This window comes from Sus scrofa, chromosome 14 (assembly GCF_000003025.6).
Source record: "Sus scrofa isolate TJ Tabasco breed Duroc chromosome 14, Sscrofa11.1, whole genome shotgun sequence".
NCBI classification, from domain to species: domain Eukaryota; kingdom Metazoa; phylum Chordata; class Mammalia; order Artiodactyla; family Suidae; genus Sus; species Sus scrofa.
In genome coordinates this window covers 28,954,571-29,413,989 of record NC_010456.5, presented here as the reverse complement: position 1 = coordinate 29,413,989, position 459,419 = coordinate 28,954,571, and the positions used below count along the sequence as shown (strand labels likewise).

Genomic DNA, 459,419 nt, shown 5'->3' with positions numbered 1-459,419 from the left:
ATCCATTTAAATAGTTGGGCTCTTAGTTAGAGGGAATAGTTAAGAAAAAATTTTTAAGAAAAATATTTTAAAAGTAAAAAAATATATATCGCTCATTGCCTTTGTATGAGTTCCTTAAGAAGCTTAGAAGCTGGAGTTCCCACTCTGGTGCAGTGGGTTAATGAGCTTGCTTGTCTCTATGGTATTGGTTCCATCCCTGGCCCATTGCAGTGGGTTAAAGATCCAGTGTTACCACAAATGTGGCTCGGATTCAATCTCTGGCCCAGGAACTTCCATTTGCTTCAGGTGTTGCCAAAAAAGCAAAAACAAAGAATAAATAACCCTCCCAACACCCCCTCCCCCCCAAATCTAAAACCTTATGAGCTAATGCTTTCCTGGAGGATATAATACCAGGGAAGCAAGAGTCAGGGAAGGAGATAAATGAGGAAGAGGGGAGTAAATTCAAGGTGGAATATCTACTAAGTTGGCCTAGTTTAGCAAAACACTTACCTGGCTGCTTAATCTAAGGGGATGTCTCTGGGGAGAATGTGTGAAACCACTGCATCTCAGAACTGTCCAAGAGCATGGACAGGGATATTGGAAAGATGGTGCAGGGGTGTGAGGGGGGAGACATGGGGGGAGGGTAAGCAATTTATCTGCCTGCTCCTTTATGTCTCTCATCAGTCCTCCCCTGGAATATGCACCTCCCCCATCTCCAGGCAGAGCCCCACTGGTTTGGGTGGTCCTGGGCGCTGAGGTGGCTGTACGCTTTGCCCCAGTGGTGTTCTGGGACCATCAGAATTGTTAGGAGCCAAGGTGACCCCAGCACTCCACACGTGTCTATATCCATGGGAACAGTGGCTGATGCTGTTCATGCTGCGGAGCAAGGCACTTAGCCCCGGTGGGGGTTGGGGAAGGTACAAGTAGGACGAACAGATCTGGGTCTGCCATTCCTATAATCTGACCACTTACAAAATTTCATATGTAGGAGTTCCTGCTGCAGTGTAATGGGATCGGCAGTGCTAGGTTTCAGGTTCAATCCCCTGCACAGCAGGTTAAAGGATTGGGTGTTGCTGCAGCTGTGGTGTAGGTCACAGCTTCAGTGTAGTTTAAAACTGCGGTTCGGATCTGATCCCTAGCCCGGAACCTCCACATGCCATGGGGTGGCCACAAAAGAAAAACAATTAATTGAAAAGATTACTTATTTAGGAGTTCCTGTCGTGGTTCAGCGGTAATGAACCCAACTAGTATCCATGAGGACATGGGTTCCATTCCTGGCCTCACACAGTGGGTTAAGGATCCAGTGTTGCCATGAGCTGTGGTGTAGGTTGCAGACTCGCTTCCGATCCCGCTTTGCTGTGGCTGTTGTGTAAGCCGGCAGCTACAGCTCCCATTCAACCTTAGCCTGGGAACTTCCATATGCTATGGGTGTGGCCCAAAAAAGCAAAAAGAAAAAAAATTATTTAGTAGGATTCCTCCCATCCCGCTTCCACCCTCAGGTAACTACTGTTGACAGTTTAATCCATGTTCTTTACAATTTTTTTTTTTTCCCGAGCATGTGCATCTATACTTAAACACACATTTATTTTTTAAATGGAAGCGTGACATACATGTTACTGTGCAATCTGCTTTTTTCACTTAACATTACCCTGTAATCATCTTTCCAGCTCAGCATAGATACATCTACCTTGTTCTGTTTTCTTTTTTAAGAGATAACCCCTGCCTCATTCTTCTAAATGATTGTATAGTTTTCTGTCTTATGGATGTACTGTCATTTACCTGATTATTTATCCCTTGATAGACATTTATGCTATTTCCTGGTTTGGACTATTTTTTTTTTTTGTCTTTTTGCCTTTTCTGTGGCCACTCCTGTGGCATATGGAGGTTCCCAGGCTAGGAGTCTAATCAGAGCTGTAGCTGCTGGCCTACACCAGAGCCACAGCAACGTGGGATCCGAGCCGCATCTGCAACCTACACCAACAGCTCACGGCAACACCGGATCCTTAACCCACTGAGCGAGGCCAGGGATCGAACCTGCAACCTCATGGTTCCTGGTCGGATTCATTAACTACTGAGCCACGACGGGAACTCCAATTTTATTTTTTTAAAATAAAGATTTCTATTTTTTTCATTATAGCTGATTTATAGTGTTCTGTCAATTTACTACTGTACAGCAAGGCGACCCAGTTACACATGCATGTATACATTCTTTTTTCTCACATTATCATGCTCCGTCACAAGTGACTAGACATAGGTCTCAGTGCCACACAGTAGGATCTCATTGCTTATCCATTCCAAAGGTAATAGTTTGCATCTATTAACCCCAAGTTCCCAATCCATCGCACTCTCTCCCCCTTTCCCTTGGCAACCATAAGTCTCTTCTCCAAGTCCATGATTTTCTTTTCTGTGGAAAGGTTCATTTGTGCCATATATTAGATCTCAGATATAAGTGATATCATATGGTATTTGTCTTTTTCTTTCTGACTGACTTCATTCAGTATGAGAGTCTCTAGTTCCATCCATGTTGCTGCAAATGGCATTATCTTGCTCTTTTTTATGGCTGAGTAGTATTCCATTGTGCATATATACCACATCTTCCTAATCCAAGCATCTGTTGATGGACATTTGGGTTGTTTCCATGTCTTGGCTATTGTGAATAGTGCTGCAATGAACATGCAGGAGCATGTGTCTGTCTTTCTTTCTTTCTTCTTCTTTTGTGTGTGTGTGTGTGTGTGTGTGTGTGTGTGTGTGTGTGTGTGTGTGTGTGTCTTTTTCTAGGGCTGCACCTGCGGCATATTGAGGTTCTCAGGCTAGGGGTCTAATCGGAGCTGTAGCTGCTGGCCCACAGCAATGTGGGATCCGAGCCGCATCTGTGACCTATATACCACAGCTCACAGCAATACTGGATCCTTAGCCCACTGAGCGAGACCAGGGATCGAACCTGAAACCTCATAGTTCCTAGTTGGATTTGTTAACCACTGAGCCACAATAGGAACTCCTCCCTATACCATTTTCTGGCTTAAATCTTTTCCATGGAGTTCCCTGGTGGCTTAGTGATTAAGGATCCAGCATTGTCACTGCTGTGGCTCAGGTTGCTGCTGTGGTGAGGGTTCAATCCCTGGTCTGGGAACATCTGCATACTGCACGGGCAGCCAAAAAACCAAACAACCTCCCCAAAACTTTCCATGATTTCCATTGCTTTTAGGGGGTTGAGGTGGGACAGGATCTAGTCCTTCTTTATTCTCTGTATTTTAACCACATGAGCCTTTTTCCCCCCAGTTTTCCAATCTTACCAAGGTTGGAACCCTCATACAGTGCTGTTAGGGGTGTAATTGTTAAATCACTTTGGGAAACGGGCACTAGCCACTGAATCTAAACATAGAGCTTCCCGGTGACCCAGCAATTCTACTTCTAGGTTTATATCCAACAGAAACAAGAAAAGGATGTCAACAGCAACTTTCCTCAAAATCATCTAAAACAGGAGATAAATTGAGTGGCCTTTTTTGGGGTCCAGCTTTTTTTTTTTTTTTTTTTTTTTTTTTTTTTTGTCTTTTTGCCTTTTCTAGGGCCGCTCCCGCAGCATATGGAGGGAGGTTCCCAGGCTAGGGATCGAATCAGAGCTACAGCCGCCAGCCTACACCACAGCCCATGGCAACACCGGATCCTTAATCCACTGAGCAAGGCCATGGATCGAACCGCAACCTCATGGTTCCTAGTCGGCTTTGTTAACCACTGTGCCACAACGGGAACTCCCAGAATAATGATTTTTAAGTTTCATTTAAAAGAGTGCTGTGGCTCAGAGGGTTAAAAACCCAGCCTAGTGTCCATAAGGATGTGAGTTTGATCCTGGCCTCACTTGGGTTAAGGATCTGGCATTGCCACATGGTGTGGTGTAGGTCGCAGATGCTTCTCAGATCTGGTGTGGCTGTGGCTGTGGCATAGGTCAGCATCTGCAGCTTCAATTCAACCCCTAGCCTGGGAACTTCCATAGGCTGCAGGTGCAGCCATAAAAAGAAAAAAAAGAGATTCATTTAAATTGCTGTGTGTATAAATAGCATATTCCTTTTTCTTGCTGAGTAACACCGTACTGTATGGCTACGCCAGTGTGTTTATCCACTCACCAGTGGATGCACATTTGGGTCATTTCCAGTTTTTGCCTAGTTCAAATACATTTGCATGCAATTATCTGCATGGACAAACATTCCTTTCTTTAGGGCAAATACCTAGAAGTGAAATGCCTGTGTTGCACAGGCAGTGGATGTTTAATCGCCAAACTGCTTTCCAAAGTGGTTGTGTCATTTTATGCTCCCACCTGCAGTGATGAAGAGGAATAGACCTGGGCCCCTGTCATTGTACAAATGTCCCTGGGTGATTCTGCTACTCACCCGTGTTTGAGAACCACTGGCTTATTTAGAGGGGGATGGAATTGGTGGCCTTTTCCTTCAGGAAGTGACGTTGCCACAGAAGCCTGGGTAAAGTGAGAGCATGAGGCTCAAGGCAACTTGAGGGAGACTGTCTCAGGCAGAAGGGACAGAAAGAGCAGAGCCCCCACATCAGGTATGTGCCTGGTGTGGTGGAGGCCCAGCTGGGGGTCCAAAAGGCTTGAGTGGAGCTCAGAAAGGAAGTGTGAGAACAGACTGTCAGAGAGGAGAATGGGGCCAGATCATATAGGGCCCAAGGGAAGGATGAACATATGGATTTGATTTCAAATGAGCTTGGGAACTATTGTAGGGTTTTTGAGCGGAAGCATGATAGGATTTTCTCACTGAGGAAACTAAGGCTCAGAGAGGTGAATTAACTTGCCCCAGGCCACACTGTAAGTGGCTGAGCTGAAGTTCAACCCAGGTGTGTCCAAGACCAGAGAGTATGTTGTTGACCTCTGTGCTATCTTTTACCTGGCTTTGGTGTTAAATAAATACATAAAAAGTGGATATTTGGAAGCAGTCACTGGCCTCACTTGGGTTAAGGATCTTGCATTGCCAGCCAAAGACCAGTAAGAACACACTGGTAGTTGAGCCTGATGGGCTCATAACTTGTTGAGGTCAAGGAGAACTCGAACCCTGGGGAGCCAGGGAGCTTCTCAGTAAGACTCAGAGGATGTTAGGGAGACACTATTAGGAGATTTGGGCTTTGGTTGGGTGGTTCTAGGGACAGTTTAAAGATCTGGGAGATGTGGCACAGTGGGTTAAGGATCCAGCAATGCTACAGCTGTGGCATAGATTGCATCTCTGGCTTGGATTTGATCCCTGACCTGGGAACTTCCAAATGCTGTGGGTATAGCCAAAAAAAAAAAAAAAAAAAAAAAAAGGAGGGGGGGGCGGATCTGGGAGTTTGCTCTAGAGTGGATGCTGTCAGGAAGCAGGGATGATTCTAGAACTGGGATTCTTAATAAAACTCATCTATACAGAGGACAGACTAGAGCCAGGCTAAGGCTGGAATTGGTACAGAAGCAGCTGTCACTCATATTAGCCAAGAGAAGGGTACCTCTGTCATTTTGTGGCCTGGACTATGTTCATGTTTTGTCTCATTCCATCACCGTCCCAGAGTGGCCTCATCTGATGTTGCTGTTCTGGGAAATTGTTATCTGAATGGGAGAACACCAAGGCCAGCTGAGAGTGCCAGGCCAGCAAGTGGCCGTCAGGCACTGCTCTTCTCTTCCTCAAAGCCATGAACTTTGATATTCAAGGTGGAAACAGGGTCTAGGAAAAAACAAAATGCAACCCTGACCAGCTTTGTAACATGATCAAATCTCAAGGGCACAGCATTTCTGGACTGTCCTTTTTGCCTTGACCTGGCTGTTTCTGGACTACACCTTGGACAGTTGAAAATCTTCTTTGTTTATTTGTTCTTTGGGTTTTTGTTTTTGTTTTTGTTTTTGGCTATTTTAGGGTCGCATCTGCAACATATGGAGGTTCCCAGGCTAGGGGTTGAATCAGAGCTGCAGCTGCTGGCCACAAGCCACAGCCACAGAAACTTGGGATCCAAGCCGAGTCTGCAACCTACACCACAGCTCATGGCAACGCCGGATCCTTAACCCACTGAGCAAGGCCAGGGTTTGAACCAACATCCTCATGGATCCTAGTCAGGTTTGTTAACTTCTCAACCACAAAGGGAACTCCCTTATGTGTTTGTTTGTTTGTTTTAAACAGCTTTAGGGATATATAGTTCATATGCCATAAAATCCACACATTTGAAGGGTACAATTCAGTGGCTTTAATTTTTTATTTTTTTGTCTTTTTTTTTTTTTTTAGGGCCTCACCCACATCACATGGAAGTTCCCAGGATAGGGGTCAAATCAGAGCTGTAGCCTTTGGCCTATGCCACAGCCAAAGCAACTTGGGATCCAAGCTGAATCTGCAACCACAGCTCGAGGCCGTGCCAGAGCCTTAACCCACTGATCGAGGTCAGGGATCAAACCCGAGTCCTCATGGATACTAGTTGGGTTCTTTACCGCAGAGCCATGGTGGGAACTCCCTCAGTGGCTTTTAGTATGTTTACAGATACTTGCAACCATCACCAGTATGTATTCCTGAACCATTTTCATTGCTCCAAATAGAAGCCTCATTAGCAGCCACTCCTCCTTTCCTCCCTACTCCCACCACAGCACAAGGAGACCACTAATCTACTCTTTGTCTCTATGGATTTGCCAATTTTGGACATTTCATAGAAGTAGAATCATAGGAATTCCTGTTGTGGCTCAGTGGTTAACGATCCAGCTAGGAACCATGAGGTTGAGGGTTTGATCCCTGGCGGTGGTGGGTGCACTGGGTTAAGGATGTGGCTTGGATCCCTGGCCTTGCTTAATGGGTTAAGGTTATGGCATGGCCAGAAGCTGTGGCAAAAGTTGCAGAAGAGGCTCGGATCGTGAGTTGCTGTGGCTATGGCATAGGCTGACGGCTACAGCTCTGATTCAACCCCTAGCCTGGGAACCTCCATATGCCGCAGGTGTGGCCCTAAAAAGAAAAAAAGATGAAAAATGAACCAGCTTAAAACAACAATAATTATCTTCACACCTTCTGCCGATCCAGAATTCGGGAGCAGTTTTGGCTGTGCAGTTCTGATACAAGGTCTCTGAGGATATTGTGGTCAAGATTGTGGCAGGGATGGGAGTTTCCCGGTGGCTCAGAGGGTTAAGGATCCAGCATTCTTACTGCTGTGGTGTGGGTTTGATCCCTGGCCTTGGAACTTCTGCATGCTTAAGGCATGGCCAAAAAAAAAAAAAAAGGTATTGGCAGAGGCCACATCTGGAGGCTTGATTGGGGCTGGAGGAGCCACTTCGAAGATGGTGCTCTCACATGGCTGTTGATGGGAGGCCTGAGTTTCTCTCCATGCAGGTGTCTCCCGGGGTTGCTTGAGTGTCCTCCTGTCATGGCAGGTGCCTTCCCCCAGAGGAAGTGAGTCAAGAGAATAAAGTAGAAGCAACAATTCCTTTTATGGCCTAGCTTCAGAAGTCACACACTGTCACATCTGCCACATTCTCTTAGACAGAAGTGAGTCACCCAGTCAATTCTGCCTCCCAGTCCGGGGAATTAGGCTCCACCTTTTGAAGGGAGGATCACAGAATTCCTGGATATATTTTGAAACCATCACAACAGGCACTCTAGAGCTGAGAAGGCAGACAGGATGGTGAGACAATGCATAGGTTAACAAAAGCAGAAAGACACTAACCCCTTAGGACTAGGGACATGAAGGAGAGATGTAGGACTATCAGAGCCCAGAAGCCAGGACCACCTAGTGGAAACTGCGCCTTCTTTATTTTTATTTATTTATTTATTTTATATATATATTTGTCTTTCTGCCATTTCTTAGGCCGCTCCCATGGCATATGGAGGTTCCCAGGCTAGGGGTCCAATTGGAGCTGTAGCCGCCGGCCTACACCACAGCCACAGCAACATGGGATCCGAGCCGAATCTGCAACCTACACCACAGCTCACGGCAATGCCGGATCCTTAACCCACTGAGCAAGGCCAGGGATTGAACCCAAAACCTCATGGTTCCTAGTTGGATTTGTTAACCACTGAGCCACGACGGGAACTCCTGGAACCTGGACCTTCTGAAGAGCTGGAGCCTTGAACGTGCAGTCACTAGCGGAGGTGCTTTCCAAAGCAATGAGGGAGACAAAGGCTCTGGCTTCTTCCTTCCTCTGCCTCCTGGTCTTCCAACAGTGCCTGCAACTAGCCACACTTACCAGGAAGCAGAGTGCAAGGGAGCCTGGGAAACATACTTCCTGGTGATGCAGAGGTGAGCAGAGAGGGCTGGGATGGGTTTGAGATCAAATGGGCAAAAGTCTATCATGGAGTCCCCCAGAATGCCTTATTTGATTAGGTGGCAATATTGTGGTTAAACTTGTTTTGAATTTTCATTATTTTTACATATTAATATTGTTCTCATTGCTGTGGCTGTGGTGTAGACCAGTGGCTACAGCTCCGATTTGACCCCTAGCCTGGGAACTTTCATATGCTGTGGGTATGGCCCTAAAAAGCAAAAAAAAAAAAAAAAAAAAAAAAAAAAAAACCCAAAAAACAAAAAGGTTCTAGTAAAGTAACATTTTAAAATTACAAATGAAAAACGAGAAAGATGATAGAAAAATTCTCCAGTCTCCTTTACTCTTTCCTAATTTATTTTTAAATTTTTTGGCCATACCCGAGGCATGTGGTAGTGCCCCGGCCAGGGACTGAACGTATACTGCACTTGTAGCCTACATCACAGCTGTGGCAACACCAGATCCTTAATCTGTTACACTGCAGGGGAACTTCCAACTCTTCCCTAATTTTATTTATTTATTTTATTTAACATTTTTTTTTCGGAGTTCCCCTCGTGGCGCAGCAGAAACGAATCTGACTAGGAACCATGAGGTTTCAGGAACAATCCCTGGCCTCGCTCAGTGGGTTAAGGATCCGGCATTGCTGTGAGCTGTGGGGTAGGTCACAGATGCAGCTCGGATCTGGCATTGCTGTGGCTGTGGTGGAGGCCAGAATCTACAGCTCCAATTAGACCCCTAGCCTGGGAACCTCCACATGCCTAGGGTGCGGCCCTAAAAAGACAAAAAATAAATGAAATAAAATAAAATAAAATATTTTCTTATTAGGGCCATACCTGGAGCATATGGAAGTTCCAGACTAGGGGTCGAATTGGAGCTATAGCTGTCGGCCTACACCACGGCCACAGCAAAGTAGGATCTGAGCCACATTTGCGACCTAAACCACAGCTCACGGCAACGCTGGATCTTTGACTCACTGAGCGAAGCCAAGGATCGAACCTGCATCCTCATGGATAATAGTCAAATTCTTAACCTGCTGAACCACAACAGGATTCCCTCTTCCCTAATTTAAAAAACTATTTTTTATTTTTTGTCTTTTTAGGGTCACACCCACTGCACGTGGAGGTTCCCAGGCTAGGAGCTGAATCAGAGCTATAGCCGCCAGCCTACACCCAGCCACAGGAATGCCAGACCCGTGCTGCATCTGTGACCTACACCACAGCTCATGGCAACACCAGATCCTTAACCCACTGAGCGAGGCCAGGGATCAAACCTGCATCCTCACGGATGCTAGTCAGATTCATTTCTGCTGAGCCATGACAGGAACTCCCTCTTCCCTAATTTTAAAGAAGACTTCAATGGGACCGGAAAGAAAGGGGAGTGTTAATCCCAGACAGCAGAAAACTGATCTAGCCTTTCTATGGAAACAGCCTTTGTTATTCTCTTTAAATCCTGACTATGCAACTGATACAAATTCCTCATCAATTTCTACCTGGTATCCTAGTCCCTGCCACGTCAAGCTTCTGATTCCAAAAAGAAATAATTTATCTTGTCTGTGCTAGGTGTATACTCAAGAGAATTGGAAACGTATGTCCATACAAGAATGTGTATTGAGGAGTTTCCGTTGTGATACGGTGGGTTAAGAATCAGACTGCAGCGGCTCAGGTCAGGTTCGGGTTTAATCCCTGGTCCAGTGCAGTAGGTTAAAGGAGCCAGCATTGCCACGGCTGTGGCATAGGTCTGCTTAAATTGTATCCTTGGCCCAGGAACTTCCATGTGCTGCTGGTGGGGCCATTAAAAAAATAAATGAAGGAGTTCCCATTGTGGTGCAGCAGAAACGAATCTGACTAGAACCATGAGGTTGCAGGTTCAATCCCTGGCCTTGCTCAGTGGATAAGAATCTGGCATTGTCATGAGCTGTGGTGTAGGTCGAATACACGCCTCAGATTCTGCATTGCTGTGGTTGTGGTATACGCCAGTAGCTACAGCTCCAATTCGACCCTTAGCCTGGGAACCTCCATATGATGCAGGTGTGGCCCTAAAAAAAAGACAAAAGACAAAAAAAAATTAAAAAAAAATAAATGAAGAATGTGTAGTGACTGTTCTTAGCAACATTCCTAATAACAGCCAAAAGTGGAAACATCCCAGTGCCTATGAATAGGTGAGTGGATAAACAAAATATGGTCTTCTCACATAATACAGTATTATTTTGCTATAGAAAGGATGAAGGAGTTCCTGTTGTGGCACAGCGGAAATAAAGCTGACTAGTATCCATGAGGATGCAGGTTCGATCCCTGGCCTCACTCAGTGGGTTGGGGATCTAGAGTTGCTGTGAGCTGTGGTGTGGGTTGAAGATGCGCTTCAGATCCCACATCGCTGTGGCTGTGGCTGGCGACTGTAGCTCCAATTCAACCCCTAGCCTGGGAACTTCCATATGCCTCAGGTGTAGCCCTAAAAAGAAAAAAATAAAAAAAAAAAAGAAAAGAAAGGAAGGGAGGGAGGAAGGAATGGAATACTGACGCATGCTACAACATGGAAGAACATTGAGAAATTATGCTAGGTGAAAGAAGCATGTCACAAAGGCCACATATTGTATGATTCCCTCCAAACTAATAGATACAGAAAGTAGATTAATGGTTGCCAGGGGCAGAAGAGAATGGGGAATGGGGCATGACTGCTAATGGGTTAGGGTTTCTTTTGGGGGGGATGAAATGTTTTGGAATTAGACAGTGGTCATGGTTGAAAACCTTTGTGGGTGGCCTGACAAATCCTGAGAGACTGTAGTTCTTTGAATTAATTTGTCTTCAGATCCTGAAATATTGTTGAAAGATGCCTGATGAGTAATTATGACAAGGATGCTAAAAAGAAAAACCTGAGCAAAGAAGAAAGCATACCAGGTAGTTAATTGTGATTATTTGATAGTATTATGATTAGAGTTACTTTTGTCTTTTTTCCAACTTTTATTTTTTGGCCATGCCTGCAGCATGTGGAAGTTCCTGGGCCAGGAATCGAACCCATGCCAGAGCAGTGACCCAAGCCACTGCAGTGACAATGCCAGGTCCTTAACCTGCCTCATCCCAAGGGAACTCCTTCAGTATTTAAATAGCACAGTTACTTTTTTTTTTGTTTAGGGTTGTACCCACAGTATATGGATGTTCCTAGGCTAGGGGTCAAATCGGAGCTACAGCTGCTGGCCTACACCACAGCCACAGCCACTCGGAATCCAAGTCACATCTGCGATCTACATCAAAGACTCACTGGCAATGCCAGATCCTTAACCCACTGAACGAGGCCAGGGATTGAACCTGCATCCTCATGGTTCCTAGTTGGGTTCATTAACTGCTGAGCCATGAGGGGAACTCCTAATAGCACAGTCACTTTTAAAATAGAAAAGATAGGAGTTCCCATTGTGAGTCAGCGGGTTAAGAACCAGACCAGTATCCATGAAGATGCGGGTTTGCTCCTTGGCCTTCCTCAAGTGGGTTAAAGATCTGGTGTTACTGTGACCTTCAGTGTAGGCTGGCAGCTGCAGCTCCAGTTTGACCCCTAGCCTGTTCAATATGCCACAGGTTTGGCCACAAAAAGCTAAAATCAATCAATCAATCAATCAATCCCTGAACAGTGGAGTTAGAATGTTAATCATTTTGAAAATGAAAATTAACCTTTAATACCTAGATAAAAACAGACTTGAAAAAAAAACACCAGGATTATTCTTGGCACTTTTCTAGAGTTGAGTTGCTTGAGAAGTTGAAAAGGCTGTATTCATCAATTTAATTCAGCTTAATAGGAAACCTCTGAAGGTATTAAATGCAAAAAGAGATTTACTGTAGGAAAATACAAGCTCATAAATGGGTTGGTGAAGTTGGAAGGGCAGGCTCTAGGCTGAGCCTCCCTCTAGCTATGGCTGTCCGGATAACACTGCAGAACTGACCTGCCAGAAGAAGCAGGGCCTTTGCCACAGTTTGGAAGGTGGGGAATCAGGAGACCATTACTAGAACTCTGAGTTCGATAACGCATTGTCATAGCCTGGAATCTTCTTTCACAGTACCTGCATCTGTTTATTGACACCTGAGCAGGAAACTGGATATTGGGCCACTACTGCCCCCTATTGTCTGGTAGTCTTTGAAGAAATAATCCTTCAAACTTGCATTGCTTATTCACATAAATGGTATCATCTGATCTTCATGATAACTTTACATGATAAGCATAAAATGTGCTATCACCCCCTTTATACAGATAAGGAAATTTAAGTTCAGAGAGTGATGGAACATAATTAAGGTTACACAACTATGTGTAAAACTGGAGTAACAACCCAGGTCTCCTCATCAGGCCAGTTCAATGAACTTGATGTGTCAACTAACACATCATGAGTGAGATCTTTTGTGACCCTAGGGGAGGGCCTGAGAGAGCAGCATATATGTGCCAAGACTTGTGCCTCATGAGTGACACAGACTGGTAAATAAGTATAACTTAGAGGGTGCAAATCTACCTTGTAAGCACAGAGGAAGGGGCTAGAATTTGGCAGTGGGAGATCTAGGAACATTTCAAGAAGAGGAGAGGTGACATTTGAGTTGGGTTTTGAGGGGTGTGTAGGAGTATGCCAGGAGGCAAAGTGTACAAAAAAATTGTCCCAGTAGCTGGCAAGAGCAATGGGGCCATGGGGGTGGCAACTAGACTCTAGGGAAGTGAGAGAATTCTAACTTTGGAGGATGTAGACAAGGTTTTTTGTTTTCGGTAGTTGTATTATATATACATACAGTGAAATAAGGCGTATTAAGTATACAGTTTCTTTAGTTTTTAAAAAGGCATATGTAAACACTCATGTACCCATCGTTTAGGTGACGATGTAAAACATTTCCAACATCTCAGGAGGTTCTCTCTCGTGCCCTTTCCCAGTCTCTATACCCTTCTCCATCCTTCCTCCGTCGGTTTTTGCGAGGTGAGGGCAGGCTAACATAAATATTAAAGCCCTTGGTTTCAGCTCCATTTCCTCCTTCCACTCCTATTACTGCCTCCAAATCTTCTGCCATCTTTACGGACAATCCTAAGAAGATACTGCACTAGGGGGAGGAGGGTTATTGCTACTGTTTTTTCCTCGTGTGGTCCATGTGAAATTTAAGTTGTAAGCGCGACTGGAGAGAGGAAGAGGACAATGGTTTCTGGTCCTTCGGAGCCACCGTCCAGGCTCGGCCCGCGCGGAGACGCCTTGTCCCTCGGCGGCTGCCGTGCGTCCGTTACGTGGCAGCTGCAGGCGCCCGCCAATCCACGGCGCCCGCATCAGCCCCCTCGGGTGGCGCAGCCGGAAGGGGCGGGGCTGAGGCGGCGGCGGCTGAGAAGGTAGTGGTGGCGGCGGCGGCCACGGCGGCTTTGGAGGCCGCGCTCCCGGTCCTGGCTTCGGCCCCAGCCCCACCATGGTGACGCTCGCTGAGCTGCTGGTGCTCTTGGCCGCCCTCCTGGCACGGCCTCGGGCTACTTCGTCAGCATCGACGCACATGCCGAGGAGTGCTTCTTCGAGCGGGTCACCTCGGGCACCAAGATGGGCCTCATCTTCGAGGTGGCCGAGGGCGGCTTCCTGGACATCGACGTGGAGGTGCGGGCGCGCTGCCCGCGACCGAAGCGGGGTCTTGCGGCCGCTCGGGGGTTGCCGGCGCGCGGGGCCCGCCGGCGCGCGGGGCCCGCGGGGGGAGCGGGACATCGAGGCCACTGTCCGAGTTCTGGGAGGGGCGCTGGCCGCCACCCAGCGACCCTCTAACCTCCCTTTTCCCCGCATCTCCCCGGATTCCGGGCTCCCCACGGGATACGTAACCGTTGCTTGATTGCTTTGGATACTCAGCTTGAATGGCGGGTTCCCCTTGGAACCTCTTGCCGAGCTTTGTCGACCAGGCGCCGCGTGTCAGATCTGGGCCCAGGAGGCGCTTCACAGTCTCGTTTAGCTGGTGGCGGGTCTCGAACGGTCAGCAGCTGCTTTCCTCCATAGTGCAAATTAAAGTTGGCACGTGACATGGAAACTTCTGAAAAAGTAAATCGAAAGCTATTGAGATATGTAGGCAGACGTTCGCGTTGTGTTTTATTTTTCATGGAAATGATCCAGATTACCCGATTTTACGTGAATCTCCTTTACGTGATACCTCGTTTAGCCATCTCCGGCTAGGGGAGTGAGGCTGGTTATGCATTTTAGGTGTAATGACTGCAGCGAAGTGGAGAAAACGGAAAATTATTTTAAGAAGCCAACAGTCTGTAAATTATTTCCTGTGTCTTGTTTTAAGCCAAAAGAATGATTCGCCTCTAACTTTTTTTAGAAAATCAGATGTAATTAATATTTAAAGTCATCCGTTAGCATGATTAATTAGGTCTAAGGATTTTCCATTTGACACTGACCCTCAGCGGAGTTGGGCATAAATTCCACAAAACAAGTGAAATCCAGAAATAAGGAGCTACTGGAAGGACTGACTGTTAAAGTTAGCTGAGAGCTTAAGACACCAGCTATTCCAGTCTACAAGTTTTACAGGTGGCATGGGCTTCATAAGAGAAAGCAACTTGAACAAAGTCTAACAGCTGATATGCAGCAGCCTAGGATGAGAACATGGGTCTCAGAATATCCAATCTAGTCCTTTGTCTTATGTCTTCAGGCATCTCAGATAAAGCAGATTCCTTTACTGGCTGGCAGTAATCAATTAGCGAGACCCAGACATGTAGCTTGCTCAAAATTCTTAGGGTTTTGTTTTGTTTTGTGTTTTGTCTTTTCGGTGCCGCATGCACGGCACATGGATGTTCCCAGGCTAGGGGTCTAATCTGAGCTGTAGTTGCCCGCCTACACCACAGCCACAGTAACATCAGATCCCAGCCACCTCTGCGACCTACACCACAGCTCATACCAAGGCCTGGTCCTTAACCCACTGAGCAAGGCCAGAGATCGAACTCGAAATCTCATGGTTCCTGGCCAGATTCATTTCTGCTGCACTACGACAGGAATTTTGTGGAGTTCTGTCATTAAGTGAAGTGGAGTCAAGTGCAGGTTACATTTTCTTAGTGAATGTCCTATTGCTGATGGACTTCACTTTAGAAGTTTTATGATTTTGAATCTTTTGTGTAATCTCACACATTTCTCTCCTGCCTCCAGATTACAGGGCCTGATAATAAAGGAATTTATAAAGGAGACCGGGAGTCCAGTGGGAAATACACATTTGCTGCTCACATGGATGGAACATATAAGTTTTGTTTTAGCAATAGGATGTCCACCATGACTCCAAAGATAGTGATGTTCACCATTGATATTGGGGAGGCCCCAAAAGGACAAGACATGGAAACAGAAGGTAAGATGAACATTCTAAAGATTTTTTTAAAAATCATGTTCCAAGAATTAATATTCTGTAAATTTTATCCGCCTGAATGGAGTATTTATTTTGATATCTTATTCTAGATTCAGTCACTGTCTTTACAACCAAAAACCTTTTGTGAAATAAACTTTATAATTATCCAAATCTTCTGATTAACAAAAAGAAGTTACTGGAAGTTCATGTTTATATTTCAGTCTTTACAGTTGCCATTTCTGGCTGCTTTTCTTAGTCACTTTGTGCTCTTGTAAGCATGTAGGTTACTTGTATCTTAGGTTGTTCAGTTAACTTGCTAATTCTGGTATGTACATCTTTATTTGCTCATTTGTGTACATGACTAGTTGAGCTCAACTTTTTGTTTTTGTATGTGTTTTATTTTAAACTCTTCTTCAGGTGGTGGAGATACCTGGGATGGTATGTGGATTGCTTTTTGACAGCATCCTGCCTTTGCATATTTTTATTGGCTACTGTCTAATTTCTGCTTTCCTACTTTCTAACCTCAGTTTGTTAGCATGAGAGTGTTTTTTCTTAGTTAAAAAAAACAAAAACACTGCAACTAATTAGAGTTTTAGAGTGATTGTTTTTGGTGGTTTTTATTCAATTACAGGTGATGTAGTTTAGGTCATTTTATTTTATTTATTTATTTTTTTTTGTCTTTTTTTGCTATTTCTTGGGCCGCTCCTGCGGCATATGGAGGTTCCCAGGCTAGGGGTCCAATCGGAGCTGTAGCCACTGGCCTACGCCAGAGCCATAGCAACGCAGGATCCGAGCCGCGTCTGCAACCTACACCACAGCTCACGGCAACGCCAGATCGTTAACCCACTGAGCAAGGGCAAGGACCGAACCCGAAACCTCATGGTTCCTAGTCGGATTCGTTAACCACTGCGCCACAACGGGAACTCCTGGTCATTTTAAATTAATAGCACTGGGAACACAGTGGTTGACATTTTAGTAATAACATACTTCTTAAAATGAACACTGAAAGGTGGAAAGATTCAAATACAACTGAACTAGTAAAAATCTTAAAGCATAACTAATAGCACATGAAGCTGTTGATGTTGTAGGAAGTATTTTATAGGCTTGTTTTACCGTTATTAACATTCTTTAACTTGAAACTTGGTTGGATTTGAAATGCAGTTCTAGGAGCCATATCTAGTTAGGTGAAAAAAGCTCTGTAAGACATGCATTGCAGTTAGATTAATTTTTATTCTTCAACTGACCAGCAGTGAACCCTAAAATGATTCTTTTGGATCAATTATCAGGAATCAGCACATACAGGTGTTTTTTTTTTTTTTTTTTTGGCCATAGTTCATTTCAAGATTTTTGGAAATTAGTTCAACCCATTTCATAGTATTAATGTGATATCATTTGTTCTAGATATTGAGCAGTTAGTAGAGTATTAACGTAAAGAAGCTGAACTATCTTTAGATTTTGAAATAAATAGAATTTAGAGAATCATACTACTAAGAAATTTCTGTGCTTGCTTTTCAGGGCCATTTGCAGTTCAGGACTTGGCTAATTTTCTAGGAGAACGAGGAGTTTTGAGGGGCTTTGTCTTTGTTCATTTTCTGGAAATTCGTCTTCCTAAATAGTTAGGAAATGTTTGCTGATGAACATGAATTAAAAAAAAATAATAATATTTTAACACAGTATTTTAAATTCTTGCTCTTGCTTGTTAATATCAATGAATGGCAGCTATTGAATCAAGCTTTCCTCTAAAGCAGTGGTTCTCAGGTTAGGATAATATCGCCCCCCGCCTGCCCCACGCACGCGCTCCAGAACATTTGGCAACACCGGGAAACATTTTTTGATTCTCAGGCTGGGTTGGTGGTCCTGCAGTGCATTGGACAGCTGCCCATGGCAATGGTTTGTGTGGTCCACAATGTCCGCAGCGCTTCTTCTCCTGAGAAACCCTGCTCTAAAGGTTCCACCTAGTGCATGGGCTTCTGACATTACATTCGTGCTTCCAGCCCAACTACCTTAAAATGGGAGAGGCTCTTGGTTTCTCTTAAGAAATTTAGGAGTATCTATGGCAATTTGGAATTGTGAATGTGGTCCAATCTTGGGCAGTCATGAAGAGACCCCTTTGATGGCAGTCTTTCCTGTGGTGTATTTTTTCCCTGCTTGTTTGTTCATTGTCATAATACAGCACTACCTAGAAGCATACACTTATTCTTCAGAACTGTTGGTTTACCCTGTATGCATTTTTTGCTCAAGAAAATACCTGATTTTAAACCTTGAGCAGCTGAGAGTTTGTTTCTTTGCTTGCAAGTGCCTGCTGTTTCCCACTGTAGTGAAATTAATTGCTTTGATTATAATAGAAGAATATTGAGTTGGTGTGGATTTTCCTCAGAGGTCTGTGTTTTTCTCTGTTGGTTCATAAAGATTAAAAGTCAGTTTTGATACTACGTCTAAATTAACATTAGAGTTACATGGTTTTTAAGAGTAGATTTTGTTCAAATGTTATTTATTATTAGGGTTTTGTTTTATATTTTATGGTGCTCCCCCTCCCCCATCTTTTTTCCCTCCATTACTGTTAACTTTCACATAACAATTCCTTAGAAGACATTTCCAAGGGTTAATTGTTTCCTTTAGTTAGTAAACATTGTTACTATGTTTACTACTCTGAAAGAGGTTTCTCTACTGGGAATGAATTTAAAAAAAAAAAGATTTGAAAATTAAATTGTCATCAGTAGTCCAAAATGATATCTGAACAACCTAGAATAGATTTACAAGGAGATCCTGCTGAATAGCATTGAGAACTATGTCTAGATACTCATGTTGCAACAGAAGAAAGGGTGGGGGAAAAACTGTAATTGTAATGTATACATGTAAGGATAACCTGACCCCCTTGCTGTACAGTGGGAAAATAAAAAAAAAAATAAATAAATAAAAATAAAAATAAAAAAACAAAATGATATCTGAGCCATTTCTTAAAAATAGCTTCTTTTGTATGCCTTTTCTGAGGACTTTTTTTTTTTTTTTAGCTTTATAAGTATTTTTCGAAAAGAGATTGCCAAACATGTGCTAATCTGTTTTCCAATCCTTCTGTAGCTCATCAGAACAAGCTAGAAGAAATGATTAATGAGCTTGCAGTGGCAATGACAGCTGTAAAACATGAACAGGAATACATGGAAGTTCGGGAGAGAATACACAGAGCAAGTAAGTTAATGCTTTGACTTTGCAGTATGAATTGGTAAAGGTATATTATCCACGAGCCTGTGTTTTTTGTTTTTTTTTTCCACGAGCTTGTTTGTGTTTTCCTCATTTGGAAATTTTGCAACATAAACACATTAAAGTATTGGCTTAAAAAAGCAACTATACAAACATATTTTTTGACTATATATGTTTATTTGTAGAGCTTTGTACTAGACTAGTTTATTATTGGAACATTCATTGTAAACAGTGCTATTAAGATTCAGCACAAGCTTTTAAGCCTTTTAAAAAAATGTGTGGCCATAAAGCAGAAAGGAAAAACATTGTAAAATGGGTATTGCATTGGTTTTAAATCACATGTCTGAAACTTTTGTGCCAGTGTAATTAATATTATATACTGAAGCTTAGCTGTTTTTCTAAAACCTAAGTCTAATTAAAATAGAAAGCACTAAAACTGACCAGGTGAAAATGAGTTAGGGTTCCCAAGTTTGTAAACAGACCTGGGGATGTGTTTGTCTTTGGAAACTGATGATTGGAATCCCACCTTAAGTTGCAGAAGTCTGTTTAGCCCATGGTGTAGCATTAAGATGCTTTTGCTTTTAAAACCAGAGCTTCCATATATTGACATGCAGACCAGATAACCATATTTTAGATCCAGGTCCACACTCATTCAGTATCTTCATCTTCCAAGTCATTTTGAGGATAGACTTTGCTGGGAGCAGATGCATCTGTAAATGCAGAGTGGCTTGTGTCTGAAATCTTTGTTCTGATGTTGGGGTGGGAAGTGGAGAGAAGAGTGATTCAAATAGACCAAATAGATGAGGACTGATGGATTTCTTCAAGATGTGGCTTCTGTTCTTTCCCACCCTCTTTCATCTATTCTTGCCACTGATGGAAAGGCGCCTTTAGGACCTAGAGCGTAGATTTTGCTTCTCTTTAGGAGAATAAAGAGTACTTACAGCAAACTGGAGAAGTGCCTCTGTTCTCAGCTTTTTGGGGTGGAGGGGGCCCTGAGATAGACAAGACTTGTATGTCTGCACTCTGGCCTCTTCCACCATGATTCCTTCTCCTTTCCTGCACCCTTAATCTCTGCACCCTCTGGCATCATTCTGTTCTCTCCCTTACCTATCGGTTTTTTTGCTCCCAAGTGGGGGCCAGCCCATTCCAAGATGAGAAGGGCAGTGAATAGTGTGAGAGCTCAGAGCTTTCACTGTTGTGTAGCTTAACAGTTTAGGCCAGAGGGCTTTAGGTATAGAAGGTCCTTGGGAACACAGCAACCAGAGGAAGCACCCATCTTCCAGTCTATGGGGATGGACATCCAGCCTTGTTCTCTCATCTTTGGTTTGAATGAGATACTCCTGTATTTGTTTAACAAACAAAATAGAATTTTAGACATTCAGTTTAATTTTGCAAATCAAATAGTTCCCACAACGTTGTTTATTTTTTGTGTATCTTCCTATAACACTCACTACTCAGAGATAGTTATAGTGAGGCTTTTCTTTTTTAACTACAGTGTTTTAATAATACTGTGTTGCTTCTACATCAGGCTAATATGTGAGTGGTTTGAGAACAGTGTCTTATATACACACATTTTCCTAGATGGTTACTTTCTTATTTATTAATTTATTATGCTTCAGTGTGTTCTAGATGCATTTTTCTCCAAGTGAAGGAAGAGAGAAATGCTTCTTTTTATATGGTTGCTTAGTGTTTTGCAGTAATTACTCATCCATTCCCCCTTTAGACAAAATTTTAAGATGCCAGTTACTCAGTTATGCTAGAAATTGGTTACTAGGTTTGCAGCAGAAGTAAACTTCATGCCATGGAATTAGGACTAAAATTTCAGTGTTGATGGTTTTTAGAGTTCTAGTTAATGTTCTTGGGCATGTGCCTATTCTTACTCTGGGAAAAAAAAGCCACATTTGTTTTTTCTTGAGTAACTGTAAGTTATGTTTCTGCAAACATTTAATTGCTTTTCATGCTTTTTTTTTTTTTTTTTTTTTTTTTTTTTCTGGGGCTGCAACCACAGCATATGGAGGTTCCCAGGCTAGGGATCTAATCGGAGCTGTAGCCACCGGCCTACGCCACAGCCACAGCAACTCGGGATCCGAGCTGCGTCTGTGACCTACACCATAGCTCACAGCAGTGCTGGATCTTTAACCCACTGAATGAGGCCAGGGATCAAACCCGAAACCTCATGGTTCCTAGTTGGGTTTGTTAACCACAGCGCCACAATGGGAACTCCACTTTTCACTTCTTTTTGAGTGATCATCAGTCCAGTAGTTATTGCAATTCTAGTTTATCTTTTTACTAAGTGGTATACATACATCTGAAAGTATGGCAGTCACTTATTCAGCTGTATTACTGTATTGCTAATTACAACTGCTTTCGTATTGGCCATTTACAGAAAAATCAAATTACTCAGTTTTGGTTTTTTATTATTATTTTATTTTTTTGTCTTTTTAGGGCTGCACCTGCAGCGTATGGAGGTTCCCAGGCTAGGGGTCCAATCTGAGCTACAGCTGCTGGCCTGCACCACAGCCACAGCAACGCAGGTTATCCGAGCCACATCTGCGACCTATACCATAGCTCATGGCAGCGCCATATCCTTAACCTACTGATCAATGCCAGGGATCAAACCCAAAACCTCATGGTTTCTAGTTGGATTTGTTTCTGCTGCACAACGGATGGGAACTCCCAGTTTTGGTTTTTAAAAAGTTAAGGAATTTGATCAGGAACTTGAAAGAGTGTGACATAAATTCAGTAAATTAATATTGTCATGGCTGGTCCTTTGATGATCAGATTCTTGGCTAAAAAATGGGGTAAATCATGAAACCAGTTCAAGTTTGTCTGGCAGTGGCTGCCAGCAATGGTTCATAAAACGAAGAAACCTCTCCATCTAGAATAAATGCAAGGTACATAGTGGGTGCTCAATAAATATTTGAATCAATGTTTAAAGAAAAAGACACTTAGACTAACACATTTTGACCTGGGAGGTAGTGCTTTTTGGGTAACTCTGTGATATTGAAATACCTCTTGATTTTTTTGAAGTCAATCTTCTGATTCAGCCAAAAAAAAAATCATAATATAGGAATTTTCTAATGTGAGGGAGAAAGAAGGTTGTTGGGTTTTAACCCTAGAATGTGACCTTGGGCAGGTCACTTTCCTCTCTGTTCCCATGTATAAGAAGTGTGGACTTGACTATGCTCCATGGATCGCTAAGGTCTCATTTAAATCTAAAGTTCTCTATTCTAAGTATGTTAAATTGCTGTGGACAGAAGACAAAGATATCTAGAGTACTTTGAATGCTGTGTGAAAATTACTGTCACACAGACTTAAGACTAGGGGATAATTTATGATGCCTATGCTTTTTTGCTTGCTTGGTTTTTGTTTTTTTTTTAAGGGGTTGTTAAATTTTATGTGTTTGTTTGCCCTCAACAGTCAATGACAACACAAACAGCAGAGTGGTCCTTTGGTCCTTCTTTGAAGCTCTTGTTCTAGTTGCCATGACATTGGGACAGATCTACTACCTGAAGAGATTTTTTGAAGTCCGGAGGGTTGTTTAAAAGGCCTTTTCCTAATGATCCCAAGCGCATAATTTCACTGTTTACCAAACGTCTTGGTCATAATAATGCATCAGTTTCTACATTTTTATTTTTTGAACTGTACATTCACAGCTTATGTTTCTTTGTGATTAATAGATTTGGGGGAAACACCTTTTTAGGAAAGTTATAGTGAGAAATTTATGTTTGATTGGCATAGTTTCATATTTGAATTCTGCCTCCATTACACAGATCCTTCCAGAACTCAAACACTGTAAGTGGAATATAGGTGTATAGTCCTTATATCTTCTCCTTTTGTTTTCATAATAAAATGCAGTTTGTTCAGGATAGTACTTTATTGATAGTACTTTACTAAAATGACTGCATTCTTGTGATCCCTTATCCTGCAGTTCAAGTCATTAAAGATTCAGTTTGTTGAGTCCCTATGAGAAACAACTGTCTGAATCTTGACGTTTTCTCTCCAGCCTGAAGGTTGGTACTTTTATCCTTTGTCTATCTTGTTTTTGCTTTAAAGATAAGACTTATTAATCCAACAACATTTTTCCTCCTAAAGTTTTACTTTGAACCTTGCTTTGAATTCAGTCACCTCCACTTAAAATTATTGACACAAACAGCTAATCACCATTTTTTGGTTTCTGCCTAACCTTTTAAGAAGGCTCTATTAGAGCCATTTCTCTGGGTGTTTCAGCGAATGGTAACACTTATTCTTTCTCTGCTGGCACATCCCCTTTCTCCACTTTTGGCATGTTGGAGGTATGCATTCACTTAATTGGAAAAATCTGGGTTTCTGATGCCAAAGGATTAAGCCTCTTGAATTTCTTTGCAGTGATATACAGCCACTATTTTATTTTTATCAGTGGCATTTTGGCCACTGTTTAATTAGGGTACTGAGCAGCATTGTCAGTACTAGGGTTTTTGTTTTCCTTGGGTCTTTCTTTTTTGGCACATGTGAATTTTGTTTTGTATAAAACGAAATGACTTTCTCTTGGTCGCTGATGATGGGTGTAAAATTAAAAGAGCATCTGGTTTTGGCGTGGGGATGATCCAGGATTATGTTGTGACTAATGTATATTAGTCACTTGTACAATTTTTTTGGATCTTTGCAAGGGGACAACTTCAAGTAACGAGTTTTATATAATTAATTTAAATTTGTTAAAGGTTTTCATGTTCAGGATAAACAATTTTTCAACCTTGGGTGAAAATACTTGCAACAGTTTAAGGTAACCATTTTACCTTAGGACAACTGTTGCATGCCAATTTCTGTGTGTCTGTGTGAAAACACTTCAAAATTGAGTTAAAAGATGTAAATTTAAAATTGGTTGTGTATCTAATCTTCCCCAGGTTCAGTAAATAAACAATTCTTTTTAAAAACAGCATGGTATTCTGTGTTTTATATATTAGTGATTTTTTTTTTCTTCTGTCTTTTCTAGGGCGCACCCGCGGCATATGGAGGTTCCCAGGCTAGGGGTCTAATCCGAGCTGTAGCTGCCAGCCTACACCAGAGCCACAGCAGCATCTGCAACCTACATCACAGCTCATAGCAATGCTGGATCCTTAACCCACTGAGTGAGGCCAGGGATTGAACCCGCAACCTCATGACTCTTAGTTGGATTCATTAACCACTGAGCCATGATGGGAACTCCTATATATTAATGATTAATTCACATTTGTTAAATACCAACTTTCTAATCATATTTTCTCAGTAATGATGCCTCATAAAGTTATATTTTCTCAGTAATGATGCCTCATAAATATCTGCATTTTTTGTGTCTGTGAATAAAAAATAGTGATTAGGATATTGAGGATAGTGATTAGGAACCTAATTTTAGGTTTCCCTGTGTGGCTTCTTTAATGGGTCATTGTTTTTTTCTTCTCTTTTTTCTTTCTTTTTTTTTGGGTGTCGGGGAGCTCACCTGTGATGTATGAAGTTTCCCAGGCTAGGGGTCAAATCGGAGCTACAGCTGCTGGCTTACACCACAGCCACAGCAATGCCAGATCTGAGCTGCATCTGCAACCTATACCACAGCTCACAGCAACGGGCAACTCCAGATCCTTAACCCATGGAACAAGGCCGGGGATCAAACCTGCAACCTAATGGTTCCCAGTTGGATTTGTTTCCACTGTGCCACCAGTGGAACTCCTGGTGGGTCATTGCTAACATCTTAAGTATTTTTTTCATTTGGGAAAAAACCCAACTGAGTTATTTTCACTCAATCACTTGGTTTATAGATGTGAAAAATAAGTTTAAAAGGGATTAAATGATTTGCCCAAGGCTCCCAGATGAAGAGTGATTGATGGGACCAGAATCTAGATCTCTGCCTCTAGAAATGGTTCCGCTTCCTCTATTACACTAAGGGCTGCTAGTAATGAAACTACTCTGTCCACCACTGTGTGATGCGCCTGGTGTAATGCTAAGCGCTTTATAAACTCTTGTATCATTTAGTTGTCAAAACCTCCATTATCTTGTGTGGTATTATAATTCTCATGGAAGTGAGAAAGATGCTTAGGAGTTCCCGCCATGGTGCAATGGGTTAAGAACCTGTCTTCGGAGGCTTGGGTTCAACCCCTGGCCTGGGACAGTGAGTTAAAAGACCTTGCGTTGCTGCGCTTGCAGCGACGGTTGCAGCTATGGCTCAGATTCAGTCCCTGGCCTGGGAAGTTCCATATGCCGTGGATGTGACCATTAAAAAAAAAAGGAGTTCCTGTTGTGGCTCAGTGGTTAACGAACCCAACTAGCATCCATGAGGACGAAGATTCCATCCCTAGCCTTGATCAGTGGGTTAGGGATCCAGCATTGCCATGAACTGTGGTGTAGGTTGCAGACTTGTCTCAGATCCCACGTTGCTGTGGCTCTGGTATAGCCTGGTGGCTGCAGCTCCAATTGTACCCTTAGCCTGGGAACCTCCACACGCCTCGGGTTTGGTCCTAAAAAGACAAAAAGATGGGGAAAAGAAAGCTTGGGAAGTGTCCTAGGTCCCTAGATAAAAAATTAGTAAATAGACCTCCCAAATGCAAATTCAGCTATACTCTTTCCCTCTGTCTTTGCTTTCAGACCTGTCCGGAATTCCTATTTTGTCAAACAGTTGTCAAAGGCATTTTGAGGATGTGATGATCACATTAAATGAAAATGTTGCCTCAGGCTTTTCTCTTTCACTTTGTCTAGTTTGAGGTGCCTGAGTACTATTCTCATTTATTCATCCCCAACTGACTGCTGTGTGCTACCAGTTGTAGCCACTGAGATACAGAAAACGGAGAAAAATCCCCATCGTGGGATTCACCTTTTAGTGGGGGAGATTGACCTAATAGGTAAATTATATGGCATATTAATGGTTAAGTGCTATGGGAAAAAAATAAAGTAGGGTAAGTAGTTTTAGTGATTAGGAAGGAAGACTTCACTGAAATGGTATTTGAAAAGTCCTGATGGTTGTCAGGGAACAAGCCAATCCGAAGATACTGGCCCAGCACATAATAACTGGTCAGTAAAAGCTTGCTGACTGACTGTACGTGGAGGAGTCAATCAATCCAGTGCTGAACACAGGAGTAAGATACAAAGTTCGTGTTTAGGTCTTTGACCTAACTTCTTGGAAGTAAATCATTTGTTACACACTAGGCAGTGGATCCCCCATCCACAGCCTCTTTTGCGTATCTGTTAACCCGGGGCTCCGGGAATGGGGTACATTTCCGACTACTCTCTGCAGCCTCATTGGACTCGGTCCTGTCCTTTGGACAGTTATGTCATGCTGCCACCTGCCTCCGACAAGCGGGGAAAGTGTGCAAGCCGAGGCAAAATCCCTCTTCCCAAATGCCTGTTCGGTAGGAAAGACGCCCCGAGCCCAAGTGGCTGCGCTAAACAGATAACACAACTACGGCCCGGCCCTCCTCTGTCCACTTTCATTAGCGGGAGGCCCTCTTTCTCCTCTCTAGCGGCCAGAGCGCCTTTCCTGCCCTCCCGGAACTATGCGACTGCAGCACGGTTCCCGGTCGGCCCAGTTGGCAGCCGGAAGCGGAAGTGCGCCCGGGAGAAGTCCGAGTGGTAGATGCGGTGGCGGAGAGAGCCATGGAGCACGTGACGGAGGGTTCCTGGGAGTCGCTACCCGTGCCGCTGCACCCGCGGGTGTTGGATGTGCTGCAGGAGCTGGGTTTTCCGTACATGACGCCGGTGCAGGTACTCAGCGCGGGCGGTGGGGAGGAGGGCCCTCGGCGCGCGGGGCGGGGGTGGGTGGGGGCTCAGCGTGGGCGTGGCACGCAATTAATCGGACGCGGCCAGTAAGTGTACAATTAGGATTCGCATCCTGGAGTTTTCACCTCTCCGGCCGGGACTTTTGCTGCGTCTTCTTACTCCTCTGACTCGGGTGGTGCCAAACTAGCTAATGATCTCCAGGCAGAAGCGGCAGGCGGAGGCGCACCTGTGCCGGGATCTTCACAATACCGCCTCCCCACCAGCCCTTAGGTGCTGGGACATAAGTGCCTGGATCATATCCTGGTCCTGCCCGCTCTAGCTGTGCTACCTCGTGCACACTTAACCTCTCAGTGCTTCACTTCTTTTCTCTGTGAAATGACAAGAATAACTACTCAGAGAGTTATTGTGGGGATTACATAAGGCAGGGGTGGGCACATTATGAGCTGTCAATAAATGTTATCTGTTATTATGTGGACCTAAGTGTCCTGGTTCAAGTTATTCGTTTATTCAATAAATTTATTGAAGAAAACTGTGTAACTGGTACTCTTTTCTAGGCTTCAGAGATTTTGCAGTCTTGGTTCCATTCATGGGCTTTATTTTCTAATGCAGGAGAAAGGAGTAAAGGAATAAGGTAATTTTACCTGGTGATAAGTTTTATGGAGAAGACAGTGACAAGAAGTTCCAGGATAGGAGAAAAGGTGGGGAAGGCCTCTCTGAGGAGGTGTCATTAAACTGATACCTGAGTGATTGAGAAGGAACTGGCTGTAGGGTGGCTCGGGGCAGGATATTCCAGCAGAATAGAAATGCCAGTGCAAATGTCCTGGGCCTGGAAATGAGCTGGAGGAACAGGAAGAAGGCCTTTGTGGTTGGAGCATCATGAGTAGTGTTGTGTAAGAGATGAACAAACTGGGTGTTGGTTTGTGTAGGGTCTTACTTGTAGGAGCTTGTATTTTATTCTCAATGTAATGGAAAGCCATCTTACATGGGAAGCAGTGCAGGAAGAAGAGGGCTGTGAGTGCTGTGTAGAGAATGGACGTTAGAGGGGTAAGAGAAGAAGCAAGGAGGTCAGTTAGGAGGCTGTTGTCAAGGTAGAAGTGATGGCCACTTGGAGTAGAGATAGCTTTAGGGTTACTAAGGGGCCAGATGTGGTAGTTATGAAAGAGGATTCTAGGAGTTCCCTGATGGCTCAGCAACTTAAGGATCCATTGTTGTCACTACTGTGGCAGTGGTTTATTCTCTGGCCCCAGGAACTTCTACATGCTGTGGGTGCGGCAAAAAAAAAAAAAAAAAAAAAAAAAAGGAATTTAGAGGTTTTGGTCCTTAGCACCTAGATGGATGGTGGTATCATTTAACGAGATGAGGAAGGCTGGGAGGGGTAACAGGCTTCAAAGGAAAAAATCAAGAAGATTCTATTTTGAGGTGGTTAAGTTGACATATCCATGAGATCTTCAGGAAAGATGTGGAGGAAGCAAGCAGTGCTCTGTGCCATGCCTTGGGATCATAGAGCAGACAAGACCCAATGTCTGCGATGGGAGCCATCCAGTATGGTTGACACTTCCATGTGGCAGTTGAACACTTGAAACATGGTTCAAGTTGAAATGTACTCTAAGTGTAAAATGTACGGTGGATTTCAAGGACTTACTATGAAAAAAGAGTGAAAAATGAAGTTCTCTGGTGGCTAAGTGGTTAAGGATCCGTCATTGTCACAGCTGTGGCACATGTTTGATCCCTGGCCTGGGAACTTATGTGTGCTGTGGGCGTGCCCCCACCCCCAAAAGTGTAAAAATTTCATTCATTGTTAGGATAGTGAATGTGTTATTATTATCATTTTTTTTTTTTTTTTTTTTTTGGTTGCCCAGTGGCATATGGAGTTCCTGGACCAGGGATCAGATCCCAGCTGTGGCTTATGGCAATGCTAGATCCTTAACCCACTGAGTGAGGCCAGGAATTGAACCCACATCCTCATGGATATTAGTTGAGCTTATTTCCACTGAGCCACAACAGGAACTCTGTGAATGTATTATTAATATTCATTTCACCTATTTATTTCTTCTTGTTTTTGCCTTTTTTTTTTTAGGGCCATACCTGTGGCATATGGAAGTTTCCAAGCTAGGGGTCAAATTGGAGCTACATCTGCTGGCCTAGGCCACAGCAACAGCAACTTGGGATCTGAGGCGCATCTGCGACCTATACCACAGCTCACAGCAACACCAGATCCCCGATCCATTGAGCAAAGCTGGGGATCGAACCTGTTTTGTGATACTCAAGCTGGGATGGGCTTTAAAACTCAGTGTCTCCAAACCCCTTCGTGGTCCAGAGGGGAAGAGTAGTCAAGGCAGGGCTAGAACTCAGGACTCCCAGATTCTAGTTTGGCTGGCTCACTTCCCCTCCATGCCATCTCTGTAGACACCACTGTGTTACCTGTGAGCTGACTCCCACTGGGGTCCCTGGTGGTGACTATTCAGATAAAGTCCACTTGGTGGTGGAGTCCAGGGTGACCAAGGCCAGTGCTGTGTTCCTCGGCCTCATCTTTGGTGTCATGGCATCCCTAACCAGTGCTTTGCCATCTCTTTCAGTCCGCAACCATCCCTCTGTTCATGAAAAACAAAGATGTTGCCGCTGAAGCGGTGAGTACTTTGTGTAAATGCAGCCTGTCTTCCTGTTTTTCCCTCAGAAATGAGCTGTGAGGAAAAGCACACCAAAACTTTCTCCCCTTTGCAGGTCACAGGCAGTGGCAAAACACTTGCTTTCGTCATCCCCATCCTGGAGATTCTCCTGAGAAGGGAGGAGAAGTTAAAAAAGAGTCAGGTGAGGTTGGCCAAATGGTTTATTTTCACATAGTCATCGCAGAGTTCACAGCTGAGTAAGACTCTAGTTAGAAGATTGAAAGCATTTTTTTTTTTTTTTTTTTTACAGTACAGTCCGTTCTCATTACTTGCAGATTCTGTGCTGATTAATTTCCTGCTCCTTAAAAATTTATTTGTAGTTCTTCACAGCAATACTCAGTGTGCTTTTGTGCTCACGCGCGGACTTGCATGGGCCAGGGGTAGATTAGAGTTGCCTGATGGCACGTTCTCAGCTGAGTCTGCACAGGGCAACCCTGCCTTCTTATTCCAGCTCTTGGGCTGTAAGCAGGTGTCCTTTTCTCGGTCTGCCTGCTGCTGTGATTGTGTGTGTGTGGGTATGTGTGTGTGTGTGATTTCACTGTTTAAAATGACCTCCAAACATAGGGCTTAAGTACTGTCAAGTGTTCTTGGGCTTAGAGAGGCTCTGATGTGTCTTATGGAGAAAATCCATGTAATATGTACATACACTGTTTAGTGCTGTGGGCTGTGAGTTTAGTGTTAATGAATCCATAATATATATTAGATAAGGTGTCTTTATTCAGTTGAAGTATAGTTGCCAAAGTAAGGTGTCTTGAAACAGAAATACACATTAAACAAGCCTATGTGTTGATGGGTCGTCCGAAGTGTGCCCAGAGGCTCTCCGGAACCTAACCCCATTTCCCCAGGAGTATTTGCTAACTTAGCATTTGTGCCCACTTTGTAGAACCACTGTGAATAATGAGAACTGACAGAAATTCAGACTACAGTTGACCCTGAACGCCATGGATTTGAACTGTGTCGGTCCACTTAGCTGTGGATTTTTTTCAGTAATAACTCCAGGTCTGCATGAGCCTGTTGGGGATATGGGGGAACCAGACTGGTTATACGGAGGGCCAACTGTAAATTATATGTGGATTCTTCCACCATGCCCCTGACCCCCGCATCATTTGAGGGCCAGCTGTAGGCATTGTGAATGGGCGCTGCTGAAAAGCCCAGGAATACTGTTTCTCTGGGAACTTTCCTCCATGAGCTGGAGAGTATAGTCGTGTGAGTTCACCTCTGGGAGCCCCCAGCACTGCTAATCACGTCCCTTCCCCCCACGTGGGCAGGTTGGCGCCATAATCATCACACCCACACGAGAGCTGGCTGTTCAGATAGATGAGGTCCTGTCGCATTTCACGAAGCCCTTCCCACAGTTCAGGTAAATTGGACGCAGGGTCTCTGCCAACCGTGGGCTGTGATTTGGCCTGCCCTGCTTAGAGTCCCTTTTCTCGTTTTAGCCAGATTCTCTGGATTGGAGGCAGGAATCCTGGAGAAGATGTCGCCAGGTTTAAGGAACACGGGTAAGTTTGCTTCTTTCGCTCATTTCTTTGCCTGTCCTTGGCATTGAACTCAAGAGGAATGGATGCATAATCTTGGCCTAACTGGAAATTCCCCCTGCAGCAGCACCCTCCCCACAAAAAAAAAGTGTTTCCTCCTGGCCAACCGCCCATTTTGCTCAAGGGCTCCTTCCTCTGCAGCCCTCATGAACAGTTGCATCAGTCTCACCCCTGCAGGGCAGAAGGAAGGTGGCGGTGTGCCCCCCTCATCTCCTCAAGCCAACCGTACCCAGGCTTCGGGCCCTTGCTCGTCTCCCTCCGGGCTCTATAAATGGTCTTGCCCCTTCCTCGGTGGCCCCTGACCTCACCCCGACCCCCAAGCCCACCAATAATCCACTTGTCTGCCTGGCATCTCACAGCTGTGGCGAACACGTCTAAAACAGGCTTGGCATTTTCATCCCCAGACTTGCACCTCCTCTGGAGTTTCCTGTTCCTCTCTCCTCCACTTGCTTCTCCCGAAGTCTGAGGGTCAGCTTTGACTTTTCACCATCCCATCCATTTCCCCCCTTACAGTTAACCGCCACCAGGTCCTGCATATTTTCTCTCCAAAGCTTACCTCTATCAGCTCTTCCCATTGCCCCCTCTCCTACTGGCCTCTTGCTGTGTCTTCCCTGGGCTCCTGCAGTACTTCGCTCTCTCTTCTCTGTGTCGCCACAATTGACCCCCCATAATCCACTCTCCACGTAGCAACCAGGATGCCAGGCACATTGTGTCATGCATTGAAAACTTTAGTGGCTCCCGCCGGCCCTTAGGATAGATCCTAATGTTACTGCAGGGCCTGTGAGGCCACCATTCTCTCGGGCTGCCCTCTCCCTACTCTGCTCTGCTGCTGCAGTGAGCTGGCTTTCTCCCAGGTCCTGCATAGGCTCTGTCACATCTCCAGGAGAATCGGGAGAGTTGGGGTGGTGTCTGTCTCACAGCATTTTGCTTTCAGGGCCTGCCATGGTGCTAAGCACAAAGCATGTACTTAATAAATGTTAGAATGAATGTTTGAATACACGATGGCCTATTATCCCACCATGAATAAGGTTTGTAATGAGCAGCACTAGATTTGTGCCTAATTTGTTAGTGGATCTTAATTAAAAACAGTACTTTTAGAGTTCCCTCATGGCTCAGGGGGGGTTAATGATCCAGTGTTGTCAGTGCTTCGGCTCAGGTCACTATTGTGGTACAGGTTCAATCCCTGGAATTTCTGCATGCTACAGGCATGGACAAAAAAAAAAAAAAGAAAAGAAAGAAAAGTACTTTTTTTTTTTTTTTTTTTTTTTGTCTTTTTGCCTTTTCTAGGGCCGCTCCTGCAGCATATGGAGGTTCCCAGGCTAGGGGTCCAATTGGAGCTGTAGCCACCAGCCTATGCCAGAGCCACAGCAACGAGGGATCCAAGCTGCGTCTGCGACCTACACCACAGCTCATGGCAGCGCCGGATCCTTAACCCACTGAGCAAGGCCAGGGATGGAACCTGCAACCTCATGGTTCCTAGCCAGATTCGTTAACCACTGCGGCACAATGGGAACTCTGAAAAGTACTTGTCTTGATTGCTCACTGTGTTCCAACTACAACATGAGATACTTTCCATCAGGGGTCACAAGTCCCTACAGGGGTCAGAGGATAATACCAATGTGTGAAGGGGACTGGCTGGGTATTGGGAAGAACTGGCTAGTTTTTGCCTGAATATTCATCTCCAGCTGATAGTTGCCTGCAGGACTCTGGGCTCAGTATTTCCAGGATTTGAATTTTTTAAAGAGAATATGGAATTCAAGATTTTTGTGTGTTATCTTTTTTTTTTTTTCTTTAAAAAGAAAAAAACCTGTTATCATGTAGTTGACATTAAAACGAACGAAAGCCTTCTTGCAGGTCACCCAGTTTGTGGAGGCCACATTTGGCCTTGAGCCTGCTGTTTGTGGTCTTACATAAAATTACCTCTATTCCTGTTGACATTCTCATTTTATAGATGAGGGACCTGGGCCCTGAAGTGGTTGAGTAACTTGTAGGTCAGGGGTCAGCAGACCCTTTCTGTAAAGGACCAGATGGTAACTCTCTTAGCTTTGTTGATTATGCAGTCTGTGTCATAATGGCTCCCTCTGCTGTTACAGTGTGGAAGCTGCTAGAGGCAGCAGTGAATAGAGGAGGATGCGTTGTTATGTGCCAATAAAGTGTCACAAAACAGCGGAGGCCAGATCAGGCCAAAGGGCCAGTTTGCTGACCCCTGCCCTCAGTCTCACCCTGGAACCCAGGCCCGACCCCTCCTGCACAGCCTTCTCTTCCACCCCCCTACCCCCACCCCAACCCCCAGTGGTCACCCTTCTCTCTACTGGGATTTAGGTGGCTTTCGGGGGTATAGAGAACTTGGAGTTTGGGATCACACAGATCCCTGAGGTCCAGAGAGTGTGGTAAATGCTAACTTTGTTTTTCTAGTGGGAACATCATCGTGGCAACCCCAGGCCGCCTGGAGGACATGTTCCGAAGGAAGGCCGAGGGCCTGGACCTGGCCAGCTGTGTAAAGTCCCTGGATGTGCTGGTGTTGGACGAAGCGGACAGACTTCTGGACATGGGGTTTGAGGCGAGGTACTAGATTTTGGACTTCGTGGGCTTTGGGTGACACAGTATGAAAAGGAGCCCAAAATGGGACTCTTTATCACTCCATGACTCTCTGTGAGCCACCTTTGAATTTCAAGTCATTAGGTTGTCTGAGGCTTCAAATTCTGCCACATAGGTTTTTTTTTTGTCTTTTTGCTATTTCTTTGGGCCGTTCCCGCGGCATATGGAGGTTCCCAGGCTAGGGGTCTAATTGGAGCTGCAGCCGCCGGCCTACGCCAGAGCCACAGCAACGCAGGATCCGAGCCGCGTCTGCAACCTACACCACAGCTCACGGCAACGCCGGATCATTAACCCATTGAGCAAGGGCAGGGACCGAACCCGCAACCTCATGGTTCCTAGTCGGATTTGTTAACCACTTCGCCATGACGGGAACTCCTGCCACATAATTTAAATTCCAGTTCTTCTGTCTTTGAGGTTCTTAAGATGCATTTTCCTTCATGGCTTCTTGAAAAGTTACTGTGTATTTTTAAAAAATAAATAGCTTTATTGGTGTATAATTCATATACTACATAATTCACCCATTTAAAGTATACAGTTCAATGGCTTTTTTTTTTTTTTTTTTTTTTTTTTTGTCTTTTTTGCTATTTCTTTGGGCTGCTCCCGCGGCATATGGAAGTTCCCAGGCTAGGGGTCAAATCGGAGCTGCGGCCCCCGGCCTACGCCAGAGCCACAGCAACGCGGGATCCGAGCCGCGTCTGCAACCTACACCACAGCTCACGGCAACACCGGATCCTTAACCCACTGAGCAAGGCCAGGGATCGAACCCGTGACCGGTTCCTAGTCAGATTCGTTAACCACTGCACCACAACGGGAACTCCCCCAGTTCAATAGCTTTTAGTCTCAAAAAGTTTTGTTCTAATTTTACTCTTTTAACTGCCCCCATTATTAAAGTATAACTATATGCTTACATTGAAGAAACTTTGGAAAAATGAGAGTATGAGGAAGAAATAAAGATTGTCCGTAATCTCACCTCCCAGTAGTAGCTATTGTAACTATTGTGATTGTTTCCAGTCTTTAAAAATACCTGTTTAGAGAGCTCCCACTGTGGCACAGTGGGTTAAGAATCCATCTGCAGGAGTTCTTGTTGCGGCTCAGAGCTTGATGAACCCGACTGGCAACCATGGGAATGTGGGTTCAATCCCTGGCATTGCTGTCATAGGTCATAGACTTGGCTCGGATCCTGTGTTGCTGGGGCTGTGGCGTAGGCCAGTGGCTACAGCTCCAATTGGACCCCTAGCCTGGGAGCCTCCATGTGCCGTGGGTTCAGCGGCTCAGGTCACTGGGTAGGTGCGGGTTTGATGCATTGCCCAACACAGTGGGTTAAGGCATCCAGTGTTGCTGTAGCTGCCTCTTGGATTCAGTCCCTGGCCTGAGGATTTCCATATGCCTCCGTGTGGCCATTAAAACAAAAACCAATAAAAACCCCACCTGTTTAATATCATAAAGCACCAAGCTTATATTGATTATGCTGACAAGTGAGGGGTTAAGTTGAGCTCGCTCTCTCTCTTTTTTTTTTCTTTTTAAAGCATAAACACCATCTTGGAGTTTTTGCCGAAGCAGAGGAGAACAGGCCTTTTCTCGGCCACTCAGACGCAGGAAGTGGAGAACCTGGTGCGAGCAGGCCTCCGGAACCCTGTGCGCATCTCGGTGAAGGAGAAGGGGGCAGCAGCCAGCAGCACACAGAAGACCCCTTCCCGCCTAGAGAACTACTACATGGTGAGCTCTGGCTGTTCTCACTGATTCCTGTGGTGCAGCAGTGGTGATGACTGGGGTCTAGGGTGCAGCGTGGTCACTGTAGTTAACAATACTGTATACTTCAACAATTCTCCTGTGGCTCAGTGGGCTAAGGATGTAACGTTGGCACAGCAGTGGCTCGGGTCATTGCTGTGGCACGGCTTTGATCCCTGGTCCAGGAACTTCCACATGCTATGGGTGCAGCCAAAAAAAAAAAAAAAGAAAGTACCGTTTACTTCAAATTGAAATTCACTAACAGAGTAGTTCTTAAATGTTCTCACCAAAAGATAAAGAAGAGAACTATGTGAATTGATGGATATATTAACTTGATCATGATAATCATTTCAGGGTATATGTATATCAAGTCATCACAATGTACACCTTGAATATATACACATATATATTTTTAATACATAAATATGCTTAAATGTGTACAGTTTTTATTTGCCAATTGTACCTCAGTAAAGCTGGAAGGAAAAACAGGTATTATAAGCCAAAGCAATTTACTGGAAAAAAGACTAATTTTTTTGACTTGAATTGCTTTCACTAAACTTAGTTCTGTCTTTCCTTTTATTTACTTATTTTTATTTTTATTTTTTTTCTTTTTATGGTGACACCTGTGACATATGGAAGTTCCCAGGTCTAGGGATCAAATTGGAGCTGTAGCTGCCCATCTTCCCTTTTAAATAGTCAACTACAATAATTGTTTTAAAAACATAGGAAGGTTTTCTGTTTCTACTTACTCGAAAAATGATTTCTTAATTTTTCTTAAATGTCACTATAAGTTTAATCAGTATGGTATATAGTATTCCCACTAAGATATGTTAACTCTTAGCAATTAATAAACAAGCGAAAAATAATCATGACGAGTGTGCTAGGGATTAGCTTTCAATTTTCTAGGACACTAAAGCTATAAAGTGATACCATGTGGCACATTTTATTTTATTTTATCTTATCTTATTTTATTTTATTTTATTTTATTTTTTTGTCTTTTTGCCATTTCTTGGGCCGCTTCCGTGGCATATGGAGGTTCCCAGGCTAGGGGTTGAATCGGAGCTGCAGCCACTGTCCTACGCCAGAGCCACAGCAACGCGGGATCCGAGCCGCGTCTGCAACCTACACCACAGCTCACGGCAACGCCGGATCGTTAACCCACTGAGCAAGGCCAGGGATCGAACCTGCAACCTCATGGTTCCTATCGGATTCCTTAACCACTGCGCCACGACGGGAACTCCCATGTGGCACATTTTAAAATACATTTGGGACAGAGCTGGGGCACATGGTATGTGTGATGATACTTGTCATTCAGCAAGGAAGTGAGTAAGTTAACATGGGCACCATTGTTTTTGTTTTTTTGCTTTTTTGCTTTTTAGGGCTGCACCTGCAGCATATGGAAATTCCCAAGCTAAGGGTCAAAACAGAGCTGTAGCTGCCTGCCTACCCCAGCAGCCACAGCAGCTTGGGCTCTGAGGCACATCTGCGACCCACACCACAGCTCACGGCAATGCCAGATCCCTGACTTACTGAGTGAGGCCAGCAGTTGAATCTGAATCCTCATGGATACTAGTTGGGTTTGTTTCTATTGTGCCACAAAGGAAACTCCCTGCACCACTGTATTTTAAGCACAGTCTCCAAGGGTGGTGTGTATGGACCTCCCACCCCCAAGTGATCAAATGACATGTGCACAGGGTGTGCTGGGTGTGGGCTCAGGAAACACTGTGCTCCCAGCCTGTTTGGATGAGCCTGAGTTAAGAGAAGGGCACAGCCAGACATGCCAGTGAGACACAAAATCTGAAGGGACTTTGTTGAGTGACATTCTTCTGCTCTGTAACCTAAATGTTTGGTCTTTTTGATTTGCAGCTGAGACTTGCTGAATTTGCAGTGGTAAATACTCGCTGCCAATACCTGTAGTTGCCTCACAAGGCATTGGGAAGGCTTTTGGAAATGTGGTTGTGAGTCATGAGGTCACCCCCTCTGTTCTCTTCCATCATGGGGTTGGGCCAAGAGGCAGCAGGACAGGATGGTCAGCCAGGATGGCAGTGCCACTTGGGAACTGGGAGAACCTAGAGGCCAGTGTCACCTGCTCACCAAGACACCTCTGAATAGTCAGCCAGGGGACTGGGCTTTTCTTGTGGCTGAGCAAGGCTCCTGTTCACAGAAACAGTGACATGTTCGTAGAGAAGTGGGCCATTAACAAACCAGTGTCCCTAGCGCTGTGAACTCTCCTAAGGGCAACAAGGCTGCTGTCCTTTGTGTCAGTTCATGGGGGGATTGAAGGAAGAAGAGTTTGCACATCAGAAAGCCGCCTCTGGTGCCGCTTCCTGGAGAATGTTTTTGAAATCAGATGGGGGTGTTATACTTGGTGTTGACATTTCTCCCTGAGGCTGGGCTGGTAAGGTCAGAAGGCCAGCTCTTCCCAGAGGAAGGAGGAGGCGATGGACAGTGGTTAAGAACAGAGAGGCTGGAGGGCCACCCAGGTACACATCTAGGCTGAAGGCGTCCCTTCCTGACTGAAATAGGTGAACTTACCAGTGTATCACCTGTAAAATGGGGGCTCTAGTAGGTTCTAACCCTCACTTCATAGGATTGCTATAAGAATTGGTTTACTGGAGTTCCCGTCGTGGTGCAGTGGTTAACGAATCCGACTAGGAACCATGAGGTTGCGGGTTCGGTCCCTGCCCTTGCTCAGTGGGTTAAGGATCCGGCATTGCCATGAGCTGTGATGTAGGTTGCAGACGTGGCTCGGATCCCTCGTTGCTGTGGCTCTGGCATAGGCTGGTGGCTACAGCTCCGATTTGACCCCTAGCCTGGGAACCTCCATATGCCGCGGGAGCGGCCCAAGAAATAGCAACAACAACAACAAAAATTAAAAAAAAAAAAAAAAGAATTGGTTTATTACACAGTTGAAGGTTTTTAGGTCAGTGCTTTGTACATAGTTAAGTGCTGATAAAGTAGCTTTGGAACCCAGTGGCTGCTGCTGCATTCTACTCTTTTGCATTCATTTAAGCGATTGCATTTAGAGATGTCTGAGAGAAAGAAATTCCAAACTGAGGATTTGGTCTTGCTAAAAATGGGGAATGCATTTAGGTGGACTTAAATGTCTCCAGTTTAGGGGCCTGAGTGGAGCACTTGACTGCATTTATTGAGGGAGACTGGAGTCTGTCTCTGGCAGGGGGGTCTGTGAAATAAGTCTGTGTGTGTTCCACTCTGGAGACCTGTGTCCACCTTAGAGCAGTGGTTTCTGAACGTGGCTGTGCCTCAGAATTTCCTGGACACTCTTTAAGTAATGTGGACTCTTGGGTGCAATTCTAGAACCACCGAATCAGTCTGTGTGCTGTGTCCAAGAACCTGCATTTTTTTTTTTTTTTTTTTAGGGCTGCACTTGCGGCACATGGAAGTTCCCAGGCCAGGCGTTGGATCGGAGCCACAGCTGCCAGCCTACACCACAGCTCACAGCCATGCCGGGTCCCCGACCCACTGAGTGAGGCCAGGGATCGAACCTGAATCCTCGTGGATACGAGTCGGGCTCGTTTCCGCTGCACCACAACAGGAACTCCCCAGGAACCTACATTTAAACTTACCCTGGGCATGGTGGCATGGCTGGCATGGTGCTGTCTGCATTTGGGATTTGGGAAGCACTATGTTGAGTGTTCCCTGCTCCCGTCCTCAGTTCCGGGATTTTGTGACTTCACAGCAACGCCAGATCTGAAGTTTATTCCGAGCTCAGTGGACTGAGTAACATTCTGACAAAAGTCTATCCTTTTCGTGGAGGAAATTAGATTCCTTAAAGTTAAAGGCCAAAACTGAAAATAGCTATGGGGTTATTATTGTCAGCAAATTTGTTTTGTTTGTTTGTTTAGGGCCCCACCAGCAGCATATGGAGGTTCCCAGGCCAGGGGTCTAATCAGAGCTACAGCTGCCGGCCTATGCCACAGCCACAGCAACACCAGATCAGAGCTGTCTCTACAGCTCACGGCAGCATAAATTTGTTTTTGTTTTGTTGGTTTTCCTTTTTATTTTGCAGGTGTGTAAGGCAGACGAGAAGTTTAATCAGCTGGTCCATTTTCTTCGAAATCACAAGCAGGAGAAACACCTGGTCTTCTTCAGGTAATCCTTCTGGACTGTGTAGGCAAGTCTGGGGTTCAGCCACACCCAGGATGTGCACACGTGTGTAGCCACCCTCAGGTTTGAAGTTCCCTTTAGATTGTTTCTCTCTTAGGAGAACCATAGCATTTGGCTGCAAATAACTGAAAACGCCGTTTCCGCAGCTCAAGCAGGAGGGGTTTATTTTTCTCCTGTAAGAGGAAGTCCAGAGGAAGGCAGTTCCTGACACTGGTTTCTGTCTCAGCAACGTCAAGGCCAGTAGTGTGTCTGCAACTGTCTTGGCCTTTCCTTCCTGTAGGTCACCCCCTAGTTTCAAGTTGCCACTGTGACCCCTTTGTCACATCTGCACTGAAAGCAGATAAAAGAGGACAGGGAGGGGGAGGGGCTAGGGCAGCATTTGCCATCTCAGACCCTTTTATTTATTTATTTTTTTTATTTTTTATTTTTTTGTCTTTTTGCCATTTCTTGGGCCGCTCCTGCGGCATATGGGAGGTTCCCAGGCTAGGGGTCTAATCACAGCTGTAGCCGCCAGCCTACACCAGAGCCACAGCAACGCCAGATCTGAGCCGCGTCTGCGACCTGCACCACAGCTCACAGCAACGCTGGATCCTTAACCCACTGAGCAAGGGCAGGGATCGAACCCGCAACCTCATGGTTCCTAGTCGGATTCATTAACCACTGCGCCACGATGGGAACTCCCTCAGACCCTTTTAATCAGAAAAGCAGAAGGCTTTCTTAGAACTGCCCCCCATCCCCACTGACTTCCACTTTCATTGCATGGGCCAAAGGTGGGTCACTCAGCAGTGCCTGACTTGGAGTGGTGGGGAAAATGAGTGGGTCGTTGTCCCAGCCTCTGTAGCAGAGGGAGGTGAAGGAGGAAGGGGGTGGGATGGCGTTTTATAAGGCAGCCTAGAGTCTGCCACACTCCGTCCTGTTGTCCGAGTACAAGGTAGGAGGTGTGTACTCTTTGGGCTGTTTTTTCCTCCTACACATATACCCATGGTATCATTTTTTTTTGGGCAGTGCCAAAAGACTTGTATGTTTCTTTTCCGTCATCATTTCACCAATAGTATGCATGTAGCTGTACAGGCCCATAGTTAGAAATATAACCTGGTACACACACACACACCCAACTGAAAGATTTCACAAAACTGTACTTGGCTAGGCGGGCACATTCTGATGCTTTCTATTCTGTTGTATTCAAAATGATTGTTTAATAATGCTGGTCCAGACCCATTAAATTGATCTCAGGAACCACTAGATTGCTTTCAGGATCCGTGGATTGTGACTCTCAGTGTGTAAAACTGCTTCCTTATGTACTGGTGGTGCAAATAGCAAGGAACCTGGTAGCAGTCCCTTAGCACAGGTGTTTAGACAAGAGCTGGCCCACACTGGCACCTGAGCCCGGCAGAGTGGGAAGAACATCGGGGATGGAGTCAGACCTTCCCTCTGGCTCTGCCATGTGCTCCTCTTGCCCCTCTGTAAGCCCAGTTCCTTCATCTGCAAAACCACGTGACATCCCTCTGGAATCCCTCAGATAAAAAATGGGGGGGAGGATTGGGGTGAACTTTATTAGAAGACTGCTATGTATGGATTCAGAGAGGAAGTTGGGTGTCTGTGCTCTAGGGAAGATTGGATCCAGGGTCCCTGGAAAGCTCCATGGCCATCTCTTGAGGGGTGATCCTGCTCCAGCCCCTGCCGGCCTCTACTCTTCAAGTCCAAATATCTTGGGAGAGAGGACCTGATTTCTCTAACTTGGGTTACCTGCTGAGCCCTGGGGAACCACACTAGAGAAGCAGTTCCCTGAAGGAACTGTACTTCAGATGTTGCTGTACTTGCTATGAGGGACTACTTCACTTTACTTAGCTTCCTAGGGGCCAGGGACAGCCCCTTGCTAGGATAGCCTTAGTGGGAATACATGGTATGGGTGTTCACTCTTGCTTAAGGGATATTGTCAAAGGATTGGCCATTCACTGGCCAAGAGCTTAGTGGTGGAGGACCTGTGCAGCAATTCTCCTCTGCATTCCCCCGAGAGGACTGGGGTGGGGGTGGGGGTCTCTCTCTCGCCAGCTGTAGAGGGACCCAGGCAGCCAGTGACACAGCCCTCTGTCCCTCTCCCAGCACCTGTGCCTGTGTGGAATACTACGGAAAAGCCCTGGAGGCCCTGGTGAGGAGTGTGAAGATAATGTGCATCCACGGGAAGATGAAATACAAGCGCAATAAGATCTTCATGGAGTTTCGCCAGCTGCAGAGGTCGGTCAGCTTCCTGGGAGGTGGCAGACCTCCAGCCACTCTGCTCTTCCGCAGGTCACTCTGCTTCAAAACCCTCACATGTGTTGTTTCCCTGCCTGCAACCCTCTTCCTCCTCTAGCCATGATCACATTCTCTCTGTATAAATGCCCAGTTGACAGCTGAACACTGTCAACTTCCCCGCTAGATTTTAAACTCCACAAGATCAGGAACCTGTGTTTTCTGTTCACTCCTGGACTCCCCAGTAACTTGACGCAGGGCCTGGCCAGTGGGGGTTTGGAGAGCTATTTGTTGAATAGGTGGACAGAACGGATAAGAGCAACCCAGTAAAGGCTCCAGGGTGTCAGTGGGTTCCCTGTAGGGCACTTGCCTCCAATGACTGTAACTTGATTCTCTTTGCACATAGAAATAATATTTTGCTGTTTTTCTTAATCATTGAGCCTTCTGGCTATGTTAGAAGCAATCTTTTAGGGAACTTAGAATTGACTGTTACACCTCAGTCTGAGGGAAAAATCACGTTGTTTTTTTTTTGTTTTGTTTTGTTTTGTTTTTTTTAAGCCTGCAAAGGATTAGACCAAATACATTCCACCCCACCTCAAATGGAAATATGCTACTTTAAAAAAACCCTTTCACTATCTCCTCTCCATCTCTAATTTTCACTGGAATATGTAAAGTCCTATAGATTCTTAGAGGAAGAAAAATCAAAGTGTTACTACTAGGAGTTCCTGGTGTGGCACAGTGGGTTAAGGATCTGGTGTTGTCTCTGCAATAGCTTGGATTGGACCCCTGACCTGGGAACTTCCATATGCCGCAGGTGTGGCCAGGGGAAAAAAGCAATTACTAAGTATTTGATTATGTGGGATTCTGGAACCTGTGTATTAACTGCCATCATCATCAAATCAGTAAACACTGCTTGATGGTGATAAAAATGGTGGCCTCCTCACTCACAATGATATTTTCTCATTTCCTAGTGGGATTTTAGTGTGTACTGACGTGATGGCCCGAGGAATAGATATTCCAGAAGTGAACTGGGTTTTGCAGTACGACCCTCCCAGCAGTGCAAGGTACAGCATGATAGAATGTTACCTGCTCTGCCAGGAATCTAGCCTAACAAAATAGGAATCCTGAGGAAAATAAACGTTATTTGAAATAGCAAAAAAGTAGGTGAACTGGTGAGTAATCATTGATGTGTCTATAGTGATCCTGTAGTATGCAGAAATTAGCTATTTTCAAATACTTTTTAAAGTTCTTGCAGAAATGCATGTGATATGGAGTTCCCGTCGCGGCGCAGTGGTTGGCGAGTCTGACTAGGAACCATGAGGTTGTGGGTTCGATCCCTGCCCTTGCTCAGTGGGTTAACGATGAGGTGTTGCCGTGAGCTGTGGTGTAGGTTGCAGACCTGGTTTGGATCCTGTGTTGCTGTGGCTCTGGAGTAGGCTGGCAGCTACAGCTCCGATTCGACCCCTAGCCCGGGAACCTCCATATGCCGTGGGAGCAGCCCAAGAAATGGCAAAAAGACAAAAAAAAAAAAAAAAAAAAAAAAAAAAGAAATGCATGTGATAGAATGTCTAAGGGAAACCGAAAGCAAGCATATGTTCCTAATAAATGCCTCCAAACATAAGGAAATGCTTGTAAATACTTGCTGGTGGAGGCGTGGTTCACAGGTCACTTTTATTTTCTTTTTTATACTTTCCATTGTTTCCCAGGTTTTCTGCTGGGACCATGTCTTCCTACCTGTATTATCAGATGTATAAATTTAAAAGCTTTAGACCTAACGTTAAAACTGTCCAACAGAATCCTCTCTGGTTTGCAGTATTTTAATCGGCAGTTCTTCTGTATCACTAGGAAGGAGCAGGGCTGCGATTAAGCTGCGGAGTCTGGTGACTCCTGGTGTCAGCTGCACCAGCTGCCTGGCTGCAGGTCTTTGCTCTGTCCAGCCCCCATTACATGGTGACCGTATTCTGTTCTGTGTTGTTCACAGTGCCTTCGTGCATCGCTGTGGCCGCACAGCCCGCATCGGCCACGGTGGCAGTGCGCTCGTGTTCCTCCTTCCCATGGAAGAGTCCTATGTCAATTTTCTTGCAATTAACCAAAAAGTAAGCTCTCTTCCTTTTTCAGAGAATGTCCAGTGCTAGGGTGGTTGGAAAAGTTCTTTTCCAGCAAGTCGCCCAGAACTAAGATCAGGGGTTCCAAACTCACAGGGGCCAGGCTGGTACTGTCATTGTGGGAACCTGGCTGGCTTCATGGCTGTGGAGGGGCTCCAGGGTCACAGCCTCTGCTTGGCACCAGCTGAGTTTCTCTACTTGGGAACACAGAGCTCATGTTGCCATACTTTCCAACCAGAAATCAGGATTATTAGGAAAAATCTGATTTTAAACTTTGCTTTAAAAATTTTAAAATACTTTCTGGACCAGGTAAAATATTTGGGTTGAATTTGGGTTTGAAGGCCTTTGCTTAAAGATTAAAATGAATTGTTTTGCCCTTGGTTTTATTGGCACTGACTCTGTAGAGATAGCCTTGGGAATGAGGTGATTCCAGCCAGAGAGTGACGATGTGGTCCCTGTACAGTGCCCCCTGCAGGCGATGAAACTCCAGAAAAACACAGTAGATCTCCTTCCAAAGCTCAAATCCATGGCCCTGGCCGACAGAGCCGTGTTTGAAAAGGGCATGAAAGCTTTTGTGTCATACGTCCAGGCTTATGCGAAGCATGAATGCAACCTCATCTTCAGATTAAAGGGTAGGTTGGACTTGTTCACATAATTGTGTTTCCATCTGAGACACCTGGCAGTTTTACAAGTATTACAAGGATGAAACCACTTTGTCTTATAGAATTGTCAAGTCTGTGCCAGGGTTAGTGTTTTCTAAACATTTAAAAGAAAGTCTTCCCTGGGTTTGAGCAGACAGAATACACTGGCTGCTGAGTATTTCTTTTCAATTAAAAAAAAAAATAACTTTTAATTCTAATTAAAATGAGTCCATTAGATCATTTTAGGAAAAAGTAATATTGCTAAGAATAATCCATGGGTTGGAGTTCCCTGCTCGTTCAGTAGGTTAAGGATCTAGCATCACTGCTGTGGTATGGGTTCAGTCACAGGCTCAGGAACTTCTGCATGCCGTGGGCATGGCCAGAAAAAAAAAAAAAAAAAAAAAGGAATATTCCATGGGTTGATGCTTATAATCCTGTTTTGGATGTGCTAACTCCGGTGTTTTGGTTTAATCAGATCTTGATTTTGCTAGTATTGCTCGAGGTTTTGCCTTGCTGAGGATGCCCAAGATGCCAGAGCTGAGAGGAAAGCAGTTTCCAGACTTTGTGCCTGTGGATGTCAATACAGACACCATTCCATTTAAAGATAAAATCAGAGAAAAGCAAAGGCAGAAACTATTGGAGCAACAAAGAAAAGAGAAAACTGAAAATGAAGGGAGAAGAAAATTCATAAAAAATAAAGCCTGGTCAAAACAGAAGGCAAAAAAGGAAAAGAAGAAAAAAATGAATGAAAAAAGGAAAAGAGAAGAGGTAAAGTTTGTAGATTTATTATTTAAACACTCAACTTAGGAGTTCCGCCAGTGGCACAGTGGGTTAAGGATCTGGTGTTGCTGCAGCTGTGGTATAGGTGGCAGCTGTGGCTTGGATTGGATCCCTGGCCCAGGAACTTCCATATGCCATGGGTATAGCCAAAACTTAAATAAGTAAATAAATACTCAGAATTCTGAACAAATCTCACTTCTAATACGAATAGGAATTGTATAGGAATCAGGTTTCTGTATTCTCTTGGTGGGATGTGCTGTGTGGAAGCTGATCTGAGGGCATGTAGTTCCTGGTTAGAAATGGCCGGTTTCACTTATAAGACTTGCTGAGAGATTCAGTAGCTTTGTTGTTCTCTTTTGCACTTAGGGTTCTGATATCAACGATGAGGACATGGAGGAACTTCTCAATGACACCAGGCTCTTGAAAAAGTTTAAAAAAGGCAAAATTACTGAAGAAGAATTCGAGAAGAGGCTGTTGACAGGTGGCAAAAGATCAGTCAAGACAGCAGGTTTAGGGATCTCAGATTCGGAAGATGACGTCTGATTCCCGTCCCCCCAGTGAAATGCAGGAGGGCAAGGGACCTGTGAGCTGGCCCCGTGCGCTGCAGCAGCCAGTCCTTGTTTGCTCCTACTCGGCATCAGAACCCCAGTGGCCAGCTCAAAGCTGCTGCTGCAGACTGGGGAGACAGGAGGGGTTTCATGCTCATGGATATTTTATTAAAAACACACCAGCCTGGCAGAAGAAAATGTAAAATTACTTGAGTGTAAATAACAGATGTCAGTATTTATTTTGATGGGTTACTTCAAGAGCTCATTTACTTGGGGCTATTTTATGCTTATTTTTTAACATAAAGATCATGCAGTAGACTTGACTTTAGGTCTTTTAAAGTTCCTCAGTGTTTTTAGACACCTGACCTCCCTAGGTGTCCTCACCCCCTGGATGTCAGTTCTCTTGGGATGTCCTACACAGAGCCCCTGCACAGTCTCTAGTATTGTTTTGTTGGTGAGTATCTGAAAAACAGGAAGTCATTCTGGGAAAGAAAACTCTTACGCCTTCTGCTGAATAAACTGTATTTCCTCCTCATTAACTGTGTCTCAAGCGTGTGAATGTAGCTGTGTAGCCTTTACCAAGACGGACAAGACACTTGGGCCTGGGGTTAGCTTGCAGTACTGATGCAACACCATTATCAAAATCTTTCATACAATTTATTTGAAAAGACGTGAATTTGTTCCCAAGAACAGTTTTAAAAAAGCTGTTCAGAACCCAATTGTGTTTAAATTCATATCCTTCCCAGATATAGAGTTTAAGTTTGCAGATATGTCAGTGGTTGAGCCATGCATGGTACTTTGCCTGCTTTGCCTGCTGTGGGTTCTCACAGTAGTTTCCACTCCATTTGGCTTGTTCTTTTTGCAGAGAAGACAGCCCCGGCTTGTATCTACCACTAGGAGCCTCATGCAGATGCAGTGTTACCTGCCTTTCTCATACCACACGAAGTGCAGCCTGTGTCCCAGGCAGCTGACAGCTGCTGTTAGGACTCCTGCTCTCTCAGGGCTGCAGGTCTTTCACTGATGCTTTTGGCAGATGAGTCTGGAGTGTCTGGAAGATGAAGGGAGCGGGGATGGGCACATCTTTCATTAGTTAGTAATCTAACTTGTATTTCTGAAAACCAGAAATGAAAAAGTGTCCAGAAAAATGTAAGCACAGTTTAGGCTCCATTTTAGGGGAAACATGAACATTGTTTTTTTCTTTTTTTGGCCGTTTCAGGGCATATGGAATTCCCTGGCCATAGGCTGCAGTTGTGGACCTATGAGGCAGCTGCCACAAAGCTGGATCCTTTAACCCATTGTGCCAGGCTGGGGATCCAAGATCCAACCTGTGTCCCACTGCTATAAAGATGCTGCCGATCCTGTTGCACCACAGCTGAACTCCAAGAACATATCTTAGATGGGACTTAAATGAAGAAAAAATTCTCTAAGGCTTATACTCTTAAGTCCTTAGTCCATAAAACTTCATAAAAAACAATTCAGTTTTGGCCTGGGCTCACTGAGAGGTCAAGAGGCTGCTCCCAACTTCATCAGCTTTCATTCATTTCCAGTTTCCAGACATACAAGTTAGATTATTGGCTACTTGACTGATGAAAGAGGAAGATGTGCCCCGGCCCCTCCCTTCCTATTCCCTGCATTCCAGATGGATCTCCAAAAGCATCAGGAAAGGGCCGGAGGTTAGAGATAGAGCTTGATGAGTTCGTCGCTGACTGCCGAGGGCGTCAACACCCCCAGGTCCGTGAACAGCAGTGTGATCAACGAAGGGGCGGTGTAGTCAACCCATGGGTGCTCCTCTTTGAGGTCCTGTCCGGCCTGCACAGACTTCAGAGTATCTGCCTTGTACTGAAGAAACAGGAAGCACACGTTAGTCTGCCCCACACGTTCAGGGCTCTGAAGTGGTGAGGCTGTGGCCTGAAAGTACTCTGGAAAGTGGGGGAAGCTAGCTGTGGGGCACACTGGCGAGGAGGGCTGAATGTGGCCTGGGTGAGCCAGAGAACTGAAGAGAAACTTAACCCTTGTGTCCCCTTGGTGTGCTCGATTAACACTTCCAGACAGCCACAGAGAGGATATACAGAGAGCTTACTGAGTGCCAGGCACTGTGCTAAGGTCTTCCTGTGGCTTGTCTCAGAGTTGTCATAACCCTGATAATATCAAAACCCCATTGTACAGACAACTGAAGTTCACAGAACTTAAAATGAAAGGACTTGCCAAGGTCAGTGGTAGGTTAGTAAGTAGTGGAGATGGCAGGTGACCCCAGACATTTGACCCCAAAACTTTGACTATCACCTGCCTCTTTGGCCCATATGCAGTGCTTAAGTGAATGAGAGAAAGACAAATTCTGGGGCCAAATTAGACTGATCAGCAACCACCAATTGATTTTTGTATCCCGAGTATTAGAGAAAATAGCAATGGGAAGTGAATAACTTATTGGAACATTCCTAGCACTGTGTTTTTTGAAAGGTTTCAGTTTCAAATACCCCTTCAAATACGTAAAACTCTTGCCTTAAACTTATCTGGGACGTCTTGCTGATTTAGTGGGAAGAGCCGTACAAACTTGAAACTCTCTGCAACAACATAAAAAGGCTTGTTCTGTGCTTTGGCGCATACGGCCATCTGGTTGGTTCCAATCTGGGAAGTGAAAGAGAAATGGAGAAGGATGAGGAGTTAAAGCACATCACAGGTGGAAGCAACAGAAGTATATGAGTTAACATACCATATGTACTTCAGATTTGGAATTAAAGAGAATCTTTTAAAAAAGAAAATAGTAGACTTTTTTCCAAAGATATATAAACGGCCACTAAACACATGAAAAGATGCTCAAGATTCTTAAGTCATCAGAGAAACACAAGTCAAAACCCCAATGAGATACTCCTTCACAGGTACTAGGATGGCAAGAATTAGAAAAAAGGTGTTGGAGTTCCTGCCATGGCACAGTGGCACAGTGGCTTAAGAAACTGACTTTATGGCTCAGGTTGCTGCGGAGGTATGGGTTGGATCCCTGGCCTAGCACAGTAGGTTAAAGATCTGGTGTTGCTGCAGCTGTAGCATAGATTGCAGCTGTGGCTCAGATTCAATCTCTGGCCTGGGAACTTCCATATGCTATGAGTGCAGCCATAAAATTTAAAAAAAATAAACAACAAAAACAAGTGTTGGCAAAGACAGAGAAATTGGAATCCATCCTTATACATTGCTGGTGGGAATGTAAAATGGTACAGCTGCTGTGGCAAACAGTTTGGCAGTTCCTCAAAGCTAAAAAATACCATATGACCCAGCAAATTCACTCTTAGGTACAGACCTGAAAGAACTGAAAATAGGAACTCAGATAACTATACACCATATTCATAGCAGCATTAGTCACAAGAGTCAAAAGGCAGAAACAGCTCAAATATCCATCAACAGATGAATGGATAAACAAAGGTGGTGTATGCACACAATGGTCCTTATTCAGCCATAAAAAAGTAGTGAAGTACTGACACATGCTTCAATGTAGATGAGCTTTGAAAACATGCTAAATAAAATTATCCAAATTCAAAAGGACAGGTACTGTATGATTCCATTTACGTAAAGAATCCGGAGACAGAAAGTTAAGATTAGTGAATGAGGGAGAGTAAAGAAAATTTTGCTTAATGTTGACAGAGTTTGCTGAGGGTGATGGAAAAGTTTTGAAGGCAGACAATGGTGATGGTCAAACAATAATGTGAGTGTAATTAATGTCACTGAACTGTACACTTAAAAATGATGAAAATGGGAGTTCCCATCATAGCTCAGTGGTAACGAACCTGACTAGTATCCATGAGGATACGGATTTGATCCCTGGCCTCGCTCAGTGGGTTAAGGATCCAGTGTTGCTGTGAGCTGTGGTGTAGGCTGGCAGCTGTAGCTCCGATTTGAACCCTAGCCTGGGAACTTCCATATGCCACAGGTGCAGCCCTAAAAAGACCAAAAAAAAGAAAGAAAAAAAGATGAAGATGGCAAATTTTATATGTATTTTACCACACACACACACTCAAACTATCATGAAAGTTTTCCATGTTAAGCAATAGAGAAATTTTAACCCATTATATTATGTCAAATATGCTCATTTAAAAAGAAAATTCTTGGAGTTTCCATTGTGGCGCAGCAGAAACGAATCCGACAAGGAACCATGAGGTTTCGGGTTCAATCCCTGGCCTCTCTCAGTGGCTTAAGGATCTGGCATTGCCGTGAGCTGTGGTGTAGGTTGCAGACACGGCTCAGATCTGGCACTGCTATGGCTCTGGTGTAGGCTGGCAGCTACAGCTCCAATTCGACCCCTAGCCTGGGAACCTCCATATACCATGGGTGTGGCCCTAAAAGGACAAAAGACAAAAAAAAAAAAAAAAAAAACAAAGAAAATTCTCCTCTTGTGTGGCATAGTGGGTTAAGGATCCGGCATGGTTACTGAAGTGGCTTGGGTCACTGCTATGCTGTGGGTTTGATCCCTGGACTGCGAACTTCCACATGCCACAGGAGTGCCCCAAAAACCAAAATAAATAACCCAAAAATGCCAATTCCAGTTAAAGCATGTTTGGAGAAAATATAAATTACATTCTCCTAATTTACACAGATCAATCGCCAAAGCAGAAAGAAATCTCACCGGAATTTGACTGACCACCACAATGGCTCATGGGAACTAGGAAAGCGCTGGCTACAATGGTGCAGCCTGGAGCCCTGGAGTTAGAGGAACGAAGCGTAATACATGATGCGGGTTGGGTATCCAAGGTCAGCCATGGAGCCACGCCCTGAGCAAGGACCTGTGTGGGCTACTGGTGCTCCTACCTTGTTAATAATTCCTCCGTTTTCAACAACTCCTTCAGCGCCAACTATGACAAGATCCACTTTCTCCATGATGTAGCTAAGGAAATTAAAAATAATTTTTTAATGCTTTCTTTTCTTTCCTCCTCTTAGTAGTCTAATCACCTGCAAAGACTAATACTCCATTTCACCAGAGTAAGCTCCTCTCATAACTAACTAGCTTCCACAGGGCAGTGAACACAGGAGATAACACCTGGCCAGTTACCAGTTCTCCTACAGGGGCACTGAGACCCATTTTTTGTTTGTTTCATTTTTTTAAGGCTGCACCTACAGCATATGTAAGTTCCTAGGCTAGGGCTTGAATTCGAGCTGCAGCTGCCAGCCTACACCACAGCCACAGCCACATGGGATCCAAGCCACTTTTGCGAGCTACACCACAGCTCACAGCAATGCTGGATCCTTAACCTACTGATCGAAGCCCGGGATTGAACCCACATCCTCATGCACGCTAGTTGGATTCGTTTCCATTGCACCACAATGGGAACTCCCAAGACCCATTCTGATCATGACACAATAAGGTGTAAAACTCACGCTGCCATCCAATACACGCACACATACATGAAGCAAGGATTTCGTGATTTATCCTTACTACACCTATGGAACACTCTGTTTTCTGTCCTAGCTCAATACAAACAAAACAAAAACATAGGGAGTTCCCGTCGTGGCTCAGTGGTTAATGAATCCGACTGGGAACCATGAGGTTGTGGGTTTGATCCCTGGCCTTGCTCAGTGGGTTGAGGATCTGGCGTTGCCATGAGCTGTGGTGTAGGTTGCAGACGCGGCTCGGATCCTGAGTTGCGTCGGATCCTGTGGCTGTGTTGTGGCCGGCAGCTGCAGCTCCAATTCAACCCCCGGCCTGGGAACCTCCATATGCCGCGGGTGCGGCCCTAGAAAACGCCCCCCCCAAAAAAAACCAAAAATATAAAAACCAGATGTGATCTAAAGTTGGAAAAAGGTGTTACATAGTCCAAGAATCTTGTAGGCAGGGTGAAGGCCAATGTACTTTTTATTTTTTAAAATGAGCAATTAGTAGAATTCTTTAGAATGCTTACTCTTAAACCGTTCCTAATTTCCTTAGTCACCTCCTTATGTGTTTTCTTTTCAAAGGATTATAAATCCTGTTTTCTCCTGTGAGGACCACTGCTAATCCATAGAGCACATCATCCCCGCTTCAGGAGTGAAGTGGCACAGATGAGACAAAGAATCCCTGAGGGCTGCCGAGGACAGCCCATACCTTCAGATGAAAGGCCCGACCTCTGCACCTTGCCCTTAAAATGCACCCTGATATTACGCAAACCACTCCCACTCTCCCTGGCATCCTCCAGCCCTGTCTTTGTGTACACTGTCAAGACCTTGTAATAAGCGTGCTGGTTTAACACAGATATCAATTAAAAGGCAGGATGCTGCCTGGTCCAGTTTTATGAATAAGACTCAAACTTTCCATCTGGAAAGCCTGCTCCAAACCAACCCTGGGAGCGGGTGAGGGAGAATAATTGTGTAGGGCTGGGGGGAGCCAGGCGCTTACCCAACAGCAGCATCCAGGACCACAGTGACGGGGACATTGAGATGGCAGAGGGCTTTGGCCATTTTCTTACTGAAAATGAAAATTTGAGAACATTAGAAAAAGTCCAAGAAAGTCTCATAGGGGTATATGGTGAGTCAGTTAATCTGGACAACAATAAGTCACATTAGCTTGAAACTCAGTTAATATTCATGGATTAAGGGACAGATCTGAAGACTTTGGACTAAGGAAGCAAGAATTTGCATTTTTCACAGTTTTCAGGAAAACTACTCAGTGACTTGGGGTAAGATATACAAATTTAGGAAAAAAAAGTTTTTCTTTTATTATGTTTTGGATAGATCAGAGATGTAAATTACCTATTCCCTGATAAAAATCTTTCAACGTACACAATCTTTTTTTTTTTTTCTTATTAGGGCTGCACACACAGCATATGGAAGTTCCCAGACTCGGGGGTCAAATCAGAGCTGCAGCTGCTGGCCTACACCATAGCTCATGGCAATGCTAGATCCTTAACCCACTGAGAGGGCCACGGATGGAAACTGAGTCCTCATGGATACCAGTTGGGTTCATTACTGCTGAACCACAACGGGAACTCCCCTTAACTGACATAATCTCTTGCTGTTTTCTCTAATTCAAGTACTAAACAAGACCCCTAGATCCTGTACTGTGACCTACTTCAAATTCACCAGTGGTTTTTCTTCCAGGGCCAGAATCGGGCACTGTCAAAGGCAATGCTAACTGATAGGCAAATTTGGGGCATGTTCTGGTCCCTCTTAAAGTAGATTCTAATCCTCAGTTTGCTCTTTAAAAGGACTGCTAGGCATAAAACCAAATGGAACGATACTTGCCCTGACAAGTCAGGCTGTGACTCTGTAATGTATACACTGAAACGCTTCTTGGCTGCCACGGCTGCTTCCAAGACTCGCAGGACCACTCTGGAGTAGGCGTGAGTTAGTATTCTCTGCGGACAGAGGAAGCTCAGTCAGAAGAATGGCCCATTCCAGAGGTCACCCCTATTCTTTGCCATGAATACATGTTCCTAAAGCTTCTCTGCATGCTTTCTCATAAACAACTGTAATCAGAAAGCAGATCCTTGAGTTTTAAACCCATGTACAAATTGAAAAAGCTTTCTGCCAAAGGAGTATATAACAGGTCTCCTCTTCGCATGACAAGTGCAGAAGTGGCATCTCCCTGTGGGATTATTCCCAGATACGTAAGCCTTAGTATCCGAAGGCTGTTAGGTTCCTTTGGGTTGGTTTCCCTGATTCTAAGACATGGTTTGCACGCTTGGGCTTATAGGCACCTGGCAGGTAGCATAAAGAGATGCAGTGGGCTGGTGGGGCCAACAGCAAAGTGGGAAGAAAAGGCTGAGTTCCAGCTCTTTTCACATGGGTCCCTCTGATTTTTCTAGAGGAGCTAAAAATCCAATATTTCAATGCTGACTAATTTTTAAAAATTTATAAACACTGGGGTAAACACAACTCATCTGTGGACTGGATACAATTTGCAGATACTTACTCAGAGGTAATTTCTCTGTCTTGTGTAATGCAAGCTCCCTAGCTCCTTTTTGGGCCTGGCCTGAGAGCTTGTTAGAAATGCAGATTCTCAGGCCCCCACCCCAGGCCGAATGAACCAGAATCTGCATTTTAAAAAATCCCCAGGCAGTTCATTCTGTATGTTCAAATTTGAGCAGCTCTGCTCTAAATTTAGCCAAAATGGTATTGCTGCACGTGGTTAATACACATTAAACTACACTAGGGCAAACAAACCTGCAGGAGAAGAGTCTGCCGGAAGGAGAAGGCCCTAGCAAGAGGCAGTCCAATTGTACCTCTGCTAGGCCCCAAATGGCTTTGTTTGCAGCTGGCTTTTGTAGAGTCACTTACATCTATTATGTCATTTATTTAATAAAATTCTTCAAAGACTGGGAAGGGGGTAATAAAACAGAGGACATGATCTCAGAGCCCAGATGCAAGTAAATACTTTTCTAGTTGGTGGAGGCTTAGCTGGCAGAAAAGAGGTGTGCTGCACGTTTTACGACCCCTTTGCTGGGAGACTGACTTAACTTGCCACTCCTGTCTTTCCTCACTTAGCTTATAAACACTTGGCAGCTTTGAGGCTCTGTAATAGCATCTACAGTAAAGACGAAAACCTCAGTCCAGGGATGACCTTCCAGCAGGAAGACATTCAGTATTAACCAGTGACAAGAACTGCTCTGTGTTGATTTAATTCAGATTAATTTAGAATACTTCCAGTAATAAAAAAAAAATACTTCTTTAGTAAGACATCTTTCAATCAAAATTAAATCATTAAATCAAAAAAATCTTCCATCCTGTCCTGGGGTTTTTCTCTGCCTGTTTAAAATGACAACCATCTATGGAGTTCCTGTTGTGGCTCAGTGGTTAATGAATCCGACTAGGAACCATGAGGTTGCGGGTTCAATCCCTGGCCTCTCTCAGTGGCTTAAGGATCTGGCGTTGCCGTGTGCTGTGGTGTAGGTTGCAGACGCGGCTCAGATCCTGTGTTGCTGTGGCTGTGGCATAGGCTGGCGGCTACATCTCCGATTCGACCCCTAGCCTGGGGAACCTCCATATGCTGCAGGAGCGGCCCTAGAAAAGGCAAAAAAAAAATACAACCATCTATGATAATAATATTTAGACAATGCTTACTATGTGCCAGCATACTGTGGAGTCCTTACACTACACCTACCATCTCATTAACCCTCATAACAACCGTATGAGATAGGTGCTATTTTCACCCTTATTTAACAGATGAGAAAACTGCAGCACAGGGAGGTTAAGTAACCTGTCCATAGATGCACAGCAAGTAAGTGGCAGAAGCAGGATTTTACCCTAGGAGTCTATAGAGTTCTTGCTCCTGGTTCTCTATACGTGATCAAGACCAACTCACCGCCCCATCTTTGATGAAAGTATGGCACATATCTGCAATTTTCTTTCTCGACAGTGATATTCTCCTGAGAAAAATCTCTCCCCGCTCAATCATGATCTTCTTACATTTGGAGTAATCCTAGGAAGGAAAGAGCAAAATGAGGTGATGACGGAGATCCAGGCAAAGCTGAGAATATTTGTGGCCAAAGAGAGAAGTAGAGAGGTGGCTGAGGGAGGGCAGGGGCTTACAGAGTATTCCAGGGAGGTAAGGCTGATGAAGCGCAGGAAGAGCTCCCCGCCTGAGGACACGGCCACAGAAGAGTCCACGCCACACAGGGTCTCTATGGCACTGGTGAGATTCGCTCTCAGGCCCTGGATTGTCTCCCCTGGAATGATTGCGTGAGGAATGTGAGGTTCATTTTAATATCACAGCCCCTTGATGAGTCTGCAATTCATTTACTCATCCAACCAGTGCCTATTGGGTGCAGGCTGTACGCTGGGCATTATTTGCAATGCCAAAGATACATCAGCGAACTTGATAGACAGGGGCCCTGCTCTGAGGAAACGCCTCTCCCCCCCATTTTATTTTATTTTATTTTATTTTGTCTTTTTGCCATTTCTTGGGCCACTCCTGCGGCATATGGAGGTTCCCGGACTAGGGGTGGAATCGGAGCTGCAGCTGCCAGCCTACGCCAGAGCCATAGCAACGCAGGATCCGAGCCGCATCTGCAACCTACACCACAGCTCACGGCAACACCGGAACCTTGACCCACTGAGCAAGGGCAGGGATCGAACCCGAAACCTCATGGTTCCTAGTCGGATTTGTTAACCACTGCACCACGACGGGAACTCCTCCCCCCCATTTTAATGGCTACACCAGCAGCATATAGAAGCTCCTGGGCCAGGGATTGAATTCAAGCTGCAGCTATGACCTATGCTGCAGCTATGGCAACACCAGATGCTTTAACCCACTGCATTGGGCCAAGGATGGAACCCACACCTCTGCAGTGACCCCAGTGGTTGCAGCTGGGTTCTTAACCCATTGTGCCAGAGGGAACTTAGGAATTCCCTTTCTAGTGGGAGAGGTGGAAAGTAAATAAGCATTCAGTGAAAGGAACAAGTTAATTACGATTGAAAGGAGCAGAAATGATGGGAAAAAAAGGCAGAATCATGAAAAAAGTGGAGCTACTTTAGACAGAGTAAACAGGGATGGCCTCTTGGAGTGGGCCATTTAAACAGAGACCTGGGTAAGAAAGGGTCCAGCCACATAGAGATCCAGTGGGAAAAGTCTCAGATGCAAACTATAACAAATTGAAGGCCCAGAGATGGGAACAAACGTAGTATGAGAAACAAAGAGGCCAGAGGGAAGCATAATTCAGTAAGGGACAGTATGGAAGGAAATTAAATAGCAGCATCAGGAGAGGCCTGCGAGGTGGTGCAGGTAAGGCTTAGGTGTTTAGATGTCATAGATACTGGATGCTGTCTTAGAGATATGCATCTCTAGGCCAGCCCTTAATTTTTTTTTTATTTGTTTTTGGGTTTCTCTGGCTGCTGCTCTCGGCATATGGAAGTTCCTGGGCCAGGGATCACATCTGTGCCCCAGCAGTGACCCCAGCCACTTTGGTGACAATACCAGATCCTTAATCTGCTAGGCTACCACAGCACTCCTGGGCCAGCCCTTTACATTAAAGAAGGCTCTACTATTATTATTATTTTGCTTATACCCAGATACTCACATTTAGGATGCGTGAATTAGTAGTAATCACAATGATGACATGAAAACCAGAATTTATACTGGAACATTCTCTATAGCAACTGCACAGAATGTGTCACAAGACAGAAGCTCAATAAACACTAGTAAAGTTGAACTACTGCTATAATTTAAGCTTCATAGTAACTTGGTATAAAATGGTCATTCTTGATTCAGAACAAATTTCATTTGTGAAATGCCCCCCATTTGATGATAGTTAGAGAGCTCTCTTCATGTTAAGAGGACTGAAATGAAGGGAGAAGCTGAGCATATGGCACCTTATGCAGGCATCTTATATACATCTCTCGCTTTACACTTCTAATGGTGATGAGCAGACTTTCCTCACACCCAGAGTGATTGAGGATGACACTCTTTACCTTTATCTCTCTTCAAGTACTCCAGCAAAGTCCGGATGGCAGCTACTGCTGAGGCCATATCAGGATCTTCTTTCATTTGAGACTTAAAGTATTCAATTAACTCTGCGAAGGGATAAAACAGTGGCTTATCAAGGTGATTTATTGGGATGGACGACAAGAGTTTATCAATGACTGCTGAGCTTAAAAAACAAGCTAATTTAAAAATTATTTTCTGGAGTTCCTGTTGTGGCCCAGTGGGTTAAGGATCTGACGTTGTCTCTGTGAAAATGTGGGTTTGATCCCAGGCCTCCCTCAGTGGGTTACAGACCTGGTGTTGCTGCAAGCTTTGGCTGTAAAAAGAAAAAAAATATAAATGTATATATTTTCTTTGCAGGGTGTTTGGCTTCAGGGGCACATCAATTTTGATAGGACTAGAGATGACATCACTTTACTATTGGCAAGCTTTCTCAGTCATTTTGAAAAAGCTATCCATGTACAATGGCATAAAATTTAAGCTCCACCAAATGATAGTGAAAGGTCATTCTCCCCCTTAATCTTTCTTTTTTTTTGGATGTGCCAGCAGCATGTGGAAATTCCTAGTCCAGGGATCCAACCCCGGCCACAGCAGTGACCGGAGCTGCTGTAGCAACACCAGTTCCTAAACCCACTGCACTTCAAGGGAATTCCCTTTTTCTACTTTTTTTTTTTTTTTTTTTTTTTGTCTTTTCTAGGGCCGCACCTTCCGCATATGGAGGTTCCCAGGTTATGGGTCTAATCCGAGCTGTAGCTGCCGGCCTATGTCACAGCCACAGCAACGCGGGATCGGAGCCTCCTCTGCGACCTACACCACAGCTCACCGGCAACGCAGGATGCTTAACCCACTAAGCGAGGCCAGGGATCGAACCCGCAACCTCATGGTTCCCAGTTGGATTCGTTAACCACTGAGCCACGACGGGAACTCCTCTCCCTTATTCTTGATCCCAAGTGCAAAAAGAATCCCAGAACCAACCACCTTACCGATTTCTTCTGCACCCCTCCAGATAGTGTATGCCAAGTAAAGCCTATTCGCTTACATACATATGTATGTGCATGTGTATGCAAAGGTCCACCTTTCTCTAATTTTTTCACATGAAAGGTACTATATATTAGTTATTTTTATTCACTTAATAAAACACTTTCATAACCACACTAGATGAACACAGAAACGCCTTTTGATTCTAGTACCAGATCCAACAGGGCAGGGAGTCTAACTCATACTTCACATATGAGGAAATCAAGACTTCGAAGACCTGCACACTTCGTCCGAAGTCTCACTTTTTCGGAAGAGGGCACTGGAAGCCTGGGAGAGGGGGTGTCCAGGGATGCCCCCAGGACCTATTCCCTGGATACAGGAGCAGCGAGAGGGTTCTAGTTGTGACCAGAAGAACTACATCCAGCCAAAGAGCCAGAGCTCGAAAAGTGACCACTCTCGGAACTCAGTCTGGGTGTGCGAGGTGAAGGGATCCCTGCGCGTCTCCGCTTTGGCCCAGCAGGCCCGTCGCGTTCCGATTTACCCTTGTCATCCATGGTGCCCTCCGGACCGCGGAGCGCAAAGGACCGAGAACCACACGCGATGTCTTGCTGTGTCGTGCGACCGCGCGGACCCCAAGTCACAGAAACTGACAGTGCGCGGTGCAGCGCCGCACTCCACTTCCGGCGCCATGAGGGCGGGGCCGTGGATAAGGGCTTGCTGCCTGAGCCAAGACTCTTTTTACGTCACTCGGTGGCGCCGGAAGTTGGGGCAAGCGGAATCTGGGAGGTTCGCCTGGCAGCAGCTGCCGATACGCTGAGGGACACTGGCCGCCATGGTCTCAGACGGTGAGGGCTGCGCTGGCGGGACCCGGACCCCTGGGCTGGGCAGAGTTTGCCCGGCCAGCATCAACCAAATGGAGTTTATCTTAGGGGCTGGGTGGAACCTGTTTGATCTTTAGAGAAGTAGCGAATGCATTCATTCATTTAGTAAATATTTTTGGAGCGCCTCTTGTATTCCAGGCGTTTCTTTATGCTCTGGGGTCGTAGCAGTTGTCCATGCATCCTTCAAGTGTTTTAATCAGTATAACAATCTTGTGAGGGAGGCCGACCTGGTGTGGTCTCTGTCTACAAATAAGGAGGTGGAGACCCAAAGAAAGAAATTCACAGGGACATTCCATGTGTATAGCTACACATCTCTCCTGACAGGTAACAATTTCTTTTTTTTCCAGGCTTGATAGTAGCAAGGAACGTATGGCCCTGAGAATTGTGGGATGGGGCTTGATGGGAACTAAGGCCAAAGATTTATGGTCAGAGGAATGAGGGCCTGTGAGAGTTATTAAGTGCTGCTTTGTGCTAGGCACTTTGTTGTGTGATTTACACATTCCTCGTTAAGGAGTCCAGGGTTTGGAGGGCAGAGTTGGGAAGAGAGATCAGAAACACAGCTAACTGTAAAATGAGCTAGTGAGTACTGTCATTAGAAGAGGGGAATGCTGTGGGCGGTCAGAAGTAGGCAGGGGGGCATTGAAAAGCCACGGTCTTTAAGAGTCCAGCGGATGTGTCTTCAGAGCTGGGTATTGGCTCTGCTCCTTGCTGGAAGGCCGTGTGATTTAGATCAAGTTACTTTCTTTTGCAAAATAGAAGTTTCATTGAGTCTAAGAAGATATTGATTATGAAATGTGCTTTTATTTTATTTTATATACCACTAAGAGAGAAAATAGAATGTGGTCAGTCATGATAGTAAGATACCATGCTGATTTCAGCAACTGTCAAATGTTAAAAAAAAAAAAAGGTTGTATATCTTATAATTGATGGAAGATAGCAATAAGTCCCTCGTTGTATTGTTGTCAGCATGAGATGGAGTGATAGGATTACATGTGCTGGAACCTCATTAGAGGGGCTGGCATTTCCATTCTCTGGAGATGGGGGAGCCAGGAACTGTTGGAATATCTGGGGAGGGCTTCTGGAGAAAGAGATAGCATTGATTTGGGGCCTTGGGGAATAAAGATGATTTGAATATGTAAGCAGAAAAGATGAGGTGAGATTATCCTAATCAGGAGATGAAACTGGAGGAAGGACGGTATGAGGACAGGGAAGGCATTTTTGCTTTTTGCTGTTAAGTGAGCATCCTGGGTTTTTAATTACCATTGTGTGCTGGCAGGGTTCATGTCTGTCACCTCAGTTATAACGTAGGCTCCTTGGTAGTGGGACCCAGTATCCCCAACACTTGACACTGGTACTTAGTGTAAATATTTAACTGAATTAATGAGTTAAATTAGCCTCATTAGCTATGTCTGTCACTTTGGAGTGTAGCCTAATTCCTTTCACAGTGGAATTCTTACATAGCAGTTGCTTTTCCCTCTGGTTTTCACCTTTTAGAGATAGGTACATTATTATAATTGGCTTTGCTGCTAGGTGATTTGAAGGAGTTGAAGCTATATTGATTCTCTGCCTTGAAACCTCCCACCCTTTCCTGCCCCATACCTGCAATTCTATTACTAGAGATCTTACTACTGATTAATCATTGCCTCTGTCCTGCATTTTATCTTCGGGTTTATATAATGGGCATTTATTAAGCATCCACCACTGGCCAGGCAGTGTGCTGGGATCAGAGGATAAGCAGTGACAAAACAGACAAAAAATCCCCATCACAGAGCTTACATTCTAGTGCCTGAAAGGTGTAGATGTACGGAAGGCAAGCAAGAGCTTGCTAAGGGACCACAGAGCTTTAACTTTTTTTCCTTTTGACTGTACTTGCAGCATGGGGAAGTTCCTGGGATGGGAATAAAAGCTGCGCCACAGCAGTGACCTGAGCCACAGCAGTGACAAGACCAAATCTTTAACCTCTTGGCCACGAACTCCAAGCTTTAACTCTTTTTTTTTTTTTTTTTTAATTAATTTTATTTATTTTTGTCTTTTTGCCATTTCTTGGGCCGCTCCCGCAGCAGATGGAGGTTCCCAGGCTAGGGGTCGAGTCGGAGCTGTAGCCGCCAGCCTACGCCAGAGCCACAGCAACGTGGGATCCGAGCCGCGTCTGCAACCTACACCACAGCTCACGGCAACGCCAGATCCTTTAACCCACTGAACAAGGGCAGGGACCGAACCCGCAACCTCATGGTTCCTAGTCGGATTCGTTAACCACTGTGCCAGGACGGGAACTCCTTTAACTCTTTAAAAGAACTTGGACTTCTGTTAATCTCACTGTAGGATGATAAACATGTAAAGGCTTGTAGTGGTGCCTGCCCTGAATTTAATTTACAAATTGAGAATCTTAGCTTTATTGCATTTTTATCAGACTAATATTTTTTATTTTTTGTTAATATTTTCAGAAGATGAATTGAATCTTCTAGTAATCATAGTTGATACCAACCCAATTTGGTGGGGAAAGCAAGCATTAAAAGAATCTCAGGTAAGATTGAGAAAATTTTTGGATAATTCTGGTTTGCTTGAGTATGTGCGTGTGTATGTGTATATATGTACATGTATGTGGGTTTATATGTGTGTGTGTGTGTGTGTATGTGCGTATATATATTTTTGCTTTTTAGGGCTAACCCCACAGCATATGGAGGTTTCCAGGCAAGGGGTCAAATCAAAGCTGCAGCTGCTAGCCTACACCACAGCCACAGCAACACAGGATCCAAGCCACATCTGTGACCTACACCACAACTCGTGGCAACACCAGATCCTTTAACCCGCTGAGTGAAGCCAGGGATGGAACCCGAGTCCTCCTCATGGATAGTAGTTGGAATCGTTTCCACTGCCCACAGTGGGAATTCCACCTAAGAACTCTTAATGTAGCCCTAGATCTTGAAGATTTTCACCTCTATCATCTGTGAAAAGTTTAACACTTTAATCTATAATCCATTTTGACTTAATTTTTAAGCCATGAAGTTAGGTTGAGGTTTTTTTTTTTCTTTTTTTAGGCTGTGCTTGCAGCACATGGAAATCGGCAGGCCAGGGATCAAACCTGAGATTTTTTTGTGTATGTGCCAACACAAGATGCCCTGTTTCCTTATTTTATCTTTTGCCAGTATAATGTCCAGAAAAAGTTATCTCAGTATGCTTTTGGTATGTTTAATGGCTCTTTGCATTGCCCGTTTTTCTCTTTGGCTATTCCTTTTCTTTTTTCTTTTTATATTATTTGTGGACAGTCTTTGTATTAAAAGGTTAACTCATTGTCTGACATACGTTGCAATTATTTTTCTCCAGTTTGTAATTTGCCTTTCAGTTTTGTTTATTTACTTTTTGCTGTATAGAAATTTTAATTGGTTTGTTTTACATTTAAAAAAGTGAGTGAAATTTATCGGAGTTTTATCTTCTGCTTGAAGTATTTCTTTCTTTAAGAGAAACAGACTATTCTATGATTATAAAAGCATCCATCTATGGTTTTTAGTAATATTAATATAATAGGATGTAAACTCCATGGAAGAATGGGTCTTTGCCTGGCACATAATAAGAGCATGACATACTTAGTGAATGAATGAATTGAAAAATTTGACAAACTGCCAATTTAATCAGTATGTATTAATTGTCTATTCCATGTGTAGCAATAGTTTGCTAATAATTTTATCACTGAAATTGTGACATGTATGCTATTTTTGGAATGTTACACAGAAGATATTTGTGGAATATTGTGCTGATGTAGAAGTAAAATGAGAAGACTGTAGATTCAAGTGTTTTTGTTTATGACTTTGGAGAAGGGAATTCCTGAGAAAATTTTTAGCAGAGAGTAATTATCTGAAATTTAAATGAAATCTTATTCATTGGAGGACCTAGTAGTTATTTGGATAACTAATTTACTTTTCTTTTGTCTTCTATTTTTTAACAGTTTACTTTATCAAAATGCATAGATGCAGTGATGGTGCTAGGAAATTCTCATTTATTCATGAATCGCTCCAACAAACTTGCTGTCATAGCAAGTCACATTCAAGAAAGGTATGATCATTATGATACTTTTTTTTTTTTTTTTTTTTTTTTGTCTTTTTAGGGCCGCACCCAAGGCATATGGAGGTATCCAGGCTAGGGTTCTAATCGGAGCTGTAGCCACCGGCCTACGCCAGAGCCACAGCAACGCAGGATCCGAGCCGCGTCTGCGACCTACACCACAGTTCACGGGCAACACCGGATGCTTAACCCACTGAGCGAGGCTAGGGAGTGGACCAGAAACCTCATGGTTCCTAGTCGGATTCGTTAACCACTGAGCCATGACGGGAACTCCATGATACTTTTTTATGTTAAGTGCTTAGGGACCCTTGGACCAGATATTACTGGGGTAGCTAAATATACCTCAAATAATAAAATAGTAGTGAATTAGAATTTGGTATGAAACTCTTTTATTTGTCATCTGAGAAGGTAGAGTGAGAACCACTGTAAAGCATTTCAAGAGACTATAACCCAGTACCTCATTTTCTTCCTCTCATTTTTTTAAGAAAACAGTGGAATCATCAAAACAGTTTATGGTAGGAGTTTCTATCCTGGCTCAGCGGAAATGAATCTGACTAGCATCCATGCAGACGCAGATTCGATCCCTGGCCTTGTTCAGTGGGTTAAGGATCTGGTGTTGCCATGAGCTGTGGTACAAGTCGCAGATACAGCTTGGATCTGGTGTAGCTGTGGCTGTGGTGTAGGCAGACAGCTACAGCTCCAATTCGGTCCCTAGCCTGGAACCTCCATATGCTGTGGGTGCCGTCCTAAAAAGACAAAAACAAAAACAGTTTATGGTAGTAGACTTATGTTTGCCAATTTTCCTATTTTAAACATTTTTTTAAAACTAAAATTTACTAAGGAATCTTGAGAGTCTGGAATTGGTATGGTTTTTGTTATCTCTGCTAAATTTCATTTTGTGTTTAGTAAGGGCACTGAGTCCTAGTGTAACTAGCTGGGTTTTTTTTTTTTTTTTTTTTTTTTTTTTTTTTTGCTTTTTTGTCTTTTTTTTATATTTCAGTCGATTCTTATATCCTGGAAAGAATGGCAGACTTGGAGACTTCTTTGGAGACCCTGGCAACCCTTCTTCTGAATTTAATCCCTCAGGAAGTAAAGATGGAAAATACGAGTTGTTGACAGCAGCAAATGATGTTATTGCTGAAGAGATCAAAGATCTAATGACCAAGAGTAACTACTTTCAGCTTTTCTCCATCCATTATTGCTATTTGCAAATTGAATCAAATGTGGAGGTCTTTGAGGTTTCGAATCCAAAAATTTGAGGTTCTTGATACTGTCTATTTCATTCTTTTTTCTTTTTAAAATTCATTTCCGTTAAAGCCTGTGTATTACTTGCCTGACCTCTATAGCATTCAACACTGTTATTCTCTAGCCCCCAGTTCTTGAAACATTCTTTGGTTTCTAAGGATTATTGTATTGACCTGTTTTTCTCTTTTGGACCTTTCTTTCTTCCATTCTGACTTTTCCTTCATCTTGTTTCTTAAAAAATATATCTTTTATTCTGCCAATTTATTTTCCTATTTTCCTCTGTATGTTCCCATCCACTCTTGGTATTAGTTATCATTTATGTATGAACACTTCCCAACCTTTGTCTCTAATCTGGCCTTAATTTCAAGCTGCAAATGTCTCCATTTAAGTGTATCACGGTCTCATTAACACGCCCCAGACCAGTTTCATTAGCTTTTCCCTCAGCTACACCACCATTTCCATTTCCTATTTCTTTTCTTTTTTTTCTTTTTCTGTCTTGTTTTTTTTCAGGGCTGCGCTTGTGGTATATGGAGGTTCCTAGGCTGGAGGTCTAATCAGAGCTGTTGCTGCCCGACTATGCCAGAGCCACAGCAACGCCAGATCTGAGCTGCATCCTCAACCTACACCACAGCTCACAGCAACGCAGGATCCTTAACCCACTGAGCGAGGCTGGGGATTGAACTCACAACCTCATGGTTCCTAGACGGATTTGTTTCCGCTGTGCCACGACAGGAATTCCCTCCATTTCCTATTTCTGCCACCCCCATCCACCTACTTTTCCAAAAGCTTTCATTTTTGACTCACATCCCATATCTCATCAGCTGTTAAATCCTATTAATTTAACCTCAGAAGTACCTCCACCTGCCATCTAGCTCAGTCTTGGCACTGCTGACATTTTGGGATGGGTAATTCTTTGTTGTGGGTTTTCCTGTGCCTTGGAGGATACTTAGCATCCTTGGCCTCAAGCTACTAGATGCCATAATACCCCCCATTGTGACAACCAAATGTCCCCCATGGGGCACAGTTGCCCAGGTTGAGAGCCTTTGCTCTCCATCATTGTAGACAGCTTCTTTTTTTTTTTTTTGTCTTTTTAGGGCTGCACCCATGGCATATGGAGGTTCCCAGGCTAGGGGATCAAATCAGAGCTGTAGCCATGGGCCTACACCACAGCTACAGCAACACCAGATCCAAGCCACATCTGCGAACTACACCACAGCTCACGGCAACACAGGATCCTTAACCCACTGAACAAGGCCAGGGATCGAACCCACGTTCTCATAGATAATAGGTTCGTTAATCACTGAGTCACAATGGGAACTCCTGTAAACAGCTTCTTAACTGACTCCTGCCTCTCCTGATTCAAGTCTTTCCACCCTGCCTCTGGAGTAATTATCCTCAAAATCAGCTGCTTTACCCTGGCTTAAAGCCTTTTACTGGTTACCTGTTCTCTACTGGCAGTGGTTTCAAACTGTCTCCTGTGTCCAAGTCACCTTGAAGAAAAAAGGCAACTCTAGAGACGGAAAGTGGATTAGTGATTTCTGGGGGCTGGGGAGGAGCAGGAAAGTTACTGGGAATGGGCCCAGGTGGTCTTTGAGGTGATGAAAATGTTCTCAAATTGGATTGTGGTAATGATTTAAAGCTCTATAAATTTACTAAAAATCATTGACTTGTGCACTTAGAGCAAATTTTGGAGTACCCTTGTGGCCCAGTGGGTTAAGGACCCAACATTGTCATTGCAGTGGCTCAGGTCACTGTTTTGGTGTGGGTTCGATCCCTGGACCAGGAACTTCCCATGCCACAGGTACGGTCAAAGAAAAGAGAATGAATTTTGTGGTCTGTTAGGTTATACCCCGATAAAAGTGTTAAAAGCCCCCTGGAGGGCTTGTTAAAACAAAGTGCTGGGCCCCACACCAGAGTTTCTGATTCTTTGGGTCTAGGGAGACCCCAAGAATTTGTATTTCTATCTCAGGTGTTATTTCTGCACCGATTCTAGAATCACAGTTTTGACGCCGCCCCCACCGTGGTAAAGTCCCAACTTCTAAGAGGTCTGAGCTCCCCATAGGTGTCAATGCTCCTGGATCAGTTGCAGGCCCTGTTTACACAGGGTGTCAGTCTGGGCTCCCCACCTTGAGCTGAAGGTTTAGAATTTTGGTTTTTATAAGAGTGACTTCTTTTCTCTCAAGTCTCCAGAGGACTTGTGACTTCATCTCTGTTCCCCACAGTCAGGGGAGTTTCTCCAGTCCTGTTTTCACTGGTCCCGCTTTCCTGAGAGGAAGGGGGAGAAGGAGGTGGTGGGAAACGGTGGGGGCCTGGCCCGGCACCACTGTCCAGACTGCCTACAGTTGCACATGACCTTTTGTATCACTTAGATCATTTTTTTTTTTTTGGGGGGGTCTTTTTGCCTTTTCTTAGGCCGCTCCTGTGGCATATGGAGGTTCCCAGGCTAGGGGTCTAATCCGAGCTGTAGCCGCCGGCCTACGCCAGAGCCACAGCAACGTGGGATCCAAGCCACGTCTGCAACCTACACCACAGCTCACAGCAACTCCAGATCCTCAACCCACTGAGCAAGGCCAGGGATCGAACCTGCAACCTCACGGTTCCTAGTCGGATTCGTTAACCACTGCACCACAATGGGACTCCCTGTATCACTTAGATCATTGAGACACCAGAACCTTTCCAAATAACACCAGGATACTTTTTATTATTTATTTTTTATTGTGGTATACAAATACCAACTAATAAAGAATTTACCATTTTAACCATTTTTCTTCTTTTTGGCCACATCTGTGGCATGCAGAAGTTCTTGGACCTGAGCTACTGCAGTTATAACACTGGATCTTTAACTCCTTGAGCCACAAGAACTTCCCATTTTGACCATTTTTAAGTGTACAGTTCAGTGGCATTAAGTACATTCACATTGTTGTGCAAACACCACCACTATCCATTTCCAGAACTTTTTCAACATCCCAAACTGAAACTTTATGCTCATTAAACAATTCCCCACCCCCCACCCCCACTTAAGCCTCAGACCACTCTGGTATTTTAAATTGAGAAAATGTTTAAAAATCGCTTACCTATGTTTTTAAACTCACTTTGAAAATGTCATCTGATTTCATTCATGAAGAAGCATGCTTTGGGTTAAAAATGATTTTTAGTGCAAGAAAGTACCTAAAAATTCCCTTTTTAATTTTTTTTTATTATTTCTAGGTGACATAGAGGGTCAACATACAGAAACTCTGCTGGCGGGATCCCTCGCCAAAGCTCTCTGCTGTATCCTTGCTGTTTTAGCCTAGTCAGAAGGGGTTTTTTGGTAATAGAGCCATCTTAACTTGAGATATTTCTTAGAACCTTGGGTGCCCATGTTTAAGGGAAGGCATATGTATTCTAAAGTGGTAGATAATAAAAAAATAGTTTATCTTGCCTTTCAAATGCTTTTAGGACAAACTGTAAGAACCAGAAAACTCTAGTTTCTCCAGTGTATCTTCCTTACAATGAATTATTCTTCAGGATGCTTTGTTTCTTATTAGACAAGTTAAAAATTTTTTTTCATCTCTCTTGTGTTGGAAGCAATGTTTGATTTTAAAAGCCGTTTACTGGCCCTGGGGCTTGTTAAATGAGTAGCTGCTTTTCCACAGGTGTATGGGTTATTTTGCCCTCCTTTATAAGCACTTTGATTAACTATGTTTGTATGATATTTTCTCAGTCTTACGTAATTTAATTTGTACAGTATTAATTTCTCTGTTCCAGACTGTGATTTGGGGGTATCTGATCTTCTGTGTATGGTTTTCAAATTCATTTTCATTTGATTGGCTCATTGATTTACTTCTGGTCCCCATATTCAAATCTAGGACATAGTGGATAATCCTAGAACCATCATTGGTAATTTTAATTTTCTGGGACAAAGGTCATCTCGGTCAGGTTACAAAGCCCACTTGATTGCAGAGTTAGTAATTGGAGGCGCCCAACCACTCTTCTTTTGCATGTTTATCATGGCATTGGAGCTTTTCCTTTTTTCAGCTTGGTGGATGCTGGATTTATTTAACTAAAATTTAAGTTATTTTTTTCTATTTACTATTAATATTTATGAAATAATATTTTAAAACTCCTTAATGCTAAGAAAATAAGACATTCATAGAATGAACAAGGAGGTTAAAGGTAGGAGCCTCTGTTTTTCTATGGGACTATAATCTTTATTTTACTACTGCAACTTTGAGGGACTATTTATAATCTATTTTTATCTCTTTATAGATAATCAGGAAATGAAATCAAGGATATTGGTAAGATAAAAAGAAAATACTATGTTCATATACCAACTGTAGCCAGTGAGAAAACAATGGGAAATTAGACCCATTTATAATAGAAGCAATAAATGTTAAGTATCCAGAATCATTTAATAAATAATGTGTAAAATTGATGGGGGTGAAAAACCAAATTTCTGAGAAACATAAAAGCATTGAATATATGGATAGTAATATATATGTATATATTTTTTATTTTTATTTATTTATTTATTTATTTTGGTCTTTTGTCCTTTTTTTTTTTTAGGGCCGCATCTGCGGCATATGGAGGCTCCCAGGCTAGGGATCTAATCGGAGGTACAGGTGCCAGCCTGCTCCAGAGCCACAGCAATGCCAGATCCCAACCGAATCCGAGACCTACACCATAGCTCATGGCAATGCCGGATCCTTAACCCACTGAGTGAGGCCAGGGATCAACCCACGTCCTCATGCTAGTTGGGTTTGTCAACCACTGATCCACAAGGGGAACTCTGAAACTCCTCTTTTTAAAATTTTGTTTGTTTGTTTTTGTCTTTTTAGGGTTGCACTTGCAACATATGTAAGTTCTCCGGCTAGGGGCTGAATTGGAGCTGTAGCTGCTGACCTACACCACAGCCACAGCAATGACAGATCCAAGCCATGTCTGTGACCTACACTGCATTTCACAGCAATACCAGATCCTTAACCCATTGAGCGGGGCCAGAGATCAAACCCATATCCTCATGGATACTAGTCGGGTTTGTTACCACTGAGCCACAACAGGAACTCCTAACATTTTTTAATTGAAGTATGATTGATGTGCAGTATTTTTTAAGTTACAGTTGTCCAATGTAGTGATTCAAATTTTTAAAGGTTATATACCATTTATAGTTATTGCCCTCCATGTTGTACAGCATACCCTTATAGCTTATTTTCTACACAATAGTCTGTACCTCTTAATCCTTTACCCCTGTATTGCCCCTCTCCTCACTGGTAACCACTAGCTTGTGGAGACCCATACTTTGTTCTTGGATGTCAGTTTTTCTTTCTTTTTTTTTTTTTTTTCCGGCGGCATATGGAGATTCCCAGGCTAGGGGTCCAATCGGAGCTGTAGCCACCAGCCTACACCAGAGCCACAGCAACGTGGGATCTGAGTCGCATCTGCAACCTACACCACAGCTCACGGCAACACTGGATCGTTAACCCACTGAGCAAGGCCAGGGATCGAACCCACAACCTCATGGTTCCTAGTCGGATTCGTTAACCACTGCGCCACGACGGGAACTCCAGTTTTTCTAAAATTAACTGTAAATTCACTGCAATCTCAAAATGTTAATCAGTTTTTTCTTTTCCTGGAAGAGTAGGGGGATTTAAGAAAGTAAACAGTTTATCTGAAAGGATAAATCAATGAGAATAGCCAGCTTTCTGAAAGAAAATACTAGGTAGGAACTTGTTTCGGTTGACTAAAAGACACACAGCATGAGAGTTGTGAGTTTGTTTCATTCAGGGTCTTACTGAGGATTATAGCCCAGGAGACAGGCTCTCAGTTGTGAGGAAACTGCCCCAGAGAGGTAGGGGAGAAGCCAGTTTATATATGGTTTTGTGGGGCTAGGAAATTCACGTAGTCAAGCATACATCTTGGTAAAAGATTACTGTTAGGAATTTCAGATCAAGTTGGTGATTTTACTGCCTTTCTGTGTATAGAAAGAGATAAGAATTTGGGATCATTGAAATTCTTCTGGAGGTATGCATCTAACTAAGGCCTAATCATCCAAAGCACAGAGTGCTTCATCCTGTTTTTCATCCTGAATTCCCCTCAGGGTGCTCTGTAGGTGGGCAACTGCAGTGGGTTCTCACCTAACCCTCATAGAACTAAGTGGTGAGCAGGGCTATTTGTTCATATTCCTTTAGGCATTAAAACTACTATAAAATGGCATTATAAAGCTATAGTAGGTGTATGATCCAGCTTGTCTCCATGGTGTGGCCTGTTCAATCCTTGGCCCGACACAGTGAGTTAAAGTATCTGGTATTGCCACAGCCACAGGTCTCACATGTAGCTTGGATTCAATCTCTGGCCTAGGAATTTCCATAAGCTGTGGGTGTGGCCAAAAATGGGAAAAAAATTTTTTTAAACTGTATATTTAGAATAAAAATTAAAATTAAAAAAATAAAACTACAGTAACAGTGTGGTTCTGGTACAGTAGTAAGCAAACAGATAATGGAAAAGACTATAGAGCCTAGACTAAGTACACATGCAATTTGACATGTGATAAAGGCATTTCAAATTTTAGTGGGAAGGAAATGGATTATTCAGTAAAAGGTACTGGGCCACTTGCTTGGCCATGTGGAGGAAAACAAAGCTGGATCTTATGGCTTACACATAAATGCATTCTAGTAAAGGTCAGACATTTCAGTTCAAATCATATGAATGATAAAAGAAAATATCCAGAGAGTTCCTGTTGTGGCTGAGTGGGTTAAGAACCTGACATAGGAGTTTCTCTCCTGGTGCAGCGGAAATGAATCTGACGAGGAACCATGAGGTTGCGAGTTCGATCCTTGGCCTCGCTCAGTGGGTTAAGGATCTGGCATTGCCATGAGCTGTGGTGTAGGTCACAGATGTGGCTTGGAACTGCTGTTGCTGTGGCTCTGGCGTAGGCTGGTGGCAACAGCTTCAGTTAGACCCCTAACCTGGGAACCTCCATATGCCTCAGGTGTGGTCCTAAAAAGACAAAAGACCAAAAAAAAAAAAAAAAAAAAAAAAAGAAAGAAAGAAAAGAACCTGACATAGTGTCTGTGAGGATATGAGTTTGATCCCTGGCCTTATTCAGTGGATTAAGGATCTGTTGTTGCTGCAAGCTGTGGTGTAGGTCGCAGATTCAGCTTGGATCTAGTGTAGCTGTGGCTGTGGTGTAGGCGGCCGCTGCAGCTCTGATTTGACCCACTAGCGCCCTATGAAGCAAGTGTGGCCGTAAAAATAATAATAATAGGGAGAAAGATGATATTGGTTATAGTTTGAGGTATACTGTGATGACTTTTGAGAGTACTAGGATGTGGCTGGAAGGTGCTAACTCAGATGTGATTTTTAGGTGATTAAAGCTGCAGAAGACAGTGCGTTGCAGTATATGAACTTCATGAATGTCATCTTTGCAGCACAGAAGCAGGTGAATTGAGAGCCTTCTTTTTAAAGAATACTGGCTTCATAATGAATTAATTTTATTGTTTGAATGACCTACTTAGGTATTCTGACTAAGTACTTGTTAAGGGATTGGGTATTTGGATTCCATATTTTGGACTAGTCATTTCTCTATCATGGGTCCCCAGAAAAATACGCCCTCAAACAGTTTTTTGCATGTAGTTTTGTGGTATTCATGAAACTCTGCTTAACCTACCTGTGGAACCCCAGGCTAAGAATCCTGGGTTTTACAGTTTGTTGCATACCTTGCATCACTTTCCATGTCTCTTCTCTTTAAGGAGATCTTATAAAGATTTTATTTATTTATTTATTTAATCTTTTTAGGGTTGGACCTGCAGCATATGGAAGTTCCCAGGCTAGGGATCTAATTGGAGCTGCAGCAGCTGGCCTATGCCACAGCCATAGCAACACCAGATCTGAGCCACGTCTGCCACCTACACTGCAGGTCATGGCAATGCTGGATCCTTAACTTACTGAGCGGGGTCCAGGGATTGAACCTGTGTCCTCATGGATGCTAGTTGGGTTTGCTTCTACTGAGCCACAAGGGGAACTCCAAGGTTTGATATTTTTACTTTGCAGATAACTGAAGTGATATATTTTCTTCTTTGATATGTTAAAAAATTTCTTTAAACTTCAATTTTGACCTAAAATGCTGCTCTAACCACATATATATTTTCCATATTGGAGTAGCAGTTTGGTATCGTGAAAAGACCATGGACTCTGGGGACAGGCAGCCTGGGTACATTGCTTTCCCCTGGCTCTGTGACCATTGCTCAGCCAAGGCCTGGGTGCTTCAGCTGTAAAATGCAAATCACATATCTACCTTGAAGAGTTATTATGCATAGTGAATGATCCATTTTAGGAATAGAGTCTGGCACATAGTAGGTTTTCACTGTAAGGTAGTCATTATTCCTATAATATTTTTTGAAATGTTCATTTCAGAATATTTTGATTGATGCCTGCGTTTTAGACTCCGATTCAGGACTTCTGCAACAGGTATATTTCATTTATTTTATTTTATTTCTGTTTTTATTTTGGACATGCCTAGCCGGGAAACTTCCAAAGTTGATCAAGTGATTATGTAAAATATAAATAAAAATTTCAAAAGAACCTGAGAGATGTTGGTGCTCTAATCTAAAGCATCATACAGGCTGTGGAAGCTTCCCGGCCAGGGATCGAACCTGAGCTGCTGCAGTGACACAAAGGAACTCCCCAAGTCTCTCTCTCTCTCTCTCTATGTATATATATATGTATGTATATTTTTTCCTTTTTTGGGCCACACTCGTGGCATATGGAGGTTCCCAGGCTAGGGGTCAAATTGGAACTGTAGCTGCTGGCTACAGCCACAGCAACGCAGGATCCAAGCCATGCCTGCAACCTACACTGCAGCTCATGGCAAAGCCAGATCCTTATCTCACTGGGCAAGGCCAGGGATCGAACTTGCATCTTCATGGATGCTAGACAGATTCGTTTCTGCTGAGCCACGATGGAAACTTCCCAACAAGTATATCTTAAACGAATGCTTGATGTTGGTGGTTGTGAAAGCATGGTATGTTCTGTTACACATTGTTAAATGCCTTTCGCCCGTTTTCATGCATTTTCAGGGATTAGCCCGTATGATGCTTTAGATTAAAGCACCAACATCTCTCAGGTTCTTTTGAAATTTTTATTTGTATTTTACATAATGACTTGATCAACTTTGTAAAAGTAATTCACACATTAAAATGAATTCAAGTAACACAGAAAAGTGTTTTTAAAAATAGTGAGAAGGAGTTCCCATTGTGGCTCAGTGGGTTACGAACCTGACTAGTATCCATGAGGATGTTGGCTCAATCCCTGGACTTGCTCAGTGGGTTAAGGATCTGGCATTGCTCTGAGGTGTGGTGTAGGCCGGCAGCTGCAACTCCAATTCAACCCCTGGCCTGGGAACTTTCATATGCTGAAGGTATGGCCCTAAAAAGCAAAAACAAAAAACAAAAAAAGGATGGGAAAAAAATCCCTTCATATCCTGTCATCCAAAAGTTACTGTTGTTAATATTAGGTGAACAGCATGACAGATCACTCTATATATAACAGATGGAAGAATAGATCACTAAGCAAAGAATTTCATAAAAATTGGATCATGCTCCATATCTCTGTATCCTTTATGGTATGGCTGTTGAGCTCTTGAAATGAGTCTGGTCTGAATTGAGATGTACATATATATACAAACTAAATTTCAAAAATATTAGTATGAAAAACAATGTAAAATAGCTCATTAATAATTTCTGTACTGATTACATGTTAAAATAACTGAATATATTAAGCAAAAGATGTTATTAAAGTTTTATCTATTTTTCCTTTTTTATGTGATTCAAAGATTTAAAATTTCATATGTTGCTCATGTTCTATTTCTGTTGGACAGCGCTGTTAGAGGTTGCTTTTAATCAAGATTTGAAACTGAATTTTACTTTAACCAAAAAGAAAAAAAATGGAAATAAGACTGAAGAAATTACTAAGTTTTTGATAAATGTTTTTGACCACAAGAAATATCATTTCCTAAAAGATCTGTTAAAAGCACAAAATTATAGTAAACTTTGAGTTTAGATTACTGCTGGGGATGAGTGAGGAGGGGAGGTAAAATCAGCCTCAAAGCACATCAGCCTCAGAGTTTCTGGGATTGTCCTATTGCCAATGCTTGATGGTAGGTGCATGGTATCTGCTGGGAATGTAAAATGGTACAGCCACTTTGGAAAACAGTCAGCAAGTTAAACATGGAATTACCAGTTGAGTCAGCCATTCCATTCTTACATATTCAATAAAAATGAAAAGATGTGTCCACCCAAAATATTGTATGTGAATATTCATAGCTGCACTATTCATAATAGCCTGGAAGCAGAAACAGCTCAAATGCCCATCAGTGGACAAATGGAATAAACAAATTGTGGTCTGTCCATACAATGGAATATTATTCAGTCATAAAAAGATTATGAAATACTGATGCATACTACAATATGGATGTATCTTGAAAACATCCCAAGTGAAAGAAGCCAGTCATAAAAGGACACATGTTGTCTGGTTCCATTGATATGAAGTATCCAGAATAGGCAAATCTGTAGAAACAAGGCAGATTAGCGTTGCTAGGGGCTGGGGTAAAGGAGGGGTGGGGAGTAACTGTTAGTGAGTGGGACATTACTTTTTAGGGTGATGAAAATGTTCTGCAGCTAAATAGTAGTGCAGCTGCAACAACTCTGTGGATCTTCTAAGATCTAGTAAGTTGTACACTTTAAAAGGGTGAATTTTAAGCATGTGAATTATATCTCAAAGCTGTTATTAAAAAATATAATAAAAATGAATGAATATGATAAGAATAAAAATTTGTCAGTAGCAAACAAATAGGAATAGGGACATATATTGCCTTGGACTACAGTCTTCAAAGGGTGAAAATCTGTGGGCTAGGGGGAAAAAAAAAGCAAGATATTTGAACTTCTTGAGAGGTAGTTACAAGTTTCTGGTCCTCCTTCCCTCTGGAAACAGATTCCCTTTTAATTGGCTGTGTCCTATCTTCCTCTCCATTTGGAGATGAAGAGTTGCTGGTGAGAGTGTCCTCCCTGTGGGAAAGCTAGTAAGCAAGTGCTGGTTTGTCAGAGAGCCCTTTATGTGTCTTACAGGCTTGTGATATCACGGGGGGACTGTACTTGAAGGTGCCTCAGATGCCCTCCCTCTTGCAGTATTTACTGGTAAGGAAATGGCTACAGTGAGTCTAATGCCTTGAGTCAAGGGAGACCACTGCTTCCTGGGGAACGAATGGGAGCAAGATGGCTGATGCCCGGTAACTCCACGAAAGGAATAAGGGGTGACCTAGGGGATTCGAGCTTAAGTATGAAGGAGTCTTTGGAACTTGTAAGCTGTGTGAGGAATGTTGTATGACTGCAGAACAGTGCCTGAGGGTGAACGAGCACAGTAATTGTGGAATGAATGAAAACATACTTCTCAATAGAATTTCAAGGAGAATCTAATTTAGTATTCTCAGTGGTTTTTTTTTTGTTTTTTGTCTTTTTAGGGCCACACCTCTGGCATATGGAAGTTCCCAGGCTAGGGGTCGAATCTGAGCTGCAGCTGCCGGCCTATAGCACAGCCACAGCAACGCCAGATCTGAGCCTTGTTTGCAGCCTATCCCACAGCTCATGGCAATGCTGAGTCTTTAACCCATTGATCAAGGCCAGGGATCAAACATACATCCTCATGGATACTAGTTGGGTTTGTTACTGCTGAGCCACAACAGGAACTCATGTCAGTGTTTATTAGCTAATATCTGGTATCAATGTCCTGACTTCTGATTATTATTATTATTATTTTTTTTACAGTGGGTTTTTCTTCCTGATCAGGATCAGAGATCTCAGTTAATCCTCCCACCCCCGATTCATGTTGACTATCGGGCTGCTTGCTTTTGTCATCGAAATCTCATTGAAATTGGCTACGTCTGTTCTGTGTGCTTGTCAAGTAAGTTCATGTACTGAGTTTTTCTTTTTGTGGGGGAGTATGCAGAAGATATCTCAATTATGTGATTTTTAAACCATTCTGTTTGATTTTTGTCTTTTCAATCTACAGTATTCTGCAATTTCAGCCCTATCTGCACTACATGCGAGTAAGTATCTGAGGTTGTGTGGCTGGCTCGAGCTTTAAAGACTTAGAGTATTAAACAGTATTTTCTTCTCTGTATCATTTCAGGACAGCCTTTAAGATTTCTCTACCGCCTGTACTGAAGGCCAAGAAAAAGAAACTGAAAATGTCCTCATGATAGTAAAAATTTTTTCTCCATCATGTAGAGCTGTTAGTAGATATTGTGTGGCAGAATCTTTGTTAGGAAGATTCTGGGAAAAAAAAAAAAAAGTTGTGTGTAAGGTAATTTTAATGAACTTTACTATAGGACATATTTATAAAACATCATCCTTATCCTGTGCTTCTAGGGGCCTGATTTGAGGGAGTCATTCTATGCAATATATCCTAAAATCTCTTCTGACTGGTTTTTGTTCAGAAAGAGGGAAAAAGCACAAATTTGTAATTTTTTTTTCCTTCAGTGAGATGACTGTCAAAGCTAGTCTGTCCTTACTGATTGTAGGTGTCAAAACCTATTACCCAAGTCTAGGTTCTTCCTGTGAAATGTATGATGTGAAATTTGAGCACAGTTTTGGAAAAAGTGACTATTTATGGAGGAGTGGTGTTAATCAAGATAGAACAGGTTACTTGAGTTAACAGTTAACTTCCACAATAGTCATCTAAATAAAACCCTTATCATCTAGATTGAGACTTAGCTGCAGATACTAGCAGATATTTATTCTTTTGTCTGACGGTATATGTTTGGACAAATTTATCCGAATGTTAGTTTGTCAGTGAATAACTCTAAAATCTGATTTAATATGAGTAAGGAGAGTGAGCACAGCGGTCTGATAGCAACTTTCTTTAAAAGCAATTGTGGGAAGAGCTTATTTGTGAAAGCCAATGTCTGGGTTCTGAGGGGGAATTTCTTGGGGAGAATGGCTTCTTTGCAGTTACATGTTACCCCCCACATAGAATTCATCCTTTTTTTTTGATGGGGGTGAGGGGAAGCATTGATATTAGAGAACTGTTCTCTAGAAGCTTTGGATTTAATACTGAAAAACTTAAGTTCAAAAGAAAAATTATTTGTAATTTCAGTGATAAAAAAACATATTTTTCGGAGTTCCTGTCATGGCTCAGTGGTTAACGAATCTGACTAGGAACCATGAGGTTTCGGGTTTGATCCCTAGCCTCGCTCAGTGGGTTAAGGATCTGGCGTTGCTGAGAGCTGTGGTGTAGATTGCAGACGTGACTCTGATCTCACGTTGCTGTGGCTGTGGTGTAGGCCAGCAGCAACAGCTCCGATTGGATCCCTAGCCTGGGATCCTCCATATGCCACGGGTGCAGCCCTAGAAAAAAAAGACAAAAAAAACAAAACCCAAAAAACATATTTTTCTATGTAAGCTTGAAGTTACTAAAACTCCCTTTAAATTCCATCATAATGTAGGAAGGGTTTTCATGAATGAGCTGGTTTGATTTTTTTTTTTTTTAAATATATTGAGATAAACCCATTTGTGTATACAACCTTGTATACAGATAAGATTTTACTTTTCTCTTGATACCCTTTCAGAAACTGAGTCTCATTGAAGCAATTGATGTTTGGTTAGATTATTTCAGGTAAAGTTTGTATTCTGGATTTATGATTTTGTTAACAAATACACACAAGATTTTGGTGATCACTTTTCAAATATTTATTAACCCTGAGTTTGAGAATCTGTCTCTTTAAAATAACTTAGGAGTTCCCTGGTGGCTCAGCAGATTAAGGATCTGGCGTCGTCACCGCTGTGGCTCAGGTTATTGCTTCGGTGAGGGTTCGATTCCTGGCCCGGGAACTTCCGAGTGCCATGGGCACGGCCGAAACAAAAATAAAACCCTTAGGAGTTCCCGTCGTGGCGCAGTGGTTAACGAATCTGACTAGGAACCATGAGGTTGCGGGTTCGGTCCCTGCCCTTGCTCGGTGGGTTAACGATCCGGTGTTGCCGTGAGCTGTGGTGTAGGTTGCAGACGCGGCTCGGATCCCGAGTTGCTGTGGCTCTGGCGTAGGCCGGTAGCTACAGCTCCGATTCAACCCCTAGCCTGGGAATCTCCATATGCCTCGGGAGCGGCCCAAGAAATAGCAACAACAACAACAACAACAACAACAAAAAGACAAAAGACAAAAAAATAACATAAAATAAAACCCTTAGCCTAAGTGTAATGGAGATCATTATTTTAAGTCTAAAAAATAAAGCAGCATATATCTAAAATATGAATAACCTCAAACAAGCTGATAAGGTTTTTAAAATTTGTTTTATCATTTGAAATGTTTTATGTACTTGCTTAATTCTTGTTTAAATTTTATGTTTAACTTGTGTTTATGGTTGGTATAAATTTTTATAATAAATTAATTTACATTTTCATATTTGCTTACATTATTTTCTCTTACTCATTTTTTATTTCATGCTCATTCAGTTCATCTTCAAGTGTGTACTTTTTAACTGGGTTTGGTCATATGTCTTGCCAAAACTACACAAAAATATTGTTATAAGTATTATACAATTATAGATTAGTATGAAGTTTTTAATATACAATTTCTAAGTATGAAAGATTTAGAATAAAGATTTAAATGTTTGCTTGTAATTTTATGTTGCGAGCAATATTAACAAAACTTCAATTATTTGGTATTTTCATTGGATAGAGCAGGCCAATTTTAAGGTGTATTTATACTTTGGTGTCAGAAAAATGGGATACTTTTTTAATCTTGTAATAGTTTTAAAGCCATGAAATTCTCTTACAGGGTAAATAATGAAATAGTTGTTAACTATCTAGCCTGCTATTCTAAAGGCAGTCGCTTAGGCTTTATCTGCAAAAGGATTAATGCTCTGTTTTAAAAAAAAAAATTGATTATTTTGTTTATTTCAAATAATCCAAACATGATTTGTAAAAGTATCAGTAGTTCCTCAAAGAGAGCATGAGATTTCCAGATCCTACTTCTTGCTGTGGCACAGTGGGTTAAGAATCCCACTGCAGGAGTTCCCGTCTTGGCTCAGTGGTTAATGAATCTGAAGTTGCAGGTTTGATCCCTGGCCTCGCTCGGTTGGTTAAGAATCTGGCATTGCCCTGAGCTGTGGCGTAGGCCGGCAGCAACAGTTCCGAGTCTACCTCTACCCTGGGAACCTCCATGTGCCACAGGTGTGGCCCTAAAAAGACAAAAAAAAAAAAAAAAAAAAAAAAAAATCCCATTGCAAAGGCTTGAGTGACTTCTGAGAAACCGGTTCTATCCCCTGCCTGGTGCAGTGGGTTAAAGGATCTGGTAGCGGCCTCAGACGCCATCCCTAGCACAGGAACCTTACATGGATGTAGCCATAAAAATAAGTAAATAAATAGATAAATAGTAAGTTTCCATTGTGGCTCAGCGGTAACCAGCTCTACTGACGGGGGATCAATGGGTTAAGGATCCCTCTTGCTGAGAGCTGTGGTGTAGGTGGCAGAGGCAGCTGGATCCCAGGTTGCTGGGGCGTAGGCCGGTAGCTGCAGCTCTGATTGGACCCCTAGCTGGGGCACTTCCATGTGCCATGGATGTGGCCCTAAAAAGACCAAAAATAAATCAGTAAATAGAAACAATTCTATAATTATAGAATTATAGCACTGCAGGCCAGCTTTTTGTTCCTCCACCTAAAAACTCCATAAAAATCAAGCTTATTATGCAAAGCAATGAAACTAGAACACACCCTCACACCATGCACAAAAATAAACTCCAAATGGCTGAAAGGCTTACATATACGACAGGACACCATCAAACTCCTAGAAGAAAACATAGGCAAAACACTCTCTGACATCAACATCATGAATATTTTCTCAGGTCAGTCTCCCAAAGCAATAGAAATTAGAGCAAAAATAAACCCATGGGACCTCATCAAACTGAAAAGCTTTTGCACAGCAAAGGAAACCAAAAAGAAAACAAAAAGACAACTTACAGAATGGGAGAAAATAGTTTCAAATGATGCAACTGACAAGGGCTTAATCTCTAGAATATATAAGCAACTTATACAACTCAACAGCAAAAAAAAACAATCAATCAATGGAAAAATGGGCAAAAGACCTGAAGAGACATTTCTCCAAAGAAGATATACAGATGGCCAACAAACACATGAAAAAATGCTCAACATCGCTGATTATAAGAGAAATGCAAATCAAAACTACCATGAGATACCACCTCACACCAGTCAGAATGGCCATCATTAATAAATCCACAAATAACAAGTGCTGGAGGGACTGTGGAGAAAAGGGAACCCTCCTGCACTGCTGGTGGGAATGTAAACTGGTACAGCCACTATGGAGAACAGTTTGGAGATAACTTAGAAATCTATACATAGAACTTCCATATGACCCTGCAATCCCACTCTTGGGCATCTATCCGGACAAAACTCTACTTAAAAGAGACACATGCACCCGCATGTTCATTGCAGCACTATTCACAATAGCCAAGACATGGAAACAACCCAAATGTCCATCGACAGAGGATTGGATTCGGAAGATGTGGTATATATACACAATGGAATACTACTCAGCCATAAAAAAGGATGACATAATGCCATTTGCAGCAACATGGATGGAACTAGAGAATCTCATCCTGAGTGAAATGAGCCAGAAAGACAAAGACAAATACCATATGATATCACTTATAACTGGAATCTAATATCCAGCACAAATGAACATCTCAGAAAAGAAAATCATGGACTTGGAGAAGAGACTTGTGGTTGCCTGATGGGAGGGGGAGGGAGTGGGAGGGATCGGGAGCTTGGGCTTATCAGACACAACTTAGAATAGATTTACAAGGAGATTCTGCTGAATAGCATTGAGAACTATGTCTAGATACTCATGTCGCAACAGAAGAAAGGGTGGGGGAAAAACTGTAATTGTAATGTATACAAGTAAGGATAACCTGACCCCCTTGCTGTACAGTGGGAAAATAAAAAAAAAATTTTTAAAAATCAAGCTTATTAAGGTTCTTGTTTAGCATCCAATACCTGTAGGGTAGCTCTTGCAGTATTACTGAATTAGCTCTGGGTGGGGGAATTCCCGGTTTCAAATTGGAGGCGCACGGCTACGGTTCTGTGATCCTTTCCGTGGATCCTTTACGTCCTCAAGCCGGGAGGACGTAAGGCCTGTGGGTGGGCCCGGGACGCTGCGGCCGGATTTGGGGGCGGGCTTTCCCTACGGCTATTCCAATCACGAAGCTCCGCTCCGTCAGGCCGGAGGCCAATTGGTGGTTGCCATAGCTCCGGGCGCGCTTGACAAGATGGTGGTAGCGAGGCAGTCAGGGCGGAGTTATGGCGTTCCAGAGTTTCCAGGCTTCTAAGGCCGGCGCGGTCCTGTGTTGCCGGCCACGGGAGATCCCAGGCATGCGCTTGCCGCCGCCAGTCTCTCTGCTCTTGGGGTTTCTCCTTCTGCAGGGAGTCTTCAGTCCGCTCTGGGGGGACCTGGGTGCGTAAGGCTGCGTAGGGGGCCAGCGGGACTGGGGCTGAGGGTGAGGACGAGGGTTTTGAGGCCTGATTTGGGTCTCCTCCCGGAGCTCTGGAAAACACTGCCTAAGAAAGTCACCACTCAGCGTAGGCAGCGACTCTGCAACTATTAACTCTTCCCTGTCCCTTTCGACTCTGCAACTATTAACTCTTCCCTGTCCCTTTCTCTCCACCTAGTTTTCATCCCTCCTGTCATCCGCATGTCTGGCCCTGCGGTCAGCGCGTCCCTGGTCGGAGGCACCGAGGATGTGACCGTGTCACTGACTCTGCTGCAGGACGAGATGGGTAAAGAGTCCGGCCCTTCCTGTAGGGAGGGAGGAGATTGGGACCAGGGCCAGGCCGCCCAAGAAGCTTAGTCCTCAGGGTTCCTGGCCTCTCTGACCGCTGAAAAGTTGGGATGAGCGGCTGCTGTGGACCAGAGGACCAAAAGACAGATTCAGTAAACGAAAACTTGAAATCATACTAGTTAGCATTCATTGTGCTATCTCCAGGTCTTAAATGCATTACTTCATTTTTCTCATATGAACAGTAGTATCTTTTAATCCCATTTAACACGTGAAGAAACTGAAGTTCAGAGAGTTTGTTGCTTGTCCAAAGCCACACAGCTTCCATCCTAGAAGCCTGATTCAGGAGTGCACCCCCTTAGTTGCCGGACAATACTGCCTTGCTTTCTAATCTTCTCTCCCGTAGGATTATTCCCAGTTCCCGATTGTCGAATGCTAAGCAATGAGACTGGAAACTGGAGTTTGACTGTCACCCCCAGTATGGTAAGACCAGAGGTAAAAGCCTTTTCAGTAGCATCTGCAGAGGCCCATAATTAGAGTTCCTGCATGGCTTTCTTGGTTGGACAAGATGGATCTTTCTCAGTGCTTGGAACTACCATGAAACTGTGGGCTATCAGATCACCTAGACACCTATCCAGCCCAGAGGTTCTTAGGAGTTTTTGAGTTAGTTTCAAAAAGTCTGTGAGGAGTTCCTGCTGTGATGCAGGGGGATTGGCAGTGTCTCTGAAGCACAGGAATGCAGGGTCCATCCTTGACCCAGCACAGTGGATTAAGGATCTGCCGCAGCTTGGATCTGATACCTGACTTGGAAATCCATATGCTTCTGGGGTGACACACACACACACACACACACACACACAAAAGAGGAAGTCTGTGAACACTCTGAAATTGTGTTTAAAATTGTGTGTGTGTGCACACTTGCATGCACATTTTTTTCTGATAAGGGTTGCCAGCTTCCATGAGATTATCAAATGGATCTGTGACCCAAAAGAGCTTCATACACCATTGATCTCACCTAAATCTGAGCTTATGTGTAAGGACACTTGAGCCTAGAGATATCAAATATTTTACATTTAATGAATGTTTTATTCAGTGCCCAGTGTGTGTAAAGTATCAACTTCAGGGATAAAGGCTGAGAAAGGCAGACTTTGCACCCCAGGAACCAGGTCTGTTTTCACGGACATTTTTTGTATTACATCTTCTGCTGGTAGCGTCTAGTACCTTTATAGGTGCTAGACAAACTGAGTTAACTTATCACACTTGTGTTCAGCTTTCTCTGAATACCTGAAAATTGCTTACTTTTATGTTAAGTTGAGGATTAGGAATCAGGGCTTGATATTGCCATAGGTTTACGTGGTAGAATTGAACAGAATGACGTCATCCTTGTGTACAGTTTTCCTTTTGTAAAATGAACCGAGGCTGATCGCAGTTTCCATTGTGTGCCCTTATAATTATAGATGCTGTTTTGAGTCACTATAAAAAATACAGCAATATTTTCCTTTCAGAATTCATTGGAAGTGACAGTGAGGTTGAAGAGAGATCTGCAGTCCTGTTCCTCTAATGAGACAGCTTCTTTCTCAGAGTCCCCGTGCATTGTCCAGACTCTTCTGGTTTCAGCCTCACGTAATTCGTCCTGTTTAGCACATCTACTCATTCAAGCAGAAATTTATGCCAACTCCTCTCTGGCCCATAATGCATCAGGCAAGTAAAATCTCTGACTATCAAAACCTTTACTGCAAACATTATCCGATTGTAAGTATACGCCATGTAATTTGTGTGCTTTACTCATGAATCTGTCTTGCTTTCCTATGCTTATTTTCCTTTTGTTTAATTTTAAAAGTTTCCACTTTGAATTATTTTACTTTAAGATTCATTGTATCTTGATCTGTTGTTTATATCTTTGTAAGCCACCTTAAATCCTTTTTGAGAGAAAGTCAAGTTTGTTTCCTTTTATTGATTCCTGTGACTAAATCTCAAAAGGAAGGGAAAGACTCATGAATGAGTTTACAGAAAACCAGCAGATTTTCAATGAACTCTTTTTTTTTTTTTTTTTGCTTTTTAGGGCCGCACCCACAGCATATAGAGGTTCCCAGGCTAGGGGTGGAATCAGAGCTGTAGCTGCTGGCCTACACCACAGCCACAGCAATACCAGATCCGAGCCGTGTCTGCGACCTACACCACAGCTCACGGCAACGTCAGATCCTTAACCCACTAAGCGATTCCAGGGATGGAACCTGAAACCTCATGGTTCCTACTCGGATTTGTTAACCACTGAGCCGTGACAGGAACTCCTCAGTGAACTCTTTTGATATCCAGCTCCCTTTTCCCAAGGCAGCAGGCTAAATTTTGCCTATAGAAAACACACATTCCCTTCTTAAAGAACAAACACAGTAATAATGCACAATTTGCTGTTCTGTACCTTTAAAGAAATAGTATAACTTAGAAATTGTTTCATACAAGTACATATAGGTTTACCTCATTGTTTTTATATTCTTTTAAATGTCATCTAGTTCTTAGATTCTTTTTAATAGCTGCATAGTAGTCCATTGTGTGGCTACATCATTGTTTATTTAACTATACTCTTAGTTTCGCAGGTTTTTGGGTTTTTTTTCGTCTTTTTTGCCATTTCTTGGGCCACTCCTGCAGCATATGGAGGTTCCCAGGCTAGGGGTGGAATCAGAGCTGTAGCCGCCGGCCTACACCACAGCCACAGCAACGCTGGATCCGAGCCGCATCTGCAGACTACACCATAGCTCATGGCAATGCCGGATCCTTAACCCACTGAGCGAGGCCAGGGATCGAACCCACAACCTCATGGTTCCTAGTCGGATTTGCTAACCACTGAGCCATGACGGGAACTCCAGTTTTGCAGTTTTTGATACTATAACTAGTGCTACAGTAGATACAGTTGTGCGTTGTGCCCATGCATCTTTGGATGTGAGGAAATGGTTCTGTGTTATTCTCTCTTTCACATCATGGCAGTGTCCTAAGAACAAGAGATGTGAGGTGGAGGGGTCCTTGTCCATAGGTGCTACCTCCCACCATGTTCCCTGTCCCTTGTAACAAAGTGTAGCATCTCTTGCCTTTACAGTCACCTGGGAGGACGGGAGAAGTGTTGCTTTTTCTTTTTTTTCTTTTTTTTTTGGCCTCTCCTATGGCATCCAGAACTTCCTGGGCCAGGGATTGAACCTGCACCACAGCAGTGACAATACTGGATCCTTAACCTACTAGGCCATCAGGGAACTCTCATGGAGCATTGCTCTTTAATAGAAAAGATCTGTCACTTTGAGATTCCCACATTGCCACTTTCCACATCACATCTCCTAACTGTGGTCCTTGTGGTTTTAGAAGATGAGGAGGGTTAGATGTGTTATGATAGAGCCATTCAGTAGGCTTCTCTGCCCTTAGTGTATTTGCATGGAAAGACCTCCAAGATACATTGCATAGTGCAAAAAGCAGGTGCAGATGGGTGCATATAGCATGGAATAAGAATATATTTATTTTTGTACAAAGAAATTCTGGAGGGCTCTCTGAGAAGGTAACAGTGATCAGCGGGGATGGGGTGGTGTGATGTGGGAATAGGGAAGGGCTGAGAGTGCGCCTCTTTTTTATATCCTTTTAATTTTTTGGAATCATGTGAACTCTTGCCAATTTAAAGGTTTAGAGTTTTGTTTTTATTTTTTATTTTTCACTTTTTTGGGGGGCACTGTCTCACAGCATATGAAGTTTCTGGGCCTGGGATCAGGTCCGAACTGCAGTTGCAACCTAAACGGCAGCTGCAGCAATCCTGGATCCTTAATCCACTGTGCCAGGCCAGGGATTGAACCCACATCCCAGCACTCTCAAGATGCTGCTGGGTCCCATTGCGCCACAGCGGGAACTCTTGAAGTTTTGTTCTTAGAAGAGAAAGCATTACGAATGCTTAAAATTCAAAACAAACTAAAAAATAATATTCAGTGGATGCTTTAAAAAAAATGACAAGGAGGGGTTAATGGTGGCTATTGCTGTTCAAAGCAGTGACTTTGAAAGAATATGCATGACTATATTTAGGTAGTATCTTGGAATGTCTTTGTAAAAATAGCCAAACTTAGAAAAATTAGAGCTTTTCTATATTGGTAATTATGAGATGTCCATTTTGACCCCATGAAGGAATGAAAATTTTTGCACCCAGTCAGGCAGAGATCAGAACAAGAAAAAGCATGGAAGGAGAGTCAGGAGGTACGTGGTACACATATTAACATGGAAGCTAGCAAGCAATGTCGGAGACATATAGATAGACCTACAGACATCTATCTATATATCACATAGTAAAACCCTATTCTAAAATACCTTGCTTCTGTCTCACGGCCTGCTTATACTGAAGGTCAGACTGTTGTCCTCGTAACATGGTCTATTACTTGGACTTTCTCATTCCTGATATATTCCTGAGAGCCTTGACATACTAGGGTTCTACTATATTGTGGCATAGAATAGTTGTTCTTTAGACGCCTCAGCTGTCCTGTTGTTGACGTTAGCTCTTACATAGAGTTTAAACAAATAATCTCTGCTTAGTTTTCCAACTATTAGTCTCTGGATTCTGAAATGTAATACAACATATTCCTTTTCCAATCAGTGTACAAATTATTAATTTCCCCCACACTTGAACCAGCATCAGAATGTGAAGATTTGGATTTGCAGTGTGGGGGGACTTGAGGTTGAGTCTGTCGCCTAATTAAATGTCATCTCGGGGTGAGATGGCTTCCAAATCAGGTGACTGATAAACTGTCACCATGGCGTCAGTCCTGTCTGCTTAAAGCGGTAATGAATGTGAAGGAGTAAATGCTCAAAATCAGTTTGTGTGGTGAAAAGTGTTGTTCGGTGTACTGGGAAATAAAATTGGAGCATCAGATTTATCTTAACTTGTGAATGTCAGTCACTTGATTATATTCAAGGTCAACTGTGACTTTTTTGGCTTGTGTGACTATCTTACTTTCTTCTTTTCGGGTTTTTGTCTGGGGAGCAGATACAGGCCTCGATTATGCTTTCTGCATAGCTCCTTTCAGGATTCCCTAATGTGGAATATTGGAAATGGTGATTTGTAAAATGATGATTCAGCTCTCTTTTGACTGTCAAAAATGTGGTAGTGCTTTGTCAGAGTGTTTCGCAGCTGAGCTTTTCTGTTGTTGGTACTTTTCAGAGAACGTGACTGTCATTCCTAATCAGGTGTACCAGCCCCTTGGTCCCTGTCCTTGCAATTTAACAGCCGGGGCCTGTGATGTTCGCTGCTGCTGTGACCAGGTACGCTCTTCCTGATTATTGGGCACAAAAGCTATGGGACCTGATTGCATGTGAAGAAGACCAGTAGTTCCCCATCAGCAGCTTTGGAATGGATGATCTTTCAAAACTGAGATTATATTTTGTGGTGCAGATGGTTTTCAAATTGAGATTTTCCTTATCTAGCATTTTTAGCCTAGTTTATAGATGAAAAACATAAAGGATATCTTTGGATAAAGTCCTGATTGTGATAATGCTGGGAAGATAGTTTTAATGTCTTGATTAGAAGCCTTTAAGAAAATATAAAAAGGGGGAGTTCCTGTTGTGGCTCAGTGGTAACAAACCTGACTAGTATCCATGAAGATGGGGTTTCCATCCCCCACTCAGTGGGTTAAGGATCCAGCATTGCTGTGAGCTGTGATGTATGTGGCTTGGATCCCATCTTGCTGTAGCTGTGGTATAGGCTGGCAGCTGAGACTCCGATTCAACCTTTAGCCTTGGAACTTCCATATGCCATGGGTGGGGCCCTAAAAAGAAAAAAAAAAGAAAATATAAAAAAAAGAAGATACATTTAAAAAAAATTTTTTTAGTAAATTTATAGTCATACAACTACCTCAATAATCTAATTAAATTAATTAATTAATGTTCTTTTTTGGGCCACACCTGAGGCATGCAGAAATTCCCAGGCCAGAGACTGAACCCAAGCCACAGCAGTGACCTGAACCACAACAGTGACAATGTTGGATCCTTAACCTGCTGAGCCACCAGGGAACTCCCAATCTAATTTAATTTAATTTATTTTATTTTTTAACTGAAATATAGTTGATTTATTATGTTGTGTTAATTTCTTCTATACAGCAAAGTGATTCAGTTATACATATATGTATATGTATATATACACACTCTTAATATATATTCTTTTCTGTAGTTTATCACAGAGTATTGAATATAATTCCCTGTGCTAAACAGTAGGAACTCATTGTCTGCCCATTCTAAATGTAATAGTTTTCATCTGCTAACCCCAGCCTCCCAGTCCATCCCACCCCCTCCTCCCTCTCCCTTGGCAACCACAAGTCTGTTCTCTATGTCTGTTAGTCTGTTTCTGTTTTGTAGATAGGTTTATTTGTGTTATATTTTAGATTCCACATGTAAATGATAGCATATGGTATTTGTCTTTCTCTTTATGAATTACTTCACTTAGTCTGAGAATCTCTAGTTGCATCCATGTTGCTGCAAATGGCATTATTTCCTTTTTTTGGCTGAGTAGTATTCCATTGCATATATGTAGCATATCTTTATCCATTCATCATGACAATCTAATTTTAGAATGTTTTCCCACCCTCAAAAAGAAAGCTTGTGTCCATTTGCAGTAACTCCCATTTCTGTCCACCATCCCCAGGCCACTTTTTCTTTTTTTTAACTTTTCACTTGAAATTAAGTTTTAAATTTTATTTATTTTTGCTTTGTAGGGCTACACCCATGGCACATGGAAGTTCCTAGGTTAGGGGTTGAATTGGAGCTATAGCTGCCAGCCTATACCACAGCCACAGCAATGCCAGATCTGAGCCATGTTGGCGACCTGTACCACAGCTTATGACAACACCGGATCCTTAACCCACTGAGCAAGGCCAGGGATTGAACCCACATCCTCATGGATACTAGTCGGATTTGTTACCACTGAGCCACAATGGGAACTCCAAATTTTATTTATTTTTTACTGTAGTATTGTTGATTTAAAAATATATGTTTCAGGTGTGAAGTGGTATTTCATTGTGATTTTGATTTGTATTTCTCTAGTGGCAAATGATATTGGATATCTTTTCATGGGCTTATTGACTGTATATCTCCTTTGAAATAATGTTCATTTAGATCCTTTCCATTTTTCAGTTGGGTTGTCTTTTTGTTGTAAAGTATAAGAGTTCATTATATGTTCTGGATACTAATCTCTTATCAGAGATATGATTTGCAAAAGCTTCTCCAGCTAAGAAGCACTGTCCAGTTTCTTGTTAGTGTCCTTTGAAGCCTTGAAGTTTTTTAATGTGATGAAGTTCAATTTTTCTTTTGTTGCTTGTGTTTTTGGTGTCAAATCTAAGAAACCGTTGCCTAATCCCAGGTCAAATACATATTTTTAATCTTAATTTAATTAAATTAATTAATTAATTTTTTGCTATTTTAGGGCTACACCTGAGGCATATGGAGGTTCCCAGGCTAGGAGTTGAATTGGAGCTGTAGCTGCTGGCTACATGGGATCCGAGCCCAGTCTGTGACCTATGCCACAGCTCAAGGCAATGCTGGATCCTTAACCCACTGAGCGAGGCCAGGGATCCAACACGCATCCTCAGGGATCCTAGTCAGGTTTGTTAACTGCTGAGCCATGAAGGGAACTCCTTTGATCCTTATTTTAGATTGAAGGTGAATAAGAGAAACAAAAGAGGCACAGGTATAGGATCCCAGTCACCTCCACTTGTGGAAGTGCAGCTATACAATGGTTGGTTTTACAAAACAGAAAAGGAAAAGTTAGGGTCTTAATTTATATTGGAATCTCATACTAGCAGTTGTATTTATAATTAGAATTATGTTTAATTTTTAAAATATAGCACATCATAATCTGTTTAGGTACAACAGAAATGTCAAGTGGTATTATCTCCCTCTTTCTTCCAGATTATATCACTGGGCCCTGTTTCTAACCTCCTTGTGTTTGCTATTTGTAGTGTAGAGATACATGTAGCACGGACCACTGGCATTATTTAGGATTCTGGGTCAGTGACATCTTCAGAGAGCCGCAGTTTAACCACTTCACACATAATCAGTTTTTAATTCAAATGGCCCTTGTTTAAAACAGTAAAGGGAGTTCCTGTTGTGGCTCAGCAGTAACAAACCAGACTAGTATCCATGAGAATGCATGTTCGATCCTGGCCTTACCCAGTGAGCTAAGGATCGGGCGTTGCTGTGGCTGTGTGGTAGGCCAGCAGCTGCAGCTCCTATTTGACCCCTAGCCTGGGAACCTCCATGTGCCACAGCTACAGCCCTAAAAAGAAAAAGACAAAGCAAAACAAACAAACAAAAAACCCCAAACTGCAATAGATCAGTGGCAGGGATGGACTGGGATTTGGGATTGGCATATGCTCGCTAGGGTATGTGGAATGATTGGCCAATGGGGACTTGCTGTATAGCATTGAGAACTCTACCCAATATTCTGTGATAATCCATGGAAAAAGAATCTGAAAGCGAATGGACATGTGTTTATGCATACATGAATCACTTTGTTGTACAGAAGAAATTACCACAACCTTGTAAATCAACTATATTTTGATAAAACAAAAAATGTGGAAAAAATAAAACAATAGATCAGGAGTTCCTATTATGGCTCAGTGGGTTAAGAACCTGACATATTGTCCACGAGGATGCAGGTTCAATCCCTGGCCTTGCTCAACACAGGTTAAGGAGCCTGTGTTGCCACAAGCTATGGTGTAAGTCACAGATACAGCTCGGATCCAGCATTGTTGTGGCTGTGGCTTAGGCCTCAGCTGTAGCTCCGATTCAACCCTTACCCTGGGAACTAACACATGGTGCAGGTTCAGCCATAAAAAGAAAAGAAATAAAAAATATAAAACAATAGAGCATATATTTTTCTACCTTCAGTAAACAAGCAATTTAGGAAATTTTAACTTTTAGTTTCTCAGTCCTTTGTAAAATAAGAACACAGATGAATGAATGAGAGTGTGACTTCCTGATGGCGTTAATTGGGTCATAATATAACAAGAGTGAGGGCTTCAAGGATCCTTATGGAATATGGACCGTCTGCCCTAACTCTAAATGTCCTTGGGTTTCTCTGTGCTAGGGATTTGCATGGTGATGACAATTGAAAAATCTTCCATTTGGGGTCTATTCTGTATTACCTTTTTTTTTTTCTCATCTTGGTTTTTTTGTGGACAAATCTTATGTCCCCAGTTATGATGTGGTTCCATTGAAGGTTTGAAGTTCCCTGCTTGGAGGCTCAGAGGGAATTAACTAAAGAAATTTCTAGCACAGTTTTACTGTCTGTGAGCACCAAGCACTCTGCACCCAGATAAAGGCTGAGTTAATTTCCTTCTTGCTCAGTGGTGTCCGACAGCATGTTCATCACTCTGGCCAGGAGATCCTAAGGGCTGACCCAGGGGAAGCTTCGTCTTCTCACTGCTCCTTTGCCTCTTCTTTCCAGGAATGCTCATCAGATTTAACAGCACTATTCAGGGAGTCCTGTTTCCCCGGCATCTTTGGAGGAGACGTGAATCCTCCCTTTGATCAGCTCTGCTCTGTTCAGAAGGTGCATGGAGGCCCCGACTGGTTTCCGTTTCTGTGTGTGCAACTCGCCAACTCACCCTTCTTGGGGTACTTCTACCACGGTTCAGTGTACGTGTCCTGGCTTTTGTGGGAGGGGGCCACACGCTGAGATGGCCCTTGAACTTGGCCCATGTCTTTCTTGGGACCTCACTGGAGGCTCCTTGCTTAAATTGCTCAGTTCTTGAGTCTGTTCTAGATTTCAGTTAGTAAGTTTATTTTGTGTTAAGTACTGGAAAGAATTGGGCCTCATAGAAAAGAAGTGGACTGCACAAACAGTAGTGGTTATCTGGGTTGGGGGAAAGAATGGTGAACTCCTGGGGGACTCTGAGTTTCTGTCTTTTATGTTTCTGTCTTGTTGAAATTTTACAGCTGTATCATTATTATTGAAGTAAAATCCTTGTAACATGAAATTAACCATTAACCACTTTAAAGCATACAGTTTGGGGCATTTAGTACAAATATTATTTTTACAATTTAAAACATTAAAAAATGTAAAAGAAGAATTGTTTTTAGCACAGAATAGCAGAAAGTATTAGTGATGGTCTTTCTCATCGATTTACAGTTCCCCGGGACAGCACGCTTCCTTTGAAGTGTATTTGCATACTGACCTAAAAGACTTTTCAGACTTTGGTTATAAACAAGGAGATCCAGTTATGACTGTAGATGAGGCATATTTTACTGTCCCTCAGGTAATAATTTAAACTTTGGTATGCTAGAGCCTTTCCTTATTTTTCGTATCCTTTTGTTAATTTAATACGTACTGGTCTGAAAAAATTCTTTTCCTGAGTTGCTTATTTTTCTCCTGTGGACTTTTCAGGCACTCAACTATTTATGGTCTCTGAAATTTTTTTTTCTTTTGCTAGTCACTAATCTGTCTCTGCTGAATCTCAGAGTGAATGTACTAAACAAAACCAAAAGACTTTCTAGCAGTTTCCATGGAAATAACTATCATTCTGCTCTTCTATTAACTAACCGATATCTAATAAGCTATAAACATTTAACATAATGTTGCAGAATTTTGAAAAATATTTTAAGACTAGAGAATTTTAAGTGAAATGTTTATTTATTTTTTTATTTGCTTTTTAGGGCCACATCTGTGGCATATGGATGTTCCCAGGCTAGGGGATGAATCAGAGCTGCAGGTGCCAGCCTACACCAGAGCCACAGCAACACCAGATCCAAGCTGTGTCTGCAGCCTACACAGCTCACAGCAATGCTAGATCCTTAACCCACTGAGCGAGGCCAAGGATCGAACTCGCATCCTCATGGATACTAGTCAGATTCGTTTCCCTGAGCCATGATGGGAACTCCTGAAATCTTTATTTTTTTAAGTTCAAAATTATGAGGAAAACATATTTATGGGAAGAAAACATTGGAGGTTAAACGATTTATCTTTACTGTCCATATGAATCCATTTTTTGTGATTTTTAACAAAAATCTGGTTGTAATGAGGGAGAATAAACAAAGTTGAATATAATCATGTTTCTGCAAAGTAAATAATGAAGGGCAGGGAATCTTCTTTAGCAATACTTACTGTGCTTCCTCAAGCAGTTGCTTCCAGGCTTTGATTAGTAAGTCAACTAGATATTTCTTACATCTTTTTTTTTTTTTTTTTTTTTTTTGACTATTCCTGCAGCATGTGGAAGTTCCCCGGCCAGGGGTCAAACCCACACTGCAGCAGCGACCCAAGCTGCTGCAGTGACAGCCCTGGATCCTTAACCTGCTGTGCCACAGGGAACTCCTTAACTAGATGTTTAACTGAAGTGGGTCAACTGGTCAATGCGGGAGCCGTGGTAGAAGCTAACCCCGCAGTAGGAACAGGCTGAAGAAAGAGTGCTTTTCTGAGACACTGATATCTTCTTTCTGATTAGAAGGGAGCTCATAAATCTGTCAGGCTTTCTCCTGGCCCTCAGGTGTCCTTAGCTGGGCAGTGCATGCAGAACGCCCCGGTGGCATTCCTTCAGAATTTCGATGTTCAGTGCGTGACTAATCTGGAAATATTCCCAGAACAAGATCGTATCATCAACGTGAAGATAAAGAATGGTGCAATGGGAGGTACGTTCCACTTGTTTGAAAAAAGATCTCAGACCTGAGTGTTGAGATCAACTCTGATCTTATGGGCATGGAAATCACTTCTACTGCATCAACTTAGGGTAATATTTCACCTGCCCATTGAGGAGGGTGTTTTCTTTGGAAAAAATTCAGTTCCATAAGATAGCATATTATCTATTCTTTTTAAAAAAAATTTGAGGAGTTTCCATTGTGGCTCAGCAGTAACGAACCCGACTGATATCCACGAGGACGTGGGTTTGATCCCTAGCCTAGCTCACTGGGTTTAGGATCCAGTGCTGCTGTGAGCTTCGGTGTAGGTTGCACACACAGCTTGGATCCCACATTGCTATAGCTGCGGCATAGGCCAGCAGCTGCAGCTCCAATTTGACCCCTTGACTGGGAACTTCCAGTAAAAAAAAAAAAAAAATTGAGGTAAAATTCACATAACATAAAATTAAACGTTTTAAAATTTTACTTTTTAATTAAAAAAATTAATGAGGAGTTCCAGTTGTGGCTCAGCAGAGACAAATCTGACTAGCATCCATGAGGATGTAGGTTCAATCCCTGGCCTTGCTCAGTGGGTGTAGGTCGTTGCCTTGAGCTGTGGTGTAGGTCACAAATGTGGCTCGGATCTGGCATTGCTGTGGCTGTGGTGTAGGCTAGCGGCTACAACTCTTATTCGACCCCCAGCTTGGGAACCTCCATATGCTATGGGTGCGGTCCTAAAAAAAAAGACAAAAAAAAAAAAAATTAACCATATTAGGAGTTTCCCCTATGGGGCAGTAGCTTAATGATCCGTCTTGTCTCTGTGGAGGCACTGATTCCATCCCTGGCCCTGCACAGTGGGTTAAAGATCCTCTGTTGCTTCAGCTGAGGCATAGGTTGAAGCTTTGACTCAAATTTAATCCCTGGCCTGGGAACTCTATATGCCATGGGTAGGAAGAAAAAAGAAAATGAAAACTAACCCTTTTAATGTGTACAGTTCAGTGGCATTTAGTAGCTGCACAACGTGGTGCAACCATTGCCTCTATCTAGTTCCAAAGCATTCTCATCACCCTGGAAGGGGCCCCCACACCCATTAAACAATTCTTTCCTTTCTCCCTTCACCCTGATCCCTGGAAACTACCCTATGGGTTTACCTATTCTAGACTCTTCATATAAATGGAATCATGTGGCCTTCTGTGACTGGCTTCTTTGACTCAACATTATGTTTTTGAGATTCATCCACACTATAGCATGGATTAGGACCTCGTTCCTTTTTAGGGCCAGATAATATGAAAACACCACACTGTGCTATCCATTCATTTGTTGATGGGCATTTGGGTTATTTCCAGCTTCCATCGATTGTGAATAAGTCTGCTCTGCATGCTCGCGTCCAGGTGTCTGTTTGGACACAAGTTCTCATTTCTCTTGGGCGGATACCCAGCAGTGGGAATTTCTGAGTCATATGGTAATTTAACTTTTTGAGGAACTGCCAAGCTGTTTTCTAAAATGACTGCACCACTTTGTAATCCCACCAGCAACGTGCTGCCTATTAGTTCTTCCGTGAGCCTGACTCTCCACATCATCATCAATGACCTTTGAGATTCAACCCCTCAGTTATAATTATATGCCAAGAACAGTGGGACTCCCATTTGATGGTGTTCAGGGAGTAGGAGAGAGCTGTGTAGTTGGCATACAGGGCAGGCACAGTTGTCGTATTTGCTTGGTGAACTTGCATTGCGTAGATATATGTGATCCTGTTCAGTTATGTCGTCTCATGAAAGTTCATTTATGTATCTTTTCAGGCATAGTTACACCAAAAGTAATCTATGAAGACGCAACTGACCTAGACAGAGTCATCACAAATACAGGTACTTTAATGTTATACTTTTATATCATTTCTTTTTTATTGAAATAAATTAAGCTTTTTGGGCTGTTTTCCCAATCTAAGTCCATTAATTGTTTTTTAAATAAATGTTATTGGCATATAGTTGATTTTATATTATTTCTGTGGGAATATATGTCCTTTTTTTTTTTTTTTTTACAAATAATATATAGTCCCAGAGGAAAATGCATTTTTATTAAGAATTATAGGAGGATCACAACTTTAGAAAGCTATCCCATCAATATTTTGCATATTGCTTATTCCATTAAGCATACTTTGGAGTCACCTCTGTGACCTTGAACCATACCCTCCACAGTCCTGGATTATGTGTGTTCCAGGGTCCTTCCTCATTCTCAGGGCCTATGGACCTTTTCTGAAATGTTTTTCAGATAGGTAAAGAATTACTGAGGATCCAGCTTTTTTTTTTTTTTTTTTTTTTGGTCTTTTTAGGGCCAGACCACAGCATAAGGAGTTTCCTAGGCTAGGGGTTGAAGCAGAGCTGTAGTTGTGGGCCCACACCACAGCCACAGCAATATGGGATCCAAGCCGTGACTATACCACAGCTCATGGCAACGCTGGATCCTTAACCCACTGAGCAAGCCCAGGGATCAGATCTGCATCCTCATGGATGTTAGATTCATTTCTGCTGAGCTGCAACGGTAACTCCAGATCTAGCATTTTCACTTCTTGCTTGCTTTTCCTTTTTTTGATAATTAAATTTTGATTGTGATGCAGCCAAATAAGGTACTTAGAACTTGGCCAATATTACCAACACTTTTTTTTTTTTTAAAGGGCCACACCCACAGTATGTGGAAATTACCAGGCTAGGGGTTGAATCCGAACTGCAGCTGCCAGCCTACACCACAGCCACAGCAATGCTGGATCTAAGCTGCATCTGAGACCTACACCACAGCTCTTGGCAATGTCAGATTCTTAACCCACTGAGAGAGGCCAGGGATTGAACCCATGTCCTCGTGGATACTAGTCGGATTCATTTCTGCTGTGCCACAATGAGAACTCCTGGGGTCTTTAGTTTTTAATAAAGGATACTACTTGTGTTTCAACATGTTGTAATTCTTGAACTCATTCTTTACTTCATCAGATATTGGTACAATATAGTAGTGTACTAGAGGCACATCCCTGCTCTTACAGAGCTGACATTCTGTTTTTTGTTTTTTTCTTTTTTCCTTTTTGGCCACCCTGTGACATATGGAGTTTCCAGGCCAGGGATCAGATCCAAGCTGCAGCTCCAACCTACACCACAGCTACTGCAGTGCCAGATACTTTAACCCACTGGGTCAGGCCAGGGATCAAACTTGTGGCCCAGCACTGCAGAGAAGCCACTGACCCAGTTCCACAGTGGGAACTCCAAGAGCTGTCATTGTGTAATCTTTCACTTAACATTCTTCCAAGCGTGTTCCATATTGAGCTATGAACCAGGCACCCAGGATGTAGGCATGAAAGGGAGAAACTTCACTCAGGATGTTGAGATGGTGTAGAGGAGGTGGCTCTGCTGACTTGGGTGGAGGCCTGGGGAAGGCCTTCAGAGGAAAAGTTGACCCTGTTGTGTTGGGGAGTTGGGTAGGCAGGGTGGGGTTGGGTGTGGGGGGAAGGCCACCCAGGCAGAGAAAACCACCAGTAATAGGCTTAAGCCCAAAGAAGGCCTTTAATTTATGAAAATATTGCTTTCTTTGCAGAAACACTTTTGAGTAGTGGACCAGCCGCCAGGAACGTGAATGTGGAAGAACATTATATTTTCAGATGGAATAATAATACAATCAGTGAAATAGATGTCAAAATTATTAGGGCAGAAATTAATGTCCACCAGAAAGGTAACTTTGTGGAGGGCAGCAAGAATGCTCTCAGTTTATTTTTTTGCTTTCTTCATGACTGTGGTAATTATAACAGATAGACTAATTCAGACTTGTTTTTCTTATTTGTATTCATGATTGAATCATAGAATTCTTTTTTTTTTTTTTTTTTTTTTTTTTTTTTTTTGCACATCGGAATGTAGTTGTAAAGAGAATAACACTATGAGGGGTCATTTCTTTTTCTAGTGAAATGTGACATCGTATTTTTATTTATTTATTTTTTTCTAGGGATCATGACACAGAGATTTTCAGTAAAATTTTTAAGCTCTAACAGTGGTACTGAGATGGAATCATCTGGAAATCCAGGTGAGGTAGTGGATGTCAATCACCGATCTCACAAACGTATTTTGGTTCAATACTCCTACACTGTAAGGGTGATTATAAATAACTCTCTCCAATTTTTTTTTTCAATTTTTTATTTTTATTTATTTGTTTATTTTTGCTTTTTAGGGCTGCACTCGTGGCATATGGAGGTTCCCAGGGTAGGGTTTGAATCGGACCTACAGCTGCCGGCCTACGCCACAGCCCCAGCAACGCCAGATCCAAGCTGTGTCTATGACCTGCACCACAGCTCACAGCAATGCCGGATCCTTAACTCACTGAGCGAGGCCAGGGATCGAACCCTCTACCGCATGGTTCCTAGTTGGATTCGTTTCCACTGCACCACGACGGGAACTCCATTCTCTCCAATTTTAGTTTGTGACTCAGACCTTTGTCTTTAAAAATAAAGACACAGTGTCACTTTGTGACACTGAGTTTTTTTCTGATAACTACTTAATTTTCTTACATAAACTGTATATTGTAAATGCAGGCAACAAAACTTTTTAGCTACTGGTCTTTTGAAAAAGAGGTAAGGCATTTGAAGTGTTGGTGAAATTAATTTTTTTTTAAATAAGCTGCAGTTGGTGGGTTCCTAAACTGCAATCCAGGGAGAGACTTCAGCAGGGACTGTGCACTTTTTGAATACATTATTTTCTTTTGGCCACATGCCCAAGACATGTGGAAGTTCCTAGGCCAGGGATTAAGCTACTGCCACAGCAGAGACACTGCTATAGTTATTCTAAAATCAAACATGAAGTTTGCATTATATTTCCATTGGACAACACTGGCTTAGACCAGAGTAGGTGTTCAGTAAATATTTGTTCAATAAACCTATCATTTTTTCTAAAAAAAAAATTCTCCCCCCTTTTACTATCCTTCATCAGGCAGTAATTAATCATGAAGGAACAACTTTTTTTACTTTTAAATAGCCTTATTTTTCATGCTCTTCAATATTTATATATACTGATTTAGTTATACATGATCCATTTTATATGTATGTATATACACACACACATCTATATATACATATACATACTTGTTTTCTGTTAAATCAGATTTTAATATACTTGCTAATGTGGAGTTTGGAGTTTATTGGTGGCTTTGAAAGTAGGCTCCTGGAATCTAAGAGTTTTTATTTCACTGACTTAATTTCACAAGATTTCTGAGAAACACTGTCAGAATAAGGGAAAAATGTTGACATGCTTGTCAAAAAAGAGTAAACTGCTTAAGAGCCAGAACTGATCAGGCAGCGAAACAACTTGTGAGTATAGAGCCATTGTCTCTCTAACACTTTCTGAGGGTTGACAGGGTTTTCAGAGGACTGCACCACCTGGGCCCTGTCCTTGAGGAATTGACTCTCTTCTTTGGAATGACAGCACCAAGTCAAGGAAACAACAATGAACAATCCAAGATAATTAAATAATTTTTTTTCTGGAAATACAGTTTTTAAAAAATTTTATTGAAATATATGTATATATATATATATATATATATATATATATTTTTTTTTTTTTTTGGCTGTGCTCATGGCATGCAGGAGTTCCTGGGCCAGGGAATAAACCTGCACCACGGTAGTAACCAGAGCCATAGCAGTGACAATGCCAGATCCTTAACTGCTAGGCCACCAGGGAACTCCAATCCAGGATGATTAATGTGCACAGGACTTAGGGACAGTTACTCTAGGATTCAGAGGAATAGAATGTTGATGGCTAACCCAGACCTCTCATCACTCAGGAACAGTGTTGTGTGTCCAGCACATGCCAGCTTCTCTTCTCACAGAGGGAGAGCAAGTCAGAGCCCTGCCCTGGATGAGTCACCGCTCTGGGCAGCATGGAGGAGACTGTGCCTTGAGGAGCAGATAATTGGAAAGGGTGAAAAGGAATGACCTGGGGGGAGCCAAGGAGGCAGATGTGAGCGTGAAGTGCAGGGGGGCAGGGGCGGACCAGTGGCCTGAGACATAAACACTGTGCATGAACCTTGATTGCATCCTGATTTTGTAAAAACAGTGCCAAAACATTTTGGGGGAGTTCCCATTGTGGCTCAGTGGGTTAAGAACCTGACTAGTATCCACTAGGATGTGGATTCAATTCCTAGCTTTGCTTAGTGGGTTAAGGATCAGGCATTGCTGTGGTGTAGGTCACAGAAGCAGCTCAAATCCTGTGTTGCTGTGACTGTGGCGTAGGCCGGCAGCTGTAGCTCCAAATCGACTCTTGCCTGGGAACTTCCATATGCTATGGGTGTCGCCATATAAGGAAAAAAAAAAAAAACACATCTGGGGGGGGGGACAGGAAGAAATAGGAGCATGAATTGGATATGATATGATAAAGGGATTATTAATAATTTTTCTTAGGAGAAATACTTGCATAATGGTGACATTGGGGAATAACCTTAATTTCAGAGATGAACGATGGAACTTTTGGGGATGAAGTGTCATGATGTCCACAACTTATTTTCAAATGGTCCTACCTCTCCCCCCAAATGTATATGCTTAGGTAATGTAGATAAGACAAATACAGCTAAATATGGGCAGTTGTTGATTTTAAGGGTTGGCTGTATTGAGTGAGGTTCACGTTATTACTTTCAACTTTTCTGTACTTGTGACTTTTTCATATTAAAATGATGGAAACAATAAGCTGGATTAACAGGAGATGAATGGGAAAAGGACCTAAATCAGACCTTGAGGTTGAACTGGTTTACTGGAGAAAGATTCCACGGAAGATTACTTTGGTTTTAGTTTCCCTTAGGAGCCCCTGTGATAAGCAGATAATGCTGATCACTCCACAAGCATTCAGGAACCGGCCTGCTCAGCTGCTTGTTGTTCTCCAAGGTGAGAGATCCAAGACTGACCTCCCTCCTACTTTTCACTTTTCAGATTTTACTTTAAAAATGTATTCAGGAGTTCCCTGGTGGCTCAGCAGGTTAAGGATTCAGGTTTGTCACTGTAGCGTCTTAGATTGCTAGTATGGCACTGGTTTAATCCCTGGTCCAGGAACTTCCACATGTCTCAGGCACGCGGCCAAAAAAAGAGAATGTATTTAAAAAAAAAAAAAACCACAGGGACGTTTTTGTTTTAGAATCTGAAAAAGAATATATGTATAACTGAATCACTTTGCTGTACACCTGAAGCTAACACAACATGGTATATCAACTATACTCCAGCAAAAACCAAACCAAACCAAAACAACACCAATGAAACAAATGAAGGTGGCATCCTTCTCTCAAGGGTATTCTGAAAAGCTTTGCCTGCATACTGCCTTTCCTTGTGGATTCCTCCTTTCTGTTGTTTGATTAGTTACCACCGGTTGTGTTGGAATAACTTTGGGAGGACAGATGCTCACTCTCCTGTGTTGTGTTTGGCTAGGTTACCAACTTGGCAAGCCTATTCGAGCTCTAAACACCAACAGGAAGAATAATGTCACAACTTTATACCTTTGGCAATCAGGTAATGTGGTTTGGTAGGTCTCTGGTGACCTAGAATTGGAAATATTACTATATTTTGCATCTGATTAAGTAATCAATTACATTAAAGCCCAGTTTATTTATTTAGCCTGGGAGTGGTTGTTTTCCCTGCTTTGCAGCTTTCCCCCCTCCCTCCCTTCCTTCCTAAAAAAAAGTTAAGATTTAAATATGAAATTGCCCCCGAGAGTCCATTGTCATTGATTAGCTTAGTATGGAGCTAATAGGAGACATGAGATTAGTTTCAATTCAGATCTTGGGAAATCTGCATCAGTGGTAATTACCCACATCTGCCAGAGGGCATTAAATTTCAGGATCAGAATAAACCGTTTATCCTCTCCCAGGTATTTCGATAAGAAAGACGCCTTTGTTCAGCTCTCAGAGGATTAGAGTAACAATGGCCTCAGTTCTCAAAAACTGGAAACTTTATTTCTGCTTATTGTGTGCTCTCTTGAAAGAAAACTTTGAAGTAGATCTTTTGCTTCCTTTTATTTTGCAAAAATAGTTGGAGGATAATCTTTTTATTTTATAGCTGGAAGGGGTTTATGTACATCAGCAACTCTCAAACCTATTTTATTTGGAGAAAATGCGCTATCTGGGTGCCTTTTACAAGTTGGAATGAATGAAAACTGTACTCAGCTCAGGTGAGTGTCTCACTGATAAATTTACCTGCATTTTGAGTGGTTTGCTTAAATTTAATTCACCACAAGAATACTTAAAACAACAGGGTGAAAAAAAGGAGTTCCCTTGTGCTCAGTGGGTCATGGATTTGGTGTTGTCACTGCTGTGGCCCGGCTTTGATCCCTGGCCTGGGAACTTCCACATGCCATGGGCATGGCCAAAAATATACTTATATAAATGTGTTAGTAGGGAGTTCTCTGATGGCCTAGCAGGTTGAGGATCCTCCGTTCTCACCTTGTGGCTCTGCTGCTGTGCAGTATAGGTTCAATCCCTGGCCCAGGAATTCCCACATACTGCCTGTGTGGCAAAAAAGAAAAAAAAAAAAAAATACAAAAAAAAAAAAAAAAAAAAAAAAGAGAACCTGAAGGAAACTTTGCAACTCTCATTAAAAAAAAAAAGTGATAGTATAAATACAAACTTCCAGAGTTCCCGTCGTGGCGAAGCGGAAACTAATTTGACTAGGAACCATGAGGTTCAGGTTTGATCCCTGGCCTTGCTCAGTGGGTTAAGGATCCGGCATTGCCATAAGCTGTGGTGTATGTAGGTTGCAGATCTGGTGTTGCTGTGGCTCTGGTGGAGGCCAGTGGTAGCAACTCCGATTAGACCCCTAACTGGGAACTTCTATGTGCTGTGGGTGCAGCCCTAAAAAAAAAAAAAGAAAAAGAAAAAGAAAAAGAATGAGAGCCAAGTATGGTTGTTGTGATTAACATGTAAAGAATTTCTTGAAGTTCCCGTCGTGGCTCAGCGGTTAACAAACCCGACTAGCATCCATGAGGATGCAGGTTTGATCCCTGGCCTCGCTTGGTGGGTTATGGATCCAGTGTTGCTGTGAGCTGTGGTGCAGGTCACAGACGAGGCCCAGATCCTGCGCTGCTCTGGCTGTAGTGAAGGCCAGTGGCTATAGCCCCCATTTGACCCTTAGCCTGGGAACCTCCATATGCTTCAGGTGTGGCCCTAAAAAGGCAATAAAAATAAAAATGTGAAAAATTCTTAAGCATTCTATTACATGATGTATAAAGAATTTTCCGCCTTATTGTCTGGGTGGCATTTGGAAAATTTATGGATATATATATACACACACACATTCTTTTTTCTTTTTTTTTCTTTTGTCTTTTTGAGGGCTGCACCCGAGGCATATGGAAGTTCCCCGGCTAGGGGTCTAATCGGAGCTGTTGCCACCAGCCTCCACCAGAGCCACAGCAACACCATATCTGAACCGCATCTGCAACCTACACCACAGCTCATGGCAATGCCGGATCCTTAACCCACTGAGTGAAGCTAGGGATCGAACCTGAAACCTCATGGTTCCTAGCTGGATTCATTTCCGCTGCGCCATAACGGGAACTCCTATACATTCTTTTTTTAAAAATTGAGGTGAAATTCACACAGCATATTCATTCTTTTGTTTATTTTTATGGCACATGGAAGTTCCGTGGGCCAGGGATCGAATCTGAGCCACAGCTGCATCCTACGCTGCAGCTATAGCAATGCCAGAGCCTTTAACCCACTGTGCCAGGCCAGGGATCAAACCCTCACCTCTGCAGTGACCTGAGCCACTGCAGTTAAATTCTTAACCCGCTGTACCACAATGGGAACTCCAACATAATCATTTTAAAGTGAACAGTGGCATTTTGTACATTCATGATGTTATGCAACCACCACCTCTGTTTCGTTCCAAAACATTTTCATCTCTGCAAAGTGAATCCTGTACCCTTTGGTAGTCATTCTCTATTCCTCCCTCCTTACAGCTCTGGCAGTAACCAATCTGTGTTCTGTCTCTATGGATTTACCTATTCTGAATATTTCATATAAATGGAATCAAACCTATGTGACTTTATGTCTGGCTTCCTTCACTTAGCATCCTGTTTTGGGGGTTCACCCATGTTGTACCCTGTATCAGTACTTCATAATTTTTCATGGCTGAATCAGATTTCCTTGTATGGATATACTCTGTTTTGTTTATGCATTCGTTAGTTGTGGACATTTGGTGTGTTTGGCTGTTATGAATAGTGCTATGAAGATTCATGGATCAGTTTTTTTTGAACACCTCATTTCAGTTCTTTTAGGCATATACGTAGAAATGGAATCACTGGGTCATATGGTAATTCCATGTTTAATTTTTTTAGAAACTGCCATATTGTTTCCCACAGCAGCTGTACCATTTTATTTTCCTACCAACAATGTGAAAGGGCTCCAATTTCTCTACATCCTTGCCAGCACTTGTTACTTTCCATATTTTGGATAATAGCCATCCTAGTAGGTGTGAAGTGGCATCTCCTTGTGGATTTTTTATTTGTTTGTTTTTTGGCTATTCCCATGGCATGTGAAAGTTACTGAGCTAGGGGTTGAAACTGCACCACAGCAGTGACCCAAGCCATAGCAGTGACAATGCCAAGTCCTTAACCCTTAGGCTACCAGGGAACTCCCTTGTAGTTTTAAAAACATATTTTGTTTTTAGGAGTTCCCATTGTGGTTCAGTGGTTAATGAATCTGACTAGCATCTGTGAGGACACAGGTTTGATCCCTGGCCTCGCTCAGTGGGTTAAGAATCCAGTATTGCTGTGAGCTGTGGTGTAGGTCACAGATGTGGCTCGGATCCTGCATTGCTGTGGCTGTGGTGTAGGCTGGTGACTACAGCTCTGATTCGACCCCTAGCCTAGGAACCTCCACATCCCGTGAGTGCAGCCCTAAAAAGCAAAATAAAATAAAATAAATAATAAAAATACCTTTTGTTTTTATAAATTTTTTATTTAAGTTTAGCTAATTTACAATGTTTATTAATTTCAAGTGTAGAGCAAAGTGATTCAGTTATACATTCCTTAGATTCTTTTTTTTTTTTTAATTTTTTATGCTTTTTAGGGCCATACCCACAGCATATGGAGGTTTCCGGGCTGGGGGTCTAGTCAGAGGTACAGCTGCCCATCTACAGCACAACCACAGCAACGCAAGATCTGAGCTTTGTCTGTGACCTACACCACAGCCCACGGCAACACTGGATCCTTAACTCACTGAGCAAGGCCAGGGATCCAGCCCGAAACCTCATGGTTCCTAGTCAGATTTGTTTCCTTGCGCCACGATGGGAACTCCTATTCTTCAGATTCTTTTCCATTAGAGGTTATTATAAGGTATCGACTATAGTCCCCTGTGCTATATAGTAGGTCCTTGTTGTTTACATATTGCGTATATAGTAGTATGTGTGTGTTAATCCCAGACTCCTAGTTTATCCCCACCCCCCTGCCGCCCCTTCTATCCCCTTGGGTAACCATAAGTTTGTTTTCTTTGTCTGTGAGTCTGTTTCTGTTTTGTAAATAAGTTCCTTTGTATCATCTTTTTTTAGATTCCACAGGTAAGTGATAACATATGATATTTGTCTTTCCTTTTTTTTTTTTTTTTTTTTTCTTTTTGCTTTTTAAGGCTGCATCCACGGCATTTGAAAGTTCCCAGGCTAGGGGTCGAATCAGAGCTGCAGTTGCTGGCCTATGCCACAGCCACAGAAATGCCAGATCTGAGCCACATCTGCGACCTACACCACAGCTCACAGCAATGCCAGATCCTTAACCCACTGAGCGAGGCCAGGAATCGGACCTGTATCCTCATGGATACAGGTCGGGTTTGTTACTACTGAGCCATGATGGGAACTCCTCTCCTTGTGGTTCTGATTGCGTGTATTCTCACACCTGTTCCATCTGAAATATAGCCCACGTGGTGCAGTTCTTTGAGGAGAGGGAAGAGATGGGGGAGATGTTGAGAAGGGAAGAACTGTGGGTAGAAGTTACCCGCAGTGGCTTCTGATAACAGGGTGTGAGGCCTGAGCCCACCGTCAGTCATTCCCTTGTGGTTCATTAGATTTGTACCGCCAGTGATGTTCCTGGAAAGGCGAGATGCTAAATTCCAATTCCTAATCTTTGCCTAATTTTATAGCTCAAACTTCTAGCTACATATTTAGGTTCCTTTTACCCTTGGGTCACTCTGGCCTGTGAATTTACCCTGGTAACTTGATCCGTGATCCTACCTCCCAAGTTCTCTGGTCCTCAAAGGAGCCTGGAAACCATGTGATACTAACATAAGTTACTAACATTTTAAGTCCAAAGTGAAAGCTTGCTTCTATGTGTCCTACCTTAGCTGCTAAGGTTCATCCTGGGAAGCCCACCTGAGAGAGGTAAGGCTCCCAGCCATGTCTGTTTGCAGTTTTCTGTTTAGGCATCCATCAGGCACAGCCTGGACACGCTCTGCAAGGACTTCAGGACGAGACCTGCTGAGCAATGTCTTCCTTACTTGCAGGGAGAATGCTGTTGAACTCCTTGATTCATTAATACAAGCAACTCATGTTGCAATGAGAGGCAACTCCCATTACAACAATCTCAACAATGACTGGCTTGAAATAATACGTAAGTCAGAGCTGCATATGTGTAAAATGTGTGTCTTGGTTGCTATGGCTTCATAGCGTCAAGTGTGGTTTTAGAGCCTGACCTGGCAGGCTGTCTTTCTTTGCTGTGGCCCAACTGACATTTGTTCAGAGGTTAGCTCTCCAGGCAGTAGACTCTTCATATCTTTTACCTCTTATTCATGATGGCTTTTTTTTTTAAAAAAGAGGAAATCTACAGGAAGTTCAAATTGCCCAGTTGTTTTACAAGCTAACGGTCTTTGGGAAAGGAAGTCTTAATGAAATTTGTGAATTTTCTGTGCATATCAGTTTGCATGGCAATTTTTTTTTGGTCTTTTTGCCTTTTCTGGGACTGCTCCCACGGCATATGGAAGTTCCCAGGCTAGGGGTCTAATCGGAGCTGTAGCTACCAGCCTACACCAGAGCCAAAGCAATGCGGGATCCGAGCCCTGTCTGCGAACTACACCACAGCTCATGGCAACACTGGATCCTCAACCCACTGAGCAAGGCCAGGGATCGAACCCACAACTTCATTGTTCCTAGTTGTATTCGTTAACCACTGCACCATTATGGGAACTCCTGCATAGCAATTTTTGACTGCCAGGAATATGGGCAGTTGAGAACTGGCTTTGTAATTTACAAAAGAAATTTTGTTAACTTAAAACAAGGCGAGGAATTCTCTTGTGGCACAGTGGGTTAAGGATCCGGCGTTGTCACTGTGGTGGCTCTGGTCAATGCTGTGTCGCGGGTTTGATCCCTGGTTTGGGAACTTCCACATGCCTCAGGCAAGGCCAAAAAATGAAAAGAAAGTAATAGGAAATATTCTAGATGAAAGGAGCCAGATGTAAAAAGAGCACATACTATATGATTCTGCTTATATACAATGTCCAGAGCGAGCCTGCCTGTAGAGATAGAAAGCAGATGAGTGGTTGCCCAAGGCTGGGTACATTTTACTTTTTTTTTTTGTTTGTTTGTTTGTCTTTTTGTGTTTTCTAGGGCCGATCTTGCGACATATGGAGGTTCCCCGGCTAAGGGTCTAATCTGAGCTGTAGCCACTGGCCTACACCAGAGCCACAGCAATGCAGGATCCGAGCCGCGTCTGCAACCTACACCACAGCTCACGGCAACGCCAGATCGTTAACCCACTGAGCAAGGGCAGGGACCGAACCCGCAACCTCATGGTTCCTAGTCGGATTTGTTAACCACTGTGCTATGACAGGAACTCCCATTTTACTTTTTTAAAAAAATAAAGAAACAGAACTCAGAGGTTGGGCTTTGCCATCTAGGCCAGTGAGATGGGCTGTGGAATGCCCGAGGGATTGAGGGAAGGGATCAGCAAAGCACCTGAGAAGTAAAACGTGTGAGAAATTTCAAGACAGAGAACCAGAGTTGGTCAGGTAAGAAATCAGAGCTGATGGCGTTTTGTCACCTTCAAGGTGGAAGCTGTTAGTTTCTATTTCATGTCTAAGCTGAAAATCAACCCTGATCCTGGTTAATAAACAGAAGAGAAATGATGTTGAATTCATATATCAAGGAAGAACTTGGAAACAGTGTCGCCCGACCTTCCAACGCCCTGAAGGAGTGAAGTCATGCCCTCTAGAGTCTCTATAAGACTTACCATCCACATCCTATAACTGATCTTGCTGTTCCCCCCCACCCTACCCCCAGGGCCAGGTTTCAGGATGAATGCAATTTCTTATTCAGCTTTTTTTTCTTCCATTTGTATTACTGCTCTGGCAACACATCAGGAAATTGCTTTTGAACTATTTAATCCATAGGAACTAAAGTTGTTAGAATGGACTTTAAATGTCTTATAGCGCTTTTGCTAGAACAGTGGCTGCATGGGATAAGTCTCATGGCACTTTACTGCAATTATATGGGATTTCTGTTAAACTCCAGGTGGGTTTCAGTGAGGAGCTTGGGAACTGAATCATGATTTACGGTTTTACTAAGGGTCAGGGATTTTAAAGCGCCAGGAATTGACTTAACACAAGGAAACAAGGGGAGACAGATATTGAGTGACCTATAACTAAAGCCTGTTAGAGATTAAAGCCTCATTCATGTGATTCCTGTCTAATAACAATTCCCATTCTGGGGCATTGTAGGACCACAGTTACTAAATTATTCTTTCCAAAATGCACAACTTAGGAGTTCCCTGGTGGCCTAGTAGTTAAGGATCCGGTGTTGTCATTGCTGTGGTGCAGGTTCTATCCCTGGCCTAGGAACTTCTGCATGCCATGGCCGTGGCCAAAACAAACAAATGAACAAAGAAACAAACAAAATGCACCACCTAATGTTTCTGTAGGTACAGATGCCCCTGATACAGGAGCAGACCCTACTGTCAGCAGCTCCAATGGCGTCTGCCCAGATGTTCCTGCTCAGCTGAGTATCCGCATCCTCTTCTCAGATGCTGGTGCCGTGGAAGGGATCACTCAGCAGGAGATACTCGGTGTAGAGACAAGGTATGAGGGCATCTCGGGTAAGTATAGTTTGGGGAGAGTTGGTAAAGTCGAGGGCGCTCTAAAGTATAAGGAAATGCTAACTTAGAATCTGATTGCTATATTTACAAATTGCAATGATTAACAATATAGTTACATGTATAAATGGAATATGGAAGGCAGCTATGCTCACCACTGTTCCACCAACACTGTAAATGGAATATGGATAAACTACATTTGTAATGGAAACTCAGTTTCACTTATAAGCTATGTATAAAGGATTCTGCAAGGGATTTTAGGGGGTACAAAGATGAATAAGGGGCTGCTTAGTGCTAGGCATTTTTGAAATTCATGAATATTAGTTGGCATACTGATCAGGGAATATTGCCTAGTGGTTAGGGATTTTAGTGGCAGACAGGCGGGTTCAAATCATGGCTAGTCCCCGTATGATATCAGTTATATGTGGAATCTAAAATATGGCATAGATGAACTGATCTGCAGAACAGAAACAGACTCATGAACATAGAAAACAGACTCGTGGTTGCCAAGGGGGAAGAGGAGGAAGTGGAGTGGACTGGGAGGTTGAGGTTAGTAGATGCAAACTGTTACATTTAGAATGGATAGACAACGAGGTCCTACTGTACAGCACAGAGAACTATATCCAGTCACTTGGGATAAACCATAATGGAAAGGAATATAAAAAAAAATGTGTATATGTATGTAACTAAGTCATTTTGCTGTACAGCAGAAAGTGGCACAACATTATAAATCAACTGTATTTTAATAAAATTAAATACAATTTTAAAAAAATGGCTATTCCACAATGAGCTGTGTGACCTTGGACAGTTACTTAACCTCTTCTGAACTTCAGTTTCCTTATCTGTAAGATGGTGATAACACCTCATGTGTCAGACCTCTGTCACTTTTATTTTGTTTTTTTTTGTTTTTTTGTCTTTTTGCCATTTCTTGGGCCGCTTCTGTGGCATATGGAGGTTCCCAGGCTAGGGGTCTCATCGGAGCTGTAGCTGCCAGCCTACACCAGAGCCACATCAACTCAGGATCCGAGCTGCGTCTGCAACCTACACCACAGCTCACGGCAATGCCGGATCGTTAACCCACTGAGCAAGGGCAGGGATCGAACCTGCAACCTCATGGTTCCTAGTTGGATTCGTTAACCACTGTGCCACTACGGGAACTCCCCTCTGTCACTTTTAAATGACAGTCCTAATTGACACTGACTTAGCAAAAGAGGAGTTTATTGGTTCAAATTATAAAAAGTTCACATACAGCTAGTTCATTGCTCATGGTTCCCATGTGGAAGAGTCTTTTCCCCTTTATCTCCTCTTTCCTTTGGGTGGGCTTTCCTCAGGAGAGGAAGGTTTTCCTCAAGAGATGGCAGAGGTGACCACCAGCAAATCCAGGCTTATCAGTTTAGCAAATCTAGTGGAAAGAAGGTACCTCCTTTCCCCATCTTTTTCAAAAGTCATCTGTGTGACTTTATTTGTTCAGTTTCAGTCATGTGCTCCTTTCTGTACCAATCACCATGGCCAGGGAAATAAACATCTCAATTGGCCAGAAGCAGGTGATGGGTCCACCCCTAGATTCAGATGAGTCCCTTCTGGTCCCCTCAACTGAGAGTAGAAAGGGGTAGTTCCCAAGGCAAAGGGATGGTAGGTAGGCATAAAAAACATGGAAAGCCCTCAAAAGTCACTAGCTGCTGCTGTTATCATTATTGAAGTTATTATCATATTGTTTGAGAGAAAGAAGTGATAAAACACATGAACCTTTTTCCTACTGTGGTGCAATGGCTTAAGAATCCGGGAGTTCCTGTCGTGGCGCAGTGGTTAATGAATCAGACTAGGAACCATGAGGTTGAGGGTTCGGTCCCTGCCCTTGCTCAGTGGGTTAACGATCCGGCATTGCCGTGAGCTGTGGTGTAGGTTGCAGACGCGGCTCGGGTCACGTGTTGCTGTGGCTCTGGCGTAGGCTGGTGGCTATGGCTCCGATTAGACCCCTAGCCTGGGAACCTCCATATGCCTCAGAAGCGGCCCAAAGAAATAGCAAAAAGACCAAAAAAAAAAAAAAAAAAAAAAAGAATCCGACTACAGGGGCTTGGGTTCATGTGGAAGTAAGGTTTTGATCCCTGGTCCAGGAGCTTCCATATGCTGCAGGTGTGGCAATAAATAAATAAATAAAACAAAAGCACCAGTGTGAAATGAGATGATAGAGGAGGAAATATATAACAGAACTGGCAAAATGTTGGTGGTTGCTGTAGCCTGTGATAGATCCACAGAAGTTTGTTATGTAACTGTCTCTGCTTGTATGTGCATTTGAAAATTTATATAATACAAAGGGGGAAAGAAAAGCACCTGTAGAATGTGAAACTTCTTTAGGAGAATCCCAGAACTTATTGTTGTGTCAAGTTTGTTTTTGTTTTTGTTTTTAAGGGCCGAACCTGTGGCATATGGAAGTACCCAGGCTAGGGGTTGAATTGGAGCTACAGTTGCCAGCCTATGCCACAGCCACAGCAATGAGGGATCCAAGCCATGTCTTCGACCTATACCACAGCTCATGGCAACACGGGATCCCCAACCCACTGAGGCACGTCAGGGATTGAACCTGAGTTTTTATGGATACTAGTTGGATTCATTTCTGCTGCACCACAGTGGGAACTCCCTGATGTTCTTAATTGGAAATGAGGGGTGGATCTGTTGCCTGTACCACCTTTCCTTCTCAGGTTCTCCTCGGTGACCTGGCAGTATCAGTGTGGGCTGACTTGTGAGGATGAAGCTGACCTTTTCCCCATCAGTGCATCAGTCCAGTTTATTAAGATACCTGCACAGTTACCCCGTCCACTTACAAGGTAATACAGTTGCTGACCTAATGATGTTAGGCCAGAAGCAGAATAAATACATGTTCAAAAATAAGTTTATTTCTTTAATCAGGCTTTGATGCCTCTCATCAAAAGCATGCTTTGCTGTAGCTATTATAATGTTCTAAAATGTTTTGTAGATTCCAGATTAATTTTACCGAGTATGACTGTAACAGAAATGAGGTGTGTTGGCCGCAACTTTTGTATCCACTGACCCAGTATTATCAAGGTAGAGTAAAGCATATTTCCAGAATGGTTATCATTATGTTACGTGAATCAAAAAACTTTTGGAGTTCTTTGGTGGTGCAGTGGATTAAGGATCCAGTGTTGTCACTGCTGTGGCTTAGGTTACAGCTGTGGTTTGGATTCAGTCCCTGGCCTGGGAGCTTCCACATGTCTCAGGTATGGCCAAAAAATAAAAAAATAAAAATAAAAAAAGCGTATGTGTCACAGAAAACTTAAAACACATAGAAAAGTTTTAAGTAGAAAACTTTTATTGATGCTTCCACTTAGAAATGATCACTATGTTTTGGCTTATTTCTACCTAAATAATTACCCAGAAAGTTAAGAAGTTAAGAACGTTGCTTAATTTGATTCATTGTCTTTCAGGGGAGCCTTATTGTCAGTGTGTGGCCAAGAGTTTACTCCTGGTATCCTTCATCACATTGGCTGTGTTCCTCAGTAACCCCTGGACCAGAATATGCAAAGCTTGGCATCCATCTACCATCTGACTTCTTACAGATCATCTGTTTTTACTTCAGGGCTTTGCTGTCCTCCTGGGTACCTTTCTGTAAAAGCTTAATAAATAAATTATTTTATTTTTATAGAAAAGGTTATTAAGTGCTCTGCAAATTTAACTCATGTATATAGCTATCCAGATGTTCAAGCAATGCAGAATGGGTGTCCTCTCTGCTATACCAGACTCAGCAAAATGCATGAGAGGGTCAACTGAGGAGATAAATATTGTTAAATTTGAGTTCATCACAAATTATGAAAGTCTTAGGAGTCTTGGTCCAAATGTCATTTGCATCATAGAGAGTCAGTCTTTAAATTTGGTATATATTTCTGTTGAACTGATTAGTTTCCACTATTCCAAAGAAAAGATTAAAAATTCATTAAAGTCTTAAAAAGTTTATATAGTACAAAAGTAAAAAAAAAAAAAAAAGGATGAAGAAGGATGTGGGGATTGGGGGAAGGAAATAGAATAGGAGTTAAGTAAAACAAAACCAGAAGTGAACACAAGCCCACAAAGATATATGCCAAGGATCTTGTATTTACCAAAGGTAGATCCCATATTTAGCCTTTAGTTTACAAAAAACCAATATGATTAGCTACAGGAATCATGGGATCCACAGATTAGAAGTAAGCTGGCTTTCAATGAAGGACATTTTTCCCTAGTTTTTATTTTTATTATTATTTTTAAAGATATTTTTATTTTATTTTATTTTTCAGGGCTGCACCCATGGCATATGGAGGTTCCCAGGCTAGGAGTCTAATCAGGGCTGTAGCCACCAGACCACGTCACAGCCACAGCCATGCCAGATCCTTAACCCACTGAGCAAGGCCCAGAATTGAACCTGCGTCCTCATGGATACTAGTCAGATTCATTTCCACTGAGCCATGATGGGAACTCCTATTTTTATTATCATTATTTTTTTAATGGCTGCACCCACAGCATATGGAAGTTCCTGGGCCAGGGACTGAATCTGCAGCTGTGATCTATGCTGCAGCTGTAGCAGCACTGGATCCCTAACACACTGCACAGGGCTGGGGAATCCACCCCACGCCTCCCCAGCAACCCAAGCTGCTGCAATTGAATTCTTAATCCACTGTGCCATAGTGGGCACTCCCTTAGTTGAGTCTTAAGAGAAATTTCTCCTGGGGCCCCAGGAAGGGACAGACAGCATGATGCAGTAGGGGTTGGGATCGGGTGGGGTAGGAAGAAGGGATGTCTTCAACCACAGCCCTAGAGTGGCCACACTGTGATCACTGTGAGGTTTCTTTGGCGGCCAGATAAATTTATTTATTTATTTAGTCTTTTTGCTATTTCTTTGGGCCGCTCCCTCGGCATATGGAGGTTCCCAGGCTAGGGGTCCAATCGGAGCTGTATCCCCTGGCCTACGCCAGAGCCACAGCAACGCGGGATCCGAAGCCGCATCTGCAACCTACACCACAGCTCACGGCAACACCGGATCGTTAACCCACTGAGCAAGGGCAGGGATTGAACCCGCAACCTCATGGTTCCTAGTCGGATTCGTTAATCACTGCGCCACGACGGGAACTCCCATGGCCAGATGAATTTAGTCCTTGTTGAGCACTGTGGATAAACCGAAGTTTGAAAAGCAACTCTCTCCTGTCTCACAAGTTTTGGTTGAGTTCCTGATGCCTCCTGTGGTCCCGCACCACACAGAATGTGTTGTTCCATCTTCACTCAACATTCCCAGGGGAGTTTCAGATCTTACCTCCACTCTAAGTCTCGTTCTCTTTTTTCCTAATTCATATTAAACATGTAACAAATGACATAAAAATTACTCCCTTGGGTATTCCCTGGTGGCCTAATGGTTCGGACTCTGTGCTTTCACTGCTGTGGCCCTGGTTCAGTCTTTGGCCTGGGAACTGAGATTCCATGTGAAGCTGCTCGACAAAAAAAAAAAATCCTCCCTCCAGCACCACTGTTTGTATTACTCTGTGGAATCACTGCTTTCTCCCCAGCTGTGCTGCTTTTTCTTTGATGTGGATCTCTGTGGGTTAAAGTCATTACACTCTCTAGGAGTTGAAAATTATCTTTTGTCAAAGGAAAGGAAATGCTAACTGATTAACTACAGCAATTCAGTCTTTCTATGGAAGTTAGTATAACTAGCTCTAGAAAGTGAATTAATTAATTAATTAATTTGGTCTTTTGTCTTTTTAGGGTTGCACCTGCGGCAGATGGAGGTTCCCAGGCTAGAGGTCTAATCAGAGCTACAGCTGCCGGCCTACGCCACAGCCACAGCAACGATGGATCCAACCTGTGTCTGTGAGCTATACCACAGCTCACGGCAACGCTGGATCCTTAACCCATGGTTCCTAGTCAGATTCCATTCACTACTCCATGATGGGAACCCCAGAAAGTAAATTTAAAATTTTCCAGTAACCAGTAATTTGACCTGATTTTGTGGGCTTTTGTTAGGGTGACTTTATATTTATGAAGGGGAAAAACTTACTTTAGCAGTTAGAACAGGATTGGGGGGCATGCTATATGGTTTTGACTTTTCTAAGTTTATACATGCATTTATGCATCTAAGAAATATTTATTGAGAGGCTACTATGCGCTGGGACTTGCAGATACCAAGACTGTGTCCCTTGTCTGGTGGAGCTGTCAACTGGAGAAAAAAGCACAACCTAAAAGCTGAAAGTTATGTTTCATTCAGGGCATTTATTGAGGAATATAGCCTGGAAGGCAGTCTCTCCCTTACTTAAATTTCCTGGCCTGGGAACTTCTATCTGTCATACATTCAGCAGTGAAAAAAAGGCAAAAAAAAAAATAAAAAAATAAAAAAGATTACTGCTAATCACAAAAAACACACCACAAGTTAATGATTTTAGCGCTTATATATGTATGGGGAGATTCGAGTCTGAGCTTATCAAAATTATTTCTTTGATATGCATCTTAACTAGGGCTAGTATCCTGTTTTTCTCCATTCTGAATTCCCCTGAGGGTGAACTGTTGGGGGTGGCTGCAGACTTTCTTCCGTCCAGACAACACAGTTTAGTGGGGAAAACTGGCAATAAACACCCATGAGATAATTTCAGTGATAGGTGCTATGAAGAAAATAAAACAGGGCTATGGTGGGATGGGATGGTAGGTCTACTTTTGCTAGGAGTCAGGAAGTACCTTTCAGAGCCAGGGACTTTTGACCTAGGAGCTTTTTTTTCTTTTTAGAGCCAGACAGACTGCATATGGAAGTTACCAGGCTAGGAGTCGAATTGGAGCTACAGCTGCCCGGCCTTCGCCACAGCCACAGGGGATCCGAGCTGCGGCTGCAACCTACACCACAGCTCAGGGTAACGCAGAATCGCTGACCCACCGAGCAAGGCCAGGGATTGGACCCACATCCTCATGGATACTAGTCGGGTTCGTTTCTTCTGGGTCACGTCGGGAACTCCCAATAGGAGCTAATTTTGAGAAGGTCTGGGGGAAGAGGTGTTCGAGGCCGAGGGAGGAGAGGGGTCAGTAAGTTCAAGTGCACGGACCTGGAAAGCGAAAGAAGGCAGGTGCGGAGGTGGGGCGGGAGGAGAACAGAGCTTGGGGAAGGCAGAGGTTAGACACCCGTGGGTAAGAAGTTTGGATTTTATTTAGAACACAGTGAGAAGTGCCGGAAAAATTTACGTAGGCTCACATTAGATTTTCGTCTTGTCAGAGATCACTGCAGCTGCTGTGCGCAAGATCGTAAAAGGCAAGAGCAGCCCGCAGGATTACAGTGCCGCGCATCAGACTCTGCTTTCAGGTCCTCACAAAGGCCAGGAACCCAGAGAGAAGCCAGAAAGGCAGGAACCAGCCGCAAACACCACTTGAAATTGTAACTCCGTTGATAGGCAGATCTTTGGAGACAAAGATTCTCGGAGCTTGTCGGGAGCTTGGGGATGGGAAAGGGACTGACTGCAGCTGAACAAGAGGAATACTTCTGGGGTTGATGGAAATGTTCTAAAAGTGATTGTGACGATGGCTGCACAGCTGTAACTTTACTAAAAATTACAAAATTGTATGCTCTAGTTGGGTGAACTTCATGGCATTTAAACTCAGTAAAACTCCTTTTTAAAAGCGCCCAACCGCAGAGCGACCGGCTGTTTTCCGCCTGGGTCTGGCAGGGTTCGGGTAGCCTCCCCAGTGCCACTGGGGTTTGCGCCGGTTGGCCCCGCAGCCGCAGCCGTGAGCAGCAACTCCGGGCGCCATTGGTCGGCCGGCAAGGTGGGGGAGGTGGGTGGGGGGAGGAACCGGAACCGGCTGCAGTCGGGGGGCGGGGCTTCGCGGGTGGCGGTGGCGGCGACTGGAGCGGCGGCCGCGGTGGCAGGTTCTGGGGCAGCTGCTGCAGTCCGTAGCCCCATGGTGCGGGGCCGCGGCCAGGCCTCAGGAGGAGCCCGAGCCCCAGACCGTACCGGCTTGACCGTGCGGGCCCGCGCAGCCCGGAGTGCCCGCTGCCCGTCGGGCCCCGCGGGGGCGCAGCCCGGCTGGCCATGGGGTCCCTGTTCCGAAGCGAGACCATGTGCCTGGCGCAGCTCTTCCTGCAGTCCGGCACGGCCTACGAGTGCCTCAGCGCCTTGGGCGAGAAGGGCCTGGTCCAGTTCCGAGACGTGAGTGTCGCCCGGGAGACGCGGGACCGCGAAGCTACCGCATCGCGCCTTTCGCTCGGGCCTTCTTTCCGGGGATGCCTGGGCAGGGACGCCCCGTCCTCCCCATTTCCCAGGCGGGGAAGCTGAGGTCCACTATCCGGCCTGAGCTTCCGCAGAGCGGGGCTGGAGCCCAGGGTCGCCGGATGTCTGGTCCGCAGCCGCTCTGGCGGGGTTAGTTAGGAACGCTCCTCGTTGTTTTCATCAGCTCGGGTCGGACCATCTGATGCTTCGGAGCGCCGACTCTGTGCCAGGCACTGGGCTAACCAGGAGAACAAATCTGTTGAGGCCTTTCAGAGCCCTTCTAGAACTTACAGAGGTGGCAGAGGAAAAATATTGAGCAAAAGAATACGTAAAAAGGAATATGTTTGCTACACAGAAAGTAAACCGAGGTGGTGAGATGGTGATTCCGGTGGGGGTGATCAGGGAGGCCTCTTGAAGGAGGTGTCCTTGGGCTGAGACCTGAATGGGAAGGAGCCCGCCCTGGGAAAATTTGGGGGAACAAGGTCCCAGGTGGAGGGAACAGGAAGAGTTGGAGCCTGAATTGGGAATGAACTTGGTGTAGGCTCCTGAGGGTAAGATTTTTGAGGGTGAGTGTTTTTGTTCACTGATGATGTACATACCGCTGCCTAGTAAGGAACAGGAGTGCAGTCAGAATGGGAACTCTCCCTAGCAAGTAGTAATAAACACTTTTGTTTATGTATCTGTTTACTTGTTTATTGTTTGTCTCCACCATGAAAACTCTCACACCTCCCCCCCCATTTAAGGACCTTGCCTGAGCTTTTTCATTCCTGATTCCTCAGTACTCAGTACAGTCCCTGGCTTTGTGGGCATTAATAAGCATTTGTTGAGTGAATGAACAAGCTTTTATTGAGTGCTTGCTTGGTCCGATTCGGAGTTTGGTGCTGAGGACTCAGGGGTGAGCAGGGTGGACAAGGTCCCTGTGTTTTTATTGTTGACAGTTAAGGAGGAGACAGAATCACATTCTGATTATGAACTGTGATAAGTGCCATGGAAGGAAAAGAACAGTGCGAAAGGGGGATTATGAAGCAGGACCTAACGCTGGCTAATTGAACTGAAAGTCACTTGAGTGAACATTTTATTTCCTGGGACCCAACTTTCAAATCCTGTAATTTCCCTTCATCTTTCTGAGGGCTCCTTGGTTTCAAGATGGAACAGCCGTGCCTGAGATCTGATATCATTGATCCTTGGGTTGGCCTCACAAGGCAATTGCAAGGTCAGAGAGAAATGTCTGAGTGACAGGTGAGCTCTTCCTGGTTCCTGGAGCCATTTGGGCTTCAGCACGTGGTGCCCACTTTCCTGGCAGGTGCTATGCTGAGCTGTGAGTAGCACCTTCTGAAAGATTCAGGAAACAGTTATGAGAGAAGCAGCCTCCTTTCTTTTTTTTTTTTTCTTTTGACCATGCCCACGGCTTGTGGAAGTTCCCAGGCCAAGGGCTGAACCCATGCCACAGCAGTGACAACGCTGTATCCTTAACTTGCTGCACCACCAAGGAACTCCCCAGGCTCCCTTCTTTATAACAGGGAAATTTCTTCCATCCTGTTAGTACTCAGGCCAAGAGACTTAATTCATGCTTAAATCTTAGAGGTTTGAACAAATGCTCTAATTACTGCAAAGATTCAGGTTTCATTGAGTGCCATTGCTTAGGTAGTAGAGGATATTTGGGATCCTTTTAAATTGAAAATCAGTGAGAGAAAAAGAAAGTGCAGTTCATCTTTTTCCAGAAGAAAAAACTGAAATGTTAAAATGAGCTCTTCTTTGTGTGGTGTTATGTCTCAGAGCTCAGATATGTGTGTGGAGTGACCGTCAGGCAGCACAGGTGCTAGTGCAGAAAGCTCCATCACACCTGACTCTTTTTCTGCTCTCTTCTGAAGTGTCTTCCTGACTTTGTGCTCACCAGGTGGGACTGCTGACATTGGTGTTTCCTGGTTGGCACAGGCTGAACAGTTTCCCCCTTCCCTTTTAGTAAAACTTCCAAGGGAGGGGAGGCAAGGGTTTCTGTAGTGACAGCCAAAGAGGAGACCTGGGAAAGAAAGATTATTCAACTAACCAGTAGGACCCAATGACGGGGAAAGTACATCTCACTTTGTTAAGGGCCTAGAGTCTAAGAACTGTGTTCACTTTTTGTTATTAGATGCTGGCGTGGGATGATAACTTGTGTGGACACTGGTTAAAAATGGCACCCAGCATCCTCTGCCAGTTTTCCTAGATTAAATGTTAGTCTTCAGCTGAATCTTCATTAAAATGTACTTCAAAGCATTAACCTGGAATTGGGGTGATGTTGCCTCCCTCAAAGAAAGCAGAAGCAGGAGTTCCCACTGTGGCACAATGGGATTGGTGGCATCTCTGCAGTGCCAGGACGAAGGTTTGATCCCTGGGCCTGGCACAGTGGGTTAAAAGATATGGCATAGGTCGCAGCTATGGCTTGGATCTGACCCTGGCCCTGGAACTCCATATGCTGTCAGGTGAAGGGGTGGGGACAAAAAAAGACAAAGAAAACAGAAGCAAAACTGTATAGAAACCATGCAACAGAAAAGAAACATTGTACCTTGTAAGACTGTGATGGCTTATGTCAAGTCCAATCATGTTTTTGTTGTTGCCACAGAAATTTGCCTCTTCATGAAGGTTATATTTGTGAAAGCATAGTGTCCAATTTGAATTTCCTAGTGTTTGATATTGAAGAAAGAAAAATTGAAACCGAGAAGCTGTGTCATTTATAGACAGGTTTTGATGCATGGCTTCCTCAGCCCATTCTTAGTTCTGTAGAGGTAGACTGTGTCTGAATAATTAGGAACTTGAAAGTGGTCACTACTTTGGATTAGTGTGACTTCCAGAAATGAATGCAAATGTGACATACAGAAGTGAAATTCAAATTTTTATCTTTCTTCTGGTTAATTCTTTACAAAAGAAATTAAAAAAACTGAATGAGAACTGAGCCTTTAGCTTAGACATTGTCAGGTTGTTCAGTTTCAGGACAAGCTATTTCTACTTCTCTTTTTTGAGTTGCCCGGTACAATGCTAGATAAGATAAAATTCTTACCCTAAATGCCTTTCCCTGTGAATAATTACTGTCATTTTAAAAATGGTAAAATTGGAGTTTCTTGGTGGCTCATTGGGTAAAAGATCCAGAGTTGTCACTTCTGTAGCTCGGGTCACTGCTGTGGCATAGGTTCAGTTCCTGGCCTGGGAACTTCCACATGCTGTGGGTGTGGCCAAAAAAAAAAAACCGCACATACATATATATATTTCAAAATTAGGACCACACTGATAATATCTTTTTGTTTGTTTCTGTTTTTGTTTTTTTAGGGCCGTACCTGTGGGATATGGAAGTTCCCAGGCTAGGGGTCGAATCAGAGCTGCAGGTACTGGCCTATGCCACAGCCCTAGCAATGGAGGATCCGAGCCTCATCTGTGACCTACACCACAGCTCACAACAGGGGTGGATCCTTAACCCATTGAGTGAGGCCAGGCATCGAACCTGAATCCTCATGGATCCTAGTTGGATTCATTTACACTGCACCATGGCAGGAACTCCCTGATAATACCTTTAATCTTTTTTCACAGGCAAATCTTGACTAATTTCCTCATTTTATTAAATATTCTTTTTACAGTGTTTTTTATTGTTTTTTAAATTTTTTAAAATTTTTATTTATTTTTTTTTTGTCTTTTTGCCATTTTTAGGGCCGCTCCCGTGGCATATGGAGATTCCCAGGCTAGGGGTCTAATCGGAGCTGGAGCCGCTGGCCCACACCAGAGCCATAGCAACGCGGGATCCGAGCCACATCTGTGACCCACACCACAGCTCACGGCAATGCCAGATCCTCAACCCACTGAGCAAGGCCAGGGACCGAACCCGTAACCTCATGTTCCTAGTCGGATTTGTTAACCACTGAGCCACGACGGGAACTCCTGTTTTTTATTGTTTTAAGCTTTGTGTAATAAGAAGTAGAGGGAAGGGTATATGGGAACAGTCAATTTTCATGTACCCATAATATAAACTTATGGCCACTCTTCCACCCTCCCCAGCTCTTCCCAGACAAGATCATTTTGAAGCAAATCCCAGATGTATAATTTCATAAATATTTCAATACGTATCTCTAAAAGGTAAGGACAATAAAAAATCAACAACCACGATACCATTATCATACTTAAATTTTTTTTTGGCATGCCCATGGCATGTGGAAGTTGCCAGGCTAGGGATCGAACCTATGCCACAACAGTAGCCAGAGCCACAACAATGACAGTGCTGGATCTTTAGCCTGCTGCACCACAAGGGAACTCCTTATACCTAACTTTTTTTTTTTTTTTTTTTTTTTTTGGTCTTTTCTAGGGCCATACCTGCAGTATATGGAGGTTCCCAGGCCAGGGGTCCAATTGGAGCTATAGCCGCCGGCCTATGCCTGAGCCATAGCAACACAGGATCAGAGCCACGTCTGCGACCTATACCACAGCTCACAGCAACGCCAGATCCTTAACCCACTGAGCAAGGCCAGGGGTTGAACCCACAACCTCATGGTTCCTAGTCGGATTCGTTAGCCACTGCGCCACGATGGGAACTCCGGGAGCCACTGTTTTAAACACCCCTCCTCTCCCCATAGGAGAGAATCTGAGCCTTCCTCTGCCTGAGTTGGCCAAACCTGCAGATACTCTGCTAAAAGTAGCTTCCTCCACCTGGCCAGTCGTTAACCACTGTGCCACGACAGGAACTCCCATACCTAACATTTTAAATTATTTTTTAATATAATCAAATATATATATATTTAAAACATAGTTTTTCTTTTTTGGGATCACACCTCTGGCATGTGCAAGTTCCTAAGCCAAGAATTGAACCCTAACCACGGCAGTAACCTGAGCCACAGCAGTGACAATACCCGATCCTAACCGCTAGGCTACCAGGAAACTCTAAAACAAATTTTTTTTTGTCTTTTTAGGGCGACACCTGAGGCATATGGAGGTTCCCAGGCTAGGAGTCAAATAGGAGCCGTAGCCATCAGCCTACACCCCATAGTCACAGCAGTGCCAGATCTGAGCCCCGTCTGTGACCTCTACCACAGCTCACGGCAATGCCGAATCTTTAACCCACTGAGCAAGGCCAGGGATCCGAACCTGTGTCCTCATGTTTACCAGTCAGATTCGTTTCCACTGAGCCACGATGGGAATTCCAAAACATAATTTTTAATAAGTGCATAATAATTAGTTACATTACTGAACCATAATTTTTATACAGCTTTATTGATGTGTATCATGAGATTCACCCATTTCAAGTGTACAGTTCTTTGAGTTTTAGAAAGTTTTGTGTGTCCATTGGTACAATCCAGTCCTGAAACATCACATCATCCCAATAAGGCCTCTTATGCTCACTTATAGTTCATCCTCCTTTCTACCCCAAGACCCCAGCAATCACTTATCTCCTTTCTGCCTCTGGGTTTTCCTTTCCTGGACCTTTTTTTTTTTTCTTTTTTTTTCTTTTTAGGGCCATAGCCATTAGGGGTCAAATGGGAGATGCAGCTGAGGCCTACACCACAGACCCGGCAACACTGGATCGAGCCGCATCTGTGACCTATGCCACAGCTTGTGGCAACGCCAGATCCTTAACCCACTGAATGAGGCCAGGGATTGAATCTGCATCCTCATGGATACTAGTTGGGTTCTTAACCCACTGAGCCACAATGGGAATTCCCTCCTGGACATTTCATAGAAATGAAATCATACACATGGGGCCTTCGTGTCTTCTTTCATTTATGTTATGTTTCTGAGAGTTCTCCATGATGTTGATGTGTCAGTTCCTTTTTTTTTTTTTGGTCTTTTGTCCTTCTAGGGCCACACCCGTGGCATATGGAGGTTCCCAGGCTAGGGGTCTAATTAGAGCTGTAGCTTCTGGCCTATGCCACAGCTACAGCAATACCAGATCTGAGACACATCTTCCACCTACACCACAGCTCATGGCAATGCCGGATCCTTAACTCACTGAGCAAGGCCAGGGATCGAACCCGCAATGTCATGGTTCCTAGTCGGATTTGTTTCCGCTGCGCCACGACAGGAACTCCAGTTTGTTCCTTTTTACTTCTGAGTATTGTTCCACAGTGTGGATCTAGACTATAATTTCTTTAACCAATTTTCTGTTGTTAATCATTTTTTCTCTATCCCTGAGGTTGATACTCTTCTAGATAAATTTTTATCTGTACCTGTAGTTTTTTCCTTAGGTTGAATTTCTTCATGGGATATTTCTGGGCCAGAGGATATTTTTCGGGCTTTTTATTTATTTATTTATTTATTTATTTTTGTCTTTTGTCTTTGTGTTGTTATTGTTGTTGTTGTTGCTATTTCTTGGGCCGCTCCCGCGGCATATGGAGATTCCCAGGCTAGGGGTTGAATCGGAGCTGTAGCCCCCGGCCTACGCCAGAGCCACAGCAACGCGGGATCCGAGCCCCGTCTGCAACCTACACCACAGCTCACGGCAACGCCGGATCGTTAACCCACTGAGCAAGGCCAGGGACCGAACCCGCAACCTCATGGTTCCTAGTCGGATTCGTTAACCACTGCGCCACGACGGGAACTCCCAGGCTTTTTTTTTTAATAACAGTTACCAAATCTCTTTCTAGAAAAGTTGTGTCAGTTTATACTCCCATTCAGTAGTATCTGAGGATGTGCTTTCCCCCAAAATACGTTTTAATAATATTTATAAAGTCAAAGTTATTTTTAAATTTTAGAAAATTCAAAGCAAAATTGTCATCCTTTCCTCAGCTCAACCAGAATGTGAGTTCTTTCCAAAGAAAATTTGTTGGTGAAGTGAAGAGGTGTGAAGAGCTAGAGCGAATATTGGGTGAGTTTTAATTTTAATAAATAATTGTTTTTATGTAAGCAAACCTTATTCTCTTTAGAAAAGCTAGAAAAACTGGATAAGCAGAAAGAAAAAAAAGTTGTCTATATTCTCACCACTCAGGTAATCATTCTTATGTAGGTTTATATTATTTTTCCACATTTTTTTTTTTTTTTGGTCTTTTTGTCCTTTGAGGGCCTCAGCCACGGCATATGGAGGTTCCCACGCGCTGTGGGTCCAATTGGAGCTGAAGCTGCCAGCCTACACCACTGCTCATGGCAACGCCAGATTCCCAACTCACTGAGTGAAGCCAGGGATCAAACTCACATTCTCATGGATACTAGTCAGATTCATTTCTGCTGCACCAGGACAGAAACTCCCTGTTTTTGTTTTTTGTTTTTGACCATGCTCGCAGCATGTGCAAGTTCTCAGGCCAGGGATCAAACCCACACCACAGCAGCGACCCAAGCTGCTGCAGTGATGGTGCCAGATACTTAACCTGCTGTGCCACAAGGGAGCTCCTTTCCTTTCTTTCTTTCCAATAAAATAACTAATGACACTTCTCTAAAATACCATATCTGGTAATGACTTTACCAGGTATTATGACTTTTATCCTAAGCACAAAGAATGCTTCATGGGATTAAAAATGTAAACTAAAGACATTAATTTTTGCTGGCTGACTATTAGTTTCATGAATCTAGTGTTTAACGTAAGCAGGGAAGGCAGTGTAAGTTGTTCTGAGTCAGAACATCACGTCTAACTGGGGACTCAGGAGATCCTGGCTTTCTGCCCTGTAGTCTTTCCTTTTTCTGATAGAGGTGGTGTTTTTCCTTATGGATGTTTATTTCCTCCTAAAGGAGGGGTCTTCAGGTAAGTCGCACTGATGTCTCTAGTGGGGACAATTTTAGGTCCTTCATTGGATTATTCCAACACTTCCTAGTGTGTCCTTGACCTTCTGCTTCATCTGTAGGTAGCTCCAAAGTTCCTTAGAGTTTTAGACATGAAGGATGTGGAGAATTTCAGAAAATGTTTATCCAGGTTGCTGTTGCAGGCTATATCCCCCAAGGCAGAATTCTTTCGCAGATCTTTGGAAACAGGCTTGCAAATGACATTCTATCATTCACTTGGGACAAGTAAGATTTTTGTACATGTAGGCATTAGTTTCTTCATGACCTGGGAAGAGTTGGGACGTAAAATGTTGTAACTGAAATGTCCTGTAGTAGGTTTCTGAGTCTAATTTGTTTAACTTTTATCTCCACAGCATACTTGGTGCAGGAAATTAATCGAGCTGACATTCCCCTTCCAGAGGGAGAGACTAGTCCTCTCGCACCACCTCTTAAACAAGTTCTCGAAATGCAGGTAACTTGTTTCTGAAGAAGCGGTTTCAAGTTAGTCATCTCAGATACTGTTTGTTTACCTATTTATATTGTCTGGTGCTTTTCTGCCTTTCATCTCAAGCCCATGGAATGAAAATTAAAGAGCTATGTTATGTTACGGTTATCTGTGATACATTTTATTTTATTTACTTTATTTTATTTTTTTCATTTTAAACAAGAAATTTATTTAAACAACAAGACGCTTGACTTGAAGGGAAAGCTATCTAGGATTCATTTCTTTTAGAGTAATCTATCCCTACTTAAAGACAGGTTGCCCTACATGTAACAACTATGTACAAAAAAGTTATAAAGTTGTCCTTGGTTTTACAATGATAAATAAAAACATTAAAATTCTCCAATGGAACAAGATATGCAAGGATTTTTATGTTGTTCTTTTTTTTTTGTTAAACAGTGAGAGCAAAATAACTTACTGGAATATAAAGATACGAAATGAATGAGCATGCCAGTAATGGAGAAAGGCGCCTTTTCACAGAACCAGTATTTTTCCCCATCCCATCTCCATTTGATGTCAATTAAAACATACCATTGGCCATTTAGTTAAAAAAAATATATTATATGCTTGTGCACATATACCAGTTACTTTATGTGCAATAAGGGAATGGGGAAAGGGAAAATGAAAGAATAGAGAAAACTGTACTGTAGTAGTCAGGATGTGGTAGAACCAAATTGTGGTTTTCTAACTGAGAATGTCTTCTTGGTCTGGGGGAACAGAATTCTGGAGTAAAGTAACAGCTCCCCTTTTTAGTAAACACCTCCTGTCTGCTGCTGCAACACATCAATTGTATCTTCATCCTCCAGTTCCAACTGTGCAGGTGTGTCTGTTTCATTGATTGGCTGCCCGTCAACTCGGAATCTGATCTGCCTTATTGACAAACCCTGTCGTTCACAACAGGCTTTCACTAGTTTACTAAGTGGTGTATGCCTCCTAATCTTAAACTGTGCCACGGAACCATCCTGCCCGCCACCTTCAAATTAATAGATCGTTGTTCTCAGTCTTGACTCCTTCCTTGGGCTTTTCATCGGCCAGGGTGAGCGCCGGAGTCTCCTCAGCTGCCGCTTCACAAAAGAGGTACCAGGTCCGCACGGAACGAGCACACGAGCAGCACCAGGAGCGGCAGAAGAAGGAGGCGGCAGCCGTGGAGGAGGGAGAGGGCGCGTGTGCTCCCTCCCCCCACCCTGCCTGTGATACATTTTAACAGTAATTCAGTTTCCTTATAAAATATAAGACAGGTGGTATTGAACAGAGATGAACAGGAATTAGGTCGTCACATCTGGTTCTTGGTCACCTAATGTTTCTGAGGGTCTTCTGTGCTTCTCTGGGCCTTAGCGCGCCTCCTCTACTCTCCCTGCTTCCTCAGGGCCTCAGCCCTGTGCCCTTCACATGCTTCCCAAATTCACTCTGACCCTTCTCCCTGCCATTTTTAGAAGCTCGAAATAGGTTGTTCCCCATGGGCAGAAAATAGGATTCCTTCTCCCTGAGCCCAGTATCTCAGGGGTCAGGGGTGCCTCAGCTGGTCTTGTTCATTAGTACCTCCCCACCCCGGTGAAGTATCTGTTGAGGTTTTGGTCTAATCATCTGCTAGTTCATCACACTGGGAAATAAACTAGAGCACTTTACAGCTGCCCTAAAATAATCAGTGCTGTGTAACTACGAGCTTTCCATTGCAGGCTGCTCTCTTTGTTTTTCTGGGAGGTAGTCACTTAGCAGTTGGTATATGAACGCACTCTAGAGAGAATTATGCAATCAGATGGGAGCAGTCATCTGGTTTGGCCTGTTGGGTATGTGGGTTATGATGTCATAACTCAGGCAGTCATTACTGACTATTCGTTTTTATAAGGTAATGAATGGAGTATGTTAAGTGATTTGTTTGAATACAAATTTTCATTGAGTCTGTGTTGATTTACAGATTTCTGCTTCTGTGGTTTTAGTATTTAAGTATTTGGTATGTAATTAACTATTTTTTAATTTTTTAATTTTTTTTAGGGCTATAGGTGCTGCGTGTGGAAGTTCCCAGGCTAGGGGTCAAATCGGAGCTACAGCTGCCAGCCTACTCCACAGCCACAGCAGTGCCAGATCTAAGGCATGTCTGTGACCTACACCACAGCTCAAAGTAATGCTGGATCCTCAATCCACTGAGCGAGGCCAGGGTTGGAACTCACATCCTCATGGATACTAGTCAGATATATATATATTTTTTTGTCTTTTTGCCTTTTCTCGGGCCGCTCCAGCGGCATATGGAGGTTCCCAGGCTAGGGGTCTAATCCGAACCGAAGCCACCGGCCTACGCCAGAGCCACAGCAACTCGGGATCCAAGCCGAGTCTGCAACCTACACCACAGTTCACGGCAACGCCAGGTCCCCAACCAACTGAGCAAGGCCAGGGATCGAACCTACAACCTCATGGCTCCCAGTTGGATCCGTTAACCACTGCGCCATGACGGGAAGTCCTAGTCAGATATTCTTAACCTTCTGAGCCACAACAGGTACTCTGTGTAATTAACTATTAGAAAAAATTTGTTCTGTGGAGTTCCTTGGTGGCCTAGTGGGTTAAGGATCCAGCATCACTGCTGTGGCTCTGGTTACTGCTGTGGCACAGATTTGATCCCTGGCCTGGGAAATTCATGCAGTGGCACAGCAAAAAAAAAAAAAAAAATTGTTCTCAAGAATTTTTATGCCTAATTGTGTAAGTGCAACTGCATAGAAGCTCTTAGGCTAGAGATTAGGAGTAGATGTGTTTGGGGAAGATGATCTAAGAGTTTTCTGTGTTGCAGATAAAAGGAAAGGTAGTCTCGGGTGTTCCTGTTCTGGCTCAGTGGAAACCTGCTGATTAGAACCAGGCCTGGGAGTTCTCTGGTGGCTCAGTGGGTTAAGGATCTGATATTGTCACTGTTGTGGCTTGGGTTCAGTCTCTGGCCCTAGAACTTTCACATGCCATGGGCATGACAAAAAAAAAAGAAAAGGAACCAAGCTTGGAACTAACCCAGCTGCCACTGTGTTTCAGGAGCAGTTGCAGAAGCTGGAAGTTGAACTGAGAGAAGTCACCAAGAATAAAGAGAAACTGAGGAAGAACCTACTGGAGCTGATCGAGTACACCCATATGCTGCGAGTGACCAAAACCTTCGTCAAACGAAATGTGGAGGTATTGGCACACTCGGGGGTGGGGGGGGGAGTGCATCCCTTCTAAAAATTTCCCATTAGGTTTTGGGTTTTGTTAGCAATTCCCGTGGATGTGTTTATTTTTATTTTTAGTTGCAGCATGCAATGGGTTATGTGGGATCTCAGTTCCCGACCAGGGATTAAACCTGGGCCATAGCAGTAAAAGTTCTGAGTCCTAACCACTAGACCACCAGGGAACTCCCAATGTGTTGATTTTAAAAGAGGCACATTTTGATCTGAGCTTTATTTTATTTATTTATTTATTTATTTTGTCTTTTTGTCTTTTTGCCATTTCTTGGGCCGCTCCCCCGGCATATGGAGGTTCCCGGGCTAGGGGTCGAATCGGAGCTGTAGCCGCCGGCCTACGTCAGAGCCATAGCAACGCGGGATCCGAGCCGCGTCTGCAACCTACACCACAGCTCACGGCAACGCCAGATCCTTAACCCACTGAGCAAGGGCAGGGACCGAACCCTCAACCTCGTGGTTCTTAGTCAGATTCGTTAGCCACTGTGGCACAACAGGAACTCCCTGAGCTTTATTTTTCAGTTATTTTATATGACATTAAAATAAGCTTCAGGGAGTTCCCATTGTGGCGCAGAGGAAATGAATCTGACTAGGAACCATGAGGTTTCGGGTTTGATCCCTGACGTCTCTCAGCGGGTTAAGGATCCAGCGTTGCCGTGAGCTGTGATGTAGGTCGAAGATGTGGCTCAGATCTGGTGTTGCTGTGGCTGTGGTGTAGGCCAACAGCTGTAGCTCCAGTTAGACCCCTAGCCTGGGAACCTCCATATTCCTCAGGTACAGCCCTAAAAGGACAAAAAGACAAAAAAAAAGAAAAAAAAGAAAAAGGCTTAAAGCTGAGTGAGGCCAGGGATCGAACTCACAATCTAATGGTTCCTAGTTGGATTTATTTCTGCTGTGCCACAACGGGAACTCCCAGCCTTTTTCTATGTTGATTGGTTATAGCAATAACTACTTCCTATTTGTAAAATGCTTTAGTTTGCAATGAAAAAACTCTTTTTATGATCATGAGAAAAAATTAAACAGTGGAAGTCAAACTCTAAAATTTAGTTTTGTTTGTTTTTTTCCAATTGTTAAGAGTAAAGGAAGTTAAAAACAAACCCTCTTAATTCATAAGAACAAAGAATAGTCCATGTTGGTGTTCCTCTGTGGCTCTGCAGGTGAAGGATCCACCATTGTCACTGCTGTGGCTTTGGTTACAGCTGTGGCGTGGGTTTGATCCCTGGCCTGGGAACTTCTGCATGCCTCAGGTATGGCCAAAAAAAGGAAAAAAAGAGTAGTCCACGTTGGAGTTCCTGTTGTGGCTCAGTGGTAATAAACCTGAGTAATAACCATGAGGATGTGGGTTTGATCCCTGGCCTCGCCCAGTGGGTTAAGAATCCAGCGTTGCTGAGAGCTGTGGTGTAGGTCGCAGACGCAGCTCAGATCTGGCATTGCTGTGGCTGTGGTTTAGGCTGGCAGGGCAGCTCCCATTTGACCCCTAGCTGGGACCTTCCATATGCCACTGGTGTGGCCCTAAAAAGCAAAAAAAAAAAAAAAAAAAAAAAAAAAAAAAAGGGGGGGCAAAAAACCCACTCCTTGTTATAATCAATTGAGTATCAGGGCAGAAGTATATCTCTTTTCTGAGCTCAGTTTCACTTTGTGTAGTGGTAACCTCTGATGAAGTTAATCTGTCTTGGATTAAGGCAATGACATAAATTATCCTTCTGTGTAAATGCCTTCAGGTAGCTTACAGATAAGGGACGGGGAAGTTATCCTCTTTATTTGTCAGAAGTGAGTCACATATCTGAGTAGTCCTGGGACCATGGCACCCAGATCTGAGTTGTTTATGAGGCTCTGCAAACTTGGTTGGAAACATGACTTGAGAAGTAAAGCAGCGTTTTCAGTGAGACCCACTTGGTTTCATGTCTCTTTGCAGTTTGAACCCACTTATGAAGAATTCCCTCCCTTGGAGAGTGATTCTTTGTTGGATTATAGCTGTATGCAGAGGCTGGGAGCAAAACTGGGGTAGGTGACAACTGGTGTGATGAGCTTAAAACTGTCCTTCTTGCCAGTAGGAGAGGCGCCCAGAGAGTGGAAGAACAGGCACCATTTGAAAGCCAGTGATGGAATGAGAGAACTTGTTTAAGAAAACACTGTATTCCTGTATCTATTGAGTTGAGTCACTTAGATGGGAAGTTCTTCTTTTGGGATAATGAGCTGGAAAAAAGGAACATTTATGCCATTCATTGGTACTCTGTAAGCCTAAAATAATTGGTCATTGAAACATCAAGTCCTGTCTTGTTTGGTGGAAACATAGGGGCTAAACTGAGTTGGTTAATTTATCGATTGTATTTTAAGTGTCTTTTTCTACTCTTTATTCTTTCTTTTGATTTGAACTAATGGTAACTTCCTCATATGATTTGTGATTTCTTTTTATTATGAAGTTCTATTCCTTATCTGTAGGAATTCAATCATGTTTAATTTGAGGATGTAGTCCTTCAGAGAGAACTGCTGCTGCTTTTTTTTTTTTTTGGCTGTGCCCATGGCATGCAGAAGTTCTCGGGCCAGAGATTGAACCCATGCCATAACAGTTACCCAGGCTGCTGTGGTGACAGCAATCCTTAACTTACTAAGCCACAGGAGAGCTGCAGAGAACTTTATTTTTTTTTTTAATTTTTTTGTCTTTTTAGGGCCACACCTGTGGCATATGGAGGTTCCCAGGCTAGGGATCTAATTGGAGCTGTAGCCACAGGTCTACACCACAGCTACAGCAACGTCAGATCTGAGCCGCATCTGTGACCTATACCACAGCTCTCAGCAATGCCGGATCCCCGACTTGCTAAGTGAGGCCAGGGATCGAACCTGCAACCTTGTGGTTCCTAGTCAGATTGTTTCCGTTGCACCATGATGGGAACTCTGAGAACTTTATTTTTATAAATGTTATGGAAATTCCCTCATAGAACTTCCACATGCTGTGGGTGTGGCCAAGAAAAAAACCAACCCATATGTTATGTACTTGAGAGCACTTTCCCAGCCTGGAATCATTTTACATTAATTTCTCAATTTGAGATTTTTTTTTTTTTGTTTGTTTTTCTGTTTGCTTTCTCACTATGTATATAATGTAAATTTCATCCATAAACCTGAGTGAATTCTAACCATTGTTGTAAATTCTGAAGGAAGATTCTCCCCCTCTCTCAAAAATGAAAGCTGAAATAAACAAGTTTGCAAGGTGGATTTTTTCTAGTCCACCCATTCACTTAAGCTGTAACCCTTTTTTGGGGACAAGAATCCTAACTTTAGGGGTTTGGGGCTTCAGTTCCATCTCTTCCCTGATATAGACCCAGTCTCCCATGTTGGCTTTGAAACTCAGGGCCTTAAGATTCTGGATCAGGAGTTCCCGTCGTGGCTCAGTGGTTAACGAATCCGACTAGGAACAGTGAGGTTGCGGGTTCAATCCCTGGCCTTGCTCAGTGGGTTAAGGATCCGGCGTTGCCGTGAACTGTGGTGTAAGTTGCAGACGCGGCTCGGATCCCATGTTGCTGTGGCTCTGGTGTAGGCTGGCGGCTACAGCTCTGATTCGACCCCTCGCCTGGGAACCTCCATATGCCACAGAAGCAGCTCTAGAAATGGCAAAAAAGACAAAAAAGACAAAAAAAAAAAAAGATTCTGGATCAGTGTAATATGTCAGGATATAGCTGTGAGGTCCTGTTCTATTTTTGGATTCCAAGAATTTATCCAAATTATGGGCTCAGCTAACCATTGAAGAGGATGTTTCAAAAATATCATATCCCACATTTTAGATATTTTGCAGTTGGCAGGCTTTCAGAGTATTGTCACCATTTTGTCATAAAAATAAGTCTTCATCTTTTTAATGCCATTTGATAATATTTCATTGCTTTTACTTGACTAGAGCCTTTCTTGTCTCACAGATTTGTATCTGGCCTAATTAACCAAGGAAAAGTTGAAGCATTTGAAAAAATGTTGTGGAGGGTCTGCAAAGGGTACACCATCGTGACCTACGCCGAGCTGGATGAGCCCCTGGAAGACCCTGAAACAGTGAGTAATGTCACCATCACCTTTTAGCAGTGACAGACTTGCCCCAGAACTGGAGGCACAGTACAGAGTAAGTTGTTCACCAGACACCTTGCCATCCTTGGGCACATTTGGGTGTTTGTGCCTCCTAAAATCGGGGACTTTGTCCCACACGACTGTAGTAGGACCAGGACATTAATGTGGTTACGTCACTACCCTTTGAATCTCAGATTCCATCCATTCAGTTTTACCAGTCGTCTGGAGACTGTCTTTTATAGCAGAGGCTGTAGTTTAGAATCAGACTTTGGATTTAATTGTCACATCTCTTTGGTTTCCTTCATGTTGGGACAGTTTCTCAGTCTTACCTTGACCTTCATGACCTTGACGTTTAAAAAGTATTGCAGGAGTTCCCGTCGTGGCGCAGTGGTTAACGAATCCGACTAGGAACCATGAGGTTGCGGGTTCGGTCCCTGCCCTTGCTCAGTGGGTTAACGATCCGGCGTTGCCATGAGCTGTGGTGTAGGTTGCAGACGCGGCTCGGATCCCGCGTTGCTGTGGCTCTGGCGTAGGCCGGTGGCTACGGCTCTGATTCAACCCCTAGCCTGGGAACCTCCATGTGCCGCAGGAGCGGCCCAAGAAATAGCAACAACAACAAGAACAAAAGACAAAAAAAAAGACAAAAAAAAAAAAAAAAAAAGTATTGCAGGAGTTCCCATTGTGGCTTAGCGGGTCAAGAACCCGGTATTATCTCTGTGAGGATGCAGGTTCAATCCTTGGCCTCATTTGGTGGGTTAAGTATCTGGTGTTACTACAAACTGCGGTGTAGGTCACACATGTGGCTTGATTCAGGGTTGGCTGTGGCTGTGGTCTAGGCCAGCAGCTGCAGCTCCCATTTGACCCCTAGCTCCGGAACTTCCGTATGCCGCAGGTGCAGCCCTTAAAAGAAAAAAAAAATTATTGCAGACCAGTTTTTTTTGGTAAAGTGCCCCTCTATTTGGGTTTGTCTGATGTTTTCTCATGATTAGATTCAGGTTATGCTGCTTTGTCAGGAATATGACAGAAGTGCTGCTGCATCCCACTGGTCACACAGTTCATTTGTCCCATTACTGGTGATGGTCATATCTCTAGGCTTCTCCACTGTGAAGCTGTTACTCCTTTTCCTTTGTAATTAATACATGTTTTTGAGGAAGTGCTTTGAAACTCTGGAAGTATTCTATTCCTCATCAGATTTTCAGGGCATTAATTTCGTTCCTGTTTTATTCAATGACTTATACTCTGTCACTGTAATTCTTTATTTTGATATTCAAATTCTCAAGTTTTGGCCATTGGAGACCATTCAACTGGCTTTTATATTTCTTTTCACACATTACCGTCATTTTTTGAACCCTTCTTGGCTTTCTTGCATGATGGTATGTCCAGATTCATCGTGATTCCCCTCATACAGCTCTAAAATCAGCTGTTTCTCTAAGGAGCCTGGTTCTCTTTAGCAGAGAATGGTGATTAGAAGCCAAGATGTGGGGGGGAAAAATTAAAATAATAATAATAATAAAAAAAAAAAGCCAAGATGTGGTCTCCAGGTGTACTCTTTGTGACTGAGGTGTTGCTGTTCCCAGCTCTGTCAGTGGCCCTCTGGGATGCACACATGCACATGGCTGACACACACAACTTTTTTTCTGTACCTGTGTGTACATAGGAAAATTGAGTTTACATTCAATTCCAATTCAGCACTACTGGGGTCATCCTGCATTTCTCCATTTCTGAGTTTGTAACTTCTTTCTTCAATGGTGAGAAACTTGGTTGCCAGTATTTTTTTTTTTTTTTTTTTTTGTCTTTTTGTCTTTTTAGGGCCGCACCCGCAGCATATGGAGGTTCCCAAGCTAGGAGTCTAATCAGAGCTGTAGCTGCCGGCCTAGGCCACAGCCACAGCAACATGGGATCCGAGCTGAGTCTGCGACCTACACCACAGCTCACAGCAATGCTAGATCCTTAACCCACTAAGCAAGGCCAGGGATCGAACCTGCAACCTCATGGTTCCTAGTTGGATTCATTAACCACTGAGCTACGATGGGAACTCCCCCAGTATTGTTAATATACTTATTTGTTCAGTCTCCTTGCATGTAACCAATTTCCCATCAAACACGTATCTCTGCTCCCCACTTCTTCTCCCTGCTTGGAGCTCCGAGTTCCCCAGCCCCCAGCCTGGGTGGCGCCCTGGCATGCACACCTTTCTCATGCAGCCTGGACAGTTCCCCTACAGCATGACCTCCTCACCTTGTTTGGGCTCTGACTCTGCCCTGGGCCACTGTTGCTCCCCCGCTTCTCTCTCCTGGTCCATCCTGAACACACATCTAAGACTTTAGGAATAAATTATTCAGGAAGGGAAGCTGAGGGGCTGGAGAGAGAAGGAGCCATACTTACCTTTTAAAATAACCATTCGTTCTTTTTTTTTTTTTTGAAAGACTTCACCATAGGAGTTCCTGTCATGGCTCAGTGGTTAACGAATCTGACTAGAAACAATGAGGTTTCGGGTTCAATCCCTGGCCTTGCTCAGTGGGTTAAGGATCTGGTGTTGCCGTGAGCTGTGGTGTAGGTTGCAGACTTGGCTTGGATCCCATGTTGCTGTGGCTCTGGCATAGGCCGGCAGCTACAGCTCTGATTAGACCCCTAGCTTGGGAACCTCCATATGCTGCAGGTGCGGCCCTAAAAAGCAAAAAAAGACCAAAAAAAAAATTTTTTTGGGGGGGGGAGTTCCCTGGTGCCCTAGTGGTTAAGGACACGGTGTTGTTGTCACTGCTGTGGTGCAGGTTTGATCCCTTACTCAGTGGCTGGTGTTACCTTGAGCTGTTGTGTAGGTTGCAGATGAGGCTTGGATCCTGCATTGATGTAGCTGTGGCACAGGTCTGCAGTTGCAGCTCCAATTTGACCCCTGGCCTGGGAACTTCCATATGCCGAATGTGCAGCCTTAAACAAACAGACAAAAGAAACATGGTCACACACACGCAGCGCACACACGCAGCTGTAACTACTTCTGCATCTCCCTATGCATATATATCATAAAACCATTTGTTCACACTATAACCTACAGTTCCAGTTGACTCTTTCTCTATGTTTTTCCCTCTCTTCTGACAGTGAGCAATCTATCTCCCCTTATTCTCAATGTAGCTCATGAATTGCAGGGTTAATTTACTTGCTTGTTCAGTGTAACCAGTCTTCCGACCACATCAGCCATCTCCTCCACAGTCTCCCCACAGTCCTTGCCTTTAGGACTCAACTGCCTGTGCTTTAGCCTAAGGCTCCCCAGCCTGTTCCCTTGTCCCCTCTGCCACAGGCCTCCATTCTTGGACTGCTTCTCTCCTCTTTGCCCTTAGGGATCCCATGTAATTTCATGGCTTCAAATACCGCCCCCCCCCCCCCGAGTGTGGATATCTGGCTTGGATCTCTCCCCTGAATACCAGACGTCTATTTAATTGGCTCCTTCGTATCTTTGAAGTTTCTGGAAGACATTTCCACCTGGTGCTGAAAGCTGAACTCCCAGTCTTCCATCTCAAAGCTGCCCTTTCAGGCTTGTCCATCTCATAAGTGGCAGCTCCGTCCTTTGACTGCTCAGGCCAAAAGCGTTGTGGGCATCCTTGACTCATCTCTTGGTCCCTCATGCCTTGAAGCTAGTCCATTAGCAGGTCGCCCTTTATTTTTTTGCTTTTTAGGGCCATACTCATGGCAAATGGACATTCCCAACCTAGGGATCGAATCAGAGCTACAGCTGCTGGCCTACGCCACAGCCACAGCGAAGCGGGATCCGAGCTGTGTCTTTGACCTACACCACAGCTCACGGCAACGCCAGATCCTTAACCCCACTGAGCGAGGCCAGGAATTGAACCTGAAACCTCATGGTTCTTAGTCGGATTCATTTCCACTGCGCCACGGCGGGAATTCCAGGTGGCTCTATTTTTAAAACAGGAAGAGAATCTGGCTTCTCACTACCTGAGTCCCCTCTCTGGCTCTAGGAGGTGAGTAGTTACACCTGAAACACCTCCATTTTGCAGGAGTCTCTCACCTGGGCTCCTGCCCTTTCCTCTGCCTCTGCCCCACTCAGCTGTCTTTCCTCCCAGCTCCCAGTCAACCCCTCCAGCTTTATTTTCTTTATAGCCCTTGTTCCATTGGTCATATTTTGTCCTTTCTTTGTGTCTCTGGCTGCCTACTTGAATATAAGCTTCCCTCGCCTCCCTTTTCTCCCAGGTGAGGGATTTTTGTCTCTGCTCACTGCTATATTCCTAGCACCTGGAACAGGGTCTGGCAAATAGGCCAAAACCTGTTTGGTTTTATTTGTAGAATATTTGCAAATATGGTCAGTTTTTTGTTTTTGTTTTTTTTTGTCTTTTTGTTGTTGTTGCTATTTCTTGGGCCGCTCCCTCGGCATACGGAGGTTCCCAGGCTAGGGGTTAAATCGGAGCTGTAGCCACCGGCCTACGCCAGAGCCACAGCAACTCAGGATCGGAGCCGCGTCTGCAACCTACACCACAGCTCACGGCAACGCCGGATCATTAACCCACTGAGCAAGGGCAGGGACCGAACCCGCAACCTCATGGTTCCTAGTCGGATTCGTTAACCACTGCGCCACGATGGGAACTCCCATGGTCAGTTTTTGTTATTTGTAGTAGTTACGTTGCATAGTCTCGGTGAACCATTGCTCCTACGGGAAACAGGAGGTTAGGTTCCTGAAAGCCTTTGGTCACAAGGTTTTGTCAGCCAATCAATACATAACCTTGTTTTGTATGTGTTTCTACTTAAACACCTTATTTAATATATATTTAAATATTAACTATATGTAAATATAAAATATGAAGTATTTTACGTGATTATATAAATATAAAAATATAAAAGCCTTATTTAATATATTAAAATTTTATTGAAGTATAGTCGATTTACAATGTTGTGTTAATTTCAGCTGTATAGCAAAGTGGTTATACACACACACACACACACACACACACACACACACTTTTTTCATACTCTTTTCCGTGATGGTTTATCACGGGATATTGACTATAGTTCCCTGTGCTGTACAGTAAGACCTTGTTGTTTATCCATCCTATGTATAATAATTTGCCTCTGCTAATTCCAATCTCCCAATCTTCTCTCCCCACCCCCTTAATATATATTGATGGTTCATTAACATTGAACTCATGACTAACTGCACTCATGTCTGAACAAAGCTTATGGGACACAAGTAAGGGCACGTCACAGCCTCCTGCATGCAGGAACACCAGACCGCACTTCTGCACCACGCCCAAGGACCATTTTGAACAGTGAAATCAACTAAAAGCACAAAAATATGAAAAACTAAACAGACCACAAAAGGACATTTGTGTACGTATGAGCTGAAGCAAGAGGGCAGAGGGTCATCTCATTTGACCTTAGCTGGAATATACATGTTAGGTGACTCAAAATTTTTGTGTCTCTGCATGTCTACAAATGACCCCCAAAATGCTGTGAGTATTGATTTTGGGATTATGATGATCTCTGGGGTGAATTTGCAGTTATGGAATCTTGATAATGAAGATGGACAGTATTTGTTGAACAAATGAATGAATGAATGAATGAATGAACGAACTCTTTGACAGAGTGTGAGCTGCCAGAATTTTCAAAGTCCTACACACAGAAGTAACAGTTATCTTTATCCTTTGTAGGGACAAGTCATAAAATGGTATGTGTTTTTGATATCCTTTTGGGGAGAGCAGATTGGCCACAAGGTTAAGAAGATATGTGATTGGTAAGAAAAAGAAACATTTCATCTATTTCTGTATCTTCGGTAACTTCTAGTTTTCCTTAAATATGTCACTGTTCTAGGGGAAATACAGTGGGTGCAGAGGCTGCTGGCTTTTGTTCCATGTTTCCTTTGCTGTAATACTGCATTTTAAGGCATTTGTCTTGTCTCTTGTCCATGTAACTCTTAAGAATAGTTTAAAGGTAGACACCATGTTAACCACATTCCCAGATTTGATTTTTTTTTCCCTTGGGAATTAGGGCTCAAGATCAGTTAGAGAAGGAATCTAGTTTTAATATTCAGTGCCTTTCTTTTGCTTTTAGCTACTCCTAGTCTTACTTGGCATCATGGGGCATATGGCTCATGCTTTGCCCAGCCCTTTGCGGTTAGCTTCTTTGCAGCCTGGGGAGGGGGCATTGAGAAGTGGAGAGGGAGTTCCCGTGATGGTGCAGTGGAAACAAATCTGACTAGGAACCATGATGTTGCGGTTTCAATCCCTGGCCTTGCTCTGTGGGTTAAGGATCTGGGGTTGCCGTGAGCTGTGGTGTAGGTCACAGACCTGGCTTGGATCTGGTGTTGCTGTGGCTGTGGTGTAGGCCACAGCTCCAGTTAGACCCATAGTCTGGGAACCTCCACATGCCACAGGGAATTCCAGCGAAGCGGGATCCGAGCTGTGTCTTTGACCTACACCACAGCTCACGGCAACGCCAGATCCTTAACCCCACTGAGCGAGGCCAGGAATTGAACCTGAAACCTCATGGTTCTTAGTCGGACTTGTTTCCGCTGCGCCACGACGGGAACTCCTTCATTTTCTTTTTTTAAAGCTAATTATTGTTGTGTGTTCTTTGTGATTTGTGTTTCCTACTTGTGTGGTAATTCGCAATCCAAGGGTGGTGGTGAATTTCAGAACGTTGGAATCAGGACCATTTTTGATTTCTGGGAATCATTAAGGGCAGGAATGGAATTTGGAGCCAGGAGAGTTTACTAAATCTGTTGAATTCAGTAGAAATTTGCTGACTGTCCATGGGCAAGGCCTTACCATGGCTGGGCGCCTGGGTCTGCACTGTTTTCTCTCAGAAGGCTGCTTTTATTTTATGTTGGAAGGAAATATGCCCAGGTGGTGGAGTGCATTTAGCTCCAGTTTTTGATGTAGCTTCTTACAGTTCTAGTGGATGTGGTGCTGAGTTGAATTCTGTCTTCTAGTTACCACTGCCACGTCTACCCCTACCCCAACACTGCTGAGGAGCGGAGAGAGATTCAGGAGGGACTCAACACCCGCATTCAAGATCTTTATACTGTGAGTAAACCAGAAACTGGCTTCCTTATTCAGGAGTTCCAAAACATGTACAAATCCATTTATTTTCTCTCTCTCTCTCTTTTTTTTTTTTTTTTTGCTTTTTATGTCTGCACTTTCGGCATATGGAAGTTCCTAGGCCAGGGGTCACTGGAGCAGTAGCTGCTGGCGTGCGCCACAGCCATAGCAATGAGGGATCCTTCACTTGATGAGGGAGGCCAGGGATAGAACCTCATGGATACTAGTCCGGTTCATTACTGCTGAGCCACAATGGGAACTCCTACTTTCTCTTTTAATGTGAAAAATTTTGATTGTGGGTGTTCCCGCTGTAGTGCAATGGGTTAAGGACCCAGCGTTGCCCCAGCTATGGCTTGGGTCGCAGCTCTGGCTCACATTCACTTCCTGGCATGGGAATTTCCATATGCCACAGGGTGGCTGAAAAAGGGAAATTTTGGTTGTGGACAAATCAAGATGTTTTAGGGGGCTTGGAATGTCACCTCCTTCCTCTTCATGGGAATTTCATTTTATCAGCCTGTTGGAGACCTGAATGGTTGCTAAATGATGGGGCTTTTAGAAAGATTATCTAGTCATCTTTGATCTGTCAGAGTATAATTCTTCATCAGAGAGGACAGGCAAGCCCTACTTAAAGTGGTGGCTATAATTTTGCCAGCACTGTTCATGTTTCTGTTAAGGTCAGTGAGAGCCCTCGCTGGCAAGAAGTGAACTCTGACTCACTTGAGCGAAAGGGGGTTTCTTGGCAGGCTGGAGCGGGAAGAGAGTTGGTGGAGCACAGGGTTGATAGGGAGCGGGGGCCACGGCTGGGACTCTGTAAGAGCCAGGACTCTGGTTCCAGCCAGGCCATTGTGCAGCCACAGTGACTGTGACTTCTACCCATTTCCTGGCCCCTGGGTCCTGTCCTGGAGAGGCAGCCCCTGGGGCCTGGAGGACGAGGGCTGAACTGCTTCTTGAACTGTCCCCAGGGAGGCAGGTGCCAGGCATCACCCTCATCACTGAGGAGGAAGTCCTCCAGAGGAAGTTGGGTGCCCAGCAGACAAAGCAGCCACTATGCTGAAGGTCTGTCTCTGTCCTCACTCAGGTACTTCACAAAACTGAGGATTATCTGAGGCAAGTGCTGTGCAAAGCCGCCGAATCGGTCTACAGCCGCGTCATCCAGGTGAAGAAGATGAAAGCCATTTACCACATGCTGAACATGTGCAGCTTCGACGTGACCAACAAGTGCCTGATCGCTGAGGTCTGGTGTCCCCAGGCTGAGCTGCATGAGCTGCGCCGGGCGCTGGAGGAGGGCTCGGTGAGTCCTCCGTCCCCTCCCCGCCAGGGCCTCTGGGTGGCTCCAGAGATCAGGGAGATGAAGGAGAGGAGGAGGGGGCACTGGGGTCTTTCAAGCTGGAATTAATGCAGAGTCAGGCACTCGAGGCTGTGTGTGTTCATCTGCATTTTAAAAATTAAAGTATAGGAGTTCCCGTTGTGGTGCAGTGGTTAATGAATCCGACTAGGAACCATGAGGTTTCGGGTTCGATCCCTGGCTTTGCTCAGTGGGTTGAGGATCCAGTGTTGCTGTGAGCTGTGGTGTAGGTTGCAGACGTGGCTTGGATCTCGAATTGCTGTGGCTGTGGCATAGGCCGGTGGCTACAGCTCCGATTAGACCCCTAGCCTGGGAACCTCCTTATGCCACGGGAAGCAGCCCTAGAGAAGGCAAAAAGACAAAAATAAATAAATAAAAGTAAAATTAAAGTCTAGTTGATTTGCAGTGTTTCACTTGTACAGCCAAGTGATTTGCATGTGTATTTAAAATTTTTTTTTTTTTTAATCTTTTTGTCTTTTTAGGGCCACACCTGTGGCACATGGAGGTTCCTAGGCTAGGGATCTAATTGGAGCTGTGGCCACTGGCCTATGCCAGAGCCACTGCAACACCAGAACTGAGCCGCATCTGCGACCTACACCACAGCTCACAGCAATGCTGGTTCCTTAACCCACCGATCGAGGCCAGGGACCAAACCCGCACCCTCATGTTTCCTAGTCGGATTCGTTTCTGCTACTCCCATGGTAGGAACTCCTATTTTTATTTTTTCAAATTAAAAAATTATTTTTTTGGCTACACCCGCAGCACTGGCATGTGGAAGTTGCTGGGCCAGGGATTGAACCCACGCCACAGCAGTGACGACACTGGATTCTTAACCTCTAGGCCACCTGGGAACTCCCTGCATATGTATTTTTAATTTGCTTTCTTGAGCAAGTGATTTAATCACATGGTTTAAAAGTCAAAAACATATTAAAAAATATAAAATGTCCCGGAGTTCCCATTGTGGTCCAGTGGGTTAAGAACCCGCCAAAGTCTCCATGAGGACACGGGTTTGATCCCTGGCCTGGCTCAATGGGTTAAGGATCCGGCATTGCTGCAAGCTGTGGTGTAGGTCACAGAAGAGGCTTGGATCTGGTGGTGTTGGGTCTGTGGTTAGGCCAGTAGCTCCAACTGGACCCCTAGCCTGGGGACTTCCATATGCCATGGGTGTGGCCATAAAAATAAAAAAATTAAAGATCCAGTGAAGTGGCTTCCTCCTACCATAGCCTCATATGTCTAGTTCCTCTGCTCAGAGATAACCCTTGTTTTAGTTCTCTTATGTCTTTGAGTTTCTTAATCTTAGATGAGCAGATAGGATTACATAAAGGGAAGGAATTTCTTTCCTTCCCAAAAGATTGTTCTTATAATAAAACTTCCCTGTTTTTTTTTTTTTTTTTTTCTATTGTTGCGATTGAATACTACATTGAAAGGATCTACTATGGCTTATTTAACTAGTTCCCCAGTCATTGAGGTGGTTTCCTATTTTATGAATACCAGTGTAGTGACTAACACTGGAGCTTTGATGGTTCATATGTGCACAAAAGGATCTTTGGGTAAATTCCCAGCATGGACTTACTGGATCAGCTTTGACAAATATTGCTGGCAATACCAATATCTTATTTTGAGTGATATTGAGTATTTTTTTTTTTTTTTTTTTTTGCTATTTCTTGGGCCGCTCCCCTGGCATATGGATGTTCCCAGGCTAGGGGTCTAATCGGAGCTGTAGCCACTGGCCTACACCAGAGCCACAGCAACACTGGGATCTGAGCCACGTCTGCAACCTACACCACAGCTCACGGCAAAGCCGGATCGTTAACCCACTGAGCAAGGCCAGGGACCGAACCCGCAACCTCATGGTTCCTAGTTGGATTCGTTAACCACTGCGCCACGACGGGAACTCCGATATTGAGTATTTTTGTGTGTGTTTAACAGCCTTTGAATTTTCATTTTTTTGGTCAACTCTCTGTTGATGTGCTTTTTGCCCATTTTCTACTGGGTTGTTGGTCTTATTCTTACTAATTTTTTTGGCTCCTGGTCTGTGTCACCAGAACAGATATTTTCGCCAGTTTGTCACTTGTCTTTTGGTGTTTGTTTGCTTTGGTCATGCAGAAGTTTTTTTGTTAAATATTCTTGAACCCATCAATCTCTGCTCTTAATGGCCTTATGGAGGTCAGTTCCCCACGTTTCTGTGAGGGTGTTTTTTGTATCAAAACTTAGTTCTTAGAGTTCCTTTTGTGGCTCAGCAGGGTAAGGACCCAACATTGTCTCTGTGAAGATGTGGATTAGATCCCTGGCCTGGCTCACTGGGTTAATGGTCCTGTGTTGCCATGGCTGTGGCGTAGGCTGGCAGCTGCAGCTCTCATTTGACCCCTGGTCCAGGAACTTCCATGTGCTTTGCATTTTCCAGGTGTGACCATTAAAAAAACCCCAAAACAAAAAAACTTACTTCTTTACTGGAAATAATAGGTTTACATACTTCAGGTGACAGTTAAGAAAACAAATTTTAAATTTTCATAGGAGTTGTTTTGGTTAATTACCTTGTCTCATTACATAATTTTCTGATGGCACAAACCTAAAATACCCAGTGCTGAGAAAGACGGGAATACATAAATAGTCTCAGGATCATCAACATAAAACTAGAATTTAGTGGTTTATTGCTTAAAAAATGTTCAAGAGGGGAGTTCCCATTGTGGCTCACTGGGTTAAGAACCTGACTAGTATCCATGAGGATGTAGGTTTGATTCCAGACCTTGCTCAGTGGGTTAAGGATCTGGCGTTGCCGTGAGCTGAGGTGTAGGTCCCAGACGTGGCTTGGATTCTGCGTTGCTGTGGCTGTGGCATATGCCATCAGCTGCAGCTCCAATTCAACCCCTAGCCTTCGAACTTTCATATGTCTCGGGTGTGGCTGTAAAAAAAAAAATGTTCGAGAGGAATTTAGAGCAGCTGCAAGATTACCTAATACAACTGAAAAATAGACAAGAATAAAGCAAAATGTCATCATCAGTATGGCAAAATTTGGGTTTCTTCATGTCACACCTGTCACAGCCAGCCCTTCATCTTGTTTGCTTTCCCACCCCGAAGACTTGGTTCATTCAACCTTCCTTCTGCAAGATGCCCCCTACCCTCCTCCCGTGCTGCCCTCCTGGAACCTCCCCAGTTCTTTGCAACAGCCTCTCCTGCTATCCTTGAACCTCATGGAGGATGATGCATACTGTCTCACATAGCAGCACAGAGCTCTGCCATAGCATGTGATCACAATCTGTTGAAAGAGCTCTTGGGTGGTAATGTTTTTTTTTTTTTTTTTTTTTTGCTTTTTAGGGTCACACCCGCGGCATATGGAGGTTCCCAGGCTAGGGGTTGAATTGGAGCTGTAGCTTCCGGCCTACACCACAGCCACAACCACGTGTGTTCTGAGCCGCGTCTGGGACCTGCACCACAGCTCACGGCAACGCCGGATCCTGAACCCACTGAGTGAGGCCAGGGATCAAACCCTTGTCCTCATGGATACTAGTCAGATTTGTTTCCGCTGAGCCACAATGGCAACTCCAGTATTGTTTTCTTTTCCTTTTTCTTTCCCTCTTTTTTATATGCGAAAGAGAGAGAGCGGTGCTACAATCCCCTCATTTATGAACACTATCCCAACAAAAGAAACACCCCCAACTCTAATCCGGACAAACAAATTCACCGAGGGATTTCAGAACATCGTGGATGCCTATGGAGTTGGGAGCTACCGAGAAGTGAACCCAGGTTGGCTGCCTGAATTTGCAAACCTTTGTATTTTATACACTGTACACATCATTGCTGCTTTTTTCCCATAGAGGAATGTAATAGATATTTGGAAAAATAGGCTCATTCTTACTGTTTCGTTATCTTTTTTAGTATAAAATGTTCATTTTAACCTGTTAGTTCTCTCTGGAGAATTTGGGAGGAAGTCAAGATCATTGTACATGGTTGTATTTTGAATTAACTAGAATTTTCTACCTTTGCTGTGAACCAGAAATCTCTTGTTCTTCCCGCAGCTCTCTTCACCATCATCACTTTCCCCTTTTTATTCGCTGTGATGTTTGGAGACCTCGGCCATGGCTTTGTGATGTTCCTATTCGCCCTCTTGTTGGTGTTAAATGAAGATCATCCCAGACTCAGTCAGTCACAGGAGGTAAACACATAAGCATGCTGGCTCGCTATATCTGGTTGGGCAGCCTTAGTAGTGATTACCTTCTGAAAAAAGCCATTTATTTAATTTTTATTTTTTTATTTTTTGCTTTTTAGTGCCACACCTGCAGCATATGGAGGTTCCCAGGCTAGGGGTTGAATCAGAGCTGCATCTACTGGCCTATGCCACAGCCACAGCAACGAGAAAGTGACATTTTTAAAAGGTTTAGTTTTTGGCGATAACTGTTACCTGCCTGACTGAGACATAGGGGTGTCCTCTTCCTGTAGGATGGGGCCTCCATTCAGCAAGCTCGCCTCTGGGGAGCCCGATAGGAGTGGTTAAGATGGGGAGTTTGGGATTAGTAGATGCAAACTATTCCATTTAAATAGATGGCCAATGAGGTCCTGCTGTACAGCACAGGGAACTCTATCCAGTCTCTTGGGATAGAACATGATGGAAGAGAGTATGAGAAAAAAAATGCATAAATATGTATGACTGGGTCACTATGCTGTACAGCAGAAGTTGACACAACACTGTAAATAAACTGTCCTCTAACAAAAGCAAAATAAAAAATAAAATAAAAAAGAACACGTGCAAACCAGCTCCATCACATGGGCATGTCCCTGCACCACCACCACCACCACCACCACCGCCCCGTCCGGTGGGCCTGCTCCTCTCACCAGGCTTTGCTCCTCACAGATCATTCGGATGTTTTTCAACGGTCGGTACATCCTCCTGCTGATGGGGCTGTTCTCAGTGTACACAGGCCTCATCTATAACGACTGCTTCTCCAAGTCCGTCAACCTCTTTGGCTCCGGGTGGAACGTGTCCGCCATGTATAGCTCCAGCCACAGCCCTGCAGAGCAGAAGAAGATGGTTCTGTGGAAGTACGTGTCCTGCTGTCAGATGGTATTTTGGGTGGAAGAGCCTTCCCCCAAGGCCCCATCACCGCCTCGCTGGAAGCCCTCTCACTCTGCCTCTCTTTGCAGTGACAGCGTCGTCAGGCACAATAGGGTCTTGCAGTTGGATCCGAGTGTCCCTGGAGTGTTCCGAGGCCCCTACCCTCTTGGCATCGATCCAGTGAGTGCACCCCACCCACACCCCCATGGGCTTGGGTTCCTTGGTGGTGCCGCCTAGTTTTAACTGTCACTGCGGTTTTTCAGACTCTTAGTGCAGTTCAGGTGGCCAAACCCCACGGGGATGGTACTCTGGGGTTTCTGCCTGGACGCCAGCGGCTCACTGCGTGTTCCCAGTCAGGCTGCTGTACAGATGAAGCTGACTGGCCCCTGGGGAAGCCAGGGCCAGTCCCCAGACAGAAGCCCAGAGAGCTAGGGCTGCATCCTACCCTATTTTCTGACCTGTTCGATCCTAGTGAAAAGTGACACCTGTGAAGCCATGAAATGTACACTTCTTAGATTTCTTCTTTGTACATGTGCATTGTATTGTAGATTGATTTAAAAAGTAGTATGGGATTTTTAGAGCCAAAAGGGAGCTTAAGCTTATCATGCTGCTCCTTGAGGTCACTGTTTGAAGGGGAAGGGTGTTGGGAGAAGGCAAGTGAAGCAGTGTCTCCAGGGCCAGAGGTGCCCCCAGCCCCACTCCCGCAAGGCTCCGCAGTGTTTCCCTCTTCCTGAGGAATCTCGCCCTTATAAGAAGAGCTTAGAGCAGCTCCCTGATGGCTCAGCAGGTTAAGGATCTGGCATGGTCACTGCAGTGGTGTAGGTTTAATCCCTGGCCCTGAAACTTCAGCATGCTGTGGGTGCGGCCAAAAAAGACGGGGTTGCAAAGAAACCACCACAGAATGGGTTTGGAGGGATGTGATGCAATTATGTATAACAATGAAAAAAGTCCAGCATTCCTTCATCTGAGTTCTCTGAGGTAGCTCTCTCCTCATTGTTCATAACTGTTCATTCTCGTCTCTAAAACATAACTTATTAAAGGTGGTTACCTTAAGTCTTATGTAATTGCAGACTTAAAAAAAATGTACAATTTTCTTAAGGTACAGCACTTTGGAGCCAGATTCCCTTATAGTAATTTTTTTTTTTTTAATTTTTAATGGCCACACCTGCAGCATATGGAAATTCTGGGCCAGAGATCAAATCCAAGCTGCAGCTGTGACCCTACACCACAGCTGCAGCAACGCAGGATCCTTTAAACCCACTGCACAGGGCCAGGAATTGAACCTGTGCCTCTGCAGCTACTGGAGCTGCTGCAGTTAGGTTCTTAACCCACTGTGCCACAGTGGGAACTCCCATGGCCTTGTTTTAAGGAAGGAGATGTTTCTAAAAAAAGCAGAAGAAAGAGTGGTTTTTTTTTTTTTTTTTTTTTTTTTTTTTGTGGGTGGGGGAGAAGGGGATTGGGGCATGATTTGTCTTCTTTTTGCTTCGATTTAACTTGAAAAACTGCATTACATTCATATAGTTCAAAATAGATCTGTGGACATCCTCTCTCTATGTAAGAGGTCTCCTCCTGTCCTGTCCTTGTCCCCTTAGTTCCTACCTTCTCCACACAGGAACCACTGGTGTTAGTTTTCTGTGTCTCCTTCCAAAGATTTTTTTATGAATTAACAAATAAGCACAAATATATGTTCTTATTCTCCCTCTTTTTGACTCCAAAGATAGTTCTTGTAGGCCTTTTTTTTTTTTTTTTTTTTTTTTTTTTTGGGCCATTTCTTGGGCCACTTCCGCAGCATATGGAGGTTCCCAGGCTAGGGGTCCAGTCGGAGCTGTAGCCTTCGGCCTATGCCAGAGCCACAGCAACATGGGATCCAAACTGCGTCTGCAACCTATACCACAGCTCACGGCAACGCCGGATCCCTAACCCACTGAGCAAGGGCAGGGACCGAACCCGCAACCTCATGGTTCTTAGTTGGATCCGTTAACCACTGAGCCACGATGGGAACTCCCAAAGATAGTTCTATACCAAGCTTTGTATGTATGTATGTATGTATATGTATTTTTGCTTTTTAGGGCCACAGGTGTGGCGTATGGAAGTTCCCAGGCTAGGGGTTGAATCGGAACTGCAGCTGCTGGCCTACACCACAGCTCACGGTGGCACCACTGAATCCTTAACCCACTGACTGAGGTCAGGGATCAAACCTGAATCCTCATGTATGCTAGTTGGGTTCATTACCGCTGAGCCATGACGGGAATTCCCCCAAGCTTTTTTTTTAAATTTACTATGTAGAGGTAGACTTTCCTATTGTACATTATCTTTTGGCCATGCCCAAAGCATGCAGAAGTTCCCAGGCCAGTGATCGAACCTGTGCCATAACAGTGACAACACTGTGGACCCTTAACCTCCTGCACCACTGGGGAGCTCCTCCTCTTGTACATTTTCACATATTGTACCATTGATAGTTTCCCATTTTTTTTTTTTTTTTTTGTCTTTTTGTCTTTTTTTTTTGTTGTTGTTGTTGCTATTTCTTGGGCCGCTCCCGCGGCATATGGAGGTTCCCAGGCTAGGGGTTGAATAGGAGCCGTAGCCACCGGCCTACGCCAGAGCCACAGCAACGCGGGATCCGAGCCGCGTCTTCAACCTACACCACAGCTCACGGCAACGCCGGATCGTTAACCCACTGAGCAAGGGCAGGGACCGAACCCGCAACCTCATGGTTCCTAGTCGGATTCGTTAACCACTGCGCCACGATGGGAACTCCGATAGTTTCCCATTTTGCTGCTTTGCTTTCTTTTCTCTCTCCACCTCTCTTGTTCACTCTTCACTTCCCTGAGTGATCATTGTTTTCAGGCTTATCCCACTATTTAAATCAGTCAAATTGACTGTCCTTCCTTTTACCTCACTTCCAGCCCAAAATAGCTCATTCTAAACTTTTATTTTCAGAATTCCTGCTATGTTGCATCAGGTTAAGGATCAGCTTTGGCACAGGTTGTAGCTGTGGCTCGGATTCAATTCCTGGCTGGAGGAACTTCCATATGCTGCAGGTGCAGCCAAAAAAACCCCACAAAACCAAAAAAACCTATTGAATTTTCACTTTAAAAAAATGAGTCTTTCTGTCCAACTAGGCCCTGTTTTCCCTTTTTCGAATCTCCCTGAAGTGGGGACTATAGAAATTATTTTTTCAAAGAGTAAGAGAAGTCATCGGTGAGGGCAACCTGGAGTGGGTGTGGGTTGAGGCAGCCCTGGGGACTCAGCCTTGGGGCCTGTGGGGCACAGCTCAACCACTCGCTGCCTTTCTGCTTGCTTTCTTGCTTTTTCTTTCTTTCTTTTTTTTTTTTTTTTTTGTCTTTGTTTTAGGGCCGCACCCAAGGCATATGGAGGTTCCCAGGCTAGGGGTTGAATTGGAGTTACAGCTGCTAGCCACAGCAACACCAGATCCGAGTGGCATCTGCGACCTACACCACAGCTCACAGCAATGCCGGATCCTTAACCCACTGAGTGAGGCCAGGGATTGAACCCGAAACCTCATGGTTTTGTCGGATTTATTTCCCCTGAGCCACAACAGGAACTCCATTGCTCTTCTCTCTTCCTTGCTTTTCATTAGTACTCCTTCCTAGGCATGAATCCCTAAATGCAATGTTGTTTCTTTTGGCTTTCTTTGAACTTTATATTAAATACAGTTGATGGCCCTGGCTTAAGAAAATTAATGGTTCTCAGGTCAAAGGCATCAAGAAGAAAGTCTGAATGTTGCTTTCTTTTAAAATTTATAACTGCTTTTAAATTTAAAATGAGAACTTTCTCCAGTGTTTCCTGTTTTTGCTAATGGTTTCTCGTTTTGTTTTGTCTTTTTGCCTTTAGATTTGGAACTTGGCCACAAATCGTCTCACTTTCCTAAACTCTTTCAAAATGAAAATGTCTGTGATTTTAGGAATTATTCACATGACTTTTGGAGTCATTCTTGGAATATTTAACCACTTGTAAGTACAGATTTTTTTCTAAACCATTATTTATAAGCCATGCTTGATATTAAACTTGGCTTTTTGATGGTAGATGATATAGGTCTCTCTTTTTTTTTTTTTTTTTTTTTTGTCTTTTTGCCTTTTCGAGGGCCGCTCCCGAGGCATATGGAGATTCCCAGGCTTGGGGTCTAATCAGAGCCGTAGCCACCGGCCTACACCTGAGCCACAGCAGTGCAGGATCCAAGCTGCGTCTGTGACCTACACCGCAGCTCATGGCAACACCGGATCCTTAACCCACTGAGCAAGGCCAGGGATCGAACCTGCAACCTTATGGTTCCTAGTCGGATTTGTTAACAACTGCGCCATGAAAGGAACTCCTGATATAGGTCTTAAAGGCAGCCAGTATGGTGGTATGTTGTATGATATGATTCTGTTTTGATAATTTTTTAGCAACTTTGATTCATTTATTCTGCAGTTATTTGTTCAGCACATAGAATGTGCCTGGTGCTGCTCAGCGAGGAGGATAGAAACAGGTTTTTACCCTCATGGAGTTTACATTCAAGTGAGGGAGACACACAACATATAAATTCGTATTTATTTCCAGAAGTGATTTTTGTCATATTCGTTTTTCATTTGATAAATTAGAAAAAGTTTTGTTTGCTTCTTAGAGCTGGTATATTAAGAGTATGAGATTATGTCTTTTTTTTCTCTAACTGGATCTGATAATGAAACACTAGTCTTTTTTTTTGTCTTTTTAGGGCTGCACCTGCGGCATATGGAGGTTCCCAGACAGGGGTTGAATTGGAGCTGCAGCTGCCAGACTACACCACAGCCACAGGCACACCAGATCTGAGACATATCTGTGATCTACACCATAGCTCACGGCAACGTTGGATCCTTAACCCACTGAGTGAGGCCAGGAATTAAACCTGAGTCCTCATAGATCCTTGTCCGGTTCATTACCGCTGAGCCACAAAAGGAACTCCAGATACTCGTCATTTTTTTTTTTTTTTTTTTGTCTTTTTGTTGTTGTTGTTGTTGTTGTTGTTGCTGTTGCTATTTCTTGGGCTGCTCCCGCGGCATATGGAGGTTCCCAGGCTAGGGGTCTAATCGGAGCTGTAGCCACCGGCCTACACCAGAGCCACAGCAACGCAGGATCCGAGCCGCGTCTGCAACCTACACCACAGCTCACGGCAACGCCGGATCGTCAACCCACTGAGCAAGGGCAGGGACCGAACCTGCAACCTCATCGTTCCTAGTCGGATTCGTTAACCACTGCGCCACGACGGGAACTCCCTCGTCATTTTTATTGCCCTCAATTCTCTTTTCTTCATGGATGGGTCTCCATCCCCATAAGACAGCTTAGGCTGAGATAGTCTTGGTCACAAAGAATTTAAGATTAATTTACTCTTTGCTTCTTATCTTGGTTCAGTCTTGTTCATGGACTGATCGATTCCTTTTTTTTTTTCCCCTAGGCATTTCAGGAAGAAGTTCAATATTTATTTGGTTTCCATCCCAGAACTTCTCTTCATGCTCTGCATGTTTGGATACCTTATATTTATGATTGTCTATAAGTGGCTGGTTTATTCAGCAGAAACCTCCAGAGTTGCTCCTAGCATTCTGATTGAGTTCATTAACATGTTTTTATTCCCGGCTAGTGAAACGAGTGGTCTTTATCCAGGGCAGGTAAGCAATCATTTTTTTTCCCCCCACTCTTAGGAACTCAGAGGAAGTCCCCGATGGCCTTTTTGTTTTGATCCATAGAGTGATTAAAGTTGCTTCCCACAGGCTTCCCAGCACTGAGGGGATTTCTGTTCCTCTGTGTGTTATCACACGAGGGCACCATCTGGCTCTGAATGCCGTCTTGGGGCTCTGGGCCAGCTCTATAATCCAGACTTGCTGCCATGCTGAAGCCACCAAAACTGGTGGGAAGAGAATGTATTACTGGAGGTTCCTGGGGCTGCCCCCCGTTTTCTCAGTTTCTTTAAAGCCAACCTCTGACTAAGCCAGATCAGCAGAGAACTGACCCTTGGACCATAGCCCACCAGTCCTCTTCCCAAATGGCTTTTCCATCATTGTGCCTTTGTGCGCTGCCACCCACATCAGCCCTGAGTTTAGGAAACGAAAGGGGAAGACCCCCTAGCAAATGCTTGTGTTCACTTTCCGTTCCCTGTTAATAAATAGACATTCTGCTTGATTTTTACTGGTTTCATTTAACTGTGCCAACACTGTTAGCATGCCTTGCGTTTTAGCTGACTCCCTCCCCTTCTGCATCAACAGGAGCACGTCCAGAGGCTGCTGCTGGTCGTCACGGCACTGTCTGTCCCCGTACTCTTCTTGGGAAAGCCACTCTTTTTGTGGTGGCTACACAATGGACGCAGTTGCTTTGGGGTCAGCAGGGTAAGCCTGAATTTGGATGCAAGTTTGTGGATGGTAATCTAAGTGTGTTTTCAGTTGTGAAAGAAAACACCTTCCTTGGGGCCCCAGGTGCAGATTTAAAAGCCAGAGTTTCCTTATTGAGAACTGTGGTGTGGTCTGTTCTGCAGAAGCTTGGTGCAAAGATCCTGCTGTGCCTGGGCATGGAGAACAGGTCCCCCTGGAACTCGAACCTCTAACCTATCAGGAGGCTGAACTAAATAAATCCTTCAGCTTGTCATTAAAGCGTTTTCTTTTTTTTTTTCTATTTTGTTTTTATGACTGTACCTGTGACATATGGAAGTTCCCAGGCTAGAGGTTGAATTGGAGCCCCATCTGGGGTCTACACCACAGCCATAACGACACTGGATCTGAGCCCACATCTGTGACCTACGCCACAGCTTTCAGTAACACCAGATCCTTCACCCACTGAGCGAAACCAGGGATCAAACCCACATCCTTGCAGACACTATGCGGGCTTCTTAATCTTGTGAGCCACAACAGGAACTCCCATTAAAGCATTTTTGTTCCTTAGTCTTGCCTCTTGATTTTTTTAAAAAGTGTTTTTTTTTTTTTTTTTTTCTTTGTTGTTGTTGTTGCTATTTCTTGGGCCGCTCCCATGGCATATGGAGGTTCCCAGGCTAGGGGTTGAATCGGAGCTGTAGCCACCGGCCTACGCCAAGGCCACAGCAATGCGGGATCCGAGCCGCGTCTGCAACCTACACCACAGCTCACGGCAACGCCGGATCGTTAACCCACTGAGCAAGGGCAGGGACCGAACCCGCAACCTCATGGTTCCTAGTCGGATTCGTTAACCACTGCGCCACGACGGGAACTCCTTAAAAAGTGTTTTTTAACTTAAATATCACAACTAAGTTATAGGAAACATGGAAAATACAGAGAATAGTGCCCTTAAGGTTTCCCACTGTTATAACCAGTGTTAACCTTTGTTAAGTTTCTTTCCAGACTGTTTTCCCTTGTGTCTCTTTTCTCATTTTATTTCTTTTCTAAAAATTGTGGTAAAATATATATAAGATAAATTTTCCATCTTAACTATTTTTAAGTAACAGTTTAGTGGCATCAAGGACATTCACATTGTGCCACCATGTTCACCATCCATCTCCAGAACTTTTTTTTTAAGATGTTTATTTTTTCTATTATAGTTTATTTATGATGCTGTGTCAATTTCTACAGTAGAGTGAAGTGACCCAGTCATACATATGTGTATACATTCTTTTTCTCACATTATCTTCCATCATGTTCCATCACAGAGACTAGCTATAGTTCCCTGTGCTGTACAGCAGGATCACATTGCTTATCCACTCCAGATGCAGTAGTTTGCCTCTATTAACCTCAGACCATCTCCAGAACTTTTTCATCTTCTTGAACTGAGACTCTTTACTCACTAGCACTAACCTCCTGTGTCCCCTTGACCCAGCCCCTGGCAACCACCCTTCTACTTTCCATCCCTATGAATTTGGCTACTTTAGGAACCACATATAAATGGAATCATAACATTTGTCTTTTTATATAAGACTGGCATTTTTCACTTAGCAAAATTTCTTGAAGATTCATCTATGTTGCAGCCTGTGTCAGAATCTCCTTCCTTTTTAAGGCTGAATAATTATATAATACTTCATTGTATGAATAATAGACCACATTTTGCTTATTGGTTCATCCATTAATAGGCACTTGGGTTGTTTTCACCTTTCAGCCACTATGAAAAATGCTGCTATGCACATGAATATATAAATATCTGTTGGAATCCTTGTTTTCTGTTCTTTTGTGTGTATACCCAGAAATAGTAATTGTTTCGTTTTTAGAGGAGCCACCAAACTGTGTTCCACGGTGGCCGTACCGTTTCACATTCCCATCAGCAATGCACAAGAGTTCCCGTTCCTCCACACCCCAATCAACACTTATTTTATTTTTTATAATAGCCATCCTAGTGAGTATGACATGCTCATTTTCTTTTAATGGACTTTTTTTTTTTATTCATAAAAGAGGTGAATCTTTAAGAAAAACAAAGGGGCTCTAACTTTGATTTTGTCAAAACCTTGTGGTTTTAGACACTGACTGTGTATTCTTTGGGTTGTTTTTAGAGTGGTTACACACTTATAAGGAAAGATAGCGAAGAAGAGGTGTCTTTGCTGGGAAGCCAAGACATAGAAGAGGGAAGCAACCAAATGGAAGATGGACGCAGAGAGGTGACGTGTGAAGAGGTAACCTTTTCACTTACTGTTGGTAACGTTAGGTAAGGAGCCAAGCTTTCGAAGAGATGATTGCCGTTATAAGAGCGGTAATAATCATCTTAAAAAAACAAACCCAAAGCACAACAACTGTTTCTCAAAGCTTTCCACCTGCTGTTCTGGTCATACAGTCATCATCATGATCTAAGGATTTTAGGTTAACATTTCCTTGTTCTCAGTCTTGCAATGGGATTTACAGTGTTAACCTTACAGGCTGTAACACTGAATGACGTAAGTTGCCTTGAACATTGCCTTCAGAAGAGTCTTGTGTCTGTCGGAACTTTCTCGTGGTTGTATGAGATCCTGCTCACTGGCTTCAGGGGGAATCTACTGGCCCACACCAGGACAGGGGCAGAGTGAGCCCCAGGAGGGTTGGGGTCTGGCTCTCCAATCCCAGCAAGCCTGGGTTGGTGTTTCTTTGCAAGTTTGCTTCATATCCTGAAGCCACTTGTCCCCATGCTGATGGAATCATGACCACAGTGAGCACTGGGCTTCTTCAGTCTTTTCAGAGAAAAGCACTTTTTTTTTTTTTTTTTTTTTCATTTTTTGCCACCCCTCAGCATATGGAGTTCCCGGGCCAGGGATCAGATCTGAGCTGCTGTTGGGACCTAAGCTGCAGCTGTGGCAGTGCTGGATCCTTAAACCACTGTGCTGGGCCAGGGATCAAACCTGCTGATCCTATTGCGCCACACGAGGGATGCTGAGGAAAGCACTCTTAACCGCCTGTTCCTATGAGGGAAAATCCCAAGGAAGTGCTGTGATTGGCCTGCCTGGGGTGGCTTGCCATCCCCCCTACCAGTGACCACTATAGTAATCTGCATGGGCTGCTGCATTTCTGTACTAGAAATATATTTCTCCCAGTTCTGGAGGCTGGAAGTCCAAGATCAAGAAGTTGGCAGGGTTGGTTTCTCCTGGGGCCTCTCTCCGTGGCTTGTGGACGGCCACCTTCTTTGCCATGTCCTCACGTGGCCCTTGTGCTGTGTGCCTTTCTGGTGTCTCTTCCTCTTCTGATGAGGACACTGGTCACATTGGGTCAGGCCCCACTCTTATGACCTCACTTAACCTTAACCACGTCCTTAAAGGCCCCATCTCCAAACAGTCACACTGAGGGTTAGGGCTTCGACAAATGAATTTTGGAGGGAGCACAATTCAGCCCATAACAACTGTGGCTGAGGATACAGGGTTAGGTAGGAGAACAGCCCCTCCCACAGAAGGGAAGCACAGTGCTGGCAGACAGAACAGGTCTGCTACTCAGGTCTGCTTTATTTCCTCCCCTCCTCCCTCCCTCCCCCTCCCTCCCTCTCTTCCTCCCTTCCTCCCTTCCTTCCTCCCTCCCTCCCATGCTTGCAGCTTGAGGAAGTTCCCAGGCCAGCAATCGAACTCACACCACAGCAGCCCCTCTAGTCGCTACAGTGATAACACTGGCTCCTTAACGCACTGTGCTGCAGAGAACTACTGCTTTATTTTCTTGGAAAGTTTTTTGGTTGTCAGATGAGGACTAAGACAATTTCTTATACAACCTTTTGGGTTTATTCTGTAATTTAGTGTTTAATTTGGGACAGTTAATAATTTTTTAAGTTAAAAAAACAAAACAAAAAGCAGAGTTGGAGAGAACATGCGAGTCATCTTGCCCAATGTTCTACAGCCTTTTCACCATCAGAGACCGGTTTCCCCTTGTCAGCCTTGTATTAGAATGTTCTTATCTATTAAACAGGCGCACATGCACAGTCTTCTAGGCTTATGGTTGGCAGATGTCTGTTATTTTCATTACTAAGGGTAGCTCAAGAACCTTGCTGAGCTCTTTGGAGGGTGGTGGCCTCACAGTACTGGTCCAGCGCCCTTGGTTTATGCTGAAGACACCGAGGCCTGGGGAGGAGGGCTGGGAACTCTGTAGGCTGAGGAGCTGGCGAGGGGCAGAGCACAAATCTCCTGACTCCCTGCTCCTCACCTTCCAGCACGTCCTCCCCACTCTTCCAGAAGCCGGTTCTTTCATTGCAGTCCTGAAAGTGGAGCAGACTTTTAGTTTGTGGAAGCATGGCTGTCATGTATGGAATCTAACCCCTGTTGTGTGATCTCTCTCAGTTTAATTTTGGAGAAATATTAATGACCCAAGTAATCCATTCCATCGAATACTGTCTGGGCTGCATCTCCAACACTGCTTCGTACCTGAGGCTCTGGGCGCTCAGTTTGGCTCACGCACGTAAGTTTTTGCCTAGACCTGCCGTTCCTAAACTCTGTGCCAAGACACCCCTCAGCACCTCGGTTAATTAACTCACCGGGGATCGTGGGACATTTAAAAAAACATTTTTTTCTCAATGAATTTTATTACATTTATAGTTGTACAATGGTCATTTTATTTTTGGCCACACCCATGGAATGCATGAGTTCCCAGCCCCAGGACTTGGTGAAGTGCAGAAGGTGCAGATGGCTCAGAATTGATGCCACAGGAACTCTAGGAGGTATTTTAGGACAGGGAAGGTGCAAAGCATTCTATGTTGGAAGCTGATCCAAGCTTCAAAAAGTAGGAAAAAGTGCTGAGTATTAGAAAAGATACATACTTTGTGTAAGGGAACCCACCTTGCCCAAGATACATGAGAAGACAAGCCTTGTTCAAATCACCCCTCGATAAGTCCCCAGCAATGTATTTCTGGGGTTTTTTCTTTCTCCCTCATCTGAGTTATAGTTCTCTGTCTTTTCATTTTTATAGGTTTTTGGTGTGGTGACCTTCTTACAGATAATAGAGTTGTAGCCTCTCTTACTTTTTTTTTTTTTTGTCTTTGCTATTTCTTTGGGCCGCTTCTGCGGCATATGGAGGTTCCCAGGCTAGGGGTCTAATCAGAGCTGTAGCTGCCAGCCTACGCCAGAGCCACAGCAACGCGGGATCCGAGCCGCGTCTGCAACGCCGGATCGTTAACCCACTGAGCAAGGGCAGGGACCGAACCCGCAACCTTATGGTTCCTAGTCGGATTCATAAACCACTGCACCACGACGGGAACTCCCCTCTCTTACTTCTGATGTCTGCCCCCCTGTGGCTGAAGTCAGTATGGGGGCTTGGTGTAGTCTTCCTGATGGGAGGGGCTGATGCCTCCCCCCTGGTAGGAGGAGCCGATTCTAATCCCTCTGGTGGGTGGGGCTTAGTCTCTGGACGGGATTAGAGGCAGCTGTGTGCTTGAGGGGTCTTTAGGAAGCCTATTTACTGAGGGGTGGAGCTGTGATCCCACCTGGGTTGTTGTTTGCCTTGGGGCTTCTCAGCAGCTGACAGACTGGGTGGGGCCAGATTTTCCCAAAATGGCCCCCTCCAGAGAAAGGCATGCTGCTGAATATTCCTGAAAGCTCTGCTTTCAATGTCCTTCCCTCACAACAAGCCACATTCACCCCTGTTTTCCCAGGATGTCCTCCAAGAACTGCGGTCAGGTTTGACCCAGATTCCCTTGGAGACTTTGCTTTGCCCTGGGACTCAGTGCACATGAAAGTCTGTGTGCACCTTTTAAGAATGGGGTCTCCGTTTCCCCCAGTCCCGTGGAGCTCCTGCGCACAAGCCCCACTGGCCTTCAATGCCAGATGCTCCGGGGGCTCTTTCTCCCTGTGCCAGATCCCCACACATGAGAGTTTGATGTGTGGCTCAGAACTCTCACTCCTGTAGGTGAGTCTCTGTGAACCAGTTAGTTTCCAGTTTGTGGAGCTTCCCACCCAGGAGGTATGGGGTTTTTTATATCACAAAATCGCCCCTCCTACCTCTTGATGTGGCCTCCTCTTTTTCTTCTGGAGTAGGGTATCTTTTTTAAGGTTTCTAGTCCATTTTGGTGAAGTGTGCTCAGTCTTTAGTTGTGAATTTTGTTGTTTTTAGGAGGGAAGTTGAGCTCCAGCCCTTCTATTCCGCCATCTTAATCTGTGTTTTCACCCCAGCAATGTAATACTCAATATTTCTAATGTTTGAAGAATAGATTTACTATTGTTTGTTGGTTTTTTTTGTCTTAGGGCCGCACCCACAACATATGGAAGTTCCCAGACTAGGGGTCGAATCAGAGCTGCAGCTGCCTGCCTATACCACAGCCACAGCTACGCAGGATCCAGGCCTTGTCCATGACCTAAACCACTGCTCACAGCCACACTGGAACCATAATCTTACTGAGCAAGGCCAGGGATCAAACCTGCGTCTTCATGGATACTAGTCAGATTTGTTTCCGCTGCGCCACGCCGCTCCAGATTTGCTATTGTTTTCGTATCTCTATGCATTTATAACCAACAGTAAGAGTTTTTAATGTTTCGAGAAACAATTTAAAGGTCCCAGAATAATTGCAGTTTTTCCTACTGACCATTAAAGATGCTTTGAACGACTTCAATTGCATGGTCATTGTCATGCTGCATTGCTGTGCAAAGACTGTACTTGGGAAAACTGCTAGATGATAGAGTTTTTTGTTTGTTTGTTTTCTTTTTTGGCCACCCTGCAGCATATGGAGTTCCTGGGCCAGGGATCAGATCCGAGTCTCAGCTTTGACCTACGCTGTAGCTGTGGCAGTTTTGAATTCTTTAACCCACTGTGCTGGGCTGGGGATTGAACCTGTGTCCTGGTGTTGCAGAGATGCTGCTGATCCTGTTGTGCCACAGCAGAAACTTCAAGAGTTTTTTGTTTGTTTGTTTGTTTTAATTGTTACATTGATATTTTTATAAGCATAGCCACATGGCTAGAATTTTCAGGCTGGAGGGAATGCTGTGGTCCATCATCTTCCTGTTACAGAGGAGGAGACTGAAGCCTAGTGAGGGTCACTGAGTTGGTCAGTTAGTGGCAGAGACAGGACTGATGGTCTGTTCCGCCCTGCCAGGCCCAGCACTGCACTGGGACAGAGCCAACTGGTCCCCCATTTGGGTCAGCATCTCTCACTGGCAGGCCTCTGATTTCTCTGGAATGTCAAGTCTTCCTCAGTGCTTGAGATGATCAAGTTGCTGGTTAACTTACGCAAGAAGCACATTACATGTGTATTATACAGGTGTGTATTTTAGGGATAACTATTCAGAGTTGTCAGAAGGAATCCCAGTCTAATTGAAGTCATCGAATGTAAACAGAAGGTAACAATGCAGAACAACTCCTTTGCAGAGTTATCTGACGTCCTGTGGGCCATGCTGATGCGCGTGGGGCTCCGCGTAGACACGGTTTATGGGGTCTTTCTGCTGCTCCCGGTGATTGCGCTGTTTGCAGTTTTGACAATTTTCATCCTTTTGATCATGGAAGGGCTTTCTGCATTTCTTCACGCCATACGCCTCCACTGGTGAGTTTGGGATTTAGCTTTGGAACTGTTATTTAAAATAAACTATCCTCTCCCCACAGATGTATATATAATAACAATTCCAAAGTGCGCTCTCTCTATAATTTATTTTTTTTATTTTTAATTTTTTTTTTTGTCTTTTTAGGGCCACACCGGCTGCACATGGAGGTTCCCAGGCTAGGGGTCAAATCAGAGCTATCGCTGCCGGCCTGCGCCACAGCCGCAGCAACACCAGATCTGAGCCAAGTCTGCGACCTACACCACAGCTCATGGCAACACCAGAACCTTAACCCACTGAGCCAGGCCAGGGATCGAACCCACAACCTCATGGTTCCACTGCTCCACGACGGGAACTCCTGTAATTTATAATTTAGCCTAGTTCTTCCCTTGTCAGTATTGGGATCCATATTCAGATCCTCTGAGTTAAAGTTGTATTTTGTTTCCGAACTGTTATCACTAACAGGTAAAAGCAAGTTTATGCTTGCTGAATACTTATGTATATTTCATACTTTGGATTTACCATAGGTCTGACAGATTGCTTTATCTTTGTTTGTGCCTTTTGTTTGTTTGTTCTTGGCTGTGCCTACTTCATGCGAAAGTTCCCAGGTCAGGGATCAGACTCTCACCACAGTAGCAACAACTTGGGGTCCTTAACCCACTGAGCCACACAGGAACTCTGGATTGCTTTATCTTATTAAAACATACTTCTTCCATATTTCTTAATGGTTTACATTCATATATATAAGACTACTTGTCTGTGTGTCTAGGTACCAAGAAAGAGAGGGAGTTTCCTAATTCTCGGGTGTCTGTAGGGAGGAGGTGGTGTGAGGTGTGTTTCCTTCATGAGAAAGCCAACATAGGGCTGGTATGTGTGTGTGTGTATTTTATCTAAGGAAATGTATTTGTGCCAAGAGCGTATGTGGAATGAAGCAACTCCAGAAACACAGAAACTTTTTGTTTAACTTATAAATGTTGTCTTAAGAAATGTAGGAAATGCTATTCACACTCTTTCATTAATACATGGAATTTTTTTTCTTTTTAGGGTTGAATTTCAGAACAAATTCTACATTGGTGCAGGCACCAAATTTGTTCCTTTTTCATTCAGATTACTTTCTTCGAAGTTCAGTGACAACGTGGCATGATCATATTGCCACGTCCAAGAAGTTCCAGATTAATGGAGAATTATCATGTTACAGAATTTCACTCATGTTAAACTGATGATAGGAAAACTTCCATCTTCATTGATTGCCTTATGAGATAGCCAAATACTTCTGTAAGATATACCTCTTCCTCATAAGTTAAATATTTTGTAAAGTTTCTCAATTTCAGATATATAAATTTCTTTCAGTTTTTATGATGAGCAAATATAAGTTAATGCCAAAAAGTTATGTAAAAGTTATTTTTAAAAATATAGGCTTGGGGGAGAGAAGCCAATTTTGAATGGCTCATTGAAAATGGTCTTAGATACTTAATCCCTTTTCACCTTATTTAAAAACAAACAAAAAAAGCAACAGAGTTATTCTGTCACCTGAAGTTGTCAAGTAGTATTTTCCAACAGCTGAAGTTAAGTAGTTTTTTAAAAAATTTAATGATGGATAATCAAAGATTCACATTTATTTTGCTCGATTAAAAGTATGCCAGCTTTTTTTTATCGTATGCTATCTAGAATTACAAGTAGAATTGTTTCTACAATTTTTCTTGTTTTAATAATTGGAGAAAATGGGATAAAATACAACAAATGGCTATCCCACTTGTATATTTTTTTAAAGACTCTTATCCTGTTATCCTCACATAAAACCAATTATGATAATTGTATATTTGGGGAGATAAACTGTATACTGAGCCTTAAAACCCAGTGTGACTGTAGAAGATGTAATATGGATGTGATTTAAACTCAGTGACCAGCTTGGCTGATGTTACTGAACCAAAAGGGGTTTATACAGAGTGAAGGAAAGGTGAAAAGTAGTATTTTGTATATTTTTATATTAAATATGAACTAAGATGTTTTACCATGAAGAGATTGCACCTTTCCTTGAGAACAGTATTGCTATGTTTCACTTTTATGCTAATTATAAATACAAATCTGATAAAGGCATTTAGAATTAAACTTTAAAAAACAATTTAGATCAGTTGAAAACCAATTCTTACCAAGCCACTAATGTATAACCTTTAGTTTAAATTCATCGTTTTAGTTGACGTTTGGGTCAGTCCTGTTGAACAGTTTGATCTTTTCTGTATTCTTATGAATGATGGTCATTTTTCCTATTTTCCTGTAATTGATTTTAGATAATTGTTTTCAAAAAGAAATATGTGGTATTTTCACTTTCTTAACATTTTGAGTAACACACATGAAAAGGCCCACTTGTCTCCCTAACCCTTCACCCTGGCTGGTGGTAGAGAGTTTGGAGTTTTCCTTACAAGCTCAGATCATAGTAGCCCTGAATTTAAGCGTATCTTTTCAGGTAACTTCAAAGCCTGTTTGCTGAGAGGCATGAATTGACCATCATGACATAACTGTGATTCTAACGTGAAACCTTTTTAATTGGAGTAAAGATTCTATGCTGAGATGTTGCTTCTCATTAAAATATCAAACAAAAAACCATACTGATGAAACTCTTGAACATGGTTCTGCTTTCAAAGTGAAGGTTCCCCAGGAAGGTGTAAGGTTGGACACTTTTGTTGGGTGAACACGAAATCTGAATAATGCCTTCCGGGTTTCAAACTTGTCCTTCACAAGTTCTTATTTTTATGACTTTACTCCAAGGATCTGTTGTAATTAAATGGTAACTGATTCATCCCTAGGACCCTCCCCCCCCCCATGATTTCAGGGCACTGTTAACTGATGAGTACACAAGGGACACACAGTATCCGCTAGAATTCTTTACTGCTCCCCACTGGTAATTGTCATGGGGGCTACTTTTTAATGTCAGTTAATACCTTTATCAGGGTATAGAACAGAGTGAAGAGTCATTTTTCAATTGAAACCTGTGTAGTAGTTGTGTAGAATGTAATGATATATAAAAGATGAATTATTAGTCCTGAATTTTGTTAAAGAACTCGCTAGAATTATAGTGTGATGGTGTCTTTTAGACACAATGGTAAATTTCATTTCTTTATAAAGATACTGATTCCAATGTCATGTTACTAGAGCAATTACTCAGTTTTATTTGTAAGCCCTTTGGAAGAACTATTATGTATACAAGTTTTTAAGATATCACTTCATTCCCTTGATAGCAAATGTCCAGAGGAAAAATGGGTCACTCATCTGGGGGATGCTAGATACTTGTTTATTTTCCTAACATAAAATGTAGGGATTGCCACATTTTCCAGTTTACATCCAGGTGTTCATCCTAAAATAAAAATCCAAGGGATTTCTGCAGCAAAGTAGAGTTTGATCATCCTGCAAGGGTGAAATCATTTAAGAAAGAAGTGCATTGGGGGTTCGGTGGGTTCAGTGGGGGTTACACTGAGCCTGTGGACTTGGCCATTCATTGTGGCCAGGACTTTGTAGAGCCTCATCTTGCACTGAATGCCACTCTGTCCTCGTTTCTGAAATGGGTATTTTATAACAGCATTCTGAACTCAGTTTTCATTCTGCACTAGTTTAATAAAGGGTAGGATGTTTACAGCAGAGGTTAACACTTCTGTTTATGAATTCAGTATTCAGACATTTTAGGGCCTGATCCATTTTGGAAAACAGAAACAAAAAATAACTTCTACAACTGTTCTGCAGTCTGCATTTTAAAACAAATTTCTTTATTAAAAATCTGAAGCCAGGTTTGCTTGCATGCCATCTGGTGTATCTCCAGCAAGGTTATTAAGAAATCTTAATTCAAGATGGTGAAAATAAGACAGTTTGGAGTAATAATTTTCCAACAGCCAGACAGACCATTGAAGCTGAACTCTGGTTTAGAATTTTAATACTTAGAACATTCCACTTGTTCCTTGATAGGAAATTCCAATGAGAAGGCTAGGTTCTTAAGGTCAGCCTAATAAACTAGGGACTTAACTGTGAGGGGAGATGACAGTGAACAAGTTAAAGATCCACAAGTGCATGAAAAGACAAATTTACATCTTCCTATCAGTATTGAACTTCCTTTTATTGAAAAATAAACATATTTCTATTTTTGAAACGTGGGTGTTTTGCTTTATTATGCTGTAGCTCGGCTAGAAAGCCTAAGCCCTGGGCTCATTCTTCTCTGATCCTGTAGCCAGTGTCCCTTTTGGGGACTCCCGCTTCCCTGATCTTGGCACACCAGAAGGAACTTGACCCTTCATGGAACTCTTGGCTGTGCATTTGCTCTTCTAACACCCTTCGAAACGGAGACCTTAGACTATTGTTCTGCCTTGAATCCAACTTTGCGGTGACCTTGTCACTTCTCACGCCTCTGTTTCTATATTTACAAAATGGGCAGGAAGCCCCAGACAGGGTGGCGGTGACAATCACTGGAGGCCTTGCTCATCCAGCGCTTCCGAGGCTCCTGTCGCTCCGCGAGGCCTTTAGTCCACCTCCCTTGGTCAAGGTGTCTGACACAAGCTCAAAACGTCTTTCTGCCCCAGGGGCTTGCGTGCGGCCACCCTGCTCACCTCGGTCCTCCCAGGAGGAAGAGGGCGCCCAACCGGGAAAGAGCCGCTGGCGCCCCTCTGCGCGAGTGCGGGGGCTCCCGTTCCTTCCCCAGGGGGCTCCGCGCCGCAATCCAGTGTCTCGGTTCGCGCCTCTGCGAGCGCGGGGATCCAGGTGCAGGCGGGCCTGAGCACCGTGTGGCCCCGGGAATGTGTGACCACGCGCCCGCGGCGGCCGTTGCCTGGGCGCCCGTTGCCAGGGGCGCCGTTACTACGGACGCCCGCCGGGCGCTCGGCTCCCAGGCCCAAGCGCTTCGGGCCCTGAGGTGCCATGGACGACCTGAGGGTGCTGTGGATGCGCGACCGCTTGTACACCGCTTTCGGCATCAGAGACCCCCAGCTCTTCGAGGAGCTGCTGAACCGCAACGACGGCGAGGTTGAGGACCTTATCCTGCACTTCCTCAACCAGAGCAGCGACGAGGAGGGCGCTTCGACTCTCTTCTTCTACCGCAAGGTGGTGCCCGAGGAGGTGGAGGTGGAGGTGGAGGTGGCGATCGGTGAGCCCTGCGGCCGCCCTCCCGCGGCTCCCCACCTGCCCGGTTCCCTCCCCATGCCCGCGAGGAGTGCAGACCCCCAGCCCACCCGCTGCTCTTGGCCTCTAGTGCAGTCGGCAAATGTTTATGGTCGCCCACTGTGCAGGCGTAGTCCAGGCACTGGGCGGACTGGGCAGGCGCTCACAGTCCACTTGGAAAGTCAGACTTTGAATGAATAATCACAGCAAACAGTCATTTATCGCTTACTCTGTACCAGGTAAAGTTCCAAAAGCTTATATCAACTATTAATCCCATGAGGTGGGTGTATTATTACCCCTCTTTTACAGATGAGCAAGTTGTGGCACAGAGAGGGTTAAGAAACTCACCCGCATGGGTCACAGAGTCAGTAAAGACTCAGAAGAATAGAAGTCACTGTGCAATGACATACAATAGATGGATAGAGAAATGGCCCTGGGGCTGGGAGGGACACTGCATCCTCACCCTCCCTGATGGTGGCAGGGTCTCTGGAGGTGGAGAGGAGCACCCTTCACATCTTCCTGGGCTCCCCACATGCTGTTATAGAATAATGACAGAACAAGGTTTTTAAAAAATTTTAGACAATGTACATGTTTAGCAATTGAACCATTTAGCATTTCAAATAAAAATAATGACAGTGACTGGTCACCCAGAACCCTCTGTGGAGATGGCTGGTCCAGCCCAGGGACACAAAGAGGGCCTGTGGAGATGGGGTGTTTGTGTGTAGGGGACGGGGAAGATAGGACAGAGTGAAGGAGACACTCAGGTGCCTGTCAGAGAAAGAGACTGAGAAACACATAAGTTCTCCTCTAGCAGGAGCACCAGCATCAGAGCTGTTGTCATGGACAGACGGGGTTTGTGTTGTGTGTCGCATGAGTGTCAGCCTCCTGTGCTAGTCTCACATCTTCACAAAACTTCTGGATCTCCCAAAGGGCCTTTCACAGGATGGAATGGTTTGCCAGGCAGAACCTTTTTTTTTTCCTCCTAAAAGGGTAGTAGTCGGAGTTCCTGCTGTGGCGCAACGGGATTGGCTAGGTCTCTGTAGCACTGGGATGCAGGTTCGATCCCCAGCCCAGCACAGTGGGTTAAGGTTCCAGCATTGCCACAGCTGCGGCATAGGTTGCAACTGTGGCTCAGATATGATCCCTGGCCTGGGAACTCCATATGCTGTGGGGTGGCCAAAAGAGAGAAAAAAAGGTATTAGGCATATGCATTTATTTTAGTTATATGTTCTTTGCAAAAGATAATACACTATTCATGGTAGAAAAATCCAAACCCACAAATAAACAATAGTAAGTTGCAAGTGACACCCAAAGAGATGACCCTCATAACGTTTGGAATCTAATTTATTATCCCCCCTTCCCTTCCGTGGCAGACCTTTGGACCTGAATATTACTTTATAATAGAGACCTTGAATTTCTTTCATGATCACCAACCAAGTGAAATTACGGTTACAAAGATACACTAACAGTACCAAATTGTACCAAATTTTAGTAACCCTGATTTTGTATACTTAAAAATATGTTGGAATTCCTTTTGTGGTGCAGTGGAAACGAATCCAACTAGTATCTATGAGGATGCAGGTATTGATCCCTGGCCTCCCTGGCCTCGCTTAGCGGGTTGGGGATCTAGCGTTGTGATGAGCTATGGTGTAGGTTGCAGATGCAGCTTGGATCCCTGTTGCTGTGGCTGTGGTGTAGGCCAGCAGCTGTAGCTCTGATTTGACCCCTATCCTGGGAACCTCCATATGCTATGGGTGTGGCCCTCAAAAGACAAAAGACAAAAGACAAAAAAAAAAAAAAAAAGATACAGTATTAAGTAATTGATATTTACTTCCAGTAAGCATTACTGGAAAGTGTTCTTTTGAAAATTCACATGAGGGAGTTCCCGTCGTAGCACAGTGGAAACTAGGAACTATGAGGTTGCAGGTTCGATCCCTGGCCTTGCTCGGTTGGTTAAGGATCCCGGCGTTGCTGTGAGCTGTGGTGTAGGTCACAGACTCGGCTCAGATCTAGCATTGCTGTGGCTGTGACTATGGTGTAGGCTGGTGGCTATAGCTCTGATTAGACCCCTAGCCTGGGAACCTTCATATGCTGTAGGTGCGGCCCTCAAAAGACAAAAGACCAAAAAAAAAAAAAAAAGAAAAAGAAAAGAAAAAGAAAATTCACATGACATAGAATTGAGAAACTAGAAAATAGAAAGTTAATAAGTAATTTTTCACTCTCCCCTAAGCCCTAATCCCATTCTTGTAGGTTACTACTATTGGTAATTTGGTATATATCCTGCCAGATCTTTTCCTGAATCAATTGATCTGTCTATCATCATTTATGTCTCTCTGTATAATGGTGTGTATATAATGATGATATGTAGGTATATATATAGAACTAAAATCATAAATAAGGTCATAGGTCATAGTATTTTGTGACTTGTTCTTCCTTAAAGGTATCTTAGAGAATTTTTCACATCAGTACCTATGGATCTATGTAACTTTATAGATTTTAAGTCATAGATGAACCATATTTTATTTATCCACTCCCTAATGAATAGACATTTATCTTTCTACAGTATTTTATTTTACAAACAATGTCACAGTGTGCATCTGCCTTTGAACATTTTCTGTATTTCTGGGGCATACATTTATCAGAGTGGACCTACAGGTTTAGTGGGTGCGGCTGTCTCCAGTAACTGAAACATTTCCGTGGGACTGTGCGTTGGTTCGCAAACTGCCCCAGACCAGAGGGCAAGGAGAGACCAGAGAAAGAGGCAGCCAGTGCAGATGAGTATGTGGTGGTGGTTTGGGTGTGGCTGGACGAGCTCACTGTCTGCTCATTGGCATCTTAGTGTTTATAGGAGGTCTTCCTGGGGTTCAGGCACCCACACCATCCAGAGGGCTCAATACCAGATCTCTCCAGGTACATCCTTGAAACGGCTCCCACAGTGGGCACAGTGGGCAGAGTGGACATCCTGAGGACCAGGCAGGGACCTCCGACGCCCAGGCCAGCTCTCAGGTCAGCTGGCGATCCTGTCATCTCCATCACCTCCTCCAACAGACTGCTGTGCACGACTCCCCCCGGGCCATGTCCCAGCCCTCAGCACCAAGGAGAGAAGTGATGCCCCATATCTCACACCACAGAACAATTACGTTGTATTTTATTTTATTTTTTTATCTTTTTAGGGCCACACCTACGGCATATGGAGGTTCCCAGACTAGGGGTCAAATCGGAGCTGTAGCCACCGGCCCACACCACAGCCACAGCAACACCAGATCCTTAACCCACTGAGCGAGGCCAGGGATCGAACCTGTGTCCTCAGATTCATTTCCGCTGAGCCACAACGGGAACTTCCATGTTTTATTTTTTTTCCCTTTGCTTCATGTGGCTGTAAAGACAACTTTCCTGGCCCGACTGAGGAGGAAGAGGAAGAAGAGACTGAGTCTCGAAGAGCAGAGTCAGTGGATAGAGCATCAGGTCTGGAATCGGGGGGCGGTGATGCTGGGCTTAGCAGAGCCCAGGGGTTGGGGGGAGGGCTTTCACCTGGAGGGAGGGGTCCGCCTGCCTGGACTAGAATCAGTCTCTACTTTTTACCTTCTGAAGCTGAGACTGGGTATGAAGTCCAAGGAGAAAGTGTTGGGTGTTAATAGGTTCATTGTGTGTTACCTGGAGCTGCCGTAACTTGGTGGCTTAGAGCTATGGCAGTGTCTTCCCTCACAGTTCTAGAGGCCAGAAGTTCAAAATCAAGGTATTGGCAGGGCTGTGCTTCCTCAGAAGGCCCTGTGGGAGGATCTTTTCTGGCCTCTCTCAGCTTTTCTTGGCCATCCTGGGCTTGTGGATGCATCCCTCCATCTCTGCCCCTGTTGTTGTGTGGCCGTCTTCCGTGTGTGTGTGTGTGTGTGTGTGTGTGTGTGTGTGAGAATCTCCTCCTTTCTCTTATGAAGATACCAACTGCTGGATTCAGGGAACACCCTCTCCACTCTGACCTGTTGACAAAAATAATAAGCAATCCATAACAAAAACAGAAAAGAGTTTATTTGAGCCAAACTGAGGACTAGCCTGGAAGCCAGCTTCCCAGGTTACTCTGAGTAGCTCTGGAGAAGCAGGGTTTACAGCACAATTTTATATTTTGTCAGAACAAGAACATTAGGGGAGTTCCCGTCGTGGCGCAGTGGTTAACGAATCCGACTAGGAACCATGAGGTTGCGGGTTCGATCCCTGCCCCTGCTCAGTGGGTTAACGATCCGGCATTGCCGTGAGCTGTGGTGTAGGTTGCAGACGTAGCTTGGATCCCACGTTGCTGTGGCTCTGGCGTAGGCCGGTGGCTATAGCTCCAATTAGACCCCTAGCCTGGGAACCTCCCATATGCCGCGAGAGTGGCCCAAGAAGTGGCAAAAAGACAAAAAAAAAAAAAAAAAAAAAAAAAAGAACAAGAACATTAACAGTTCCCTGGTGACTCAGCAGGTTGAGGACCCTGTGTTGTCACTGTGGCGTGTGAGTTCAGTCCCTGGCCCAGGAAAAGCCCCACAACAGTGAACAGTAAACAAGTCAAGGGTGTATTTCTTCAAGTTTAAAAAAAACAACAAACAGAACCACATGTGCATGTACTTCACATACAGTGTGGCTCTGGCACCCAGGAAGGGAGTCTTATCGTACGGGTCCCAGTGTTGGTGTCCCAGGAAGAGGGGCATTTAATCTGTATTTTTTTTTTTTTTTTTTGGCCGCCCTGAGGCATATGGAGTTCCTGGGCCAGGGATCAGACCTGAGCTGCAGGTGTGACCTTTGCCACAGCTAAGGCAACACCGGATCCAAGCTTAACTCCCTGTGCCGGGCTGGGGATTGAACCTGCATCCTGGGGCTGCAGGGATGCCACCAATCCTCTTGTGTCACAGCAGGAACTTCTGATCTACATTCTTAACATGGACATTCTTTACTTCTGGTCAGTATGCCTATTTCTTTAGTAACTAAGGCAGATGGGCAATATATACTTGATAGGCCACAAACAGGCTATTTTAGTTAGCATAAAATCCAAGTTAACTCATGTGTGAGCCGGAACGACTTCCCTGTATCTCAGTATGTGAATGTTTCTTTTATCAGACGTCATCTTCACTAATTACATCTACAAAGACACTACTTCCAAATATGGATCACATTCTGGGGTCCTGGGTAGATGCAAATTGGGGGTGGGACACTGTTATAGCCAGTACAGCACACAACATAAAATACCCATTTTTGGAGTCCCCTGGTGGCTCAGCAGGTTAAGGACCTCCGTGTCATTGCTGTGGCTTGGATCGCTCCTCTGGTGTGGGTTTGATCCCCGGCCTGGGAACTTCCATATACGACGGGTGCAACTGGAAGAGGAAAAACAAAAAGGAAAAAAATCTCAGAGAAGCCACTCATTGGGCACCATGGCTAGAACATGCACACACCCACACACACATTAAATTTTCAGCTGAAGACTCATCAAGACTGCAGCACACTTCTCCTAATTATAATGAAAAGCAAGGCTATGGTAGGATTCATTTGTAAAAAATACGCATACAGCCTTTTGATCACCTGCTGATTGAACAAAATATGCTGTCCTGCAAGAGGCAGGTCTGGTCGGGGATGGTAGGAAACCTCGTTTTCCATATATTTCACCTCACTCTCTGAATCATGCTTTGCAGCTAAGAGTTTGCATCTAAGAACATATTCTGCAAACCAGCCCTCTGTCCGCATCGAGAATGAAGAAATGAACCAAGGGAGTGAGGAAAATGCCCCCATCAAGGTACACATGGCTCTTTCTCCTCTTGGGTGGGGTAATGGGGATTCCATGCCCTCACACATATGCACACACGTTAAATTTCCAACTGAGGGAGCTCCAGCTGTGGCCCAGTTGGTGAAGAACCCGACTAGTATCTATGAGGAATTGGGTTCTATTCCTGGCCTCACTCAGTGGGTTAAGGATGTGGCATTGCCACAAGCTGCAGTGTAGGTCACAGATGTGGCTCCGATGCCACGTTGCCATGACTGTGGCATAGGCTGGCAGCTGCAGCTCCAATTGGACCACTAGGAGTTTCTGTATGCTGCAGGTGTGTCCCTTAAAAAAGAAAGGAAGAAAGAAAGAAAGGAAGGAAGAAAGGAAGAAAGGAAAGGAAGGAAGGAAGGAAGGAAGGAAGGAAGGAAGGAAGAAAGGAAGAAAGGAAGAAAGGAAGAAAGGAAGAAAGGAAGAAAGAAAGAAAGAAAGAAAGAAAGAAAGGAAGGAAGGAAGAAAGAAAGAAAGAAAGAAAGAAAGAAAGAGGCAGTCCCTTCATGGCTCAGTGGTTAACAAACAAGACTAGGATCCATGAGGATGTGGGTTCAATCCCTGGCCTTGCTCAGTGGGTTAAGGATCTGGTATTGCCATGAGCTGTGGTGTAGGTCACAGATGTGGCTGGGATCTGATATTGCTTTGACTGTAGCAAAGGCTGGCAGCTGTAGCTCTGATTCAGCCCCTAGCCCGGGAACTTCCATATGCTGTGAGTACGAATCTAAAAAGCAAAAACAAACAAACAAACAAACAAAATTTCCACCTGAGCACCCATCAAAATTCTAGCACAACTCTCCAAATGTAAGTCAAGGCTTCATTTGTAAAATATATATGTACAGCTTTTTGATAACTTGCTGATTGAACAAAATATGAGTGAGTCTGGATCACTGACACAGTTCATATAAAGGAACTTATCGTTGGAATAGAGATGATAGAATCCTGTGTTGGGAGTCCCTGAGGTCACCCTCTGATTGAGTGATTTGCCCCAGTATTCACAGGACCCAGAAAAGCTTTCATTCTTTTTTTTCCTCTTTTTCGGCCGCCCCACAGCATATGGAGTTCCCGGGCCAGGGGTGGAATCCAAGCTGCATTCACGACCTACACCGGATCCTTAACCTGCTGTTCCGGGCCAGAGATCAAACCTGTGTCCCAGGGCTCAAGAGATGCCACCGATCCCGTTGTGCCACAGCAGGGACTCCCAGAAAAGCTTTTAGATTCATGGTTATAGTTTACTTCAGTTTAGAATCAATAGGGAAAGAGACATGGAGGGCAGAGTCCAGGAGGAAACGGACACAGGCTCTCCTCTCCTCCCAGTGGGGTTGCATAATGGTGCCAGTAGCTCTCAGCACCATGTGCGACAACACATAGGAAGTTGGGCTGATCTGGGAGGCTCACCCAAGCCTTGGTGTCCAGGGTTTTTACTGGGGGTCACTTATGTACGTGTGCAGGGTCCACAGTTAGTCTACAGCTCCCCCACTCTGCCAGAGGTCAGATGCAATGTGACCCAGAGTCCCAGGCTAACAAAACCAGACCTTTACCACAAAGCACATTGTTGGTATAAACTATCCAGCATGGGAGTTCCTGTCGTGGTACAGAAGAAATGAATCTGACTAGGAACCATGAGGTTGCCAGTTTGATCTCTGGCCTCGCTCAGTGGGTTAAGGATTTGGCGTTGCCATGAGCTGTGGTGTAGGTTGCAGACTCGGCATGGATCTGATGTTGCAGTAGCTGTGGTGTGGGCCAGCAGCTGCAGCTCCAATTTGACCCCTAGCCTGGGAACCTTCATGTGCCACGGGTGTGGCCCTAAAAAGAAAAAAAAAAAAACTATCTAGTATGACCCAAGACCCCAGGTATACAGAGGCACTCACATCAGCCAGGATGTCCCCAGGGCTTCAAGGTTATCACCCAGGAGCTGGTTCAGGGCTGGTCTTGAGAACCTCTGGAACGTGCAGGGTTTGGCCAGCCCAGGCCTGCTGAGTTAACTCTTTACTGTGCAGATCCCAGGGGTGGAGTGTAAAGCGAGGATGTATGCATTTGGCCTGAGCTGTGCTAAATGAAATTATACTCAGGGGCTCCATGAACGTGCCTCCTCACAAACCAAATGAAACAACAACAGATTCAAGTTTGTTGCAATTAACGGCCCAGCAAAGCTCTATCTGCCTGTTTCCCAGGTTAGTTTATTCAAGTGTGGCTGCCGTGACCAGTTAGTGAAAGAGTTAGGCTTAGCATTCAGAGTCTGGGTGTATCTTAGCTCCTGTGTGTGGTCTGCTGGGAAGCGAGTTCAGCCGCAGCATAGAGAAGAGAGCTGACCTGAATCTTAGGTTGTTTGCGTGCTCGCATATATCTCCGTGTGACTCTTCTGTTCTCCATGTTTCAGAAAACTGTTAAGCAAATCGTGGAGAAGACCTACCTCCATGTGCTTTGCACTCCTGTTCCTGAGGAGTTTCTGGACCAGAATGTGGTGTTTTTTCTCAGAAATACAAAAGGTATATTTCCAGTGTGAGTGTGTGTGAGTGTGTATATGTCCGAGACTCTTAACCTTTTACATGTTCTTTTGGGGGGGGGTGCTTTTTAGGTCCATACCCAAGGCATATGGAGGTTCCCAGGCTAGGTGTCAAATTGGAGCTGTGGCCACCAGCCTACGCCACACAGGATCTGAGCCACATCTGCAACCTATACCACAGCTCATAGCAACGGATCCTTAACCCACTGAGTGAGGCCAGGGATTGAACCTGCAACCTTTTGGACACTAGTCGGATTTATTTGCACTTCACCACAGCGGGAACTCCCTAAAAAAGGTGTCTTTAAACAGAAACACACATAAGGCAAAGTTATGTACAGGCAGACTATATATTGCACTGCTCAGATATTGCATTTTTTTGCAGAGTGAAGGTCTGTGGCATTTTCGAATGGAGCAAGTCTACCTGGGCCATTTTTCCAACAACATTTGCTTATTTGTATGTTTCTGTGTCATATTTTGGCAATTCTTGCAATATTTCAGATTTTTTTTTATTGTTACTCAATTTGTGATGGTAACCTGGGGTCAGTGGTCTTTGAAGTTACCATTGAAAGTCACTGAAGGCTCAGGTCATGGTTAACATTTTGTTTAAGCAATAAAGTCTTTTTAAATTAGGGTATGTACATTTTTTTTAGACGTAATGGTATCACACAGTTCACAGACTACATTATAGGGTAAACATACTTTCATTTGTCCTGGGAAACCAAAAACTTCATGTGACTTGCCTTATTGTGCTATTTGCTTTATTTTTTTAATTACTCAATACATTTATTACACTTATAGTTGTACAACAGTCATCACAACCACATTTTCTAGCATTTTCATCCCAAACCCTCAGTGTATTCCCCCCATCCTCCAACCTGTCTCATTTGGAAACCATACATTTTTCAAAGTCTGTGAGTCAGTATCTGTTCTGCAAAGAAGTTCATTGTGTCCTTTTTAAATTATTTTTATTTTTATTTTATTTTTTTCCTTTTCTAGGGCCAATCCCACGACATATGGAGGTTCCCAGGCTAGGGGTCTAATCAGAGCTGTAGCTGCCAGCCTATGCCAGAGCCACAGCAATGCAGGATCTGAGCCATGTCTGCAACCTACACCACAGCTCACGGCAACGCTGGATCCTTAACCCACTGAGTGAGGCCAGGGGTTGAACCTGCAACCTCATGGTTCCTAGTTGGGTTCATTAGCCACTGCACCACGATGGAAACTCCCATGTGTCTTTTTGAGTCATGGTTTTCTCTGGAAAGATGCCCAGGAATGGGATTGCTGGATCAAATGGTAGTTCTATTTTTAGTTTTCTGAGGAATCTCCGTACTGTTTTCCACAGTGGTTGCACCAATTTACATTCCCACCAACAGTGTAATAGGGTTCCTTTTTCTCCATCCCCTCTCCAGCACTTATTGTGTGGAGACTATTTGATGATGACCATTCTGGCTGGTGTAAGGTGGTACCTCATAGCGGTTTTGATTTGCATTTCTCTAATAATGAATGATGTTGAACATCTTTTCATGTGTTCTTTGGCCATCTGTTTGTCTTCTTTGGAGAATTGTCTGTTTAGATCTTCTGCCCATTTTTTGATGGGGTCATTCATTTTTTTGGTATTAAGCTGCAGAAGGTGTTTGTAAATTTTGGAGATTAATCCCTTGTCAGTCAATTCACTTGCAAAGATTTTCTTCCATTCTGTGGGTTGTCTTTTTGTTTTCTTTAGGGTTTCTTTTGCTGTGCAGAAACTTTTAAGTTTAATTAAGTCCCATTTGTTTATTTTTGTTTTTATTGTCATTAAGAGGTGGATCTGAGAAGATGTTGCTGTCGTTTATGTTGGAGAGTGTTTGGCCTATGTTTTCCTCTAAGAGTTTTATAGTGTCTGGTCTTATATCTAGGTCTTTAATCTATTTTGAGTTTATCTTTGTGTGTGGTGTTAGGGAGTGTTCTAATTTCATTCTTTTCCATGTGGCTGTCCAGTTTTCCCAGCATCACTTATTGAACAGGCTGTCTTTTCTCCATTGTATATCTTGCCTCCTTTGTCATAGATTAGTTGACTGTAGGTGCATGGGTTTAATTCTGGGCTTTCGATCCTGTTCACTGATCTATATGTCTGTCTTTGTGTCAGTACCATACAGTTTTGATGATTGTTGCTTTGTAGTATAGTCTGAAGTCAGGGAGCCTGATTCCTCCAGCTCCATTTTCAAAAGATCTTTATTTTTACAAAAAAATTTTATTGTAGTTGATTTACAGTGTTCTGTCAATTTCTGCTGTACAGTAAAGTGACCCAGTTATACATATATGTATATGTGTATATATATATATATATATATATATATATATATACACATATATGTATATATATACCTTCTTTTTCTCACATTAGCCTCCATCTTGTTCCCTGTGCTATACAGCAGGATCTCATTGCTTATCCATTCCAAATGCAATAGTTTGCATCTACTAACCCCAAACTCCCAGTCCCTCCCACTCCCTTCCCCTCCCCCTTGGCAACCACAAGTCTGTTCTCCATGTCCATGAGTTTGTTTCTTTTCTGTAGATAGGTTCATTTGTACTCTATATTAGATTCCCGATATAAGTGATATATGTGGTATTTGTCTTTCTTTTTCTGACTTACTTCACTTAGTATGAGAGTCCTAGTGCCATCTATGTGGCTGCAAATGGCATTATTTTGTTCTTTTTATGGCTAAGTAGTATTCCGTTGTGTATATGTACCACATCTTCTTAATCCATTCATCTGTTGCTGGACATTTAGGCTGTTTCCATATGTTGGCTATGTGACCAAGGAACCTTTAAAGTGTCTACCGCCTTGGTTGGTGCTGATTGATTTTTGGTTGGGGTGAGGGGTGGGGAGGGAGTGAATGCATGTTAAATAAAAGTTATGTGAGGAGTAGACTGTTCCCAAACATGTCTTTAAAAACCCCAAGGTGCTTTGGCGATGAATCAAGAAGTTGCTGGGAGTGGGGAGACAGACCAAGCAAGGAACCCAACAAATATTTCTAGAAAACCCAAATTGTTTCTATCCTTGTCCAACTCTAGACACTCCAACCAGATCATCTCCTCTGTGTAGCCCTGGGGTGTTGTTCCTGTGAACTCCTGAGCCATAGAGGGACCATCAGCATTTGCTTTAGTTTCTCACCAGCAGAGGGATTCACTTGAATAGAAATGAGCGAGTATTCCGATCTGTGCCTGGAACATTCCTTGGGAGAGAGGAGCTGGTTCCCGTACACTTAGAAATATTAACTGTGTCCACTTACCCCTCATCTCATGCCCCAAATCTGTTCCTATTTAGAGACCATCGCTGAGGCTACCGACATGAAGGAAGCTATGGAAATTATGCCTGAAACACTGGAGTATGGAATTATAAATTCGAATGTGCTTGGCTTCCTGAAGGATATTATATGTCAGGTAAAGATGGGCAGAAAAATGAATCTTAATACTTTTTTAAGAGTTAGGCCATCTTGGAATTCCCGCTGTGGTGCAGCAGGATTGGCGGCATCTTAGAATTGCTGGGATGAGGGTGTGATCCCCAGCCTGGCACAGTGAGTTAAGGATCTGGCATTGCTGCAGCTTCAGCATAGGTGGCAACTGAAGCTCAGATTTGATTCCTGGCCCGGAAACTCCATATGCCACAGTGCAACCAAAAAAAGAAAAAAAAAAAAAAAGCCATTTGATTTACTGATTCCACGAAGAGGTAGCAGGCCAGCTCTTAGGTTCTAGGTGCTGTCATGGGCCCAAGAAGAGCAGTGAGCAGGACAGATGACATCGCTGTGTTCCAGGAGCTTATACTGGGGGAAAGACACAAAACACCAACACACAAGAAAGTATCAGGTAGTGACAGGTGGCAGGAAGAAAATAAACCTTAGTAATATGATAGAAATGGACTGTGTGTGTATATGTGTGTGGAGGGGGAGTAGTGCTAAGGGACAGTCTTGCTGGGAAGGTGCCATCTGAGCTTTCTGATAGACAAGCCCTTAATCAGGCTAGTCCACTCATGACGCATTATTAGGGATATGTAATAGGGTGGTACTGAGGTGGTCAGGAAAGACCTCTCAGAGAAGATGGCATTAAATTGAGAGAGGAATGAGGTGAAGGCATCAGATACATGAGGACTTGGAGGAAGAGCATCCTGGGCAGAGAAAACAGCATGTGCAAAGGTACTGAGGTAGGAACAGACTTATCTTGGTCCAGAAACAGAAGGATGATCAATGCAGCTGGAGAGCAGTGAGAGAAGGGTGGAAAGGAAGGTAGGTTTGTAACAGGGGAATAAAATAATCTGGTTTGAATTTTTCTTCTGGCTCTTGTGTGAAAAACATATTATAGGGGCAAGAGCTTAAGGAACAGGTAGACCTAAGAGCAGGTCATAGAAGTGTCCAAGTGGAGGGTGATGGTTGTTTAGGCTCCAGAGTTGAGTCAGGGGAGGGAAGCAGATAGTATGAAGAATATGTTGGGGATGGAGCCAGCAGAACTTGCTGATTACTTTGATATGGAGGTTTAGGAAAAGAGAGCCTCAGGAATGACTCCTAGGATTTGAGTTTGAGCAACCAAGGGGATGGTGGAGTCATTATTGAGCTGGGGGGATGGAGGGGTCTGGAGCAAAAAACCCTAACTCTTTAGCACTTGTTAAGTTTGAGACACCTCTTAGACCTCCAAGCTGAGGTGCGAAGGAGGGTGTATAAGCCTGGACCTCAGGGGAGAATTCAAGGGGATCCTCCAGGAAATATTTATTGAGCACCTACTGTGTTTGTAGCAGTGATCAACACAGTCAAGGTCTCCACCTCACAGACCTTACATCCTAGCCAGGAAGATTTACATTAAACAAGATCAATGAGAAAATACACAACATGTTAGATAGGGAAAAGAGTTAAGGCGAAAGATGAAGCTGGGAAGGGGGTTAGGAAATGTTGGCAGGTGGTAAAGGTAGGGCTTTTGAAGTTTTGGATAGAGTGGCCAGGAAGAACTCAATATTGTTTTTCGCTAGGACTATTGCAGTTGGCTAATAGACCTCCCAGCTTCTGCTCTTGCCCCTACAAAACATACTCCACATGCCAACCAGAGAGATCCTTTAAAACATGGGAACCACTGGCATGGGGATGGTGTCAAATAAAGAGACTGGATGAAACAATTAAGGGAGAGAATATAGAAGAAGGAGATGGAGGTAGGAGGAAAACTAGGAGTCAGGATGATTGGGAACTGATTTATTGGGTTTTTTGTTTGTTTGTTTGTTTTGTTTTCCTACACCATAGTTCACGGTAACGCCAGATCCCCAACCCACTGAGCAAGGCCAGTGATCGAACCTGCATCCTCATGGATACTAGTTGGACTCGTTTCCGCTGAGCCATGATGGGATTTATTGTTTTGAAAATTAGGCAAATAAAAGGAAGGATCCAAGCATTTACTCTTGCCTTCTCTATATGAAATACACTGGATAATCAAATAGTGGATAAGATAAGGGTCTCTTTATAAAAGGGTTTCAGCTTTTAAAAAAAGAAAGTTATGGGGAGTTCCCGTTGTGGCGCAGTGGTTAACGAATCTGACTAGGAACCTTGAAGTTGCAGGTTTGATCCCTGGCCTCGCTCAGCAGGTTAAAGATCCAGCATTGCCATGAGCTGTGGTGTAGGTCACAGACGCAGCTTGGATCTGGCATTGCTGTGGCTGTGGCGTAGGCCAGCAGCTACAGCTCTAATTAGACCCCTAGCCTGGGAACCTCCATATGCCACAGGAGCGGCCCTAGAAAAGACAAAAAATAAATAAATAAATAAAATAAAAAAAGAAGTTTTGTTTGTTTGTTTGTTTGTTTGTTTTCGCCACACCCATGGCATGTGGAAGTTCCTGGACCAGGAATCGAACCCGTGTCACAGCTGTAACCAGAGCCACCATAGTGACAATGCCGGATCTGTAACCCATGGAGCCACCAGGGAACTCCCTAAAAAAAAGAAATTTTAAAGTGAGACTATTTCACTTGTGCAGCTCCCACTGGGTTCAGGGATCTAGGCATTGAACATCAATGGATGCTAATATCAAAAAAGAAGACATTATTTGTCTTCTGATAGAAAAAACACCAGTAGTCTTGCCAAAGGGATTCTGATCCAGCCTCTGGATGCAGCTGCCAATTTGCAGGAAGTGTATGAGAAGCTAGTTGAACTCTACCATGAGTGTACAGTCAGCAAAATCCCGGCTGGAAATTCAGAACATTTTGGGTTGTTCAATAAATTGGAAGTACGTGTAGATGAAAAAAGTCATAATAGGTATAACGAATTTTAAGAAAAATAAACTAAAAACCAGAGCCCAACCCAATCAGCCAACCTACCAACCAAACCAACCAACCAACCAAGCAACCAGCCCATGGGCATTGGTATGTCATGATCTATGTGAGGGTAAGTTGCGTAATTGTAGTCAAGTGACTTCATAAATTCATGCTTCTTTTCTCAGCTAAATTTCCCAGAGACCGTGTGCTCAGTATCTTCTTTATTTTAACCCTCACTCCAACCTGGAGCTGAGCTGATGGGTTAACACACAGCCCTTCCTTCCCTGGGCCATAGTTTCTAACTCAGCTGCCTTGTGGCCGGCAGCAGCTAAAGAAATACGGTATTACTTCTGGGTAATCACTTCAGGCTTGGTTCCAATTCTTTACCCTTCGGTCTTTGAAGTCAAACATAGTTTCTCTTCCTTCGGATCTGTGCTCTGGGCTGGAATAGTTTACTTTGCTGTATTTTTACTTCCTATTATAATGAATTCAAAGCCAGAGGCAACCAAGTGCATGAATTATTGAACGTGACCTGGTGTGATTAGTTTCTTAAACTTGGCATTTCAGGTTTTCTTACCAGCCTTGTCCTTCAGTCAGCACAAGGAAGCTAGCCTTGGATTCACATCTGGAGAGGTCTTGGACACTACTGAGTATGACACAGACCTACCTACCGTGCCGGGGGAAGCAGTAGAATATCACAGCATTCAGTTAATACGGGATGAGTTTTTAATGAACATCCAGAAATTTGCAAATAGTATTCAAAGAACAATGCAACAACTCGAAGGTGAGGCTTGACTCTTCTCCTCCTTAATTGGGCATGATGAGTTTACTTTGAGAAGGATTTAAGAGTTCAGGAGATCTTTTTTGTTTGTTTTTTGATAAGTTATTTTATTTTATTTTTTCTTTTTTGGCTACCCTGAAGCATCTGGAGTTCCTGGGCCAGGAACCAGATCCGAGCTGTGACCTAGGCAAATCCTTAACCCACTGTGCCGGGTGGGGATTGAACCTCCAGAGACTCCATTGATCCTACCATGCCACAGTGGGAACTCCAGGAGATCTTTTGTTTTAATTTATGATCGTTCTTGTTTACCTGCTCATGATATGAAAGACACTGAGCTGGTCATTGTAAGAAACACAAGGAGGAATCCTTCTCCTCAAGGATCTTATAATCCAGTGCCTAAGAACTATGGCAGAATAAGGGGTTTAAGAAAGCTGTTAGAGTCTTCAGGACTTGGAAGAGGGAGACCATGTTGGAGAAGTGAATGGGGGTGGAGGGGAGGAATCAAAGAGGAATTCCTGAATGAGGCAGCATTTGGCCTCATCTGAAAGGATGAGCAAAGTGTTAGGTGGAGTTGGAGAGCAAGGGCGTTTGCAGCAGAGAGAATAATAGCCTGAACAAAAAGAAAGGAACTTGGAAAGAGTGGGGTTTCCGTGAACAAGAAGGGATCAAGGGCTGGGTCCTGGCTTAGTTTCTTTGTGTCCACAGCCCAGGGCCCCACTCATAATGGGCCTACAACAACTGCTGTAGGATGGAGCTGATAGACACCTCCTTAGATGGGGTGGGCGGTGTGGCTGGACCCCAGAGCCTGGCTGGGCAGGAGGCTGTTGCCCTGAGTGGAGTCCAGCAATGTGGAGAGGCTGTCTCAGGGAGGAGATTGAGCCCCGTTTGCTGCTTCTACTTTTGAGAGTCCTGCCTTGTGAAAAACCAGCAGAGGAATTCCCGTCGTGGTGCAGTGGTTAACGAATTTGACTAGGAACCATGAGGTTGCGGGTTCGATCCCTGGCCTTGCTCAGTGGGTTAACGATCCGGCGTTGCCGCGAGCTGTGGTGTAGGTCGCAGATGCAGCTCCGATCCTGCGTTGCTGTGGCTCTGGCGTAGGCCAGTGGCGACAGCTCCGATTGGACCCCTAGCCTGGGAATCTCCATATGCTGCGGGAGCGGCCCAAGAAATAGCAAAAAGACAAAAAAAAAAAGAAAAAAAAACAAACAGCAGAGCCTTAATCAGCCAGGGCTCTTTGGGGCTGCAGGATAGTGCTGCTATTCTTGGGGAAAAAAAACTTCTCTTCCCTTTAAAGTAAAACTGAACACGTCCCCACTTCGTGAGAATTTTCTTTGTTGGAAATGAAACACGTATAGAGATGCAGACTCTATAACATGCTCTGGAAATGTTTTTTTCATTCTTCTCTTTTAGAGTGCTCTTCCCAGAGTTCCCATTGTGGCTCAGTGAGTTGAGAACCCAACTATTTTTTTCTTGTTGTTGATTTCCAGTCGTATAGTGTTGTGGTCAGAAAAGATGCTTGATATGATTTCAATTTTCTTTTTTCTTTTTTTTTTTTTGGTCTTTTTTGGCTTTTTAGGGCCACACCTGCAGCATATGGACGTTCCCAGGCTAGGGACTGAAACAGAGCTGTAGCTGCCAGCCTACACCACAGCCACAGCAATGCCAGATCTAAGCCGAATCTGTGAACTGTTTACCACAGCTCGTGGCAATGCCAGATCCTTAATCCACTGAGCAAGGCCAGGGATCAAACCTGCGTCCTCATGGATACTAGTCAGATTCATTTCCACTGAGCCACAAGAGAAACTCCTTTTTTAAATTTTTTTTTTTTATTTTTGGCCACTTCATGGCATATGGAGTTCTCAGGCTAGGGATCAGATCCAAGCCACAATTTCAAGCTGCAGTAACACTGGATCCTTTAACCCAGTGTGCCAGGCTGGGAATCAAACCTGCATCCTGGCACTGCAGAGATGCCACCAATCCCATTGTGTCACAGTGAGAACTCTAAACTTCTTAAAGCACCAGACAGTAAGTATTATAGTCTTTGAAGGCCAGGAAGCAAAACTGAAGCTAGAATATAGGTCCTTATATAATCATTTAAAATGTAACCAGTGAAAACTGTAAATGCTACTGTTAGCCCAGGGGCCACACAAAAACAGGCAACAGGTTGGATTTGAACCATGGGCCATAATTTGAAGAAATTTGTGTTTATTTATGGGACAGTTAAGAATAACTTTTTGGCCACAAGCTGCGACGTAGGTCACTTCCATATGCTGCAGGTGAGGCCCTAAAAAGAAAAATAGAATAGCATTTTGTAGCTTATTGGCTGTTGATTCAAAAAGCTCTTTTACCCTTTTTCTGTAATATGTGTAAGGTCATAAATGTCAGGCAATCTGTTGTGGAGTGACTTTTTTTTTTTTTTTTTTTTTTTTTTGTCTTTTTGCCTTTTCTTGGGCCCCTCCCGTGGCATATGGAGGTTCCCAGGCTAGGGGTCCAATTGGAGCTATAGACGCTGGCCTATGCCAGAGCCACAGCAGCGAAGGATCTGAGCCACATCTGCGACCCACACCACAGCTCACGGCAATGCCAGATCCTCAACCCACTGAGCAAGGCCAGGGATTGAACCCACAACCTCATAGTTCCCAGTCGGATTCACCAACCACTGAGCCACGATGGGAACTCCTGGAGTAACTTTTTAATATAAGTATGTTATATTTGTATGCTTATAGCAAGTGTGCTTCCATTAAACATATTAATAAACATATACATAATTATGTAACAAATACCTAATAAATATAATACATATGCATTATATTTTCTTAAAGTAATATATACAGAAAGTTTGAAAAAATTAAATAGTACTAATAGATACAAATGAGTTGGCGCTGTCTTTAATTTTTTTTTGGCTTTTTTGCTATTTCTTGGGCCGCTGTCGCGGCATATGGAGGTTCCCAGGCTAGGGGTCCAATCGGAGCTGTAGCCCCCGGCCTACAATCGGAGCTGTAGCCCCCGGCCTACGCCAGAGCCACAGCAACGCGGCCGCGTCTGCAGCCGACACCACAGCTCACGGCAACGCCGGATCGTTAACCCACTGAGCAAGGGCAGGGACCGAACCCGCAACCTCATAGTTCCCAGTCGGATTCGTTAACCACTGTGCCACAATGGGAACTCCCCGCTGTCTTTAATTCTTTATGTGTTTCTATTGATGGTCAATGCTGATACTGCTGTGCTGAGCTGCTGTCTCTCCTTAATTGTAGCTGTTAGTATTATTTCCTGCTATGATGATGAGGATTTGTCTCCCTGCTCCCCCTGCTAGCTTCCTTTAGAATTGCATTATTCTTTTCATTATGTAGTGAACCTTGTTTTTACATCATTATAGCTATGGGAGTGTTGTTTACTACAGAGCAGAGTAGTGTTCTTGGATAAGGTTTCCTTCTTTTTTTTTTTTTTTTTTTTGCCTTTTCTAGGGCCACGCCCGTGGCATATGGAGGTTCCCAGGCTAGGGGTCTAATCGGAGCTGCAGCTGCCAGCCTACGCCAGAGCCACAGCAACGCCAGATCCAAACCCTGTCTGCGGCCTACACCACAGCCACAGCAACGCCGGATCGTTAACCTGCTGAGCAGGGCCAGGGATCGAACCCGAAACCTCATGGTTCCTAGTCAGATTCGTTAACCACTGCACCACAATGGGAACTCCAAGTTTTCCTTCTTATGCAGCTTTTCTCCTCCTCTTCTGGTATTTCCAATTGCCATTCCTTACTTAAAATGTCTTCTTGGCGTTCCCTTTGTGGCTCAGTGGTTACCCGGCTAGGATCCATGAGGATACGGGTTTGATCCCTGGCCTCACTCAGAGGGTTAAGGATCCAGTGTTCGGGTTGATACTGGAATCTGGGTTTTTGTTCATGGCAGTCGAAGAATGAACTCTGGGAACACACAGGCAGCAAGCAAGCAAAGTCTTTATGAAAGAAAAGCAAATAGCTCCCAGGGCTGCTGGGAGGTGGGAGAAGGGCCCCCTTCTCTATTGTCCTATAGAGATTTTTTTTCTCTTAAAAGTGGGGAGGGGCACCAACGTGGGGTCCAGAAAGATGTGGTTTTCTCCCACTGGCCGTGCTAAACTACCCATATCAGTCTTTGTCCAAAAGGGGTTCTAGGGTAAGAAATGTCCCATGAACGTTTTATGGTTTCTTTGTCCTTTTCTTTCCTTAGATTAAGTCACCATTCCTCTCATTCCTTTTGTATCAGTTGAGGAATGGGCTAGAGATTTGCATTTCCTATGGTAGACAAAGCCTGTGGGGAATGTGCATTTCCTATGATAAAACAAGGCCTGTGGAGGTGTTACTGCCTAGAGCCCTTAAGCCACAAATGTTTTTTTTTTTTTTTTTTTTTTTTTTTTTTTTTTTTTTTTTGGTCCTCTTCGCTATTTCTTGGGCCGCTCCCGCGGCACATGGAGGCCCCCAGGCTAGGGGTCGAACCGGAGCTGCAGCCTCCGGCCCACGCCAGAGCCTCAGCAACGCAGGATCCGAGCCGCGTCTGCAACCTACACCACAGCTCACGGCAACGCCGGATCGCCAACCCACTGAGCAAGGGCAGGGACCGAACCCGCAACCTCATGGTTCCTAGTCGGATTCGTTAACCACTGCACCACGACGGGAACTCCCACAAATGTTAATCAATATCTGTATCAAAAGAATGTATCCGAGCCCATGTTCCTACACTGAATACCTGAGTTAATATTCTGCCTCCCCTTGAGCTGTGGTGTAAGTCACAGATGTGGCTTGAATCCTGTGTTGCTGTGGCTGTAGTGTAGGCTGGTGGCTGCAGCTCTGATTCAACTCCTAGCCTGGGAACCTCCATATACCCTGGGTGTGCCCCTAAAAAGCAAAAAAAGAAAAAAAGTCATCTTGTGCAACCTTCTTTGTTTTTGTTTTTGCAAAAGCCTCTCCTCTTTCTTATTAGACATCCTTCTAGCTTGCTGTTGTAAAGTGGGCTAGATGCTCTGTCAGCATGACACATAGCTGTCACCCCAGATTCAATGTTTCCTGGATCCTAGGTTGAGAATCTTAGTTGGATTTTGCTCCCTCATTGTGTGAGAGAACATCCTTAAGTAACTTCTTTGGAAAAGGTGTGTGGGAAGTAATTTTATGAGAACTTACATGTCTGAAAATGCCTTTATTCTGTCTTCACAGTTAGTGAATAGTTTGTCTAGGTATAGAAGTCTATATTTAAAATAATTTTAGTATAGAAATTTGAATAGTTTTTTTCATCATTTTCTAGCATCCAGTGTTTCTCATGAGAAAGTGGATACTTTTTAGGTTTGCCTGCCTTTTTCCTTTCTTCCTTGCTTCTTTCTTTTTTCTTTCTCTCTTCCTATCTTTTTGCCCCCTTCCCTTTCTGTAAACTTTTAGGATTGTCTCTGTATCCCTAGAGGGTTTTTTTGTTTGTTCGTTTTGCTTGTTTTTTTTTGCTGCATCCCTGGCATGCAAAAGTTCCCAGGCCAGGGATCAAATCTGAGCCACACCAGTGAACATGCTTAATGCACTGAGCCACCAGCGAACTCCTATCCTTAGTGTTTTAAAATGCTATGATAATGGACCTTTGTGTGGTTCTTTTTCCATTCATTTTGCTACCTACTCTATGAGATTCAGGTTTTTTTTCTTTTTTCTTTTTTCTTTTTAAGGCTGCACCCCCGGCACATGGAGGGTTCCCAGGTTAGGGGTCTAATCGGAGCTGCAGCTGCCAGCCTAAACCACAGCCACAGCAACCCAGGATCCGAGCTGCATCTATGACCTACACCACAGCTCATGGCAATGCTGGATCCTTAACCCACTGAGTGAGGCCAGGGATCGAACTTGCAACCTCATGGTTCCTAGTCAGATTCGTTTCCCTTACACCACAACAGGAACTCCAAGATTCTGTTTGTTGAGCACTCTATATTTTCAGTCTGAAGACCTAGGTTTTCAGTCTGAAAAATTCTGTTGATAATTTTTTCCACTATTTTTTTAATGGCCACACCCTTGGAATGGGGAAGATCCCTGGGCCAGGGATTGAATCTGAGCAGCAGCTGTGACCTTTACTACAGCTGTGGCCACACTGGATCCTTTAACCTGCTGCACCGGGCCAGGGATCAAACCCACGCCACTGCAGTGGCTCGAGCCGCAGCAGTGACAACACCAGATCCTTAACCACTAGGCCACCAGAGAAATCCTTCAGTTTTTAAATTGAAGTCACTAAGTTGTAAACTCAGGAGTGTCTTAAATAACTAAATCATTTTGATTGAGTTTAACACTGGAACATTGATCTAATTATCTAAATGCTTTAGTTACAGTCTGATGGAAGAGAATGAGATACAGACATACTAGGACAAAGATATACTAGACCATATACTGATATCTGGAGAGAAGATCCAGCTGATGAAACACTAGAGTCCATAATGATTTTTCTTAAGCCAGTGGCTGACTTCCTGTTTTTATCCCACTAGGTGAGATCAAGTTAGAAATGCCAAGCATCAGCATAGAGGGAGATGTGTCCGACCTGGCAGCTGACCCAGAAACTGTTGAAATTTTGGAGCAATGTGTGATAAACTGGTTGAATCAGATATCTGCAGCCCTTGAGGGCCAGATGAAAAAAACACCTCAGGTAACCCAGGCAGTGCTTTTGAAGACCCCTGGTCCATCCAGTTCATGCTTGCCTTCTCAAGAAAAAGCTGAGAGTCTGGGGATCTGTGTGATCTAGCTTTTTTCTGTTTCATGATCTCCTTAAAAATATCAAAGTAAACCTACCCAAGATATCATGCCTAGGCTTTCTGAGGTTTGTGTTCTACTTCATTACTCCCTGGATTGATAAAGATAATACTGTGTATCAGTTAGGATGTTTGGACTGGAAAATAAAAAACAAACCAATCAGAAAACCCAACTCAATGGGAGGGGGAGGGAGTGGGAGGGATCGGGAGCTTGGGATTATCAGACACAATTTAGGATAGATTTACAAGGAGATCCTGCTGAATAGCATTGAGAACTATGTCTAGATACTCATGTTGCAACAGAATAAAGGGTGGGGGAAAAATGTAATTGTAATGTATATATGTAAGGATAACCTGACCCCCTTGCTGTACAGTGGGAAAAAAAAAAAAAGTATATTAGATGGGCTAATAGGAGCTGCATTTCAGTAAGATGTTGGGCAGAGAGAAACACCTCATAGGGCTGCTGTGGAAATAAGGTAAATAAAACATTTTAAAATGAAAAAAAAAAAAAAAGAAAACCCAACTCAGCTGGCTGAAATAAGAAAGAGGATTTGTTGGCTCAGGTAACCAAAAATTCCAGAGGTAGATCTGGTTTCAGGTATGGTTTAATCAGGACTCTGGCACTTAGCCGTGTTTCTCTGCATGTCTCTTGGTTCCCATCTCCTCTATGAGGGGGTCTTCCGTCACAGGCTGTTTTCCTTCAGGGTGTGGGGCCCAAAACTCATAGTGGTTTTGGGCCCCACACCCTGGTATCACCTTGTTAGAGAGACATGAAATGTCTTTGTCTAGCAGTCCCAACTAGAGTCCTGAGTTTCATCCTGAACCATCCTAGGTCAGGTGCCCACACCCTGAAGTACTTGTATGGTTTGGGCCCTAACTGGAGAATTTGGAGGAATGACCACAAGTGTCCACTCTCCGCTAATGATGATGTTGTTTGTGTGCTCCTGTCACCTCTCAGGGTAATGGTCCCCTGGCTGAAATTGAATTCTGGCGAGAAAGAAATGCCACCCTAAGTGCGCTCCACGAACAAACAAAGCTTCCAGTAGTCAGAAAAGTCTTGGATGTGATCAGGGAATCAGATTCTATGCTTGTGGCCAACCTTCAGCCTGTCTTAACAGAATTATTCAAGTTCCACATGGAGGCTTCAGATAATGTGCGGTTTCTTTCTACGGTGGAACGTCATTTCAAGGTATGCTGGGTGCATTGCAGCTGGGTGCAGAAAGTCATGCTGGTTGAAAGAAAGTCAACGCTGTAAACTAGATGTCCCATGGATTTAACTTCCTTTTGTTTATTCAGCATGTAAAAAATTGTAGTAAACTATATATCACATAGTATTTATTACTTTAACCACTTGAAAGAGTACAGTTTGGTAGCATGAAGTACATACACAGTGCAGGGTACCCATCATCACTGTCTATATGCAAAATTTTTTCACCATGCCTGACAAACTCTCTGTCCCTTGAACAACAACTCCGGTTTCCCCCACCCTCTGGTAACCTCTATTCTATTTTCTGTCTCAATGAATTTGTTTCTTTCATATGAGTGAAACCATACAGTATTTGTCATTTTTTTTTTAGGGCCGACTTATGGCGTGTGGAAGTTCCCAGGCTAGGGTCCAATTGGAGCTGCAGCTGCTGGTCTACTCCACAGTGACATGGGATCTGAGCCACATCTGCAACCTTCACCACAGCTTGTGGCAATGCCAGATCCATAACCCACTGAGCAAGGCCAGGGATTGAACCTGCCTTATGGATACCATGTCACATTTGTAACCTGCTCAGCCACAACGGGAACTGCAATATTTGTCCTTCTGTGTCTTATTTATTTCACGCAACATCATGTTTTCAAGATTCATGCATGTGGTAGCATATGTCAGAATCTCATTCCTTTTTAAGGCTCAGTAATATTCCATTGTATGTTTCATTTATCCATTCATCTGTTGATGGACATTTGGGTTGTCTCCACCTTTTGGCTGTTGTGAAGAAGGCACCTGTGATCATGGGTGCATTGATATCTGTTGGATCTCTGCTTTCAGTTCATTTGGGTAAGAACCCAGGAGTAGAATTTCTGGGTTCATATGATAAGTCTATGTTTAACTGTCTGAGATACCACCTAACTCTTTTTCCAAAGTGAAGCACCATGGAAGCATCGGCCCAGGTCCCGAGCACTCCATGTCTGCATAGGCGACTTTTCTGAGCCAGTCTCCTTTTCTGGAAAACTGGCATCATGAGAGAACCTACCTCAAATGGTTGCTGGAAGGTTCAAATGAACTTAGTCGTGCAGAGCACTTAGCACATCAACAGCTGCATAGGGAAAGCAATTGTACAAGTGGTACCTGTCCAGACTGTACGAGTGTAACTGTACCTGCACAACAATTGTACAATGGTACACACAGAACTTATGTATATGTTCTTGTATAAGTGATACAATAATCGATCCAGTCTGAGGGCTTGAGGGCCAAGTGGAATCTGCCACTGAGTTGATGTTAGTGACAACACCGTTTCCTCCTCTGGGATTTGTTGATCGTCTCTGCAAAATGAGTGGCTTGCAAAGATCAGTGAGAGCCAAGCTTCCTTCACTCACGTATCATTTTTGGATTTTTTGCCATCCCTTTGTGTGTTTGAAACATGTTTACGTTGACTTTAAATGTATTTATGTCTATTTGTGTGTATGTGTGTGTAATTTAGCCTCATCTTAAATTATAAAACCTGCGTAGTCATAGCTTTGATATACAGTTATGTATTTTTCTAATAGGCGTTAAGATAAGTATATATATATTTTGGCCATGGCATGTAGTGGCTTGATGTGGAATCTCTGTAGACCATGGATTGAACTGGGGCCACAGTGGTGAAAGTGCTGAAACCTAACCACTAGACCATTAGGGAACTCCCAAAATACGTATATTTTTTAGACGTTCTGAGTGCTGTCGCAAACACCTCATTTCTTGCCACACCCATTTTCTCAAACTCTGGAAATCCTGGCACTGGTAAGTGCACCTCTAGAATGCCAGCTTCAATTCATTCAGTGGCATTCTTGTCGCAAAATATAGTATAATTATATATAAATAATATGTATACACACACTCATACTTCACATACACATCTGCAAATTGCTGTACTTTATTTTTATTTTTATTTTTTTGTCTTTTGTCTTTTTTTTTTTTTTAGGGCTGCACCCGTGGCATATGGAGAGTCCCAGGCTAGGGTCAAATTGGAGCTATTGCTGCTGGCCTACGCCAGAGCCACAGCAATGCCAGATCTGAGTGGCTTCTGGGACCTACACCACAGCTCACGGCAATGCCGGATCCTTAACCCCCTGAGCAAGGCCAGGGATTGAACCCAAAATCTCATGGTTCCTAGTCGGATTCATTTCCACTGCGCCATGACGAGAACTCCTATTTACTTTATTTTTTATTTTTTACTTATTTTTTCTTTTTATGGCCACACCTGCAGCATATGGAAGTTCCCAGGCTAAGGGTCAAATTGGAATTGCAGCTGCCAGCCTACGCCAGAGCCACAGCAATGCAGGATCTGAGCTCCATCTTCGACCTACACCACAGCTCATGGCAACGGCAGATCCTTAACCCACTGAGCGAGGCCAGGGGTTCAACCCACATCCTCATGGGCACTGTGGGCACTACATTGGGTTCTTAACTAGCTGAGTCACAATGGGAACTCCTGCTTTATTTACTTTAATTGTAAATCTTACCTGTCTTTCCATGTCAGCACATACAGACCTATTTCACACTTTTTGGTTTGTTACACATTTTCTCTCACCCTAAGGACCTTTTTTTTTTTGATTAAGAAGAGGGACACTTCCTGCACACTTCTCGCTTTATCACACTGTTTGCCCCAAGGCTAAGGTTGCTTGCCTTTCTCTTTTGCCCACGTCTCTCGGTTAGAACATTACGCACGGGTCTAACTTCCACGTCGTCTTGGAAACCATCCCGTCCATGATGAGCGCCCTGAGGATGGTGTGGATCATCTCCCGACACTACAACAAAGACGAGAGGATGATCCCACTCATGGAGCGCATCGCCTGGGAGATCGCGGAGAGAGTCTGCAGAGTGGTGAATCTGCGGACTCTGTTCAAGTAAAGAAGAACGCCCCTACGTTTGTCCTAAGACCTTAAAGAGCCTTGGGGAAAGTAGTTCACACACCATGCAAGTCGCCCATTTAAAGTGGACAATTTAATGCTTTTAGTATATTTGCCATCATTGATTTTATTTATTTGTTTTTATTTTTTTGACAGCAGAGGCATGCCTTTGAGGTTATATCTTTTCACTACCTTTTTTTTTCTCAGTCTTTTTGTCTTTTTAGGGCCGCACCTGCACGGCACATGGAGGCACCCAGGCTAGGGGTCCAGTCAAACAAAGCTGTAGCCACCGGCCTATGCCACAGCCACAGCCACAGCAGCATGGGATCCAAGCCATGCTGGCGACCCATACCACAGCCCACGGCAGCACTGGATCCATAACCCACTAAGCGAGGCCAGGGGTCGAACCTGCGTCCTCATGGATGCTGGCGGGGTTCGTTAACTGCTGCGCCACAATGGGAACTCCATATTTATTTATTTTTAATTAAAATTTTTTTTTTCTTTTTTTGGCTGCCTCACAGCATATGGAGTTCCCAGGTCAGGGATCAGATTCCAGCTGCAGTTTCAACCTATGCCACAGCTGCAGCAACGTAGGATCCTTAATCCACTGTGCCGGGCCAGGGATCGATGCTGGGTCCCAGTGCTCCAGAGATGCCACCAATCCCATGTGCCACAGTGGAAACTCCACCATCATTGATTTTAGACTATTTTCTTCATCCCAGAAAGAAAGCCTGTATCCTTTAATGGTCACTTCCTCCCTTCCGAACCCTACCCCCAGCCCTGGGGAACCTCTGATCTACTCTCTGACTCTGTGGGTTTGCCTAGTCTATGCTCTCATACAAATAGAATCACACAGCACGTGGTCTTTTATGACTGGCTCCTCTTCTTACTCAACATCATCTTTCAAGGTTCTCACATGTTGTAGCTTGTTTCAATGCTTTATTCCTTTTTATGGCCAAATAATACTCCACAGAGTGGATTAATCAAGACTGTCTTCCTTATTTATTCTTGGAGAGACTGAGGCCAGTGGTATGAGGGAACCTCACTCCCAGAGCCCAGACCCCATAGGTGGCAAATCCTCTGAGGATCAAATGTTGAAGATCTTTTTTTTTTTCTTGTCTTTTTTTTTTTTTAGGGCTGCAACTGTGACATATAGGTTCCCAGGCTAGGGGGTCAAATTGGAGCTATAGATGCTTGCCTAAGCCACAGCCACAGCAACTTGGGATCCGAGCCTTGTTTGTGACCTGTGCTACAGCTCATGGCAATGCGGGATCCTTAACCCACTGAGCAAGGCCAGGGATCAAACCCACATCCTCATGGATACTAGTTGGGTTTATTACTGCTGAGCCACGATGGGAACTCCTTTTTTTTGTTGTTTTTGGCCCTGCCCATGGCATTCAGAAGTTCCCAGGTCAAGGATAGAACACATACCTCAGCAGTAAGCAGAGCCACAGCAGTGACAATGCCAGATCCTTAACCCGCTGAACCACCAGGGAACTCCTACTTTCTTAAAAAAGAATGTCTATAAGTGAAATAGGTCCGCAAATCTCAGTATTTTCACTTTGCTCCTATGTTGCAGTCCCCACTGTTGACTTCTGGCCTGGGACTCAGTACTACCTGCTCCCTTTCGAGCTCAGACAGAAGGCTGCCCAGGTGGCCCAAGCTTTGCATGTTGTGGTGGGTAGGAGCAGCTGCAGCGAAGGTCAACCTGTGCCACGCAGTCTGGAATTCCTGCCTGCACCCTTGCCGATTTTGGCAGAGCAGCAGCTGGCCCCAGAAACTTTCTGTGATGAAGCTTTCTGTGACATCAGAGAGGCTCTGCTCCTTGGTTAGAATTGTCCCTTTAGAAGTTTCTGTTGTGGCCTAGTAGAAATGAACCTGACTAGTATCCATGAGGATGTGGGTTCCATCCCTGGCCTCGCTCAGTGGGTTAAGGATCTGGCCTTGCTGCGAGCTGTGGTGTAGGTCGAAGACACGGCTCAGATCTGGCATTGCCGAGGCTGTGGTGTAAGCCAGCAGCGGCAGCTCCAATTCAACCCCTAGCCTGGGAACGTACCTGTGCTGCAGGTGCCGCCCTAAAAAGAAAAACAAACAAAAAAAGCAAAAAAGAACTGTCCCCTTAGAAACCTGCCCCCCACCTCTCTTGGGTGGTGACTCAGACCCACTGCAGCTCTGCCCTCCTGCTCATCACAGCATCTCTTTGCTTCCCAGAGAAAATCGAGCGAGCGCACAACACAAGACCTTGGAGGCCAGGAACACCCTCAACATGTGGAAAAAGGCCTATTTTGACATTAGGGCCAAGATCGAGGCCTCGGGGAGAGAAGCTCGATGGGAGTTTGACCGAAAACGACTGTTTGAGAGAACAGATTACATGGCCACCATCTGCCAGGACCTCTACGAAGTCTTGCAGGTGGGGAGTCTGGGGTGTGCTTTCATCAGTGCATGTGCAGGTGGTCAGAGCTGGGATTTGCATGGTGGAAGGCAGTTTGGCTTTTTGATGGTGGGTCTCCAGGCTCCATGTCAGGTGAGAATCAGAGAGGGTCTGGCTGGAGAAACACCTGCAAGAGCAAACAGAGTACCAGAGCACACCAGCCCTTGGTCGCTTTCCCTTGAATTGTGTGACATCCCTCCCTCTCCACCTGCTTTTGTTTTTAATTAAAAAAAATTGAAGTGTAGTTGATGTACATCATATAGATTACAGGTATACAGTGTGGTGATTCACAATTTTTAAAGATTATACTCCGTTTATAATTATTACAAACTATTGGCTGTATCCCCCATGTTGTGCAATGTATCCTTGTAGCTTATTTTATACCTAATAGTTTGAACCTCTAATCCCCACCCCCTGGGTTGCCCCCCACCACTGGTAACCAGTAGTTTATTCTCTGTATCTGTGAGTCTGCTTCTTTTTTGTTATATTCACTAGTATGTTGCAGTTTTTAGTTTCCACGTATAAGTGATATCATACAGTATTTGTCTTTCTCTGTCTGACTTATTTCACTTAGCATAATACCCTTAAGTCTATCCATGTGGTTGCAAATGGCAACATATCATTCTTTTTTATGGCTTGGTAATATTCCATTGTGTATATATACACCACATCTTCTTTATCCACTTATCTGTGGATGGACACTTGGGTTGCTTCCATGTCTTGACTATTTTAAATTGTGCTGTTCTGAACATTGGGGTGCATGTATCATTTTGAATTACAATTTCCTCCAGATAGATGCCCAGGAGTGGGATTGCTAGATCATATGGTAGTTCTGTTTTTAGTTTTGTTTTTTTTTTTTTTTTGTCTTTTTGCCATTTCTTGGGCCACTCCTGCAGCATATGGAGGTTCCCAGGCTAGGGGTCTAATCGGGGAGCTATAGCCACTGGCCTACGCCAGAGCCACAGCAAGTGGGATCCGAGCCGTGTCTGCAACCTACACCACAGCTCACAGCAACGCTGGATCCTTAACCCACTAAGCAAGGCCAGGGATTGAACCCACAACCTCATGGTTCCTAGTTGGATTCATTAACCACTGTGCCACGACGGGAACTCCCTGTTTTTAGTTTTTTGAGGAACCTCCATACTGGAGGTTTTCTTTTGACTCTGGCCACTCTTTCTTGGTGTCTTTTGCAAAGTCATCCTCCTCTACCTTTCCATTAAATGTCAGAATTCCTCACAGGTGATCTGAGACCTTCTTCTTTCTCCTGAAGCTGCATTGTCCCTGACATTGCTGTGACTACCCTTCTGTCTGGTAGTGCTTCCCTTTGATCTGAACCGCCCTCCCCCCCCCCGCCCCTGCAACGCCCCCCGCCTTGTGAATGAATGTACAAAGAGCTTAGGGGCTGATCGGATGAACTAGCCAGGCCTTGTCTCATGAAGGTCCAGCCTTTCATTCATTCTATTTATCAAGAACTCACAACGTGCCAGGCACTTGTGCTTCCTGCTAGAGAAATGATGGTGAGCAAAGGCCAGGGCCGGCTGTATGGCCACAGTGCCCAGTAGAGATGTGGACTCCTTGTTCAGTAAGCAAGAAAAAAAAGGCTGTGAAAAGTATAGCAATATAAAGCCTTTCCACTTCTTCAGCTATTTCTTGCCTTGGCTTGGCTTTATCATAACAGCAGCAAAGTAAAAAAACAGTAAAGGAAAATTATACATTTAAATTATTAGCATGGATTTTAGCATTCATCTTTTCTTATGCAGTGTTGGCTTAAAATGCAAATAGAAGGGCATTAACTGGTGTGTGGAATCACTGAAATGACACAGTTTGTATTTTGGAGCTATTTTTATTTTTTATTTTTTGGCCGTGCCCATGGCACTTGGAAGTTCCCAGGCCAGGGATCCAACCTATGCCGCAGAAGTGACTCGAGCCATAGCAGTGACAACACCATATCCTTCACTGCTGGGCCACCAGGGAATTCTTAGTATTTTGGAACTCTCAAGTGCAGATGTATTTCATTGTTACTGATCAGTGGAAACGCTGCACACAACTGTGGTTTCATTTCACCTCTGGATGGGCGCCCCTTCTGCCAGAGGTCTCTGCCTCAGCTCCCTGGTGGAGAAGGAAGGCTGAGAGGTTAAGGAGTTGTGTGTTTTCCTACCTCCACTGTTCCTTCTGCGTTGTCATTTTCAGTGTGAGCAGTTGGCTGATACAGGGAAGGATGAGAGTGAGAAACAATATGGCAGGCAGAGTTCATTGGCCAGGTGTGTTTCTTAGAATGTTTCTTTGCTTTCTTTCTGCGTTGGAAGCAAGCTCTGTTTTTGTTTGTTTGTTTGTTTGTTTTCCCTATTTTGGCTGCCCCATGGCAATTGGAGTTCCCGGGCCATATCCGGAATCAAATCTGAGCTGCAGTTTCCACCCCCACTGCAGCTGTGGCAATGCCAGATCTTTAACCCACTGTGCTGGGCTGGAGATTGAACCTTCGTCCTGCCACTGCAGAGATGCTGCTGATCCCATTGTGCCACAGCAGGAACTCCTAATAAGCTCTGTTTTGAAGGGAGACTGGCCTCTCTGAGCTGTTGGTGTCCTCGTTTGCTTATCGTAGATGCAACTCACTTACCTGTACTGACTCTGAGTCTCCTAGACCTCCTGAGCACCATGGGTTCACGGTACTCTCTGCTCGCAGGGCCTCACACTGTGTGTCCGCAGATGTATTGTGAACAGCACACACCCAGCTCTCACCTCCTCTGCTCACACGTGTGCATGACTGTCCCACCAGACTTCCTTCACCAAACACAAATTCATAAATAAAATGATCAAGAATCTCAAGATGGTAAGAGCAGAGCCTTGGGAGGTCCTGTTGTGGCTCAGCAGGTTAAGAATCAGAGTAGTATCCATGAAGATGTGGGTTTGAACCCTGGCCTCACTGAGTGGGTTAAGGATCTGGTGTTGCTACATGCTTCGTCTTCGGTCGCAGATATGGCTTGGATCTGTTGTTGCTGTGGCTGCAGCCCTGATTTAAGCCTGGGAACGTCCATATGACACAGGTGTGGTCCTAAAAAGAGAAAAAAAAAAAAAAAGGCAGAACCTTAGGCCCAGCCTGGTGCTCTGGAACCTGGACTCCTGAGTCCCACATCTATGAAGCTGGCCCCTTCGATATAGAGTCTATGGCTCATGGAGCTTACAGTCTAATAGAAGAGAATGATAGTGGACACGACAGTCACACAGATCCATTGCTACAGCTGAGGTGAGCGCGACGGAAGGAACAGTAGAGGGGCCTCTGGAAGTGAGCACTGGGGCCTGACCTGTTCTAAAGCATTGGACATGATGAAGGGATATTTAATAATGAGCAGTAGCTACCTAGGCATTTTAAACTCTTAAGTGCAAAGGCCTTGAGACAGGAAGGAACCTGGGATTCAAAGAGGCTGGGGGTGGCTGCAGGGCGGCAGGGGGAGAGCCGTGTGGGAGGAGGTGGAAGGAATAGGTGGGAGCCTGAGTGTGCAAACATGGTAAGCTATGTCAGGGCACCTGGAATTTGTCGTTTGTACAGTGGGCCTGAACCTGCAAATGCGGTAAGCCGTGTCCAGGCATTGGGATCTTGTCCTTTGTGTGGTGGGCATGGTACCAAAGGGCTTGGACTGGGAGGAGGTTACCTGTGTGACATGACTCTTGCCCTCAGGCAAAGCCAGATGTCTCATTCGGACATCGCGAGAGAACCAAGGGGCCACCTCCTCGTGTTTCTTATTGCACAGGTTATAGAGGAATTCTACAACATCTTTGGTCCGGAGCTGAAAGCAGTGACAGGGGATCCCAAGCGCATCGATGATGTCCTGGGCAGGGTGGACAGCCTGGTCACCCCCATGGAGAACCTGACCTTTGACCCTTTCAGCATCAAGTGCTCCCAGTACTGGAAATATGTCATGGACGACTTCAAGATTGAAGTCCTGGCAAGTAACACATCCTTCGATTTGTTGTTGGGCAAAGACACCATGTTTCCCTCATGTTAAATCTGTTGGGTTATTTAGTTATGATTAAGAGGGTTTTTTTTTTTTTTTTGAGCCATAAAAAGGGATACCTGCCTTTTTAATAAAAATACAGAGGAGCAGTTCCCTTGTGGCTCAGCAGGATAAGGATCTGGCATTGTCACTGCTGTGGCTCTGGTGATAGCTGTGGCTCGGGTTTGGCCCCCGACCTGGGAACTTCTGCCTGCCATGACCGCAACGGAAAACAAGTACACAAATAAAAGTACAGAAGAGCATTAGTTAAAAGTGAATGTTCCTCAGCCTCCCTTGTCTCCTACTCTGCAAGTGGAATAAGTTTAAATCCAGCTAGACACAGGAGCATGTCTACAAAGGTGGTTTGGTGATTGGAGGGGATGCAGGACGGCCAGAGAGAATGGGATTTAATTTAGTAAGCAGTGGGGAGCCATGGAAGGTTGTGTACCAAGGGAGTGATATAGTCAGAATTATATCTGAAGAGCATTTTTCAGGCCCCAGCATAGGCTGATTTTGGCTAGGGAGTGACAGGAGGTAGGGAGATGATATTTGAGGTTGTAGCTGAGATATGAGGAAGGCAGTGCTGGTTGACAAGAATATGATTTCACTGCACACTGTGTGCGTAGGATGGCCCATCATGCTCACTTTTTCAGCCTGCATGGGAAGCACTATCAGTAACACCCCCATTTTAAGTAAGTGTTGTGATAACCCCAGAGCATCTTTTATATGGCAACCTCAGCTCTACTTGGGTTATATAAACAGCTCCATTTAAATTGTGTCCAATTTATCCTCAGCTTCTATTTTAAGTGTTTTTTTTTTTTCTTCTTCCCTCTTTTGGTGGCCCCGCAGCATATGGAGCTCCCTGGCCAGGGAGCAGATGGTGTGAGCCGTAGTTGCCACCTATGCCACAGCTGCAACAATGTCAGATCCTTAACCCACTGTGCTGGCCCAGGGATTGAACCTGTGTCCCAGCACTCCAGAGATGTTGCTGATCTGATTGGGCCACAGCAGGAACTTCAGAATGTTATTTTTTTTTTCTTTTCCTCCTTTCTTTAAATTAAAGTGTGGTTGATTTACAATGTTGTGCCAGTTTCTGCTGTATAGCGAAGTGACCCATTCATGCATGTACATACACACACACACACACACACACGTGTGTGTGTGTGTGTGTGTGTATACACGCGTTCTTTTTCTCGTGTTATCTTCCATCCTGTTCTATTCCAAGATGTTATTTATTTTTAAATTGAATGTCGAAGTTACATAGTCAAGTAATGCTAAAAGGCTCATGATAAGAAAAAGCATCTCCATGTTTGACTCCTCTCCATCCCTATTCTTGCTATCATTTTTCACAATTCTAGATGTTTCTTTTACCTCCATATTTCCTAAAGAATACATCAATGTGGTTACTTACTGATTTATCAGATTTAATCAATTTTAGACACCTTCACTTTTCTTTCTTTTTTTTTTTTAGGGCCACACTGAGGCATATGGAGGTTCCCAGGCTAGGGGTCTAATTGGAGCTGCAGCTGCCGCCCTCACCACAGCCACAGCAACGTCAGATCCAAGCCACGTCTTCAACCTACACCAGAGCTCACGGCAACGCCAGATCCTTAACCCGCTGAGTGAGGCCAGGGATTGAACCTGAAACCTCGTGGTTCCTAGTTGGATTTGTTTCTGCTGTGCCCAAACAGGAATTCTACCTCTTTACTTTTCAGAGTAGAAAGAAATTTGACTGTTTTATTTTTAATGCCCTTTGCCTCTCTGTCATCTAACACAGTTTTAAATAACTTTTGTTTAAATTAATGGTCAGTGTTTACTCCTTATGCCTGTGCAAATATTTTTACTGCTGAGCCAGGAAGCTCATCAGGACCATGCCACCTCTCTTGTCCAACCCTTCATTTTTCCTGGAGTTAATCATTGCGTTTATTTTCATTTGCCTGGTTAATTACATATGCATTGTTAATTTTTCAAGCTGCTCTACAACTAGGACTTCTACAGCTACCTGTGTAATGATCCTACTCCATCCCTGTCAGTGTCATTCTGATTTAATTTTTCTAGACCTAACCTTCCACTCTATATAGAGTGGGGTGGGGACAGAGATGCATAATGAGTGGCTCGACTGTGTGGGGTGAAGGGCTTTTCTGTTTGCCCCTCCCTTTCCTGGTGCCTCCAAATGCTCAGCCTCCCAGAGGTTTCCATGGGGACAAACAGCTGCTCCCATCTGTTCCCCTATTGCCAGAATTCTCTACCTTCTGTAAAGTCAGTTTCTCTCCTTCCAAAAACTCCTCGACTCTCTCCTCTGCTGCTGTGTACTCTCCCATTTCCTTATCTATCTGATTTATACTTAAAAAATTCCTTTTCTGTCATTTTGAACTGGTGGAAGGGAGAGAACAGAAAACCAATGCAGCCCATCTGCCATTTTTAACTGGACACCACTTCCACTAAAGCACAATGGAAATCCTGTTCAGGGCACTGATTTGTTTTGTTTTTCTCCTTTCTTGCCATTTCATTTTTTTGCAGGATAACTCTAAGGTCATAAGGGCTTTTTTCTTGACTCTTTTTTTGGCAGGTTATTGAGAAAGAAGCAAAAAATTTTATTGACGAATCTTTTAAGACCCTTCGATCGGCTGAAGCAGCATTTGACATGCTTTTAAAATTTAAACACATTCGTTCACGGGAGGCCATTAATCGACAAATGATGATGAAATTTAACGATATTCTGGCACAGTATTGCAAAGAGGTAACTGAAAAAAAATCTATGGCTGCTGTAGCAGTCAAAATACACTTGGCAAAATGTCATCTGTCTTTCAAATCTAAATTCAGAGAAACTGTGGCATTTCCCCAAACAAGCATGTCGTCTAACCAAGTCAGGTAACCAGAACGAAGTGGGTTTGTTTAGTGGAGAAATCCAGTAAGAATTTATGAAGTACAATATAATCTGCTGGTCTTAGTAATCGCAATAGCAATAGGTGTATTAGTCCTTGCGCACGACACAAGGTCCTGCAAGGTCAAGTATATGTCAGGTACACATTCCTGTGGTAGGGACCCTTTGGTACATTGGACCCACCCAGATAATCCAGGGTAATCTCCTGATTGGCAGCCTTAGCTCCCTCTGCCACCCAGTTCTTCTTCTTTTCGTTTTTGCTTTTTAGGGCTGCATCCGCAGCATATGGAAGTTCCCAGGCTAGGGGTCGAATTGGAGCTGCACCTGCTGGCCTACACCACAGCCGCAGCAACAGAGGATCCGAGCTGCATCTGTGACCTACACCACAGCTCAGGGCAACACCGTATCCCCGACCCACTGAGCGAGGCCAGGGATCAAAACCACATCCTCATGGATACCAGTTGGATTTGTTTCTGCTCGACCACAACGGGAACTCCCATACCTAGTTCTTCTCTATTGGGTAACATAACATATTCACAGGTTCTGGCATCAGGACCATCACTGGGTCAGGTATCGTTTTCCCTCTGACACCCGGTTACTTGCATGAGATTGCAAAATGCTTATTTTATTTTTATTTTTAGATTTATTTTAATTTTTTTTCTTTCTTAGGGCCACACCTGCAACGTGTGGAAGTTCCCAGGCTAGGGGTTTCTAATCAGAGCTTCAGCTACCCACCTATGCCACAGTCACAGCAATGCCAGATCCTTAACACACTTATCGAGGCCAGGGATCGAACCAGCATCCTCATGGATACCAGTCCAATTTGTAACCCGCTGAGCCACAGTGGGAACTCCAAAGATGGTAAATTTTATGTCATGCATATTTTACCACAATTTAAAAAATTATAGGAGTTTTTGTTGTGGTTTAGCAGGCTAATAACCCTACGTGGTATCCATGCGGATGCGGGTTCGATCCCTTGCCTTGCTAAGTAGGTTAAGTATCTGGTGTTGCTGTGGCTGTGGTGTAGGCCGGCAGCTGCAGCTCCAATTCAATGCCTAGCCTGGGAACTTCCAGATGTGGCTGGTGTGGCTGTAAAAAATACAAATTAAAAAATTACGTAGGAGTTCCCATCATGGCGCAGTGGTTAACGAATCCGACTAGGAACCATGAGGTTGTGGGTTCGATCCCTGCCCTTGCTCAGTGGGTTAATGATCCAGCATTGCCGTGAGCTGTGGTGTAGGTTGCAGACGTGGCTCGGATCCTGCGTTGCTGTGGCTGTGGCATAGGCTGGTGGCTGCAGCTCCGATTGGACCCCTAGCCTGGGAACCTCCATATGCCGTGGGAGTGGCCAAAGAAATGGCAAAAAGACAAAAAAAAAAAAAATTACGTAGTATGGGGGTTTGGGATGGAAATGCTGTAGAACTGAGTTGTGGTGATTGCTGTACAACTATAAATGTGATAAATAAAAGTCATTGAGTTAAAAAATTACATAATAAATAATCACAAAATTTCAGTGGCACATGTACACTCACACACAACACAACACACGATGCATGCTTGGCATCATGTCCAGAACAAATTTTAGAGTTTCCAATAAGTTGGCCAAATGATTGTACACAGTCTGTAATTATGAGGCTGTTTGAATCATTGCCTCTGTTAAACCAAGCAAAAAATTACTATAGAGTATAAGAAAAATAGGAAATGATAGGTAGTAAAAGCACCACTCTGTAGCATAGAGTATTTCTTCATGTTCCATGTTCACTTCTTTATTTACTTTAGTTATTCGTCTTTTTGCCATTTCTTGGGCCGCTCCCGTGGCATATGGAGGTTCCCAGGCTAGGGGTTGAATCGGAGTCATAGCCCAGGCCTACACCACAGCCACAGCAATGTGGGGTCCGAGCTGCATCTGCAACCTACACCACAGCTCACAGCAAATGCCAGATCCTTAACCCACTGAGCGAGGCCAGGGATCGAACCCGGAACCTCATGGTTCCTAGTTGGATTCGTCAACCACTGAGCCACGACGGGAACTCCCATGTTCAGTTCTTTAAAGATACAACTCAAGGTAAATCTTTTCTTGGCTCACATGCTGAGGCTCTTACAGAAGACATTTGTTTGTTTGATTGCTTTGCAGATTGACATAGTTAACAAAATCTTTGTTCAGAACCTTGACAACCCACCGCTGTACAAGAATCACCCCCCAGTGGCAGGTGCCATCTACTGGGAACGGTCCCTGTTCTTCCGGATCAAGCACACCATCCTCAGATTTCAAGAAGTAGAGGAGATACTGGACAGTGAACGAGGACAAGAAGTAAGTTGCCTCTGCTGGAACTGCCCCTTTTTGAATTTCACGGTTTAATTTGAGATAGGTGACCTCCCCAGTCATGTCCAGGAGAATTCTTAAATCCAGGTGGCTGCTGGCATGGAGCAGGCTACTCAGAGTTGCTTGCCTGAGAAGCAGCTCCATTTCAAATCTCTGTCTGCAACTTCGAAGGTCTTCCCTGTGATTCCTGGGGACCACATCTCCATACCTACCTCTGACAACTTCCAGGTGGCCGTCACATGGGTTTCTCCCTGAACTTGAGCTTCAGCCTCTCCAGAGGGTGACCACCATCTTCCTGATAATACTCTCCCTCCCTGACCCCTGCATTTTTGTCTTTTATATCACAGGGGTGGCACACCTTTTCTTTCTCTCTTTCTCTCTCTCTCTCCTCCTTCCCTCCCTCCCTCCCTTCCTTCCTTCTTTCCTTCCTTCCTCCCTCCCTCCCTCCCTCCCTCCTTCCCTTCCTTCCTTCCTTCCTTCCTCTCTCCCTCTCTCTTTTTCTTTCCCCCTCTGTCTTTCTTTCTTTGGTAAAGGAAAGTGCAGAATTTATTCTAAGCTGCCAAGCAAGGAGTCCAGGCAGCTAGTGTGTAAAAGACCCAAACCCTTGGATAGCTTTCGGGGAATGGAAAACCTTTTCTTTAAAGGTTCAGAGAGTACATATTTAAGGCATTTGCAGGGCATACAGTCCCTGTTGCAACTACTCGGCTCGGCCTGTTGTAGCAAGAAAGTGGCCCTAGATTACATGTACGTGAATAGGTGTGGCAGCGCTCCAATAAAAGTTCACTTATGGGCACTAACATTAAAATTTCATATGGTATTCACATGCCAGGAAGTCTGGTCATTCTTTTGAGTTCCTTCATTCTTAGCACCAAATGCAGCCTGAAAGCTGAGGATTGTGAGGCCTACTAATCAGTCTAGATTTCAAGCCCGTACCATGGTAGACAAGCTCTCCAACGTTTGTGCCCATCTGCCTGCTTCCTTTTGCAAAACATGTCAACATATTTTTTTCCTTTTTTTTTTCTTTTTACAGCTGCACCTGTGGCATATGGATGTTTTTGGGCTAGGGGTTGAATTGCAGCCGCAGCTGCCGGCCTACACCATAGCCACAGCAACACTGGATCCAAGCCACCTCTGTGACCTACACCGCAGCTTTTGGCAACGCCAGATCCTTAACCCACTGAGCCAGGCCAGGGATCTAACCCACATTCTCATGGACACTATGTTGGGTTCTTGACCCACTGAGCCACAACAGGAACTCCCAGACTTTTTTTTCTTTTTTAGAGAGAGGAGAAAAGGTTCTTTCCTGGGACAAAATGACAGTTGCTTGCCTTCTTTGCTAGGTAAAGCAAAAATATTTGGAAGTGGGTCGGATAATGAAGGACTACGAAGATAGAAAGTACGAGCAGTGGAGAGAGACCACAGAGCTGATCCTGCCGACGCTCATGAAGAAGAGCCTGCTGACGAAGGTGCGTCTTTCCAGATCCTTGTCCCAGATTCCAGCGGCCGTGGAAGGTGATGGTGTCTCTTGTTTCCTTGAGGGTTAACGGGTGGAGACTCAGGAAGCTGAGATGTATTTCCGAAATCAAAGGCAAAGAAGGGAGGAGGTTGGCCACGAAGGGAAGAGAGGCAGAAGGAGAAGAGATGGAGGCAGCAAAATATCCTGGTCTGGCTGGGGTCAGGCAGCCCTCCCGACTCCCTGGGGAACTGGCTTAACTCTGAGCCTCCGTGACCCTGTCTATAAAATGAGCTGGATCTGGTGACATAAATGTGCGATGTATTAGGTGGACCGTGTATGAAACAGCAGACAGTTGAACCCCTTTTTTAAAAGACCTGTAGAAAAGTGTCATTTCATGTGATCCCTCCTCACGTTTAGTGTAGGGCCTGGCACGTAGTGGGTGCTCTTGAATAAACACTCGCTTTGAGGGAGGACAGACCTGGGGGACCTCTGTTGGCTGTAGGTGTTCAGTCTCTGCAGTTCTGACGAGGTAGTAAAATGCATGAAGAGGCCTGGTGGGGGGCCGATCAGGAACTGGACGTCTTGGGTTCTATCCAAAGGGGTAGATGCTCCCTACTCCAGGCTATTCTTGCCTTTTTTTTTTTTTTTTTTATCAGCTTTTCCAATTTTTCAACAGAAGCCAGAATTCTGGATTTTTGCGTGCATTATTTATTTTTTGGGGGGCCACACCTGCAGCATATGAAGTTCCCAGGCAAGGGGTTGAATTGGAGCTGCAGCTACCGGCCTACACCACAGCCACAGGAACAGCAACTTGGGATTCGAGCCACGTTTACAACCTGCACCACAGCTTGTGGCAACGCCAGATCCTTAACCCACTGAGAGAGGCCAGGGAATTGAACCTACATCCTCTTGGATACTGGTAGGGTTCTTAATCAGCTGAGCCATGATGGGAACTATGCAGTTGCATTCTTTTTTTAAAAATTTTTTTGGGAATTCCCGTGGTGGCGCAGTGGTTAACGAATCCGACTAGGAACCATGAGGTTGCGGGTTCGGTCCCTGCCCTTGCTTAGTGGGTTAATGATCCGGCGTTGCCGTGAGCTGTGGTGTAGGTTGCAGATGCGGCTCAGATCCCGTGTTGCTGTGGCTCTGGCGTAGGCCGGTGGCTACAGCTCCGATTGGACCCCTAGCCTGGGAACCTCCATGTGCCGCAAGAGCGGCCCAAGAAATAGCAAAAAGACAAAAAAAAAAAAAATTTTTTTTTGGAATATTTTATTATATTATTATTATTATTATTATTATTGTTATCATCTTTGGCTGTGGCATGCAGCAGCTTAATATGGGATCTCATTTCTCAGACCAGGGATGGAACCCAGGCTGCAATGATAAAAGCACCGAGTCCTAACTGCTAGACTACCAGAGAGCTCCCTACAGTTGCCTGATTTTTGAATTCGGGCAGCTAAATTGAATTCTTTAAGCACTCTGTTCACCAAAGTATGTATTCTAGCTAGCTCCAGCCGGCTCCCCAGTCTGTCAGGGCAGCAAGGACCCTCCACAGATCCTTTTCAAGTTCATGTTTAACTTGGGTTGTATTGACCTGATGGCTCCTTGGACCACCCTCCCCACACTTATGAAACATCATCTTGTCCACAGATTTCTGCTGTTGCTGATGAGGCCCCCAACTCTGACAGGGGGGCTGTCTTTGCAATCAACTTTTCACCTGCTCTCAGGGAGATTATTAATGAAACAAAGTACTTGGAACAGCTGGGCTTCCCTGTCCCCGAATTAGCAAGGAACATTGCCCTCCAGGAGGACAAGTTTCTTAGGTAAAAAGATTCTTCTCTGAAATCAATGGTAAACCTTTCCTGTCTTGGGACCCTTTTACACTCATCAAAATTATTGAGGGAGTTCCCATCATGGCGCAGTGGTTAACGAATCCGTCTAGGAAGCATGAGGTTTCGGGTTCGGTCCCTGCCCTTGCTCAGTGGGTTAACGATCCGGTGTTGCCGTGAGCTGTAGTGTTGGTTGCAGACGCGACTCGGATCCCGAGTTGCTGTGGCTCTGGCGTAGGCTGGTGGCTACAGCTCCAATTCAACCCCTAGCCTGGGAACCTCCATATGCTGCGGGAGCGGCCCAAGAAATAGCAAAAAAAAAAAAAAAAAAAAAAAAAAAAGATCACAGTTGTGGCTCAGATTCGATCTCTGGCTTGGGAACTTCCATGTGCCACAGGTACAGCCAAAAAAAAAAAAAAAAGAAAAAGAAAAAAAAATTATTGAGAACCCCCTTATCCCACGCCAAAGCTTTCACTTTTTGTGGATTTTATAACTACCAATATTTGCCACATTAAAAATGAAATTTAGGAAATGTTTAAAACGTGTATTTATTCATTCATCTAAAGGTAACAATGATGAACATATTTCATGTTAACCTAAATAACATTTTAAAATTGGAAGTTCCTGTCATGGCTCAGTGGTAAAAAACCTGACTAGTGTCCATGAGGACGTAGGATCACCTTGGCCTTGCTCAGTGGGTTAAGGACCTGATGTTGCAGTGAGCTGTGGTGCAGGTCACAGACTCTGTTTGGGTCCTCTGTTGCTGTGGGTGTGGTGTAGACTGGTGGCTGCATCTTCAATTCGACCCCTAGCCTGGGAATTTCCATATGCTGCAGGTGCGGCCCTAAAAAAGACAAAAAAAAAAAAAAAAAAAAAAAGTGACTGGTATTTTCCCAAAAAAGGAAAGTTAGTGGGAAGAGTGGCATTCCTTTTTTTCCTTTCTTTTTCCTTTTTCTTTTTTGGCCACAGCGTGGCATATAGATTTCCCAGGCCAGGGATCAGATCTGAGCTGCAGTTGTGACCTGCACAGCACTTGTGGAAATGCCAGATCCTGTAATCCCCAGTGGTCCATAGGCGCTGTAGATTCCATTGTGCCACAGCAGGAATTCTGTACTATTCTATTTTATTTTAATTAATTCATTAATCAGTTAATTTTTGGCCACGTTTGTGGCATCTGGAAGATCCTGGCCAGGGATTGAACCTGCACCGCAGCAGCCACCCAAACTGCTGCTGTGCCAGTGCCAGATCCTTTACGCTCTGTGTCACAAGGGAACTCTATTTTATTTTATTTTTAAATGTATTTATTTTTTTCTTTTTGGCCACACCTGTGGTGTGCAGAAGTTCCTGGGCCAGGGATTGAACCCTTACCACATCACTGACCAGAGTCACAGCAGTGACAATGCTGGATCCTTAATTTGCTGCACCACCAGGGAACGCTGTTAAAATTTTTTATGCTGGTTAATGGTCTTCTGTAACTGATCAGTAATGTTATTAAGCTTTTGATGAATGCTATGGCACTTTTTTCATGTCAGTGACTTTCCTGTAACATGCAGATACACAGATGGGATACAGCGTATGTTGGATCATTATCACATGCTCATAGGAACGTTAAATGAAGCCGAGACCAATCTCCTTGATGATCATTCCCAGGAATTAGTGAGAGTGTTTAGGTCTGGATATAAGAGGTTAAACTGGAACTCACTAGGTAATATAATTCATATCTATCTATTGCCTTGTACACTTTGGGATGCAATAGAGGAATCATTCTTTTGGATTGTCTTCATTGAACTGTAATTTTTGTGTAATGGTTAGCAAATATGTTTTGAGCATCCGTAAAGCACACTTTGTGGAACGCAAAATTCATCTTAAGGCTCTAGTTAGGGGTGAAGATCCCATAACTGGGGTGTATTTTGACATTCAGCTGACCCAAAGCTTTCTCCTCCAAGAATAAAGTAACCTTTTATTTTTTTCCCCCTCAAATTGAAATTTTAATTTCTAGATAATTAGAGTCATATGCAGTTGTAAGAGTTCATACAGGCAGATCCTGTGTACACTTTGCCCAGTTTTTCCCCAGTGGCAATTTTTGCAAAACTGTAGTACAAAACCACAGTCCAGATTTTGACTTTGACGCAGTCAAGACACAGAACATTTCCATAACACCGTGATCCCTCATTTCACTCTTTTAAAGTCACACCCACTACTCGCCATATGCATCCTTTCCTCAACCCCTGGCAACCACTAATCTGTTCTTGATTTCTATAATTCTGTCATTTTAAGTTTTTTTTTTAGTGTAAACATAACTTTTAATGAAGTATAGTTGACCTACAATCATTTTAAGAGTGTTATGTAAAATATATAATCCTTTCGAGGCTGGCCTTTCTCACCCAGTGCAATCATAGATCTCTAAAGATTTATCCAGTTCTCGCTTGTATCAACAGCTGAACTGATCAGAAGTGCTTAACCCAGGTTTACCGTTCACTTTCTTGCCATTTACTTTTCTCAGCAACAGGGCCAAGGAGACTGTAGGCAGGGTGGCGTGGCATGGAGGGCTTGGGTTGCCATGGCAATGAGAAGACAAGAGGATTGGACCTCCTCTTTCTCCCCACAGTGCTTGAGATATGATTATGCTAAAATGTGAACAGAAGAAATGTATTGTTTGGTTGGTTCTGAACACATGACTCCTTATTCCAGCCCCTGGAACTGAGTGTATCTTTTTGACCTCCAAGATCCAAGGGGATGGAGTGAGCAGGGTCCTTCTGTGAAGGGGTGCTGGTATTAATGTTATAGACATTTGGTGAGATGACTATGGAAGAGAAGAGTTGAAAGCCAACTATCTTTCTTTGGTTCTTTCTCTTTTTCTCTAAAGGAATTGCTGACTACATAACTCGATGCAAACAGGCCATTGGGAAATTCGAGTCCCTCGTCCATCAGATTCATAAGAATGCAGACGACATTTCTTCCAGACTTACCTTAATAGAATCCATTAATCTCTTTAAATATCCAGCACCTAAAAGTGAGGATGAACTCCCAGGTAGAGCTGACTTCTTGTTTCTTTGATTATGGAAGGAAAGGGAAAAACCTCTTGGTCATGGTGGCACACACACATGCACCGATGGAATAAAACCATACCTCACAATCTCAGGCCTTTACTTGAAAAGATCATGGATGATTGCTACTTTTCATCATGTTTTATGTGTTGTTTATATAGTTTTACAAATTCCTGAGTCCATGAATATCAGTAGTAGGTTTTTTGTTGTTGTTGTTTTTTAGGGCCGCACCTGAGGCATATGGAAGTTCCCAAGCCAGGGGTCAGATCAGAGCTGCAGCTGCCAGCCTATGCCACAGCCATAGCAACACTGGATCCTTAACCCACTGAGCAAGGCCAGGGATCAAATCCGCATCCTCATGGGTATTAGTCGGGTTTGTTACCACTAAGCCACAATGGAAACTCCTCAGTAGTAGTTTTGTCAGTAACTTTGTAACAGTAAAGTGAATTGTGTCTTTATGGGCTCACACTTACTTGTTCAAACAGGATATTTTAAGGGGCCGTTGACTAGTCCATAAGGAACCTGGGACTGCTCAACAAGTGATTCAAGACAAGCAAGAGTGCCCAAAGACCTCACATGCTCACTTGGCATTCGTTCCCATGTTGTTGTGTATTTTTTGCTTTGAATGCATCTTGCTTTGGGTGGTGTTGACTTATTTTCTGCTTTCGGTCAAGGTTAGAGGCTGCTTTTGTACTTGCAAGATAGAAGCCCTAGTGCTTGGGCTGCTTTTTGAGTACTGTCCTTCCCTTGTTCATGGACAGCTGTAACAGGTGTCTCCCACTACAGGCGTCAAGGAATTCTTTGAGCACATTGAACGAGAAAGAGCCAAAGATGTGGACCACATGGTCAGGTGGTATCTTGCCATTGGGCCTTTACTGACCAAAGTCGAGGGGTTGGTCATCCATACCAATACAGGCAAGGCCCCCAGGCTGGCCTCCTACTATGAATACTGGGAAAATAGAATTTACGAAGTCTTGACAAAGCTCATCCTGAAGTAAGTTAATCTTCATGTTGCATATTTCAAAGATGGAATGCCTAGATTAAAATATCTTACACATATGAATAGTTAATAGGGGCCACAAGGTACAGAATAAAAATCAGCTGGACAGTAAGTTTGCTTTCTGACCAAAGGGCACTCATAGGATGGAAGGATAACTTCCTGTTTTGACTTATGTTCTTGTTGGGCCTCCTCAACATCCAGAAAAGGAAATTACCCCGCTCCCCACTGTCTGAAAGAGGTACATGTGTCTGTGTTGAATTGGTAACAGAGAATTGCCATCACTCAGTGCCAAAATTCTAGACAATGCCCTCACTGACATTGAGAGAGGCTGATTTGAAGGATATATGATGCATCGATTCTTTAAAAAAAAGTATTGAAATATAATTGATTTACAACGCTGTGCTAATTTCTGCTGTACAGCAAAGTGATTCATTATAATATGTATTCTTTTTCACTATGATTTATCACAGAATATTGAATATAATTCTCTGTGCTCTACAGTAGGACCTTGTTGTTTATCAGTTCTCTATATTATAGTTGGCATCTGCTAATCCTAAGCTCCCACTCCATCCCTTCCCCACAGCCCGCTTTGGCAACCACAAGTCTGTCCTCTATGTCTGTGTGTCTGTTTCTGTTTCATGGATAGGTTCCTTTGTGTCATATTTTAGATTCCACATATAAGTGATATCATTTAATATTTGTCTTTGTCTGACTTCACTCGGTGCGATAATCGCTAGATCTGTCGCTATTGCTGCAATTGGCATTGTTTCTTTTTCTTTCTTTTCTTTTCTTTCTTTTTGTCTTTTGTCTTTTTAGGGCCACATCCTCAGCATATGGAGGTTCCCAGGCTAGGGTCAAGTCAGAGCTGCAGCCGCCAGCCTATGCCACAGACACAGCAATGCGGGATCCAAGCTGCATCTGCAACCTACACCACAGCTCTCGGCAATGCCGGATCCTTAACCCACTGAGCAAGGCCATGGATGCCATTCAGGTTCGGTAACCGCTGAGCCATGACAGGAGCTCCTATTTCATTCTTTTTCATGGCTGAGTAGTATTGCATTGTATATATATACCATATCTTCTATATCCATTCATCTGTCAATGAACATTTAAGTTATTTCCATGTCTTGGCTAGTGTGACTGCAGTGAACATAGGGGTGCATGTATATTTTTGAACTATAGTTTTATCTAGGTTTAGTTTTGTCTGTTTGCCAGTGATGGGATTACTGGATCATACAGCAACTCTGTTTTTATTTTTTGAGGACCCTCTGTATTGTTCTCCACAGTGGCTGCACCAATTTACATTCCCACCAACAGTGTAGGAGGTTCCCTTTTCTCCACACCCTCTCCAGGGTTTGTTATTCGTTATTTTTTATTGATGGCCATTCTGTGTGAGGTGGTGCCTCATTGTAGTTTTGATTTATGATGCATTAACTCTTCCTAATGATCTAAAGTAACCCCCTGGCTAGAATGGACAGCTCATATGTGTTAAGTGCTTATTGTGTGTGCCGGCCTCAGGCACAGAGGAGGCTGCCCTTCCCTCCTGGAGCTCATAGACGGTAGCCCTACAGCTCAGACAGGCTGAGAGTTGAGTGCCTGGACTGCATTACATTGGCTAAGGGTCATTCTAGAAATCAGCCTACAAAATTCATCACTGTCGCTGTTATCTCCATATTGTTAAGGGTGGTGTTCATTTCATCACACAATGTCTTTTTTTTTTGTCTTTTTGCCATTTCTAGGGCCACTCCTGCGGCATATGGAGGTTCCCAGGCTAGGGGTCCAATCAGAGCTGTAGCCACCAGCCTACGCCAGAGACACAGCAACATGGGATCCGAGGCGCGTCTGCGACCTACACCACAGCTCACGGCAACCCACTGAGCAAGGGCAGGGATCAAACCCTCAACCTCATGGTTCCTAGTCAGATTCGTTAACCACTGCGCCACAATGGGAACTCCTACAATTCTTTTTTTTTTTTTAATTTGTCTTTTTAGGGCCTCGCTTGTAGCATATGGAGGTTCCCAGGCTAAGGGTCTAATTGGAGCTACAGCTGCTGGCCTATGCTACAGCCACAGCAACACCAGATCTGAGTGGCATCTGTGACCTACACCACAGCTCACGGCAATGCCTGATCCTTAACCCACTGAATGAGGCCAGGGATCGAACCTGAATTCTCATGGATAGCCGTTCGTTACTGCTGAGCCAAGATGGGAATTCCATCGTCACACAACATCTTGTCTATGAAGGACCTCAGACGAAATCTAAGTTCCCTTCTGATCTTAGCCTCCTGAGAAAGTGTTTCTCCTCTTCTTTTTCCTCTTTCTTTTTTCGTTTTTGTTTTGTTTTTAAATGGTATGGACACTATGAATTGTTGACTTCATAGATTTCCCTTTTCTCCATGGCCACTAGGAAGGTTAGAACTAAATTTGTAGCCTGAATGCAGCAAGTGTATAGGTATTTATGATTTACATGTTTAGTCTCATTCTTTTTTTTTTTTTTTTTTTTGTCTTTTGTCTTTTTTGTTGTTGTTGTTGTTGCTATTTCTTGGGCCGCTCCCACAGCATATGGAGGTTCCCAGGCTAGGGGTTGAATCGGAGCTGTAGCCGCTGGCCTACACCAGAGCCACAGCAACGCGGGATCCGAGCCACGTCTGCAACCTACACCACAGCTCACGGCAACGCCAGATCGTTAACCCACTGAGCAAGGGCAGGGACCGAACCCGCAACCTCATGGTTCCTAGTCGGATTCGTTAACCACTGCGCCACAACGGGAACTCCTAGTCTCATTCTTGATTCTCTAATTTAAAAGTTTACATGTGTGACGGCATCTTCTGTACCAGCCTCATATTATGTTCTTTAATGATTCTCATCCCCATTTTAGAGAGGGCACTGACTATTGGGAGAGTAAGTGATTGGCCTACTGAGGCCACACATCTAGTAAGAAGAGAGCTGGGATTTGAACTCGGGCCAGAATCACTCCACTAAGCTGCCCTGATTAGCGTTTTCTTCTTTTCTTATTTTATCCCACTTTGATTTAATAGTCTCTATAGTTAAAGTGTCCTTGTGAGCTGTTAGAATCCACTTTGGAATAATGCATTAATAAATAAAATAAAGACCTTTGGTCTTCCTGTTTCCTGGACACAGATTTGACAAACTTCACTAAGTCAATCCTTTAAATAAATCTGTTTTTGACATATTTCATTTATTTTTCAATGTTGCTTCTATCTTAGATTCTTGAAGCAGCACCTCATATAGGGCTTTCTCCTGAGTCTTTCCCTTTATGGTATGCTCCATTCTCCCTTCCTCCATCCATCCACCCGTCTATCCATCAATCCATCCATTCACTCACTCATTCATGCCAAGGTTTATTAGAGCCTGCCGTGTGCCAGCCACTGGACCAGACAAAGTCCCTGTTTTTCTGGATCTTTTCCATCCTCCTATGAAATAGATGCAAAACTCAAGGAAACAGATGATTTCTGTGAAAGAAATAAAACAGAATAATGTTCTGGGGAGAGGATGGAGGGGCTGTGGGAATAGAATGGTCAAGAAAGGCCACGGAGAGGCCATGTTTTAGCTGAACCCTGAAGAGCTAACTGAAAGAGGGGGAGATTTCAGGAGAAGACAGTGGCCAGTGTGAAGACCCAGAGGCCAAGTGGGAGGAACAGAAGGAAGGACTGAAGACGGCGAAGGGAGAGGGAGGGAGAGGAAGCTGAGGGGGCAGCAGGGGCCGGATCCCAGGGAGCCTGGAAGGAGGTTGCATTTTATCCTGAGAGCAATGGGAGGCTCTGAGAGAGAGAGAGAGAGGGAGGGAGAGACACAGGCAGAGACAGAGACAAAGAGAGACAGAGGCAGAGACAGAGAAAGAGAGAGACAGAGAGGTAGAGACAGAGACAGAGGAACACAGAGACAGAGAGGAGTTTCATACTTTATTTTATTTTTTATGTTTTTTTGGCCATGCCTTCAGCATAAAGAAGTTCCCAGGCCAGGGATCTTAACCACAGCAGTGACAATGCCGGATCCTTAACCACTAGGCCACCAGGGAACTCCAGCACGTTTTAAACACTCTCTCTGGCTGTAGGGGTTACAGCCAGAGAAGTGGGATGCGGATGGGGGGAGCCAGAAGACCACTGTCTGCCCCAGTGTCACCCCTTATTTGATCTTGGAAAGGATGGAGTCGGGTCTGGGGAGAGTGAGGACATGAGTGTTCATTTCTCCTGAACCAGAGTCAGGAGACAGCTTTTGGAGTGATCATTATTAAATACCCTCCGCAGTTGGGTCTGTTTCACCCTGCTGAGGACTGAGTCTGTTTTATGAACCCCTCCTAGGAACTTGAAGTCTTTTAATTCTTTAATCCTTGGAAACGTCCCTCTGTTCCAAACGGAAACTATCCTGACGGCGCCTGAGATCATCCTGCATCCCAGTGCCAATGAGATCGACAAACTGTGCATGCACTGTGTCCGAAACTGCGTGGAGGTCACCAAGGTAAGGGCCGAATGCGTGTGGTTTGATGCGTGGCGCCTCGTCTCAGAGGGTCGGGTCCTCCAGCTGTGGACAGCTGGGGATGCAGCAGTGCAAGAATTCGGGCTCCACTCTGTCCTTGTTTTTGTTTGTTTGTTTGTTTTTCCCTTTAAGGCCACATCCTCGGCATATGAAAGTTCCTGGGCTAGGGGTCGAATTGGAGCTGCAGCTGCCGGCCTAAACCACAGCCACAGCAACCCAGGATCCGAGCCGCATCTGTGACCTATGCCACAGCTCAAGGCAATGCCATATCCTTAACCCACTGAGTGAGGCCAGGAATCGAACCTGCATCCTCATGGATACTGACTAATTGCCTTCTCAACTTGCTGAGCCACAATGTGAACTCCTGTCCTTTGTACTGACTGATTTAGTCTCTTCCCGGCTCCCTCCTCTGTGAATCTCTAAAATTTGGGGTGTTCCAAGGCTGGCTGAGGCTCCCTTTTCTTCTCTGTCTTCTTTCTATATCCTTGCAGCCTTTCCCTTGGGTAAGACCAGCTCTGTGGAGGCGATCACCCCATTTCCATCTCCAGCCCAGACCTCTCTACTACACAACACTTCTCTAGCCAGTTGCCTACCAGCTCTCTCCCCTTGGACCTTAGACTTGGATGTCCAGGATGGAATTCTTGGCTTTCTGCCTCACCATCTGGTCCTGCCCCAATTTTCCCTCCTTCAGGCAACAGCACCATTGGAATCATTGAGTTCCCCTTGTGGCTCAGCAGGTTAAGAACCCAACATGCTTTATGAAGATGCAGGTTTGATCCCTGGCTTCGCTCAGTGGGTTAAGGATGTGACATTGCCATGAGCTGTGGTGTGGATCAAAGATACGGCTTGGATCTAGTGTTGCTGTGGCTGTGGTGTAGGCTGGCAGCTACAGCTCCTATTCGACCCCTAGGCTGGGAACTTTCATATGCCGCGGATGTGGCCCTAAAAAAACGAAAAAAAAAAAAAAAAAAAAAAAAAAAAGACTTATTGCTGACTGTAATATATAGTAGGAAGCAAAATATATCCCAACGGACTCTCTCTTCCCCTGATTCCTATTTTGCCAGAATTTTGTTCGCTGGATGAACGGCAGCTGCATAGAATGCCCCCCTCAGAAGGGAGAGGAGGAAGAACTTGTTATAATCAGCTTTTACAGCGACATCTCACAGAACCCCCAGATAATTGAGCAAGCCGTTATGATCCCTCAAAACGTGCACAGGATTCTGATCAACCTTATGAAGTACCTGCAGAAATGGAAGCGGTATCGACCCCTCTGGAAACTGGACAAAGCCATCGTGATGGAGAAATTTGCTGCCAAGAAGCCCCCTTGCGTTGCCTACGATGAGAAGCTGCAGTTCTATTCCCGGATCACCTCCGAAGTGATGCACCACCGTTTGATCAAGGACGAGCACTGCGTCCGGCTTCAACTCGGACCCCTGGCGCACACCGTGCAGGAACACGCCAAGTCCTGGGTGTTCTCGCTCGGACGACTCCTCAATGAGTCAGCCAGAGAGGAGCTCCATAACCTGCATGAAGAGATGGAGGTAGCGCATCGCTGAGTTTCTCTAAAACCGCTTTTCATGGTGGTCAGGGTACTTCGTTTGGTACTGGATTTTTTTCCCCTTATGCTTAGCTGGTGTCCTTTTGAACTTTCTTTTGTTGTTGTTGATTTACAATGTTGTCTCAGTTTCTGCTGTACAGCCAAGTGACCCAGTTATCCCTTATATATATATTCTTTTTCTCGTATTATCTTGCATCATGTTCTATCCCAAGCGATTGGACAGAGTTCCCTGTGCTGTACAGCAGGACCTCATTGCTTATCCATTTTCGAACTTTCTTTTATAGTTCCTGGCCAGAAACCTAAAGAAGAGCCCCAGTACCCTGGAAGATCTCAAGTTTGTCCTGGCCACAATTGCAGAAATTAGAAGTAAATCTTTAGTGATGGAGCTGAGATACCGGGAGGTCCAGGAGCGGTACCGCACCATGGCCATGTACAGCCTCTTTGTAAGCGAGCTCTCATCTTAAGCATTTTATGGTTGGGTTAACTTCTAAGGCCCTTTTCAGGAATACTTCTCAAATATACTGCCAAAGATTTGTTTATGATTTTTTTTTTTTTTTTGTCTTTTGTCTTTTTGTCTTTTGTTGTTGTTGTTGTTGCTATTTCTTGGGCCGCTCCCACGGCATATGGAGGTTCCCAGGCTAGGGGTCGAATTGGAGCCGTAGCCACTAGCCTACGCCAGAGCCACAGCAACGTGGGATCCGAGCCGCGTCTGCAACCTACACCACAGCTCACGGCAACGCCGGATCGTTAACCCACTGAGCAAGGGCAGGGACCGAACCCGCAACCTCATGGTTCCTAGTCGGATTCGTTAACCACTGCGCCACAACGGGAACTCCTGTTTATGATTTTAAGTAATGAAAATTTAAATGTCAGGCAACCCCATGGGTTATTTAGAATAAGGACAACCTAGAGGTTCGTTCATTTGTTCTTTCTTTTCCTTTTCGTTCTTTTCTTTTCTTTTTTCTTTTGCTTTTTAGGGCCCAAACTGCGGCATATGGAAGTTCCCAGGCTAGGGGTCTAATTGGAGCTGTAGCCACTGGGCTATGCCACAGCCACAGGATGGGGCATCTGAGCCATGTCTGGGACCTACACCACAGCTCACGGCAACACTGGATCCTTCACCCATTGAGTGAGGCCAGGGATCAAACCTGCGTCCCCATGGATACTAGTCAGGTTGGTTACCGCTGACCCACAACAGAAACTCCTAGAGGTTATTTCTTGTCTTTTTTTTCTTTTTTTGGCTGTACCTGCGGCCTATGGAAGTTCCTGGGCCAGGGATGGAATTCCAGCTACAGCTGTGACTTATGCCACAGCTGCAGCCATGCTGGATTCTTAATCCACTGCACCTGTCCGCGGATTGAACCCGTACCTCCATAGTGGGCTAAGCCACTGTAGTAGGATCTTTAACCCACTGCACTACAGTGGGAATTCTTAGATTACCACACTGATCAATTCTTGATCTTGCATGGCTCAAATAGTTCTTTTTTGTAGAGCGGGCTATAACTGCACACCATTTTGACCTTCCCTCTTCCCTTTCTTTCTTTCTTCTTTTTTTATTTTTTATTTTTTGCTTTTTTAGGGCCACACTTGCAGAATATGAAGTTCCCAGGCTAGAGGTCGAATCAGAGCTGCAGTTACTAGCCTACGCCACTGCCACAGCAACACCAGATTTGAGCCATATCTGCCACCCATGCTGCAGCTCATGACAACACTGGATCCTTAACCCACTGAGCGAGACCAGGGTCAAACCCACATCTTCATGGCTACTAGTCGGGTTCGTAACCCGCTGAGCCACAACGGACACTCCCCCTCTTCCCTTCCCTTCCCTTCCCTTCCCTTCCCTTCCCTTCTTTTCTTCCTTTCTTTTCTTCCTTCCATCCTGCCTCTCTCCCTCTCTCTGCTTTTTTCTTTCTTTCTTTCTTTCTTTTGGCCGCCTCTGCAGCGTGTGGAAATTTGTGAGCCAAGGATCAAATCCACACCACAGCAGAAACCCGGGCTGCTGCCGTGACAATGCTGGATCCTTAACCCATTGTGCCACAGTAGGAAATCCCCTTTCTTTTTTTGCATGTTAATTTTCTTTAATAAATAAAGAGCTGTTGCACAAATGATAAGGGGAGAGGGATAAGATGATAAAAGAAACTGGTAGAAGATAATAGTTCAATTGTTTTTGTTTAGAATGGTGAAATGTGGATTTCAAGGAGTTTTAGATGCCATGGATGAGTTTGAGGGGGTCTGGGATCTCCTTGAAATTGTGTGTGAAATTTTGCACGCTGTGCATCACATAATACACGCAAAGTTTCTGCTGGAGAAACAAACTAGAAGGGAGAAACAAATAACTACTATAAGCCTGTATTTGCATAAAATTTGTATCTCAGCATTTTTATTGCTTGAGTGCTTTGAACACCTTCACTGAGCATTAACCTTGGCTGAAGGCTGGAGGTCTTATCATCAGAAAAGTGCATCAGTCCCTGACCTGGGAACTTCCATATGCCAGAGACATGGCCAGAGAGAGGGAGAGGAAAAAGAAAAGGAAAAATGCACTGTACAAACTGTTAGGTACTGAAATAACGAATACCTATGCTGTGCCCCTGGAACAAACATAGTGTTGTAGGTAAGTTATACTTTAATAAAAAAGCAATAGAAACTAAAAAAAGGAGATACTTTTTCTTAAAAACTATCTGTTTACCCTGAGACACAGTTTCTGGAACAAGGGCAGGTTAAATCCTTGATCCTTGCCCTGTATTTGCATGTTTTCAGGATAATAAGTTAGTTCCCTAGTGTCCTGCAAAGGTGAAAAGAAAAAGGAAAATGCACAGTATACAAAATGTATACTTTATAATCAACATAAAGTCAAAATTTCCAGTTTTATCTTTTGTCTTTTTTTTTCTTTTTTTGTCTTTTTGCCATTTCTTGGGCCGCTCCTGAGGCACATGGAGGTTCCCAGGCTAGGGGTCTAATCAGAGCTGTAGCCACCAGCCTATGCCTGAGCCACAGCAATTTGGGATCCAGGCTGCGTCTGCAACCCACACCACAGCTCACAGCAACACCGGATCCTCACTGAGCAAGGCCAGGAATCGAACCTGCAACCTCATGGTTCCTAGTCAGATTTGCTAACCGCTGAGCCACAACAGGAACTCCTCTTTTATCTTCTTTATTAAGTAAAATTATTTAAAATTCTGTGTCTTAGGACCCCATCACTGTCTGCTTATATTGCCTGTGTATCTCTTGGTTTCCTTCAAGTCATTTGTAGTCTTATCCTATTATTTCTGATTGAGTTCTGGACATCATACATGACAAATTGGAGAGAGAATTGGTGGCTCCAGATGATATTATGTTTCATCAGAGGAGATTTATTTTTACTTCTGACAGCACAGCTGGGTGTGTTAGCAAGTCAGGATACCCCCCGCCCCCGGCCCCTTTTTTTTGTCTTTTTAGGGCTGCACCTGCTGCACATGGAGGTTCTCAGGCTAGGGGTCAAATTGGAGCTATAGCCGCCAGCCTACACCACAGCCACAGCAACACCAGATCAGAGCTGCATCTGTGGCCTACACCATAGCTCACGGCAACACCGGATCCTTAACACACTGAGTAATGCCAGGGATTGAACCTGTCTCCTTATGGATGCTAGTCAGATTCGTTTCTGCTGAGCCATGGTGGGAACTCCAAGATAACCTATTTTAATCAGAGATGAAGTTGATTTGAAGCTGGATTTTACTTTATGAAGGGCTTATACTCTAGCTTTATTTTTCTCTCTCTGTCTATCTACCTATGTTATCTATCTGTTAAACAAAAGTATTTTCTGGAGTTCCCATCGTGGCTCAGCAGAAATGAATCCGACTAAGAACCATGAGGTTTTGGGTTCAATCCCTGGCTTCGTTCAGTGGGTTAAGGATCCGGCATTGCCATGAGCTGTGGTGTAGGTCGAAGATGCAGCTTGGATCCCGAGTTGCTGTGGCTGTGGTGTAGGCTGGCAGCTGTAGCTCTGATTGGACCCCTAGCCTGGTAACCTCCCCTCCATATGCCACATGCACAACCCTAAAAAGCAAAAAAAAAAAAAAAGAAAGAAAAAAAATTCTCCTGGAGTTCCCTGGTGGCACAGTAGGTTAAGGATCCAGCGTGTCACTGCTGTGGCTTAGGCCACTTCTGTGGCACTGGTGTATTCCCTGGCCTGGGAACTTCTGCAGGCCACGGGAGAGAACAAAAAGATAACAAAATAAAATAAAATAATTTTAAATTAAAAGAAAATGATTTTCTCCTGATTTTATTTTAATTATAAAACTCTAATTTCTATCATTCAACCAGCTTTTTATGTGGGTTCAAATGACCTAGCCTTTACTGGATGCAGAAATCCTGGGGCAGTAGCTTTGACCAGAAATTTCACTTCCAAACAGCTGATCCTTTATTGTTTGTTCTTTTTTTTTTTTTAGCCTTCTGATGCAGAGAAAGAACTGGTTGACAAGATTGAGAGCATGTGGTTAAATCTGTTTAATGATTCGGTGAATGTGGAGCATGCTCTGGGGGGCATAAAGAGGACATTCACAGAGGTACCTTGAAATATTTCACTTTCTGAGTAAAGGTATTAAAAAATATCCAGTAGACTCAATTAATGCAACCCTGCCTTTCTCAGATTACTCGAGGTGAAATATCAAACTACAGACAGCAGATAGAGGACTTTGCAAAACGTTTTTATCGTGAAGGCCCTGGTTCTGTTGGTGAAGATCTTGATAGTGGTAAGAATATTCACGTTGGTCTTACTGAGGTCTTTGAATATGTTTTGCTTAAGAATTCTGTGGGGGGAGTTCCCGTCATGGTGCAGTGGTTAACGAATCCGACTAGGAACCATGAGGTTGTGGGTTCGATCCCTGGCCTTGCTCAGTGGGTTAAGGATCTGGCGTTGCCGTGAGCTGTGGTGTAGCCTGCAGACATGGCTCGGATTCTGCGTTGCTGTGGCTCTGGCGTAGGCCAGTGGCTACAGCTCTGATTAGACCCCTAGCCTGGGAACCTCCATATGCCGCGGGAGCGGCCCAAGAAATAGCAAAAAGACCAAAAAAAAAATCTGTGGGAAGACAGGATGGACTGGTGCTTCCACTGGTGGTTGCCTACACACTGGGTTCATCTGGGGATCTCTAAAAACCACCTGGGACCAAGTCCAAACAGTCTTATTCCATTGATCTGGAGGGTGGTCTGGATGTTGAGATTTTGAAAAGCTCCCATGGGGCTTCTAATATGCAGCTCGGGTTAGAATCCTCAGGAGGCAGGATTTCCTCCCTCTCTCCCTTCCTTTCTTTTTAGGGCCGTACCCGTGGCATATGGAAGTTCGTAGGCTAGGGGTCCAGTCTGACCTGCAGCTGCCGGCTTACAACACAGACACAGCAATGCCAATCTGAGCTGTGTCTGTGACCACCACAGCCACAGCAATGCCAGATTCTTACTTAACCCACTGAGCAAGGCCAGGTATCAAACCTGCATCCTCATGGATACTAGTCGGGTTTGTTACCACTGAGCCACAATGGGAACTCCTCTTTTCTTCTTTCGTTCTTGGGCATGCCTGTGGCATATGGAAGATCCCAGGCCAGGTGTGTAATCTGAGCTGCAACTGTCAGCCTACTCCACAGCCATGGCAACATTGAATCTGAGCCATATCTGCGACCTGCACTATAGCTTGTGGCAACACTGGATCCTGAGAGAGGCCAGGGATCAAACCCGCATCCTCAGGATGCTATGTTGGGTTCTTAGCCTGTTAAGCCACAACAGGAACTCCTAGGAGACAGAATTTTCCAACCAGAGGAGTTTGCAGATGTAACCAGCCCTCTGGTTTTAGTTAGAATGATGTCAAGATAAAGTCTGGTCATTCTAAATTTGGCTTCCAAAATTTGGCTTCTATGGATGAGATGATAGTTTTGGTATATTGTTCATGATTTTTTGTTTGTTTGTTTGTTTAGCTGTGCCTGCTGCATTCGGAAGTTTCCAGGCCAGGGATCAAACCTGAGCCACAGCAGTGACAACACCGTGTCCTTAACTGCTAGGCTACCAGGGAACTCCCAAGATTTCTTATTTAAGTCTGTCTGCCTTAAAATGGTATGCATTCATTTATCTGCTTATTTACTTATTTACTAGGAGTAGACCTTTTAGCTACTTTTGAAAAAGAGCTGATGAGACATGAAAAGAACCGTCAGGAGTTGGCTAATGCTGAGAAACTTTTCGACCTTCCAATTACAATGTACCCAGAGCTGCTGAAAGTGCAGAAGGAAATGAGTGGCCTGAAGATGATTTATGAGCTCTATGACGCACTGAAGGTAAACGTCTACCCCTGGACTCTGTCTCCTCGAAGGGGATGCAGCTCAGCAGGCCTTCAGGCCACAAAATCTCTTTACTGTGACCTAAAGGCCCACTGAGCTTCATCCCCTTCAGGGAGAGGAGTTCTTGCCTTGGTGCAACAGGATCGGCCGCATCTTGGGAGCCGCTGGGATGCAGGTTCAATGAGCCGGTCCAGCACAATGGGTTAAGGATCTGGCGTGGCCATGGCTGTGGCATAGGTTGCAATTACGGCTCGGATCTGAGTCCTGGCTGGGGAACTCCATATGCCACGGGGTGGCCAAAAAAGGAAGGAGGGAAGAAAGAAAGAAAAAGAGAGGTGGCTTCAAATGAGGCAGGCAGAGTCGTGATGAAGGCCCAAGTGCAGAGATACTTCTAGTGGGAGACATTGAATGTTCTGTTCTGATTGCTCCGGTTTTCCCAGGGGCGTGCACAGCAGTTTCATCAGCAGCAAGGACCTGAGTGGGGGTGCTGGCTGGTTGAGCAGGGGTGAAATAGTCGTCTAGAAGGATGGGGAGCAAGAGGGCCAAGGTGATGTGGAGTGACCAGTGGTGCTGTCAGGGTCTCCTTAGGATTTAGACTGAGGCCAACAGGCAAGTGTTTTCAGCAGTCGTGGTTGGCTGCCCTGGTGTTAGTGTCAGGCACTGATAAACGTGGGGGAATGGACTTAGCCATAGTTATGGTTTTAGCAAGTGCCCTCAGTGGAGAGTGTCGGACAAAGGCATGGAAGGAGGTTAAGGGAAGGCCTTGTTATGATTGGCTGGCCGAATATCGAGGGGTTGAAACTCCGAGAAGTACTTTAATTTCTTTGGGATTTCTTTCTAATTTATCTCATTAAATTTTTGCAAAAAAGGAGGTCATGGATCTTGGGAGACATCTCAAAATTATCTAGAAATGTTCGAACTTTGCAGAAGGCAAAGAGAAATGAGAAAATGTAATTGCATCCTGTAATGCCACTTACATCTTGTGTTTAAACAATTATGATTCACATATTTCATCAAATAACATAATTTCCTGTTGACTGTGCTTCATGACCAAGCAACTCTGTCAGAATTAGGTATCACAGGGTACAAATGCCAACTATCCACGATAGATATATATATATTTTTGGCCACACCCACAGCATGCAGAAGTTCCTTGTCAGAGATCAAATGTATGCCACAGCAGTGACTTGAGCCACAGCAGTAACAATGCCAGATATTTAACCCACTGCTCCACCAGAGAACTCCCAAGATGGTAAATTTTACGCAAGACAGTACTTTTTACATTAAATCTCAGGGAACTAGAACACTAAGTCTTTTCTTCATGATATTCAAGCAGGGTTATCTATATTGTAGGTATTTTGTAACCTTAACTGCTTCTATCAGGAAAGGACAATGCCTGAATAAAGTATATGCTTTAAGACACAGGTGACTCCCTGATTTAAAAACAGCTGTTTTTTGGAGTTCCCATTGTGGCTCAGTGAGTTAAGAACCCAAGTAATATCCATGAGGATGTGGGTTCTGTCCCTGGCCTTGCCAGTGGGTTAAGGATTCCGTATAGGTTGCAGAGGCAGCTTGGACCTGGTGTTGCCGTGGCCATGGTGTAGGCTGGCAGCTGTAGCTCTGATTCGATCCCTAGCCTGGGAACTTCCATATGCTTCAGGTAAGGCCTTGAAAAGAAAAAAGATCCCTGTTTTCTGATAGCCTATTTCTCCCCTTCCCCTGAAGGAAAGGAAGACATATTTTTGAATTCCACACGTTCTCAGATACAGCGTTATTCTTTCGAGGGCCTAAAAGTGTTGGAGGCTTTCGTTTGTGTTTCAGAGCCTAGGCATTGATCTTTCCTTGTGAATCTGAGGTTGTTGTGGGGCGATGGGTGATAATATTTGGAAAGAAGTGGGCATGACCGAGGCTTGGGAACGCGAGCTCCTGGTTGAACCACCTTTGAGTTTCCAGAGGGCTCTTGTTAATGGGATGATTTCCTGCTCATTTTCCAGGTTGCAAAAGAAGAATGGTCTCAGACTCTGTGGATCAACCTGAACGTTCAGTTTCTCCAGGAAGGAATTGAAGGTTTTCTCAAATCCCTCCGAAAGCTGCCCCGGCATGTCCGGAACTTATCTGTGGCCTACCATCTGGAAGCAAAAATGAAGGCATTCAAAGACTCAATTCCTTTACTTCTTGACTTGAAGCACGAGGCTCTACGAGACAGGTTTGTGGGAAGAGCTTTTATTGTAAAATATGTCTTTGCTTAGATCTGATGTTGAACAACAAGCTTTTGAAGTTCCAGTCGTGGTGTAGCAGAAACGAATTCCAACCAGGGACCATGAGGTTGGGGGTTCGATCCCTGGCCTCGATCAGTGGATTAAGGATCCGGTGTTGCCGTGAGCTGTGGTGTAGGTCGCAGATGCGGCTCGGATCTGGCATTGCTGTGGCTGTGGTGTAGACCAGCAGCTGTAGCTCCAATTTGACCTGGGAACCTCCATATGCCACGAGGGTGGCCCTAAAAACACAAAAGACAAAATAATAATAATAATAATAATTTATAGCTTTGTCTTATGGGTCACAGTCTCCCCCAAGTAGATGGCAGTGTTTCCGAGGGCGGGGGCCTTGCCTTTGAGATGCTTGGAAACCCCCACTGCCTGCACAGATTTACCACTTTCTGAATGTTTATCGAACACATTAGTGCTGGTAATTTACACCAGGGTCTCAAACAGACTGAGTGATCCGAGACAGGTCATGATCACGCACCCTAAAGACTGTGCAGAAGCAGTTACCAACACATGAAAAGTTGTGTCTTTTCTTAGGTGGTAGTTAAGACTAGTTGTCTAAGAAAATGTCTTACTGGATACTGTTTCCTGGATTAAATACCTGTGGCCAGTGGGATTTTGGAAAACTTTGGACATGTAATTCCAGTGATGGCCTCATATTTCCACATTCATTATAAGAAGTGTTTATCATGGGATTTACCTTGTCGTTGAAGGGGGACTAATTAAACCCATCGCTGAACTGGTAGATGTAAAGGTATTAATGTGGATTCACCTTTAGGCACTGGAAAGAGCTTATGGAGAAAACGGGTGTGGTTTTTGAAATGACGGAGACGTTCACCTTGGAAAACATGTTTGCTATGGAGCTTCACAAACACAAGGATGTTCTTAATGAAATCGTAACATCGGCCATCAAGGAGATAGCCATTGAGAAGGTGGGACTGTTTTTAATTATGAAACAGTTGAACAGTTGAGAAAAAAAAGAGAATTTTTTTTTTCATTCAAAGAGAAAACCTGTTTGCTCTGGTACCTGTTCTGTTTGAGGAGGAAGGAATTATTGGTTCTAGAAATAGAATTTCTGCCTTAGTTAAATGTTTTAGATTCTTAATTGCAGTTTCACTTTCAACTTATTTATTTATTTATTTAGGTCTTTTGTCTTTTTAGGACTGCACCCACGGCATATGGAGGTTCCCAGGCTAGGGGTCTAATCGAAGCTGTAGCTGCTGGCCTGTACCACAGCCACAGCAGTGCAGGATTTGAGCCACGTCTGCGACCTACACCACAGCTCACGGCAACGCCGGGTCCCCAACCCATTGAGCAAGGCCAGGGATCGAACCCACAACCTCACGGTTCCTAGTCAGATTCGTTAACCACTGAGCCACAACGGGAACTCCTCAACTTATTTATTAAAGAAATAATAGGTGTTCAAGGTAGACAACTGAGAAAGTAAACAAACCATTCATAATTCCACACTTGAAGATAAATTATTAACATTTTAATGCATATCCTTTACCACTTTAAAATGCATATACAAGGGGAAGGGAGTGGGATAGACTGGGAGTCTGGGGTTAATAGATGCAAACTATTGTATTCGGAGGTGGGTAAGCAATGAGATCGAGATCCCGTGTACAGCACAGGGAACTGTATCCAGTCAGTAGTGATGGAACATGATGGAGGATAATGTGAGAAAAAGAATATATATATATGTCATATGTATATATATATATGTGTATATATATATGTGTGACTGGGTCACTTTGCTGTACAGTAGAGATTGACAGAATGCTGTAAATCAACTAAATGGAAAAAATAAAAATCATAAAATAAAAAAATAAAATGCACATACACATGTACACATATGTACACTTATACACCTATATCCAGACATATATGTACATACACATCACTGTATAACACAGTACGTATACAATACTATATACATGAGTAATATGCCCATAAATATATGTGCGCACACATATGCACATATATACATGTATACAAATACACATATATCACACACACATACACGTATATACAAGCATATGTGTGTATATTCACAAGCATATATATACACATATGGTATGTACACGTGCACGCTTATACACGTATGTGCATACACATACACAAATATTGACAGTATTTTTTGAAAATGAAATACAAAATAGGCATATTAATTTGTAATCTGATTTTCTTGCTTAATAGTAGAGGAAACTCTGGGGCGGGATCTCATGAGGATGCAGACTGGAGGCAGATGAGAAGATTTAGACCCTGGTTCTGGCATTCAGTAGCTGAGTGAACTTGGCAAGCCGATCCCCCCTCTGAGCCCCAATTCCCGCCTCTGTAAAGGGTGGGTAATAATAATCCCTCCCTCACTGGTGCTTTGAGGACTAAAGGAGATCATGTGTATCATGTGCTTACTTGACACAGGTGCTGGGTAAGTGATGACTAGGATTCCCAGGACAGAATCTCTGCTGATTCAGAACACTGCTGGGAACTCTGGGTTGAGACGTTCATCCAGGGCAAACTCAGGAAGCTGCTGTTGGGTTGCGGTTCTTTTTTTTTTGTTATTCAATTCGTCTACCTGGACCATTCTGTTCCTATCCCTGACCAGGCTGTGAAGGAAATCCTGGACACGTGGGAAAATATGAAATTTACTGTGGTCAAGTATTACAAAGGCATCCAGGATCGAGGCTACATCTTGGGGTCTGTGGATGACATTATCCAGTGCTTGGATGACAACACTTTCAACCTGCAAAGCATCTCAGGAAGCAGATTTGTTGGGCCTTTTCTCCAGACTGTTCACAAATGGGAAAAAACGCTTTCTCTAATAGGGGAAGTCATTGAGGTAAGAAAAAAAGACACAAAAGATGGAGAGAGGAGTCCCCATTGTGGCTCAGCAGAAATGAACCCCACTAGTATCCATGAGGATGTGGGTTCAATCCCTGGCTTCATTCAGTGGGTTAAGGATCCGGTGTTGCTGTGAGCTGTGGTGTAGGTCGCAGACATGGCGTAGATCTGGTGTGGCTTTGGGTGTGGTGTAGGTTGGCGGCTGCAGCTCCGATTTGACTCCTAGCCTGGGAACTTCCATATGCCACAGTCCTAAAAAAAAAAAAAAAAAAAAAAGATGGAGAGGCGGTAGTCCATAGTGAGAAAGAACAAAGAGAATGTTTTGTGCTCAGAAACTAATGATCCTCTTTCATACTTTTTCTCTCTGATTTATTTGTGGGGAGGGGTGCATGATTAGAGGAGTCAATCTCAGTTTTTATTTCGACAAATGCATTTTTAACTTGCAAGACTCCTAATCAGTGCTTTTTCATATGTCCTTATTCTTTCTTTTTCTTTTTTTTTTTAATTTTATTTTCCCACTGTAACATCCTTATTCTTGTTTAATATTACCTGTTCTTATTGCAAGAATACTTTCACCTCTGTAACACACTGAAGAATCTAAACATATTTAAAGCCTTTCTTTTTCTGATTTCCTTCTACTTTTTCTTTTCTCAGGCCAGAATTTTCTTCTTTTTTTGTGACTTTCTTGGTAGTGGGTTTTTCTCTGTGTGATTTTAATTTTTTTTTTTTTTTTTTTTTTTAGTTCATCTTACATGAAATTTTTTTGGCCTGTGCTTGCTTCATTTCAATATGTGTTTTTGCAGTTTCTTCAACATGACCCATCCTGTTGGGCAGCACCAGACAAGTTCTTATATTAGGTGGTTTGGGGCTTTCTTCCTTTGTGTCCAGCCCTCTGTGAGCAACCCTGGGTCATTTCACCAGTTTTATGTGGCTGCCTTGTTTTTCTCCCCAGGCCACAGGCAAGTGCCTTGTACCTGCTGCACCCTGGGCTTGGGGTGGGGTGGGATGGGATGATGCCAGGCCTGGTTTCCTGTCTAGGATGTGGTCCAGGTCCTCACCCCCATCATGCCTGGGCTTCCTTCACTTGCTTTTTAATTTTTTTTAAATTTTATTATTTTTAATTTTTTTTTTCTTTTTTGGCCACATCACGGCATATGAAACTCCCCATCCAGGGATCAGATCTGCAGTCTAGACCCAAGCTGCAGCTGTGGCAACACCAGATCCTTAACCCACTGTGCCAGGCTGGGGATTGAACCTGCGTCCCGGTACTCTCAAGATTCCACTGATCCCATTGTGCCCTAGTGGGAACTCCTTCACTTGCTTTTTAAAATATGTTTTTTGTCTATTACTTTTTCTTTGTGGAAGCTGTTAGCTAGTATATATTACTGCTTTTTTTCTTCATTAGTATAGATTTTTTTAAGTGACACGACATTTATATAACATAAAATTATGCTTTGTTTCTTTGTTTTAGCAGCGCCTAGGGCATGTAGAAGTTCCCAGGCCAGGAATCAAACCCATGCCACAGCAGCAACCCGAGCCACAGGAGTGACAACACCGAATCCTTAATCTGCTGAGCCACTAGGGAACACCCAGTTTACCCGTTTTTTTAAAATGCACAATTCAGGAGTGTTTATTAGTTCATTCACAATATTTTGCAACCACCCTCTCTATCTAGTTCTAGAACATTTTCATCATCTCTAAGAAATTCCTGTGCCCATTCAAAAGCAGTTACTCTCTACTTCCCCTCCCTCTAGCCTCTGGTAACCATCAGTCTGTTTTCTGTCTCTATGAATTTACTGATTTGGGGTATTTAATATACATGGAATTATATAATATGTGCCCTTTGTGTCTGGCTTCTCTCACTCAGCATTCTGTTTGCAAGGTTCATCCATGTCGTAGCCCGTGTCAGTGCTTCCTTCCTTTTTTGTGGCTGAATCATATTCCATGGTGTGGATGGACCATATTTTGTGTATCCATTCACCTGTTGATGGGCATTTGGATTATTTCCACTCTTTGGTTACTGGGAATAGTGCTGCATATGAGCATTTGTGTACAACTAATTTTTGAGTCTCCGCTTTTAGATCTTTTGGGTCTGTGCCTCAGGGTGGAATGGTGGCTCCCAGAGCATTTGGATCAGCTTTTTTCTGGGGCTCCTGTGCAGTCTTTCCTTTGTTCCTTTACAGGGTTCCAACCCCTGCTCACAACTGTAAGTGTCCTCCCTGTCCCAGGCTGGTATGGAGAGTTTTTTCTGCTTTTGAGTGTGGCTTTAGAATATTTAGCTCTGCTTTCTCCATCATCCATGTGTATTTGGGAAGGAGTGTATGTGCTCACTCTGTGGAAAGTGGTTTTTTTTTGGGGGGGGGCGTACCTGCGGCATATGGAGGTTCCCAGGCTAGGGGTTGAATCAGAGCTACAGTTGCTGGCCACAGCCACAGCCACAGCAATGCCAGATCTGAGCCGTGTCTGCAACGTACACCATAGCTCATGGCAACGCCGGATCTTTAACCCACGAATGAGGGCAGGGATCGAACCTGCATCCTCATGGTTCCTAGTCAGGTTTAACCACTGAGCCACAAAGGGAACTCCTTTTTTTTTTTTTCTTTTTAGGGCCACACCTGTGGCATATGGAAGTTCTCAGGCTAGGGGTTGAATCAGAGCTGCAGCTGCCAGCCTACACCACAGTTATGGCAACGTCAGATCCAAGCCGTATCTGCAACCTGCTCTGCAGCTCATGGCAATGCCCGATCCCAAACCCACTGAGCAAGGCCAGGGATCGAACCTGAATCCTCATGGACATTATGTTGGGTTCTTAACCCACTGAGCCACAGTGGGAACTCTGCCCTGAAAGTGTTTTGACCTGAGTTGGTTAACTATGTCCTGTATTATTTATTTACTTATTTTTTGTCTTTTTGCCATTTCTTGGGCTGCTCTCTTGGCATATGGAGGTTCCCAGGCTAGGGGTCTAATTGGAGCTATAGCCACTGGCCTACACCACAGCCACAGCAATGCGGGATCTGAGCCACGTCTGCGACCTACACCACAGCTCACGGCAATGCCGGATCCTTAACCCACTGAGCAAGGCCAGGGATCGAAACCAAAACCTCATGGTTCCTAGTTGGATTCGTTAACCACTGGGCCACGACGGGAACTCCCTGTTCTGTGTTAGAGTGGGATTTTGCCAAACACACCTTGAGGTATGTGTGTTGATGATAACATTGTGTATTTACAGATTTGGATGTTGGTTCAGAGGAAATGGATGTATCTGGAAAGCATCTTTATCGGTGGAGACATCAGATCACAACTTCCAGATGAGGCAAAGAAGTTTGACAACATTGATAGAGTATTTAAAAGGGCAAGTGACTGGCTTCTATTTTGGTCCACAAAGGAGGACAGGGATTTGAGATACTTTCATTTATTTATGTATGTATTTATTCATGGTCTTTCCCACAGTATACAGAAGTTCCCAGGCCAAGGATTGACTCTGAGCCACCTCAGTGACAACCCCCAGTCCTTAACCACTGGGCCACCAGGGAACTCCTGAGATACTTTTATTTATGTATTTGTAAGTAGTATTTTGTCTATTGGTAACTTTTGAATTTGTGCTATCATCATATATGATTTTAATCCTTTTGGTAGAAATTTGTTTGATCTGAAGCCACTGGCATATGGCACTCAAACATTTTTATATTATTTATCTTTCATTATAAAAGTAGTACCTGTTTAAAAACCTTGGAAAAATGTAGAAAAGCAGGAGAAATATATCTTCCATAAATCCATCACCTTTAATATGTCATATTTATTATTATTATTTTTTTGTCTTTTTAGGGCCGCACCTGTGGCATATGGAGGTTCCCAGGCTAGGGGTTGAATTGGAGCTGTAGCTGCCCGCTTACACCAAAGCCATAGCAACTCAGGATCCAAGCCGCCTCTGTGACCTACACCATAGCTCATGGCAGCGCCAGACCATTAACCCACTGAGCGAGGCCAGGGATTGAACCTGCGTCCTCATGGATGCTAGTCAGATTGGTTTCCGCTGAGCCACGATGGGAACTTCACATATTTCTTCTTTATTTTAATGAATTTATTACATTTTTAGTTGTACAACGATCATCACAACCCAATTTTATAGGATTTCCATCCCACAATCCCAGTGTATCCCCCCACCACCCGAACTTTTGGAAACCAAAAGTTTTTTAAAGTCTGTGAGTCAGTATCTGTTCTGCAAAGAAGTTTAGTCTGTCCTTTTTTCAGATTCCACATGTCAGTGAAAGCATTTGATGTTGGTGTCTCATTGTCTGACTGACTTCACTTGGCATGATAATTTGTAGGTCCGTCCATGTTGCTACAAATGCCGGTATTTCATTCCTTTTAATGGCAGAGTGATATTCCACTGTGTGTATGGACCACATCTTCTTGATCCAGTCCTCTGTCGATGGGCATTTAGGTCGTTTCCATGTCTTGGTATTGCAAATAGTGCTGCAATGAACATTGGAGTACATGTGTCTTTGTGAGTCATGGTTTCTCTGGATAGATGCCCAGGAGCGGGATTGCTGGATCAAATGGTAGTTCTATTTTTAGTTTCCTGAGGAATCTCCATACTGTTTTCCACAGTGGTTGCACCAATTTACAATCCCACCAACAGTGTGATAGGGTTCCTTTTTCTCCACACTCTCTCCAGCACTTATTGTTTGTAGACATTTGGATGATGGCCATTCTGGCTGGTGTAAGGTGGTACCTCAGGGTGGTTTTGATGTGCATCTCTCTAATAATGAGTGACGTTGAACATCTTTTCATGTGTTTTTTGGCCATCTGTATGTCTTCTTTGGAGAACTGTCTGTTTAGATCTTCTGCCCATTTATTGATGGGGTTGTTTGTTTTTTTGGTATGGAGCTGCAGGAGGTGTTTATAAATTTTGGAGATTAATCTCTTGTCAGTTGCTTCATTTGCAAAGATTTTCTCCCATTCTGTGGGTTGTCTTTTCATTTTGTTTAGGGTTTCCTTTGCTGTCAGAAACTTTGAAGTTTGGTTAGGTCCCATTTGTTTATTTTTGTTTTTACTGTCAATACTCTAAGAGGTGGATCTGAGAAGATGTTGCAGTCGTTTATGTTGGAGAGTGTTTGGCCTATGTTTTCCTCTAAGAGTTTTATAGTGTCTGGTCTTATATCTAGGTCTTTAATCCATTTTGAGTTTATTTTTGTGTGTGGTGTTAGGGAGTGTTCTAATTTCGTTCTTTTCCATGTGGCTGTCCAGTTTTCCCAGCACCACTTATTGAACAGGCTGTCTTTTCTCCTTTGTATGTTCTTGTCTCCTTTGTCATAGTTGAGTTGGTTGTAGGTGCATGGGTTTAATTCTGGGCTTTCTATCCTGTTCCACTGATCTATATTTCTATCTTTGTGCCAGTACCTCCATATATTTCTTTTATCTTTTTTCTGTGTATATGGGTTGAAAAACACAAGTTGTAATGATATTTTGTAAAATTTCATCCTACAATTTTCTTTTCATATTATAAGGAACAGTTCTTGTTATGAAACCATCTGAGAAATTATTTTAATGCCTTTATATAATGTTCCAGTGAGTGGCTTGACATTAGTTGATTATTGTCTAGTAACTGGACATCTTGTTTGAAGCGAAATTTTTCCTTTCATAAATAATTTGCATGTTTGTGCCTAAAGATTACTCCAAATTTAGGGTGAATATCTTATAACAGATTGTTTAAAAGTAAATTATCCATGAAAGACCATGTTTATTTTAAAGTCCTTTCCAGAAAAGATTTTACCAGTGGTCCCTGCTACTAGCAGTTAGTGGGGCAAGGATTTTTGCCCAGCCCACCTGACCTCAGAGCCTGAGTACTTTTCTACTCAGCAATGCTACTGTATTCTTCAGTTATGGGCAGCCAGCTCATGTTTGGGTCTCCTTTATCCATTAGAGCTTGTGATTTTTTTTCTTATCCACCTGCACAAGCTTTTTTAATAGAAGGATATTTATTTATTATAGAAAAATTTAAACATAAAAAAGCAAAAAAGAGGAGTTCCTATTGTGGCTCAGCAGAAACGAATCTGACTAGCATCCGTGAGGACACAGGTTCAATCCCTGGCCCCGCTCAGTGGGTTAAGGATCCAGTGTTGCTGTGAGCTGTGGTGCAGGTTGCAGATGCGGCTCGAATCTGGTGCTGCTGTGGCTGTGGTGTTGACTGGCAGCTATAGCTCCGATTCGACCCCTAGCCTGGGAACCTCATATGCCGCAGGCGCAGCCCTAAAAAGACCAAAAAAAAAAAAAAAAAAAATCAAAAAAGAAAAGAAAAGTATACCCACAACCCCATGCCCAAGATAACCATTTCAGTTGTTCAGCACTATCTTCTAGAATTTATTTATTCCTATGTTTATGTATTATTTCGTATATTATATTAATATATATCATATATCCCAATAAATAATTATTCTACAAAGTAAGACCATTGTTATCGATATGATCTTTAAAAAATTTAACATCTTTTTCATACATTTCAATAAACATCTAAATTGTCACTTATGGCAAATTATTGACCTAATTCCCTCTTGGTGGACACTTGGGCTATTTCTTTCTCTTTCTTTTTGCCATTATGAAGAGTGCTGCAGGGAATATTCTGGTGTATACAGATTGCTCAGAGTGGAATTGCTGGCTTCATTCATCCAGCAAATGTTGATGGAGGGCCTGCTATGTGCAGACACTAATGTAGGCTCATGGGGACACAGTGAGCAAAGACAGGAAAATCTACCAGGGCAGCTGACCTTCTGCAGGACGATGGAAAAAAAACCCATTAGAAATAAGTTGTCTATAGTACATTAGAAGGTGCTTATTTAAACACTCAAGAGCTTTTGCCAGTTTGGCCTCCCTGAAGGCCATGATTCTGATTTATTGGTTTTGCTTTTTCATGCATAGACCCTGGCAGATGCCCACCAGGGACAAGAGCAGAGCTCCTGGAGTTCCCTGGTGGCCAAGCAATCAAAAATGTGGCATTGTTACTGCTGTGGCAAAAGTTTGATCCCAGGCCTGGGAACTTGAATCCCTGGGCATGGCCAGGAAAAAAAAAAAGAGCAGGACTCCTGTTGCCTTGGAGTGACCTTTGTCTTCTTGACCTTGTCTAGATCATGGGCGAGACCTTGAAAGATCCTGTGATCAAGAGATGCTGTGAGGCCCCAAACCGCCTCAGTGACCTGCAGAACATCAGTGAGGGCCTTGAGAAATGCCAGAAGAGCCTGAACGACTACTTGGACTCCAAGAGGAATGCCTTCCCCAGGTTCTTCTTCATTTCTGATGACGAGCTGCTCAGCATCCTGGGGAACAGCGACCCCCTCTGCGTCCAGGAGCACATGATCAAGGTCAGCCCCCGAGGGCTCCCACAGGAGCGCCTGTGCAAGCTCTGTAACTGCAGTTAGCTTTATTGAGTCCTCTACACTGTTCAGTTCAGCCTAGAGGTTTAAGACTGTGAAATGCTGCTGGGGTTTTTATTTGAGGCATAAATCCGATGAAATCAACTTTAGTTTGAGGTTAGATCAGCACACAGCTGCTATTTATTGCTCATTTTCCACAGTTCCCCAAACAACATTTTTTTGGTTTTTTTGGAGAAACTAAAACAGTACAGAAATACACACATAAAACAGAAGCAAACTTACAGATTTTGAAATCAAACTTATGGTTGCCATAAGGGAAACTGTTGTGAGGGGAGGTATAAATTAGGAGGATGGGAAAAACATATACCCACTACCGTATGTGTATATAATAGATAATTAACAAAGACCTACTGTATATCGTAAGGAAATCTGCTCAATAGTCTGTAATATCCTATATGGGAAAAAAGAATGGATATGTGTATATGTATAACTGATTCACTTTGCTGTACATCTAAAACTAATACAACATTGTAAGTCAACTATACTCCAATAAAATTAAAGAAAAAATACACAAAGACCAATATATTAATATAATAAGCAGAGCGGTAACACAGGATGGTTGTTTAGTACACGAAATATACAGCCAGATTATCTGGATTTAAATCCTGGCTCTACATGGATTTGCTGTGTGACTTTTAGCAAGTTACTTAACCTCTCTGGGCATCAGTTTCCTCATCTGTAAATGCAGATGACTCCAATAGTTAACCTGCCTTAGTGGGGTTGTTCTAAAGATTAAATGGTTAATGAGTAAAGTTTTAGTACAGTGCTTGCCTTATGAACTTGGCTAAAGAATCTTATCCGCCAGTCAGAATTGACAAGCTTGTTACCATTTAGTCACATTTGCTTTGTCTCTTTTTTTGTAAAATAAAGTTGTAGAGATAAGTTAACATGTCCCATCCCCATTCACAATTCTTCCACTTGCAAGAGGCAGCCATCATGGCTTTGTTGCCATTCTTTCCAACCCATGTTATCATACTTTTGCATAAACCTCTGTGTCTCTGTGAGCGATACTGAATGGTAGGAAAGAGGACAGACAATACTGCCTCTTGTTGTTGCTGTTGCTGTTTTGAAGACCGCATATGGAGGTTCCCAGGCTAGGGGTCGAATCAGAGCTGTAGCTGCAGGCTTACACCACAGCCATAGAAATGCTGGATCCAAGCCATGTCTACAACTTACATCACAGCTCACAGCAACACCAGATCCTTGACCCACTGAGTGAGGACAGGGATCGAGCCCAAATCCTCACATATACAAGTTGGATTTGTTTCCGTGGAGCCACAGTAGGAACTCCAATATTGTGATAGAGAGCTAGAGCGGTGGCAAGAAATAATCTTTGATCAGCAAATCAAAGCTCTATATTGAGTATCAACCCAGAGCAAGGTTTATCAGCCTTCACAGTTGCTGTCTTGGGCCAGATAACTTTTCTGTGTGTGTGTGTGTATGTGTGTGTGTGTGTATGTGTGTTGGGGAGTAGGAGTGGGGGGCTATCCTGTGCATTGTAGGATATTCAGCAGCATCCCTGGCCTCTATCTGCTGGATTCCAGAAGCATCCCTTTCTGGCTGTGACAACCAAAAAATGTCTCCAAACATAAACCTCTGTGCCCTTGGGGCAAAATCATCTGTGGTGGAGAACCAGCATTGCAGAGCAATTCCTTATTCCAAATAAACAAATTGCTAAGGATCAAGTACTGAATGCCATGCTTTTCCTTTAATAAATGCTGATTTCCTTCTTAAGAATCATAGTTTTGATTGCATGTTTTCCGTTCTCTAAGGGGAGGCTTATAGTCTGTTTCTGCTTTCATCAACAAATGTTTTACTGTTACAGAAAAATGTGTTCTTAGATACACTTTTTTTTTTTTTTTTTTTTTTTTTTTTTTTACTGGTAGCCCCTTTTGCAAACCGCTGATTTTATTCTTCAAAGCCTGTTGCCTTTCTCTCCTTCTGTCTGTGATTTTCAGAGTGCCTTATCTTAAATCATGGGCCCTAAATGACTCGTTTTCCTGAATATTATTCTGATTAGTAACAATGGGAATAGTCACCAAATGCCTAGTAAGTAATGAGCTGGCATTTCCTTGCTTGATTTGATCTGTCGACCTTATTTTGTGGGTGCCATAGTTATGTTTATTCCAGGCTGAGAGAGGAGAAGCAACTTGCTCAAAGTCACTGGATTGGACAGTGCTGGGGGGGTGAGGGGTGGGATTCAACCACTGGTCTCTTAATTCCTCAGCCCTAGGGTGTTTAGTCACCAGGCTATTCTGCCCCTCCTGTGTTCAGCCTGTCCTTAAGTCCAGATACCTCTCCATCCCAGCATACACCCTGGATTCTCAAGTGTGGGAAAGGAATCTGTCTTTTCTTTCTTTCTTTTTGTGTAACCCACCACAGATCTTTGCACAGTGCAGGATAAACAAAAGTACCCAGTGGACATTTGTCACTGGGTGATTGGATGTCTGTTCAGCATGCAGTCTCTGTTGCTGTCGCCGGCATCCTGGCAGCTCTGATGTGTGATGAGGCACCTCAGGCTGTTCTCTGATTCCAGAACCCAGTGAAGGTTTTACAGGGTGGCTTCTCCCACTCTATTGCAGATGTATGACAACATAGCACTGCTGAGGTTTAATGACGGGGACAGTGGAGAAAAGCTGGTGTCTGCCATGATTTCAGCGGAAGGGGAGGTCATGGAATTCCGGAAGATCATCCGGGCTGAGGGGCGCGTGGAGGACTGGATGACGGCAGTTTTGAATGAAATGCGAAGGACTAACAGGCTAATTACCAAAGAGGCTATTTTTAGATACTGTGAAGACAGAACCAGGTAGGATTGTAAATGTGGTTGTGTGTTTATCATATTAATGGTCGTACTGGATCCATTTTCAGGGTTTGGAATAGACCGATTGATATTTCAGTGAGGTTTTCTTTTCTTCCAGCTAAATTAGCTGATAAATAGCTGTCCTTTAAGGGTCACCTCATATAGTACTTCTCAAAGCTGGTCCCTAGACTGGCATCATCAGAGCCCCCGGGAGCGTGTTAGAAATGCAGATTCCTGGGCCCTCCCCAAACCTGCCCCATCAGAAACTCTGGGGATGGGGCCTAGGGATCTGAGTTTTCATAAGCTCCGAGGGGATTCTGAGCTCAAATGTGAGAACTTAGTGACCCACCAGAAACCAGGTGTTCGCTCCTGGTCTGGGAACTTTTTGGGTGGCAGTGCTTTCACATCTCCCGATTTGTGACTCTTTAGGTCTGTTGTCCTTTGCAAGGTCCGTCTTTGTGCATCACTTCACTGCTGTCCTCTCTACCTCCCTTACCTGTTACATCTTTCTCGTGTGTAGGGACCATAGTTGTACAGGCTATTTCGGTGTTAGAGGCACGACACAATTTTTTTTTTTTTTCATGTGGAAGTTCCTGGGCCAGGGATGGAATCCATGCCATAGCAGTGACCTGAGCCACAGCAGGAACAATGTCAGTTCCTTAACCAAGAGGCCACCCAGAGGACTCTAACCACACAATTTTAAAACGACGTTAAAGCCAAATACTTTTCATTGTTTTAAGCATTCTTTTTTTTAACTTTTTTTTTTTTTTTAGGTCCACACTGGTGGCAAATGGAAATTCCTGGGCTAGGGATCGAATTGGAGCCACAGCTGCCTGCCTACACCACAGCCACAGCAATGTGGGATCCAAGCCGCATCTGCAATCTATGCCACAGCTCACAGCAATGCTGAGTCTTTAACCAGTGAGTGAGGCCAGGGATCAAACCTGCTTCCTCATAGACACTAGTAAGGTTCTTAACCCGCTGAGCCACATCAGGAACTTCTTAAGCATTCTTTCAAATTTATTTTGCCTTTCACTATACATCATCAAGATAAGGACTAAAAATTCACAGTCACTTTTACTGGATTGGAATTTAACGGCCCTGGGTCCATTTTTTTGAAATATAATTTAGAAAAAAAAATTTAGAAAAAAAAAAGTTTGCCCTAATGTAGTTCAAACAGCATTATTTCATTCTTTTTTATGGCCAAGTAATATTCCGTTGTATATATGTACAGCGTCTTCTTTTTCCATCCCTCTTTTGATGGAAGGAAATACATTCCTCTTGGGACCACTCTTGGTCCCAAGCCTGGGAAAATCTCGGTAAAGATGTGCTTTTCCTTTAGGGTGGACTGGATGCTCCTGTACCAAGGGATGGTGGTGCTGGCGGCCAGCCAGGTGTGGTGGACCTGGGAGGTGGAGGATGTCTTTCGCAAAGTGCAGCAAGGGGAGAAGCAGGCCATGAAGAACTACGGCCGGAAGATGCACCAGCAGATTGATGAGCTGGTCACTCGGATCACCATGTCCCTGAGCAGAAACGACAGAAAGAAGTACAACACCATCCTCATCATCGACGTGCATGCCCGAGATATAGTCGACTCTTTCATACGGAGCAGGTAGGGACCTACCTGGGCCACTAGCATGGCAAAACCTGTCCTTCTTCATCCTCTGGCCTCTCTCAGCATCTCTCCTTGTGCATGGTCCACCTCCTCTTCTGCCTCATCCCTCCCTCTTTCCTTATCCCACCACCCCCTCCATCGTTGTTCACTTTCCAGCATCCTCGAGGCCCGGGAGTTTGAATGGGAAAGTCAGCTGCGGTTTTACTGGGACCGAGAACCAGATGAGCTGAACATCCGCCAGTGCACAGGGACCTTCAGCTACGGCTACGAGTACATGGGTTTGAACGGGAGGCTGGTCATCACGCCCCTCACAGACCGGATTTACCTGACTCTCACTCAGGTGACTGGTGACCTGGCCCCTCTGGTGCTTATCATTCACCTGGGGTTATGTGCTATTCTCTACGTGAGACAGTGGTAGTTGGGATGGTGTACTGGCTTGACCCCCAAATTCATGTCCACTCAGAAACCTCAGATGTGAACTTATTTAGAAATAGGGTCTTGGAGTTGCCGTTGTGGCTCAGTGGTTAACGAATCCGACTAGGAACCAGGTTTCAGGTTCGATCCCTGGCCTCACTCAGTGGGTTAAGGATCTAGCATTGCCATGAGCTGTGGTGTAGGTCGCAGATGCGGCTCGGATCCCGAGATGCTGTGGCTGTGGCATAGGCCGGTGGCTACAGCTCCGATTCGACCCCTAGCCTGGGAACCTCCATATGCCTCGGGTGTAGCCCCAGAAAAGACCAAAAAAAAAAAAAAAAAAAAAAAAAGAAATAGGGTCTTGGGGATGGACTGGGAGTTTGGATTGGCACATGCACACTGAGTTATATGGAATGAGTGGCCAACGGGGACCTGCTATAGAGCACAGGGAACTCGACTCAGTGTTCTGTGATAATCTGTGTGGGAAAAGAATCTGAGAGAGAATGGATATGTGTGTGTGTGTGATTGGGTCACTTTGTTGTACAGCAGAAATTATCACAATCTTGTCAATCAACTATACTTTAATAAAACTTAAAAAATGCAAAGAAAAAAGAAGTAGGGTCTTGGCAGATTTAATTAGTTTAGGGTTGTGGGGGAGAACATCCTGGATTCAGGCCCTCACACCCATGACTGGTTTTCTTGTAAGAAATGAGGAGGTTGCAGAGTCTTGGGGAGGAGGATGTGAAGACGCAGGCAGAGACCGGAGGGAGGTAGCTGCGGGCCAGGAGATGCCTGGGGCCACTGGAAGCTGGAGATGGCAAGGGGGCTCCCTCCCCTAGAGCCTTCAGAAGAAGTGTCACCCTTCCCACACCATGATTTCAGACTTTTTCCCATGCAGAACTGTGAAGTAATACATTTCTGTTGTTTTAAGCCAGCCGGTTTTGTGATCCTTGGTTGTGGCAGCCCCAGGACACTAACACTGAGAGTAAGGGACGTCATCCTTTGCAAAAAATCTGTGTAATTGCCACCTTTCAGGATTGGGCTGTTGCAAGTTCAGGTGGCCCCAAAAATCACTTGGGTTCAATAGTTTGCTAAAAGGAATTACAGAATTCAGTAAAGCCATTATAGTCATGGTTGTTATTATTATTATTTTACGGCCACACCCACAGCATATGGAGGTTCCCAGGCTAGGGGTCAAATTGGAGCTGCAGCTGCTGACCTACACCACAGCCACAGCCACAGCCACACCAGATCCAAGCTGCATCTGCGACCTATTCCAAAACTTGCAGCAATGGGGGATCCTGAACCCACTGAGCAAGACCAGGGACTGAACCCACATCCTTATGGATAATTGTTGGGTTCTTAACCTGCTGAGCCTCAACGGGAACTCCCATGGTTATGGTTTTTACAGGTCAAAATCAGCAAGGGGAGAAAGCATAGCACAAGGTCCAGGGAGGCCAGCTCAAAGCTTCACTTTCCTCTCTAGGGTGAGAGTGCAGACAGCACTGTTTCCTCTAGCAACAGCTTGTGGCCGCATGTGTGACGCATGCACCCAGGGAAGCAGACCAAGCCTTGGTGGCCGGGGTATTAACCCGCGACTTGTCAGGCAGGCGTGACTGACCACCTGAGTGGTTGACCCTAGTCTCCATAACCTCTGGAAGCTGACCTGACAGTACCATGTGGCCCATGACTCCCACCATAAATTGCCCTGTGGGACTGCCCTGTATGGCCCAAAGAACCCAGATAAACAAGGACAGTCTTCTCAGGCAGGACATTCCGAGGGCTTAGAGGTCAGCTCCTAGGGTCTGCAGACAAAGGACCAAATCTTACTTTGGGCAAAATGAATCCTCTGCAAAGATGTCCGTGTGTCCATGAGCCCCAATTCTGGGGACTTCTGGGCATTGTCCTCAGGGTGGGGACAGACTCCAGCTCACTGCTCTGTCCCTGGTATGCTGGTCCTTGTATAATGGGGGATGGGAGTCCATGGAGATCACTAGAGAAATGTAGAAATGTTAAAACTGGTAGAGTTCCTGTTGTAGCTCTGCAGGTTAAGAACCCGACTAGTATCCATGAGGATGCGGGTTCGATCCCTGGCCTCACTCAGTGGGTTAAGGATCTGGCATTGCTGTGGCTGTGGTGTAAGCCAGCAGCTGGTGCTCCAACTCGACCCCTCACCTGGGAACTTCCCTATGCTGCAGGTGCCGTCCTAAAAAAACAAAAAAAAGTCAAAACTGGTGACTCTCAGAAAAGGTGAGTGTGACCTCGTCCATGGCTATTTGTATATTCTGCAGAGATTGTCACAGACTGGGAATTGACACCTGTTTCCTTCCATGAAGCAGACAACGTATGTTTTGCATTTGACTCATAACAGGCACTGTCCATGTATCTGGGTGGAGCTCCTGCTGGCCCAGCAGGTACTGGCAAAACTGAGACCACCAAGGACCTGGCCAAAGCCTTGGGCTTGCTCTGTGTTGTGACCAACTGTGGCGAAGGCATGGATTACAAAGTAAGGCTCTGGCATCACTTCCCGTTCTATCTTCTTAGGCAGAGAGCTAAAAGTGGGACATGGTAGGAAGGCACTTCGCCTCATACGCTTCCATGAAATGACACAGGGACAGATGGAGAACTATGGTAGGAAGGCCTTCACCATCCCAGTCTCAGAACTTGGGTGTATCTCTTTGTTACCAGCATGGAGAGCAAAAGTCCAAACTAAATGCCCACCAGAGTCAGGTAGATAATGTAAGTGAGTGAAGCAGCAAGCAGAGACAATAGAGAGTGTTGGGGACTGTGGCTAACTGAAGAGCAAAGCTCCATCTAAAGGGGGAGCCACTGTTCAGCTTAGGGCAATTGTTACACTTGGAAAAGAGGACCCAGTATTGCTGGATTTTCCAGCATCTCAAGAGAAGCCAGAAATCTGAGTTTTAACTTAAAACCTTGAATTTATGAAATCCTGTGAGTGGGAGCTGGCCCATCGGGGGCCTTGAAAGTCTTGTCAGGAAGATCGATTGGTGGGGTGGCTGGCTGACCACTCCTGTGCCAATCTGATAATCCTCATTTCCCTTTACTTTAGAAAATTGTATCCATAAATGGACTGCTTGCAGTGTTAAAGATGAAAATTGCCCTTGTCCTGACATTTCTGTCGTCCTAGGCTGTTGGGAAGATTTTCTCGGGCCTTGCTCAATGTGGGGCTTGGGGCTGCTTTGACGAGTTTAATCGCATAGATGCCTCTGTGCTCTCAGTCATCTCATCTCAGATTCAGACGATCCGAAATGCTCTGATCCATCAGCTGACCACGTTCCAGGTGAGGATAAGTGTGAAGCCCACCAGGATGGGAACATGTGGCGTTTCCTCTAAACATCAGATGGTGGGGAGTTTCCATTATGCTCAGCAGGTTAAGAACCTGACTAGTATCCATGAGGATGCAGGTTCGATCCCTTGCCTCGCTCAGTGGGTTAAGGATCCGGTGTTGCCACGAGCTGTGGTGTAGTCGCAGATGCAGCTCAGCTCTAGCATTGCTGTGGCTGTGGTGTAGGCTGGCAGCTTCAGCTCTGAGTCAACCCCTAGCCACGTCTATATGCCACAGGTGTGGCCTTAAAGAGAAAAAATATATTTTTTTTCTGTTTTCAGATGATTTGCCTGACTTTTACTTTCAAAATGGAGATAATTGGGTTTCCTCATATTATCAGTATCTCTTATTTTATTTATTTTTGACTGAATTTATGGCATATGGAAGTTCCTGGGCCAGGCATTGAACACATGCCCAGTTATGGCCTGTACCACAGCTGGGCCACAAGGGCACTTCCTATCAGCCTCTTTTAAAAATTAAAAATAATTTTTTTAGAGCAATTGATTTTAAATACTTTTCTTTCTCTCCTTCCTTCCTTGCCTCTGTTCCACCTTCCTTCCTCCTTCCTATGGTGTGTAGCAGCTTAATGTGGGATCTCAGTTCCCATACCAGGGACTGAACCCAGGAGCAGCAGTGAAAGTGCCTAATGCTAACCTCTAGACCACCAGGGAACTCCCTCATTATCTTTGATGATTAAAAATTGTGGTATTTTAGGAACTTCAAAATAATTCCAGACATGTGACTAATAGTTATAGATTCGTAGGGCATTGCACACAAGTAAGTGAAGTATAAGACCCCCTTTCAAGGTCAAGGTCAAAAAAAATATTCCTAGCAATTTCCCAAACTTGAGAAAAAATTGCCTTTAAAAAAAAAATCAATGATCCTTTCAGTCAAAATGTCTTCAGTAGAAATTTTCATCACAGTGAACAAGAAATGTTGCGTTCCTTCCTGGTAAAGCTAGGGAATTATAATGAGCAAGGTCGTTAAGGTTGTCATTCAAGTGGAAAGGCAAATTAAAAAATTTTTTTGAGAATTTACTAATCTCTCCCCATCCAGCAATACATTTGTAGACTCAAATCTGAGAAGTCTGTGTTAATACATCAGGTTAAACTGGATCAGAATTTGGAGAAACATGACTTTATGTCATTTTGGCAGCCAAGAGCGAGTTCTCTGTCAACAGGGACCAGAGTGGCTAGCCTTTTTCCCACACAGGGTCCTTCTGGTCCCAACTTGCTCTTTTGTTCCTCAGACCACTGTCCTTGTCCCTATGTGCCCTGCACTCTTATTACTTCATGTCATTTGCTGCAGAGACATACCCGGCCTTGGGACATCATACACATCCCTATCTGCCTGGAATTGTCCTTTCTTCTCCTTTACCTGGAAACTCCTGTGCATCCTCCAAGGCCCTCCAGAGCCTCATTGGGAAGTTCAGGACCCAAGTTCGGCTTGGGTTGGTGAGGATTACACTGAGGGCACCTCTGCAGCCCTGACATCCTACCTTCTTTCTCCCTGGACCTCAGTGTGGCTCATGATCAAGAGATTATGTAAACTGGATACTCTTAGACATTTGAGGTTGCTGGTAAATGTTCTGGATGGATTTCCATTACTTAGTTCTTCTGAAACATTTTAGGGCTGAGCTATTGCCACGGAAGGCACATTGAACCTGCAATGAATTTGGGTTTCTAGAAGCAGTGTTTTCAAGAGCAGTCCTGTCCGTCATCTCTAGAGGGTGATCTGGGACCCAGGTGGAATATTGAGGAGTGGGTAAGGGAGGTCTCCCTGCAAGTTTGGGGTGGAGACTGTGGCCTCCAAATATGTTATTAATTAGTCTTTTTTTATTACATACTATTTTCTTTTTCTTTTTTTTTTTTGCTTTTTAGGGCCACACCCACGGCATATGGATGTTCCCAGGCTAGGAGTCTAATTGGAGCTGTTGCTGCCGGCCAACAACACAGCCTCAACCATGCCAGATCCGAGCCGCGTCTGCAACCTACACCACAGCTCATGGCAACGCCAGATCCTTAACCCACTGAGCGAGGCTAGGGAGTGGACCGGCATCCTCAAGGATACTAGTCGGGTTTGTAACCTGCTGAGTCACAACGGGAACTCCCTATTATATACTATTAATTAACATCCGTGTTATTAAAAATATTCATTTATTTAGTTAAAAAAAAGATAGCAGCCTTCATTTGAGGGAGTATCAGCTGTCTGCTGGGCTGCCCTCTTGTCACTGAGGTAGATGGTGCCTCATAAAAATAAAAAAATTATAGTTCCTGGAGTTACTTTTGTGGCTCAGTGGATTAAGAAGCCAGCTAGTATCCATGAGGATGCAGGTTTGATCCCTGGCCTCATTCAGTGGTTTAAGGTTCCGGTGTTGTTGTGGCTTTGGCTGTGGCTGTGGCCAGCAGCTGTAGCTCCGATTCAGCCCCTAGCCTGGGAACGTCCATATGCCATAGATGCAGCCCTAAAAAAAAAAGAGAAAAAAAAATTATAGTTCCTGAGCAATCAGCTAGACATCTGATGTCAGATTCTCTGCAAATGGGGCTGGGGATCCCCATTTTAAACATGCCCTTGAGTTCTCATCATGCAAAATAAAGATTGAGAATAACCACTTGGAAATATTAACGAAAAAAATTTCTGTCTTCTGTCTAGCTGGTGGACCATTAAAAGAAATAAAATAGGAGTTCCCATCATGGCTCAGTGGAAATGAATCTGACTAGCATCCATGAGGACACAGGTGTGATCCCTGGGTTAAGGATCCAGTATTGCCGTGAGCAGTGGTGTAGGTCACAGATGCGGCTTGGATCTGGCGTTGCTGTGGCTGTGGTGTAAGCCAGCAGCTGCAGCTCCGATTCAACCACTAGCCTGGGAACCTCCATATGCCATGGGGGCAGTCCTAAAAAGACCAAAAAAAAAGAAAGAAAATAGTAAAATCTTAGTAGGAGGGAAAGTTAAGACAGTTGAAATTCGCCTATAGGCTAAAGAGACTCAAAATGGAGAGATTTCTGCCCTTGGTTGGTACATGAAGCACCTAGAGGACAAAGGCTGGTTTCTCGAAGATGTGAGCTGAGGTTCTGAAGGAAGGGTCCATGTGACATCCAGGCCGCCAGACCAACACGAAGGTGGAAATGGGGAGGGAAGTGACAACCAACACGAATGAAGGTCCACTTTGTGGGAAGCAGCGGGGCGGGGGCTCTGGAATATGTTGTCTCGTTTAATTGCCACAACCTTGCAGAAAAGCAAACTGAGACGCAGAGAGGGTAAATGACCTGTGGCGAGGGGGGCCCACAGCGCCTTGAATCAACCCCAGGCCGCACACTTTCCCAACATCAGCCTTCTCAGGTCCACAGACCCTTGATTAGGATCAGAGTTTGGGGGTCGGCTGAGCCTTGCCCCCCAGAACACTCAGGCGAGAAGCATGAAGACGCTGCATTTATCACAGGGAACAGGGAAGAGATGGGTAGTGTCTGCTTCGTAGGCACATGGCTCCCGAGCCTCCTTCCTCCTGGATGGGCTGGCCAGCAGCATAACCCCTCCTTCCTTTCTCTTTGTCCTCTAGTTTGAAGGGCAGGAGATCTCCCTGGATTCAAGAATGGGCATCTTTATCACCATGAACCCCGGCTACGCAGGCCGCACAGAGCTGCCCGAGTCAGTGAAGGCCCTCTTTCGGCCCGTGGTGGTGATCGTGCCGGACCTGCAGCAGATCTGTGAGATCATGCTGTTCTCCGAGGGCTTCCTCTGGGCCAAAGTGAGCACCCCCCCAACTCTGCACCCCCCCAGCCCTGCACTCCACCTGGATCTGCTCTCAGACAGGGGTCTGGGAGGTTTTTGTTCTGTGGGGCTTTTTAAATTGTTCTGCTTCGTCTCTCCTTCCCTTTCTCTCTTCATCAAATTCCAATTTTTTGGGAGTTCCAGGCTGGCTCAGCAGGTTAAGGACCTGGTGTTGTCACTGCTGTGGCTCGGGTTGCTGCAGTTTGAGTTTGATCCCTAGTCTAGGAACTTCTGCATGCCACGGGCTTAGCCGAAAAAAAATCATACCTTTTATTTCTTCCCCCCACCCTTTTTTTTTTTTTTTTTTTTTTTTTTTTTTTTTTTTGCTTTTTAGGGCTGCACACGAGACATACAGAAGTTTCCAGGCTAGGGGTTGAATCAGAGCTGTAGCTGCTGGCCTACACCACAGCCACAGCAAGGTGGGATCTCAGTCACGTCTGTGACCTACACCACAGCTCATGGCAACGTCGGATCCTTAACCCACTAAGTGAGGCCAGGAATCGAACCTGCATCGTCATGGATACAAGTTGGGCTCATAACCCACTGAGCCACAATGGGAACTCCTTATCTTTTATTATTTCTACATCACTTGACCCACAAGAGGTGGCAAGAATAGGACAGAGAGTTGCAGTGCCCCTTCTCCCAGCTTCCTGCAGTGATAAAATCAAAACCAGGAAACTGGAGTTCCTGTTGTGGCTCAGTTAAGAACTTGACATTGTCTCTGTGAGGATATAGGTTCAATCCCTGGCCTCAGTTAGTGGGCTAAGCACCCGACATTGCCACAAGCTGCAGTGTAGGTCACAGAGGTGACTTGGATCCTGCATTGCTGTGGCTGTGGTGTAGGCCAGCAGCTGCAGCTCTAATTAGATTCCTGCCTGGGAACTTCCATATGTTACTGGTGCAGCCCTAAAACAAAACACACAAAGCAAAAACACGGAGGACCCATCTTGCTATTTGTTAGAGGCAAGATTTGCTTGTTTATGGAGCACTTTCATCTAAACATCTTTATGTCATCTACTGTCTTTTCTTTGTGTCATGATGTTCTGGTGCTTTCAGGGCATTTTCTTCATTTATTTTTCATTACCTTTTATCACCAAAGACTCTGGCCAAAAAGATGACCGTTCTGTACAAGCTGGCCCGGGAACAGCTCTCAAAGCAGCATCATTATGATTTTGGCCTCCGAGCCCTGAAATCAGTGTTGGTGATGGCTGGTGAGCTGAAGAGAGGTTCTCCTGAACTGAGGGAGGTAGGGGCCACGTGCATGAAGTTCTGTGGGTTTTCATTTGGTTCTCGTGTATTTGATCAATGCTGGGCTGGAGGTGATGGGGAGCAGAGTTCTCAAGGGAAAGGTTTTATTCTTAGCTGTCACTTTACTGAGGTGTCTGACCTTCGTTTGGGCTCTTATTCATTATATTATTTTCTTCTACCTTGGCGTGTTACCATAAGGTCCAGTTCAAGATCTTCGTGGCACCAACATTTGTGATGCTTCAGTGATAATAATCAATCTACGATTGCAGGATGGTGGGGTGGAGGGGGTGGGCGTAAACGAAATTCTTGAGGAAGCATGAATATCCGTTTTTCCCTCCTTGCAATAAAAGCCAGAGAGGCAGTCATGTTTCTTTCACACAGGACTTACTCCTTCCTAAAGAGTTCAGTCTGTGCCGCATTGTGGGCAGCAGGCTTGTGTGTTTCCCTCGAGAATGTGCTTGCAGTGCTTTATGTTTCATATTTAGTGTAAGATTTCATTTTTTATTTCATAAGAGGATTTCTAGACTAGCCCTGGGGGCTTTTGGAAACATCTTTGAAGACACCCCTGTTTTATTCCATCCAGGACGTGGTGCTAATGAGGGCCCTTCGAGACATGAATCTACCCAAGTTCGTGTTTGAGGACGTCCCTCTTTTCCTTGGCCTAATTTCCGACCTGTTTCCCGGACTAGACTGCCCACGGGTTCGCTACCCGGATTTCAATGATGCTGTAGAACAGGTGCTCCAGGAAAATGGCTACGTCATCTTACCTGTCCAGGTAAAATGGTGCTGAAGATGAGACGTCACTGACATTTTCTGGGTCCTTGCCTTTTTTTTTTTTTTTTCATTTAAAAATAATTGTGGACATTCCTGCTGTGGCACATTGGGTTAAGGTTCCAGCATTGCTATGGCTGTGGCATAGGTCTCAGCTGTACCTTGGGTTCGATCCCTGGCCTGGGAACTTCCATATGCTGGCCATAAAAAACTTCTGTGGTGCAGCCATTAAAAAAAATAATTGTGTGGGTGTTTCCATCGTGGCACCGAGGAAATGAATCCCACTAGTCTCCATGAGGATGCAGGTTCAATCTCTGGCCTTGCTCAAGTGGGTCAGGGATCTGGCATTGCAGTGAGTTATGGTGTAAGGTCAAAGACTTGGCTTGGATCCAGCATTGCTGTGGCTGTGGTGTAGGCTTGCAGTTACAGCTCCAATTTGAACCCTAGCCTGGGATCTTCTATATGCTGCAAAAAAAAAAAAAAAAGAAAAAAAAATTGTGGTAAAATACGTGTAACATTTACCACCTTAACCATTTCTCACTCCCTCATTTTTTAAATTGTGGTAAAATCCATATAATAGAACTCTTACCATCTGATCCATTTTTAGTAGAGTTTAGCAGTGTTAAGTATATTCCTATTATTGTGCAAGATCTCCAGAACTTTTGCATCTTGCAAAACTGAAACTCTGTCCCCATTAAACAGTAACTCCCCATCCCCCCTCCCTCAGCCCCTGGTAACCACTCCTCTACTTTGTCTCTATGAATTTGACTCCTCTGGGGACTTCATATGAGTGGAATTGTACAGTGTTTGTCCTTTTTGTTTGTGGCTTGTTTTGCTCAGCAGTGTCCTGAAGGTTTGTCCGTGTTGTAGCGTATGTCAGAATTCCCTTCCTTTTTAAAAACTAACTTTTATGTTATATCAGAATATAGTTGACTTACCATGTGTTAGTTTCAGGTGTACAGCAAAGTGAATTGGTTATAGTCACTGATTATTTTTCAGATTCTTTTTCAGCTTCTTTTCCTATATAGGTTATTACAGACTACTGAGTAGAGTTCCCTGTGCTCTACAGCAGGTCCTTGGTGATTATCTATTTTACATATAGTCGTGTGTATCTGTTAATCTCAAACTCCCAATCCATGCTGCTCCTTGACATTTCCCCTTTGGTAACCGTAAGTTTGTTTTCTAAGTCTGTGCATAGTCTGTTTCTGTTTTGTAAATAAGTTCATTTGTATCTTTTAAAATTTTTATTTATTTATTTATGCTTTTATTTATTTATTTACTTACTTACTTTAGGGCTGCACCTGAGGCATAAGGAGATTCCCTGGCTAGGGGTCAAATCAGAGCTGCAGCCGCCATCCTACACCACAGCTACAGCAATGCAGGATCCAGAGCCACGTCATGCCACATCATGGCAGCTCTGGATCCTTAACCCACTGAGTGAGGCCAGGGATCAAACCCACAACTTCATGGTTCCTAGTTGGATTCATTTCTGCTGTGCCACAATGGAAACACCTGTATCTTTTTTTTCATATTCCACATATAAGTGATATTATATGGTATTTGTCTTTCTCTGTCTGATTTACTTCACTTAGTATGATCATCCCTAGGCCCAGCCATGTGGCAGAATTCCCTTCCTTTTTAAGACTGAGTAATATTCCACTGCATGGATACACCACTTTCCAATTGTTTGGCACAATGTGATCAGATAAATTAAGTATTTTGTTTTGGGGCCCAACCATCTGTTGTTCTTTTCCCACCCCACCTTTTCTCCCACTAGGGTCACACTTAAGAGAAAAAAAATTAAATTAGATATTACAGGTAGAACTTTGATCATCTGAAAACTGTGAGGTTGTATATGTTGTCTATAAGCCACATATTATTGCCAAAGTATTCTGTTGAGAATATGAGTGCCAAAGATTCAGTATCAGGGCGGCTGCCTCCACAAGGCCCACCTTGGGGCCCTGGCTACCCAGAGGCCTCAGGCTGGGGCAGCAGACACTGACTACAGATGAGAGCTCTCTGCACCTATCCTGGTCCTGATGGTTTCCACTGGAGGTGGCTGTTTCTTTTTCTTTTTTTTTTCTTTTTAGGGCCGTACCCGCAGCATATGGAAGTTCCCAGGCTATGAGTCAGTTGGAGCTGCAGCTGCTGGCCTATGAGATAGCCACCACAATACCAGATCCAAGCTGTGTCTGCAACCTTCACCATACCTAGCGGCAGTGCTGGATCCTGAGTGAGGCCAGGGATTGAATCCACATCCTCATGTGGTCTAGCCCTACAGTGGAATATTACTCGGCCATGAAAAGAATGAAGCACTGACATGGCTGCACTTACGGATAAACCTTGAAACCATGATGCTAAGTGAAAGAAGCCAGACATCCAGGACAACATACTGCAGGATTCCATTTATATCATTCCATTTGTATGTCGAGAATGGGCAAATCCATGGAGAAAGAAAGTAGATTAGTGGGTGCCGGCGGTGGGGTGGGGATGAGCTTGAGAGACACAACGGGCACAGAGTTTTTTTCTGGGGAGTGGGGTGGGTGATGAAAATATTCTAAAATGGAATGTGGTAATGGTTTTGCAACCTTTTGAACACACTATAAACCATTGAATTGTTGAAACAATTCAGTGGGTAATTTGTAGGGTATGCACAGTCTAGCTCGAGAAAGCTGTTTAAAAAATTTTTTTAAAGATGTGTTTTGACCCAGCCGCCAATGTTTGTTCCACAGGTGGATAAGGTGGTTCAGATGTTTGAGACCATGCTGACCCGCCACACGACGATGGTGGTGGGGCCCACGGGAGGCGGCAAGTCTGTGGTTATTAACGCTCTGTGTCAGGCCCAGACCAAGTGAGTATGGCATCCGTGGGGAGGGCTTGGTCGCCGGGGCAGTTTTGTGGTAAGGTCGGTGGTGGTGTTCTTATTACCTATGCCCAATTTGTTGTCTGATTTCCTGGGAGGTTAAATTTGTTCCAAACACTCTCTTTAAGCCCAGAGTGTCTTGTTACATTACTGAGTTAACTAATACATTTCAGAAGGCAAAAACTGTTATCTTTTTTGTGCATCAGACTGTAAATAGGTTTATTTGTGAGATGAGTATTTCACAAATTATCTTATAAGAATGCTTTGAGGGAGTTCCCATCATGGCACAGCAGAAACGAATCCGACTGGGAACCATGAGGTGGCGGGTTCGATCCCTGGCCTCGCTCAGGGGGTTAAGGATCTGGTGTTGCTCTGAGCTGTGGTGTAGGTCATATCTGTGGCTGTGATATAGGCCGGCAGCTGTAGCTTCGATTTGACCCCTAGCCTGGGAACCTCCATATACCGCAAGTGAGGTGTGGGTGCGGCCCTAAAAAGCAAAAAAAAAAAAAAAAAAAAGGCTTTGGAAATTAAGTTACTGTTTCCTGGCATTCAGATTGCTCCTTTAAAGGCAGTCAGGACCTGCACTGTTATGCAACACTGTTATAGAATCAGTGGCCAAGTGCGTCCCCTACCCAAAGGCCTTATCATTACCAGCCCTGCAGGAGCAGTGCTGTTTGATGGGGAAAAAAAAATCATCTCACACCCTAATACAGAAAATCACAGAGCCCTGTAGGGAATTGATAGCCTTATACTGAAAATGGGTTTTCTGACTTTTTATTTTTCTCCTAAGCAACAACTGCATTCCAGAAAATGTCAATGCCATACTGATAGTCCAGCAAAAATCTAACTCAAGCTTTATAATCTTTGTGACTTAATCATTTCCAGATAGTCTATAAAATCTCATTGAGTAAGTGACTGTCTTTTCTTCTTTTGTTTCTCATGAGTAAACTGGTGGACAAAGGCTTACTGACATCTTTTTCTTTTTCTTTTTTAGGACTGTATCTGCGGCACGTGGAGGTTCCCAGGCTATAGCGAGGCCAAGGCTCAAACCTGTATCCTCATGGATACTAGTCAGATTCATTTCTGCTGTGCCACATCGGGAACTCTGATTTTTTTTTCCCCTTTTTATGACCACACCTGCAGCATATGGAAGTTCCCAGGCTAGGGGTTGAAACAGCTGCGGCCAAGGCCTAAGCCACAGCCACAGCAACACTGGATCCAAGCCACATCTGCAACCTATGCAGCTTGCAGCAACGCTGGATCCTTAACCCACTGAGCAAGGCCAGGGATCCAACCTACATCCTGTGTTGTGTTCTTAACCCTCTGAACCCCAATGGGAACCCCGATTGTTGATTTTAAGAGGGTTATTCCATAGCCACCCTGTAGCTTTTTCTTTAATTCCTTGTTATATAATGTATAGAGCGATCACATACAGATGTGAGTAAATGCATGCCACTATTATTTATTTATTAGTTTGTTATGAACTAGGGTTTGTATGAACTGTAGCTTTCGGGAGATGAATTAATCCCACAGCACTGCAGGAGTTTATAGGCATTATAGTGGGAAATGCCCTGTCTACGTAATTTTTTTATGATGTCAGCAACATAGAGCAGATGTCCTCTGTCAATACGAGGGACTGAACATCGAGTTCAAAGGTTTTATGTCATCCTGATGTCTGTTATTTCCTCTACCCTAGGCTAATTGTGACCTCTTTACATAAATATGCTGTATGCATGTATGTGTAAATATATGATGAAATATACATGGTTAGCGTCTGTTGCCCTCAGAAGTCAAAGCAGAGTTATCAGTTCAGACCTCAATTATGTCGGGGCCACGATTCCGGGGAAAGGTGGTTCCCTTGCGTTTAGTATAAGCCATTAACAAGGAGTGGGAAGCCCAGTGCAGAATTTGCATGAATCACATTTTAAATTTTGGCTTGGATCCAAAACATCAAATCCCCAACATGGGTGGCCTAGGTTGTTCTCTTAGTGTGTTTAGTCTGCCTGAGCCACGGCTGAAGCCTCTTCTTTGATTTAGGCTCGGGCTGGTGACCAAGTTGTATGTCCTGAACCCCAAGGCTATGAGTGTCATAGAGCTCTATGGCATCCTGGACCCCACCACCCGAGACTGGACAGATGGGGTGCTGTCCAACATCTTCAGGGAGATCAATAAGCCGACGGATAAGAAGGAGCGAAAGTGAGTTTTTTTGTTTTGTTTTGTTTTTTGTTTTTTGCCTTTTCTAGGGCCACGCCCGTGGCATATGGAGGTTCCCAGGCTAGGAGTCCAATCGGAGCTGTTGCCACTGACCTACACCACAGTCACAGCAATGCGGGATCCGAGCCACCTCAGCAACCTACACCACAGCTCACAGCAACACTGGGTCCTTAACCCACTGAGCAAGGCCGGGGATCGAACCCGCAACCTCATGGTTCCTAGTGGGATTTGTTAACCACTGAGTCATGATGGGAACTCCGAAAGTGAGTATTTTTGTAAGGAATGCAGAGCCTGGGTTGACTCATCATGAAATCAGCTAAACCTCACGAATAAACAAAGGATGTGTAGTAGTGTAGTTTCATGCTTGGAGACAAACACACTTACAGTCAGATGCTGGAGGCTCTCTTCACAAAGGACCTGGTGCTGTTTATGTGTTATCTCAGTCACCTCGACTGCAGCAGGCCCCGCTGACCTTGGAAGAAGCTGAGGTCCAGGGAAGGGAAGGGAAGAACTCGTCCCGGAGGCCAGGGATTTGAACTTGTGGTGACTGAATCCAAGCCCTCAAACCCAGCCACCACACCAGGAAATCCAGGATGATTCCATCAAGGTCCTTAACTTAATTATATCTACAAAGACCTTTTTTTCCAAATAAGGTCACACTCACTCACACTCAAAGTTCAGGGTAGAACTATTTTTTTTGGGAGGCCACCATGCAATCCACTACACATGGGTATATGAAATACTTACCTTTTAACTTTACCATAAGAGAATTAGGTTTACCTCAAAACCAGCAACTGATGCTCCGTCTCAGATTTAAGAAAAGAATGAGATGGACTGTGGCATTTTCTCTTTTCAGTGGGCAGCAACTTCCCAGGCAGGAAGGCAGGTCTGTACTGTCAGACCTCCCCATTTGCCAGAGAAGCAAGAAATCCAGATTGTTGTGAAATTTCCTGATTCTTAAATGTTGGTAACTAACTCAAATAGTTTATATAACTCAAACAGTTTATATATACACATACATATACATACATATGTATATATATACACATACATATACATACATATGTATATATATACACATACATATACATACATATGTATATATATACACATACATATACATACACATATATAGTAACCTATATAAATATAATAAATGATATTGTGTTATTGGGTCACATCTCTGGAGGATGCTCTGTCTCAGGTTTTGGTTAGAACACCCTGGGGAAAGGCATTCAACACAAATGGGAAGGTTACACCAAGTTCACAACAAGAGGCTTACTAGGACTCATGGCTCACTTTTCTCCTGTTGCCACAGGTATATTTTATTTGATGGTGATGTGGATGCTCTGTGGGTGGAGAACATGAACTCGGTGATGGATGACAACAAGCTCTTGACTTTGGCCAATGGAGAGCGTATTCGACTTCAAGCACACTGTGCTCTGCTCTTTGAGGCAAGTAGTGATGAAAAGTAATTTGGAACATGTCTTTCTTTTCATTAACATTTTTCTTTAAGAGCCTTACCCGTGACACATGGTGGTTCCCCGGCTAGAGGTTGAATCGGAGCTGTAGCCGCTGGCCTATGCAGAGCCACAGCAATGCTAGATCTGAGCCACACCTCGGACCTACATCACAACTCACAGCAATGCCAGATCCTTAACCCACTGAGCGAAGCCAGGGATTGAACCTGTTTTCTCATGGATACTCGTCAGATTCGTTTGTGCCGAGCCACAATGGGAACTCCATTTCAAATGCTTATTAAAGTTGTTATAAATGTAGATGACTAAGGAAAACTCAAACAATGCAGACGAATTTATGATAAGGACAACTTTTTGTTCTCTACCTATTCCTTCATCCCTTCTCATTGTATCCCAGAAGTAACTACTTTTCACTCTTGAGTTGTTTCTTCTGATGGTTTCCCTAGTATCTATAAATATTGCACTTTGCATGCTATTTCTTCCTTTATTTAGTTCATACATTCTCTATTGACTGGCTGCTAGGAAACTAAGGGCTCATTATTTATTTATTTGTTTGTTTATTTTTTAGGGCCATACCTGAATCATATGGAAGTTCCCAGGCTAAGGGTAGAATCGGAGCTGCAGCTGCTGGCCTACCCCACTGCCACAGCGACACAGGATCTGAGCCACATTTGTGACCTACACCACAGCTTGCAGCAATGCCAGATCCTTAACCTGCTTCAATGGGGCCAGGGATTGAACCCTCATCCTCATGGATACTAGATGGGTTCATTTCTACTGAGCCCCAACAGGAACTCTGAGGGTTCATCTTTTATACCATCTGCCCACCTCCCCTCCTCAGAATGCTATATCACTCAGTCACTTCAACCAGTAAGCATATGTACATCACTATGAAAAAGGAAATATTTACTGTAGAGCCAGCTAGTATATTGTGATATACTTGCTAGTGAAGCAAGAAATCCAGGCACTGTAATACATTTACTTTCTTTTAGAGCTATTTTTTCTTGTCTGGAGTTTGTAGTTGCCTTTCATTTTCTCTTGCACTATTTGCTTTATCTTCATTTGTTTTTTCAAACTTTCTATCATATCCTCCAAACATTTTTCATAGTTGTGGTCCTGAGACTTAGCTTAATATTGCCATTCCTAACTTGGCGTGCAAAATTGTTCACTGGATGAGTATTTGTACATAGCATTATCTTTTTTTTTAGGGCCGCACCTATGGCATATGGAGGTTCCCAGGCTAGGGGCTGAATCAAAGCTACAGCTGCCGGCTTACGCTACAGCCACAGCAATGCAGGATCTCAGCCGCATCTGTGACCTACACTGCAGCTCACAGCAACGCTGGGTCCTTAACCCACTGAGTGAGGCCAGGATCAAACCTGCAACCTCATGTGGGTTACTAATCGGATTCGTTTCGGCTGTGCCACAATGGGAACTCCCTCATTATCTTATTGGCTGACAGCACAGTGTCTTTTTTTCAAATAAAGAGAGACAGGTGTGTTAATATTGCTGGTTTAGATGCATACTTATTGTTTCATATCATCTGACTTCAATTATGTTTAAAAACTTAGGAAAAAAGACTAAGATAATAAAGAAAAAAACACTTCAAAACAGTGTTTGTTTCTTGGTGGTAGTAGTTTGGATAACTTATTTTCTTCTTTATGCTTTAAAATTTTTGCCAGATATTCTATAGCATGTTAATTTTCACATTAATTTTACGGTAAAGAAAGCTAAAAAGTGCTACATCAGAGATGCATAATCTTCCGATGACAAACCCAGGTGTTCAATTAGAAGCCTCATCATCTGGATATGACTTGGGTTTTATGCAGTTATAAAAAATTCGTACAAGCAAGGGCTTTTAAACATGTATTCTAATTGCTTATAGTGGTAGGAAACACTAATTTTGATTATTTCTCCAGGTTGGAGATTTACAGTATGCCTCCCCTGCGACTGTGTCTCGATGTGGAATGGTTTTTGTGGATCCTAAAAACTTGAAATATCAACCATACTGGAAAAAATGGGTTAATCAAATACAAAACAAGGTGAACGTTATTTCCAAAATGACTTAAAGTGACTAGTATTGGTGGCTAGTTGGATAAGCCTAACTCAGAGGGATGTTTGTAGTTGAAGGCCAGGACCTTGACCTTGACCTGCCCATGATCTTCTCGAACACTTAATGTTCTAATACAGTAAGTTCTAGGTTGGATGAAAACATGGAAGACACGCTTATTAGATTTCCAGACAATTCACAGCTGGTGGGATAGGTAGTGATTTTGTTAGTCTAGACCAGAAGTTGACACATTTTTTTCTATGAAGGGGTAGAAAGCAAATACCTTAGGCTTTGTGGGTCCTATGGTTTCTTTTGCAGCTACTCCAGCCTGCTATTGTGGTGTGAAAGTAGGGACAGTACATGAATGGGCACAACTACGTACCAATAAAACTTCCTTTACAAAAACAGGTGTAGGGCCAGATTCGGCTTATGGGTTGACAACCCCTTCTCCAGCCAAGCCCAGCATTTGAGAGGCTTGTCTCCAGGAGGTACCCAGCTCCTCCTGTTTTGCTCAGTTGGATGAATGCACTGTGCAAAGGAGTTAGTTTGTCCTGGAATTGAGATCCAATGGTTTCCGTTGACCTCAAACCCTGTGATGAGTCACATGGCTGCATTGTCTTAATGATCAACCTCACTGAAAAGTGCAGATAGATGTGACAGTCACCGGAGAGTTGTGGCTTGACGACACGCAGGACACCATGACCACATTCTCAAAGGGACACAGGATGTGTCTCTAGAAGGATCACTAGGCTGATGGTGAATTGGAAACCAGGACATAATTACCCCAGAGAAAGGAAGTGCAAGGGAAACATGATAGGACCACTTGAAGCCCACTGCCATGTGGGGAAGGACCATCCACCCATCCCTGGTGGTCATCAGTGCCTTGGTAGGGAGACGGACCTTCTACTGCTTTGCACTCTTTGCTGGGTGACTGAAGCCATATCACTTGAGCTCTAAGACAATCAGTCCTTTTTCTGTCAAATGGAACCTTTTCTTTTTTTGGCTGTACCCATGGCATGTGGAAGTTCCTGGGCCAGGGATTGAACTCCGTATGTGGCAGGGCAGCCCCAACAGGCACTTTTATTTTATTTTATTTGTTTGGCTGCCCCACTGCACATGGAGTTCCTGGGCCAGGGGTCAGATCTGAGCTGTAATTTTGACCTACACCACTGCTGCAGCAATGCCAGATCCTTTAACCCACTGTGCCGGGCTGGGGAGCAAACCTGTGTCCTGGTGCTGCAGAGATGCCTCCGATCCCATTGTACCACAGCAGGAACACCAATATAAGGCACTTGTAAAAGAGTTTACTCACCTGCCGAATTTATCATTCATCAGAAAATGTTTCTCACCCCCTGTCTTCTTTTTTTTTTTTTTTTTTTTTTTTTTTAACAAGAAAAGCTTTCCACTAACTTTCTTTTATTTATTTTTATTTTTTAGTCTTTTTTTGCCATTTCTTGGGCCGCTCCTGCAGCATCTGGAAGTTTCCGGGCTAGGGGTCGAATTGGAGCTATAGCCTCCAGCCTACACCACAGCCACAGCAACATGGGATCCGAACTATGTCTGCGACCTACACCACAGCTCACGGCAATGCTGGATCCTTAGCTCACTGAGCAAGGTCAGGGATTGAACCCGCAACCTCATGGTTCCTAGTCGGATTCATTAACCACTGAGCCACGACGGGAACTCCCCTAACTTCCTTTTAAATAAAGGAACACTTGAACATGCATTCTCTGTTATAGGTGGAGCAAGGTGACTTGCAGAGACTATTTGAGAAATATGTGCCCTATCTCATTGATATGATAGTGGAAGGAATCGTGGATGGAAGACAAGGAGAGAAGCTGAAGACAATCGTTCCTCAGACAGACCTAAATATGGTAAGAAATGATCATTGTTAGCAGAAAGGAATTCTTCCCTAAAGATGGACCCACAGTGGGCTTTCAAGGGAAGCAAAGATGCCAAATGGGGAAGCTCTAATATTGCCAATACTGATAAGAAGGACATCCTGCTTCCTTTTGTGACCCAGTGCAAGACAAGGTATGGGGACTCCATCTGTCCAAACCAATATGGCGGGTCTTACAGTTCCCATCACTCTGAGAGCCCAGGATTTCTGACCAGAACTGACCCTGGTGGGGATGTCTGTGGAATACATGGCCTGAGCCAGGGTTTTTCCTGTGAACCAGGTAACCCAGTTAACCAAGATGCTGGATGCATTACTAGAAGGAGAAATTGAGGACCCTGATCTTCTGGAGAGCTACTTCTTAGAGGCTCTGTACTGTTCTCTGGGCGCCTCCCTCCTCGAGGATGGAAGGGCTAAATTTGACGAATGTATTAAACGTATTGCTTCTTTGCCCACTGCTGATACGGATGGAGTTTGGGCCAGTCCCGGGGAACTGCCAGGTAGGTACCAAATATAACCTGTTTTCCTGCTCAGAATGCTTTTGAGAAGGACATGGCCTTGCTTTTCCATATGTATGCTTATATGGGTTTTCCAGGTTATTTGCTTCTGGAGAGAAACGTGCCATGGTTAGAGCACCTGGTGGTACCGTCAGGAGGTCAGATGCATGAATTGCTATAGCAGAAGCCCAGCTTCTTTGGGTGGCCTTTTAAAAAAGAGATTACTATTAAAGTACAGTTGATGTACAATGTTATGCTAGTTTCTCCTGTACAGCAAAGTGACTTATTTATACATGTATATACATTATTTTTTGGATATCCCTTTCCATTACAATTTATCCCAGGCAATTGGATAGAGTTCCCTGTGCTGTGCAGCAGGGCCCCATTGCTTATCCATTCTAAATGGAATAGTTTGCATCTCCTAACCCCAGACTATGAGTCTGTGTCTGTTCTGTAGATTGGTTCATTTGTGCCATATTTTAGATTCCACAGATAAACGATATCATATGATACTTGTCTTTCTCTTTCCAACTTAACTTGCCTTAGTATAATAATCTTTAGTTGCATCCATGTTGCTTAAAATGGGATTATTTTATTCTTTTTATGGCTGAGTAGTATTCCAATGTGTGTATGTACCGCATCTTCTTAATCTGTTCATTCGTGGATGGACATTTAGGTTATTTCCAAGTCTTGGCTATTGTAAATAGTGCTGCTATGAACATAAGGGTGCATGTATCTTTTTGAATTGTTGTTTTGTCTGGGTATATGCCCAGGAGTGGGATTGCTGGAGCATCTGGTAATTCTATTTTAGTTTTCTGAGGAACCACTATACTGTTTTCCATAGTGGTTGCACCAGTTTACATTCCCACCAACAGTGTAGGAGGGGGTCCCTTTTCTCCACACCCTCTCCAGCATTTGTTATTTGTAGACTTTAATGGAGGGCCATTCTGATCAATGTGAGGTGCTCCCTCACTGTAATTTTGATTTCCTGGATGGCCTTATTTTTTTTTTTTTTTTGTCTTTTTATGGAAGTTCCTAGGCTAGGGGTCGAATCAGTGCTATAGCCACCAGCCTTTGCCACAGCCATAGCAATGCCAGATCCAAGCCTCATCTGCCACCTACACCTCAGCTCATGGCAATGCTGGATCCTTAACCCACAGAGCAAGGCCAGGGGTTGAATCCTCATGGATACTAGTCAGGTTCATTACTGCTGAGCCACAGTGGGAACTCCCTGTATGGCCTTCTTTGATGGGTTGAAACTTTTCTCCCTCTAGCTTGGTCACTTGCTCCCTTCACTGTGTTTAAACTCTTTAAAATTTTCACATTGTCCATGTCTTTGAACTTCTTCGGGATTCTCTCTTTTTTTGGAACCATCTCTCTAAAGTTCCACAACTTAATTCATCTGCTATATTCCTGAGTTTTTTGCACTGTAGACAATCACCTGTGTATCTGTAGATCATTCATGTGAGAAATCATTATATTAAGGTTTACATTTTTTTTTTTTTGGTCTTTTTGCCTTTTCTAGGGCCACTCCTGTGGCATATGGAGGTTCCTAGGCTAGGGGTCTAATCAGAGCTGTAGCCGCCGGTCTAGGCCAGAACCACAGCAACAGGATCCGAGCCACGTCTGAGATCTAAACCACAGCTCACAGCAATGCCAGATCATTAACCCACTGAGCAAGGCCAGGGGTCGAACCTGCAACCTTATGGTTCCTAGTTGGATTCGTTAACCACTGCGCCACAATGGGAACTCCTAAGGTTTAAATTTTTGCATGAAAAATATGCATCCTCAAAGCACCATCTATGGTGAAAATGTTGCATTCTCCAAGAACTATAGGTAACACCAGGATCCTTCTTTGTCCATCTCTTAGTGACGTTTAAATATGGCTCAGCAGGGAGACCTAAGTTGTGTTCTGTAATCATTACCTGGGCTGTTCTTTTTAAAGCTCAAAGTAAAATGATTGCAGGTCTTTCTCATGGACAGATATTGAGCAAATAAAAGATGTTTTACAAGTCCCTGCTCTTTTGGGTGTTAGTTTGCTTGCACTTTCTCAGGATCTCGAGTCTCCTTTGAGGGGGCTGCTTCCCAGCTCTGCCCAGCATGCTGGCTGAATGCTGCTGCTGCCGTCTGTAATCCCCTCATGCAGAGACGATGCTGCTCCTGGTCTGGTCTTTCTCCCCCAGTTTGCCCTCATTGTGGGGACTTGAATGGCCCTGTAGACAACCCACTTCCAGATGCCTACTGTACGAAGCTGTAGCATCTGGGTCCCTGGACCTCATCCTAACTCACGACACCCTGACACTCTTCTGTCTGCATCTTAAATTCATACTTTCCACTCCCTGCCCAGAGAGCTTCTGTGACTTTGGCACCTGTGTTCCTAGCTGGCCTTGTGGGGACTGTCCCCCACCTTCTATTCTTCCCACCACCTTCTAAACTTTCTGAATTCTTTTCTGTTGCCCAATCACTTCATCTGCTCTTGCCTAAAATCCTCCACTCTCTTGTCTCATTGTCCTTCTGTCAATTCCCTCTGAGAAAACCCAAGCCCCTGTCCAGAGGCCGAGTGATGCTGAGAAAATCACACAGCCACGAAGACCAGTGCCTCCGTAAATTGACTTGAACTCTCCTGCCTGTCTCTACCGGGGCAGGTCATCTCCCTTTTCTCCATATCTCCACCTGGTCTTCTCCCCTATCTCTGCAGATGACCCCTCTTCTTCCTTCAGCGGGAAAAATGGACATTGTCAGATAGGGATTTTTCCAGCTCCCATCTTCTCCCGGCTCCTTTCTCAGAGGGGAGGAGACGCCCTCCCAGCTGAGCTGGAACCCCCCCCCCCCCGTTGTTTGAGGGCGGCCCCTTTCCCTCACCCTCCTCACCCCCATCTTGGGCTCCTGGCTTCACCAGTATTGTCTTTCCGGGATATATTCCATCTGTCCCTCTCCACCAGGCTTGTCCCGTTAGGTCTTAGCTGTGATCTAGGAAAACCTTCCTAAACCGAGCCTCTTCCAGAGCTTGTCTCTCTGCCTCTGCCTTTTAAAGCCACGCATCCTTGCCTTCGGGATGGATTAGCAATGGAATACTGCTCCGTAGCACTGGGAACCCTGTCTAGTCACTGATGATGGAACATGTAATATGAGAAAAAAGAATGTATACATGTAAGTGTAACTGAGTCACCATGATGTACAGTAGAAAAAAATATACACATAAATAAAAGATTAAAAAAAATAAATAAATAAAGCCACCCACCCTGAAGGGTTATCTGGAGCTACTTCCTCTCTCAACCCATTAGTTCTCAACTCCCTGCTCCCCACCTCCCATCCACACAACTAACTGCCGCCAGCCAGCACATGCACTCCCTCCTCGTTGCCCAGTCTGATGGGCTCTTCTGGCCCATGCTTCCCTGACCTTTCTCCATGGTTGGCTGCTTTCTTCCTTCTTGAAATACTCTTCCTCCATCCTGTTCCATCCTGGCCGTGCGGCAGAATCTCCTTGGTCAAGTCCCCTTCCTCTGCTCCTCCCTCCCATCACGATTTGGTCCTGGACCCTCTTTTCTCTCTTTGTGTCCTCACTGAGCCCTTCCACCCCTGCCCACAGCTCTGACCTCCAGTCTCCTTCCTGCTGAGACTTCTCCTGGGTTCCCTAACTCAGTTATAGTTAAATCTCTCTTTCTCTCTGTCTATCATCTGTATCTTATCTGTGTGTCACTCTAACTGTATGTATCCACCCATCCATCTTTATCTATCTCTCTCTATCTACCTATCCATCAATTCATCCATATCTATCTATCTATCTATCTATCTATCTATCTATCTATCTATCTATCTATCTATCTATCATATACCATCCATATCTATCTGTCCATCCATCTCTCTATCTCTGTTTTTTTTTTTTTTTTTTTTGTCCTTTTTTAGGGTCACAGTCAAAGCATATGGAGGTTCCCAAGCTAGGGGTCTAATCGGAGCTGTAGCCGCCGGCCTACGCCAGAGCCACAGCAATGCGGGATCCGAGCCGCGTCTGCGACCTACACCACAGCTCACGGCAACGCCGGATCCTTAACCCACTGAGCAAGTGCAGGGATCGAACCCGAAACCTCATGGTACTTAGTCGGATTCGTTAACCACTGAGCCACGATATGAACTCCTCTATCTCTGTTTTTCACGTTCGTGACCTTGATGCTTTCTTCCCTCCCAACCCATCATTTCCATCCCATCCTCTCTATACCTGAAATACCTCTTAAATCGTTTATTTCTCCCCACACCACTGTTCCTATCCTCTACTCTGGACAAAGCAGGAGCTGCAGTAATAGATCGCTCCCTGTTTCTACTCTTACTTTCTTCAAATCCATTTTCCTATCATGGCCGTATTCATCTTTTGCAAGTCTGATCACGTCTCCCATAGAAGGGTTCAGGTCGTGGACTCCCCAGAAGCTGCATGGTGGAGAACAACTACCTCTGGATGGCCCCACAGGCTCCTCAGGGTGTGGCTTCATCTCATCTGCCCCTCCACTCCCTGCCCACGTAACTCTTTCCATCCCTCCATCCTCCCTGTTGCCGCCCGGTCCCCCTCATGCTCTCCTCTTCCTCTGACAGAGCCTCCCAGCTGCCCCACTTCTCTTGCCCCAAGATCACTCATCTTCCAGGTCTCCTTTTGGTTCGGATTTCCTTTGGGAAGCGTTCCTTGCAGGGGTGGCTGTAAAATTTTGTATTGGTGGGGCCTGCCTGTGACAGTCTGTTTGGGAGAGAGGTGCGTGAGGGAACTTTGCCTAAAGCTGGGTGTGCAGAGCAGTCCTGGGGTGAATGATCACAGTACAGAACGTGCGGGTGGAGGCTGATGATGATTTTGGGAAGGACCAGGGGCCCCCAGGTTACCAGTGACACCTGCTGCTCCTCAGATCTCTTCCCTGCTCTCCTTGGCTAGATGCCTTCAAGCGGTGCCTGTTGCACCTGTGCTTTGCCCATCGCAGCACTTAGCACTGCAGTGGAATTGCCTGTTTACTTGTCTCTACCCACCTCCACCCAACCCACCAACAACGTGAGCATAGGGGCCAGGATCGTCTGCCCCACTGTTGTAGTCCCAGTGAGTCTCTGTCCAGTGGACGGGGAGCATTCATTCAAAATACTCAGTACCCTGTAAGTATCTGACCAGTGAATGAGTAGCATTCATTGAAAGCACCCAATTAAGTTATTGTCCAGGAAGCAAATAGCATTAGTTTATGTCAAGCATGAGCCAGAGCTGATTCTGTGATTCCATGTGCACGATCGAAGCGAAACAGACCGCTGTTTATTACAGGTCACCTTTCAACCTTGTATGACTTTCATTTTGATCCCACACAGAAGAAATGGATACCGTGGAATAAATTAGTTCCAGAGTATGTTCATTCCCACGAGAGGAAATTTACTGACATCCTGGGTAAGTGAGAACTGAACCCTCAGTTTAAGAACCCTTGGAGTTCCCTGGTGGCCTAGCAGGTTAAGGATCTGGCGTTATCACTGCTGTGGCTCCAGTTCAATCCCTGGCCCGGAAATTTCCAAATGTGAGCGTGGTCAAAAAAAAAAAAAAAAAAAAGAGTGTGTGGTTCTCAATCCGTGAGGAGGGGAAAAAGATCCTGTGGTCCTTGTGGTACTGAGACCCACCTGGAATGCCAGTTGAGAGAAACTGAGGAACGTGAGCCATGGGCTTTGCCAAGAGGCGGGGACTTTTGATTCCTTTCATGTGCTGCTAGCTGTGAGCATCCTCGGCCATCTGTGCCTCTCAGCTCCTCCCCGGTGGGGGGGCGCGTGGGGGCAGGTGGATCCTGATAGGTGGGGGCAGAGAGTGGAATGGGTGGGGTGCTTCTCTGCTTCCCCTCCCTTTGCCGGGGCTCCCTCCCTCCCATAGAACTGGCTGGGCATGGGGATGAGTGAAGAAAGGGGAGAAAGAGGGATGAATAGGGCCTCATTCTGTAATAGTTGCTGCCTCAAGAAGTCGGGGACTGTGGACCTTGTGTATCGAGCTGTATTTTACACAAGCACCTCTGGCTATTTGGCTCTAACACAGAGGCTGAAGAATTTCACAAACTGAACATCTGATTTTGGTGGGTCTGGGGTTCCGATAGAGGCAGATGTACCTATTTTCTCAGGAACCAATCGGGATTAAAAACCACCCCTGTGGGCATGAGCCAGACCTGACTGTGAGGCTTTATGCTCTCTTCAGAAGAAGCTGTTGCTCAGGAAACCAAATCCTGCAGATAAGTGAGTGACCTAATCTGTGGAGAAGTGAAGGTTTTAATATCCTGAGTGAAAATCAGAACTGGATATTAAAACCGTTTGGGTAGCCTGCACCTGGAGGTGCCGATGAGGACAGCTGTAGGAGTGTATCAAAGGTACCAAATCATACACTTAAAACTGGAGTGAATTTTATGGTATGTGAGGGATATCTCTGTAAAGCTATTAAAATAATCTTTGTGGTAATGAGGTACTCCTGAGATTTCACCCACATATATATTTTCAAGGTCACCACTTAGGTTTTGGCCAATGCTTTTTATGGGATTTATAGGATCCTGAGAAACTCCAGGTTACCCAAGACATACCTTGTTGGCATTTCATAAATTCTTTAGTACATACAGGAGTTCCCGTCGTGGCACAGTGGTTAACGAATCTGATTAGAAACCATGAGGTTGCGGGTTCGATCCCTGGCCTTGCTCAGTGGGTTAAGGATCTGGCGTTGCCGTGAGCTGTGGTGTAGGTTGCAGACGTGGCTTGGATCCCGTGTTGCTGTGGCTGTGGTGTAGGCCGGCAGTTGCAGCTCCAATTCGACCCCTAGCCTGCGAACCTCCGTATGCCGTGGGAGCGGCCCTAGAAAAGGCAAACAGACAAAATAACTAAATAACTAAATAACTAAATTCTTTAGTACATACAGTGGACACAACCCGAACTACCTGGACGCTGGAGCAAATGGTGAAGATTAGGCAACCTGTCCTTCTGGTTGGTGAATCTGGCACCTCCAAGACAGCCACGACCCAGAACTTCCTTAAGAACCTGAATGAAGAGACTAATGTAAGTCAGTGTGTGTGTTTGTTATCTCTGCGGCGTAACAGATCGTCCCAACACGAAGCAGTTCACAACAACAAACCCTAGCTCATGGTTTCTGCAGGTCAGGAATCTGGGAGTGGCTTAGCTGGGAGGTTCTAGCTCAGGCTAGCTCAGGCTCTCTCATGAGATTGCAAGGTTGTATGAAGCCTTGACTGTGGCTGGAGTACTTTCTTCCGAGATGGCCAGCCTTAGTTCCCCACCACGTGGACCTTCCCAAGGGCTGCTGGTGTCCTCTTGACATAGCAGCTGGCTTCCCCGCGAAGGAATGTCCAAGAGAGCAAAGCAGCTGCTACCATGCCTGGTGTGACCCCGGAAATGACACAGCATCACCTCTGCCACCTGCTGTGGGTCACATAGGAACCACTGTGGTCCACCTCCTTACCGCATGGGAGGGGGTTACGCCAGGTGTGACTACATGGAGGTGAGGGTGATGGAGGGGCATCCCGGGGGCTGGCAGTCACATTCCTCGTCACCATCTTGTGGTTTTTCCTTTCCTTCCATGTGGCAAACGTGGGAGGGCCTGACAGCTGTGGGGCACTGAGCCCGCTGGGTGTGCCAGGGCAGGTGATGGTGAACAAGGCTATGAAGGCCCGATCTTGTTAGGTGGGGAGATGAAAATGAAAGTGAATGCAAGAAACATGATTGTGCAGAATGTGCTCTCTGCATGGAGACCTTAGGAAGGAGGGTGGCATTTCTCCTGTGGATTCAGAGTGGTCCTACGTGGCCCGCCTGCTCACATGGCCCTGCAACTCTTCTGGCTTTCAACGAGTTTTACTTAATGTTCTGTAACTGACTGAAGACTCTATCTCCCCTGTGATTTTCAGGATGTCCAGCTGTCATATACTTGTCACCAGATCGAGGCACCCGCTCAGTTCTGTAGGGCATTTGTTTTGTTTTGTTTTGTTTTTAAATGTTATAACTGCCCCTGAAGCATGGATATGAGTCAGGTTCTTAACTTGCTGAACCACAGTGGGAACTCCCCAGTAGATGTCATTAAAATCATCTTTCAGGTGAGAAAAATGAGGCTCTGAAAGGTTAAGTGATGGTTCTGAGGTCACCTGGTTAGAACTGTGCAAAGCCAAGTCCTCCTTCACCCCCTCCACCACAATCCATACTGTCACACGCATTGTCTGTAGTTATTGCCTCATACAACCTGCCCAAAGGAAAGAGGAATTCTTGCTTTAGAACTAAAAAAAGTAAGGAAGAACAGACTCATATTGAGTTATAAAATAGTTCTGATACCAGTGTATTTTCAAAATAGGCAGTAGCTGATGATCAAACATTTCCTGCAGGTACCATGAAGAAAAGAGGAACCTTTTGGGATAATCTTTGTCTGTTTCAGATCGTGTTGATGGTCAATTTCTCCTCCCGCACCACATCCATGGATATCCAAAGAAACTTAGAAGCCAATGTGGAAAAACGAACCAAAGACACTTACGGCCCACCCATGGGGAAACGCCTCCTGGTGTTCATGGATGACATGAACATGCCCAAGGTGGGCTGAGGTTCCGCGGGCGGGGGCAGGGTGCCGTGTGCTGTGTTTCTGAGGCTGTGTGTGCGCCTGGAATGAGTGAGAGTAAGAACCTCTATCTTTATGCTGCACAACATCTGCAAGGCCCAGGTTATGAGGAGTCAGCTTAGGGGACAATGTGACTAGAAGTCTCTCTCTCTCTCTCTCTCTCTCTTTTTTTTTTTTTTTGGTTTCACCCCCTTTTTTTATTGGCTTCACCCACAGCATGTTGAAGTTCTTGGGCCAGGGGTTGAGCCTGCACCATGGCAGTGCCAGATGCTTAATCCCCTGAGCCACCAGGGAACTCCTGGAAAGCTCTTCTTAAAGAGAGGGATTTTTTCCTTACTGATTGTGATCCTTAGTGTTTCAAAGGAGTAAAGCAGGCAGCAGGCAGCCTCTGAAGTATATTCAGCAAATGTTTGAGTAAGTGGTTTCCAAATGAGCTGTACTTTAGATAGTAATACTATTCTCAGCTCCGTATACCTAGGAAATATAAGGGCAGGCATTTCCTAAGAATTGTGCTGGATTTACCAAGGAAAGCGAACTGTAGCATGCAGGATGAGTGTGTTTCTGAAACCAGAGCTTGAGAGGGGCAAAGTTTTCTTAGTACTGGGATTTAAAGTTATATCATTTCTGCAGAACATTTTTTTTTATCTTGAAAAATCTGTCTTTCAGGTTGACTGTTTACAAAACCAGGATCCATCCATACATCCATCCACCCACCTATCCAATAATCCACCCACCCACCCATCCATCCACCCACCCATCCAGTCATCCATCCATCCACCCATCCATCCATCCATCCACCCACCAATCTATCCATCCACCCATCCACCCACACATCCATCCACTCATCCATCCATCTACCCATCCATCCACCCACACATCCATCCACTCATCTATTCATCCATGCCATGTATCCATCCATGCATACATGTGTGCCTGCGTCCGTCCACGCATGTTTCTATGCATCTAGCCATCCTTCCACACACCTGTTTATCTGTCCATCCATCCATCCAATTAATATATTTATTCGGCACCTCCTATGGGACTGGTGCCATGAAGTGATGAGCAAAATGTATGTAGTTCCTGCCCCCATGGAGCTTACAGTCTAGAGAGGACCCAGATGTTTTTAAAAATTACAGATGAATATGTAGAATTGCCAACTTTGTGTAGCCCTATGGAACTCACACCAGAGTGTTCTGAGAGGGTATGCAGAGTGATGAGGTTTAGTTCAGATGGTCAACAAAGGCATCACTGAGTTCTGCCTTATGATACCACTGTTTTTTCTTTTCTTTAAAAAAATAATCAAGGTGGATGAGTATGGCACACAGCAGCCGATTGCTCTGCTGAAATTGCTGTTGGAGAAAGGCTGCTTGTATGACCGGGGGAAGGAGTTGAACTGTAAAAGCATCCGAGACCTTGGCTTTATGGCTGCCATGGGGAAGGCTGGAGGAGGCCGAAACGAAGTTGATCCCAGATTTATCTCACTGTTCGGTGTCTTCAATATTCTGTTTCCTTCGGAGGAGTCTTTGCACTTAATTTATTCCTCCATCCTCAAAGGCCATACCTCGGTAACTTGATTTTAATTATAAGTCTGAACCAGAGGGCCTTGTGTTGGGTAGAAATGTGTGCTTTTGGCCCAGCAAGCTGAAAGCCTACAGCCCACGTGCTTTTAGGGGCCCGCGAACATGTTTTCATTTTTTTCAAAACCATAAGAATAGAGTGAATATAATTCATCCTGGATTATATTCATCTTTATACCTATGTGCTCATAATATATATATATATGTATATATATATATGATAATATATTTAATTATAATTAAAATAAGCTAATATATAAATATACCTTTTCTGGGGGCCATACCTGTGGCATATGGAAGTTCCCAGGCCAGGGACTGAATCTGAATCACAGCTGTAGCAATACCAGATCCTTAACCCACTGCACCAGGCTGGGGATTGAACCTGTGTCACCATAGAGACAATGCCGGATCCTTAACCTGCTGTACCACAGTGGGAACTCCATAGATATACTTTTTTTTTTTAGGGCCACACCTGTGGCATATTGGAAGTTCCCAGGTTAGGGGTTGAATCAGGGCTGCAGCTGCTGCCTACACCGCAGCCACAACAACATCAGATCTGAGCTGCCTCTGTGACCTGTTCCGCACCTTGCAGCGACATTGGGTTCTTAACCCACTGAGCAAGGCCAGGGATTGAACCTGCATCCTCATAGACACTTCAATGGGTTCTTAACCCGCTGAGCCTCAACAGGAACTCCTATGTATGTATTTCCTATAAATGCAATACATGCAATATGTAATCTTCTGTGTCTGGCTTCTTTCACTCGGCATCATGTTTTCGGAGTTCATCCACATTGTAGCCTGTGTCAGTGCGTCACTCCTTTTTATGCCAAGTTGTATTCCATAGTGTGGATAGACCACATGTTGTTTATCCATTCGTCCACTGACAGATACTTGGGGGATGGGTGTCTTTTCATTTTGTAGGTGTTTCATGAGAGCATCGCGGCTGTGAGTGACAAACTGACCTCCTGCACGTTGGCACTTTACAAAAACATCGTTCAAGATCTGCCTCCCACCCCATCTAAGTTTCATTACATCTTTAACCTTCGAGATCTCTCGAGGGTTTTTAATGGTCTTATCCTCACTAACCCAGGGCGGTGAGTTTGTTTTTTCTCACTAAAATGTGCCCCATCCTGTGTGGTTTTTCTCACACTTTTAAGACAGAGGAGCTGTCAAGGAATGTGATGTGAATCAGTGTATCAATTAATTACCCAGTGTCTATTTGATTAAGTGAAGAACAGAGTCAGATACTTGGTTAAGATCTGATGCCTTTTTTTTTTTCCCCTTGCTTTTTGGGTCCATGCCCACAGCATATGGAGTTCCCAGGCTAGGGGTCTAATTGGAGCTACAGCTGCTGGTCTACACCACAGCCACAGCAACGTCAGATCCAAGCCACATCTGCGACCTACACCCCAGCTCACAGCAACGCCAGATCCTTAACCCACTGAGCGAGGCCAGGGATTGAACCCACAACCTCATGGTTCCTAGTTGGATTCCTTTCCACTGTGCCATAACGGGAACTCTAAGATGTGATGCCTCTTGAGCCCTTGAGTTGAAGCCAGATGGAGCCAAGAGGGGCAGATGTGTGGCCACATGGATGGAGCTATCTAACTCCTCAGTGGGACTGCAGTGCTGACCATTTGTTCTCAGTCCTCAAGGTGGAATTTGCCCACGTGGAGCCTTTCAGTCACCCTTTCATTCATCCAGTTCATGCAACTGAATTGTTTCCAGTTGCCAACAGGTGATGTTAGATGTGTTTTTGGGAGAAGTGAGTACAGAGGACAGAAGGGTTTTAAGTCTGGGTATAGAAATTTACTCATAAAAGCTAGATTTATTTATATATCTACATGAACGTATACTTTCACCTAAGTGGATCTGTATGGATAGTCCAATTTTGTGGATTCAGGTTATGAATCTGCAAAATACTGAAAAATGAAGTAGAAACTTTTCACGTACCCACACGGGCTCTTGGGTACCCTTGAAATTCAGGAGAGGACAGCCCTAGGTGTTTAGGGTGGAGTGAGGGCTCTTGGCCAGAAACCAGAGAAAGATCCAGAACGGGGGCTCCTTTTCTTGGAAAAAGGAGCTGCCTGTGATCCTGATGCTCATATTAAATTCATATATTTCAGCAAGTGGGAGTCATATCAGGTTCTCATGTCATTTACCTCATGTATCGACAATGTTCTCTTTCTCTTTTTTTCCCTGTCTTTTTAGGGCCACACCCGCGGCATATGGAAGTTCCCAGGCTAGGGGTCGAATCGGAGCCACAGCTGCCAGCCTATACCACAGCCACAGCAACATGGGATCCGAGCCAAATTTGTGACCTACACCACAGCTTACAGCCACGCCGGATCCTTAACCCACTGAATGAAGCCAGGGATCAAACCCAAGTCCTCATGGATACTAGTTGGGTTCATTACCGCTGAGCCACGGCGGAAACTCCTATGTTCTTTTTCTTCCCTGCAGAAGGACGCATTCTAAATGACAACTCTATGGTCTTTACGCTTAAGTCGTTAGCTTCCATTAAATTTCCTTATGGGAGACCAGGGAGAGAAAAAGATGATAGAAATATTGGTCTTTTCTGCACCCTGTATAGCCATCTGAAAATAGTGGCATTCCACCCGATATTCTCTAGATGACTTTGAGGCTGATTTTGCCCCTTCCATCCTGTAGGTTCCAGACAGTGACCCAGATGGTGAGAGTCTGGAGGAACGAGTGTCTGAGAGTTTTCCACGATCGATTAATCAGTGAAACAGACAAGCAGCTGGTGAGTGCCTTGAAAAATGTACCAGCAGGAGTTCCTTTGTGGCACAGCATGTTCCATTGTCACGACAGAGGCTTGGGTCGCTGCTGTGGCGTGGGTTCGATCCCTGGCCCAGGAACTTCCGCGTCCTGAGGGTGTGGCCCCCCCCAAAAAAAAATGTACCAGCAAATGCAAAAAACTCTAACCACAAAATTCTTCTCTGGGTAAAAGGAAAAAGTACAAAACGAAAAACCCAAGGTATTTTTTACATGGGACATTGCAGAAAAATAGAGACTAACGATGAAAAATCAACAGGTAAGCGGGGGGCGGATTATTAAGCACCTTGTAGCAAATGCAAAAAGAAAAAAAAAAGTCAAATGCAGATTACTTCAAATAATCCTAACGTGTGCTCTTTTTGTGACAAGTTTTAGCACATACATGGTGTTGAGTGTGAGTCCTGACGTGGTCTTATGTTGTAAAGGTCCAAGAGCATATAGGAAACTTGGTCGTGGAGCATTTTAATGATGACGTGGAGGCAGTGATGAGGGATCCCATCCTATTTGGAGACTTCCGGATGGCTCTGCACGAGGAGGAAATGCGCATTTATGAAGACATCCAGGATTACGAGGCAGCCAAAGCTCTGTTCCAGGTGCGGCTGGGGCTCACCTCTCCCAGGAGCACACTGATGGCTGCGCAGAAGGTGGAACCGGGAAGAACACCCATGCCTCTGTCTCTAGGTTCAGAATGTGGGCTTGTGTCCCACCCCATGGTGTCCACGTCCAGTGGTGCATGGAAATGGCCTGGTGGATTTGTTAAACCCCTAGACCCTTGGAGCCCGTCCTTATGTGTTTCCCTTCATCAAGCCCATGGCGAGTGCCAGGGTTCCACTGCACAGCCAGCTTTGGGAACCACTCACCTGATGCCCTGATATGCATTTTCACCTTTTTAAAAATTTTAAAAATTGAAGTATAGTTGATATTCAGTTTCACCTTAAACCCACAAGTTGAGCCTTGTAATCAGCTTTGGCTTGCTGCTGGCCAACCACAGACCAGTAGATCGAAATCTTGGTGAAGAAAGCTAGTCTTATAAGCACAAATGATTTAACTATATCAACCACAGTAGATACTCAGAAAAATCTCTCCTCCATTCCTTTTTTTTTCTTTTTCTTTTTTTTTTAGGGCCATACCTGTGGCATATGGAAGTTCCCAGGCTTGGTGTGTTGAATTGGAGCTGTAGCTGCCAGCCTACACCACAGCCACAGTAACATCAGATCTAAGCTACTTCTTCTGAGTTTCAGCATAACTGAGCAGGACCAGGGATCGAACCCGTGTCCCCATGAATACTAGTTGGGTTCGTTACCACTGAGCCACAGCAGGATCTCCTTTCCTGTGTACTTAATATCTCCTGCCCAAAAGGAGAGAGTCTGGCTCTTCAAAGCCAGTGATCCTTGAAAAAATTTGTTTTTTAATTCAGGAAATTCTTGTGTTTCCCCAGGAAATTCTCGAAGAGTATAACGAAAGCAACACCAAAATGAACTTGGTGCTCTTTGACGATGCTTTGGAGCACCTGACCCGTGTCCACCGGATCATTCGGATGGACCGTGGCCACGCCCTGCTGGTCGGGGTCGGGGGCTCTGGGAAGCAGTCCCTTGCCAGGCTGGCTGCCTTCACAGCCGGCTGCGAGGTGAGCCGAACTCCCCTCCCAGAAAAGGGTTTGATACGCCAATTTCTGCAGTTGGTAGTTCTTGCAAATATTGGAACAATCTACAGCAGATCATTACACAGTGTTTTCGTAGAGTGTATAATGGGTTTTTTTGAGAGGGAGAGTCATATTTTAACTGCCTATTTGAAGCATCTAACTATTGTTTTTGGAGCAGAGTATGTCAAATCAAGTTTGAAAGTCAAAGATGAACAAATTCTGTGATTTTATTTTTGTTTTTTATTTTTTAAGGTCCGCACACATGGCATATGGAAGTTCCCAGGCTAGGGGTTGAGTTGGAGCTGCCAGTCTACACAACAGCCACAGCAATGCCAAATCCGAGCCGAGTCTGCAACCTACACCACATCTCACGGCAACACCAGATTCTTAACTCACCGATCGAGGCCAGAGATTGAACCCACAAACTCATGGATCCTAGTTGGGTTCTTAACCCATTGAACCACAATCGAAACTCCCAAATCCTGTGCTTTATGACATGCATCTGTGTAGAGGAGGGCTTGGCACAAACCTCTGTGGACCCAGCATTCAGGGTCGGCAGTTTTGTTGGTTGCTGTATCTGTGCAACCAGCACACACAGATCCAGGCCGTTTTTAGACTCTGAAAAACAAAACAAAAACAAAACCCAGCTTTATTGAGGTGAAATTCACAGACCATACAATTCATCCATTTAACATGTACTATTCAGTGTTTTTTAATGTATTCAGAAGGTTGCAAATCCATTACCATATTCAATTTTAGAACGTTTTCATCCTCCCAAGAAGAAATCCCAAGCCCTTCATCTATTGCCCGCTGCCTTCCTGTCTCCCCAACCCCCAGCCCTAAGAAACCACTGATCTGCTTTCTGTCTCTATCGACTTTCCTGTCCAGGATAGGTGTGGGGCCAGTGGGGCCAGAGAGAGCTCTTCTTGTGGGGGCGCCGGGAACTGCCGAGGGAATGTGTGAAAGCTGGGCTCAGGGAGGATGAACGGGGTCTGCAGGTGTCAGGCAGAACTGGAGGCCAGGTCATATTTGGCCAAAGGGCATCCATGCGGCCTTGAGTTTGTGTGTGTGACTGTAGGTGTGAACACGTGTGTGTGTGTGTGTGTGTGTGTGTGTGTGAGAACTGAGGTGTAGAGGAAGGAGGAAATGAGGGATCTTTACCATAAATCTGAGCTGAGTTGGAGTACCCTGGTGGCCTAGCAGTTAGGGATCTGGCGTTGTCACTGCAGCGGCCTGGATCACTGCTTCGACCTGATTTTGATCCCTGGCCTGGGAACTTTTTCATGCCTCGGGCACAGCCAAAAAAACGAGCCATTTCAAAACCGATGGCTGCTGGTCGCAGTTAAACTGTTACGCGTCTGACCCGGAGGAAATGCTTGAACAGAAAAGACGTGGCTTACATTTGTGTCCTTATTTCCACTTTTAGCTATTTTGTGTGTAAGAGGATTTTTGAACGTAAGATTTTGAAATTGACTTCTTCAGTTTTCTTTCTTTCTTCGGTTTATTTATACATCTTTCCACAATTGATCTAGTTATAACTGAGCTCACACTGTGACGGTACACACACCCGTTTCCTCTGTTGCCTGGCCAGTGCTCTGCCTTCCCTCCCTCCCTGTAACTCAAACGACTCATTTCAGTGACTGAGGCTGTCCCTTCCCTGATCCCCCGAACCCCTTTTTTCTGCCCTGTTCCTAATCTTTCTGGACTGGCCTGTTCCCTTGCACACTCTCACCTCGCACACGTGTGCCCTGCACAGAATGTCCAGCATGGTTGGACAAGAAGAAATGTCAGAGTTCTCTGGGTCCTGCGTTTCTCAATCGCATTTTGTGAAAATGGCCCAGATCCCCCAGTTTTGCCGTCCCTGGTCCCTCTTGGACAGTGGCTCAGCCCGACGGTGCCTTCAGGCCCCGAGCCGCGCTGCTGGGAACTGTTGTCTCTGTCTGCACTGAACATGATACCCTCCCGCAGACTGGTGGTCTCATGAGGGTGCTCTGCTCTGTGTCGGCAGGTATTTGAGATCCTCCTGAGCCGGGGCTACTCTGAGAACAATTTCCGGGAAGATCTGAAGAACCTTTACCTGAAGCTCGGCATTGAGAACAAGATGATGATCTTCCTGTTCACGGATGCCCATGTGGCCGAGGAGGGCTTCCTGGAGCTCATCAACAACATGCTCACTTCAGGTACCTGGATGCCGCTCAGCTTTCAACTGAGGCGGTCTGATAAATAAGCATGACCATTGTGGTTTTTTTGGCCTGTGGCATGTGGAAGTTTCTGGGCAAGAGATCGAACCCAAGCCATGGTAACAACCAGAGCTACTGCAGTGACAACGCTGGATCCTTAACCCACTGCACCACAAAGGAATTCCCCAAGCATTACTTTCTTAAAGCACCTCCCACAGGAGTTCCCGCTGTGGTGCAATGGGATGGGCAGCATCTTGGGAGCATCAGGCTGTGGGTTTGATCCCTGGCCTGGCACAGTGGGTTCAAGATCCGGTGTTGCCACAGCTGTGGCATAGGTCACAACTGCGGCTTGGATCTGATCCCTGGACCAGGAACTCCATATGCCTCAGGGTGGCCAAAAAAGAAAACAAACAAACAAACAACAAAACCCCCCAAAGCCCAACTAGCCAGAATCTTGCTGTTTCTTGTCTTGAGGGGGCTCTCCCCTGCATGCCTCCATTTATTTAATTATTGTAACTTTCATCAGGCCTAAACCTCAGAGTGTGTCGACTCCTAACCTCTCCCACATTTGTGAATTCTTTTTTGTCTCTGAAGATTGCTCCCTCCCTTGCATTCCCTTTATCGTCTAAATCAGACCCTTATCATATCTGACCTTGACTTTTCACAGACATCTCTGTATTGATCTTCCCGCTTCCTAAGATCCACTCTCTGCACGTTGCATTTGTATTTTCTTTGCTCTGGGTCTCTATGGACCAATTTCTTTCTCAGCAGTCTAGCTGCCTTTCTCTTCTCATTTCTTGGATATAGTCTTTGCATCCTGCCTATGCAGCTTACCCATACCTGGCACACTCTCTTTCTCCCTCCCTTTTCATCCTCCATGGTTGCAAGTGAGAAGCTCAACTCAAACTGGCTAATGTGAAATTAAGGGGAAATGAAGGAAATGAAGACTGATTCTTGAAACAGAAAAAGTCGGGGTTGAATTTGGGTGTTCAAATGATATCATCATGAACTGGCCCTTCTCCCATTCTTGGCTTTACTGTTTTTCTTTTATTTACATTCTTGGGTTCTCCCAAAGTAGTTTTTTAAAATGGCACTAGAAGCTGCAGGCTTGCATCCTCTTTGCTCAGCCCAATGAGTAAGGATTTCTTCTTCCCAGGAGGTGTGGCCTAAGTGCCAGGCAGGGCTCTCATTGGCTATCTCAGGTCACATGCCTGTCCTTCAGCCAATCACTTTAGTCGGACTGATGCAACACCACATCCAGACTTAGAATGGATGGGAAGCAGTTCTCCAGAGGAAAAGAGGGACCTATGACAAGGAATGGAGGGATGGATGAGGATTGGGGGCACAAACAGCAGAATGTCACTTTCCAGTTGCCACCAAGAAAACATTCCCCCCAGATTTAGCTCTGGTGCCTTGCAAGGTCTCCCTCCTCCAAAAGCCTCCTTGATGGTGGAGATTTCCTATCTCCTCAATGCCTGGGGCACCCGTGGTCCAGGCTGCCTACTTGGCATTTAGCACACATGCCCTTGGGTCAGCAGCATATTCTAGGTGGATCACAAGCTCCTAAGCGTGAATGTAAGTGTCAGCCCTGTTCTCTGTAACCCCCACTGCAGAGCTCATGTTGTGTTTTCTATGAAGACCGAGTGGGGTCTGGTGGGCCCATTTAATAGTATTCCAAATGATCGAGGTCAAGTATCTCTGAAGCCCTCATGCTTTGCTGCAGCACGAAGGCTTTGGGTCTCACCCTTGGCACGAATGACATTAGGGACTGGGCAATTCTTTGCCGGGGGGGGGGGGGGCGGTGCTGTCCTGGGCATTATGGGATGTTTAGGAGCATCCCTGTCTTCTACCCACTAGATGCTGTTAGTACCACCCCTGACACACACATACACACCCACGCACAGGCACAGGCACAACCAAAAATGTCTCCAGACACTGCCAAATGTCTTTTGGGGAGGGAAAAATTGTCCCTAGTTGAGAACTCCTGCCTTGATACTCATGTTAACCCTCCCAGGTGAGCCTTGGGGCTCAGAGTCGGGACCCAGGCCCTGGCTTTTGGATCTGGCATCTACTACTCTTTTGTGACGCTATCCTTCTGCCATGTCAGTGCCCAGAGAGATAATAACCCAGAGACTTAAAAAAAAAAAAAAAAAAAAAAAAAGACCCTTGTCTTTGTTTTCTAGGAATCGTGCCGGCGCTTTTTCCAGAAGAGGAAAAGGAGTCAGTCCTCAGTCAGATTGGACAAGAGGCTTTGAAGCAAGGGATGGGCCCGGCCAAGGAGTCTGTGTGGCAGTACTTTGTGAACAAGAGTGCAAATAACCTGCATATTGTCCTGGGCATGTCGCCGGTGGGGGACACTCTGAGGACCCGCTGCAGGAATTTCCCAGGTGCCCTTGAGCAGAGGCTGCAAATCTGGTTTCGCCCTTCAGCAGGGCTCATGCCTTGAGGAGGGAATGACACATACCTTGAGGTTCCACCAGCAAAGTGACACATGACATTAGGTTGAAATTTGGACCCTACCCCGTAGGATCAGCCCCGAGCCACCTCTCACAGTTGCCAAAAGGCTCTGGCACTGCTGATAGGAGGCTGATGTCTTCCAACACCTGGAAACGCTGGTCCCAGGTACAAGGCCCAGAGGAGGTGAGGCAGGGCTCCCTGTTCCCTTCCATTGGGAAATATTCTGGCAGACTCATGGAAGGTGGAAGTACCTGCCCCTAGAACAGAGGTTCTCAGGTGGGGAGCAGTTTTGTTCCCCCAGGGGACAGTTGTCAATGCCTGGAGACATTTTTTGGCTGTTACAACTGGGAGCAGTGGAGTATACAACTCTATCTGATTGTGGAGTTTCTGTCGTGGCTCAGGAGTTAATGAATTCTACTGGCATCCATGAGGACGCAGGTTCGATCCCTGGCCTCGTTCTGTGGGTTAAGGATCCAGCATTGCCGTGAGCCATGGTGTAGGTCACAGATGCAGCTCAGATCTGGTATGGCTGTAGCTGTGGCATAGGCCAGCAGCTGTAGCTCTGATCCAACCCCTAGCCTGGGAACCTCCATTTGCAACGAGTGCGGCCCTTAAAAAAAAAAAAAAAAAAAAGACAACCCTATCTAATTGATAGAGGCCAGGATGCTGCTAAAGATCCTACAGTGTACAGAGAGCCCCACCCCGGATGATTGACTAGCCAGATGTCAATAGTGCTGAGGCTGAGAAACCCTGCTTTAAAAATATTTTTTAAATTAAAATATAGTTGATTTACAATGTTCTGTCAGTTTCTACCATACAGCAGAGTGACTCAGCCATAAAAGAATATATATATATATATATTCTTTTTCTCATATCTTCTATCATATTCTGTCAGAAGTGATTGGATAGAGTTCCCTGTACTGTACAGCAGGACCTCATTGCTTCTCCATTCTGAATGGATTAGTTGGCATCTACTAACCCCAAACTCTTAGTCCGTTCCACTCCCTCCCCCTTCCCTTTGGCAACCATAGGTCTGTTCTCTATGTCTGTAAGTCTGTTTCAAAATCCTGCTTTCGATCATTATTTTGACACATCCAGCTCATTCACCAGTTTGCTGGGTACCAAAGATTGTATCCATGCTCTGAGTGTCTCAGAGTTGCAGAGGGATCATCTCTTTTATCTCCTTTTCTTTTCAAGGTCTAGTAAATAACACTGGTATTGACTGGTTCATGCCCTGGCCTTCCCAAGCTCTGCATGCAGTTGCTAAGTCATTTTTAGGTAAGTGACAACTCATACAGGGACCACAGTAACAGTACAGCAAAGCAGTTTGTCATCCTTCTTCTGACTTTGAATTTTGGTCCAGCCAATTCCTTCGTCATTAACGCCCATGGTCACAAATGGTGTTTTAGTGTATTAGTGTCTTTTGGGTGTACGTAGTGTTTTAGTCCAAAGAGATTTCAAGGGATCTACAAGGACAATGTAGGATAAAAATTGACTAGGTATCAACCAAAGGAGGGGTTAGCAACCCTGGCCTGCACTCACCCCTTGCTTTGGTAGATGAAGTTTTGTTGGAACCCAGTTAATGAACATACTGTCTGTTGGCTTTTATGCTGCATCCACAAAGTTGAGTAATTGCCATGGAGGCTGTACGGGCCACACAGCCTGAATGTTTACTGTTTGGCTCTTGGTAGAAAAAGTGTGCTAATCCCTAAACCCAAGGATGCCTGAAGGACCTTTTGGTAAACCAGTTATCCCTCAGTGCTGCATTTGCTTTAAAATTTCAAACCCCTAAGGCCTTGGTTATTAATTTTAGTCTTCAAAATAAGAAAGCAAGCCTATTTATCTTTGAGGAAAAACTTTTTATCTAAACCTAACTCGAGCAGATTTATGACACTGGCCGACCGTGTAAATAGTGTCAGCCTTATAAATATGTATTTAATAAATACGTAACTAGTCCTATTCTATAGGCAGGTTGCAGTTTGAGGTGGGGAAGGAGGCTAAGAGAATGCCTCTTTCCTAATGATATAACTCAGGGATCAGCAAATTTTCTGTAAAGGACCAGATAAATATTTTCAGCTTTGTGGGTTGTATGGTCTCTGTTGCAACTGCTCAGTTCCACCATTGCATTAGGAAAGCAGCCATAGACAATATGTAAATGAGTGGGCATGGCTGTGTGTAAATAAAACTTTATTTACAAAAATAGTCGGCGGGCCAGATTTGTCCTGTGGGCTGTATGTTGCCAATCCTCATGTAGATGCACCTGAACTTTCACAGTCTTGTTTGCCATCTCCGGGTATTAGCACTTAGGTTTGCTTTCAGTATTCAGTGGTTCAGTATCATAAATCATACCAAGTGGAATTTGCTTAGAATTGCTTCCCTTAGAAGATATTACCATTATTGGAATGAATAGGTATGGATCTGCCCATTAGGTATGGATACTTGTGAGGCAAAGCTTTCCATGTGTGCCATAAAATTGGGCCATGGGCTGTGGGTTGCTGACCCCTTGGTATAATTTGAGATCAAATATGCAGAATCTGGGAGTTCTCCTTGTGGCTCAGTGGTAACAAACCTAACTAGTATCCATAAGGATGAGGGTTTGATCCCTGGCCTTGTTCAGTGGGTTAAGGATCTGGTGTTGCCATAAGCTGCAGTATAGGTCACAGACGAAGCTCAGATTCCCACACTGCTGTGGCTGCAGCATAGGCTGGCAGCTACAGCTCTGATTTGGCCCCTAGCCTGGAACTTCCATGTGCCTTGACCACCTCCCCCCGGCAAAAAAAGGCAGAATATGGATGAATGCATACTTTTGACCAGTCTTCCTCATGTTCTGCTTTGAGGTGATGGTATTTTGCAATCTGTGAGATAATTTGAGCAAGGTGATTTTGGCACCAGGAGTGATTATTAATTCTTACAGCAGATGTATAGGAAGGCCTACCTTGTGCCCAACATGTGCCTGGTACACTGGGTGGATTTCTCTCCTGGAATCTCAGGTGCTTCTCACATAAGTGCCTCAGCCTTTAGGGAGACAGACCTTCCTACCAGTAGGGAAAGAGAATTGGCTTTCTGTGTTAGAGAAATTGCCAGAGTGTGAATCTGTACTGTGGTCCAGAAAAGCCACTCACAAGCGATAGCTGATCTTCTTTCTTTTACTTAAAAAAAAATTTTTTTTAAGGGCCGTACCTACGGCATGTGGAAGTTCCCAGGCTAGGGGTTGAATTGGAGCTACAGCTACCGGCCTAACCCACAACCACAGCAGCACCAGATCTGAGCTGCCTCTGCGACCTACACCATAGCTCTTGGCAATGCTGGATTCTTAACCCACTGATTGAGGTCAGGGGTCGAACCCGCATCCTCAGGGATACCAGTCGGGTTCATTTCTGCTGTGCTGCCATGGGAACTCCTTGCCTTTCTTTTTTGTTAAAACATTTTCCTGTCATTTTTATTATGGTAAAAGATATGTAACATAAAATTTTCCATTTTAACCATTTTAAGTGTGCAGTGTTAACACTAATTACATTCACAATGCTGTGCAATCATCACCACCATCCACCTCTAGAACCTTCCTCGTCTTTAAAACTGAAACTCTGTCCCCATTAACCACTCACTTCTCTGTTCTCCCACCCCCAGCCCCTGGTAACCTCTGATTATGTCTCCATGAATTTGCTGATTCTAGATAGTTCGTGTAAGTCAATAGATAGTTCATGTAAGTCAGATCATGCAACATTTGCCCTTTCGTGTCTGGCTTCTTTTACTTAGCACGTTTTCCAGGCTTATCCACGTTGTGCCATGTGTCAGAATTTCCTTCTTCTCTAAGGCTGAATAATATTCCACGCATGGAGAGACCATGTTTTGTTTATCCATCCAACCTTTGGTGGACACCTGGGTGGTTTCCACTTTTGCTACTGTGAGTAGTGCTACTATGAACATTGGCATCCAAGAATCTGCTAAAGTCCATTTTTCGGTTCTTTTGGGAACACAGGAGTGGACTTGTTGGGTCCCATGGGAATTCCATAGTTAACTTTTTAAGGAACTGCTCATTTCCTTTCTTTGAGAGCCACACTTTTCCATTCCTTCCTCTGCAGGGACTAATCCGATGATCCCTGTCGAAAATATAGAAGATCTGGTAGAACATGTTGTTTTGGTCCACGAATCGGTGGGCGAATTCAGCAAACAGTTTCTACAGAAACTGAGACGCAGCAACTACGTAACTCCCAAGAACTACCTTGATTTTATTAACACATATTCAAAATTGCTGGATGAGAAAACGCAGTATAATATAGGTAAGACCTGAGAATGGGACAGTTAACAGGAATGGTTATTACTTACGAGCAAGGATCCAAATGCTGATCTTTTGCTGAAGCAGATGCTTCTTAGCAAGCTGGAGCATACTCAGGATTGAGGCAAAGCAGAGCATATTTTGGATTTTGCATTTCAAAGAGTGGTTCGTCTGTGTGGGCAGGGCCCTGGCATGTTTTATTTTAATTTTTCTGGGTTAGGCCATGCGCTTACGAGCTCTCAATTTTCATTGCATTAGAGCATTGTGCTCTATTGGAAAATGCCATTTATAAATACGCTGCCTCTGGCTGCTGGCCAAACGAAGAGCTGTTTTCAGAAATATATTCATTTTGGGAGATGCCATCCCAAAATGGCAATGGATGCTTGACATCTCATGAAAATGATTTTTGCCCCAGTGAGCCCAAGCTGGATGCATTGCACTGGCATACTTGCTTGGGGTGCTGGGAACAGCGCCCCCTTGACCGTAAAAGCCTGTGTTGCTTTTCCTCAGCTCAGTGCAAGCGTCTGGAGGGGGGGCTGGACAAGCTGAAGGAGGCCACCATCCAGCTGGATGAGCTGAACCAGAAGCTGGCCGAGCAGAAGATCGTGCTGGCAGAGAAGTCAGCTGCCTGCGAGGCCCTGCTGGAGGAGATCGCCACCAACACCGCCATAGGTGAGTGCAGGGCCAGCTCTGGGGGTGGGGATCCCCCAAAAAAGGACAGGGCTTCACTGGGGGACATTCCTGGGAAGCCACTTGTAAGAACTGGTTTGTTTGTTTGTTTTGTCTATGTCCGCAGCATGTACAATTTCCTAGGCCAAGGATTGAACCCAAGCCACAGCAGTGACAATGTGAGATCCTTAACCCACTGAGCCACCAGGGAGCTCTGGGAACTGGCATCTTTTGACCCTTCCATTGCTCTTTTTTTCTGCAGAAGCATCAAGCCCCCCTGGAATAGGCACTCGGATCCTATCATAGGCAGGACCCACACAGCTGGTAGCTTGAGCATTGACAGCTCAAGCTACCAGCTGTCCTTCATCCTCAATGAGCTAGTGAACTGAGTTGGTTTAAATTGACCCCAGCCTGTGGAGTTCCTGTTGTGGCTCAGTAGGTGAAGAACCCGACTAGTATCCATGAGGATGCATCAACCCCTGGCCTTGCTCAGTAGGTTAAGGATCCGGTGTTACCACAAGCTGCCACGTAGGTCGCAGATGCAGCTCAGATCCCACGTTGCTGTGGCTGTGGTGTAGCCTGGCAGCTGCAGCTCCAATTTGGCCTCTAGCCTTAGAACCTCCATATGCGACAGGTGTGGCCCTAAGAAGAAAATAGATACATACATAAATAAACAAACAAACCAGATATTTATTTGTTCTCACTGTTCCAGAGGCTAGAAGTCTGAAATGAAGATCTTGGCAGGGCCTTGCTCCCTCCACAGGCTCTAGGGGAGGAACCCCGTTGCTTCTTCTAGCTTCTGGTGGTGACTGACAATCCCAGGCAGTCTTGGGCTTGTGGACCCATGCCTGCAATCTCTGCCTCCATCATCATATGACCTTCTTCCCTCTCTGCTGCCTTATCTTCCACTGACCTTCTTGGTCACACCCTAACCCAGTATGACTTGTGTTAACTAATTACTTTTGCAAAGACCCTCTTTCCAAAGAAGCTGGCGTTCTGAGTTTCTGGGCAGCCGTGATTTTGAGGAGGGTACTGTTCAACCCCCGACCTCTACCCTGAGCCAAGCCTTGTTCTAAATGCTGGGGTACCAGCCCTCAGGGAGATGCTTACATTTCTTGAGTGGAGCCAATCAACGACCAGTAATCAGATGACGTTTCAGATTGTGATTAGTGTCATGAAGCCGACAAACAGCATGACGAGATGGAGAGTGGCCTTGAAGAGGGTGGCTTTTGAGCTGGGCGGGGTGAACAGAGGTGATGCAGAGGCAGAGAGATCCTGGAGAGCCAGTGGGGTGGGGAGGGCAGCCTGGCGTCCTCAGCTAACCCTGGCCAAGCAGGGCCAATCTTGTGGGATGGAGCAGGTGGGTTGCAGGTGGGCCAGTCAAGGAGGCTCAGAGTCGCAGCAGCTGTCCCTATGTTGGGGATGCCAGGTGCCATGGGGATTCCCTTTCCAGTGGGAACACGCAAGGCCGCCATATTGGAGGAAGCTCACTTGACCCCCTACGCCCAGCACCCACCTCTGGGGGTTGCGCTGCTTTGGCCCCATAGCAGTGGTCCATTCTGCCCATGCCCCTTGCCCAGGAATTTCACCAACCTCCTCCTTCCATCCACAGCGGAGGAAAAGAAGAAACTGGCGGAAGAAAAAGCCATGGAGATAGAGGAGCAAAACAAGATCATCGCGGTGGAGAAGACGGAGGCTGAAACAGCCCTTGCCGAGGTCATGCCGATCCTGGAAGCCGCCAAGCTGGAGCTGCAGAAGCTGGACAAATCAGATGTGACCGAGATTAGGTAACAGGTTGCCATCTCCAAGTGTGCCTGGCCACCAGCCTCATGCCTGACAGTAATTGCAATAACCAAGGTGGTTTGGCATTTCTGCGCCGGCCACTGTGCCCAGCCCTTTTCCATGGTGGGGATTATTGTCATCTTCATTTGCAGATGAGGGAAGAAGTCAGGCCAGGGCGGTGAGGTGACTTGCCCCAGGCCCCGCTCCCTAACCAGTAGGTAGAACAGCCTCTTGGCCTTGAACCCAGGCCAACTGATAGAAGGAGACTGGGTTCCAGAAGGTGCTGTGTAGGAGATGTGTAAGTGGGTCTTCTTCATGGGAATGTGACACAAGTGTCTGTCCTGAAAGAGGAGGGCCCTGGCTGGGCAAGGGGTACCACAGGCTGAGAGCACCTGGGAAATGCCCTCATCCATTTCTAGCCACATGGGCTTTGGAGGGTGGGGAGAGTGAGTCTTTATTGGCATAATGCAAGTCAATCTGTAAAGTGACTCCATCCCCTACCACTGGGGGGCTCTCCTGGTGTCAGGAAGAGGGGCCTGCTGGAGGGGGTGTGGGCGAGCTTCTCACTCCCATGACATGGCCTCCCTAGGGCGCTGTAAAGGGTTCTCATTGGTAAGCTTAGTGTCTCGGGCGGATCCAGGAGGAAACCATGTCCTGTCTGCCAGCACCCCCCCACCCCGCCCCCGTCCTTGTGCAGACTGGCCCCTCACACTATCCCTGGACTAGGAACCTCAGCTCTCTCCTCTCCTCATGCCCCATCTTGTCCTCGTTTCCTGACGGGTTTCCATCCTTTTGGCCACATAGTCAGGTCTCATGTGAGAGAGACTTCTGTGTCCAGGTGCAAGCTGACTCTCTGTTTTGTGTTCCTGGCGAGATGGTGCTGCTCATCTGAGCGTCGCTCTTTTCCTAAGGGCTGAGCAGCATCCCTTGTCCAAGGCCGTGCTCTGGCTGTCGGCTCATTGGTGAGACTCGTGGACTGGAACAGAAGGTTCAGCCGGTTCCAGGGCAGGGGCTGAGTAACTCTCGGGAGGTTATCTGGAGATGCAAGAGGTCATGATTTCAGAGATTTTGTGGTGTGATTCCAATGAAGGTATGAGGGTAGACATTTTATTCATTCATTCATTCACTCATTCATTCATGCCACGCCCATAGTCTGCAGAACTTCCTGGGCCAGGGATCAAATCCAAGCCACAGCAGTGCCAAGGCCAAATCCTTAACTGCTAGGCTACCAGGGAACTCCCTAAGGGTGGATTTTTTTTTTTTTTCTTTTTAGGACCACATGTGCAGCACATGGAAGTTCCCAGGCTAGGGGTCAAATGGGAGCTGCAGCTGCCAGCCTACACCACAGCCACAGCCATACCAGATTTGAGCTTCATCTGTGACCTATGCCATAGTTCATGGCAATGCCAGATCCTTAACCCACTGGTTGAGGCCAGGGGTCAAACCCACATCTTCATGGATACCAGTTGGGTTCTTAACCTGCTGAGCCACAATGGGAGCTCCAGGTGGATGTTTTAACTGCAGTAGTATATGTTGGAAGTTTAGACTGGTGTACCACAGCAAAGTAGAAATGCATACGCAGCTGAGCTGTGGGAGAGACCAGCTGCGTGCACATTTTCAAGGGAAATGTCCAACGACCACTTATATGGATTTGGGCCACTGCTCCCAGGTCAGCAGCATAAAAACATTGTGAGGGTAGAGAGTTGAGAAGGATTTTTTTGAGGGGGATGTGTTTGGAAGGAGGGGTTGTGAGTCCATCCCCTCAACACTCCAAGGTGGGAGGAAGGGGGGGTTTCTGTGGGACAAGATGGAAAGCTTGCTATGTGTCCCCTGCAGTTAGACAGGGTGCCTCTACCACCCCTGACGCAGATGTCAGAGGGGTGCCCAGTTCACCCCTGAGAAAGTGAAAGTGGCCTACCACCTAAAAAAGTCATTATTGGAACAGGGAACATTTTCATTCATGGCTTTCCTTTTTATTGGCTGTGTGACCTTTGGCAAGTCACCTCACCTCTCTGTGCTGCAGTTTCCTGGTGAGTAAAATGTGGGTGATAATAAATTGTTCTTATAGCACCAGGTTTGTTACGAGGATCAAATGTAAAGAGCTCTCAGAACTGAGTTGAGCACATGGTCAGTACCGTGTAAACATTAGCCAGGATCACGGTTCCATCATCACAATGACATGCTTTGAAAGGCCCCCTCTCACCTGTCCCCCATCAGCGTAGCTCTGCTCCCCCATACCATGTATCTATTTCTCATATGTCCATTCAGGGTTTTTGTGCATGTTCAAGGCCACCGGATACACTAATGACTCTTCAGTTCCCAACGTTGGATTCTAAGCATTGTAGCAAAAGGGATACCTGTATATTCTTTTTTTTTTCCTTTTAAAATACTGTTGGTTGGAGTTCCCATTGTGGCTCTGCAGTAATGAGCCTGACTAGTATCTATGAGAATTCCGGTTCGATCCCTGGCCTTGCTCAGTGGGTTAAGAATCTGAACTGCGATGTAAGTTGCAGACACGGCTCAGATCTAGTGTTGCTGTGGCTGTGGCCCAAGCCGGTGGCTACAGCTCCAATTCGACCTCTAGCTGGGGAACCTCCACATGCCGCAAGTGCGGCCCTAAAAAGACCGGAAAAAAAAAAAGATATATGTACTTGGCAATACACTGTACATATTTTTCTGGGTCTTGGCTTTTTCGTTTAACATTACTGGACACCTTGGAGATCTTTTGCATGTTGCTGTATGGGAATTTTCTCAATATTGAAAAGTAGCCCATCACATTTCATTGGAGAGCCATGCCATCCTTTATTTCATCAGCCCCAGTTTGTGGTTTCCCAGTTTGTGATTTTCCCAGTTTGTGTTTTAGCTGATTTCCAGTCCTTTGCCTTTAGAAACAGTGTAGCAAAGAATAACCCTGCCTTACTTCACTCTGCACCTGGGAAAGACCACGGGAAGGATGCATTTGCAGAAGTGGAATTGCTGGGTTCAAAGGTGTGTGCATTTGCTAGGTCTAAAGCTGTTGCCTTGTGCCTTCCACAGAGTTGGAACCAATTTATAGCCCCATGGCCATCCATATGAGTGCCTGCTTTTCATAGCCTCACCAACAGAGGGCACTACTAAACAGTTGGAATTTTGCTTGTTTTATAGAAGAAAAACGGTATTGATGTAGTTTTAGTGTGCATTTCCCTTACGATGAGTGAGGCTGGCTTTTTTTTTCATATGTGAAAAATATGTGTTAGTGTCCTGTATATTTCATTTTCTGTGAACTCCCTATGTACTTTGTCCAGCAATCTGCTGGATTGCTGTTGTTACTCTAGCTTTTTTTTTTCTTGTCTGTTTCCAAGAGCTTTTTTTTAAAAATTTTTTTTCGTCAGGCCCATGGCATGCTTAAGTTCCTGGTCCAGAGATTGAATCTGAGCTACAGCAGTGATAATGCCAAATCCTTAACTGCTAGGCCACCAGGGAACTCCCAAGGGACTTGTTATATAATGGGGAGATTAGCTTTTTCAGTGATGCGACTTGCAGATAATTTTCCCAGTTTGTCATCAGCCATTTGACTTTAGGAGGTTTGTGTTTGTGTTTGCCGTACGTAAATTTTTATTCGCATGTGGCAGGTTTTAGCAGAGTCTTATTTTGTGGCTTTTGGATATTACCTCATTCTTAAAAGGCCTTGCCTCTGATAAACTGTAAAATAACTTCCCCAAGGTTTCCTCCTGTTTAGCTGTTTATGTTTAAATCTTTGATCTCTTTGGGGTTTTCCCTTGGGTTTGATGTGAGTTTGGCTCTAGAGGATTGCAATCTGGCTTTGTTTAGGCCATTTGGATGTTAAGGGTGATGAGCCAGCACCAACGTCCTGACAACTTCATAATCCTTTAATTCTTTAAATAGCACTTCCTTTCTCTAATGCTCAATCCCTTTCGTAGAAATCATTAAGTGTTAAGGCAGAAAGATTAGGAGGAATGAAGATTAGAGGTGAATGTTTCTCTGGTGTATAAAAGGCTCCCTTTGTGACTGGCCTGCGATGTGACTTTCTTTCCTTTCCTCCATTCAATAGTCACTGAGCGCCTGCCGCCCACCCACCCTGCCCTGGCCCTGGGGCTGAGGGGCAGCGAGCCAGGCAGGGGGTCTTTGCTGCATGGAGCCCATGGTCTGGGGGAGGCTCGGGTGTGCACATGGGAATCTCACATATACAGTAAAATCGCCTGGTAGGGGGTTAGTAGGGGAGGGTCTTTACTGCTATGACTGTGGACAACGGGGGACCTGACCCTGTCTGGGGGCTGGGCAGTCAGGAAAGGTGAACCCCAGGAAGCGACATTTGAACTGAAATGTTGGATGGAGGCTAGCGGCAGGAGCTGGAAGGAGCGTGGCTGGAGGGAGAAGCAGAGACAGACTGTCTGGGGTGGAGTGAGGGGAGGAGGGGAGTGGGGTTTGTAATGGTTATTCTCCTCCAGGGAAGGCAGCCTGTCATCCCCTCTCTCTCTGCCTGGGTTTCTTTTGTGATAAAAGACAGGAACCACTTGAAACAGAAATGTTTTCATTTCTCAGACTTGTGACCTTAGTATTTGGGACCCCTCAGTTACCTGGCAGTACAGCACTGTATTCTGTATAAACGAGGTTCCTGGGACTGGTTTGTAAACAGAGAACTTCTTTTTCTTTTTCTTTTTTCCCCCATTTCTTTCTTTCTTTTTTTCTTGGCCATGCCTGCGGCATTGAGAGGTTCCCAGGCCAGGGATCTAACCTAAGCCACAGCAATGACTATGTTAGATCCTTAATCCTCTGAGCCACCAAGGAACGCCTTTGTTTTTTTGTTTTTTTTTTTTCTTCCAGAGAACTTCATTTTCATAGATTCAAAGGTTTGGGGAGATGGAAGGTTCCAGCTCCTCAACCCATTTGATAGATGGGGAACACTGAGAACCCTGGATCATTCCTAACTTGCCCAAGGGCTCAGGACCCACCCTGCCCCGAGGCTTTTTCCATCTTGTGTTGGAAAATATCTCACTGGTTCTCTCCCCCTCGGATTATTCAGAGAGCCATGGCCTGGGCCTGGCCTTCATCGACCCTGAGGGAGCCTTTTAAAAACGGTTGACAGCATCACCGTTTTCATAAGCACCTAACGCTGGCATAATTGAACCTTTCGCTGGTGACTCAGGATCATTACTTTAATTGTTGGGCTTTATGCTGGAGTCATTGCCCTGGCTTGTCCTTGTGCTGTGTGGCTTCCTCGTCTGCAGGCCAGTGGGTTGGGGTCCAGGGCCAGGAGGGGTGGGGGTTTGGGGTTCAGAGAGTCTCCACACTGCTATGCGGTCGGATTGTTCTCTGTCTCTGTCTCTCTCCCCCATCCTCCCTCTCCTCCTCTGGGGCACCCCGGCCTCTCCCCTGGCTGTGCCATGCCCCGGAGGGGGCTCTGTTACCTCCTTCTCTCCTCTCTTCCTTTCTTTTGCCTTTTCTTCATTGTTTTCCTTCTTCTTCTTTTTTAAATTTTATATATTTTTTGGCTGCACCTGTGACATGCGGAAGTTCCAAGGCTAGGGATGAAAACCATGCCACGGCAGGGACAACACTGGATGCTTAACCCGCTGAGCCACCAGGGAGCTCCTTCAGTGTTTTCCTTCTGATTCTGTCACCTTCACGGCTATGGTGTCTGTACCACTCATGTAGCTTCTATGGACTTGGCCAGGCAGCTGGCAGCCTGGTGCCCCCACGGGGTACAGTGTGTGACCCGCTCCTTCTCAGGCCTTTGCGCCGATGCTGATGTTCCTTCTCCTGTTCCTGTCGGGCCTCCAGTTCCCTGGAGGGCCAAGGGTGTGGACGTCAGTGTGTTGCAGCAGCAGAGTGATAGTCTGGCTTCATCAAAGACGGAGACATCAATTGCCATAGCCTGAAGGAGCCCAGGCCCCACGGGCTGTGTGGACACAGACAGGCTAGCCAAGCACCTGAGTCCTGACGGAAAATAGGATGGTGATGATGTTAATGACAGTAATGACAGTGGCTGCCGCTTAGAGTCTGAGGGATCACCCCAGGGTGTAATCGAAAGCACAGATTCTCAGGCTCCACCCTGACCCACCAGTTCAGATGCTCGGGGGCGGCCTGGGTTTGCACTTAATGACACCCTGCTGTATTCCCGATGCTGGTCAGGTTCCAGGAGCCTGGTCTGGCACCTGATAGGGGAAACCCTGTCCCTGCCCTTGGAGAAGCCCACCTCTAGGAGCCGGTCGGTGTTGGGACGTGGCTTCCTTTGTTTCCAAGCAGCATCACCCCCAATAAATGACTCTGGATGGAGACGTTTTTATCCATAACTCTCGTTCAGGCCAGATCCTGGCCGCATCCTGCATCTGACCCACGTGTGTTTCCGTGTCTCCCCAGGTCCTTTGCTAAGCCCCCGAAGCAGGTGCAGACCGTCTGCGAGTGCATCCTCATCATGAAGGGGTACAAAGAGCTCAACTGGAAAACTGCCAAAGGCATGATGTCCGACCCGAACTTCCTGAGGTCCCTGATGGAGATTGATTTTGATTCCATCACCCAGGGCCAAGTTAAAAATATCCGAGGTGAGGAGTTCCCTCGTGGCTCAGCAGGTTAAGGATCTGGCGTTGTCACTGCTGTGGTGCGGGTTGCTGCTGTGGCACAAGTTTGATCCCTGGCCCTGGAACTTTTGCATGCTGCAGGCACAGCCAAAAAATATATAGAATCTGATTGCAGTGGCTTAGGTCGCTGCAGAGGTGCAGGTTCGATCCCTGGCCCAGTGCAGGGGTTTGAAGGATCCGGCATTGCCATAGCTACAGCATAGGTCATGGTTGTGGCTCAGATTCAGTCCCTGGCCTGGGAATTTCCACTTGCCTTGGGTTCGGCCATTAAAAAAAATATCCGAGGTAAGTGTAGCCAGATGTAGGAATAGCTAGGTTGCAACCTGTGTCTCAGTCTTTGGGGCAGGGATGGAGAGTGAGGAGGGGGCTCGTCACAGGCAGACTCTCCCCTTGTGTTCAAATGATGTCCCCTTGGCTTTGCTGATGGGAGAGGGGGAATGAGTTGTCCCCGGGGAAGATGGCAGCATAGTTGCATGAAACAAGGAAGGTGGTTGCTGGATGGGCAGCAGATGCCCGATGGATGTTTGATTCAGCCCCAGCGCTGGTTCTCCATAGTAGGGAACATGACTTTTCTTATGGAGCCCAGCCCGGCCTGTCTACTGTCCCTCTTGTCTGATGGGGCATGGTAGTGCCAAGAACTGGTCTACCCTGGACTTCTCCCCTTGTGCCTCTTGCCTGGGGGATGGGCAAGGAGGAGCAGGAGTGGGCGCCACCCACAGCCATGCCCTCTCTTCAGTTACAGGTGCCCACCTTCCCTCTGAGCCTGATTCCTGACCTGTCCCAGAGCTTAGCCAGTGGGAATGATGTTAGTCAAAGGCAATACAAGTTCATCGTGTCCCTGTTTATCCTGATGGTTCATTCACAACTTCATCATCAATGCTTTTTTTTTTTCCAGTCACTTAAAAACAAAAAGAATCAATTATATTTTCATTTGAAAAAATTAAAAAGTAGCAAAAAAATAAAAAAACCAAACTAAACGAAAAGCAAAAGATAGCAACTACAAAAACCCAACTATTCCATTTAGAATGGATAAGCAATGAGGTCCTGCTGTACAGCACAGGGAACTCTATCCAATCACTTAGGATAGAACATGATGGAAGATAGTATGAGAACAGGAGTGTGTGTGTGTGTGTATATATATATATATATGACTATGGGTCACTTTGCTGTACAGCAGAAATTGACAGAACATTGTAAATCAGCTATACTTTAATAAAAAATTTTTAAAAATCTATAACCCATTAAAAAAAAACAAAACAGGGAACTCTCTCTACCCATATCTTGATTGGATGGTTTCCCATTTATGTGCAGTTACTGCCAGGGTGAGGGTGTGGTGGAGGTGATGATGCCTCTTCATGACCTATGAATCCCAATTAGCTGCCAGCTCTGAGCCACCTCGGTGCCTAGTTGGAGGTCCCCACTGATGCCCTGCGTCCCCAGGCGCTGCTGGGTGTCATATGGAGGCACCTGCGTCCTGGGGGCAGTAACCTGTGCCGCCCACTCACATCTGAAACATCCACTTGCACAAAACTCATTTGGGGTTGGATCTATCTGTCGTCCATGGGCGAGAGGTCCAGATCCTGCTCCCAGATTTACCAAAGAGTAAGGAACTTGTTCCACATACTTTGTTCATAAGCAATTTATTTTCCATTTTATTCTCCCAAGATGAAGCTCGCCACTCATCGAAATCCTGTGTCTTTGACCTCTAGGCCTCTTGAAGACTCTTAATACCACGACTGAGGAAATGGAAGCTGTGAGCAAGGCAGGCCTGGGGATGCTGAAATTTGTTGAAGCTGTCATGGGCTACTGTGATGTTTTTAGAGAAATCAAGCCCAAAAGAGACAAGGTATTACCCACCCTTGATACCTACACACTTCTGCCAAGAGACCATTTTGAAGTCAAAATTAATGTATCCACAGCTTTACTGGAAAAATTCTGGCAAGGTTCTGGTTTTAAACTGTACTGGAGTTCCTGTTGTGGCTCAGTGGGTTAAGAACCAGACACAGTGTCTGTGATGATAGGGTTTTGATCCCTGGCCTTGCTCAGTGGGTTAAGGATCCAGCATTGCCACAAGCTGTGGTGGAGGTCACAGATGTGGCTTGTGGCTTGGATCTGGTGTGCTGTGGCTGTGGCATAGGCCGGCAGCTGCAGCTCTGATTCAACCCCTCGCTTGGGAACTTCCATATGCTGCAGGTGCAGCTATAAAAGAAAAAAAAAAAAAACTGCATAAACATTTTCCCCCGATAAATGAAAACTCTGAATTAGGACTCTTATTTAGACATAATGTGAACTGGCAGAACCAAATTCTGAAAGATTCTCAAATGAAAGGGGGTAAAAATCACTATTGGGGAGTTCCTACTGTGGGACAGTGTGTTAAGAATCTGACTACAGGAGTTCCCGTCGTGGTGCAGTGGTTAACGAATCCGACTAGGAACCATGAGGTTGCGGGTTTGGTCTCTGCCCTTGCTCAGTGGGTTAACGATCCGGCGTTGCCGTGAGCTGTGGTGTAGGTTGCAGACACGGCTCGGATCCCGCGTTGCTGTGGCTCTGGCGTAGGCCGGTGGCTACAGCTCCGATTAGACCCCTAGCCTGGGAACCTCCATATGCCACAGGAGCGGCCCAAGAAATGGCAAAAAGACAAAAAAAAAAAAAAAAGAAAAAAAAGAAAAGAATCTGACTACAGTGGCTTGAGTCGCTGCAGAGACGCAGGTTAAATCCCCAGCTGAGTGCAATAAAGGATCTGGTGTTGCTGCAGCTGCATCTCTGATTCAATCCTGGCCAGGGAACTTCCATATGCCGAGGGTGCGGCCATAAAAATTATATATATATATATATATCATTCTCGGCTAAAGCAGAGCTTCTTAACTGGGTGCTATTGCCGGTTTGTTTTTTGGGGTTTGTTTTTTTTTTTTTTTTGATCATGCCCACAGCACGCGGAAGTTCCTAGGCCAGGGATGGAACCCCTGCCACAGTAAAGACTCCAGCCATAGCAGTAACAATGCCAAATCCTTAACTCGCTGCACTGCCAGGGAGCTTGATCTACTGCCATTTTGGATTGGATCCTTCTTGGTGGGGGGCGGGGGGCCTGTCCTGGGCACCTTAGAATGTTGAGCAGCATCTCTGGCCTCTACTCACTAGATGCCATTGTGCCTGCCCCCATGTTTCAACAACCCAAAATATCCCCAGACATTGTCATGTGTCCCTTGGGGAGCAAAATCAGTCCCCGTTGAGAACCACTGAGCCAAAGTTTCATGAAGAACATACAATTCAAAGAGAATTATAAGGCTGAGTCCATCCTTTGGAGACATGTTTTGACATTGCTCTATAACTCAGAGTTTTATCACTCAGAAAACTTGGAACCTAACAGTGGGACCAGTATTGTCTTCAAAGCATTCTTTTGAGTTTTGGACTTAGAACCATCATTTTGGAAATTTCGTACACATGAAAATTAAGCCATCTGCTAACTTGGAGGCAGGACATCTTTTTTGTAATGGGATATAGGACTTGTGCATCAAACCACAGAGGAGGTCACTAAGAAAAGAAGCTGTGCGCCTTGTGATGACATATGGTGGCCCCAGGGGGTGTGGACAGCATCAGGACTGGAGGTGGATCTAAGCCTAGGTGTGTGACTGTATCAGCCTTGCCTCGCGACCATCTTTTTTTTTTTTTTGCCATGTCTTGGGCCGCTCCCACGGCATATGGAGGTTCCCAGGCTAGGGGTCTAATTGGAGCTGTAGCCGCCGGCCTAAGCCAGAGCCACAGCAACTCGGAATCCAAGCTGCGTCTGCAACCTACACCACAGCTCACGGCAATGCCGGATTCTTAACCCACTGATCGAGGTCAGGGATCGAACCCGCAACCTCATGGTTCCTACTCGGATTCGTTAACCACTGAGCCACGACGGGAACTCCATCTTTTTCCCCAGCGTTCTGTGAATTGTCTTCACGTAGGTGGCCAGGCTGGAGCGGAATTTTTACCTCACCAAACGGGAGCTGGAGAGGATCCAGAATGAGTTGGCAGCCATCCAGAAAGAACTGGAAGCTTTGGGGGCCAAATACGAGGCGGCCATCCTGGAGAAGCAGAAGCTGCAGGAAGAAGCAGAAATCATGGAGAGACGGCTGATTGCGGCAGACAAGCTCATCTCCGGGCTGGGGTCTGAGAATGTCAGGTCAGCTGGGTTCACAAGCCCTCCTGATCAGCGGTTCTAAGTGCAATTTTGTGGTTTGTGAGTGGGCGTCATCTGCAGAATTTCTCGCCATGTGGAGTCTTTGTTCTATGCTGCATTTTGATCTGAAAACTGTGAAAAGGTTCTGAGTTTACCATTATCATGTTTCAGGTGGCTAATGGCCACTTTATAGGTTCATTTTATTTTATTTAAAAAATTTTTTATTACAGTTGATTTACAATGGTCTGTCAATTTCTGGTGTACAGCAAAGTGACCCAGTTATAAACATATGTATACATTCTTTTTCTCTTATTATCTTCCATCATGTTCTACCAGCAGTGATTGGATATAGTTCCCTGTGCTATTCTGCAGGACCGCATTGCTTATCCATATAGATTCATTTTATTTATTTCATTTTTGGCCATGCCTGAGGCATGCAGAAGTTCCTGAACCAGGGATAGAACCCATGCCATGGCAGTGACCTGAGCCCCAGCAGTGACAACACTGCATCCTTAACCACTAGGCCACCAGGGAACTCCTATAGATTCATTTAAAATTAGGAATCAAGTGTTATTAACTGAGTAGCTATTAAGAGGAAGCCGTGCAGCCGTGGAGACAGGGAGACCCCCCCACCCCCACCCCGCTGTGGCGTCTGGCCAGGTGCCCTAGGTTCTGGGAGTGTTTGCTTCTTGAGGATCTTTAACACACCAAGTCCCTTCTGGGTGAGTGTGAAGGAGGAGATCATCTTAGTTGCTGCATCTTGTGGGTGGTTCAGTCCTGAGCTTCACTGTTACGTACATGGAGCTGTTTGATTCCTGCGGGCAAGAGGGCCACTTAGCCGCAACAGGTCCCCTCGATGTGATGACAGTTTCTAACCTGGTACCTGTAGAAATGGCATGGAAAACGCTGGAAAATACTGTCTGCTTGTGGGAAACAAATCATTTTCAATAGGTCTACAACCCAGAAGACATTGGCCATTGACCAGAAGAGGCCAAATGCAACATCCGCTTTCTTTTATCTTGGGTAGAATTTTGTCACCAAGCAGGACTAGGGCTCCTGCTCTGCTGGGCCCACTTATAAGCTTTGGATTAAGCGTTTGGCAACACTTACTATGTATCTTTGAGACAAAATGCACCCCACAGACATTTAGAGGTCCTGTTAGATGCTGGGTTTCTGCCAAGCCCTGGAATTGAACCAAGTCTTTGAAAACATGGGGTTTGCCAGGCAGGGCGATGGAAAGAATTTCTCAGGAGGTGTTTCCTTGTGTCAGGGTGGTTCGCCTAGAATGTTCTTTTGGGTTGTGCCTGAAGGCAAGTGCTTACGACAGCCCCTGCCTCCCGTACCAGGTGGCTGAACGACTTGGACGAGCTGATGCACAGGCGCGTGAAGTTGCTGGGCGACTGCCTGCTATGTGCCGCGTTCCTGAGCTACGAGGGTGCATTCACCTGGGAGTTCCGGGACGAGATGGTCCACCAGGTGTGGCAGAGTGACATCCTGGAGAGGGCCATCCCCCTGAGCCAGCCCTTCCGGCTGGAGAGCCTGCTCACGGATGACGTTGAGATCAGCAGGTGAGGGGGACCCTGAGCCCAGAGGACCCGGCTTGTGGGGGGAGCCCCAGGGGGCGTGGCAGGAGTCCCAGGTGGGGGTGCAAAGCCGGGGGTGCGTGGAGACAGCAGGGAGCACCCGGTGCCCTGAGACTCAGAGGTTCCCTATTGGTTCACAACTTGGCCAGAAAAGGCCCCACTGCCCCTGTCACTGTCTCCTCCAGGTGGGGCTCCCAGGGACTGCCCCCCGACGAGCTCTCGGTGCAGAACGGCATCCTCACCACCCGGGCCAGCCGCTTCCCCCTCTGCATCGACCCCCAGCAGCAGGCCCTCAACTGGATAAAGAGAAAAGAGGAGAAGAACAACTTGCGGGTAGGGAGCCGGCACATCCTGCCCCATGTCCTCCCCTTCTTGCCCAGCCCTGCTTCCCCACCGCCCACCGCCTCTCCCTGGCCTCTCAGGCCCCCACCTGCCCTGGTGAATCTCGGGGGTGGCTTGAAGCACCGTGAACTTGACACTGCTCTTTGCCTTTGTGTTGCCCTATAGGCTGTGAGCAATGTAGGGCCAAGAGGGTGCTTTGTTCATCTTTGTGTCCCCCCCCCATACAGTGTGGGCTTGGTGGCCTTAGATTCTTGATCACTTTCTTTTTGGAAGGTGGCGGAGGGGCTCGATTGTAATTCACATACCATAAATCCACCCATTTGAAGCATACAGTTCAGTGGCTTTTACTGTATATTACACACCCAGGTGTGTAACAATCACCAGGATCAATTTTATCACCCCCACAATGTCATATCCTTTAGCCGTCACCACATCCCCAAAACTTCCATTTTGCCTCCTGTCTCCTCACCACCAACCTCTGACAACCTCGAGTATATTTTCTATTTCTATAGATTTGCCTGTTCGGAGCGTTTCGATGGTACAGAATGCACCCTTTTGCGACTGGCTTCTTTCACTTAGCATAATGTTTTCAAAATTCATTTTCCCTGCCTGGCAAGCCCAACATTTTCAAAGACTTTGGTCAATTCCAGGGCTCGGCAGAAGCCAGCATCTAACACGGGCCTCCATAAGTGTCTGTGGGACACATTTTGTCTCAAAGATGTGTATTAAATAGTAATCACATTGCTTCCAAAGGCTGGATCTGTGCATATTGTAGCATGTTATCAGTTCTTCATTCCTCTTCATGGCTAAATAATAGCCCATTGCATGGATGGACCGCAATCTCTTTATCTACATCAGTTGATGGACGTTTGGGCTGTTTCCACGTTTTGGCTGTTGTGAATAATGCTTCTATGGACATTCATGTGAAGTTTTTGTTTGTTTGTTTGTTTTTTGCGGGCAGGCGTTTTCCATTTTCTTGAGTGAAATTGCTGGGGCCCAATTACTTTTTGCTGAAATGATAGACAAATTCATGATTGTCTGTTTCAGCTTTTCCTTATTTTTTTTTTGGTCCTGGCTTCTAGGTATGTACATGGGGGAAGCATCCTAAGTTCAGGGGAACTTCTGCCCCTAAAATTCACATGTAGTTGTAGTTGTAATGGGGCAAATATCATGAATACAGGCATGTTTCTTTTCTTTTCTTTCTTTTCTTTCTTTCTTTTTTTCTTTTTTCTTTTTAGGGCTGCACCCTCAGCATATGGAGGTTCCCAGGCTAGGGGTTGAATTGAATTGGAGCTTCAGCTGCCAGCCTACATCATAGGCACAGCCACACAGGATCCGAGCCGAATCTCTGACCTACACCACAGCTCACGGCAACACTGGATCCTTAACCCACTGAAGCAAGGCCAGCGATTTAACCTGCAACCTCATGGTTCCTAGTTGGATTCATTTCCACTGTGCCACGATGGGAACTCCAGGAATGTTTCTTGATGTCCCTCTTTCCTGAGCCTGCTGGAGAGCTCTGCAATTGCCAGCCCCCTCCTAGTCACTAATCCTTCTCCTATTCCCATCCTATCTCATAAAGAGGGAGGGTTCAACTTAAGGGGTGAGCGGCTAAATGCATCAATGTAATAAAAAAGGGTGGAGAGAAAGAGAAGAGGAGGCCCCAGGGGCTGAAACAGAGGAAGAGTTTTTCCAGATGTTTTGAGGAAAGTGATAAGAAAGCAGTTGTGAGATTTGGAAGGAAGTGAATAAAAGAGGAGAGAAGATTAAAGCAAACTTTTTTTGTGTGTGTGGGCTCTGTATTTGGATCCTTTTTGAGGTCTTCTAGAGATGTAATGAGATTCTTTCCTGATTACTTTTGGCTGCTGATTGGTGCTTTTTGAACAAGAGGCTGCTCAGAGCCTGAACCTCATGGATTTCTGGATTTATATGGGTTACACACCCCACTTCTCTCCCTGCTCTGTTTTCCCCTCTGCCTCCCTTCAAGGTGCTAACATGTCCATGGCCACCTCCAAGACTTTCTCCCCTTCAATTTGGCAAGTGGGCCGATTTTCAACATTGGCTTCCTCTCCCTTCCAGATGGCTTCCTTTAATGACCCCGACTTCCTCAAGCAGCTGGAGATGTCCATAAAGTATGGGACCCCATTCCTGTTCCATGATGTGGACGAGTACATCGACCCTGTGATTGATAACGTCTTAGAAAAAAACATCAAGGTCTCCCAAGGACGGCAGTTTATCATACTGGGAGACAAGGAAGTGGACTATGATTCAAATTTCAGACTCTATCTGAACACCAAGCTGGCCAACCCTAGATACAGCCCATCCGTGTTTGGGAAAGCCATGGTGATCAATTACACAGGTAAAGATGCCCAGAACCTCAGCACCACACTTAGGTGGAGGCCGCAGTCGGACCTCAGGGTTCTTACGGACGTTGTTTTGTTCAGTGAATGATTCTTTGGTCCTGTCTCACATAGTCAACTGAGCAGTCCCTTGGTCCCTTTAAAAGGCCATGAGCTACGTATATTGAGACGTGCCGAGTCTGGACCATGGGGCTCAGACAGTCACACTTGGAGTGAGGTGAGATCCCTTTCTGTTGAGGCAGGAAGTTATTCTCTATTTGCAGAAGTTTCTGGGCCAGGGTTTGAACCTGTGCCACAGCAGTGACAGCACTGGATCCTTAATCTGATGCACAACTCCTCTGTTTGTGTATATATGCATGTATGTATTTATTTGTCTTTTTGCCTTTTCTAGGGCTGCTCCCGCGGTGCATGGAGGTTCCCAGGCTAGGGGTCGAATCGGAGCTGTAGCCACTGGCCTATGCCACAGCCACAGCAACGTGGGATCCGAGCTACATCTGCGACCTACACCACAGCTCATGGCAACGCTGGATCCTCAACCCACTGAGCAAGGCCAGGGATCGAATCCACAACCTCATGATTCCTAGTCGGATTCGTTAACCACTGAGCCGTGACAGGAACTCCTGTCTGTGTATTTAAATGCATGGCGTGCTTTTGGATTTCCCCCTCTTCCTCTCACTTGATTTCTGTTAGGAATGGAACACCACGTCTCACATTTTCTAGGGTGGTCACCCAGGTTCCTAGGTAGGTTAACCAAGTTTGGGTGTGTTTTCAACAAGGTGTCCCAAGATGTGGCAGCTTTGGATTTGATTTTAGTCTTCGCTCTTGCTGTCCACTCCTCCAGGGAGCAACTTTCCTGTTTTTTGTTTTTGTTTTTTCTTTTTACGGCTGCACCCGAGGCACATGGAGGTTCCCAGGCTAGGGGTCAAATTGGAACTGCAGCTGCCAGTCTACGCCACAGCCACCACAATGGGGGATCTGAGCCACTTCTATGACCTATGCCACACCTCACAGCAATGCCAGGTCCCTAATCCACTGAGTGTGGCCAGGGATCAAACCCGCATCCTCATGGATACTGGTTGGGTTCTTAACCCACTGAGCCACGACGGGAAATCTGAGTCCCAGGTTTGTTCTGTTGGAATTTTCTACCTGGGGTTTTAGGGTGGTTTTGGTAAGAGAGCTGGTCCTCATGTTCCTGAAATGCTGCCCCTACCCCAGTCGCCTCAGGCACTGCCATATAGGTGAGAAGACACAGTGACCCACTTGTCGCTGGGGACACAGTGGTGAGGGCCTCCCCTTGTCCCCCCACAGTCACGCTGAAAGGCCTGGAGGACCAGCTGCTGAGTGTGCTGGTGGCCTATGAAAGGCGAGAGCTGGAGGAGCAGAGGGAGCACCTCATCCAGGAGACGAGCGAGAACAAGAACCTGCTGAAGGACCTGGAGGACTCCCTCCTGCGGGAACTGGCCACCTCCACAGGGAACATGCTGGACAATGTGGAGCTGGTGCAGACCCTGGAGGAGACCAAATCCAAAGCCATGGAGGTATGAAATGCATGGGAAATGCATCGGGCCTGGAAGGGGGATCCCAGAGGTGTTCCCAGGGGTCCCTGGGCATCAGGTCAGCCTCTCTCAGTCAAGAGCGGTAGAAAACCCAGTCAGAAGGGAATTTATCGGCTTGAAAAACAAGAAAGTCCAGGAGTTCCTGTTGTGACTTAGTGAATTAAGATCCTGATTGTCTGTGGGGATGCAGGTTTGATCCCTGAACTCACTCAGTGGGTTAAGGATCCGAAATTGCTGCATATTGTGGTGTAGGTAGGTCACAGATGCAGTGTGGATCAGGTGTTGCTGTGGTTGTGGTGTAGGCTGGCAGCTGTAGCTCTGATCCAACCTGTAGCCTGGGAACTTCCATGTGCTGCAGGTTCAGCTGTGAAAAGAAAAAAAAAAAAAAAGAAGAAGAAGAAGAAGAAGGAAAAAAAAAGAAATCAGGAAAGTCCAGGGATGGCTTCAGGCAGGGCTGGATCCAAGACTTCAAACCTATCATTAGGACTTGGTTTCTCTCCATTGCTGGTCTGGACCTGCTGCTATGTTGGCTTCATTTTCTGCCTCCCTGTAGAGCCAAGCTCCCCTCATAGTCCCAAGCAGGCTCTAGCCTCATGTCCCTTGAGGTTCCAGCCGAAAGAGAAAAGTGAGAATCTTTTCCTGTCCCTATCATAAAGGTCCTGAGAGTCACTTAATTCACATGCTAACCCCAAGCCATTCCTATGGCCTGGTGGTGCTACGTGTGGATTAGCTGGGCCTGAGTTAGACGCTCCTCTCCTGGAGTGGTGGTAGAGCTCCACAGATGAATGAAAGGAAGAAATTGTAAGTCTCTATGGAGTTCCTGTTGTGGCGCATTGGAAACAAATCCGACTGGGAACCATGAGGTTGCGGGTTCGATCCCTGGCCTTGCTCAGTGGGTTAAGGATCCCGCGTTGCTGTGACTGTGGCGTAGGCCAGTGGCTACATCTCCGATTAGACCTCTAGCCTGGGAACCTCCATATGCCATGGGTACAGCCCTAAAAAGACAAAAAAGAAAAAAAAAAAGAAATTGTAAGTCTCTAAATAAAATCCAGGGACTGTTATGAGAAGGGGGCATGGGAGCAGAGAGTCAAGCCACAAGTATCTACCACATCTGCAAGAGGGTGGGTGCCTGTCCAATCCCCGAGAGCTTTGCGTGGATTTCTTTGCCGCTGCCCACCTCCCCCACCCCCACCTCTGCCTTCTCCCTTTCTTGCCCATTTCCTAAGTCTTGCTGGTTATGGCTGTAAGTGGCGACGTGCAGCTTTTCTTTAGGTATCAGAGAAGCTTAAGCTGGCGGAGAAGACCGCCCTGGACATCGACAGGCTGCGGGATGGCTACCGGCCGGCTGCTAGGAGGGGGGCCATCCTGTTCTTCGTGCTGTCGGAGATGGCCCTGGTCAACTCCATGTACCAGTACTCCCTGATCGCCTTCCTGGAGGTCTTCGGGCTGTCGCTCAAGAAGTCTCTGCCTGACTCCATTCTTATGAAGCGATTAAGGAACATTATGGACACGTTGACATTCAACATCTATAACTACGGCTGCACAGGTGAGCACTGGTTTGCACTGATTGGGACCACTGAGCTCCACGTGTGCACCACAGTGTTCGCCTGTGAGTCTGGATTTCCTCTTTTTTTTTTGTTTTTTTTCATGGCTGAACTAGTGGCTTGTGGAAGTTCCCCGGCCAGGCAATGAATCCCTGAGCCATGGCTGCAACCTAAGCTGCAGCTGCAGACATGCCAGATCCTTTAACCTCACCCCATGCCGGGCTGGGGATCGAACCCTCACCTACGCAGTGGATTCTTAACCCACTATGCCACAGCGGGAACTCTGAATTTCCTGTTCTTATAAGGACACCAATCAGACTGCATGAGGGCCCACCCTCACAGCATCATTTTAACTTAATCACCTCTTCTAGGCCAAGTACAGTCCACATTCTGAGGTATTGGGGAGTAGGGCCTCAACTTACAGGGATGAATACTTTTGGGGGAGGACATAATTTTTTTCCTTTTTTTTTGGCTGCCACTGTGGCATGTGGAAGTTCCCAGGCCAGGGGTTGAACCCACACCATAGCAGTGACAATGCTGGATCCTTAGCTGCTAGGCCACCAGGGAACTCTTGGGTGGGGGACACAATTCAGCCCATACCAGTTGGACAGGAAAAAGATTGAGGACCATTGTTCCTAAAGGGCTCATTTAAGTAATCAGCCCTCCTGACACTTATAAAGTAGGATTCAAATCACATATTTTGACTTACACTTTTTTTTTTCCAGGAACACATTTCTTCTGTTAAAAAAAAAAAAAGGGAGTTCCTATTTGGCTCAGTGGGTTAAGAACCCGACATAGTGTCCGTTGGAGGAGGATGAGTGTTAAGGATCCCTCAGTGGGTTAAGGATCCAGTGTTGCTGAAAGCTGTGGTGTAGGTTGAAGATGCAGCTTGGATCCCACAGTGCTGTGGCTGTGGCTGGCAGCTGTAGCTCCTATTCGAACCCTGGCCTGGGAACTTCCATGTGCTGCAGGTGCAGCCCTAAAAGGAAAAGAAGAAAAGGACTCTAGTGTTTTGCATCTTCCTATCAATAAAAATCTGTTGATGGAATGTACTTATTCTACATTAGAGGTTGGCCAAATCTGGCCCCCTGCCTGGTTTTGTAAATAAAGTTTTATTGGAACACAGTCACACTCATTTCTATTCATATTGTCTGTGGCAGCTTTCACAGTACAGCAGCTATGTTGAGTAGTTATGACAGAGACTGTCTATTCTACGAAGCCAAAACTATTTACTCTCTGGTCCTTTGTAGAAAGCTTGCTAGTGCTTCTTTTCGACTGTAAGAACTTTAGCTTTGAGTTGAGCAAACGACCAGCCCCTCATTGAGAAGGTGGCTCTGAACCTCCTTCCCCCGGTCGTCAGTCCCCTCTCCTCTTCCCAAGAGGCCGAGGTAAGTGCTGCCCAGAGGCGTGACCATTTCAGATGCGCTCAGAGATGTGCTCGTAGCGAGGGTCACCGCAGCCTGCACGTTGAGGCAGGACGTGTAAATTGAGCTCCTATTTTTTGCATGCAGATATTCATGGACACCAAATGCTGAGAAGGCTAAAGGCAACTAACTGTGCAGTTGAGGTGTTTCGTTTCATTTCTCTGAAATTTAAGCATGTTGTGCATAAGAACCCCAGTGTTTAAATGAATTTATTTGATCCAGACCCATCTGTTGTTTCTCTTCAGGGTTGTTTGAGAGGCACAAATTACTTTTTTCTTTCAATATGACTATCAAGATAGAACAAGCAGAGGGGAGAGTCCCCCAGGAAGAATTAGATTTCTTCTTAAAAGGTAATGAATTTGCCTCATTTCATTCTTTCCCAACTCCCTGCACCCACGTTGCACAGGCACATGAGTTTATTTGCTAAAACAAGCAATAGCAGAGGTTCTCCTTAAAACTTGGCTTCTAATAGCTCTGCTTTAATAAGTACTTTAGTTGACAGTTTTAGTCTCAGAGATGGTTCATGTTAACTCAGAGCAACCAGTCTCTGCCTGAAGGTTGCGCTGGGGCTGGAAGTCATGCGGCGTTGCCTGGCCAGAGTCACGGACAGTGACTGGGGAAGCTATGCCTTTTGCAAAGTGGGATCCACCCTCCCCCCGGATGAGAGGAGTCCAAGTTCAGAGCTGCTTACTCTTCCTGGTACGTTGGGGTTGGCTGCTTACTTCTCTTCTCCTGTTGTGGTTAGGAAACATTTCCCTGGAGAAAAGCAAACGAAAAAAGCCTTGTGCTTGGCTGTCTGACCAGGGATGGGAGGATATCATTCTTCTATCAGAGATGTTTCCAGACAGCTTTGGGTCTCTTCCCGATGATGTGGAGAAACACGTGACAGTCTGGCAGGAGGTGAGCCCATGCTCCGTTTCTCCTCCTTCCCTTCCCTGGATGTCACTAATCTCCATACTTAACCTGTAGCCTAACTCTTTACTGGTGAGAAGATAAGCCATTCAGAGTGTAGTCAGTGCCCTCTAACTCCCTGGATGGAATTCTCCTTTATCTAGTTCAGTTAGTTTTGTGGGAGAACCATCTGATTGTCCTGTCAATCTGTCTATCTCTACACCCTTCTATCCATCCTTCCATTCAAACATCTATCCTCCATCCTTCCCTCCATCCATCCATGAAATTTTTTGAGCATCTATGGGTGGACCATGTCTCTTGATGGGCACTGAGGACTCAACAGGGATTAGAACTCAGCCCCTCCCTTCCTGACATTCATGGTTGGGGTGGGGGGCAGAGAATGACAGAACTGACTAGAAGTGGCCTGTAGATTTCATTGCTCTATCAGGGGATTTGGGAGCTTCCTGTAAAGATGGGGGACTGTACCATTTCTGAGCTAACGCCACTGTGAATGTTCTTTGCTCTTCCCAGTGGTATGACCTGGATTCCCTGGAACAGTTCCCCTTCCCCCTGGGTTATGATGACAACATCACCCCTTTCCAGAAGTTGCTTATTTTGCGCTGTTTCCGTGTGGATCGGGTCTATCGGGCAGTGACTGACTACGTGACTGTAACAATGGGAGAGAAGTAAGTGCGTGGTTTGTGTTTGCTGGGACCTTTCTGTGCGGTAGAGTATCTAAAAACGTTGTCCCCACCTGCACTCACGGAGGGCAGTGGCTGGCCAGCTCAGGGGAGGATTGTCTCTGAGCATGATTCGGGAGCCGCTATAGAATAGCACTCACTATTCAAGAGAAATATCATGTGGAGTTCCCACTGTGACCCAACGGGATCAGTGGAGTCCCAAGTGCTGGGATGCAGGTTCAGTCCCCAGCCCCGCACAGTGGCTAAAGGATGCAGTGTTGCCACAGCTGCGGTGTAGGTCATACTGTGGCTCGGATCTGATCCCTGGCTGCAGGAAGGTGGCCAAAAAGAAAAAAAAAAGAGGAATACAATGTGAGCCACGTATGTCATTTCAAATTTTCTGGAAGGAGTTCCTGTCATGGCACAGTGGAAATGAATCCCACTAGGAACCATGAGGGTTTGGGTTTGATCCCTGGCCTCCCTTGTGGGTTGGGTTCTGGCATTGCTGTGAGCTGTGGTGTAGGTCACAGACACAGCTCGGATCCTGCGTTGCTGTGGTGTAGGCTGGCAGCTGTAGTTTCAATTAGACCCTTAGCCTGGGAATCTCCATAAAAAAAAAAAAAAAAAAATTCTGATAACCACATTCAAAAAAAACCACGTGAAATTAATTTTAATAACAATTACCATAAGTACATAAAATATATCAATATAGAGCAATATATAAAATGATACTTATCCATAATATGTCATATTTAATGCACATATAAAATTATTGAGATATATTGCATCTTTTTTTTGTGTGTTAAGGCTTAAAAATCTTGTGTGAATTCACACAGCCCATCACAGTTGGGACAAGCCATAAGTCAAGCGCTCAATAGCCACATGTGCCTGATGGCTACCATATTGGAAGCTCTAGAATGGAGTGCAAAGCCAGATGGCTAACTCAGGGTTACAAACCCAAATATGCCTTCACAGCTGGCAGGTGATGGAGAGGAGTGAGTGAGGCTGGATGGAGACTGTGACTGGAGAGGCCCCTTAACTCCTGCTGACTGATACCAGGTGGCAGTGGGGACCCAGATCCTCGGACTCTTCAAAGGAAGCTAGAAATTTGGATTTCCACATGCACTCTCTCAATCCCTACGTGTTGGCAACTATTTTTTTAAAAATCACGAGATGTGGGCCATTTAGGACACATCTAAAGGAACTGCTGGTATGGGATCTCCGGGTTCAGTGCCACCTGCAAGGCACCCCCCACCCCCCATCAGGAGGCACTCAGGTCATACAGGGCTACTAAATCTAATCTGAATGGACCAGGCTGTGCAGAGGGGTCCTTGTCACTCAGGGGCTTCCCATCCAGAGTGTGAGAGGTGCATAAGAACTGGATTCTATTCTGTAGATGGGTTCATCTGTGCCATATTTTAGACTTCACATATGTGATGTCATATGGTATTTGTGTTTCCCTTTCTGACTTACTTCACTTAGTATGAGAATCACAGGGAACTATATCCAATCACTTGTGGGAGAACATGGTAGAAGATAATGAGCAAAAGAATGTACATATATGTATGACTGGGTCAATTTGTTGTAGAGCAGAAATTGACAGGACATTGTAAATCAACTATAATAATTAAAAAAAAAAAACTAGATCCTTAAATAGGGAAGACTGTGCAAAGAGTGATATCAGAGGAACAGTCAGAAGGTTCTGGGTACCAGGGGACAGAGCATGGGTCCGACCAGCTAGCCCCTGCCTGGAGCTGTTCTCCCAGGAGCGTTTTCCAGTCGGGTTTCTTTCCCCAGGTATGTGCAGCCCCCGATGATCAGCTTTGAAGCCATCTTTGAGCAGAGCACCCCCAACTCTCCCATCGTGTTTATCCTGAGTCCTGGCTCTGACCCTGCCAGTGACCTTATGAAATTAGCTGAGCGCAGTGGTTTTGGAGGGAACCGCCTCAAATTCCTTGCCATGGGTCAAGGTCAAGAAAAGGTAAATTGTTGCTGGAAGGAACAAGCCCTAAATGCAGGTGAGGTCCCGGGCCCTGTTAGTTTCCCTGAGTTCCGATCCACACGCGGGCTCCATGCATTTCTGTTTTCCGGAGGAGCAATGGAATGTTCCACCCATGTGGACAGTAGTATAGTTTTTAGATCTAGCTCTCTGTGATTGCCTGACCTTGCTGCATCGTGAGGTTCTGCTGTTCTCAAAGTCCTTTCACACACACTCATTATCTCCCTTGGCCCTGGCATATGTAATACCAGATGCTATAATACTTCCAGAGGAACCATAGGCAGAACACTCTGCCTACTGCTGATCAGGGCTGTCACTGCCCCAGTGGCAAGGCCAGGGAACTGGTCAGGGTACTGGTGCCACCGTGTCCAAGGTTGGAGCTCTGGGGACTGAGGGAGGCCAGTGAGTGCAGTCCAGTGGATGTGGGCGGCCCTGGAGGAATCCTAAAGGATTGTTCGTTCGAAGGCTCCCTCTGTAGCTCCTGGACTGCTGGCTCCTTTGTGGCTTCTGCTGCAGAGGCTGCTAGTTTTGTGGGAGTTTGAGGGGAGGCTCTGGGGAACACATGGTGCTGTGGCTCTGGGACACCAGCTCGTCCCTCTCTCGCCTGGGGGTAGGTGGCACTGCAGCTCCTGGAGACGGCGGTGGCTCGTGGTCAGTGGCTGATGCTGCAGAACTGCCATCTCCTGGTTAAGTGGCTGAAGGATCTGGAGAAGTCCCTGGAGAGGATCACCAAGCCCCACCCCGACTTCCGCCTGTGGCTCACCACCGACCCCACCAAGGGCTTCCCCATTGGGATTCTGCAGAAGTCCTTGAAGGTCTGGCTGCGGGACCCCAGCTCAGTTCCTCAGCTCACTCCCATTCTGCTGTGGGTGTATGTGTGTGTATGTTTAGAAGTAAACCCAGGACTGGATATAGTTGGGACCCCACGGACACCCCCTTCCCAATTCCACCTCTCCTTCCTTCAGAGATAAGCACTGTCCCAAACAGGAAATTCCCCCCCCCCTTTTTTTTTGGCTGCTCATGCAGCATGCGTAAGCTCTTGAGCCAGGGATCGAACCCACACTGAGCAGTGACAGTAACCAGAGCCACAACAATGACGCCAGGTCCTTAACCCACTGAGCCAACAAGGAACTCCAGCACTGTCCTGAATAGGGTGACAATTATGAGGTGACAGTGATGCCTCCCAGGCCCATGCTTTCACTTCTGCATGTACCAAAACAATTTCTGGGTTAGTCTTCATGGACCTCACATTTACTAAACCTCCTTTTCATCTCTAATGACCGGCCCACCCACAGCCTGCAGCACGCGGGGGTTTGTGTGCAAAAGTTTTGAGGGGTTGACATGTCCTGTCTAATTTTGTCTCCAGAGACATTTGGGGGAAAGGTTTTGTGATCTCTGTGTCTCTTGGACAAGGAGAGGGAAACTTAACTACTTCTATATTACATTTGAGGATCTCATGGTTCACAGAGGGATTAAAGAACCTTCCTGGGGTCATTAAGGAGAGAGCTGGAACAACATCCAGTCTTTTTGTTGTTTGGGGTTTTGTTTGGCCTCACCCTCAACATGTAGGAGTTCCCAGGCAAAGGATCAACCTGAGCCACAGAAGTGATAACACTGACTCCTTAACCATTAGGCCCCCAGGGAACTCCTAACTTCTTTTTTCTTTTTCTCCTGCAAATGCAATATGTGGAAGTTCCCCAGCCAGAGATGGAACCCGTGCCCAAGATTGTGGCAAGGCCAGATCCTTAACCTGCTGCACCACTTGGGAACTTCTGTGACCTCTAGTTTTTTTAACTCACTCCTGGGCCCTTGGCTTTTGCTATTCGGGGAATAGGGAGGACGGTTCTGTAAGGATGCAGGGAAAGCCAAGACGCCTCCGTCTGCACACTCTTTCTCCAGAGTCCTGCTGGGGGGGTCCAGGCTTCCCATCACGATGAGGCTTCTCTCCTGGCAGGTTGTCACCGAGCCACCCAATGGGCTGAAGCTCAACATGAGAGCCACATACTTCAAGATCTCTCACGAGATGCTGGACCAGTGTCCGCACCCCGCTTTCAAGTCCCTGGTCTACGTGCTGGCCTTCTTCCACGCGGTGGTGCAGGAGAGGAGGAAGTTTGGGAAGATTGGGTGGAATGTGTACTATGACTTCAACGAGTCTGACTTTCAGGTGAAGATGCAGCTGCTGCCTCCCCAGGGAGACGCGCCCCCGCCGTTAGTTGTTCCCGCGCAGGCTTTCAGAAAAGAGTCCGAACATGAAGGACTTTGTGCATGTGTGATACCCAGGCCTGTGCCTCCTCTTTTAAGGTCTGCATGGAAATCCTGAACACCTACTTAACAAAAGCCTTCCAGCAGCATGACCCTCGGATCCCGTGGGGCAGCCTCAAGTACCTAATTGGAGAGGTAGGAGCCACCTGGGGACCCTCTGCGGGCTGCCCCACCCCAGGCGAGCTGGGCTGTGGTCTGGTGCCCCTGGTCTGTGGTCCCTGAGGCCTCTGGGACTCCTCTCTTGCACTGCTGCCCATTCGTCCACCGAAGGCCCTTGGGTCTCTGTGAATACCCCTGGGGCATCACTCGTTATTCTTTGTCCTAAGGGAGCGACCTTCACCTCTGGGTTTTAGACGCGTCACCGCAGGAGTCATGCTCCCCACCTAGGATGCCTTAGGCTTGTCCTTGCAGCCGAGTCCCTGTTCAGCAGGCCTGGAGGTCCACTCTGGTGGCCATGACCTCATACAGAGCTCCTGGGAAAGCTTCCCCTGCCGCCAGCACGTGGCTCAAACAGCCGTATCACCATTGCAGAGACCAAAGTGGCTGCCGGCTTCTTGGGTTGTCTTGTTTGCCTGCTCCCTCTGTCTGGGGCAGTTTTCTAACTGCACACTGGCTCCCAGCACTTCATAGGAACTGCTCCCGTCTTGGGCTGTATGAGTCTGCACACAGGCCCTCTTGTGCATAGTGGCCCAGAGGTTGTCCGAGCTGTGTGCTGTGGCCAGGCAGCCAGAGTCTCACCAAGGGTGCATATGGCCGTGACCCGGGGCTGTCCGCTGGGCCTGGGGCCTTGGGGTCTTCCCTGAAGGTGCTGGGTCCCACCAGCTCTCACTCCCTGTCACATCAGGTCATGTATGGAGGACGGGCCATTGACAGCTTTGACCGGCGCATCCTGACCATCTACATGGACGAGTACCTGGGGGACTTCCTTTTCGACACTTTCCAGCCATTCCATTTCTTCCGGAACAAGGAGGTGGACTACAAAATTCCCACGGGAGATGTCAAGGAAAGATTTGTTGGTGAGATATCTCAGATCATGGTTTTGTTTGTTTGTTTGTGTTTTCACCAATCCACATCTATTTATTGTGTGGCTACATTCCCTGACAGGCATGTTCCTTCATGCTTGGGGGTACATCAGGCAATACAACAAAACCCTTGCCTTTTGCACCTTGTCTGTAGTTTACGGAAGGGAGGAAGATAATAAATCTAATAAATATGTACATTATATGGTAATTAGAAGATGATAAATGTTATAGAAAAAGCAGCACAGTAGGAGTTTCCATTGTGACTCAGTGATAACGAACCTGACTAGTATCCACGAGGATGAGGGTTTGATCTCTGGCCTCGCTCAGTGGGTTAAGGATCCAGCGTTGCCGTGAGCTGTGGTGTAGGTTGTAGACGCAGCTCAGATCTGGCGTTGCGTGGCTGTGGCGTAGGCTGGCAGCTACAGCTCTGATTGGACCCCTAGCCTGGGAACTTCCATATACTGTGGGTGCGGCCCCAAAAAGACAAAAAAGGAAAAAATGGCAGGGTGAAGGAGCTAGGGGAGCTGCTGTTTTAAATTGGGTATCCAGGGTAGACCTCCCTGAGAAGGGACAACTGAGCAAAGATTTGAGGGTGAGACAGCAAGAGCGAAAAGAGGGGGAAGAAGACTCAGGAGCGAAAAGAGTCAGTGCAAAGGTAGGCCCTCAGGTGAGCATTTGCTGAACAAGTCGTGAGAGTCAGGAGATGTGAGACGCAGGGGCCGTGCCTTCAGTTCTAAGAACTTTGGCTTTTACTCTGGGTGAGATGAGTAACCATTGGACAGTTGTGTCCAAGGTCCACCAGGGCAGTCTGGTACTGGAGTCAGTGCTCTCAGGATAATAGAACCAGTGGCCAAATGGCAAGCGCCCTATACAGGCCAGCTCACTACTGTGGCTGCCACGATGCTCTCACTTAAACCCCACTCCAACCTACTGCCCTCTAGTTTCCCAATTCCTGGGCTCTGTAACCAATTAGTCTCCACGTAGCGCTTCCTCAGCTACAGATTGCCCAACTCAAGCCTGACTTATGTGTTTGAAATGTTTTATTCTAAGGGAGCCCATCCTGTTCTGTTTTCTGTGGTCGGCTTGATGGTTCTTCTGAGCCCACTCCTGGTGGGGACCCTTGGGCTGGTCAAGGGTGTTCACTTATGCCTTTTACGGGGGCCCAGAGGGCTCTTCCTGGCCTCAGAGCTGATGGCGTTAGTTCAGACTTCCTGTCCTGGAATGATGATAAACAGATCAGATTCTCCCTGGAAGGATAGAGTGGTCCCTGGGACAGTCACTGAGCCCTTTTCATAAAAGATGCACATAAAGCTGGACTGGGCTTTGTGGTGTGGAATCCCTATATTAATTAACTAATTAATTAATTACTTTTTTGCTTTTTAGGGCCGTACCTGTGGCATGTGTAAGTTCCTGGGCTAGGGGTTGAATCGGAGCTGTAGCTGCCGACCTATATCACAGCCACAGTAATGCCAGATCCGAGCTGCGTCTGTGACCTACACCACAGCTCACGGCAATGCTGGATCCTTCACCCACTGAGCAAGGCCAGGGATCAAACCTGTGTCCTCATGGATACTTGTTGGGTCCATGCTTGCTGAACCACAATAGGAACTCCTGGAATTCCTACTTTTTAAAACATGTCACCTTCTAAGAAGTAGAAAGTAGGTCTAAGGTATCTGGGCATGTTGGGGCTGTGGGCCTCAGAAATTGGGGGTGGCAGGGTGGTGTAACCTCTGTTCTGTCTGATTACAGAAGCCATCGAGGCCCTCCCACTGGCCAACACGCCCGAAGTGTTTGGTCTTCACTCCAATGCTGAGATTGGATATTACACTCAGGCGGCTCGAGACATGTGGGCTCACCTGCTAGAGCTTCAGCCTCAGACGGGTACCGTCCACCGCGGAGGGCGGGGCTCACTGGGTTGGGAATGGAGGGCCTTGGCCCCAGCTGCTGGTTTGGGTTCTGACAGTTTCCATATGGCCAGTGCCTCTCCTGGACTGGAAGGTGCAGGATGCCCCCATCCTGCCCTTGGGTGCCTTGCTCTCGCTGTCTCTAAAAAGTGTCCTGCTTTCAGGGGAGTCCAGCACTGGCATCAGCCGAGATGATTACATTGGCCACGTGGCCAAGGACATAGAAAACAAGATGCCCAAAGTCTTCGACTTGGACGTGGTCAGGAAGCACCTGGGGGCGGGCATCTCCCCCACCTCAGTGGTGCTCCTGCAGGAGCTGGAGCGCTTCAACAAGCTGGTCGTCCGGATGTCCAGGTCTCTGGCTGAACTTCAGAGGGTAAGCCTGTTGCTCAAGGGCAGAGGCCTGCCTCAGGGTAGCACCCAGTTTCCTTGCCTGACTGCTCTTGGTTGTGCAAACAGGCTTTGGCTGGAGAAGTTGGCATGAGCAGCGAATTAGATGATGTAGCCAGGTCACTCTTCCTGGGGCAAATCCCTAATATCTGGAGAAAGCTGGCCCCAGATACCTTAAAGTCCCTGGGAAACTGGATGCTCTATTTCCTGAAGAGATTCAGCCAGTACACGACATGGGTGAGTGAGAGGGCATCATTGCTTGCTGCTCAGGGTTCAGCCTGGACCCCCTCAAACCCCCACCCCTATCCCCGACTCCTCCTGCCCCTAGCAGCCCTTCTGTCAGTAGCTGATTGGGTGTTCTGGAAATGGTCTCTGACTCTGCAAGCATATCTGTATTTTTGTCCCTTCTCTCTCTCTTTTTAAAAAGCTACTATGCACAATGTGATTTATTCATCCAAGAGTCTGTTTTGGCGATTGTTCCATCTAAGTACATCTAGATCTCATTCTTTCTGTTCCAGCTCACAGGTATCCCACAGCCTTTCCCTGATGGATATTTAGGTGGTTACCATTGGAGGTTTTTTTTGGGGGGGCGGGGGAGTTGCTAGTACATAACAACATTCTAGTGCACATGCCTTCTGCTATTCATATCACTATATTCCATGGACAAATTCCTACCATGAGAGAGTTGGGTCAGAGTGTGTGCATTTTAAATTGACAGCTCTTATCAAATGGTTTTCTAGGAAGTTGAAACCACGATGTACAAGAATGATTTTTTCCTCACCTCTCTGCACCACAGTGTGCTCTTAATATTTTGGCTCTGTGTCTCCCTGGTAAAGGAAAAATAACAAGCTCAGCTTTTTTTTTTTTTTTTTTTTTTTGCCTTTTTGTCTTTTTAGGGCCACACCCATGGCACATGGAGGGTCCCAGGCTAGGGGTCGAATTGGAGCTGTAGCCTCCGGCCTATACCACAGCTCACAGCAACGCTGGATCCTTGACCTGCTAAGCAAGGCCAGGGATCGAACCTGCAACCTCATGGTTCCTAGTCAGATTCGTTTCTGCTGCTGTGCCATGATGGGAACTCCACAAATATTTTTGATGTGCATTTCTTTAATTATGGTGTGGCTGAGTGTATTTTACATGACTACAGACATTTTGTGGTTTTTTGTGAATTGTCTTTGTATCTTGATTTCATTTTTATTAAATTCTCCACCTTTTCTTTTTCTTTTCAGGGGCACACCTGCAGCATATGGAAGCTTTCAGGCTAGGGGCTGAATTGGGCTGCACCTGCCAGCCTACACCACAGACACAGCAATGCCAGATCCCAGCTGCATCTGTGACCTACACCACGGCTCATGGCAATGCCAGATCCTTAACCCACTGAGCGAGCCCAGGAATGGAACCTGCATCCTAATGGATACTAGTTGGGTTCCTAACCTGCTGAGCCACAATGGGAACTCTGAGATTTCCACCTTTAAAAAAATTTTTTTGTTTTGGCCTTACCCACACCAGGGGCATGTAGAAGTTCCTGGGCTTGAGATCGAACTTGTGCCACAGCAGTGACCAGAGCCACTGCAGTAACAAAGTAATGCTGGATACTTAACCTGCTGCTTAAAATTGATTTTTAAGAGCTTTTTGTACATCAAGGAAAATAACCCCTTTGTGAATTGCTGACGTTGCAGATATTTCCCCAGCTTGTCATAAGTTCTTCAGTTTTGTGGTATTTTTTCCATAGGAGGGTTTTCATTTGAATGTAGTCAAATAGATCAGTCTTTTCTTATGGCTTCTGGGTTTTGTATTCCCCACTCCAAGATTCTGAAAGCAATCAATGGAGATTTGCTTTTATAGTTTTTTGGTTTTATTCTTTTTATGTTTAAATCTTTGCTTATCTGGAGTTTAGTGGTCCATCTTGTTTTTCCCAATGGGCCACCAGTTGTCCCGACATCGTCTTTGTGTCACTAAGGTGAATTACATCTTTTATCATGAGCTCAGCTTGGGTCAGCTTTGACCCTGGCATTTGATGGCTCCCACCAGCTGCCTTCCCCTTGCTCCAGGTCACCGAGAGCGAGCCCAGTGTGATGTGGCTCTCAGGGCTGCACATCCCAGAATCCTACCTCACGGCCCTGGTGCAGGCCACCTGCCGGAAGAATGGCTGGCCACTGGACCGCTCCACCTTGTTCACCCAAGTGACCAAGTTCCAAGATGCAGACGAAGTGAATGAGCGGGCAGGACAAGGTATGGCTAGCTCCCTGTGGATTCACAGCTGCTCAGGGAGGGCTCAGGGAGGGTCTCCCTCCCTGAGCTGGCCCTGATCCAGAGAGGTGAGCCTAGCATGGGCCCAGAAGGGCCAGGCATGTTTGAAAGTCAGACTGCTACAAATCCTGGCTGTGTTTGGGTGCTACCCACGTGGGTCTTGGCGTCTCCGAGGGTGAGTATATACATTTCTCATCCAGTTTCTGGGCTGATGTCAGGGGAGAGCTAAGCCACTCACCCTGCTCATCTGTGGGAAGTGGGCTCCTAGGTTAGAAATAGCTTTTACAGAGAACTGGATCGCCAGCCAAGTGGCTTTCCTGGAAACTATGAGAGCCCAGGGGTGTGGGAGCCTGAGAGCAGGACAGACTAGGTTGGAACCATTCAATTGTGCTATAACCTCAGGTCCCTTAGACGCTGGTTACCAACTATGCAGACTGCGCCTGGAAACTGCTTTTTTCCTGGGTGCATTTAACTGGGAGCACCCAAAGCCCTCTTGAGCTAGCCTGGGGGAGGGGACTTTCAGGGAACATCCAGAAACACTCAGTCCTGGCTGGAGGCCAGTGAGGTCTCAGAGGGGCTGGCAGTGCTGGGGCCTCCACTCTCTCTGGGCTGAGCGGCAGGGCTCTTCTCTGCTCCTCCTCCCCAGAGACCACTTTGTCTGCAAGGCTTTGACTCCCTGCTCCACAATCACTTGGGCTCTGGGGGCCTTGGGGTTGCAGTGGTGCCAGCTGATTCTGGGGGCTTCATCTTTGTAGCCTGGGAGCCCAAGGCTGTTAAGTCTGTGGGCCTGGATGCCAAATTGCTGGGGAGAGGCGACCAGTCCTTGTTCATGACACTGCGGCCCTAGGGAGGGTTGTGGGGTTTGTGGGGTGTCCCATCTGGGCTGTTCCTCTACAAAGGAAAGGGGGCAGGGTAGAAACAATGGCTTCCTCTGCTGTGTCTAGGGAAGGAGAATGAATTAGTTACCTTTTTGTCCGAAATGCACTTGCTAGAGCTGCTGCACAGCAGAATGGCAGATGCCCCCATGTAAGTCCTGCTCTCTTCCCGGTGCCTCTAGGATGCTTTGTCTCAGGGCTGTATCTAGAAGGTGCTGACTGGGATATAGAAAAAGGATGTCTTATCAAGAGCAAACCCAAGGTGCTGGTTGTTGACCTGCCCATCCTGAAGATCATCCCCATTGAAGCGCATCGTCTCAAACTGCAGGTGAAAGCCCGACGACTGTCCCCTTTCCCCTCTTTCTCTGACTGGAGTTTACACCAGGTGGTTTCCAATAGACTCGCCTTTCAGTACAGGTGCCGCCTGTAACCTTTCTTGGGGGCGGGGGGAGAAGCCTTTGAGTCATGTCGGGGGAAGTGCATGCATGTGCATGCGTGTGTGCAGCGCCTTCCATGGGAGGCCGGGGTTCAAAGTTGGAGGCTGTGGTCAGATCAGCTTCAGGAGGGGCTCCTCCCTTCTTGTGAAATTTTGCGGGCATGGCTGGGATCAGACGGTAGTTATGCCTGGTGTGGACAGCAGGGGCCTCCTGCTCTGCCTGACCTGCTTTTCATGAGTGTCTGCAGACACCGCTCTTAGACTGGCTTTCCCCCTCCCCTGGGGACAAGGGCCCTCCTCTGCTCACGTGGGCACCTCACACCCCTTTCCTGTGCAGAACACCTTCCGGACGCCTGTCTACACCACCTCCACGAGAAGGAACGCCATGGGGGTTGGCTTGGTTTTTGAAGCGGATCTCTTTACCACAAAGCACATTTCTCATTGGGTCCTGCAAGGGGTGTGCCTCACCCTGAATTCTGATTAACCCTCGGGGTGAAGAACACAGCACTGTGCATTATGTCTTCGGCTGGTGATGGATGTGCTGGGAATACAACTGACCATCATCTGTCATTTCTTGGACCTCTGGAGGCACGAGAGGGATTGACACTGACTTTCCATTTGAAACTAGCTATTTTAATCTCTTATGTTAACTTGAATAGTTTTGTTAAACTATTTTTTTAAAGGATTCTGTGTATTCAAAAAGTAAATTCAAAAAGAGCATTTTAAGGTATGTTGAATTTTCTTTTCTTCTCAGAGGAAACACTTCAGCAAAAATGCCCAGCATTGTCAACGACACAACTGAGATTTCTAATAATTTGACAATTCAATAAATTGTCAAAGGTGTTTTTTTGATAATCCAGGTCTGTTGCAGCAGATGCCTCTTTTGAGCAAGAGCTGTGTGCTGGGGTGTGGGGTAGAAGGCAAGGCTGCTGGGCAGGGTCAAGCAGGGACCCCCTGCCAGGAGCAGAGGTGGCCAGAGTCACCCATAGACTCCCCCTTCCAGAACTCTCCTGCCCAGCTCCTCTGGCACTGGCTACCAGCATGCGGGTGAGGATGCTGAGCTTGGTGTTTAACTCCTGCATGAGCTCCTACCCACAACCTGCCTGTCTGTGCGGGTTGGGTGCAGACTTAGAACTTCCAGGATCAGCGGCTACTGGGCTGGTCTGGAGCCCTGGCCAGGCAGGCCTTGCTGGAGGTAAGAAGAGGCTCTGCTCTGTGAGGGAGGGATAGGGCTGAGCTGAGCGACAGTGTAAGACAGGAGGGCGGGGCTAACCACGGGAAACAGCGGCTTTTGCCAGAATCTCTGAAGTGCAGAACGTTCTATGGGACAGTTCTGGGCAGTGAGAGATTAACAGGGAACCCCTCTTTGTGGAAGGGAACCCCCACCCAGAGCGGGGCCTACCCCTGGGTGAGCTCACTGTCTGAGCGGCAGATAGTTCTCTCCCCTCCCACTTGTCTCCCCCAGGCCCGCCTCTGGTGGTTTAATGAAAGACACAAAACAGAATGAAGGCAGGTTTAGAAAATAAAGTTTGTTGGGATCTTGAACATTTTGGATAAACTAACAAAAAATATGAGCACACATTCAGGTCGTGGTGATAATGAGGAGTAACGTCATCTTATTTAGTTCCTGTGACATAACACATACAGCTGCTCGGTTATCGGTGCCGACCGGGGAGGGGGTGTCAGGAGGTTACCGGGTCTCCAGGAGGGAGCAGGGCTGCTCCAGACAGGCTGCCCTGAAACCGGAGGGCTGAGATCAAGGTCTCTTATGTGTTGCTCCGACTTAATAATTAGGCGTGTGACTATCTGAGCTCTTGAACGTCGAGCAGTAACGCAGCTTGTGGCCCGTGCTTTGTCCGCGAGCGTACTGAGGTTACACGGCAGTGGGGCTGCAAGCAAGCGAGTCAGCACACAGGTGTTTGGCCACAGCGACTAGTAAATACGGATTTTTGCAGCAGGGACGCGATCGTGTTGTGGTGTCAGTAAGAGGGCTAGAGGAGCAGGGAGAGAATAATCTGTTGACAGGTCTGAAAAAATTTGGCATGCATGGGAATTTTTTAAAATAAAAGAAAGGAAAAGGTGCGGATGAGTTTTTCCTAGTAGTGATCACAGTGCATCGACAGCCGGGGTGCAGGGCGGCCCGGGGCCTTCACACAGTTCTGTCGGTCCCTGAGTGCTTCCTCACCACTTTACCTGCGTTCACCTGGTCCACCGCCAGCGTCTCCACCTCGGGCGGGGCCTGCGGCGGGGTCACGTGGTGGATGCGGTGCGCCACGCCCACGTGCGCCTTGTGCGGCTTCTCGCGGGCGGGGCTGTGCTGCTCGCCTGCGCTGCGGTCCGAGGCGATGGGCGGGATGACAAGGGGCCGCTCCTTGATGAGGTGGACCTCGGCCGACTCCCTGGCCAGCAGGAACGGCGTGGGGTCGGGCATGGCGTCCACCGGCTCCCGCAGAAGGAGTTTCCGGCTCTCGGCCCCGAATCGGTAGACCTCCTCGAACTCGGGGTGCAGCGGGGCCGAGAGGCTCTTCTTCATACGGCGGCGGGGCGTCTCGGGCAGCTTGTCCTTGGGCGGGGCCGGCTTGTAGCTAGCCAGCACCGGGCTGCCTGATGGGCTGCCGTCCGAGGTCCCGCTGGAGCTCAGGAGCTTCCTCTTGGTGGCGTGCAGCTGGGAGGTCAGGTAGGCGATGGTGCTGGCGCGCTGCTCCAGCTCGCTGGTCAGCATACCCAGCTTGTGGCTCTTCACCTTCAGCTCCTCCAGGTACTTCTTCTCCCTCTCCTTGATGGTGTTCTCCAGCACCGCGATCATCGCGTTCTTCTGCTCCAGCTCTTTCAGCAGCTCGTTGTTCTCCTCTTCCTTCAGCTTCAGCTGAGCCTCCAGGTCTTCACATCTTTTCTTGAGTTCACTGCTTCTACAAGATCCGTCTCCTAGAAGGTCAAGCCGAGGGAGCAGAGTAAGAACCCTCCGAGCAGGGTGGCCAGGCCCTGGGGGGGCAGGGAGACCTTCTCTGTGCAGGGAAGGGAGGATGCTAGGCCTGCTTCACCTCCCATGGCGCGGGGATGGTGGATGGGGTGCGCCTGCCCAAGATGGGGCACCACAGGCCACAGGGAAGGCAGGTCCTCTCCCCTTAGGAAAGCTGGTTGGGGCGGGGGAGATAGATCAGGTAGTCTTTGGAGCACCATCAAGCTCCATTCCCTGGCCTACTTCATAGAGGATGTCCCCAAATTTCAAAAATGCTGATGTTATTAAAAGGGGCAATTTTAGAGTATTAGGCCTTTCCAAAGGCTTAGGATTAAACTGTTAGCAGGGCCATCTGTCTGCTCCATTCAAAGCACAGTTGGGAAAGACCAAATTGCACTTTCTCCATGTCTAAAGCACAAAAGCTCTGAAGTCGAGCAGACAAGATGCCAGGGTGCCACCCTTCCTCAGACATGGGTCCCCACTCAGCATCTCTCAAGAGAGTGGCGTCCTGGGCCTAAGCTCAGGCCCTTTCTCGGTCCTCGGCCTGCCCCTAATACCACAGAGGCTATGGCCATTTTGCACCCCCCACCCCAGGGTGTGCCGGTCATAACCAGCCCCTAAGCAAGACTCTCCCTGGGCTGAGTTCGTGCCCATGCAGGGCGGCTGAATTGGGTGGGTAGTTCATGAAGGCAGGAGGCCCTGGTGATCAGGCTGAACTAGCATTTGTGTTACTGTAAAGCAGTGATTTCCACCACCTGAGGCCCACCTGCCAGGCTTGCACTCTGCCTCCACATGAGAGGCAGTGGTTACTATGAGGCCCAGATGAGGGGCTGGGTTGGTGGGCAGGTGGGCTTGGGACTTACGGCTAAGAACCACGCCTGGAGGACCACGTATGGGGCAAGAATGGTGTTTCTTCAGATTAACCTGGGCCCAGACGGAACCAGGAGTGAGGACGGACTGATTTTGGTGACATGAATGGCAAGGATGTGGGCCAGGGTCCCCAACAGGAGGTGGATATCCTGTCTCCTGAATCCCTTGGAGGCCCAGTTCCTGGCCCCAGGTCTGTGGAGGGAGCACCTGGCATCCCTCCCCCGTCTCCAGGCCCCCCTCTATCACACACGGAAAGGGGTCCTGGCTCCTGGAAGACTAGATAGAGTGATACAAATGGAAAGTCACTGCTTGATGGTGCACTCCGACTCAGGGAAACCATCCTAGTGTTTCACAAGGAAATGGACACATTCGTGATTAATAACCTCCAGTGTGAAGCTTGTTTCAAAAAAACTGTTTTGGGAGTTCCTGATGTGGCTCAGTGGGTTAAGAACCCATGGGTGGACTAGTATCCATGAGGATGCAGGTTTGGTCCCTGGCCTTGCTCAGTGAGTTAAGGATCCAGCATTGCCATGAGCTGTGGTGTAAGTCGTAGACACAGCTCTGATTTGACCTCTAGCCTGGAAACTTCCCTATGGTGTGGGTGCGGCTGTAAATTTTAAAAAAGAAACGAAAAGGTCATCTTGACTCAAATGCGGTTTCTGCACTTTCTAAATCCTCACACTGAACTGGGAAGCAAGATATTTGGGACAGGCCACAGAGGCCCTGGTTTCTAGCTCCTCTGCCCCAGCTGCCATCAGGCCAATATCTGTGGGAGTCCCTGATGATTTTGGTTTCAAGGGAGCATTTCTGACTGGAGTCTAGGGAAAGGTGTTCAGTGGTTCTTGGGGGGCCATCCAGCAATTTGCTCCCTCGCTCAACCAGTATGTAGGGAGCATGTGCTTGGTGCCGGGTCCTGTGCTGAGCTTGACAGACACAGAGGAGGCAGGACCCTGCTCCCTCTCCCCTTTCTTCCCAGTTTAAATTACATGTGTTTCTTGATTACAGAAGGAACGCACAGCCACTGTAAAAAATCAGAAAACCCAAAAAAGCATATAATAGGCATTCCAAATACAGATGTCAGTCAAAAGAAAATAAAAGCACTTGTCCCTCCCATGCCCTCTCCCACTGTCCAAGCTGCCCTCCCAGCTTTTCTCAAGAGGGCCCAGGGCACACGTGCGACTTTTCACAGCAAGTGTGTTTTCTTCTTTGTGTGTAATCAGTGAAAACAGATGGTGCCAACATGGGCCACAACAGGAAACACCACCAGCTTCTGGGGAGGGAGTTCTTACCTGTCTGATCCGAACTTTTGAGTGTCAGCTCGTACGTTAAATCTAAAAAGGAGATCATATACATTAATTTTGTGTGATTATGGTATATTTCAAAATCTTCATCAGCTCTAAAAATGCAGAACCAATTCCCATGATCAGCCTGTGAGTCCTGCCCAAATAGAGCAAAGTCTGGCAACATTAGAGCCAAGTATGAGGACAGCAGAAACCATCAGTGGCCACTGCCCTTACAGAGGTTCAGCGGGAACCCCTCTTTTCCCTAATACACATCCCAACAGCTACGACTGGCAAGCAGTTTGCTCTGTGGATTACATTTTGGTAAATTTTAAATTCTAACCATTGTATTTAGATCCTTCAAGTCCTCAGTAGGCTAAGAACTGGCTTTACAGCTTTATGCTTGATGCATGTGGATTTGGCAGAGAGGATGATGTAAGGCATTCAAATGGACTCCAGTGATGATGGGTTAACCAGAGAGAGGAAAGAAAATCCCCCTTCTCACTCACCTGGCACAGCTTTTGAGCCAGCCAGTCTAAAACTGTCTTGATGACAGGTTCTGCTTTGCTCTATAGCCTGGCAGGCCTGGGACTGACCCCCACCCGCCGTCCCTGGAGGTCGCTGGACCTCCGTACCTGTGCAATGTTGCTGCAGCCGCCTGATCTCAGCGTGCAGCCCCTTGAGCGTGCTGGCGTGCTCCCGCTGAAGGAACAGGAGGTTCTTCTGTGCACTGTGCAACTGGTTCTCCAGGTTTGTGGCTGCCATGCTGACATCCAGATGACCTGCGGGGAGACAAAGACCCTGGTGGCTGTGCCTGACAGTGAGGGTCACAAGGGGGTAGGCTGGAAGAGGACGCTGCCTGCTGCCTGCCCTCCTTGGCTTTTTGGGGTGGAGGGCAGTGTGAGGCCCTGCTCTGGATGCAGAGGGAATACATAGAGTCCAGGGCTCCCAACTCTAAATCCTAGCCTCTCCATAGGCTACCCAACTTCAACAGACAGAGGCCAAAATCACTCCCAAAAGACTTCCGAAGAGGTGAAGCACCGGCTGTCTCCTTGGAAAAACTGGATGCCTGGGTAGTTGTATCTAGAGCTGCCAGGCCAGGAGTAGGGGGAAGACAAGGGGGGAGTTTCAGAGCGACCCCTGCACTTCACAGAGTTGACAGCCCCCCAAATCCTTTTCTGGGGAATTTCATGAGAGTGATCTCTCAGGGCCACAAGGTGACTGAAGGCGTCTGGAGTCTGTCCGCAGACCCCGTCCCCGCCCCCCTCCACTGAGGCCTCCATCATCAGTCATCAGCTACTCACTCGGGGCCTCAGCCTCCCGGCCTTTACTGTAACTCGAGAAATGTGGTGAAGGCAATCGGCCTTTCTGGAAAAGCTACCAGAGTAATTCAAGATGCCTGGCGCAGCACTGAAAAATGCTAAGGATGAAATGTGGATTACTTGCCTATAAATTATTCTTGTGAGTACAGAGCTCAGCGTGCTTTTTCCTAATCTGCTAGATCAACGAGTGCCCCCAGAGGAAAAGCCACTTCTCAGAGGGCTTCCAGTGGGGATGTGGCAAGGCAGCAGGATGCTCGAGGGTCTGCTCTGGAGGTGACACATGCCTGGCAACACCAGTCATACTCTTATCTGTAAGCACGACAATATTTACACCCCAGCTCTGGAGCTAAGAATAGTGTATACCTAGAACCCAGGATACACATTTTCGTTCACACAAGAAAGCAGCTCCAGTGGGAAGTGAAGATGCAGAGAAGGACAGAGAATGCACCAGACAAAGCCTGAGAGGGCTCTACACTGACATGTCCTGGGAAGGACATTCCCCTTGGGGAGAAGCTGATGAGAGAGACCCGAGACGAAGAGGAAGCAGAAAGCATGGTTTTTGGTGGGAGTGTTCACTGCATCTTATCACAGGAAGTGCTTTGGCAAAGTATCTGCAGCCTTAGGATTTATCTTCCTTCTGGCTTAGCAATTCCAGTTCTAGGAATCCACCAGAGGGAAATAATTACTCCTGTGTGAGAAGATATAGCTGTGAAGATGATCACTGAAGTGCAGTTTAAGTCAGAAAAGATGAAGCAAACTCAGAATCCAACAGGAGGAACGACCTGAATAAATAGTCATTTCTATGGAAGGAAGATCAGATTTCCTCAGGCCTTGAACTCTATCTAAATAAAATCTGGCTGCAGATAGTGCCAGAGCTCCCATCAACCAGAGCTTCCCTTGGGGGAGCTAAGAGCAGCCTTTCCGCAGGAGCAGGAAAGTTTCCCACAACTGGAATTGTTTCTCTGCTGTAGCTACAAGCTCATTCTAACTGGAAACCCACGGTGCCTGAGGCCCCCAAACTGTAAGGTCAGCACATGGCCTTGGGAGGATGCTGACCTAACAAAGGAGCCAGCTTGGAGCAAAGCAAGCCCAGAGCCTGAACCATGAAGGGCGGCAGAGTGTCTGAAAGCTGAACAGCCTCAGTTGGAGGCAAAGATAGGACCTTTTGGTAGAGATGCGTATGTTTACTTTCATTCAGCAACCCTGGGTCGGTCTGGCATCAATTCCTTGGATCTACAATGGGCTCTGCAAGTGGCAACTCTAGAAGAGACACCTTGCCTTTTACTTTAGGACAGAGCCAAACCTGCACTCCTTTTGGGGGTTTGCCATTGGTGAGAAAGAACAACTTACACCTGTTCCAGGACTTGGTCTGGAAAGGTAAAGAACGGACCTGGGCACATGGTGGACTCCAGCATCTACCACCTCGTCCTAGTGACCCTACTTGGAAAACAGTTCTCAAATCCACTTGCTTTTCTCTGTCTCTACACCTAAGCCACATCACCCCTCACCTGAATGCCTGCAGAAACCTCCTTCTGGCCTCTCTTGCTTCCTCAATTCCATCTCCACATAGTAGCAGAGTGGTTTTAACAGAACCTTCCACGGGGCCCACTGCCGAGTCAGGCTGGTTCAGGGGGTCCCAAGACCAGCCCCTATGCCCTTGGTGCCAGCTGGTCCTCTGCTGGGCCTCGCTCTTTTCTTACCTTGGGCCCCTCTGCCCAGAACACTCCTCTCAGGTCCTCCCTTTGGCCTACCTTTCCTGTGAGCTGATATCTACATGTCCCTTACTTCTTGGCACAAGGTCACAGGTCACCAGCTCTGGCCCCCAGGCTGAGTGAAGTCATGTACTCTGGTACCTCACCGCTTGCCCACAATTCTAGTTAACTGCCTCCCATCTCCATGCACAAACCGCAGGCATCTTACTGCTGTGTCACACAGTGCCTGGCTCCCAGGAGGCCCTCGGTCATCACTTGCTAAACCAGTGGCCCCAGTGCCAGGCTGTGGAGTGTGGGTGTGACATCAGGGGAGCTCAAGGCTTTCAGGGCTGAAAAGCCTTTTTTTCCATGGGCTTCTGACATAACTTACAGGCCTGCCTTGCTCAAAGAAAGCATGACATATTAAAATTGCAAAAAACGTTTCATCCAGCACCAATAGTACAAAATGAGGTGTTCCCAAACCCAGAAATAAGTATTTGCTTCTATGATCTGCCATAGGGGCGGGGTGGGGGGAGTGGAAGCGTGGCCACAGCAGGCACCCCAGTCCCCTCACAGTGTGGTATTAAATTTTATTTGTAACAAATTTAATATGATTTAAATAAATAGTCACATTCTAACTGCCTTGATGAGTCAGTGACTTGAATTGTACTAAATCTGTAATTCATTATTAATTCACCATCATAAGAGAGTACCCTTGAAGCTTCCCATTACCGTAGGCAGCAGTCTGGGGAAGGAGGAACACAGGGTGAACAGAAGGGTGTGATCATATAACATTCGAAGCCAGCAAGGGAGCTTCGACGGCTGTGTGTGTGCTCTGATGGTCAGAGGACAAGGGTTTTGCAGCCCTGTGATATTCTGTTTGGATGCTGTTCTCCCTTTCCCCACATTCTTTGCTGACTTAAAAGGCCTGGATGAGGAGATGACATTTGTGGCGGGTATTCTCTGCTTGCTGGATGTATGTGAACCAGACAGGTCCACTCAGGTCTGAGGAAACAAGTCACATCTCCAAATGGGATCCAAATTACATTATTTTCTCATTACCTGAAAAAGATAAACAGGGTCCCTGACTTCCTGAGGACAGAGTTGCTGCTCCTTAAAAGAAGGTGATGCTTGGAGTTCCCACTGTGTCCCAGTGAGCTAAGAATCCGAATATAGCGGCTACAGTCACTGTGGAGGTGAGAGTTTGATCTCCAGCCCAGTACAGTAGGTTAAAGGATCTGGCATTGCTGCAGCTGTGGTGTAGGTCTCAGCTGCAGCTTGGATTCGGTCCCTGGCCTGGGAACTTCCATATGCCATGAGTACAGCCATACAAAAAGAAAAAGGTGGTGATGCTTTAATTACGTATCCTTGGCTACTGATAATGTGGAATCACTGTAATGACTTAATCTTCCCAAGAAGCTGATGTGAACGAAGCATCCTGTTTAGGCCAAGGAGACACAGCTGAGAGATGCAGCTCATTTGCAGGAATGGAGTTGGTCCTAGGAATCTTAATTCAGAATGTCTAAGACACTATGGAAGTCAGAAACGTGAAGGAGCATTTGTGACCCCTACCTAAAAGGGTCAGCATGATGGATGAAGGTAAAATGCAGGCATCTGCTGCAGATGAATAATGTGTCCTGCTTGAGTAAAGGCACTCAGCCCAGCTCAGCCGTGTCAGCCAGTAATGGAGGGTGACATTCATAAAGCTTGGCTGCAAAACGCTGCACTTTCTGTGTCAAAAGGGCACATGCTACACATTGTGGGCTCTTTGTATTGCAGCTTTTTGTCTCCAGGCAATCCCATTTTGTTTCTCAGCATTACTAAGAGCCAAAGGCAATTTTACAGTTATTTGCTCAGTCAAAGGTGGCGTGGCCTAGACGTGGGCCCTCTTTTTCCCTTGGAGACACAGCCCTCACTGCGGAGGATGGGGTTTGGCAGCCAGAGGGCAAGCCTGCCCCAGCCAATGGGGACACTGCCTGCTTTCTTCCCACAGAACTTTAGCAGAAACAAAGGGAATGGGCATCTCAGAGTGAGACCACCTGTGGAACAGGTTACCTTGACCTTGATCAGGAGGTTAGGCCACATCCACAGTTTCTCCTGTGGCAAACTCACTAGGAGTTAAATTTCTGTGAATTTACTCTTTATATGTTCAGCAAGTTAACAGATTCTAGAGAGATGGGCATCTGGCCAAGACAGTTTCCAGGAGCTGGGAGGGGTACTAACATCCGCTCGTGGTGATAACAAGCTCTTAATGACGGTTCTGAGAGACGTGAGGACCCCGACCACACTGGATCTGCTCTATATCAGCAGGAGGACAAGTGGCCTGTCAGCAGTTCATGCCCAGTTCTCATCCTAATTCAAAAGTAATGTCCTTTCCTCCCTTTCAGGCCTCAATGTACAAATGATGACATCATGATGTTATTTATGGACCATCTCCACTTGCACAGGCAGAGTGCTTTCCCACCACTTACATCATTTTTGATTGTTTGTTTTTATAACACCCCTGTGAGGAAAAACAGGAATATCCTACCCACAAGCGAACACATAAATCAAGAAATGCTGCATCTGAGCCTTGTAGCAGCTCCTAGCCCTCAAGTCCTATGGGTGAGAATCTTGAAGGTGGATTTCAGTTTCATGCAGAAATTCAGATGCTCTCCAAAAAACCTACATCAAACCAGTAATGCTCTGAAACGGGGGTGGTGGGGGGAGTAGGCACCGTCCATTGCAAGAGACTCTTGGCCCAGGAAGAGCTGCAGCGTCCCCCAGCGGATTACCAAGCCAGGGTGCTGTGACCTGCCTGGACCAACACTGCTCTTGGAGGCAGGACCCACGGCTCCTTATGCTCCCAGTGAGTCAGTCAACAACTGAAAAGGCTCTGCTGACCATCCAAGATGGCTAAAAGACTCACCGACGGGTCTTGCTTTTATTAGCAGCAGTTTTCCAGGCAGTTGGGTGAGGGCATGTGGGCCCAGCCAGCGCCTTCCTGAAGCAGCTGGGCTGGCTCAGGGAGAAGGAACGAGGCACCAGTGCATGGCTTGTATGTCCCCATCCTGGGACCTGGCAGGTGCCCAGGCCAAGAGCCAGGGCCACACTCTCTTGTCCTCTCCAAGGCCAGGCTAACAGAGCCCTCTGGGGGCTGAGTCAGCACTAAGGCTACACCCAGGCCAAAAGCAGTGCCTCAGCTCGGCCACCAATGGCCAGAAACAGTTGTGACTTACAGCAGGGAGGAACCAAGCCAGACTCATCTTTCCCCCTTTGGAACACGTCCCTTTCTTTTTCTCTGACACTCTCCTAAGCACACACAGATCGTGTCTACATCCTCATCTGCAGACACAGCCCTGATGGTATTGCACATCCCTCGGATGCTCTTGGGACCAAGCCCCATGGCCCCAGAGGCCCTGCCTGCTTGCTGCCCCTCCCCAGCCTTGCCCCACACCCCCTGCACTCTGTCACATTACCCTCCCAACACGGCTTCTTGCACATCTCTTCCCTCTGTCCGCAGTGCTCCTGGCAAACCACCTCCCACCCTGCTGCCTAATCAGCTCCCATTCTTCCTTCATGTCTCAACCCACGTGTTACGGTACGGGCTTCAGATAATTCTATATGGCTTCCTGATGGTGCTGAGTGGAGATCTCAACAAGAATTACATGGCATTAATCAAAAAGCACTGCAGCAGCACTGATTTGAACATGACCTCATCCCATAATTTCTTCACATGCCTGGAGCAATATTTTAAAGTACCCCTGGACCACATTTCTTAGACTGAAAGAAATGGAATATCTTTGATAGGAAAGGGTCTCACGGTTTAGAAAGGAAATTTCTTTGTTTCTGGGCAATCAAAAGTAGACTTATCTTTTCGCTCAACACACAGCTGGTGGGAATAGGGTAATGATTTTTAGAATCTGAAAAAAAATAGCACACCAGTACTCACATGGTGCTGCGAATTAGTTATAACAAGCTATTTTAGACTCTAGTCATGAATAAGTTATAACCCATTCACATTTGGTTCTCACGCCACAGAGGATCAGAGCGTATGGAGTTGTGCTGCTCCTAGCGCGTGCTCTGCGGAGCCTGGGGCCCGGCTGGCTCTGCACAGACTGTGGCGTCAGAGCGCCTGGTGCACAAGGACCTCTGTGGCTTTTTCATGGGAACTTTCAGTGCCTCCCTGGTGTCCTTCAGCCAAAAGCACTGTCATGGAGAAAATGAAAGTTGGCCAGAGGACAGAGGTGGCAAGTGCAATGATTAAATGTAAGAGGAGAAGAGATGGTACACAGCAGGACAGTGGTGTCCTAAGTAGATCCATGGATGCAGGAAATGCTGAGGGTGGAAGAGACCTTCAAAATCAACGATTCTACTGTCACTTTATTTCAAGATTAAGAACCTGTGGCCCACAGAAGATTTGCTTATTATTAGCACAGTGGGGTAAAAGGGAGCAGAACGGCCAGTCTTGAGGTGCCAGACTGTGTTTGGGGTTAAATCTGTTTTTTTTGTTTGTTTGTTTTGTTTTTTTTTTTTGTCTTTTTGCTATTTTTGGGGGCCACTCCTGTGGCATATGGAGGTTTCCAGGCTAGGGGTCTAATCGGAGCTGTAGCCGCCGGCCTTCGCCAGAGCCACAGCAACGCGGGATCCGAGCCTCATCTGCAATCTACACCACAACTCACGGCAACGCCGGATCGTTAACCCACTGAGCAAGAGCAGGGACCGAACCCGCAACCTCATGGTTCCTAGTCGGATTCGTTAACCGCTGCGCCACGATGGGAACTCCATGGGGTTAAATCTGAACCCTATCTTGTCACCTAAACCTAAACCACCATGATATGTAACTCATAGAGTTGTTTTAAGGGCTAAATGCAGTCACTTACGGGGTCTGGCATGTAGTAAGTGCTCAGTAAATGTTAGCTATATTATTTATTTTTAGCTATATTATTGTATGTAAATATCAGTCAATATATAAATATATCTCCAAGTTGTTTACTTAGTCCCACACTAGTGTACATAGCCTGAACATCACCTAAGTGTGGAAGTGAGCTAGCAAAGGATTCCAGTAACTTCCAAAGAAGGAAACATAAAAGCAAACAGAAGCATTTTCTGCTGACCTTTATCTTCCAGTTTCACTGGAGAGGAGCCATTCAGGGAAGTAAATAATGAGAGTCAGGCAGAACCAGGCACCCTAAGGGACAATAAAACCTCCTTACTACTTTGAAACAATCTATAGTACTCTCTATAAGAAGCTAAAAAAATGTCCAAGGCTAATTAGGCCATCAACTCTCAATCCAAAATACTGCTTTTAGGAAAAAGACACTTATCGTCTCTGAAAAATGAATCCTGACTTATTCTGAATTCACAATCCTGGATAAAGAAACTGTTTTAAGCAGTACGACCCTGTTATTTCTACTTGTATGTGTATTTAAGAAATTCAACTGGGAAGTTGTTTGAGAATCCCCAAGAGTTAGGGCACCAAGAAAAATGACAAAATTTTAAGGAAGAGTAAGCACACTACAATCACTCCAGAAATATTTCAGTAAAAAGAATGAACACCATTGGAAGAAAAAACAAACAAACACTGAAAACAAAAGGTGCAATTAATTTTTTAAAGTGACAAGAAAATCTTATTTATTATCACTCTTAAAGAATCAGGATAATTTTTAGAATGCAACAGGAAGTCAACACCTTAGCACAGGAGCTCGGGCTCCGATTCGGACTTGGCCACATTTGAGTTGCGGCCTGCGCCCTCACCTTTTTCTGCCATAACATGAGGCACAATAGCAGCACCTACAGAACATAGTAGTTGGGGATAAAGTGAGATATCTTAGATAAAACACTTAGCATACCTCTGGTATATTGTGATAAGGTGGTAACAATTAAATTTGCACTTATTTGAATGCGAAAACTGGGTGGAGGTGTTTGGTGGGGTTCTGTTCTCTGTCTGGGTAGGCAGAATGCATCATCTTTTAAGAGATGGTCTCTAAAAGCGAACTCCAGTAGAAAAGGTGAGCCATTTCAACTGATTTTGCAAGATAACCACCTTACAAAGTGGTTGCCAGTGTCTGCCAATGAGGGGTTAGTATGGTAATCTAAACTAGGATATCATTAAAAATGATAATGTAGATATGTATTTAATGACAAGTAAATACATGTATAATAGGTTAAATCAATAGTATATTAAAAGCTGTATATATCATATTTTTGTAGATATAAGTAGAGAAAATACAAATATTTCTCAATTTGTTATATATACAAATATATATAACAAAGCATTAAAAGCATTTATCTCTAGATGGTAGGTTATGAGTGATTTTTACTTAAAAAAATTCCATTTTGGGGAGTTCCCATCATGGTGCAGTGGTTAATGAATCCGACTAGGTTGCGGGTTTGGTCCCTGCCCTTGCTCAGTGGGTTAAGGATCCGGCGTGGCCATGAGCTGTGGTGTAGGTTACAGACGCAGCTCGGATCTGGAGTTGCTGTGGCTCTGGCGAAGGCCAGCGGCTACAGATCTGATTAGACCCCTGGCCTGGGAACCTCCATATGCCTTGGGTGCGGCCCTAGAAAAGACCAAAAAAAAAAAAAATCCATTTTGGTAATATCTAAAGCTTCTATAATTATGAACATATAATAATTTATAGTCAGAAAAAAATTATAAAGCAATTTCACTTAAAAAGTATAACCGCTAGCAAAGTGGTATTATATGTTTTAACTATATTGTTCTAGGATAGTCTTAGGTTGCTTTACCAGAACCAAGAAGAATTAAGGAGAAGGCAATTTTTATAGTAGCAACAATTTAGTGTCCCTGAGATATGCAGAAAGTGATCATGATAGGACTCAAGTACCTCCCCACCCCCAGGCATTATACATTCCTGCAATTCTCTGACATTATCCATCATAAAATATAAGGCCCATCAACAATTCTTTAGACACTGACAGCCATTTCTTTCTGAAAGAATGTACAGCCTAACATTAAAGTTGTAATAGATGTGATTAGAGGGATCGGCAATTAGATGGGGAAATACGATACATGGTTGTCTGGGAAGTCTGCAGTCACTGGAGGCCTACGTGATGGATTTATGAACCGTGTTTCTCTGCAGTCTGATTACCTCATACTCCAAGAGTTTCTACTTGGCTTCTATTTAAAAACCATGTCAAGTGTCTGTACACTGGTAGGGGCTCAGCCCTTCTGTGCAGAAACATCTCAGGAAGAAAGCAAGTCTGTTTCAGGCTGCCTAAAGTTGCTTCTAAGTGGACTGCGCTGGCCACAGTGGACAAATGTATGAGCTCCCACAGTCTGATATCATAGAGTGCCTTTTGGGAGTGCCTGGGGCCTCCTGGAAAACTGGGTGACTTCATGGCCCAAATGCCTGTACCCTGTGGCAGACCCCAGGAGGCAGGAGTGCCAGCACCCCATCTCCTAGTTGGGAGGGGCTGCTGTCCAGGCATAGGGCCAGTATGCAGCTGGCTTGGAACTTCCTACTTCAGGGAAGTTACTTCTAGGGAAGAAGGTAGCCAAGTGGCTGATGGGGCTGCGGTGGCTCTGCTCAGCCCTTCCTGTTCTCCCTGCATCCTCCTCCTGCCCTTTCTGGGTGGCCTCCAGATGACAGCCCTCTGGGATCACCCAATGGCTTCATTTCAGCAGCTAGAGCGGAAAATATTTGCAACTAAATGGAGATGCCATTTGTGAGCTTCTAACAAGCTTGTCATTTACCAAGATGATCCTGAGCCAACAAGTTAGGAACATATAAATCTCACAACTTACCACACCAACAGTTCTACCTAGTGATACTTTCCTTTAAATGGAAAGCAAAAGCAGCAGGTCATACCTGATTAGTGTTTCCATTTCTACACCTGACTGTGATTACTGCAGATTTTAACTGTCTGCTGGTTGATAGCTAAAAGGTACGGTGACCCAAATGCCAAGCTGTCTTTTCACACTAATGAAAAAGTAGCTACTTCGTAAATCTTCGTGCTTCATGCTAATCCTTCTGAGGCTGAGAAGACACATTTACTTGCTTTAAAAATCTCTCTATGGTGTGCCAAACAGGTGAGCCATTTTAACTGGCTTAACTGATGGGGCTTCTTTTATCCATTTTGTAGGCCTGACTCATTATTGCATAAGTTTTAAGGAAAGAAAGATATTAACTGAAGCTCTATACACTTTAACCATAATTTCCCTTTATTACTTACAATAAACTAAGCAAGTCAACTGTTTCATTAGTGCTAATAGAACATATTTAGCTGTCTTTACTGGGCATCTAAGAAGATGATCACTTAGAAAAGACTCTACCTTTGTGATACAGTAGAAGGAGCTCTGCCTAGGCCCAGCCATGTCATCCTGGACAGCATTGTAATTTAGTTAGGCAATCAAGTGGAAACAAATAACCTCCTCTGACTTGCCCTTCTACAAGATGGGCCCATACAAGTAATTTCAGAGGACTTTAAACAGGGAGGATAGAAGAGACCTTTGGAATTGTTAAAACAGTCCAACGACAATCAATTCACTGACCAAAAGGCACCAGGGCCAAGCATTCCATTTTAGCAATTACATATCCTCTGGTGATCACTCATAAAATAACTTCATGGGATTTTTTTTTTTTAACCTAGGAGTAACATCTTGAGCACAAATATTTCTAAAAGAAGACACACTTACTCTTTTAAAAAGGCATTTACCTAGATCTTCATTTGCTATAGCTTTTTTGACGGCTGTGGCATGTCCACCTGAGGCTACTAGCCCTCTTGATCTTCCATCTACTGCTCTGAGAGTCCCAACATAGATTATCCACTTCTTAAAAAGCTTCCTTTCTGTGAGCTTCCTGTGCTGTGTAGAATAAATGAGGCATGTTTACTGATGACATTTCAGGCTGACTCCCATAAAGTTCTTTCTACTCACAGTGATTCTTTATTGTGTCAGGGAGCGAGAGAATTCCCAGAATCCTATATTCTAGTTCTTTAGTAAGTTGTGCATTAAGCTCCTGGGGAGGAGAACTCCACACCAAACACTGATCCATTAAGAAGGTCTGGCATTGAAAATGAACAGGCAACAATGAGATCTGGATGAAGCTGACGAGCATGAGAATAAGGCAAGGTACTCAGGTGCTATGCATGTAATTCAGGATTTGTCTTTGCAATCAGATTTGGGTCATATTAGATAAATGAGCCCTCAGTATATTAGCCCCACAGAAATAAATGAAAACATAAAATTAGAGGTAGGGCAACTGTAGTTAGTAGATTATCTGTCATTGTGAGAGGAGAGCAGAAGAAATTGGGGAAAGAAAACAACCCCTGCATCTTATACTCTTTTGGATTTTTCAGAGAGTGGGATGCAATTCAGTATTTTGTGATTCTTCACTGTCCTTGACGTTGACACTATTTTTCTTTTGCACTTTTGTCACTTTTTCCATTTGTACAATGGTCTTTGTTTTCCTCTCATGTTTGACCTCATGCTCTCACAATGGGATTAATTATAATCTTCCATTCATGACACTCTTTTAGGGCCCACATTAATTTACCTTTAAAAATAAGCGTACCGGGGGGTGGGGGGATATGCTTGGGCTGTGGGATGGAAATCCTGTGAAATCAGATTGTTATGATCATTATACAACTACAGATGTGATAAATTCATTTGAGTAATAAAAAAAAAAAAGAAAAAAAATAAGCGTACCATGTGGCCACAGTTTTGGAACTTGGCAATTTTGGTTTAGGGCACCCAGATTTTCCATTTGAAGTCCAAAATTCTTGGGTTGGGTGTTTCAGCTTCTTCTGGTTGATCCATCTCTGGTGACTTTACTGGTCAGCTGGGAGCACACGGAATTTGTTTTTCCTCCCATTTTTCATAATGGGAAGGATGGTACCTCAGATCACATGGGGCACTCTTCTTGCTGGTTGTGGGAGGATGTGAAGCAGCTCCCATCTGAGTGAAACAGCTGTGATGTGCGTGCCCAACGATGCTTTTCAGCTGGCTTTCCCCTCCTCTTCTAGGGTGTGACCCCTGCAATTTAAAGTGGGCTTGCTGATGGTGATGGTGCTGGGTTGACAGTCTGTTCCATCTCCCCCAGCTCTACCCTGCACAGCATCTGGGTTGGTCTAAGGCACCTGGGTCTTAGGTTGTTATAGCATTTATCACTATTTAAAATTAGATCATTTACTGATCTTTCTTACAGAATTAGGATGTAAGCTCCATGAGAACAAGGGCTTTCTGTCTGTCCCCTGCTATAAAACCGGCACCCAGACCAAGGAATGCCTCCTGTTAGTAATCTGAGCTGTCCCTTTCAGAAAAGGTCCTCCCTCAAAGAGAATTGGTGGTAATTTCTCCTGACACCCCTCCCATTAGCCGTCCACCCCAGCATTAGGCAGTGTATGACAGAACTTGGAGATTCTTCTCTGCCTGGCATGGGAATAAGGCTGGAGAAGAAGGAGAACTCATTCATGCATGCCTTCGGGAAGCTCGCAAATAAAAAGGCCAGCAAACTATCAAGCCATGTGCAAGTGAAATCAAGTTTAATTTCAGTGGGAGGGACAATGTGGGCTTGTTCAGGACATTCTGCAGATTTTGTGACATTCAGGATCTCACTGGGTGCTGCTTCTTTACACCTGGCAGTTATTTCCGTTAGGGGCTGACAGCGTGAATTCCTGGAGCTGACAGTGGCAACGAGCCCAAGAGGTGGCTCTGCTGTATGTGAACCGGGCTGGGTTCAGGTTTCTGAATTTTTCAGTGGAGGCAGAGATTTAGAAACGCAGGAAATGCTCATGCTGAGCTTTGATGATGCTCCTCCTGGCCCGTGACAGAATGAGAAAAAAGAGGGCAATAGCTTTTTTCCATAAAGCTAACTTTATTCAAAGGATACATCCTTATTTTCATTTTAGAACTTCCTAATTTAAAAAGGCACTCTTCCATGAGTTCTATAAGCCTGGAAACCACTCTAGTCAACAAGAGGTTATGGTGATTGCCAGGAGCTTAGCATCACCGTTGATTTTGTCTTTTATCTTTTGAAGTTTACAAGGCCCCTTATAACAGGCTGGGCAACAAAGCCTCCATTTAAATATGCACTCAAGGTTAAAGATCAAGCCAGCATGTATTCCAAAGGGCTCACTGTGTACTGAGTCCCGTGCCTGCAGCTTACTGGGGATGTGAGACTCAGCTACCAAAGTACAAAGAAAACAATGTATAATTAAACCCTCATGGGGATGCCAAGTAAGGGGCCGGGACGGGCAACCCGCCACAGCACCTGAGGCTCTTTCTCCCTTACCCGCCTGGCTTCCGTATGAGGCTGTGCACAACCTTGGCAGGTGGGGACTGTGTCCTGATCATTTTAGCGTTCCTGGTACCTTACACACTGCCAGGCACACGGAGGTGACTAATAAGTGTTGAGAGGCTAAGGACTGCAGTTTACCAAGACGGTCTGGCTCTGAAGAGGCAGGGACTGGAGCTGACGCTTAAGGATGGGTAGGGTTTACACACGAAGAGGTAAATGTGAATGAAGTTTCAGAGGTCACAGTGAGACCATTATATTGTCTGACATGGGAAGAACATTCTGGGGAGTGGCAGAAAATAAAGTCAGAAAAGCTAGGGCTGGATTTGAGTTGCTTATTAAAAGCCACTCAGAAAAACCGAGATGGAAGAGAAGAAATGGGGCAAAGTGGAATTTTTGCCCAATGAAGGCAAATGTTCTATCAGAGGGAACTGAGGCTGGGGTGAGGTGGGGGGATGATGCAGGATGAAGGGAAGGGAAGGGCACAGCCACACATCCTGTAGCTCCAGGGAATCGGCGTGAACACAGAACGGCCCTGGACCCAGTGACACACCATTATAAACCCTCTGATGACCAGACATCCTCCTGTTTCACGCAGTAACACACAAGCTCAAGGGGTTACATGACTTCTTTAAAGTTACAGCTAGCAAGTGGCCAGTGGAGCTTCATCCTAAACCAGGATAACTCCGGGTCCTCGCCCTTGGCCATGAACTCTGCTGTTCTCCCCAGGCGAAGATGAAAGGAGTGTACACTCCACACAGGCAGAGCGTCGTTTGCTCCATATTCCACCTGATAAAACTCCTCTTCTGCTCTTTCCTTTCCCATGTTAAATTTTAAGCCTCTCAGGTCTACTTGTTTTTGCTCAGTGAATTCTAGTGCTTATTCTCGAGAATGCTGCTTGTGAAAAAAACTCAGAATAAGAGAAAATGTTTCTTCACTTCTAAAGCTGCAGAAAAGCAGACACTATTCTGGATTAGGCAGCTAGTTCTGTTGAAGAATCACAAGCTTACTCTGCTCTTCAGTGTGGAAACATGTATAAAAATGTGTACTTCTGTTGTATTACCAAACGTATATTTGAAGACATCTGGATTTTAGAGATTGTTGCTGACTCACTTAAAAATGTCACTTTTAATTTCTGAAAGTCTACATTTTCTTTTTTTTCTTTTCTTTTTAGGGCCGCACCCAAGGCATATGGAGGTTCCCAGGCTAGGGGTTGAATCAGAGCTACAGCCACCGGCCTACACCACAGCCACAGCAACACCAAATCCGAGCTGCGTCTTCGACCTACACCACAGCTCACAGCAATTCCGGATCCTTAACCCACTGAGCAAGGCCAGGGATTGAACCCGCAACCTCATGGTTCCCAGTCAGATTCGTTTCTGCTGTACCACAATGGGAATGCCCTTGAAAGTCTGCCTTTTCAGTTGGTGGCCTTGATAATATTATCATCTTAGCAATACGATTTTTTTTTTTTTTTTTTGTCTTTTTGCCTTTTCTAGGGCCGCTCCCTTGGCACATGGAGGTTCCCGGGCTAGGGGTTGAATCAGAGCTGTAGCCACTGGCCTACGCCAGAGCCACAGCAACATGGGATCTGAGCCGTGTCTGCAACCTACACCACAGCTCATGGCAACGCCGGATCCTTAACCCACTGAGCAAGGGCAGGGATCGAACCTGCAACCTCATGGTTCTTAGTTGGATTCGTTAACCACTGCGCCACGACCGAAACTCCTTAGCAATACAATTTAAAGAGGAAAAAAGACATCCCCTTTTTGAAGACAATTTTTAAGGTTTCCTGGTTAGTTAGAGGGGGGCCTGGAATTTCTCTCTTCATACAGAAGGTTGAGTTCAGTACAGACACTGACTGACACATCCTTTATTCAGATGGAGTTTGAGTCTGCCCATTCAAATCAACAGTTGGCTAACCAGAAGGGGAGGAGAGAGAGGAGGATGGAGTCTCCTTGCTGAGCCAGCCAGGAGTGGTCTAGGTAATTCCCATCAGGTCTTCTGAGGAACAGGCCTGCTTCCGCCATCTGACTAGCCTGCTTGGAATGGTCTCTACGTAAGATTTTTTTTCCCCCTCAGAGAATCCACATAGTTACTGTTCTAAAGCTGATAAAACCTACAGTTAGGTTTTGGGCCAAAGGATACATGGAATTAGTGTATAAATGTCATGACTTGAGACAAGTGCAGGTAATCAGTACTGGAGGGAAAACACCCTGCTGGTGAAGCTCATTTGTGGGGCTGATTGAGTTAGGCAGTGGTGCCCCTGGGGAGACTGGCAGGGACAGGAGATGTGGTGGGCTGTCACAGCCAGGGGACGGTCACTTCTGGCATCTAGTGGGTAGAGGTCAGGGGTGCTGCTAAGCAGCCTAAAATGCACAGGATGGCCCCCAAGACACAGAATGGTCCTGCCTCGAAGGTCACAGTGTTGTGGTTGAGAGACCAGGGATTAGTCAATCTAATCTGAGGCAGGCCTTTCCCCTTTTGACTTGAGGTTTAGTCTGCTCCCCTTTGGTTTCTGGGGTTGCTAGTAAACCGGGGGTGATGGAGCTCTCAGGAGGGACAAGACCAGGCCCCATGCAGGCTCCTTCCTATAACAAAGGGCTAGTGGCCTTGGAGGAAAGGCAGCTGTCAGTGAGTAACTATGATGGGGCCTGTTTGAGAGAGTTTCTGCCCCTTATCTTCAACTCTTGGTGAGGCAGGTGTGCAGAGAGGCACTGCTTCACTCACTTCCCTGTGCCAGGTCAGAATATACACATTTCCTTTCTTTCTCTTGCTTAGAAGAAAGGGGCTGCATGTAATATTTGCCTAAGAATATAATAATTTTCTTCCTGTTACTGGACAGTATGAGATTTTGTTTTTCCTGTTGAATGCTTAAGTGAACTGAGAAATGGAGAGGGTGAATGCAAGAGAATTCTGGAACCCCAAGTGAGCAAGTGCCTCAATGGCTGAAAGTTGCTGCTCTGTTCCACCAGGATTTTCTGGTCTGGTCACCAGGACTTAACCAAAAGATAAAGACGACTCACTATCAAGGACAAAGATTGAGCCCTCCGTGAAAAGGACAGGCCCTACCTAATAACCCCTGCTACAGCCTTATCAGTGGGAACATAACATTCAAAAACAAACCAACAAACCCTCCTTCATCTTTCTCGTCAATGTGCAAGATAAATATTTCTAAAAAACTGGACTTTCTCCCACATGCCACTGAAGGAGAAATACCCTTTACCTGGGTTGATGTGTGTCACAGCTGAAGAGACAAAGGCTAAAATGTCAGGGTATTGTAGGATCCTGGCCTCCTACACTCGTTCATCAGTAGAAAAATCAGATTAGACATTATTAGAAAAAGATGGCGATTCCTCAATTTAAGTTATGACAGTGATGGAACTGTATCTTGGGGAGCCAGTATTTTTACACCGATGTTACACCAAAGATCACGCATTTCTAGGTAGAACATGCAACGTTAAGAGCAACAGCATTGTAATGATACTGGGAATTCTAATTTATATGTGGCAGCAATGAGTGAGCAATGTCACATAAGAAATGCCTCACATAAAAAAAGAAAAAAACTAAAAAAAAAAAAAAGAAAAAATCTGAAGAGCAAAAGATAATGGATCTCACGTGGATCTAAATTTAACATGCTAAGTGTTGTCAAAGAGGCAATAAAGAGAAAAACTGTAGCAGCAGAGCATCATTATATGCCCCAAATTCCATTTATTAAAAGTGTTCTTTTTCTTTCTCTTTTATTGTAAGCTTTCAGCATCTCAGGCCTGCTCTTCTGTGCTAATCGATGGAATTTCACTGCTCAGTCCTAAGAATCTGGCTAGTAGAAAGAATCTCAAAAAGAGGGGACACTTCTTCCCTCTAGCTCCAGAGGACTAGAGACTTCTTGCTTCAAACTGTTATTTCTGATAAAGTGGTAAGCCGGGATAATCACCAAAGTTTCAGTCTGCTCCAGTGTGGAAACTTGCATAAAAACACAAACTCCTGTTTTCTTATTAACAAAGAAGTCTTTTAAGAGATCTGTGAGATGCCCTCAGAGATTATGGCAAGGAGCTGTAAAATGTAATCTTTCTCCTCTAAAAAGGCTGTTTTCTAACTGGTTGCCTTACTTGATAATTTGTTGTCCTGGTCGTAAGATTTAAAGTAGCATCTGTGATTTTTCTTCCCTGGAGGAATAAATACTTGTAAGATTTTTTTATTTTATTTTTTTGGTTGGTCAGAAGAACGCGATCTTCTTATCTTGCCCCTTCATGCATAAAGGATAAATAAATGATGCATCCCTGGTTTAAACAAAATGAAAAATCCCTATCTTACTTAATCCTTGTCACATCCAAATTCGGCTGGTGGATAATAGACACAAAGGTATGGGACAGACTCATTTACTATAGAGGAAAAGAGAAGAACCGTTTTTTAAAAAGTTTTAAAAGTTAATTACATGTACACATTAATTCAGAACTGTTCCTCCCCCCCTACCCCAGCTTCTTCCTAAATGGGAGAGGTCAGAGTCTGGTTTAACTCAACTGGCCTCGTTACCATCATGCTCCACTTAAATCCTTGTGCAGACAGCATTTATTGGGTTCTCTGTTGTCACTGGAGGCTCTGCTTTGCTCTGGTCCTTGGCCACAGACAGAGTCCTAACTCTGCTGACCCACTTAATACATGTATTGTGATTAACAGTCAACAGCCTAATCTTTGTTATAACAGATAGATCTTCGTTCCTATCGTTGATAAATTATCACTCCCACATTTGCCTTAGTACAAACTTTTTCTTCTTCAAATACAAAGCTCCAATTCATCTAATCTTTTCCATCCACTGTAAGTCTGCTTCTCTTCAGCTGCTTTACCTGCCAGCATGTAATTAAAAACAAAGCAGACATACTGAAAAAAAAAAAAAAAAGTCCAAAGCAACTTACTGTAGGTGGATATGACTGGACTTTTTGCTGTGAAACTTGAGTCATGTTTGAGTAATGAAATAAACAGAAACTAAAATGCAGAGCAAGCACAAGAATCAGCCCTTAATGAGTATCTTTCAAAAAAAATAATTTCAGCTGAGAAAAACAAAATCTATTCACCTTTACAACCTGCTGACTCTCAAAAGAATGACATTCCATTTTTAAAAAGAGCTTAAAAAAAAAGACTCCTCTTCTTGCCTTCTTAGAAAAGGATAATTTTCCTCTTGATTAGATGTTTATTATAGAAAATAAAAGCCAAAGGAAGAAATAATTAAGAAGAGTCTTTAAAAATAAAACATTGAATATGAGAGTGCTTTATTACCTGTAAAGCCCCCCCCCTCCCATGCAAAGTAGCATCAGAATCATCTCGATATCAGGTTGGCCTCTACCTCAGTAAAAATCTTCCAAAGGTTGAGGCAGGTGTCTGGGATGTCATTATGCCCACAACTGCAGAAGCCAGAGTAAGAAATAAAATAGAGTGAACCACAATGCCCTCCAATCCAGTTGCCCCTGGGTCCCTCGGTGCCCCTCTGGGAAGGCCTGTCTCACACCAGTGTGGTATCTCCTGGAGCCATTCCTGCCCAATGGGGAACCAGCTTCTCCCCACACTCCAAAGGAAAGAGCAGCAGTCTCTTCTTTCCACTGGAGGTTCTAATCATAAGCAAAATGCGCTTTTATGTCAGAGTGAAGTTTGTCTTCCCATAAGTATAGGAACTGGGGAAATACTCTAAATACACCAAATCCCTCTGCTACACAACAGATCTTGAATAGCTGAAGACAACGAGGACACATTTGCTTTCCTGCCCAACCTTTCTGCAGGATTAAACATCAAAGCTGGAGACGTGAAAATTGGTGTCATTAAGCTAGCACCTACCTAACTAGTCTGGAACGTTGATCTGAGTCAAACATTTATGGCGCCCTTGGTGTGTGAGGCATATAAAGGTGCCTAGTCTCTGCCCTTTAAGGATACCCAATTCAGTAGATATAATTCATCTCAGTTAATAAACAGTATGCCCATGACGTCTTAACTTTTTATGGCTAACCTTGCTCTAGATAAAAGAAAAAAGGCCCATGCCTTCCCCTGACAGAAATAGGAGAAAATAGCGAATATAATATAAAAGCAAGTGTTTCTTAAAAGCCTTAACATTGCTGTTAACATCAGTATTGCTGCAAGTGCACTCCATCAAATAAGTAATGATGATGTTAAAATGAATTTATCCAATGAATGACAGATGAGAGAGTTAAGGACCTACATGAATGATTTTCTGTCGTTAAATAAAAATAATTCATTTTTAAAAAAAGAATTAACAATAAAAAATCTAATTTCCAAGAAACCTACTGATTAGACTGATATATTTACATGGTGCTACAGTAAAAACCTGATACACAAAAACTATTGTCCAGTACTTTAGATTTTACATATACCCAAACTAAATTTACTGAGTAATTATGACATGATGCAGAGGAATAATAAAAGCTATTTTAAGATTTTCCAGTAGTGTGTACATATATGTAAACACACATAGATAAATCTACATCTCACAAGCCTTAAATCCTTATTCCATAAATATTTCACATAAGGTGAACGTTTAGCTAGAAGAAATACATAAGTTCAAAACATCTTTGGAGATTTAAAAAAAAAAAAGGTCACTTTAAAGGTTAGCATTTTTCTCCATTACAATTCAATGGCAAGAAAATGCAGGGCAATCTTGACTGTGCAAAACAAAAAAATCATTTAATAAAACAATAACAATACTCCTCAAATAAGTATCAAACTTAAAAGTCTTAAAACAGCAATTCTAGCTTTAACACTCTTACAGGTAGGTTTCTGGAAATGCGTACTATATTACCATACTACAGTCTGGCAGCTTGTATTTTGTTGTAAGACTGATTGCTGCACCTAAATTACAGAGCGCGATCATACCTCCTCTTAGGCCACTTCATCATTGGAATAGATCACACTGAATACCAAAGCTTGAAGTTAATACAGGTCAACATGAAAACGTGTTAAATGAACTAGAGTAACTCGCTGTAGCGGACGGCAGCCCAGTAGCCCAGCCTGGAGCTCTGTTGCATATTTGCATTATACTCAGTGTCATGAATCACAAGCAAATCGTTATTTAGGGTAAACTAAAACCTACATCAAAGCGTCAGGAAAGGGCTGTAAAGGTAGAGTACTTACGTAAAGGGTTATCAGGACAGGAGACAATGCAACTTATCTGGGAGAGTCTCTAACATCCACTGGGTGGTAAAAACGCTTTAAAAAGGCGATGTGGATTCCGACGGCCTCCTCCCCACAGCATCCCAGACAAAGCAGGGCCAGGCCCTTGGGCGCTCCTGGTGCACCTGCAATGCGGATCCCTCATCCTACAATCCCACCCCGGGACTGGCAGGAACGGCCCCTAGGCTGCTCTCTTCTCCCCCTTCGGATTGGCTTGGGTGCGCCGTAGGGAGGGACCGCAGCCTGGACTGAAGCCCGAGCAAGGGCATAGCCCGCCCCATAATGGACTGGAAGACCCTGCAGGTAGCCAGCGAGGGGGTCCTTGCGCCTCACTTTTGTCCTTCTTTCAACCTCTTCGTTCTCCTCTTCCGGCGATGTCTCCTCAAAGGGACACCCTTCCCTACCCTCTGAGCGGTGGGGGTGGGATGGGAGCAGCCCTCCCCCTGCAGTGAGGACTTTAAATATTATCTAAATGAGTTCTTGCCCCGACAGGTGCCTCCGGCCCCCGCTGGCGCCCAGAGAGCCTCCTGGCAGGTACCGCCAGGTGAGCGGGGATGGACTCGGTCACACCTCGGGCCCCGCCTCACCTGCGGGCGCGGCAGGCTTGGTCCTTCAGGCAGCTCCCCGCCTCGGCTCGGTCCTCCCGGCGGGCGGCAGCGGGGGCCGGTAGCCCATGGGCGGGGCGGCGGGCGGGGCTGGCTCCCGGCTCCAGCCCTGCCCCGGCCGGGCCGCCGAGGGAGGTCAGTGGGCACCGCCCGCCGAGCGCATCTCGCCGGCTCCCACCCGAGCGCTCGCCGCGGTGCAAGCTGGGAGCGGGGGCCCGGGCGGCGAGGCCTGGCCGCGCTGACCAGGCGGGCTGCCGAGGCGCCGGGGAGACTGCGGGTCTGTGTCTGCGGGAGGGGCGGGGGAAACCGATCGATACTCACTTTGCTAGGAGGGGGCGACGCCCCCCTCCCGAAACTGTGCGGGGCTGGGGTACCGACTGAGGGGAAGGGAGGGTCTGGCGGGTGGGACGCAGGCGCACAGCTCAGGTGCGGCTGCACTGCGGTTGCCCAGGGTAACGCGGGGCCCTGGTAGGGCGGGGGGAAGGAGGAGCTAGGCGGGCGAGCGGGAGCGTGCGCGCTCTGGGCTGTGGGGTGTGTGTGGGGGTACCCTGGACCTGCCTGGGCTTGGGGGGAGGGCGCGCGCGGGCGGCCGACGGGGGCGGGGGCAAAGGCGGAGGGAAGGGGCGAGGGCCAGGCGACGCGCATGCGTGCGGCCCCCGCTCCCCCGGGGCTCGCCGGCCTCGTGCGTGCGCACGCGCGCTGTCCCCCGGAGGCGTCTGGGTGTGCGGAGCGCGCGCGCGCGGCTCGGAGGCGCACCTGTGAGGTGTCCCTTGAGGAGAGGGAGGGTGGGTGCGCGGAGTCCGCGGCCTGGGGCGCTTCAACCCCTCACTTGGAGTGAGTTCTCGGGTGGCCGGGCTGTAGTCTCTTTATTTCTTTTCTGGATAACTGCGGGGGCGGGGGGGCCGGGGGACGGGCTCGGGGTCGGAAGGAGGATGAGTGGATTAAAGAAAAGAAAAACAACCCATCACTTAGGATGGGCCTGGAGCTGGAGCCGGTCCCCGGGCATCGGGAAAGGTCAGAGCAGCTCCGCGCAGCCGGGCGGCTTGGCGGCCACCGGGCCGACGCCAGGGAGAGCAGTCTGGCCTCGGGCCTCGGCGAGCCGGCTTCGGCCCGCAGCGCCTGAGAGCGGGGAGAGGGGGTCACAGATGGCGGCCGGGCGCGCGGGGACGGATGGGCAGCGGCAGGGGCGAGGCCGGGCGGAGGCCCCGCGGGAACCGGACTCCCGAGCCGAGCTCCATTGTTGTTGGAGCCGAGGGAAGGGGGAGCAAAACAGCTTTAGAAACCCTTGAAGCCGCGCCTTGGAGCCTTTCCAGGCGGGTCCCCGGAGAGACGGTAATGGCCGCGCCGTGGGATCTGGGAGCCGGGCTGTGCGGCGGCGAAGCCTCGCTGCATGGTGTGATGTTGTGTGTGTGTATGTGTGGTTTTTTGTTTTTGTTTTTTGTTTTTTTTTAGAGCGCCTCGCGTCCCAGCAGAGCCAGGCGAGCATCCTACTCAGGTGATGAGGAACCCTTCGCGCACCCAGCGCACAACGCTGCTGCCGCTGGACGCCTCCATTGTTTGACCATAACGAGGGCCGGATTCTCACCCAGGTAAACTGGATGGCAGCGCAGTTGAGATCCCTCTCACCTCCCACATCCAAAGGAATCCTTCTCTCTTTCAGGACTTTACTCCAGTTTTCTTCCTGTGCCCTGCTTCTGATTAACTCAGTATATCCACCTCCCAGACATTTCCCCATCTGGCCTAATCTTCCCGCATCTCTCTGCCAAGTCACCTCTCATTTCCCTCAAAACTCAGCTCCTTTGTGAAACCTTCTTTGCCGAACTCTTAACAGCTAAATCTCTCTAGGAGGAGCCTGTTCTGTACTCTCTAGTTGGTAGTTTATTAGTTGTCTTATTGCAACAAAGGAGAGTAGATTTTTTTTTTTTTAATTCTAAGCTTTTGCTTTTTTAAAGGAATGTTTTGTGGGAGAGTTTATTGTTTTACAAGGATCAAACTTTTTGTTTATATATTTTGTCTTTTTTGTTTGTTTGTTTTTAGAGGGGCCCCTTACTTGCTCTATAGATGCACAGCTTTTTAGAATAGGAAAATGACCTTGTTCAACCCATAGGTTAATTTAAATTTTAAAAAGTTTGTTTTAAATTAGCAAAGTAAAAAGTCTTTGTAAAAGTCATCACAGAGATGGCTTAAATCTTTGACTACCAACCTCTATTTCCAGAGATAACTATTACATATTTGTTTAGATCATTTTAGATCTTTTAAAGCGTTTTTACCTGAGTGTGTACTTGTATTATCTTTGTTTTAATAAGTACTGGTGTACTCTTATCTTTCCATTTTAGCATATAATGCATTCACTTATTTTTCAGAACTGCTGCATCATGTTCCATAGTTTGAGTATATGATAGTTTATCTATCCATTTCCTGGGCCAGTGGCAATTTATGTTTTAATTTTATATTTAAAACATCTTTTTGGTTATTGTTCTCTGCTGAAATGAAATTTTAGTGAAGGGAGCACAGACCTATGCTAATTACAGAGACTAAGTGTTTATGATGAAAGTTCTCTTTGGTTAAGAAATATCCATGTGGGAGCCTCCACCCTTCTCCCATTGTAATTATGACTCTATTACTTTAAAGTCCTGTGACCTTGGGGAGGACGCTTAATCATTCTAAGCCTCAGTTTTCTTTTCTATAAATGGTGATAATACCTGCCCTATCTACTCCACTGAGTTCAGTGATATGAAGTATGTAAAAGTACTTTGTAGAGTATAAAGTGGTATATAATGGTGATTTTATTAGTCTTTGTGATCCAAAAGGATTTTTATATTTGCAGTATAATTTATATTTTCATTTTTGCCTAAATGTGTATATTACAGAATATACAACCAACTTGAATGTTGTTTAATTTCTGATTTTGCTATATTTTTATCAAGTACTGTTAATACATTAGACTTCTTAAAGAATATTTTAGAAAGCACGTTTTTCATAGTGTTTTGTGTGCCTTAAAAATAAGGTATATAAATTAATTGTGAATTAAGTATCAGCAAATTGAACACTACGTACAACTTTCATAATATGTAAACAAAACAATTTCTTAGTGATATAAATTTGTGTGTATTTTCCTGTAGCAGCAGCAGATTCAGAATAGCTTTTCTGTCTTTTGGGTCAAATGGATTCTTACTGAATTTGCAGGCAGTATCAGAGTTTTCACAGTTTAAATATTGACTGAATAATGTGATGGGTATCGTTTTAAGATGTAAGAGATACAATTAGGGGCTTTCTAGTATTTTTCTTTCAGACATATATGAATGCTTGTAGTGTGGCCGGCAGAATCAACTTGTCCCCTTTCTCTTGGGATTTATCTGTTGGCGCATAGGGGATCAGAAATTAAAAACAATCACGCAGCTGCACGTATAATCACAAACTGGTATCTACTATGGAAGTTAAGTAGCACTGGCTATGAGAGAGTATAAAAAGTGGACTGCGTTTTAGATTGCAGAGAGAGGGCCCAGGAAAGGCTTTTTTTGTAAAATAAGATTTGATCTGAGATCTGGCTAGGCATCGGTGTAGAGTGAGGAGGGGGATAATTTTCCAGGCAGGGGAATGGCATGTGGGAAGGCCCCGAAGGGGGAAAGCTTTGCCCATTCCAGGAACTGAAAGAATGACTTGCGGATAGATTATGGTGGGTGAGGGGAAGTGTGGCTCGGCAGGGGGCCAGATCGTGTAGGGTCTTGTAGGGCAGGTTACGGATGTTTTATTTTATCCTGAGTGAAATGGGAAACCATTTCAAGGGTTGGGTTTTAAGCAGAGAAATGACATAATCAGATTTGCATTTTTAAACAACCACTCCAGCTGCTACATGCAGAATGTGGGGGTGTAGTGGGGGTGGAGAGTGGAAGTGGGGAGACCACATAGGTCATTTCAGAGGCCTGCTGAGAAAATAGGTAGTTTTCCCCTTCCAGTTCATATTGACTTCAGACTAATAGCTAATCTAATGTCAAAATAGATATTTGATTTTAAAAATAAATCACTTATTTTTAAAAAGTAAGCATAAAAACATTTTTTAATGAAAAAATACATATATGTTAAATTACCCTAACTAATTATTGGAATATTTAACATATTTTTTGTAAGTTCTTTCAAAGCAAGAATACATGTAATAAGAGTGAGGTGAGGCTCTAAAGTGAAAAGGAGAATATTTGTAGATAGTAATGGTTAAAAAAAATAACAGAAAAATCTATTAGACAAAAAAATTGAAGTGATGGGGCTCACAATGTGTACATGAAATTCATTGCTGTTTGAACACTAAAGGTAATATGGCAGAAACTAAAATGGAAAAACAAAAAAGTAGTCTCTGATGGCAAAAAAAAAATGCAACAAAAATATGAAGTATGTAGGAGTTCCCTTTGTGGTGCAGTGGAAATGAATCCGACTAGTATCCATGAGGATGCACTGAGTGGGGCCAGGGATCGGGTGTTGCCATGAGTTATGGTGTAAGTTGAAGATATGGCTCGGATTCCAAGTGGCTGTGGCTGTGGTGTAGGCCAGCAGCTGTAGCTCTGATTCAACCCCCAGCCTGGGAACTTCCATATGCCAAGGGTGCGGCCCTAAAATGCAAAAAACGAAACAAAAATGTGAAACAGGTAAGCTCAACCACATTGAGACAAGTGCAGTCTGCCTACAGGAGACCAGAAAATACCCTGAAAGATAACGAAAGAATGGAGTTCCCATTGTGGCTCAGTGGTAACGAACCTGACTAACATCCATGAGGATGTGAGTTCAGTCTCTGGCCTCGCTCAGTGGGTTAAGGATCTGGTGTTGCTGTGAGCTGTGGTGTAGGTGGCAGACATGGCTCAGATCTGGCATTGCTGTGGCTTTGTCATAGGCCAGTAGCTATAGATCTGATTCGACCCTTAGCTTGGGAACTTCTGTATGCCGCCGGTGCAGCCGTAAAAAAGAAAAAAAGAAAAAAAAAAGTATGAAAGAATGTTCTAAGTGGAAGGAGAGGCCATATTCCTGGATGTGATGTTTAAACATTATAAAGTTCCTTTTTTGTTGGTATTGTTTTTTGGTGAACTGGACAGAATAATGAGTAATGAGGTAGGATGAGACCTATCTGATTGCTTAAAAATTGTAGAGCCACATTCATTAAAGCAGTGTCATCCTGGCTTTAGAGGATCTGTACAGGTCACTGGAACCTATTCAGCAGCCTCAAAATAAACTGAGTATGGGGAGGTAATAAATGATAAGCCATCATGGATACCCTCCAAATCAGGAAGATGTGGAGGTAAATATTCAACATCTGCATGCTGAGGTGGACAGAGCACAGGCTTTGCAGTCAGACATACTTGAACTGGAATTTTTTTTTGGGGGGGTGTTATACTACTTCATTTTATTTTTTTTTATATAGTGATTTTTTTTTTCCATTATAGCTGGATTACAGTGTTCTGTCACTTTTCTGCTGTATAGCATGGTGATCCAGTTACACACACATGTACACATTATTTTTTTCTCCCATTATCTGCCCCATCATAAGTGACTAGACATAGTGAACTAGAATTTAAGTGAGGAAAATAGTACCCACTGTGCAGGTGTTGTAGAAGAAAGAGACATAGGTCCCAGCACCCATTGGAGCACTTAAATCTGTTATTAGAAAAAAAATCAATGTATTACTATGTAAACATTAAAACTTCTTTAAGAAGAAAGGGAGAGCAAAACCCTAGGACCAGAAGCCAAAGCACAAAGTTGGAAAATATTTGTGACAAATATAAGTGAAGAGTTAACATCTTAAACATGTAAAGAACTCATACAAGCCAACGAGGAAAATAATGAAAATGTATACACATGGTTACAGAATGTGGATAGTTAACTGGGTATAAATTCATTTTCTTCAGCATGTGAAAAGACGTGTAATTTCACGAATAATGAAGTGTAATTTGTAATTACTCTTATAGAGAAGATTCTATTCTCAGTAGCAGAATAGAAGATACTTAAGAGTAAAGCACAAATGTACAAAAGTTTTATGAAAAAAAAAAAAAACCCTTTACCTGAAGAATTTAAAAGCTAACCTAATAAATGGGCAGACATTACATGTTTCTGAAAGGGAAGATGTCTTTATAGAGACTACAATACTCTACAAATTAAACTATAGTTTCAGTTGAAATCCAATGGAAACTTATTTTTGGAACTTGATAAATTGCTTCTAAAATTTCTCCAGAGGACTAAATGTGCTAGGAGTAGTCGAGAAACTTTTCAAGTGGAAAAATAGTGATGGAGGATTTCCTGTGCCAGATATCAAAACATACTGTAATGGTGCAGTAATGTAGATGGTGAGCACAAGAATACACAAATTGGTACATGGAACAAAATAGACTCCAGTAACAGACCCATTTATATGTAGGAATTTATTATATAATCAAGTTGGTATTTTGAAACATTTGAGCAATGGTTGTTCGATAACATTGTATAGGGATAAATGACTATTTGGAAAGAAAGATTCTACTTAACCATATTCAAAATGACTTTTATTTGGATTAAAGAAGTAACTTGAAGACAAAAGCACCTGTAAAAGTATTAGAAGGAAATATAAGAGGATTTTTTATGTTGGAGGATGTGTTGGAAAATAAGTTTTGGGGTTATATCATTTAGATAAGACCAAGGCCCAGAATCATGAAGAAAAGACTGAAGTTTGACTGTTATCAAATTTGATATTGATAAGAAACATTACAAGGTGACAGACTGGGGAAAATTTTTTTGATAACGTGTAAACAAATAAAGGATAATAGAATGGATACAATTAAGAAATGAATGGAGTTCTCAGAGAAATGAACGTGTCAGAGCAATTACTGGGAATTCAATCTCACTTGTGATTGGGAAGGTGGATATTAGAACAGCTTTCTTTTGGGGGATTGGCTTTCAAGGGAAAAATTAAAAAGCTATCCAAGGATGTAGGGGAAAAAGCTATCTTATACATTCTTGGAAATCTAAAATTGATTCAGCTATTTCAGATGACCATTTGGTTGAACTTAACAAAATCTAAAAACATGTATATGGAGTTCCTGTCGTGGTGCAGCGGAAATGAATCCGACTAGGAACCATGAGGTTGTTGGTTTGGTCCCTGGCCTCACTCAGTGGGTTAAGGGTCCAGCATTGCCATGAGCTGTGGTGTAGGTTGCAGACGCTGCTTGGATCCTGAGTTGCTGTGGCTGTGGTGTAGGCCGGTGGCTACAGCTCCGATTCAACCCCTAGCCTGGGAACGTCCATATGCAGTGGGTGTGGCCCTAAAAAGACAAAAAACAAAACAAAACAAAACCTATATGCTTCAATCTAGCAGATGCACTTCAAGGAATTGATGATACTCTAATAAGAGGATACAGGTTGGTGTAAGTGAATGAAGTCTGTTGCAAAAACATCACATGGTGAGGAAAAGCTAAAGCTAAGCACAGGAAGATTTTAGTGCCAATACACTATGGAATGCTTTGTAGCCTTTGAAGAGAGGTGAGTTTGTATATATTGACATAGCCTGGATAGATGTCTGGAATATATTTTTGAGCAAGTTTAATTCCGTTTGAGTTTGTATATATTGACATAGCCTGGATAGATGTCTGGAATATATTTTAGAGCAAGTTTAATTCCGTTTTTTTGTAAGATATGAAAACAATAGTGTGTAGTGGTGTGTATATGTTCTCAATAAAAATAGAGAAAAGTCTAGAAAGATAATGTGGAAAACATTTAATTGTCACAACTTCTGAGAAGAGAATAGGGGAGACAATTTTTTTATTTCTGGGACTGATTTTGTATTTCACATGCTTTTGGATTGTTGCAGGTTTTTTTTTTTTTTTTTTTTTTTAAACAATGAACATTTACTTTTGTAACGAAGATGTTACAGTTTCTCACTTAATAAAGGCCTGATTGAGATTACAAAAATTTAATACCTAGTACTTACAAGGAGGTTGCAGAAATGTAACAATCTTATGTTACATTGGCCATATGTATCAAGAGCCTTAAAAGTGTTCATATTCCTTGATGTAGCAACCACCTAGGAACCATCAAAGACATATATTTTATTTATCTATCTATCTGTCTATTTATCTATTTCTTTTTAGAGCCATACCAGAGGCATATGAAGGTTCCCAGGCTAGGGGTCAAATCAGGGCTATAACTGCTGGCCTATGCCACAGCCACAGCAATGCCAGATCTGAGCCTCTTCTGTGACCTACACCACAGCTCCTGGCAAAACCGGATCCTTAACCCACTGAGTGAGGCCAGGGATCGAACCTGCATCCTCATGGATGCTAGTCAGATTTGTTTCCACTGAGCTACGACAGGAATGCCCAAAAACATATTTTTAAATACAGAGAGGCTTTAGGTACAAAAGATGTGTATTGTAGGCTTATTTTTAAGGGTGCATTTGGGGAATGGTTAAGTTATGATACATCTACCTGATAATATGTTATTGGCTATTAAAATGTTTATGAAGAAAAAGCATTAAAATACTCATGACAATGTTAAGTGGAAGAAAATAGGATGCAAAATTGTGTACATGATATGATTAAAACTCTCAATTAAAAGTTTCAACAGGAGTTCCCGTTGTGGCACAGTGGTTAATGAATTTGACTAGGAACCATGAGGTTGCGGGTTCAGTCCCTGGCCTTGCTCAGTGGGTTAAGGATTTGGCGTTGCCGTGAGCTGTGGTGTAGGCCGGCAGCTACAGCTCCAATTAGACCCCTAGCCTGGGAACCTCCATATGCCATGGGAGCGGCCCTAGAAAAGGGAAAAAGATTAAAAAAAAAAAAAAAAAGTTTCAACAGCCCTCCACAAAACTCTGTGATGGAAAAATGTCTAGAAGAAATTAAAAGAAAATCTTAAAAATTGTGGACTTTGGGCAGTAGGATTTTGGATGATTTTAAATCTTTTGCTTTTTATTTTCCAGTATTTTATTACATCTGTAATTTTTTATTTCACCTGTAATGAAACACTTTTAAAAAGTACATCATATCTAGGAAATGTGTTAGCAGCATGGTTAATAGATATGTACACTTTTAAAAATAGATTTGCCCTATCATATATTAAAGTATCCTCTAAAATATACTCAAAAACCTAATAGCTAAACATTTTTTGAGTGATTCATTTGGAATAAGTTTGAATGAACTTTGTTGCTTCCAGTATTTGGAGGAAAATTGTTTCTTACCAATGTGCAAAATAATAATAGTTCTCATTTCTCATTTTATACTGTAGAATAAATGCAGAAATTTAAACTTGGACCATGGGATTTCTTGGTTTGACTCTGTTAACTCTCTGTTTCTAGCACACAGATCTGGTCATAGAGCAAGTAGCATTTAACTGAGTCAGGATGAGCAGGACTCAGCTAGCTGGACCAAGGGCAGAAGTATTGAGAACATGGTTGTTATGCAGGGCCTTCAGGTGACTCAGCAGAGTGGAGCTCACAGTTCCTTGGGGCATGTAGTATAGATGAAACTGAAAGGTTATCCTTAAGGGGTATGGATTTGTTCTCTTGCCACATGTTACTGTGGACATGGAGTAACATGTGGTTTAGTGGAGGACAAAGCCAAGATAATGTCGTTGACATGGAAGGGCTCTGGGAACACATAAGATAACCATACATAATCCAAATTTGAGGTTAGGGGTGCAAATCAGGAAAGGCTGTCTAGAGGAAGTGGTGCCTAAGGTGAGACCCAAAGGTGAACAGGGAACAGCAGATGTGAGGGCCCCAAGGTAGAAGGAACACGAGGAGTGGGGGAATGGTTGAGGCCAAGGAGCGGATGAGAAGACCTGGGAGTCTAAAGCAGTTTTATTTGGCTGGAGCTAGAATCAGAGTGGGCAGGGGTGAGAGAGAAACCAGGAGAGGTAAATAGTACCTGCCATTGTGAGGTTAAAAGCCATATTTATAAATTCAGAAATTATACTGAAAGTTAATGGAATCCATTGAAAAACTTTAGTTGAAGTAATAAGACCCATTTTGCATTTTAGAAAGATTATATTTCAGTGGATAATGGATGAGAGGAAGGCAAGCCTGGAAGCTTTGTAGTGTTCCAAGGGAAGACGTTGGTGGCCTGAATGACAGCTGAATGGAGGTGAGACAGGTGGATAAATTCAGGAGGTATTTAGGAGACAGAGTGGACAGGATGTTGTGAGAGGGAGGAGGGTAGATGATAACCAGGTTTCTGGCTTAGGCAGTTGAGGGACTTGTGGACGCATTTACTGTAGTTGAGAATGGAGTTGGCCTTAGTGGGGAAATGACAGGTTGAGTTTTGGATGTGTTGAGTATATAGGGCTTGTAGGACATGCAGGTTCTTCCTGAGAAAATTTGCAAAGAATCATTTTTTTATCCTGCAAATACCTGCTTTGCTATGTGAATGACTGGGTTGCTATACATAAATCCAGCATTAAAAGTAATGGTTTAGTGTGATAAATTTTTCTTGGAATATAATTACGCATGTATAAATTGTTTAAGATTGGGGAATATCTGTCTAGCTTAGATTGGACTATTGATGTGTTTCATACAGAGTTATTCAAAACTGTATGACCCTGACTTTGGGTAAAGTGTATTTGCCCTTTGGACTAGATTCTGACTCTGAGTAGGTGGTGGTCCTACAGTCAGTCATGGTATTGTCAGTACTACTATCTAGTTGGAATGATTTCCATTGATGTTTCCAAACTGGTCCTTTCTACACAGAGGTGGGCCAGGACCTACGCAGAGTGGTGCCCTGGGTCTACATCCATCTGCAAGTGCCACCTGGCCATTAGAAGTTGTCCTAGTCCATTTGGGCTCCTATAACAAAATACCATAGACAGGGGTGGCAATAAACATTTATTTCTTACAGTTCTAGATGCTAAAAGATCCAAGATTAAGGTGCCAGTAGATTCACTGTCTGATGAGGTCCTGCTTCCTGGTGCATAGATTCCTGCTTCTTGCTCTGTTCTCAGGTGACAGAGGGGAGAGGGAGTTCCCTGGGGTTTCTTTTATAAGGACACTAATCCTATTGTGAGGGCTCCACTTTCATGACCTAATCATCTCCTAAAGGTCCCACCTCCTAACACCATCACACTGGGCTTTAGGTTTCAATATCTGAATTTTGAAGGGACACTGTCTATAGCAGAAGTAGCAGAAGTCTAAATAGAGGCTGGAAAATCATTCAGTGTCCTCACACAGCTGGCATGGAAGCCAAGGATGGACGAGGATGTGTAGAGCAGAGTGAGGAGAAGCTAGAGCAGAGCTGGGGGCTGGTCCACCAAGGACGAGGGAGGGGGGATTGCCTGCAAAAGACTTCATTAGTGAGAAGGCAAGTGTTTGGTCAAAAGAAAACACATTTGAAATGGCATAAGAGAAGGGGGATTTCTGAGGAGGCGACTTTGTCATCCAAGGTGGTTTCTTGTCTGAGGCCCATGAGTATCTGAAAAACTGGACAGGAGTTAGTGCAGCTGCTCCCTCTACCTTGGTCTCTCCTGAGTCACTGTCCCTGCCAGGTCACTTTATAGACCCAGACTTTCCACTTCCTAGTTCTAAACTTGCAGAGAAGAGACTCTAATTGGTTTAGCACAGCTGGTTGTGTCATTGTGGAGCCTATAGGAGCAGACTCACCTACTGGTGCTCAGGGTACAGATGAGGGTGCCCGGGAGGGGTGGCCTCCTGGCAGCTGAAGCGGTTCTGAGGACTGCCAGGGGCAGCAGCTTTAAATGGTTCAGAGATATGAGAAAGGGATAAGGAGTAAGCTGGCAAATCGAAGTCATTTAGCCTAGGTTTAAAGAATTACCATGGCTAATTCAAATTGGAAGACTTGAAAGATGGAAGACTAACCAGTGGCTATGGCAATACTCAAATGTGCAGAAATTGGAAGAAGAGAGATTTTATTTAACTTTGTATTAGAATAATTCAAAGCTTTAGTTTTAAAAAGCAGTAATTTGTATTGCTTTCTAACACTAAAGTAGTTGTACGCCTTTATTCTAACTCTAGAATATGCACTGCTCTTGTGTCACCTGATATATTATAAGAAATTCAGTAAAGCTATTCTAGAGCTCATTTATTTTTCATATGCTGCAAGTTCATAAAATAATCATAGCTTTATTTCCACATCTTATTTTGCAGTACCTTCTATAATTTTGTGACAGATCTTATGAGGAAGCCCTTGGTATGGTCAGAGCAAATTTCTGTTCCAAAGATTATGAATTCTGCCTCTTAGGTAAAACAATTCATAAAAATAACCTGAACCCCTTTTCTTCAGAGTAACTTCCATTATGTTCCTCAGGCCTTCAAAATTATTTTTAGATGTGCATTTCAAACACATGTGTAGGATTAATAAGTTTGATAGGATTTAAAAATATTTTAGGGATTCAAAGTACTTGACTTTGGCCAGCAAATGTAAGTCAGATTTTCATTTAACCAATATTCAGTAACATTACTGGATGTCTATATTCTGATAGTACTAGGACCTTGTGATAAGCCCCCAGACTCACAATTAGGATCAGGGAACCTGCAAAAAGCAGGTTGTACAAATCTTCATGGTGCTTAGCAACTAGTTAGAGGTAGTGATACACTGTGAAATTCGTTTCAAGTTCTAATGCCTTAGTGTAAAGATCCATGAAGTGGATCTGAGCAAGTGTTTGAGTGCCCTCTGGAGGCATTGTGAACAGTTAAAACAGACCCCTACAAAATATTTTTTTTAAACAGGTGAAGTAGAGAACCAGTGAACTAGACAGTTGAACTGGTAGGGATGTAAATAAGGAGCAGAGGAGAGCCAAGAGGGCACCCACAGGAATGCTAGTATTTAGGGAGGAGCAGGAGCCTCCCAGCAGACTGAGAATTTATGTAGTGAAAGTAGAGCATGGAAGCCTCGGAGTCACAGAAGGGAGTGTCCTACAAGATAGTGAGCAATGTTCTTGGGTTCAGTGCTGGGTAGAGGAGTGAATGGGAAATGAAGCGATAGAAATTGGGAAGTATCTTTAAGAAGCCTGGGTGGAGAAATGGAGGGAGGGAACATATGGCAGCTAGGGAAGGTGTGAGCTCAAATACTCGTTCTCCTTAAGATAGAAGAAGTTTTGCATTGATTTAAATGCTGAGAGGAGAAAATAAGCAGAGATCAGCTGAAGATAGGTAGAGTGGGGATGGGGAGAGAGTTGACTTTAAAGTTCCTGGCCTGGGAGAGTTGTTGAGGGAAGATGCTGCCTTTTATAGGGACTTGGAATATGGCGCAGTAGTGATTTTCAGTTCATTGTGGGAGGATAGGGAAATACTCCTGTTATGAGAGAATGTGGACCTGTCATCCTGAAATGGTTCTCATTTAAGCCAAGCAGGTTGTTGAGTTCAAACAAACAAACAAACAAAACAAAAAAGGAATCAGAATATAACCTTTAGCGGATGCTTGTGTTTAGGAAGAAGGAATAAAAGAAATGATCATCATGGCTCAGTGGTTAGCGAACCTGACTAGCATTCATGAGGACATAGGTTCGACCCCTGGCCTCACTCAGTGGGTTAAGGATCTGGTGCTGCCGTGAGCTGTGGTGTAAGTTGCAGACGTGACTGAGATCCTGCCTTGCTGTGGCTGTGGTGTAGGCCAGCAGCTATAGCTCCTATTGGACCCCTAGCCTGGGAACCTCCATCTGCTGTGTGCATGGTCCTAAAAAGAACCTTAAAAAAAAAAAAAAAGAGGCAAAAAAAAAAAAAGATCAATGCCTTCAGCAAGGCCTGAAGAGGGGTGAGAAAGTGCAGGGAACCCCCCACCCCCACCAGGGAGACCTGTGTGAAGCAGAGTCCAAGAGTGTAACATGAGCGACGCCTTGAGATCTGACGAGGAGGTGATCACGGCTTGGAGAGCAGTCTTTGCAGAAGTGCACTTTTGCAGAAGTGGGCAGTGAGTGTCGAGGGGGAGTGGGTGTTTCAGAGGAAGGAGGAGGTAGAGGTTTGCCGGGAGCCTAGCAGTGAAGGTGGGGAGAAGGCATTGGGCGTAGCTGCAGCAGATGGGGAGTTTGAGAGCCCTAGTCAACAGTGGCTACAGAAAGGGAATTATACTTGCCTTTTTGCTTTGACAGGTACAAGATTTGTTTTGTATAACTTCTCTGCTAACTCCTATTTTTCACATATTGAGAATCTGGCCAAATGAAAGAGAATGTTTGGGTCTATTCATGACATTTTGACGGGTCTCTTGCAAAAGGAAAGAGTACATGTGACCAGTTTTTATTGATTATTCTGACATGTGCAGGACCATTTGCAATCGTGAGTAACATTTTTTTTCCTTCTTTTTGGTGAAATTAACAGGATGGCTAGTAGTTTTTTGGCTTTGTTTTTGTAAAATATTTCATTTCAAAGGATAATAGACTCCTAGTTCAGGAGTGCTAAAATAATAGTATGCTTAAATTTCAGTGGTGAAGGTTGATTTCTAACTTCAGATTATTCAATTTCGAGTGCTATGACATAAAATTTAAAGTGTAAAATTCTATAAGAGTGGGCGGGCTCCAGCTTATGCCCAAACATGTCAGCTTCCGCAGAATTGGTTTGAAGACCTTAGGCCTCAGCACTCTTATCTCTGGCAACCTTTACCACAGAACATATCAAACATCTTTTAAAAGTACCCATGTCCCACACAAAATTAGCTTATACGGAACTGTTAGTTAAGCCTCATTTGGACCAGTAGTAAACATTAAATATTTATTAACTTTGATTTTATGATTTTCTTTTCATATTTTACATCCCGTAATTTTTTTTTTTTTTTTTTTTTTTTTTTTTTTGTCTTTTTGCCTTTTCTAGGGCCGAACCCGTGGCATATGGAGGTTCCCAGGCTAGGGGTTGAATCGGAGCTGTAGCCACCGGCCTACACCACAGCCACAGCAACTCAGGATCCGAGCCGCGTCTGCAACCTACACCACAGCTCATGGCAATGCTGGACCCTTAACCCACTGAGCAAGGCCAGGGATCAAACCCGCAACCTCATGGTTCCTAGTTGGGTTCAGTAACCACTGCGCCATGACAGGAACTCCATTACATCCAGTAAAATTTTCTTTTCAGGTCTCAGACATTTTTAAAGGCCCTTGAGATGCTCATAACTCCTAGGGCCTAGGGGATGAGACCCCCCCCCCCCATTCTGCTGAGATACCTGGGCATGTCTGACTGAGTTGAACTTGCCAGGAATCTGTTTGTTGGAGGCACAGACTGCCTCCTGGAAAAACTCCACCCTCCAGGGAGCTGGAGTAACTGTTTTAATTAGCTCTTTTTTTGTTGCAGGGAGCAGAGGTCCATTCCATTTTGGAAAATGGGATGTGGTGTAAGGATGTGCCTGGACCAGAAAACTGTTGTTAACTAAAGCAGCTTGGGGACAAGCAGTCTTTCTATCAATAGTGGGGTCGTAAAGCAGCTATTTTTTATGTCTTTTTCCTCTTGCTGCTCTCTAGCTTATTCTTTTTCCCTATCCTGTCTGTTTTCTCTACCTTACTTAGAGAGTCTGTTTCCTCATGGCTTTGGTTTGCTGTGATTGCTTATGACCTCTCCAGTGTTTTTGTACATCGTAAACTTTCAGCTTCATCTCTCATGGCCATTCACCTCATTTCTCTGTATTGGTTAGGTTCCTGAGAGAGACTGGGAATGTGGCTTTGATGCATCTTTTATTATTTTCCAGGCCACAGCAGAGGTCACTGTTAAGCTCTTGAGTCAGAACTCTGCACTTGGTCTAAGAAGCTGTGGTGAGGTGAGATAGAGCAGTCATGTGGTCTGTGGCAGCTGGGCCTCCCCTTAAAGCTGTGGCGGTTCCCATTAGTAGGATTTGCAGACTCACAGGCATCATGACTGGCATGTGTAGTTCAGTAAGGAAGAAGGAACCTGGCCCTCTATCAAAACCATTTGAAATTTTCTGCCCTTTAAAGTATATCCTCCTAACAACCTTCATTCTGAGTCAAGCTTTTGTTCCCATAGAGAAACCAAAACCCCTAAATATACTTGATATACTTGAAAGCATTTTCACTTTTCTTTTTTCTCCCCATTTTATTTAGTCTCAGATGTTGCAGGGTCACTCAAGGCAATCTGTAGGATTCTATTTCTAATGTTAGTGATTTTTGCTGAAATGGTAGAGCTGCTTCAGATAGCTGTTAGCCAAGTTGGATAACTCTGTCCTCATGTCGCTCACATGTTTCCCTCCTCCAGAATCCTGGGGAAGTATATAGACATAAGATAATTTACCACAGTCCCCAGGTTCTCCAAGTTTAGAACAACTCAGTGTCCCATCCGAATATCAACCTTGTAGCAGTTTGATACTTAACTCCTTTAATATGTTGACAGACTTCCCAAGGAAAAGTGATGTTCCCCAAACTTAAAAATCAATCCTGAAATCTATACCCAGGGCTACTCCTAGCAGTTTTAGAATATAGCAGAGGTGGGAAGAAGTAAATGGGAGAAAATAAAATATGGTAATGATAGCTAATCTTTGTTGAGCCCTTAACATTTTCTAGGCCCTGTTTTAAATACTTGTCATGCACTAATGTATTTATTCCTTAAACAACCTTATAATGCTACCTTACAAGGTCAGGTGCCTTTTATTTTCTCCATTAACCCCATTCTTAACCTCTTAGGTGAAGGTTGCACAGCTAGTATGTGGTAAGACTAGGATATAAACCTGTTCAACCTGACTCCAGTCTTTGCTCCTTCAGTGTTCTCTCATTTGGAAAATAAATCACAAAAACAGTATGAATTTTAGACTCTCTAGGACTCCAGCCAATCCAAATCAGTTGCTCAGTATCCAGTATGAACCTAAAACTCAATTTGGATAAAGTTCCTCTCGAGAGGCTGTTTCTGATACTAGGATTTCTATATCTTGGAGTGAAGTTGTGCAGTCTTGCCTGGATTTTCCTTTCTAGAATTTCTCAGGTTTTCTCAAACTCATCCTCTATTTGGCCCTACATACTTTGAATTCCATATTTTTATGAAAATCCTAAATATAAATGGGTCTACCTGTCTTATGAGCTGGTATCTCACATTTATAATAGCCAGTTCTTTGAAAAACTTTGTGATCCTAAATTCTCCATAATACAAACCTTCTACTTTTCTCTCTGCGTGTTTCTAATCCAGCAGGATCCCAAGGCTTTTGTTGCCCTTCAGCCACTGTGGGCCCCGCCTCTGCCTCTTCTTCTGGAATGTCTTGGGGGTTTTGACTTCTGTCACTGTGGTAAGTGTTCCCCTTGTTTCACCAATTTTTCTAAATGGAGAACCCCCTCAACTATTTCTCAACCAAAACTGTCCCTGGAGTTTTTCTAAGCATGTTCCCTTTGGGACTCAGTGAGGAAGAGTCTCCCCTACCTCATGATTTTTCTTAAACACTTGCCTCTGTCTGGCTTTGAGTTCTTTAGATCTTAGACAGCTTTCCTTAACTCTGAAGATAGCAGAAATGTCTTTGTCTCATCTGGAGTTCCTCTTTGTTCGTCTGGAGTTTGATTTTCTTAATTTCTTGTAAGCCATTGGTTATTAAAGCTTCACTCTATCTGTCCCATTTTCCTCTGTCATCTTGACCAGAAACCTGGTTTTTGGACTGATGCCCTCCTGGTTTCTTTTCCCATTGTTCCTATCTCCATTGAGATATCAAAAGTTGTTTTTAAGCTAAGTTCGTTATTCCACAAGTTTCTGGTATTTTCCCTCAAAACCTGAACAACAGCTTTCTCCTTAAATGTGAATTCCTGAAAGTCTTCTTAGCTGGGGACTGTTACATCAGTCTCCATGCAAACTTGATTTTGAGAGCCATTGTTTTTTTGCCCTTTGTTTTCTTTTTTGAGCCTTAGGATTTGTCATCATTTTTTAGTAATTTTTTTCCTTCTTCAGGTCAACTCAAGAAGGCAACATATATCTTCCATAGGGCAAGTATTTGTTCCTCTTTCTTTGGTCATTGCTTAAATCCAGAATACTCCAGTTGAACACGCTGTCTGGGTTGCTGTGATTCACATTCATGATAAAACTTTGCATTCTTGCTGTGCATAGCTGGGAAGCAAGAGAGAGGAGCACCCAGTCCCACTTCTTGTCTTTTTCCCTCACTATCAGCAGTTGAGATCTCAGCTCTAGGCCACTCCCTGCCTGGTTCCACTTTCCCGCCACACACAGAACACTGACTCGATGAGGTAAGGGATGTTTCCGTGGCCCCTGTAGTTACTGTGCACAGTTAGAAGATATGGTGTTCTTTCTCCAGGGTGGTAAGGCTAGGGCTGCTCCTGACCAGCTCTCTCTTCTCTCTTTCCCCATGTGCTGGGTTGGTTTCCAGGCGACTGCCCTGTTGGGAAGCTGGAGCAAGCACCCCTTGGCACAGCAGCAGATGATCTCTTCCCTGTCTCTTTTGGACTGCATTCTCTCTGTGCTGACTTGGCTCCCCTCAGCCAGCCTTCTTCATTATGCATGGAGAGACCTCAGATACAGGCTAGTATTTTATGACTTCCTGTTCTGCCCAGACTTTTCTTTGGTCTCAAGCTCAAGGTTACCCCTAACAGGGGAAAAAGGAGTTCTCTGTGTGATCCAGCCGAGCTGTGGAAGGCTGTGTCAGGCGTGGGCTTCATGGACCTAGCTAATGATGAAGTGTTCACGCGTTTTGTATTTCCAGTTCAGTTTTGTGCACATTTCTACCTAGAGTTCTGGGAAATGAGTATTTGCTGAGACCACTGGCCAAATTTGATAGCAGTCTTTAGAAGCATACGTGTCCCAAAATGATACCAATCCCAGTCCCCTGACAGTCCTACCAAGTCAGAAGCCTCAGTGCTGAAGTTCTGCACTGTTTGTTGAGAGTGGGGTGGTGATGCGTTTCTTTCCGTGCTAACCCTGAATTCTGATCGCCAGAGCTTATCCTATTTTAGGATTATGGTTATCGCTGTATGATTCTTTGGCCATGAGAAGTTAGCTGCTCTGGCATTTTGTGCTTCCTGAGTGAGCCTGCTCTGCAAATCTGTCTCCCCCATACATAGTTATTGCCTTGGTTTGCCAAACAAAAGAAGTTGCAAGTTGTGACCCAGGTATAAAAATAGCAGAGTCTGAGGTATTCAAAGTATTCAAATCTGTAGAAATAGAAAGTAGAATGGAAGGGGGAGTTATTTAGAGTTTCAGTTTTGCAAGATAAAAAAGTTCTGGAGATATTTCACAATAATGTGCACATATTTAACACTGCTGAACTGTACACTGAAAAATGGCTAAGATGGTACATTTTACTTTATTTTTGTCCTTTTAGAGCCGCAGTGCAGCATATGGAAGTTCTCAGGCTAGGGGTCAAATGAGCGCTGTAGCTGCCGGCCTATGCCACAGTCACAACAATGCCAGATCCAAGCCACATCTGCGACCTACACCACAGCTTACGGCAATGTCGGATCTTTAACCCACTGAGTGAGGCCAGGGATCAAATCTGCATCCTCATGGATATTGGTTGGGTTTGTTACCGCTGAGCCACAACAGGAACTCTGGTAAAATTTTTTTTTTTTTTTTTTTTTTTGTCTTTTTGCCTTTTCTAGGGCAGCTCCAGTGGCATATGGAGGTTCCCAGGCTAGAGGTCCAATGGGAGCTGTAGCCGCCGGCCTACACCACAGCCACAGCAACTCGGGATCCGAGCCGCGTCTGCGACCTACACCACAGCTCGCGGCAATGCCGGATCCTTAACCCACTGAGTGAGGCCAGGGATCGAACCTGCAACCTCATGGTTTCTAGTCAGATTTGTTAACCACTGCGCCACGGCGGGAACTCCTCTGGTAAATTTTTTTATATATATATGTATTTTTTTACCACAATAAAAAAATGCATTAAAGAAACAGAATCACACATCTCTTAACTTTTTGACCTGCCCACTATTGTGCTCCTCTCAGTCCTCAGGGCCGTCCTATTAAAAACCCACTTTTCGAAAAAATGTAATTGTAATGTATACATGTAAGGATAACCTAACCCCCTTGCTGTACAGTGGGAAAATAAAAAAAAAAATTATAAAACAAAACAAAACAAAACAAAAAACCCACTTTTCATATCTGACAAGGTCTCCTGGGCCCAGTCTGTCCCCTTTCTTTACTTAGTCAAGCCAGGCCCTGTATACCCTTTGAGGTATTTCTTTTACTTCTCCCTGAGGGTAGCTTGGGATCTCCAGTCCCTGGGCCTTTTTCTCCCAGGCATGAATGTAGATTTTGTCCCGTTGGGTCTCACTGCTCCAACAGTATGAAGAAGAATCAAGTTTGATAGAGAGTCATTCTCATTGTGCACTAGGGCGTGCTGCACTTCCTCTCCCATCCTACCCTACCCAGCTCCTGTGGGTCCAGAGTGGGAAGAATCCCCTGGCCCAACTGTGAAAGGCTGGTCCCTTGAGGAAGACAGAACCAGGTGAATCAGCCAGAGCAGAGGGACAGGAAAAGGCCAGTTATGCAGGCAAGAGTACATCATCTTACATTCTGTTGTAATTGAAGTACATTGACTCTCTAGGAGTCCTTATTGTGTCCTGAAAAGATTGTTCTCAGTGACCTCTCAGTGCTGCTCCTTCCTAGGCGCATAATGAGACTGAGGCCTGTAAGCCCCGTGATGTGAGTGAGAGTGAGCAGCTGCATGACTGACAGTAGGCCTTCTGTCCATTTCATGGATGCGTGACCTGAGGCTGAGAATGAGGGACATGCAGTCACATAGCTGTTGGGTCAGATCAAGGATTTGTACTTAGGACTTCTTACTGCAAGCCCAGTGTTCCACCCACCTGGTTATTATGATTCTTAGTGTATATAGATGTTACACATTTACTAGATAGATAAGATAAACTTGAGCTTGTTTGTAGTACTCACGTAGGGGCCATCACAGAAGCAAACACATTCTACCCCGTTCCTCGGGTGTTTCTGTGTACAGTGCTGGAGAGCAGGAAGAAGGTCCTGGTGGAGTCCAGAGTGTGAGGAAGTGTCACCGTAGTCAGATGTGTTTTAAAACAATTCGATGAATAGACGGTCAAGAGGGAAACACTGCTGGGTAGAGACAGAGAGGCGCAGAAGACAGATGTGAAGGTGTGAAAGCAGCGTTTGACTCTGAGCAGAGGAGGAACCCTAATTACAGGGAGATACATCATCGGATCTCAGGAAGCCTCTGCCTGTGAAATGACACTCTTGGCAAATGCATGAATGTGTCATGCACTAATTAAAATAAGGGAAATAAGGAAACTCATGTTTATTTGGCTTCAGCTATGCTGTGGACACTCTGATAAGTACTTTCACACTTATTATCTTCTTTAATTATCACAGCAAAGTGTTGTAGACATTATTATCCATGTTTTTACAGATCAGTCTGAGAGCAGCCGGGGTCACATAGCAAGTGGCAGAGCTGAAGCCCACATCCTGCTACAGTATTCCATAGGTCACTTTTATGGGAGGACCTGGCTGGAGGAAAGCTGGGGAATGGGTACCTATGTCATTCTTTATCACTTTAATCACACATGAGGTTGTCCTTCTCAGACTCAGAAGAAAACTTGACATCACTCCTTCCATCCCTTTTGTTGCCCTTTTCCAGATCTAATTCTTTGAGGTAATTTCTAGTTAAAGAAAAGTCAGGTGTGGTTTCTTGTATCTTTCATCTTTTTTCCATTAGGAGTCAATGAGGAAGAGCAGTTGTCCTGAAGACAGAATGAAAGCAGCTCATTAAACCCAGAGTCCATGTCATTAACCATTGAACTTTGTTAGGGTGGAGGCCAGGGCACCTAGGCCTTGTAGTGTATAGGGCTAATGGAAGTGTGGGCAGGAACAGGGGGCAGGGGAAGAGGAATCCACACACCTGGGGCCCAAGCTGGAAACATGGTCAAGGGCAGGGACAAGATGGGAGATGCTGGATGTGTGCCTGAAGGATCCAGTGTCAGGGGTTCCCTTTTAGTGCTCAGGAGTCCTCCTGGATCGTAGTCTTTTCTCTTCAACTGGTGGCAGAGGATCAGAGAGGAAGGCATCAGAAAGGACCTAAAACCTACTGTTGTCATTAAAGTTTAGCTGGAGACTCCTGCTCAGAGTCAGAACCTACTTTGACCAATTTAAAAAGTTGACCTCAGTACTCTCAAGTATTGTCCCTATAAACTGTCACTATAAATTACTGAGGCAGGTGGTTATCAGTATATTAGGAAATATTCAGGAAATGCTGCTTGATCAGGTAGGGGGCACTGGAATGGGGGTTAAGGCATGTTACTGAGTAGTTGCTACATGAATGACAGCCAGTGGCCCATGATGGTGGACTGTTTCAGCAGCCCTGCTTTGAGGTCACTTTGGTTTTCAGAAGTGCATGCTTCTCCAGTGACTAGGTGCAGTGCATAAGCACCTGAATGGACCCTTGTGTCAGTAGAAACCTGGACCTTGCTGAGGCTGGGCATTCTGGCATAGAGGGATTTGGCTGCAAGAGATTTAGGCCCAGGAGAAAGATGCATGCTTGAGCCACTGTCAGTGGAACTCCCCGCTCAGCTTTGACCCCTCTCTAACTTCTTGCTACTGAAGTGAGCCCAGAAAGATAAGGAAGCCTGTGTTCACCTTTGTGAGGGAGAGGCAGGCCTCAGAAAGTGGCCTGGCGCTTGGGCCTTGTGGAGGGTTGACAGCGAGGGCAGATGAAGAAGTGTTGGTGGGGGGGTAGATTAGCTGGAGGCCTGAGAGTGCTGTGGTATGTGGGGGGAGCCAGGTGGATCCTTCAGAGGCTCCTGCCAGCCAGCCACCAAGGTGAGAGGTCTAGGACCTGTCACCATTGAGGTGGCCCAGGACACGTCCAGAGGGACTGTAATGAGGAATAGCAGCCCTGGCGTCTTGAGGAGTGAGCTAGGAGAAAAATTGTGGGAAGTAGGAAGGGCCTATTGGAGACAATCCTGTCCTGGGCAGCCAGGATTGGTGTCTTCCAGGTCACTAATGTCCTCTATCCCAGGACCAGCCGTGACATAGAAGCAGAATGGAGTGGGTTTGGCCTTCACAGTCCTGATCAACGAGTGCTATAATTAAGTTATTCTGAGACAAATAGCTGAACAAAGATTAAGTGGACTGAGCCTGTGGAGCTTGAGTATCTAGGTCTCCTACACCTTATTATGTGTAGTTTAGACTTGAATTTTCTGAAGATGTAGTGAGATCAGCGAGGAGGTACACACTGCCTCTGTTTTATGCCCAGATCATTGTGGCCTGCAGGGAGTGGTGGCCTTGAACTTCCTAGCCTTGTCCCTTGGCAGCAGGCAAACACCAGGGACTAGGACAGCCTTTTCCATTTATTTTTTTGCTGTTGCCAAGGCCTGTAGAAAAGGGCCAAGCAGAGGTACCTTGGTGTTGTACTGCTGCCAAATTAATATCTGAGCGAGCTGATTTCTGATATTTCCTGATGGTTTGTAAGGAGGAGGAATTCCTAGTCAAGCTGAGAACGTGTTCCATGTTCTCGCTCCATGAATAGGCACATCTGTTATGTCTGGCGCAACAATGTAAGATAGAACCGCATGGCCTTGGACTGGAAATCACAGTCTTGCAAGAACACGTTAGTGGATTGCTGCCTAATGGGATAATTTCTGAATCCTTTATAAAATGTCTGTCTGGTAGAGAATTCTTTCTTATAGTGTTCATCTTTTGGTTTTCTCATGTACAAAACTTGAACTTAGGGTTATTTTGGAGAAATTTGGGGGGCATTTTTCTTAATCCAGAATAATGATGGCTGATGATGAAAATTACTAACTACAGGTAAGTGTTCATCTTACAGTTTGTTCACATACTTTCAGCTTTTAAAAAAAAGGTGGGTTTTGAGATGAAATTTCAACCCCCTTTTGGTTTTTGGATCCTTTTACACTTTAAAAAGTGTTATAAAGCACCTCAAAGAGCTTTCTGTCTGTGTGGGTTATAGGCATCGATACTTCTAATAGAAATGAGGACTAAAATTTTTCAAAAATATTTATTATTTTATTTAAAAATAATGACAGAATCATTACACATTAACACAAATTACATTTTAATGAAAAACAGCTATTTTCTGAAACAAATAAATTTAATAGAAGTGTGATGATATTTACGTCTGCTTCTGTGTTCAGTCTCTTGCAGTATGTTGTTTTGGTTGAAGTAAAGACATCCAGCCTTGCAGGCAATGGAATTGAAAAAGGCATTGCAGTGGCCTTTTCAGACAATTGTGAATTCATTTGTGACACGATACCAAAACTTGACAAGTATTAGGTTCCTACATGTTAGTGGCAGTGTGCAGTCTGAAATCCTGTCAGTGAACTTTTTGTACACTGTGAAAATCCCCTGGTCTCTCGCACTTTGACCAGATCTTTTGCCCACAATGATTTATTACCTCACACAGCGGTCATTTGGACCACATTTGTTTACCTTTTTTTTTGCAGATCCTTCATATGTTCATACGTTTCATTATGGGTAATGGCAAAAATTCGCAGTTAGGAGTTCCCATCATGGCACAGTGGAAACCCGAATCTGACTAGGAACCATGAGGTTGCCGGTTCAATCCCTGGCCTCGCTCAGTGGGTTAAGGATCCGGCATTGCTGTGAGCTGTGGTGTAGGTCGCAGACGTGGCTCAGATCTGACGTTGTTGTGGCTGTGGTGTAGGCTGGCAGCTACGGCTTGGATTAGACCCCTAGCCCGGGAACCTCTATGTGCCACTAGTGTGGTCCTAAAAGGACAAAAAGACAAAACAAAACAAAAACAAACAAACGAAAAAACCGCACTTGGTATTGCTGTCAGTCTCATCAGAAAGGTCTTCAGGCATTAGGAAGCTGTTGAGCTCATGGTGACAAGAGTTTTCCAGAATCCCAGTTTTCACATGAAAACTCGGATTTGACAGTTGGCAATAAATACCATCAGTTTCCTGTTATCTGAGGATCTCTGCCCAGTACCCAAGTCTGCATAGCAAGTGTGTAGTCACTCAAGTGAAAATGATGTCTGTCAAAAAGAAGAGTCTGTTGAGCTTGTAGCTCAGGCAGTTACACAAGTGCTTTTCTTTGAGGCAGCCATTGCACTTAGGTATGTGACCTGATATACTTCCCATTTTAATCTAGAATATGCTAAATACACATTAAAATATATTTGTATGTATTTAATATCAATGTAACAAATACTAAACATAATATATTTAATATAATTATAAATGTAAAATAATAAAAGGATCTAGATTTAATAAAATTCCTAATTTTATATTGCTGCTTTAAGGATGTTCTTAAGTGAAACTTTTTTAAGCTGTGTGTTCATGGAGATGAAGAATACTTTGACTACTGGTATTGTTTGGTGCCTCTGACATAGGGTTTTGTGTGAGGAGTCAGCAGGTTTACCAACCAGTGCTTTACATCCTCAGTGCAAACATCAGCACAACATTTGACAAAAGCTTACAACATCTTGGTATTATTTTGAATATCATTTTGATCTTGTTTTATATGGGTTTTGGAACTCCCCAGAGGCTTCAATTTTTGAGAACTGCTGGTCTATGACAGTAACTGGAAGGAACTGAGCTTACTGAGGTTAGATAAGTTGTTCAGTATCCCACACTTGCAAGTTGTGTTTCTTTGCAAGACACTCAGCTTGCAGCTGTTGGACTGATTTCAGCCTGCTGACCCTATATTTGTAGGAATGAATGCTTTTGAGGGGGAGTAGATGGGAAGGGCCCAGTAGTCCCTGGTGTCTTAAAGTGGACAGGAGCACACGTTTATATATCCTATCTGACCCCTGAAGGTGTCTGTTGTCTTCACGCCCCTTGCTGGAACATGGTTTTAAAATGAACCAGGCCATTTGTCAGGCTTTCTGCTTACTGTGTTTAAGAGCCTTAAACCTGGTGTGGGTAAGGAAAACAGAATGTGAAGGACATGTTTAAGAGCATACCTTTAAAATTTCTGTGGATAGCGGGGACAGAAAAAAAGGAAGAAGGAAAGAGATGGATGCCATGGCAAACCCAGCTTATTCTGAGCTAGAAAATTGGATAAAAGGAGTCTTTATGGAAAAGAATTTCCTTGTCATCCTGTAGCCAATATTTATTAGTATTTCCCCCAACTCAAGAAAGGGTGTAAATAAAAACCTGAAACCATTTAATAGGCTACCCACCTGGGTTATTAATTCTTTAACGCACATTTGAGTGCAGCCTTTGAGACACACACAGTGTTGTTATGTGCTAGTGACTCGGGCAGTGGGCACAAGGACCCACTTCCTGCCTTTGTGGAGCTTATATCTAGATGGCCTTCAGTCAGCAGATTATTCTTAGCAATTGTGATAAGCATGTGGAGAACAGGGATCTGAGTCGGAGGGTCCTCAGCTCCCTTACTCAGGAAGTGTTTCTCACTTGGGACGTGATAGAGAGATGAGGAAAATCTGTTACGGTGGAGACGATGGTGGAAATGTACTGTTTGCACAGTGATCTGAGGAGGGGGGTAGTACAGGCCGGTTTTACGGTCAGGAAGCCGGTATTCAGGTAGTTCAGGAAATGGTCTGGGGCTGCACTGTTAGCAACAAGAATGGGATTTGAGCAGAGGCAGTCTGATGGGCTGAGCCTGGATCTGTTCCTTTTCTCTTGACTGCTTAGGGAGTGTGAAGGTGGGTCTGGGGCTTGGCTTCCACCAGGGGAGGATAGGGCACCCTGGTTTCCTGCTGCGTAGACAGGGAGAGGTGATTCCTGAACAGGAACTGAGGGTGCAGTCAGGAAAGGGTGGATGTGGGGCGGTGATGGGACAACTGCAGGTTCTTGAAGCCACCCTCTGGTGAACAGCGTGTCTTCCCAATGTTGGATGGCAGGCAGGGTGAAGAAAGAACAAAGGGGGTGTTTGTGGAGCTGAGGTGTCTGCATTGTGTCATTCACTTTCATAATAGCCATGAGAGAGAGAGGTGTAAATACCATTTCCCTTTATGTTTGAGGTAACTGAGTCTTAGGCTTAAATGACTTACTTAAAGTTGCACTGTAGTAAGTGGGAGAGCTGCAGAGTATGTGTTTGTAGGGTAACACGGTTGGCAGAAACTGCTGCTTCTCAGGTGAGAGGCGGCTTCAGTGGGCTGGGCTTTGGAAGGCATGCAGGCAGCTGGGGCTGCAGGGACTCATGCTCTCAGGAGCAAGCTGTTGGACTGATGGCAGGTTTCACAGGCTTTGATATGTAGAGAGGACAAGTGGAATCCTTTTTCTTCGAAATATTTTCTGGCTGTAAGGACTTCTGGATGAGGGTGGAGCATTTTCTTATCCTTGGCCCCCTAGAGGGCATGTAGTCTGGAGACTTCTCTAGCAAGTGAGTCTTTGATGGTTTATGATGGTTTGGGGAGATGTTACATTTGTGGTTGCTGTGGAAGGAGAGTGGCAGGAACAAGAGAATGGAGTTCGGTGTGCATGTGTTGTGGGGCACCCTGACCTGTTCCTGTCTGTGCCACACAAGCAGGCCCTGTCCTGGCCCTGCAGGCATGGGCCACGCTCCTCACGGCCAGGCTGTGAGGGAGATAGATTCCTGTGGCCAACTTGGCCACAGTTCAAGCTCAAGCTGCACATCAGTTAGAGAGCCTCCCCTGGCCCAATTTTAATCTCATTTCCAGATGGAACATTCTTTTCCAGTGCTGCCCACTCCCCTTTGACTTCGAACCTAAGAGTTTTATTCTAAGAAGACGTCCTTGCCCATATACATGAAGCCATAATTTGGTGGAGCTAAGAGAGTGCAGAGGCCCCCTCCACCCCCACCCCCAGCTGCTGGCTTGCCGTCTACATGCTGAACTCTCACCTCCTACAGGTTGCCATCCTGGTTATCTCTAGACACTTGCTGTTCCCTAGGCTAGACCCCTCTGCCCTTTTACCCTGTGTGGCTAACTAAGTTAATCCTTTTGGTTTCAGTGTAAAAGCAGAGCCTACTAGACATCTTCCTCATCATCTGGAGACTAGTTAGGATGCCTGTCATTTGTGCGGCTGTGTCCCCAGGGGCCTGCTCTGCCACAGCACCAATTGTGTGATGCTAGAGCTGTCACCTTCCCTTCTCAGACCATAAACCACATGAGGGCAGGAACTACAGCTGTTATCTTTACCCTAGAATCCTCCAGAGCTTAGCCCCTGCTGCCTGACAAATACTGGGGGCTAAATGTTTATGGAATGTGTGCCTGCATGCATACATGTTCCAATCCTGCATCTGAGTTCAATTTCCAGGACTGCTACCTCAAAACACCTTTTTCTAGGCCTGTTTCTGGGTGGGCTGGATTCTCTGAGTATCACTTATGTATCAAACTCTATAAACAAGCATGGCATGAACCAGCATGTCTTAGGGCAACTGGAAACACAGGAATCTTCCTAACACTTCCCAGTGATTGAGACCTAGAAGATTTGGATTTTTTATATTTCGTAGTGACAATTCTAGGACATTGTCCTCTGAACTAAGGCACTTTGATTATCTTTGAGAATCTTCTCCAGGCCCTGTGGCACGGTTACCTGCTATATATATATGGGGAAGACAAAGCATGTGGCCAGTTCAACCCATTGCAGTTATTGTTGGTGGGGGTGTTGGTTGGGGCTGGCGGCATAGGCATATCTTCTTTCCTGTGTTTTTTTTGTTTTGTTTTGTTTTGTTTTGTTTTTTCATTTTTGTCTTTCCTAGAAAATGTGCAGGACAGAACTGTAAACCATGTGTTCTGACATACCTGGTTTTGAATAGGAAGTTAGTTTGATCTCTGCGGACATAGATTAAGTGATGTATTAAAGAGTCTGCTACTGTAGAGTGGGATTATTTATACTTAATGCTTTATAGGAGCCATGATACTGTAGAAGAACCTGCAGCTCAGCATGCAACGGCAGCCAGCCTGATGCATTTGTGCAGAGTCTGAGGGTGAGGCTTCTGGCTGCCAGCTCCTTAACAAGTGTAACTGATTTCTCTCCTGCTGAGTCAGGGTGACAAGTCCTGATTTCATGGCCAGCCTGTACGGAGCGCAGTCCAGATCTGAGTCAGCTTTCTGGAGCATCCGCTGGTCGCTGTTTGCTGACCTGTGCCTCTGTGTTGGGTGGTGGGCTTTCCTCTGGGAGCCCACAGTGACACCTCCCATTGGCCCAGCAACAGGGCCCCAGAGGACGATGACTCTCAGTGTTGGCTGACCCACTCCCCTGTTCTCCAACACCTGCCTTCTGGAGACTGGGTCTTGTTTAGGAGAGGGACTGTGTAAAAGAGAGTAGTATATAAAAGGCATAGACAGAAGTATGTTTAAATAATCCTACTTTAAAATTCACCTTCAGTCTTCCCTCCCCAGCACAGCGTCGTGAGCTCCTTCCCAGGGTAAGGGACTGTTATCATCAAGTTCTACAACAGATTCAGGCTGAAGTTTGGAGAGAAAATTTCTATCTCCACTCTCTAACTTCCTCCTGACCATGGCTGCCTGCAGGTATGATGAGAGTGAGCTCCTCTCCCTGCAAACATATCTGCCTGCGAGGAAAATCAAGGCCACTGCAGCAGATGTGGTGCTTCAGACCATTACCTCCTGATTACATGGAGTTGAATCTGTGTGTAGAATTGGGAGTGCATGGCCTGATCAGTCCTCAAAGGGCAACAGCTCTGTTCTCCCAGCCCAATAAGCACTGCTCCCCTTGTCCTCTGAATGTCACTGTCCCCTTCTCTCAGTTCTCCAGTGACATCTGAGGTATACACATCATCACGTGCTCAGGATTGATTGGGGGGAAGTCATAGCCATTGCAGGATTGTGTCTGTTTAGTTGTTCCACCTCTATGCGGTGCGCCTGGTTCTGGGATCTGTCTGTTTTTGCAAAAGGAGTAGAAAAGGAATGTCTTCCCAGCATTAACCAGTTTTGTTTTCCTGAAAAATGACATATGTAAAAGAAGATAAGACTATTTTATTCATCATTTATCCATGACCTAGATGGAATAGTTCTCCCACATTTGCTTTATCTGTACTTGTAATTTTGGCCAAAGCATTTTTAGACACATCTTAGACATCATGTCATTTCATTCTTACAGACTTAAGTATACATCCCTAAAAATACAGACGTTTGCTTAACATAACTGCAAAGGCATTAGTGCACCTGATACAGTGAAGAGTATTCTTTGTGCAATCTGAAACCTAGTCCCTAATCATATTTCTCTGGTTGTCCCTGTTAGCAGCTGGCTTATTGAATCAGATTCCAAAGAAGGTAGGTCCTCAAGTTACATGTGATTGTTATGTCTCAGGTCTCTAATCTAGAGCTGCCCCTCCCTCACTGTATACCATTTACTTGTTGTAGAAATGGGCAGTTGTCCTGTGGCCTGGCTACATTTTGATACTGTTCTGCTTGTGTCCTGGTAGTTCCTTTCTCCCTCCTAGTTCTTTTGAATAAAAATGAGTCCTAGAGGTGTGTTTGGCAAGAACATTTCAGGTGATGCTGTGTGCTTCCTGTTGCATTGCTTCAGGAGGCGCAAGGGCTGGTTGTTCTTCTTGGAGTTATGCTAACATTGGTCAGTGGGCTCAGGGGTTGACAGCCTGATCCTGAACATGTGAAAAAGTTGATCAGCCTTTCTTCTGAAACTGCACCCATTTCTTACCGTGGTCTGAAGCGGGCATGTTGTTAAGGCTGCACATTTACTGCTGGATTGTTGTGTTATCCAGAAAGCTGACTCACAGGAAGGACAGGGTGGATGCTCAGTTCTTTCCTCTTAGTTGCTGAGTTTCAGAAGAGGTGAAGTTGGTGTCTGGTTGGTTTAGTCTGGTGCCTTGAGTCTCTCTGCCTCTGTCCCTCTCTTTCTCTCAGCTCCTGCCCACCCCTTGAATCATTGTGAACTCATGGGGGTTTGTATATTTAGTGTGTTTCAATGGATTGCATTCATTGTTCCTTCTGATATTTAGCTGTCCCATTTTTGGCCGATGGGAGTCTCTTCATAAATTGGCATCTGTGTTCTCTTGGCTTGACTCCCTTGCATTCTGGCATAACAAGATGTCCCAGGCTCATTTTATAAAGCACTGCTCTGGCCTTGAAGCCAGCCTTTCGGCAAGGATCCCTGTGCCATTTGGTGGTAAAGGAAATATGAGGGAAGGGACCATTGCTGTTGGTTGTCATTGCTTCCAGGACTTTCTGGTGGACAGAGGTTAAAAAAAAAAAAAAAAAAAAGGTATGAATTCAAACTGATACTTCTCTATCAGATTTTTATGTTATAGAATTTCCCTCTTAATTTTGATATTATATTTGTATCTCATTTCTTTTACCTTGAATCTTGGCTCCTAACAGCATTCACATAATAACTTATTTATATTATCCTACTTTATAAAAACACGAACATTTTTATAACTGAGCTAAACTATTGAAAGAGATTTGACTTCTTTGCGGCTCCATTTTTCAACAGAATGCCCCTCTAAGTGTGTATAGTCAGTCTGCTGTACTCAAAAAAAATTTGTGGATATGTCACCAAGTTGAAACTTAAAGTTCATTTTCTTCATTTTGTTCTAAAAATCTAGGGATTGTTTTTCTTTTTATTTATTTTTTGAAAATATAAACATTTCTATTTTCCAAAGTCAAAACTGTGTAACAAGTTACATTTAGAGAAATCTTACTTCATCCTTTTCTACTTCTTCCCCTGTAGATAGCCCTTTAAATTCCTTCTGTGTTAAATAGAAATAGACTCCCAGACATAGAAAACTTGTTATCAAAAGGGATAACGGATGGGAGAGGGGAGAGATAAATTAGGAGTTTGGGATAACATGTACACACTACTGTATATAAAATAAGTAAACAACAAGGACCTACTGTATAGCACAGGGAACTCTACTCAGTGTCTTGCAATAACTGTAATGGAAGAGTCTGAAAAGGATTATATATGTGTATATGAATCACTGTATATTTGAAACTAACATTGTTAATTAACTATATTTCAATAAAAATTCATTTTGTATTATCCTTCTCCATGTTTACTTTTATACTCATGTAAAGAAATATGTAAATAATTCATATTCTCCTTTTTTACACAAAAGATAGCATATTTTAAATATTATTTGATTCCATGCTTTTTTTTTTTTTTTTTTCCACTGAACAGTATTACCTGGGTTCGTTCTACGTTGGTACATAATGCTCTTCCTCATTCCTTTTTAAAGCGGCCAAGCAGTGTTTCATTGTAAGGAAGTCTCATAGGTGATTTAGCCAGTCCCCAGTGGGCCTTGGGTTGCCTGCAGATATGCTCTGACAAGTACTGCCTCACTGAATAAACTAGGGCATCAGTCATTTCCTATTTTTGTCAGTACACCCCTGGGATAGATCTCTAGAAGTGTGATTACTAGGTCAAAGGATATGTAATTTTTCAGACATTGGCACACTCTCTCTCTATATATATATAGATATATATATAGCTGAAATTTTGCTTATCTAGTTGAATTTCGTTTTCCTAACACTTCCACCTAGAAACAGTCCAACTTATTTTGCAATTTTATTTTTATTTTTTATTACTTAATGAATTTTATTACGTTTAAAGGTGTACAACAGTCATCACAACCAAATTTTATAGCATGTCCATCCCAATTATTTTGCACTTTTAATGTTAAAAGAAATCTCTTTAGTCTCTCATGTACCCTGCCTTTGTATGGAACATATAATTGAGAGTGATTTTTTTAAAGATCTGTTGATTTCATTAATTGAAGCATCACTTATTAAGTATAAAATACAGGACATGAAAATATGACTAAGACATCCTAAACCTCAAAAGGTTTCAGATTGAATATTTGGGATGTTCTTGTATTTCCTCTCCTATTTGGTGTGTATTTTACTCCATGTTGGTTATCAAAAGTCTGGTAATAAGGCACTGAACAATGTCCCTTTATTCGCTGTGCCAGGATGAAGCAGGGCATGCCTGCAGGAGAGAGGGGTATCATAAAGTACTCTGTGGTTGCTTTGAACGAATATTAATTGAATACCTCCCCAGAATATAAAAGTGAGCAACACAGAGTTCCTCCCTCCTGGTGTTTATATCCTAGTACAGGAGCAAATCAAAAAGCAGGGAACAATAAGATAATTACAAATTCTCTGTGCTTTGAAGGAATCAGGTATGAGATTAAAATAGCATCTTCCCAGGGGCCTTCTTTAGGTAGAGGAGAGGCAGCTGACATCAAGCCACCTGTGAGGTCGGGAAGGGTGGGACCATGGTTATGTGGGACCTTGGGCCTTAGGTTAAGGATTGGATTTTAAGTAGATCGGGAAACCATTGAGGACAATTAAGCAAGGGAATGACATTTGATACTCATGTGTCGTATATTTATTCTTTCTTTGGATTGAAAGGCTGCTCAATATTGTGTTTTAGCTCCAGTAGCAGCAACATTGTTCCTTCTGAAGTTCAAAGTGGAGTGAGTTGAAGTTTTCCTTCTTGCTCCTTTATGCAGGACAGCTGCTTCTCATACTTGCATATAGGTCGTCTGAGGATTTCTTTTCTTTTTCAGTAGTATATCCATGATGTGGCTCAGATGGTTACAGTAAGTGGTTGTTGTTGGATGATGTACTTGGGCTATGAACAGGAGCATGATATCTACAAATTCTCTTCTTCAGACCTGCAAATCCAAGAGACACATCTCTCTGGAAGATAAGAGCTCCATCCTCAATATCAAGAAAGGTCTGTGCTACTGTTGTCACATTTAGATGAAATTAATTACAGAACCAACAATTTTCTGGACAAAAAAGCATTTTCAATGTATGTATTTACGTTTCTGTTTCAGGAGACTGGAGTGATACCTGTGGAGGGAATCCTCACAGGGAAAGATTGACACACCTGGACCTGAGGAACTTGCTTCCTGGGAGGGCTCCTGTCTGATGTGCAGGAGGCAGCATGTCATTGTGACTCTGCAAGGGCGGGCTCCAAGGGACCAAGACCAGCACGCAGTATCTTTCCCTCTGCTCCAGGGGACGCTGTGCAGGCCTTTTTCTGCAAGTGAGAAGTATGAGATTATTCTGCAAGAGGAAGATTCCAAGGGCTTAAAAAACGCCAAGATTTGCAACTTGGGAGCGCTGTGGAATGTTGACAGCTCAGGATCTAAAAGAAAGTTCTGTGTTAGTGAGTCATAGAGTTCATGTGGAAGTAAATGTCACTTTATAATTCGTAATAATACTGAGTGAGGAACACTATGCAGGAAGAAACCTTCCATAGAAAGACAGGCAGGGAAAAGCTTAGGCTGCCCTTAAACCTCCCAAATAGAGCAAGCCTGAGATAAACGGCAAAATGGCCAAATGAGAGACTCTGTGAAGTAGCAGCCCTGTAACTGTAGTAGTTATAAGGAAATCTTCTCCTTTGAATCACGATACCAAATAGGAAACATGATCTACAAGTGCCCCATGTGTAGGGAATTTTTCTCTGAGAGAGCAGATCTTTTTATGCATCAGAAAATTCACACTGCTGAGAAGCCCCATAAATGTGACAAGTGTGATAAGGGCTTCTTTCATATATCAGAACTTCATATTCATTGGAGAGACCACACTGGAGAGAAGGTCTATAAATGTGATGATTGCGGTAAGGATTTTAGTACCACAACGAAACTTAATAGGCATAAGAAAATCCACACAGTGGAGAAGCCCTATAAATGTTATGAGTGTGGCAAAGCCTTCAATTGGAGCTCACATCTTCAAATTCACATGAGAGTTCATACGGGTGAGAAACCCTATGTCTGTAGTGAGTGTGGAAGGGGCTTTAGCAATAGTTCAAACCTTTGCATGCATCAGAGAGTCCACACCGGAGAGAAACCCTTTAAATGTGAAGAGTGTGGGAAGGCCTTCAGGCACACTTCCAGCCTCTGCATGCATCAAAGAGTCCACACAGGAGAGAAACCCTATAAATGCTATGAGTGTGGGAAGGCCTTCAGCCAGAGCTCCAGCCTCTGCATCCATCAGAGAGTGCACACGGGGGAGAAACCCTATAGATGCTGTGGGTGTGGGAAGGCCTTCAGTCAGAGCTCCAGCCTCTGCATCCATCAGAGAGTGCACACCGGGGAGAAGCCTTTTAAATGCGATGAGTGTGGGAAGGCCTTCAGCCAGAGCACCAGCCTCTGCATCCACCAGAGAGTACACACGAAGGAGAGAAACCATCTCAAGATATCAGTTATATAAGCGTTTTGCTAAGAGCTAAAAATCTTAAAACCCATAAGTGCCACTAGGAAGGAAACCCTGTAAATACCTACATTGACCCAAGAAATTTTTACAGCAAGCCCCAGCAGAACATCGTTTTCCAAGAGGCATGTGTGAGGTTGGTTTTTTGAATTTGTGTCAAGCGTCTTCCACACCTTGACTTGGAATCTGGAATCCCTCCGAGTGTTTGCCCAGGACAGGCTGTGAGGTCCCAGTCGTGGGTGCGCGTTTCCTGGGATTCTGGCACCATGCCTCAGTAGTTGAAGTACTACACAGGAAACCATGATCATTGCCCAGCCTCCTGAGTCACCTCCTGTCTATGTTTTACCTGAACGTTACCCCACATACTCCCCCATCCTGGGAGCTTGTGACCTTCCTTCTCCTGATACAAGCCTCCTGGTGATTGCGTTTGAAAATGGCCAGCTCCCATTAGGTAGTGCTCTGGTATTTCTGAGGTTAGCACTTGATTCAGCCTCTTACATATCTGTCCATATATCCCATTATTTCTAAACTCAATCTGTATGTCCTCAAAATACCCATAAATATCCACCCCTTCCTAGATGGCATTAAATTTCATTTTAGATGATTCATAATTTCCATTCACTTTGCCTATCAGAGAAATCACTGGCAGACATACATGCCCTTGAACTTTTTAATTTTGTGAATTCTACTAATCACTGTGTCTCTGTGTTAGTCTGACTTAATTTTCTAGTGGCTACATCGCATCTTTTTAACTTGAATTTTTTTGGAAATAGCTGAATGTAAATAGGGAGGAAGGAGCGAGCAAAGTTAGAACTTTTCTCCATCTAGAGCTGCCCTCTTGGGCTGCTTTAGCACCTCTCCATCTAGAGCTGCCCTCTTGGGCTGCTTTAGCAACATGGAGGCTGCAGGAGAGATGGGTGGTCCCAGGGGTCGCCGGTAACGGTTAGACTGTTTCTGTGGTTTGGGGCAGTGACGTGTAGCAGTCCTCGATGCCCTTCATTGAGGGCTGCATATCATGATAGGTCCTTTGTAGGCACGAATGTCTCTGTTAATCCTTCTTTTCTTTGCTCATTCATTCAACAAGTATTTATTGAACACCTCCTAGGTGCCAGGCACTGGGCTCGGTGCTGGGAATACCACTGAGTAAGGCAGACAGGGGCCCAGCTCTCGCGGAGTTTACTGCTGGTGGTGGAGACAGGCGATAAGCAAGTAAACAAATAAATAATGTAGTTTGAGATAGTGATTTAAGTGCTATGAAGAAAATAAACTAGGGCGAGGATTTAGAGTGGTGGGGGGTGGGGGCGGGGGGCAGCGTTAGGTGTAGTGGTCAGGGAGGCCTTTGAGGGCGGCGCTGGGGCTGGCAGAGCCTGGGCCTCGGGGGGATAGGAGGGGGCCAGGTGCCGAGTGTAGGAGCAGTGGGGAGGGGAGAGGTACTGAGTTGCTCAGTATCCTGACGTTTATAGGCCTTTTTTTTTTTTTTTTTTTTTTTTTTTTTTTGGGCTACATTGATATTAAAAACTCATGTGGAGGAACTCAAGGAATGTTCAGAAGACCAAAAGTCCCCAATGACAACAAAAAGCAACTAATTTTTAAATTTGTTTCTCTTCTCATTCCTGTTTTCATTGATTTCCCACATGTAGTCCTTTTGCTCAGGAAGTCTTTGGGGAAAATTAAGGCTCTTTGAAGCTCTGAAATGGGTGATCAGGTTAGCGGTATTTGTCCACTGTCTGAGAGGTTGGAAAATAAACTACCCAAAATAGTCATCGAAATACTGAAAGCTTGATTTCTCCATATTTGAATTAATTTCTTCTGATTGACTGGAAGGGGTTTTTGTATAACTAAAATCTCAATGCATAAAGATTTAAAAGGAGCACATCATGCAGTGGGTGAGCCATGAAACTAGAGATGGGATTTGGGGGTAAGTTTGTTACCGTCTGAATTTTAATCCAGACGTCTCTGTTAACATAAGCCTTTGGGAAGTCGCTTCTCAGACGGTTTCTCCTTGTTGCCAAGAGGGCTGGCTTAGTTATTTGATAAAGCCCCTTCCAGGCCCGAATTCCTCGACTATGATTTACTGTAGTGTCTTAACACCCTCTCACGTCACAGTAGTGTGGAGCATTAGAGAAAAGCCTAAACTTTTAGTTGCTAGAGAGCCAGTTGAAATATCATTGATAGAATTTTAGTTTTAGGAAAAATTGGTTTGATTTCTAGCTTTATTACTATTAGGTATGTGAGCTTGGGCAAATCGCTTAATCTTTGAGTCTAGTTTTCTCACTCATGAAATGAGGATATTAGGCGAAATGATTTCTGAGTTTCCAGCTAGTCCTAGAGTTCTATATTTCTACATAGTTGAATTATTTTATCATGCTGTTGCTGGGGAATATGACTAACACTTTTGAAGCTACTAATTTTATGTCGAGCTTTAAAGTCCATAATTGTTATCTTCAGAAAATATTATTTGACCTACAGTATGTCCAAATCAATTTAATAAAATCACTTTATAACAGGGTTCTGTGCTTGACATGCAGTTGTGTGGATTCAGTGGTTGTGTGTGTGTGTGTGTGTGTGTGTGTGGTGGGGTTGGCTTGCGTGTTAGGTCTAGGTAACCATATAATGGAGTTGGGTGGGGGTGCTGTTAATACTTAAACAAGGACAGCAGGCCTAACTGGGACTGGCCCAGCAAGCCAAGTTGTGTGGACACCCTGTCCCAGCATTTGACCAAGAACAGTCCTGAGGTCTGTGGCAAATGAGCTCATGGCCCTGAGAGAACAGGGCCTGCTCAGCTGTAGCTGTGTTTCCACAGTGGAATACAGGCCTAAAGGGCCCCATGTCATCTGCTTTTTTAAGTAAAAACCAGGAATCCAGATTTGCACATAAGATTTAATGATTTTATTTATTTATTTTTTTGTTTTGTTTTTGTTTTTTTGCCTTTTCTACGGCCGCTTCCGAGGCATGTGGAGGTTCCCAGGCTAGGGGTCGAATCGGAACTGTAGCCACCAGCCTACACCAGAGCCACAGCAATGTGGGATCCGAGCCGTGTCTGCGACCTACACCACAGCTCATGGCAATGCGAGATCCTTAACCCACTGAGCAAGGCCAGGGATCGAACCTGCAACCTCATGGTTCCTAGTTGGATTCGTTAACCACTGCGCCACAACGGGAACTCCTAATGATTTTTAAATGTTGGCAATGAATTCGTGTTCCATGTGTGACCCATGTTGGTAGTTTAATATTGTCTGCCTGGTGCCCATAGGCTTTTGTTTCACTTTCCAAGCCCTGCCGTGGTCCCTGATGGCTGTAGCCCCTGCTGAGGCCTGGCACATCTCAGCTAAGCAGTGGCAGTCCAGATCTACACAGCAGTCTCGGATGGTGGTTCTGATGTCCATCTGCATCTAGGGCAAGTCCATGCTCCACTGCCACCATTGAGGCAGAAGCAATGCAAAAAGCCCTGTCGATGTGAGTGCTATGGGGAAGAGAAGTCGCATGGGGTCAGTGTCCCCCACTGGGTCACTCTTGTGCCTGCCAGGAGTTAGGGTGTAAGAAAGCAGTCAGGTCTGACGTCACGGTTTCTAAGAGGAGCCTGAGGAAATGGCACATTGTATCTTAAGGAAGAACTCTTGCCAGTCAGCCCATAGTGTGCCATGGTCTGCCTGGAGGCCTGCTGGAGGAAGCAGTAGGGATTCTGGTGCTTGCATATGATGCCTTCCAGCTCTTGGTTCTCTCATCCTAAAAAGTTTATTAAGCAGTATTTGTCTGTACAACCTGCTGTTATCCTCAGGAATTTGAAGAAAAAATAGGTGAAAGCAAATATTAGAAGCAGATGGAAAATGTACTCAATATGCACTCAAACCCCTAGGAAGAGAAGAGAAAGAGGTTGCAGCCATCACGGGGCAGGAGCCAAACATAAGTAGTGTTGCCAAGCGAAGGTCCATGGATTGAAGTCAGGAGGGATAGGAGACACAGAGGTGACATGGCACTCCCTCTGTGACGTTAGGCAGTTTCTCAACTTCTCCGAACCTCAGGTTTCTCATCTGTAAATGGTTTTGAAAATACCTAGCTTGTGAGATACTGAGAGAACTTAATAAACACGTGAAAGTGCTAGCCTTTAGTGATACAACAGAAAAATTATTATTAATCCTGGTTGCCTATTAAGGGAGATGGGTCATGTTATTTGGACTTACTTTTTTCTCCTGAGCACTGTGATGGGTTTGGACACCTAAATTTGGGGTGTGGCCTGGAGAGTGCTGAATTACTCCACATAGCAAGAAAGCAAAGAACCGGAGTCTCCCAGAGTGGAGTCAGAGCAGAACTGGGAAGGGAGTGGAGCACAGAGACTAGCAGAGTAGGGTGTTGTGAGGTTGCACCCTTGCCTGTACGAACCCCATGGCCCACAGAATCCCTCTGTAGGGTCTTGGGATGCTTGGTCTGAGTGAACTTCTCACAGAAACTGGTGGAAGGGCCAGGTGGTGTGTCCAGGCTAAAGTAGGGCAGAGCTTAAGTACACGCATAAATCTACAGGGAGCACTTCCAGCGCCACAGGCCAGGGTCACCCAAACCCTGCGGGGCGGGAGGCCTCCAGTTGTTCCCACTTCGGTCCCACTCCTGGTGTGCATGAAGTAATTCTGAGATCGCAAGGACATGAAAACATTATCACGCTCATGTTAAATTTTAAAATATTAAGAAGCAGATCCAGAGCTTCCAGGGCCTAGTGTTTGTTGCAGGTGTCCACAGGAACTCAGCGTCGATCTCAAGGGAATATGACCTTAAACCAAAGTGCTTCTATTGTTCAGATGTAGGCATATGCAAATGAAAACTTTGGTAGTGTAATAGCATATATACGTTGCTCTTACTCATTTTCAGGTGAATTTAAACATTTTGTAGCCAGTTTTGTGTGTACTTAGCCAGTACTGCTTCTGAAAATGGGTTCACTCCTCCTCTTAAAGCTGGTCTTGGCCCAGGTCCTCTCTGCATCCTGGAGTATGGTGGGAGTGGTCACATTTGGAGAGTTTTTAAACCCAGGACTGGAGATGGGTGTCTGAGAGGTCTGGGACCACCTTCTTCTTCTTCCTTCTTTTTTTTTTTTTTTTTTTTTTTTTTGGCTTTTGTCCTTTTAGGGCCTCACCTGCTGCATATGGAAGTTCCCAGGCTAGGGGTCTATTGGAGCTACAGCTGCCAGCCTATACCTCAGCCATAGTAAGGCAGGATCCGAGCTGTGTCTGTGACCTACACCACAGCTCATGGCAACACGGGATCCTCAACCCACTGAGCAAGGCCAGGGATCGAACCCACAGCCTCATGGTTCCTAGTTGGATTCATTTCTGCTGCTCCATGATGGGAACTCCAAGGACCTTCTTAACTTATATGCAGAGTTTTGTGTATCTGTGAGTATATGCATTTTTCCAGGAAGGTGGGCTTCCCATTAATTTGTGACTCTCATAGGTAAAGACAGCATTTGAGGAAACCATCTTGATTGAACCACACAGTTTTCATCGTGCAGGGACCTTGTGCCAAGGGTCAGAACAGTGTTGGGTCACTGGGATGAACAGAAGTGATGGTGTAATAATTGGAAGAACAGTAACCCTGTGCTGTGAAGAAAAAAAAAAAAAAGGCTGTTGGCATAACACGCAAGCTTCATGTTGTTAATTGGCTCAGTGCAAGCTGTGTTACAGTATAATGTGATGGGCTCAAGAGAGGTCTTATGAATGAGGTGTGAGAGTTTTCGGAGGTGAGGACAGAGGAACTGTCTGGAAGTGGGAAGCTTTGGCCTCATTCAGGAGCCACACCTGAGTCTGTCTCTTGAGGGGCAAGGGAGGCAGTGCTTGTGTAAAATTGGAATGAGGTCCCTGGTCCTGCTGTGGGTTGTGTTTAGATCCCAAATAAACCTATTCATATTGCTTGGTGTCATGTCCTTCCATGTTTAATTTCTGGCCCTGCTTCACTTGCTGGAGTCCAAGTTAAGGGAAAATCTCTTAATGTTAATCAGTCACCTTGAGCCTGCATCCTTGTCTGTCCCCAAAATGTCCTTTATACCTGGTGCTTCTCTACCCTGCACACCCCCCACCTTGCTGAGGTAAGCTCAAGATCCACAGAGACTTAGTCCAAAGGTGTCCTGCCCTGATGTCCTGTGGAGAAGAAGCTGAAGATCTTGGCTGATTTACTTAGTGGCAGGCCATATTTCCTGGAGCCACACAGCATTACTGTTGACAGCAGGTAGTGGTTCCAGGAGGAATGAATTCTCTACATCTTGCACACAGAACAGCTCAAGTTGATCAGTAAACATCAGGAAGGAAATAAAAAAAAAGGAGTATAAAGTAAGATGGCAGGAGTAAATTTAAACATTATCCTTCATCACAATAAATGTGAATGGGTTAAATTCTGCTCTTTATGGACATTTTTCAAGTTGATTGATAAACTTCACCACAAATATGTGTACAGATTGATTATAGAGACCACCTAAATAAAAGTTGACAAAAAGGTTGAAGATAAGGGAGCTGAAAAACAAACCAGGAAAATGTTAACAGAAAGAAGCCTGTGGTAAGCAGGCTTGCCAATCAAAGTAGAATGCAAGGTAAAAAAAAAAATCAGTTTATAAAAGGAATAATAAGGTAGATAGTTATGTACCTTTATTTGGCTAAAAGCATAGTTTTGAAAAGATACAGTTTTTGTTTTCAGAAGTATAATTAAAAAATTAATTCCTAGCTGCAACAGAGTATGTTAATCTCATGTCTCAGATATCTCTCAATCAATAAGACAGAAAAACCGAGTGCTGCTAAAAACTTGATGTATCAGCTGTATCTTAACTTTGTGCCACAAACCCTCCTGGAGCATTATAAAAACTGTGTTATGCCACCAGATTCCACAATGCAGAAATCCCACAGGCCACATCTCTGCCTATAAATACTAAAAGTTGCCGAGGAGACAAAAATTCTTTCCACTTGAAGATTTAAAGAAACAAGCGAAACCTCCCTTTCCCCTCCAAGTGGATGGCTGAAGAGAAAATCAGGACAAGTACAAACTGTTCAGAAATGCATGGAGTGATGGGGTCGTGTAACATCCTTGTTGGATGGGACCAAAATGAGAGAAAACTTTGTAGCCTTAAATTCATCTATTAGATAAAAAAGGTAAATCAAACCTTTGAATTTATAAGCTGGGGGCTTTTATTGAGATCATTATATATGTTCTCGTATTCTCTCACTGTTATTGTATGAATCATTTGAAAATAAGGATAACACGTAACACGCAGCACATACCCCCCCTCGGCGTGGGGTGGCAGAGGAGAGACCCCTGGGCCTGAGGAGCTGCCCTTAGGTAAGTTCCCAGATAAGTCAAACACAGTTACATTTGAATTTCAGATACTTACCTAGTGATGCTAAAGTTCATTCCTTGTTTATTCATTGCTATTGGAATTCCATCTACTGAGTGCTGCATTTTCATTTGCAGCCTGGTACCCTGCCCAGAGAAGGATGAGAGGGCTATAGTGTTCAGAAGGGGTACCCCGGGGAGTGCAGGATGTTTTCAGCACAAGGCTGTCCTGAGCAGGTGGGGGAGAGTCCATGGGCAGGACAGAGATCAGGGAGGCCTTTCTGGTTTCGCGGAAGAGAGGCTGCACGCCCTGGTGGCATGCTTTCTGGGAGCAGGAGAGGGAGAAGGTCTGGGTTCAAGAACAAGTCAGATCCAGAGTTGGGCATGTGATACTGGGAAAGGCTGTGTGGGCCCTGCCCACGTGGTCCCACCTTTCCCAGGTTGGCCACAGAACTGGACCAACTTGGGGCCAGCTGTCTTTGCCAGGGTCAATACTGTCCTGGTGCTACACTGAGGTGGTGGACGGAGCCAGAGCAGTGGATGCAGAGCCCACTGGCATGCAGCTAGGGGCCCTGGGGTTCTCTGTGTGTTTTGGATAATTCAAAGGGGAGAGGTGGAACTAGAGGGTGGTACAGGCTTTTGCCGGGGAGATGTCAGCTGACTTAGGGTTCCCTGCTTTAGCCATTACCAACAAAATACTTCTGACATGCTTTGAGGACTAAGTGAAAAATGGGGTGGCGTGCAGGGTAGGTAGCAGACTGAACCATGGAGGTGGATGTGAGGTGGTTGGGACCCAGGCTCCTGGATCAGAGTCCCTCAGAGTCTGTGTCTAACTGTGACCTGAGAATTCCATTCACCTCGAAGCCTCCATCCCCATCTGCAAAATGGAACAATGAACCAGAGTCTGTCCTCATAGGATGGTTGGCAAGGCTGACCAGAGCTTATGCACGTCCAATCTCAGCTCGGTGTCCAGTGCTTAGTGCCCACTGGGTCTCAGCTTGTCGTTACTGCCACCCCCAGAGAAGGGGCAGTGGTCCCCAGGGTGTTGGGATCTGCGGAAAGGATGGCACTGCCCATCAGAGCTGGATGAGTGTGGGGTCTGCCCTGACTGTGCCTGGAAGCAAATGGTGGTGGCAGTGGGTTTGAGAAGCAGAGGTACCAGCAGGGGATGCCGTGCCTCCTGGTTCTGGGTGTGTATAGACTGGACTCCATCTGCTCAGCTGGGTGTCCAGCTGGCCCATAGAGACATGGGGCTTGGAGCAGGGTACAAATGAAGAACCACATGTCATGTGCTCCCTTTTAAAAGTTACAAATCAATGAGTTCCTGTTGTGCTCAGCAGTTAAGAGCCTGACTAGTACCCATGAGGAGACAGGTTGATCCTGGCCTTGCTCAGGGGTAACATCTGGCAATTGCAAAACGTGGTGTAGGTCGAGATAGATCTGGCATGCTGTGCTGTGGCGTAGGCTGGCGGCTACAGCTCCATTCAATTCCCTAGCTAGGACTTCTATATGCCACAGGTGAGCACCTAAGAGAAAAAAAAAAAAAATTGGGCTGCAAGAGGCTGGGAGACGACTATTGACAACCTATGTCCCCACTAAGAGACACTTGAAGGCTTTGAGAGGATCCCTGCAGCAAAATGGCTGGTGTCCTCTTCGAGTCTGTGTCATTCAGGGCTCTTACTCTTCTTTCTTTCACATCTCAGAGAACACGCACAGTCCAATGTCCCTCGGCCTCTGATAATTGCTTCTGAGTATTGACGCATTTTAACATGCACACTGATGGGTGAAGCATCACTCGGATAAGTCCCCTGGAGCATGGATAATAAAATGATATGTTTGCTTGGAATTCATTCCATTTCATTGCCTTCATGATTTAGATTTGGATAATATATCCAATTAGTTGAATTCCTTTAGCAAATGTGAGTTACGTAGGTGGTTGGGGAAAAGCAATCATTTGGTGGAAAAAAGCCACTGGAGCGTTTTGTTTGTTTGTAGTTTGTGAGAATGTATCTAAAAGTTGCCGATTCACTCATAGATAATTAAATTTAGAGTTTATGTTCTCTTGTGTAGTTCGTTTGGGGTTTTTTAAGCATAAATAGTGAAAGATTTGGTTTTCTTTGGCGAAACAAAACCATCTAAGACTGAGAGCAATTTGCTTTATTTGCTTTTTAACTGGAAAAGTGTTGCTCTTGGCTTTATTAGAGTTGACGTATTTATTTATTTATTTGTTGAAGTATAACTGACCACAACAACACTTATTAGTTAGGTTGTCAATGTAGCGTTAGGATATTTCTTTTTCTTTCTCTCTCTTTCTTTCTTTCTCTCTCTTCTCTTTTTTTTTCTTCTCCTTTTCCTTCTTCTTCCTTTCTTCTTTTTTTTTCCTTTCTCTTTCTTCTACTTTCTTCCTTTTTTTCTTTTCTTTACTTTCTATTTCTTTCTTCCTCTTCTTTTTTTTTTCTTTCTTGTCTTTTTTTTTTTTTTTAGGGACATCCAGGTTATGGTTCCGAGCTAGGATCCATTGGGTTGTACACTGTATCGCATAGCCAGAATGCAGATTGGCTGTGTCTACTACTACACAGCTCATGATGGGATCTTAACTACTGAGCGAGGCCAGGGAGCGAACCTGATTTAGGTGCTGCCGATTTGTTTTCGCTGAGCCCAAAGGGAATCCCACTTGGATATTCTATGCATTGCAAAATGATTACCATAGTATTTAAGTTATTACAATATTATTGAATAGATTCCCAGGATGTACATTCTACTGGATATTAGCTGTCTGGGTTTTATCTTAATCCTTACTTCTAAATGATATTTAAAACATAACTAGTAAAGAAACAAAAAGGCAGGAGAGTCCAATCAAATTATTTTAAAAAAAAAAAATGCGATACTAAAGCTGACAGTATATGTACATGGCTTAAGGCCAAAACTTAAATCCTTGGTTATTTGGGTCAGTAACATTTTAACAAATCATTTCACTTTGCAAATAAGCAGTGAGAGCTTGAAATGTACAGATAGCCCTCTAGTGGTCAAAGAGGCAGGTCAGGGGCTGTAATACAGGTTCTTGTAATTAATTATCTTTCAGAGTCCTGACTCCATACAACTTGCTAACATTCTCCGGCTTGGAAGAGCCACAAACTGCCATCCTCCATTTGTTCTCTGAATTACTTTTAAAAGATTTTTTTTTGGTCCATAAAACATCTTTTGGCTCACCCCAAATGCTGTGAAAGCAACTAGTATGCATATCTAAAATGTCATTGTCTGAGTGTTAACCCTTTCTCTCTCCAATTTATGCTTTCTGTCCAATTTAATGTTGAGCCTCATGTCCAAATCCATTTACTTTGCTTCATATATTTAAGTTTTTTGTTAATTCTTTCCAAGTTCTATTAACTATATCAAGGCTAGTCCTTCAATGATCACTTATTTAGAAGATAAAAGGATATAATTATAATGCTAAGAAATTTGTGGTTTTTTTTCAAGAGGTAGTATGTATAAAAGTAGAACCATGATGTGATTTCCTCAGGCAATTTCTTCAGGATAATGTAAATGAAAATTGAATAGTCTAGTATCTGCATTGTTAAGTTACAAACCATTATTTCGTTTGTGCCATGGATTGAAAAAATAGGTTTCTTTCCAAAGGGCTCAGATTGTACATGTAAATCATACTACAAATTAACAACGTTTTAAAAAACTCTTGAACAACTGCTTTGGTGAAGCATGCAAGAATCATCTCTGATAAGACAGCCTATTGATAAAGAAATTCTTTTTGGCTCTAAAAATCACAGGCACATATGTCAGCAGATTAACATTATCTCCCCTTCTCATATTCCTGGGGGGCTCATCAATGACCATTATCTGACCAAAGAAATTTCCACTAAAAATATAAGAATGTAAAAAGATGGTTAGAAGGCTCAGCAGCCCAGGGGGTAGATTTAATTTAGAAACAAGAAAAGCTTCTGAGGAAATTCCTGTCATGGGGCAGCAGAAACGAATCTAACTAGGAACCATGAGGTTGCGGGTTCGATCCCTGGCCCGCTCAGTGGTTAAAGATCCGGCATTGCCATGAGCTGTGGTGTAGGTCGCAGACGTGGCTCAGATCCGCGTTGCTGTGGCTCTGGTGTAGCCCGGCACTACAGCTCTGATAGACCCCTAGCGAGGGAACCTCCATATGCCGTGGGTGCGGCCCTCAGAGAGAAAAAAAAAAAAAAAAAAAGAAAGAAAGAAAAGCTCTGAGCTTATGGGTGGCTAAAAAATATTCCTTCTTCTTTCTCTGCCTCCTTTCTCTCCCACTAGACAACAATAGAAAGAACGTATAAACCACTTTTATAGTTTAGAAGTTAACTCTGTCTTAATATACTTATCATTGTTATGGTAACAGTAATTTAAAAGGAGAAAGACATTCCATCTCCATTTTATGCACAGGACACTGAAAATAGTGTTTAGTGACTTGCGAAAGTGAGGAGGACAGCTAACGCCAAATCCAGGGATCTTGGAGTGATCCAGCAATCCCATTTCTGGGTACCTAACCCCAAAATTTGAAAGCAGGGACTCTAACTGATATTTGTACACCCATGGTCATAGCAGTGTCATTCACAATAGCCGAAAGGTGGAACCAACCCAAGTGCCCAGTGACAGATGAACAAATAAGCACCATGGGTTACTACTCAGCCTTGAAGATCAAGGAGTTTCTGACACATGCAACAACACAGCTGAACCTTGAGGACATTGTGCTGAGTGCCACACAAATATTATCCTTCCACTTATATTAAGTCCCTAAAGAAGTCGAATTTATAGAAAGTAGATTGGATGCCAGGGGCTGGGGGAGGAGGAATGGGGAGTTAGTGTTTAGTGGGACAAAGTTTGTTTGGGGAAGATAAAGTTCTGGAGATGAATGGTGGGACCAGTTGCACAACAATGTGAATATACTTAATGCCACTGAACCATACACTTCAAAATGGCCAAAATGGTAAATATTATATATATTTAACCACAATGAAAAAAGTGACCATAAAAAGGAAAGGCATCTTAGAATGTGGAGTCAGGAGTTTAAAAACAACAACAACAACAAAAATCCATCACTGTGGGAGAGGATTTATAGGCACTTTGCTGGCTTTGATCCTGTTCCCCTATTTCCTAGTTGTGTGATTTTGAACAAGTTGCTTGACCTCTCTGTGCCTCAGGTCATTCATCTGTAAAATGGGAATAAGACTTGAATCTTTTACACATGGCCCTTGTGAAGCTGAAGGGAAATGAATTCAGTACCTTGCACAGAGGGATCACACAGTAAATATTGGCCATCATTACTATTAGCAGAGAATTTAGCCTGGCCAAATACTCACTTCTGATAAAAGCAGCACCTTCGGCACAAGGCATGTCAGCCCGTCTTTTCCACCATCAGGGTGCACACATCACAATAACATGTTATTTGCTGGAGTGAATTGACAGCAAAGTGCCACCTTCTTTGGAGGGAAATCACGGCAGCAGATGATCAGAAAATGCATGTAAGGAATTTAAAGGTGTCACAACATTGTCAGTATTGGACTCTTCCTGTAAATGAAATTGAAGGATGGATATATATGATTTTCAAATAACATAAAAGCACACTTAAAGAAAACACCCGCCAGCTCTCCTGAATCTCAAATGTACCTTGTCCACTAGGAAATTACCTCCTTCACCTAGACAATCAGCTGAGCCGCTGGTCCAGCTCAAGTAGGTGAACATTCCTTGAGTGTCTAAGTGAAAGGCATCTTGCTAAGAGCTGAAAATCCAGAGACTGACACCAAACACACTCCTTGCCACATATGTTTAGCCTAGTAAGAGAGACATCCAAACAACTAATTATAGCACAGTGTCAGAGAACACCTGGAGAAGTACACTAAAGTTACAGTGTTAATGCAGAGGTGAGCATGAGTAACCCTATGCAGGGCCGTGGCGCCAGGAGAGGCTTCTTACCAGGAGGGCTTTAAGGGATGTATAGGAGTTCGACAGGTACAATGAACAAGCACAGTCCAAGCAGAGGTGATGGTATGCATCAGTGGCTCTGAAAACCTAGTGTGCATCAGGATCACTTGAAGGGCTTGCAAAGTTGTGGAGACTATTGAACCCCACCCTGGATGTCTGCTTCATGGGTAGGGGGTGGCTCCTGAGAATTTTTATCTCTATCAAGTTCCCAGGGGATGCTGATGCTGATGCTGTTGCCCCGGGGACCACCCTTTGAGAGCTGCTGATTTGCATGAAGACCTGTAGCACGAAGTCATGATCACGTGTATTTGGGAAACTGTAAGTAGACGGTATTGCTGGAATTTGAAGTATCTGAGCAATATGTTTTGAGAGTAGGGAGAGGCCGGATGTGCCAGAGAGGGACAAGCAAGGGAAATAAAGAAACACACACTTATGCATTCCAGCTTTGGCACACACAGGATGCTGTTGTATTTGATCCTGACAACAGCTCAGGAAATAGGTGTCATGGTGCTCATTTTACAGATGAGGTCATTGTGGAGCCCGAGGTACCTGAATGGAGAGAGATGTGGGAGGCAGAGGGCCCTGGACTTGGTGGCTGATGGGATGGGGGCGAACCGTGTCTAGGTCTTGACTTTGGTTGTTAGTAGTGGGTGATGCCAGGGATCAAGACAGGTAGTACTGGGGGCTGGGTGTGTATTAAGAACAGGTAAACTTGCTCCTTCCCACAGTCACCTGTCCTCTCCTTGTTCATCACTTGCTTCCTGGTTTGTCCTTTATTTTCTTATTCGCTCGTTATCTTTCCATTTCCCTTCTGACCTGGTGCTCATCACCAGACTAGCAAATTCATAGCAGATTTTCTTCATTGTCATCATGGACTTCATTTTTAAAAGGAAATATATAACGATGTGAGCAGATCAGAGAAAAGGGACAGGACTGCAATTCGATGGTTGGAGCCCAAGCTCCTTGAGAGGGTGTGCCTTCTTTTTATTATGAAAAATTTGGAAGAGGGAAAACAGAATGATTGACAGTCATATGTCCATCACATGGATGTAACAATTATTAATTAACAGTTTGCAATTTTAGCTTCATTTTTCCTCTGGAGTATTTTAAAGTGCATTTTGAACATTATGACACTTCACCTCTGAATACTTGAATACGCATCTCTGAAAATAAAGACATTTTCCCATTAGGCACAGCAGCACCATCATACATAAGAGATGAACAATATTTATTCAGTTATCTAATGCTCTGTCTGTATTCAGATGTCCCCCAATTTCTTTTCTCCTGAAATTTTATAATTTTTTTTAAATAACAGACAAGTGGAAAGAATTTTATAGCCACCACCTAGTTCTACAATTAACATTCTGCTGTTTGCTTTTATTACGTACCTACCCAGCTAGCCAGCCTTCTGTATGTCCATTAATTCATCTTGGTTTTTCAAAGCATTTCACATCAAGATGCAGATCTCACCGTTCTTCTCCCCCATACTTCAGCACAGGCATCATTTGTTCAGTACTTTTTTTTTTTTTTCCTTTTTGGAGTAACATTTACATGTGTAATGACAGACACCCATTTTTCAACTGTAATATTTGGTGAGTTAAGATGAACACATACATCTGTGTAATCCAAATCCCTTATCAAGTTACAGAATATTCCCATCATCCCAGAAAATTCCCCCAGTCAAGCCCCACAACCACAGGCAGCCCCTATTCCAATTTTTCCTGCCGTTGCCTCTCCTGGAACTTCACTTAAACAGAATCACAAGGTGTTCCCTGGTGGCCTAGTGGTGAAGGATCTGACGTTGTCACTGCTGTGGCATGGGTTTGATCCCTGGCCCAGGAAGTTCTGCATGCCATGTGCAGCCAAAAAAAAAAAAAGACTCATGTGGCATGTACTTTTGTGTGGGCTTCTTTAAAGAGCATGATTTTTAGCGTTCATCTTCCTCATGTTGTGCACGCCTCAAGAGTCCCTCCTTTCCATTGCCTCACAGCATCCCACAGTGTGACTCCTTGGTAGCTGTTTCTTTTTCCCATCGCTAACGAATAAAGCTGTAGTGGATATCTGTGCGCAGGTTTGTGGCTGCTGTTGATTTTCCCAAATATCTCTAAATGCTGATTTGTTTTAGTCATGATCCAGTCAAGTTTCCCACCTTGCAGTCAGTTGGTGGGCTTTTTTATGTCTCCTCATCTCAAGCGGGAGGGATCAAATGCCCTGATGAATCCATAGCTCCTGTTACCTGGTTGATGTGAGGAGGAGCTAAATTCTCTAAGGCATATCTTAGGGTCAGGACTGGCATTGTTTTTTTTGTGCCCCAGCCTACGGTTAGGAGGAAGAAAACCCCCAGGGAGTAAATCTCAGAACCCTGTAATTGAACTCTTTTCTGGGATGTACTGTAAGCCCAAGGCCACAAGAGGGCGCGTGCTCGCTTCGAATGACAGGTTTGTCAGGCTGGGCAACCAGGGATAAAATGTCCTTCCAGAAAATAAACGGTGACGTTCAATTGTTCCATGAGTATTTACTGAATACCTACGGTGTCTGATCCACTGGGCTAGGCACTGTGAGTGGCAAAGAAATAAAACGTTTTCCCAGCTAGTGACGCTCCCACCCAATAGGGAAGATCAGGCAGCTATAACCCACCTCTGCCCATGCTGGGGTCGGAGAAACAGGTGTCAGTCTTAGATACTCGGGTGGGTGTGAGCTGGCATTGGGACCTTCCAGGATGTCATGGTGTCAGGAGCAAAGGTGGAGAGGAACTTAGGATGTGTTTAGGGAAGCTAGAAGGGATTGGGGAGGCCCAGAGCTAGGAGGTTTGGAACAGACTCACCATTCTGAGTGCATGGGTGGTGGGGTTCCTGGGCAGTGACCAGTGGTGGTGAACTGGAGAGGAGGGAGGGGCAGTAGGGGGTGCTGGGCAGTGTGACGGTCCAGTTGGAGGTGATAGGACCTATGTTGGGCTGCCATGGGGACAGTGGCTGAGAATCATCTCTGGATTCTGAGGGCGTAAATAAGACCCCCTGGGAGAGTGGAGGAAGGAGGCATGTTTTGTAATGCTCTCAGAGCACTCTTATTCTCAATTTTGGTTTTAAATGTCAAACCTCTGGCATTATATGAATACTCCTTCACTTACATGCTTTCACGTAGTGTCAGTGGTGAGATGTTTTGCCTGCTAAAAAAATAGCCTGGGAGTTCACCGTTGTGCTCAGCAAGTTAAGAACCTGATTAGCATCCATGAGGATGCAGGTTTGATCCCTGGCCTCGCTCAGTGGGTTAAAGATCAGCGTTGCTGTCAGCTGTGGTTTAGGTCGAAGACGTGTTCACATTTGGTGTTGCTGTGTCTGTGGCATAGGCCAGTGGCTACAGCTCTGATTCAACCCCTAGCCTGGGAACTTCACTATGCTATGGGTGCAGCCCTAAAAAGACACACACACACACACACACACAAGAAAGGAAAGAAAAGAAAGTAAAAGGTCATTCTGACATTTGTTAAAATGGTACAGAAGACTTTATTTAGGACTGAAGGTGTTAAGACTGTCACAGTGCGGGTGAGATGGGGCTCAACTCTGAATCTGGCCCAGACAGCGGGGGAATTAGAGTCAATGATGGGTGGGTTGGAGGATGGGAAACGACCAAGAGGAAAAATCAAGGGTTGGGATTCTGGCTAAACTGGCTTAGTGGACCAGCAGACAGAAGACAGAGCCCAAGGATGAGGCCTTGGGAGAAGAGGGCTCAGTGGGGCCCAGCTCAGGATTGGAAAAGGAGACTCTGAGTGCTGCCTTAGGCATTAGCCGGGTCTCTTACAAATGCAAATTGCAGTATGTCAAGTGGGAAATACTTCTAAAGTGGAAAACGAATCTATTTTTTTTTGGCCACACCCATGGCATATGGAAGTTCCTAGGCCAGGGATCAAATCTGAGCCACAGCTTTGACCTACGCTGTAGCTGCCGCAACGCTGGATCCTTAACCCACTGTGCCACAGTGGGAACACCTAGTCTATATTTTTTTTCAAGTGGGAGGTATTCATATTACCTAAGTCAGAGCATGATAGTGGTAAAATGGAAAAACAATGTATTTGAAGGCAGATGAAGCCTGAAATCAATTTTATACAAATGTAAAACTTCCTTGACATTATAAGTTAGTGGGAGAAGTCTGTTTGATTTACTGAAATAAATGGGCAGACAAAAAAGGATTTAAGTGATCTTTTTTATACTTTTGCCCAAAGAGATGATACCTGTGAGTTAAAATAGATATATAAAATAAAATGAAAATATAAAGTGCTTTGAGGCCATTGGAATAAGCATTGGAATAAGGTGGTATCTTTGGTCATGGCACAGTCCCCAGTTAATAGGCTGATTTACACACACACTGATTTACATAAATATTGACTTCCCCAACACCTTATTAAATTTAAGGTACAAAGGTTTCCCTGAAAATTTATATTTTTCTTCCTCTTCCCATTGTATCTTTTAAATTCCCTTTTTCTACACCAAGGGGCAGTTAAGTGCCCAGGTTCTGAATTTGAATCCAGCACCATCTCACACAGACCATGTGGCTTTAGTTTGCCTGACTGTAGAATGGGAATGATAGCAGTGTGACCTTTCAGGAGGGGGGCAGGGCTGTCGTAGCACTTGGCGTCCGAATCCGCCATCCATGTTTCTGGTTGAGACAGTCTTTAAGCCATGCTTGGTGTGGGAGGGAAGTTCCCTCTGCTTCATGAATTAAAAGGAAGTCACGTTTCCAACTCACCCATGCTGTTTGGTCTGTCCTTAAACTTCTTGTGTTATGTGGTTAAGAAGGAATCAGCAGCCCACGGCTTGATCCAAGAAAATTCAAAAGAGCCTGTTAATGCTTCTTTTTTATGGGCTTACCCAACTTAAAAAATCCATTTCTGGGAGTTCCTGTTGAGGCTCAGTGGGTTAAGAACCTGACTAGTATCCATGAGTCCTCAAGCTTGATCTCTGGCCTTGTTCAGTGGGTTAAGGATCCAGCATTGTCATGAGCTGTGGTGTAGGTCACAGATGTGGCTCGGATCTGGCACTGCTGTGGCTGTGGTGTAGGCCAGCAGCTGTAGCTACCATTCCACCCCTCGCCTGGGAACTTCCATATGCTGCACCTGCAGTCCTTAAAAAAAACAAAAAAACAAAAAAACCATTTCTCCATTATATATCAACCCACAACAGAATTCTGAAACAAACTGAATGAGGGTGTAGTGTATACACCTAGAAACAAGTTCCATTTTCAACACAGCACTGGCAAAGATAGGATGCACTTGGGAAGTGTCCGGGAACTCGGCCTTGGAGCCCACAGGCAGAAGGCATCAGTTATGGTTCATTTCTCTGTGCTGCCAGCTCAGCTGCCCTGTGATCTGGCCCTGGTGAGTCTGCAGTAGGTTAGAACAACCTAATCCTCTGTTTGGAAAACATCCTCATCCGTGGAACTGTTTGAGGTGGGGAAATGGAAATTTCCAAAGAATGAAAAAGGAAAATGGATGAAACCAACCAGATTTCGTTTGCTCCCAGTGGGGCAGGAAAAGGAAATAAGAACTGAAAGGCAGTATTGTTTTACCTGGACAGCCAGGGTGCTGACACTGGGCTCTGTGTCACATCCTCAGGTTCAAGGTCCTAAGCCTGGGTGTCTGTATTGATGTCCGGTGGTGGCTGTTTTTCAAGTAAGGTCACAGTGAGGGGTCACAGCTTCACAGTGAGGGGCACCATTCACCCCAAACAGTATCCAGGTGGTCATACCTTAGCCATGGGCCTGCACCTGGGCTCCAGGAGTCAGGAATAGCTGTGCCTCCGCCTTCGCTAAGGCTGGTGGGCCCCGCCTTGAAGCAGGATCCACACAACACCACCCCCCAACCCCCAACCTTAGGAGGGATGCTTGGAAGCCTGACAGTCAAAATGCAGAGGCTTTTCTCAATTCGTGGCCTATGCAGTAATGAGGTTACACCAGCTTTGTCAGTGTAAGACCTCAAAGTTAGCAGTGACTACGAAATGCTTCTAATTCTTAATTGTCTTCTGCTTCTACTTTAATTATCTTTTTCATCATCAATGAGTAGAGAGTGAATGTAGGATGGATGAATTCAGATTGAGTTGAGTCTTTCCCCATATTGGGACCCTCAAGGCAACCCAGACAAGTCTCTCTTCTGTGGTGGGTGGCCTAGGTCTCCTGGTTGATAAAAAGTTCTGTCTCAGTCCTCATCAGAATTCTTCTTCCAGAAAGACTTGTCTCCATGATGATAAACATAGGCTATACCACTGAGTATTGGCTCTTGGGCATTCCTTTTTTTTTTAAATGTTTTCAGCCATGATGTGCAGCATCTTGATGTGAGATTTCAGTTCCCAGACCTGGGACTGAACCTGGCTGCAGCGGTGAAAGTGTCGAGTCCTAACCACTAGACCACCATGGAGCTCCCTTTCAGGCATTACTTTTTCCCAGGTCTGCAAATTTGCAGTGGGTAGGGATGGTGGTGTTCCTGTATCTCTAAGTATGAAGTCGTATCTGCCAAGAGACCAGCTCCCCTCCCTTAGCACATCCTAAGTTCGCAAAGTGCAGAGAGCACCCAGGTCGAGGACACGTCAGGGACCACCCTGCCCTCCCTCTTGGCCTTCTGCCTGGGATGGAAGAGCAATACCTGCAGCCCTCTGTGCAGTGAGCAGTAACCGTGCCAGGGATGAGGGCCCCCAGCTGCTGGAAACACACTCGTGCCCCTACAGAAACACTGCATGTTCTATAAAAGGTCCCAGGCATAATTGAGTGGAAAGGTCTTGGAAAACCAGCACTTCATCACCTCTGCCTGAGCTTGCAGCCCCCAGGTGATCCAGGATACAGTCCAGGTGCCTTACTCAACGGTCACCCCCAACTTCGCCACTCCTGTCACTGGCAACAGTCGTCTTGAAATGCCACAGGCCCCAAGGGCCAACCCAAAGGCTTTCTCTTTCAGTGAGTGTGTATTTTGTGGGTTTTGCTTCTTGCATCATTAAGTTGAAGAATGCAACAAGACAAAAGGATAACAAGTTGCCAGTATATTGTGTTACTCAAGGCCAAGGTTTCTCAGCCTCAGTGCTGCTGGCATTTGGGGTGCGTAACTTTTTGCTGCAGGGCTGTCCTGGGCACCATAGGACGTGGAGCATCCCTTGCCTCCACCCATTTGATGCCAGAAGCATCCTTCAGATTTTGACAACCAAAAAACATCTCCAGACATGGCCACATGTCTTGGGGCGGGGCCAGGGCAGGAAAATGTCCCTGGTTGAGAACTACTGTTCTAGGCCATGCTTAGGATTCAGTCCTAAAAACAGGAGTAGGAGAGAGTGCATATGTACATCAGGCATTCTGTGCTCATCTGCACAGTCCTGGTTTCTCTCCACTTCTGCTGCCAGCTCGACAAGAGGCCGATCAAACACATTACCTAGTTACTGTGGATGACAGCCCTGCCCCAGAAACAGAGGATCCAGACTTTCTAAAGCACAAGCGAAGAAAAAAGAACAGCTCTCCATGCTCCTTAATTCATGTTTTTATGATAGATGCCTCAGCTCCTCCATGAAACTTAAATATTAGGAGAAAGGCAGAATTAATGCAAGCAGCATTTGAAGTCAGCCCTGCCACAGGTTCTTTGAAAAGATGAAAGAACAAAAGAGACAAAAATCTGCTCTCGAGGGACTTGTCCTCCAGCAATGATGAGCACAGTGTTGCCTATAATATTGTAAAATTATAGTGCTGCGATCAAACTATTCACCTCTCCTCCCAAGCTTTTACATCCACCTTCCCTTTAATCTCTTTTTCTTGGCTTCACATCCTATGTTTGCAAAGAGCAGAGAGCACTTAAGTCAAACAGTTCTGTGGCTGTCCAGCACCTGGGAAGTGACCTGGGGGCTCCCAAGTCCTGGGAGCACCCCCACCTGGGGGGATAAAGGAGCTGTGCTTCTCAGGAACCACCGGGCCGGAAGTTGTGTCTGTGCTTCTTGTGGAAGCTGAATGCTTGACATTTCCCTTGCCCTCCTGGAATGGATCCCATGTTGGGGATTGGAAATGCTTGGAGAGCCAGATTGGAGATAGTTTTGCAAAATATTGGTTTTTCCTCTCTTAAAATCTGAAAGATCTTTGGAGTTCCCATTGTGGCTCAGCAGGTTAAGAACCCAACACAGTCTGTGAGGATGTGGGTTCAATACCTGGCCTTGATCAGTTGGTTAAGGAACTGGCGTTGGTGTGAGCTGTGGTGTAGGTCGCAGATGTGGCTCAGATCCTGCATTGCTGTGGCTGTGGTGACGGCTGGCAGCTGCAGCTCCAATTCAACCCTTAGCCTGGGAACTTCCATATGTCATGGATGTGGCCCTAAAAAGCAAAAAAAAAAAAAAAAAAGGTGGGGGGGAATCCAAAAGATCTTCTCTGCTTTACTCTAGGACAGAAAGAAGGACACATTCACCATGTGGTTAAGTTTGACACGGACTTTTGTGGATTTATGTTGTAAAAGCTGAAGCAATGGGGTTTCACTGCACCATCTCCCATTTTTAACAAGCAAATGCACAGAAAAAATAAGCTCCCCTTCATGGCCATGTCCCTTCTCTTGGGCCTGCAGCTCATGGGGTCTAAGGAATAAGCAGCTGTTGGGACTCAGGCAGGAGGAAGGGGGGTTCCACCAGGGCTGTGGGCACAGGGGGTTGTGTTTCCTAGTGCAGCCCAGGTGTTGTGTGTACACACACACACACACACACACACATGCGTGTGTGCACACGGCCACTATGGATCCCTTCAAGAAAGATCTTGTTCCAGTGCGGGAGTACTTATCTGATATCCTACAGGTGTTACACATGCATTTAGGCTCCATCTCTGCTTTTGAGAAGCAGCCCCCAGGAAATGCCCAGGCATAGCAGGAACACAGGGTCTGGCCATTTCTGCCCCATGTGGGACCTATTAAATGGGCACTCTTTGCTCTGGAGCCCTGGGGTTGGCTGAGACCTTCAGATCTGCTTGACCTGGTCCTGCTTCCTCTCCCCTTTGTCTGTCACAGACGTCATCCCCCCACCCCCCCATGAGCCTCTCACCTTCCTCCCTGGGTCTTGGTGTCCACTTCCCAGAGGACGCAATCAATGCTGTGCCTGTTTTTTTCCTCCTAGGGATGCGTGATTAAAACACATGGAGCCCCCACTGGATGTGGTGCTAAGGAAGAGTTTTGAGGGGAGGAGTGTTTTGAGAATAATTCCTGGTTCATATGGGTGCTCATTTATTCTCTCCAGGTAGTGGGGAGAAAAGGATGTGTCACTCAAGGGTTTTATACCCAGCCAAGGTGTCATGTAAGCACCATGATGTGACTTAGGATTTGGAAAGATCATTCTGGCTGATATGTGGTGAGTGGACCATGAGGAGTGGATGGGCAATGACTCCCTAACATAATTCAGAGTGAAACCCAAGGCATATAAAGCCCTTGCTGATCTGGCCACCTGCTATCTTCTGATTTTTTCCTCATCACCACTCTCCCCTTCTCATTCTGCTCCAGCCACACTGGCATCTTTGTCTTTATTTTATTTTTTTATTTTTTATTTTTCGTCTTTTTCGCTATTTCTTGGGCTGCTCCTGCGGCATATGGAGGTTCCCAGGCTAGGGGTCGAATCGGAGCCATAGCCACCGGCCTACGCCAGAGCCACAGCAACGCGGGATCCGAGCCGCGTCTGCAACCTACACCACAGCTCACGGCAACGCCGGATCGTTAACCCACTGAGCGAGGGCAGGGACCGAACCTGCAACCTCGTGGTTCCTAGTCGGATTCGTTAACCACTGCGCCACGACGGGAACTCCCTGTCTTTAAACACTTTTAGCAGAGTTCTGCCTCAGGTATTGTACTTGCTATACCTTCTGCCCAGAATGCCTTTTCTCCTAGATATCTGCATGTCTTTTGTTTGTTGGTTGGTTTTTGTCTTTTCAGGGCCGCACATGCAGCACATGGAATTTCCCAAGCTAGGGGTCAAATTGGAGCTGCAGCTGCCAGCCTATGCCACAGCCACAGCAAAGCTTGTTACACCACAGCTCATGGTAGAGCCAGATCCTTAACCCACTGAGCAAGGCCAGGGATTGAACCCATCTCCTCTTGGATACTAGTTGGGTTCATTACTGCTGAGCCACAACGGGAACTCCAATATCTGCATGGTTTGACCCCTCATTTCATTTAAATCTCTGGTCAAAGATCATTTTATCTATGAAGCTTCTCTCACCATCCTGCCTACTTTATTCTCCATAACAGTTAATGTATTGTATGTATCTGATGATTTCTTCTGGTTATTGATTCTCCTTATATCAGTGCATAAAGGCAATAGGCTGTTTTTTTCAAATTTTGGAGAAATCCAATGTTTCTGAGGTTTTCTTTATTTTTTGGTAAAAAGTTGTTTGAAGGTAAAACCCAGCCAAGGCAAAATGGAAACACTGTAGCAAAAGGATTAATACAACATCAGTGCAGGAACCCACTGGAGCAATGTTCATAAAACTCCTAAGAGAAGAACTTTGACTCAATAATTTTATACCTAGCCACATTGTCCTTAGCTTATAAGGGCAACAGAAAGATGTTCTCAAGCAGGGAATATTCTTACTGAAATTAGACCACCTAGAAATAAAACAAAGAACTCAGGAAGAGAGAAAATGTAGTATTACAAATAGTGGTAAGCACTGAATCATCCACTGAAATAAGATATTTGAGAGGGGATGGTTATTTTGAAAATATTTATAAATCTTGACAAAGCTAAAAAAATATACAACTAACAACTATTAGAGGTTGGAAGAAGGAACAGGGGAGAGATTTGAAAAGTTAATTTTCTCATTGTCCAGAGTGGAGTTAAATGACACTGCCAGTCTATTCTGATTCAGTTCTAACACGTTTGTATGTTTGTTGGTCGAGGGCAAATGATGCACCAACATGAGCTGTGTGTCCTACAATTCAGCTCAATTCTACACTACCAACCTGGAGACAGCATCAGATCCCACAGGTTCAGGGCTTGGCCCCATGAGCCTACCCCCACTACAGGCACTTCAAATGCCAGTCACAAGTCCAGGGTGTCACCTGTGCTTCTGACCCCTGGCTACAGATTGGAGATTCCAATCATCTCCTCCTTGGGTTCATTAATTTGCTAGAGCAGCTCACAGAACTCAGAGAAACATTTTACTTACTAGATGACCGGTTTATTACAAAGGATATAATTCAGGAACAGCTAGATGGAAGAGAGGCATACAGCAAGGTCTGGGGAAAGGGCGGGGATCTTCCCTGTGCCCTGAGCACACCACTCTCCCTCCGTCTCCCTGTGTTCTCCCACCTGGGCTCTAAGACCCCGAGCCCTGTCCTTTGGGGTTTGTACAGAGGCCTCATGAGGTAGGCACAATTGATTAAATGACTGGCCACCGATTCAACCTCTAGCCCCTCTCCTCTTCCTGGATGGATATGGGATTGAAAGTTCCAACCCATCGATCACTCGGTTGGTTCCCCTGGCAACCAGCCCTCAACCTCAGGTGCTTTCCACAAGTCACCTCATTAGCATAACAAAAGACACCCTCCTGGCTCTCCACTCAGGAAATTCCCTGGGAGCTTGGTGCCAGGAACAGGGACGGATACTGCAGATACACCTGTGGAAAGCTGAATCCCAGTCCTGCGCTACCGTGATGGACCGCCTTTGGCAAATTATTTCACCTCCCAAAGATTCCATTTTTTTTAAGTGAGAAAAATATTTGCCTTCCCTTATTTGTGGTATAGGAGGAGGTGAGCTGTGCAGACAGTCTGAAAAGTAAAGAGCGTTATGAAATGCATGTGAGGGGCCCCCAAATGTCCCCTCACCATCCCTACAGACACCTCATTGCTGCTTAGGTGTCCTTGGTCATTCAAATATTGCCTCAAGCTTAGAAAGCACCGTCCCAGCTCAGAAATCCCCCTCTCAGGGCTCTGGTTGGGAGCATAAATAGAATTCTGCAGTCCTGCTTTAGTTGAAAATCCCTAATGGAAGATCTGAAATAGATGAGAGGCCGCCTGCCCTCCAGAAAATGAGAAAGCCCTGTCAACAATTGATTAGTCCTCTCCCAGCTCTAAAAGTCAACATCTCTGCAGCTCTAGAAAGTGGAGTGGAAACAAGTCTCTGGCTTAAAGCAGAGCCTGATGGTGATCAAGGAAAAGTGAGCAAAAAAGCCTTCTCTTAGCAAAATAAAGGCAGGTTACAGAGGAAGCAGAGAAGGGAAAACTCCCACCTCCTACTCCGAATGTTTCCCGTGATGTGTCAGTTGAGAATAAACTAAATCCATTGCAGGTTTCTTTCTCCTCCCTCTCCCTTTGTGCTTATTTCCTGTGCAGACAGCTTCAGGAGACATTCCCTGGGTAAGTTAGTTCTTCAAAGCCACCCTCCCCATCTCTCAGCTAGAATTGGAGGAGGCTGGCCCATCGCTATGGCGAGTGTCTGCAAGGGGGCAGCCAAGCACAACACATACGACATAGGACCTCCCATCCTCAAGCAGGCGGGGCAGCCACTCCATCCACTTCCTTTGAAGTGTCCCTCACTGTTTTTTTTTTTTTCTCTAGGATCAAGAAGTTTCCTGTAATTCATTGGCCTATTTTTAAATCCATTTTCCTTTGGCTGGGAGTAAAGACTGGAAAAATATAATGAATGGTGGAAAGAAGTGGAACATAGGTATAAATGGCAGTGATGGGATTTATAGGCACATGGACTGCTCCCCTTGACAAACCATCGAGGTTATTTTTAGAATTAGAATGGGTCTCAGGGTGGCCAGAGAAGAGGAATGGGAAAAGACCATCCCAACTTTTACTTTACAGTTCAAACCAGAAGTATGTCTGCCACCCTTGATTCAACAGTTACATATGTTGATCACCTGCCGTGGTCGAGCGCGGCAGATGCCACAGGGAATACTGGGGCGACTCAGACACGGCCTGTGCCATCAAGTATTTTATATCCGATTAGGGAGGAGCCGACAGGCTCACAAATGGCTGTAACAGAAAGCTAAGCCCGTCACAGTCACCAGGAAAGCACATACCAAATGTTAAGAGGGAGATGTGACATTCTGCAGGGGCTTCAGATGGTACTTCATGGAGTTGGTTTAGCAAATGACACATGTCACGTCTGCATCTATTTCACTGGCAAAAGCAACTCGTGTGACAAAGGCTGTTATCTGCAGGGTAAGAAAGTACAATCCTTCCTTGGGGAGAGACAACAGACATTTTGGAACGATAATACAGTTTGCCACTGTTGGTGCTTTGACAGCACTGATTGTGGAGTTAAGAGTCGAAGCCACTGTTGTAAGTACCAGCTGATTTCCTGAACAGGGGCCTCTGGGTGTCCTAAGTAAACCAACTTATAAGTCCGCTAGGAGAAAAATAAATTATTTACCAGGAAAGCAATAGGCAGACCTGGAGAGAAGCAGTGGAAGCAAAAAGAAATGAATGGATAGAAAAGATGTTGGGGAGGTAGAATTGAGACTGAGCAGGTCCCTGTGGGGCTTGACGTACCCCCATGTCCCTTGCCTCTTGGTTATAGAAAAGCTTTAGCCTTCTAGGTCTTCCCCAAGGTCCCAAAGAGCACATTCAATTGGAGAAGGAGAACATGCAGAATCAAAGAAAAGCAATCAAGCAAGACAAAATAATAATAGTTTAGCCATAAAACAAAATCAAGAACCTTTAGTTCCTCCTCAGAGACTTTAGATAATATCCTGAGCCATATCCTCGAGTTATTTTGCAGATACTAAAACCCCCACCAGGTGGCAGAAGTTAACTGCATGCTGCCCACCAGCACGTAGCCCCCAGACTGAAGTAAGGTTGATGATTGAGATTCCTGAAATGTCACCCTGTTACCTCACTACCAACCAGAGAATTGTGCATGAGCTGATCAGGCACCCTGTGACCCTCAGCCCTCATGTTGCTTTTAAAAACCCTTCTCAGAAAGCCCTTGGGAAGTTTGGGTCTTTTGAGCATGAGTTGCCTGTTCTTCTCACTTGGCACCTGCAATAAACACTGTTCCTTCACCACATCCCGTATCAGTAGATTGGCTTTGCTGCTTGTTGGGTGAGCAGACCCAAGTTTGGCTCAGTAACAGGATCAGTGGAACCAACTAGCATATTAGAGTTTTAGGAACTTGACAAAATCATTCTGAAGCTTCTTAGGAAGAATAAAGGCAAGTAGCTGGGAATTTTTAATAGAAATAATGGAGGGGGAATTAACATACCAAAGAGTAAACATTTTTTAAAAAAATAAAGCTCTAATAATAAAAAAGAATGGTATTAAATTAAGAATAAACCTGCAGGCGTTCCCACTGAGCTCAGAGAGATGAGAACCTAGTGTAGTCTCTGTGAAGATGTGGGTTTGATCCCTGGCCTTGCTCAGTGGGTTAAGGAGCCTGCATTGCCACAAGCTGCAGTGCAGGTCACATATGTGGCTCAGATCTAGTGTTGCTGTGGCTGTGGCATAGGCCTCAGCTGCAGCTCTGATTTACCCCAGCCTGGGAACTTCCATATTGTTGCAGGTGCGGCCCTAGAAGGACAAAAAAGAATAAACGTGCAGATCAAATGTCAAAATAGAGAACTCAAAAATGGGTCACTTGATATGTTTAATTGCATTAAAGGAAGCAATCCCAAACGATGGAGGGAGGATAGCTTGGTTAAGAAATCGTTAGTTTAGGAGAAAATGAACTCTTTGGGGGGAAAAAATCAGTCAACAGTCTCACCCCATCCCATAGTCCAGATAATTAAAAAAAAATTTCTTTTTAGGGCTGCACCTGGTGCGTATGGAAATTCCCAGGCTAGGTATTGAATCAGAGCTGCAACTGCTGACCTACGCCACAGCCACAGCACACCAGATCTGAGCTGCATCTGTGAACTGTGCCACAGCTTGTGGCAACGTCGGATTCTTAACCCACTGAGCAAGGCCAGGGATTGTACCCTCACACTCACGGATACTAGTTGGGTTCCTAACCCGCTGAACCACAAAAGAAACTCCCTCAAACAAGTTTTAATTGCATCAAGGAAGTACATATATAAATAAAATCGAGAATGCATTAGAACAAAATATGGGTGATGGTGTTTAGGTACCCTCTGAATAAGGAAGTTCTTTCCTTGCAAGTATAACAATAGGAAGGAATCCCTAAGAAAAGAAATTAATTGGTTGACCACCTACATTTTAAAATTTTCATATATATGTGTGTACCTTTTCTTCCTGTAGAAAATGAAAAGCCAAAGATGAACTGTGAAAGTAAAGGCTGTTCAAATATATTAGAGTCATGACCATAAATGCACAAAGTACTCAAACTAATAAGAATAGGACTAGGATCCTAAAAGAAAAATGAACCAAGATTATGAATGACAGTTGGTGGAAGGAAACGTAACTGGACATTATACACTCCCCTGGTGTCCACAGGGCACTGGCTGCAGGACCTCCTGTGAATACCCAAATTTGTGGATGCTCAAATTTCTGGTATAAGATGGCCAAGTATTTGCGTATAACCCCCACATATACTCCTATATACTTTATTTTTAAGGCCACACCTGCAGCATATTGAAGTTCCCAGGCTGGAGTGGAATCAGAGCTGCAGCTGCCAGCCCACACCAGAGCCACAGCCACGCAGAATCCAAGCCATGTCTGTGACCTACACCACAGCTCACGGCAACGCCGGATCCTTAACCCACTGAGCAAGGCCAGAGATCAAACCTGTGCCCTCATGGACATTTTGTTGGGTTCTTAAACCCGCTGAACCACATCGAGAACTCCCTGAATACTTTAAATCACTTCTATGTGACTTGTAACACCTACTGCAAATGTAAATAGTTGCTGGCATGTGGCAAATTTAAGTTTGGTTTTTTGGAACTTTCTGGATTTAAAAAAATATTTTTCCATCTGTGTGGTTGGTTGAATCCACAGCCACAGGCTCTGTGGATACAGAGGGCCAACTGTAATTGCAAATGAAAAATTGAAGAAATCCTCAACTCAGCAATAACAAAGTAAATGCAAATGAATAGCACTAGACCATATGCGTCGACTTAGTAAATGAACAAGGGTTAAAAACACACAAAGCTGGGAGGCTGTCTGGGGAAAAGGGCTGCCTTTTATATATATTATATATATTATATAGGATGAGTTTGGTACCAGCGATAGGAAGCCTCTTTGATCCACAAATCCACTTTTAGGAGTTCCCATAGTGGCTCAGTGGTAATGAACCTGAATAATATCCATGAGGATGCAGGTTCAATCCCTCGCCTCACTCTGTGGCTTAAAGGATCTGGTGTTGCCATAAGTTATGGTGTAGGTCACAGATGCAGCTTGCATCCCACGTTTCTGTGGTTGTGTAGGCTGGCAGCTACAGCTCTGATTCAACCCTTACCTAGTCTGGGAACCTCATACGCTGCAAGTGCAGCCCTTAAAAAAAAAAAGAGTCCACTTTTAGGAATCTATCTGGTGGGTCACTGGCTTTCAGCTACTTGCTTATCCTCAGGAAATAATCACTGATGTGGCCAAAGATGTGAGTACAAAGAGAGTTTCTATGACAGTCTTTATAGTGTCAAAAAATTGGGCAACAGATAAAATGTCTAACACCTGGGATCAGATTAAATAAACCTGGGCCCAGCCAAGAACAATATAGTAGGTGGCACATGAAAAATGATGTTTTTAAGGAAAATATCTCCCCTCCCCGGGGGGGGGTGCGCTGCTTGTGCAGGGCAGGGAGCGTGGAGTGGTACAGTTTGAATAGGCCCCACATTTCAAAAGGTAGTAATTTCTCCCCAGTAAGCACAAAGCCTCCCCTTTCCTGTCCCCAGCCCGCCAACCCTGTCCAGAGGCTCCCGGCACCACCACATCCTTCCTCTCCTTCTCTGGAATCTCTGTGCTGCACTCTTAGCTGGAAAGGGCATCTTGGTCAAATGAAGTGATTTCCAGATAGAGATGACCCCAGGATGTTCTCAGGCTGAGGAAAGACACTGGCAGGTCAGGAGAGGCTGCAACGAAAAGAGAGGAACTCTTTGTGTGGTATGTGCCGGAGACAAGAGAAAATAGTGGTGATGTTGTTGCTTTCACACGGTCGCGGAGAACATTGTGGGGAAGGAGGCTGATGGGGTGACCTCACAGTTCAACGTGCCAGCATTTGGACAAACTAATAAAAAGGAGCAAACACTATTCTATTGTATATATTACCACATCTTCTTTATCTGTTTATCTGTTGATCGACACTTAAGTTGCTTCCAAATCTTGACTATTGTGAGTAGTGCTGCTGTGAATATGGGGGTACATAGTTTTCAAATTATGGTTTTCTCCAGATAGATGCCCAGGAGTGGGATTGCTGGATCGTACGGTAGCTCTGTTTTTAGTTTTTGAAGGCACCTCCATGAAATATTGCCATTTGCAGCACCATAGATGGACCTAGAGATTATCGTCTTAAGTGAAGTCAAAGACAAATATTATATGATATCACTTATATGTGGAATCTAAAAAAAATGACACAAATGAACTTATTTATAAAGCAGAAACAGACTCGTAGACATGGAACAAGCACACCATTTCCAAGGGGAAAGGGGGGGAGATAAATTAGGAGTTTGGGATTAGCAGATTCACACTACTGTACATGAAAGAGATAAACAACAAGGTCCTGCAGTAGAGTGCAGGGAACTATATCAATATCTTGTAATAACCTCTAGTGGAAAAGAATCTGAAAAAAATTTGTGTCTATCTATCTATGCATCTATCTGTCCATCTATCCATCTGAATCACTTTGCTGTATCCATGAAACTAATACCATGTTGTACATCAACTATACTTCATTTAAAAAAATTTTTTTGGCCACTCCCTGTGGCATATGGAAGTTCCTAGGCTAGGGGTTGAATCCGAGCTGCTGCTTCAACCCATGCCACAACTGTGGCAACGCTGGATCCTTAACCCACTGCTCTGGGCTGGGGATGGAACCTGAGCCTCTGCAGCGACCCAAGCCACTGAAGTCAGGTTCTTAAACCACTGTACCACAGTGGAAACTCCCAAGTATATTTCAATTTAAGTTTTGTTTTAATTAAAAAATGTTTTAAATTTAAAGCTGATACCTTAAACAACCTGGATGAACCTCCAAAGAATTGTGCTTTGTGGAAAAAAACTGTCCCCAAAGCCTGCATATTGTATGAGTCTGTTTGCAGGACTTGATGGCAATGACAGTGCTATAGAAATGAGAAGAGATGAGTGGTTGCCAGAAGTTAAGGAGGGGTTAGGCTGGAAGGGAGGATGGTTGTAAAAGGGCAACATGGGGGAATCCTGTGAGATGGACAGATTCTGTGTCTCCACTGTATCCTTGTCAATCTTGTGGCTGTGATACAGTTTTGCAAGAAATCACTGTGGGGGAAACCAGGTAAAGGGCAGGAGGGAATCTCCGCATTATTTCTTCTGTGCAGGGAGCTATAATTATCTCAAAATATAAATGTTTAATTAAAACATTTATATGTCAAAGTGGATGCCAGTTCTTATTGCCGGTTTTGAAGTTGGGAATGTATTTATTCATTTATTTTTCATCACGAGACTGCCTCCTCTCCTTGGTTGACATTCTTCAAAGGACTGGAGTTTTCATCCTTTAACAGCAGTGCCCTTGAGAGAAGCTTGTCTATTATTTTCTTCCATCAGCAGCCATGCCAAGAGCCCCATCTACCATGAGGAAAAAGGAGTAGCTTGAAACAAATTAAGCCTGCCCAGAGTCTCTTGTCTCCCCCTGAAACACCATCCCAATCTTCACTTGTTACTTTTAAGACACAGATGTTGAAACATGATATGGTAGAAACAGAACATGGGCTTTGGGGTCTGAGCGTCTGGCTTTGATGCTGACCTAACTGGCCAAAGAGGATCAACCTCTCTGAGCCTTGGTTTCCTCATCTGTAAAATGGGGATTAAAAGAGGACCTACCCGTCCCTGAAAGCATCTATCTCAGGGGCTGATGAACAACAGTCCTGGGGCCAAATCTAGCTTGGCTCCTGTTTTGTGAATGCAGTTTTATTGACACACAGCCATGTCCACTCATTTATCCAGCCTCTGCGGCCGCTATCACACTCCTAGGACAGAGTTGAACAACTTTGACAGAGACTTTCTGGCTCACAGAGCCACTTACTGTCTGTCCCTTCAGAGAAGGGCTTTGCCAACCCCCTGATCTAAATGATACAATGTATGTGTGTGAAAACCACTTAAAAATATCAGAGCTTTGGTCAAAGTTGTTATTATACATTTTAGCAACAGACCTCTTTAGCTGGAAAAAAAAAAAAAAAGAATAGGTTGACTTTTCTCACACATGGTCAGTCTGAGCAGGCAGATTATAGAACTTGGATAACATGACCTCTGATAAGAGTCCCATACTAGATGTTACTAATAGTTCTCCTTGCTGGAAACAGAATTTTACAAGCATGCCTACCTACCTACCTACCTACCTATCTTTCTTTCTTTCCCTCTCTCCTCCTTTCTTTCTTTGCTTCCTTCCTTCCTCTCCCCTCCCTTCCTCCCTCCCCCCTCTTCCCTCCCTCCATTTCTTTCGCCTGCCTGCCTGCCTGCTTTCTTCCTTTCTTTCTTCCTTTCTTTCTTTCTTCCTTTCTTTCTTTCTTCCTTTCTTTCTTTCTTCCTTTCTTTCTTTCTTTCTTTCTTTCTTTCTTTCTTTCTTTCTTTCTTTCCTCTCTCTCTTCCTTCCTTCCTTCCTTCCTATCTCCCTATCTATCTATCTTGTAAGATTCTGTTTCTAGCAAGGAAAACTCTTCATATATGCACAATACCCACATCGACATTAATATATACATTCATGAATATGTATACATATGTGTCTATGTCTGTCATGTACATGGACCTATGTGTATGTAGACGTGCACATACTGACCCCAGGGGAAATACCCTCCCTCTGCTCTAGACCCTCACTCTTCTATGTTCTTTTTATTTTTTAATGGCTGTTCCTACAGCATTGAAATTTCCCAGGCTAGGGGTCAAATTGGAGCTGCAGCCGCCAGCCTACAGCACAGCCACAGCAATGCCAGATCCCAGCTGCGTCTGCAACCTATGCCACAGCTTGTGGCAACACTGGATCCTTAACTCACTGAGCAAGCCCAGGGATCAAACCCGAATCCTCATGGATACTAGTCGGGTTCTTAACCTGCTGAGTCACAACAGAAACTCCTCATCCGTGTTCCTTTGAATCACCTGTGTTCTGATTTGGAAATCCACTACCATTTTTAGGGAGAGGGCTTCTATCTTCCTTCTCACTTTTGGAGGATTCTGCAGATGAATGAATTTGGGTCTATTTGGAAAAGAGAATTTGGGGCCTTCAGACCCCCGTTCCCACCTCTTTTATATCACCCCGTCTGCCTTTGGTCATCATGTTTTCTCAGTTGAGAGAATCTTTGGAATATTTTGCTATGTTGATTGGAACATTTCAGGAGGCTTGGAAGTGGTTTCAGGAGGGAACCTTTGCATATCTGGGGCTTTGATCAACAGTGTGGGACAGCCAATTTTATTTATATGGACGCTTATAACACAGGGAGTTAACACTGCATACCTAAAGCAAACCTTACAGTCAGATTTCCAACCAGTGTTTTGATTGTCAAGAAAAGCAGGAGCCTTTGGCTTGGTATGCTGAGCTGAAAGCCCTGGCCTTTCCTCACAGCCAATAGTAAATATTTCCTAGAAATCCCAGTGTGAGCTGGTCTCCAGTCATTGGAGTGATCTTAAAATAGATGGTTGGGTGTAACATAGAAGTAAAAAGCTGTATTTCTGAGAAGGCTGGAAGCACAAGGGAACACTACATTGACTGAGACAATTAGAGCAAAATGGAGAGAAAGCAGAACAGACCTTGGATGATGGTGCAGCTTAAGGCTCCATCTCCCTGGGAGTATTTGTCTTTATGTGAGATCATGCATGGCTCAGAGAAAGAACCAGCTGGTGGTGGTGATGATGGTGATGATGGCGGTGGTGGTGATGACGGCGGTGGTGGTGGTGATGATGATGGTGATGCTATTTCTTTAGTGTACCTAGTGGCCCAAGAATTGGAAGCACGTGTGTATATTTTGTAGCAAAACCCATGTTTCTGTGATTGTGGTAATAAAACTCTACTCTGTATATAAAAACACAGCCCTGATTTTCTGCTGAGGAGGTCTCACCTCTCAGGACTCTTCTCGTGTCTCCCTTCCTTCACATCTCTCAGCTCAGCACCCCCTTTTCTGGGCAGTCTTGCTCCAATGCCGGGCTGGGGCGATCCCTCTGACAGCTGCTCTTGAGGTCCCTATCACCTGTGACAGGTTCCAATTGAACATCAGTTTATTCCTCCTGTCTGGAAGCTCTAGGAGGTGCAGACACCACCATGCACGCCTCCCTTGTCTCCATCTATCCCCGGGGCCTCCATTCCACCTGGCAAAGAACAGGTGTGCTCACATCAGGAACATTTCAGTGAATATGCAAGTGCAGAAATAATTAGAAATGCACCAAGATCTCTTCATATAAACGAGCCAAGAATGTGGGCAGATAATTGACAAACACATATAAACCATGGCACATGTGGAAAACACCTTTAAAAAGGTCAACCTAAATTGGATTAAAAGAAATGCAGGTTCAAATCACATTTCTTCTGATCAAATCCCTAGAGAAGAAAATAAAATATGATGCAATGCTGTTGCAGTGAATGAGTTCCTAGTGAAAGTGTGTTCTTTTTTATCTAAACTTTGGAGGCAGTCTAGCAATAGGTATCAGCACAATGAGGAGGATAATAGTTAAGAGTGATTATTGTAACAGTCCCGCTCATAAGCATTCACATTTTTTTTTCTTTTTATGGCCGCATCTGTGGCATATGGAAGTTCCCAGGCTAGGGGTCAAATCAGAGCTGCAGCTGTCGGCCTACACCACAGCCACGGCCATGCCAGATCTGAGCTTCATCTGCGACCTACACACCTTGCAGTGTGTGGTTCTTAACCCAATGAGCGAGGCCAAAGTTCAAACCTGCATCTTCACAGACACTATGTTGGGTTCTTAATCCTCTGAGCCACAAGAGGAATTCCAAAAAGACCACTTTCCATGGCAGATCTGTTGGACACCTTCTCACCCTGTGAAAGAGAGGTGGCTCTTGTGTCCCCTCCTACAACTCACAACATGGCAGGGGAGACAGATATATATTCAGAAAATTGTCATACAGTATGGGAAGACCACCATAGAGATTGCATATAGATTATTTTTTTTTAACTTGCAGGGCATGGTATTGTCTTCAAGTGGTCTTAGCAGACAATTGGCCCCTCTCTATAATTCTTTCCAGAACAAATCAGAGCAGCATTTCAACTTTATTCATGTTTTTAAGCCCATGCTCTTAACTTTGGTGGATGTTTTCCAACTTTTAACCAGCTAATGAATAGCAATCCTCTGGAGTGGGTCATATGAGCTAATGAATCCATCGTATAATTTGTAAACTATATTTGGAGGGTATGAGGCTCATTTAGATCCTTCAGACACAGATGCTGAGACAGCACTTGGAGGCAGGTAGTTTATCCAGGAGGTGATTCTGGGAAGCACAGATGAGGGGGCTGGGAAGGAAGATAACCCAAAATATGTTAAGAGCTGGTTATCAGTCCTGCAAGGGGTCCCCTTTAAAACTGCATGGACCAGTCTCAGAATTGTCCCACTGAGAGGCAGGCTGGCGGGCCAATTTATGACTCTCATTCTTCATTAGAACAATTTGCCCTGGAGGCGTTAAAATCCCCAGCCCTTCCAGGCTACCCTGAGGACAGCCTGAGCATCTCCCAGGGAAGCTCTGGGGAAGATGAGAAGGGGAGAGGCAGGCATTTGAAGAGAGGAGCTGTTTGTTTGCACCGAAAGTGCTCACTCAGTTGCAGGTAAACTCAGGTAGGTGGAGGGCCTCTGGACAGCACCTCAAAGGGGCTGAGACTTTTCACAGGGAACCACCTACCTCAGTGCTAAGCTGTCCATCAGGGCTTTGGGTTGGATGCATTAAAAAGTTTCTGTGCTAAAATCAGCATGGCCATCCTCTGTGAAACAGAAATGAGAGCTTTGGAGAGCTGGATGATCTGTGCATGAGTAGGGATGAAAGGTGTGTTTTTTTTTGTTTTTTTGTTTTCCTGACCACACCCATGGCATATGGAAGTTCCCAAACCAGGGATCAAATCTGAGCCACAGCCACAGCTGTGACCTACACCACAGCTGCAGCAATGACAGATCCTTAGCCCACTGTGCCGCAGTGGGAACTATGAAAGTTTTTTTTCTTTTCATTTTTATTTATTTATTTATTTACTTTTTGGTCTTTTTTTTGTCGGCACATGGAGGTTCCCAGGCTAGGGGTCTAATCGGAGCTGTAGCTGCTGGCCTATGCCACAGCCACAGCAACACCAGATCCGAGCTGCGTCTGGGACCTACACCACGGCTCATGGCGACGCCGGATCCGTTAACCACTGAGCCATGATGGGAACTCCTTTTCATTTTTAAAAGTTTTACTGAAGTATAGTTGATTTACAATTTTGCAATAATTTCTGCTGTACCATGAAGTGATGAAGTTACACATGTACACATGTCCGTTCGTGGATTCAGATTCTTGTCCCATGTAGCCAAAAGTTATTTTTAAAGATGAACTTGGCACATGGATTTTTCTCTTCTCTCACCACTGAGTGGAAGTGTACAGGTTCCTACACAGGTACTTGTCAGGATTCTCAAGGTCAGCCCACCCTGTTGACTCAGGCACGTGGTCCCATTTCTAACTGTCGCTGTCAAGTGATGCTCACTGGCTACTTGCCAGGAAGTGTAATGTTGAACTCACCACTATTCCACATCTATTGGGAACCTGGCTGGAACAGTCTTTATGGAGGGCTGATCTGAAAGGCATGTGGTCCTTCCAGTCCTCTAGACCAGGGGTTGCGTGCTTTTGCTCTGAAAGGCAAGATGGTAATTATTTTACAACTTCAAACCAGATAGCCTGTTGCACCTACTCACCTCTACCCTTTGGAGCTCAAAAGCAGCCACGGGAGTTCCCGTTGTGGCTCAGTGGGTTAAGAACCCAACTAGTATCCATGATGATGTGGGTTCGATCCCTAGCCTCCCTCAGTGGGTTAAGGGTCTGGTGTTGCCATGAGCTGCAGTGTAGGTCGAAGATGCAGCTTGGATCTGGCATTGCTGTGGCTGTGGTCGGCAGCTGTGGCACCAATTCGACCCCTAGCCTGGGAACTTCCATATGCCGCAGGTACAGCCCTAAAAAGAAAAAAGAAAAATCAGCCACAGACAGTACATGAATGACAGGAATGGGCATGACTGTGTGCTAATAAAACTTTATTTATAAAAACAGGTTGTTAGTGGGATTTAGCCCTCTGGCTATTTGCAGACCCCTACTCTAGTCAGTCTAAAATCTAACACTAGATGGATTTAAGGCACCGAGTGCTCTCTGGGAACTGTGGTGTGGCAGATGCTTTAGAAGTACCTCACCTGACTTGGCAGACTAAGGGTCACTGTGTATTCATCTGTAATTATCGCTTGACTGAGTTGCAGGGAATGAGATACATGGGATGACGGCAGGGTTGCTGGAGAAGCTGCACTACCGTAATCACCCTTGTGTCCAAACTTAGGGTGTTTGGGGTTGTCAACCCTGGCATCTCGGGTCACCTCTTTGAGAACACCCGAGAGCACAGAGCAATCACCCCACCTTTCATTAGGACACTGAGTTAGGCTGTGTAACCGGATTTTCATTTTTACCGTGGCTTCTGGAAAACTCTGAGGCATGTTTGTGCATCTGCTAGTTCAAGTGTGTGGGGCCATTTGAGCTAGGGTCTTGAAGGAGCCTCATTCTTGGACTGGATCTCTTTTTGTTTCTTCATCTCCTCATAATCCACCATCACGCACTGTATGTTGCCTCGTAAGCTGCCCCAAATCCTTTTTGGAACAAGACAGGAAAGAAAACAAGAGAAGGGCAGGGAGGAAGGAGGGAAGTCCCTGAGGTTTCTGGGTTTGGATAGCGTATTTCTGTGCCTCAGCGACCAGTTTGAGTTCCCATCCACTTCACCCAGGAAATCTGGTCTTTCACTAGGTTCCTCATTCTCCCTAATTTCTGCGAATTTTCCAAGGAATGCTGGCAGGTGCCACAGATCCTTCCCTGTGGACCCCGGGGGTTCTGTCCACACTGGGACTCTGTTCTTTAACCATCATTTCTCACCATCTCATGACGAATCAGACCAGCATGTCCGTCTCTTTGATGCTGCAGAGCATGGCTAGGACTAGCTGTTTTTTTTTTTTTTTTCCTCTGTGAAACATTCTTTTATTAAAGTATAATTGATTTACAATGTTGTGTCAATTTCTGCTGTACAGAAAAGTGACTGAGTCATACATTCTTTTTCTCAAACTATCTTCCATTATGTTCTATTCCAAGAGACAGGATAGACTTCCCTGTGCTGTATAGTAGGACCTCATTGTCCTTCCATTCTAAATGGAACAGTTGGCATCTACTAACCCCAGGCTCTCAGTCCATCCCACTCCCTTGGAAACCACAAGTTCATTCTTTATGTCTGTGAGTCCATTTCTGTTTTGTATATAGGTTTGTTTGTGCCGTATTTTAGATTCCACATATAAGTGATATCATACGGTTTTTGTCTTTCTCTTTCTGGCTTATTTCACTTAGTATGAGGATCAAGCTGCATCCATGTTGCTGCAAATGCCATTATTTTGTTCTTTTTTATGGCTGAGTAGTATTTCATTGCATATATATACCAATACTTACTAATCCATTCCTCTCTCAATGGATATGTCTTGGCTATTTTGAATAGTGCTGCAATGAATGTAGGGGTGCATGTATCTTTTTGAATTATAGTTTGGAGTGGGATTTCTGGATCATATGGAAGTTCTATATTTAGTTTTCTGAGGAATCTCCATACTGTTTTCCATAGTGGTTGTACTAATTTACATTCCCATCAACAGTGTAGGAAGCTTCTCTTTTCTTCACACCCTTCCAGCATTTGTTAAGATGATAATTTGTAACAAAACTTAACTGTAGCTCTGGGGTCACAGAAGGAAACTGCAGTGCAGAAGAAACACACTAGCTTGACACTTCCAGGAGCTATTATATTTGGAGGGATAAGCAATGAAGTCCTGCTGTATAGCACAAGGAACTATATCCAAACACTTCTTCTCTTCTTCTTCTTCTTCTTTTTTTTTTTTTTTTTTTTAAGAGCCACAGGTGCAGCATAAGGAATTTCCCAGGCTAGGGGTCAAATTGGAGCTGCAACTGCCGGCCTACACCACAGCCATAGCAACACGGGATCTGATTCACGTCTGAGACCTGCACCACAGCTCATGGCAAAGCTGGATTCTTAACCCACTGAGTGAGGCCAAGGATTGAACTGCATCCTCATGGATACTAGTCAGGTTCGCCACCGCCTAGCCATGATGGGAACTCTAAAAGCAGATTTCTGATGTGTCATAATGGGATGCCCTGGGAATATCTAGGTTTATCCCTGCTTGTCAGTGACTTTTTTTTTTTTTTTTTTTTTTTTTGCCTTTTTATTATGGAGGTTCCCAGGCTAGGGGTCCATTCGGAGCTACAGCTGCTGGCCTACACCACAGCCGCAGCCACATCAGATCTGAGCCCTGTCTGCGACCTAAACCACAGCTCATGGCGACACTGGATCCTTAACCTGCTGAGTGAGGCCAAGGATTGAACCTGCAACCTTAAGGTTCCTAGTCGGATTCGTTTCCGCTGCACCACAACGGGAATGCCTCGTTAGTGACTTTTAAAACGCTTTGTTTTGATTCCATTGAAGTGGAAGTTGGAAGGCCCCTAGCAGCATGAAGATGGAGACACAACTCCATTCTTTATAAGCAAACTCAGGCCTCGTTCAGCCCGTGCATCACAAGTCAGGGGTCACAGCTGGAAGCATTTTCCTGGGAAATTCAGAGTTGTCAAAGGCATTTATCCGGTATTTTATTGTAATTGGTTAATTTATGCTTTATTTACCTTGTGGATATGATCTGAAAGTTATCACTGGGGAATGGCTGCCTCTTTCTGTTCCACGTTGTCAGGAAAATATATGTCTCTTTGGCTAAAAAAAAAAATTTTTTTTTTAAGAAAATGAGAAATGGAGCTCTGGCATAAATTTTCCACCACTCATGATGAGACCCAACCCCCTTCCACTCCCACCAACCTCCATCACCATGGTCTGTGTTCTTTAAAGTCAAATAAACCTGGTTTCTGCTGAGAACATTCAAATATTTCGCCTTAGATGGCAGAATTTGGAACTAATCTTCCAGGATCAGCGTTGCTGGAAGTCAGGCTGGGAGCCATTGGAATAACCCACCTTGAGGTTGGAAAATGCTGATTCCTCAGAGGAAAATAACAGAGAAACCCAGTAGCTCGGTTGCCTTGTTGACTCTGTGAGCCGAGGCCGGCACCTCAGACTTTTCCTGCATGTGGGCTCGCAGATGGGGAAATACATCCTGCCCCGCCTCCATCGAGGAGCTGCCAGGGAGAATTTGCATTTAATGCTGCTCATCATTTCCAATTGTTCTCCAAATAAAACAGGCCCCGGAGCTGAGGGAATGCCTCCGAAAGCATTTTTCCACTGAGTACAGGTCTAGAATAAATAATAAAGAGAAATCTGCCCCTCCCAGCACTTCTTGGAGATAGCTTTTAATTCAGACTAGTCAGAAGCAGAATAGAGCAGGGCCCGTCAAAACCAAGGCCTCAGCCCCAGCCAGCTTCCCCACCAGCGCCCCACCTGACTGCGTCCCCTGTTACCCAGTGATATAGGCAAGGGCTCTCTCTTACCTCTCTGCTCTCAATCTCTCTCTTCCTCTCCCCTATACCCTCCATCTACCCCCCTTTCAGTGACAAGCCCTTCCTCTTAAAACAATTTTTAAAAATCTTGCCCTAATAATAGACTCTGCAGAAAGTTGTGAAAATAGTATGGTCCACCCCGTGTACCCTGTGTGTGGCTTCCCCAGTAGTGACATCTTCCATAACAATAGCACGATGGCAAAACCAGGACATGGATATGTGTGTAATATCTGTGTCTAATTCCATGTCATTAAACCCTTCAACTTTTAATGCTCACTTCTTCACGTAAGTTTATCCCATTTGCAGGATTTCTAACTTAAAGAACATGCATCTAATATCTATACTCTCTCAGAGGGTGGCGCTGTCTTTTCTCATCTGCTGATTTCCACAGCATCCCCTGGGCCTGGGTCCTCCTACACGGTGGGCCTAGGGGAAAAGAATCTGTAACCTGCCTTCCTGATCTTGCTGGGCACCCTTAGAAGTGCTCTCCCACACCTTGTCTCTTGTGGCTGCCATTTATTTTCATTTAATAAGTGAAAGGAGATGAAATTGAAACGGGCCCACCTTGCTCCTGGTGAAGAGCGCTGATTGCAGATTTGATGAGAAAGCCGTTCCAACCGCGGCCTGAAATGAATTTCCCGGGCCATCTGCAGGCGTCTGTCAGACAAGCAGTCTCCCGTGACGTGGGTAATTGCAGGCGAGCAGCACTGCACACAGCCTGGCAGGAGGCCCTGCAGGTGTGGAAGGGCTGCTCAGCCTGGTCCTGGGGCTGGACGTGGCCTCCCAGTACTCATGCTTCTGTGACCAGGTGGGGATGGGGTGCCCCTCACCCAGCAGTTCTCCAGCTCTGACACCTGCTGGGCATCCTACAATTGAACTCAAATTCTCACTCTGTCTACCTGTCCCACAGGTGCAGGACTCAGTCCTACAGGACCGCCTCCCCCCCCAAGCATCAGATGCCAGTCACAAGTCCAGTTTGTCACTTGTGCCCTTGACTATAAATCGAAGGTTTTCATAAGCCCCTCCTCAAGCTCCAGTATTGCTGGAACAGCTCACAGAATTCAGGAAAACAGTTTACTTACTAGATTACTGGTTATTGTAAAAGGGTACAACTGGGGAGCAGCCAGATGGAAGCGATGCCCAGTGCAAGGTCTGTGGGAGGGGACTCGGAGCTGCCCTGCCTGCTCCTAGTGCCCCACCCTCCGGGCACTTCCTAGTGTTCACCAGCCCGGAGTTCTCTGAATCCCGTCCTTTTGGGGTTTTTATGGAGGCTCCATTGCACAGGCATGAGTGATGAAATCGTTGGCCAGTGGCAATCAGTTCACCCTCCAGCCCCTTTCCCCTCTTTGGAGATTAAAGGTCAGGAGGTGCAACTGAACAGTCTACCCCTCCAAACGGCTGGTTCCCTTGGCAACAAGCCTCTATCCTTTGGGGCTTTCCAAAAGTCACCTCATTAGCACAAACTGTGGTCAAGGGAGGCTGGTTAAGAATAGACAAGCATACTTTTATCTTTCTTATCACCTAGGAAATTCCAAGGGTTTTCGGAGCTCTGTACCAGGAACAGGGACGAAGAGCAAATACAGATTTCTTATTATAAATCACAGTATCACAAGATGGAATCTGTTTTTTATGTTCCAGTGAGTAGAAGGTGGGTCTGTGAGTTTTCAGGAATTTGAGCGGGTGCAGCTTCTGGCTCCTTCAACCTTTCACTGTGACCTTTATCTTCCAGTGAAGTTGGGGGCAGTCTGTAAGGAGGCAGGACTGAGGACCAGACCTGACCAGTAGGTGGATTCAGGGAAAGTGCTGTGATTGCTCTTGGCTCCCTTTCCACTGGCCTCTGTGTCCTTCACCAGGAATTAGCCAGTGTCAGTCATTGGGGGTGGAGGGGGAGTGGGGTGCATCATTCATCCATCTCTACGGGGCTCGGGGGTCTTCTGAACCAAGGGAGGGGCTACAGAGTCAGGGGAAGCCTGTGGGAGATTTGTCCCAAATCGACCTTTCTGGAACATTCAGCTGTAGTGGGTGAATGGATTTGAGGTTTTCTTTCTCTTTCTGAACAGTCTGTATATAAAAACGAAGGAAACCAAGCTACTGGGGAGACAGTGCTTAATGATCTGAAAACAAGAGCTGGTGTTTTTCTTGGCTGGGGCGAGAACGGTTACCTTGATTGGAACTAGCCTTTCTGAGACATGTTTCAATTAAGGCTGCCCTTGTCGGAGTGGGCAAACGTGAGGAGATGGACCGGAACCCCCTGTGTGTGTTGGGGTGGAGAGCATGACCTCACATCTGAATTTTTGCAAGGGACCATATTTCAAAAAGATGATTCTTCTGAGAACCTTCCCACTTTCTGAATGAATCCATTGGTTTTAAATAACACAGCATAAGTCACCCAGAAAATAATAGCTGTAAACAATCCTGGGATGCGGAAGGAAAGCCTTTGGCAGGTGGATTGGCGTCTCCTGAAGCCTAAGGTACAGGATCCCACACCAGGATGCCAGCAGTGGGAGTGACAGGGAAGGCCTGGGTCTGAAAGTTGTCAAATCATCAAACTCAGAGTTCCTGTCGTGTCTCAGCAGTTAATGAACCCGACTAGGATACATGAGGATTCGGGTTTGATCCCTGGCCTCACCCAGTGGGTTAAGGATCTGGCATTGTCATGGGCTGTGGTGCAGGTCACAGATGCAGCTCAGATCTCACATGGCTGTGGCTGTGGCTGTGGCTGTGGTGTAGGCCAGCAGCTGCAACACCAATTCGACCCCTAGCCTGTGAACTTCCGTATGCCGAGGGTGCAGCCCTAAAAAAAAAGCCTTCAAAGTCAGTGGGGGTTACAGCTAGGTGACCTTGTATGAGTCACTTAACCTCTCTTTCCTCATCCATAAAATGGAGAGTGAGAGGCAGAATAATGCCCCTCCCACACCCCAGGATGCCCATGTCCTAATCCCGGGGACCCGAGATCACATGGCAAAGGGGAATTAAGATTGCAGCTGACTTGAAGATGGGGGTGGTATCCTGGACTGTCCAGGTGGAACCAACGAAGAGGGAGACAGGAGAGGAGATTCAAGTGGTGCCATGGGGGAAGGCCACTCCCTGTGGCTGGCCTTGGACACAGAACAGAGGGCCAATGCAGGTAGCTTCTAGGATCTGGAAAAGGCAAAGCCGTGAATCCCCTCCCAGAGGCTCCGGGAAGGAAGGCACCCTGTTGACTCTGATTTCAGCCCAGTGTGACCGGGCTTTGACCTCTAACTACGGGGATGGCAAGATAATACATTGTTTTTTTTTTTTTCCAATTTTTATTATAGTTGATTTACAATGTTCTGTTAATTTCTGCTGTATAGCAAGTGACCTAGCCACACACATATATACAATCTTTTTCTCATGTTACCATCTATCATGTTCTTTCACAAGTGATTGGATATAGTTCCCTGTGCTGTACAGCAGGACCCCCTTGCTTATCCATTCTAAATGGAATAGTTTGCATCTACTAACCCTAAAAATCCAAGGCCATCTCATTCTGTTGTTTTAAGCCACTGTGTTTGGGATCATTTGTCACAGCAGCAAAAGGAACGAATCCATAGTGCCGACCTCTTGGCGTAGTTGTGAGTATTCAATGAACTATTGCACTTGGAACAGTGCACAATTTGATATAACATTGATGATGGTGATTTGAAGATGATTATGAGAAGACTGTTACTACCGTCATGGACTCCAGTAGACTTATCTGGAGGGATGCCTGGATTTGGAGTGTGAAGAGGAAGGGAGAGCCAGAGCAGGAAGAGGGATGCAAAGGAAAACCCAAGGTATGCAAGGTCAGGCTCGCTGCGGGCAAGTCAGATGGTGGTGGTGCCCAGAATCAAGAGGCATGGGAGGCGTGACAGCAGAGACCTCAGGAGCCTCTCTGAATGGGGCATGGTGGAGAATGCCCTGGAACAGATGCCTGGCACTGGAGGTCTAAAGCTGGGCTATCCAACTTGGCAGCCACTAGCCACACGTGACCCTGGAGCGCAAGCGATCGGGCTCGTCCGAATCTGGGTAGGCTGCAGGTGTAAAACATATACTGGATTTCAGACACTCAGGACAAACATAAGCATGTAACATGACCTCATTTATAACTTCCGTTGACTTCATGTTGAGATGGTAAGATTTTGGATATCTTGAGTTAAATGATGCAATTTATTAATCTCACCTTTTTTTTTTTCTTTTTAAAATGCCACTGCTAGAAAATTAATAACTGCATCTGTGGCTCATGCTAATGCCAGGTGGGAGCTGACTATGCCACCAGATATGGGGGTGATCTTGGATTAGTCCCCTGTGGATTTCTGTCTCCTTGTTTGTAAAATGAGGTGACTCCAAGGTTGGCTTTGGGCATCCAGGGTTTTGTGGCCAGAACGTCTCCAGGAAGCACAGATAGAATCATTTTAGCAGAAAGGGCCATCGTAAGGGATGAGGGCCAAGGAGAGAGATAAGGAAACTGAGGCTTTTCTGCAAAGGTTGACAGTGCAAACCAGGAAAGACACGGGGCCAAGGATCATTGTTCACACTCTTGGGGAGACCTGGGTAATTTATAATCCAAGGCGCAGGAACGGATGTAGGGGAGAGATTTGAGAGGGTGAATTGATGGAAGGTGAACTCACCGAGGGAGGTGAGAAGAAGATTTAAGAGCTGGGCAGGAGGTAACCTTGGGGGGAGGGGTAGAAGGAAGGAACAGGTGAGAAATAAATTAAACAATTAGCACACTTAGCCAAACCGTGCCTCAAGCGCAAATGAAATAGAATTGGGTGCCCCAGAGGATGAGGCAGCTAACAGGTGCCGTAGGAAGTCAGGAAGGGGAGAAAGTATTTGCTGCGGGAGGGAAAATGAGAGCTGCTAGAGGAAAATAAATGCAGTAGAGCAGAACACATGCCAAGGAATGGAGCCTGGGCTCCCACAGACAATACACAGGCCACCTGGGGTGGCACTCTGAGAGATCCCCAAATGCCAAGATAAAGGTAACTGCAACCCAGATTCCAAAGAAATGCAAAATCAAGGACACAAATAACCATGTTGTGCTCTCTGACCCTCATCAACCTATTTTTCCAGTGTCTGTTCCTGCCCAGCCAGAAAGGATTCATATTTTCTTAATTCCCCCCTCCAATTTTTTAGGGGCTGGACCATCCTTTGCAAATCGTCACTTCCCCTATCAGGGGTGAGAGGTACCCCCAGAACTCCATCTCCAACCAGTACACGGACAGAGATGTGCGTCTCCTGTTTGAAATCCTCCTTCCTACCTTATCTCTCATGCATGCTGTGAAATCACATTTTTCTCCTATTGTTTCAGCTTCAGACAGAGGCTTAGTAAAAATCACCACCATTGCTTTCTTATTTTTGACCCTATTACTCATTCTTGACCACTCCTTGGGGATGTGTTTCATCTTTGTTTCACCTGGAGGAGGAGGGGGGCATGGTAGGGTCGCACCATCCCCTTGGTTCATCTGATGGGATAAATTGGGGACTGCACAGCCTCCTGTGGTTTGACTGTCTCTTCCATTCTCTAGCCTCTGTTTAGAATCCCCTTACACTTTCTTAATGGGGGGAACCAGCCTTCCAGCTGTTAACACTACAGAATAATCCTTCCCAGCTGGGAGTTTTTGCTCCCCTCTCCAAGAAAGACAGGAAAGCCCCAGTCCTGTTTCCCTTTTTTGCTCCTCAAAATCCAAACCCCATTCTCTCTCCTGTTGCCACCAAAAATTCAGGACAGACAGTCTGTATTCCTTTCACTGGCTTCCGGCCCATCATTCTGGCAAATAAGATCTTGGCATTTCAGGGGAGAGGTTTTTTCCCTCTACTCCCCAAACCCTGACTTAAAAAAGTTAGTCACTGAAGTGTTGATTTTCCTGCTATTTTTAAGTTCAATCAGATTGGATTTCGTTTCAGGAAATACCTCAACCATTCTGTCCCTCTGTTTTCCCCCACTGTTCTCCTCTCTCCTCTCTTGTGTGGTTCAGTCTGCTTTGGCTAACGAGACCAGCAGTCAAACTGAAACAATATATTACTTGGAGCGGGCGTGTAAAACGAGGACACTTCTCTTTCCAAAGAAACCTTGGTGCCCCCCAAATGGAAAAATCCAGCTCTCAAAACACAAGCCTGTTGGCCGCTCTCTGGCTGAAAGGTGCTGCGTTTGAGTTAGAAAACATGCGTCTTATTTTGCAAAGACCAAAGATCTTTTTGGAGGTTTCTTTTGTCTCCTATGGGAGCACTAGACGCCAAGCACCAAGGACAGGTCATCACAGCGGCACCTGCCTTTGGACCCTTGATGGGTTAGGAAAGGCTCAGATATGTGATGTTCATGGAATTCTAACACTGAGGACCCTGGACCCCAGAGGGTTAAATGCCCAGTGTCACGTGACAGTGACGGCAGTGATGGCGCTGGAACTCAGAGCTTCTGGCACCTCGGTTGTCTTGGTGCCTCCATGGGAGGTGGAGGAAGGAGAAAGAAGGTCTCAAACATCTGACTCTTGGCATCTGGTCCCAATGCCAGGATCCCCCTTCTTGTTCCATTTATATTTTGGTCTCATCACTCTCCAGTATTAGCCCAGAGGCATCCACAAGCAGGACTTACTAACTGGCCTTCCTGCTCTTTGCTTTACCTGCCTTAGTGGCTGGCTCTGTGTATGGGATGGCTCTCTGTTTTACTTCTTGGCCCTGGCTCACTGACAGGAGGATAAACCTAGTGTCTTTGTCTTTAGAGGCGGGGGCACATAAGGCTGTATTTTTCTTACCAACCTGCCAGGGCTTCACTCAGGAGTAAAGCCCTTGGAGCGGCCCGTACGCTCCCTGTCATGCATAGTTTTCACCCTGTGCTTCTCTGTAAGCCATGGACAGGTTTCACTCAGTGCTCTGACCCACTGCCCCCAGGTCCTCACTTCCTGCCACCCGCTTGGTCCTCGATTCAGGTGCTGCCCTGGCTAATGAAGTTGACTCCTGTTCTTTATCTTCTTGCTTCTCATCCATCCCTCCAGATAAGCCCAGGGATGCTGGTCATGAATGGCTCTGGCCTGTGGGCTCTGCTGGTGCCCCCAGCCTCCTCCTGGCTCACTGTCCCCTTCACCCAGCTCCAGGATGAATACGGCTGCCTGTGACTCCCCAGCTCTCTGCCACATGGTGTGGCCTTCAGGATAAACATCTCTGGCTGACACAAGATTGATGCCTCCTTAAAGACTTCCCGTAGCTCGCACAATATGCCTTTGTAGGAATTCACATTTTACCGCAGGGCGAAGGCTTGCTGAGACTGAGCTGTTCCTAACCAAGGCTGTACCCCCCTCTTCACCCAAAGCCTTCAAGAGTCAGGAATTCAGAGCTGCCTTTGGTGCCTGCTTCCCTGTTGGGTTTCTGCTGTGAGCCAATTGCCACTGAAGGCTGCTTGGACCGAGTCCAGATTGGAGTCGTGAGCTCAGGCACACAGACCCCTTACAAAGGACTCTCCCCAGGAAGACCATCCAAGGCACAACCCCCAATCTCTTAATATGGAGCTGAGGAGTTCCCATGGTGGCTCAGTATGGGAATAATAAACCTGACTGATATCCATGAGGATGTGGGTTTGATCCCTGGCCTTGCTCAGTGGGTTAAGGACCCGGCATTGTGGTGGGCTTCAGTGTAGTTCCCAGATGAGGCTCATTTCTGGCATTGCTGTGGCTGTGGTATAGGCTGGCAGCTGCAGCTCCGATTTGACTCCTAGCCTGGAAACTTCCATATGCTGCAGGTGAGGCCCTAAAAAGACAACAACAACAAAAAAAATGGAGTCTCAACCTCCTTGAGCCTCAACTTTGCTCAGACCTCCAGTGACACACACAGCTTGGACAGTCCCCACTGAGCAGCCTGGTCATTGATATCCAGGCAGGGAGTCAGGCCATTGCATCTCCATTTTCCCTGGAAAATGTTTGAAATGTACATCTCACCTTGTACATCATCAGAAAATTCTCCAGTGGCCTTTGTGAGGCAGAAGGTCCCTATGGGTAAGGGCAGGTCCCTTAATCCAGTGCTGGGATGGGTGGCAGGGAGCTCGGCTGTAAGAAGCAGGAGAACAGGAGATTCTCACTAAATCCATCTCCTTTGTGCCCAAATCTCCCTTGGGAGCTAGCTCTGCATCCACTCTCTGAAACTCCTGCGTGTCCCTGTTTAATCATCAGTTGTCTGGTCATCTCATATTATAAAGTTAACACGAGCTCATAGTAGGAAATTCAAAGGGCATAGTGGAAGGGAAGGATGATAAAAATGATAGGTAAAGCCAGCTCTCTCACTGCTCCCTTTAGCCATTCCTGTGATTAACTTTTAAAAATTGAAGTGAAGGAGTTCCCTGGTGGCTCAGGGGGTTAAGGGTCCAGTGTTGTCACTGGTGTGGCGCAGGTTTGATCCCTGGCCCAGGAACTTCTGCATGCTGTGGGTGAGGCCAAAACCAAAACTTGAAGTGAGATTCACATGGCACAAAATCACCATTTTAAGGTGAGCAATTCAGTGACATTTCATATATTCACAATGTTTTGCAACCAATACTTTTTTTTTCCTTCGATTTTTATTTATTTTTTTCCCCCCACTGTACAGCATGGGGATCAAGTTATCCTTGCATGTATACATTTTCCCCCCACCCTTTGTTCTGTTGCAATATGAGTATCTAGACATAGTTCTCAATGCTACTCAGCAGAATCTCCTTGTAAATCTATTCTAAGTTGTATCTGATAACCCCAAGCTCCAGATCCCTCCCACTCCCTCCCCCTCCCATCAGGCAACCACAAGTCTCTTCTCCAAGTCCATGATTTTCTTTTCTGAGGAGATGTTCATTTGTGCTGGATATTAGATTCCAGTTATACGTGAAATCATATGGTATTTATCTTTGTCTTTCTGACTCATTTCACTCTGCATGAGAGTCTCTAGTTCCATCCATGTTGCTGCAAATGGCATTATGTCATTCTTTTTTATGGCTGAGTAGTATTCCATTGTGTATATACACCACATCTTCCTAATCCAATCATCTGTCGATGGACATTTGCGTTGTTTCCATGTCCTGGCTATTGTGAATAGTGCTGCAGTGAACATCTGGGTGCATGTGTCTCTTTTAAGTAGAGTTTTGTCCGGATAGATGCCCAAGAGTGGGATTGTGGGGTCATATGGTAGTTCTATGTATAGATTTCTAAGTTATCTCCAAACTGTTTTCCATAGTGGCTGTACCAGTTTACATTCCCACCAACAGTGCAGGAGGGTTCCCTTTTCTCCACACCCCCTCCAGCACCAGTTATTTGTGGACTTATTAATGATGGCCATTCTGACTGGTGTGAGTGAGGTGGTATCTCATGGTAGTTTTGATTTGCATTTCTCTTATAATCAGCGATGTTGAGCATTTTTTCATGTGTTTGCTGCCTATCTGTATATCTTCCTTGGAGAACAGTCTATTCAGGTCTTTTGCCCATTTTTCCATTGGTTGATTGGCTTTTTTGCTGTTGAGTTGTATAAGTTTGCAACCAATACCCCTATCGAATTCCAAAACATTTCCATCAGCCCCAAATAAAACCCCATACCAAGAACTCTTTGATATTGTGTCCTCTGGCTTTTTTTTTTTCTGCCTATTTTAATTTAGTCAATACTGTTTTTCCAAGATTGCCTGATTTTGTCCCTTAGTTTTAAATTTTATTTTATAGCAACTTTATTACACTATAATTTACATTTAATAAATGTATCATTTTAATTTATTTTATTTTATTTAAGGAATAGTTGACTTACAGTGTTTTGTCATTTTCTGCTGTATAGCAAAGTGACCCAGTCATACATATATACACATTCTATATATACATTCTTTTTCTCATGTTATCTCCTATCATGGTCTATCCCAAGAGACTGAATATAGTTCCCTGTGCTGTACAGCAGGACCTCCTTGCTTAGCCATTCTAAATGGAATAGTTTGCATCTACTAACCCCAAACCCCTGTCCATCCCACTCCCTCCCTATCACCGTTTGCAAAAAAAAATACAAAACGCTTCACAAATTTGCATGTCATTCTTACACAGGGGCCATGCTAATCTTCTCCGTATAGTTCTAATTTTAGTATATGTGCTGCTGACGCAAGCACTAAATGTATCCTTTTAAAAGGTATAGGGTGCTGGATTTTAACAAATGTATACACTTGGTAAATGTTACACGTGTATTCACCTGTGTAACCTCTGTCCCAGTCAAGATCTGGAATATTTCCAACTCTCCAGAAAGGCCCCTTGAACCCTTTTGGTCAGGCTCCCCTTTATCCATTCTAGGCAGCCACTGTTGTGATGTCCATTTTTGTTAGTTCTGAAGTTCTAGAACTTCAAATTGTGTTTTTGGTTTGTCCATATGTTTATCATCTTCTGCTCAGCATTATCTTTTTAAGATTCATCTATGCTGCTTCATGAATCAGTAAGGTTTTTTTTTTTTCTTTTTTGTTGCTGAGTACCATTCAATTTATGAATACATAAATAAGCCATATGAGTAGAAAATTTTCTGAGTAGACAGTTCATTCATCTCTTCTTTTCTTAATGGATGTTTCACTGAGTTCTGTTACAGATCTCCTCCATGTTTCTAATAACCTTGCAAGGAATTTTCAATGCCTACCTCATGTCATTGGTTGGTTCTAGCAGTTTCCTGAGTATTTAGGTTTTTGTGTTGGAACGAACATCCTTTTCCTCAAAGTTTTGTCCAAGAATAGCTGCTTGGAAGCAAATGGCCAAATCGAAGTTAAGAACATTTTAAAGGCTCTTGACACACAGTGTCACATTTCTTGTCAACACCCCCTGTCTAAATAAAGAACCTATAGGGAGTGCCTATCGTGGCTCAGTGGAAATGAATCTGACTAGCATCCATGAGGATGCAGGCAGGTTTAATCCCTGGCCTCGCTCGGTGGGTTAAGGATCTGGCATTGCTGTGGCTGTAGCGTAGGCCAGCAACTACAGTTCCAATTGGACCCCTAGCCTGGGAACTTCCATATGTCATGGGTGTGGCCCTAAGAGAAAGCAAAAGCAAAAAAAAAAAAAAAAAAAAAGAACCTATATATTAGGTGGTTGCAGGACTCAGTTCTGGCTAATGAGCTCTACGTGGAAATCTAATGGAGACATCTAGGATGGTTTTGCTTTCCTTATATAAGTACTACTCCTCCTTGTCATTTTTTTCTTTTTTTTTTTTTGGTTTCTGCCTCCTTGTCATTTTTTTTTTTTTTTTTTTGGTTTCTGCGTTGCTTCAACCAAAGTCTTGAGGCTGGAGGTGGAGCAGCCACCTTGTGGCCTTGAAGGGATCATCCTCATTAAAAATAGGGAAGCAAAAGAATATTCTACCTGGGAGGCTTCTACTGGCTTCAGAGGCCAGATCTGGGACTAAGGAATAGAAGCTTCCATAAAGAAGATGTTAAGTTTGTAGAAAGAAGTTATTCCAACTAAGAAGTCAGTGAATGAATCTCTTATCAAAAGAAATATTCAAACAGGAACGGGACACCCATTTGAGGGCGAAGTGGGAGGGAGCACATGCATAATATAGTGTAACCTCTGACATTTCTTCTACTCTCAACTCGGTTTTATGACCCAACTCTAATGGACATATTTTCTGCCTTTTGATTGTCAAAGCAATGTGGCCACATGACTCCTTGTGTCCCTTTTCATCTTAATAAGGACGTTAGAATTCATTTTATTCCTTATGAGGTTTCAGGAGGTTGATGTATCCTTTAAAATGAAGCCCAGATCCCCCCCTCCACCCCCTAGGTACACCCTCATCAATCTCTTTCTTCTGTGGTTTTATTAGAAGGTCTTTTATGTGAATTAAAAATGCAGAATGTCTACCCAATGCCAAATTCCAGAAATGCACACACACGAAAAGTTTTCATTTTTAAAGTTTTCTTATGACAGCCGCTGCAGTGGTCATTAGTATGTAAATTCCATCGGCTGAGAAGGTTGACTTTTGGTCATAAATTGCCTCTTTCCTTCTGATAATCCTGTCTGACTCTCCAACTGTCTAGACAATGGAAAAATTAACACCATGAAAGAGAATAGTTTAAAAACCTTTGGAGCCAAATACTGAAAAACAAAATTTAAAATCCACAGTGAGAAATGTGAGACCAATTAGCTAATTATTCAAGGAATCCCTCCGGACTCCCAACCTTGACTAATAACAAGAACTTACTTTTGAATTGTGTTTTAATACTTTGAAAAAGTACTTTTCCATACGTTATCCTCTTTGATCCCTTGGAATGTGTGACTTTTATTTCTGAGACCTTCCTCCAAGGTTGTAAAGACCACCAAAATGTGACACCCCAGCTCTGTAACATTACCAACACCTCTTCTTTAACGAATTAACTCTGCAAGAAAATGCAACCTCAGCTCATTTTGGTAGGTCAATACGTGACTTAGTTGAGAGAAAAGAAAATACACATAAAGCTTTAAAAAAAAAAAACAACCCTAAAAATCCTTCATTCGTTTTCCATTGCTTTGGGACCAAAACTCCCTCAATTTTAACATGATTATCAAGATCCTTCATTAGTTTATGTATTGTCTGTGGATAGTTTCTTTCCTCTTTAAAAAAGCAAATATTCCCCAGCTTTCTTGAAGTCCATTTATTATGCAGCAGTAACTTCCTGGACAACACTCTGACTGAGCTAGTGACAAAAGGTACCCCCTGAAGGTCAGTGGTTTATGAAAAGTCACGAAAATGGCCTCTCTGCTCCCCCTTGCAGTGCTGGATTGGCAGGGCAAACCCTTTTTTGGCGGGGTGGGGAGGTTGCCTCCTCAAGGTATGTGGAAGTTCCCAGGCTAAGGGTTGAACCTGAGCCACAGCAGTGACACTGCTGGATCTTCAACCCACTGGGCCATTAGGGAACTTCCTGGGCAAACCATTTTATGCCCATTTTTCTGGAGAAGGAAATTCACACAGATTAAATCACATCAACCAATCTCTTGCCGACCAACTATGTGCATGTGTTGTCACTGTACAAACTACAAAGGTACTTTGTTTTATAGCTAGCTGGGGAGACGTTGAATATTTGGAGGACAGGTGATATGACTCTTTTGAAATAGCTCTCTCTTCCCAGGCCAGGGAAGCTGTGACTTTCTAACATTTAAATAGAACAGGGAGGGAGTTCCCGTCGTAGCGCAGTGGTTAACGAATCTGACTAGGAACCATGAGGTTACGGGTTCGGTCCCTGCCCTTGCTCAGTGGGTTAAGGATCCAGTGTTGTCCGTGAGCTGTGGTGTAGGTTGCAGACGCGGCTCGGATCCCGCATTGCTGTGGCTCTGGCATAGGCCGGCGGCTACAGCTCCGATTTGACCCCTAGCCTGGGAACCACCATATGCCGAAGGAGCGGCCCAAGAAATAGCAAAAAAAAAAAAAAAAAAAAAGGAGTTCCCGTCGTGGCGCAGTGGTTAACGAATCCGACTAGGAACCATGAGGTGGCGGGTTCGGTCCCTGCCCTTGCTCAGTGGGTTAATGATCCGGCGTTGCCGTGAGCTGTGGTGTAGATTGCAGACGCGGCTCGGATCCTGCGTTGCTGTGGCTCTGGCGTAGGCCGGTGGCTACAGCTCCGATTCGACCCCTAGCCTGGGAACCTCCATATGCCGCGGGAGCGGCCCAAGAAATAGCAACAACAACAACAACAAAAAAAAAGACAAAAAAAAAAAAAAAAAATAGAACAGGGAGAATATTTTAAAGGAAGTTTCCGAAGATTGGACAGGACTGTATGTAGATGGTGGCTGCCAGGGAACGTGCAATGTGGAGAAAGATGATTGACAGATATACAGAGCAGTATGAAGGGGCCAAGCTCCTGTTCCAGAAAATAGCAGTTGTTGGCAGAACACATCTGGGCTCTACCCTGACTGACCCCATCTCCACCTCCTTCCCTCCCTCCCTCTAAAAAGACTCTTCCTATTTGATATTTTTAACAAGGAAGTGAAGAGTCAGTATGAAATGAAGTATGACTTTCCCATCATGCACCTGTCTTCAGGGGGTCAGGCGCCACGACTCAGCACACCGCCGTTTAGGAGTTGATATGTCCCATGTAGGTGGGTAATAGGGGGCTATGAAGGCCGGTGGTTGGCAGCCTATGGGTTTCCATGAGTGGATGTGTCTGCGGTCTCGGCGTTTGGAGTATATGCCGATCTGAAGCATATGTAATAATCCACCACAGGGCAGTCATATATATCCTGTTCCTTCCCTAAAGGAACACAGCATCTTTAAGTCTGAGGGACAAATATGGATACAGTCCCTGGTACACTGGAGATTTCAATAAAGAATGTATTCCCCTTCATATGCACACGAGGGTATATGGAATGGATGGTCAACAGGGACCTTCTGTGTAGCCCAGGGAACGCTGCTGAGTATTCTGTGATAATTTATGTGGAAATGGATATGTGTATATGTATAACTGAATCACATTGCTGTACAGCAGAAATTAACATGACCTTGTAAGTCAACTGTATTTCAATAAAAAATTTTTTTAAAGAAGTATTCCCCTTAAGTCCATAAATTGTGGCAAAGGAATTTTAACAAAGGTCTAGAAACAACAGTCCTTTTTTCAGAGCCGAAGTGTCTGCTGGAAGCCTATTGAAAGGTGGAGGCATCGTAAATTCAGAAGAATAATTTTGCAACAATTGTTTGGGGCCTGAAGGGAAAAAACAAAAAGATCTGGAGCTAAATTCATGGGGAGCTGGCAGGAATGAACGCATAGAAATTCAACCAGGAAAAGCCACTGGAGTTTTCCAGCCAGGGAGTGATTCTGAGCTGAAATGAATGAACCAGAACTAAAAGTCTCAATTTCCTTCCTGCCTTGTAGGAAAATTGGGGATCTCAGACCTTGTGGGTTCCAGTGGAAATAATTGTCTGCTCCCTTAAAAATGGTGAAATGAAGATATGGACCGTTTCACGCCCGGGTATTTCTCTTTTGTCTTCTCTGGGTCTGCTCATCACAGCCTCTTCCAAGCCAAGTATCACTCCCCTTCTCCACCACCACAGGACAGTTTTGTTTTAGATCTTTGACTTTGGTATTTGGCTTAGAAAAATGACTTCTTTGGAGTTCTCAGTGTGGCTCAGCCGGTTAAGAACCCAGCTAGTCTTTGTGAGGATATGGATTCGATCCCTGGCCTCGCTCAGTGGGTAAAGGATCTAGTGATGCTGAGAGCTGTGGTGTAGGATGCAGATGTGGCTTGGACCTGGTGTTGCTATGGCTGTGGTGTAGGCCAGCAGCTGTAGCTCTGATTTGACTCCTAGCCTGGGAACTTGTATGCCACAGGTACAGTCATTAAAAAGCATAAAAAAAGAAAAACAGCTTCTTTGACTCAATTTGAGCCTTCCCCAGAACAGCCTGTGAACAAATGCCAGAGGAAGGTGGGGTGTCTGCCTTGACCCCCAAGCAGTGCAGTCCTGCCCCCCTTGGTTTTGACAGTGTAGGCCAGACCTGAATGAAGGACACAAGGTTTGGGGACTGCACCCAGTCTTGCTGTTGGAAATGCCTTATCCCTTCATCTGACTGCTGTGCAGGTAAATAAGGTGAACAGAGGAGTGAGCTTCATGTTCCTGGGAAGGACAAAATTTTACAAGCCCCAGGCGCCATGATGAGTTGCATTAGGTGGGAGCAGTGCCTGGCAAGCATCACCCTGGTCCCCATCCCTTCCTCCTGAAACCTCAGGTTGTGTCAGCCCTGAGCACCAGAGGGCTCCTCCCCACTTTCTGAAAGTGGACAGAGGTGCCCAGAAAGACAGAGCTTTGAAAACACAAGAGGACAGAAGAGATGAAAGTGCTTCTCCGGGACAATTAATGAAGCCCTGGAAAAATCGATTTGCCCCCATGCCTTTGAAGCTGGCTGTGACACAGGAAGCTGAGATTCTATTTTTCCAAGTAGCGGGAAGCCACTGTGCTCTGAGCATTCGGTTCTAAAAGGCACTTTGTTTGGGAGAACAGAGGGAGGGCTGCTTCTGCCCAAAAAACCGAAAACAGGGCTTCCAGAGAGGGTATTTTGGGGATGCAGTGGGGGGTAAGTGTTGGCATGTATATTTTAGGGATGGAGTTTCCAAACCATGTTTTATGAGGGTCATAGGGTAGAGGGTGGTGGTGTCTGGAGGGCCAGCAATGCCTTTAAGCCTGGCTGGGGTGGGGAGAGGGTGGGGGTGGGTGGGTACTGCCCTGGGCCTGGGCTTTAGGGAGCTGGCTCTGGCTGTGCCCTCCCCCCAGAGAGCACAAACACAAGGGTGGGCCTGAGAGTGAGGCCCTCTTCTGCCTCACCCTCATCCCAGCCCTGGTCCTGGACAACTTCTGTTACCCCAGATCCCCCTGTCCAGATGCCCTGAGCCTGGGATAATCCATCTTGCTGGTATGAGTGTCCATAGACCTGAGGCATGGGTAGCAGGGAGCTTTAAGGGGACGTGAGTGAGGATGGACTGCAGGCTAGGGGGTCAGTCTGAGCTTGCAGAAGGCTCCTTGCAGTACAGAATACATGATGTAACCCAACATTTGGTACCTGCTCTGTGTGTGTGTGTGTGTGTGTGCGTGTCCACACGCATGCGCGTATGCAATTGAGAGAGTATCCTTCTATCCCCACTTTCCTCAGTTAAAAAATCAGGGAATTTCTGTTGTGGCTCAGTGGGAATATGATACAGTGTCTGTGAGGATGTGGGTTCAATCCCTGGCCTCGCTCAATGGGTTGAGGATCCAGCATTGCTGAAAACTGGGGTGTAAGTCATAGATGCGGCTCAGGACTGGTGCTCCTGTGGCTGCCGCGTAGGCTGGCAGCTGCAACTCTGATTTGACCCTAGCCTGGGAACTTCAATATGCCTCAGGTGTGGCCCTAAAAAAAAAAAAATTAAATCAGGAGTTGGGTTTTTCTAATGCCCTACTTGCATTTTTTGAGATCCTGATATGCATAATGATTTTTTTGGGGGTCCATGCCCGAGGCATATGGAAGTTCCTGGGCTAGGGATGGAACCTGTGTCATAGCAGCTACCCAAGCTGCTGCAATGACAACACCAGATCCTTAATTCAATGGACCACCAGGGAACTCCTTGCATAATGATTTAAAATCTGAGCAGGTATTAGAGTTAGAGTTGGCTCTACAAACATGGAAAGAGGTAGAAAACCCAGAAAACACCTGGAAAGATACTGACTCACCCATGCTGCTATTGCTGTAATTATTCTCTTGCTCATGAAGGAGAACTCTTTTTCTTGAAGTTTCTTTAGCTTTCTACAGAAGCATCCCAGAAATTTATGTGGAATGTGATGTGTACCCACTTTCTCTGCTCTTCCCATTGGTGTTCTAAAATGGGGTTGAGGATTTTGTGTGAATCCAGTAAGCAAGTTGGTGCCTCTGCTTTTGTGCCCCATTTTCCCTGATCCACTGTAGGGTCCCATGGACCCTTAGGTCTTTAGACTCCAGAGAGAAGTGGATTCTACAAAGGAAGACTGAGTAATCTGTGTAATAAGGAGTGTATCAGGAAGGAGACTTTGTGTGTGTGTTTATGCATGTGTGTATGCATGTGTGCATGCATGTGTGCATGTATGTATCTCTGTGTGTCTATGCGTGCATGTGTATGCCACTGTATGTGTATGTGTGTGTGTATGCGTACACGTGCATGTGTATAGGTATCATGAGGTCTGTGATTTCTCTTTACATTCCCTAACATCACAGATTAGACCATTCTGGAGGTGGCCTTTGAAAGACCACCTGATCCATGTCACTTCCTTATTTAGGAACTGAGTCCCAGAATGAGGAAGTGACTGTCCAAAGTCACTCCTGCATCAGACCCCAGGGCCCTTAACCTCCAGCCCTGAGAGCATCTTCACAGTCCTTCACGCAGCATCTGTGGTGAAGAGAGAAGTTGACATCATACATCTCAGTACTAATTTTAAATTTACCAGGGCTCTGCTTTGTTAATTACCCAGACAAATTTGGTTGCAAGTGACAGAAACCCCAACTGCATGAATCACTAAAAATAATTTCTGGTCTCACTGGTGTGCAATTGCTGGGACTTTAGGGAACAGTTGGAAGCGGGGGTCTCGACAATATCCTCAGGATGCAGTTTTTGGTTCTCTCTTTCCCTCAAATTCTTGGCCCCATCTTTTCCATGTTGAGACCATCCTTGAGCTCTTCCTGGTGGTCCTTGGCACTCTCACCCCTGGAGATTGAAAGATTGTAGCCCCAGATCTAGTGCTTTCAAGGAAACAGAGTGAGCTCCTTGGTCCTAGCATTCCCGTCAACATCCCAGTGTCTTCTCATTGGCCCCTCTTGAATCACATGACCACCCGCTAGACCAATCACTGTGGCCCTGGGTCCCTGGATCCCTGCATGGAACCCCGTCTGAATACTATCAGAGTTGGGACTGACTTCCTAGAGGGAAATTGGGAGATTTTCCAAAAAAGAATGAATGCTGGGCAGCAAAACCAGCAGATGTTGGTTTGGTCAAATCCTACTATGATAAAATGAGAGCATTTAAAAGACTCAAATTTACCTAAACTGGGCGACACATCCATACATTTGCATGAGTGAGGACCTTGATTTTCTAGGTCCATAATGTTGATCCCACGTCTCCACATTCTTTGAAATTTATAAAACCTTTTCACATCCAGGGTGGGGCCTGAGGCCAAAAATATTGCTTGTTTAATTAAATCGATTACTTAATACTCTAAAGCTTTATGATGATATAAAGCACGAATCTTATATATAGGGCACAAGAGGTTTTAATAGACTCAACTTGTGTTCCAAATTAAAACAATGTTAAATTCTTTAGTAACCCTAGCGGCGGCGGGGGGTGGGGGGAGGTGGGGAGAGAAAGAAAGAAAAAAGAAAATGAAAAAAAAAAAAACACTCTTATTTCCAAATCACTACCAGTGGAATTTTAAAAATTATTTACACACTTAGCCATGAGTCCCTTTATACATGACAGGTTTGGCAGGAAGACCTGAAGCAATAATTTAAAACAGAGGTTGGGAGTGTGTATAAGGACCTCCCTCTCTTTTCCAAAATAAATGGACCATCAGATCCACCAAAGAGGTGACTTTTCCTAAGAAAAGCCTATAACTTTGGGAGCCAGAAGCCTGTAGATGCTGTTTGAGGAAGGCTGACAGCAGAGTGTGCCTACTTTCTGTAGATTCTACAGTGAAGTGAATGATAGATTCTCTTGTGTACAGTGGAAAGAAAGACTGATTCCTTGTCACAAATCATTTCATTTAAATTTGGGTCAGACTTACATGCTTAAATGGCATTGTGAAGACATGGTTTTGTTTTGCATGTGTGTTTCTTAAAATTTACCAGTCGTTACCTCCTGAACTTTACATTGAGTTTTGTTCTAAAATACCAGGAAGACTCCATTCTCTGCCCACTGATGTAGACATCCTGAAGGTGAGAAAAATCTGTCACTGGGGAGGGCAGAGATCACCAGGCCCCTCCAGCAAGAGCAGAGGCAGTGTTGGATGGTTATTTGGAAATGGATCTCTTCTGCCACCAGAGAAGGAAGAGATGGAAACTTTTTTTTTCTTTTCTTTTTATGGCTGCACCCACAGCATATGGAAGTTCCTAGGCTAGGGGTTGAATCAGAGCTGCTGCTGCCAGTCTACAACACAGCCACAGCAATACTGGATCCAAGCTGGGTCTTCAACCTACACCACAGTTCACAGCAACGCCAGATCCTTAACCCACTGAGTGAGGCCAGGGATTGAACCTGCATCCTCATGGAGATTATGTCAGGTTCTTAACCCACTGAGCTGCAGTGGGAACTCTGAAGAGATGGCATCTAATCTCAAAGCCCCTACGGTGCCCCTTGCTGCCTCTCAGAGTGAACATCTGTAGATGCTGCTGCCAGAACTCCACCTCTATCTCTCATCAGCTTGGTTCACCTCCATTCACCACCATCTGAAGCCTCTTGCCTGAACCACAAGGTCATCCATCAAGCCAGAAGTGCTGGGGGATCACCACCTGTTCCCTGAAGCCCCCAAGCAATGGCTCTGGGCAATCGATGTATAGATGCTTTTTCCTCTCTCAAGTGGCCTAAAGCTTCTTTTTTTAAAAAAAAAAATTTCTATTTTGGAATAACTTTTTTAGACTTACAGAAAAGTTGCAAAAAGGCACAGAGAGTTCCCCTATACGCCTCACCCAGCTTCCCTGATGCTGAAATCTTACACATTTGAAATAGAGCAAAACTAGGAAATTGATGTTAATATGATACTATTAGCCAAACAACAAAACTTACTCGATTTTCATAAGTTTTCCCACTAATGTCCTTTTTCTGTTCCAAGATCCCTTCTGGTATCCCACAGGGCAGTGAGCTGGGGGTGCCTCTCTGGTCTCCTCCAGCCTGCAACAGTTCCTCTGGCTTTCCTTATCTGGCCTGACCTTGACATTTTGGAAAAGCCCAGGTCACTGATTTCTGAGAATGGCCCTTGGTTTGGGTTTGTCTGATGTTTTCCTGTATTTAAAACCAAGATGCATTTAAATTTCAGTGTATTTAAAATGTATCTCCATTTAAATTTAGGGATTTAAAAGGAGATACATTTTAAAACGAGGTACATTTTGGGCAAGAATGTGGGGGGGGGAGATGGTGCAGTGGGGGTGGGGTGCTGGGGTTGGTTCTCTGGGGCACAGAGCTGAGGCAGATGCGGAGAAGCCTTCTTGCTGGTGATGTTAACCTTGGTCACTTGATGGAGGTCGCGCCTAGCAACTTCCCCCTTGTACTGTTACCATTTTTCCTCTGTAAGAAACAGCGCTCTTGGGGGAGATGCTTGGAGACCTTGCAAATACTCCTTTTCTGCTCGAACTTTGGCCCCATTTTAGCATCCATTGGTGGTCTTGCCTGCATTGATTACTAGTGTGGTTTGCCAAATGGTGATTTCATATTTCCTTCATTAATTTGGGCATTTATGAATGTATTGTTTAATTTTATTCATATAATTCTTTCTTTTCATTTCTTTTCATGTCTTTCTCTCTCTTTCTCTTACTCTTTCTTTCATCTTTTTATTTATTTTTAATTTATTTTTAATTTTTTTTGTCTTTTTAGGGCTGCATCTGCAGCCTATGGAGGTTCCCAGGCCGGGGGTTGAATCAGAGCTATAGCCGCCAGACTACACCACAGCTCACGGCAACGCCAGATCTGAGCCACGTCTGCGACCTACACCACAGCTCACGGCAGCACTGGATCCTTAACCCACTGAGCAAGGCCAAGGATTGAACCTGTGTCCTCATGGATACAAGTCAGATTGGTTTCTGCTGAGCCACAATGGAAACTCCCATCCTTTTAGGGCTACACTTGCTGCATATGGAAGTTCCCAGGCTAGGGGTCGAATTGGAGCTGCAGCTGCTCCTAATTATTTCCTATCAATGTTTTACCTGTATTAACTGGACTGTGGCTTTAAGGAAGAGTCGTCCCTTCCAGGAGGTATTATTCTGGAGCATGTGCTTTGTACCATTGCCCAGAGGTTTCCTGGGGAGGTTGAGCCCACAGTGGTAGCTTGAAATGACAGATCCTGCATTGACTTTCTTTCCTCTCCTTGCTCATTCCCTATTGCCACATCTTGTACCTTCCAAAGAAACTTCCTACACTGAAATCCTGACCTGGGGTCAGCTTCTGGGATAGCCCAAAGTCAGTTTCTGTCCTGGTGAAAATATTTCCCCCCCTCTGAATAGATGGGACAGGAAAGAGGGTAAAGCTAGGGAGAGCTCTGGTTAGTTGAATAGCTACATGGTGAACTTGATTGGGATGGAATCATGGACTCTGCATGAAACCCTGGACTCCACTTATTACCCAACTGTCTACTCTTTTCTCTGAATCATCTGGTTAGTTAACTTTCCCTCCTGGTTTGCCCAATGAATGCAACTGGGCAGATTTTATTTTTAATCTTTGGAGACTTCCTGTCGTGGCACAGCAGAAATGAATCTGACTAGGAACCACGAGGTTGCGGGTTCAATCCTTGGCCTCAATCAGTGGGTTAAGGATCTGGTGTTGCTGTGAGCTATAGGGTAGATCATAGACCCAGCTTGGATCCGGTATTGCTGTGGCTGTGGTGAAGGCCGGCAGCTGTAGCTTCAAATAGACCCCTAGTCTGTGAATCTCCATATGCCATGGGTGCGGCCCTAAAAAAAAAAAAAAGGCAAAATTAATTAAGTAATTTAAAAAAAAGACACCCAATTGAGTGTGCCAAAGAAACAAGGTTCTTCTGGCACAGGCAGATGGCACAAATTCAGCTTCCTGTGGGCAGCCCTGGGTTCCCACACAGCTGGAAGCGAAAGCTGTCTTCTGGGAGAAACGAGAGTGTCCCTCAGAGACTGATGGGGAGTTGAGGGTAGCTCAAGGGGCTATCTTCTGTTACATTTTAGGCAGCCAGTTGGTTGAAAAAATAAAAGGCTTTGGGGCTAAATGGAGGTGATCAGAATTTGGCACCTGCTGGAGGATCCATGGATGTAAGAGGTTTGGGGATCAGGCCTGGTTTCTGATGAACAGAGACTCACTGCACCTTCCCCTTTGGTTTCTAGGAAACCTGGCTGTTAAGTGTGCCGAGTGCTATAGTGTGGCTGCGCTTGGTGCATCAACAAAGACTAAACTGACTAGAGTACCCCCACCCCTCAGCAATGTCACTGGGGGTGGGTGAGGACTTAGGCCAGGCACCTCATTGCAAAGTGTTGGAGTCATGGATAGAAAAGCAGGTTGGTCCAGACTCCCCACAGTGCCTTTTCCTAAGGTTGAAATTTGCACATCATTTTATTTTTTATTTTAAAAATTTGATTGAAGTTGACTTCAATGTTGTGTTAATGCTGTACAGCAAAGTGATTCAGTTGTGCATATATATATATATATATATATATATATTCATTCTTTTTCATATTCTTTTCCATTATGGTTCATCACAGGCTATTGAATAGGGTTCCTTATGCTCTTCAGTAGGGCCTCGTTGTTTATCCATCATTTATATAATGGTTTGCATCTTTTAATTCCAAACTCCCAATCCACCTTTCCCCTACATCCCTCCCCCTGGCAACCACAAGCCTGTTCTCTGTCTGTGAGTCTGTTTCTGTTTTGTAGATATTTTGTAGATATGTTCATTTGTATTATGTCTTATATTTCACATGTAAGTGATATTATATGTCTTTCTGACTTAATTCACTTAGTATGATAATCTCTATTTGCATCCATGTTGCTGCAAATTGCATTATTTTATTCTTTTTTATGGCTGAGTAATATTCCATGATGTATATATGTACCCCATATTAGTCCTTTCATCTGTCAGTGGACATTTAGGTTGTTTTGATGTCTTTTCTATCATTAATAGTGCTGCTTGGAGCATAGGGGTGCATGTAATGTAACTTTTTGGATTATAATTTTGTCTAGATAATGCCTAGGAGTAGGATTGCTGGATCATTGCACATTATTTTAAACTAAAAATATTATCGAGGGAAAAGATGCTTTTAAAATTTTAGGTTCCTAGGAGTAATAAGAGAGGGAAAATGTTAATGCAGTGAGAAATGCAAATCTAGTGCAAATTCACAATCCATTATCCTAAACCTCTGTGTTACCCCAAATCAAATGTGTTTAGGGAATCGGAAATTGTTCAGAATTTTGAAAAGTAATCTGTTACATATACTGCATATTATGGAAACCCCAGCAGCAGCAGCAGCAGGATTTGGGGAAGAACTCCGCATTTTTTCCTGCAGTAAGTTGTAGGAATAGCCACGCTAAGTTGGATAAACAAAGACCATGTCAACTTGAGTCAGCTCAAGTTTTGCTGCCAAGTGAGTTATAAGAAAACCTCTGGTGTTCAGACCCATTTGGGTTTCAGATTTGCTGGTAAGGGATTGTGGACCTGGATCTCCTTTCCAGCATGGACATTAGAAATGAGACTCACCCTGAGAGGGTGGCAGTATGATTTCTCCTTTGTCAGAAAAGTTTGCATCAGCATCTTTGATCAGACCACGCAGAATCTGGTACAAAATCTTCCTTCCCTGTTTCTTGGAAGCCAGGTTATACTTTTGGGGAGAGAAGAAGGAATGCCTCTGTGGTGAGGGATGTGGGGGAGCTGGAGAGGTCCATAACCAAAAGTCAGAAGTCATCTTGGGTTTACCCTCCCTCTTCCCCAGGGTCTGGTCAGATTCCCTGGAGCTGGCTACAGCGCCCCCCTCTGTCATCACTCCAGATCTGCGGCATCCAGTGTACCCAAAAATGGCCCTATTTCCTTGGAGGGTGCCTCAGAAATGGAGATGCGGTTTGGCAAAGAAAGAGATACTTCACTCCAAGGGAAAATATATACCCACTGTCAATTTATGTTCATTTTAACCCCACAATCCTCTAAGGGGTGCGGGCCGGGGGCTGAAATGTGCTCTGTACCATTTAGAGAAGAGCTGACTTAAAACGCATAAATGGGACTTTGAAAATATAATGGAACACAGATCTTTCTCTTGCAGGAAAGACATTTTAAATAAGAGGTCTTTCAGGCCCCCCCCCGCCTCCATTTGATTTATAGGTTTGTGATTAACCATGACGTTGACCAGTCAAATCCAAAGGGGACGCTGCTGGAGATTCATCGGGGCCAGACAGGCAATCTTTTCACGGAATCAGCAAGCCAGTGATTATATTTGTTTCCTGCCTCGGCGGTAACAAATTGCCACACACTTAGTGGCTTAAGACAACACAAATTTATTATCTTGTGGTTCTGGAGGTCCGAAGTCTGAAATGGGTTTCACTGAGTTAAAGTGGAGGCAGGGCTCTTTCCTTCTGGAAGTTCTAGAGGAGAATCCTTTCCTCACCTTGCCCCACAAAGGGCCTACTGTACAGCACAGGGAACTATATTCAATATCTCATAATAACCTATAATGGAAAAAAAATCTGAAAAATAGTAGTTATATATGTATAACTGAATCACCTTTCTATCCATCTGAAACTAACTCAACACTGGAAATCAGCTATATATTTCAATTAAAAAAATTAGTCCCTGGAGTTCCATTGTGGCTCAGTGGTAACGAACCTGATTAGTATCCATGAGGACGCAGGTTTATCCCTGGCTGCACTCAGTGGGTTGGGGATCCGGTATTGCCATGAACTGTGGTGCAGGTCGCAGACGTGACTCAGATCCTGCGTTGCTGTGGCTGTGGTGTAGGCCAGCAGCTATAGCTCTGATTCAACCCCTAGCCTGGGAACTTCCATATGCGGCAGGTGTGGCCCTAAAAAAAGCAAAAAAAAAAACAAAACCCAAAAACAAAAGCAAATTATTCCCATGTGGCTAGAGGCTACAACAACACATCTCTCTTAATTAAAATTAATTAATTAAAATAAAGTGAGCATGAATTAATTAAAGTGTGGCCTAGCCAACATCTAAGTGTTTCATACACAGGTGACGAGTAGCTACTGTGTTGACAACATAGGTACAGAACGTCTCTACCCCTGCAGGAAGTTCTACCGGGCAGCGTTGTTGGAGAGGATAAGTCTTTCCCAACATAATGCAATTAGAAGGTGGGAGAATTGGGGTTTGAACCCAGTGCCTTTGGCTCAAGAACCTAGGCTTGGAACCAACCACCATATTATATAGATGCTCCTTACCTGCTTCTGTCTGCAGGTGTCAAAATGCCTCCTATGTTGGGTACAACTATTGCACACCTTAGTCTCATCCCCATTCAACCCCTTCTTAAGAACACATGGTTTCTGGTTCCAGTGCTTCTCTGTCATTCTCATTCAGCCCTTGGGAGCTGCACTGGGTGAATTGACAGTGGAAATCCTGTGCGGGTCACCGAGGCTGTTCTCCTCCCCCGTTAGCTGCATGGGGCACAAATTGGTCACCACAGTCTTCCCCTGCTCTTTCGTTAGCCTCCAAGGGTGGGAGGCTGCCTCCCAAGGAGAAGGGGATAGAGAGCCATGAATGGAACCAAAGGAAATAATGGGTTTTAATCAGTTTCCTCACCCTGCAGCAGACCAGAAGTGCTCCTCTGCTGAGCCCAGTGTGGAAACCATCCCACTTTCCTCTGACTTTTTCTGTGGAGGTGTGCCAAGGAAGGTGATCTGTTTGACTTTAAGAATGGTGACAGCTCACACCCACATGGCCCCTAGAAAGTGCTGTTGCTCCAACTGCCTCCGTCAAAGAATCTGTCACCCTCTGAGACAGGGACTGTTAGTTCTACCCCCAGTTCCCAGATGGAACTGGAACAGTTCCAGCCCCTCCCTGGGATCACAGGCAGGAATGATGGGGCAGGATTCGAACGTGTGCCACCTAGCTTCAGGTTCTGCCCTTCCTCTCTATGTCTTGACTGTCAACCCAGAGGTCATTTTCCATCATTTTTCAAGTGCCTGTCATTTGATGATGAAACCAGAGGGCCAGTGTGCCTAGTGTTAGAGAGGATGATCCCTCTGCAGGTGAGCTGGGCTACAGAAGGTCTGGCAGGTGAGCCTCCTCCTGCTGGGTCTCAGCTCTGGGCCCCTGGAGGTCTCTGGCAGAATCAGCCTCGTCTGTGCCAAGCTCTGAGTTCCAAGGAACGGAGTCAATGTGTCTTTTTAAGAAGCAAAATCAGGAGTTCCCATTGTGGCTTGGCGGGTTAAGAACCTGACTAGTATCCATGAGGATTCGAGTTCAATTCCTGGCCTTGCTCAGTGGGTTAAAGGATTTGGCATTGTTATGAGCTGTAGTATAGGTCACAGATGCAGCTTGGGTCCTGGCAGCTGCAGCTCCAATTCGATCCCTAGCCTGGGAACTTCCATATGCTGCACTTACGCAAAAAAAACAAAAAAACAAAAAGAAGAAGGAAAACCAGAGGAGTTCCCTGGTGGCCTAGTGGTTAAGGATCTGGCATTGTCACTCTTGTGGCTTGGGTCACTGCTGTGGCTCGTGTTCCAACCCTGGCCCAAGAACTTCTGCATGCCATGAGTGCAGAAAAAAAAATTATTTTTTTAAAAAGAAAGAAAATCAGAGCTGGAAGAAATGTGAGGGAGCCTCATCCTCAGAGCTGGGGACAAGCTGGACTCAGATCTCATCAGGAAGCACCCAGGCTGGGCCATCCAACCCCACAGCTCCCAGGGACATGGCCGTGAGCGTCCTGACCCAAATGACAGGCACCTTACGGGCACCTCATGTTGTTGTGGCCACCGGCTTCATTACCATCATCTGTTATCCGGGCCTTTGGGCTATTCCTCTTCACTCTGAGAAAGCTCCTTTTGTGCTGTTGTGAATTCCCAACCACAAGGGCCAGCGTACAGAAAAAACAAAACGACCAGAGGCAGACAGAACTTTCCAGAATTCCTGGCACGGCGAGAGCAGCCTCCTCCTGAGCAGCATGGTGTGTGCCACATTTCACAGTTTACAAAATGACTCTCCTTTTGGTTTTCACAAGGATGTTTTCCAAAGAAGCTTTGAGAAAGATAAATGGCACGTCAGGAGGATTTCATGGAAAATCTTCTCCCAACCTTCCCAGTTGCCTCAGGGGGTCTGCCTCAGGGTTGGCAGATCCCCGCGGACAGAAGGACAGTTGTCCAACCTGCAGGGGAAAGTTTCCGGTTGCCTGATGGGGACTGACAGGCTGTCAAGGACAGAGAAAATATTCAGCCTAGGGCAAAAAATTTTAAATTCATAAATGTGTGAATTCCAGAGTCACAAAAGCAAAGGGTAAATTATTCAGTATTGTCCACATTCTGCGGATGGATTGTGCAATAAGAGTGTTAAAACCAGAATGATAGGAATGAGAGATATGTAGTTTATCATATAAGAGTAATGCTAAAATAAATACCTGGGAATGGTCAGGGCTGGTTAAAAATAAGACGCAGAGTTCTTCCACGCAGCCACCTGACGCTGACTCCCACTGCTGTTTCCACTTGTACTTCTTGCCATGTTTTGGCTCAGCTTCCCATTCTGGTATTTTCTTTTCATTTACTTACTGTTCAAACAGCCATCGACTTTCAGGTCACTTTCCATATTTAACTTTAACCCTTTCCTCTCCCCATCCATTAATCTGCAAAGTGCTTCTCGATCACTCTTTTTCTACTTGCACTAAGCTGAATTTTTTAATCCTAAAAGATGTCTTCAACCATTAAGAAACGTGTAAAAATCTGAAGTCTTAAGAAGAAGGCAAATCCGCAGAAATGATCCAGGTCTCGTGTAATTTCTGCTTACATAAAAGAACAGAAAACCCCCTATATTTTATAATGCTGGAAAATTGAAACAGTACAGAAAAGTGCAGCATGGAAAGTGAATGCCTCTCCTTTTCCCGAAGACCCTCCTTCCTCCTTCCTAGGATGTCTGATTTAGCAAATTAAGATACCGAATGCCCAGTTAAATTTGAATTTCAGGTAAATAACTGTTAAAAAACTTTTATTGGAGTATAGTTGACTGACAATGTTGTATAAGTTTCAGGGGTACAGCAAAGTGATTCTGTTCTACATATATATATATCCATTCCTTTTCAGTTTCTTTTCCCTTGCAGGTCACTAGGGAGTATTGAGTAGATTTCCTTGTGCCATACAGTAGGTCCTTAAACAATCTTTTTGTGTGTGTCTATGTGCCTAAGTATATCCCACATATTGCAGGGGACACACTTATGCTAAAACAAATTTGTCGATCTGAAGTTCAATTTTAACCAGGCATCCTGTATTGTGTCTGACAATCCTATTCCTTCCCCACCTAGACCCTCTCCCCAAAGGTAACCAGTCACCTTAAGCACACCTATGGAGTAAATCCCTAGCCGTAAGGTTGAGGAGCAGAAGAATATAGCTGAATCGAGATGTGGTTGGAGGAATTCCCTGGAGTAAATTAAGCAAGGCAGTAAGCTTCATTCTGCTTGTCTTCCGGGAAGCATTTTTTAAAGTGCTGTCAACAGCTGGATCCTTGCAACAAAAGGAAACACTCAACCAACTGAGAAGACAACTTACAGATTGGGAGAAAGTATTTGCAAACCATCTCTCTGACAAAGGGTTAATATCTAAACTATCTAAAGAATTCCTATAGCTTGATAGCAAACCCCCAAATAACCTGATTTAAAAATAGGGAAAAGGCTTCTTTTCCAAAGAAGATATACAAATGGCCAACAGGTACATGAAAAGATGCTCAACATCACTAATCATCAAGGAAAGGCAAGTGAAACCATAATGAAAAACCACTCACACCTATTAGGATGTCTATTATTATTAAAAAAAAAAAAAGAAAGAAACCACAAATGTTGATGAGGATGTGGATACAAGGAAACTTTGTGCACTGCTGGGAATGTAAATGTTGGTATAGCCACAATGAAAAATAGTATGTGGGTTCCTCAGAATATTTAAAATATTCAGCAATCCCACATCTGGGTACATATCCAAAGGGATTGAAATCAGGATCTCAAAGATGCAGCGTTATTCTCATTATATGCTCATTGCAGCATTATCTGCTATAACCGAGGCATGGAAGCAACATAAATGTCCACTGACAGTGGATCAAGAAGATGTGGTAGATACATACATGAAATATTATTCAGCCATGAGAAAGACAGAAATCCTGTCATTCGCCACAACATGGATGAGACCGGAGGACATTGTCCTAAGTGAAATAAGCCAGATTCAACAGGACACATATACCACGTGATACCACCTATATGAAGACTCAAAAAGAATTGACTTAGAAGCTGACTGTAGAATAGTGGTTGCCAGGGGCTGGAGGGAGGAGGGAACCAGAAGGATTTGTCAAAGGGCACAACGTTTCTTTTCTTTTCTCTTTTTTTTTTCTTCTTATGGCTGCACCTGTGGCATATGGAAGTTCCCGGCTAGGGGTTGAATCGGAGCTGCAGCTGCAGGCCTATGCCACCACCACAGCAATGCCAGATCTGAGCTGCATGTGTGGCAACACTGCAGCTTGTGGCAACGCTGGATCCTTAACCCACCAAGTGAGGCCAGGAATCAAACCTGCATCCTCATGGATACTATGTTGGGTTCTTAACCCTCTGAACCACAACAGGAACTCCACGAAGTTTCAATTATACAAGATGAATAAATAATAAGTCCTAGAGATCTCTTGTACACCATAGTGCCTGCAGGTAAAACATTATATTGTATGCTTAAAATTTTGCTAAGAGGATACATTTTACGTTGTGTTTTTTTCACACACCTAAAATAAGCGAGAAGGAGGAAACTTTTTGGAAGCGATGGGTATGTTGATGACATCGATCATGGTGATGATTTCAAGGCTGTATACTTATTTCCAGACTCCTTGAGTCTGGACATGAAGATGAAAGAGGGGGATTGGAGTTCCCTGGTGGCCTAGTGGTTAAGGATCCAGTGTTGTCACTGCAGTGGCTTGGATCACTGCAGTGGTGCAGGTTTGATCCCTGGCCTGGGAGCGTCCTCATGCTGCCTGTGTGACCAAAAAAATTAAAAAATAAAAATTTTAAAAAATTATAAAAAAGAGGTGGATCTTGATCTGCAGAACCTACTGCTGAGAGTTGAGAGTGAGCAAGTGGAAGAGGAAGACAGAGAGTCACAAGTTGGGTGGCGTTTTGGGAAACGGACTTTATAAGGAGTCTCAGCTTTAAATGATACTGGCCATGCTGAATTCATGAAATGGCTGGCTCTTGCTGAATCTTATCTCAAAACATAAGATCTATTATTTAGCCCTCGATGAGCCGATATATTTAAAGTTTTCATCAGTGCTGGGATTTGATGGACCAGGGAAACAGCGTTACTTGCCCATCTTCTCTTGGTTTCCTCCCAGCCTCTGGATTGACCAGAAATTGGACGTCATTATTGTCCCGTTCGATCCAGTGTTCTCGCCACCTGCCCTTCCAATGGTGGGTTCAGTGTGTGTATTTACACACCTCTCACTGTTTGTTTTCAGATCAGATATGTGAGAAAGAAGCGAAGGCCATTCCTTGTTTGCTGTGCCTTGTGAAGCCTGGCCAGGTAGATGCATGCTCAACCTCTCATGACCAGGGTCCACTGAGAACCCTTGGCCCTTGACCATGCTGTTCCAACTTTCTCAACAACCGCGGTCCATTTTAATATCCTAGTGCATGACGCTTACACACATGTACAGAGGTGAGAGTCAAAATATTTAACATCTGGTAAGGCCAGGAGGTTGACCCATCAGAATTTGGTTTTAAAGCTGAGCCAGGTCTTGGAAACCTCCTGCTGTGTCAGAAGTTAACCCTTTTGTTGCTGAATCTGAGTGAGGTGGTGGCGAGAAGGTGTCCCAAGGCAGCAGAAGGGCACACGGGCAGGCAACAGCTGTCTACCAACAAGTAGAAATGCACTTTGGTATTTTAACAAGTGTGGTGGTAATGCTGAATGCCAGCTGGATCTCATCTTGGCATCTGTGTAACTGAAACAAAATTCCATACACAGTACTTAGCTTTTCTGCAGTGACACTCTCTGCATGTTCTGTTTTGTTCAATTCCATCCCACCCCAACCAATTCTTTCATTAAAAAAATACTGCTTCAGAACTTCTAAATTGATTTCCCAACCCACTGATTGATCAGAACCCACTGTTTGAAACACTTTTCTTTTCTGGTAGCTCTCCAACTTCCCCATGCCTAAGAAATGGCTGGGATGCTCATTACAAATGCAGATTCGACATCCTAAGTCTGCTGGCCTGCAGCCTACATTTCAGAAATCCCCAAAGTGGTGCTGATGAGGGTGGCACTCTTTGGAGTTCCTATTGTGGTGCAGTGGAATGGATTTGACTAGGATCTATGAGGATGTGGGTTCAATCCCTGATCTTGATCAGTGGGTTAAGGATTCGGCGTTGCTGGAGCTATGGCGTAGGTCACATATGCAGCTTGGACCCAGTGCGTCTGTGGCTGTGGTGTAGACTGGCAGCTTCAGCTACAATTCAGCCCCTAGCTGGGGAACTTCCATACACCTTGGGTTTGGCACTAAAAAGCAAAAAACTAAATAAATAAAGGAACCACTCTTGCAGAAGAAACACACGTCCTCCCTGGGACATCTCTCTCTCTTGCACACACACACAAATTCTCTCTCTCTTATCCTTTTCTGGACACTCTATGTTTGTCCATGTGTTCAATCTGTATTGCAGCAGGGAAGACATTTTTAGTTGGAAACAATTGAAAATTCAATTTAAATGCATTAAAACAATTCAATGAATTTATTGACTTGTAATTGAGAAGTCCACAGCTTTGGTCAAGGCAAAATCTCACAGCCTGGATGACATAGCAAGGACCTACTTCCTCTCTCTGCATTTGTCAGATCTGTCCTCTTAGTTGGTGCCATCTTGATCTGACTGCAGGAACTTCCAAGGCTCCATGCATCAGGAAAAAGAGCGTCTACATGAACAACTACTCCAGAATTAGGTTAAGTGGTTCTTCTTTGATTTGATTCGAACCCAGAACCGAGGCTGGAGAATGGGACATGCAGGCTGGCTTATGCCAATCAGACCCCACATTAGAGGTGGGGTTGAGGTCAATCCCACATAAGCCCTGCGTATTGAGGGTGCTCTTGGGGAGTGAGAGGGGGAGATGAGATGCTTGGAATGGCAAGGAATTAACAGCTGCACCTCCACGTACTAAGATCACATCTTTTGGTGATTAATATATTTCATCATCTCCTGGGCTGTTCTTTTATACAATTTCATGGCTTTCCATTTTCAATGAATTTTAGCATCAGCCTTTCAAGTTTTTTTTTTTTTTTTTTTTTTGTAAAAACCCTCTTAGGAGGTTGCTTGGAATTGCATTGCAGTTCTGGATTAAAGTGGAGGTGACATCAACATCTTTACAACATTGTGCCTTTTTACCCAAAGAGTAAGATGAGTCTTTCCATTTTTCTGGCCTATTCATGTTCTCCAGGAAAGACCTATAAATGTCATCACATAGATCTTGTGCATTTCTTGTAACTTTATGCCTCAGGCATTTCCTATAACTTTATGCCTCAATATTGTTGCTGACGTGGATGGATCTTTTGGTTCCTGACATTGTGAGATTGATTGAGGCCACCATAAAAGATGGTTACTGGTGTTTGTGTATTTATCTTGTATCCAGCCACCCAACTTAACATTCTGAGTTATAACCCTTTTTCAGTGGGTTCTCCTCAGGAGAATCTTTGCCCCCTTTCTCTTCCCAGATGCTCTGCAGTTTGGCTTAGTCTCTCCTCTCAGGAGTCATAAGTGGCTTCCTAATCTTTGGTCCCCTCCCGCTCCACCTTCTTCTTAGAGCCTGTCACTCTTTACTTTCCCTGCTTTATCCTGCACTATCCACCTCCTGCCAGAGGGCCCCCCCCCCCCGCCTTCCATGAGTCAAAAACACAGTCAACACCTTTGGGTTTTGTGGATAGCGTGAAGTGGACATTTTCCCCTAAACCTCTCTTAATATATAAAATTCTTTGTGGGATACAACTGAGGGCTATTATTTACAAGCTGCCAAACTTTGGGTAATAATGGTTCTCATATTTGGCATCCAGTTTAACTGCCTAATGGGGCCAGTGGAAATACCACTGTGTGTCTGGAGAGACAGACTCTTTCAGGGGTGGGGGGAGGGGGTAATTTGGCTCTCCTTGTTAAAGCTCCAGTAAATATTTTTCTGCTACTGCTTTTGGAGACAGGGAAGCAAGTATTTCCCCTCAAACTTTATTAGATTTTTTAAAATTGCATATTTTACTCTCTGCCACAGGTCAGATGGCATAAAAACAGGTTGTTCATTGCAGCAGCTCATGTAACATAGAAATATAAAGATGTTAATAACCCCCTAACTCTCATCATTCAGTCCCCCCCCCCCCGCCGCCATCCACAGGTAACAAGTAGTAACAGTTTAGCATGTGTCCTTCTAAGCCACGTTTATACCCATGGGCATGTTTATGGGTGTTTATTTTTAAAAACAAATGAGAGGATATTGTTCACATTACAACGTGCTGTTGTTTTTGAAAAATCTTTACATTTGGGAATAGGTTTATATTGCCAGAAAAGTTGCAGAAAATTTCCATATAATCCTCACCCAGCTCCTCCTGTTGTGCATTTGTCGAAACTAAGAGACCAACTCTAATACCTGACTGTTACCTGAACCTCACCTTTCATTCCCATATCAACACTTTCCCCCAGTATCCCCATCTAGGACACCACACTGCATTCAGTCGTGATGTCTGCTTAGTGTCCTTCAATCTGGACAGTTCCTTAGTCCTTGTGTCTCTCTCATGACCTTGACACTTTTGAAGAATACTGGCCAATCAATTATTTTGTAGGATGCCCCTCAATGTGCTTTTGCTTTATTTTTCTTGCTTAGTCTGTGTGATAGGTTTGGGGGAGGAACACAGAGGGAAATTCTCATCACCTGGAGACCCCTGGTGGCCTGGTGGTTAAGGATTTGGTCTTGTCACTGCTGGGCTCGGGTTTGATCCTTGGCTGGGGAACTTCAGTATGCCACAGGTGTGGCTGCACACACAAAAATTGTCATCACCTCATATCAGAAGTGCATGTGATTGACCTGTTATTAATGAGGTTAACCTTGATCATATGCTGCGGATTGTTTTTTTTTTTTTTTTTATTTTCCCACTGTACAGCAAGGGGGTCAGGTTATCCTTACATGTATACATTACAATTACATTTTTCCCCCCATCCTTTGTACTGTTGCAACATGAGTATCTAGACAAAGTTCTCAATGCTATTCAGCAGGATCTCCTTGTAAATCTATTCTAAGTTGTGTCTGATAAGCCCAAGCTCCCGATCCCTCCCACTCCCTCCCCCTCCCATCAGGCAGCCACAAGTCTCTTCTCCAAGTCCATGATTTTCTTTTCTGAGGAGATGTTCATTTGTGTTGGATATTAGATTCCAGTTATAAGTGATATCATATGGTATTTGTCTTTGTCTTTCTGGCTCATTTCACTCTGTATGAGAGTCTCTAGTTCCATCCATGTTGCTGCAAATGGCATTATGTCATTTTTTTTTATGGCTGAGTAGTATTCCTTTGTGTATATACACCACATCTTCCGAATCCAATCATCTGTCAATGGACATTTACGTTGTTTCCATGTCCTGGCTACTGTGAATAGTGCTGCAATGAACATGCGGGTGCACATGTCTCTTTTAAGTAGAGTTTTGTCCGGATAGATGCCCAAGAGTGGGATTGCGGGGTCATATGGAAGTTCTATGTATAGATTTCTAAGTTATCTCCAAACTGTTCTCCATAGTGGCTGTACCAGTTTACATTCCCACCAACAGTGCAGGAGGGTTCCCTTTTCTCCACAGCCCCTCCAGCACTTGTTATTTGTGGATTTATTAATGATGGCCATTCTGACTGGTGTGAGGTGGTATCTCATGGTAGTTTTGATTTGCATTTCTCTTATAATCAGCGATGTTGAGCATTTTTTCATGTGTTTGCTGGCCATCTGTATATCTTCTTTGGAGAAATGTCTATTCAGGTCTTTTGCCCATTTTTCCATTGATTGATTGGTTTTTTTGCTGTTGGGTTGTATAAGTTGTTTATATATTCTAGAGACTAAGCCCTTGTCAGTTGCATCATTTGAAACTATTTTCTCCCATTCTGTAAATTGTCTTTTTGTTTTCTTTTTGGTTTCCTTTGCTGTGCAAAAGCCCTTCAGTTTGATTAGGTCCCATGGGTTTATTTTTGCTCTAGTTTCTATTGCTTTGGGAGACTGACCTGAGAAAATATTCATAATGTTGATGTCAGAGAGTGTTTTGCCTATGTTTACTTCTAGGAGTTTGATGGTGTCCTGTCGTATATTTAAGTCTTTCAGCCATTTTGAGTTTATTTTTGTGCATGGTGTGAGGGTGTGTTCTAGTTTCATTGCTTTGCATGTTGCTGTCCAGGTTTCCCAGCAATGCTTGCTGAATAGACTTTCTTTTTCCAATTTTATGTTCTTGCCTCCCTTGTCAAAGATTAATTGACCATAGGTGTCAGGGTTTATTTCCGGATTCTCTATTCTGTTCCATTGGTCTGTCTGTCTGTTTTGGTATGCGGATTGTTTTTTAACTTAATACAACAGCTATGTCTTCAGGTCAACACACGGCCCTCGCATACTTTTAACAGCTGCATAATATTCCACACTGTCGATGAAACATGATTCATTAACATCTTCCAAAGTTCTCATATAAATGTGAAAATAATGTGAAAATTTTCAACTCGATACTTGGATAAGAGTGATTCTCAGTACATGTGTTTAACTGGAAAGAGGCCCATATGTTTACTGTGGGTAAAGGGTAAAGCTGGGGGTCCCAGTACAGGGGAAAGTGGCAGTAAGGGTGCCTTCAGGGAGGGGAGGGTGAATCAGCAGAGGCCAGTGGAACAGGATGGGGAAACCTCCAGGGAATAGATAAATGAGTATAAGAATGAAGCCATAATTATGCCTTTTGCACAGATGAGGAAAGAAAATTATTATAAGTGGTGGACTGCAGAGAGGGGCTGACAGGGCCAAGGAAGACCATGGGGAAGGCTTTGGGAAGCAGCAGGTGAAGCCCAGCTTGATCCAGGCATGGGTGGTAAGTCAGCGACATTTTAGCTAGAGAGACAAACCAAAGAAAGAAGTTTTGGGAGTCAGAAGCCTTTTGTCTCTTGTCACATCACCATGTACCACCTCCAAAGGGGTGATGCCAGCTTGCTGGCCGTCCTTCTGGACAGCACTCATGATCTTCCTGGTGGATGGAGGGTAGGTCCTGCAGAAGTGACAGATCCAGATACTTTCCAGAAGTTCTCTGTTTCACGTGGAGGCCTGGAGTTCTCCCTTTCCTTCCACTAGATGAAGCCCATGTACCCTCGCCCCTTCGGAAATCTGGAGGCTAGACTCCAGGATGGCTTTGTCATTGAGATGTCAGTATTCTCATACACACTCTGACAGAGTCACCCAGCTTTTGAAAAGTTCAGGGTCACAGCAATTTTCTCTTTCTCTGAGAGAGGTACCTTGGATGTTCATGTCTGGGAACTGCTCATGCCTTGTAACTGCAGCCCAATCCCCTTTCTTCCCTACCTGCCCCCCACCCTCCCAGTCCCAAGCAGACAGAAACCAGATTCCCCTACCTCCACCCCCACCCCAGGCCCGGCACAATGAACTTTCAAATCTGGACACACGAGGCTCTGTCTAAAAGGTGACCTATGTCAGAGGGAGCACGTGGCCAATTCAATGATCTCTGTTCCTCCTGAAGGATAAAGCTGATTTCAGACCTAATGATTGCATTTTTCTCTAACAGTAACTGATTTCATAGATGTTTCCCAAGGCAGACCCAGAGTCAGCCGGCCTTTCCGATAGACAGTCAGACCTCTCTGTGGTGGTGTTTGCTGCTTCCCTGGTCCGGTGCTGCAGGCCTTAAGCCATCAGAATTATATCCGGGTTTATTAAAGCGATGTGGCATGATTGCATTGGGCTCCTCTGCACATAGCTGTCTGACTTTATCAAGACAGCCCCTGCCTGAAGCGTGACTGATGGCAGCACTGGCGCTTTTTGGGGCATCAGCTCTCATCTCAGCTGTTGGCAGGACAGAGGCTGTGGCCCTTGCAGATGTTCTGAGCAGAATGTGATGATTATAAGGCCAGGATGGCTGATTCTTTTCTTTGTCTTCTTTTTTTTTCAATGAAGTTAAATTCACATAACATACAATTAACCATTTTCAATGGAACAATGCCGGGACATTTAGTACATTCATAATGTTGTCTAATCATCCCCTTGATCTAGTTCCAGTACATTTTTGTCACCCCAAGAGAAACCTCTGTACCCATCAAATAGTTGCTCTGCATTCCATCCCTTTCCACCCCACCTCCCACCCCCTGGTGACCACCAACCTGCTCCCTATCTCTTTGAATTTGCCTAGATATTTCCTAGAAGTGGAATCATACAGTCTGTGACCTTTTGTGTCTGGCTGCTTTTCCTCAGCATTATGTTTTTTGAGGTTCATCTACATGGTAGAACGTATCATAATTTCATCCATTTTTATGGCTAAATAATATTCTGCTATCTGGGTAGACCAAGAGGCATCTGTTCATCTATTGATGGACATTTGAGTTCTCCCCACGTTTTGGCTATTTTGAGTAAAGCTGCTGTGAACTCTTGTGTACGTATAGTTGATTGAGTGAGTCTTTTTGTTTGTTTGTTTTTTGTTTTTGTCCATGCCTGCAGCATGTGGAAGTGCTGGGTCAAGGTTTAAACCTTCACCACAGCAGTGAAATTGAGCCACAGTAGCGAAAATACTGGATCCTTAACCCATTGCGCCACCAGGGAACTCCAAGGACTGAGTGATTCTTGAGATCTTTGTCAGCAAGACCGTTCTCTCCCCAAAGAAATGTTCCCATGTTCCTTTCTTTTCCTAGTGGCTTCACACAGTCTTCTGCATTTCTTCCGTGTGTGGCCATTTACTGGATGGTTAGAGTTTTCATCATCATCATCATCATGCTATTAATCAGCCTCTAGAATAATCTTTGCCCGTTGCCACCACCATCCATGTTAACAAAATAATTCAGTGCTGGTAAGAGTCTTAGAATGGTCATGACAGCGTTTGTAGCTTAAAAACAAGCAAATAATTATCATGAGGCAGAAGGACTTGGGTTAAACTCCTGGCTCTGCCACATACTAGGTGGGCGTCTCAGGCAGGTCCCAGAACAGCCTCACCAAGCTGTTAGAGCATCTGAAAAACAAGCA

At 44.8% G+C, this 459,419-nt stretch overlaps 10 protein-coding genes across 55 annotated transcripts; 7 read left to right on the top strand and 3 right to left on the bottom strand.

Annotated features, from left to right (window-relative positions):
• Nucleotides 13,536–23,087, top strand: TMED2 (transmembrane p24 trafficking protein 2). The gene is given in 6 exon segments (XM_003359088.4): nucleotides 13,536–13,693; nucleotides 13,696–13,829; nucleotides 15,360–15,552; nucleotides 15,967–15,987; nucleotides 18,628–18,735; nucleotides 22,168–23,087. Coding segments are annotated over 6 exon segments (624 nt in total). The 5' UTR covers nucleotides 13,536–13,650; the 3' UTR covers nucleotides 22,293–23,087.
• On the top strand, nucleotides 25,205–45,972 carry DDX55 (DEAD-box helicase 55). Of its 2 annotated transcripts, XM_001927712.6 has the most exons (14): nucleotides 25,206–26,454; nucleotides 29,046–29,096; nucleotides 29,191–29,277; nucleotides 30,404–30,495; nucleotides 30,575–30,637; nucleotides 33,089–33,238; nucleotides 34,798–34,987; nucleotides 39,030–39,112; nucleotides 41,231–41,362; nucleotides 42,331–42,423; nucleotides 43,341–43,455; nucleotides 43,928–44,096; nucleotides 44,581–44,873; nucleotides 45,252–45,972. In XM_001927712.6, exons 1-14 carry the CDS (start codon nucleotides 26,347–26,349, stop codon nucleotides 45,426–45,428), a joined length of 1,803 nt encoding a protein of 600 aa, XP_001927747.2. In that variant the 5' UTR covers nucleotides 25,206–26,346; the 3' UTR covers nucleotides 45,429–45,972. The 2 variants fall into 2 exon arrangements, with proteins under 2 accessions (XP_003359134.1, XP_001927747.2); XM_003359086.4 differs by lacking the exon at nucleotides 42,331–42,423 and having other exon boundaries at nucleotides 25,205–26,454.
• Nucleotides 46,072–58,493, bottom strand: EIF2B1 (eukaryotic translation initiation factor 2B subunit alpha). Its single transcript, XM_005670583.3, has 9 exons — nucleotides 58,330–58,493; nucleotides 56,798–56,899; nucleotides 54,920–55,056; nucleotides 54,693–54,809; nucleotides 52,634–52,746; nucleotides 51,789–51,857; nucleotides 50,228–50,303; nucleotides 47,933–48,058; nucleotides 46,072–47,272 (listed from the first exon to the last, which is right to left on the bottom strand). Exons 1-9 carry the CDS (start codon nucleotides 58,340–58,342, stop codon nucleotides 47,108–47,110), a joined length of 918 nt encoding a protein of 305 aa, XP_005670640.1. The 5' UTR covers nucleotides 58,343–58,493; the 3' UTR covers nucleotides 46,072–47,107.
• Nucleotides 58,525–78,275, top strand: GTF2H3 (general transcription factor IIH subunit 3). Of its 5 annotated transcripts, none has more exons than XM_021072258.1 (13): nucleotides 58,525–58,633; nucleotides 61,114–61,193; nucleotides 62,613–62,719; nucleotides 63,729–63,895; nucleotides 67,181–67,243; nucleotides 68,099–68,128; nucleotides 68,222–68,250; nucleotides 71,316–71,390; nucleotides 72,365–72,418; nucleotides 75,073–75,141; nucleotides 75,790–75,904; nucleotides 76,013–76,049; nucleotides 76,133–78,275. In XM_021072258.1, exons 1-13 carry the CDS (start codon nucleotides 58,621–58,623, stop codon nucleotides 76,200–76,202), a joined length of 909 nt encoding a protein of 302 aa, XP_020927917.1. In that variant the 5' UTR covers nucleotides 58,525–58,620; the 3' UTR covers nucleotides 76,203–78,275. The 5 variants fall into 5 exon arrangements, with proteins under 5 accessions (XP_020927917.1, XP_005670637.1, XP_001927574.1 ...); XM_001927539.5 differs by having other exon boundaries at nucleotides 58,527–58,633; nucleotides 75,769–75,904; XM_005670581.3 differs by having other exon boundaries at nucleotides 58,563–58,993; nucleotides 75,769–75,904.
• Nucleotides 80,927–112,142, top strand: TCTN2 (tectonic family member 2). 8 transcript variants are annotated; one of them, XM_013982781.2, is made up of 19 exons: nucleotides 80,928–81,382; nucleotides 81,682–81,789; nucleotides 82,195–82,283; nucleotides 83,294–83,489; nucleotides 86,965–87,065; nucleotides 91,243–91,433; nucleotides 91,927–92,053; nucleotides 93,278–93,419; nucleotides 95,204–95,269; nucleotides 96,981–97,115; nucleotides 97,383–97,460; nucleotides 100,210–100,302; nucleotides 100,837–100,917; nucleotides 101,464–101,575; nucleotides 105,894–106,000; nucleotides 108,302–108,458; nucleotides 111,172–111,297; nucleotides 111,447–111,535; nucleotides 111,916–112,142. In XM_013982781.2, exons 1-19 carry the CDS (start codon nucleotides 81,313–81,315, stop codon nucleotides 112,035–112,037), a joined length of 2,190 nt encoding a protein of 729 aa, XP_013838235.1. In that variant the 5' UTR covers nucleotides 80,928–81,312; the 3' UTR covers nucleotides 112,038–112,142. The 8 variants fall into 8 exon arrangements, with proteins under 8 accessions (XP_020927915.1, XP_013838235.1, XP_020927914.1 ...); XM_021072255.1 differs by having other exon boundaries at nucleotides 80,928–81,466; nucleotides 108,404–108,458; XM_013982779.2 differs by having other exon boundaries at nucleotides 80,929–81,466.
• On the top strand, nucleotides 116,293–163,590 carry ATP6V0A2 (ATPase H+ transporting V0 subunit a2). Of its 2 annotated transcripts, XM_013982778.2 has the most exons (20): nucleotides 116,293–116,637; nucleotides 123,439–123,517; nucleotides 124,776–124,873; nucleotides 127,913–128,050; nucleotides 130,007–130,095; nucleotides 132,000–132,126; nucleotides 137,790–137,872; nucleotides 139,070–139,163; nucleotides 140,257–140,469; nucleotides 144,117–144,267; nucleotides 144,540–144,676; nucleotides 145,373–145,560; nucleotides 145,663–145,753; nucleotides 149,429–149,547; nucleotides 151,005–151,215; nucleotides 151,810–151,929; nucleotides 154,047–154,166; nucleotides 156,276–156,393; nucleotides 159,289–159,460; nucleotides 160,500–162,591. In XM_013982778.2, exons 1-20 carry the CDS (start codon nucleotides 116,521–116,523, stop codon nucleotides 160,597–160,599), a joined length of 2,565 nt encoding a protein of 854 aa, XP_013838232.1. In that variant the 5' UTR covers nucleotides 116,293–116,520; the 3' UTR covers nucleotides 160,600–162,591. The 2 variants fall into 2 exon arrangements, with proteins under 2 accessions (XP_013838232.1, XP_020927888.1); XM_021072229.1 differs by having other exon boundaries at nucleotides 116,295–116,637; nucleotides 145,373–145,753; nucleotides 160,500–163,590.
• Nucleotides 125,653–125,937, bottom strand: SUMO4 (SMT3 suppressor of mif two 3 homolog 4 (S. cerevisiae); the record flags this gene model as incomplete). The annotated part of the gene is given in 3 exon segments (NM_001112677.1): nucleotides 125,653–125,868; nucleotides 125,871–125,889; nucleotides 125,892–125,937. Coding segments are annotated over 3 exon segments (281 nt in total), but the record flags the coding sequence as incomplete, so codon positions are not given.
• DNAH10 (dynein axonemal heavy chain 10) lies at nucleotides 163,735–318,510 on the top strand. 11 transcript variants are annotated; one of them, XM_021072219.1, is made up of 79 exons: nucleotides 163,735–164,577; nucleotides 167,976–168,056; nucleotides 170,246–170,346; nucleotides 172,745–172,853; nucleotides 176,178–176,293; nucleotides 179,700–179,916; nucleotides 186,388–186,545; nucleotides 187,607–187,837; nucleotides 190,550–190,740; nucleotides 192,955–193,153; nucleotides 196,924–197,118; nucleotides 199,736–199,906; nucleotides 202,185–202,361; nucleotides 203,714–203,839; nucleotides 205,480–205,652; nucleotides 207,212–207,363; nucleotides 208,525–208,689; nucleotides 209,492–209,699; nucleotides 214,027–214,183; nucleotides 215,266–215,742; nucleotides 216,044–216,202; nucleotides 220,187–220,303; nucleotides 220,387–220,489; nucleotides 221,877–222,055; nucleotides 224,053–224,264; nucleotides 225,101–225,254; nucleotides 226,931–227,164; nucleotides 230,396–230,518; nucleotides 234,291–234,524; nucleotides 237,179–237,402; nucleotides 238,739–239,008; nucleotides 239,168–239,351; nucleotides 241,797–241,931; nucleotides 242,574–242,726; nucleotides 246,331–246,519; nucleotides 247,642–247,788; nucleotides 248,374–248,565; nucleotides 251,294–251,412; nucleotides 253,462–253,620; nucleotides 254,957–255,092; nucleotides 257,036–257,158; nucleotides 258,906–259,040; nucleotides 259,347–259,563; nucleotides 264,845–264,964; nucleotides 266,444–266,589; nucleotides 267,968–268,120; nucleotides 269,449–269,709; nucleotides 270,643–270,815; nucleotides 272,392–272,485; nucleotides 272,943–273,110; nucleotides 273,956–274,144; nucleotides 276,168–276,339; nucleotides 278,523–278,726; nucleotides 279,994–280,074; nucleotides 282,879–283,076; nucleotides 283,583–283,744; nucleotides 285,354–285,528; nucleotides 291,884–292,065; nucleotides 293,811–293,947; nucleotides 296,052–296,269; nucleotides 297,613–297,834; nucleotides 298,035–298,182; nucleotides 300,271–300,550; nucleotides 301,860–302,089; nucleotides 303,380–303,653; nucleotides 305,321–305,425; nucleotides 305,821–305,975; nucleotides 306,498–306,652; nucleotides 308,444–308,627; nucleotides 309,260–309,460; nucleotides 310,600–310,809; nucleotides 310,947–311,042; nucleotides 311,752–311,923; nucleotides 313,679–313,810; nucleotides 313,998–314,209; nucleotides 314,293–314,460; nucleotides 316,275–316,455; nucleotides 317,531–317,676; nucleotides 318,122–318,510. In XM_021072219.1, exons 1-79 carry the CDS (start codon nucleotides 164,352–164,354, stop codon nucleotides 318,266–318,268), a joined length of 13,779 nt encoding a protein of 4,592 aa, XP_020927878.1. In that variant the 5' UTR covers nucleotides 163,735–164,351; the 3' UTR covers nucleotides 318,269–318,510. The 11 variants fall into 11 exon arrangements, 10 of the variants coding, with proteins under 10 accessions (XP_020927878.1, XP_020927881.1, XP_020927879.1 ...); XM_021072221.1 differs by lacking the exon at nucleotides 163,735–164,577 and adding an exon at nucleotides 164,584–164,830 and having other exon boundaries at nucleotides 318,122–318,500; XM_021072222.1 differs by lacking the exon at nucleotides 273,956–274,144.
• CCDC92 (coiled-coil domain containing 92) lies at nucleotides 319,294–345,486 on the bottom strand. 9 transcript variants are annotated; one of them, XM_021072230.1, is made up of 7 exons: nucleotides 344,904–344,989; nucleotides 344,278–344,441; nucleotides 335,556–335,882; nucleotides 334,565–334,712; nucleotides 323,529–323,675; nucleotides 322,903–322,944; nucleotides 319,294–320,709 (listed from the first exon to the last, which is right to left on the bottom strand). In XM_021072230.1, the coding sequence occupies exons 3-7, from the start codon at nucleotides 335,556–335,558 to the stop codon at nucleotides 319,934–319,936; spliced, it is 1,116 nt and encodes a 371-aa protein (XP_020927889.1). In that variant the 5' UTR covers nucleotides 335,559–335,882; nucleotides 344,278–344,441; nucleotides 344,904–344,989; the 3' UTR covers nucleotides 319,294–319,933. The 9 variants fall into 9 exon arrangements, with proteins under 9 accessions (XP_020927889.1, XP_020927890.1, XP_005670632.1 ...); XM_021072231.1 differs by lacking the exons at nucleotides 344,278–344,441; nucleotides 344,904–344,989 and adding an exon at nucleotides 345,243–345,486; XM_005670575.3 differs by lacking the exon at nucleotides 344,278–344,441 and having other exon boundaries at nucleotides 344,904–344,996.
• Nucleotides 345,068–382,387, top strand: ZNF664 (zinc finger protein 664). Of its 15 annotated transcripts, none has more exons than XM_021072240.1 (6): nucleotides 345,619–345,755; nucleotides 346,374–346,510; nucleotides 360,542–360,610; nucleotides 361,987–362,080; nucleotides 378,331–378,394; nucleotides 378,498–382,387. In XM_021072240.1, the coding sequence occupies exon 6, from the start codon at nucleotides 379,093–379,095 to the stop codon at nucleotides 379,876–379,878; it is 786 nt and encodes a 261-aa protein (XP_020927899.1). In that variant the 5' UTR covers nucleotides 345,619–345,755; nucleotides 346,374–346,510; nucleotides 360,542–360,610; nucleotides 361,987–362,080; nucleotides 378,331–378,394; nucleotides 378,498–379,092; the 3' UTR covers nucleotides 379,879–382,387. The 15 variants fall into 15 exon arrangements, with proteins under 15 accessions (XP_020927901.1, XP_020927904.1, XP_020927899.1 ...); XM_021072247.1 differs by having other exon boundaries at nucleotides 378,225–378,394; XM_021072241.1 differs by having other exon boundaries at nucleotides 361,984–362,080.

What these genes read in the sequence shown, in the direction of transcription:
- DDX55 (XM_001927712.6), top strand. Translation starts at nt 26,347, where the DNA reads ATGGAGCACGTGACGGAGGGTTCCTGGGAGTCGCTACCCGTGCCGCTG. An exon ending in GCCAGGTTTAAGGAACACGG is followed by an intron (nt 30,638 to 33,088) that starts GTAAGTTTGCTT and finishes TTGTTTTTCTAG; the next exon opens with TGGGAACATCATCGTGGCAA. An exon ending in GACCCTCCCAGCAGTGCAAG is followed by an intron (nt 42,424 to 43,340) that starts GTACAGCATGAT and finishes TGTTGTTCACAG; the next exon opens with TGCCTTCGTGCATCGCTGTG.
- EIF2B1 (XM_005670583.3), bottom strand. An exon ending in TTACCTCCCTGGAATACTCT is followed by an intron (nt 54,810 to 54,919) that starts GTAAGCCCCTGC and finishes TTTCCTTCCTAG; the next exon opens with GATTACTCCAAATGTAAGAA. An exon ending in ACGTCCCAGATAAGTTTAAG is followed by an intron (nt 47,273 to 47,932) that starts GCAAGAGTTTTA and finishes CTGTTTCTTCAG; the next exon opens with TACAAGGCAGATACTCTGAA.
- GTF2H3 (XM_001927539.5), top strand. An exon ending in AATGAACAAGGAGGTTAAAG is followed by an intron (nt 68,129 to 68,221) that starts GTAGGAGCCTCT and finishes ATCTCTTTATAG; the next exon opens with ATAATCAGGAAATGAAATCA. An exon ending in TCTTTGCAGCACAGAAGCAG is followed by an intron (nt 71,391 to 72,364) that starts GTGAATTGAGAG and finishes TGTTCATTTCAG; the next exon opens with AATATTTTGATTGATGCCTG.
- TCTN2 (XM_013982779.2), top strand. Translation starts at nt 81,313, where the DNA reads ATGGCGTTCCAGAGTTTCCAGGCTTCTAAGGCCGGCGCGGTCCTGTGT. An exon ending in GAAAACTGTACTCAGCTCAG is followed by an intron (nt 101,576 to 105,893) that starts GTGAGTGTCTCA and finishes CCTTACTTGCAG; the next exon opens with GGAGAATGCTGTTGAACTCC. An exon ending in TTACCCCGTCCACTTACAAG is followed by an intron (nt 111,298 to 111,446) that starts GTAATACAGTTG and finishes AATGTTTTGTAG; the next exon opens with ATTCCAGATTAATTTTACCG.
- ATP6V0A2 (XM_021072229.1), top strand. Translation starts at nt 116,521, where the DNA reads ATGGGGTCCCTGTTCCGAAGCGAGACCATGTGCCTGGCGCAGCTCTTC. An exon ending in AGGCTGGGAGCAAAACTGGG is followed by an intron (nt 130,096 to 131,999) that starts GTAGGTGACAAC and finishes CTTGTCTCACAG; the next exon opens with ATTTGTATCTGGCCTAATTA. An exon ending in GAGAGGTGACGTGTGAAGAG is followed by an intron (nt 154,167 to 156,275) that starts GTAACCTTTTCA and finishes GATCTCTCTCAG; the next exon opens with TTTAATTTTGGAGAAATATT.
- DNAH10 (XM_021072219.1), top strand. Translation starts at nt 164,352, where the DNA reads ATGGACGACCTGAGGGTGCTGTGGATGCGCGACCGCTTGTACACCGCT. An exon ending in AGATGAAAAAAACACCTCAG is followed by an intron (nt 186,546 to 187,606) that starts GTAACCCAGGCA and finishes GTCACCTCTCAG; the next exon opens with GGTAATGGTCCCCTGGCTGA. An exon ending in AGGAGATAGCCATTGAGAAG is followed by an intron (nt 225,255 to 226,930) that starts GTGGGACTGTTT and finishes ATCCCTGACCAG; the next exon opens with GCTGTGAAGGAAATCCTGGA.
- CCDC92 (XM_021072231.1), bottom strand. An exon ending in GCTGCAGCAACATTGCACAG is followed by an intron (nt 322,945 to 323,528) that starts GTACGGAGGTCC and finishes TCTCCTTTTTAG; the next exon opens with ATTTAACGTACGAGCTGACA. An exon ending in CAAAAGTTCGGATCAGACAG is followed by an intron (nt 320,710 to 322,902) that starts GTAAGAACTCCC and finishes TTGACCTTCTAG; the next exon opens with GAGACGGATCTTGTAGAAGC.
- ZNF664 (XM_021072245.1), top strand. Translation starts at nt 379,093, where the DNA reads ATGATCTACAAGTGCCCCATGTGTAGGGAATTTTTCTCTGAGAGAGCA.